Source organism: Saimiri boliviensis, chromosome 5, assembly GCF_048565385.1.
Source record: "Saimiri boliviensis isolate mSaiBol1 chromosome 5, mSaiBol1.pri, whole genome shotgun sequence".
NCBI lineage: Eukaryota > Metazoa > Chordata > Mammalia > Primates > Cebidae > Saimiri > Saimiri boliviensis.
In genome coordinates, this window is record NC_133453.1 from 106,097,596 (window position 1) to 106,672,594 (window position 574,999).

At 46.9% G+C, this 574,999-nt stretch overlaps 8 protein-coding genes, 1 non-coding gene and 3 pseudogenes across 24 annotated transcripts; 7 read left to right on the plus strand and 5 right to left on the minus strand.

Annotated features, from left to right (window-relative positions):
- The first annotated feature begins 2,833 nt into the window (after nt 1–2,833).
- On the plus strand, nt 2,834–23,136 carry PTPN18 (protein tyrosine phosphatase non-receptor type 18). Of its 4 annotated transcripts, none has more exons than XM_074399788.1 (15): nt 2,841–3,021; nt 5,649–5,757; nt 6,010–6,086; nt 6,182–6,277; nt 6,396–6,434; nt 16,078–16,146; nt 16,698–16,760; nt 16,959–17,119; nt 17,450–17,516; nt 17,598–17,675; nt 17,769–17,858; nt 18,092–18,180; nt 19,082–19,284; nt 19,603–19,677; nt 19,893–23,136. In XM_074399788.1, exons 1-15 carry the CDS (start codon nt 2,929–2,931, stop codon nt 19,958–19,960), a joined length of 1,377 nt encoding a protein of 458 aa, XP_074255889.1. In that variant the 5' UTR covers nt 2,841–2,928; the 3' UTR covers nt 19,961–23,136. The 4 variants fall into 4 exon arrangements, with proteins under 4 accessions (XP_074255891.1, XP_074255893.1, XP_074255889.1 ...); XM_074399789.1 differs by having other exon boundaries at nt 2,842–3,021; nt 16,977–17,119; XM_074399792.1 differs by lacking the exons at nt 19,603–19,677; nt 19,893–23,136 and having other exon boundaries at nt 2,838–3,021; nt 18,067–18,180; nt 19,082–19,199.
- A 78-nt stretch (nt 23,137–23,214) lies between these two features.
- Nucleotides 23,215–33,681, plus strand: LOC101051545 (cryptic protein-like). Its single transcript, XM_074399793.1, has 7 exons — nt 23,215–25,568; nt 25,994–26,405; nt 26,716–26,765; nt 26,860–27,033; nt 27,730–27,844; nt 28,076–28,185; nt 32,847–33,681. The coding sequence occupies exons 2-7, from the start codon at nt 26,383–26,385 to the stop codon at nt 33,065–33,067; spliced, it is 693 nt and encodes a 230-aa protein (XP_074255894.1). The 5' UTR covers nt 23,215–25,568; nt 25,994–26,382; the 3' UTR covers nt 33,068–33,681.
- An 11,214-nt stretch (nt 33,682–44,895) lies between these two features.
- On the minus strand, nt 44,896–48,731 carry LOC141584470 (serine protease 40-like; annotated as a pseudogene).
- A 23,847-nt stretch (nt 48,732–72,578) lies between these two features.
- On the plus strand, nt 72,579–73,850 carry GPR148 (G protein-coupled receptor 148). The gene has a single exon (XM_003922025.3). It carries the CDS (start codon nt 72,661–72,663, stop codon nt 73,702–73,704), a length of 1,044 nt encoding a protein of 347 aa, XP_003922074.1. The 5' UTR covers nt 72,579–72,660; the 3' UTR covers nt 73,705–73,850.
- A 30,283-nt stretch (nt 73,851–104,133) lies between these two features.
- AMER3 (APC membrane recruitment protein 3) lies at nt 104,134–114,635 on the plus strand. Of its 3 annotated transcripts, none has more exons than XM_074399794.1 (2): nt 104,134–104,305; nt 110,277–114,635. In XM_074399794.1, exon 2 carries the CDS (start codon nt 110,296–110,298, stop codon nt 112,879–112,881), a length of 2,586 nt encoding a protein of 861 aa, XP_074255895.1. In that variant the 5' UTR covers nt 104,134–104,305; nt 110,277–110,295; the 3' UTR covers nt 112,882–114,635. The 3 variants fall into 3 exon arrangements, with proteins under 3 accessions (XP_074255895.1, XP_074255896.1, XP_039335909.1); XM_074399795.1 differs by having other exon boundaries at nt 110,280–114,635; XM_039479975.2 differs by lacking the exon at nt 104,134–104,305 and adding an exon at nt 104,547–104,990.
- A 63,531-nt stretch (nt 114,636–178,166) lies between these two features.
- ARHGEF4 (Rho guanine nucleotide exchange factor 4) lies at nt 178,167–382,809 on the plus strand. Of its 3 annotated transcripts, XM_010330738.3 has the most exons (14): nt 178,167–178,257; nt 254,927–258,376; nt 271,235–271,540; nt 292,104–292,230; nt 363,022–363,161; nt 374,554–374,733; nt 375,732–375,908; nt 375,979–376,158; nt 376,940–377,172; nt 377,511–377,640; nt 379,039–379,170; nt 379,875–380,118; nt 380,976–381,053; nt 381,636–382,809. In XM_010330738.3, exons 1-14 carry the CDS (start codon nt 178,219–178,221, stop codon nt 381,785–381,787), a joined length of 5,568 nt encoding a protein of 1,855 aa, XP_010329040.2. In that variant the 5' UTR covers nt 178,167–178,218; the 3' UTR covers nt 381,788–382,809. The 3 variants fall into 3 exon arrangements, with proteins under 3 accessions (XP_010329040.2, XP_010329044.2, XP_039335813.1); XM_010330742.3 differs by lacking the exons at nt 380,976–381,053; nt 381,636–382,809 and adding an exon at nt 380,750–380,966; XM_039479879.2 differs by lacking the exons at nt 178,167–178,257; nt 254,927–258,376; nt 271,235–271,540; nt 292,104–292,230 and adding an exon at nt 301,974–302,602 and having other exon boundaries at nt 381,636–381,888.
- On the minus strand, nt 270,317–270,437 carry LOC120368244 (small Cajal body-specific RNA 4). Its single transcript, XR_005582434.1, has one exon.
- Nucleotides 277,722–277,916, minus strand: LOC120368065 (small nuclear ribonucleoprotein G pseudogene; annotated as a pseudogene).
- Nucleotides 371,044–371,214, plus strand: SMIM39 (small integral membrane protein 39). Its single transcript, XM_074399799.1, has one exon. It carries the CDS (start codon nt 371,044–371,046, stop codon nt 371,212–371,214), a length of 171 nt encoding a protein of 56 aa, XP_074255900.1.
- A 647-nt stretch (nt 382,810–383,456) lies between the features above and the next one.
- On the minus strand, nt 383,457–429,160 carry FAM168B (family with sequence similarity 168 member B). 4 transcript variants are annotated; one of them, XM_074399797.1, is made up of 8 exons: nt 428,905–429,160; nt 427,140–427,217; nt 418,191–418,271; nt 409,275–409,358; nt 391,109–391,251; nt 390,842–391,019; nt 388,404–388,528; nt 383,457–387,968 (listed from the first exon to the last, which is right to left on the minus strand). In XM_074399797.1, exons 3-7 carry the CDS (start codon nt 418,258–418,260, stop codon nt 388,416–388,418), a joined length of 588 nt encoding a protein of 195 aa, XP_074255898.1. In that variant the 5' UTR covers nt 418,261–418,271; nt 427,140–427,217; nt 428,905–429,160; the 3' UTR covers nt 383,457–387,968; nt 388,404–388,415. The 4 variants fall into 4 exon arrangements, with proteins under 4 accessions (XP_074255898.1, XP_074255899.1, XP_039335814.1 ...); XM_074399798.1 differs by lacking the exon at nt 428,905–429,160 and adding an exon at nt 428,710–428,842; XM_039479880.2 differs by lacking the exon at nt 427,140–427,217.
- An 11,177-nt stretch (nt 429,161–440,337) lies between these two features.
- Nucleotides 440,338–496,061, plus strand: PLEKHB2 (pleckstrin homology domain containing B2). 5 transcript variants are annotated; one of them, XM_003922017.4, is made up of 9 exons: nt 440,338–440,427; nt 460,243–460,287; nt 464,445–464,597; nt 465,474–465,576; nt 473,119–473,158; nt 475,271–475,360; nt 486,558–486,666; nt 491,072–491,113; nt 493,266–496,061. In XM_003922017.4, the coding sequence occupies exons 2-9, from the start codon at nt 460,251–460,253 to the stop codon at nt 493,400–493,402; spliced, it is 711 nt and encodes a 236-aa protein (XP_003922066.1). In that variant the 5' UTR covers nt 440,338–440,427; nt 460,243–460,250; the 3' UTR covers nt 493,403–496,061. The 5 variants fall into 5 exon arrangements, with proteins under 5 accessions (XP_003922066.1, XP_039335798.1, XP_003922065.1 ...); XM_039479864.2 differs by having other exon boundaries at nt 486,561–486,666; XM_003922016.4 differs by lacking the exon at nt 491,072–491,113.
- Nucleotides 479,513–482,461, minus strand: LOC101047417 (protein phosphatase 1 regulatory subunit 21 pseudogene; annotated as a pseudogene). Its single transcript, XR_012517786.1, has one exon. The product of XR_012517786.1 is annotated as a protein phosphatase 1 regulatory subunit 21 pseudogene (transcript).
- Nucleotides 496,062–574,999: the final 78,938 nt, after the last annotated feature.

Consider the following 574,999-nt stretch of genomic DNA (forward strand, 5'->3'; position numbering starts at 1 on the left):
ACCAAACACACACACACACACACACACACACACACACACACACACACACACCCCTGCCCAGACAGATTCCAGATAGACAGATGCCCAGGGAAACACTCCCATCTGGACAGACATGGATTACTGACAGATGGGAAGACCGACACCCAGTGAAACAGACCTGTTGCCAGAGAGACAGCTGGGCCCCCCCAGCCAGACAAAGGTCAGAATCCCTCAAGGACAGGCTCCTTCCCCCAAATGGACAAAGAGATATTACTAGAGAACACCCTGCCTACCCAGTCAACCACAAGCTGGAGAGGCAGACCTCAGCCTATGAGAACAGGCCCTCAGCAGGATCCCTGCTGCTGGACAGAGATTCTGCCAGCCAGCTGGATAGATAAACCCTCAAGGTAGCTGGACAGATAGACCCTCCTCCCAGGTCACATGGAAGGACTTTCCACCCCCTAGTTGGACAGAAGACCCTCGGCTAGCCAGGCAGACACCCTAGTCACTGGGTCAGCCTCCTTGTCCCCTACTTAGAACCATGGATGGTCCATTTACCCCTCACTGCTGCCAAAGGCCAGGTACCACCCAGTCTTCAGTGGCCATTGACCTCCAGTGACATCCATGACCACCACCATCCCAGAGATACCTTTCACGACCCCTTAGTGCTCTGGTATCCAGTAGCCCATAATGACCATCCTTAACAACCATGAGTGCTCAGGGGCTCAGCCTTCATAACTTCCCCAGAAAAGTCCTTTTCTGAAAGCTCACTGAGGCTTTTGTATTCTACCTCCCTGGCTCTCTCTCCCTGGCCACCCACGAAACCTCAGTGATACACTGAGAGTCATGATAGTGAACTGAGCAGAAGCTCTCCATGACTTCCCTAACTCTTCTGACCCCTCAGTTACACCGCAAATCCCAATGGCCCAATTACTTTCACTTCTTGTCCCAAGTATTCACTGGGCCTCCCAATGACTGATAGCCCCCATGAACATCCAAGGGACCCTGACTGACTTCTAATGAATTCCCTATCACTACCATCCTAAACGATCACTACTCACCTCCCTTAGAATGCTCAAAGATGAAACTGATAAATGATGAACATGGATTTCACAGTGACCTCTTCCGACCCCACAATAAATGAAACCGCCCTAGCTACTGATCTCCGACTTTGATTTCTCCACCACTTAAGCCAAGGTCAGCAAACGACAGCCTGTAGGACACACACACACACACACACGCAAGTCATGATACATGAAAATTACATGAAATTCTCATTTCTATTACATAAAGTTTCATTAGGATACAGCCACACTGCTTTCATGTTGCCACAGCTGAGTTAAGCAGCTGGGACAGAGATGGTAAAGCCAAAATCCCTTCCCACCTGGCCCTTTAAGAAAGTGTGCCCTTAACGCACGCCTGTAATCCCAGCTACTCAGGAGGCTGAGGCAGGAGAATTGCTTGAACCCAGGAGGCGGAGGTTGCGGTGAGCCGAGATCGCGCCATCCATTGTACTCCAGCCTGGGTAACAAGAGCAAAACTCCATCTCAAAAAAAAAAAAAAAAAAAAAAAAAAAAAAAGTGTGCCCTTTTTATTTATTTATTTATTTATTTATTTATTTATTTATTTATTTTGAGACAGAGTTTCGCTCTTGTTACCCAGGCTGGAGTGCAATGGCGCGATCTCGGCTCACCGCAACCTCCGCCTCCTGGGTTCAGGCAATTCTCCTGCCTCAGCCTCCTGAGTAGCTGGGATTACAGGCATGTGCCACCATGCCCAGTTAATTTTTTGTATTTTTAGTAGACGCGGGGTTTCACCATGTTGACCAGGATGGTCTCGATCTCTTGACGTCGTGATCCACCCGCCTCGGCCTCCCAAAGTGCTGGGATTACAGGCGTGAGCCACCGCGCCCGGCAAAAGTGTGCCCTTAAATAATAATCTGATGACCTCTAGTGTATTAAACTGACCACCTGACATTATTCCCCTGTTGACCCTTTAGTGACTCAGGCACACATCCAGGCCCCAGTCCTGCCTTTCCACCCCTCAACGACCTCAAACCGGTGTCCACTGACGCCCCTTCCAGTGACACCCGCCTTAATTCTTCCAACCTCGGTGAGAAGGGGGCTAATCCAGGCCTGTCCTTGAAGGACCCCAGGTGCTGGTCCATTCTCTCCAGCCTCCCCTCGGTGACCCCGGAAGCTGGCACAGTAGTTCTCCTCTGACCTCTGCACAAATGGGAGTGCCAGGGCAGGCAGAAAAGAGAAGCTATTCGTTCCCCAGAACCAACTCCCACTGCCTCAGTTCTGCTTCCCAGCAGGCTTATGCAGGTCGAGATGCTCACAAAGGGCTGACCCGGGTGCCCCGGCGCCGCCCAGCCCATACGGGAAAAGGAGCAACCACAAATTCCTCGGAAAGTACGCAGAGAAGATCCGGCTGCCACTTGGCCTTTCCCACAGCGCGGCTGCCTCAGCCCCGGCCTCCCTTGGGCCGGCCTGGAGCGCACAGCGCCGAACGCCCCCGACCCGGGGTCCCCGCCGGCGAGACCGCGCGGCCGTCCACCCAAAGCCCGCACCCGGACATCGGCCCCGGGCGCCGATCCCGGACTGGGGGCGGGTCCAAGCCGGAGAGAGTGTTCCTGGGACTGTGCGGCCCCACCTGTGGGCGCGGCAGCCACAAAAAAAAAAAAAAAAAAAAAAAAGGAAGCGCCAGCGCTGGGCTCTGCTCGGATGAGGACCAAGGGCTCCCGCCACAGAGGCCCGAGCGCCCGGGGCGGGGCTGCGCGGGCTCAGAACACCCTGGCCGTGTCGCCCTCCCCGCCGCTGCGCGCTTCCATTGGCTGCCTAGGCCGGGGCGGAGGCTCAGCCGCCGGCCTCCGCCTCCCGCGGCGTCTACACTCGCTGCGGGCGCGGAGCGCAGCGGCAGGGCTGGACCTTGCTGGCCCGCGGCGCCATGAGCCGCAGCCTGGACGCGGCGCAGAGCTTCCTGGAGCGTCTGGAAGCGCGCGGCGACCGGGAGGCGGCGGTCCTCGCCGGCGAGTTCAGCGTGAGTGGCTCGCGGGATCCGGGAGCTGCGCGTCCCGGCCCTGGCCCCGCGGGCGCCTGTCCTCCGTGCCCTGCGGGCTCTGCCTCTCTGTCTCGGTGTCCCGGGTGTCTCCCCGCCTCGGGGAGTCTCTCCCTGTTTCTCTCCCCAGCACTTTTCTGTCGCTCTCGCTGTCTCCGTCTTCACTCTCTGCCCACCGGCCCCGGAGCGCAACGTCCATAGTCGGGTCGGGACAGATCGTGCACACCACCGCTCCCGGTGTCCTGGTCGCGCTCCCGGAATAACCCGGCTGCGGGCGGGACAGGCGGGGCGGGCTCCGCAGGGGAGGGCCGGCGGCCCCCGGTACTCTGGACACGCTGGACAGCCCTGGCCCTGCCGCTCTTGGCGACCTAACTGTCTCCTGTGACCGGAGGAAGGAAGGGGCCGCAGCAGGGCCAAGAGGAACCCGGAGGCCCTGGCGCGGTGAGGGTGTGAACGCCGGGCTCGAATCCGCATCCGGGGCCGTAGGGCTGTGGTCCGGGCGGTTTACCTGGCGCCTCAGACCTCGGCTTCTCCCTTGGTGAAATGAGAACATGAATGACCAAACTGGGGTGGGTGAAAAGCGCTTAGCACATATCGTGCGTGCACTTCATAGGGGCGTTTGTCACTGCCTATAAAGATTCTAAACGTGGGCCCCGGCGCGGTGGCTCAGGCCTGTAATCCCAGCACTTTGGGATGCCGAGGCGGAAGAATCGCTTGAGCTCAGAAGTTCGAGACCAGCCTGGGCAACACAGCAAAACCCTGTCTCTACTAAAAATAGAAAAATTAGCTGCGCGTGGTAGCGGATGCCTGTAATCCCAGCTACTAGGGAGGCAGAGGCAGAGGAATCGCTTGAGCCAGGGAGACGGAAGTTGCAGTGAGCTGAGCTGGGCCATTGCACTCCAGCCTGGGTGACAGAGCAAGACCCCATCTCAAACAAAAAATCTAAATGTTACAATACGGACAGTGCAAGCCCAGCGTCAGGAAGGCTCACGCGGCGTCCTAGTCACTGTACACTACAGTCAATGACATGCTTAAAGTGTAATAGCTTATGTACCAGACATAGAAACATACCATACAAACGTGTAAACTGATATATGGTGACGCATATCAAATTTAGAAATAATATGTTTTCTCATAGAACCAAAAAAGGAGAAAAAAAAGAAAAAATAATATATAAAAATATTGTAAATAACCATTTATACAATAAACATTGTATAACTGCATGAAACAATACAACAAATAGAACAAATAAAGAATATAATTTATAAAATGACCAAGGTTATTTGATAAATTCATAAGTAAATATAAAATATATAACAGATAATTACAAACAAGTAAGTAATTTCTACATATGTAGAAATGCCATATCTAAGAAATGCATAATAAATGTAAAATGTATAATTATACAATATTAAAATATAGACTGGGCACGATGGCTCACGCCTGTAATCCCAGCACTTTGGGAGGCCGAGGTGGGCAGATCACAAGGCCAGGAGTTTGAGACCAGCCTGGCCAATATGGTGAGAACCTATCTCTGCTAAAAATACATAAAAATTAGCTGGACATGGTGGCTCATGCCTCTAATCCCAGCTACTAGGGAGGCTGAGGCAGGAGAATTGCTTGAACCTGGGAGGTGGAGGTTGCAGTAAGCTGAGACCATGCCACTGCACTCTACCCTGGGCAGGAGAGCCAGACTGTCTCAAAAAAAAAAAAAAAGTATATGACAAACGTAAACATAATACCCATTTGATATATGACATCATGTGACTGGTTGGGTTGCACATCACTGAGGGCCTCACATGTGGAAGGCTGGGTGGTGAGGGTACCCCTGCTCCCCGAGCCTGCCTCCCACATGTGCAGGAATTGGTGGGGTTTTCTAGGTGTACCCACTACACGCGGGCATCATGAGGGCTTAAATGACTCAATGGACATAAGTAAAGCACTTAGAATGGTGGCTGGCACACAGTGGTGGCACAGTAGGTGTTACTTATTATCACTGAGATTATGAATACCTGATGGTGATGGTAATACACTATTTACGATTATTATTATAATCTCACAGTAACACAGTACCTATAGTATCTTGCACTGTACAAGATACTAACACAAGATGTAACACAGTACATATAGTATATGTTATCCATTATAATGCCAATGCATTGTACATTGTCTTATATGTTTAGCTATATAACACATATTTCATCACAGTTATTGCTTACAGGACAATATCACAGAGTGAGTGCAAGGGGTGAGTGCCAAGAGGTCTGAGTTCCACCCTCACCATGAGACTTCCTAGTTGGGACCTTCCACAAGTCACTCAACCACGAAGTGCAGAAACCTTCCCGCCTGCACAATGGGGAAGTCAGTACCCATGTCGTAGGAACCAGTGATAATTACATGCCCTTAGCGCAGAGACTGGCACAGAGAAGGTGCTCTGGGTCGCTATTGCTGTATCATTTTTATTAGGCAGGCCGGGTGCCTTCGGGGTCTGCACTCACCTCCCCAGGCCACTGGCCTTGTATCCTGTGCGCGCCTAGGTGGCCCGGGACTCTGACCTGGCTCCTCTTCCGTCTTTTCCCCTCCCCGGCGCACTCACGATGCTCCACCAGGACATTCAGGCCCGCTCCGCCGCCTGGAAGGCTGACGGCGTGTGCTCCACCGAGGCCGGCAGTCAGCCGGGGAACGTCAGGAAGAACCGCTACAAAGATGTGCTGCCTTGTAAGTCGGGTCTTCTGCTAGGAGTGGGTGCAGCGGCGCAGGCCCCGCCGCAGTCCAGGCGTCAGTGTGCACTGGGGTTACCCGCTGCGCTCCCCTCCCAAACTCTCACCCTCTGCACTGCTCAGCAGCCCACGAGGGCACCTCGTTGGGGTCTCTGCAGGTGTGCGGTCCCTGCTGGCTTTCGGCCAGGGAACTGTCGGAGCCTTGGCCACCCTATCCTCCCCAAACTCCACGTTTCTTATCTGCTGACAGATGATCAGACGCGAGTGATCCTCTCTCTGCTCCAGGAAGAGGGACACAGTGACTACATTAATGGCAACTTCATCCGGGTGAGGGTTGGGATCTTGGAAGGAGGTGGAGAGGTGGATTGGGGGTGGCCAGGGGTGGGCAGCAGAATCTCAGTAGTGAATGCGGCTTTCACCAGGGTGCGGATGGAAACCGGGCCTACATCGCCACACAAGGACCCTTGCCTCACACCCTGCTAGACTTCTGGCGACTGATCTGGGAGTTTGGGGTCAAGGTCAGCACTTGGGGGCAGGGCAGGACGGTGGGCTCAACCTCTAAGTACCCCCTCGGTGGTTTCCCTAGGTGGGCTTCCTAACCCAACCACCTTCCTCTCCTCTGATGTCCTTGTCTAGGTCATCCTGATGGCCTGTCGAGAGATAGAGAACGGTCGGGTAGGTATCCTCTCTCCCCAGGTTGCATGTCCTTGTGCAAGAAGGAGGGAGGAGGGATCTTTCTAGCTCCTCCTTGACCCCAGGACTGGAGGGTCCAGCTCTTAGAGTGACCTTACTGTGGGGATTTGGGAAGCCCCATTGTTTATCTAAGTTTTTGTTGACCTTTTTCCTTTTATTCATCCCCCCAGTGTTGGCATCCCCTCTCCTCCTGGGCTTCCCACCCATTTCACACCTTAGACCATAAGGCCTTATTGTGATTGCTTCCCCTTAGGTTCTGATCACTCCTTCCACTTCTCTCCCCTAACAACTTTGGCCTCGGCTGTTCCCCAGATGTTCCAGGGATGGCTCTGCCTCAGGCCCTGTGTCTTTCCCGTGGCTTGCTCTATCACCTCCTTCACATCTTTGCTCAAATGTTAATTCCTCAATAAGACCTTCCTGGGTGGGTCTTCAAACCATTTTAAACTCTCAGCACTTCCACTCTCCCTCCCTTGTCCTGCCTTTCCTTTTTTCTTCACAGTTTTTGTGAACTCCTAACACGATGGATAATCTACAAATGTATTATGTACATTGTTTATTCTTAATCTCCCTGATTCAGAAGGTAAGATCGACAAGGCCAGGGATCTTTGTTTTGCCTGTTTGCATAAATTAGTTACTAAATAAATAAATGCATGCCAGCATTGAAGGCTGAAGGCACAAACCTTCATGTGATTTCTGCATTCCTTCCCGCTCCATGGATGGGGTAGGGGTTCCCTGGAGTGACTAGCTGATCGTGGAGGCTGTATGATCTGTAGTCATGTCCCTTTCTCATTCCTGATTTTGGCAATTTGTGTTCTCTTTCTGTCTCTTCTATCTCTCTCTCTATCATCTCTCTATTGCTCTGTCTCCATCTCCATGCTCCTGCTTGCTTTTTATAAACAGTGTATTAGAACACAGCCACACTCATTTATTTACATGTTGTCTTTGCCTGCTTTTATGCTACAGTGGCAGAGTTGAGTAGTTGCAAGTTGAATAAATCATGTGGCCTGTGAATTCCAAAATATTTATCTGACCCTTTATAGAAAATGTCAGCCAATCCTTGGACTAGAGGTTTATCATTATATTATTTTTTCAAAGAACCTGCTTTGGGTTGTATTCATTTTCTCTATTGATTTTTTCATTTTCTACTTTTTTTTTTTTTTTTTTTTTTGAGACAGAGTCTTGCTCTGTTGCCCAGACTGGAGTGCAGTGGTGCGATCTTGGCTCACTGCAATCTCTGCCCACCAAGTTCAAGCGATTCTCCTGCCTCAGCCTCCTGAGTAGCTAGGAGTACAGGCACATGCCACCATGCCTGGCTAATATACTACTTTAATTTCAAGTGTACTTGAAAAGAATGTGTATTCTGCTTTGGTTGGCTGGAGTGTTCTGTAAATACCAGTTAGATCAAATTGATAGTCTTTTTTAAAAGACACTTTTATATCTTTACTGATTTATTTTCTCTAAATGTATGAGTTGCTGAGAGAAGAGTGAAAATTGCCAACTGTTAAATAAATATCAATTAGGTCAGGTTTGTCAACAGTGTTACTCAAGTCTTATTCCTGACAGTATTTTTTGTCTGCTTGCCCTATTATTTGCTGAAAGAGGAATGCTGAAATCTGCAACTGTAATTGTAGCTTTCGCTATTCTTTCAGTTTTATTTTCATGTTTTAAAACTTTGTACCGGGCGCGGTGGCTCAAGCCTGTAATCCCAGCACTTTGGGAGGCCGAGGCAGGTAGATCATGAGGTCAAGAGATCGAGACCATCCTGGTCAACATGGTGAAACCTTGTCTCTACTAAAACTACAAAAAATTAGCTGGGCATGGTGGCCCGTGCCTGTAATCCCAGCTACTCAGGAGGCTGAGGCAGGAGAATTGCCTGAACCCAGGAGGTGGATGTTGCGGTGAGCCAAGATAGCGCCATTGCACTCCAGCCTGGGTAACAAGAGCGAAACTCCGTCTAAAAAAAAAAAAACTTTGCGATTGAGTACATATACATTTAGGATTGTATATTCCTAATGATTCAATCCCTTTTCTAATATGTAATGACTCTATTTCTGTTAATATTTTTTTCTGAAGTGTACTTTGATATTAATATAGTCATTTAAATTTCTTTTCTTTTCTTTTTTTTTTTTTTCTTTTTGAGATGGAGTTGTACTCTTGTCGCCCAGGCTGGAGTACAATGGCACGATATTGGCTCACTGCAACCTACGCCTCCTGGGTTCAAGTGATTCTCCTTCCTCAGCCTCCCAAGTAGCTGGGATTACAGGTGCCCGCCACCAGGCCCAGCTAATTTTTGCATTTTTAGGAGAGAAGGGGTTTCATCATGTTGGCTAGGCTGGTCTCAAACTCCTGACCTTAGGTGATCCGCCCACCTCGGCCTCCCAAAGAGCTGGGATTACAGGCATGAGCCACCACACCCAGCCTTAAATTTCTTGAGTTTGTGTACGTCTTTTCCTATTCTTTTACTTTATATCTATGTTCTTATTTATTTTTTTTTTTATTTATTGAGACAGAATCTCACTGTGTCACCAGGCTGTTGTACAGTGGTGCAATCTCAGATCCCTGCAAACTCTGCCTCCCAGGTTCAAGCGATTCTCCTGCCTCAGCATCCAAGTAGCTGGGACTATAGGTGCCCACCACCATGGCCAGCTAATTTTTGTATTTTTAATAGAGATGGGGTTTTACCACATTGTCCAGGATGGTCTTGATTTCTTGACCTTATGATCCTCCCACCTCAGCCTCCCAAAGTGCTGGGTGGGATTACAGGTGTGAGCTACCGTGCCCGGCCCCATCTTTATTTTATAGTGTGTTTCTTGTAGGTAGTGTATTGTAGGGACTTACTTTTTTTTTTTTTTTTTTTTTTTTAAGCAAGGGAGTGCAGTGTTAGAATCATAGCTCACTGTAACCTCAAACTCCTGGGCTCAAGTGATCATCCTAGCTCAGCCTCCCTAAGGACTTGAGAATACAGGCATGTACCACACCTGTTTGTTTTTAGTTCTTGTAGAGATGAGGTCTCACTGTATAATCCAGGCTGGTTTCAAACTCCTGGCCCCAAGCTATGCTTCTACCTCAGCCTCCCGAAGTGCCAGGATTATAGGCATGAGCCACTGCATCTAGTCGGGATTGACTTTTTAAATCTAATCTAACAGTCTCTGCCATTAATTGAAATATTTAGCCTTTAATGTAATTTTCAATAATGTTGGGTTTAAACCTACCATCTTGCTGTTTGTTTTCTATTTTCTCTGTTTGTTCTTTTTTTCTGTCTTCTTTCAGAGTGATAATTTTTTATGAATCTATTGCATAGTAATTATTCTCTTATTAGCTATGCGTCTTTATTTTAAATATTTAATGGTGACTTTAGGGTTTACACTATATATATCTTTAACTTATAGTCTATAGGAAAATAATATTACACATTTCATGTAAAATGTCAGATCTTTCATAGTGTTTCCATTTTCTCTTTCCATGCTTTGTGCTGTGGTTACTACATATTTTAATTTTAAATATAAAACATACTCCACAATACACTGCTATTATTTTTTATTTAGAATGTCTTTTTGAAACAGCTTTATTGATATACAATTACTCATTTAAAGTGTACAATTCCATCACTTTTCATATAGTCCTGAGTTGTGCAACTATTACCACAATAAGTTTTCAAACATTTTCATCATTCCATAAAGAAATCCTATATCCATTAGCAGTCATCCCCATTTCCCCAACCTCTACAGCCTGAGACAATCCCTAACCTACCCTTTGTCTTTATAGATTTGCTCACTCTGGATATTTCATATAAATGGAATCATATAGTATGTAGCCTTTTTTTGCTAAGCATGCTTTTTTTTTTTTTTTTTTTTTTTTTTTTTTTTTCTGAATAATAGTCCACTGAATGGCTCTACGACATTTTACTTAGCAGTTGATAGAATTTAAGTTCTTTCTACTTTCTGGCAATTATGAACAATGCTGCTATCAACACTGATATACAAGGATCTCTGTAGACGTATGTTTTCATATCTCTTGAGTATTGCTGGGAATTCCTGGGCCATATGGAAACTCTGTTTTTAACATTTTGAGGAACTGCCGAACTGTTTTTCACAGTGGCAGCACCCTTTTACATTTCCACGGCAATGTATGAGGGTCCCCATTTCTTCTCACTGATGCTTGTTACTGTCTTTTTTTTATTAGTAGCATAGCCATCCTTGAGGATGTGAAGTGGTATACCTTGTATCTTCTTTAACTGGTGTGGTAAAGTATACATAAACGTACATAAATGGTGTGGTAAAATATTCATAACTGTTTGAATCCCTGTTTTCAGTACCTTGGGTATACCCCTCGAGTGGAATTGCTGGATCATATGGTAACTCTGTTTTCCACAGTGGCTGTACCATTTTACATTTCCATCAGCAGAGAGAGAGAGAGAGAGAGAGAGAGAGGGAGGGACATGTGTAATATAATGACAGGTATATGTTCTGCTTTGTTAGACTGTTTTGTCATGTGTAAACATCATAGAGTATACTTAAACAAACATAGATGGCATATACATTTTTTATTTATATATATTTCTCATATGGAAAAGTAAATGTCTCAGCACCATTACCGAGTATAAATAATTTCCCTGACTTAATATACAATGTCAATATCAAGTGCCACGTATCAGGTTTCTTCTACATATGCTCCATTATAAACTATGGCGCTACACTACTGTCGTATATGTGGTCTGTTGTTGATTAAAACAGCATTATGTGGCATATGACGAACATATATATGCCATCCTAATGAGTGGGAAGTGGTATCTCATTGTGGTTTTGGTTTTCTTTTTCTTTTTCTTTTTTTTTTTTTTTTTTTGAAACGGAGTTTCGCCCTTGTTACCCAGGCTGGAGTGCAATGGCACGATCTCGGCTCACCGCAACCTCCGCCTCCTGGGTTCAAGCAATTTTCCTGCCTCAGCCTCCTGAGTGGCTGGGATTACAGGCACGTGCCACCATGCCCAGCTAATTTTTTGTATCTTTAGTAGAGACGGGGTTTCACCATGTTGACCAGGATGGTCTCGATCTCTCGACCTTGTGATCCACCCGCCTCGGCCTCCCAAAGTGCTGGGATTACAGGCTTGAGCCACCGTGCCCGGCCCCTTTCTTTTTTTTTCTTTTTTTTTTTTTGAGACAGAGTTTCGCTCTTGTTACCCAGGCTGGAGTGCAATGGCACGATCTCGGCTCACCGCAACCTCCGCCTCCTGGGTTCAGGCAATTCTCCTGCCTCAGCCTCCTGAGTAGCTGGGATTACAGGCATGTGCCACCATGCCCAGCTAATTTTTTGTATTTTTAGTAGAGACGGGGTTTCACCATGTTGACCAGGATGGTCTCGATCTCTCAACCTCGTGATCCACCCGCCTCGGCCTCCCAAAGTGCTGAGATTACAGGCTTGAGCCACCGCGCCCGGCTCTTTTTCTTTTTGAGATGGAGTCTTGCTCTGTCGTCAGGCTGGAGTGCAGTGGCATGATCTCGGCTCACTGCAATCTCTGTCTCCCAGGTTCAAGCGATTACCCTGCCTCAGCCTCCCAAGTAGCTGGGATTACAGGCCTGTGCCACCATGCCCAGCTAATTTTTGTATTTTAGTAGAGACAGGGTTTCACCATGGCCAGGATGATCTCCATCTCCTGACCTCGTGATCCGCCCACCTCAGCCTCCCAAAGTGCTGGGATTACAGGCATGATGGTTTTGGTTTTCATGTGCTTATTTGTCCATTTGTATATCTTCCCTGGACAAATGTCTATTCAGGTCATTTATTCATTTTAAAACTGGGTTATTTGAGGTTCTTTGTCTTTTTATTATTGAGTTGCAAGAGTTATTCTGGATACAAGTCCCTTATCAGTACATGATTTACTGTAATATAATCACGTACTGATAAGGGACTTGTATCCAGAATAACTCTTACAATGGAAATGGCTTTCCCATTCTGTGGGTTGTCATTTTACTTTCTTAATAGTTGTTTTGAAGCACAAACATTTTGTTAAATTTCAATTCCAATCTACTGTGTTGCTGTGTTTTTGCTGTATCTAACAAGTGGTCATCTAATCAGATGTAATAAAGACTTAATCCTGTTTTATCTTCTAAGTGTTTGTAGTTTTCTTGCTTACATTTAGGTCTCTGATTTACTTTGAGTTAAATTTTGTGTGATATAAGATAGGTGTCCACAATCACTCTTTTGCATGTGGCTATCCAATTTTTCCAGCACCATTTGTTGAAAAGACTGTGCTCTGCCAATTGAACGGTCTTGGCCCCTTTGTTGAAAATTAATTGGCCATAAATGTAAGAGTTTATTTCTGAACTCTCAGTTTTATTAAGGTGATTGATATGTTTATCCTTGTGCCAGCAGGACATAGTTTTGACTATTATACCTTTGTAGAAGTTCTGAAATCCGAAGTATGAGTCTTCCAAATTTGTTCTTTTTTCCAGATAGTTTTGGCTATTTTGGGTGGGTCCCTTGCTGTGCAGAAAACAGTTAAACATAGCAAGCATAACTATTTATACTTAGAAAGGCTCTCCTGTAAGGTTGACTCTTGGGTGGGCTCTAGAAACCTACGTTTCTGATCAGGGTGGCTTACTATGCCTAAACTGTTAATACAGACAACATGGTTTATGCAGAACACCTGCTCTCCAGCTGGGAATCTGACATTTTGGTACAGGCTAGGCAGTGTGCCTACATGCAGAAGGTGCCCAATAAAAAATCCTGGGCACTGAGTTTCTAGTGAACTTTATTGTGAGAGACTGTTGGTTTTGTCAAATTTTGCTCCTTGCATCTATTCAGATGACCATCTGTTTTGTTTTGTATTCTACTAATATGGTGTATGACACTGACTTTCATATGGTGAATGGATCCTGCATTCCTGGGATTAATCCCACTTAGTCATGGTGTATAATACTTTGCTAGTATTTTGTTCAGAATTCTTGTGTCTACGTTTGTGAGCTTATTGGTTAGCAGTTTTCTTTTCTTGTGATGTCTTTGGTTTCGGTGGCAGGGTAATACTTACCTCATACAATATGTTGGGAAATGGTTCCTCTTCAGTGTTTTGTAAGAGTTTGTGAAGGGTTGGTATAAATTCCTCCTTGTTTGATAAAATTCACTAGACTATCTTTTAAAGATATTTAAAATGAGAGAAATACCTTTTACGTTTAGTCTCTTTTCTCCTTATTCTATTATTTTGTGTAGACCTGTATTTCCATTTGTATCATGTTCCTTTTGTATGCAGAACTTACTTATTCTATTTATTTAAGAGATCGGGTCTCACTCTGTCACACGGGCTGGAGTGCAGAGTGCAGTCATCACTCACTGCAGCATCAAACTCCTGGGCCTAAGCCATCCTCCTACCTCAGCCTCCCAAATAGTTGGGAGTATGGTGTGCCACCGCACTCAGCTAATTTACTTATTTATTTTTTTTGAAGACAGGGCTTCACCATGTTGGTCAGGCTGGTCTTGAACTCCTGACCTCAGGTGATCCACCCGCCTTGGCCTCCAAAGTGCTTGGATTACAGGCATGAGCCACCATGCCCGGCCTGCACTCAGCTAATTTAAAAAATATATATATATATATATATTTTAGATAAGCCTAGCTATATTGCCAACACACCTAGCTAATTTTAAAACTTTTTTTTTTAGATACAGGTTAGCTATGCTGCTCAAGTTGTTGTTTAAGTGGCCTTAAGCAATCCTTTCTGCTTTAGCCTCTCAAATAGCTGAGATTACAGGCAGTAGCCACTGACTGTAAGCATCTGAAGGGTTTACTCTAATATTTCTCATAGTTGCAGATTTGTTTATGATGAATTCCCTCAGCTTTTATTTGTGTGAAAAGGTTTTCAGCAGTTTTAGGATATCATACCATTGATTGGCAGTTTCTGACAAAATTTTGCTATAATTCTTAACTTTGTTCCACAGCATGTGATGTGCCTTTTTGTGTGTGATGCTTTGAAGATTTTCTCTTCTGGGGCCAGGCACGGTGTCTCAGGCGTGTAATTCCAGCAGTTTGGGAGGCTAAGGCCGTGGATCAGTTATGGTCAGGAGTTTGAGATCAGCCTGGCCAACCTGGTGAAACCCTGGCTCTAATAAAAATACAAAAATTAGCCAGGCATTATGGCGTGTGTCTGTAATCTCAGCTACTCAGGAAGCTGTCTCAAAAAAAATTTTTTTTTCTCTTTCTCTTCTTTTTCTTTTTCAGTCATTCGATCATGATCTGCCTTGGTGTGACTTTCTTTAGATCTGTTCTCCCTACGGTTCATTGACTTTCTTGGATTTATGGGTTCATTGTTTCATCAAATTTGGGAATTTTTTCACCTATTATTTCTTCACATTTACCCACTGTTATACCCATTTCTCCTTTACTTCTGGACTCCAGATACACGTACACTAGACCGTTTGGTATATGTCTACAGAGAACTGATTCTCTTCATTTTTTTCATTTCATTGTGAATTGTTTCTATTATTATCTTTTCATGTTTATTGATCTTTTCTTCTAGTGTCTACTCTGCTATTAGTGGATTTTTCATTTCACACTTTTTTTCTTTTTAGAAATCCTATTTAGGTATTGTTTGTGTCTTTCATTCCACTCTTCATCATGTTCATGTTTCCTTTTCATCTTTGAGTATATGTATAATAACTAGCTACAAATAGGCTTTTGCTCTTTTTTTCTGAACTCTCTTATTTCTGGGCCCTTTTCTATTGACTAATTTTTCTCCTGATTATGGGGCACAATTTCCTGCTTCTTTGTATGTCTAGTAAAATTTTATTGCATGCTTGATATTTTGAATTTTGCACAGGTAAGTGTTGGAATCTGTTTTCTTTAGAGTGTTTTGCCTTTTCAGGAACTTTTGGATGGTTGATTAAGTAGCCTTTGTTTTAGAATTGATTTGGCCATGCTTCTAATGTGTGGTCATACTAAGTTCCCTACTAAATGTCCCATATAGTTGATAAGGCCTCTACACTCTTAGCTAGAGGGGATGTGAATTCTTTCTCATTGTGAGCTCAAGGAAATGTTCATCCTACAGATCCCTACTATTTTTTCATGGGAAGTTATTCTTGCCTGGCTTCATGAGGTTTCATGCTATATATATTCAGATCACTATTCAACCGAAAAATCGAGGAGGGGACTTCTATGCGGGGATTTTTGTTTATTTGCATAACTCTGTGCCTTCCAGGACTCTGCCCTGCAAATTCTACCTGCCTTGGCCTCCTTGAGCCATGATCTCTGGCTCAGCTCAGTGGGATCATTAGACTCATGTCTTACCTGGTGACACTTCCACGCAATAAGCCGGAGTGGTCTGTTCGGTGACCACAGTACTGCAATGCCTGCCATCCAGTCCCTGAAAATACCAGCTCATGTATTTTGTCGAGTTTCTGGTAGCTTACAGTGCAAGGGTATCCTGGACCGTCTTTCCTCTGCATGGTCCGCAGCGCACTGCTGTTGAGTCTGCAAGTGTTTAATCTGCCGGCTCTGCTGGCTGGCCTCTATTATAGATCATCAGTACAGCTGCCCGCACTTCCACCAGCAGCGCTTGGGGTGTCTTGTGGCAGGACTGAGCTAGCTCTAAAGCTGACTCCCTCTCCTCACTCCCTGCCTTTTCCCCCTTACCTTTTGCAGAAAAGGTGTGAGCGGTACTGGGCCCAAGAGCAGGAGCCACTGCAGACTGGGCTTTTCTGCATCACTCTGGTGAGCTGTGGGAGGTTTTAAGGAAGATTCCCAGGATGGAACGCCTTTGGGTTGGGCCTGAAAGGATGAATGATTTCTCCCACAGTCCATTCACACTGTAGGAAACTCCTTGGTGTTAGCCTGCAAATAGTTCTCTATATGCATAGCCTTTGCATTTTTCTTTTGTCTGCAATCAGTTATCTGTCGTGTAAATGTGCCTGATTAGGTTCTTGAAATACTTCTCTTACCATTTCCAAAGAGCTTGGGGAAATCTCTCAAGTCATACATATAGTTAGTACTTAATATAATAAAAGTTTCATTTTAGAACAAAAGAAATCTCTTTTCACCACAAAAGGGCTTATGTTTTTATCACAGTTCCTCTTTTTCTCCTGTGTCAAATGTTTCCTCAATGAAAGCTTTGGGGAAAGTTTGGGCTATATGAATTTTTTAAAATGTTTTCTGTATTTGACTTTTTAATCAGGAATGCTTTGCTTTGTATAAATGACTTTTGGTACCTGTGATCTTTTTCTCCTCCCTTTCCGTATTGGTCCCCCTCCCCCACGCTTACTTAGGTTAAGGAGAAGCCACTGAATGAGGACATCGTGCTCAGGACCCTCAAGGTCACATTCCAGAAGGTACTGATAGGGGAGGAGGAAGTAAAGGGGCTTCTGCAAGGGAAGAGGTTTTCTCCCCTGTAAAAATAGGCATCATACTAGTACCCATCTCCTCACTTATTATCAGGCAGATATAAATGGAAGATCCGTAGAGTGGGCCTGGTATATAGCTGGTGCTCAATTAATGGTGTTTAATTGTTTCCCTAAGTCTTTTGCTAGTCTTTTTCTGTGTTTCAGGAGTCCCGTTCTGTGTACCAGCTACAGTACACGTCCTGGCCAGACCGCGGGGTCCCCAGCAGTCCTGACCACATGCTCGCCATGGTGGAGGAAGCCCGTCGCCTCCAGGGATCTGGCTCTGAACCCCTCTGTGTCCACTGCAGGTTTGGGAAATGAGCTTCATGAGGGTCTGGTGAGGGAGCGGACAGGGCAGGGAGGGAAGTGCAGGGCCTGGGGCTGGTCTTGCAGTCTGAGTGCCTATTTTGAGAAACCTTGCTCACCGGCATAGACTGTAATTGTGAGCACTTGTTCAGCACAGACTCGGCTGGTGAGTAAGCACACAGCTTCTGCTCAACAAGACGTAAGTGATTAAACAGGTTTCCCTTGTTCAAATAAAATCTGGAGATTCTGGGAATCAAGAGGTTCAGCAGGGCCGTCACCCCTATCCCCAAATGTGCTCAGGCCGACTAGGCACGCTCTGATTCCCTTGTCAGCGCGGGCTGCGGGCGAACGGGCGTCCTGTGCACCGTGGATTATGTGAGGCAGCTGCTCCTGACCCAGGTACGACGTGGGCATCCTGTGTGTGCAGTGTGCCACCCATGACCATGTGTCCTGCTCAAGTGCCTTGTGTGTCTGTCCCAGATGATCCCACCTGACTTCAGCCTCTTCGATGTGGTCCTTGAGATGCGGAAGCAGCGGCCTGCAGCCGTGCAGACAGAGGTGAGCCCTGGGTCTCCTAATATTCAAGGACCAGTAGCCCACTGCTGTCATTCCATACCTGCCGTCCTTCCTGATGGCCTCTCATCCCAACAGGAGCAGTACAGATTCCTGTACCACACGGTGGCTCAGATGTTCCGCTCCACACTCCAGAATGCCAGCCCCCTCTACCAGAACCTCAAAGAGGTACAGAGGCCCCTTTCCCACTCTCCTGTCCACCCTCAGCACCCTCAGAGACCAGGACCCTGAGCAAGGTCCAGCACCCAGGACTCCTGGAAATAGTCACTGACAGTGACACTCACCTGTGTCCTTCTCTGGGCACTCTTATCGGGCTGTCCCGTCTTAAGCTTTCTCCCAGAGCCCTGCGAGAGACCTGGCCCGTTTCTTCCCTCAGGAGCCTGCCTCCTGTTTTCCCCCAGAATTGTGCCCCAGTGTACGACGATGCCCTCTTCCTGCGGACGCCCCCAGCTCTTCTCGCCATACCCCGTCCACCAGGAGGGGTCCTCAGGTACCCGGCTGTATCCCCGCATTCTTCCCTGCCCAATTTCTCAGGCTAACCCCTTCCTCATCCTTGGAACACCAGTTCGTTCCTTGTTCACTTCGCCAAGTGTTCGCTGGCCCTTTCTTCGAATTCAGCTCTGGGAACCCTCTCCAGGATGATTCATTTATCCCAGTGGTCCCCTTGCCTTTGCCTCTAAGGCTGGCCCTGCCATCTGAGGTTAGGCCTTTCCTGGATCCTCCAATCAAAACTTAATTCAGGTGACTAGTGCCAGTTGGAGGCCAGTTGGAGACCAGCGTGGTTAACATGGTGAAACCCCATCTCTACTAAAAATACAAAAATTAGCCAAACGTGGTGACGGGAGCCTGTAGTCCCAGCTGCTTGGGAGGCTGAGGCAGGAGAGTCGCTTGAGCCCGGGAGGTGGGAGGTTGCAGTGAACCGAGATCGCGCCACTGCACTCCAACCGGGGCGACAGTCTCAAAAAACAAAAAAACAATTCAGCACATATTTCTAGATGCTGCCCACTTGTCAGGCCCCACGTTGGGTGCGGCGGGCACGGGACACAGCTGCCTTCGCAGCGGAGACTTCAGGCCTGCGTCCTGCGGCCATCCCTTCCGGCGTCTGTGCCACTTCCGCATTCTTTTATTCAACAGACATAGACACAGAAATGCCCACCCCTCACATCAACACCCTGCCCCGTTTACCTGCCAGGCTGCCCCCGTTCCTCCTTCATCCGCCTAACTTGCCGGGCGCCAGGGACAGAGGAGCGAGGCCCCCGCCCAGGGCACCCTCCCTCCGTCCAGCGCGCCGCCTCAGCGGGAAGGAAGCCCGCGGTTTGCGCGCTAGCAGTCTCCCCACTCCCGCCCTGCACAGCGCCGTTTCACTTCCTCCCGGGCCTCCCTGCCTGCAGGAGCATCTCGGTGCCCGGGTCCCCGGGCCACGCCATGGCTGACACCTACGCGGTGGTGCAGAAGCGCGGGGCTGCAGCGGGCGCCGGGACCGGGCCGGGGCCACGCAGCGCGGAGGACGCGCCGCTCTACAGCCAGGTGACGCCGCGCGCCCAGCGGTCCGGGGCGCACGCGGAGGACGCGCGGGGGACGCCGCCTGGCAGCGGTGAGTCGAGACCGGCGCGGGGTGGGCGGCGCCGGCGCCCACTTGTTCCTTCTCGGGGCACCCTCATGCTGTGGTCCACAGGGCCCTGGCCGGCACAGGGGACCCCCGCTGCTAGCCCGGCCACGCCCGGATGCTGGCGTCCTGGCTTCCTGGCCACGCCCCGAAACCCCCTAGGCGGTCGCGGCCCCGGGGCATACGACCTGGCGGGTCTCGGCCGGCCGGGCCCCAAAGGCTTGGGGGAAGCGGCCCCGCCCAGGGTGGGATCTTGGGATTCCCTGGGGCTTCCGGAGCTGACCCGTGGGGGTCTCCTGCCCTCAGTTCCTGCTGACCAAAGCCCTGCTGGATCTGGCGCCTACGAGGACGTGTCTGGTGGAGCTCAGACCAGTGGGCTGGGTAAGTCAGGTAGAGCCTGGATTGCTGGGACTTTGCTGCTTTGAGTGAACCCCAGGAGTTTGGGGCTGCCGGATGGGGGCCTGGAGCTCAGTCCTGTGGATGTGGCTGCAGTGAACCGCGAGGACCTGGAGGTGGGGGGTTGGTCTGCTTCATGTTTGCCTGCCTCCGCACGCCTCAGCTTCTCCATTAGACCCACAGCACCCTTCCTCTCCCAGGCTTCAACCTGCGCATTGGGAAGCCGAAGGGGCCCCGGGACCCGCCTGCTGAGTGGACCCGGGTGTGAGTCTGCGCCAGCTCCTGCCTGTTGCCTCTGTGAGCTCGGACTACTGATGCCCCATTGCTGCCGAATGCCGTGTGCCGAATGGAAACAGTGGGCCTGGATCAAAATAAAAGTTTCTCAGGGTGGGAAATGTGGGGGCTTTGCCCCAGTGACTGTAGCATTCAAGACTTGAGGCTGGAGGAGGTAGGTAGGGTATAATGGCTGGTGAGAGCAGATTCAAGAAAGAACATCGGGAAGGGGCATGGCCCCTGAGTTGTGAGGGGGAGAATGGCCAAATGGGCTTCCATAGACTGCTGCCCTCACCACGTAACGCACTAGTCCATCATCAGCACCTGAGCCTCCCTCACTTGGACACTCAGGTGACCACATAGAGAAATGGATGGACCCCTAGCCATCCAGGCATATCCAAACCAGGCGTAACCACAGCCAAGCAGACTCATCCCAGTCAGACCGATAAAAAGACCTCCAGATAGCTGGGTGCGGTGGCTCATGCCTGTAATCCTAGCACTTTGGGAGGCTGAGGTGGGTGGATCACCTGAGGTCAGGAGTTCAAGACCAGCCGGGCCATCATGGTGAAACACCATCTTAAAAAAAAAAAAAAAACCTCCAGATAGGCAGACAGACAGATGGACCACCAACCTGGACAGATAGCCAGACCTTCAGAGATACAATCCACAGGTGGACAGAGGGACCCCAGCCAGAGAGACAGACCAGCCAACAGCTTGACAGACCAGTCCAGCCAGAGAGACCACCGAACAGAGCCTCCAAAAGACAGACATCCTGCCAGCTGGACAGCCAGGTGGACCCCTAAGTTAGACAGATTACTAGACAGATGAAACAGATCCCCAGCTGAACAGACACACAGACTTCTCAGACCCCAACCCCACCCCTAGGTAAGCTGGCTGGTTGACAGACCTGGCCAGACAGATTCCTGACTAGGCAGATGGACTGCCAGCCAGCCAGACATCAGTCACACAGAATCCTGACATCCCAGCCAGCTGGCCAGACTCCCATCTTGATAGATGGACCCCAGTTGGTCAGACATGATTCTTCAGATTGACAGACAAGTCCCCCAAATAAGTACAGATCTCTAGCTATTCAGACAGATGGACCCCCAGCAAATCAGGCCCTATCTAGACAGATCCCAGCCAGAAAGACCCCCAACTAGACTGACCCCTTCTGTTTACACAGCCTCCCAAGTAGCTGGAACTACAGATCTAATTTTTTTTTTTTAGAGATGATTTTTTACCATGTTGCCCAGGCTGGTCTTGAACCCCTGAGCTCAAGCAATCCTCCTTCCTCAGCCTCCCAAAGTGCTGAGATTACAGGCGTGAGCCACCAGGCCTAGCCCCCTAAGATTTGAAACACTTTAAATGGTCCATGGTAGGCTTCCTGCTAGGATGAAACATTATGCAGTTGTTTAAAAAAAAAAAAGAAAGAAAGAAAGGAGGACGCACCTCTGGACAAATCTCCAAGTCACTGCAAATGGAAAAAGTATAAGACGCTCTCTCCTGGAACCTGGAGGGACCAGCGCCTCACCTTCAGGTTTCTAGACCTCTGACTGACACTGCTTGTGCCTGCCCAGGTCCCTGTCTGCGCCGCTGCAGTGCCCTGGGCCCCATGTCCACCCCTGTCCTGCCCTTCTCTGGGTGAGGACTGGCCTTCTCCTGCCTCTACCTGGCTGCTTCCTTGGTCGATCTCAAGTGCCTTGGCATGAACTCCACTCTGCTGAGCCATCAATCAGGGAATGATGAGGGATGTGCACATGCCCCACCCCACCCCTCAGCAGGGTAATGCTGAGGAGGTGTGGGTTTTTAACAGTTCCCCGACTTTCCCGGGAGGCTTGGGTTTGGATGCCCACAGTGGGAGCTGATGTGGTATCATACCTTCGCAGGCTGCCCTTCCTTCCTGGTCTCACTCTGGGCCCCTACTTCCTACTCTAGAGCTGCCCCGTTTCTCTGTTTTCTTAAAAAGACCTGACCCTGTGTTGTCTCCCACTCTCCCAGTGCCCCTGCTACTCCTGTGAACCGGCTGCTGGTGAGGTTGGCGCTGACCTCTGTGTCTCTGACCTCAGGCCTCATACCATCAGCCAGCGGCATCGGACCCCCCTCTAGGATACGGGGCTTCTTTGGATGTTTGGACCCCGTACTCACCTCCTTCCTCACCTCCCAGCCACTCTTCTTGTCTCTTGCTGTTTGCTCTCCACTTTATGACCCAGTGCTTGGCCCTCAGCCCTCTCCTCTCGTCACTCCTTTAGCGACTGGTCCAGTCTCAAGGCTGTGGATTCCTTCTAAACACTGACAACTCCAAAGTCTCTATCTGTACCGCAAACAAAGACCACTGAACTCCAAACCTCAGCATCTTTGCTTGAACATCTTACACTTAACATTTCCAAAACTGAAGTCGTGATGCTCCCTCCCAGCCTGACTCCCCTGAGAAAGAAGGAAATGGCAGCTCCCTCTTTTCAGCCGCTCCAACAGAAACCTTGCCGTCACCCACCCTCCTCTGACTCTTTTTCTCTCCAGTATTCTGTTGGCAAGTCCTATCAGTTCTGCCTTCAAAACAGTCCCAGTATCTGACTGCCTCCTCTGCCCCACCAAGGTTAGGCTTTCTCAGTTGGCCTCCTCGCTCCCACCCTTGCTTCCCTGAAGTCTCTTCTAACTGTTGGCGGGTGCTGATGCTCTTCTGCTCAGAACCCTCCTCTGGTTCCCCTGTTGCTCAGAATCGACTCTGCTGCAGTCCCCAGGGCCCCCTGTCTAGCCTCACCTCCTGGGATGCTCTTGCTGCCTGATGTCACACTGCCCACTTTTGAAAGGTAACTCTTCCTAGACCTCTTGTGTTCCTGCATGACTGGGCCTTCTCAGCAAGGGACACAGACCAGCTTTGCAAGGACGATAGAACAGCGAGGGGAAGACAGAGTGCCCAGGACAGAAACGTTCATCCCAGGATGTTTTACCCCAGGGATCTCTGAAGGAGAGAAAAGGCAGGTCCTCCACAGCCCTGATAAAATCTCCAAGTCTCCCAGTTTCAGGTCCCTCTGCTGGGATGCAAACCCACTGCCTGCCCAGGTGGCATGGTCCACATCACCTCTTCTTGGGAATAGGGGCATGGCAAACTGACTAAAGATACTGTTCTGGCTGCTGTGTTTGCTGTGAGTAATAAACTGTCTATTTCTCTGATTCAGAGGTCTGTTTGTTTCTCCCTCCCCTCCAGGATGGAGTCTTGCTCTGTCGCCCAGGCTGGAGTGCAGTGGCGCCGTCTCAGCTCACTGCAATCTCCACCACCCAGGTTCAAGCGATTCTTTCGCCTCAGCCTCCCGAGTAGCTGGGACTACAGGCACACGCCACCACACCCAGATAATTTTTGTGTTTTTTAGTAGAGACACGGTTTCACCATGTTGACCAGGCTGGTCTCAAACTCCTGACTTGGTGATCCACCTGCCTCTGCCTCCCAAAATGCTGGGATTACAGGGGTGAGCCACCGCGCCCAGTCTCGGTCTGATGTTTTATACACGAGCATGTGACATGCAGCTGTGCAGGCCACCTTGTCAACATGCAGGGAGGGGCCAATCTCTGAGCCTTCTTGATTTTTGACTTCACACCCAGTACCCTCCCTCCTGGCCTAGCATGGCAAGCACAGTTTCCACTCAGCCATTTGCCCTGGTTATTCTCTCTAACTTGGATACTTTTCTCCTAGATTCTGCCTGTAATGTATTTGAACATTTACCTCTTAATATTCTTTCCTATCTGTCTCTCCTGACCAGAAGATAAGCTGTATGAGGACAGGAGTTTTTTCTTTTTTTGGTTTATAGCTACTGTCCCAGCTCCTAAAACAGGGCTGGCACTTAGGAAATATGCAGGCGGATTCACCTCACAGCATTTACTTCCGGCCTCCTCACTTCTAGTAAAATATGATACTTGTCTGAAATATTCTCTTCCCCCTTCCAGACCCATGTCTTTGATCATGTAAATCATTGCTTCAGGCTGACATAAAAACCGTTCTCTTGTTAAGAAAGAGCTCGGCGTTGGGAGAGGCAGTGCTCCACCAGTCTCTTTTTTTTTTTTTTGAGACGGAGTTTCGCTCTTGTTACCCAGGCTGGAGTGCAATGGTACGATCTTGGCTCACCGCAACCTCCTCTTCCTGGGTTCAGGCAATTCTCCTGCCTCAGCCTCCTGAGTAGCTGGGATTACAGGCATGCACCACCATGCCCAGCTAATTTTTTGTATTTTTAGTAGACACGGGGTTTCACCATGTTGACCAGGATGGTCTCGATCTCTCGACCTCGTGATCCACCCGCCTCAGCCTCCCAAAGTGCTGGGATTACAGGCTTGAACCACCTCACCCGGCCTTCCGCTGGGGTTTTAATGGGTGGGCCGGCTCCAGCCTTATCTGTTTACAGCTGATAAGGAGGAAAGAGGCCCTTTCCTGGAAGGGACCCACCTTCCCCTTCCAGTGTTCCCAGGCAACCCTTCCAGCTGGGGCTCTTGATGGCAAATAGGGCAGCTCCCCTGCAGTAAAATGCAAAACCCTTTTATAGGAAGTTTCAGTCAGGGAGGCAACCTGGGACCACAAAGCTCTGTGTGGAGAGCAAGCGACAGTCTGGCAAAAATGGATCATCAGAAGCTTTATCTCCCCGGACGTCAGCCTTCTCCTCCAGGTCCATTGCAGAGCTCAAGCAAACAGTACAGGCACAGCGCACTGCTATTTCTTGTCTCAGTTCTGTCTTGCTGGCAAGACATTTCTTTTTTTTTCTTCTAGTTTCCACATATAAACTGCAAATTTTCTTTTCTTTTTTCTTTTTTTTTTTTTTGAGACAGGGTCTTGCTCTGTCACCCAGGCTAGAGTTCAGTGGTGCAATCTCGGCTCACTGCAACCTCCGCCTCCCAGATTTAAGCCATTCTCCTGCCTCAGCTTCCCGAGTTACTGGGATTACAGGCATATGCCATCATGCCTGGCTAATTTTTGTATTTTTAGTAGAGACGGGGTTTCTCTGTGTTGGCCAGGCTGGTCTCAAAGTCCTGACCTCAGGTGATCCTCCTGCCTCGGCCTCCCAAAGTGCTGGGATTATGGGCATGAGCCACTGAGCCTGGCCAAACTGCAGATTTTCAAAGCCTTATTCTACATATGAAATGCCATGATTTGGCCAGGTGCAATGGCTCGCATCTGTAATCCTAGCACTTTGGGACGCCCAGGCGGGCCCATCCCACCAGACTCACTGCTGGGAGGCCCCAGGGCAACCCGGTCCTCCAATTTCTTATTGCTTTATTTCACAGCCTCTTTAATAAACCTCACATCTAAAGGTTTAAGAAATTAAATCACCATCAAAGACTATTTCAGCCTTGGAGGAATAATACTATTTTTAGAAATGAGCTTTTATATTAAATCACAGACAATTTGCAACACTGAGTTGCAAGGTGTCTTGTTTAGTGCTGATAACAAGGCCTTGTCCCTATTTTGGTAGTTAGAAGAACTGAGACCTAGAAGTTGCTAGAAGAGGCCCCAGATCACTCCCTCCTTGGGTTCAGTTGGATTCAGCAGGCTCCTTGGCGACGTCCGAGCGCTGCAGTTTCGCCTGTGCTTCCGGGGGCTCCCGTAGTTGCCTTGGATAACCGTGGGTGTCTCCTCATCATATCTGTGCCATTCATGTTTTTCAGAGATCTAACTGCCAAGGGACTTAAACTCTCTAAGCCTCCCTTTCTCTCTTTCCACGTAGTGGGGAGTAACAATGCCTACTCTAGAGGGTCCTATAGTAAATGGGGCCGTGCCCTTCCCCCACTTGGTGGGCACAGAGAAGAGGCTTCATTTGTGGAGTGAGGGAGCCTCTCTTAAAGCAGGGGTGACATGTTTTCTCTTATCCTCGCGTTCCCCACTCAGGGCAGCTGGGAACCGAAGCTGTTGACTGCGCCCCACACAGTGGCTCCCTCCCTCACAGGGCCCCTCACCATCTCCCAGTACAAGGCACATGCAACAGAAAATCTCCACCTTCCTATGAAAGCTTTTTCTCATGCTGGGATTTTTTCTCTCTCTCTCTCTCAGTGAGAAAATGGCTCATCACCTTGGATACCAACGTTTTACATCAGAGATTGGTCACTCCTGCTGCTGTCAGCACTGTAAACACTGCTGGGGGGGAGTCAGCCCGAGTCCCCACCCCCAGCCAGGTGTCACAGAGGGGATCGTCCTTCAGGCTCAGAGGGGCCCGCCTGCCACCACAAGCCCAACCCTAGCTCAGGGGCTGCAGAACTCAAGATACCATCCCGTTTTTCCTGGCTGAGGAAGGGAAGGGAAGGGCGCATCTTCTGTACTCCTCGGTTCTGTGTCCCTGGGGCCTGGAGTCAAGACACCTTCAAATGCAGAGGCTCTTCAGACACAGCTTTTCTGGAAACTGATCTTCAGTGCACTAAGAGAAGGAGAGTCTCAAACCAAAAATGACCTGGAGGCATCATGTCAGGTAAGGACACAGGTCATGAGATCTTGGAGCCAGGAGGGAGGGTCTCAAGAGCCTCAGAATAATTCATAGTGCCTGCTTGACTGTTCGTTAGAGGAGGTGTATACTTTCTGTCTCAAAATCTTTCTAAGCCATAGCAACATTAATAAAAACCCACGAGTTACAAAATGATTGCATTATTCATCATAATTAAATATTTTACATACTTTAATATTTATATATAATGATTGCATTGTATTTTATGTATATGTGAATTTCTGCTTATACTTTTAAAGATATTTTAAACTTCAGTGATTTTCTTTAAATGTTCTAGGCTTCTGTTTATGATCAGTTTGGCATTACGGATCATCAACTTGGGAAACAGTAAGAAACATTTTACTCACAGTCTCAGTTTTAATTGCATAAAATATTTGATTCTCAATCATTATCAGTCTCACATTGTCAATATTTTTGAAAGGCTATCAAATAGAGAAACATAACGGCAGTAGAGGGGAAGTCACCAAGGTTGCGGCTCTGAAGCACCAACAGACACCGCTCAACTGGACCTCGGGTCATGTCGGGGAGGTGACTGGGAGCGAGGAGGGCTGGAGGCCTGGGGAGCGGCTCCCCTTCTCCCGAGCTTTCCAAGAGGGTAAGTTGCCGCACAACCCACAAAATCCGGGCATCATCTCGGTTTGCGAACTCAAGAGTTTAAGATCTGAGAATAAGTAGGATAAATTCAGGATAAAACCCAAGAAGACCATTTTGTTATCTTCAAATAATGATGCACTTAACAAAGCTATACAGCTAGAGACAGCTCCCAGGGAAGTGTTAACTCTTCTAAAAGTTTTACTCTTTCATTGGTAAAAGGTTGTATTTGCTATTCAATGGCTATTTTGCTGCAGATCTAGAGAACTGTGATTTAAATGTGTGGAAAATAAATATCCCAAGCCCAGATAACAGCGGACCCTAGCTTGGTTTATCGCAGACGCCGGCTGGGCCAGCGTCCCCAGGAGGCCCCTAGCCGGTGGGTTTGGCGTCACCACACCCGTGGGTGGTCCCGCCTGGGGAGCCTGTGCTTAATCACTGTCAGGTGAAGCCACACAGCCTGAGGTTAACATGTGAAAGGAAGGGAGAGAGCAAGCCCGGCTTGCAGGCCGCACCCCTGTTCGTTTGTTTCGCATCCCCCAGCAAGCAGGGTTTACCTGAGCAAACACACTTGGCGGGGAGCTGATTTTATTGCCTCCCCGGGGCGGCCACATTCGGCCTGTTCCCTGCGGGAGAACCTGGAGGGCCGAGGGCCGCGGGTCGTGGGGAGCGCGGGGCTGACGCCGGGGTGATCCCGCAGGTGCGCCCGGGAGGCCACGCTGCTGCCGCAACGGCGGCACCTGCGTGCTGGGCAGCTTCTGCGTGTGCCCGGCCCACTTCACCGGCCGCTACTGCGAGCACGACCAGAGGCGCAGGTGGGCACAGGAGTGCGCGGGGTATGGGGAGAGGAGTGGGCGCTGGGCGAGGGACGCGTGGGTCTTGGGGGGCGCGGGAGTGGGCACTGGGGGAGGGATGTATGGGTCTTGGGGGGCGCGGGAGTGGGCGCTGGCGGGGGGATGTGTGGGTCTTGGGGTGCGTGGGAGTCGGCGCCGGGAGAGGGGCGCGCGGGCCACCGCACTGACTCAGGTCCCCATCTGTCTCCTCAGTGAATGCGGCTCCCTGGGACACGGAGCCTGGACCCTCCGCGGCTGCTACCTCTGCAGGTGCGTCTTCGGGGCCCTGCACTGCCTCTCCCTCCAGTCGCCTGGCCACTGTGGTAAGAAGCCCCGCGATTCGGCCCCCAGCTCACCCCCGCATGCCGTTGCACCTTCATTGGCTCACCCTTCATACGGATCCACAGCGCATCTTCCAGTGCCAGGCCATATAGCAGTCAGCAGACTAGACTGATTCATCACTGAACACAGTAGCATTCACTGGGAATCATATAGTGAATTAAAGTTGGTTTTGAAGTTACTCATATCCAGATTGCTAAGTTTAAAAATGATTTCCAAAGTGTTCTCACATGTCTGTTTCAGTGAACGGAATTTCAGGAGATGACCAGCTGGTAAGCAGAGAGGAACCTGGGAAACAAGTTAGCTGTGTAAATTTCAAGTGGTTTCCCTGCACCTTCTGCTCAGCTGTGCCTTTCCTCCTCTCTTCTCTTCCAGGAGCACTGGCTAGGGCTAAAAATGGGGGGCACAGTAGTGAAGGCCCACCCTCTCCACCCTAGCTCCGGCTCTGCCCTCTCCCAGGCCTGGGTGGTCTGGTGGTGCAGTGTCCAGGGGCACACCTGATGAAGCCAAGGCCCCAGAGCCACTCTCCTGTCCCTCCCTCCACCTCGATCAGCCCTGCGCACCTCCATCTGTCAAAGGGCACAACCCTACAACCCCACTTCCCACCTGTTGTCCTCAGGCCGTCCTGTTGGGCATCGTGGAGGGGAGCACCAGAGGGCGGAAGATCCTCAACTTGGCTTCCCCAGCCTCCCTCTTGCTCTTGGAGGCCCATAGTGGAGAGCACACTTAATGCATACTTTGCTCTCCTTCCCCTCCTGCCCTCCCTTCTCTCCCTGGTAGGACCAGCAGTCAAGGGACACTCTTAATAATAGAGGCACAGCCCTCAGCCCCACTTCCCTTCCAGCTCTCTTCTCCTCAGCTAGCTCTCCATGGTACCAGCAGAGGAGAGCGCTCTCCACATGCAGACCACATTTTCCCAAAGCACCTCCTCTTCTATGCGTGCTCTTTATGCTCAGCCTCTGCTTTAAAGTCACCAGTTGCTCCTCTATGCCCCAGAGACAGGAGGACACAGATTTCATGGGCAGGCATCAGAATTGCAGGTGGTGCTTGTGTGGTCCTCACAGATGAAGTCAGTTCCCACCTGCCATTAGGCTGCCCCAGTGGGAATGTGGGGAAGGGTCTAGCTGGGATGACTTCCAGGATATCCAGTCACGATTTTCCATTCTTGGAAACATCCAGTGCTGTGATTGCTATTGGCCAAGAACAGTGACAGTGGCTCTGAAAATGTGGCCTGTTCTGTGAAAGCTGGATAAAATAGTGCCGTCATCCTTCAGGGTCATCTGTCAGGTGCAGAGTGGGCAGTAACCCCTTTGTGTTCTTTCACCCATTGATCTTTCTTCAAGGAAAGTTAGGTTGATGCTGGTGATGGCTGTACTGACAGTGGTTATGAGGACTTGAAGGTGACAACAGCGATGAGGATGGAACATCCTCTGTGGCAGGTGCCATTGCAGTAGGGCCAGCTCTTCTGGGTGCTACAGCAGGAGAGGTGCTCTCAGTGTATTTCAGGCACTTTATATGCCCACTACCCCATTTAACTCTTATAAAAGCCAATGAAGTAGGTGCACCTTTTACATTTGAGGAAACTGAGACACAGAGAGAGTAACTTCTGCAAAGAGTAAACAGGGTCTGATTCTTAACCTCATGCCATTCTTGTACTCTTCCTGTAAGAGTAATTATCAGTATGACTGGATACAGTAGCTCATGCCTATAATCCCAGAACTCTGGGAGGCTGAGGTAGGAGGATTGCTTGAGGCCAGGAGTTTGAGAACAGCCTGGGCAATATAGCAAGACCTGTCTCTACAGAAAATTGTAAAAATTAGCCAGGTGTGGTGATGAGCACCTGTAGTCCCAACTACGTGGAAGGTTGAGAGGCAGAAGGATCACTTGAACCTAGGAGTTTGAGGTTACAGTGAGCTATGATTGCACCACTGCCCTCCAATCTGGGTGACAGAGCAAGATCCTGTCTCTTAAAAAGAAAAGAAAGAATAAATATGAAAAAAATGAAGATTTTTAAAAGTGTTATATAGAATATAGAAAATTTGGTCATATTCCAAAGCCAACAGCACAGTAATAGGTAAATAAATGTTTTAAATCCTTTATTGGGAGATGATGGTTTTGAAGAGTATGGGGAAGATGAAATGTTGCTACAAAAGCATGGCCCACTGGCTCCTGCAGGGAACCCCGGGTCTGGGGATCTCCAAGAGCCTTTCTTGCTCTGACTGATGCTCTGTGAGTCCAAAAATGAAAAGTTTCAAGCTAGCAGGGACCTTTGCCAGTCCTGAGCTAGCCAGGATCTCCTTGTTAGTCTGAGGGGGTGGCTCTTTCTACTGTGGCCCTAAAGCATCAAGTATCAGTTTTTACCAGCATCAAGAGACAATTTAATACTCTAAAATTTAGAGTCTATGGAATGACACAGTGAGGCAGCCAACTCAGGTGTCTTCAGAGACGGGCAGGTAATATGGAAGTGAGACGGGGCCGGGTCAACACTCCACCTCACTGCTGCAAACTCAATTTTTAAAAATGCAATTCTGGCCGGGCGCAGTGGCTCACGCCTGTAATCCCAGCACTTTGGGAGGCCGAGGCGGGTGGATCATGAGGTCAAGAGATCGAGACCATCCTGGTCAACATGTTGAACCCCGTCTCTACTAAAAATACAAAAAATTAGCTGGGCATGGTGGTGCGTGCCTGTAATCCCAGCTACACAGGAGGCTGAGGCAGGAGAATTACTTGAACCCAGGAGGCGGAGGTTGCAGTGAGCCGAGATCGTGCCATTGCACTCCAGCTTGGGCAACAAGATCGAAACTCCGTCTAAAAAAAAAAAAAAAAAAAAAAAAAAATGCAATTCTGACGGGCCGGGCGTGGTGGCTCAAGCCTGTAATCCCAGCACTTTCGGAGGCCGAGGTGGGTGGATCACAAGATCAAGAGCTCGAGACCATCCTGGTCAACAAGGTGAAACCCCGTCTCTATTAAAAATACAAAAAATTAGCTGGGCATGGTGACACGTGCCTGTAATCCCAGCTTCTCAGGAGGCTGAGGCAGGAGAATTGCCTGAACCCAGGAGGCGGAGGTTGTGGTGAGCCGAGATCGCGCCATTGCACTCCAGCCTGGGTAACAAGAGCGAAACTCTGTCTCAAAAAAAAAAAAAAAAATGCAATTCTGGCAAAAAAAACAAACCAACCAATAAGTAAACAGACATCAGTGGGCCAGACCCAGTCTCCAGGCCTCTGGGATGCCGTCAGAACGGCTCTCGAAGGCCCTGGCACCAGCTGGCTCTGGACCTGTCAGCATGCACCCTGTGACCAGCCCTCCTGTCCCCTTCCCTCAGGGGAAGGCCAGCACAGACCCGGTACTACTGACCCTTTTCTCACCTGAATAGCTTCTTATGCTGTGAGTGCCTGTCTTAGCATTAACTTCTCTGGAGCCTCATCTGAGCCTAGATGTTAGCATTCCTGTTTAGGGATTCTGGCACCCTGGAACAACCCTCTCTCCCAAGGTGGGGTGCTATGGGGAGGTGGAGTGGGCCTGACCTGGCCAGGCCCGTCCTGTCTGTGGACGGGTGGAGAGTGGTTCTTGCTGTGGGGGCTCATCTGCATCAGTTCCTTGTTAATTTCCGGTTTCATGCTCATGCCAGTTTCCCAAGTCCAGAGGGCATCTCCTGGAGGTGTAGTAGAGGGCAAGGCAGGCCTTTGCTGAGTGGCCCTGAAGACAGGGTCCCTGTAGTTGGGCATGCTCTCCCACCAGCCTGACCCCACTCCAAACCAGGCCTGGACTTCCTTGTGAGAATGCTCTAGTGGTGTTGTCTGCCATGCCTGCAAGGTTGTCCGCTTCACATGGCAATCACCACCCAGGATGTTAGCCAAACTCTGCCCAGCCCCACCACTCCAGAGATTCCCATTCTGCTGTTCTAGACTGGGGTCCCAGCTACACAGAGACCAAGGCTCAGGGACCCTCAGGGTTCAGCATGAGTGAGGCCTGCTGTGAGGGGTGGGGAGGGGGGACAGGGGCTAGGCATTCAGGCACGGCCTCCTATGACCAGCAGTGTGGACTAGGGAAGGGTCGGCAGGTGAGGTCCCATGGGGCGAGGTGCCATTCACAGCGCTAGGCCTCCTCAGAACGGCAGCCCGGCTTTGGATGGCTGCATCCTCCTGCTCCATCAACTGTCCCTTGTCAAAAAAATATTTCAAGCACTCATTTGGGGAAAAGTGGAACCTTTGTTGCAGCAGACGGCGGTGAGCTGTTTTATATTATGGCCCTGTTTTATGCCGGTCTGTTTGCCCCACATATACTATGGCCGGTCTATTTGCCCTGTCGCTCAAAGACCTGGAGCCGGACTCTCTGAAAGGTCACGGGCCAAATGAGAAAGACGGAAGGGCTGTTCTTCGTTCCCCTTTAAAACAGTATTGTAATTCTCCTTCAGCTCTCTAAGTTCTGCAAACATTTAGAGGCTTCCTTCTGTGCAGATGTCAACGCGGGGCTGAGACCTGCTTCCCCGCACCTCGCCCTGCAGCGCGGCCGAGGGGTGGAGCCTGGTGAGGGCCCCGGGAAAGGGCCTGTAGAAGGCAGGGAGCAGGCGTTTCTATCGCACGCCCCCAAACCGAGCCGCAGCACCGCATTTCATACATCTCGGGTTTGTCTGTTTTTCCAGACGCGAAAGACTTCCTGGCCTCCCGCGCTCACGGGCCGAGCGCCGGGGGCGCGCCCAGCCTGCTGCTCTTGCTGCCCTGCGCGCTTCTGCACCGCCTCCTGCGCCGGGATGCGCCAGCGCGCCCTCCTCCACCGCTTGTCCCTTCCGTGCCCCAGCGGGAGCCACGCCCCTGCAGAAGAGGGCCGGGATTTGGGCATCGCCTTTCATTTTCTATGTTGTAAATAGAAGAACTGGGTGAATATTTTTATTGGGTAATAAACATTTTCATGAAAGCCCTTTGGCTCCAGGTCCTTAGGGGAGGGACCCGTGTGTCCCCCCGCACCGCTGTGACGGGTAGGTAGAGACAGCAGGGCCACAGCGGGAGAGCGAAACTGGAGCCAGAAAGCCTGGCGCCGCCTCCTCGGCTGGCGTTAGCGCCTTCCTTTCACATCTCTGTTAAGTGGGAAGCGAAAGCAAGGCCTCGGAGTTCAGCCTAAAGCGGCCCCAGGCCCGCCTCCCCCGTCTCCTGAGCGCCCCTTCTCAAGCCGCTGCCCATTCTGAGGCTGTCGTGTCCACAGCCAGTCCAGGGGGGTGGGCGCAACGAGCTCAAGACGCCAGGCCCGGTGACAGCACACAGGCTTGGCCATGCGGGATGTACAGGACCCTTGCACTGAGCTCTTCAGCTTCTAAAATCCACTGTAGTTCACAAGCCTGCGTGATACAATTACTTTAACATTTTATATTGTAAAATAGTTTATTGGCATTTTCAATCTTTTCAACTATTTGCTTTGATAATTTGAATTTAATGTAACATTCAAATGAGTATTAAATGAAAATAAAGTAGAACTTCATTAGAGGGCTGGCTTAGAATTCATTATTGAGAAAAATTATTCAAGTTTTGAGACGTAAATATTGCTAGGCATTAATATTTTTTGATACTGAAGTTGTCTTCAGGTAGTTTCAAGTGTGTTCTGAGCAATGCCTTATTTTTCTGTTTAATTATTGTAGGAATGAACAAGTGATGAACTTTGCAAATTATCCTAAGAGCTTGGTGAATAAGTATATGCTACTCCTAAAATTCGTGTTTGCAGAATACCTATTTTTTACAACGTTGGCAGGCAAAAAAGACACTGCCTTATTTTCAGTAGGCACACTTAGGAAATGGAACTTGAAAGGTCGCAGTTGTGGTTAAAAGGAAAACTGAGAACTCTTCAATATTACTGTGAATATCTAGGGTATAAACACATTTTAATTAGAAAATTAGAAATCAGGCTCTATGGATTTCTGTAGTAGAATACTAGAATGGATCCTTTTAGTAGAATGATTCTTGATTATAAGCAAGAAAGTCAAAGTCAACATTTATCTGTCTGCTAACTAATTGGGAAACCTTTACCTACCTAGCACTGAAAAGACAAGGAGAATCTGTGAATAAAAAGCACTTTCTTTTGGCAGCCCAGGCATCCAGGGAGACATTTAAAAACAAGAAACTTTTCAGAAGAGAAGAGCAACGCTGGGCTCCTGGCTGTTAGTGTCACATAAATGTGTCCTAGATCTTATCTGTCCCCTGCAGTTGAGGAGGATAGATAGAGACATCCCCTGGGCCACTATCTGCCAGCACCCCTTGCTGGGAAGAGCCTGTTCACACTCCTGGCTTTGCTCACCCGGACAGAGGGAGGGCACCTCCCTTCCCAGAGCAGTCTCCAGCTGTGTCCATTCTGCAGGGTTTATAGAAGCTGCCCTTTCCTTGCCAGCTTAGCCCTGGCTCACTTATCCCCCACACATCCTAGAAAAGCAAAATCTGTCCTTGCATGCCCTCTCTGAGGGAGCCACTTGCCAGGGACACTGGAAGGAGATGCAGGGATGCATAAGGACTTGTACCAGCATAGGGCTGGTGTGTTCAGCCCGTTCCTATGTCGGGGTTTAGCAAATGCCTGCAGCTGAGGGGAGCCCTTGTTCCTTTCAGCCTGTCACCGTTTCCCCACTCTAGCCTAGATCCAAACTGACTTTTCTAGCTGTGAGCAAGCAGCCTCTGGATATAGTCTCAGTTTCCATTGTCTGCAAAGCCACTCTGGCACATACAGTCATACATCACACCAGCAACAGTTTCTGGGAGTGATCTTTCTGTGGAATTCAGTTTTGGGTATTTAAAATTAGGTTTGATAAGCTTCACATGCACAGGCATTTCTCATCTCACTTGGACTGTCTGTTACGGGAACAGGAGAACAAAGAGCTGTGTCTCCCACAGTCACGGCTGCTTGGCACACACTGATCTGGCCAGCACCTGGACCCCTCTGGGACCTTGGCACAGTAATATGGAAGCTTGCGGACACAGAGCGGGCTAGATCCCCAGGAGCTGAATGCTGCCAAGTGAGTGGGGTGCTGGACTGGGAAATGGCTGCAGCACTGCCGCAGGGATGGGTGTGCAGCTCAGTGTCTAAGAACTGGCTCTCCAGCAACAAAAGAGGTGTATAAGTATGCTGATAGCAGTTTATTACTAGTTTTACTCCTGCAAAGTACATTATAGCACAAAATTTACAAGTCATAACCCAATATACAACCGTCTTTATTCCACATAGCCTATGTGCTTTTGTTGATCTTTATCAGATCTTCTATCGGCACTCAAATCTAAGCTTGTGCTGCAACCACGATTTGGCAAATGGAGTTGCATCCTAACTCACTGACTCTCCAAGTTTATTGTCATTAAATCTGACATGTGATCTACTGTGGAGCTATTTCCAATCCTTCTACAAGGTATGTTAATTACCTGAACCACTTCAACTTTGTCACTCTCTATGTGAGAATGTTACTAGTTTGCTGACATGAGTGATTGCTTTTCCGAATCAGTGTGTTTTCCAACGAGACTCGTTTTAATCAGGTATGGTAAGAAGGCAGACAGGGAAATGATGTCAAGGAGGAGGAAGTGTGTATATTCGATTAGAAATGGGAGGTATGCCATGCAGGGCCAGACGGGGCAGCCCCAGGATGGCCCGGGAGGCAGAGGGAGCGGGCACTGTGGGCAGGAGCCTGCACGGTGGCATGTGTGGGAAGGAGTGGGTGAGGCAGGGCAGGTGGTGTAGGGTTGGCTAGTTTTTTCTGTAGGCTCCAGGGCACGGGGCTGTCCCTAATAGCCTGGTCCATTTTTCCCTCACTCTGTCTGCTTCCTGATTGACGGACGCAGGTACCTCTCCATGTGGTCCTGTGTGGCGTGGAATGGCCTGTCCTCTTGCCCTGTGAACATAACAGACTATCTTTTCATCATTTCCATGTCTGCATTCTTGCTGTACCTAAATAACAATAAAACACACCTTTAAAAACAAATAGGCAAGAGCTGTTCACGCCATTAGAACCACCATGTACTAAGGAGCCGCTGAGGCTCCTGGGTTGTCCTTGCTAAAGCTCCCGAGATGCTGGTGGGGTGACTTTCTGTCTCACTGGCGGGGTGTGGCCTAGAGCCGAGAAGAGGCTGGTGAGTAACGAGCATCTGCTCAGATCCAGCACTATGTCCAGCAGCCTGCTGCTGCCTCTGAGGTTTACTCTCTGCGAAGGGCACCCTCAGGAAATCTGGGGGAAGTCTCATCACCACCCAGCAAATGCTCACAAGTTGTAAACGGACAGCGCCCTGCTTCAGAATCCACCACTGAGCCAATGACTTCCCTTAATAATACATCTCGCCTCCAAGCAGGCCTTTGGATTTTTCCCTCATGGCACCTGATAGACCACGATTAAAGAAAGGCACCTTCACAGTCTTTGTTTGACATACGTGGAAACCCAGGCTTGAGGAGGTGGAATAATTCAGCAGGTCCTGAAGCCAGTGAGTGGGAAACCAGGGGCTACAGTTTAGCCCCTTGATTCCAAATCCCAGGCACATTCTCTGCTGCCTAGGAGAGACCGTGAAGCTCCACTATGAGTTTGACATCAATTAGGATTTCAGTCCTTGTTCCCAAGCCTCCCTGTGTAGGCTGCTTGACAGGCCTGGCTTCAGTCATCCCAGAGTCTTTGCTCCCTCAGACACTTTTTGCATCAGATGAAACTTCCAGCCAGGTACAGTGGCTCACGCCTGTAATCCCCACACTTTGGGAGCCTAAGGCAGGAGGATCACTGAGCCCTGGACACAGAGGCTGAAGTCATCTATAATATGATGGCACCACTGCACTCCAGCCTAAGTGACAGAGCAACACCCTGTCTTAAAAATTTTTTAATTAAAATTAAATATAAATAAATAAATATATATATATATATATATATATATATATATATATATATATATATATAAATGAAATAACTTCCCCCACTGCGGCATCACTCTGGCCTCACCCTCATTCCCACTGGTATTACAGGAAGCCTCAGTCAGCCCTCTCAGGATCTCAATAGCTTGGATGCAGAACAGAGCTCCTGTCTTCCATAGTCAGACCCCGGTGTAGCCGCATCCACCCAGTGCTGCCGAAACCCTCAGGTGAAAGGAGCCTCTAGTTAGAGCTGGCGGAATCTTCCTCCACATTTCGCCATTTGGGGTCTAATATTTTGCTTTTTACAGTGTTGCCAAGAATGGAAAATGCCATGTGGAAAGTCTGTCTCTTTCACTCCTGCCAGCCGTAATTCCTGTGTGGTGAGCAGGAAACACTATAATACAAAAACGGACACAAGGGCTTCCTCAGGGAAGAGCATCCAGGACAGCAGGTGGTCTTCCTCCTGCGTGGTGGGGAGGGTGCCAAGCGTCTCCCAAGTCCTCCTGATCTACTCATTGAAGTTCTTGCTGTCCTCTGCAAGCACTTTGAGAGGCCCAGGTGAGAGAATCACCTGAGCCCAGGAGTTTGAGACCAGCCCGGGCAACATAATGAGATTCCTTCCTTACAGATAAGTTTTTAAAAATTAGCCAGGCGTGGTGGTGCATGCCTGTGGTCCCAGTTACTCAAGAGGCTGAAGAGGGAGGATCACTTGAGCCCAGGAAGTAGAGGCTGCAGGGAGCTGTCATCACACCACTGCACTCCAGCCTGGATGAAAGAGTGAGACTGAGTTATTATTTATAAACAAATAAAAACTCAGACACATTATGGTTTGAGTTTCCTTCTGGCTCATGTATATGTGTGAAATACATTGTGTTTCAATAGAATTTGTTTGCCTTATAGGTATCAATATTTTTTCCCCACAAAACAAAAAGGCTTCCTGAATTGACAAATGTTGCTTGTTCATCCCAGCATCCCTTCTCATGACCATATGGTCCTAGAAGTCCTAACTGAGAGCCTACTGCTTCCCCATGGGCTCGAGGAGACCCCCGCTGTGTGTGATTCAAAGTGAAAAGGAGCAGCCCCGCAAGGAGGCTTCTAGGATTCGGGAGCAGTGCCCAGTGGGCTCCATGGGAGACAGCAGCACCCAGAGCCCTCCCTGGTTGGAACCTTGAGAGGGAAAAGATTTGCACAGACAGAGGAAGACTCAGGGGCACCCGGGCCAAGCGGGGGTTCCAGGGTTTCAGATCAAAAAAGCATCATGGCCTGAGCCCAGTCCCCTTGTCTGTTCAGTGATGCGTGTGCTCCTTCTGAGTGGCATGCGGCAGGTGCAGCCCCGTGGCGGTGAGCACTGCTTGGATGCCATTCTACACATCTGAAGAGGGAAGTATCCATCCTGTCCCGTCGTCTTCTCCATCCACCTGTGTCCCATGCCAGGTGCCCTCCCTCATGACCCTGGAATCGCACCAAGTTGGTTCAAGGTGGAGAAGAGAAGGCAGGTCTCCACATCTCGGGCACTAACTGGCCAGGAGACGGGGCAGCAGGGACAGGCTGCAGGGTCAGGCTGGGACCACAGGTTCTGAGGCCGTTTCTCCCCTAGGCTGGGACAGGGACCGGTTTTCACTATTCACCTGCTTCTGCAAGTTGCCTAACAACCAGTTCTTGTCTAGACACTTTTGGTCAAGAATTGTCTGGCCCAGGCCGGGTGAGGTGGCTCATGCCTATAATCCCAGCACTTTGGGAGGCCTAAGAGAGCAGACCATTTGAGGTTAGGAGTTTGCCAACTGGCCTAGCCAACATCGTGAAACCTCATCTCTACTAAAAATATAAAAATCAGCTGGGCATGGTGGTGGGTGCCTGTGATTCCAGCTACTCAGGGAGCTGAGGCAGGAGAATCATTTGAACTCAGGCGGAGGTTACAGTGAGCCAGGATCGTGCCACTGCATTCCAGTCAGGGCGACAGACTGAGGTTCTGTCTCAAAAAAAAAAAAAAAAAAAAAAAGTCGGGCCCAGAAATGCCTTTACACTGTAGGGAATCTTACGTCTGCAGCCAAGGGCACTGCAGCCCACATTCTAGTGGCAGGGATGAGGGGCACTTGGGGTCCAGTGTAGGGTGAGGTGTGGGCCGAGCCTGGGTGGAGCTGGGCCTCAGTGCTCCCTTCGTGGCCCAGAAGATGTCTACTTGAGAGTTTCTCCGAAAGGGACTTGGAACGCACAGGCTCAGACCCTGCATCCTCGCACTCGCAGGGACAGGAATCCTGTGCAGGGCAGTGACTGTGTCCTCCTCATCATTCCCCATCCAGTACTCAGTTTGGCATGCATCTGCCAAACACGCCTCTGCACTGGAGTTCAGCTCGAACGTGGAAAGGACCCCTTCTTAGATGTCCAGGCTGTGGGCTCCACGTTGAGCTGGGGAATGCCCAGCTCTCATGCAGTCAAAGGTGACGAGGGTGGTACCTGACAGCCGGGAGGGTCTCCTCCCCTCAGCCCTGGCTGCACTGACTGCTCCCAGCAGTGGCCTGTTCTGCACCCGTGTTGTCAGTGGGCTCTGCTGGGCACGCCTGTAGGGCCTGGATATTGACTTTCTATCCGGGGGTCCCCAGGGCCACACAGTTCCTGAGCTGTTCGCCTGTGCTCAGGGAATCCTACTGGATGGGCCATCAGCTCAGGCAGTGAACAACCCTGCAAGCTAGCCCAGGGCAGCAAGGGCTCTGTCCTCCTCGGCTCTGCATCCCTGGACCTGTGCTACCTGCTGTGGTTGCTGCTAGGCACATGAGCCCGCTTATATTTAGGTGAATGAAAATGAAATGAGATGAAACATTCAACCCCTCAGTCACTCCAGCTCCATGTCACCTGCTCAACAGTGCCAGAGCCCGGTGGTGCTGGGCTGGACCCTCTCCCAGCAGCTGCTCTGTCCCTGCTTGGGGCACTGCTCTTCACTAGGTCCTTGGGCTCAGAAACAGAGAGAGACCTCATGCGATGCATTCTTTCTGTCTCCTTTTCACTCTCTCTCTTCCTCACTCATGAGTGCCTTTTGCTGCTCTTCCCCAGCCCCCTTTCCCTCTTTTCTGATTCTCCTCTGAGGACCTGGCCTCCCCCAGGCAGTGGGCATGACTGGGTCTTCACTGTCTGTGCCTTCTCTGCCTGCCCCTCACCCACTTCCTCAGCATCCCCCTGCTTTCTGAACTTCTGGCTGCACCACTGAATGGTGTTGAGTGGCTCTGTGTGCCAGGCTGGAAGCCAGGCTGGGGCTGAAGAGCTGGGACCCTGTGGGTGGAGGGAGACAGTGTTTAGTGAAGTCTGGCTCTAGCCTGGTGCCCCCCGGTGGGTCCCCTGCAGTGAAGGGCTGTGGACAGATACAGTGTCCTCTTCCCCCCCCAGCTGTCAGGTCAGCGCCAGCGGGAGTCTGGCTCCAGAAATCCTCCTGTCACAACTCACGAGAAGGGATTAAGGATGTTTCTGAGGGTGGCAAGGAAGAGGAACAGGGCCGCAGATGTGGCTCAGGAAAGATAAAGATGGGAAGGCAAAGATGTCCACTCATCCCTGAGGCTCCCTCAGTGTTCTTTTTGGCAATTTGGGAAAACCAACGAAGCCTATAGAGAGTGCTGGACAGGCTGGTATCTCGTGTGGCCATTGGAGGGGAGAAGGCAAGAGGATGGCGAAGGTCGGTGCAGGCCAGGGAGGCCTGCCCTGAGCACATCTGCAGGGAGTGAAGCCTATCCCAGTGACGCCAAGCCCGCCGAGGGCTCCTCACCGGGAGGGGCTGCAGGAGGATGCCCATCCCACAAACACCCCACTTCCCAGCCAAGCCTGCCTAGGGCTCCTCACCCGGAGGGGCTGCGAGTGCCTGTAGCTGCTCCACTGTGCTCTTTGTAAAGAAACTCCTTGCCTGCAGGACCATCCCACCCTCCCAATCCTGCAAAGTCGAGAGGACGCAACCCCACTCAAGCACTGGGCGTGGTTAGACATTGTCAAGGCTGGCCCTCCTGTCAGGACTCCGTTCTTGCGAGCAGGGAGGCTTACCTGGCTCACTTTGCCTACCTGTGGGCCCAAGTGATAGAGGCCATGTGAGACTGCTCTCTCCACTTGCCATGGGAGCCTCAGCCGAAGATGTAGGAATGAAGTGGTCAGTGCGCTTGTTTCTGTGAAAACCCTCTTTGTGAGGCTGCCATGGCTGACTTGGTCCCTCGGCCGAGTGTCCCTGCTCCTTCTGGGCACCCTCTCCCCATGGTTCCCACTCCACTGGTCTCTTAGGACCTCTGCTGGCAAGAGCTCTGCTTCTGTTGCCTGTGCCAGGCCCCTGCCCTGGCTTTTCCAGTCCCTTCTGCCCAAACATACCTGGGTGATTAGTACTTTTGTAAACAAATGCTGTACAAATTCTTCCAACTAAAGTGGACCAGCTCCAAAGTCCACACTGTGACATCCATTATCTCTTTTTCTTTTTTTTTTTTGAGATGAAGTCTTGCTCTGTAGCCCAGGTTGGAGTGCAGTGGGCGCGATCTCGGCTCACTGCAACTTCCGCATCCCAGGTCCAGTTCAAGCAATTCTCCTATCTCAGCCTCCCAAGTAGCTAGGATTACAGGCATGAGCCAGCATGCCCAGCTAACTTTTTGTATTTTTTAGTAGAGACGGGGTTTCACCATGTTGGTCAGTCTGGTCTTGAACTCCTGACCTCGTGATTTGCCTGCCTTGGCCTCTCAAAGTGCCGGGATTACAGGCATGAACCATCACGCCCGACCAACATCCATATCTTTAAAGTAATGACTAGCTTCCTCTTTCATCTGCATTTACCCTTTTCACCCAATCTGATATGGTATTTAATTCAATGATTACATTTTTTTTTGAGACAGAGTCTTGCTCCATCACCCAGGTTAGAGTACAGTGGCAATATCGCAGCAGTACAGTGGCAATATCGCAGCTCACTGCAACCCCCACCTTCCTGGTTCAAGCAATTCTGTCTCAGCCTCCCAAATAGCTGGGACTACAAGCGCCTGCCACCATGCCTGGATAATTTTTGTATTTTTAGTAGAGATGGGGTTTCACCTTGTCAGGTTGGTCTTGAACTCCCGACCTCAGGTGATCCACCCACCTCAGCCTCCCAAAGTTCTGGGGTTACAGGTATAAGCTACCGTGCCCGGTCTGATTACATGTTTTGCTGTGTAATATTTTGACTTGGTTCTTTTCTGTAGTTTCTTTGTCTTGGGTCTTATTGCTAATAATATTTTTCTGTATGTAAAAAGTTATTTATTGTGTTTATTAAATATGTTTGGTCTGTCTTTTCCAATAACTCTACTTCCAGTAGTGGACGCTGTGCAGCCTGCTATGTTTCGGTGGCGATCGGGCTCCCAGAATGGGCAGCGGCTCCAGTGCATGTGCGTGCATTTCCTGGGCTTCGCAGCTCCTGGTCGCCCTGTCTGCACCAGGAAGGCTCCCAATGAGTCAATGAGGAGGGTGACCCCAGGGCAAAGGGCCCAGGCAAAGCACCACACTCACTCTCTCCTGCATCCTGCAACCCCGCAAGCTGCTCCTGCAGGCAGGTCTTCCATCGAAAACCCTGGAAGAGATCACAGTGGAAGGGGCCCATTTCCTTGGATGCAACTGTCCCACCCGGCGGGGTTGCAGGAGGAGGATGGAGGTCACGAAACATCAGTGGCGGTGGGGACCTCACCCTGGCTGACACAGCCACCTTGCAATCCTGGCACCTGAGTAAAACCAGGCAGCATTTGTCACAAGGTGTGGGAGGCAAGCGACAATAGCAGAGTGTGAACACAGCCTTCTTAGGTCCGGCCCCTAGCTGCCCCATCCTCCATCCCCAGCTACAGCCGCCCAGGATAACTTCAGTTTCTCCGGGATTTTCTCACTGATTTTGGTAAGTTTCTGAAATCCACACTGTCTTCTCACCTCCACAGCTCACCCAGGGTTGATTCTGGAGGCAGCAGCCCGTGCAGCACAACACTTGGAGGCCTGGAGCCCCTGACGACGGGTCTGGTGACAGCCACGCAGGGGCCACTCCCAGCCTTTCCTGAGCCCGGATCGCTGGCCCTGCAGGTCTGTTCTCGTCCCTGATGTCAGTCTTGTTGCCTGGGGTCCTCCGTTGCCACTGACCAGAGAGAATCTGGCCACACTAGAGGGAGGCCAGCTAGAGCCTCTCAAGGCAGTCTGGGATGGTGAGACAGGGCCGGAGTCTCTGGGAACAGTTGCACTGGTGGGAAGCACAAGGCTGAGCTCTCTCTGGAGATGTGGGTTTGAATCCCTGTTCCGGTATTTATTACCACGTGACCTTAGACAAGTTCCTAACTACTCTGGGTTCCACATCTATAAAAAGAGACTGAATGCCGCTAGCAGTCCTGAGCACGGAGGTGGGTTCCAGGCGCCGGAACAGACCGGTGCTGTGCTCCAGCAGGCCTGCGGACCTCCTCGCTGTGGATTTGCAGCCACAGAATCAGAGGAGGCCAGAGGAAGCCGGAGGAACTTCACGGACGGGCAGGCCATCACCTAACTCCATGCTCCACGCTGGAACGTGCCTGCTGCTGAACAAAGCGTGAGTCACCAAGAGAGGGAGCTCCAGCCCAGCCAGCATGAGACCACCACGGGCTGAAGGAAAGGGGCAGTTCTGGCAACAGCAGGGGGCTAATGCTCTAAACCTGAATCGATCAAGTGCTGATTCCCACCGCAGGGCCCAGCAGTCCCACTCTGCAGCCCCATAACTGAGTTTGCCATCAGGGGCGGAAATGCTTTCTTCTCACTCCCAGACACTGCTGAGCTTGTAAAGCCAGACACTGTGCTGGGCACAAGTGTCTGGCTCAGCGGCAGCTCACTGGGAACGAGGGAAGGAAGGCTCTGAGCAGGAAATGAAACCTCTGCGTTAGCAGCAGAAGGCTTCAAGACCAAGAGATTCTGCAAGTCGTGCCCATGAGGCTTCATTTGTTCCCATCTGCAGCTGAGGGCCTGGTATATCTGGGTGACAACAGGATTGGAAGGAATTTGCACAGAACACCTGGATGGCACTTGGAGCACGTGACCTGGGGCTGCAGTGACCTGGGGCTGCCCTCTTCTTATTGTGAGTTCAGGTTGGGGTTTGGGGGAGAGCTGTGGCATGAGGCCCTTTGAGAGTCCTGCTGACTCGTTAGGATACAAACCTGACTCAGGCAGGTGCAGGGGCAGCTCGGAGGCTGGTGTGTGGGCTCAGTGCAGGAGCAGCAAGTCCTGCATCAGCCAAGCCACAACCACCACAAGCTGGAGCAAGCCCCAGGGATTGGGGGCTGGGTTTCTGGAGGCAGGGAGAAGGCAGGGCTGCAGGTACAGTGGGCAGTCGGCTGAGAGCTGACCCCTGGGACAGAGTTCTGGGATTGCTGACACAGCCCTCGGCCCCCTTCACAGTCTACTTGTGAGCTGTCAGAGAGCTTCTGTGACTTGTATGCCTGGAAGAAGCGGCTTCAGCCCGACTGGTGCCCCTCACCCAGCTCCAGGGGCACGGGTGGCTTCTTCCATGCCGGGAGGCCCTGGCCCCACTTTTCTGGAAGACTGCATGCCCTTGATGGCAGGAATGGTGCCTGAGTCTGCACGACTCAAGTCCCCAAGGAGAGTGACTTACCTCCCAATTGGTCAGCCTGGCCCCGGCCCAGGGAGGAGGGAGACCTTCCCTCCCTGAGGAGCTGGGGGCACAGTGGGGCATGGGAGATGGCTCTGGTGGGCCAGAAACCAGAGCAAATAGCTTCTTGGGTGATTTTTATTTTGTCAGGCCTGGGGCAGGGGTGGCCTTGGGCGGACAGGAGAGCCGGGAGATGGAAACACGTCAGGAGCATGCAGAGCTCAGCAAGGAGGCCGGCCTGAGGTGGGCACGCTTGCATTAAGAGGCCAGGCGCCCTAGCCCTTCACAGGCTCCCCAGGAGAATCAGCAGCAGGAGGAAGGTGTGAGCAGCCAGCAGGGCTGCACAGAGCCGGGGCTCCTGAACCAGTGCCTGAGAAGTCATGCTGTCCAGGCTTGAGGGCGCTTCCTGAGGAACCAAGGTGGGATCGGGCGGGGGGTTCTCCCTCTTCTTCTGGCTGATCTAGTTGGTGAAGTAGGAGAGCCTGGTGAAGATGCTGGGGCCGACAGGCAGGCGGCAGTCCAGGCTCCAGCTGGACAGCCCCATCAGGAACCAGGTGCCATTTAACGGGCAGACGAGGGGACCCCCAGAGTCTCCCTGAGGACAGAGAGGACATGGGTGGTGGAGACCAAGACAGGGAGGGATACGCATTGTTCGGGCACAGGAGGGGACGCTGTGCTTCTCCAGGATGGAGTGTGGGAAGGAAGCAAGGTGTGCAGCAGGCGTCTGCACCGTCTGAGTGAGGGGCGCTCATCTGTCACCTGGGCAATGTTAGAAGCCCAGACCCAGGAGGGACCTCCTGGATGACAATCTCGAGGACGGGACCCCGGAGTTCCACTCTACAGAGCTTCCAAGGAAACCCTGGGCAGAGTCTCCAGGCTGGCAGTCACAGACCTGCAAGAATAAACAGGGGACTCCAGTCCTCGCCCTCCTGGCTCCAGTGGGGAGGAGACACTGCCTGTGGTCCCCGCGGTGGCCGGGTGCCTTGGCAGGAATCCCCAGCCTAGCACTAATCCCACCAGAAGTTTTGCTCTTTTTTTTTTTTTTTTTTTTTAACTTTTTAAAAACATTTGAAATGGAGATGAGGCTCTTGCCATGTTACCAGCTGATCTTGAACTCCTGGTGTAGGCGATTCTCCCGCCTTGGCCTCCAAGGTGCTGGGATTCAGTCTAGCCCCTAATCCAGATGTCCTTGACATATTAAAGTCTCTAGTGTTCCCTCCATTTCTTGGCTGAGCTTTTTAGAAAATGCCAGGCTGTGGGATGTGCTGAGGGGAAAAGAGGTGCTGCCCGTGCCCAGCCTGAGGGTAGGGGGAGTGCCAGGGGGTCCCAGGAGAGCACGGGAGATGGTGAGTGTAGCAGGGCCCCCAAACAGGGAAGTCCCTGACATCATGGGCGGACCACCCCCATCCCTTAGGCCAAAAAAGGAATCCCAAGGAAACAAGCACCCTCCTGTCATCTGTGCAATCAACAAGACCAAGCCCCTTCTGCGTGCAGGCAGCATTGAGGAGGGCCGGAGGGCCATTCCACATGAACAGACATCGCAAGCGTGGCGTGTGGACTGGGACGAACAGGGGCATGGTGGCCTGGAAGAACTCTGGAAGGGCTGCTCTAATCCGAGAGCTTCTCTGAGCCAACGCTGGAGGGGGGAGCAAGGCCTGACTCTGCCAGCCCACAGCCTCATCAGTGGGCAGGGATCCCATGGGATTTGGTGCAGATTCTGTCTGGTAGGATGGTTCCGGCCTGAGCCCCATCACGACACAACTGCAGGAGAAGGGATGGCAGAGGCTGGCGGGAAATGGCCAACAGACAGGACTTGCCATATCTGACCCTTTCTCTCTAAGGAAATGGAGCAAGGCAAGAGAAGCAGGCTCAGGGTGCACAGTGGGCTCTTGGTGTCAGGAGGCTGAGGAGGCCCCTCCAAGGAGGGGAGCAGAGAGCAGGAGGGGCCGCCCGCAGTGTCTGATGGGAGATGCTGCACCAATGCCTGCCTGCACAGCTGTGGCGAGGACAGAGCCCAGGAAGCAAGAGACAGCCCAGGCAGACACTCTGGGGTGAGCCCTGCTGGGACGGGTGGGGGCGGGAGGAAGTTGTGAGGAGCAGGGAGGGTGCCTGTAGGGCATTTTGTGATGGGAGTCATTGAAGAATGTTTCTGCGCTGTGGGGTGACCAAGGAGAGAGAGAAAAAAAAGAGGGAGGCTCAAGAGAAGGAGAAGAGGCCGGACGCAGTGTCTCACACCTATAATCCCAGCACTTTAGGAGGCTGAGGAGGGCGGATCACTTGAAGTCAGGAGTTTGAGACCAGCCCGGCCAACATGACCAAACCCCATCTCTACTAAAAATATAAAAATTAGCCGGGTGTAGTGGCGTATGCCTGTAGTCCCAGTTACTTGGGAAGCTGAGGCAGGAGAATCACTTGAACCTGGGAGGCAGAAGTTGCAGTGAGCTGAGATTGCGCTACTGTACTCTAGCCTGGGTGACATGGGCGATAGCGTGAGACCCTGCCTCAAAAAAAAAAAAAAAAAAAAAAAAAAGAGGGAGAGGATCCTGCAGGGGTCTCCCAGGGCCTACAGCTTCCGAGGAGGGCGGGGCCTCTCCAAGCTTGACTGTGGCTGTGATCCCTCACGATGGGCTATACGCTTCCTCTCTGGGCCTCAGCTCCCGCACCACAAAATGGAAAGATTACACATAGTGGGGGAAGATATAACAACACATGAACATATCCAGTAATGGGTCATAACCACAATAAAGAGCTCCTATCATTCAGAACGAAAGGCAGACAGTCCCATACTTGGCAAAAACCTTGCATGGACACTTTACAAAATAGGCAACAAACATATGACAGAGGGCTTGTCTTCACTTGTCACCAGAGAAATGCACATTAAAAACCGCACACAGTGGTTCATACGAAAGCGGCAGACAGTCTGAAGGACCGACAGCACCAGGGTGCAACCTGAACTTCCACCCACCAGCTGCTGGGAGTGCAAACTGGCACAACCAGGTGGCAGAGTTTCCCAGAAGATCGATGATAGACGAACATAGGCATATCTCATGGGAAAGCATTCCACTGCCAGGGTGACTGCCAACCAGAGTGGGAACCTATGAGCTCTAAAATGTGCGCATGCACCAGGAGGTTCACAGCAATTCTATTTGCAACAGCCTCAAATGGAAACCACCCAAATGCCACCCACAGTAGAATGGATAAGAAAAACTGCGGTGTCTTCGCACAGTGGAATAGCATACGACAGCAAGAATGAACAATATAGACTGCACACCAGATGGATGCATCACACAGACACAACACAGACTGAGGGACCAGGCCAAAGCTTGCTTGCATACCATATGGTTTCACTCAGCTAAAACTCCCCACACGAAGCCACCATGCTTTAGAAAGCAGGCAGGGTTATCCTGGGGGAGTTGGTGTCAGGAATGGGGCATGAATGGAACGCGCAAATGCCGGGTTCATGAGAGGTCAGTCTCTGAAAATCCCTCCACAGGACACTTGCACTGATGCCCTTTCCTGTGTATGGTGTGATTCAACAATGCTTCTTTTTTTTTTGAGACAGAGTCTTGCTCTGTCAGCCAGGCTGGAGTGCCGTGGCATGATCTGGGCTAAGTGTAACCTCTGCCTCCCGGATTCAAGCGATTCTCCTGCCTCAGCCTCCCGAGTAGCTGGGACTGCAGGCACATACCACCACACCGGCCTAATTTTAGTATTTTTAGTAGAGACGGGTTTCACCATGTTGGTTAGGCTGGTCTCAAACTCCTGACCTCAGGTGATCCACCTGCCTCAGCCTCCCAAAGTGCTGGGATGACAGGCCTGAACCATAGCACCTGGCCAACAGCATTTCTTGAAAGATGCAAAGAAAACGGATGGACCAGTGTTTTTTGGGCGTGTCTGTCCTGGATCTGACATCTTAGGCTTGGCTGGGCTTGGGAAGAATTCAGAGAGACTGAGCCCACTCACTCAGCAAATGGCCTTTCCCGTTATGAGGTCCCCAGCACACAGCATGTCCTCGTGGATGCTGTAGTCACTGCTGCTTGGCTGGCCAGGGTGCTGGGGCTGGAAGAAGGATGCGCAGACACTGTTTTCCATGATGCCGACCTCCGCCTCCTGAAGCTGGAAGGGCTCAGGCAGCAAGACTGTGGGAGGAGGTGTCAGATGTGGGCCACAGCCGCAGCCAGAGGGAAGGCCTCCCTCCTCAGTCTGCTTGCCTAGAGGAAGAAGAGGAACCTGGAGGGAGGCCAGTGTGGCTGCAAGGGAGCAGGCGTGGGGCGACAGGTGAGGCGCAGTCACTGTGGGGCTCAGAGCAGGAGGCCTTCCTAGCTAGGATGTGCTATTGGAAGTGTTGTCCCAAGCACACTGGGACACAATAGAAGGGTTGTATGCATTAAAAACAAGCCCTCTGGCTGCTATGAGGCAGCGCTGGAGGTAGGGAGGTGGCAGCTGGACTGTCATCCTGGCTGGTGGCATACTAGCAGGTGCCAGGTGAGCTTGAGCAGTGTGACAAATCAGACACGGCCCTGCCTCCAGGAGCAACTGGCCTGGGGACACTTGGACTCTGTTTCCAGATGTCACTCTTGGATCTGGCCTGGAGTCCTCATGTGGGAGCAGCCTGATGACAGCGCCCAGCCCTGCACAATGCTTGCCCTGTGTGGCCTGCTTGTGTCCTTGGGGGCTGCTGGTGTCTGGAGAGAGAAGGATGACTAGAAGCCACATCTTCCATCAAGGTCAGCGGCTCTCTGCTCGGTAGCACCTCCAACCGGTGACTTTCCCAGGCCCCAGCTCCTCCCCTCCCACCTGTCCGGCAGACTCTTCTCTGCCTTGATTCTCAGAGAATGACAGTCCCAGGAGGCTGTCTTTGGAGGGCTGGCTGCTCTCATGACTAGGGCTGTGTGACTGGCATTCAGTGGCCAAGGGCAGGGAGGCCAGCTGTGGCCTGCTCATGCAAGAAAGTCCTGTCCCGAATACCTCCTCTGAGATATCTGCCAGCTCGTGACCCCACAAATAATGCCAAATCGCCATTCTACTTTTTTGCACTCATCATTATGTTTTCCTAAATCAAAAGCATTCCGTCTTTTGCAAGAGTCTTTGCTTAACATTTCTTCCCTTTCAGTCTACAAATATACAAATATATGACAAATATCGGGGGTGAGCAGCAAGGTTTACATTCACAGAGGTAAGAGTTCTCAAGCCCGGACCACAGGCCTGCTCTTACTTGCTACTGATGCCCGGCACCTTCCACAGCCGGAAGCTCCAGTGGAGCTTAGTGAGGCCCTGAAGGGGCCAGACCGCAGCAGGCCCTTGGAGTCAGGGTGGAGTCAGTAGCATTCAGAACCAGGGAGTACTGAATGGCTCAAAGGGCCCAAGTGCCTGCCTCCAAAAGTGGGAGATGCTCAGGCCACTTGACCCAGGTCAGGGGGAATCGTCACACGCGGGAGGACTGGCAGAGCCCCGAAGCAGCCTCCCGCACCTTCCCCTGCATGGCCTGCCCCGCACTGCTCACCATCCTCGGTGACCATTCCCCAGCCAGATACCCAGCAGGAGCTGGAAGGGGCCAGCTCCGTGGTTGGTTCCGGAAGGCAGGCGGGGAGGATGTGGGAGCTGAATTCCGCATGACGGTGCGGCTGCAGCAGGGTGATGTCACTCGCCATGAGGTGCAACTTGTTATAGTCAGCGTGCACCAGGATCTTATTCACTGTCATCTGCTGGCTGTGCTTCATGGGATGGCTTAGCTGGTTGTACCCAAGCAGGACCCGGTAATCAGATGGGTTCCTGGACCTGTCGTCAGGAGGCTGCTCTGAGTGCTGGGCCGGCACCCTTACCCTGGCTGCCCTCCTGGCAGGCACCCAGACCCCACCATCATTCCTGGAATTTCTCTCTCCTTCCTTCCTCGTATTAGATAGCTCTGCTCTTGACATCAGCTTGAGGGCCTACAGCCTCAGGACACTTGACCTTGGAAGATTCCTGATGGCTTCCCCAGCATGCCCCAGACTCAAAGGGTAGAGAATCTTAGTGCAGAAAAACACTGGGGGTGCATTATACTTCACCCCTTCATTTCAGAAGAGAGGAGACTTGGCTCATTCCTAGCTCTGACCAGAACCCTCCCGAGGCCCCATGGCCTACAGCGACTCTCAAAGACCCTATTTCCCTAGCCAGCATGGTCCACCCCCTTCTCCCCAGACCTCACACACCACCTTACCCCAAGGACAGAAACTGAGCAGGTATTTGTGGAGCACTGGGAGGAGTTCATGGAACTGAACTTCTCATTTCCGGAAAACGAGTGACTTTCCAACCCACCGGTCCTGCCTGTGCAGCCCTCCTCCCTCCACACACCTGCATCCACCTCCCCCAAGGCCTTTCCTGCTCCGAGCCCCTGTCTAGCCAGGGTCTACCATGGTCCTTGGCTTGTGCCTCACTGTCCTGACCAGATGAGAAGCCTCGGGGTGGGGTGTGCATCTCTACGTCCTATACAATGGCCTCACTTGAGGCCTGGCACCTGTGGGTGCTGAATAAATGAGTGGGACCTGAGCAGTGGCTACAGCCAGCTATGTCCAAAGCTCTGGCTTCCTGGCTCAGAATTTCACATCCTCCCTCACTCCCTTTGGGCACACAGCGAGCCCAGGAAGCATCGGAGGAGTCACTCAGTCTCCTGACCCTCTGCCTCTCACCTGCTGGACAGAGGCCATCTGTTTCATCCCTCACTCTGGTCTCTGGGGACGGTGGCACAAAGTTCTACGGAAGTGACAAAAAGAGCCTGGTGGCTGGACATGAAGAGTTACAGGACCCTTCTGGGGAAGAATGTGCCAGCATATATGGGTAGCCAGGACCTAGGGAAGCCTCTGGCAGCTGTTCCCTGGACAGCTTGCTGGCTGGAAGGGCCAGACACCCCACCATGCGTGCCTGGCCCTGGGAAGCCCTGGGACTGTCACTCTGTCTTATCACCTGAAGCGTGTGTCAAGTGTGTGGCCTGGGACACCGCATACCCACTACCATTTACACAAGAAAAATCAAGACCCACTGAGATCAGGTGGATGGATTAGAGCTGGGCAAGATGCAGAAACCTAAGTTCATCCTGAGTGGAACCTTCGGATTTTGATTCCTGAAGTTTATAGCAGACGGGGAGTGGGCTGGAGGTGGTTCCCTTTAGAACTAAAGTCTGTTTTCCTCTATTTATTGATAATCCCAACTAGAGTGAATTGATTTTTATTTCGCTTTTTATTTTATTTTTGAGACAAGGTCTGGCTCTGTGGCCCTGGCTAGAGTGCAGTGGCACAATCACAGCTCACTGCAGCCTTGACCTCTCTGGGCTCAGGTGATCCTCCTGCCTCAGCCTCCTCAGTACCAGGGACCACAGGCAGGCCCCAGCACACCTGGCTAACTTTTGTATTTTCAGTAGAGATGGGGTTTTGCCATGTTGCCCAGGCTGGTCTTGAACTCTTGGGCTTAAGCCATTCACCCACCTTAGCCTCCCAAAGTGCTGGGATTACAGGTGGGAGCCACTGTGACAAGCCTTAACTATTTATTTTTTACTTATTTTCGGACAGGGTCACTCTGTCACCCAGGCTGGAGTGCAGTGGTGCGATCACAGTTCACTATAGCCTTGATCTCCCAGGCTCAAGTGATCCTCCTCCAGGAGAATCTTCTCTGCCTTGATTCTTAGAGAATGACAGTCCCAGGAGGCTGTCTTTGGAAGGCTGGCTGCTCTCATGAATAGGGCCATGTGATTGGCATTCAGTGGCCAAGGGCAGGGAGGCCAGCTGTGGCCTGCCATGCAAGAAAGTCCTGTCCCGAATGCCTCCTCTGAGATATCTGCCAGCTCACGACCCCACAAATAATGCCAAATCGCTATTCTACTTGTTTGCACTCATCATGATATTTTCCTAAATCAAAATCATTCATTTTGCAAGTCTTTGCCTAAAATTTCTTCCCTCTTGGTCTACAAATAGACAAATATATGACAAATATACAGGGTGAGCAGTGAGGTTCCCATTCATTTATTCATTTATTTGTCCCACTCATTCATGGGACCTCAAGTATTCAGCACCCACAGGTGCAAGGCCTCAAGTGAGGCCATTGTGTAGGACAGAGACACACGCCCCACCCTGAGGCTTTTCATCTGGTCAGGAAAGTGAGGCACAAGCCAAGGACCATGGCAGACCCTGCGCCAGACAGGGGCTGGGAGGAAAGGCCCTGGGGGAGCTGGATGCAGGTGTGTGGAGGGAAGAGGGCCGCACAGCTGGGACTACAGGCGCACACCATCAGTTTCTGTACTTTTTGTAGTGATGAGGTGTCACTGTGTTGCCCAGACTGGTCTGGAATTCCCGGACTAATACAATCCTCCCATCTTAGCCTCTCAAATTGCTAGGATTACAGGTGTGAGCCACCACACCCGGCTCCATTTAGCTATGTCAAACTAATGTGCACATAATGAGACAACCACGCCATCCTAGCAGGTTGACCAATGTGGGGTGGGGTGGGGGTGGGCATCCCCAAGCCCAGAGTGAGAGATGAGGTAGGAGCCTCTGCCTGGAGGATGCCACACAGCCGGTCAGGAGGCTGGAGCCGAGTGGCCAACAGGGACGGCATTCCAGGCACGGGTGCACTACTGGGTCAAAGGCACGACACCTGGGGACAGCAAAATGTCCCGGAACAAAGCCTATAAAGAAAAAGCTGCGCCCCCCACTTTGGACTTCCCTCCTGTATGCCCTCCCACAGCAGGGCCTGGGGAGGGAAGACGCACAGTTGGAAGCAGTGGGCAGCAGAGACCACCCAGTTGCTGTCGATGAGGGCAGCTCCGCAGATGTGCCTGCCTCGGTAGAGTACACTGGCCTGCCATGGCCACCGCGCAGGCTCCGCCCTCTGGCCGCCAAAGATCTTCCCGGTGGGCCTCCCGGAGGAATTCCCGGTGAATCTGGTCTTCTCACACACTGTGTAGACACTCGGCCACGAGGTGCTTGCATGAAGGACACCAGGCCCTGGTTCCCCTAAATGTCAGCATCCACATGACCCGAGGCCACCAGGACCCTCCTCTCACTTCACAGGAGGGACATGCCCAAGGCCCAGGGTGAAGCCACCGGCACTTGTGACAGCTCCACCTGACGACAGGAGAGCACACAGCCCAAGACCCCTGTGAGGGGAGACGGCCTGTGGGGCTGGGAGGTGAGCACTGGCCCTGGCTCTTCCAGGGGCCCAGGCGGTGTGTGATGGTGCCACTGGCGCGCGGCCCATAAGCCGCTGTGCCCTCCCTCCCCTGCCCAATGTTGTCCCAGGCTGGAGCGAATGGGAGACACTCCGCCCACCAGCCCGTCTGCAGTAGCATTTCCTCATCCTGGAAATGAGGGTGTGTGGGGCGCTGCCCGCCAGGCCCGCGGGGCGGTGCACTTCGGAGGCCTGAGAGCCACCCAGGAAGAGCCAGCGGGGAGCCCTCTCCCCTCCTTCCAAAGGCGCCTTGCTCCCTGAGCCCTAGAGCCAGACCTGGCCTGGCCGGGCCCTCCTGGCGGCGTCAGTGTGGGGCGGAGCAGGAGGGCCACCAAAGGCGGGCGGCCTTGCTCCCTGCTCACTTGCAGAGAGGGACGGGGCAGACTGGACGCGCAGTGGCAGGAGGATCGGCCAGAGCAGGGGGGCAGCCAGCGCGCAGTGTCCCCGCCGGCCCTGGCCTGAGCGCTGTGCCCTGGAGTCCTCCATCCGGCCGGTGGCCGCGGCGTCCCCGATCGGGCGGAGAGCGCGGCGCGTGGCCAACCGCGGGGCTCCAGGAAACCGCCTGTGCGCGTCGGGGTTTTGGGACGGGATCCCGCCAGGGCCGGTTAGGGGTGCCCAGGCCTGTAGGAGGCCGGGGTCACTGGGAACCCCCAGAGGGTCATAGGGCCCCTCCTTCCAGGAGCCCTACTGTGCTGGGGAGACGTGAAGGCAGCTATGGTCCAAGCCCAGATATGTACAGTAATGGTGAAGGGCAAATGCTCACATCATGTCATCATGCATTTCCAGCTTGCTTTCCGAGTTCAGCCCAGCCCTCCATAAGGACACTGGCTCATGGGATTCCGTCAGGGCCACCAGGGACAATATAATATCCTTTTGTTAAACTCTGGCATGCCACCGTCATGAGAGGGCTGTGCCATCGCAGTCACAGTTCCCTCCACCCTCAACAGGAGGGCCACAGATAACAGCTGGGTGGCAGGGAGTCATCCTAGAATTCTGCCTATCCACCACCCAACCTCCGGCCTCCAGTGGCTCATGTCTCTCCCCAAACCCCGAAATGCATTCACCATACCTCAAAATTTCCAAGAGTTCTCCTGTGTGAGTTGGGCTTGGGTGAAAGAAAGTCTTTCCCTACTGCAATGCCACGGTCTCAGTAGATTGATTTTGTCTATGCAGCAGGCAGGAAGCACCTGTCTGGCAATTACACATATGTGCAAACAGGCCTCTGACAGTTTGCTCCCCACAGAGCTGGACACAGTTTCTGCTGACACCATCAGGACCTACCCCATTTCCAGTAGCATGCCCCCCACCTCCTGAGCTGTCAACCACAGAAGCTTTAAAGTTTAGATTTCTATGCATGGTCTATCCAAGGAAACAGAAGGTTTCTCTAAGGTAGTTTAAGTTTTTTAAATGATGTTCCTCAAAATTTTTCCAGGCCCCACCCACTGCCCAGTTCCAAAGCTGCTGGCATATTTTTAAATGTTTCTTCACCTCATTCCTGGAACAGAAATTCCTATTAGTGTTCTGTGGCAGTGCAACACGTTACCAAAAACCTAGTGGCTGAAAACAACGAAAATGTATGAGCATGCCATTCCCATGGGTGAGGAGTTCGGCGTGGCCCAACTTGGTTCTCTGCTGAAGGTTTCATGCTCAAGGTGCCCACTGGCCACAAGCTCTCTGAAGGCTCTGCAGAAGAATTTGCCTTCCAGCCTGTTTAGGTTGTTGGCAAAATTCTGTTTCTTGCAGTTGAATGACGGAGTCGCTCATTTGCTTATTGGGAGCCACTGTCGACTCCTAAAGGCCACTCTGCTACCTCCCAAAGGCCCTCTCCCAATACCCAGCTTCCTCCTTCAGGGATGGCCCCAGGACCTCTTGCAGCAAATCCTCTTTAGGCTTTGAATCTCTGGCTTCTCTGGGTCTGTGACCTCCAGACCCAGATACAAAGGACTCCCATGATTTGATAAGACCTTTCAAGGACATCACCCTTCCTTAAACAATAATCTCCCTTTCTTAAAGTGCTATATAATTAACACAGTCATGAGACTGATAGCCAATTCACAATCCCTCCCACCCTTGCAGGGATGAATTACACAGGCTGTGGGTTGTTGAGGGTTATCTTAGAATTCTGCCTACCACAGTCTCCTATGAGACAGATTCTGCTAATGCAGACACAAGAGTTTCACTCAAAAGGTCAATTTCTAGCAGAATATGCAGAAAAATAAATTGATCATTTCTTTTCTTTTTGAGATGGAGTCTTACTCTGTCACCCAGGCTGGGGTACAGTGGCTTGATCTCTGCTGTACCTCGGCCTCCCAGACTCAAGCGATTCTTCTTTCTCAGCCTCCTGAGTAGTTGGGACCACAGACACAAGCCACCACACCATGCCCACATGTATTTTTAGTAGAGACAGGGTTTTACCATGTTGGCCATGCTGGTCTCGAACTCCTGACCTCAGGTGATCCATCTGCCTCGGCTTCCCAAAGTGCTCGGCTTCCCAAAGTGCTAGGGGCTGCCATGCCCAGACCCCTGCCCCCCCCTTTTTTTTTTTTTTATTTTTGAGACTAGAGTCTCACTCTTGCAGCCCAGGCTGGAGTGCAATGGTATAATCTTGGCTCACTGCAACCTCTGCCTCCCAGGTCCAAGCTATTCTCCTGCCTCAGCCTCTCGAGTAGCTGGGATTACAGATGTCCCCCACCACGCCCAGCTAATTTTTGTGTTTTTTGTAGAGACGGGTTTCACCGCACTGGCCAGGTTGTTCTTGAACTCCTGACCTCAGGTGATCCGCCTACCTTGGCCTCCCAAAGTGCTGAGATTACAGGCATATGCCACTGCATCCGGTCAATTGATAATTTCAATGTACTGTGAAAAGAATCAAAGTCAACATAGGTACAAGAGTCCCAAGTTTACACATGAAACAATGATATGTTTCTAAGTTATCTACTTTTATCTACCCTTTAAAAAAATACTTGATCTTTTTATACTCTCTGAACTATTTTTTTTCTTTGTAAATCATACATCTGATAAGAGGTTAATATCCGGAATATGTTTTTTTAAACTTCTATAACTGAACAACAAAAATCAAAGACCTCAATTCAAAAACTGGCAAATGACTTGAACAGACTTTTTTTTTCTTTTTTTCGAGACAGTTTCACTCTCGCCACCCAGGCTGAAGTGCAATGGCAAAATCTTGGCTCACTGCAATCTCCATTTCCCAGGTTCGAGTGATTCTCCTGCCTCAGCCTCCCGAGCAACTGGAATTACAGGTGCCTGCCACCATGCCCAGCTAATTTTTTTTTTTTTTTTTTTTTTTTTTAGCAGAGACAGGGTTTCACCATGTTGGCCAGGCTGGTCTCAAACTCCTGACCTCAGGTCATCTGCCCACCTTGGCCTCCCTAAGTGCTGGGATTACAAATGTGAGCCAATGCACCCAACCTTGAATAGACATTTCTCTAAAGAAGACATGCAAATAGCCAATAGCATATGAAAAGATGCTCAACATCAGTAATCTTTAGGGAAAGGCAAATCAAAACAATGAGATACCACTTGACATCCCTTGGGATGACTCCTATTTAAAACACAGAAAATAAAAACTGTTGTTGAGGATGTAGAGAAGCCGGAACCCTCTGCATTGATGTTGAGCATCTAAAATGGTGCAGCTGCTATGAATGCCAGTTCCTCAAAAAAACTGAACATCAAATTAAAAAATAAAACTTAGGGCCGGGCGCGGTGGCTCAAGCCTGTAATCCCAGCACTTTGGGAGGCCAAGGCGGGTGGATCACGAGGTCAAGAGATCGAGACCCTCCTGGTCAACATGGTGAAACCCCATCTCTACTAAAATAAATAAATAAATCAATAAAACTTAAACTTCATTTAAAAATTAAACATAAAGTTACGACAGTTCCTCAAAAAATTAAACAGAATTAGCCTATGGTTCAGCAATTTCACTTCTGGGTATACACTGGAAGAATTGGAAGCAGGGTCTTAAAGAAACAGTTTGTCTGTATAGAAGCTTCATTCACAAAGCCCAGAGGTGGAATCAACCCAAGCGTCCATCTGCAGATAAATGGATAAATAAAATGTGGCATAAACATACAGTGGGATAGTATTCACCCTTGAAAAGGAATGAAATTCTGATACATTACACGGATGAACTTTAAAGATGTGATGTTAAGTGAAAGAAGGCACCTGTGGGGCCCCACTCCCATGAGGTGCCTCAAGAGGCCAGGAGAGGCCAGAGTCCTGGAGACAGGAAGTAGAATGGTGGGGACTGCAGGGAGGGGAGTGGGGAGTTTGTGTTGAATGGGGACAGAGCGTCAGTTTGGAAAGATGAAAAAGTCCTGGAGACAGATGGAGGTGATGGTGCACAACAATGTGAATGCCACTGAACTGTACACTTAAAACTGGTTAAAATGACAAATTTATGTTATTATGTATATTTTACCACAATTTTTAAAATACCGATAAAAAAGTAGTGCGCCCTTCCCCAATGTAGCTAGAGGTGTAGAGGATGAGACAGAATTTTATAGGGAAGCTGGAAGGAGGGGGCAAGGCAGGAAGCCTGAGGGGCCACAAAGGAGGCGCCCAATGTGGGGTGCGGAGGTGTCACAGAGGATGGGACCAAAACACACTAGGCAGGTGGGTGAGGACCAAGGTGGCCTCGCCCTGGGGGGCTGCAGGTACACTGTCTTCAGGGCGGAGAAAGGGGCTTTGGAGAGCTGCGGTACTGGAATGCACTGCCCACCTACTGTGCTGTTCCTCAGGTGCCCAGGGACCACACCTCCCACACCATGTCACCTCACAATGTGCATTGTCATTTTGCAGATGAGGAGCCTGAAGCCAAGGAAAATCCACCTCGTGCAGGGAGCGTGGGCGTGGGCAGGCCTGCCGGCCACCTGCCCCTCTGCATCCTACTGCTGGCCCTAACCACGACCCCACCTGCCTGTCCCACACTGCTACCAAGGGAGCGCAGAAGACAGATACTGTTCCGCCTGCATGTGGGACAGGGCTGCCACAGTCATGAGCTGGGTGGGTCTACAGAGGAGGAAGTACTCGGTGACAGCCTGTAGTGCTGTGAGCAGAGGTGGGACGCTGGGCAGGCTGTGGGCACCCAGTGGGGCAAGCGCCCTGAGGCCTCACAGCTGCACCAACGCTCCTTCTCCTTACAGATGAGAAGCCGGCATCACCCAGTGGCACAGTGACCTGCAGGCAGGGTCAGGGCAGGACTGGGCCTCAGCAGGAGGGCTCTGGTGACCACTGCCCACCCGGCCTGTCTCCACAGGCTCAAGGTGCTGAGGGGCTGTGCCCTGGGTCCCGGGCAGGCAGCGCCTTTCTCTTCTTGTTGCATTCTCACCACCAGACAGGTTTTTGCTCTTTCCTTCTCCACAAATAAGTTGCTCTGAGCTTGCCACGAGGTGGCAGCATTAAACTGTTTGATAGGGTCCTAATCAGCTTGTAGGCGCAGGACCTAAAATCACAGTCCCAAACCCCGGACTGGTACCTTCTTCCCTCCATTGGTAACCTCAGTGTACCTGTGGCTCCTGCATCCCCCATCAAGCCATCCACACCACTCCAGACCCACAGGAGCGTCCTGTTTCTCCTCTCGTGGAGAAGGAAAGTTCACTCTTTCAAGGATTCCCTTTAGCACTTAGCGGGGACTTTTGAGCTCCCTCTCTTCCTCTGTGGGTCCCTGGTGTGCCAGCCACCTTTCTCACTGTATTCATCAGGTTTCTCCAGAGGGACAGAACTGATAGGATAGATCGATCAATCAATAGATCGATAGATGATATATACATACACACTAAAGGGTGGTTATTAAGGAGAAATTGACTCACGATCATTAGGTAAAGTCCCACAATAGGCCATCTATAGCTGAGGAGCAAGGAAGCTAGGAGTGGCTATGTCCAAGTTCAGAAACCTGGAAAGCAGGAAAGCCAACAGTGCAGCCTTAAGTCTGTGGCCAAAGGCCCAAGAACCGCTGGCATAAGTCCAAGAGTCCAAAAGCTGAAGAACTCGGAGTCTGATGTTCAAGAGCATGAAGCGCTCAGCACGGAAGAAGGATGAAGACCGGGAGACATAGCAAGTGAGCTGCTTCTAGCCACACTGGCAGCTGATTGGGTGGGGCCCACCTGCACTGTATTCGGGTCTTCCTCTCCCAGTCCTCCGACTCAGATATTAATGTCTACTGGCAACATCCGGAAACACCCAGAAACAAACCTTTGCATCCTTCAATCCAATCAAGTTCTCTACTGGCACCTTGGGGTGTCGTGGACCGTCCGGGATGGATAGGCACATCTGCCTGGGGTCTCTCGACCTGCAAGAGGGTCCCAATACCTGGAAGAGGGAGTGTGCCTGGAAAAATAATAAAGACAGAGAGAGAGAAAGCGAGGCGTCTGGAGGGCTGATAGGCTGTGCCTAAACAGCAAATTTTATTTTTCAAAGGCCAGGAATAAATACACTTTCTTGGCTCTGGTTTACGTCATAGCAAGAGGAAACGCAAATGTATGCCTCACATGGCCTATACAATAGAGAAGTCAGATATGCAATCAGTGGTTGTAAAAAGTAACAGAATTTCCTGTAATCACAAAGCTTGTTTGCATCCAAATATTCACAAAGCTTGTTTACATCCAAACATTATTCACAAAGCTTGTTTACATCCAAACATTATTCCTCCTGGCTGCAGGTATCTCTGGTTTGATCTTGTTTTAGAATTGAGATGTGAAAAGGTTTTTTGGTTTTGCTCATCAGAATATCTTTTAACCGGATTCTCCTTTGTCTACTCCTGACTCAACTTAACTTCCCCATTCAGGAGTCTCTGAGTCAGGAATCAAAGCCATCCCTTATGGTGGCATTTGCTTTGCAAATATCGACAGTTAAACCATTATCTAGGGTACAAGGCAGTCTGGTAAGTGAAGAAAAGGTTAAAACTTATTCTTAAAGAGTCATAAAAAGGTTAAAAGCAGGAACCGGTTGCTGGTAGGGGGTTACTCGGTCTAGCAGCACTGCATAGTTTTAGGCCCAAATGATATTGTGGTTGATATTAGAAACTGATCATTCATCTTTAAGTTCCTATATTTCCGGATAGTTCGACTGCCTCCAGTAGGAAACTGTGTTTGGGATCAAACTCACCGTATATTGAGACTCACGCCTTTTGGGGGTCTCACACGGGAATGTTCCCCACATTGGCGCAGAGGCCATGTCTCACTAGTATTGATGACAGCCTGGGCAGTGGGGGCGGTTGCTCCCTGAGGCCTCTGCCACGGCTTCTCCTCCCTAGCCACGGTGGCGGGGCTGACGGAAAGCACTGACTGCCCTCCATTCCAGAGAGATGCTGTGCAGGATCAGGAAGAACAGAGGGGCAGGCTAAGAGCTCCACCCCACGCTGCACACCCCTGCGCAGAGCCTCCCCTCTGAGGCTGAGGTTGCTGTCCTACGGTCCCCGGATGCCTTCAGGTCATCTACAGGTGTGCAGGCTATGTTCCATTCTATGTTGAGAGTGAGGGGTGCCACTACCCTGCCTGCATGTTGTATGAGAGAGGAAAGTGCTCTTTTTTTTTTTTTTTTTTTTTAGTAGAGACGGGGTTTCACCATGTTGACCAGGTTGGTCTCGATCTCTCGACCTCGTGATCCACCCGCCTCGGCCTCCCAAAGTGCTGGGATTACAGGCTTGAGCCACCGCACCCGGCCTGGAAAGTGCTCTTCTTTGGAGGTGGTTTCAGAGGACTTGGTCACTGATGTTGGAGGCAAAGAATCCCTTCCCTGTCTCAGCTATATTTGAAGCCCTCAGTGCCTGACTGGACAGAGCAGGTTCCAGGTAAGTGGCAGGTGAAGACACCTGGAGAAGTGGGGCCGTCCACTCCTGCTGGCATCCGATGTGCTGGTGCTGCAGGGATGGTGATGACAGATGGCTGTCCTACCATGTGACAAGGCGGGGAACACAGCTCCTTATGCTACCTATAGCGCAACGCATCTAGAGCCAACCAGGAACCCACCTCCTCCTCAGTGCAGAGGGTCCATCTCCAAAGTGGTGCCTGAATGAACTTAGCAAACCTCACAGCACTTGACGGGAGACTGGCCCACCCTCAAGGGCCCTGGATCCTCCAAGTGTCCCCTGGTCACTCTGGCAGGGCCTTCTCACACACTGCTGGGGGAGCGTGGGGTGGATGCTGTCGGGGGGCGAGGTGACACATTTTGCACAGCTGACCACATGATTCCTCCTGTTAGGGAAGCATGCTAGGTGGACATTCAGACTCCACCTAGCGACCTTGTCACTGCCCTGCTTGTAAGACTGGAAAAAGCACAGACATCCATCAGGAAGCAGCTGGGTAATAAGTGGTGAGGAGGCCGGAGAAGGGAATGCTGTAGAGCATTTTCATAGAACGAACCAGGTCTGTGAATGGCAAGATCGCTGGCCTGGAAGGTGGCCTATTGAGTGCAATATGCCAGCAGTAGAATGAAGAAACCGTACCAAATGTAGAACCGATGCTATATGTAGTTCAGGGACCATGTATTTGCAGCAAAAGTTCAAAAACATGGGCAGGAGGAATATACGGTAAATTCAGGGTGGACGCTGCCTCCGTGCAGGGAGGGAGAGAATAAGCCAGAGGATGGTGACAAAGGGGGCTGTAACTGTACGTGAGAGGTTTTTCTATGTTAAAAAATGTATATGATAAGCAATAGGTATTTACATGTAAATATATTTATATCTAGTTATATGTAACATAAAACGTTATATAAAAATAATTGGAAGCAGTCCGGGTGTGGTGGCTCATACCTGTAATCCCAGCACTTTGAGAGGCCGAGGCGGGTGGATCACTTGAGGTCAGGCATTCAAGACCAGCCTGGCCAATATGGTGAAACCCTGTTTCTACTAAAAATACAAAAATTAGCCAGGCGTGGTGGCACACACCTATAATTTCAGCTACTCAGGAGACCGAGGCAGGAGAATTGTTTGAACCCGGGAGGTGGAGGTTGCAGTTAGCCAAGATGGCACCACAGCACTCCAGCCTGAGCAACAGAGCAAAACTCCATCTCGAATAATAATAATTGGAGGCAAATAGGGGAAAAAAATGAACATTTGCTAATCCTGGATAGTGGGTCCGTGAGTGTCTGCTAATCCTAGCCTGCATTTCTCAGTGCATTTCAAATACTTCACCGTGCTAATAAAAGAACAAAGTGCTTGCTATGTTTTTTTCTGTGTTTTTTTTTTTCTGGAGATGGAATCTCACTGTCACCCAGATTGGAGTTAACCTCAACCTCTTAGGCTCAAGGGATCCTCCCACCTCAGCCTCCCAAGTAGCTGGTACTACAGGCATGCATCACCAGGCATGGCTACATTTTTAATTTTTAATTAGTTTGGAGAGACAGAGTCTCACTATTGCCCAGGCTGTCCTCAGACTCATGACTTCAAAGTTCTGGACCCAAATGATCCTCCTGCCTCGGGCTTCCAAAGTGCTGGGACTACAGGCGTGAGCCACCATGCCTTGCCTTTTCAGTATATTTCAATAGTTCACAGTGCTAATAAAAGAGTCCTTACAATGCACTTGCAGTAAATTAATCTTTAAAGATAAATGAACACAACAGGACAAGACCTGTATGGCAGGAGTGCTCCAGGAAGAGGGGCAGCAAGCGTGTGGAGTCTGGGCTGGGCACGGGTGGGGTATGCTGAACAGAGGACAGTGGGTGGGACAGCTGCTGCCCTGCAGGGAGGGTAGCCACAGGGCTTTGCAGACCAGGACACCAGATGACATGACCTAATTATTATCTAGACTTTATGGACCTTCAGGAGGCTTCAGGAGGGGTGGACATGGTGGTGAAAAGAAAAATATGGTCATCGACTAGAGGCTTTTCAAAGGCTTCACTTGTATGCTAAAATCCAATAAAATAGGCCTGGTGTGGTGGCTCATGCCTGTAATCCCAACACTTTGGGAGGCCGAGACGGGCAGATCACCTGAGGTCGGGAGTTCAAGACCAGCCTCACCAACATAGAGAAACCCCAAGTAGTCTCCTGAGTAGCTGGGATTACAGGTGAGTGCCACCATGCCTGGCTAATTTTTATATTTTTAGTGGAAACGGTTTCATCATATTGGCCAGGCTGGTCTTGAATGCCTGACCTCAAGTGATCCACCTGTCTATGCCTCCCAGTGTTGGGATTACAGGTATGAGCCACCATGCCCGGCCTGCTTCCAATTATTTTTATGTAATGTTTTATTTTACATATAAATAGATAAAAATATATTTACATGTAAATACATATTGCTTATCATTTTTTTGTAAAAATACAAAAAAATTAGTTGGGCTTGGTGGTGCATGCCTGTAATCCCAGCTACTCAGGAGGCTGAGGCAAGAGAATCACTTGAACCTGGGAGGCAGAGGTTGCGGTGAGCCGAGATCATGCCGTTGCACTCCAGCCTGGGCAACAAGAGCAAACTCTGTCTCAAAAAGAAAACAAAACAAAACTGTACCACCCAAGTCAGTGGATAAATAAAAAGTCACTCTGCCGTGGGGAGAAGGGCAATAGAGATGCTAGTGTATGTAGGAGGAGCAGGAGGAAGGCCAGTTGCATGCCAGGAAGAAGGACCAAACGCCATTATCATCCTTGCCAGCGCCCCCAGGTGCATAGTCATTACATTTATCCTTCCCAGAATTCACTGGGCGCCTCTCTGAGCCAGCAGCCACCATGTGAAGTAGAACTGGGGCATGGAGCCAAAGAGACCCAGCCCTGCAAGGGGCTGAGCTCAGTGTGGTAGAGGGGGTCTGGCCAGAAACTGAATGAGAGGAGGGGGGAATAGTGGGGGGCTATGGGAGCTATCAGAATTAGTTTATCTTTAGCAGTATATATTATTTATTTGTTTTTAAAATCCTGGTTTAACCAAGAGACACAGCAACAGTCCAATATCCTTTGATACGGATTGGAAATCTAATTGTAAAAATGTCAATATGCTTAAGATCTCTCAGATCTTCAGGAGTGTTCCAGAAAAGCATCATACCTCTGACATTCCTGATCAATCTAGAACCTGGCTTTGGAGGAGCACTCCTCTTCCCTACCCCTGGTCCATCTCAGGGACACCTCCCTCTGCTTCCAGGACTCCTCCAGCCCATTGTTTACCTGGATGTACACTCTATCCTTGCCGATGCTGAGTTTAGTCTTGTTGCTCTGCAGTTTCAGTTGCTTCTCTCCATCTTCCTGTCACAGCCAAGGTGGCCCATGTGAAGTGCCATGGCATAGCCCTGGCCTCTGCTCAAACTGAGTCTTTGGCCTGAGATTTCCTCCTCATCCTCCCCTCTACCCTCCATCTAAATCTGCTGGTCTTAAAGACAAGCTGTTTTTTTTTTTTTTTTTTGAGACGGAGTTTTGCTCTTGTTACCCAGGCTGGAGTGCAATGGCGCGATCTCGGCTCACCGCAACCTCCGCCCCCTGGGTTCAGGCAATTCTCCTGTCTCAGCCTCCTGAGTAGCTGGGATTACAGACACGAGCCACCATGCCCAGCTAATTTTTTTGTATTTTTAGTAGAGACGGGGTTTCACCATGTTGACCAGGATGGTCTTGATCTCTTGACCTCGTGATCCACCCGCCTCGGCCTCCCAAAGTGCTGGGATTACAGGCTTGAGCCACCGTGCCCGGCCGACAAGCTGTTTTTAAATCCGGTCTGGCATTTACCTCTCTGTGCAATAGGCACTGGGGGTACACTGGTGGGCAGAACAGACACAGCTCCTGCCTTCATGGAGCTGATCCTGATAGCAAGGGCAGGCATAAAACACACATTAAACATTAAGAAAAATTGTAGTAAAAGGTATAAGAGAAATAAAGGGCAATATATGAGTACAGGCATACCTTAGTGCATACAAGGATGTAACATAATAACTGATGATGCTGGCCACACTAAACAACAGATTTTCCATGTAGATGAAACAGCCCTCTACTGAAAGAAGATGCTGCCAGCCTGGCCAACATGGAGAAATACCTTCTCTACTAAAATACAAGAAAACAGCTGGGCGTGCTGGTGTGTGCCTATAGTCCCAGCTACTAGGGAGGGTGAGGTGGGAGAATCACCTGAGCCTGGGAAGTCAAGGCTCTGGTGAGCTGTGATTGCACCACTGCATTCCAGCCTGTGTGACAAGAGTGAGACTCTGTCTGAAAAACAAAAACAAAACAAATGAAATCAAACAAACAAACAACAACCCCTGAAAAAAAGAAAAGAAAAAAGATGCCACCATCTAGGACTTTCACAGCTAGAGAGAAGTCAATGTCTGTCTTCAAAGCTTCAAAACAACAGACTGACTCTCTTTTTAGGAGTTGATGCAACTGGAGACTTTAAGTTAAAGCCAATGCTTATTTACCATTCTGAAAATCAGAGGGCCCTTAAGAATTATGCTAAATCTACTCTGACTGTGCTTTATCAATGCAACAACAAAGCCTGGGTGACAGCACATCTGTTTACAGAGTGGTTTGCTGAATACTTTAAGCCCACTGTTGAGACCTACTGCTCAGGAAACAAAATTCCTTTTGAAATATTACTGCTCATTGACAAGGCACACAAGAGCTCTGGTGGAGAGGTATAAGGAGGCTAAGGATTTTGTGCTTGCTAACACAACATTCATTTTCTCAGCCCATGGACCAAGAAGTAATTTCAACTTTGTTGTATTATTTAAGAAATACATTTCATAAGGCTATAGCTGCCATGGATAGTGATTGCTTTCATGGATCTGGGCAAAGTAAATCGAAAGTCTTCTGGAAAGAATTTACTATTTTAAATGCCAATAGGAACATTCATTATTCATGGTAGAAAGTTAAAATATCAACGGTAACAGGCGTTTGGAAGAAGTTGTTTTCAACCCCTATGGATAACTTTGAGAAGTTCAAGACTTCAGTGGGTGAAGTAACTGCAGATGTGGTGGAAATAGCAAGAGAACTAGCATTAGAAGTGGAGTCTGAAGATGTGACTGAATTGTTGCAATTTCATGATAAAACTGTAAGAGATGAGGAGTTGCTTCTCGTGAATGAGGAAAAAAAGTGGTTTAATAAGATGGAATATACTCCTGGTGAAAATATTGAAATATTACAACCATTTTGATAAAGCAGCAGTAGAGCTTGAGAGGACTGACTCCAGTTTTGGAAGACATTCTATTTACTATAGATAAGATGCTATCAAACAGCATTGCATGCCATGGAGAAATCTTTCATGAAAGGAAGTCAATCATGCAGCAAATCTCTTTATTTTCAGAAATTGCCCCTGTCACCCCAGCCTTCAGCAATCACAACCCTAATCAGTCAGCAGTCATCAACATCGAGGCAAGGCTCTCCACCACCAAAAAGATAATTTGCCGAAGCCTCAGATGATAGCATTTTTTAGCAATAAAGTATTTGAAAATTAGGATATATACATTGGGTTTTTTAGACATAGTGCAATTGCCACTTATTAGACTACATTAAAGTGTAAACGTAACTTTTGTATGCACTGAGAAACTAAAAAAAATTGTGTGACTTGCTTTCTTGTGATATTCACTTTATTGAGCTGCTATGGAACCAAACCTAAGCTATCTCTGAGGTATGCATGTATAAAGCAGGGAACCGAGGTTCCTTCTAAGGATCAGAAGACATTTTCCAGAAGAGTCATTCCAACTGGGATCTGGCTGAGCAGACGTGAAATGTCTGAAAAGGGTAGCAATGTCCCCAGATAACAAAGGTTGTGCATTCTTTAAGGAGTAGAAGGGAGACAAGAGAGCTGGAGCACAGAGGACTGATGTGGAAGGGACAAGGGATAGTGATATAGTTTGGATGTTTGTCCCCTCCAAATCTCATGTTGAAATGTGATTCTGAATGTTGAAGGTGGGGCCTGGTGGGAGGTAATTGGATTGTGGGGGCAGAGCCCATGATTTGGCACCATCCTTTTGGTGATAAGTGAGTTCTCAGTTAGTTTATGTGAGATCTGGTTGTTTAAAAGTCTAGGACCTCCCCGCACACCTTCTTTCCACTCTTGCCATGAGACACGCCTTCTCCCCCTTTGCCTTCCACCATGATTGTAAGCATCCTGAGGCCCTCACCAAAAGCAGACACTGGCACCACGCTTCCTGTACACCCTGTAGAACCATGAGCAAAAATGAAACTATTTTCTTTATAATTTACCCAGCCTCAGGTATTTCTTCATGGGAATGCAAGAATGGTCTAATACAGATGGGCCGCAACAGGGTTTGTGCATTAAGACCAAGATTTTTGATTTTATCATTAGAGCAATGAGAAATCAGGGAGAAATTTTATTTAACACGGGATAATCACCATCACAGGATGATATGATGGTGGTGATAATGATGGTGAAGAGGATGATGATGATGATGATGATGATGGCAGTGATAATAGTGATGGATGGTGCCAATGAAGATAGGGATGATAATGATGGTGGTACTAACAATGGTGGTGGTGATGATATGGCTGCTATGGGTTGAATGTGTTTCTTAAAGTTCACGTGTTGGAAACTTAATCCCTAATGCAACAGTGTTGAAAGGTAGGACCGTTAAGAGGTGATTAAGTAATGGGGGCTCTGACCTCATGAATGAATTAATGGTGTTATAATGGAAGTGAAAGTGGTTAGTTATCTTGAGAGGGGGTTCTTGATAAAAGGATGAGTTTGGCCTCCTTCTCTTCTCTTTCTCACATGTGCTGTCTTGCCCTTCCACCTTCCATCATGGTATGACAAACAAGAAGGTCCTCACAAGACACTGGCAACTTGATCTTGAACTTCACAGCCTCAAGAACTGTAAGAATTAAATGTGTTTTTTTGTTTGTTTGTTTTTGTTTGTTTTTTGTTTTTTATAAATTACCCAGTCTCAAGTATTCTGTGATAGTAGCATTAAACAGACTATGACAATGGTGATGGTGGTAATGTGATGATGGTGATGGTGATGGTGATGGTGATGAGATAAGGGTGGGGGTGATGGTGATAGTGATGAAGACATAAAGGTAATGAAGATGTGTTGACTGATACTGATGGAGGTTATAATGATGATAAAGAGTCCAGTACCAATGCCAGCCAGGAAGCTAGAGGTAGAAAGATCATTCAGGAAACAGATGGCGTGAGGATGGAAATAACACAGGATTTGGAGTGAGACATACCTATTCTCTGCCACTTATTTGCTAGATGGTCTTGGGAAAATTAATTGGCCTCATATGCACATCAATTTCCTGATCCTCAGCAGGGTTCCGGAGGATGAAAGGAAATGTAGAATGGCACCCAGAATTTGCCACGTCAGTTCTCTGTGCATTACCTCTGCCACACATGCATGTACCCAGGTGCAGTGATGAGGGCCCAGGGGTGGAGATTTTCTCTGCTCCTGCAGCTAGGTCAGGTGACATGACCAGTTGCTGAGGGACATTGTATTGCTGCCAGGAGACCAGCAGCCCCTGTTTAGATCATCCTTTCCAACCTGGTAGTTCTGGCTGCCAGCTGCCTTTGGGAGCTCCTCTGTGATGGGAAGCCCAGCTGGGAGTCTCAGTCACCTCTGCCAGTCCACACTCTGACCCCTCGTGCGTCAACCTGACACCACAGTGAGTAACTCCTGCTACCATCACTGGAGGACACAGCAACAGGGTCTGCAAGTCTCAGGAAAGACGTTTTCTTACTAACACTGAACTCTCTTGAAAGGTGACCTTAGGCAAGGCACTTAACCTCCCTGGGCTTCAGTTTCCATATGACATAGCATGTCATTTCTGTGAGATGTGCCCAGTGCCTGTACAGAAGGGGCTCCATGATGAGGCCGTGGGTGGTCACTATTACCATACCTCAGCAGGAGGACCCAGGAGCATGTCTGTTCTGCGGTTTGAACATGTTTGCATTAGTCATGCCTACAGCCTCAGTTTACCTCCAGCTTCCTAGAGGGCAGGGACACTCCAGCATCTTCAGGCTCTTGAAGTGCCACGGATGGCTGAGATTCGACTTCCAAATTTATGTTCAGATTCACCAGGCTGTGCTACACACCCACCCTGCATCTGCACCCACGGCCAGCAGGCCTGTCCTGACCCATGATTACAGGAACGGGACAGAGCAGTTAAAGGCTGTGGGGTCCTAACAAGGGCTGGGTGATTCCACCTCTGGGGTTGATTACAGTACAGAAACTAAGGGTGGTTCTGAGAAAGCTCATCTTCCCTTCAGGAGAAACTACGATGCCGTAAGACGGACCCGCCTCCCTGTCCCGGCCTGCACTCCATAGGGCCTCTGTCTGCATTTTCCCAGGAGGGCAACCTAGATAGGGGACCTCGGCAAGTGAGACCAAACTGATGTTCCCATCGGGGCAGCCTCCTCGCGGTCCTCTGAGATTGTTTTATGGGCTATTTAAGTCCTAAGATGATTCTCAGCAGGAGGAAGGTTCAGTATCCCTTTCTTTCTTTCTCTTTCTTTTTCTTTCTTTCTTTCTCTCTCTCTCTTTTTTTTTTTTTTTTTTTTTTTTGAGACGGAGTTTCGCTCGTTACCCAGGCTGGAGTGCAATGGCGCGATCTTGGCTCACCGCAACCTCCGCCTCCTGGGCTCAGGCAATTCTCCTGCCTCAGCCTCCTGAGTAGCTGGGATTACAGGCACGCACCACCACGCCCAGCTAATTTTTTGTATTTTGAGTAGAGACGGGGTTTCACTATGTTGACCAGAATGGTCTCGATCTCTTGACCTCGTGATCCATCCGCCTCGGCCTCCCAAAGTGCTGGGATTACAGGCTTGAGCCACCGCGCCCGGCTCTTTCTCTCTTTTTTTTTCTTTCTTTCTTTTTCTTTTTCTTTCCTTCTTTCTTTTTTTTTTTTTTTTTGCGGCTCTTACACCATGGGAGTTAGCACTTTCTGCATGAAGTTGTTTCTTGCCACCGGCCGTAAGTACGATTTCGCTCACAGCTACATTTTTACTGAGCGGTTGTCATTTAACGAGCTTCCCTCCCCCAGAGAATCTGCATTCTAAGACGCCAAAGGCCGGCGAGGGTCGTTCCGCTGGGCTGGACAGCAGAGAGAGCCTTGGCCTTGGCCCAAAGCCCTGCTGCACACAGCGCGCCCGCGCAGAGGCTGTGACCTGCGAAGAAGGGCTGCGCTCCCTCTCCCGGCTTGGGACGATGAAAGTGAAAGGGGTCCATAGGGAGTGCGGGCCAGGGCAGCTGGGGCAGGGAGGCGGAGTCCGCCCTACGGCATCTCCTCTGGAAGAGGAGATGGGCTTTCTCAGAACCACCCTTTGCTTCTGTACCGTAATCGGCCATGAGGGCGCAGGCGCTGCTGCTCCCGGCAGCCTCTGTAACAGACCCTCAGAGGAGAACCCGGTTCCGGGCTGCGGCGGGCGTGGTCCGGGTCTGTTCTCGGCGTGGTCCGGGGTTGTTCTGGACGTGGTCCCTGGCTGCAGCGGGGGTGGGCCGGGGCGGTTCTGGGCGTGGCCCCGGCCTGCAGTGGGCGTGGTCCCTGGACTGAGATGGGCGTGGTCCCTGGCTGCGGCGGGCGTGGTCCCCGGAGTGAGATGGGCTTGGTCCAAGTCTGCGCAGGGCGTGGTCCGGGGTTGTTCTGGGCGTGGTCCCTGGGCTGCTGTGGACGTGGTCTCGGGCTGTGACTAACATGGTCCCCGGACAGCAGTGGACATGGTCTCACCCCCAGCATCTGATATTTCTGCCTCTCTCTGACCCTAAAAATATCCTGCCTTGTTCCCACGCGGCTCCTGCCTTCTGGAGCAAGTCGGCCAGGCCGGCGGTGGGTGTTGGGCAGGGCTCTCAGGCTGCCAGCAGGCAAGCGCAGCCGGTTCTGCAGTGATGGCAGGGGATCTGTGGGCAGAGGGAACAAAGCCTCGGAGGATGCTGTAAGTGGGAGACCTAACACTGACTCAGCATCTACCTCAGACTATGCACTGTGTTGAGTCCTTCACCTCTGGGCTTCCGCAACATTTCCATGAGGTCAGTGTGGGTGGCACTCGTGTTTCACAGATAAGGAAAGTGGAGCAAAGCTTTTCAAGGCCACGCAGTCAGCATCTTGAGAGTGGGGTGATCCACCTGAACTAGATCCCCGACCATCACCAGCCACCCTGGCCACTGGCTCTGCCTGAGCTCACCCCACCCTCTACACCCCCAACAAGCCGTGCCTGGGGAGCTTGCCTTCTGCTCCTCCCCACTAGCTCCTATGAGGTCTCTGCCTTCCAGGCCTTCTCCTCCCCAGAGGAAGGGACGTTTCCATTACACAGCGACCCTACAAGTCAGCTGAGGTTTTAGGGGCACGGAACACTCTCACATGGAGCCCTGGGTGGGAGGGGTGTAGGAGACACACTCACATGTATGCACAGGGTCACGCTGAGCTGGAGGCCACACCCAGGGATCTGTGAGGAAATGTGAGTGTGCCCAGGCCCCTCCAGCCCAGTCCAATTTACTGAGCCTCTAGCTCTAGTTTACAGTGCAGTGATCCTAGTTCCAGACAGCTGCTCCTTCCTTTCTGGTAGGGTCGCCCTGAACATAGTCCAGTGTGGTGAACATCCACTGCACACTCCCTGTGAGCCAAGCAGACAGGTTTGAGGGCCACTGAAATGGGGGATGCTTCTGGAGAGGTCAGGGACTGCGAAATGGTGGCAGTGAGATGATCTGTTATGTCTGCCCAAGCACATGCAGCCCCACAGTTGCAGAGATGCGAATACCGGAAGCCAGGTGTGAGTTGGAATTCACTTTTTTTTTTTTTTAATCTTTATTAAGCAGTCATTCCTAAGGACTGCCAGAGCCTGGCATCTGTACAGAGGAGAGGAGTGGCACCATCAGGACCCCTGTGGGGCAGACCAGCACTCTGGGCAAGTGCAAAATCAACAACCTGTGACAAAGCCAGCCAGTCCTACCAGGAAGCATGGGGGATGAGTTGGCACCTTGCCCTGTAGGCACTACAGCCTGGCCAGCCCTGGTCCAACTCATCAGCAAGACACCCTGCATACCCCAAGCAGCCAGCAACACCTCCTTGGGCCTGGGGGACCTCAGGGTGCCCAGCTCCATGCTGCACTGGCTCTTCCTTCCCTCGAGCCTGCTGGCTGCAGCCACACTGGCTGTGAGCCCCCTGCTGCTGGTGACCATCCTGCGGAACCAACGGCTGAGGCAGGAGCCCCACTACGTGCTGCTGGCCAACATCCTGCTCTCAGACCTGGCCTACATTCTCCTCCACATGCTCATTTCCTCGAGCAGCCTGGGTGGCTGGGAGCTGGGCCGTATGGCCTGTGGGATTCTCACTGACGCTGTCTTCACTGCCTGCACCAGCACCATCCTGTCCTTCACGGCCACTGTGCTGCACACCTACTTGGCAGTCACTCATCCTCTGCGCTACCTCTCCTTCATGTCCCATGGGGCTGCCTGGAAGTCCGTGGCCCTCATCTGGGTGGTGTCCTGCTGCTTCCCCTCATTCCTTCTTTGGCTCAGTAAGTGGCAGGATGACCAGCTGGAGGAGCAGGGAGCCTCATGCATTCTGCCGCTGAGCATGGGCACCCAGCAGGGATGTGGCACCCTGGTCATTGTTACCTACGCTTCCATTCTGTGCATTCTCTTTCTCTGCACGGCTCTCATTGCCTACTGCTTCTGGAGGATCTATGCAGAGGCCAAGACTTCAGGCATCTGGGGACAGGGCTATTCCCGGGCCAGGGGCACCCTGCTGATCCACTCAGTGCTGATCACATTGTACGTGAGCACAGGGGTGGTGTTCTCCCTGGACATGGTGCTGACCAGGTACCACTACATTGGCGCCAGGACTCACACATGGCTCCTGGCGACCAACAGTGAGGTACTCATGATGCTTCCCCGTGCCATGCTCCCATACCTGTATATGCTCCGCTACCGGCAGCTGCTGGGCATAGTCCGGGGCCACTTTCCACCCAGGAGGCAACAAGCCATCTTTACCATTTCCTAGAGTTCTTGAGTCCACAGTCTGGCGAACTGAGGTTAAAAATTATGTGTTGAATACAGCAGCGTCCAATTATGGCTAACTTCTTAGAGAACAGCAAAATATAATTGTGGAATTAGGCCTTTTCAGAGACCCTGAAGACTGATGATTTTCACCATTCTGACAGTTTTTGTGTTGTTTTTTTTTGTTTGTTTGTTTGTTTGGGTTTTTTTGAAACAGAGTCTTACTCTGTCACTAGGCTGGAGTGCAGTGGTTCGATCTAAGCTCACTGCAACCTTTGCCTCCTGGGTTCAAGCAATTCTGCCTCCGTCTCCTGAGTAGCTGGGGCTACAGGTGCATGCTGCCACACCTGGCTAATTTTTTTGTATTTTTAGTAGAAACAAGGTTTCACTATGTTGGCCAGGATGGTCTTGATCTCCTGACCTCATGATCTGTCCACCTCGGCCTCCCAAAGTGCTGGGATTACAGGCATGAGCCACTGCACCTGGCCCATTTTGACCGTTTTTAAGTACAGAAAGCTCTCTTATCATGAAAATGAAATCCTACTTGGAAATGGAAGCAAGTAAAGGCAATCAAGCAGGCTCTGGTCTAAGTGAAGCCTTGACCTGTGTCCCTCCGATGGCTGCCTGCAGACCCTCCAAGGCCACTGTGGATGCATCTTGCTGACCAACACACAGAAGCCAAAATGTCACTGACAGCTGGAACCAGGGAAGTGAACACGCAGAGCTGCTGAATCCCAGGACCATGAACTCTATTTGGGCAGCTACTCAGGATGCGGGAGGGTGGAGAGGAAGACAAGGATCCACAACAGTGGAGAGTGTCATGGAGATACCACTCTAAAGCTGGAGTGTGCAAGGATTACACTCTCAGAATAAAGGTAAATGATAACTTAACCTCACAGAAGGGAGCAGCAAGGGAATTTGCCTGCCTTGACCTTGGTGCCATGTAGAAGAAGAAGAAAATTCCTCGAGAATTGTTAAGTAGAAGTCACTCTTCAGATGGTTTTAGAGTTAGGCTTTGAATTACGTTAGTGGTCAAAAGACCTCAGTCTGTGGTTGGTATGGTTCTCCCGGACGATCTGAGCTTCCACTTAGGCTGCAGAGAATTTCCAGAGTCAAAGAACCTCAAATAATGTAGTTGCACACGGTCAAATCTCACAAAACCACACAGGGAGATAAGGCACGATGGATGAGAGCAAGAAGACAGCTGCATCATACTACAGCTCCTGGAATTACCAACACTGGGTTAATATAAAAATGTTCAAGATGTTTTAAGACATTAACGATGACATGAAAACATGAGCAGGCATAGTACTTTTTTTAAATAGCCAAGAAAATTTGGAAAATATCTAAATAGAACTTCTTGAAGTAAAAATTAGAATTATGAGGGGAATTTAATATGGACTGAATAGCATGTTAGACATGACTGGAGAGAGACTTTGCAAATTGTGAGACAGATCTAGATAAATTACCAGAAATGCAGCCAGAGGGACAAAGAGACAACCATATAAAAGAGGGATTAAAAGACATTGAGGTTGGAATGGAAAAGACTAACACATCTAATTTGGGAATATAATACAGAAAATGTAGGAGGGGAAATATTTGAAGAGATAATTGCTGATAATTTTTCAGAATTGTTGAAAGATATCAAATCTCAGATCCGAGAAACCTACCCAATTACAAATTAGATAAGCGACCAGCATCGAAGCACATCATGTGAAACTGCAGACAGCTAAATACAAAGATGAGATATTTAAAGCAGGCAGAGATAAAAGACAATGGAATAGCAATTAAACTCACAGCTGACTTCTCAAAAAACAATGGAAGAAACCAGCCTGACCAATATGGTAAAACCCCGTCTCTACTAAAAATACAAAAAAAAAAAAAAATTAGTCAGGAGTGGTGGCGCGTGCCTGTCAGCTACTCAGGAGGCTGAGGCAAGAGAATCGCTTGAACCCAGGAGGCAGTGGTTGTAGTGAGCCAAGATCATACCACTGCACTCCAGCTTGGGTGACCGAGCGAGACTCCATCTCAAAAACCAAACAAAACCAATGGAAGCCTGGGCAACTGGAATAATGTTGCCAAGGTACTGAGAAGAGAACTGTCTTCCTAGAATTTTATATACAGAAAAATAAACTTTCCAGACCTTGGTAGAACACAAAAGCTAAAGACAGTATTCCTAGCAATGCACATTAAGAGAACTTCAAGGGATGTCTTTGTGGCAGAAGAAAAATTATTCCAGGTGGAAGATTTCAGATGTACGAAGAAATAGAAAAAGCCCTGGAGACTATGCACAGAAATAGAAATCATCATTGTCTAGTTGACTACATAGAAGCAATGAAAATGTCTAGTTTGAGGGTTTAGAAAAAGTGGGAAAAAAGGATTATATAACAGTGGCATATGTGTTGGAAAGGTGTAGTTATACTTAAAGCATTCTAAAGTCTAGCAGTCTTCAGGAGGAAGGTAGAAATATTAATCTAAGGCTCTGTCAGGCATGCAAGTTAAAATGTTTGAAGTAACCAGTAGCAGACTAGACAACAAGAGAATAACTCTCTAAGTAATCTAAGAAACAGATGAAATGAGAGAAACGGTAACTAATCCAAAATCAGGCAAGAAATAATAAATAGAAAAGTCAGGACAAATAGAAAGCATAAAACAATGTGATAGAATCCGAACAACTATTTTAAATGTACTAAAACAATAAATTTAATTGACTAAAATTTGATGGTGGGGAAACAATATTGTCCATTTACTTTTAAATTGGGTGTATGTTATTTATAAGAGATTACACTAAACAAACAACGAGAAATGCGTGGAAGTAAAACAATCAGTTGGAAGTACAGAAAAAGATAGAAAGCCTTTCCTGGATCCTCCAATTAAAACTTAATTCAGGACTGGCATGGAGGCTCACGCCTGTAATCCCAGCACTTTGGGAGGCCAAGGTGGGAGGATCACCTGAGGTCGGGAGTTTGAGACCAGCCTAGCTAACATGGTGAAATTCTGTCTCTACTAAAAATATAAAAATTAGCCAGGCATGTATGTGCATGTAATCCCAGATATTCAGGAGGCTGAGGTGGGAGAATTGCTTGAACCCAGGATGTGGAGGTTGAAGTGAGCTGAGATCATGCCACTGCACTCTAGCCTGAGCAACAGAGAGAGACTCTGTCTCAAAAAAAAAAAAAAAAAAAAAAAAGATAGAAAAAAATACTCACTAAATGAAAGCCATGAGAAGGGACAAAGCTGACTTTAAAGCCAAGCAGCCTTACTAGAGTAAAGAGGGTGGCTACAGGATAAGTTCCAATTTATCAAAGGAGTTAAAATTAACACATATAATAAGAGAGTGAAAATTTACAAAGCAAATATTGACAGAATGTTGAGAGGAAATTAACAAATCGACCTTCATAGAGAAGTTTTTTTTTTTTTTTTTTTGAGACAGAGTTTCGCTCTTGTTACCCAGCAGGCTGGAGTGCAATGGCACGATCTCGGCTCACCGCAACCTCCGCCTCCTGGGTTCAGGCAATTCTCCTGCCTCAGCCTCCTGAGTAGCTCAGATTACAGGCATGTGCCACCATGCCCAGCTACTTTTTTGTATTTTTAGTAGAGACGGGGTTTCACCATATTGACCAGGATGGTCTTGATCTCTTGACCTCATGATCCACCCGCCTCGGCCTCCCAAAGTGCTGGGATTACAGGCTTGAGCCACCGCGCCCGGCTATAGAGAAGTTTAAGAGTGCTCTCTCTCTAATTGGTAGAGCAAACAGACAAAATAAACAAGGATATTGAATTTTGAACAACACAATTGACAAACTTGGCCTAGTGAATAAATTTAAAATATGGCACTTGACAATTGGAAAATGCATAATACATATAAGCATGCCTGGAATTATTAAGAAAATTGACCGCATGCTACCCCCATAAAGCGAATCTAAGTAAATTTCAAAGACTGGATTCCTATTTAGACTATATCATCTGGGTCCAGTGTAATTAAGTTAGAAATAAGTAACAAAAACGTAATTGAATAAAATTTGCTTGGAAATGTAAAAATCACACTTCTAAGCAATTCATAGATCAAAGACTAATTAAAAGCAGAAATCAGAAAATTGTTTAGAACTGGATGACAATAAAAATAGTACACATCGAAATGTGTGAGATGCAGCCAGCAATATTTAGAGGCAAATGTACACTTGTATATGTTCTACCCAAAATGAAAAAAGCTCAAAAGTAATGAGCTAGGATCAAATGAAGAAACTGAAAAAAGAACAGCAGGTATGTGTTAGCTCTGACTGTGCCCCACAGGGGCTTTGCAGACATGACCGAGTGAAGGATCCTGCAAGGAGGGTCATCCTGGACTATCGCGTGAACGACACAAGCACAACGGCCCTTGCAAGGGAGAGAAGGAGGGAGGGGGATGGGAGAGAGATGTGACGATGACGGCAGCCAGGCCAGAGACCAGGAGAGATGGCAGCTGACTTTGAAGATGAAGAGGCCACCACCCGAAGAATGAGAGCAGCCTCTAGAAAAGGCAAGGAGATGGATTCTCCCTTTGAGCCTCTGGAAGGACGCAGTCCTGCCTGCACTGATTTTAACTCAGTAACACTCATTTTTAACTTCTGATCTTTAAAACTACAAGATAATATATTTGTATTCTTTCAAACCATAGACTGTTGGTATTTTGTTACAGCAGCAACAAGAAACTCATCCAGTGGTCTTGGCTTGGACACTCTTCTCTGCATCCCAGTGTTGCCACTGCCAGCAGGTTAACCCAGGCTCATTCATAGGTTTCCAAGAGAGCAGACGTGCCAGAAGCTCCAAAGCATGCCGTGACTTTGCTGCACTCTGCTCAACAAAGCCTCACACAGCACAGCACGGCATTAGGCTCCTGGAAGAAACGGTAGACTCTGCCTCCCACGAAGGGAGTTCCAAGGCCACATGGCAAGAGACAAGGATACAGGGAGGGGAAATACTAGGGATGTTGTCAAAATCTTCAACCACAGAAGCAGCAAATTTGAGGATGTCCTTACTTCAGCAATTACATTCCCACATATATTCCTTAGAGAAACCCTTGTTCATTTACTCCACGTTCACAGAACCACTATTAGCTGAAAATGACAAACAATCCAAATAACCATCAATTAAAGAATGGGTCAGTGCATATGGAAGAGTCATGCAATAGAATACTTATTTCAATAGCATTGAAAAATAAACAGTTGTACACATCAATACGGATGAATCTCATAAGCATGTGGTTTTCGGAAAAAGGCAAGACCCAGAATACATGCTAACATGACTGTATTTGGAGACAGGGCCTTTAGGGAGTTAATTAAGTTAAAAGAGGTCAAGAGAGTGGTCTAATCTGCCAGGATTCATGGCCTTAAAAGAAGAAGAGAGAGGTCAGGCATGGTGGCTCAAGCCTGTAATCCCAGCACTTTGGGAGGCCAAGGCTTGTGGATCACGAGGTCAGGAGTTCAAGACCAGCCTGGCCAACATAGCAAAATCCTGTCTCTACTAAAAATACAAAAATTAGCCGGGCATGGTCGTGTGTGCCTGTAGTCCCAGATACTTGGGAGGTTGAGGCAGGAGAATGGCTTAAACTTGGGAGGTGGCGGTAGCAGTGAGCCTAGATCGGGCCACTCCACTCCAACCTGGGCCACGCAGTGAGACTCTCTCTCAAAAAAGAAAAAAAAAGAGAGAGAGAGAGAACGATATCTCTCCCTTCCCACAGTGAAAAGACAGCTACCTGCAAGCTGGGAAGAGAGGCTTCGCTGGGAGCTAGTGCTGCCTGTACTCGCTCTCAGACTTCTGAAGCCTCCAGCACTTGGAGAAAGTACGCTTGTGTTTTTGAAGCCACCCAGTATGTGGCACTTTGTCACGGCAGCCAGAGCAGGCTAATATAGTGGGAAAGTATTAAAAAAGACAAAAAGATAATAATGAATGCAAAATTCAGTAAAATGCGTATTGATATGTGGTGGGGGGGACAACGAAGAGTTCTAAACTGTGGTTCATATATTTCTTCAGCAAGGTGATGGGCATATGGCATCTGCTCCTTGGTTATATTTAAAATTGCATAAGACTTTATATATAGCACTTCATGCATGATGCATACCAAATAAAATAATTAAACCATGTAGCCTAGCCTCCCCCCAGCCCTTCCACTTCCCCTCTCTCCTGTGCACAGGAGAAAATCAGACCCAGGAGGGACAGAACATACCCAGGGTCACGGGCTGCTCATGAAGAGGCCAACCTGCCAGCTCCTGGCCATGTGCCTCACCAGCTTACAGCCAGCAGCGAGCTGCTTTGGCATGGTGGCACTGTGATCATCCCCAGAATCACCCGCTTCAGTCCTGCTGAGGAGCCATCTCGGGATAATGTGAGCGAGCATTTCTTGGGCAACTGTTATTGGTCCAGAGTGGCATGTACTGTAAGTCATCCATTGACAGAAGGTTTCTCTCCCATCTGAGGGCTCCACGGCCTGTGGCTGCCATCTGTGGCCACTAGGACAGCAGAGGTCCCAGCTCTCCTGATATATGGCCAGTGAGATGCCCTACCCCAGACCTAGAGCCAGGAGCCAGTGATGCCAGAACTGGGACAGCCATCATGGTTGCTGCAGCACCACCCCCTTGGGCAGCAGAGCCCCTCTGAACCCACCCACGTGGTCAACCAGGCAGGCGGTGGCCTCACTGGCCAGCAGCAAGAGTGGCACCACAGTGACTCTGAGACCTACCCAGGATCTCTCAGTGCCCCTTTCCTGCAGTTAAACCAGCCAGGGTTGGATTGTTGCTTGTGACTAAGAACTTGGAATTAGACAGAATTTGGTATAGAAAGAGGCAGAGTCATTACACGTTGAAATAATAAGGTTTAAATAATAGGAAAAGAAGACGTAAACTCATGGGAAGCCTTGTCCTAGTGGTTCTACATGAAAAACAATTCTCTCTAGCAACTTATAAATTTAACAGAATCCCAATCTATACCTGAAGCAATATTGCTTTTACAAAAAAAAAAAAAAAATGAATGAACAAGGATAACCAGGAATATCCTGGAAGAGTAAGGAGCAGGCATGGGCCTGCCAACTACAACCATGGGGTGCTACGTAGGACTGAACAGGACGCTCAGAAATCTCTCCAAGACCTAGGGCATGCAGGTATTGAGCTGTGGTCTTCAGCAGAAAGCCCACCCTCACTTCTGCTCCCTGTGGCACTGGGGCTGGGCTCTGCACACCCTGCTTGACCAACTGCCCTCTGGTTAGGTTCTGCCAATAAGGGTCGTGAGAGACCAGCTGGAGGGGCGGAGACACTGGGCCTCCCCGTTTTGTCTGTTTCTGTCCGTATCACCCAACAGCAGCCCTTCCCCTCAGAAGGAACCGCTGGTTCCAGCTTCCACCCTTCCAGGTCCCCTCTCACTGTGGCAGCACCCACCAGAGAGTGCCCCTTTCTCTGGCTCTGGTTACTCCACCTTCTTCATTTTGTCCCACAGTGCGTGGGGAAGAGCTGCTTCCTATGGTATTGCATCTGTGTTACTCTCTCAGAGTCCCCTCCCACCCATTTAAACATGTTCGAACAATTCCCTATGTCCACTTCTTTCTATTAAAACAGTAGTATGGTTTTGTTTTTCTGGCTGGCCCCTGACTGATAGAATTAAGAGATACATAGCTAGACAGACAGCATTCCGTAGCAGTGGGAAATGATGGATTATTCAATCAATCATGTCAGAACACCCAGGAGACCATCCAGACAAAGACGATTCCAGGTTAATCAAATATTTAAACCTTCAAATACAATCATAAAGAGCTAGAAGTTGTTATACTCTTACAGTATGGAAGGTTTCTCAGTAGAATGCAGATGAATGTTATAGGGAAATATTAATTGATTTCCCCATAGAATACTAGAGAATTCTGTAGAAGGGAAAAATGCCATAAGTGAAGTAAAAAGACAAATCAAAAATTGTGACAAAATATTTGCTACTGGTATCCCAAAGGGCCAGTTTTCAAAAAAATATAAAGTCAATAAGTTTAAGATGACTAAGCCAATTAAAATTGTCAAAGGACACACCCTCAGTCCACATGTCCACATAAAGGGAAATGGGCACGGCTCATAAACATGTGAAAAGATGACTGGCCTCACTCATACAACAGACACGGAAAATAAGGCCACATCGACATGCCATTTCTCACCTCTGGGTTTGGTAAAGACTCAGTAAATTTAATAATACTTTCCACTGACAAGTGTGATAAGCCCAGCTTGTGAGAATGTCAATCATTTAAACCCTTAGGGAAGGCAATTTGCAATACCTAGCAATATTTTAAATATGTACAATAGTGATCCTATGTGATAGATTTTACAGATTAGGAAACTGAGGCACGCAGAGGTTCAGTGTCTTCCCCAGGGCCACAGATGTAATAAACAGTAGAACTGGAATTCAAGTTCAGGCAGTCTGTCACTGAATACAATATGCAGGAACATTCCACCGCACGAGTGACCCACTCACGTGACCCAGGAATTCCACTCTGAGGTCTTTATCCTACAACTGTCATTGCACATGTACAAACTAAATATGTTCAAAGATATTCACTGTAGCAGAATACTTGGAAATAACCTGTTTGCCTCCAAAAGAGACTTGTTCAAACACCACATCCATAAAATGGAATATAATACAGCCATTAAATAACCGAAGCTTATACCAAAAAAATCACCAATACAAACTGTTGAGTGTGAAAAACAAGGAGCAGAGGGTTTCTGATTCGGACAGCAATGGCGCAGCCTCTCCAGGGCTCCTCCTCACACCATCCGATTGATAAAAGCTGGAAAAATCCTGTAAAACCATTGTATGCATTGCAGAGAGCAGCCAAAGCAGCCTGAGAGAAGGGGCTCAAATCTTGAATGAAAGGAAACTCATAAGTTGCGTTCCAAATTTAGTCTGGCTCTGCCCCTGGAAGTTATTCCACGGCCCACAGGGAAAGAGCTCAAGCACAGCAGAAAAGCATAATGGGCTGAGGATAGAAGGGTCAGCAGCACAGACAGGGGAGCCACAGAGAGGAGAACCCGAAAGCCTGCATGTGCATTCTCTTCAAGATATGCAGAGACAGGGCTGAACTCCAAGAAACTAAGCAAAAAAATCAACCACTGGGAGGAAAGGAGGTGATGGGAAGCTGTTGAGGACATGGTGCAGGGGAAACAAAAGCTGGAGTCAAGTCCTGCCATCAGGGAGAAGACTTGCGAACACCCCAGGCTCTCGGTGGCATGTCTGAGGAGGGAGGCCATGCAAGACATCAGGTAAATGACAGTGGCCTGTCTCAGTGGACAGTAGAATTCAGACTGAGGCACAGTGAGGGAAAGGATGGCAAATGGAGAAAGGGCACAGGAGAGATATGGGACATGGGAAAAAAAAAAAGCTGTAATATATCTATATTTGGAATCCCAGAAGTAAGAGATTGGAAGAGAAGCCATATCTAAAGAAACACTAAGCAAGAATTTTCAAAAATCAGTGAAAGATATCAAACCACAGATAAAAGAAGCCCTGTGAACACCAAAGGAGATAAATACAAGGAGAACCACACACTATACCAAAACTGCTGAAAATAACAGATAGACAAAATATAAAAGTAACTAGAGGAAAAAAGACACATTACCTTAAAAGGAGGAAAAAGAAGACTGACGTATCTGAGAAGTAATGGAATCCAGGAAAAAGTGAAATACGATCTCAAAGCTCTGAAAGAAGACAAAGACTGCAAACCTCGAACCTTATACCTGGGGAGAACATCCTCAAAAATTAAAAATGGAATAAAACAGATTTTGTTTTTTAAAAGAGAGTAACATTGTCCAACAAACCTGAACAGGTAATGAACAAAAATGTCGTCTTGAACAAAGTGCCGTTCAGAATGCATGCAGCACAGAAAGGAACAAGGAAATCGCAAAGGAAAAGTAAGCGGTAAATACACTGACTGCACAGCTGTAACAGTATCCTTAGGGCTTGAAATACACGTGAGAATAAGATAACAGTCATTGCAGTAAATGAAAATGAATGAAACACTCAAAATATTTTCAGACTGGATAAAAAAATTTGAAGTCCAACTGCATGTTTACAAATCACACATGAAATGGAGAAACACAGGAAGACTGAGACGCTGGATGGGGAAACTAAGGTCTCAGATCCCTCAAGGCTGAAGCTCTGGGCCACCCCCACCTGCTAGGCTGAAAGCATCTAGAATGGGTGGCAGTGGAGGGAGATGATTAATATTGTCTACAATCTTGGGATCAGCTAAAACCCTAGGGATTATAGCTCTTTTTGGTTTTGCTGCTTTCTTAAACTTATTTACTATTTGTTTATTATTATTTTGAGACAGAGTCTCACTCTGTTGCCCAGACTGGAGTGCAGTGGTGTGACCTGGACTCACTGCATTCTCCTCCTCCCAGGTTCAAGCGATTCTCCTGTATCAGCCTCTGAAGTAGCTGGGATTACAGGTATCTAACACCATGCCTGGCTAATTTTTGTATTTATAGTAGAGACAGGGTTTCACCATATTGGCAAGGCTAGTCTTGAATTCCTGACCTCAGGTGATCTGCCTGCCTCTGCCTCTCAAAGTGCTGGGATTACAGGTGTGAACCACTGTGCTGGGCCTATTTATTTATTTATTTATTTATTTGCAACAGGGTCTGGCTCTGTGGCCCAGGCTGGAGTGCAGTGGCACAATCATGGCTCACTGCAGCTTTGACCTACTGGGCTCAAGCGATTCTCCCACCTCAGGCTCCTGAGTAGCTGGGATCACAGGCATGCACCATGCCCCACTAAAGTCTTTTCTATTATTTTAGGTAGAGATGGGGTCTCCTGTGTTTCCCAGTCTGGTCTCAAACTTTGGAGCATAGGAGATCTGCCAGCCTCAGCCTCTCAAAGTGCTGGGATTACCAGTGTGAGCCACTGTGCCCAGCCTAGTTTTGCTTTTTTAAGCTGCCCCCTTGTCAATTCTCTTCAGAGACCATGGCTGTCCACTTCACAGCCAGGGCTCTGTGGCTTGCTGGATTTGTCTCTTTGCCCTCAGGGAAGAAATGACATTGTGTTCCCAGATCAGTGCAGGCTAGCTTCGTCTATTAGTGGACAGAATGAGAGGGCACGAGCCGGCCAGGCAGTTTCAGAGAGGGCTGCAGGAGACACAGCCTAGCCGCTGCCCCCGCTCCCCAGGGCCCTTGGACGTCTGCTGGTCCCCAGTGGGCTACAAGCTGCTTTGTGAGAGACATGGGGGCGGAGGAGCCACTGGCTTGGTGCCTGTGCAGCCTGGAGAGATGGAGATGTTAATGTTCTGTGGGAGGATGGACCTTAGTCAGCAGATCAGTTCTTCTGTGAGATGCAGCAGTTCACAGGTCTTTCAGAAAATGGAAACGTGCAATGGGAGCTTACATGCGGCATGTGCGTCCCACCACCAGTCGCCAGCTCTGTGGGGCACAGTTCCCAGAGCTTCCCTTGCTTCTCTGACTCATTCTCCTTTTCTCCTGCTTCCCTGGAACTGTGTTCTTCAAAACATATAGCACACACATTTTTTTAAAATTTCATTTTAGGTTTTGGAGTACATGTGAAGAACATGCAAGATTGTTGCATAGGTACACACATGGCAGTGTAATTTGCTGCCTTACTCCCCTTCACCTGCATCTGGCATTTCTCCCCATGCTATCTCTCCCCAACTCCCCACACCCCACTGTCCCTCCCCTGTTTCCCCCCAACAGACCCCCAAGTGTGTGATGCTCCCTTCCCTGTGTCCATGTGTTCTCATTGTTCAACACCCACCTATGAGTGAGAACATGCGGTGTTTGGTTTTCTGTTCTTGTGTCAGTTTGCTGAGAATGATGGTTTCCAGGTTCATCCATATCCCTACAAAGGACACGAACTCATCATTTTTTATGGCTGCATAGTATTCCGTGATGCATATGTGCCACATTTTCCCTGTCCAGTCTATCATCGATGGGCATTTGGGTTGTTTCCAGGTCTTTGCTATTGTAAACAGTGCTTCAATGAACATTCGTGTGCACGTGTCCTTATAGTAGAATGATTTATAATCCTTTGGATATATACCCAGTAATGGGATTGCTGGGTCAAATGGAATTTCTATTTCTAGGTCATTGAGGAATCGCCACACTGTCTTCCACAATGGTTGAACTAATTTGCACTCCCACCAACAGTGTAAAAGTGTTCCTATTTCTCCACATCCTCTCCAGCACCTGTTGTCTCCAGATTTTTTAATGACCACCATTCTAACTGGCATGAGATGGTATCTCAATGTAGTTTTGATTTGCATTTCTCTAATGACCAGTGATGATGAGCATTTTTTTCATATGTTTGTTGGGCTCATGTATGCCTTCTTTTGTAAAGTGTCTGTTCATGTCCTTTGCCCACTTTTGAATGGGCTTGTTTGTTTTTCTCTTGTAAATCTGTTTTAGCTCTTTGTAGATTCTAGATATCAGCCCTTTGTCAGATAGGTAGAGTGCAAAAAATTTTTCTCATTCTGTTGGTTGCCGATTCACTCTAATGACTTTCTTTTGCCGTACAGAAGCTGTGGAGTTTGATTAGGTCCCATTTGTCTAGTTTGGCTTTTGTTACCAGTGTTTTTGGTGTTTTGGTCATGAAGTCCTTGTCTACGCCTATGTCCTGAATGGTTTTGCCTAGATTTTCTTCTAGGGTTTTTATGGTAGCACACACATTTTATTTGGGATTCTGCTTTCTGAGAAACCCCACGTAAGCACAGGTGAAAGAGGAAAATCTAGACCACTGTTCTGAGAGTCCAAATATCCCAATGTTTCACCTCTTGAATAGAAAACATCTGAGGAGGAAATGAAATCAATCTCTGAAAATGTAGTTGCATGTATGGATAAAACTCTTGGTGCCAATGGGTCATCTGTATAAGATGCCACTTCATGAGAGAAGCCATACCCCACACAGTCAACACAAAGAATAACGTTTAACTTTCTTCAGGTTATATTTTAGTGAATGTTAATACATGCTCTGAAATTCTGTGGGATTTCTAAAATTCTAATATGCCTGAGGATATGCTATCAATGATAATTATGGTTATTATATTATTATTGTAGACCACAGAAATAACCAAATTTCCTTGTCATTTGTATCTTTAACTGTGACTATTTAAAGTCATTTCCACAGCTAACTGCTTAATTCTGATGCAGTTTCTGAAAACTTCACAAACACACAAAATCCTAGAATATATGGCATCTTTTAGGTGGTTCATAAAAGGATGGAAAGAACCCTGAAAAGCACTCTTGAATACAAGTTTCCGATAACTTTAGAATTGTGATTTTGACTGAATAAGAGTTTCTGGAACTTTAATGAAAAGACTGACTGGTTTATAAAACTGTTAATTGGTTTATAAAACTGTTAAGTAGAACAAAAAATTAATTGAATATCAAGAAAATACTTTGCCAGGTTTTTTTTTTTTTTTTTTTTGAGATGGAGTTTCGCTCTTGTTACCCAGGCTGGAGTGTGATGGCATGATCGTGGCTCACTGCAACCTCCACCTCCTGGGTTCAAGCAATTCTCCCACCTCAGCTTCCTGAGTAGCTGGGATTACAGGCATGCACCACCATGCCCAGCTAATTTTTGTATTTTTAGTAGAGATGGGGTTTCACCATGTTGACCAGGATAGTCTCGATCTCTTGACCTCATGATCCACCCACCTCAGCTTCCCAAAGTGCTGAGATTATAGGTGTGAGCCACCGCACCCAACCCTTTGCCAGGTTTTTACACTACATGAGCCAATACTAACATGGTTGAGGTATACATTTCAAATGAACCACATTGTCTAAGTCAAATTACCTGTGGTAACCCATCAATTATCAGTGATATCCACCTAAATTGGAGAAACAACTCTATTCAAGAGGATGTAAGTCCAGTGTTAAGCATGGGTTCATGGAGAGCCAGGATAGCTGCCTCGTCCTTCCTGAGTCCTTAAAGCTTTGGTTATTAAAGTTCTGCATTCCATGACTTACCATGGAAAAAATAAAATGCTCCAGATTAAATATATATTGGTATGGTGGCTTACAAATTGCTAAAATATTTATGATCAATGTTTGGTTTTCCAAACCCATATTCCTGGGAATACAATCAAAGCTTCAGGTATATTCGGCTACCTTATGGGCCACTGAAACATGTAGAGAGGGATTTCATTTGATTGCCATTTTCAGTGCCTGTGTTCTGGTTGTATAAAACCATTCCCATGCAAGAGGGATGATATTATAACAGTAGATTATTATGCCACAGTGTATTTTCACCAGGTAAAGAAAGTTATTTATGGTTCACTGACTGAAGACAATCAACCCTTTTTACAATCTGGCACCTAAACATTGGATTTCTGAGAATATCAGAGGAAGACTGCATTTTTCATCCACACCACCACAAAACTTTGGCACTTTGAAACTTGGGTTCATAATCTCACAAGTCAGAAGGGTCCCTCCACACTCTTGGAACTGTATACCCACTGGAATCCTTAAAGCTAACCAGGGAAATTTCTCCCCAGAAGAAGATGGCAGTTTTCATGCTGATGGCTTTTTCCCAAGATCACACATCAAGACTTCTCTAGTATGAGACTCTTTGACCTATTTTTCCCTTGCTTACGACTCTATGAACAATAGAAGTGAAAAGGGGGTCTATTGTGTGCACTCATGGGCTTTTATACCTTTATTTGTGAAGGATTTTGAAGCCAGCCTCATAGGTGGATAACCTTATACCTTGATAGATGGACTATGATGGTCCCATGTAGTTGAGAAACTCTACTGGTACATATGTTGCCTCCTAATCAGTCAGAAACAGAACATGGGTTCACTCATCAATCCACACCATGAGTTAAGGAGAACATTTCTAAGAGGCCTTCATTCTTTTAGAAAGGCATCATTCATTAGGTCCTTTTCCCATGGTTTAGAGTAAAAGAAGCAATGATTAGATTGTATCCCTCATGACGGGCTCTAGAGCAGATTCTACTGTAAATGCTACCATTACACAAGACTTTAAATTCTCTTGTAAAAATTATGCTACATAACAGAATTGCTCTAGATTACTTACTGGCTAAACAGAAGTATCTGTACAGCTGCTGGCACTTGTGGCCTATGGAGAAATATCTCACATGGGCATTATAGAGAATCAGCTGTCAGGGATTAATGAAGAGGCTCCTTAGTTAAGCGAGTAGTCTTTATCTAGGACATTATTTGATCTATTTAATTTAGGTGGTTTGGTTTATAGGGACTCTGGCTAAGGAGCATACTCCAAACTCTTGGTATTATCCTCCTGATCGTCATAATAGGTAATAAAAGTCTCCTTGGTGCACTGTATTCTCTCAAAAGTTTTAAATGTTTGCATGCAGCCATGGATAGAATGTCAACCCAGCCTCTCTGGATCGTCCCACGCTTCCTCCAGGAAATTCCCTGAGCCTTGCGGCCAGCTCCACATCCAGTGCCCACAAGGCAAGCAACCAACAACTTCTCACTCTGCTTCTTGCCGGTTAAGCTTGTCTCCAACACTAGCCTGTGTGCCTTGGAGGGTCACTGTGCCCCTAGCCTGCTAGTAACTTCAGTAGAATTTACTGGTTCATCTCCTCATCCTGGGGCCCAGCTTCTGAATGTGCCCACTTCAAGGCACAGCTAGAACCCTGCAGGGAACAAAGTCCGGGAGCAATCCAGGGAGCCCAGACCCAGACCCGGCACGCAAGTGGCAAGGCTGCAGCAGGCAACCCTGCAGGAAGGACTGCCTGCACACGCCCCCACCCTGACTCCTCAGCACAGGACAGGGCTTCCCCTCCGCCTCGGCGTCAGCACCGATGTCAGGGGCCCAGGATCCCTTCCAGGGAAAAGGGTGTTTCCTTGGAGGGTGCAGAGATGGGAGAAACAGTGCCTTCCTTGACTGGCTCCAGGGGCTGAAGTCCTCAGAGAGCTCCTTGTACTTCTCTGACAACCCTCCAGGGCTGTCCTGTCGCCAGAGCCCTATGGAGCAGCAGATGGCTGTGAGCTTGATCAAACACGGGCGGAGATAAGGAGGTGTCTGGGATTGCCCGAGAGGTGCCATGGCTGGGGAGTCAAAGGACACTTGAGACATTGATGTGCTCTTGCAGAATCTATTGCACTCAGCTGACTGAGTGGTTGGTTTTTTTCTCCTGAGGCCAGCGGGCCAGCAGGCCAGCACGGAGACTGAGAGAAGAGCACTTAGCCTGGGGCAGCCTGACGGGGAGCAGGAGGCCCACTGCCCTTCCCGAGAGGTTCAGCTGGGGCAGGAGTGAGGCCAGGGCCCAATCCTCTCTCCAGGCTACCAGGAGCTGAGGCTTCACCCCAAAGGGCAGGCACCCAAGGATCTGTCTCCAGAGAAGTTGAGTGGGCCCAGACTCCTCAGAGTGTGCAACAGGCTGCATATCCACTAGCAGAGGCCATCCGTAGGGGAAGCCTCCAAAATGAAATGCACAGATCAAAGCAAACACAGGAGAGGACGGAACGCAGAGGAAAAAGGCAATGCAGGGACAAAAGGAAACTGGAATCTACATAAAGGAAATGATGGAAAATAGGGAATCTGAGATTCCAGGAAGAGGAGCTCTGAGAAAAGGAACAACTGGGGCCCCAGAACACTCCTAACACCTGCCAGGAGCTCTTAGAAGTAAACAATTATGCATGAGAAATGAAAAGCTCAAATAGAATAGGAACATGAATTTGAGAAAATCTATCAGGAAGTAGAGAAAATAACAAAATCAAAAGATCAATCCAGGAAGTCCAACATATAAGTACTAGGAGTTTCAGAAGGAGGAAATTACAAAAATATACAAAAAAAAAAAAATTATCAAAGTTTAGTTTTCAGATTTAAGGAGCTCACTGACTTTTCAGCATTATAAATGAGAAAAAAATCCTATCAAGTTATATCACCAGCACATTTCAGAACAGCAGGAATCATGCTAAAAGTTTCCAGAGAGAAATGGGACAAATAGGTGACAGGAATTTTTTTTTTTTTAATGGAAGAAAGAGGATCAATTCCTTTTTAGTTCTGAGGTAAAGATATTCCCAGCCTAGAATTTAGCACTCAGTCAAATGTAAAAGTAGAATAAAATTATCTTAGACATACAAAATCTCCAAAAGTTTACCTAAGGAAGCTACTAGAAAACAGATTACAGCAAAACCAGTGAATTAGCGAAGGAGTAGGAAAATGACCCAGTCCAGGAAAGGAGTCAGACTCCCCCAGGTGGTGGTGAAGAGAAATCCTTGGACTGGGGCGGTGCTGCAGGTCCCACAGGAGAAGAGAGAGAGCCATGGGGGAGATACCCAGAAAGAAGTGAACCAAGCTGATAGATGAGGAATGGATTTGACCGTGTGAGAAATATAGTTTATTTACACAGTCATTGAAGAGTCTGAGCAGCCACAGATACATGCAAAGCTAAACAAACAAAAAGAAGCAACTCCAGAAAAAATAAAAAGTACAAGGAAAGAAACATGATCCCGGAACACTATTGAGCTCATCAGTGATATCGACATTATCACAATAAGAATGCAGCGCTGATTTAGAAAAATGAAAGTTGTAAAACATACCTCATTCCTAAAACCCAAAGACACGTGGAGCTGTCTGCTGGGGTGGGGATGGATTTACACAGAGTCCATCCCTCTGTTTCTTCCTCCTTATGAACTCATGCAGTGTGGGTAAATCTCTCACAGGGTGGGCAGCTCAGTCTGCCCATGGAAAAAAGTCCGTAAATCTGGTTACAAATCTGACCGGTGACCCAGGCCTTAGTGTCCAGAATCTGAGTTCTGGGGGCACCACCAATGTTGCCTGCCCATCCTTCCACGCAGCTGGCCCAATTCCCCAGCAGCTGTGCAGTGAATACACAGTGGTGTGGGGTGCAGTGGTGGAAGGGTTGGGCTCTCTATCTGCTCCGCTAAGAACAAGCTGCATCACTTTGAGCAAATCTTTCAGCACCAGGTCTCAGATTCCTCATCCCTCAAGTGAAGGCAGTGATGCTAGATGGTCACGAGGCCGTCCTGGCCATCCACTCTCCAGCTACCTGCCAGACCTGTGCACTTATGACCTTGCTTCGTTCTCACAATGACCCTGAAAATTAGGTACTATTGTTTCCTCATCATGCAAATGAGCAAATTGAAGCAACTGGATTCAGTTCTCCCTGTGGTTCCTCCTTCAGACTTCAGCCAGAAAGGCCTAACAGTGCACAGGTTATTTCTTGCTCAAATCCCTTTGTAAAGCCTCTAATTCTAAAATGTTGGAGTGTTTCCCATATCTCTTCTAAAAAGGCACCCAAAAAGAACCAGGAAGAAGAAGAACAGAGACAAAGATGCTACCTTTGATAAAATGAAGAGACATTTAAAGTTCAGAGCCACAGAATAGAAGGGAAGACTGCTAGGTGCAGGCATACTAACCAAGAGACAGCGGGGACTTGGCGGAACCTCCCAGTTTTGGAGCTCAGAGACAGCCAGCAGAACATGTTTCTTAAGGTGAAGGTACATCTTAAATGACAAACCAATGGGGGCCAACAGAAACCGGGAGCAAAGGACAAGCTGGGGCTTCCCAGGACTGGCGTGCTTGGGAGAGATGGTGATGGGCTGTGCCAGGTCATGCAGAAAAGCCACATCTGTTGGGAAAAGCCTGAGTTGCAGCGGGGCAGGAGGGAGGCCTGTACTGAGCTGTGTGAGCTGCCTTTGGGTGCAGATCTAAAGCTGAGGATTGAAAAAGCTAAACGCAGTGGCCTCACGCCACATGTGAGAACAGCCCCAGACCGCTTTCCACAGAGCCTCCTGCCAACAGCTGCTTCCAGAGGAGCTCAATCAGAAGGAAGCCAGCAAAGCTGCAATGCAAAGCCATCACTATGAAAGGGGGCGTGGGAAAGAGGAGGACAAACACTACCAACCACAGAAAATGACGAGTATGTGAAGTAATTTTACTAGTTCATTCTCGCATTGCTATAAATACCAGGCTGGGCACTGTGGCTCACGCCTGTAATCCTACCTGTAATCCCAGCACTCAGGAGGCTGAAGCAGGCTGCAATCAGGAGTTTAAGACCAGCCTGGCCACCACGGTGAAACCCTGTCTCTACTAAAAATACAAAAAAATTAGCGGGCATGGTGGCGCATGCCTGTAATTCCAGCTACTTGGAAGGCTGAGGCAGGAGAATTGCTTGAACTCAGGAGGCGGAGGTTGCAATGAGCCAAGATTGTGCCATTGTGCCATTGCACTCCAGCCTGGGGGACAGAGCAAAACTCTGTCTCAAAAAAAAAAAAAGAAGAGATACCAGAAATTGATAATTTATAAAGAAAAGAGACTTAATTTGCTCATGGTACAGCAGGCTGTACAGGAAGCATAATGCTGGCATCTGCTAAGCTTCTGGGGAGGCCTCAGGAAACTTATGATCATGATGGAAGGTGAAGGGGGAGCAGGCAGATCACACGGCCGGAGTAGGAGCAAGAGAGAGCTGGGGGATGTGCCACACGCTTTTCAACAACCAGGTCTCTAAAGAACTCACTGTCACAAGAACAGCACCAGGAGGATGGAATCCACCCGTGTGAGCCACTCACCTCCAACCAGGCGCCACCTCCAAAACTGGGGATTACAACTCAACATGAGATTTGGGTGGAGACACAGAGCCAAACCATATCAGCAATGCACATGTTAATTAGCCTGACTTAGCCATTCTACAACGCACACATATTTCAAAACAACACACACAAGATAAATATAGACATTTTTATTTCTTGATAAATAAGTACATTCATTAAAATGTTATCTTTAAAAAATTTTGCCCAACATAAATAGATAGTGTAGTTCACCTGCAAACTATACCATTCCATAGAGAATTGACTTAATTTAATTTCAGATTCCAAGAAGTGAATTCAAAGGTGAGTTTGTAGGTTAGCTGCTGGACCAGATGACTTTACAATTGTCCCTTCTAACTCTCTGAAGGACTCCATGGCTCAGGAGAACCAGCAACAAAGTGTGAACCTTTGCTCCCCTTCTTCATATCTTACAGGGAAGTTCTGATCAATTTCTCTTATAAGCCTCCCACATTGTCCAAGAAAATTAGCACAGGCCTTCAAGTCTAAAAGAATCTTGGTGAAGGTACATCTTAAATGTACGCACAGCAAATTAGTTAACAAATACGCACAGCGTATTAGTTCATTTTCACACTGCTATAAAGAAATACCTGAGAATGGGTAATTTGAAAAGACGCTTAATGGACTCACAGTTCCACATGGCTGGGGAAGCCTCAGAAAGCTTACAATCACGGCAGAAGCTGAAGGGAAAGCAAGGCACACCTTACATGGCAGCAAGAGAGAGAGAAGAGTGCAGCGGGGAACTGCCAAACACTTTTTAAAACCATCAGATCTCATGAGAACTCACCCACTATCACAAGAACACCATGGGGAAAGCCACCACCATGACCTGTCACCTCCTACCAGATCCCTCCCTCAATGTGCGGATTGCAATTCAAGAAGAGATTTTGGTGGGGACACAGCCAAACCATATCACACAGGCAGAAAGGTTTGTGAAACAAGCCCTGAATGCTCAGAGAGCCTAGCCAAGCTCAGAAGGCAGCAGTTGGGAAGAAGGGAATGAGTTCCTGTGGGTTTGGTTTGTCTCTTAAACTATACTCTAGGCCCTCCCTACTCAAAGTGCAGTCCATGGAGGAGAAGGAAGAGGAAGAAGAGAAAGGAAGAGGATGATGACCACGGTGACAGTAAACAGGTAGCAGATGAGATCTTGTGCCAGAAAAACGGTGGCTTGGATCAAATGCAAACTGAGATTTTACATTTCGATTTTGACTTCAAGCAAGCAAGCAAGCAAGCAAGCAAGAAAGAAAGAAAAGAAGGAAAGACAGAAAAAGAAAGAAAGAAAGAAAAAAAAGAAGGAAAGAAAGAAAAAGAAAGAAATAAGAAGAAAGAAACTAAAAAGTGTTCAGTGAAGCAACAATTTCTGCAAAACAATAGCAAAAACAGAAAAACAAGAGTGCATGGAAATTACGGCAAAATAACAAAAGGCGAAGGAGCATAAATCAGCAGTGCCTAAGGAAAGTAGAGGAATTAAACAGTTGTGGAAACAAAATTAAATAGGAAGCTGCACAGAGAGTGGACTCTACCATTCCTGGTGAGGAAGGAAGAGGATACCAGCAGGGGACGAGAGGAGGCAAGTGAGGAGGAAACTGGGAGGCACTGGCACCAAGTCACCAAGACAAATCATATTTTAATGCAAGTCTGTCCAAGCTGCTGCCCAGAATGGCTTTGAAGGCAGCCCAATACAAATGCATAAACTTTCTTAAACCCTTATGAGATTTTTTTTGTGATTTTTTTGTTTAGCTCATAAGCTCTTGTTACACTTGTATTAGCTCGTTTTCAAGCTGCTATAAAGAAATACCCAAGATTAGGTAAATTTTAAAGAAAGGAGGCTTAGTTGGCTCACAGTTCTGCAGGCTATACAGGCAGCATGATGTACACAGTTCCTACAGGAACAGGAAGTATGCCGTACAGCACGATGTACTGATGTTCAGTGTATTTTACCTGTGGCCCAAGACAATTCTTCTTCCAGTGTGGCCCAGGGAGGCCAAAAGACTGGACATCTCTGTTTTATTGCAATATTCTTAAAAATAAAAATCCATGATGAACAAAATGTCAAACTTTTAAATAGAGACAGAATCAATTTTTTCCGTTTGCCTCAGGCTCCAACATGATGCCACAGAGCACTGGAGGATAATGCTGAAAGAAAAATGAGCAAGAAGAAGTGAAAATAAACACAGGTTTTAGAATAATTAAAGAAAGCATTATGGAAATTGAATGGATAGTTATTGTACTTGAAAGAATCCCTTGAGCAGCCAGGCCAAAAACAGAACAACAAAAACCTGAATCTTTTTCTTAGGTATGTAGAGATACATACTAGCAGGTGTGCAGCAGTATCTAGCTCACATGTTTTTTGTTTGTTTGTTTTTGTTTGTTTGTTTTTGAGATGAAGTTTAGCACTTTTTGCCCAGGCTGGAGTAAAATGGCATGATACTGGCTCGCTGCAACCTCTGATCCACCGGGTTCAAGTGATTCTCCTGCCTCAGCCTCCCGAGTAGCTGAGATTACAGGCACCCGCCACCATGCCAGGCTAATTTTGGTATTTTTAGTAGAGATGGAGCTTTTCACCGTGTTGGCCAGGCTGGTCTCGAACCCCTGACCTCAGGAGATCCACTCGCCTTGGCCTCCCAAAGTGCTAGGATTACAGACATGAGTTACCGCTCCCTGCCCCTCACATGTTTTTAATTTGTGTTTTTCTAGTGATCAAAGATAGATATCTCTACACATGTGTAAAAAAGACTGAGGTTTTTGTTGTTGTTTTGTTTTTTGGCCTGACTGAAGGGACTCTACCCCTCCTTAATCTTAAAGACCTGCTGTACCATAGAAGTATCCCTTGGATTCCTATAGTTCAGCTGAGTCTAAACTAAAATTTTGAAATAACCCTGACAAAAGGAAGTGATCACAGCCAAACACAGTGCTGGATGCGGTATCAGCAGCTCACTTCTGTTCAGCCCAATGCGTAGTGCCGCTCCTGAGAGCTGACTGTGGGTGAGGGAAGAGATTCTGGGAAAAGCGAGTCCATATCCCCCCACCTCTGAGAGATGGTAGTAAACACTTTAAGCCATGCTTCTTCTGAAAATAGTTTACATAGCAAGGTTTAATATTGAAAAAGTACCTTGAATAAGTCATTGATTAAGATCAAAAATGGTCTTAATGGATTAAGATTATTTATTTATCCACAAAGATGGATTCCTGGAAGGTCAGTATCAGTTTTGGCCTAAGGGCATCTGCAAAACTTCAAGGTCTAACCACTGAGAGGGGCTTGGAGAGGGGACACAGGGTCCCAGGGTGAGGCATCTGAAAGGGGACATTGGCATAGAGCTGGAAGCTTGTCTCAGTTCATTCTTGCTGCTAGAGCAGCACACCACAGCCGGGGCAAGGTATATAAAATAGAAACTTATTTCTCACAGTTCTGGAGGTTCAGAAGTCTAAGATTAGGGTGCAGCAGGTGTGATGTCTGGTGAGGACCCCGTCTCTCGGCATCCTCCAGAGAGGACAAATGCTGTGTCCTCAGACAGCCAAAAGGACAGAATGACAAAGGGGGTCACATGCTGTGGGTGGTCTCCATTTTAAAGGCCATTTTCCCACCCACAGTGAGGGAGCCCTCAGACCTAATCATCTCCCAGGGCCCCACCTCTGCATACCATTACATTGGAGACTACATTTCAAGAGCAATTCAAGAGGGAACGCAAACACTCAAACCTTAGCAGAACCTAAGTGTGGACTCTGAATTGAAGGAGTCTGCAAAGAAGCTTCCTGTGCCGAACAGTGGCTGGAGGGGAAAACTCACCTGAGGCTTTATGAGTGTAAGTCAGTCACTGTGTGGATTTGCACCCCAAAGCAGCAAAAACCCTCAATGATAAAATTGGATAAATTTTAAATTTAAAAAGTGATGCCAGATGGGCAGAGCCCCTTGAAAACTAGAAGAAATGAGCTCAAATGAAGGAAGTCAATCCCAACTAAAGCTTCAAGAAATTCCCACAGATAAAGTTCAACAAAATTGGTCAGGTTATTGTGAAAAAAAAGTTTCGAAACTCACAAGGAAATATTATAATATGACAGAGAGCCAAGAAAAAAGAAGAATCAGACACAGACTTCAGATCAGACACGGAATGTGAAGTAAGTTTAAACAAGAAATAAAAGGGAGACTTACAAATATGAACAATTAACAAGGCACTATAAAAATTAGCAGGCAGACTGGAAGGGGGAACAGATAGATAAACAACACTTCTGAGAATGAACTATATAGCAATGGAAGTTAAAAGCTCAATAGACAGCAGAAAAGTTGCCACAAAAAATAACTGAGGCAATAAAAGACATATCCAGAGAAATTATACATAATCCAACCCAAAAAGATTAAAAAATATATTTCGAAGAGGGAGAGATATGAAAGAGAGATTGAGAAGATTTAACATAACTGGATTCCAAGAGGAAATAATACAGAAATGAAGCAAAAGCAAAATTTGAAGAGATAAAGACTGAGTTATTCTACAATTATTTGAAGGTGGCAAGCCTCAGATCCAGGAAGCAACTGGACCTAAAAAGGGATAAATAAGGGCCGGGCATGGTGGCTCATGCCTGTAATCCCAGCACTTTGGGAGGCCGAGGTAGGCGGATCACTTGAGGTCGGGAGTTTGAGACTAGCCTCGTCAACACGGCAAAACCCCATCTCTACTAAAAATACAAAAATTAGCCAGGCATGATGGCAGGTGCCTGTAATCTCAGCTACTCGGGAGACTAAGGAAGATAATTGTTAGAACCCAGGAGACGGAGGCTGCAGTGAGCGGAGATCGCACTACTGCACTCCAGCCTGGGCGACAGATCGAGACTGCATCTCTAAAATCAATCAATAAATAAGATAAATAAAAAGAAATCTGCAATAGACACATTACCAGGGAAGTTGGAAGCAACAGGAAGAAAAGATCAACCACTTATAAAAGATTAGCAAGTAACCGATGACAGGTGTGTGTTGTTCAGAAGATGAGCAAACCACCCAATGATCTTTCACGTTGTTAGGTGTCTCTGCTAAGACCTTTTTCTGGGCATTCGAGCATCCTCAGTTCATTCCCAGAACAGGCCAGGAGTGCATGACCCTTACTGCCTCTGAAAGCAGCCATCTGCCCGTGATAAATGCTAAATATATGGCCCAACTTCCTTTCCCCAGGTGTGGATAACTCAGGAATGCTCGAGACAGCCTCTTGGAGCCTCACAGGGAGACTGAGGGCCAGTCCTCTACAGGAGCAAACGGCCTCATCCGCTGCGTCGGCCCCACTCACTGCTAGCGCTTCCTGCCATCTCATCCCAAACCAGTAAGGACATCATCAGGACCCGCTTCTGGGACAGGCTTTAACACAGCAGTGTCCTGTCCCCCTCACCCTCTCAGCACGCCATTTTTCCTAAGGACGCCCTCCTTCCACCTCATTCTTTTTTTTTTTTTTTAGACAGAGTTTTGCTCTTGTCGCCCAGGCTAGAGTGCAGAGGTGCAATCTCTGCTCACTGCAGCCTCTGTGCCTCAGCCTCCCGAGTAGCTGGAACTATAGGCATGCACCACCACACCCAGCTAAAGTTTTGTATTTTTAGTAGAAACAGGGTTTCACCATGTTGGCCAGGCTGGTCTCGAACTCTCGACCTCAAGTGATCCACTCGCTTTGGCCTCCCAAATGCTGAGATTACAAGAGTGAGCTACCATGCCTGGCCCACCCCATTCTTTAGAGTCATGGCCTGGCCGTGACACTGGCCCCCAAAGGCGTGGTGGCCAGGTGTGTACACATCCAGCCCATTCCCTGCATAGAGATCCTAGGAAGAGGTGTCCCACTAGTGACTTCTACTGAGGAAAAGAGTCATGCAGGGTGAGAACTTAACCAAGGTCAGTAGGGGTCTGCTCAGCAAGTAGGGCTCAGGGCAGTTGGGGCAGTCATCTGCCTTTTCCTTCGGTGGGCTGCAGCGGCCCGATGAGGTGATGTGCAGGGACACGCTGCAGATTTTGCAGGAGTGCATGCTCCTTCACGCATGAGTCAAAGCTGGCTGCACGTCCACTATGCACACAACACTGCTGAGAAGAAAGAAGAGCAGTCAGTTGGCCCAAAGCAGAAGCAGATGGCAATGATCGTGACAATCACTACAGCAATTAGGCGAGTAGGGAAAAGCAAGTTGTAACTAAAATCGTAGGTTAAAAACTACACAGAAGACGTCGGGAAGGACTGGAAGGAAGTTAATGTATGCGAAGGCACTTGCGCTTTCAGGAAGAGGGAAGGTATAGTACACCTGCTGGCCATCAGGAGACAGGAATTTTTCAGCTCCATTCTAATCTTATGGGACTACTGTGGTATACGCAGTCCATCATCGACCAAAACGCCATTATACACTGCATGATTCTCTGTGTGTGTGTGTGTGTGTGTGTGTGTGTGTGTGTATCACATGCGTGTGTAAGTTTTTTGTATCAGCCATGTTGGTTTATAAAAACTTAGAAAAAAATCACAAAGCCACTGATAATTCTACCACCCAAATACAATCATTTAAACATGTTAGAATACATTTTCAAGTCGTTTTGTTAAACACATTTATTTTATAGAATTCAAATCAGATTGTCTCTATTTATTGTATGCTATCATTTATTTAGAAATATTTCCTGAATATCATTTCATTTCCCAGGTTCAAAAATATGGTGCCCAACATATTTTCAGTGGCTACATAATTTCCCACTATATGAATATAACCAAAATTTATTTAACCATTACCAGTTTGGGGCCAGAAAGGTACATTCTTTTTTAGACTGCATTATAATCGATGCCATTATAAGCCTCCTCAAGGCTTTCTGTATTTCTAATCATTTCCCAGCCTGTTAGCCCACCTTATTTTTCCCCATAGCTAACCAATCAACTTGCTTATAACCAACTTACTCTGCATTTATTTTATTTACTGCCTATCTCCCTCATCAAAATCTAAGCCCCTTGAAGGCAGAGCTTTTTATCTGATTTATTCCCAATGCCAAGCACAGTGACTGGGATGTCACAGCACCAAATAAATACTTGTTGGATGTGGATGGGTGGATGAATAGATAGATGGAAAAGTGACCAGAGAGAAATACGGGTATGAAGAAGATGATAAAATCCTGGGAAAATGAGGCCAACAGAGCCAAATACTTAATAGGGGCGTTAGAGAGAGGCAGGACTTTTTGTGAGTTCGTTTGGTTACAGGAGGAAGTTTGTGCATGCGGATGTCAAGCGTGTGTGGGGTTGTAGAATCTATGCTCATTGGCCAGGGGCTCTTTCGGACCCTACTCCTCCCACTTGTTGGAGTAGACAGCACCCAGGTCCAACCACTTTCAGACCCTATCATTTTGCTACTCAAGCCCTTTTATAGATTAAATGAGATTGTGCCAAATAAACTGTATTTCATTTTTTACCCCCAGTGTTGAAGGGCATGGTTGTTAATAAGAGTGATAAAAACAAGAAATATAGCTAAGCCAGAGAGCCTCGGCATAAAATTTTAAAATAAAGAGGTTTGAATGGTTTTTGTTTTAACAAAAGTAGACCAGGACAACACTGCAGTAATCAAAACACTGTGGTACAAAGACAGACATACAGACTGATAAAATAGGATAGAGAGCCTAGAAACAAACCCTCAGGTATTTAGTCAAATGATTTTCAACAAGAATGCCAAGACCATTCAATGGAGAAAGGACAGTCTTTTCAAGAAATTATGCTGGGAAAATGGAAAAGTCACATCAAAAAATGAAATTGGACTCTTACATCATATACAAAAATTAACTAAAAATTAATCGAAGAACTAAAAGTATAAAACTTTTAGAAGAAAATCTTTGTGACATCGGATTTTGCAATGATTTCTTTAATATGACACCAAAAAAGTTCAAGAAACAATACAAAAAGCAGATAACCTTGACCTAATGGAAATTAATAAAAGCCATTCATCAAGAATGACAAGGCAATCCACAGAATGAGAGAAAACATTTGCAAATCATACAACCATCCTAGCTAACACAGTGAAACACTGACTTTACTAAAAATACAAGAAATTAGCCAAGTGTAGTGGCACCTGCCTGTAACCACAGCTACTTAGGAGGCTAAGGCAAGAGAATCACTTGAACCTGGGAAGCAGAGGTTACAGTGAACCAAAATCGTGCCACTGCACTCCAGCCTGGGCAATAGAGTGAAACGCCATCTCAAAAATAAATAAATAAATAAATAAATAAATAAATAAATAAATAAACCTTGGGTAGGGGATTAACATCCAGGATATATAAACAACTCCTAGAATTCAACAATAAAGACAAACAAGGATGGCTACTGTTTATAAACAAACAACAAACAAAAACACCCAGCAAACAATGAGTGTTGGCAAGGATATGAAGAAATGCTCTCCATTGCTGGTGGAATGTAAAACTGTACACAGTGGAGAACAGTATGATCACTGCTCAAAGAATTAAACACAGAAACCATATGACCCAGCAACTGTACTTCCATGGTTTCTATTCCAAAGAACTAAAGGCAGGAACTGAACAGATATTTGTACATTGCTGCTTATAATAGCATTATTCCCAATAGCCAAAGGTGGAGCAACCCAAAGGGTCCATTGACAGATGAATGGATAAGCAAAATGTGGTCTCTACACACAGCAGAATAAGATCCAGTCTTAAAAAGGAAGGATATTCTGACACACACTACAACATGGATGCACCCTGAAGTCGTTATGCTAAGTGAAATAAGCCGCCACAAAAAGACAGAAGCTGTATGATTCCACTTCTATGCGGTACCTAGAGTGGTCAAAATCACAGAAAAACAAGTAGAATAGTGGTTCCCAGCAGCTAGGGGGAGAGGAGGAGGGGTTTTAGTGCTTAATGGGTACAGAATTTCTGTTGGGGTCAGGAACATGTTTTGGAAATAGACTAATGGCTGCACAACAATGTGAGTGTAAATATCACTGAACTATATACTTAAAAAGGAGTAAATGGTAAATTTCATATCATGTATATTTTAGCACAATAAAGAAAAAGAAACCAACTGTTCATCGTTCAGAAAATATGAAAAGGCTGAGTGTAGTGGTTCGCGCCTGTTATCCCAACACTTTGGGAGGCTCAGGTGGGTGAATCATGAGGTCAGAAGTTTGAGACCAGCCCGGCCAATATGGTGAAACCCCATCTCTACTAAAAATTCAAAAATTAGCCTGGCGTGGTGGCACATGCCTGCAGTCCCAGCTACTCGGGAGGCTGAGGCAGAGGAATCACTTGAACCCTGGAGGCAGAGGTTGCAGTGAGCCGACATTGTGCCACTGCACTCCAGCTTCAGCAAAACAACGAGACTCTGCATTAAAAAAAAAAAAAGTTTTAAAACATTGAACATTTTAAAAGAAAAACCACTCAGAGCAGTAGGTCTGATAGTACCCCACAAATGCAGCTGACCTGACCGGCACTGTGGATGGCTTGTTTGTGCTCACAGTTAATTCTTTGATCTGCCAAGAAAGCAAGGGATGGTGTGGCCAGAAGTTCTGAGACCCTGGGAACAAATCAAGTGACCAAGAAGCTACTGTGAGGAAAGAAAAAGTTTACAGCCACTGCTCAAAAACACAGATGAGAAATCTAAGTCAGTATATTGTAAAAATAAAATGTAAGTTCACATTAGAATAACATTTAAGAAAAATCATTCAGTGGTATCTAAACTGGGTAGCCTAGTGCAAAAGATTTTTCCAAGGGCCCTTGGGGAAGACATGATCCTATATCCTGGGCAAATAAAAAATTTTAAATATGTATTTTCATGTTACCCAAAAGTGAAGGGTGTTTTAAAACTCTCTGAAATGATAAAGTAGAAGGCTTAGAACAGTTTACACTGGCCGAAAATGAGCAATTATCACTCACTGGAAGAAGCTGAGTCTGTAATTGTCTCCACAATTATAGATTTTATAAGAAATGTAAAAAGATCCTTAAATGCAAAAGAAGGGAGAGCACAATAAAGGAGGCTAATGCTTATTAATTTTAACAAAAGGAGGACTGTGGGGGCCTGTGAGAGTCCTACCCCTGACTTGGGGAGTGTCTGGCAATGAGGCAGAAACTGTCTTGTTCCTGATTAAGAGAAAAACAGGGAACTCCCACAGCCAGAATCTGCCAGAAAAGGTCAGGATCACCAACAACGTGGGCGAGGGGGCCTCTGGGATCATGCTGAGTTAGTCCTTGCATAGAAAGAAGCCTGTAATCCCAGCACTTTGGGAGGCCGAGGCAGGTGGATCACGAAGTCAAGAGATCGAGACCATCCTGGTCAACATGGTGAAACCCCGTCTCTACTCAAAATACAAAAAATTAGCTGGGCATGGTGGCACATGCCTGTAATCCCAGCTACTCGGGAGGCTGAGGCAGGAGAATTGCCTGAACCCAGGAGGCGGAGGTTGCGGTTAGCCGAGATCGCTCCATTGCACTCCAGCCTGGGTAACAAGAGCGAAACTCCGTCTCAAAAAAAAAAAAAAAAAAAAAGAAAGAAAGAAAGAAAGAAAAAGAAAAAAAAAGAAAGAGGGCTCAAATCTACAAAATACAAGAAGGTGGGTCACCCAAGGGTGGGGACTGTCCTGCCTGGAGGATGAGTGGCCTCTTGGCTCTGGGGTGAGATGACTCTGTGTCCTGGGCTCTCAGACAGGGTGACTGGGAAGGAGCCCACGAAGCTCAGGGAAAGGCCTGGCTTCCCTCATCCACCTGAGCTCTGCCCTCCCTTCAGCCGCAGCTCCAGCCTGGCCCTGAGACTCCTGCGTCCTCCAGTGCTGTCCAGCCTGGGCACACCTCGGTCTGAGCCTCCCGTTGGCATTAGCCCCTCCCCAGCACCGGCTGTGCGCTCCCGCCCTCCCCGCCCCACGCACCCGCCCCACACTCCTGGCACTGCTGCCTGAGCCTTCCTGGAGTTACTTAATCCACCCCAGCCCCGGGCAGTGAATCCCGCGTGCAGACCCCTCGTCCTCAGCTCTGCGGAGAGAGGGTCCCCACAGCATTTCTGCTCCTCCCCCAAGACTGCGGCAGGGCACAGCACCAGCAAACCCCACACAGTGAGTACCTGCGGGGCAACTGCCTCTTTCCTTCTCATTAATAATAGAATCAAGTCCCTTCTCCAAGGGAAGACCCTGCCTTGCAGCCCCGGCCTGGCCTGCCCCTTCTCACAGGCCTGCTCCGAATCCTGGGTAGGACTCAGGACCAGGCTCCGGGTGGCCCAGCCCTTCCGAGAGCGTTGCGGTCGGCGCGGCTGGCTCTGAGGGACGAGGGGGAGGGGCTCCCACACCTGTGCTCTCCGGGAGAGGGGACCGCGGCGGGGGCGTCGTGCGCACGGGGGCTAGGGGAGACGACTGCGCCTGAGGTAGGCACAGCCGCAGCCGGGTGGGAGGCAGAGACACCCAGAAACAGAGACCGGGCGACACGCACAGACAAAGCCGGCCCGAGCCCGCCCGAGCGGAGCAGCCCCGACCGCGGCCGGCGCGCCCCCCGCCACCCCCGCGCACAAGCCCCGGCGCCCGCCCAGGCCCTCCCCTCCCGCCGGCCTCGGGCGGCTTAACCCTCTCCTGCGCGACCCTGCGGATCCCCCAGAGCCGCGGTGGGTGGGTGCGGGCGCCGCGCCTCCCCCTCCAGGCCGCGGCGCGCGGCGCCGGGAGCTGACCGTGGTGCTGAGCGCGGCTCGCGCTCCAACGCGGTGGCTGACCCAGTCGCGGCCGCGCCCTGTTACACTGCCGGCCCCCAGCGGTAAGTCGCCAAGGCCCCGAGAGGCCGCTTGGGTCCTGCCCCGCGGTTGTGGACCCCGGGGGGAGGGCGAGGATTGGGGAATTTGGTGCGTTCTCTGGCGCGATGGGTGGGCTGAGTGCAGGAAGCAGGGTCGGCACCCTCGACCCAGCTGTGCCAGGCGCAGTCAGGGACCTGGGGGCGGTGACCCTTTTAGGTCTGGGCTAGTGAAGCGAAGAAACCCTCCGCCCGCGGATGCAGGGGCTGGGGGAGAGACGATAAGGCTGTGAGGCCCGTCTCCTTGCCCCTGGGCAGGCCAGGACCTCCCAGAGGTGCCCTCCGAGAAGGTGGGCCAGGACCTTCCGTCCCCAGAGGGCCCTTTGTCTCCCCAGAGTGGGGGTTGGGTGGCTTGGTGGTGCTCTCTCTGCAGATTCTATTTCTGCTTTATTCCCCACTCCCACTCCCACCCCCACCCCAGAGCACAGTCGCTTTCCTTCCCCACAGTGGCCCTCACTCCAGCCCTCCCATGACAAGACAGGCTACTACCGAGAACGCTATTGCCTCATAGCTCTGCCCCCAGCCCAGTGTCCAGAGGTCCCTGGGCCTAAGCTTTTTTTTTTTTTTTTTTTTTTTTTTTTTTTAATCACCATATACTCCTTTGTAGCTCACTGCTGGACAACAGGAAAGGCATAACAAATACCGAAACTATTAGCCAAATGTTTTATGTGTCAAGGCGTTTCTGTTATATGTTTATTCCTCCAGGGTTTTTATTTTGCTCCATGAAATCGAACAGCCAGGCACTTTCATGTTAAGAAAGGAAAGAAAGGCACAGAATTACCTTCTCAAAGGAAAAAGAAAATGCTGGGCAGCTAAGCCTGAGTTAGTCATGTAGAAAAGCAACCAGTAGAATAACTTCATTTGCCCAATTTGCAATAAATTCACATCTGTGTGTGCTGTGTAAAGCACTGTGATGGCAGGTGCACAGACACAGGAGTCTCTGCCTGCACCTTCTCTCTCCTTAACCCTGCTTGGGCTCCTGACTCACCTCCATGTCTCTACTGTCCATTTTCACCTGCAACTGGAGTCATCTTTGAAAGAGAATTGACCCCTGTCATCCACCCTCGGAGGCTGGCTCCCTGTGGCTCACAGATAAAAGCACGACCCTCCCTGAGACCTCAAGCTGGGTGTGCTGTGCACAGCCCATCTCCATGCCTCATCCCTCTGGCCTGCTGCTCTGCTCACTTTCAGATCCTTAAATATTCTTCTCTTGCTCCGCGGGGCCTTTCTGAAGGGTGTCCTCTATGCCTGGAATATGCGTCCAATGTCTTTTGCCTGACTGTCCTCTTCTGTCTTTTAGGGCAGTTTGGTTTAAATATCACATCCTTGTAACAGAATTGATTAAGTAAATACGTTGTGTGGTCCCTGTTCCCATGGAATTTGCAAGTTCATCTTAGAGACTAAAGACTCAGCCCAAGGCCCTGGTGTCACTGAAACCTGTCTTATAAAATGAGAAACATAATAAAAAAATTAGCCGGACATGATGGTGTGTGCCTGTAGTCCCAGCTACTTGGGAGGCTGAGGCAGGAGAATTGCTTGAACCCGGGAGGTGGAGGTTGTAGCGGGCTGAGATTGAGCCACTGCACTCCAGCCTGGACAGAGTAAGCCTCTGTCTCAAAAAAAAAAAAAAAAAAAAGAAAGAAAGAAAATGATAAACATAACCTGTATCACAGAATTAAAATCTCAGACTCTGCATCCTCTTTAGGGAACTTAGATCTAAATATTTGGCTAAGATGTCTCAAACATAAAATAGTTTATTTAATTAAGTAATAGCTCACCGCCTACTGTAGTTGGAATCCTGGACCTCAAAGGATTTTCAGTCTCATTGGAGAGTGAGATCAAGTACCAGAATGAATAGTTGATGGTTGCTGAGCCCTGCAGACAAGAGGGCACCAGGAGGGTAGGGACAGGTCTAAGCTTTCCTTGGGGGAGAGATGTGACACTTGTGGGAGTAGATCTGTCACATTTCTTGGCGGGGTTCCACTGACAAGGTCTATAACCACAGGGTTACAAAACAGTGCATTTTTGCAATTGAGAAATGGGACACATTTGGCCTCTGCCCTCAGGCAGTGACGATGCCAGCATCTGGCTGTCCACATAAATCTCACTCTGACCCAGAGAATTGTCATAGGAGTTGACTTCTCGGCCTGCCTCCAGCCATGCAGTGGGCCCTCCAACCACCCAGGGAGTTCCCACCTCCATCACAGGCCACACATTTCCGAAGAGACAGATTCCGATAAAATATTTTAATGCGGATATGGACTGGACTGAACACAGACTAGAGTTTATGGGATGCTCCAGTATTGCTTAGCCTCTGGTTCATTGTTCTGTATCCTGTGATTATTGTCCAGTCTCTATGCAGAGTGCTGAATAAACTCAGGAGGTGGACTTAGCATTATTAGTGACACTGAGCCCGGCCATCTGTAGCAATGACAACTATTTTAAGGGATCATTTTTCAAGTTCAGAGTGGAGTGAAATCTCCAACTGTTAATGATTTTAAATCAGTTGACTGTTATGAGAACTGAGAAGCTGGTAGTTTTATTTATAGACATCTATATCAATAAAACTTTTTTGTTTTTGCTGTTGCAAAATTCTGCACACAGTGAAATAATCCTTGCTGTGCTTGGCTGAAGTTATTTCCAAAAGAATGTCAATCAAAAGGTTTTTCCAAAACGTAGAAAAGAATAAGGAAAATAGAGATTTCATAATGAATATTTCCCAAATTTCCTGCCATAAGAATTATTATTACCTTCAGTTATAATTTTTCTAAATTTGTGTGAGCTACCCTTCTTTCTTTTAATCTTCACTTTCATTGTTTTACAATATTTTTCATGAAAATACATTTATTATTCTACTTTTAGGTTTCCCACAAGAGTCTGAGCTGTTGGTTTATAGAAATTCAGGTTCTGAATCAGATAGACCTGGGTTCAGATCCCGGCTCTGTCACTTAACATCTGTGTGACTTGGGTCAGTTCATTGACTTTTCTGAATCCGAATTTATCCTTTATAAATGGAGATTACAATGGTGTGCTCCTCATAAGGTTATGGGCCAAGATCTCCTCCTGGTGAGGTGGGTATAACCAAGACTCCAGCCAGGGTCATCTGAACCACGGGTTGGAGAGTAAGCCCTGTGCTGTGTGCAGCTAAGCCCAGTAGAGCTGGGGAGACCTTATCATGACTGCAAAGGATTGTGCAGAGTGGAGCCTGCAGGTGCAGGGTGAGAAAGGCTTAGGCATGCACCATCTGGCAAGAGGCAGAAAAGCCGGTGTGGCTGCTCATGGCACTCTCCCTCTGTCCAGGGTGCCACCAGCAACAGCTGAGCTGAAGTTGGAGCCCAGCCCGGGTTCTGTGGCTCTCCTGACATGGTGCCTGCTTCTTCTGTCATCCTCCAAACTAAAGTGTGAGGCACTGCTCCAAGGGGAGGAAGCACTTCCCTCGGGTGGGAGTTGGTGGAGGCTGGTCGACTTGCCCCTGCCAGCTCCCGCAATGCCAGCCCTTCCACCCCTTCCCATCTTCTTGGCCTCAACATACCCACTGGGCTATGAGGGAGCCCCTCGCCCACCTGGGTCCTTATGAAGAAGCATTTCAGGGTCTCTGGTAGATAGCTGCAAGGCTTACTTGGGGTGGGGTGTGAAAGGCACAGAGCCCCAGGTCATGCTCATGCCGGCTGCAGGCTTCCTCACAGCCAGGAGCTGGGGGGTGAGTGCATGACTCCGGGTAGTCCTTATGGAGAGGCAAAGGAGCCAGCCACAGTCTCTCCCTGGCCAGACTGACAGAGGACTGACCCTCAGACCACTCACCACCAAAAAAGCTGGAGACCCTGGCAGACAGAGGTGTTTCCGAGGAAAGGAGCAGCCTGAGGCCAGGGCCATGAGGACACGGTGAGGGGAACAGAAAGGAGGGGCCTAGTCTGTCCTTTCTTCCTGGGTACTGAAGGTCTCCACACACACCCCAAGGCAGCATGTTTAAAACTAGACTCTAGCTCTTTTTCACCTTGGTTCAGCTCCCACCCTCTTCCCCTCATTTCCCTCCTTGACTGTCCCACGCTTTTGGTGTAGATCCAAGCCTTGGCCTTCAGAACTCCCTGCCTGCTTCTCTTCCTGCTGTTGCTGAACCCTGGCGTTCTTCCCTTTGGAAGACCCTTGTGTTACCCCTACAGCCTCCATCTGCCTTGCTCCCCATCTTCACCGCATTCAGACTGCCTCTGGCAAGTCCTGTCTGCTCATGGACAGGACTGCTGCTCAGACTCATTTTTTTCTGTCCTCCGCTCAGAGGTCAGATGCTAGTCCTAGACTGCCAACTTCATTACAGTCCCGGCTTCCACCCACCCACTGGAAGATGGCTGCTGCTCCCCACTGATCTCAGGATAAGGCCGGATGTCCTAGCTGGGCCGGGACAGTCAGGTGGCTAGTACTGCTGCCACCTGCCCACCTCTGTGCCCAGGGCAGATCCCAGCACCCTTTCCCACTGAACTCAGACCAGGCTTCAGAAGCCTTCTCTGGATTGCACCGCAGGCATCAGCATGCATCAATGATGCGTGCACAGAAGGTGGCAGCTGCCTGCCCTTGCAACCCTGCCTGCCCATCCTGTGTCCCATGCTCGTCTGCCACCACAGTTCCTCTCTGTCCGTGCTCTGCATGCACCGTGAGGTACTGGGCGGTGTCTTGCCTGATGGCCTCTGTAGATGAAGCCTGGCCTCCCCCGACAGGCACACAGTTCTGGAGTTTGCAGCATGCACGCCCCCACAGCCCCAGCTGAGGGCCAGCTGCCTTCAGCCCAGGAGGCAGGCAGGCATGGGTGTCCTTTTAGCTACCTTGATGAAAGAGGCAGTTGCCCTAATTGGATCCTCTGCCCATTTGCTCAGAAGGGCCATGATACCTCCTCCTCGGGACATGCTTCGGATATACTGAGGAGCTGTTTGTAGCATGCTGGGCATTCTACACAGAACGTGGGAGTCTGAATGAGCCAAATGAGCTAAAAGGGGGATTGGGAGAGCCAAGCACTCATGGGTGCAGCAGTCACCAGGCCCCAGGGAGCTCTCATTTTGGCTCCTACGTGTGCATTAGGAGCAGTGAGTGAGCAGTGAGTGAGCACAGCGGGGGCTGCTCCCATCTCTCCCCTGACCTGCAAGGAGGATCTCCTGGGACCGAGGCCCCTGTAGAGAGTGAGCTGTGTGACAGTGATAGTCAGGGTCTTCCGGATTCCGGGCGCTCCCATCTATGATACTGAGTGCCTTCTGCTTTCCTCCACAGCAGCTGGGGCACATGCAGCATGGAGCTGAAGAGAGGAAAGACCTTCATCAAGTCCAGCCTGCAGGTTTCCCACGAGAAACCCCCAGACCCAGCAGCCATGGCTCCAGCCAGGGAGGGGGCAGGCCCCTGGTCAGTCCTGCCAGGAGGGCAGCCGAGGCCCCATGTTGAGAAGGGCCCCCAAGCCAGCCCCAGCGCCCAAGGATATGATAGATGCCCCAACAAAGGGGCACAGCTGGACCCCAAGGGGGGACCGGCAGCCCTCTGTGGAACCGCCTTCAAACCTGTGAGAAAGAGCAAGACTCACGACAGCGTGTCTGGGGCCAGCAGGGCCTCGGCTGCCACAGGGCAGCTGGTGGGCAGTGCCAGCTTCCCGGGCTCCCCGGGCAGCAGGCGCATGATCGACTACCGCCACTTTGTACCCCAGATGCCCTTCGTGCCAGCTGTGGCCAAGAGCATCCCGAGGAAGAGGATTTCACTGAAAAGGCCCAAGAAGTGCTTTCGGAACCTATTCCACATTCGCAGAAACAAGGCCGAGGACTTGGCCTCACTGGCTGCTGAGGGGAAGAGCCTGCCCTCCGCAGGGAACCCGTCAGACCCGGGGGGCCGGCGAAGCAAAGCCTTCTTCCCCTCGGGTGAGGGGCCAGGTCTGGACAGCCTGTGCCAGGACCTGTCGGACAGCGAGCTCCTGGCCGATGCATCCTTTGGTCTCTGCAGGGCCCTGTGTGAGGATGTGGCTTCACTCCAGAGCTTCGACTCACTCACCGGTTGTGGGGAGGTCTTTGCAGATGAGAGCTCAGTGCCATCCTTGGAGCTGAATGAGGGCCCAGAGAGCCCAACCCAGGCTGCTCAGGGCCTGGAGAGCAAGGTTCCCAGGGGTCCCCTCCAGGGCAGTGTGGAGCAACTGGCCTCGCCCGCCCAGAATGAAGCCTCTGACTTCACCAGGTTCTGGGACAGCGTGAATCGCTCAGTGCGGCAGCAGCAGCGCGCCCTGCTGGGCCCGTGGCTTGCGGGCCCCCAGGGGACGGACAGGGACCAGCCCCGGCTGGATGCAGCTGGGCTTGCAGAGCTGCCCCTCTGCCCCTGCAGGGACCCTCGCAGCGGCTCCAAAGCCAGCTCCATCGACACAGGAACCCCCAAGAGTGAACAGCCTGAATCCGTGTCCACAAGTGATGAGGGCTACTATGACTCCTTCTCGCCAGGCCTCGAGGAGGACAAGAAGGAGGCCGAGAGCCCAGGCACGCCTGCCGCCACCTTCCCACGGGACAGCTACAGTGGAGATGCCCTCTACGAGCTCTTCCACGACCCCAGCGAGGGACCTGTCAACCCCAGCCCAGATGATGACCTGTGCGTGTCTGAGAGTCTGTCGGGGCCAGCCCTGGGGACGCCACTGTCCATGTGCAGCTTCCGAGTTGGGGCTGAGGAGAACCTGGCCCCAGCACCAGGCCCTGACCTGCTCAGCCAGGGCTTCCTGCAGAGCTCCTGGAAGGGCAAGGAGTGCCTGCTGAAGCTGTGTGACACCGAGCTTGCCATCACCATGGGCATCGTCAGCTGGCTGCGCAGAGGCCCCACGCCCCGTGGCCCACCCACCCCTGGGCAGCCCGCAGCTCCGCCTGGTCCCCAGGGAGCCCCCAGGGCACCCACAGAGAAACTAGGGGGCAGGGAAGGCATGGCCTCAGATGCAGGGGGGGCAACAGTGTGCTCAGCATCCAGCAGGCAGGAGCTGTGGGCACACCCAGGCACCACAGGCCTGCTTGCCGGAGAGAGCAACGCCCTCGGGGGGGCCACACCAGGGACCAGCATGCTGTCCAGGGATGCCTCTCAAGAGGAAGGGACGCGAGGTTGCTCCGAAAGCTTGTTCTCCTCTATGGAGTCTGCAGCCACTTCGACAACAGATACTTCCAGTAAAAGCAAGGCCCCAATCCCTTCTGCCTGGCCTTGCTCCCAGAAGGAGCCTGGGTCACCTGGGGTCCTGGGGTGTTTCCAAGGCCTCTGGAGGCCAGGTCACGGGGGTGGCACTCTGGATGCAGAGCCCATGCTGGCAGACTGTGCGGCCCATGTGGCAGCCCTGAAGATCAGCTCAAATGACCAGTCCCTAGCCGCGTGGCCTCCAAGGCCGGACATGGGCAGTGGGCTCTTTGGGCAGCGCCAGGCCAGGGGCCCTGACATTCTGGAGCAGAAACAGTCTAGCAGCTCCCCCAGCATGGCCACTGTCCATGGCCTACCCTACTCGGCCAGCACACAGGACCAGAGATGTCGAGATCGTGTCCGGGACCTGAGCTGGCTCAGGATGGAGCCCACAGGGCTAGGTGTCCAGGCCTGGGCCTCTCTGGAGGACCAGTCCCTGCAGCTTAGCACTGGGACTGTGGAGCAGGTGGCACACGGCAGCCAGCTGGACTCTGAGCCCCCCTCGGACCCTGCTGCCCGGTGGAGTCCCCGGGACCACCATCCAGAAAGCCTGGTTCTCGCTTTGAACAGCCAGCGGGAGGGGGTGGTCTCTGCAAGTGCCCCAGAATGCCGCTGCAGTCTCCTGGCCCGTGAGGGCCTCCTCTGTGGTCAGACAGAAGTGGGGGCCTCCAGACCAGCCATGGCCGAGCCCCACCTGTAGGACAGGCTCACAGGCATCAGGAACTGCATGTGTCTTCATGACCACTTTCAGGAGAGCCTAGGACTCAAATCTCTATCTTTTGTCCCTGATGGGAGGACTGTGCTGGGGGAGGGGTGGCAGGACTCAGGCATGCAGAGGCTAGCATGTTCATATGGAGGCATCCTTGCCTGAACCCAGCAGCTCAGGCAGCCCACAGCCAAAGCCAGTGCGAAGCTGCAAGCACCTAGCTGCTCCTCATGCAGATGCTGGAGAGAGGAGCTGGGGCTTGAAACTGATGGGGAGAAAGAGCTGCACATTGTAAATGGGAAGCAGAGAGCCAAGGAGTCTACACAGGATGTGTGAGAATCCCAAAAGACACAATCCCAAATGCATAGTCTCAAGTGTTAAAAATTCAAAAGATCAATGTTACTCTAAAGTCCTAAAGTCACAATCCCAAAAGAGCTAAATCCTGGAAATATAATTCTGGGAAAATGTTTTTTAAAAAATTTAAAGATACTTATTTACATCTTAAAAGAATTTATTTGAGAAGCATATGAAAACGCAACAGAACATATCATCAGCCACTTTACACAATAAAATAGGCAATAATTCATATTTCTGCAAGCATAAACAGGTATACTAATGACAGTTACCTGGGTGTGAGTTATTAGAAGACAAACTATATTTGTAAAGAAATAGGTGAAAATGGGAATGTATACATGCATGTCAGTGTGCGTGGTAATTGTGTGCACATGACTTTATATCTGCAGTTATATCAGGACCAACAACCTCAGTGTTTTGACGAAGTCAATCAATGATGGGCATTGATGAAACACGTGCAATTGCCCAAAGAGCAGAGATGGCAAGAAACTTCATCTCTCACAAATGCAGATGTACAAAAATGACATCTCTTCTTTTATTGAGGAAGTCTTGACGTTTGTATGCACACACACAATGCTTACACGCACAGTCAACCTGGGATGCCAGCAGGGTGGCTCACACCGAAAGCTTCAGGACCCAGGACGGCCACAGCTGTAAGTTTCCAAGTCCAAAGGCCAGCGAGCCTGGAGCTCTGATGTCACAGCAGCAGAAGAAAAGCCTGTCCTGTCTCTCAGAGACCAATTAGCCTTCTGTATTTGTTCCCTCTGGGTCCCAGGAGATTGAATGCTGCCCACCAACAACACTGAGGGTGGGTCTTCCCCACCTAGGCCCCTCAGACTCACACACTAATCCCTGGAAACACCTCACAGACATGCCCCAAATAATGGTCTACTGGGTCTCTAGGTGGCCCCTAACCTAGTCGAGTTCACACCTGAAGTGGAGTCCGCAGGTCCACATGCTGACTCGACATCCTTCCACGGCTCCTTAAACCTCACCCAGTCTTCAAATAAAGCCCCAAACAAGGCACTCGTTCCACCTAACATGTGCAGCTATCCTGGGACCGTGATTTTCGAGACTTTAGATGTTAGGGATTTGAAACTTTAGGGGTTTGGGTCCTTCGGTATTTCAACATTGAGGACCAGTGTTTGGGATTATGTCTTTCAGAATAAAGATCCAAACTTCTGTGAGGACGGTGAGGCTCAAGGCTCGGGGCAGAAGACCAACATGGCGTGGGGGGCGAGCTCAGGAGGGCCCACCGGCCTCCATCTGGCCCCAGTCTGGCCTACTCTCTGCCCCAGGACAGGTGGCTACAATGTGCTGGGGGCCTGAAGGGTGTCTCCTCAGGAACACTGTACTGTTTTGTGTTGCTATAAAGGATTACTGTGACCAACTGATTTATAGAGAAAAGTTTATTTGGCTTGTGATTCTGCAGGCTGTACAGGCATGGCACCAGCATCTACTTCTTTCTTTCTTTCTTTCTTTTTTTTTTTTTTCTTGAGACAGGGTCTCACTTCGTTGCCCAGGTAGGAGTGGGAGTGCAGTGGCACGATCTTGGCTCACTGCAACCTCCACCTCCTAGGCTCAAGCAATCCTCCCATCTCAACCTCCCAAGTAGCTGGGACTACAGGCGTGTGCCACAAAGCCAGGCTAATTTTTCTATTTTTTTGCAGAGACAAGTTTTTGCCATGTTACCCAGGCTGGTCTCAAACTCCTCAGCTCAAATGAGCGACGCGTCTCGGCTTCCCAAAGTGCTGGATCATAGGCGTGAGCTGGACAGCGTCATGAGTCCCTATGCACCCTACCAGGGCTGGCTGGACCCTCCCCACCTTGTTGATGGGCGGTGGTGGATTCTTTGTCACGAATCATCCCCTACAAACAATTATTTCCCTCTGCTTGCACTCTCTAACTAGAGCTATGGATGGCAAAATGCTCTTTGGGAAGAAGCCAGTGAATTCTCCCCGGCTCTGCCTGCAAGTAACAGAGGCTTTTCACTCCACCCCCTCCACACTGTCATATCCCCACTTCCCTTTGAAAACTTTGAATGGGCTGTGGCCCGCATTCCCCAAAAGTCACAACACATTTGCAGCACCCAGACATTCAGAACCATGAAGGGCCAAGGGGCTGGTGTTTTTAGGAGGGACAGGTGTCCGTCCTGGCCCTGCGTCAGGTTAGCAGGTGCAGGGACAGAAGGGCCATCAACATTCTCCAGGATTAGCTTCTACCTCAGGCAGCCCACCGCAGCAAGATGCCAGGATAGGGCTCCAGCCGCGAAGTGGGTTTCTGGAGGAAAGACCAGCACAGGACAAGGGGTTGGTCAGGTCGAAGGCAAACTGCTAGGGAAGTCCCATCGCATGCAGAGCTCCCACTGAGAGGAGCACGAGGCGTGCTGCCTGGCTGGAGGAGAAGGCAGCACAGGCTCTGCGGCTGAAGGTGGCACTCCCACAGGGGACGCAGGTCAGTGCCCCTCCGGACTGCCTGACACTTGGTCTCCAGTGGCCCTCTCTCACCAGGGCTCAATGAGGCCTGCTGCCAGCAGGACACAGCCTGCACATCACAGCTTCCAAAGCACGCAGCAGGGCTCCCGTCCAGACTGGAAGCCACTGTGGAGCCACGCCTGGGCCCTCCTCCCAGGACCACACACAGGGCCATAGCTGCATCATGAGCAGAGCTGGGGATAGGTTCCACCAGATTTGCTCACGTGATCCTTGTATCAACCTCAATGCAGTTGTCAGCCTCATTTTTCAGAGCTGGACACGGAGGCACAGGGGGCTGGTGTAACTTGCCCACAGTTAGTGTGCAGGGTGCTGGGTTTTGTCTCCTCCCAGCTCCAAAGGCCCTGCTCTTCCTCAGGTTCCAGAACCTCTCACTGAGCTCCTGCCGTGAGGCCTCACTCAGAGCCCTCACCCCTTCCTGCTTTCAGGCTCCAGATATCAGAGCACCTTGGGTGCCAGCCACAAGTGCCCCTCTGGCAGGTTGAGCACTCGGGGGAGGCTGCCCTGACTCAGCCCCAACCTGGGGCATTGTGCTGCGCCTGAGGGAGTAGCTGCTCTGTCATCCTTGTTGAAAGAATGAAGCGTCAAAAGGCCGCGCGTGCTTTTCTGATTTCTTATTGACCAGGAGCCTTGTGTCTGGAAAGAAACAGAGTCAAGGTTTAAGGGTGACTCTGGCCTGAGTGCTAGCCGCCTTCCCCCTGGCAAGGACAGAGCCCTCCCTGTGCCATACTGTGATGCTATGCAGTGACTCATGATGATGGAGAGCTCGGCCAGGCCCAACAGTGCTGGGAAGGGCAGGAATCCAGGGTCAGGGAGTGGTCAGGAGGGCTGGGGTCTGGAGGGTGTCCAATGGGTGCCCAGACCCCAGGCCATGAGTGGTCTACAGGGACCTGGCTGCAGGGCCATGCCTCCTGGGAGGACCTGCTGGCCTCAGCTCTCCACTTGGGAGCACTGTAGGCAATTCCAGCACCCCAGATTCAAATTCAGCATCTGGGGCTGGGGTCCCAGAAATGGCCTGCTATATACCCTGCTGGAGATGGGGGAGGCAATGTGATCTCTCTCTCTGCACTCCACCCTCAGCCTGTCCTTCCCGGAAGGTTTCAGGATGACCTGATATGGGTAAAGAAGGGAACTTCAATATCAGCTCCCGGGACATGTGCCTAGCCCAGTGCTGGGAGCAGAAGAGGCTGGCTGGGCATCTTCAGACCACCCTGGTCATTTCTAGCTCTCTAGTCTACACATGGCTGTAGAGGTAACAGCAGATCTCCTCATGTGAAATAAAATCCTGAAAAGTCAGTCCAGCTGTCCTGAGCTCACAGCTGTCCCACAGAGCGTGCGTGGCTCGCCCAGGATCCTAGAGTCCTACAGGTTATGGAAAAGGGCTTTGCCCAGGGGCAGTGCACTGGGACTTCAAGCCCTCCTTGTTGTGTTGGGAAGCTGGGAACACCGGGTGGGGCCAGGAGGGAGAGAGGGAGGAAGACAGGGAGGACTGCGGGAGGCGCTGGAAAGGAGAAGGGGCGGAGGCCAGCGCAGGCCGGGGGAGACTGCAGACTACACAGGCTGCCTCACGTCTTTCCTGGTTTCCTATTTATTTTATTTTCTGGAATGGGACTAAATACACAGGATACAAAACAGAAGGCATGACAGGGAAACAGTGAGAGTGGAATCTCCATCCTTCCTCCCTCAGCGCTGTGTTATTACAAAATTAATTCACTCTGGCAAAAGACAAAATTGCAACAAATTTCATGGCAGATCGAATTGGCTTTTATCTGTGACTCTTGAATGGGGCAGCCTCCATTCTACAAAACAGAATGAGAGCAGCTCTGGGCAATGGCAGAACACTGGGTTTTACAAGGTGGGGGCAAAAAAAGAGTAGCAGGAAAGAAGGTGAACAGTGAATAGCAGGCCACCTCAGGTGACTGCACTGTGCAGGCTGAAGCAGAGGGGACGTGCTCCTCACACAGACCCGGGCAGACTGGAACCTCTCATTTCCAGGAGTGAAACAGCCCTTTCCTCTACCTTGAAAAAGTTTCAGAGTAGCCCTGCTCAGGTAGACTGGAACCTCTCATTTCCAGGAGAAACTAGTCAGTTTGGGCATCTATCAACTGAAATCTATAAAGTTTCAGTTGGTGATGTGGCATTTAGCATGAGTGACTGCACTGGGGTTTGGTCTGGCCTGTGGGGCCCTGGGGCAGGAGCTGAGTCCAGAGCCGGGGCCACCTGGGGTTGTGGGTTCACCACACTGACCACACCCAATCCAAACAGCCCGAGTGCAGAACCCCCTTTCCTCCTTTCTCCAGCCCTGGTGTGAGACATCAGACTCACTATTCCCGTTACACACATACTGTTAACGAAGAAACCACACTCTGTCAAATATCTTAAAGAGGTTTATCCTAAGCCGTATGAGTGACCGCGGGCCCAGGAAAACACAAACCCAAGAAGCTTGGAGTAAGTGGGCCCGATGCAGTCGGATTACAGTTTGGTTTTACCTATTTTAGGAAGGCATTTGCTACGGGCAAAGCATAAATCATACTTGCCTGAAAAATCTACCTAAAATAATAAAACATAAAAAAGATATAAATCAATCTAGGAAGTATACATTGGTCCAGCCCAAAAAGGTGGGATGTCTTGAAGTGGGAGGGAGAGCTTACAGGCTATAGGTGGCTTTAGAGATTCTTTAATTTGCAGTTGGTGAAAAGAGTCAGGCTCTGTCTAAAACTTTGAGTCAGCAGAAAGGAACATTTTCGGTTCAGGTAAGAATGCTATCTACCTAGCAAGACTGCTGGCCTGCAGGCTGACATAACCCTGGCCTTGCATGGCCCTGGGTCTTGCTTATAATTTGGCATCTTATTGCCCCAAAGGGTCTTGGCTGGTGCAGGAGAATTACAACTGTAATTCTAACATTTTGTGAGGCTGAGACAGGAGGACTGCTTGAGTCCGGGAGTTTGAGACCAGCCTGGACAATATGGTGAAACCCCATCGCTACAAAAAATGCAAAAGGTTGGGGCATGGTGGCTCTCACCTGTAGTCCCAGCTACTTGGGAGGCTGAGGTGGGAGGATCATTTGAGTCCAGAAGGTTGAGGCTGCAATGAGCCATGATCATGTCAATGCACTCCAGCCTGGGGTCAGAGTGAGACCCTGTCTCAAAAAAAAAAAAAAAAAAAGTGTCTATTCTGTCAGTTTTATGGTTTCTATTTCAACATTAATGGTGGTCAGTTGTGCCTAAACTCCAAAAGGGTGGGGTATAAAGAGGTGCATCTGACCTCCCTTCCTGTCACGGCTGGCAATTCAGATTTTGTGGGTTTTCTGGAGTCCCCTTGGCCAAGTGGGATTCCATTCAGTTGGTGGGGGGCTTAGGATTTTATTAGTTTACAACACATGAACTTTAACGAGTTTTACTGCCCGGGACATCCTCCCCAGCTCAGCAGGCACTGCAGTGGGCAGCTCCCCCATCCTTCTGCACAGCTGCATTCCTGGAGGGAGCAGTTAATTTAAACACTCCCCTGCGGATGGACATTCAGATTACTTCCCACTTGCTGTTAAAACAAGCTGCACTCACTCCTTCACTCCCTGAAGTGGTCACCACTAAAGTCCTCTCAAAAAATGAAACTGCCTTGACAAAGAAAAGATGCATTTTTTTAACATGAAGAGTGAGTGCCTCTTGGCTCCGGCCCCACCCACTGCCCATTGTCTTGGGGCCCTGGAATGGCTGCCTGGACCCCAGGCCTATATGAACATCACACACCCTGCCTTTGAGAGGGGATACTTTTTTTTATTATTATTACATGTAAAGACCTTGGAAGTGGCCATTCTCATCCTTCAATAGGAAAAAGCTGGACACACCAAAACCCAATGACTTTTCTTGATCTATCTGAGAAATGAAGTCACAGGGCAAACAACCTTCCAGAAACCTGGAGAGGCCACCCAGAGAAATGCAACAACAAGACCTGTGGTTGGGAGTAAAAGTCTCTAGATACCCAAAGCTGGTAGAAACATTAAAATTAAAGTGTCGACAAGTTGTTGCAGGCTGAAGAAGCTGGGGGCTGGGCAATGAAAAGAGTCCAGGGTCAGAGGCTTTTCCTCCGGGAACCACTCCACATTTTCAGAGTGAGGATCAGACAAAGACTCTTCCACCTCTACCCCTGCAAGGGGAGGTGGGGGAAGAGGGTCCTCTTGAAGTCCTCCAAACTTCTCCTTAACAAAGTCTTCCCTGAGTGCTATTCTGAAACATTTTCAAGCTGAAGGAAGGGGCTCTACCCAACTCCCACCCTCTCTAGCCTTCAGGTTTCAACTAAGGGAAAAGAAACAAAGTGATAGTCAACAAGGAGAGGGTTTTGAGAGAGCAAGCTGCAAACAACTGTCCCAGGAAGGAAACAGGGCTTCAAAGGCTTAGCCCCACCCTGAGGCCAAGGCACAGAAACTCAAAGATCCAGGCCTGATTACCAGGTTAGAAGACAGGGGAACTCCTCTCCCCATTTGTCAGCACATGGTAACACCACACTAACAAGGCTCCAGTAATAACAGTGGCTTACAGCTAACAGAGCCAAAAGACAAACTCTCTCTCTCTCAGGGCCAGAATCAAAGGAAGCCACAGAAACAAGAAAGAAGAAACAGTTAAGCCCATTAAAGTTATTGGAAGCAGCTGGTGCCTAAAGCTCTGACAACTATTACGACAGCCCAACTCCTAGCCAGATGAATAAATCCTGGCATTGAAAGCCTATTGACCTCAGTGCCTATGACCCAATATGTACAGTATGTCTGGCTTTAGACAAAAAATTACAAAGCCTGCTAAAAGCGAGAAAAAGCAAAGTCTATAGAGACAAATCATCAGAAGCTGATTCATAGATGACACAGATGTTGGAATTATTAGATGGAATGTAAAATAACTATCATTAATGTGGTACAAGCTTTAAGAGAAAAAGTAGACAACTGGCAAGAACAGGTAGGTAATACAGGCTGGCAAAATTCCAAGAAAAATAAAAAAGAAATGTTAGAAATCAAAAGCACTGTCTTGGGAATGAATAATTACTTTGATGGGCTCATCAATATCCACAACATGGGTGAATAAGGGACCAGTTAGCTTTATTAGCAAATGCCTTAGGATAAATGAAAACGAAAATGCAGCATACCAACACGTGGGATGCAGACAAACCAGCACAACAAGGGAAATGCATAGCTATGATGCACACATGAGAAAGAAGAAATCTCAAATTAATAACCCATTTACACCCTAAGAAACTAGAAAAAGAAAAGAAAACTAACCTAATGCCAGCAGAGGAAAGAAATAATAAGGATTAAAGTGTAGATAAATAAGAGAATAGGAAAACAATAGAGGAAATCGTCAAAACCAAAAGTTGGTACTTTGAAAAGACTAAGTTGACAAACCTTCAGCTAGATTGAGAATAAAAAAAGGAAGACTCAAATCACTAAAATTAGAAATGATAGTGGAGATATTAATGCCAATTTTAACAAAATAAAATGAATTATATGATAATGTTATGAACATTTATATGCCAACAAATCGGATAACCTAGATGGAATGGACAACTTCTTAGAACACACATCTATCAGACTGGGTGCTATGGTGCACGCCTATAATCCTAGCACTTTGGGAGGCCAAGGTGGGTGGATCACAAGGTCAAGAGATTGAGACCATCCTGGCCAACATGGTGAAATCCCATCTCTACTAAGAATATGAAAATTAGCTGGGCCTGGTGGCATGTGCCTGTAGTCCCAGCTACTTGGGAGGTTGAGGGAAGAGATTCGCATAAAGTTGGGAGGTCAAGGTTGCAATGAGCCAAGATTGTGCCACTGCACTCCAGTCTGGTGACAGAGCAAGACACCATCTCAAAAACAAACAAACAAACAAACAAAACCTACACACATCTATCAAAACTGAATCATGAGCTTGGTGCAGTGGCTCATACCTGTGATCCCAGCACTTTGGGAAACCGAGGCAGGTGGATCACTTGAACCCAGGAGATTGAGACCAGTCTGGGCAACATGGTGAAACCCCGTCTCTACTTTTTTTTTTTTTTTTTTTTTTTGAGACAGAGTCTTGCTCTGTCCCCCAGGCTGCAGCACAGTGGTGCGATCTCTGCTCACTGCAACCTCCACCTCCTGGGTTCAAGCAAGTCTCCTGCCTAAGCCTCCCTAGAAGCTGTGATTGCAGGCATGCACCACTATGCTTGGCTAATTTTTGTATTTTTAGTAGAGACAGGGTTTCATCATGTTGGCCAGACTGGTTTTGAACTTGTGACCTTAGGTGATCTGCCCACCTCAGCCTCCCAAGTGCTGAGATTATAGGGATGAGCCAACATGCCCAGCCTAAAGCTGACTTTAGAACAAGGAAGATTATGAAGGATAAAAAGCATATAATTAGATAATTGTAAAATACTAGAGCATCAAAATATGTAAGGTAAAAACTGATAAATTTGAAAAGAGAATTAGGTAAACCCACTATTATAATTGAAGACGTCAACAGTCCTTTGTCAATAATTGATAGCTCAAACAGGCAGCAAATAGGTAGATATAGATGTTCCAAACAGGACTATCAATCAATTTGGTCTAATTAAATTTGTAACGTACTCCAATACAGAATACATATTTTTCTCAAGCACATATGGAGCATTCACAAAAACAGACCCACACCTGGACCATGAAATACACATTAAAAATTGAAAATAATAATAATCATGCAAAGTATGTTCCCATGCGGGCACAAGTTGACAATTCTGAACTCACTGTACATGTATACTGGGATTGAATTTTGAATTAATGAGTAAAGGGATGGTGGATGGCTGATGCGGGGGCCAGGTTTCTCACTGGGGAAGGTGGAGGTCACAGAAAAACAAGAAGGGAAGGCTACAGTGAAATATACAGTCATGATTAGAATCAGAGACAGCAGGATGAACCCATGTTTAGCTTAATGATGCCGATGGGTAAATGCAGAAGTAGTAATAAATATATGTGTATATTTGGGTCAGTGTACACACATATATTTTCTAGCTCTGTCTGTTAAAACAGCCTAAAAGCAGTGAAACCCCATAGCAATAAGCCACCCAGCCTCCAGATATCTAGAAAAAGGAATCAGGGTCTTTGGAGAAATAGCTGATTGTAGAATACACAAGATAAGCCTGGAGCATCTTGTAATGCCAGAAATTAAGAAAGTGCTTATACACACACACACACACACACACACACACACACACACACACACATACACATTAATGAGAGTATGTCAATGGGACACAGGCACCAATTGAAAGAGTTCCCAATGGCCAAAGGAATGGCTGGAGCAATTTGAGCAGCAACAGCAAACAATGTGATATTAAGTTATACCCAAAGGATGTGTGAGCTGTACTGGGGACTTTCTTCTAGAGCACAGTGAAGAAATGGGATAAAAATCAATTTTACCATAGATAAATCTAGCAAAGATGACCTTAGCTAGGTGAACAGGGCCAACATTAACAGTGATAAGTCACGTTGAGCAATCCTTAAAATGATGTGGGGAGAATGGTACCTCACCTCTATGGTCTTCCTCCCCAAAACTCAGAAGCCCAGTCTAACTGCAGGAAAAACATCCAACCAACCCAAATTGAGGGGCATTCTATACAAAGTCTGGCCAGTGCATCTCGAAACTGTCAAACTCATCAAAACATGGAAAGTCTGAGAAAATGTCACAGCCCAAAAGAGAATAAGGAGATGTGACCACTAAATGGAATGTGGTGATTTGGATGACATCTCGAAATGGAAAAAGGACCTTAAGGAAAAACTAAGGCAATCTGAACTAAGTGTGGAATTAAGTTACTAATAATGATGTATCAATACTGGTGAACTAATCATGACAAATGCAGTTGTGTTAATAACAAGGGAAGTATATGATGTTAATTACAAAGGAAACGTGTGAGGAGTGACTGAACTATATTCGTGAACTTTTTTGGAAACTTTTCTATAAATCTAAAACTTCTAAAGTAAAAAAAGTATTTAAATATATATATTTTTTTAAGTCAGCACTGATACCACCCCATCCTCCCAAAAATGACAACCAAGAACAGCTCTGTGATACTGCTCACCTATCCTTTATGGCTCCGCATATGTCACTGGGGCTCTGGCAGGTTGGGGTGATTCCCGTGGCTGGCGTGGGCAGGAGTGCAGCTGAACGTGTCAGCATGGCCTCCTCCATCACCATCTGTCCGGTTAGGTTAGTCAAGAAGGCCCCAGTTTTCCGCAATGACAGTCAGCTCAAGATTGGTGTTCACGCTGAGAGCTGAGGGAGACTGTTTCATTTATTTATTTATTTTTTCTTGATTGCACTTGTCTGAAACAAATAGTTCATCTCTCGTGGCTTCGGTGTGCTTATTGGCCAAACCCCAGTGGCTGGTTCCCTCCAGCTGCCGTAACAGCATACTACAGACTGGGTGGCTTAAACACAAAAATGCATTTCTCACAGCTCCGGAGGCTGCAGGTCCACAGGGGAGGTGCCAGCAGAGTCCACTCCCTCTGTGGTTTGCAGATGGCCACCTTCTTGCTGCTCTTCCTCTGTGCACACTCAGCCTGTGGTCCTGTGTCTCTCTGAGTGCCCAAACACTGTCTTCTTTTCAGGACCCTGTCATACTGAATGAGGGCTCCCCCTGAAGGCCTGGCTGTAACCGAGTCACTTCTCCAAAGGCCCTGTCTCCAAACACAGCCCCATTCTGAGGTACTGGGGTGAGGGCTTCAACGCGTGATTTGGGGGACATACAATTCCAATCATAATGGTGGCATTTACAGCTAGTGAGCGGTCGCTGTGTGGCTCCTGTGCTTTTGGCTGGTGGCATTCACGTGCCACCCTTGGTTGGCCAGGCAGGCAAGGTGCCAGCTGGGCTGCTGCAGCCAGCTCACTCCTCACATCTTTGGTGATCGTTGATCCTCGGAAAGAAATAGAGCCCATCCTTTAAAAATAATCAACAGTATTGTCTCAAGGAGTTACTGAACAGACATAGAATGCTTTTAGGACTGAAGACTATTGTATTAGTCCATTTTCACACTTCTATAAGGAAATACCTGAGACTGGGTAATTTACAAAGAAGAGGGCCTGGTGCTGTGGCTCGTGCCTGTAATCCCAGCACATTGGGAGGCCGAGGTAGCCTGATCATCTGAGATCAGGAGTTGGAGACCAGCCTGGCCAACATGGTGAAACCCCTTCTGTACAAAAATACAAAAATTAGCAGGGTGCAGTGGTGGGCGCCAACAGTCCCAGAAACTTGGGAGGCTGAAACAGGAGAATCACTTGACTCCGGGAGGCAGAGTTTGCAGTGAGATGAGATTGTGCCACTGTACTCCAGCTTAGTGACAGAGTGAGACTCCATGAAAAGAAGGAAAGAAAGAAAAGAAAGAGAGAAAGAAGGAAGAAAGGAAGGAGAGAGAGGAAGGAAGGAAGGAAGGAGGTTAATAGTCTCAGGGTTGTGCAATCTGTATGGCAGGAAGCATGGCAACTTCTGCTTCTGAGGATGCCTCAGGGAGCTTCAATAATGGCAGAAGGTAAAGGGGGAGCAGTCGTGGCACATGGCCAGAACAGCAAGAGGGTAGGGGAAGGTGCTGCACACTTTTAAACTACCACAGATCTCGTGAGAACTCTATCACGAGAATAGCACCAATGTGGATAGTACTAAACCATTCATGAGAAATCACCCCTGTGATCCAATCACCTCCTTCCAGGCCCCACCTCCAACACTGGGGGTTACAATTAGACGTGAGCTTTGGCCGAGATCACAGACCCAGAGCATGTCAGCCATGCATGAAGGTTGCCTTTTGTACTAGTAGTCTAAGGAGTCAGTGACTCAGGCGAGGTGCTGCCCTGAGCTCCCGGCTGCGCTGCCTCCGGTGCAGGCCTCTGCTGAGGACTAAGCAGCTGCTGACTGCACAGCCCTCCACGGCACCCAATCCACAGTGGCCCCCCCGTCTTCAACCCTGGCCCATTTGTTTGGAAAATCTATGTACTCCCCTGAACATTTTTAAACAGCAACCCCAGCTTCCTTTTATCTCAAGGATGCCTAAATGGTTGTAAAGGATATACTCCCCCATGTATCCTAAAAAATCAATATTTGTAAACAAAAGGTGAATATCCTTCTTTTAAATTTATTCAACAGAACCTAAGCACTATAGCACTTTGGTGACCATTGTCCGCTTGTAAAAAGCAAGCAAGCACTTCTTTCCTTTCTGATGTTTCTTTTTCTCCTTTTTCTTTTTCCCTTCCAGTTCCTCAACAATACTTTATTATAAAGTCATATCTTCTGATTGCTCTCTGTCTCACAGGCATTCTCAGGCCAGGCAGTTTAGAGGAGAGACCCATGGAGGCTGAGCGCCTGCGCCCACCGCGGGGAGGCATGCATCGGTCAGTACTGGTCAGTGTCCCGCAGGTGGCTGCAAGGCCGCCAACAGAAAAGGCTGATCAGGACTCCCTGTGGTGAGGTTAAGGCAAAGAAGCAGAAGAAAAGGCACAGGGGGTACTAGTTTCAGGCAGAAATAAACCTGGGGAGGAGGGCAGAGAAGGACTGGCACAGGGATGTTGCTGCTGCCATGGGGAGAAGACAGCATCACAGGAGAGGACGGGAAGAGCCAGGCTCAGGATGCTGGTAGGAAATGGGCAGAAGGAAGCCTAGTTCTAAACGGCATCTTGGCTGGGGCACCCCGTGGCCGTGTTCACGTGTATGTTTCTGCGCTTGCAGACAATGAAGAAAGAGATGGCAGACACTTTTACGGTGAATATCTGGTGACTGGGGAGAAAAATTTGAAAGTACGTTTCTTAAGAAGCAAGAGTATTTGAGCAATTTAAATTTAGAAGAAGGAAATGATAACAAGAACGGAGAGGTGCTGGTCAGTGGGTTAATTACAGCACAGGCACTGAACAAATTCAATTTCCGGAAACAAACATAGCTGCTACCTTGGAGGGAGCTGACAAATTTTCTACAGCAAACACTGACAAATATAACAATCATGCAAGGTTTTATGAATACAAGTTAGAGGCCATAGAACCTAGTGTACATGTAATAATAATTGTTATTACCGAGGACTTCCCCATCCTTCCAGCAAGATATCCGGCCAGTATATCAACTTTACAATGGCAGGATGGGAAAAACATTAAAATCGACCTTAAATAGGGCCTTCACCCCATGAGTTAATGTTTGTACATTTCTAAAAATAGTGCCTGGCTTATAATAAATACTGTATAACAATTTGTTAAATAAGACACAATTATAAAACAAAATACTTAAAGGATAAACTTTTGATCCTTGTGCCTTCATAGCAACTAATCCATGTTCCTCACCCTCTACTTATTCTTTGAAGAAGGGCTGGCATTTTGGGCTGAACTGTGTTGCCCCAAAATCATGGGTAGAAGCCCTAACTCCCAATGTGACTATATTTTGTGTGTGTGTGTGTGTGTGTGTGTGTGTTTTTTTTTTTTTTTTTTGAGGGAATTTCGCTCTTGTCGTCCAGGCTGGAGTGCCATGGCATGATCTGGGCTCACTGCAACCTCTGCCTCCGGGATTAAACGATTCTCCTGCCTCAGCCTCCCAAGTAGCTGGGATTGTCCAATCTCCCCGCGGTGGGCCCAGGCACTCATTCTCCATGGGTCTCTACTGTAAAACTGCCTGGCCTGAGAATGCCTGTGAGATGGAGAGCAATCAGAAGATATGACTTTAGAATAAAGTATATTGTCAAGGAACTGGAAGGGCAAAACAAGATGAAGGAGAAAAAGAAACAACGTAACAGGAAAGCAGTGCTTCCTTGCTTTTTACAAGTGCACAATGGTAACCAAGGCACCTGCCACCATGCCAGGCTAATTTTGGTATTTTTAGTAGAGACAGGATTTGACCATATTGGCCAGGCTGGTCTCAAACTCCTGACAGGTAATCTGCCTTCCCCAGCCTCCAAGAGTGCTGGGATTACAGGTGTGAGCCACTGTGCCTGGCCAAATGTGACTCTATTTGCAAATAGGGCCTTTATGGAAGTCATTAAGGTTAAATGACCACAAAAAATAAATAAATAAATAAAATTAAAGAAAATGGTTAAATGAGATCATAAGGGTTAAGCCCAAATCTGATAAGACTGGTATCCTTGTAAGAAGAGGGAGAGACACCCAGGTTTGGTGTGCCCAGAGGGAAGGCCACATGAGGACTTCGAGAAGATGGGCAGACGGCCAGCTGCAAGCCAAGGAGGGTGGCTTCAGGGAAAACAACCCAGCCGGCACCTTGATCGCGGACCTCCAGCCTCCAGAACTGTGAGCGAATCAATGTCTGCTGTTTAAGCCACCACGGCTGCAGTATTTCATTGCGATGGTCTGACAGACCAAGACAGCTAGCATTCCCAAAAGCACTCAATCAAGCTTTTTTTTTTTTTTTCCCACTCTCTCTAATTTTTCTTTAAATTCTTCTGTGACTCTGACCTATGGCTTTAACCATAATCTTAACTGAGGCAGAATCAAAGTATTTTGAATTCATCATGCTTTATTTTTCTAGCATTTTAACAGCTCTCCCCAGCATGATCACTAAGTAATAAGACTGAGTTAAACCAGACTGGGTTCCAGTTTCCACCATTTCAATCAACCCAATCTCCCTCAAAAGGCTACACCACATTGATTTCATACGCTAATATCTCAGTCACAAAGCGGCTCAGGAGAGGTTTCCTCAAACAGGTCCGTGATGTGGAGTCCACACTGAGCAGGCCTGTGCTGCTGGCTCGTCCCCCTTTGTGGCAGCAGGGGGAGAAGAGTGGACGCACTGATGGCATGAAGGACTAGCATTCTCTGCAGGCTGGGCCAGCCACCAACGCTGTGGGGTCAGGTTCTGATTCTTGCTGCTGTCCTTCCTAGTGAGGCACCCCTGGAAAAGCAGGCTTAAAATAGGGCTGTTGGCCAGGCGTGGTGGCTCACGCCTGTAATCTCAGCACTTTGGAAGGCTGAGACAGGCAGATCACCCGAGGTCAGGAGTTCAAGACCAGCCTGATCAACATGGAGAAACCCCATCGCTACTAAAAATACAAAATTAGCCAGGCATGATAGCGCATTCCTGTAATCCCAGCTACTCAGGAGACTGAGGCAGGAGAATCTCTTGAACCCAGGAGGCAGAGGTTGCTGTGAGCTGAGATCATGTCACTGCACTCCAACCTGGGCAAAAGAGCAAAATTCTGTCTCAAAAAAAAAAAAAGAAGAAGAAGAAGAAGAAGAAGGAGAAGGGGAAGGGGAAGGCGAAGGAAGAAGAAGAAGAAGAAGAAGAAGAAGAAGGAGGAGGAGGAGGAGGAGGAGGAGGAGGGGGAGGAGGGGGAGGAGGGGAGGAGGGGGAGGAGGGGGAGGGGGGAGGAGGGGGAGGAAGGGAGGAGGGGGAGGAGGGGGAGGGGGGGAGGAGGGGGAGGAGGGGGAGGGGGGGAGGAGGGGGAGGGGGAGGAGGGGGAGGAGGGGGAGGGGGGGAGGAGGGGGAGGGGGGGAGGAGGGGGAGGAGGGGGAGGAGGGGGAGGAGGGGGAGGAGGGGGAGGAGGGGGAGAAGGAGAAGGATAAGAAGGAGAAGAAGAGAAGAAGAAGAACAAGAAGAAGAAGGGGAAGAAGGAGAAGAAGAAGAGGAAGAACAGAAGAACGGGCTGTTAAGCAGAAAGCACAGAGGTCCTGAATCTGCTGGAAGATAAGCCCAGGCTCGCAGTCAGCCTGCAGTAGGGCTAGGTGGAAGGTGCCCTGCCAGGGTAGTGCCTTGGCCAGGCCCATGACAGCCTCATTGTAAGAATGCCCCAAATAAGAATGAGCAGATTGTAGTCTGGATGAGCCAATGGGTATTATTTTCTCATCAAAAGGTGCTCACGGGTTCTGTTAAAGCCTTCCTTAGAAATGGCACTTAGCTGCCTCACCACCTCCATCCTCCAGCCTGGGCACCCAGCAGCCCTGCCCCACAAGCACCATCATCCCCTGAGTGTTAGATCTCTCTCCTACATCCACATCCAATGTGACCTCCCTTAAATTCCAAGTTCTCCATGTTGCCTCCCTAGATCAAGAACTTTCAATGCCTTCCTATGACTTCTGGATCAACCCCAACTTCTTACCATGGCATTCAAGGCATCTGCCTACAGGCTAGCCCACAGGTTCCTCCATGCTCAGTGGGTCTGAACCTAAGCTCAGTGTCTTCAAACCTTCCCTTCCCACTGTTCCCATTTCCCCAATTTCACAAGTCATTCTAGACTGCCTCAGTCTGTCCAAGCCATCACATCTAGACAAGTTCTATCAGTGCATCAATTCTCTAACATTTCTCTCTCTGCTCCTCTGTCATTCCAGCACCGCTGAGCTTCAAGACTCCTGTGCTGGCTGGGCACAGTGGCTCATGCCTGTAATCCCAGCATTTTGAGAGGCCGTTGGGTGGATTATGAGGTCAGGAGTTCAAGACCTGACTGGCCAACATGGTGAAACCCCGTCTCTACAAAAAAAAATACAAAAATTAGTGGGGCATGGTGGCTCATGCCTGTAATTCCAGCTACTTGGGAGGCTGAGGTAGGAGAATTGCTTGAACTGGGACCCAGGAGGCAGAGGTTGCAGTGAGCCAAGATCACACTGTTACACTCCAGCCTGGGCTACAGAGCAAGACTCCCTCTCAAAAAAAAAAAAAAATTTTTTTTAAAGACTCTTGTGCTGTCCCTGGGGCCGTGGTTCAGCCTCTAGTGGGCTTCCTGCCTCTGATTTGGCATCCTTCAGTCACCTGCTCACCTTAGCCACAGCACTCCCCATGCAAAGCCTTCCAGTGACTCTCCCACTAGCCTCAGGGTCTCAATGCTCAGGCCTGGACAACTGCACTGGAGTCCCTGAGGAGCTGCCTAGGAGCCACGGAGCCAGGGAGACTCACCTGCACCTCCTGGGCAGAATCTCCAGCAGGAAGACCCAGAAAGCTCTTGATTTAGCAAACTCCTCAAGAAAGCCCATTTCTTTAGGCCACTCTTTGGCTTACAAGTTAAGAATGATTTGTATATTTTTTAATACTAGAAAAAAATCAAAATACTTATTTCATGATGTAAAATGCTTTGAATTTAGGCTTCCTCATAAAGTATTATTGGAACATGGTCATGTCATTTGTTGAAGTGTGATCTATAAATGCCTTCGTGTTACGACAGCAGAGGGGAGTATTTGCAACAGAGACCACATGGCCAGAAAGCCTAAAATATGTACTATCTGGCTCTTTATAGGAAAAGCTTGCTGGTCCCTGAACTAGAGGTTGAAGCTCCTGCAGATTAAGTGAGATGGTATGTAAAGCATCCAGTACCTCAGTGCCACACAAGTTTCCAGTCAGGGATGCCAAGGGAACCCCATCCTGGCAGTGACCCTGCCCCAGCCTGCTGTTTCTCAAGCTCCTCCACTCACTGTGGTAATCCCAACTCTACTCATTCCCCATCCTACCTGCCACTTCCACTCCATGGAAAGCCCTCCTCCACTCAGCCTTCCTTGCTCTTCCCACCCCAAAACTGCCCTCGCTGTAGCTCCAACAGCATTTTGTTTATAGCTGTTTGTATAGAGCCATTCATAGCTGGTCATGTGCTTGTTTTTCTTCTTGAGACAAGGTCTCACCCTGTCACCCAGGTTGGAGTGTGGTGGTGCCATCATGGCTCATTGCAGCCTCGACTTCTTGGATTCAAGTGATTCTCTCACCTCAGCCTTCCAAGTAGCTGGAACCATAGATGCATACCACCATGCCTGGCTGATTTTTGCATTTTTTTGAAGAGATGGGGTTTCGTCATGTTGTCCAAGCTGGTCTTGAACTCCTGGGCTGAAGTGATCCACCCACCTCGATCTCCCAAGCTGGTCACATTCTGTGACACATGATTGTTATGTATTATTGTGTGTACATACCTATGAGCTCCCCAGGAGAAAGGTAAGTGTCCTACAGATCCTGGCATATTGCATCAAGCTGAGATGCTGCCCAAAAAAATGGATGATGGATGTCTGCACAGGTGGATGGATGGATGCATGGATCGATGATGAATGTATGGATAAATGGATGGATAGGTGGGTGAATGGATGGATAGATGAATGGGTGGATGAATGGATGGGTGAATGAGTGAGTGGATGGGTGATTGGATGGGTGGATGGATGGATGCATGGTGAATAAGTGGGTGGGCGGATGGATGAATAGATGGATGGATGGTTGGATAGATTGATAAATGGATGGATAGGTGGGTTAATGGATGGATAGATGAATGGGTGGATGAATGGATGGGTGGATGGGTGGATGGGTGGATGAGTGAGTGGGTGAACAGGTGGATGAGTGAGTGGTTGGATGATTGGATGGGTGGATGGATGGATGAATGGTGGATGAGTAGGTGGGTGGATGGATGGATGGGTAGATAGATAAATGGATGGATAGGTGGGTGAACGGATAGATAGATGAATGGGTAGATGAATGGATTGGTGGATGGGTGGATGAGTAAGCAGATGGGTGGATGGGTGGATAGATGAATGGTGGATGAGTAGGTGTATGGATGGATGAATGGATGGTAGTAGAGAAGTCAAACCTGAGTTCCTTGGGTATGCCCATCAGAAGCACAACTAAAGGACCTCAGCCCAATCCTCAGGGAGAATCTCCAGCACTTTGCTCATACAACCTTTTCTCTCATCAGTAAGATGGAACAGGCTTTTCTGGCCTCCTGGGGCTCCCTCAGTTCCTGCCAACTTCAGACTGCTGAGCAACGACAGCAGTGACTCAGGGTAAGGGTGACAGGGAAGAGGGTGTAGGAAGTAAATCATTGCATAAGTTGCTGTCTAGTCTTCCACACAGATCCCTGGGTCTGTCTGAGGACAGCATAAACTTGATTAATAAAGGCTGATCGGCCAGGCATGGTGGCTCACGCCTTTAATACCAGCACTTTGGGAGTCTGAGGAAGGCAGATTACAAGGTCAGGAGTTCGAGACCAGCCTGGCCAACATGGTGAAACTCCATCTCTACTAAAAATACAAAAATTGGCCAGGTGTGGTGGCAGGTGCCTGTAATCCCAGCTACTCGGGAGGCTGAGGGAGGAGAAGTGCTTGAACCTGGGAGGTGGAGGATGCAGTGAGCCGAGATGGAGCCACTGCACTCCAGTCTGAGAGACAGAGTGAGACTTCGGTATATATATATACACACACACACACATATATAATAAATTTAAAAAAATAAAGGTTAAAGGCCAGGCGCGGTGGCTCAAGCCTGTAATCCCAGCACTTTGGGAGGCCAAGGCGGGTGGATCACGAGGTCAAGAGATCTCAATCCTGGTCAACATGGTGAAACCCCGTCTCTACTAAAAATACAAACAATTAGCTGGGCATGGTGGCGCGTGCCTATAATCCCAGCTACTCAGGAGGCTGAGGCAGGAGAATTGCCTGAATCCAGGAGGCAGAGGTTGCGGTGAGCTGAGATCGCGCCATTGCACTCCAGCCTGGGTAACAAGAACGAAACTCCGTCTCAAAAAAAATAAATTAAATAAATAAATAAATAAATAAATAAACAAATAAAGGTTAATGATCCACATCCACTGCTACAATCCAGGGATGAATGATCAAGTGTCAAACAAACAATACGGAAAGGGGCTGGTGCTGGGGGAGGGGAGAGAGCTCCTAAGGGTTCCAGAAACTTCTCAGCCAGAAGTTCAAGTGCAAAAGACTTCAAGATTCTTTGGACGGAGCAGCCTCTTGGAGTCTGGAGCGGGGCCTGCCTTCTCTGACTTTCTTTACACACTGAGCTTGGTCTGAGGGCAGAGAAGGTGAGACGTACAGGATGAGAAGAATGAGGAGCTGTGCTTTGTGAAAACTCTGGTCTAGGAGTGACTACCACTGCCTCTTGTACTGAACACCTCCACGTCCTGGCCCACAGCGTGCGCTTGCTGTCTCTTAGCAACTGCCTTGCAAGGTAGCCGTGCTTAGCTCCATCTTGGGCTCAGAGGTTGTGGGACATAGGTCCCTGACATGCTCCAACATCTGACTCTTCCTCCAACCAAGGAACATGCCAGCTGGTCACCCAGCCACAGTGGATGCCTCAGCCCCAGCCTGACACCACAGGAATTAGGTGGAGGCCGGGATCCAACTCTGCCTGTGCTTGGGCAACAGGGAAGAAAAAGTCCTCATGCAAGTCCACCATGGTCAACACCTGGGAGCACTAAGGAGGTGAGCCTGCTGCGTGTCTTTCCTGGTGCCACACGCTGGCTCCTCTGAGTCCCTCCGGCGCCCACGTGTGCATTCTCCCCTACATGCAGTCTCTCTGACATGCTGAGTCCTCACAGCTTCCCCGCAGGCTCAAAGGGGAATGGTGTCAGGCTTCATAAATGCTCAGCACCACTGCCCAGGGTGGCACTTGCCACTCAGGAGCAGGTGACACTTGTCCCCTCATGGTGAATGGCCAGAAAACAGCATACTGAGGGGGAAGCTGCAGGAAATGGGGCCATGAGCACATCTCTGCTGGACAAGTTCTGACCACCAATCAAGACAAGAGTTGTTCCTGGGGAATTCCCAGGCCACAGAATTGGCAGGGCATGCCTGTTTACTGCCACTCGGACTCCTTAAGAGTCACCTCTGGCCACGTGGAGCCTGTTTACTAAGTGGGCTTGTAAGGTAAAAGCAAGAAGCCCTGCCAGGGAGGAGGTGCTCATCACCCAATTGTCACGTGGGCCTCAGGAGGGCCTGCAGACTCCGGGGCTGCTCAGAAAGGGTGTTAGCTTCCTCAAGAGGACAGGTCAGGTGTGGGAGCCTGTCTCAGCCAAACGCAGCAGTCAGCAGGCCTGTGGCCAGGTCACAGGAACTTCTGCACCTGCCCCATGCTCTCCTGGGCTGCTGCACAGGCAGCTAATATTTTTATAACAGTTTTGTTGAGATATAATTTGCATGTCATACAATTCACCCCTTTTAAAAAATAAACATCTTCTTGAATACTCCCCCAAAAATTACCCCTTTAAAGTGGATAATTTAATGGCTTTTAGTCTATTCACAGAATTGAGCATCCCTCCCAGTTAGTTCTTTTATGTAATTTTAGAACATTTTCTTCCCTTCTTAAAAAAAACAAACAAAATACCCATACTCCTCATTCTTTCTTCCCCCAACCTATAGCTACTACTAATCTATTTTCTGCCTTTGTAGATGTGCCTATTCTGAGTATTTCATACAAATGGAATCATACAATAGATGCTTTTTTTGTGACCAACTTCCTTCAGCGAGTATAATGTTTTCAAGATTCACCTATGTTGCATGTGTCGGTAATTCATTACATTTTATGGCTGAATAATATTCTATTTTATAGACACGTCACACTTTATCCATTCATAAACTGATGGATATTGGCATTGTTTCTTCTTTTTGACTATTATGTATCATTCTGCTATGAATATTCATGTATAAGTTTTTGTATGAACATATGCTTTAATTTCTCTTGGGTTTATACATATAAGTGAAATTGTTAGGCCAAATGGTAACTCTGCTTAATATTCTGCTGAAGCGTTTTCTAAAACAGCCACATCATTGCACTTTCCCAACAGCAGTGTATGAAGGTGCCAGTTTCTCCACAGCCTCCCAAACACTTATGCTGGCCAGCGAGTGGGTGTGAAATGCTATCCGATTGGGATTTTGATTTGTATTTCTCTAATGACTAGGATGTTGTGCTTACTACCCACTTGAAGAAATGCTTATTCAAACCTTTGCCTGGTTTTAATTGAGCATTTTGTCTTCTTACTTTTGAGTTTTAAGAGTGTTTTAAAATATATGTTGGTTACTAGACCCTCATCAGAAAGATATTTTGCAAATATTTTTCTCTCTTTCTCTCCTTTCTTTTTTTTTTTTTTTTTTTTTTTTCTGAGACGGAGTCTCGCTCTGTTGCCCAGGCTGGAGTGCAGTGGTGCAATCTCGGCTCACTGGAACTTCCACTTCCCAGGTTCAAGCGATTCTCCTGCCTCAGCCTCCTACATTCTTCTCATTTTGTGGGCTCTCTTTTTCACTTTATTGATGGTGTTCTTCGATGCACAGAAACTTTCTATTGGATGACATTCAGCGTATCTATTTCGTTTTGTTTTATTGCTTATGCTTTGGGTGTCATATATAAGAAACCTTTGGTTAACCCAAGCTCATGAAGATTTGCTCTTCTATTTTCTAAGAGTTTGATAGCGTTAGATCTTGCATTTATGTCTATGATCCACGTAGAGGGAATTTTTGTATATGGTCTGAGGTAGGATATGGCATTATTCTTTTGCATACAGACATCCATTGTCTCAGCACTATTTTTTGAAAAGATTATTCTTTGCTTCATCAAATTGTCTTTGCCCACTTGTCAAAAATTAATTTACCATAATTGTAAAGGTTTTTATTTGAACCTTTGGTTCCATTTGATTCCATTTATCTTGTGTCTCTCCCTATATCATTAACACATTGTCTTGATTGCTGCAGCTTCGTAGTAGGTTTGCAATAGGGCAGGATGAATTTTCTTTCAAAATTGTTTTGGCTTTTCTGGATTTCTAACTTTCCATACAAACTTCATATTCAACTTGTCAATTTCTTCAAAAAAGCTAGCAGAGATTTTGATAGGGATTGCAAAGAATCTGTAGATCGCCTGGAAAGCATTTCCATCTTAACAATATTAAGTGTTCTAATTCATGAACATAGGATGTCTTTCCATTTATATCTCTTTAACGTCTTCCAACAATGTTTTATAGTTATCAATGTACAAGTGTTGCACTTCTTTTATTAAATGTATCTTTATTTTCTTCTTTTTGATGCTGGGCAGCACATTTTTAAGGAAAAGAAGCAGGCGACACTGGGACTGAAGGCTGTAAGGAAGCAGATGCTGCATTTCACTCCACCCGCCAAGCTGCTCTCCTCTTCCAGATGATGGACAGAGAACAGGGCTTTACACATTGTCAGATACTCTCCATTAGAGCCATTTAATGGTGTCAAATAATATTTTACTATGGTTTCATTTGGCATTTTTCTGTGACTAATGAGGCAAAGCATCTTTTTAGGTACTTCCGAGCCATCCACACTTCCTCATCTGTGAAATGCCTTTTCATATCTTTTACCCATTTTTTTCTATATTTTTATTGATTTTTATAAATTCTTTATGCATTCTGGATACTAATTTATTATTTTATCCCTATCTATGGCTTGTCTTTTTGTTTTTTAACTCTAGTTTATAATGATATAATCAAAATCATCAGTATTTTTGTATATGATTTGTGCTTTTGTGTTTTGCTTATAAAATCCTTACTCATTACAAATTTATAAATATCATCTCCTGCCATTTCTTCTGGGAGTTTCAAATGTGGTTTGTTACACTTAGATCTTTTACCCACATGCAATTTGTTTTAGATCATGATTTAAAGCGAAGATCCAATTCTACTTTACTTTCTATACAGACAACCAATTGTTCCAGAAAACTGATTTACCAGCCCATACTTTCCCCATGGATCTGCACGCTCTGTCACAAACCAAGTCTGCATATGTGGGAGGGGTTGCTACTGGGATTTGGTTCCTTGGTCAGTTTTTCCCCGTGCCAGTACATCCTGCCTTAATTATGACATCTTGTCATCTGTTAAGCAATGCTTCCCATCTTGTTCTTTATTTTTATAATGGTCGTGGCTCATCACTCTTTGATATAAATTGTAGAATCAGTTTGACAAGTCCCCCCTAAAAGCTGCTCGGATTTTAGTAGTATGTGCATGAATTTGAAGAGAATTGACATTTTTCACATATTTTGCTCCATTTATATAAATTTTCTTTAATGCGTTTCTTTTCAAATAGTTTTGCCATGTTCTCTGTGAAGGACTGCATCCGTTTTACTTTTTATTCACAGAAACCTTATGTAATTTGTTGCTATGATAAGTGAAATTTTAAAAATACGTATTCCAAGTTTTTCTTGCTAGGGCATTTTCATTTTAGGAGGGCTCAAACCTCACAGTGTGAAAAAGACCCACTGGCTTGTGTGGCCTGGCAGCTCTGCCTCCCATTGCACTGGGAGCCCCAGGGTCAGGAACTACCCGTCCTTGCCTGCTTAGCAGACAGGGGTCATCTCGGGACAGCCTGACTGCTGGCTTCTCTGACTGTGGCTGGTTACACTTCTTGTTGGGTCGTTGATTCAGTGTGAGGACAGCAGCTCCCAGGGGTCTCTGGGTGCTATAAACTGTGACCAGGAGGTGAATGGCAGGATTTCTCAACAGCAGGAGAGGTTCAGAAAAGACCGTGTGGTCAGAGGTATGCGGGAGTAACCCACAGGCCCCGGGACAGAGCAAGTGTGCCATGGGGCCAAGTGTCTACAAGAGCATGCCCTCCTTCCTTCTCCGAGCAGAGGGCTAGGTCACCAACACTCCCGCCCAGGTCTGAGAAGTTCATCAGGATGAAGGACTTACAGTGCTAAAACTGGGAAATCCCAGGCAAACTGGGACAAGCCGGTAACCCCACAAGAAACATGTGCTGAACAAGATGAGTCCACAGAACCAGCTACAAAATTTATGCAAAGCCTCACATGGGGGACCATTTGTGCCAACCCAGGCTCTATCCTATGAAGCCAGCCGGTCCTACCTGTCCCTGCTCTCCAGAAGGGTGACAGCTCGTGGGCATGGGTGGGAACAATGTAAGCCCCACATCCAGATGAAAGGAAGGAGGACTGCTGGAAGAGCAGGTCCCCATGGCAGTGGCCCTTCGATCCCCGCGGCAGGCCCTGCTGGGACTTGTGCTGGCTCCCATTCCTTCAGTCTCTGAATTAGTCTACCCTTTCTTCCAAGTGTCTCCCGCCAGCGCCCAGGCCCGTCACTCCATTGTGTAGGCCAGTGGTTCTCACAGGTAACAAAAGCACCAGAAGACGATATGACAAGCTGTATGCAGTCCGAATGCTAAAATATTTACTTTCTGGTCCTTCACGTAAAGCTTGTCAACCCTGGCCTACAGCAGTGACTCAACACCATTGCAACCCCACCCCAGAGTGTGGGGAAGAGCCAGGCTGCAGGGTGCAAAGTGCCAGGCCACTTCCTGCTGACCGTGGCTGCCAGACCACTCAAAACCCTGGGCTTTCCACAGCCTTCTCCTCTGTCACCTCTGCAGGTGTACTTGCCTCTTTCCCCCTCCCACTCTGCATTCCTGAGCTCTGCAGGGCTCTGTATCCTCTTACAGGGGAGTCAGGCGTGGGGAAGGGGTGGCTGGCAGAGAAAGCCCAAACCACCACCCTTCCGTCCGTCTCTGAGGCCCTGAGAGCCATGCATTTTTATTGATTAACTTGTCTACTGGGGACCCAGGCTAGACCTGCCTCTGGGGGCTTTTCTTTTCTTTCTTTCATTCATTGTTTCTTTCTTTCTTTTCTTTTTTCTTTCTTTCTTTTTTTTTTTCAGACGGAGCTCTTGTTGCCCAGGCTGTAGTGCGGTGGCTCGATCTCGGCTTACTGCAACCTCCGCCTCCCGAGTTCAAGCAATTCCCCTGCCTCAGCCTCCCGAATAGCTGGGATTACAGGTACCTGCCATCACACCCAGATAATTTTTGTATTTTTAGTAGAGACGGGGTTTCACCACGTTGGCCAGGCTGATCTTGAACTCCTGACCTCAGGTGATCCACCTGCCTCAGCCTCCCAAAGTCCTGTGATTACAGGTGGGAGTCACTGCGCCAGGCCTCTCTGGGGTCTTTTCATGAGGATGTGTAGAATGTCAGTAAAAGCGTTCTTCTTCAGAGCCCTCTTCGTGCTACATGAGCTGGGCAGGGTGGGTCCCTTGCTGCCTGTGGCCCTGACTCTCAGCCACCGCAGTCCCCCTGCCACATGAAGGATCCTGCTCTCCCGACCAGCGGAGAGCGGCTCTCTCCTGCCAGCAGAGGACGTGCGGAGCCGTCTCTCCGGAGACTCCCCGCTGCTGGGTCTCAGGACTCGCAGCCGGGCGCAGGGCGGGCCACACAGGGCGCCTGCGCCTCCCACGAGCTCCGCAGGCCTCGCATCTGGAAGGCGCCCAGGCTGACCGCGCGAATGGCTTGCGCTGCCTCGGACACCCGCCTGCCAGGGACGGGGCATCTCTCCTGGGCTGCTTCATCTCACCGTGAGCGGGATCGGCTTTCCTATCGGCGGGGAGGACCGGGCCGGGTGTGACAGGCGCAGGACTGGCTTCGCACCCGTCGCCCTGCAGGCGGGGCCCCCCGAGGACGCGCCACGGCGCACTGCTTGCTGCCAGCCAGAGCGACACCAGGTGTCTTCATTGCTTAGGCCGAGGCGGCCGAACGCCTTCGCTTTGGCAGGCAGTGAGCACCAGCTGCCAGTCTGCTCCAGCAGCGCCCCCGGGCACGCCCCGCAGCCAGCCGCGGGCTCCCGGGAGGGCGCCTCGAGAGGGCGGCCCGAGAGCCCTGCTGGTGGCCCCGTCAGCGCCACACGAGGGCGCAGCCTCCGGGGCCGGGACGGAGGGCGCGCCTTCCTGGCTGGGCCGAGGCCGTGGCCGGGCCCTCCCCTCCACGCCGGACCTAGGGCTGGGACCAATGCGCTGAGCCTTCCTCGGCCCACTGTTCTGCGGAGGCCACGCGGCTGGCGACAGCAGCCACCCAGCCCGGAAGCAGCCGTTCCGAGTGCAGGGACACCAAGAGCCCCGCACCCTGCCTGTGCTGGCCCTGAGGCTAGGAATGGTGCTGCAGGCAGGAGGGGTCACCGGTGGGAGTGCCACTGGAAGGCCTGGGCGGTCGCACCGACCAGCTGACACACTACGTGCCGGGTACACAGCGGAACAATGGCAAGGGCTGCTCAGACTGTGTTTTAAAAATTTTCTCACCACGAGAGACAGAAAGTAGGGAAGGGCACCTTGCTTGGCCAAGGCCACCCTCACTGAGTCAGCGGGCGTTCCCTCAACTCCACGAGTCCCCAAAGGGCTTGTCAGAACCCAGAGGCACCCTTGTCCTGGAAATGTCCTGTGTCCTCCTCAGAGGCCTTATTTGGAACAGAGATCAGATCAACGGCACTACCACCCTTCCACCTGCCTTCCACATGTGACAGGGTGGCAGGAATGGGGACCCTGGCAGTGGGGTGGCGGCAGCTCTCATTCTGCACCTGCCAGTGACAGCCCACCTCCCACTTTAAAACAGGACATTCAGAGTCCTGATTCCACATCTTCAAAAGATCGTGGCAAGGGGGAATGGGCCTTCCCCGACCTGTGGCTGTGAACACATTTCAAGGATAGCTGCTAGGCACCGCCCTGCCTCATCCCCCTGCTGTCAGCCCCCACCCAAGCTTCTCCAGACTCTGCCAGGTCCTGACCCCTTCCCTGCACTCGTGGGCCCATCCCTGCTGTGAGCAAACAGACCCATGGCAACCCTGAGAGAGAGATGGACAGCACCCCTGGCCAGGAGGGCAGGCGTATGGACATCCGTTGCTGGAAAAGCTGGGAAGAGGGCTGGCCAGGTGCACCATGTAAACAGACAAGGCTGCAAGTGATGCTGGTCCCCAAGGTGTCAGGTGTGAGTCATCCCAAAAGGACCCTGCCTAAGAGGGTGGCCCGCCAGGAGGAGCCTTCTGGGGACACAGCAGGGCCAGGAGTTGAGAAACAGGAGGTTGCCCAGAAAGTGTGGATACAGCTTAGGCAAAGTACAGAGGGGTGAGCCCCATACCTCCCCAAAGAAGACCACAGGTGCCCTAGCCCCTTTCCCCCACACCATCAGGACCACCATGACAGGGATGACATTAAATAGCCAAGACAGAAGCCCCACAGCCTCCGCTAAACAGAAGAGCCTGGGTTTTCCCTGTCACTCCATCTGGTCCACGGCCCACACTGCGCCCCACCCCCCTGTTGCTCGCACCAGCCTGGCAGAGTCAACCTCAAAGGGCATGAAGGCACACACCTCGAATGCCTTTCCCAGCCTGGGTTGGCCAGGTGAGGAACTCAACCCAGGAGCTCTGATTGGATAATGGAATAAACAGTCAAATTTTGATTTAAACTGGACTTCACTTCCTTGTATGTTTGGTCTTTCCAACTTTTATAATAGTTTTCAAATCTGCAGAAAAGCTGAGTCAGTACAAAAAGCACTAGGACACTGCCCTCCACCCTTTTAAGGAGGTTAAAGACACACACTAACAACTACAAAACACTACTGAAAGGAATTTTAGAAGACTTAAATAAGTGGAAAGACCTCTGTGTTCATGGATGAGGAAACTTAATATCGTGAAGATGTCCCTACTGCCCAAAGTGGCCTTTAGATTCAACCCAGTCTCTATCAAAATTCCAACAGTCTGTTTTTCAGAAATGAACAAGTCCATCCTCAAATGCATATGAAATTTCAAAGACCCCTGAATAGCCAAAACAATCTTGAGAAAGAACAAAGAGGACTCACACATCCCACTATCAAAACTTACTACAGAACCAGCATGATTAAAACAGTGTGGTACCGACATAAGTTTGGCATCAGTACAATAGAATGGCATAGACAGACCAGAAATGCACTCAGACATTTACAGACAACTGACTTTCAACTAGAGGACCACGTCCGTTCAAAAAGGAGAGAATAGTCTCTTCCACAAACAGTCCAGGGACAACTGGAATCCCATATGCAAATGAATGAAATTGACCCTCTACCTCATACTGGATTCCCATATGAAAATGAATGAAATTGACCCTCTACCTCAATAAGTAAAAATTAACTCAAAGCAGATTAATGGAAGCTAAAACCATAAAACTCTTACAGAAAAACATGGAGTAAATCTCCATGACCTTAAATTTGGTAATGGATTCTTAACACCAAAAGCATGAACAACAGAGAAAAAATAAAGTGGACTTCATCCAAATTAAAAACTTCTATACATCAAAAGACATTATCAAGAAACCTAAAGGCAGGCTGGGAGTGGTGGCCTATACCTGGTAATCTAGCACTTTGAGAGGCCAAGGCAGGAGGACAGTTTGAGCCCAAGAGTTCAAGATCATCCTGAGCAACATATAGAGACTCTGTCTCTACAAAAAAAAAAAAATGTTTTTAATTAGCTGGACATGATGATGTGCTCCTATAGTCCCAGCTATTAGAGAGGCTGAGGCAGGAGGATTGCTTGAGTCCAGGAGTTTAAGGCTGCAGTGAGCTATAATTGTGCCATTGCACTCCAGCCTCAGAATGGAAAAAAGACTGAATGGCAGAAAAACAGAAAGAAAGACAGGAAGGGAGGAAGGAAGGAAGGAAGGAAGGAAGGAAGGAAGGAAGGAAGGAAGGAAGGGAGGGAGGGAGGGAGGGAGGGAAGGAGGGAAGGAGGGAGGAAGGGAGGAAAGGAAGGAAAGGAGGCAGAGAAAGACAGTTATCAGCATAATGGAAAAAATATTTACAAATCATAAATCTGATAGAGTTTAATATTCAGAATACGTAAAGAACTCTTATACTTAAAAATGAAAAGACAACCCAATTTAAAAATGGACATAGGGCTGAGTGCGGTGGCTCACGCCTGTAATCCCAACACTTTGGGAGACTGAGGCAGGCAGATCATGAAGTCAGGAGATTGAGATTATCCTGACCAACATGGTGAAACCCCGTCTCTACTAAAAATACAAAAAATTAGCTGGATGTAGTGGTCTGTGCCTGTAATCCCAGCTGCTCGGGAGGCAGAGGCAGGTGAATCGCTTGAACCCAGGAGGTGGCGGTTGCAGTGAGCAGAGATCACGCCATTGCACTCCAGCCTGGGTGACAGAGGAAGACTTGGTCTCAAAAAAAAAAAGAAAAATGGCTGTAGAACTTAAATAGACATTTCTCTAAAGAAGAGGTCGAAATAAGCAGCAAGCACATAAAAACATGCTCAACATTATTAGTCATTAGGGAAATGCAAATCAAAACCTCTATGAGAGGCCAGGTGTGATGGCTCATGCCTGTAATCCCAGCAGTTTGGGAGGCCAAGGTGGGTGGATCACCTGAGGTCAGGAGTTTGAGACCAGCCTGCCCAACATGGTGAAACCCTGTCTGTACTAAAAATACAAAAATTAGCTGGGTGTGGTGTCGGGTGCCTGTATTCCCAACCACTTATGAGGCTAAGGCAGGAGAATCACTTGATCCTGGAGGCAGAGGCTGCAATGAGCTGAGATAACACCATTACACTCCAGCCTGGGTGACAAGATCAAAACTCCGTTTCAAACAACAACAACAACAAAACCCAAAAAGCACAATGAGATTCCATTTCATCCCTGCCAGGATGGCTATAATTTAGAAAGGGAAAATAAATGTTGGTAGGGGCATGGAGAAATTGGAACCCTGGTATATTGCTGGAAAACGGTGCACCAGCTGTGAAAAACAGTTTGACAGTTCCTCAAAAAGTTTAACATAGAATTACCATACGACTCAGTAATTCCACTCCCGGTACCCCAAAGAATTAAAAACAGGGGCTCGAACAGATCCTTGTGTTAACGCTCATTGCAGCAATATTCACAATAGCTAAAAGATGGAGGCAATCCAAGTGTCCATTGACAGATGAATGGATAAGCCAAATGTGACACAGACAATGAAAAGTTATTTAGCCTTAAAAAGGAAGGAGATTCTGGCTGGGGGCGGTGGCTCACACCTTTAATCCCAGCACTGAGAGGCAGAGGCGGGTGGATCACCTGAGGAGTTCGAGATCAGCCTGACCAACACAGAGAAACTCCATCTCTACTAAAAATACAACATTAGCCAGGTATGGTGGTACATGCCTGTAGTCCCAGCTACTCAGGAGGCTGAAGCAGGAGAATCGCTTGAATCCAAGAGGTAGAGGTTGCGGTGAGCAGAGATCGTGCCATTGCACGCCAGGGAAACAGGAGCAAAACTCCATCTCAAAAAAGAAGAAAATTCTAACATATGCTGCAACATGGATGAATCTGGAAAACCTTATGCTAAGTGAAAGAAGCCAGACAGAAAAGGACAGATATTGTAGGATTCCACCTACATGAAATATCTAGAATGGGCAAATCATTGAGGCAGTCAGTAAGTAAAGGTGACCCGGGGCTGCAGGGAAGGGGAGATGGGAGTCACTGAGTAAGTGGGTACAGAGTTTCTATTTGGGGCAATGAAAGGTTTTGGAATTATATACTGGTGATGGTTGCACAGCATTGTGAAAATAATGCCACTGAATTGTATACCTAAATATTGGTGAAATGGTAAATTTCACATTATATATATTTTGCTACTGTAACAAATATCAAGAACAATTGGTGACCCATGTATGAAGGTGGGAGTGATGAGAGGGGCCAGAGAGCACGCAGGGTCGGGGGTCATTGTCCTGCCAGGGCTCCCTGCTATCACATAGGAAAGTTCTTGCTGCACAAGCAGGCCGGGGTCTGGAGCCGCTGGCAGGGGCTGGCCACAGTGAGGCCTGTGCGGAGGTGACAGGCTTGTCTCTGTCTGCCACACAAGGCAGACGTGTAGGGGCAGCAGGAACCCAGCTCATGCCAGGGTCCTGAGGGGCAGGACTCTGTATGTGAGAGCGCAAAGCCCTGTGATTTGGGCAGCCTTGGGGATGGTGCCGGGGGCAGGGCATTATACAAGAGAGGAGTTTTCAGAAGACCTGTCCATCCAGAGCTGATCTACATGGGTCTGCACAAGCTGAGAACTGCAAGGCACAGCACACTCGTACAGCATGGTTCGGATAAGCCTTGGGGTCCTGGTATAGTCCAGAGATAGGAGGAGGGCAAGACCTGGCTGTCGGTGTCTCCCACCTGTAAGCAGGCACATATGTGACCTGTACTCTCCTGCGCCTGCTTTTCCCAAAGCAGCTCTTGCCCATCACAGCTGTGGTGACCTGGGAATAAAACCCATGGAGAGGTTGGGTGCAGTAGCTCCCACCTGTAATCCCAGCACTTTGGGAGGCCAAGGCAAGAGGATCACTTGAGCCCAGGAGCTTGAGGCCAGCCAAGGCAACATAGCAAGACCTCGTCTCTACAAAAATTTAAAAATATTACTCAGATGTGGTGGTGCATGCCTGTAGTGTCAGCTACTTGGGAGGCTGAGGCAGGAGGATTGCTTGAGCCTGGAAGGTCGAGGCTGCAGTGAACCATGATCATGCCACTCACTAACCCAGCCTGGGTGGTAGAGCAAGACTTTGTCTAAAAAATAAAATAAAATATAAACAATTAATATCTGTCTTTCAAAAATCCTTCCAGAAAGCAGGAAGGATCTGGAATAGCCGAAACAACCTTAAAGAAAAATCAAGTTGGAGAATTCACACATCCCAATTTCTAAACTTTATACAAAGGTACCATAATAAAGTGAGAGTGGTAATGACATGAGGCTAGGTGTGCATATCAAGGGAAGTGACCAGAAACATTGGGAGCAAACCCTTGCATTTATGGCCAATTGATCAACAAGAATACTGTGATGGCTAATTTTAGGTACCGACTTAAAATAGGTAAAGTAATACCCGGGTGGCTGGTAAAGCACTGATTTCTGGGTACGCTGTGAGTTGTTTCTGGAGGAGATCAGCACCTGATTCAGGGGACTGAGTAAGGAAGATCGCTACTCACTCAACATGCGCAGGCGACTTCCCACTGGTTGAGATCCTGGAGAAAAGAAAAAGGCAGAGGCACGTGAATTCACTCACTCTTTCGGAGCTGGGACAGCCATCTTCTCCTGCCCTTGGACATCAAAACTCTAGGTTTTCTGTCCTTCAGATCCCAGGACTTGCACCAGCAGCCTCCAAGTTTCACAGGACTTCGGCCACCAGCAGATGGCATGTCATGGGACATCTTAGTCTCCATAATCATGCAATCCAATTCCAATAATAAATATCTCTCATGTACATCTATCTATCTGTCCATCTCTCCCTCTGCCTCTCTCTCTCTCTCTCTCTCTCTCTCTCTCTCTCTCTCTCTCTCTCTGTCATTTCCTATTGCTTCTGTTTCCCTGGAGAATTCTTACTAATAAGAATTCTTACTTGATTTTAGTACTGAGAGTAATTCTAGAGGAAGAGAATTTTATGGATAAGTTTTCTGAATTGGTTTTGGGTTTCTGGAATTGGCTTCCTAATCTGTTTAGATTTAAAGAGGCTAAGAACTCTATTCCAGTAATAAAGAATGTACTAACAGTCCATAGCATAAACTATTTATAGAGATATGCAAAATGTCTGCATTGGATATTCCTTATCAGACACTTATAAGAGGCAAATTAAATTTCCCTGTGTTTGATGCTTTCAAACATTTTTGGAAAACCAAGGAATATAATGGCTGGACGAAGTGTGAAAGAAAAGGTTGTACTCAGGGATTCAAATTCCCAGTTCAAGCACTGCATAAATGAATGACCTGAAAGCTTCTAGATGTGCCCTGAAGGAGAGGCTCACCCTCTGCAGTCACAGGGTGGAAACCGCTGAAAATCAAACACAAGTCCTCACCATGTGATTGGCTGAATAACAACAAAAGCTGAACTCCCAGCCTCCAGGATGTCTGCTATTAAAGTGAGGGTGTTGATTGGGAGAGGATGAGAACCTGTAAATTGTGATGGGGGTATATGGGAATATCCTGATGAAACTGGGAGACATTGAGCTCCTAAATTCTGATGGATCCTCTTTGCCCATGGAAAGTGTCTTCCCATCCCCAGCCTCGCTGTACCCAAGGGCAGCAGCCTTCATACTCTTGGTGGTATTGGCCTTGGCCTGAGGTGATGAACCCTGCATTGCTAGAGGAAATGATAAAGACCTCCCCAGAGGCAGCTATCGTGCAAGACAATACTGAGTTTCCTTAAGACCCACCTTTCTTTACTACACCTATAACTAGACTCGAGTCCCAGCAGGCCCCCAAAGGTGAGGACATAGCAGGACCCAGGAGGAGGTGTGCCACCCTCTGAAAGAACTACTTGAGTTTTCTAATTCATACAGGCAGAAATCCAGGAAGTGTGTGGAAATGGATCCTAAGGATCCATTAAACATGCAGGATAATGGTAGAAAGAGCATAAAGTTGGATCAGGCCAAATCTATTGATGTGGGCCACTAAGCAGAGCTTCTGCACTGAATGCTATAGCCTTGGGCATGTAAAAAAGAGCTAATAGTTTGAGTGATTGGGGGAAACATGGATCAAAAGGTGATCTACCATGAGCAAGTTGGAGGTGCCAGATATCCCTTGTCTTGATGTAAAGAACAGGATTTAAAAGCTTGAAGAGATTGGAATTAGAGTGGATTTGTCATTTTAGACCGACTCACCCACACTAGCCCAGAAGACATCTTTTACCAGTACTGTAAGAAACAGGGTGTGAGGGGAGCCCCAGCATCCTTGAAGAGCTGTTTCATTGCTTTTCTCTCTGGCCAGATCTTACACTGGGAACCCCAGTCTCGCAATTGGAAAATTAAATGTAATGAGAGCAACTGGATCTCAGGGTGGGAGGAGCTAAGAGGGGGACTCAACCCTAAGGCAAGGTGGGCATGATTACCATAATGGACAGAAGGGTCAAAGTAATAATCAGAATAGTCTGACTTGTGTGGATATGCGATGTTGGATAGTTGATCGTGGTGTTCCTCTAAGTGAAACAGATAGAAAGCTTATATTGAAGTCAAAATTAAAAGGTAGAGACAAATCTCTAAATTTAACATTTTATTTGGGATACAAGAATTGCAATTTTTTAATTGCAAACAGACGAAGTGTTTTGCAATATGTCCAAAGAATAAAGAGCAGGTTGGGGATCTTATAAAAATAGACAAATGTTGCTTGTGGTGTTGAGAGAAAATTTATTCAAAGTAAAGCTTTGGGAACTAGCAAGCTGATTGGTGAGCAATGGCAGTGAACACAATTAGTCTGACATTTGTAGCAAGGTATTCCAGAAACTACAGACAAAACTGGTCTCAGGTTACCAAAGACAGTTTTGGCTGTTGGACTTGCAGAAAATTGCATTTCTGAAGGAATGTGATGTATCCTGAGTGTTTTTGCCTCCTGGGCCCTCAACTCAGATTTAGTTGGGTGTGATAAGAATCATACATTTATGATTAACTTCATACCTATTAATTCTTAATCTGTATAAGTGGAAAACTTCCAGGTCAAGTTAACAAAAGTCTAATTTGAATCATGAAACCAGAACATCATGTTCCATCAATCAATTTCCAGACGAGCCAGCTTGGAGACCCAGGAGCCCTTAAGTGCGGGGGAAGCACAGTCCCCTCCAGAAAAGATTCTGTATGCTATCAAAAATCTCTACTGTTAATCTTTCTCCCAGCCTTCCCCAAGGGGACCTTTGCCCTTTTACCAGGGTCATTATGCACTAGGAAAAAGAAAATAATCAGACCCCTCAGGGACTCCTGGACACTGGCTGTAAACTGACATTCATTCCAGAAGACCAGAAGCATCCTTGTGGCCCTGCAGTTAGAGTAAGGGCTTACGGAGGTCAGGTGGTCAAGAAAGTTCTAGGTCCATCTCACATTGGGTCCCCAGGCTCAGTCTCTGGTTATTTCCTAAGTTCCTGAATGCATAATTGGAACATGCTGTCATGTGTCACTAAACAAAGGGGATACAGTCTGAGAAGTGCATCATTAGGCAATTTAGTCTTTGTGCAAACATCATAGAGTGTAATTACACAAATCTGGTTGGTATAGCCTTCTCCACACTAAGCTGTATGATATAGCCTATTGCTTCTAGGCTACAAACCGGTATAGCAGGTTACTGTACTGAGTACTGTAGGCAAATGTAGCACAGTGGTATTTGTGTATCTAAACACAGAAAAGGTATAGCAGTTCTGGCATGGTGGCTCACGCCTATAATGCCAGCACTTTGGGAGGCTGAGGCAGGAAGATCACCTGAGGTCAGGAGTTCAAGACCAGCCTGGCCAATATGGTGAAAGCCCGTCTCTACTAAAAATATAAAAATTAACCGGGTGTGGTGGTGGGCACCTGTAGTCCCAGGTACTCAGGAGACTGAGGCAGGAGAATCACTTGAACCTGGGAGGCAGAGGTTGCAGTAAGCTGAAATCGCACCACTTCACTCCAGCCTGGGTGACAGAGTGAGACTCTGCCTCAAAAAAAAAAAAAAAAAAATGATGAGAGTGATGGCTCACTCACTAATCCCAGTACTTTGGGAGGCCAAGGCGGTTAGATCACCCGAGGTCAGGAGTTTGAGAGCAGCCTGACCAACATGGAGAAATCCTGTTTCTACTAAAAATACAAAATTAACCTGGTGTGGTGGCACACGCCTGTAATCCCAGCTACTTGGGAGGTTGAGACAGGAGAATCACTTGAACCCGAGAGGCAGAGGTTGTGGTGAGCCAAGAGAGATCGTGCCATTGCACTCCAGCCTGGGCAGCAAGAGTGAAACTCTGTCTGAAAAAAAAAGAAAGAAAAGAAAAGGTACAGCAAAAGTATGGTATTATAATCATATGGGACCACTAACATATATGCCGTCCATCACTCAGCAAAATGTTGTGTGGTGCGTGGCTGTACTTAGCAGCTAGCAGAGTCACCATGTTGGTTTGCTGACCTGTGGAACAGGGACTATTCTGGTAGGTAAATCCAAATGAAAGCCTACGGAAGCTACATTCACCTAAGAAAATACCCCCCAAAAAAATCAAAAAGCATTGCTGCATTCTAGAGAGATTGCAGAGATTAGGAGATTAGCACCACCATCAAGGACTGAAGGATGCAAGTGTGGTGATTCCCACCACATCCCCATTCAACTCTCTTATCTGGCCTGTGCTATGGAGGGATAGAGCTCAGAGAACGACAGTGCCTTATGGTAAACTTAACCAAGTGTTGACTCCAATTGCAGTTGTTGTAGCTGTGATTTCATTGCTTGAGCAAATGAACACAGTAAGCAGCTACTGATCTGACAAACGCCTTTTTCTCCACATCTGTCCGGAAGGCCCACCAGGAGCAGTTTGCTCTCAGCTGGCAAGGTCAGCATTACCCCTCCACAGTCCTACCTCAGAAGTACGTCAACTCTACAACCCTCTGTTATAATTTAGACTGCAGGGATCTCAATTTCCTTTCCCTCCTACAAGATAGCACACCTGGTCTATCATGACATTGATGACCTCGTGCTGATCTGATGGTAAGTGAGAAATAGCAACTGCTCTTGACTTACTGGGACCAGCAGTCACAGCTGGGCAGGTCCCAGAGAGAGCTTGGACCTCCTTAGCAGGGACATGGACACATCTTACTTTTTCTTTGTGGTATAACCCACTGTTCTGCTTCCTCATCAGCACTTCAGTGAAGTCCACATTGCTTGTGAATGCTTTGAGTTTCGGCTGTGCTTGTGTTTCAGATGGACCCCTACGGAGTCCGATCCCACTGAGAACCTGTGACCTTCTGGGTCCCCTTGCCTCCTGCTGGGTCTGACACTTGCAGGCACTCAGCAGCGTTACTCCATGGGAAGCATGAATGAATGAGTGAACAAACACAGAAACAAATAGATCGCCAGTTCTTAATTTCTTCCGTTTCTCCTCCAGAATCTGCCTGTAGAAAGCGGGCCTCCTTGGGCAAGATTAGGACAGAAAGACTTGCAATCTTGCCGCTGCCAGGACACTTTCCTCTTTTACTTTGAGCAAATCATCCTCTGCTCACTTCCAGCAAGAGGCGGAGGTCACCTTTCCCAGGCGCTCTGCATTCCAATGAGAAGGGAATACCTGGCCATCAAGCGCTTACCTGTGCCAGACACCTCGCTAGCTGCTTTACCTACTTTCTTCACTTAATGCTCACAACAATAACTTATGCAAGATAGTCACTCGTATCACCTCATGTACAGATTGACAGAGTTTAAGCGACTTGGCTAGGGCCGAACAGCAAAGAAGTGCAGATCCAGGAACAACTGAGACCCCACTGTTCCAGAGCTTTCCACCGTGCTCCAGTTTCTGGAAGACCTCAAGCCCCTCAAGGATTCATATATAAGTCTCTAACAGTGGAAGTTCAGGTCCTGGTGGGCATGGGTGCAGGGAGAGTGTTTGAGACAGTACCTCTCCCTGGCTGGAAACCCAGCTCATCTTGTGTTTCACCGTGAAGACTGGGGAAGTGCTGGGAGTATTGTTCTGGTGTTAAAGTGGGTGGAAGAATCGGCGGCCTTCTCTGCTGAGGACAGGTCTAGTCAGGCACTCAGAGCAGGAGCCAAGAGGCCACTCCAGACACACCCACCCTCAGCCTGCGCTGGCTGGCCGCCAGGAGAGGCTATGGCTGACTTGCACTGAGGCTGGCCTCACCCAGGCAGGCTTAGCCAGGAGGGAGGGTCCTCCAAGGACCCACAGTCTAGCCCTGGGAGGAACTGGGCTCTCTGGGTTGGGGTACAGGGAGTCCCCTCCCCCATAGCTCAAAGAATTATCCCCATTTCTAGACAAGCCCCCCCCACCCACACATGTGAGCCCCTGCTGAAAGCATGTGCTGCCACACCCATATTTTGTGTAACACGCCCATCACATGTGTCCCACACGTGCAGCCACTGTCTTACACAAGGTGACAGCTGCACCTAAAAATCACCGCAAACTATTGCAAGAAAAGTAAGGCTTTGGTGGAACCTGAATGTGATGGTGCCTGACAGACAGCCCCAGTCTGCACTAGCCCCCACCTGCAAAGGAACTGGGCTAGGTAGGCTCTGGGCTGGGACAGAGGAGGAAGGCAGAAGAGAGCCAGGAGGCGGCACCAGGCGTACGCTTGGGAGAGGAGTGCTCTGGCGCCTCTGGGAAGAAACTCCTCAGTGCTCCCCCGGGAAGTCTCCCCTGGGTTGGGAGTCCCCTGGGGAGAAGGATGGGCCTCCGCAGGGTGTTCTCAGCCTGTTCCCTGCTCTCCCAACACACTCCCAAGATCCACACACCCACCTGTCTTCTCTGCACCCTGAGGATGCACTGACAGCCACGACAGCCACAGCGAGCCTGTTTCTAGTGGGAACAGGGAGCTGAAGGTGGAAAAGAAAGAGAATCATAACCCAGCCTTCCCAGCAGTGTTCCAAAAGGTTCTGGAGCAGGTCTTCCTGGTGTCCTGGCTCACAGGCTGGTTTTGGCTTGTTTCCCCCATGGGTTTACCCAGGTAGCCTCTGCTGGTCCTGAACTTGTCCCCATCCCTGCTGCCTCCTAGCTGCCGGCCAGCCTTTCTGCAGTTCGTAGCCCACCACAGACTCAGTTCAGACCCAATCTGCCTCTGTGGATCACTCCTGGATAAGACATTGGCACTTCCTCAAAATACTATACAGAGATACTATATGGCCAGCAATCCTACTCTGGGTATATACCCAAGAAAAATGAGAACATGGCCATGCAAAGCCTCATACATAAATGTTCATAACAGCATTCGTCATAATAGCCAACAGGTGGAAGCAACGGACTGACGAATGGATAAACAAAATGTGGTCTCTCCAAACAATGGAATATTATTCAGCAGTAAAAACAAATCAAGTCCTGACACATACTCCTCACTCGAGGCAAAGTCTAAAGGCCTTGCAATGCCTACAGTTCCTTGCATGATCTGTTACAAACACTTCCTTGCGTCTCAGACCCAGACCCCTGGCTCACTCCCCTGTAGCCAAATTGGGCATGGCAGGCAAGTTGTGACACCAGGTTTCTCACGCTGGCTATCCCTCTTCCTGGAATGTCCTTCCCCTAGGACATTTATGACTCGCTCTCTCACCTATTACGTGAAATAAAGCTGACCTTCCCTTCACTCCTATGTAGGGAGGTGCTCTCCAGCTAGCAAAAAATACAGACAGCAAGCAGTGTCTTCAGAGCACAAATCTGTAATGTCAGAAATCGAAAAATATAACTAGAGTAAATCAGTCCCTTAGTATACTGAGTCCCTGTGTCCCTCACTAAATTAATTTTTGTAAATCTATAAATCTCTTTTATGCATCTAAAGAGAATATATTTTAAATATATGACAGCAGCTGCCTTTGAGCTGAGGGAAGAGGAATGGGTATTCAGGATAAAGGGGAAAGTAATACATAAAATAATTTAAAAGAAAATAATACACAATAATTTTTTTTTTTTTTGGAGACAGAATCTCAGTCTGTCTCCAGGCTGGAGTGCAATAGCACAATCTTGGCTCACTGCAACCTTTGCCTTCCGGGTTTAAGCGATTCTCCTGTCTCAACCTCCCGAGTAGCTGGGACCATAGGCATGTACCAGCTAATTTTTGTATTTTTTTTTTTTTTTAGTAGAGATGGGGTTTCACCATGTTGGCCAGGATGGTCTTGATCACTTGACCTCATGATCTGCCTGCCTCAGCCTCCCAAAGTGTTGGGATTACGGGCGTGAGCCACCATGCCCAGCAAATTCGTAATCTTTTAAATTAATGGAAAAAAATAAGAGAGGGTTCTTGTCACATTGACCTTAGTATTCTGTGCCCCTGAACCGAGAAGTGTGAATAATTCAATTCCCTGCATCCCAAGTGCCCCTCACCCCCCAAAAGAAGAAGAAGGAACAGGAAAGACACCGTTGAACATCAAATTACTCCTAGAGGAAGGATTTAAGATATAGATGAAAGGATGGAAAAAAACCTTTCCAAACTGATCTACCCTCTCATTATAGCATCCAAAGTTTCCATGCTATGATGAGAGCCTGGGACATAAATTCACTTGGAGTGGCAGAGTTAAGGAGTTAAGGGGAGAGAAAATGAGTCTAGATCACGCGCATCCAGGAGGTCCCCACCTGTGTCCCCGCTGCTGCCACACGGGAGCCCCCCTGCCAGTGCTCCGCCAGGTGAGCTGCGGAGACAGAGAATGCGTGAGAGGGGGTGAGAGCCAAGTCACAAGAAGGCCAGGCCTGACCCCAGTGTAGCCAAGGGTCTCAGGGTAACCTCCCCCGACCCCCTCCGCCCCTTTCCACGGGAGAGAGCCTGACCCAACTCATTTCTGTTAGCCCATTTGTGCACTGGCTTCCTCCTCCCCTCTGTCCCACGGGAGTCTGGAGACAAGTCTCCTCACCCCTCCCTCTCCCGGGAAGGCTTGCACCGGAGGAGGGGCCCCGCGGTGAGTTGCGCTTGGTAGAAATTTCCAAAGGCTCCAAGGGGCACACGGTGAAGAGGGAGCGTCCCTCCCACCCGTGCCAGGCGCCTGCTCTAGGATTCCTGGCCTGAATACTCACAGTTCACATTTGCATAGAAACACATGCACTTTGCCACTCAGCCGTGTGATTGACAGACCTACCATACTCTATGTGTGGCGTCTCCCCATTCCTCTCCATGGCTGTATGCTTTCCCACTGTATGCCTTACCTTCATTTATTAAACTGATCCAAAAAGGTGATTTTTATTGTCAGTAGTGCCAATCACTTTACAGGCATTTAATCTTCCCAGCAACTCAGAAAGTGTTACCACCTTAATTTACAGATGGAAAACTGAGGTTTGGAGAGAATCCCTGGCTTATGGGGGCCTCACAGCTGGAAAGGGATAGGATCCCATTTGAACTCTGCTCTGGGTTCAGGGTTCTTGCTGGGTTGCTGAAGACCCACTCCACTCCACACTTCCAAGAACTCAGAACTTCAGACCGCATTATCCAGCCGACCCCCAGACAGTGCTGCTGGGATGCCTAAATTATCTCAAACCCGCATGTCCAATGATCACACTCCTCATCATCTCCCGCAAACCCGCAAACCCATTATAACCTGTCATTTTCAGTAATCTGTTCTGCAGATTCTCTGTAATGTGATCTTTGAGAATTTATATTAATCTTCACTCCTGAAAATTCGTGTTTTTTTTGTTTTTTTTTGTTTTTGTTTTTGTTTTTGTTTTTTTTTGGAGGGGACAGACAGGACGCACTCTGTTACCTGTGCTGGAGTGCAGTGGTGTGATCCCAGCTCACTGCAGCCTTAACTTCCTGGGATCAAGAGATCCACCTGTCTTGGCTTCCCAAACTGCTGAGATTACAGGTGTGAGCCATCACACCTAGCCCTTCCTTTTTTATTTTTTTCAAATTTTTATTTATTTATTTATTTATTTTTATTGCATTTCAGGTTTTGGGGTACATGTGAAAAATATGCGAGATTGTTGCATAGGTACACACGTGGCAGTGTGATTTGCTGCCTTCCTCCCCATCACCTATAACTGGCATTTCTCCCCATGCTATCTTTTTTTTAAAATTTAATTTTATGCCCAGGCAAGGTGGCTCACACCCAGCACTTCGGGAGGCTGAGATGGGCAGATCACCTGAGCCCAGGAGTTCAAGACCAGCCTGACCGACATGGTGAAACCCTGTCTCTACTAAAAATACAAAAATCAGCCAGCCATGATGGTGGGTGCCTGTAATCCCAGCTACTAGGGAGGATGAGGCAGAGGACTCACTTGAACCTGGGAGGTGGAGGTTGCAGTGAGCTGAGATGGCATCATTGGACTCTAGCCTGGGTGACAGAGTGAGATTCTGTCTCAAAAAAACACTTTTTTAAAATTTTATTTTAAGTTCCAGGCTGCATGTGCAGGACGTGCAGGTTCGTTCTGTAGGTAAACGTGTATCATGGTGGTTTGCTGCACCTATCAACCCATCACCTAGCTATTAAGACCTACATGCATTAGCTATTTCTCCTGATGCTCTTCCTTTCCCCACTCCTGCCACAGACTCCAATGTGTGTTGTTCCCCTCCCTGTGTCCATGTGTTCTCATTTTTCAGCTCCTACATGTGAGAACATACAGTATTTGGTTTTCTGGTCCTGCATGGGTTTGCTGAGGATAATGGCTTCCAGCTCCATCCATGTCCCTACAAAGGACATGATCTCATTCCTTTTCGTGGCTACATAGTATTCCACAGTGTACATGTACCACATTTTCTTTATCCCGTCTATCATTGATGGGCATTTGGGTTTATTCCATGTCTTTCCTATTGTGAATAGTGCTGCAATGAACATACACAAGCATATATCTTTATAATAGAATGATTTATATTCTTTTGGGTATATACCCAGTAATGGGATTGCTGGGTCTCATTGTATTTCTGCAGAGTTGCAGGTCTTTGAGGAATCACCACACTACCTTCCATAATGGTTGAACTAATTTATATTCTTACCAACAGTGTAAAAGTGTTCCTGTTTCTCCACAGCCTTGCCAGCATCTGTTGTTCCTTGACTTTTTATTTTATTTATTTTTTTTAGATGGAGTCTCACTTTGTCACCCAGGCTGGAGTGCAGTGGTGGCAATCTTGGCTCACTGCAGGCTCCTCCTCTCAGGTTCAAGCAATTCTTGTGCCTCAGCCTCCCGAGTGGCTTGAACTATAGGCGTGTGCCACCACACCTGGCTAATTTTTGTATTTTTGTTAGAGATGAGGTTTCACCATGTTGGTCAGGCTAGTCTTGAACTCCTGACCTCAGGTGATCTGCCTGCCTTGGCCTCTCAAAGTGCTGGGATTACAGGCATGAGCCACCATGCTTGGCCAACTTGACTTTTTAATAATCTCCGTTCTGACTGGCATGAGATGGCACCTCATTGTGGTTTTGATTTGCATTTCTGTAATGATCAGTGATGTTGAAGGTTTTTTTTCACATGTTGGCTGAATAAATGTCTTTTAAGAAGTGTCTGTTCATGTCCTTTGCCTACTTTTTAATGGGTTTTTTTTTTTTCATTGTGAATTTGTTTAAGCTCCTTGTAGATTCTGGATATTATACCTTTGTCAGATGGATAGAGTGCAAAAAATTTCTCCCATTCTGTAGAATGTCTGTTCACTCTGATGATAGCTTCTTTTGCTGTGAAGGAGTCTTTTCTTTTCTTTTTTTTTTTTTTTAAGATGGAGTCACCAGGCTGGAGTGCAGTGGTGCAATCTCAGCTTACTGCAACCTCTGCCTCCTGGGTTCGAGTGATTCTCCTGCCTCAGCCTCCCAAGTAGCTGGGATTACAGGTATGCACCACCACACCAGGCTAATTTTTGTATTTTTAATAGAGACCGTGGTTTCACCATGTTGGCCAGGCTGGTCTCGAACTCCTGACCTCAGGTGATCCACCCACCTTGGCTTCTCAGAGTGCTGAGATTACAGGCATGAGCCACTGTGCCTGGCCTGATAAGCTTTTTGATGTGTTGCTGGATTTGGTTTGCCAGTATTTTATTGAGGATTTTTGCATCAATGTTCATCAGAGAGTTATCGGCCTGAAGTTTTCTTTTTATGTTATATCTGTACCCAGCCTTTTCTTTTCTTTCTTTTTCTTTCTTTCTTTTTTTTTTAAAGACAGGATCTCACCCAGGCTGGAGTGCAATGGTGTGAGATTATTATTTTTTTTTAGTAGAGATAGGGTGTTACTGTATCAACCAGGCTGTCTCGAATGCCTGGGCTGAAGTGATCCTCCCACTTTGGCCTCCCAAAATGCTGGGAATGCAGGCGTGAGCCACTGTGTCCCACTGGATATTTCTTGGTAAGAGGGAAGCATTAACTTCTCCAAGATGGTTCCCTGAAGGTTGATCTCCCTGAAAGCCTGGTCCAGTGCTCAGGCAGTCATCTGAGCATACACCATGCTGAGACCCCCGACCCCGATCACATTCGGGGACAGCCTGACACCCTGCATCATGACCTGAGTGCACAAGAGGACTGCAGCGCACTCTCTGCCATGTTACACTGCACTCATGGCATGTTTTTTATGTGATGTTTCTAGCTCAGGATCACACCAGGGAGGAGGCTGGGCCATCTTTAATCTGCAGCTTGAGGGTTAGGGTCGGACATCTGCTAGAGCTCTGAGTGACACTGAAATGCACTGGTTAGTGAAGCTCACACGACTGTTTCTGGTGGCCAGTGTCTTCCCCAGGAGCGCTGATCCGGCAGGCCCACTGTGGGTGTGGTCAACCAAGTGACTCAGCAAACAAGTTTGCAGATCGGTTTGCCTACCCTTCGGTGATCACCCTTCCCTCCATTCTTTGTCCCGCAAGGATCCAGGCTGCAGTGTCATTTTTCATACCCCAAACGCTGCAGGAATCAAAGTGCCCCCTTCTGCCTGGGCCTCCAGTAAGCCTGAGACATTAGCCCAGCTCACTAGCTGGCAGTCCTGCTTCTTTGCTGATCTCAGAGACATTTTCCTAACATTTAAGGCCTGCCGTAACTTTCTGACTTTGTCCTTTTAGTATTTTGAGAAGCATTTCTCTGTGTCTGGCACAGAGGTGATTGCTGGCATTCCACTCCAGAGCACATTCTGCTTTGCTGGGCGTGGCCCCTGAACAGAGGGGCTGGTCCCACGCTGGGCTGAGGGGTCTTGTCCATGCCAGTGTAGGCTCAGATGCTGGGGCTGCAAGAGCTTGGACCCACCTCTGTTCAGAGGAGCTTCTAGGCTGGTGTAGGGGGACCCAAGTACCCCCTAGTGTCCAGCTGCCCTGGCAGAGAGCTGGCCGGGGGCAGTGTGCTCAAGGAAAGAGACAAAAGAAAGCTTATTGTATTCCTAGGAACTGGAGTCACATAGACCAGATCCTCTAATGCGGTGTGATAACTATGAACTCAACAATAAAGCTTCTGTCAGAAAACCTGTGTAGAGACTTAAAGATGCTAAAAACTCAAAGATAAGGAGGAAGCACAATGGAAATTTTGAAATTTTAAGTACTGAGAACGATGAAACTATGTGAAATTCAGGTAAACCCGTTCTTGCAGGTAAATATAAACCTTAAATGCATTCGTTAAAAAGAGGATAAAAGGCCAGGTGTGGTGGCACATGTCAGTAATCCCAGCATTTTGGGAGGTCAAGGCAGGTGGATTGCTTGAGCCCAGAATGAGTTTGTCACCAGCCTAGGCAACATGGTGAAACCCCGTCTCTGCAAAAAATATAATAATTTAAAAATTAGTTAAATGTGGTGGCATGCACATGTAGTCTCAACTACTCAGGAGGCTGAGGTTAGAGGATCACTTGTGTTTGGGAGGTCAAGGCTGCAGTGAGCTGTGATTGCACCAAAAAAAAAAAAAAAAAAAAAAAAAGACAAGGGCCAGGCGCGGTGGCTCATGCCTGTAATCCCAGCACTTTAGGAGGCCGAGGTAGGCGGATCATGAGGTCAAGAGATCAAGACCATCCTGGTCAACATGGTGAAATCCCGTTTCTACTAAAAAATACAAAAATTAGCTGGGCATGGTGGTGCGACTGTAGTCCCAGCTACTCAGGAGGCTGAGGCAGGAGAATTGCTTGAACCCAGGAGGTGGAGGTGAGATCTTGAGGCAGGAGAATTGCTTGAACCCAGGAGGTGGAGGTGAGATCTTGAACCCAGGAGGTGGAGGTAAGAATTGCTTGAACCCAGCAGTGAGCTGAGATCACGCCATTGTACTCCAGCCTGGGTAACAAGAGCGAAACTCCATCTCAAAAAAAAAAAAAAAAAAAAAAAAGACAAAAAGACAAAAGAAACATGTAATCAAAATCTCATGAGAGAATTACAGAATTCTATGATTAGCGTAGCAGCAAGAATTTTATAAAGTATAGGACATGGATAATTGTTTAGAAATATTAAAATTGCCGGGCGCGGTGGCTCAAGCCTGTAATCCCAGCACTTTGGGAGGCCAAGGCTGGTGGGTCACGAGGTCAAGAGATCAAGACCATCCTGGTCAACACGGTGAAACCCCGTCTCTACTAAAAATACAAAAATTAGTTGGGCATGGTGGCACGTGCCTGTAATCCCAGCTACTCAGGAGGCTGAGGCAGGAGAATTGCCTGAACCCAGGAAGCGGAAGTTGCAGTGAGCAGAGATTGCGCCATTGCACTCCAGCCTGGGTAACAAGAGCGAAAACTCCATCTCAAAAAAAAAAAAAAGAAAAGAAAGAAATATTAAAATTACCGAAAATTGACTCAAGAAGAAAGAGAAAACAGGCTGCAAACTCCGAGTACATATTTCCAATACAAATGACTGGCAGTGAAGTTATCCATAATATATAATGGCTATAAATTAATCAGAAAAACAAGCAAACACTCCACTAGAACAATGTGCAAAGATTAAACAAGGCTGGCTAAGAAACACACTAGGCATGATTAACCCACGAGTCATCTTACAAATGCAAATTTAACAGAATGCCACATAGCATCCATCTGCAGGGCAAATATTAAAACCATTCCATTTGACCTGAGGTCTACAGCAATTGTGGAGAAACAGGGACTCTCATACGCCACTCCTGGGACCATAAGTGGTCCCCATTACTTAGATAAGCAATTTGGTAACAACAGTAAATTTAAAAACATACGTAAACATGATTAGTAATTTCACTAATAGATCTTTTCCCAGACTAAATCTCCAAAGAAGACAATGACAAGCAATGTTTGTGGAGCAAGCAATTAGAAACAATGTAAATTTCCATCCGTGGGAGGAAAGATAAATCAATTATGATATGTCACTGAAATAAAATGTTGTAGGATACCAAAAATTAAATGAGCTAGAGCTATAATCTTCCACCTGAATAAATCTCAAGCACAAATTATTGGGTAAAAACCTAAGTGGCAGAATTATAATTAGAGAATGAAACTGTGTATATATTTTAAAACACCTACAAAAAAACACTATGCCTTTTTATGGACTAAGTGTATCCATAAAAGTGTATTTGTACACTTATGAATACCTTACACCTCATACATGCATTTCCACTCAGCTCAGGCATCACCAAATTGGGCAGTTTTACTCCCAGCTCACAAGAATAAAAACAAAGGACCAAAATTCACAATGTGTTTACTTCTGCGGGGAAAAGAATGGGAGGGATGAAAATAAAATTAGGAAGGAGTCCGTGGTGGGTGGGAACTTAATTCCTTTCTATTCATGTTTTCTTTCTTTCTTTCTTTTTTTGAGACAGAGTCTTGCTCTGTTGCCCAGGCTGGCGTGCAATGGCATGATCCCAACTCACTGTAACCTCCACCTCCCGGGTTCAAGTGATTCTCCTGCCTCAGCCTCTCAAGTAGCTGAGAATATGGGCAAATGCCACCACACTCAGCTAATTTTTCTATTTTTAGTAGAGAAAGGGTTTCACCGTGTTGGCCAGGCTGGTATCAAACTCCTGAACTCAGGTGATCCACCCTCCTCGGCCTCCCAAAGTGCTGGGATTACAGGAGTGAGCCACCTCACCCAGCCTTTCTTTTCCTTTCTTTTCTTTCTTTCTTTTTCTTTTTCTTTTCTTTTTTTTTTTTTTTTTTTTTTTTTTTTTTTGAGTCTTACTGTGTTGCCCAGGCTGGAGTGTGGTGGCATGATCTCAGCTCACTGCAACCTTCGACTCCTGGGCACAAGTGATTCTCATGTTTCAGCCTCCCGAGTAGCTGGGACTACAGGCACGAACCACCACACCCAGCTAATTTTTTGTGATTTAGTAAAGACAGAGTTTCACCATGTTGCCCAAGGTGGTCTCGCATTCCTGAGCTCAGGTGATCTGCTTGCCTCGGCCTCCCAAAGTGCTGGGATTACAGGCATGAGCCACCGTGCCTGGCCCATGTTTTATTCCTTTAAAGAAAAACCTCTGAAGCAAAGAGGGCAAAAGACACAAAGATTTGACAAAGCTAAGAGATAGCTAAATGGGTGTTTTTTATATTGATAGTATTAATTATACTTTGCAGGATGCTTGAAATAGTACAAATATATGGGCCGGGCGTGATAGCTCACGCCTGTAATCCCAGCACTTTGGGAGGCCGAGGTGGGTGGATCACAAGGTCAGGAATTGAGACCAGCCTGGCCAACATGATGAAACCCCGTGGTAGCGGGCGCCTGTAGTCCCAGCACTTTGGGAGGCTGAGGCAGGAAAACCACTTGAACCCAGGAGGCAGAGGTTGCAGTGAGCAGAAATCAAGCCACTGCACTGCAGCCTGGGCAACAGAGTGAGATTCCACCTCAAAATATATATATGTAATAATCCCAGATACTGCTTAGTGCTGTGTAGAAAAATAGTTCATTGTGATAGAGAGGGACAAAGACCATGGAGGAGGGCTTAGACAGGGTGTCCAGGGAAGGCCCGAGGCATTTGAGTCAGGTCCTGAATGGCAAGAAGGAGACAGCCCTGCAGCAATTTGAGGGCAGATTATTCAGCAGAGGGAACAGCAGGTGCAAAGATTCCTGCCCACGGAGGCAGGAATCAACGTGATGGGCACGGGAAGACGTGGAGAGGAGAGCGCATGGGGAAGGAAGCACTTCCTCTTTGAGTCTCCTGTGTACCGCTGACCCTGGTGCAGGTCTGAGTGCCCCATGCCGCCCAGAGCTCTTCTGGGACTGGGCTGTGTGCACAGCCAGAACTCTAGAAAAAGCGACACTGTTGGGAAACCAGGGCAGTGCCGGGGAGCCTGCTGACCCCCAGAGCCCTTCCTCCACCTCACCAGCATGACCTGCCTGCTGTCAGCCCAGGCCTGCTCCCCGACCTGGCCCCCTTCTGAGCGCCATCTGAGTGGGCAGAGCTGCTGGGCGCCACCTTCCCCATGCTTGCCTCTTCTGGTCTGGGTCTCCCCAGCTGTGCTCAGACCAAGCAGAGCACAGATGGGAATCATGCAGACAGACCTTGCCAGGACTTCCAGTGCCCGGTCCCCTCTTCTGTAAGCTGAGAGTAAAACTGCCCAACTTGGGGGCTGTCTGGGCTGAGTGGAAATGTATGTTTGAGGGGAAGGCGTTTGTGGGTACTTAGGGTGTGGTGGCATCTTCCACCCCCTAGACTTCATTAACTCTTTCATCAACACTCACTCCGGGCCTGCCAGCAGGCCCCTGGCCCAGCTCTTCTGCTTGCCTGTCCTCTGCTGGTCCTCACAATGCTTTCCGCAGGGTGTAAACAAGTACTCGTGGACGCATGCTGGGGAGATGGAGAGAAACAACGCATGAGAGCGTCCGACAGGTCCAGAAACAACCAGCGTCCACTCCATGCGAAAACCGTGGAAGCCGTCATGGTGAGGTGACTGGGTCTCTGCCCGCAAAGCCTCAGGAGAGCTAAGGGTTAAGCAGCACCAAGAGCAAGGAGGCTGCCCCTGGCTCCATCTCCTTCCAGCCAGCCAGCCCACCAGCCCCAGGCCCAGCTGGGACACGGAAGCATCTCAATACCCTGGCAGACGCAGACCAGAGCTGGAGGGAGGGTCTGGGGGCCCATGAGCACAGAGCCAGGAGACCTGGGCACCCCTGACACCTGGCCAGCCATGACGGGCCAGGCCCACCCACGGTCCCACGCTGGGGTTGGTCTTCAGCCACCCGATGGGTCAGAGCCACGTGGCCTGGGAGCAGACTGCAGCTACACTGTTCTGACCATCTCCGAGTGCTGCTCCTGACAGAGGGCAGGTTCATGCCTGGCGCCTCCGGCTGTGAGCTGCCGACTGTGAGAGGCGTCCAGGCCCCACCCGCGGTGCTCCGTTAGGTAAAATGCTGAGGACACGGAATCACAGCTAGATTAAGGGAGTGAAATCCGTTTCCCCTGTGCACTCACAGAAACACTCGCCCCACGCAGAAAATGCGATGTTCCTCCCAGAGCTGCAGAACGAACAGGCTGTGCTGGGTGAAAGAAAACATCCTAGCTGGATGCCAACTTTCCTCGGCAGGAGAAGGAATGCGGCCTGGGGCCACCGCTGCCAGTGACAAATTCGCTTCCAGAGCACTCAGACAGAGCTCTTGCAGGGTGGGGCCCAGCCTGAGTCCTGGTTTGTGGGAAGCACCGCCTCTGCTGCACAGGGAAGGCGCTCCCCAGGGAGGCACGGCTGGGCTGGGGTGGGCTTCTGCAGGCAGACCTGCGCCTGGAGCCCGTGATTATATTTGAGTGTATGTATGTCCATCCTGGCAACCATGGGTTAAATCTACAAGGAGGAGTGGTGGGCAAATTAGTCTCTAGAGAGAGGGATCAGGGCAGCGTGCACTGAGGAGGGCCAGGAGAGAGGCCAGCCCTCGCTGGGGCGGACACAACACACTGCCCCCAAACCCCAGTGGGGCAGCCCGGGGAGGGTGGCCCTGCACCTCAGAGACCGGGCTGGGTGCCCTGTGCGCGGGAGCCTGTGGGGCTGGAGGTGGGTGTCCACGTGCGTGTTTGCATGTGCATGTGGGCTACTCGCTAACAGGTAAGCGTTAGCCAAGCAGAGTCATTGGCAAGCACAAGGCTGGTATCTTTACGCTCCTTGAGCTGGGGCCTCAAGTCAGCAGGGAGGAAGGGAGAGAGGGAGCAGTGGGAGGAATCCCCTTGCTATTGCTGGAAAACTAAATGTCCTAGATCACTGCTGAGATTATTTGTTAACTACGAGCTAATAGATGCCAAGCGAAGGTCTGTAAGTGGAGGCCAAGCACACACTCAGTTGGCACCTGAGGTCCCTGTGTCATAACTTGCGCCTCCCACAGTGTCCTGGGTTCAGGGGATGAGGCACATGTGCCCCAGCCTGTGAGCGAGTGTGACTCTAATGTGGCCTACCCCTCTGAGCAGGCCACCTCCTTCGGCTGGCCCTGACTTCCAGCCGTGGCTCAGACTCCAGCTGGAGGAAAGCTGTCTACACTGAGGGCCCTCAGCCACAGCCATGGGTGCCCTCGGCCCAGCTGCCCTGCTCGTCTGTCAGCGTCCAGGCCTGAGCGGGGTGCCAGCTGACACCGCAGGACCCTGACCTACCTGGGCTGTGCTGCTCTGGGGAGTGGCCTCCCCTCCACCCCAGGGCACCTCTCTCCTTCCTCCTGCACCTTCAGGGCTCTGCTCAGGGTGGGTCTGGCCCACTTGGCTGTCCAAGGAGAGTCCTCACCTTAGAGGCCTCCTTGACTGGGTCCTCCCAGCTAGACGGTGTTCTTGGGTGTCTGCCCCCATGAGGCACTGCTGGACCTGCAGGGCAGGCACGCAGAGTTTAGGGGTGGGATTGAGGAGGAGTTTATTCTCAGGGGCAGTGAGAGGCTGGGAAGGGATGGCCAGGCTGTCTCCTGGGGAGAGGTGGTACCCCTGGAATCTGTGTGCCGGGGAAGGGGTGGAATCCCTGGAGGCTGCAGCTGCCCATGAGGATGAGAGTAGCAGGTGGCTGTGCGGTGGTTCTGAGGGCCGCCAGCCCACATGGACAGGATTTGCTGACAGCCAGTCCGGAGCAGGCTTTGAGTGGACAGACCACGAGGGCTGCCTTCCCCTGGAAGGCGCTGCGGTCTGGCTGTGAGGGAGCAGAGAAAAGCCCCTTTGAGGCCCCTCTGGCTCTGAGCCTCCTGTGCAGGGGCCAGCATTCCTCCTGCCGGGTTGTAGAGCTGTTCCCTTATCTCCAGGCGACATCTGTGCGGGGAGCTAGGCCAGCCTCTCCTTAGTTCTGTCCTCTTTCACAGGGCTGTGTCGCCTGTCCCTCGCCATGATGCTCCCAGTGCCTGAGCGGTGTCATTCCTGTCTCTGGCACTGCGTCATGAGCCTTTGGGGTGACCCTGGGCCTGGGGAAGTCCTGGCACTGCCACTTCCTGGCTTTGCGGACTTAATACACCCTGCACAGTACATCTGGGGAGGGTGACCAAGAGAGCAGCCAGCGCGGTCAGGCCCGGAGTCCCTGCTTCACATTCGCTCACTCACAATGCCCATTCAATCCCCTATCCCCCAAGAGACCCTCTGAGACAGTGTGGGAGGCCTGTGGTTTGAGGTCCCAGGTGAGGGGGACTTAGAGTCACAAGCACACACTGGCCCAGGCCTGCAGTCCTCGTAGTCCCTGCCTTCCCAACATGTGCCTGCACTCAGATAGGGACATGCCCTGGGCCTTCCCTCCAGCCACTCAGTCCCAGCTGCACTCCCTACATGGCCACATACACCCACGCTGAGGCCTCAGTGACCTGGCTTCCCCCGCAGAGACCCCTATGAACCCCAACCATGCAATCAGAAAACGCCTCTCTTCATGCAGTTTGAATCCTGACACATTGGAGGGCGTGACTTCTGAGCCTCTGTCTCCTCCTCTGTGAAATGGGCCACTGATGCAGGTAAAGGGCTCCTCCCACCCTGGCCTACAGTGGGAACCCACGCATCTGGGTCCCAGGAGAGCAGCCGTCAGAAGGCCCACGGGGTGGCCGGTGCCTAGCTGTCCCAGCTCAGGGACTCTGCAGCCAGCACCCCAGCTGCCCACAGTGCCTGCACACACACGGAGCAGGACATTCCCAGAAGCCTCGGCCCAGCCACCAGGACGGTTCCTTCAGTGAAAACCTAAAGGTTCTTGTGAACTTACACACGTCTGCTAAACTGCTTCCTATTTGGAAAATTGTGATGTTTCATGTGGAAGATAATTGATTCACAAAGACATCAACACACACTACGCGGAAAACCCGGAATCTTTTGTTTCCTGCTGCCTGTGGGAGATGAGTCACCAAGACGATCCCAAGTGCCCCCCTTGTGACAGGCTTCATTCAGTCTTTTTGTTCTGCTTGAGCTCTGAGGTTTTGTGTGTAAGCAAGAGTGATTCACACACACACACACACACACACACACACACACGCACGCATGCACACACTGTGCCCTCTGTAAAGGCGTCTGACACAGGCATACAATGGCAGTGGCCAGGAGCCAGGCACCGCAGGACGGTAAGCCGACGTCTCCCTTCGTATCTCGTTGCTCAGAGCAGCCTTGTCCTGGGTCCCAAGCATAGGGACCCAGTGTCCATCCCACAGGCTGCCGTGGGACGGAGCTTGTCTGGGTGCAGTGTTCAGGGGTCACCTTGTAGTGGGTGATCCGTGCTGCAGAAAGAAAAAAAGAAGGAAGGAAAGAAAGAAAGAAAGAAAGAAAGAAAGAAAGAAAGAAAGAGAAGAAGGAAGGAAGGAAGGAAGGAAGGAAGGAAGGAAGGAAGGAAGGAAGGAAGGAAGGAAGGAAGGAAGGAAAGAAAGAAAGAAAGAGAAAGAAAGAAAGAAAGAAAAAAAGAAAGAAAGAAAAGAAAGAAAGAACGAAAGAAAGAAAGAAAGAGAAAGAAAGAAACTATAACGCGTAAAACATGAGGCTGCCTATCCATCCCCTGCCCAGGTTTTGCTCCAAAGCACTGAGCTGCGGCCCAGCCTGCAGTCCATCCTACAAGGGAGCTAGGGCTGGGACCCCCAGCTCACAAAGGCTGGCCCAGCATAAGCCTTTTGCTGGGGTCTGAGAGAAATCCTGCAGATTTCCCAGGGGTCCTGACCCCCTCCTGGCAGGCTCCTCAGCCCCTTTTTCAGAAAGCAGGAGTGTGTAGGCCCCAGGCCCAGCATGCAGGACAGTGCCCCGCTGCAGGGTCCCCCTCAAAAGAGGCCCCCGGTCATGCTGTCTGCCCGTCAAAGGGGCCCTCGCCCACCCCTGAGTGGCCCCACCTGAAACACAGGCAGGCACTGCCAGGGCCAGGAAGGGTCATCCCCAGGGAACCCATGCCTACCCTCAGAGCCAGGCCTGCCCCCAGGACAGGATACAGAATTCACAGAATCCACGGTCTGGGCAGGCCCACAGTGTGGGATGAGGCTGCAGCTCAGAGAACTGGGCTCCTGGCTCTCAATCACTCTTCCCTCCAACCACACCTGGCATCTGCCTCTCACCAAGGCGGGAGGAGGTCCTGCCATGGGAACAAGGCTGCAGGCCTGCAAAGCTGCCCCACCCCAATGGGGTGTTTCTCTCAGGCCCCAGAGTCCCCAGCCAGTCCCCTATTCAGAGCGTGCAGCCCCCGGTCTAGGCTTGGGGTAAAAGCCATTTGTTGCCTAGCAAGGGTGCGAGGTGGGCATCCCTGCCATGTTTTATGGCCCTTTCTTTCCTGCCGCCCGCTCCTCCTCCACCCCTTTCTCCCCTGGGAACACACTCCCCCATCTGCTATACACAAAAGCCCATTCTGGCCTCTCACTTTGAGACCAGCGTCACCCTGGAGACTGGCGCCTTCCGGCCCAGCCATTCTCTCCCTGCCCCAGCCTGGCCCTGGCTCCCAGGCCGGCTGGCTGCCCTGCCTGCTGCCCCCATGCACCCCCTTGGGGTCCTCTCCCATGAGCTGGGAGTTGATGTACTTTCAGTCTCTCCTCCAGGGCCCTGCCCCACGGGTCAGGCTCCACTTCATTTGCGGCTGCATCCTGGAAGCCCCAGGACCACTCCACACTCACCATCACCCTGCTTTGTGTCACAGCCTGCGGGGCGCAGGTGCAGGACACGCAGGAGTGGATGGCACGTCACTCTCCCTGAAGCATCCTGCTCACTGAGGGTAGCTGATAATTTAGGGACAGCACAGACACAGCACCGTGTGAAATGACGCTGATGTCTCGGTGGTGTGAGTCACACGCTCCTTGTCTCACCTGCTCATGCTCTGAGCCTCACTTTGGTAGCAGGAGGCAGGAAGCCCAGGTTTTAGTAAATCCTCCTGTCCTTACCGCTCCCAGTGGAGGCCTGCTGGGTGAGGCTGGGGATTCTGGATGGGAGGAAGATGGTGGAGCAGGTCCCTGGGAGGAGCCCAGGGCCAGTCAAGGGACAAGCCTGCCCTGCCAGCGAGAGGTCCCGCTTCCTTGTACTGGGGCCGCTTATCATTAAAGCAATAATGAGTGAATGCAGACATGCAAAGGTATGTGCAGGGAAGAGCCTTCCCCACAGGTGGCTGCTGGCAGTGCGGGTGGGGTGTCAAAGCTGACTGTCATTAACTCTTTCATCAACACTCACTCCGGCCAGGCCCTGGAGGAGGGAGGGGCTGAATTGGGCCAGCGCAGCTCCTGCCACAGCCCCACGCAGGTTCACCTGCAGGCGCATGGCTGCCCTGTTTTACAGGTGAGTAAACAGAGGCACAGAAGGGTCAGTCACTCTCCTTGAGTCCCACAGCCAGCGCTGCCCAGGCCTCAGAGCCCACGTCCTTTGGTGCCCCCTGTGGCCAGCTCCTCCCTGCACCCAAGGAACCCCATACCTGAGGGACCCCGCCCAGCCCACCTGGGAGTCCTGCTGTCACTGACTCCTCATCATGTGCAGACCTCGACTCCAAGGCTAGCTCCCAGGAACACATCCTCACCTGTCTGCCCTTGGCTGTGGTCTTCTCTCCATGCTAAAAGTCACCTGTGACACAGACATCCTGCACCAGCCCCTGCTCCTGGAGCTGGGGCAGAAAGCAGGGTATCCCTAGCCTGACCAGCTGGTAGGAGAAGCAGGCAGGGCTGAGGGAAAGGGTCCTGCACACCAGGATACTGAAGACCTCATCTCCCACCCGCTGCAGGCAGCCCCCAAGGAGGCCCATCCTCCTCAGCTCAGTCCCCGGGAGCCTTTCTGCAGCCCTGGCACACCCACAGCCCCTCCCCGCCAGGGCCTGGGCTTGTCTCTCGTGGCTCCTCCTCCACTGTCCTGACCCCCAGTGACTTCTCTGGGTAGGGGGTGATGGTGGAGGCAAAGATGTGGGAGCTCCCTGAGACACCCCCGCTCTGCTCCTGGCTGGAGGGGTTCCCACAGCAAAGAGAAAAAAAGGTCCCCAGTGTTCCCAAATAAAGGCTCCACTGGTTCATTCTTTTTCCTTCCTTTTTCTTCGGCATTCCTTTTTCTTTCCTTCCCCTTTGAACAGTCTGTGGTGTTGGCCAGAGGCTGCAGAGGCTTTTCTTTTCCCTGTGCCGAACATGGTTCGTTGAGTCATGACCTTGGGGAACTGCACAGAGGCTCGTTTGAGCTGTTTTCAGGCTTGAGAGAGGTGGGAGAGGACTGTGTATTAACGCACTGAGCTGGCTGTATTGGTGCTGAGTCCTCCACTTCGCTGGGTTCAAGATGCCCAACTTTACCCTCCTTGCAGCTAGCCCTGCCCAAGAGAGCCAGAGCATGGCCTCCTGCTGGCCATGGCTTCCCAGCCCTTTGGGACCTGTGGCGGTCCCTGCTGCAGGGCCTGGACTGCTTTAAAAGGGGCAGCAGGAACCGTGTCCATGTGGGTGTGGCACGCTTGGTGCTCTCCCGCCCAAGGGCACTGAGCCTCAGTTTAGGGAGCCACGTTCCTGGGGTCAGGCGCTCCTCCTGCGCTCTCAAATGTGGCCTCCTGCCCAGAAGGAAGACACAGCAAGCTCCTCAGCAGAAGCAAGTTTGACTGCAGGTGGGCGTGAGGCCTCCGTGGCAGAGCTCCAGGCTGCCTCCCACCAGGGTGCCTTCGAGGCTCGGAGCTGGACAGGCTCAGAATGCACAGAGCCATCAGTTCCTAGAAATCTGGAAATGCCATATGTGCAGACCGGGGGGTTGGGGAAAGCTATGTCCTGCATGTGTGTGCACACTGTGTGCATCTGTGTCACTGTGAACATCTGTGGGGGCAGGCCACCTCCTCCAAGAAGGCCTCTGGGGCCCTGCAGGATGCTTGCCTCCCACTTGACTGGAAGCCCTCTGAGGGAAGAACAGATGTAGCTTCTGTTTATTTGGGGGTTGGCTTGAACATCTGACCGCCAAAGGGCCTGATTCAGAGCTTGTCTGATAATGGAGTGGAAGGCTTCCATTGTGCCAGGGGAGCTGCCCAGCCCAGGGGGCTCGGCCTGTCATTTGGGTGTGTTTACAGGCAGGGATGCCCACCTGTGGTCAGGTGATGATTCAGAGTCCAGAGTGCTAACCATTACACCACGGAACCCCTCTGGTCGGGTGATGGCTGACGTGGCGGGGGCTGGGATCCGTGAAGGGCCGATGGTGGGGTGGGTGAGGCGGTGCGGGCGTCGGCTCCCGCTGCTGCTGGCCTCCACGCCTGGGCAGGTTGGGTTGAGCGGCTCGTGCAGCTGAAAGACACTTTCCTACGCAGCACTTGTAAGACACTTTCAAAGAGCACTTGCAAGATGGATTTAAGTGTTTCTCTGGTGCAGCCCCTTCCTCCTCCTGGCACCAGCCTTCCCTGTGCCCATGTTGGCTCCTGCCCCTCCTAAACCGGGTTTCTGAGGCTCCTGCGTGGCAACCTGGGCCTCACTGCAGATGGACTTGCTTATTGCAGGCGCAAGGGTGCTGCTCCTGCTGCTCCCTGACGTCAGCGTCCACCTGCCCTGCAGCCTGGGGCCAGGGACAGACGTGGGGCCTGCATACCCATGACTCAGGCCTACCCCACGCCCAGGGAGCCCAGCCCTTTGAGAAGCAGCTGAGTCAGTGCGGGGTGGGGTGCAGGGCTCCTGCAGACCAAAACAGAGTCCCCTCCTCAGGGCCCCCATGTCGGGGCGGGGGCTAGAGCTGAGCCTAGACTCTGAGCAGAGGCTTGCCTTGACACAGGGGAGCAGGGGTGGGGTGCAAGGGGGGCAGAAAACATTCCAGGAGCAGAGAACAGTGGAGCCGGTGTGGCATCCTACAGCAGTGAACACTGTCAGAGGGGCAAGGATCAGGGCCATGTGCATTGGGCACATCGGCCAGGAGGGGGTCCCAAGGCCCCTAAGGCTGAGCTTACACCGAATCCTCCTCTGCGCTCACCCTCAGAGGGTGAGGCTCACAGGTCTTCCACACAGTCACCAGCCCCCCAGCCCCACATAGTTCCTAATCCCTATGTCACTATCCCCAATCTGCCCACCAAACTGTAAGCTCCTTGAGGGCAGAGCACCTGCTCTCATGCCCTTGGAGTCCCCTGGGACTGGACATAGCACAGGCACCCCAAACTTCACATGTCCAAAATTGAGGTCTTGTCCCCGTGCCACCCAAGAGCACCTTCCCCGGGGTTCCTTCCATCTACCTGCACTATCACCCTGCTACTGACTCAGACAAGAAAACCAGTCTTCTCTTTCCCAAACCCCACACCCAATCAACCAGCACTTCCTGCTAAATGGACCTCCAAAATGCACCTGGGTCCTACCCCTCCCAGCCACTCGCACTGCCTCGGCCACTCCCACCACCACCCTCTCCCCTGAGGCCTCCTGACAGGTCTCGAAGGTTCTGCTTCCTCCATGGCCAGCTCAGAGGCCTCCCACGGCCCTTAGGGTCCTCCACATTCCCCCCTGCTTTCCAGGGCCCTCTTGCTCTGCCCCACCCTGGCTTCTGCCCCATCTCACCCACCTTCATCTGTGCTCCCCATGGTGTAACCATGTGAGTTTTCTGCTTCTCTAAACTCGCTGTGGCCCCAGGGCCTTTGCACTTACCCCCTACAAGAACCCTCTTCCCTTGGACCTCCCCATGCCTCTCAGCCTCCAGGGCTCCATAAGGACTTCCCTGTCCAATCAGATCACTGCTCCCTCCCTCGACCGTGCACCTTTTACCTTAATAGCACCTATTAAAATTATCTATCTTGTAATTTTCTGTTTGTTGATTTATTTCCAAGAGTCCTCTGAGGGCAGGCAAAGCAGACTGTTCTCAGTGCCTGAAACATTTTTCAGATGAATGCTGTATTGAGTTGACTGGAAATAACTATCCACGGTAGATGAGTCAATGAAAGCAGCTCTAATCCCTACCCTTAAGGCCATGCAACCTGGTGAGGTTCCCACAACAGGTGCCCACAGGGAGGCCTGCCTGCCTGTCCCACCTTCCCCTCCTAATCGAGTGGGCTCAAAACTGTTTTCTCAGCTGCCTGCTGGCCACACTCACGCCCCTTCCAGTCACCATGGGAAGGGAGGACCATTATCCCAAAAGTGTTGATAAACAGACCTGGCCCTCTCACTGAGTACAGCGGTAAGCAGGCTGCACGATCATGACACTGAATGCCGAGGGTGAAGACAAAGTTTTGAGAGCTGGCACTGTCATCAGCCCCCTTCACAGATGAGAACACTGAGGCTAGAGGAGTCAGGTGACTTGTTCCAGCGTTGGACGGCAGAGCCAGGCTCCGGGGCTCTGGAACCTTCCACCTTCTCCCAGTCTGAAGCCTCAATGGTCCTTACGCAGGGCAACCTCAGTTCCTGTCCACGTGTAGATGCAGGGAGCAGGGGCACAATGAGGAGGGCTCCTTGCCTCAGCATGGGCCCTAGGGGTGGTTCTAGTCATAGGAGGACCTTCCTGCCCCTTCCCCTGCCTCCCTTGTGTTCAGGTTGAGTGGGGTAGGACTGGCTTCTCAGAACAGGAAGAAGGAGGTCAGCCGGTGTGCCCAGGGGGCCACTTCCAGGTCACCCTGCTGGGAATGCACTCCACCGTCAGGGAACGAGGGCAGTGCCTGGGCTCCAGGCTTGAACCCTGCCTCTGTCTTCACTCAGGCTGTGGTTTGGGGAAGCGGCAGGGGTACTTGAATCTCAGTGGGACCGATAGTTTCTGAGGCCAGCTCTGCCAGTGCCTGGGCTGCCCTGCCCTTATCTGGTCCTCACTCCCTGTGCCCCCAAGCCCCTTCCAGTCAATGTGTCCCAGCAGCTCCAGGCCCCAGAGGCATGACTGAGGGTGAGATGTAATCGATATACAGCAGAGCTCCCTGAAGGCATCACCCTCATGGGCTCCCCATTAGACTGTTCCTCACTCTGCTGCCTCCAAGGTGGCACTTGGCCAGGATCTGCGGGCGAGGGCAGGGGGCTCAGCGGACATCCCCTCTCCATGCCCCAGGTCTGCACAAGAGCCCTCCTTTCCCTTCTCCTCCCTTCTCCTCCTCAAATCCTGGCTCCTTTCAAGGCCCCTCTCTGCAGCATCTCAGAGACCTTGGGCCTCGGGGATCACCCCCCACTGCTCGGCCACCCCAGGTCCTGACCTCACTCTATACTCTAGGCATGCCTGTCCTTGACCCAGCTGTGCTGGTCTTCCTGAAGGCTGAGCCCCTCCTGCTTTGCCCCTGGGGCCAAGACACAAGGTGCATTACCCATCTGAACCCCAATTTCCTCAGGTGGGAAGAGTAATATAGGTAACTCTGCTCACTTCCTGCCCCCTGTCTGTTTCATGTGAATTTCTGTGCCAAGGAAATGCCCATCCACTGCCAGGTGGTGTTTTCAATGGCCCTCCAGGTCTCCCTTGGCCCCAGGCAGCCTGGATGCTGGGTCACACAGGCAGTAAGATGGAAAGATGGAAAGAAGGCAGCAGATGGAGACTGTGTGGCGCTCATGCCTAATCTGCAATGGGGCTACTCTGATCCTCTGGTCCTTTTGGAGGCAGCTCTGGCAGGCAGTGAGGCAATGGGCACAACCAGTTCTGGAACTGCAGAGCCTCAGGCTCTGCTGGCAGCAAGTTCGAGTCTCCTGTGGGCTCTGCTGATACCTTCACAGGCCTGTGGCCCCTGCCGGGCTCTGCCTCTTCTGCAGCTGTTCTCTCTGTCCTCGTAGGGGAGCTTCCTTATGTCACAGCACAAGGTGCCCCGACCTGGCTCTGGTAGTCCTTGGAGGAAGTCCATGCCTCTCCCACATGCCATCATTTCAGGATCACCAGTCAGTCTGCAAGAGCCCATAGATGCATTTCCGATTGTCCCAAGTCCCCATGAAAATGTAACTCAAAATGCATGGTGGCTCACACCTGTCATCCTAGCACTTTGGGCGGATCGCTTGAGGTCAGGAGTTCATAACCAGCCTGGCCAACATGGTGAAACTCAGTCTCTGCTAAAAATACAAAAAAAATTAGCTGGGTATGGTGGCGGATGCCTGTAATTCCAGCTACTCAGGAGGCTGAGGGAGGATAATCGCTTGAACCTGGAAAGTGGAGGTTGCAGTGAACTGAGATTGCGCCATTGCATTCCAGCCTGGGTTATGGAGAAGAAAGAAAGAGAGAAAGGAGAGAGAGAGAGAGAGAGAGAGAGAGATGAAAGAAAGAAAGAAAGAAAGAAAGAAAGAAAGAAAGAAAGAAAGAAAGAAAGAAAGAGAAGGGAAAGGAAGGGAGGAAAGGAAGGAAGAAAAAACGCAGGCAGGCAGAGAAAGTGTAGCTCGAAGAGTTGGGCATGAGGCAGTGAAGCCTCTCCTGGGCATTGCCTCCTCCCGGGCCCAAACTAGAGGGAACACCAGTGTCCCCATGTCTGTTTATGGCTGACCGCCCAGCACTACCCCTCCCTGACTATCTGAGCTGGCTCTCTGTAGGCCCTGCCCTCGGGTCAGGGATCACTTGGTCTGAACTCGGCACTACATGTTCACCCCAGAGAATGCCACCATGGGGGTCAGCCCCACTTTCTGACCTGAGGAACTCTTCTAATATTCTGTTTCCAACCTGTCTCTGATCTCTGCCCCTCATCTGTGACAGCCATACAAGGAGGCTGGCTTCCCACCATGCTAGCTGAAGGCTCATGCTCTCCTCACCTTGGCTCCCCCAGCAGTCAGACAAGGGAACGTGGGTGGTCCTGGACTTTACCTCTCGGGCTGGTCAAAGACCAGGGACCCAGTGATCGTTGGCAGAGGCTACAGGAGGCCAGAGTCTAGGAGCAAAGCTTCGGGGAGAGGCACCAGCCCCAGGCTCCCTAGTGTGCGGTCTGTCTGGTGGGCTCTGGCTGCCGCTGTGGCTGGCTGGCTGCCTGCTTCCGGGTCAGCACACCTCCACCTGCCTATGTCTTACTCCATATTCTTGCAAAAATCCCTTCCTGCTAGAGTAGCCAGGGGGTTTCTGTCCTCTGTGACTTGGGCCTCACCTGGTAGTGTAGGCCCATCTATATGTGAGCCTGTGGTCTCTGGGTCGGAGAAGTAAAGAGAATGGCCCAGGCCGCCCAGTGAGGAAAGCACAGGCCCCCGTGAGCTCCCTGGGTCCGCCCGGCGCCCACGTTCTCCCAGCCGCTTGGCATCTGCTGTGATGTTTTCTCTCCTACCATTCACTTCACGCCCCACGCTGCTGAGCCTGTTTAATTGCAGTATGTGACACGCATGATATCGGGGTCATATTTAAACATGGCAAGCTCCGCTGATTAGAAACCCTTTGTGCAAATCCCTCAGCGAATCCAACAGGCCTGCCTTTCTTATTTTTAATAATGGCAAACAAGAGCACACCGCAGTGCAGTCAGCTGTCCTCCTAAAACCGTGTCTTCCAGGAGGAAGAGACAGACATAAGCTACCTTTGACTGATTTCCCTTCAAGCACTGGATGTCATTTCTCCTGGGAGGTTGCGCTGAGGCAGGATCTGGGCATGTGGGGACGTAGCAGGTGCCTGGTGAAGGGAGCCGTTGTGACGATGATGCTCTGAACTGGGGTCTGATTCTCTGCCAGATGGGGAGGCTGGTCCAGGCCCCAGAGCCTGAACCAGGGCTTCCCTAAGTGTGGTCCCAGGGCCAGCAGCTTCAGGGTCACTTGGAAACGTGTTAAAATGCAAATTATCAGGCCCCACCCCAGATCCTGTGGGGGGGACGGGGGGTTGGGGGGTGGGCAGCAACCTAAGCTCTTGCCCGACTCAGGTCTGAGAACCCAGGCCCAGGGCTGCCCACTGGTCAGACAGAGAAGTCCAGATAACAATGGAGCCTGTGGCCTGGGCTTGTGCATTGTCGCTGGACCCCCCAGGGGACAGGGCTTGTGTATTGTCACTGGACCCCTCTGGGGACAGGGCTTGTGTATTGTCACTGGACCCCCCCAGGGGATTAGTGCTTTAAGCCGTCAAAGAAGAGGGAATTAACTTTTGCTGAGCACCTGTGAGGTTTAATTTCTCAGGTACTCTCCATGGCAACCCCACCAGGCGGTCATTCCTCTCAAATGTTAAAGAAGATACGTGTTGGAGCAGAGGACCATGATTACACAATGGATGTGCAGCACAGCCAGGCGTCCAGATCTGAATCCCACGCCCTCCTCCGCCACCATGGGCCTCAGGGACATGCTTCTAGCACAGTCACAGACCCTGGGTGACATAAAGGGTGGGACAGGGGACGCAGGATCTTCAGATGGCCTCACACTGCCTCGTCCATGCATCTGTCTACCACACTTCTGGCCCTGGCCTGGCTGCTCTGAGGGCCTGGGGAGAGGCAGAGACAGGCTGGGTGTAGGGAAAGTACACACTCTACCAGGCACCCCTGGACATGCGCTGCTGACCAGGCGCAGCATTCAGTGGGGCCAGGACTTGGGCAAGGGTGCAGGCTTGAGTTGGGGTGCAAAAAGCCAGTCTGGGTAGATGTTCCCCCTCTGTGGGACCCAGATCCCAGAAATGGTGGACAGAGCAGGGCTGCAGTATGGTGCACATGGACCCTGGGCACTTAGCCTTCGTGGGCCTCTTCCTGCATAAAATAAAATATTTTAAATCAGAGTATACGAACTGCATTTGTATAAAGATGAATATATTCCAGGCTAGATTCATTACTATTTTATTACACTCAGTTTTTCTCTTCTGATTTTAAAATAGGGCAGTCCTAGGGCTGGTTAGAGTGTTTTTTGGGCAGGCCCTGCGTCCTTAAATCTCCGCAAAGAAAGCAGAGAGGACTTCCCTCTGCCCTGGTGTGGGTGTGAAGGTTCACTTGCATCCTATCTGCAGGACGTGCCTGGAAAGGGAGGTGGGAGGCAAGAGGGAGCGGAGGCCAAGCCTTAGGTCCCAGATATCCTAGTCCACGCTTGTCCGCACCAGATGTGTGAGTGCCGGCGCACTGCTGAGCTCGCTGGACCTCCGTTTCCTCAACTGGTAAACGAGAACGCTGGGCGGACTGAGCTCTGAAAGTTTTCGGAGCTTGGTAAGCAGAGATCTCAGCAGAAAGAGAGGCCGCCCCCGCCCCCAGGAGGACAGAGGCACCTGAGTCTCCGTGCGGAAGACAGACCTAGGGGACCCGCGCTGCGCTCGGGATGTACACAAGCGCGCGGCGCCTGCTGCTCCCTCTGAGAAAACACTCCTAGGCTCCCGGGGTACCAGGAGCGCGGCGGCCGGGATGATCCCGGGGGGACCGGAGGCGGCGTGTCCGTGCGTACCCATTCCCGCGGGTGACCAAAGCCCGGGGGCGGGAGGGGCAGGAGCCTGGACTAGCGCTCGGTGACCCTCAGGCGGCCAGGTTTGAGGAGGCGGAGCGTCCCGGCGGTGCGGGGCGGGCACCGGGGCGGACCCCAGGGCGGGACGGGGGTGGCGTCGGTGGAGCCGGCTCGGCTGCCCGGCTCGTCACGCTGCTGGCGGGCTCCGGGCGCCCTGGCGGCCACCATGCTCAGCGTCGTGCACTTCCTCCGGAGCTTCTTCAAGGTAAGAGCCGGCGTCCGGGCTCGGGGTCGAGCTCGCGGCGCCCTGCACGAGTGGGGCGGAGCACAGCCTGCGCTGGCCGGGGCGCCCGGGGCCGTCCCCTCGGCACCGGGTGGATGGGGACACCCTCGTCGCTCCCCACTTTCCGACGTGCAGACCGGAGGTGGCGTCCTGGGAAGTGAGGGTGACTTGAGCGCTGGGAAGGAGGAGGCTCCTTTGGGGGCGGTCGGGACGGCGACCCCCGGGCTAGCCCCTGAGCCGGCCTGGGCACGCGGGGCACTCGGAGCCGCTGCCGCTTGGCGCAGTACCGCCCGTTTCGGGAAGGACGGCTGGTGCCGGCCCGGGGGGTGTGGGAGAAATGGTTGCTGTTGTGTTATTTCCTGGGCTGAGGGTACGCGAGGGCGCAGCAGCAAGCGGCTGGAGCTGGGGCCGGGGCCGGGGCCCAAGCTGTTGCGCTCCTGCACAGGGTGTCCCCTCTCTGGCCTGATTTCCGGGTCCGCTCACCATCGGGGACCCACACCGTTGTGACGCCTCCACCTCGCTACCCCCACAGGGACCCCAAGGTGTGCAGGGGCTCCGAGGTACGGTCAGGGGTGGCCGGCCACAAGTTACCAAGCCCCACCCGCCCAGGTGAGCCAGTGGGAGGGCGAGTGCGATGCCGGGTGGTGCTGGGCTCTGACTGCGGGAGGCGGGGAAGAGCCGCCAGCTCTCAAAGGCAGGTCCCGGGGGAGGCAGACCTGTGTGGGGCTGTCGGGGCGGGAGAGGCGGGAGGGTGCCCTAATTGGCTGGGCAGCCACCTTCTTCCAGAGGTGAAGACGGGAGGGAGGGGTTGGAGTTCTGTGGTCCTGAGTGCTCTGGTGAAAGGCGCAGGAAGCCAGGTGACCCAGGGCAAACCTGCAGGAGCCCTACCCTCCCTCAACCTCTCCGCTGGCCAGGCATCAGCTCCCACCCCCAGCAGTAGTGAAGTGATACAGGCATTCAGAGTGGAGAGGGCGGGACAGCCAGAAGGATGTCATGGAAGACCTCAGACCCCCTTCAAATGCTGACTCTGCCATTGAGGAGGTGTACAATTTTGGGACAATCACACAACCACCTGGGTCTTTGTTTTGGAAAACGTGGGTGATGATTCCACACCTTCCACACCTTTCCGGATTAGTGTGAAGGTCTTATTAGAAAACGTTTGAGTGTGGGCTGACGCCTGTAATAGCACTTTGGGAGATGGAGGCAGGCGGGTTGCCTGAAGTCAGGATTTCAAGACCAGCCTAGCCAACATGATGAAACCCCGTCTCTACTAAAAATACAAAGATTAGCCAGGTGTGGTGGTGAGTGCCTGGTCTCTACTAAAAATACAAAAATTAGCCAGGTGTGGCTGTGAGCGCCTGTAATCCCAGCTACTCAGGAGTAGGAGTACTACTGTGAGGCAGGAGAATCACTTGAACCCAGGAGATGGAGGTTGCAGTTAGCGGAGATTGCACCACTGCACTCCAGCCTGGGCAACAGACCCATACTCTGTCCAGAAAAAAAAAAAAAAAAAAAAAAAAAGGAAGGAAGAGAGGAAGGTAGGGAGGAAGGGAAGGAAAACGTGTGTTTATGAAGTGGTGAGCCCTGGACTTGGAAGGAAGGAAGGAAGGAAGGAAGGAAGGAAGGAAGGAAGGAAGGAAAGAAGGTCTGAGTGTGTTTATAAGCCCTGGACTTTGGGAAGGAAGGAAGGAAGGGAGGGAGGGAAGAAGGCAGGCCGGCCTGCCTGAGTGTGTTTATAAGCCCTGGACTTTGGTTGTGCTGCACCTACAGCAAAGGTGGCAAGCAGTTGTCCAGGTGAGGGGAAGGTGGCGGGGCAGAATCTGAGCCCCTGGGGGGTGGCCCAGGAGCTCCAGGAGCAGAGGCCGCTGGACATCTCTGGGCAGCCACCTTGCCTGCTGCTGCATGGGAGGATCCTGGGATGAGAGCCTTTGTGGAAGTATTCCTGAGACACACTGTCCTCCAGTTCCCCATCTATTCAGAGAGGCCTTTCCATACCTCCTGCCCTCTGTCTGCATCAGGTCCCTGTAGGTCCTGAGACACCTGAGGCTTCTCTGTACACACCGCAGGGAGCATCACCTGTGCCCCTCAGAGGGTCTCCTTTCTGCTGTCCACATGGGAGGGGCCCTGACTGCCACAGCAGTCACTTCTGGTTGTGTGAGCGTGTCTTGCCAAGCCACTGGCAATGTAGTTTGTACTTGTTTCTCTCAGGCCCTGGTCTTAAGGAATACCCCGTGATGAACCAGGTTGTGGGGCAGGCGAGGGAGCTACTTGCTTGAGTCACCACCTGGTGCCTCCTGGTGTTCCCTGGGCTTGGTCCTGCGGGACCCCCTGATGGTGGGTGCTGGACAGGGCCAGAAAATGCCACTTCATTCTGGGAACCTCAGATCGTCCGGGTCTCCCAGTTAGACTCTGTTAGCTGAAATGCAGCTAGTCTCCACCAAGCCCAGGACGAGGACCCCAAAGCCCCAGGTGTGACTTCTGGTAGCACTTGGTGCAGACTCTGCATAGCACCCAGATCTGCTCGGGCATGTTGGGCACTGTGGGATCCATAAGGCATGACAGCCATGTGGCAGAGTCCCTCCCCGTGCAGGCAGACCAGATGGAGAGCCTGCACCTGCCAGAGGCCCACACAGGTGCACCACCTTGGGGGTCACCCAGCAAATGAGTTGGAGGAACGGCACACCCAAGAGGAAAATATGTTGTCTCAAAACTCCAGGGGCTCACCCAGCATCGTGGGTGGGCCAAGCATGCTTTTGCTTTCTAGGGGGTATCCCAAAATGTTCCAGACAGCTGTACACCCCTGCTGCCTGCCTGGAGCCGTCACTGAAGTGGCAGGTCCCTGTATTTTCGTAGAATGTATGTCCTACACTCTGGTACCCGTATGTCCTAACACTTAGGGGGCTTTGCTACTTGCTTTCGTCCAAAACCTATCAGTGTGCAGAAGACCCACATGAGGTCCTAGGAAGAGAAAGGTCAAGGTCTCGGTTGGCTAAATCATGGCACAGAATCAGTGAGCCAAGACAAGGCAGTGAAGGTGGGATGCTGTGCCCCATGGCAGGGAAGGGAACCCACTTCCGCAGATCCCTGAGCACTGCAGCAGAAAAAACACACGCATAGGCACGCACACAGGCACATCCACAGGCACACACATAGACACAACACACCGGCACACACACACAGACACACACGCAGCCATACACAGGCACAACATGAACAGACACACACACAGGGACACAGGCACACACACAGGCATGCACAGGCACGCACACACAGACACACATGCAGGCACACAAGCAGGCACACACACAGGCATGCACAGGCACACACACAGAGACACACACACAGGCACACACAGGCACACAGGCACACACACAGGCATGCACAGGCATGCACACACAGAGACACACACACAGGCACACACAGGCACACACACAGGCATGCACAGGCATGCACACACAGACACACATGCAGGCATGCACAGGCACACACACAGACAGGCACACACATTGGCACACACAGGCATAGGTGCATGCACAGGTACACACACAGACAGATAGGCAAACACATCAGCACACAGGCATAGGTTCACACATAGGCACACACACAGGCATACACAGGCACACATAGGCACTCACACAAGCACACAGATGCACACACAGCCACACACAGGCACACACAGAGGTGTAAACACATAGATACACACACAGCATACACACAGACACACTCAGGCACACAAACAGGCACACACACAGGCATACACACACAGGCACACAAAGAGGCACACACACAGGCATACACACACACAGGCACACACGTCAGCACACACAGGCATAGGTTCACACACAGACACACAGGCATACACAGGCACACATGGGCACTCACACAGGCACACACACAGATGCACACAGCCACACACAGGCACACACACAGGCATACACACAAACACACACACAGGCACACAAACAGGCACACACCCAGGCATACACACACACAGGCACACAAAAAGGGACGCACACAGGCATATACACACACAGGCACACACATTGGCACACACAGGCATAGGTTCACACACAGACACACACAGGCACACACACAGGTATACACACGGACACACACAGGCACACAAACAGGCACACACACAGGCATACACACACAGGCACAGACAGCGGCACACACAGGCATAGGTTCACATACAGACACAGGCATACACAAGCACACATAGGCACTCACACAGGCACACACACAGATGCACACACAGCAACACACAGGCACACACACACAGGCATACACGCAGACACACAGGCACACAAACATGCACACACACAGACATATACACAGACACAGACACAGGCACACAAACAGGCACACATACAGGCATACACACAGACACACACCCAGGCACACAAACAGGCACACATACACAGGCATACACAAGCACACACAGACACACACACACGCACACACACAAGCACACACAAGCACACATAGGCACACACACAGGCATTCACAGGCACACAGAGACACACACAGGCATATGCAGGCACACACAGAGACACACACACAGGCACACACATTGTCACACAGAGGCATAGGTTCACACACAGGCACACACACGCACACACAGGTACACACAGACACAGGCATACACACTTGGGACACACAGGCACATACACAGACACACAGGTGTACACGCAGGTGCACACACAGGCACACACACAGACGGAGTTTTCATCCTATCGGTGGCTCTACAGTATGCCAAAGATTGTGGCAGGTTCCGTCCAGTAGGGAGGTCATAGTGGGACAGCACAGCTGATGAGAGAGTCCACTTGATTGAACCCAGAGCCGTCCACCGCATTTTCAAGGCCATGTCTCCTGCACAAGCCTACCTGGAAGGTGAGGGGATGCAGCAGCATCCTGGCTAATCTTTGTATTTTTAGTAGAGATGGGGTTTCATCATGTTGGCTAGGCTGGTCTTGAAATCCTGACCTCAGGCAATCCACCTGCCTCGGTCTCCCAAAGTACTATTACAGGCGTCAGCCTACACGCAAACGTTTTCTAATAAGACCTTCACACTAATCCTGAAAGGTGTGGAAGGTGTGGAATCGTCACCCTCGTTTTCCAAACGTGGTGCTGGTTCTCAGTCTCCAGGGATGAAGTGTTGCTAATGAGCCCCTATTTTGAAGGGGAGGTTGTAGCAGAGCCTTCCAGTTAGTCTCGCCCACTGTAGAAGCCTCCACACTATGGCCCAGGGAGCCAGGATGGAGTTCCTGCCAGGTGCTGGCGTGTGTTTGTCACCTGAGCACTCAGGAGCTGGGGAAATTGCCACAGGACAGCTTTGCGATCCCGTTGGGCTGCATGACGTGGGCGCGGGGCACAGCTCCCGTCACGGCCTGTGCACCGCTGCCTCCGGCAAGCCTCACCCCTTGGGGTGGGCTGTGGACCTCCTGGGCCACCAGGAACAGTGTCAGCTCAGAACCAGCCCTCAGAGGTGACAGGAAGTCCAGGTACTTCTCTGTCCAGGAGCTCTGGAAGACTCAGAGCGTAAGCCTGTGCTGTTACACAGGTGACCAGCCTCCCCGCAACTCAAGGAGCTTTGTGTCTACAGAGTGAAATCTGGGAATTGGGCAGGGGCAATGGGTTTATTCGGTAAATATTTGTTGATACTACGCACCAGATATTGTTCTAGGCACTCATGGTAGACTCCTGCCTACCAGACCTCGTTTTTAAAAGTTGGTTTTTTCACATTTCTATTAATATTACACACATCGAATAGGACTCTTTTGGCATTCCCTGTTGATTTCAGTCCTAGCGATGCCATGAGTGAGTCATCAGTGCCAAGGAACCTCAGCACAGAACATCCTGGTGCCCCTCTGGCTGCCGGCACCTGAATGCTTCCTCCCATCCTCTGTCGAGCTGGCCCATGCTGACCTCACGGTTCTCACCTGTAGAGTTTCCACCAATGAAAAGGTCTCCCATCAGCACCTCCAGGTGACGGAGGACAGTGTCTGTGGCAGTACTCCTAGCTGCTGGTGTTCTCCTTCCTAAGTGTTTCTTGGTGCTTCGGGCTGGGGCAGGTCTTTTTGGCTCCCCTGAAGACATGGTTAAGGACGCTGCACATCATGCTCTTGATGGGTCTCCACCAACACTGTATCCTTTTGGATATCTGGATTCCTTCAAGGGATTTGGGCTTTTCAGTTTCACTCTGTGGGCCCACTATCAAGCTGAGGCTTCAGGGAAGCAACAGCTCACCTGTTGGCTCTCGAACTCCAACGTGGCGGGCGCACCCACAGTGCCCTGGGGTGGGATGATGCTCTTCCCCCACGGTCGGGAATGCTCCAAACTCATTCTCGTCATTCTCTAGGGTTTTTGCTGGTGTGTGTTGGCACAGGCATCGTTCTCTGAAGTATGAGTCTTTTCCTTGATGGTTTCACTTGTGATTGATTCCCCTGGCCATACTGGGGTCTGACTCTGCTCTTTGGCCTGAAGGCAGGGAAAGGGGCCAGGGTGGGCATGGGCAGAACATGCCTCCCTCTACAAGGTGACTCGCTGGGTGAAGCATAGCAGCCTGAAGCAGCCACGGAGAGGAGCGAGGGCTCAGTGGGGTTGTGAGCCCGCAATGCATTCTCACTCCTACAGTGAGGGTCCCGCTCTTTCCCAAACTCTACCCTGACTGTCACTCGAGGAGCAAAAGAACAACACATCCTTATGGCTTTGTAATGTGCCAGTCTGCAGATTGGTGGAGTCAGACTGCGTTTTTGGTCCAGGGGTATCTCAGGCTGGTGGCTGCAGGAGAGAAGAGATACTCATACTTTATGTAGTGTGGTAGAGAGCCCCTGCCAGGACTGAGAGTGTTATTTCCTCACTTTAAGCTGTCTAGGACAGTTAGAAGCAGCACACTTACCTGGCAGTCCTGGGATTCTTCATGCCTTTCATTTGAATTTTGTAGCAAGAGCCATTTCTCCGCCCCCCGCCCCAGAAGCACCCAGTCGTCACTTGGCCACCATTGATAATTTATTCTGGGGCTGGCCATGCAGGCAGTGAGATGCCAGAGTTCCACATCTTCCATAGTGCTAATGTGTTTCCACTGCTTTTGGCTTCAACCAGGTGAAATGTCCAGTCCAGCTCTCCTCCCACCGTCCTGCTGATCTCTCAGCCGCAAGCGTCCAGGTACCAGTTTCTCTACTAGTGAAGGATCTTGGTTGCCAAAGACAGAAAAGGGCTCCAGTTAAGTGAAAAAATAGTAGCGTTTTGGCAGGCTGGGGGTAGCGCATTGGCTCAGCTTGTGCAGGGATGAAGGGGGCGTAGCCTGTGGGCCTGTGCAGCTGCCCCGGGCGTGGGCTCCACTGCCCTGCTGACAACACCCTCTAGAGACTCTTGCAGGCGGTGAGGTCTGTCCTCCAGAGCCAGGGTCCTGGCTGGGGCTTAGCTGAGCTGCCAGAGGGTGGGACGAGAGGATAGCTGCCTCCTTTCTATTTGCAAGATAGATGGGGCTGGATTTTCAATTATCTTGGGGTGTCCTTCTACCCCCAGTCCCGGCAGCTGTTCAGCACGGGGCAGACAAAGCCCACTCATGGCGTACGACTGAGAAGTCCCACTGGGACTCCCTTGGCCCCTCCGCTTTTGTGGGGAAAGGAGGGTCTCAAGTTCAGTTTACTGGGGACTCTGCCACGTAGCCAACTACATCCTTGAACCCTTCCGGGTGAAGGTCACAACAGGAACCGACGGCTGGAGACCCCGAGCCAGGGTGGGCTATCCTTGGGCCCTGCAGAGGCTGGTCTCTTGCATGACAGTGTGGGCGGGACAGGCCCAGCTGGGGAGCCAGCAGCCTGCCAGGAGGCCCTTGGTGCCTCCCCAGGCCGTGCCTCCCACCACCCTGGACCTGCTGGCCTGGAGCATGTTGCTGCTCAGAGGCACCAGTGTTTCCTCCTGCTGTGGGTCTCCTCACCCTGCCTGTGCCCCTCAGGGTCCTCCCCTGACTTCACCAGATGGTCCTCCTGTACAACACACGTTCTCAAGCACTCCCGTGTGCTGGACCATGACGCGACCTCTCCAAAGGTTGTTCTCTCTCTCTCTCTCTGGGCTTGGCTCTGAGGGCAGGGGCAGGGTTTGGAGCACAGCGTGTCCAAACCCTCAGGAAATGTGCTGAGTCTGTGTGTGGCCAGGTCAGAACCCCAAGGGGACCCTGAGTGCAGAGGGCCCCAGGTCGATGTTTCTAGAGAAATGGACTCCTGAAACCCTCTCTTCAAACTTGGGTGCAGCACAGCCCTGCTCTCCAGGCATGGGCTGGGCACAGCCTGCCCCTCCTCTGCATGCCTGTCCTCCCCCCAGCTTCAGTCAGGTGTCCTCAGCCCTTCCTTCAGCCACTGTTTATAAGCCGGGGAGGTGCCAGAGCCCACAGAGGGTTTGCATTCACTCTGGGTCTCCGGTTTTGCTTGTTTCTTGCAGTGAGTGCAGCTAGCTCCCTAGCTCAGGAGAAATGCTGTGTTTCTGGAACCCTTCTGTGATTTCCCCATGTCTGAAATGGGTTTTCCCTCCCCTTCTGCCAGTTGTAAGGTGGTAAGGTTTAAACGATGTTGCCCACTGGGCGCAACCCTGGCTCCAGGACCTTCTGAGGATGGGGAGGGTGCTGCCTGTGAAGCCTCCAGCCCCATGTTGTCCTGCTGTACAGGAGGCGGGCCGTCCTGCCTGGTGGGCAGAGTGCTGTTGGCCCTGTTGGCTGGATGTGAACCCGGGCAGTAAACCCTAGAGACCCTGTCCCACCCTGGCTAGCTTGAAATGCCTTGGGTATCAGCCACGTATCAGCCACATTTGCACCAAATGGGTCGATTTGTCTCTTCTACAGCCTATTGCCTGTGAACTAAAGATTGCCCATGCTTGAGAAGTGGTCTACTGGGGAGCACTCCTCAGAAGCTGCCCCCTTCCAGGGTCCCTTTGTGACGGTGACGGTACCTGGGAGGGTCCACTCTCCCCATAGAGCTCTGTGCCCTGGGGCACCTTCGTTTAACCCCTCCACTCTCAGGAGTATGTGAAAATTAAAAATAACAAAACCAAGGGAGGGCATGTGAATTTCAGCATGCGGAGAGAGCTCCCAGCAACTCTTAGCCGTGGCCCCAGTCTCTATTTCTGTCTTCCCCAAATGCATATTTTTCTTATAACCAGTGGAGCTGAATGGAAACCCCTCTCTGACACTTGACCAAGTGTGACGCTGCCTGATGTTGCTGGCCAAATTTCCTGCTCTAGGTAGAAAGAAAGTTTTTGACCGGGTGCATGGCTCACATTCATAATCCCAGCACTTTGGGAGGCCATTTGAGCCCAGGAGTTCCAGAGCAGCCTGGGCAACATAGTGAGACCCTGTCTCTACAAAAAATGTTTCAAAAACTTTAGCCTGGCATGGTGCACACGCCTGTAGACCCAGCTGCTTGGGAGGTTGAGGCAGGAGGATCGTGGGAGCCCAGAAGTTCGAGGCTGCAGTGAGTCATGATTGCGCCACTGCACTTCGGCCAGGGCAACAGAAAGGGACCCTGTTTCAAAACAAAACATAACAAAAGAAAGTGTGTTTTTACAGAGGCCTGCTGACTATGAGAACATCCGCCTCAGAGCACAGTGGGTGTGGCGGGTGGGAGAAGCCGGGTCTGGTGGGGCAGTTTTCGTTGTGTGAGGACTCGGTCTTGTGAGAAAACCTGCAAGCGACTCACAGGGTGGCACATCCCCAGAGCAGCACCAGGAGGGAGGGAGCTGCTGCCATACACACCAGCCCCGGCGGGCCTCCAGGGAACCGGGCTGGTGGCAGCAGCCAGACCTACGGTGTGGTCCCAAATGCGAACCTACAGTGACAGAAAGCACAGGAGTGGCTGCCTGGGGACAGGTGAGGACAGGCGGGGGTGGGAGGGCAGATGAGGAAGGACAGAGGTGGTGGAGATTAGCTGCGACTGTGCTTCTATCAGCACCGTTAGGTGCGCTTCCAGTGTCTGAGTTTATTATGCATCCGCTACGCCTCGATCAAGCCAGGACCACCTTGGCCCGAAGGCCTTCAGACGTGGCCCACGGTCTGTTGCTCAGGACCTTCGCTGAGAGCTCAAACAAGCCCCTTGCTTCCTGCATCCACTCCCCTGGCGCCCCATGCCCGGAGCCCAGGAAGATCATAGGGCAGCAGGCGGGCAGCGCAAAGAGCCAGGCTCACTGAGACAAGTGGTTCGTGTTTCCTCCGCTGAGTGCTCAGCTGAAACCAAGCCTGTCTGTGCGTCATCAGTGCTCTGTCCTTGCTGGCTGGTGCCACCAGGGCCTAGGGCCTGGGGACTGTCAGCCTGGGTGACTGGTCATCCGAGACCCCCACAACCCAAGAGTCGCCTCATCTCAGGTGTTGGGCTCCCAGGAGCCACCCACACCGACTGCCACGCAGGGCCAGGCTGCTATCTCTGCACCAGCTTCCCTGCCCCACTTGGCTGTGCAGCCTAAGCCAGTCCTCCCTCTCAGTGCCCCCAGGCCAGCACCCTCCCTCCAATACCCTCAGGAACCTGCCTGCCGGGGCTGTGACCCCCGCCATGGGAAGGTGCGCATGGGGAGAGTGACATGGGTCAGCGAGAGAGAAGGGACTTAGGGCAGGATTCAGGCCTGGTGAGAGGGGCTTCAGGAAGCTGGACTTTGCTCAGATGAATGCCCATGGGAGGCGTGGGGACAGCTCTAGGGTCAGGGGTCTTTCTTTAAAAGAATGAAGAAGAAAGCCCAGGCCAGAGCTAGACACTTGTGGAGCCTGAGGGGTCAAGTTCATGACATGGGTATGTTTAGCAGGAGCCTCAGGGCCTGCTGGACACCGGATTCATAGGGTTTGTCTCCACCATATCCACAGACACGGGGGCTCCAGGCCCCCAATTCGATTGTCCGGAGGATGCCTGCGCAGATCTTTGAGGGAAATCCTGGGTGTAATTGTGATGTGTGCGGGCTAAGAGCCGCATGTGGATTCCTGATGCCTGGGTCTGTTAAGGCGACTCAGGCCTTTTCCAGCCTCACCCTTGCCGGACAGCCAGCCCCTAAGCCCGCTGCACGCTCCAGAAGCAGGCTCCCCGTCCCCTCCCAGGAATCTGGCCTTTCCGGACACTGCTCAGTGCCAGAGCTGAATCTGACAAAGTGAATGACCTTAGTGACTGGGGCGCCTCCTGCTTCTTCCTGAATCTGCTTTTTCACCTGGAGTGTGAGCCTCAAAGCAGAGGAAGGCAGGGGAAATCCTTGAGACCTCACAGCCACGCAGAGGGATCTGGAGGACGGGAGGTTTCAGTCACCACATTGGACTTGGAGGCACCAAAAGATGGTGACTGTGCACATTCGGTGTGACTTAATCATTTGCCCCTCATGACGGTGACAGGCACATGTGCTGACGTTTGTAGAATGTTCCTTTTTACCTGCAGACCTTGAGTGCTCAATGCTGTGGCCCCAGCTGCTTTTCCACCCTGACGCTTGGCTCCCAGGGCCTGACCCACTGGGGCAGGGGCACATTTGGTATCCTGTCCTCTCCTGGGTCCACCCAGGTCCCCTTTCTCTCTGTGAGTTCTAGAGTTTAGAAAACACTGGGTGAGTCTTCACAGGAACAGTGCTGGCTTATAAAGGTGAAGCCTCCACCCGGAGGTGAGTCAGGCACGGAGGGCAGTCCTGAAAGCCACTCTGCCAGGACAGCCGATGGGCCCACCCCTGTGCCAGCTCCACTGCCTCTGGCACGAGGGCCTGTGTGCCTTGCCCGTCCCCACGGCCCCTCTGAGAGGCTGGGCCTGGGCCCCAAGAGTGTGTGGGATTGGAGCTGGGCCACTGGGCTGGCTGTATCCAGGGACAAAGCTGACCAGCTGAATGGAGGCCACGGGTATGAGGGCGCCACGTGGTAGCAGGGCTCTTCCAGAGGAGAGGAAGGAAAGTGGCCCAAGGACACGGGGACTCTATCCAGGTGGGCAGAGAAGTGGGCTGAGGCCAGTCTCCAGGGTCAGAGCAGGCCATCTACACAAAGTGGGTGGCATTAGCCTGAAGGGTGGTGTTGACCTCAGAGGGGCTGCAGCGGGCCTGTGGAGCTGTGCTCTGGGCTGCTCCCACCCACCACGTAGGGCAGCAGGCTCTCAGGCTAAGGTCACATCTGAGCCACTTTGTGCCCTGCCCAACGCACCGACTTGACCCCAGTCCAGCACGTTCATCCACACACAGCACTTGCCTCGTCTTGTTAGAGCCAGGCCTGCGCTGGCTGCCAGGGAGACCAAGCCATGAGCAAGACACACCTGCAGCCCCTGAACAGAGGCTTCTGAGCCCTCTGGGTGGTAAAGGTTGGCAGCCTTGTGAGAATTCAGCGAAGGCTCTGAGCCCTGTGCTGGAAACCCTTCCCACCTGGGTGTGCAGGCACCTCCTGCCTGGCATTCCCGGGTCCAGGAGCCCGTAGACTGCAGGGAGGCCCCTGCTGCAAACCCCAGCTCCTCTCGACAGTGCCATGGTGATGCCGTGTCTTTTCCTCCCTCCAGTGCCAGGCTTGGAGCTTTGAGTGGAGCTGGGGCTCTGTGTGTGTTTTAGTGAGGGTTCCAGTCACATGACACTTGGCTCCTTGTCTGGGGTGAGACCAGGCCCCTAGGGGATACATGTGGTTGTCAGTGTAAGTGGGACAGGGAGACGGCACAAGTGACAGGCCTGGGTGGGACAGCGAGGCTCGGGGTGATAGACCCTGATGGGGAGGTACCAGGCGCCAGCCCCTGTCCTGGAGCTGGAGGATGGTGGGCAGAATGGGAGCTGTGCCTTGGAGAAGTTGAGCAGGCCCTGGGCACCTCGGACCCTCCATCCCAGGGAGGCTAGGTGGGGGCACCACCCTCCTGTGCACCCCCTAATGGCAGTAATGGCAGAGGAGGAGAGGACAGCTGATGGGGACTCCCCTGCTGCTCCCCCTTGGATCCCCAGCCCCAGCTGAGAGCACCTCTTTCCGCCCTCCCTTGGGATCTGGGGCCTGGGTTCTGGCCACATGACCCCTCTCAGTGTCCCAGCTTTAGTTTGTTTCTCAATGTGCTCACCTCCCGGAGCTCCCCGAAGAGTAATGGGAGAGTGATGAAAAAGCTGGGGAGCGCTGGGGCAATGACACCCGGTTTTGTTGGGTGTTTAATGTCATGTGAGAGGGGCAGAGAGATGCGGGCAGGGCGGGGGAGGCTTTAGGGTGCAGGGAAATTTTCTGTGCCCCATAGGGAGGGCCATCCCCTTTGCTGCCATAGACAGCCTTGCCTGCGGCCCAGTGCCCTGGGCTGTGGGGTGGGGCATGGCAGCCACTCTGCTCCTGGGGGGCACCCCATAGGCTGGCCCAGGCCGCCTGTCTGCCCTGGAACCTGAAGGAGGAGACCCTCAATTTCTGAGCAGAGGGACCACTGTCGTGCACCCCTTTTCCGTGATCTAGGATACACTTTTTATTTTTTTGTTTTTTGAGACGGAGTCTTGTTCTGTTGCCCAGGCTGGAGTGCAGTGTCGCGATCTCGGCTCACTGCAAGCTCCTCCTCCCAGGTTCAAGTGATTCTCCTGCCTCAACCCCTGAGTAGCTGGATTTACAGGTGCACACAACCACATCCAGCTAATTTTTGTATTTTTAGTAGAGACAGAGTTTCACCATGTTGTCCAGGCTGGTCTCAAACTCGTGACCTCAAGTAATCTGCCCACCTCAGGCTCCCAAAGTACTGGAATTACAAGCACGGGCCACCTCACCTAGCCTAGGATACACTTTTTAAAACACTTAATACTTTTGAAATCACAATGCATTTATAATTGATGTGTACATTTAACGCAGTGATTTTCTTTCCTCCTCAAAAGCTCTCCTTGACTTAGTGGCGTCTTTGTAAACAGAAAACAGGATGGCTGTAACTGCACATGTGGTCTGGGGAGTGTGTGGTATTCGAGGGAGGCCCCAAACCCTGACCCCACTGGGGGGCTCCCCTCCTGCTGGGTCAGCCTCCTGGTCCCACAGGGGTTCTTGAAGCAGCCTACGTTTCTACAGCATCCTCAGAGGGACTCACATAAGCAGCTGGGCCAGTGCCCCAGGGAGGGGGCAGCCTCTCCAGGGGCCCCTGGGAAGTGTGTGGGATCAGGCCTGTCTGTACCTGGGGAAGGAGGAGCCATTGGCCACTGCCTGCTGTGTCCCTGGCACCGCTCACGCAGAGGGGTCTCCTCTCAGGACACCATGGAGAGCAGGTGTTTCTGGTGATACCCATATCCCAAGTCTGCCTAGATAGCTGCTGCTGCCTGTGGCCAGGGGCTTTCTGGGAGCTGGCTCTGTTCTGCTCACTCCATGATCCCAGTCCTGGGAGCCTCTCCAGCTGTCCTTCATCCACAGACAGCATCCAGACGGCTGCTGCTCCGACTCCCAAGTCTGAATTGCTCAGCACCTCCCCCTGCAAGGATCCAGGTTCCCCCAGGTGGGCTGGTCCACAAGTTGGGCACATAGCCCATGGGCAGCAGGTCGGACTGTGGGGGCTACAGTGCCCTGAGCAGGGGTGCAGTGGCCCATAGGGTGGTGTCCCTACCCCACTTCCCTACCTTCAAATGCCCTCGTGATGGAGCCTCCCTCAGTAGACAGGGGACTGACGTGCAGGTGGAGGTGAGCAGAGCCACATGGGAGGGGGAGCATCCAGCCCCTGCCACGGTGCAGCCTTTCCAACATCCCTTCAGATGGCATCCGAGGCTGCGGGGCCTCTGTCATGCATGAGCTTCTCCGGGGCATTGTCGGGGGAGAGGCTTCTGCCCTACGCAGGCTTGAGGGGCTCCAGGCCCTCCGTGCAGCCTGAGCAGCCCCTGCGTTTCCAGCTTTGGGCCATTCACTCAACTCCTTGGAGTGGGTTCGTTCTGCTGCACAATCAAACAACCACCCTGCTGGGTCCCCTGGCAGAGCTGTGGGAGGACAGGCAGGACATGAGTCCTCCAGCTTTCTGTACTGTGAATACCTGAGTCCTGACCACTGTGGAGCTGAGAAGTGCCTGCACTTTGAGAAGGGTGATTGGGACAGGACCTGCCGGGGGCCAGCGTGTGCCTTCCCTGCCCTGCCAGCCAGGCGGCTGCGACCTGGGAACGCAGGGCAGAGAGGACACTAATCTGGATGCTTCTGTCGTTGGCGCCGGCGGTCAGGAGGGTGCTGGCGCCGGCTCCGCAGCCAGCCCTGGTTCGCATCCATCAGCCATGCAGCGCTGGTGTTCAGGCTGCTGTGTCTTCGCAGGGGAAGGAAGCCCACATCTTCCCATGACGCAGTCGGCTGGGAATGGGGTGACTACATGCTCTCAGCCAGAACCTGGCGCGGTTCGTGCAGGTTGGGGAGTGCTACTTTGCTGCACTGCAGAGGCCTGCCTTCACCCACTGGGCAGGTGCTCCGGGCCTGGGTGAGCGGCTGCACACTGTCTCTCTCTGAGAGGATGGAGTGGACAGGGTGGGGGCCTCCAGTCTGTCTGCAGAGCAGCAGGGCAGAGCCTGACACTTTGTGGGTCACACAAAGAAGAGTAATGACACCAACACAGCTCTTGGACGCTGCGATCCTTCTGACTCCTGCTGTCCTCAGCTCATTCGTGAGCTGAAACAAGTTCCTGACCCTCCCAGGGCCTCCACGGACACAGCCAGCAGGAAATGCAGGGGTGTTGACTTGCTCTGCCAGTCTCTCGGGGTGTACGTAAGGCCCAAATGAGACATCGTGAGTTAATGTTTGTAGAAGCTGGGAGACCTGGTCCAAATTCAAACGCCACCGCTTGCTAGGTTGGTGCTTAACTGTCCTGAACTTCAGTTTCCTTACCTGGAGAATCAAGACTCAGACTTGCCTCATTTTAGGATTAAATAATGTCTAAAAGACACAGGGCACATGGCAACACTTTGTCTGTAGCTATTTTATTATTCCAGATGGTGTTTTTACTGTGAGAGAGATGAAACATTCCAACCTCACAACTTTTATTCTTCTTTTTTTGAGTTTTTTCTTTTTTTTTTTTTTTCATTATACTTTAAGTTCTGGGGTACATGTGCAGATCTTGCAGGTTTGTTACGTAGGTACACACATGCCATGGTGGTTTGCTGCCCCCATGCCCCCTTCATCTACATTAGGTATTTCTCCTAATGTTATCCCTCACCAATCCTCCTACCCCCTGCTATCCCTCCCCTAGCTCCCCACCCTTCAACAGACCCCAGTGTGTGATGTTTCCCTCCCTGTGTCCATGCGTTCTCATTGTTCAACATCCACTTATGGGTGAGAACACGCAGTGTTTGGTCTTCTGTTCTTGTGTCAGTTTGCTGAGAATGATGGTTTCCAGATTCATCCATATCCCTGCAAAGGACATGAACTCATCCTTTTTTATGGCTGCATAGTATTCCATGGTGTATATGTGCCACATTTTCTTTATCCAGTCTATCCTTGATGGGCATTTGGGTTGGTTCCAAGTCTTTGCTATTGTAAACAGTGCCGCAATGAACATACGTGTGCATGTGTCTTTATAATCCAATGATTTATAATCCTTTGGGTACATACCCAGTAATGGGATTGCTGGGTCAAATGGAATTTCTATTTCTAGGTCCTTGAGGAATCACCACACTGTCTTCTACAAGGGTTGAACTAATTTACACTGCCACCAGCAGTGTAAAAGTGTTCCTATTTCTCCACATCATCTCCAGCATCTGTTGTCTCCAGATTTTTAATGATCGCCATTCTAACTGGCATAAGATGGTATTTCAATGTGGTTTGGATTTGCATTTCTCTAATGAGCAGTGATAATGAGCTGAGCATCTGCTTTACCACTCACCCTGAGCTGTGGCTGGGGCTGTGGAGGCTCAGGCAGGCCCTTCCCTCTGACAAGCCCATGGGTCTAGTGCCAGAGACAGGTGGCAACAGTCACCTGTGCAGTGAGGGGTAGGACCAAGGACATGGCTAGTGTGGGAAGCCCAAGAGAGGAAACTGTCAAAGGGGAAAGGGGAGCCTCGGGGAGCCGAGAAGATGGACAGGTGAGAGCAGACCACGGCGTGGTGTCAGACAGGGCACAGGCTCAGGGTACAGCGTCAGGGTACCATTCTGCCGCAGGACCTCAAGGATGCTGAACAGATGAAGCAATGCCCCAGAGAGACTGACTGTGGGTGGGGGAGCCCTCAGGCCAGACTGACTGTGAGCCGGTGGTGGTAGGAGTTGGGGACTGACTGTGAGCTGGTGGTGGCGGTGGCGGGAGCCGGGGACTGACTGTGAGCCAGCGGTGGTGGGAGTGGGACTGACTGTGAGCCCAGAGTCATCCCAGGCCAAGGCTGCCTGTTGGATGGGTGGGGGAGCCTGGCCCAGAAGGTGGGACGCCCAGCACAAAGGCTGACATCCCCTAGCGAGCACGGTGTGCAGAACTCCAAGAGTCTCAGGAGGAGGCCTCAGGATGAGAGAGAGGTCTGGAAGACGAGCAGGACTGGGGTGGGCCTGAGCCCCGGCACCTGCCTCCTGCGGGGTGGAGAGCCGCGCTGGGGAGACAGTGAGACACGGCTTGTGCTGAGTCTCAAGCCAGGGCACATAGGAGGCGCCACTCCTCAGGGTTGGCCTCCGTGAGCCCAGAGCCCACCAGAGAGGGGCTGAGCGAGATGAGGGCAGCCTTGGCAGCTGGGAGCTCGGCAGTAGGCAGCCGCCTTTCTGTGGGCTCAGAGCGGACTGCTTGCCTTGGGCCCGGCCTGCCACCTAGGCAGCTGGGAAGAACCTCTTTCCAGCAGCCTGACGCTCCCATCGAGGGTCAGCAGAGCACGTCTGGCACCAAGGCCATGCGTGTTTTGTGCTTTGGGTTCCAGGAGGCCATTTCCACAGCCCTGCTCCACCTTCATATGGCACCATAAGGTACCCTGGAATCCCCGTGCCTATCCCAAGGCCCAATTTGGGGTCTGCCAGAGGATCTGCATGATGGTTCACAGTGCATGTTAGTGTGCACGTGGCCAGTGATGGATCTTGATGGCAGAAAATTCAGAGTAGCAGGGGGAGGAGGGAGGGAGCCCCAAGCCTGAGGTAGGAGACCCGCTCTGGGCACACCACTTGGCTGGCCTTTGCCTTCTTCCCTGGAACATCCTCCTGGCCTCACAGAGTTGTTTTTCAGACTTCCCAAGTCCAGGTGAGGTCTAGACAAGGGATCTCATGCAGCCACCTCTCCCTTCTTTTCTGAGCCTCAATCACATGCCACTCTGCAAAGCATACGGTCAGTCTCCACCTGCCTGTTTCACAGGCGCTGTGAGGGAAGGGCATGTCTCCACTGGGCAGGCCTGGGCCTCTTGCGTGTCCTCTGCGGATGAGCTGCTGAGCCAGGAGTGGCTGCATGTGGTCCTGGCGCCTGCGCGCATCGGTGTCTGGGAAGAGCAACGTCTCTTGTTGTCTCTGGCTCCCCTGGGGGCCCATGGTGCCGTCCGCCCCTCTCCAGTGAGAGTGGGTACAGCACCAGGACACAGCATGTGAGCAGCAGCCTTGCTTGGGTCCAATGTTGTGGGAAAACCACACAAGCCTTGTCATCATTCCCAGGAATGGTGGGGCCCTACGGTGTGGATCGGGAGGTGAGCTGGAGGATGCAGGCCACAGAGATACTACAGGAGGCTTGGTTAGCCTTGAAGGGTGGACAGTCACACCTGCAGGCTAGTCCCAGCCTTGCCAGGAGATTCTGGGCAGGTTACTTAGCCTGTAGGATAGAGGTCTTAGTCCTCTTGTCTGTCAAATGGAAATGTCCTGTCCCGTTCACCTCATTGGGTCACTGCGAGGATAAAATCTGATGATGTGTGTGGAAATAGCTTGGGAAGTCAAGAAACATGACCAATAAAAGAGAAACAGTAAATAATAAAATTATAGCATGCCTGCACAAAATGGTTAATAAAATCCACAGAACCATTAATTATGTCATAGCTGTAAGGCACATTCAGGTGTTAAAATTATAGGTCAAACCCTGTCCTGGGTGCTTGGGAATCAGCAGTGGCACAGGCTGCGACCCTTGTCCTGGAGCCCATGCTTTGGCAGGAGGGCAAAAAACACACATTTATGCTGTGGAGCCTGGCTCTATAAACCTGAGGTCACCATGTCCCACCCCTTCCTTGAAAGTAGGGTGGGGCACGCCCCGGGGAATCTCTGCCTTAGCAGGTAAGGCCATTCAGGGCTTTTACTCCTCCCCTCTGCCAGTCTGGTGCTTTGAATGTACCCCAGGAGGGTCAGGCTGCTGGCATCCTCATCTCCAGCCCCATGTTGCAGAAGCTGTGTTCCTGGCAGGTGCTGCTGAGAAGTCTGGGGATCACTTCCACACCCAACCCCCACTATGGGGCAGAGGCATGCTCCAGGCACAGCAGCCTGTGATACTGGGACCGCAGTGCCCTCGTCTCCACTGAGTCACAGGACGGAGTTTCCATGCCAGGAGAGGTGAGACAAGATCAGGGACTGCCAGCCAGCCAGTGCCCACTGGTAGCGTGGGGATGTCATCGGGAAAAGCAAACTTCCACCCCCAGCTCTGAGTCCTGCTGCAGGGCTTCTGCCCTGGGGGAAAGGCAGGCTGTGCAGTTTTCCTAGAGAAGTCTGACTTTTTACTTTAAACAAAAAGTTGTCAAAAATAGTGCAGCTCTTAGTGGAAAGCAACTAAGAGGAAACTGGTAGGTTCATGAGTCAGGGGCCACCAAGACCACCAGCAGGCTTGCCAATCCACCAGGACTCACAGGACCATGAGGATAACTCTGAAGAACTGTTCTACTCGTGGTTATGGTTTATGACAGTGAAAAGATACAGATTTAAGTTAGCAGAGGGAAGAGTACAGAGGGAAGTGTCCAGGAGAGACCAGCTGCAAACGTCCAGGTGTCCCCTCCCAGAAAGCGGCATGCAGTGCCTAATCTTCAGCAGCAATGTGTGACAACCCATGTGAAGTGTTACAGCTAGGAAGCTCCCCTGAGCCTTGGTGCCCAGGTTTTTATTGGGGTCAGTCATATAGGCATGCGTCCATGCATGACTGAACTTAACTATTCAGACTCTGGTCCCCCAGGGACTCAGGCAAACAAAAGCAGGCAGGATATCCCAAGACCTCACAGATGATCTCTCAGGAGCCAATCAATAGCCAGTCTTTACTATGAAATGTGCAGTTGGAATAATCCAAGCCAGCTGAGTTAAGTCTATTGCTTACTTCAGGAAAAAACAAAAGGCAGGGCAACCAGAAGTTTAAACAAATAATTGACCAATCAAAGAACAACCGTAACAATATCAACAAACCACAGGACAAGTATTAGTGTCAGAATTGCTATAACATTACCTGAAATGTTTAGTTTTTAACAACAAAACAAAAAATAAAAGACATGCAAAGAAATAGGAAAGTGTGATCCATATACAGGGAGGGAAAGAAAGCCATAGAAACATCTTTTTGAAGGGGTGTTACCGGTGGGCTCAGCAGACTAAGGCTTCAAAGCAGCTATTATAGCTAGGTTCAAAGAACTAAAAGAAGCCAGGCATAAAGAATTCAAGGAAGGTATGAGAGCAATGTCTCTTCAAATACGTAACATTGTTAAAGATGTGGAAAATATAACAATTAACCAAATAGAAGTTACCAAATGGAAAATTCACCAGACAGGCTTAACAGTAGCTTTGAGCTGGCAGAAGAATCAGTGAAGTTAATGAAAAGAGATTATGTAATCTGAAGAACAGAGGAAAAAAAAGAATGAAGAAAAATGAACAAAGATTCAGAAATGGTGGACACTGTTAAGTGCAGCAACATACATATAATGGGACTAAGAGGAGAGGAGAAGGTAGAATAAAATAATTTCCAGCTATAAGAGAATGGAAATAATTTGTTGCTAGCAGATTTGCCTTGCAAGAAATACTAAAGGAAATTCTTCCGGCTGGGAGCAAGTGACACCAGAGAAAAATTCACATCCATGTGAATAAATAGAGATTGCCAGTAAAGGCAATTATTTAGGTAATTATAAAAAATAGTGCATGCATATTTTTTCTTCTTTCTTCTCTTAACTGTTTAGAAAGTGATTACAGAAAATAATCCATGTATCGTTGCATTGGTGGACCTATAGCATATAGAAATGTAATATACTTGGCTGGGCACGGTGGCTCACGCCTGTAATCCCAGCACTTTGGGAGGCCGAGGCGGGTGGATCACCAGGTCAAGAGATCGAGACCATCCTTGTCAACAAGGTGAAAACCCATCTCTACTAAAAATACAAAAATTAGCTGGACATGGTGGTGTGTGCCTGTAATCCCAGCTACTCGGGAGGCTGAGGCAGGAGAATTGCTTGAACCCAGGAGGCGGAGGTTGTGGTGAGCTAAGATCGCGCCATTGCACTCCAGCCTGGGTAACAAGAGCGAAACTCCGTCTCAAAAAAAAAAAAAGAAAAAGAAATGTAATATACTTAACAGTAAAAGCACAGAGGTGATTGGGAACAAAGCTGCATTGAAGCTTAGCAGGTGGCAACCCAAATCCATAGAAGGAAATAGAGAGAATCAGAAATGGGAAATTAAAAAGTTAATAAAATACGCTCTATAAATATACACTTTCCTCTCAGCACCTTAAAAAAGACATAAGATCATATAAGGCAATGTATTGATAGGTTTGTAACATACAGAAGCACAATGTGTGCAACATTAGTAGTGCACACATACACACAGAGAGTAGCACCATAAAAGAGTAAAGTTTATATATCTGACTAGAATTAAGTAGTATAAATCTGAAGTCAATTTTACAAGCTAAGATGAATATTGCAAGCCCTACAGCAAACACTAAGAAAAGAACTTACATAGTAAAAAAGTATTAAAGAGATCAAGCTGTCACACAAGAATATATTCACTAAATGCAAAAGGAAGAACAGAGACACAAAAAAGACAAAACACACTAAAAAAAAACACAAAAATCAAAATGGCAGATATAAATGTAACCATAGCAATAGTGCATTAAACAACCCAAACTAAGGCAGAGACTGTCAGAATGATCTTCTTTCTTTAAAAAAAAATCCAACTATACCTTTTTATAGGAGATACTTTAGATTCAAGGACACAAATATGTTGAAAGTTAAAGGTGGAAAAACATACCGTAATAACAGCATGAGCTGGAGTAGCCATACAAATATCGGCCTAGATAGATTTTAAAACAAAAATTTTACCACAGATAAAGAGGGACATTTTCTAATGATAGAAGTTTAGATCTATCCAGACAATATAACAATTATAAACATATGCACACCTACTAAGAGAACCCAAAATACATGAAGCAAAACCGGCGAAATTGATGAGAGAAACAATGTAAGAATAATAGTTGGAGATCAGGCTTTCATTTTTTGGTAGAGCAACTAGGCGGAAGACCAGAAGACTTGGACAGCACTGCAAATCATTTAGACCTAACAGACGCCTGTAGGATGCTCCACCAAACAGAAGTAGAATACACATTTTTCTCAATTGCATATGAAATTTAGTCCATGGGCCAGGCGCAGTGGCTTATGCTTATAATCCGGCACTTTGGGAGGCCGAAGTGGGCAGATCACGAGGCCAGGAGATGGAGACCATCCTGGCCAACATGGTGAAACCCTGTCTCTACTAAAAATACAAAAAATTAGCTGGGCATGGTGGCATGCACCTGTAATCCCAGCTACTTGGGAGGCTGAGGCAGGAGAATCACTTGAATGCAGGAGGCGGAAGTTGCAGTGAGTCGAGATCATGCAACTGCACTCCACACTAGGAGACAGAGCGAGACTCTGTCTCAAAAAAAAAAAAAAAAAGAAGAAGAAGAAGGAGAAGAAAGAAAGAAAAATTTAGAGAAGAAAACATAGGAGTAAATCTTTAAATCTTTGTATCTTGGATTAGGCATTGGTTTCTCAGATACAAGAAAAGCAGAAATGACAAAAAGAAAAATTATGTAAATCTGGACTTCATTCAAATGAAAAACTTGTGCTGCAAACAGAAAATAGTACCAAGAAAGTTAAAAGGCAATCGGCTGAATAATAGAAAATATTTTCAAATCATATGTGTGAAAAAGAATTTGTATTCTGAATATAAGTGAACAATCCTTACAGGCCAACTGTGGTGGCTCATGCTTGGAATCCCGGTACTTGGAGAGGCCAAGGCAGGAGGATCACTTAATCCCAGGTGCTTGAGACCAGCCTGGGTAACTTAGTAAGACCCCATCTCAGCAGAAAGTAAAAACAAAGCAAAACAAAAATCTGTACAACTGAATAATAAAAACACAAATACCCCAATTTAAAAGTAAGCAAAGAAAGGCATAAGAATGATACTATGGACTTTAGGGTTTCAGTGAAAAGGGTGGAAGGAGGCTAAGGGTAACAGACTACCAATTGGCTGCAGTGGACACTGATCAGGTGATGGGTGCACCACAGTCTCAGAAATCACCGCCAAAGAACTTACTCGTGTGACCAAACATCACTTGTTCCCCCAAAACCTATGGAAATACAAAATAAGAACAAATAAAAAATAAAAGTAGGCAAAGGATTATGCAACCTCATGAGAGAACCTGAAAACAAACAATAAGAATTAAAAATAGGCAAGGATTTGAATAGACACTTTTCCAAAGAAGGTATACAAATGGCCAGTAAGCACATACAAATTTCTTCTGCGTCTTAGTCATTAGGGAAACGCAAATCAAAACCACAGTGAACGACCACTTCACCCCCATCAACATGACTAGTAAAAAGTGCAGCAAGTCTTGTCAAGGATATGGAGACGCTGAGACCCTCAGACGTTCCTGGTAGGATTGTAAAGTGATGCATCCACTTTGGAAACGCTCTGGTAGTTCTTCAAAATGTTAAGCTCTAGAGTTACCACATGACCCAGCAATTCCACTGCTATGCATTTATCCAAGAGAAATGAAAGCATCATCCACGTGAAGACTTGGACACAAATACTCAAAGCAACTTTATTTATAACAACTCAAATGTCCATCAGCAATCGAGAGGATGAGCAAATAATGGCATGCCCATAGGGTGGAATACTGTCAGCAACAAAAGAGTGAGTTACTGACACATGTAGCAACATGGATGAGTCTTGAAATAATTATGCCTAGTCACAGGAACCAGCCACAAATGACAACATACTGCATGATTCCATTTACAGGAAATACGCAGGACCAGCAGGTCTGTAGATATAGAAAGCCGATTAGTAGTTGCCTGGGGCTGGGATGAGGGGTGGAGCATTGGAGGGGAGTGAAGAGTGAACGTTAAGAAGCATGGGGTTTCGGCCAGGCACAGTGGCTCAAGCCTGTAATCCCAGCACTTTGGGAGGCTGAGGCAGGTGGATCACTTGAGGTCAGGAGTTCGAGACCAGCCTGACCAACATGGCAAAAACCCATCTCTACTAAAAATTTTAAAATTAGCCGGGCATGATGATGTACCCCTGTAGTCCCAACTGCTCAGGAGGCTGAGGCAGGAGAATTGCTTAAACCCAGGAGGCGGAGGTTTTAGTGAGCCGAGATCATGCCACTGCACTGCAGCCTAGGCAACAGAGCCTTTTGACTCTGTCTCAAATAAAAAAACATAGAGCAAGTGTTAGAACAAACATGTTCTAAAAGTAGATTGTGGTGATGGTTGCACAACTTGGAATTTATTTAAAAACATTCAGTTGTCTACTTTAAGTGGGTAATTGGTATGGTATGTGAATTATAGCTCAACAAATCCTTTTTAAACAGCATGTGAGTGATGGCAGCTGTCTGAAGCACCTTTCCTTTGATGCAGACTCACATGGCTGTGTTCTGGGAGCGGAGCCAGCCAACCAGCCAGTACTTCCCGAACCTTTTAGTTGTATGCAAAGCCCATACAGTGGTGCAAGTTAGAGGTTGTGCTCCCTGTCCTCAGGGAAGGGATTTGCTACATAAGCAAGAGTTTCATTGTGAAATCTACAACCACAGTTCGAAATTTTTAAAAATTTAGGGAAGGTTGGGGTAGTCACAACAGGGTTCTCAGAAGAGGGAAGAAATTGCCCTGAGCCTTCCAAGGCAGGCAGACCAATGACAGGGATTTAGAGAACTGTGTGTATGAGGGACTGTGGCAGCCACGTGTCCAGTATTTATCAAGTGCTCCCCTCTAGAGCCTCCTTGAGTGCCTTCTAGGGCAGCCCAGGAGATATTGTGCAGCCCAGTTGCTGGAAAGTCATGCCTTGTATTAAATGGAAATCTCTCTCCTGTTAATAATACTCTTAGCACTGATGGTGCAGTTATTATTGCCAAAATGGTGCTGAGCCTTGGAAACACCCTCTCAGGTCATTCTTCCTACATGAGGCAGGTCATGCCACCCCCTCCTCCTTGTCATCACGGTTATTTTCCAGAAGGAAGGACGTGGTCCTTAGGTATGGAGTGATCTGCCACAGTCACATTCTGAATCCCACGCTCAGGACGCCCTGCGGTACTGTCCGCTGCTGATCTTTCTCTTTTCTGATCCTCGCAGGAAAAGTCCAGTTTCTTTTCCGTGCGATGGTGAATAAAGTCAAAGATAGGCTGGTTTTCTTTTTGCCTCCAGTCATCTTTATTTGTTCCCCTTGAGGTCAAACGAGCTCAGTTCTTGAATCATTCTGCATCCATCAGGCTTTTGGTCTCAGGCTGTGATCAAATCCGTCAGTCCTTTACTTGAGCGTGGGCCTCGGACTGAGATGGGATCTCTGGTGTCTGACCAGCCCAGAGGGGCAGGAGACTCAGACCCCATTCTCCTGAGCGATGCACATCAGCTGATACATTCCATGACAGAATCAGCTCTTTTGACTGCCACATTCCACTGTGGACTGAAATCCTGGGGCTTTTCTTCATGTACTGCTAAGTTAGGTCCAGGGACCTGAACAGGGAAACTCTCTTTAGGATTGAATAAAAACATCGCATCTGGCCAGGCTTACACCTGTAATCCTAGTGCTTTGAGAGGCTGAGGTGGAAGGATTACTTAAGGCCAAGAGTTTGAGACCGACCTGGGCAGCATAGTGAGGCCCAATCTTTAAAAAAAAAATTTTTTTAAATAAAATATCTAGGTGTAGTGGCATGCATCTGTAATCCCAGCTACTCTGGAGACTGAGGCCGAAGAATTGCTTGAACCCAGGAGGTGGAGGTTGCAGTGAGCCAAGATTGTACCACCGCACTCCAGTCTGGGTGATAAGAGTGAAACTCAGTCAGAAAGGAAGAGAGAAAGAGAAAGAAGAAAGAGAGAGAAAGAAAGAAAGAAAGAAGAAAAGAAAAGAAAGAAAGAGAAAGGAGGGAAGGAAGGAGGGGAGGAAGGGAGGGAGGGAGGAAGAGAGAGAGAAAGAAAGAAAGGAAAAAGAGCCTGTGGCCAGCAGAATTTTGGCCGCCTTGACTTCAGTCTTCTGGTCCTCCTTCCATGCTATGTTATGTGGCAAAGGGGACTTCTCACTAGGAAGCATGACATTAGCTATGGGTTTTCTATGGATGTTCTTTATCAAGGTGAGGAAGTCTTGCATCCTTAGCTTACTGAGGGTTTTTATCACATAGGTGTGTTGAATTCTGCCAAATACTCTTTCTGCATCTATGGATTGGTCTATGGTTTCTCTTTTCTAGCCTGTTGATATGATGGATTACAGGAATTGAGTTTTGAACCAGCCTTGCATACCTGGGACAAATCCTACTTGCTCATGGCGTGTAATTCTTTTGATACATTGGTGGATTATACTTGTCAGAATTCCGTTGAGGATGTTGGCAACTGTGTTTATGAAAGCAGTTGGTCTGTAGTTTTTCTTTCTTATAATATTCTCTTCTGATTATGAAATGCTGGCCTCCTGGGATGAGTTAGGAAGTGTTCTCTCTACTTCTGTTTTCTGGAAGAGACTGCAGAGAATTAGTATCATTTGTTCCCTAAATGTTTGGTAGAATTCATTTGCGAAACCATCTGGGCCTAGTGCTTTCTGTTTTCAAATGCTAGTTATTAATTCAATTTCTTAAATAGGTATAGGCCTTCCTGGATTGTATGTTTCTCCTGTGTGAATATAAGTACCATCTTTGTGTCTTTCAAGGAGTTGCTCCATTTTGCCTACGTTATCAATTTGGAGTGCATAGAGCTGTTCACAATGTCCCTGATGTCCTCTGAATGTCCATGGCATCTATACTGATGGCTCCTTTAATATATTTTATTTTCATTTTCATTCAAAATATATTCTAATTTCAGTTGTGGCTCTTCTTGGGACATAAGAGAATGAATAAAAAGAAGTAAATCAACAGGAAATTTCTAAATCAACAGGCAATTTCCCCCTTTCTGAGTGTCGTGAGTCCCTGTTCCTCCTCTTCAAGCCTGAACTAAGTGTTCCCCAGGGCTTTCTTGTCTGTACCCTCGTGCCCACTTCCAGGTCTGGAGCTACCAGAGACAAGATGAGGACCTTTCCTCAGCGTCCTTCACCCCAGCCTTCTCCCAGTCCCACTGCCGCTGTTCACTCTGAAGCGTTCTCGGGCAGCTGCCCCTGCATTGCGTCTTGGCCTCAAAGCTGCATGCGGTGGGAGCAGGGTGGATGTGCTTTTGCTGTGTCTGGACCTGAGACTGAAGCCTCCTGGATGTCTTTTCTTTATGGAATAGTTTCTTACAAGTCTATGGTCAAGATGAACCGAAGTAACCTGGAAGTAGCGAACGGTCATCCAGCTGGACCTGGAGGTTGGCATTGGTGGCAGAGAAGGGAAAGGAGGGAAGGCTTCCCAGGGGAGCTCAAACCTAGCTGACTCTCAGCTAGGTGCAGGGGGAGGGGGGCGTGGAGCGGGTGTACCAGGTGCAGAGACCAGCTGCGGTCCGAGGAAGGAGAAAGCCTGGTATCTTTCTAAGACACAAGCTAAGGATTTCATATCATCGGGAAACTGTGTGCACCAGAACATCCAAGAAAAAGGCAAGACAGGCAGAGGCCAGGCCAGGCAGGAGGTAGCACCCGGCAATCATTCTAGGGTGGTCAGATTTTGTTGCAATTTTATGGGGAAAGTATGAGTTTCCTGCAGCTGCTGCAACAAATTAATACAAATATTGTGACTTAAAATACCGCCTGTGCATTACAGCTGAAGGACAGAAACCCAAAGCCAGCCGCACTGGGCTGAAGCCAAGATGCCCACGGGCTGGTTTGTTCCAGAAGCTCTAAGAGGCTCTGCTTCCTGCCTTTTCCACCTTCCAGTGGCTGCCTACATTCCTTGGCTTGTGGTCCATCTGTCCTTAGAGGCGTCACTTCATTCTGTTTCCAGCATCACATCACCTTCCCATGGTCACATCAGGACCACCTGGATAATCTGGGTAATCTCCCCATCTCATGCACTACATTACATCTGTCATGTCCCTTTTGCCCTCAAAGGCAACATTCACAGGTTCTTGGGCTTAGGACATGGACATGTTGGGGGTCTTTATTCAGCCTACCAAGAGGGTATTTCACAGATTTTGATTGGAGGGAGTGATGTGATACAGCTGTTGAATTTGAGGCTTAGAAAGATCTGTCTGGCCACAGAGAGCCCAGGAGGAGTAAGGGTGGAGGCTGCAGAGTGGTTGGGAGGCTGAGAAGTAATCTGTGCCGGTGACAGGAAGGTAGGCAGGGGCAGTGGCGTGAGGATGGGAGAGAGGATTTAGCTGGAGCACTCAGGAGCTGTAACCCACAGGACTTGGAGCTGGATAGATGTGAAATGGGTGAGGAAGGAAGTCTAGCAGGGCTCCGGGTCTCTGCCTTCATCCGCTGGGTCGCTGATGGTGTCACTGACTGAAGAGGGAGTTACCCCTGAGATAAGCGGGAATCTTGGTGGGCATGAAGGCCCTGAGTCTCGGGAGGCAGCTGGTGGCCGCTGTTTGGTCATGCCCAGCACATAGGCAGTGCCTGAATCTGTGATGGCATGGGTTGACTCAGGGACTGTGTCTGGAATTAGAAGTGTAGAAGCTACTGGGAAATGAGTATAGAAGCTGCTGGGGAACAAGGAGCTCTGCAGTTAGAGAGAAGAGAGGGTGTGGAAGGAAGCCAATGAGGCAGGGAGGTGCCAGTCAGCCGTCACTGGCAGCCTGGCCAGAGCAGGGAGCTGACACATCGCATTTAGACCAAGAAGTCCCTGGGCTGGGGAATGGCTGCCTCTTACTGAGGCCACCTGAAACCCTGAAAGAAAAAGATGGAGAATGGTTTTGTGTTTTCGGGGTTAACCTTGGGGACCAGGGGCTCAGACTGGGAGCAGAGCTGTTTCTTGGACCCTTGCTGTGTGCATACATGGGGGCGCTGAGCAAGGCCCCTTCGCGGAACCCGGTGTGGCCAGCGGGACCCACTGAGCTGTCAGGCTGGCCCTGGCAGCAGTTGAAAAGCTCTATTATTTGCCTTTCTGGACACATTCGCTGAAGAGGCCCAGCGTTTTGGTGCAGCGTGAAAGTCTCCCTGCCACTGAGAACAATATTCGCCCTCTGCTGTCATCCCCTGTAGGGCCTTGTAGAAAGACACCGCTGGAGGGAGGAAGGTGCCCAGGTTCTTCCGTGGCCATTGTTGCTTTTCCCTCCTGTGGCGCCTCCTCCCCAGCCCAGGGTAGGTGAGTGTTGGCTGAAAGGGCAAGGACAAGGCTGAATGGACAAGCCGGACTTAGCCCCTGGGAGCAGGGTTTAAGTAGAACTGGATATCAGGAGCGGGGTGCATTTCAGATGGAGTGATGGGCACGCTGAGATGGAAAAGCAGGAATGGTCCTGAAATGTGCAGGGGCAGCGCTGGGGATGGCTCAGCTGCAGGGAGCACTCCAGGGTCCCCAGCTGCCAGGACACTGTCCAGGAAAGGGGGCAAGGAAGGCCCTCAGCCCTGCTTCTTCTCTTTGATGCCTTGTGTTGAACAGCCCTCGTTTTCCTGCACACGCTCCCATGTGACCTCTCCAGCCATGCACCTTGAAGTGAGTGAGGGTCAGAAAATGAAACTGCCCCAGTCATCAATAGTCAGGGATGAAACCAGGATGGAGATCAAGGTCATCTGTCCCTGGGGAGGGGAAAGGAACTAACTTTGGGGGTGCTCCTTATGTGCCAGGTGTCTAATTTCTTATGAGGCTATGGTCAAGATGAACCGGAGTAACCTGGAAGCAGCAGATGGTCACCAGCCAGACGCAGGGGTTGGCACTGGTGACAGGGAAGGGAAAGCAGGGAAGGCTTCCCAGGGGAGTGCAGACCTGGATGACTCTTGGCTAGGTGCAAGGTGGGGCGGAGCAGGTGTTCCAGGTCTCCTGCCTCCTCAGCTCTCCCAGACCTAAGCACCGTCAGCCTAGGAACTGAGGCTTGCAGAGGAAGTGCCTGGCACTAGGTAAGCCACGGTGAGCATTGGAGTGTGCACAGGGGCTCCCTAGAAGCATGTCATCGGTCACGGTGTCAGTGGGAGATGATCTCTGACTTCACTTCATCCCCGGGGGGCATAAGGGGGCCCGGCCTGTGGGTGGCTGAGCTGGGGCACAGGTCAGCTCTCTCATCCCCACATGGCTTAAATAAGGGACTTTTCTAAACCTCAGCTTTTACACCTAGAGCTTTAAAATGCCCATTAATATACAAAGACTTTCAGGCTGGGTGCAGTGGCTCTTACGCCTGTAATCCCAGCACTGTGGGAGGCCGAGGCAGGCAGATCACCTGAGGTCAGGAGTTTGAGACCAGCCTGGCCAACATGGTGAAACCCCATCTTCTAAAATTACAAAAATTAGCTGGGCGTGGTGGTGGGCACCTCAGCTACTTGGGAGGCTATGGCAGAAGAATCACTTGAACCTGAAAGGCAGAGGTTGCAGCAGTGAGCCTGGGCGACTAGAGGAAAACTCCATCTCAAAAAAAAAAAAAAAAAATATATATATATATATATATATATATATATATATATATATATATGCACGCAAAGGCTTTCAGAAGTTTGTAGGAAAAATATAGCATTTCCAAAATCATCTGATCACCCATCCCATCATTTGTCTTCTAAATCCCGTGGACTCTATTTCAGGGGATGCTTCATGCCAGCAAGCTGGGAAACTCAGGTCCACTCTCCCTGACGCTGGAAACCTTCTGAGCCCTCATTCATGAAAAATCAAGCACTTTTTCTTACTCTTGCCAGTGGAGAAGGAAAAATGGAGAGACCTCATTTTGCTGGTTTTGAGGTTAATTCTTCTTCGCAAATAAAGATCCATGGAACCAGGGTGGGTGTGGGAGCCCATCCAGCGTGAGGAAGATCTTAGCACATGCCTGTCAGCCGTGTGCCTCAGGTGAGCGCTCAGCCTAGCAGAACACGAGCTGTGCACCTGCAAAATGGAGAAACAGGGCCTGGCAGCACCGTGGCGCGGTTCAGGTCAGGGCAGATGATCGGCCCAGCTGGGAACAAACTGCTGGTTCCTGCCTCTGCCGGGAATAGGCTTAGCCTTCTAAAAATGAGTTAAAGCCTATTTCTAGCAGTTGGCCATGTTGGTAAAGCGGATTAGTTCTTCCTCTGCTCGTTATCAAAACACAGGGCTCAAGCTTCAGGGAGCTGTCAGAGAGGGTGTGTGAGAGATATCAGCCCTGCGTCAGGCACATCTGGACCCTCATCCCTCCCGCAAAAGCCTCCCCTGACTCCAGAACACAGCAGGAGCATGTGACTGATGGCAGATGAATGTTTGAAATTGAGGCTGCCTTGGGAAAGCGGGACCTCGTGGCTCCTGCAGCCCCAGCCCCTTCTGTCCAAAGCAGGGTCCCTCCAGGCCCCCAGCCCAGGCCCCTTTCCAGGGCTCAGCTTCCTGCCATCCCCAGCCCTCCTCCGCACCTCCTCCCTCGAGCTGAATCACGCCGATTGTGTGTCCCGTTCCCGTGACCACTGGGTACAATCACAAATCTTACTGCTGGCAAGTTCTTTTGTCTGACTTCTGCAAGGCTTTTAATGGGGTTTCTGATGGAGTCACTGGAAAGAAGACTGTTTTCCTGCCAGATCCTCAGCAGAGGGAAGAATTTCCCTGTTGTTTCGGGATTACGTGTTATAAGGGTGGCGCTACAAAGGCGCAGAGGGGAAGAATGGGCCAGGACACAAATTCCATACGTGTTGGCCGGGAGCAGCAGCGCCTCACAGGGCCTTGGTGCAGTTTGGGGGCTGGGTCAGGCCTCATGGTCGCCTGCCTGTGTGGAGCCAGCCCTGAGCCCTGCCTGCCGCTGGCCCGGCACACGCGTGCATGCGCCGTCCACGTGCTTACCTGGGGCACACGTGTAGAGGCTAAAGGTGTTCCCCTGTAGAGCACAACTTTAGAGGCCGCAAGGCTGCAAGGCTCTGTGCCAGGCGGCAGAGGCAGGGCCGACTGTGGCCACTCGTGCTCATCTGCTGCCTTCCCCAGTCTCCAGGGGAATGGGCACACACAGGCTCTGGAGCCAAAGTGCCCAGATTCAGATCTTCCACTCCCCACCCGGCGTGACTGGGAAAAGCCAGTTGCTCTCGCTGTGCCGAGTCTTCGTTGTCGTCAAACGGCGATGCAGTTTGTCTGACTTTGGATGCACATTGGATATGGTTGTCATGAGGCTGGCCCGTGGCAAAGCTTCAACAACCGTTGTCATCGGCATTACTCCATCTTACAAAGGAAGAAAATAAGACCCACTTTTTACTTAGCTAACTAACGACAGAACTAACTAGGACTTCTAATTCCAGTGAGAGGCTCTTTAGAATACCAACCTGCCTTTGAGAAGCCAGACCGGCTGACCCTGGGGCTAGGCTGAGCACTGTGGAGGGGTGGGGTTTGGCACAGGCTACGTTGCCTTGCATTTCCAGGCACCCCTAAGTTCCTTGGTTAACCCGATTTCATCCAGGCCGCTTTGCAGTGAAGTGACAGCTATTTGGGGCTCCTTGGTGCCCCCTGCCGGACAGATTGCATCTAACGCTTTCCTAGGTTGATGAAAGCCCTGGGTGCTTTGAAAATGGCTCTCCAGATTCAGGAGGGACGTGGACATTTTTGTCTGCCTCTGCCTTAGCCATCCTGGGCCCAGCAGCTGAGTTCAGCCCTGGTTTTTCTTTCACTAATGAAAAGAAATTGCTTTTAACTCTCCTTTTCCGAGCGACTTACCTTATTGTTCTGCCCCAGTGAGTCACCGCATGCTGGAGGATCTCTCCATCAGCAAAACCGGAGGCTCAGTCCCTGCAGGCGTTTGGCGATTCTGTGCCATTCTGTTCTTTCTCCTTTTCAGTAGACAAACCACGAGGTGGCCATACCAACAGTTTGTCCTCTTGTTTCCTCCTCATGAGTTAGGAAAACAGGCCCCAGGAATCTTGGCAGGAGCATGTTGGCAGGGAGCTGAGGAGCCTTCTGTCCCCAAGTCATGCTGCTGACATGGCCAGGCCCTCCTCAGGCCCACCGGGTGTCCACTCCGTGTGCCTCTGCCTGCGTGGCCTTGGAGGGATCATGTCTCTGAGCCTTCTCTTTCTTATATGACAAATAAACAAAATCTGCACTAAATTCCTTAACGGGTACTCTGAGGACTCAGCTAGTGGGTGGGAACACGATTGCTTTCATAATTAAGATAAACTTTTTTGGGAGATAATTACAGACTCACATGCCGCTCTAAGAAATAATATAGAGATCTACTGTGTACCCTTACCGTTCCCCACCCCATAGCATCTTGCAAAATGTAGCAGTCTCACACCCAGGATCTCGACAGGGACAGCCACATGGAGCATTTCCGTCACCACAGCGTGGCTCATGCTGTTCTTTCACAGCCACTGCCGCCTCCCGTCTTTTAACACTGACAACCCACAAATCTGCTGTCCGTTTCTATCATTTTGTCACTTCGAGAATAGTATAAAATGGATCCATACAGTATGTACCGTTTTGGGTCTGAATGTCTTTGCTCGGCATCATTCTCTGGAGATTCATCCAAGTTGTGCATATGATCTGTGATCGCCATAAGCCTCGGTTGTTTTCCAGGTCTCCTATGAAGTTGGTTCGGGCAACTCCGGTTAGTTTTTTGATGTTTCTGTTGGAGTTTTCTAGCTGCTGTTTTGCTGACATCGTTCCTCTGGAAGATGACTTTAAAATTAGAAAATGTTCTGGACTTCCTTCTCCCCTGTTCCCCTTCTGTTCTTTCTCTTTCATGGGCTTCTGTCTTGTAGTTGTCTCTTAGGGCTTTTCCATCAGCCTTGTTCTCTTGTTCTTCCACATCCAAACTCTAGATTATCTCACTGCATGGCTTTCTCTATAGATCAATGGCCCCACATCAGTCTCCAGCCCAGATATCACTCTTTTCCATCTTTTCCTGGATACCTACTGTCTGAGTCAGTTTTCTGTTGCTAGAACTGAATACCTGAGACTGGTAATTTATAAAAAGGTTCATTTTGGTCCATGGTTCTGCTGGCTGGGAAGTCCAAGATCTGATGGCCACATATGCTCAACGTCAGGGGAGAGCCTCTTTCTGCACCATCAGCTGGTGGAGAAGTAGAAGGGGAAGCAGACACTTGCGAAAGGGGTGGCCCAGCTTTCTAACAGCCAGCTCTCATGGCAGCTAATTCAGTCCCACAAGAACTCACTCACTCCCAGGAGAATTAACCCAATCCCTCTACAGCAGAATTACCCCTCCTGATGATCTAATCACCTCTTAGATCTTGCTGCCTGCCGACACTGCCATGCTGGGGACTAAATTTCCAAAGCACGAATTCTGGTGGACACACTTAACCCATAGCTCCTATCAAGATAGTCCACAGGCGGATCAAACTCAGTCTCATTTCTCTCCCTCCCGCCTCCCACACTTGCTTCTGGGCAGCTTCTAACTTATCAGCGTGGTATCCAGTCATCCCCCTCTGGTTACGTCTCCATAGGGAAGCCAGTCTCTAACAGCAGTCCAGCTTCCCTAGTGTGGCAGACAAGGCCATTTAGCTTCAGCGCCTTCTTCCTCTCCCTTCCTGTAATCCCGTCACATGGCTTCACTGCGTGGCACATGCCTCCAGCCTTTCCTTAACATGCCACCTCTGCCTGGAATGTTGGCTTTTTCTCCAGCCAGGAACCTTACCTTCGATTTGGTCCACTGCTCATAGGGTAGGCTTTCCCCATGTGCTCATCCCACAGGTGATTCCCTTCATCATGTGTCACTCTGGATCACCATGGCTTGTTCGCTGTCTGTCTTGCTTGGCAGTCTCCTGGGGGATACAGGTGGTCTTGGAGTTTGGAGGGGCAGCATCACAGGACGCTGCCCGCAGGCAGTAGGAGCACCATATGAATGCTGCCGCGTGGATGGAGGACTCAGTCCCAGCTTCTGGAGAGGCCAGCACTTACAGAACGCTTTATATGGGGCTGACTGTGTGCTAGGTGCTTTGCATGATCATCTTTTTAAAGAGATAGGTATTATTAGCTCCCACTCAAAGATGAGCAGACAAAATCTAAGAGAGTTCAGGTGACTTACTCAGCTAACTAGAGGGAAGGCGGGATGTGGACCCAGCTCTGGACAATCCCAAAGCCTGCACTCTTTCACGGTCATCCTTTCTCTTGAAGTAAAGGCTCAGCAGCTCTTACGTGTATATGGATCTTATTTGTCATTTTTAGATATGTGCAAATATATGCAGTCATGTGTGTTGGGGCAGAAAATGAGTATGTATTTGATAGAGTAAAATAAAAGGATCTAGGTAAAGTGATTCTTAACTTGGGGCTTTTAGTGCCAAAGTAAGATTATGAGGAAGCCCTCTGCGGTGGGGATGGGGTCCTCAGAACCCACAGGCTCCAACCTGCTCTCAGTGCATGCCTTCCGGCTCCCAGGGAGCGGCACAGAAGTGGTACTCCAAGGGCAAGGGGACACGGGGCTTCTAGAATCGGCCTGGCTCAAATGAGTGCATAGCTTAGCAAACCATGGCCCGGACAGTGGAAATGGGATGTGCTTTTTTAAAAAAGATCATTTATTTATTTTAAAATTTATTATTTTAATTAAAGAATAAATATGGTATATATTTAGTGTACACAACATGTTGTTTTGAAATGTACATGTGCTGTGGAAAGCCTAAATGGAGCGAATTCACACATGCATTGCTTCACATAGTTATCATGGGATGGGCTTTTAATTCACTTCTCCAGGCTTCTAAGGCTCAGCAATCCCAAACAGGCATTGGCCTGCCTAATCATGCCTCCTGGAGCCGTGCGTGCTGGTGCACATGCCTCTAGGTCCAGCTGCGTGGGAGGCTGAGGTGCAAGGGTCACTTGCACCCAGCAGGCCAAGGCCACAGTGAGCTCTGATGGCACCACTGCAATGCAGCCTGGGTGACCAGCTGAGCCCTGTCTCAAAAAATAAATACACAGATAATCATGCCACCTTCTCAGAGAGTCCTTCTCTATCTTGCATAAAATACGAGCCATCCCACGCATCTGTAGTCCCAGTGACTTGGGAGGCTGAGGCAGGAGAATCGTTGAACCCGGGAGGTGGAGGTTGCAGTGAGCTGAGATCTCGCCACTGCAACCCAGCCTGGGTGACAGAACAAGACTCCGTCTCAAAAACAAAACAAAACAAAACAAAACAAAACAAAAAAACACAAATGAGCTACCCCTCTCCAACCCAAGCAGCCAAACCTTGGAAAGACGTATCTCTCTTATTCTTTTCTGTTTTCTGCACACCCCTCACCACTATCTGACGTGTAATTGTTATCATTCATCACTTCCCTTAGAAGATCAGTGCCATGGGGTTGGGGATGTTCACATTTGCTTTAACTAATGTATCACCAGTTCCTGAAACAGCGCCAGGTACTGAATCTGGGTTGAGTGAAGGAGGAGTGCTTTAGTCTTGTTCGAGCCTTGTCCGGTACCCACCCGTGCTTGGTACCATGGGAATTTTAGGAGGAGATGGGGGCACTCCTCCTCTCAGGAAGTTAAATGGAGAGTTGGATTGTCAGAGACTCAGATTACCTTTACTCTCCTTAAAGGATGATACAGGGGTTGGCAAAAATTTAAGAGTGAAATCATAACTATTTTAGGGTTTGTAGGTAGTATAAGGTCTCTGTCATATATTCTTTATCTTTTTTTTTTTTTACAACCCTTTCAAAACACAAAAATCATTCTTAGCTCACAGGTTGTACAAAAATAGATCATGGGCTGGATTTGGTCCACAGGTTGTAGTTTGCTGGCCTCTGAGATAGTAAATTATCCTGTTACTGTTTCATAGATGCTGTCAGAAGACATGAGATCCTGGGTCAGAGACAAAGGACTTTATTACTCACAGGCCAGAAAGAGCATCCTATTTGTGGCAGTCCTTGCTTTCTTTAGGACACAGAGCTGGAGCCGGCACAGAGGGCTTAACTGGATGCTGTGTGAGCAGTGAGTTTGTGTCACAGCTGAGGACAGTCCCTTCCTTCATGGGAAGCCTGCTCTTTGTTCTGGAAGGAGACATTACCTCATCCCCCAGGGTTGCTTGCTGCAAACACAACCCTGAGCAATGAGGAGGAATGGAACCAGGCTGTGTATTCTTGGCTTTCCCAGCACGTCTGTGCAGGGATGCTGAGGGCCAGTGGTTGCCTCTCAACGGTGGCTTCATTCCTTCACATTTTCAATCAAATTGAATGCAGTTCAGTGCATTCCAGGAAACATACTTGGGACTAATGACAGAAAGAGAAACAAAATATGGTCCCCATGCTTCGGATACTGATGGGCTGTTAGCAGCTGTAATGTATTATGTTCATAACAGAGGCATGCACATTGCTCTGGCAGTACAAAGGGATGCCTGGCCACTTTTTGGGCATCACAGGGACACATAAGAGGGGAAGTAGTTTTTGGATTGGTCATTAATGAATGCCCAAGCAAGGCAGTATGGGAGAGAAGGGATGTCCAGGTAGAGGCTACAGCTCAGGCAGAGGCTCAGAGGCACGTTGGAGCACCACAGAGGATCTAAGGAGCAGGCACAGCAGAGCACAGCACACGTGGGATGGGCCCGTGGTAATGAGGCTGGAAGGGAGGCAGTGAGAGAAGCAGCGACATTTTCCAGGAGCTGGTTGCTTAGAGACTCATCTAATCTTCATATCCTGTCAGGCAAGTTACTGAGCAAATACCATGTGCAGATCTTTTTAATTAGGTATTAATTTAGAATTCTTCTGTATGGAAGATATGTTTCTTTTACAGGAGATTTTTTTTGTTTACTGTACCTTATAAACCGAGAAAAAATCATATATACGTATGGTGTGCAACACAACGTTGATATACGTATACATTGTGGAATGGCTAAATCAAGCCAACGTATGCATTACCTCACATAATTTACTTTTTTTGGTGTGAACTGTCAAAATCTACCCTTTTAGTTCAAGCGTAGGATGTCATTATTAACTGTAGTCACTATGGTATACAATGGATCTCTTGAACTTATTCCTCCTGTCTAACTGAAATGTTGTGTCTTTTGATGAACACTTCTGCAATCCCCACACCCCAGCCCCTGGTCACCATCACTTCACTCCTTGTTTCTATGCGGTGAATTTTTTTACTTCCATGTATGAGTGTGATCATGCGGTATTTGCCTTCCCACGTCTGCTTTCTTTTACTTGCATGATATCCTCCAGGTGCATCCATGCTGTTGCAAATGGCAGGAATTCCTTCTTATTCGTTTATTTTTATTTATTTATTTAGACAGCGTCTCCCTCTGTTGCCCAGGCTGGAGTGCAATGGTGCGATCTCAGCTCACTGGAACCTCCACCTCCCAGGTTCAAGCGTTTCTGCCATGGCAGTCTCCCGAGTAGCTGAAATTACAGGCAGCGACCAACATGACTGCTAATTTTGTATTTTTAGTAGAGACGGGGTTTCACCTTGTTGCCCAGGCTGGTCTCAAACTCCTGGCCTCAGGTGATCCGCCTGCCTCGGCCTCCCAAAGTGCTGGGATTACAGGCGTGAGCCACTGCGCCTGGCCTTATTTTTATTTTTTTAAGACAAGGTCTCGCTCTGTCTCCCAGACTGGAGTGCAGTGGCACAATCTTAGCTCGTTGCAGCCTTGAACATCTGGGCTCAAGGGCTTCTCCTGCCTCAGCCTCCCAAGTAGCTGGGACTACAGACAACGCCCTTTTTTTAAAAGGCTGAATCATATTCCATGTGTGTGCATACCACGTTTTCTCTTTGTTCGCCACTGATGGCCCTTCCTTGGGTTGAGTCTTGGCACTGTGAACCATGCTCACCCAGAGCCTGGAGGCTGTAAACACACGATACCATTTACTCCTCACAACAGCCTGTGCAGCCTCTCAGCAGGCGGAAAGCCTGAGACTTACCTGATTTGCCCAGGGTCACGGCTGGCGGAGATCTAGGATTTGGGGCCAAGCAGGCTGACCCCACGGCTTGTGCTCTTCCGCACGACCCCCTGCTGCCTTAGAAGCGGAGGCTCAGGAAGGTGGTGTCATCTATGCATTACTCACCTGACTGATGATAGAACAGGGATTTGTATCCATGTCCATCTGCCTGAAAGGCCAGCACTGCCTTCCCAGAATATAGGGGTTCTCATATGCCCACAAGTTTCAACATAATCAAAGGTGTTAACTAATAACAGAAGGAGTAGCTTGAGTTGGAAGAAAGCCAAAGTCAGGGATAGACATGTAGAGAAATTCCCAACCCCTCTTTCCCATTTGTCTTAGCTGTTCTCAGCTCCTTCCACAAAAGGTAGGAGGGTTTTTCAGTGCTGTTTTGTTTTATTTGTTTGTTTGTGTGCTTGTTTTTTTTTTTTTTTTTTTTTGAGAAAGAGTCTCAACAGGTTTTGGACAGAGAGGAGATCATTCGTGAAGCAGCAGGTGTGGGTGCCCATTGAGGGCGGGTTCCAGCCTGCTTCCTGCCCTCAGGCTTGTGTGAGTCAGCTCAGGCTGGCTGGGTGGGTGGCTTACACAGCAGACATCTGTTTCCCCAGGTCTAAAGGCTGGATGTCCGTGGTCATGTTCCAGGGAGGGCTCCCTTCAGGGTTGGAGAAGGCCGCCTTCTTACTGTGTCCTCACATGGTGGGAGGGGCAAGTGAGCTTTCTGGGGCTTTTTGCATAAGGGCACTAATCCCACTCATGAGGGCGACACCCTCATGACCTATCACCTTCCAACAGTCTCCTCTCAATACCCTCACCTTGAAAGTTAGGATTTCCGCATATGAACTTGGGGGAGGGACAGAAGCCTTCTGTCCTTTGCAAGCCTGACGTCCAAACCCCTCTTCTGCTCATGGAGGTTACTGACTAAAGAAAAGCGCCACAAACCAGTGCCAACACAGAGGCAGGGCACTTCACCCACACCCTCTCTCGGAGACATTCTCATTTAGAAGAAGACAGAGGCTGGGCACGGTGGCTTATGCCTGTAATCCCAGCACTTTGGGAGGCTAAGGTGGGTGTATCACTAGGTCAGGAGATCGAGACCATCCTGGCCAATATGGTGAAACCCTGTCTCTACTAAAAATACAAAAATTATCTGGGCATGGTGGCATATGCCTGTAATCTCAGCTATTTGGGAGGCTGAGGCAGGAGAATTGCTTGAACCCGGGAGTCGGAGGTTGCAGTAAGCCAAGATCATGTCATTGCACTCCAGCCTGAGTAACAGAGCAAGACTCCATCTCAAAAAAAAAAAAAAAAAAAAAAAAAGAAAGAAAGAAAGAAAGAAAATGAAATGTCTGCTGTTGTAAGCAGGAGGGCTGGGGCGGGGATCTCAGGTTGCACCGCATCAAGCAGATCCTCCCCGTCCGCAGTTGCCCGGGCCTCCAGAGGGACAGGGACACAAGGCTGGACATCTGGTCTAGAATGTTTGCTTTTTTGTCATTTTAGCTGCTCTTTTTATTTTGATTTCTTTTCTGCCTGTTTAAAAAGACTTTGGGCTCCCCTTTCTGCCCAAGGTTTCATAACTGACTCCCCGCCACCTTTGATGGTGACGCATCTCCTGTCCCCTTTCCACCTCTAACCCCTATGAGTTATTTTCCAGGATACCATTGAGTGATTGAGGGTTTTTCAAGGAGCGAGATGCCAGAACCTCTCTGCCCTCTCTGACGGAACTCAGATGTAGGGGCAGCCAGCAAGGATTTGTTGAACTGACTGGGTGGACCCACAACATCTCGCACCGGACTAAGAGGGTGGCCGGTGGGCATGGGGCCTCCCTGACAGGCCGCTTTCCTGTTTCCCTGCTGAGACCCACTGTGCCGGGAGAGCAGCCCCTCCCTGAATGACGGCAGGCCCCTGAGGTCCCTGGGGTGCCAGAGATCCCTCTTCTTTTCTGTGGAATGCCGGAGCAATGTGCTCACCATTCCCTGTGTGAGGAAGCAAATTTTTTTTCAGAATAAAAAAGCACAACTAAAAAACAGAGCGACTTCTCATCTTTCTTTTCCTTCCCTTTCCCATTAAAAATACCTTGTTCTATTGTTTACAACGCTTTTCTAAATGTCCTGTGTGGAAGTGACTTAGTAGCTGGGACCTGGGAAGCCAGAGGCAGGAATGGAGTCACCTGGACCCGGCGCAGTCACAGAGCCGGGGACAGGGCCCATGCATGTCTGCAGGGGCAGCGGGCAGGTCAGGCAGGACCGCGGTGAATGCAGGCATGTGGGTGGGGCACCCTCTGATACAGCCGTGGGCACACTGGTCTCCCAGGAGGCCTTAGGAAACCAGTCTCCTGCCTCCTGGTGTCTGTAGCCAGATGGCCTGGGCTGGAAACTGGGGTGTGCCGCTTTCTCTGACCTTGTATGAATTCCTCAGCCTCCTGAACTTCAGCCTCCTCATCTATAAAATGTGGAATAATAGGTATCTTTCCAGGATACTTGAACATTAAATGAGTGAATTCATGTAAAGTTCATGGAATAATGAAGTGCTCCACTAATATTAGCTGTTGTCATCACTGACATCATTATCGTCAACATTATTTATCCTCCTACTGAAATATATATATATATAGTGTGATGGAGTCTTACTCTGTCACCAGGCTGGAGTGCAGTGGCACAATCCCGCCACACTGCAACCTCTGCCTCCTGGGTTCAAGCAATTCTCCTGCCTCAGCATCCCAAGGAGCTGGGACTACAGGCACGGGCCACCACACCCAGCTAGTTTTTGTATTTTTAACAGAGATGGGGTTTCACTATGTTGGACAGGATGATCTCGATCTCTTGACCTCATGATCCACCTGCCTTGGCCTCTGGAAGTGCTGGGATTACAGGAGTTAGCCACTGCGCTCGGTTCTCCTATTGATTTTAAACAAAGTTACTTTATACTGTGATGACAAGAAGTGTGTGGAAATGCCAAAAAGGGTGTAATGATTTCACCAAATTTGGAAAGGCTTTTGAAGGAGGCAGGAAATGAGCTGAGACTGGAGATATATCAGTTACAGCATCTGAACAGGTAAGAATGCATTGACAGAAACTAAACTTAATTTATACGTACACACACATGCACACACATGGGCATGCACATACTATAGTTTAACGGTTAAAGAGTACAGACCCTGGTAGCAGATTGCGCTTGTCAGATGACTTGTTCTGCCATTTTTGAGCTATGTACCATTGCCGAAGCTGCTTAAATTCTCTACACCTTAGTGTGTTGTTTTGTAAGATGAAGCTGATTATAATGCCTATCTCAGAGGGCTGTAACTGTAATTACAATGAAAAGCACTCTAACAGTGTTAGCTGGCATTATTGGCAGCAACGTACCTGGTATATGGTGTCTGGCCTGGTTTTTATTATTTTGAGGGCTGAAGGGTAACTTGCAACATCTGTCCTAAGTGCTCATCCTCTGCTGGAGGAAGTAATATATTTAGAAAGTGATAACAAGTAACTATGATACAAAGCAATATACAGAGGTGCCCCTGAGCAGCAGCAGAGTTAGAGAAATGCTGTGGAAGGGCCAGGCCCTCGTTGCTTTGTTTCCAGGGCCAGCAGAATGTGGCTGGTGGCCCTTGAGCCCGGACCCTGCTGCTTCCTGGAGTCTTAACACCATAGAATGGTCTGATGGCAGGCTGAGGACTCTTCAGGATCTGTGCTAATCAGGAAGAGGCTCGGCCTCTCTCTAGGCGCCTCGAGCTTCCCCATCAAGAAATGAAGACACAATCTATTACCTGACAGGGCTGTAGGAGAGAATGAAAAGCAGCACCGTATTTGAAAGTACATAGTTTGAAGGCGTTCAATTTAGGATGCCATTGGTAATCTACTCCACACTTCCAGCTTTTGGTACCTTATCACTGCTCCTTAATGCATGTTGGCTCCCAAATACTGTCAGCCTTTCTACTGTCTCATCTCCCTTCACTGGAGTGGCTCTGAGCTTGGGAATTCGTCAGATCTTTGAAGGCACTGTAGTCATGTTTACTTCTGCATTGTGGCCTGCTCCGAGGGACGGTCTTGTCCTCAGTTGACAGGAAGGTCAACAGCATTGAAAATAGGACTGCATCACCTATGGTGGTATGAATGGAACACAAAGCAAAGGACAAAAGAACTGACGCCTTTTTAGCCTAGTATGTTCCTACTGCTTGCCCCTCTCTCTCTCTTTGTCTGCCTGTCTTAGTCCATTTTCTACTGCTCAAACAGAATAGTCAAGACTTGACAATCTACAATGAACAGAAATGTATTAGCTCACAGTTCTGGGAAGTCCAGAATCAAGGGGCTGGCATCTGGCAAAGGCCTTCTTGCTGCATCATCCTATAGCAGAAGAGCAGGACTGAGCAAGAGAGAGAGCAAGAGGGAGCCAAATGTGTCCTTTTATAAGGAACCTACTCCCAAGATAACAGCATTAATCCTTTCAAGAGTAAAGAGCCCTCATGACCCAATCACATCTTAAAGGTCTAACCTTGGCCGAACGCGGTGGCTCAAGCCTGTAATCCCAGCACTTTGGGAGGCCGAGGCGGGTGGATCACAAGGTCAAGAGATCGAGACCATCCTGGTCAACATGGTGAAACCCCGTGTCTACTAAAAATACAAAAAATTAGCTGGGCATGGTGGCGCGTGCCTGTAATCCCAGCTACTCAGGAGGCTGAGGCAGGAGAATTGCCTGAACCCAGGGGGCGGAGGTTGCGGTGAGCCGAGATCGCGCCATTGCACTCCAGCCTGGGTGACAAGAGCAAAACTCCGTCTCAAAAAAAAAAAAAAGGTCTCACCTCTTAATACTGTTACAATGGCAACTAAGTTGCCCAAACATGCCTTTGGGGGTGCACATTCAAACCATAGCACTCTTTCTCTTTTTTCTCCTTTTATTTTGTAATTTAATTTACTCATAACTGCATGAGACATGTACAGTTTAACAGAGTTATAAAGCAAATACCCACATAATCACACCATGAATCAAGAGATGGTTTACTCTTAGCACTCCAGAAACTCCTAGAAAGCCTTCCCAATCTGTTGCGATCAGATGTTTAATTTTATCAAGGTTCTTCTGTCCGCACCTTGGAGTGCTCAGATGTCTTTTAAATCTGTGACTATTAGAAATTGCATTCATTGGTTTTCTTGTATTTAATCAACTTTGCCTCCTTGATGTTTACCCAATTTGGCCAACTTTTTATTTTATTTTTACTATGTTGCTGGATTTGTTTTGATGATACTTTGTTTTAGATTTCTGTATCAGATGAAATTAGTCTGTAATTTTTCTTTCTCATTGCTGTTTTTGCCAAGTTTTAAGATCAAGGGGATATGAATCTTATAAAATGAATTGACAAGTGTTACCTTCCAAAAAAATTTCTGAAAGCTTTTTATAAGATTTGATTATTTACCTCTTGAATGTCTGACAAAAATTGCTAACGAAGTTTCCTTTGTGAGAAAAATATTTTAGTACTGATTCAATTCCCCTCATTATTATTATTATTATTTTTTGAGACAAAGTCTTACTCTGTCACCCAGGCTGGAGTACAGTGGCATGATCTTGACTCACTGCAACCTCCACCTCCCGGGCTCAAGCAGTTCTCCTGCCTCAGCCTCCTGAGTAGCTGGGATCACAGGCGCATACCACCCACCGTGCCCATCTAATTTTTTTTGTAATTTTTAGTAGAGACAGGGTTTCGCCATCTTGGTCAGGCTGGTCTTGAACTTCTGACCTCGTGATATACCTGCCTTGGACTCCCAGAAGTGCTGGGATTACAGGCATGAGCCACCATGCCCAGTGATTCAATTCCTTTAATGGTTGTTGAAGTAGACACAATTTCTATTTCTTCTTGAGTCACTTTTGGTACTTTTTTTTTTTTTTTGGGGGGGTAGGTGGATATACAGTGTGTCCAGCACCTTTTGTTGAAAAGACCGCCCTTTCCCCAGTGATGACTGTGGTATCAACAAATCAGTATATTTGTAGGCTCAAGTGGATTAATTTCTGGTCTCTATTTGGTTCCGTTAATCTAGTTAGTATCCTTATACCAATGTCACACTATCTTGATTACTCTAGCTTTATAGTCTTTGAAGTCTTGAAATCAGGCAGTGTAGTTTCCCAATTTTGTTCTTCTTTTTACTGATTGTTTTAGCTAATCTAAGATATTTGCATTTCCATATAAATTTTAGAATCACATTAAAATTTCTACATGACGCCTGCTGGAGTTGGGCATGGTGGCATGTGTCTGTAGTCCCAGCTACTCATGAGGCTGAGGCAGGAGGATGTCGTGAGCCCAGGAGGTTGAGGCTGCAGTGAGCCATGATCATGCCCTTGCACTCCAGCCTGGATGACAGAACAAGATCCTGTCTCAAAAAAAAAAAACCTGCTGGAATTTGGATTTGGATTGCACCAAATCTGCAGATCAGATAGGAGCTTTGACACTTAACAATACTGAGTTTAGTTTTGTTCATGTATGTGAGCATGTGTCCATTTCATCTAACTGTTCACATTAATTGACCTACTTTCATCATAAACCCTTTTATTAGTGTCTTTTAACGTCTGCAACATTTAGCCTGTATTTTTTCATTCCTCTATTAGCTACATATGCCTTTGCTTTTTCCTTGATCAATCTTTTGAAGTTTGTAAATATATCAGTTAAGGAGTTCTTGGTTTCTGAAAATAACAAAAGCCAAAAGTATACTATTATAGCGATTTATTTCTCTGAATAAGCCTTTCTTTTTTTTCTTTCTTTTATTTTGAGACAGAGTTTCACTCTTGTTACGCAGGCTGGAGTGCAATGGCGCGATCTCGGCTCACCACAACTTCTGCCTCCTGGGTTCAAGCAATTCTCCTGCTTCAGCCTCCCGAGTAGCTGGGACTACAGGCATGCGCCACTATGCCCAGCTAATTTTTGTATTTTTAGTAGAGACGGGGTTTCACCATGTTGACCAGGCTGGTCTCGATCTCTTGACCTCGTGATCCACCTGCCTTGGCTTCCCAAAGTGCTGGGATTATACGTGTGAGCCACCGCACCTGGCCCTGAATAAGCCTTTCTAATCAGCAGTAGCTTTCTTCCAAGTGACAGTCCAGGAAGCCAGGCCATTTCTGGGGTTGGCCAACCTCACCCTGTGGTCTCCAGGATAGCATCCTTTGCCTCCACCATGCTGGGAAGGAGGACGGAGGACCACACCAGCAGGGTTTCGTGGGCTAGGGCCACATGTCACTCTTGGTCACATTCCATGGACTAGATCTGAGTCCAGGGACATGATCTGTCAGGGAGAGCTGGACAGATGTCAAGCTGTGTGCCTGGAAATGGGAGGAAGCAGGTGTGTACAGCTTCCCAGTGTCTTCCAGCATGATTTTCGTTCGTCTTTTAAAAATCTGTTGGCTTTGTTGATCCTCTGTTATATAATAAATTTCTTTTGTATTAATGTTGCTGTTAGCTTTGCTGTATTCCTTCTTTTATTTGGTTTGGCTTTATTTTTCTATTCATCTTCTAACTTTTTTTAAAAAAATGCTTAGCTTATTAATGCTGCAGCTTTCTATTCTAGTATTTCAGGCCATAAATTGTTCCCTTAAGTAATGTTTCATCTTCATCCCACTAGTTTTCAGTTGTGGTTTTGGTTTTGTTTTTTTTTTTAGAGATGGAGTTTCACCATGTTGGTCAGGCTGGTCGCAAACCCTTGACCTCAGGTGATCCACCTGCCTCAGCCTCCCAAAGTGCTGGGATTAGAGGTGTGAGCCACCATGCCCAGCCTAGCTTTTCTGTTTCTTAAATGTACTTACTACGGAAAGGTATTTTCATTGCACATATGCCATTCTGGTTTGGCGGTTACTTCCTTTTAGCATATTGAGATTTCATTCTGCTGTTTTCTATTGGTGCTATTATCAGTCTAACTCTTTGTAAGTTAGACTGATAATAGCATTTTTCCCTCCTCTGGCTGAATTTAAAATATCTTCACCCCTTTCTTCGGAGTTTTTATAGTTTCACTTGTTTGTTTAGGGGTAGATTTCCCACTTTTCTTATTCAGCATGAGATTTGTTGGACTTTTGAAAGGTATGAATGTCTTTTACAAAATTGTCAGCCATTAATTTTTCAGATACTGTGTCTTTGTCATCTTATCTTCTTCTCCTTTGAGAAATCCAGTTTAAGCTGATATTAAACCATGTCACTTTACCCTTTCTGTCTCTTTTCTTCCATAGTTTCCATCATTTTGGCTGGGTGCGGTGGCTCACGCCTGTAATCCCAGCACTTTGAGAGGCTGAGGCAGGTGGGTCACTTGAGATTAGGAATTAGAGACCAGCCTGGCCAACATGGTGACACCTCATCTTTACTACAAATACAAAAAACAACCGGGGTGGTGGCGAGCGCCCGTAGTCCAAGTTCCATGGGAGGCCAAGGCAGGAGAATCACTTGAACCCAGGAGGCAGAGGTTGCAGTGAGCGGAGATCACGCCATTGCACCCCAGCCTGGGCAACAAGAGTGAAACTCCCTCTGAAGAAAAACCAAAGCAATTTCATCATTTTACCTTTCTGTGCTATATTTTGTAAATTTCTTTTAACCTATCTCATAATTCACTAAATTTCTCTTTAACTGTCTGATTTGCTGTTAAAGCTATCTGTTGAGTTTCTAATTAGGCCTTTTATTGGAGTTTAAATTTTTAGGAATTTTAATTTTTAGGTGTTCTTTCTAGTTTCCTGTTCCCTGTAGATACGTAAGCTTGTCTTTTGTGTTTTTTCTAGACATAGTAAACATTTGTTTTAGTTTCAGGCACTTTGCATTTATTATCTCCTTTAATCCTCAGGGCTATGTAGTATCATTATGTCTCTCAAAGAGATAAGAACACAGAGATGCTTGTCTCTGGGTCTGTTACTTTTCTACCATCTTCCTGTAGCTTGAATTAGAAGCTCTGAGAAACAGACCTCGGAGGCAGAGAGAGGCTTCGATCCTTGCTTGGAATCTGTAGTGAGACTGGCTCTGCCTCACAGAGGCCTCTCCACAGCACACACATGTAGAAAAGAGGCAGACTCATTGATTATGGAACAGGAAGCTTTTATGGAACTAAGATTTAAGTCTCTGACTCACTGTGAGCTCCTCCAGGGCAGGGTCTGTGTCTGATACATCCCTGTGACTGTCATGACTAGGACAAGATTCAGCAGATATTTAGTGACTGAATGATTCAGTGTTCTGGGTACACGGCTGGGGTGCAAATATACATGTATATTAATAATTAATAAATGGCTAAAATAGCAATAAAATTCAACTCATTTGAGCTGTATATGCCTGTTGAATGTCAATATGCAGCTATGAACACTTAGATCACTGGTGGCAAACTTCTGTGAAGGGCCAGATAATAAGTACCTTAGGCTCTGCTGACTGTGTGGCTATCCATGGCTTCTCTCCTTTGCCACTGTAGCCTGTTTTAGTCAGCTCAGCTGCCGTAACAACTAAATACCACAGACCGGGTGGTGTAAACAACAGAAATGTATTTGCTCACAGTTCTGGAAGCTGGAAGTCCAAGATCTGCCCCCAGGGTTGGTTTCTAGTGACGGCCCTCTTCCTGCTTGCAGACGGCTGCCTTCTGATTGTCTCCTCACGTGACGTTACTTCTGTGCACTCATGCCCCTGGCATGTCTTCCTATCAGGACACCAGTTCTAATAGATGAGGGCCCCATGCTTACGATCTCATACAACTTTCATTACCTCCTTAAAGGCTCTGTCTCCAAATGCAGTCATATTGGGTGTTGGGGCTTTGACACAGGAGTTAGAAGAGGGGTACAATTCAGTCCATCACAGAGCCCAAAGCAGTCATTGACAATACACAGACAAATGGGCATGGCTGTGTTCCAGTAAAACTCTGCTCACAGAAACAGGTGGAAGTTGGATTTGGCTCATGGACTGTAGTTTGCCAACTGCTTATGTTTTTTTTTTTTTTTTTTTTTTCATTTTTTCATTTAAAAAAATTTTATAGAGGCAGGTTCTTGCTGTGTTTCCCGGGCTGGTCTCAAACTCCTGGGCTCAAGTGATCCTCCTACCTCAGCTGGAATTACAGGCATGACCTGCTGCATCAGTCTCATGTTAATAGCTAAAGAGGATTGATGTAAATGTGACAATACTTATCTGAATAATATTTCTTCAGAGCACTCAGCCTTGACCTAGTGGTCTTGAGGCTCCTGCTGCTCTCACAACACAGAGCACTTCTGTCACCAGCTGTGCAGAGCTTCCCCCCAACAAGCAATTCTCCAGCAGACACCAACTGGGTGTCCCGCAGTTTGACTCATTTCTGACACTATCTACCTGTAGTTAGCATCACATCTTACAAGTTAAAAGGCCCAGTCCCACGAGACAAGACTGCCCCTACTTCAGACCCAGTCACAAGCCCCAGATTGTGACCTGTGCATCTTACCAACTGGCTATAAATCGGGGTCTCATAACCTCCCTTCTCGGGTTCAACAGTTTTCTGGGATGGCTGTGACTCAGGCCTCACCAAGCCTGTGCTCCAAGTGTAAAACAAAGGTCACTGACCACAGCCCTTTCTAGTTCAATTGTTTCAGAGCCCTTGCCCAAGGGCACACAGCTTACCTACCAGCAGGCTGAGGACCACACCCAGGGTGGAGCCCATTCCAGAGCCAGGTTAGTTCTCCTAGCCCCCTGCAAACCACACACAGCCCCCTCCTCGCCCCTTCATATCTGTCTCTGGGCTCCTTCTCCTGGACTCCCAGCTTCTTCTTCGTCGGGGTCACTACTTGTGGGGGTCTGTCTTGCATATTTTGATTTAGCAACAGATTAATAAAGCACACTGATGCACAGATATTATGCTTTGCCAGTTTGACTGAGTATGTCAGGGCAGCTTACAGCACCTTGGAGAGTACAACTGCCGGCCCTTACTAGCCAGTGAGACTCAGATTCATTCAGTAAAGTGCAATGGACAAAGGCTTGAGTCAGCCGGGAGCAGTGGCTCACGCCTATAATCCCAGCACTTTGGGAGGCTGAGGTGGGTGAATCACGAGGTCAAGAGATTGAGACCATCCTGGTCAACATAGTGAAACCCAATCTCTACTAAAAATACAAAAATTATCTGGGAGTGGTGGTGTGCGCCTGTAACCCCAGCTACTCAGGAGGCTGAGGCAGGAGAATTGCTTGAACCCAGGAGGTGGAGGTTGCGGTGAGCTGCGAGCTTGCCATTGCACTCCAGCCTGGGTAACAAGAGTGAAACTCCATCTCAAATCAATCAATCAATTAATTATTTTTTTTAAAAAAAGGCTTGAGTCAACACTACTAGAGATTAAGGATTAAAGGACAGGTTCTGATGCTTAAAGCAAATACTATTAGTGGGTAATGTCCTTGGTCAACTTCCCCCTGAGAGAGCCATCTGGAATGATTAAAGGCTAATGAGTAAATAAGTTAGTTAGGTAAACTACTTACATCCTTTTGTCTTTGTGCCTTAATCTCGTTGGCTCCTTCAGCCAAGAACTATAGAAAAAACTTTTAGGCTTTCTAAAAAGGATTGAGACTATATTCTATAACTTTCTCTACTATTTTTTCACTAATATTTTTGCCACTATCTTAAGTGAATTCTTAACACTTCTCCTCTTGGTGGCTGTGCAGATTCTGCTGCCTTTCAGGGTCCAGCTTGGGGTACCCCTCCAGCAGCCACCCTCCTGCTCCCAGGGTCCACATGGGCTTCCTTGTCCCTGCCTTCTGAATGTCCATTTCCACACTCCCAACAGAGGAGACTCTCCCTTAGAATAGCATTGGTTTGGCCGGGCACGGTGGCTCAAGCCTGTAATCCCAGCACTTTGGGAGGCTGAGGTGGATGGATCACAAGGTCAAGAGATCGAGACCATCCTGGTCAACATGGTGAAACCCCATCTCTACTAAAAATATAAAACATTAGCTGGGCATGGTGGCACGTGCCTGTAATCCCAGCTACTCGGGAGGCTGAGGCAGGAGAATTGCCTGAACCCAGGAGGCGGAGGTTGCGGTGAGCCGAGATCGCACCATTGCATTCCAGCCTGGGTAACGAGAGTGAAACTCCACCTCAAAAAAAAAAAAAAAAAAAAAAAAAAGAATAGCATTGGTTTATTTTACTGTTTACAGGATAGTGGCTTCCCAGGCAGATGCTTGCAGCTGAAGGACTGACGCCTGAGTGTGGTGTGCAAGGCCACTGCACCTGGTTCCTGCCTGCCTGTCAAGCTGTAATCTCAGCTTTATTGGTCATTCCTAGGACACCTTCCACCTGTGGTTTCACGCCAGGTTTCTCTTGTGAGCACATCCTTAGCACCACGTATTTTGTCCACTGTGCCTTCTCTTTCTGCTCATTTTCCTAAGTTTAGTTACCCACCTTCCTACCTCCGGAGAGCCTTTCCTGCCTGCCCTGGCTCACCTGGGACAGGAGCTCCCGTGAAACTGTATTATCTCTGCCTTCTTGTCCAAGCCCCCTCCTGTGCTGTCCTCTCTGGGGCTAAGCATGGCCTTTTATCTCCACATCCCCATTTCCTAGCACAGCACCTGGCACACAGTAGGTGTCCCATAAACAATGTTTGAATAAATCATTGAATTATGGAGAATGAGTAAATGCCACCTGATTGTAAACTGCCTTGGCCTATTTTTCAATCCTTTATCCTGTGCCTGCCATGACTCTTTTCTGCTTTGTTGGGGCATGGTACTGGGAGCTGAGCATGGCTGCAGGTGCAGGGATGCTGAGGTGAGCTGAGCTGCTCCATGTGCTTCCACCACGTGGCTGGGCAGGGTTGGAGGCAGGCAAGAATCTCCTTCCTGCTTTGCTCCAGGATAGTCCACAGAGCAAGAATGGCGTTGAATAAAGTGGAGAGCCCGAGCCTCTATTTTGACCCATCAGATGTGGTCCCAGACCCCTGCCCTGTGAATCAGCCCAGCCAGAAGGGGCCTAAGGAGGCACTTGTCACTGTGAACGCCCAGGGGCTCTCTCCATATTTAGCAGGCAAGAAGAGCCACAAGGATATCTAAGACGGCAGGCTGGTCTTGTGCCTGGGAAGACATAAGACCTGGTGAGACCTAGATGGAGAGTAAATTTGGAGTTGAAATGGTCCTTTTATGGTTCTAAGAAGACTGCAGGCTGGCCTGCCCTTTCCCCAGGGTCTAAAGGAGATGGGCCAGCCACTGCCCTGGCAGAGTTGAGGCAGGCACTGGCAGACCATCTGTGGGTGCAGCTGTCAGTCGTTACAGTTCCAGAATTTTGAACCTGAGTCTGTGGGTTTCACGTGGTAGACATAGCACCGGTTTGCCGTGGACATAATTGCTTTCTGTAGGAGCTGTTTATTGACCTGAACTAAGTTTTCACTTAGCTAAACAGAAGCACAGGAGTAATCACCATGATGTCCCAAATGCCCTTGCCCATGTTCATGGGCCTCACCACTGCCTGACCACAGCCACTGCCTGCTGTTCACAGAGACGTGGTCAGGAGGGGCATGTCACTACAGACACAGGCCCTGGAGAACCTTTGATTTGAGGTTTCATCAAGAAGACAAGGACAGTTGAATGAATTCTGACTCCCTGGGTGTGAACTAAATCCAGTAGTCTCTTTGGGTCCTTTCTCAGTAAGCAAGCACAGAGACACCTGGACAGTAATCTTCCAGATGGGAACAGTGCAGGCGAGGGTGTAGCTCTGCCACAGGGGCAGGACTGGGCCGGGGAGGGGTGGAAAGAAGTGATGCAGGGCACAGAGTGACTATACTTCATATCCTGCATTTTTGTGTTTGCATAACAAAACATCTATTGCCTTTCTACTTTTTTTAAAGGGTAATATTTTGTGTGTGTGTGGAATGGAAGAACCAGTGAGGCTCCTCAATGATACTGTGAGTCAGAACGTTTCTGCTCCTTCTTCCTCTGTCTCCGTTCTGTGGCTCCTGTCGTGGCCTCTCCTCCTGCGGCAGGAGGTTGGACAATCCCCATCCTCTAGGTAGTCTAGGCATGGCCAGGCTTATGCAGTTGTTCAGGGGATATGCCCTCCCCCCGTTAGTTTCCTCTGTGGCTCCTCTCCTGGTTACCTTACAGAGATTACAGCATGAATTTTTTTTCTCATTGGTTTTATGTAGGTTGAATTTACATACAGCAATTCATTTTGAACTAAACAGTTTGATAAGGTTGACACATATGTGCAGTGGCATAACTATCCCCACAATCACCAAAAGCACTTTTCTATCACTTGAAAAAGCCCTTGCTCTGCCCCCTACCTGGTCAGTTCCCTAGGTTTCCCTTGGTTCTGGAGCCCCACGGAAATGAGATCACGCAGAGTGTAGCCTTTGATGTGTGGCTGCTTTCACGTAGCACTGTCCCTTGAGACCTGCTGTCGTGAGTGTGAGCAGCCCACTCCTTTTCCACAGCTAAGGAGTGGCCTGTGGCTCCTTGCCTTGTGTTTACCATTCACCAGCCACGGGCATTTGGCTGTGGCCAGTTTGTCTATTATGACCGCCTCTGTTATGGGCATCTGCTTACAAATCTTCATGTGGACATAGGTTTCATTTTTTTGGGTAAACATCTAGGAGCAGAATTGCTGGGTCACCCCAGCTGAGGGCAGGGCTCCAGTCACTCTGTGTCCTGCCTCACTTGGTATCCTTAGCTTTTTGGGTTTTGGCAATTTTCATTGTGGTTTTCATGTATATTTCCCTCAACATCACTTCATGTGCTTATTTGCCATCTGTAGATCTTCTGTGTTGGTTCAAAATTTTGCTTATGCTTCTATTGGGTTGTTCTTCTTCTTATTACCAAGTGTAAGAGTTTGTTACATGGTCTAGATACAATTCCCTGGCAGATACATGTTTTTTCAAACCTTTCTCTCAAACTGAGGTTTGCTTTTTCCTTAACAATGTTTTTTAAACAGCAAGAGCCTTAATTTCTATGAAGTTCTGTTTACACTTTTTTCTTTCATAGTTTGAGCTTCTGGAATCTTATTTGTTTAATCCAAGGTCATGGAGATTTTCTTCTACATTTATTTATATGAGTGGTTTGGTTTAGTCCTAACACTTAGGCGTATGATCTATTTTGAGCTAATTTTATGTGTGAGGTGTGGGTTTTGGGGGTTTGGTGGGGTTTATTTTTTATTTTTGGTGTTTTGTAGTTTTTGCATATGATCATAGTTCCAGTACTGTTTATTGGAAGACTATTATTCTTTTTCCATTAAATTGCCAGGTTTTGATTTTTATATGCTCTATTTGATTGGTTTTTAATCTAAGGCAATGTACAATATGTGGAACCTCTTACATAAATGCTAACACATGAACTTTTGTTCTTTCTGTTGTACTACAATACTTGTAATGCCATATTCTTGTAAGTGTGTGGTCTCAGAGGCATCCACGCTGCTGAATGGAAGGGTTCTGTGTAGGGTAGACAGGGGGAGCCTCCTGTTTCCTGTGGTCCAAGCAGAAACCATTCTCCTGGCAGCAACAGCTCAGGGCTGCCACGCTACGTAACTGTTCTGAGCCCACAGCATAAGGACCACCTGTGGAGATGGGAAGGACACTGCCGTTCACTGCAGTAGTCCACTATGTTCTGGGCACCTAACCCAACTGTCCCCACAGCAATGTGAGATCAGAATGGCTATCCCATCTTGCAGGTGAAACGTGAGGCCCAGAGAGGATGGCTATTTGTACCACAGTGAATAAACTGCAGAGTGTGGCGCTGAGCCCATTTTCTTTCTATTATATTTCCTCTACCAGTAATTTTCACATTTCTTGCTATATTAGTCATATTTCAGGACCACTGTCACTTACATTTGGTAAACAAAGAGGACCAGGGCTGGCTTAGAAGACCCAGGAAGGAGTAGGCCTCTGAGACCTGGGCTGCAGACACCCTGAAGAGCAGGGTCCATGTCTCAGAGGGGTCCCTGCTGCTCATGTTGGGGGCTCTCCAATGGTTCACTGGCAGCCGAGGCTGCATGGGAACAGTGAGCATCATCATCTAGGGGTGAGGATTAAATAAGGTAAAATGCCAGGCGTGTGGTAGCTGCTGCGTTATTGTTACTTTGCCCGGCTGGATCACCAGGCTGGGGAAGGGAGGGGGAACCAGTTCCTGCGAGGTTGTGAAAGAGGAATCTTGGGCCCCAGGCACCTGCAGTGAACTCGAAAACGCTAGCTCCTGGTCCCCTAATACTACCGGAATAGGAACATTCCCTTTGCAGCACACTCCCTGTCTGTCACTGGACGTGGCTTTGCTTTTTTAACCAATGCACGCTTGGTAAAATGTCTATGCAACTGCCTCCCAGGAAACAAAGGACAAGCAGTGTGTGGGGAAGTGAATAACCAGGTCCCGGGTGGGCTGGAGCGGTTGGCTGCAGCTCTGGACATGTTAGCACCTCCTCGGGAGCTCACGGGGTGGGCCTGTGGATTCTGGGGCCTTGAGACAATCCACGCATCTGCAGCAAGCCCTAGGCTTCCACGGAGCTGAGAGGATTGTGCTTCCCACGCACAATCCAGCCCCCCAGAGGTGAGCAGTGCCCTATCAACACCAAGGACTGGCTTCCAGGGGCTCATGTGGGGCCTGGTGGGACACTAGGGCTAACCTGGAGCAGCGTAGGGGCACGAGCCCTGAGGCCGAGGGCGTGGGTTTGCGTTCTGACCACTTCAGTTTGTGAGTTTGAAACTAAAAGAGGAAAGATCCGGTATTTGTAGAATGCCCACTACTTGCCGACATTTTACTCCTTCGGTTTGCTTGAACTCATAGAGGCACCTATAACACCATGTGCTCTCTTCCGTCTCAAGGGGAGGAAGCTAAGGTTCAGGCAGGTCGGGTCCCTGACCCACAGACACACAGCTAGGTGGCGACTCTTCCAGAAAAGTCTTTTTGTTTTTCTAAAATACGATTTTGTTGCTGATTCAGCACTGGGGGTGAGGGTAATACACAAAGCAATTGGGAAGATCAAAAGACGTAATGAACGTAAAGGCTGCGGACTGGCAAATGCCAAGCAGCAGAAACTACGTTAGCTGTGTTTGCGTTTTAGGTTTAAGCAGCAAAACAAGCCTTTATATTAACACATGGTGAGTGTGCCAGAAGAAATATTCAAGTACAGGCAGAATACAGGGTTATGCATGTGTGTGATGAGGTTAATATTTAAATTTGTAAATAGGGAAAATGCATTTTCTTTTTTTGGAGGGGGGGACCAAATTTCTTTATTTGAAGGAATGGTACAAAGAACTTAAAGAACGTAAGTGGATGTTTTGGTACAACTTACAGAAAAGGTAAAGAAAACCCCAATACGCATGCACTGCCTTGGTGACCAGGGAAGTCACCCCGTGGCTATGGGAAAATTAGCCTAAGGCTGAGCTTTCATTATCACTGTTTCCCAGGAGTGCTTGTCAAAGAGATATTCTGCCAAGCCAGATTGGGGTGCTCCCATCTGGCACGTTGGTCATGTGGTCACCCAATTCTTCGATGGATTTCACCTGCTCATTCAGGTAATGTGTCTCAGTGAAGTCACACAAATGGGGTCATTTTTGTCAGTGGCCAGTTTGTGCAGTTCCAGTAGTGACTGATTCATACTTTTTTTCCAAATGTAACGCACACTCCATTGCATTCAGCCCGCTCCCCCAGTCATCATGGTCTGGTTTCTTGACATCCTGAAGGAAGATGTGGCCACCTCGTGGGTCTGCAGCTTCATCAGTTTCTCAGCATGTTCTCTCTTTTCTTTTATTTGTAGAGCAGTTGTTTATGTTATCCACATTTCCTCCCTGTGCCTTGGGCTACAGCCCTCTCTGGACAGGAGTTTGACAGAGCTGAACCTATCCTGGGTGTGAGGGTGGACGATTGCAGCATACTTGTGTGGCAGGCTGGGCACTGCTGTGTTCGCATCCACCGTTTCAAATCCTGCACTCAGGCCGGGCAGTGAAGAAGTTGGGGGGCCTTCCACGGGGGCGGGGGGCTCAGGATGAGCAGTTATGTCACTTCCCCAGGTCAAGGTGCCCCTGTGGAGATGCAAATTGACCCTGCATCTATCTGCATGTCCCTAGTGCCAAACACAGGCCCTGGCATGGGGCAGAGACTCAGCAGTGAACAGGGAAATTTTACAATGCAGAACGGAGCACGTCACAGTGGATCTGAACTGGGAGGGCTTGCCGGGCAGCAGCACTGCTAGGTTGCCGAGAGGATGAAAGAGAAAGGAAGGTCTGGGTTCCCAGGGGCCATGGTAAGTGCTCTGGGCAGACACGCATTCAGGGTCCTGTGAGCAGCCAGGACACACCTGTGAGAAGAAGGCGGTGGGTGCAAACACAATGACAGGCAGATGAGAAGGCAGACGAAGCCCACACCTTTCTCAGGACTAAGCAGGGTCACAAGCACTGGAAAGGAAGGCCCTGCAGCTCACACACTTGCACAGCTGGTGAGCCGGTGATGGATGGGACGCAGCCTCTGTGGACAGAATTCGATGGCTTGGCTGCAGCACACCAGGGGTTCCATTTGATACGAGGGCCCCAGGAAGATCCCCACCCCACTCCCAAACACACACATGCAGCTCGTATTCCCAGCTTCTCACCCATGCATGGAATTCTCTATTGCAGCATCAGTTTTGCAGGTAGCCCCTGCAGCTCACAGACAGCAAGGAAGCATCAGCTCTGTGACACCTGGGAGTCCCTGGCTTCTGCCATATCTCATTGCCTTTCTCTTCTGCCTCCAGCCCAGCCAGGGTCTCTTTATTTTAAGGTCAGCTGATTAGTAACCTTAGTTACATCTGCAAAGTTTTCTTTTCTTTTCTTTTCTTTTCTTTGAGACAGAATCTCGCTCTGTCACCCAGGCTGGAGTGCAGTGGCTTGATCTTGGCTGACTGCAACCTCTGTCTCCTGGGTTCAGGCGATTCTCCTGCCTCAGCCTTCTGAGTAGCTGGTATTATAGGCACGCACCACCATACCCAGCTAATTTTTGTATTTTTAGTAGAGATGGGGTTTCTATTAAAGTTTCTACTAAATGTTGGTTAGCCTGGTCTCGAACTCCTGACCACGTGATCTGCCCACCTCGGCCTCCCAAAGTGCTGGGATTACAGTCATGAGCCACTGCGCCTGGCCACATCTGCAAAGTTTTCTTTGTCTCATAACATAACATATTTATGGGTATAATACTGGGAGGTGAAGGTCATGGGAGGCGAAATTCTGCCCACCACAGTGCCCGTGCCTTTGAGTATCATGGGGGAATGAGAATTGATCACAGGCAATTATAACACAGTCTAATGAATGCTGCAGAAGGGTGAACACACAGCACTGTGCAGTGCTCAGGAGGCCTCTCTCGCTGAAGCAAGGGCAGTTTCCTGGAGGAAGAATATCTAAGTTGAGCCTGAAATGATGAGCAGGACTGGGAAGCGGGACAGCCCAGGCAGAAGGGACAGCGTGTGTGTCTGCTGTGTGGTGGTTCAGTACTCTTGACTTGTGGACTTCAGGGAGCCAGAGAGACAAGGGGCACGGGAAGGAAGATGGGAGAGCCACCAAAGGCTCTAGGCAGGTGAGAGGGAGCCTTTGGGAAGCTCATCTGATGGTGCTCTGGGGATGGAGAGGACTGTGGCTAGAGGAGGCTGGCATCCTGCTTGGAAGGTGGAAGAGGGTCATGGCCTGAAACGCAGAAACAGCAGTGGGACAGAGAGGTGAGTTTGATTTGTTTGGGATCAAGGGGGTGGGAGGGCAATGTATTACAAGGGAGACCCAAGGTCCTGGCTTGGATAACTGTTCACAGAGACTGGGTGACCGGGTGGGAGGGGCTTAGGTTTGCAGATTTCTGATAATGTAGGTGGCTGTGAGACCTTGAGTGGTGGTGCCCTGCATCTAGGTCCGGGATGGTGAGAGGTTCAGGGTCACCTGTGTGTGGCTGGGATCCCCTCCAGAGCTTCCTGCATGAGACAGCACAGGGCCGGAAAAGGAGCTCTTAGACAACGGGGCAGGACGAGGAGCCAGGAAAGCGGGAAGAAAGAAACCCTTGGAAGCCAAAGGAATCGAGTGTTTCCAGGCAGCGGTTGAAGTTCAATGCTCCTGAGAGGTCAGGTCAGACAAGGACCAAAACGGTCGTCTGGGTTTGCAAGAGCGTGGTCCCTGGTTCCCTAGGGGAGAGCACTTCCTGGGAGTAGAAGGGACTCAGGAGGCAGTAAATGAAAGAAGGTTGTGTGGATGGGGTGGTGCCTGGAAGTAACGGAGGTCAAGGTCGTTGGGAGGAGGTCTTTATGTTAAGTGAAAGCATGAGATGATGTTTACGTGCTGTTGGGAAGAAGCCAGTGAAAAGGTGAACATTGAGTAAAGACGGGACAATCACTGGAGTCAGGAGGATGTGGCCTGGAACGGAGGTGGGAAGAAGGGACAGGACTAAGATGGTGCTAGGGGAGAAGGGCGTGCGCGAAGCTACAGGGGATTGGGGGCAAGAATCTGAAGGTCTGCCCCACTGATGGCTTTGTAGTCCAGGAAGGAAGAGGTGAGGCTGTCTTCTAGAAGAGATGCAGAGAGGCGTGGGGAAGGGGGACTGGGTGGAGGGAGGACTGAGGTAGCCTTGTTGGGATTAGGAGCAGGCGCTCATTAGGGAAATGAGGAACAGCAGGGCAGCTGGAAGCGTGGCACAGGATGCGTGGAGCCCAGCCTCCCGCCCTTCCCCGGGTGCCTGCTTCCCTGTAGGGCTTGCAAGGTGGGGCTGGGGAGAAATGAAAAACGTTTCTCTTTCGTGTAAACAAAAATAGATTTTCAAGAAAAAAGTTTCAATGTGACCCAGATAAGCCTAGTGTTTCCCTTTTCCCCCTTTGTGTATCCTTTTAATTAGATTAAGGTGGGGCGGAGGATGTGTAATTCCTTCCGGGTAATTCCTGCCCGCACCACAGCCAGATCTTGCCAGGTGAATCGAGTTGAAGTCACTCATGCGCTGTTCCCATCTTGCTGAGAGTTTGCATCATGAGTGGGTAGTACTGGAATTTGTGAAATGTTTTTCTCCATCAGTTGATAGGAGCCTACTCTCTTTTTTTCCTGGCCTGGTAATATGTTGCATTATCTCGACTGCTTTTCCAATGTTGAAACAGCTTTGCATACCTGGAATAAATTCTGTTTTGTTATGATGTGTAATTCTCTTTATATATCGCTGAACTTTATTTGATAAGATTTTGCTGAGGAATTTTGTCTCTGTATTAGTCTATTGTTTTCTTTTTTGGTACCTTCTTTGCCTGGTTTGATAAGGAGGTAATATTGGTCTCAGGAAATGAGATGGGAAGTGTTGTTCCTCCTCTTCTTTTGTTTGGAAGACATTGTATAAAGTTGTTGCTAATTCTTTAAATGTTTGGTAGAACTCTCCAGGGAAACTATCTGGACATAAAGATTTTTTTCAGAAGCTTTAAAATAAAAATTTCCTTAATGATTAAAGGACTATTGAGTTTATCTATTTAATCTTGGTTGTGTTTTGGTAGTTTGTGTCATTTTAGGAATTAGTCTGCTCCTTCTGTGTTATTGAATATATGAGCATAATGGCGTTTGTAGCATTCCCTTTAATTATTGCAAGATGTATCATGATATCCTGTTTAATTCTGGAAATTGGTTTTTATACGTCATCTCATTTTATCTTTGCTGTTCTTGCTAAAGATTAGTCAGCTAGTTTTTGTTTCATTGAATTTTTCCGTTGTCCTATTTCTAATTTCATTGATTTCTGTTTTTATATTTCTTATTTTCCTCTCCTTGATTTGGGTTTATTTTGCTCTTATTTTTCCTACTTTCTTAAAGTAGGAATTTAGATGATAGAACTAAGACTTTTCCTCTGTTACAGTCTAGTGCTATAAATTTCCGTCTAAGCACAGCCTTAGCTTCTCAAATGCTGCATTTTAATTTTCATTCAAGTCTGTGTATTTTTAAAACTTCCCTTGAGACTTCCTCTTTGAATGATGGAAAGTGTGTACTTTAATTTCCAATTGTTAGAGCATTTTCTCGTTGTTTTTCTGTTGTTGATTTCTTGTTTGATTCTAATACAATCAGAAAACATATTCTGTATGATATCAATTGTGTTAAATTTGTTGAGGTTTGTTTTGTGACCCAGGAGATTTGTTTTGGTGACGGTTTCGTGGACATTAATACATGTATATTCTGCTGATGTTGAGTGGGCTGTTCTATAAATGTCAATTAGATCCACTTAGTTGATTACCTTATTTAGTTGTTCTCTATTTTTGCTAATAATCTGCCTAGTAGTCCTATCAATTGCTGGTAGTCCCCAACTATAACTGGGTTTTTCTATTTTTTTTTTCTTTTTGAGCTCACTCCATTTTTGTTTTATGTAGTTAGAAGCTCTTATTTGGTGTATTTTAAGATTGTTAGATCTTTCTGTTGGATTGATTCTTTTCTTACTAAATTTTATTGTTCACCCCTGGTAACTTCATTTTTTGTTTGTTTGTTTGAAGGTTGCTTTGCCTTTCTGCCACACCTGCTATTTAAAAAAAAAAATCAATGTTAGCATAATATATCTTTTTCTATCTCTTAACTTTTAACCTGTGTTAAAAATTTTAAGCTTTGTTTGAAATGAGTGTTTTGCTAGAGAGCATAAAGTTAGATCATATTTTTTGATCCAGTATGCCAATCTGTCTTTTAATGGTGTATTTAGAGATTACTTCCATTTAAGACTATTATTGATGTGTTAGGACTTAACGCCTGCTGCTTTCTTACTTGTTTTCTGTTTGTCTCCTCTGTTTTTTGTTTATGTGTTTCTCTTTTTTTTTTTTTTTTTTTTTTTTTGCCTTCCTGGGGATTGCTTGAAGGATTTAATCTCACTTACACTGTTTTTGAGTATATATGTTTATGTAGTTTTCTTAGTGGTTGTTTTAGTTATTACAGTATATACATGTGACTACTAACCACCTACTGATAAAGACATGTTATTGCTTCTTCTACAGGAGCATTTAAGTCTTATTTCCATTAACTCTCTTTATCATTCTCTCTCTCTTTTTTTTTTTTTTTTTTGAGACGGAGTCTCACTCTGTCACCCAGGCTGGAGTGCAATGGCGAGGTCTTGGCTCACTGCCACCTCTGCCTCCTAGGTTCAAGTGATTCTCCTGCCTCAGCCTCCCAGATCACTGGGACTGCAGGCACGAACCACCACACCTAGCAAATTTTTGTATTTTTAGTAGAGACAGAGTTTTACTGTTGTTGGCCAGGCTGGTCTCAAACTCCTGACCATGTGATCTGCCTGTCTTCGCCTCTCAAAGTGCTGGGATTACAGATGTAAGCCACTGCACCTGGCCTCATCCTCTTTTAAAATATAATTGCTTCCAGTATTTCCTCTGTGTAGACTGAGCACTGGCACAAACGATGTTAACATTTTTGCTTCAACCATCAACTGTGCGTTAAGAAACTCACAGAGCAGACAGTGTGTTATACTCACTTCTGTTTTTGCCTATTCTGTTGTTCTTTCCTTTCTGAAGTTCCAGGTTTTCTCCCTTATTCCTTCCTTCCTGTTGGAGAGTTGCCTCGGCCACTCTTTAGGAGTAGGTCTTCTCACCGTAAATTCCTTTAGTTTTCCTTCATCTGAGTTTATGCTGATTTCCCCTTCATCACTGAAGATTCGTTTCACTGGATATTGAATTTCAAAACTGAATGTTCTTTTTCCAGCACTTGAAAAATGTGCCACTTTCTTCTGGCCTTTGTGGTTTCAGATGAGAAAAGCTGTCGCCAGGCGCGGTGGCTCAAGCCTGTAATCCCAGCACTTTGGGAGGCCGAGGTGGGTGGATCACGAGGTCAAGAGATCGAGACCATCCTGGCCAACATGGTGAAACCCCGTCTCTACTAAAAATACAAAAAATTAGCTGGGCATGGTGGCGCGTGCCTGTAATCCCAGCTACTCAGGAGGCTGAGGCAGGAGAATTGCCTGAACCCAGGAGGCGGAGGTTGCGGTGAGCCGAGATCGCGCCATTGCACTCCAGCCTGGGTAACAAGAGCGAAACTCCGTCTCAAAAAAAAAAAAAAAACAGCTGTCATTTGAATGGTTGCTCCTCAGTAGGTAATGTCTTGTTTCTCTCTGGTTGCTTTTAAGATTTTTTTCTTTGATTTTAATTTTCAGAAGCTTAATTATGATGTATTTTGCTGTGGATTTCTTTGAGTTTATCTTATTTAGAGTTCATTCAGCTTTTTGAATCTATGGCCTATGTCTTTTTCCAAATTTGGGGAGAATTCAGCCACTGCTTGTTGAGTACCTGCTTCAGTCCTTCCTGATTTCTCTCCCCTTCCAGAGCTCCAATAATACAAATGTCCCTGAGGCTGTGATCATTTTTTTGGTCTATTTCCTCCCTGGAATTCAGAAATTATTGGCTTGTCCTTAAGGTCACTGATTCTGTCTTTTGTGCCCTCCGTTCTGCTGTCAAATCCATTCATTTAGTTTTGTTTCCGTCCTCGTACTTTTCAATTCTATGTTTTCTATTTGCATCTTTTTTATAATTTTTTTGAGGCTTTATATGTTTTCATTTGTTTCAAGGACACTGATAATTACTTATTGGGGCGGTTTTTCTGGTGGCTGGTTCAAAGTCTTTGTCGGGTTGTTCTGTCTGGTTCTTCTCAGTGCTGGGATCAATGGATTGTTTTCTCTCATTCAGGTTGCGATTTTGATGATTCTGGGTGTGACAAGTGATTTTTAGTTATAGTGCAGACGTTCTTGACCCTATTTAGATCCTCTATTGTAGCAAGCATTTGCCCTTTTTGATTTAGCATGTAGCTCTAGCCTATTTTGTTGGCTACAATTTCAGTGACAGCTTAGTTTTCTGGCAATGCTCTCCTGGTTGGCTTCTTTCTTCTGCTTGGGTCTTCTTTTTTTTTGAGACCGAGTTTCCATCTTATTGCCCAGGCTGGAATACAATGGCACGATCTCAGCTCACTGCAACCTCTGCCTCCCAGGTTCAAGTGATTCTCCTGCCTCAGCCTCCTGAGTAGCTGGAATTAAGGCATGCACCACCACATCCAGGTAATTTTGTATTTTCAGTAGAAATGGGGTTTCTCCATGTTGGTCAGGCTGGTCTCGAGCTCCTGACCTCAGGTGATCCACTCATCTTGGCCTCCCAAAGTGTTGGTATTACAGGAGTGAGCCACCACACCCAGCCTGGGCCTTCTTTTGGTCTCTGTTGGTGCTGTCAGCAGATCAGAAATGCTTCCCTGGGCTGGCTGGCATTGCTAGGTGGGGGTGGGAATCCTGACCCACAGGATAGAGAGCACTTCCCCTGGCCTGCTCTCCACCCACCCAGTGCTCGTGAGCTTCCCACTCTGTCTGTTTCTGCCTCTGCCACTGCCACTGCAGGAGAGAAGCAGCTGTCTGGGCCACCTTCTGCCCCAGAAAGGGCCTGGAGCTACAGAGTCAGGGTGGAGACTTACTCTGCTGGGTGGAGGATTGGGAGACCCTTGTTCCAGGCTGCTTTCTGCTGCTGGGTGGAGGGCCAGGAGACACACAGCTGCTGACATGGCCTGCTCCTGGCAGAGGGACAGGTTGTGCTGTGAGCAGATCACCCTGCCGGGCTGGTGTGGCCTTCCTGGGATCTGTTGTTGTCTCTGACCAGGCTACTGCTGCCATTGAGTCTGCATAGTCCTTCCTGGGCTTTCTTCTTGCGGGAACTTTAGCCAAAGAGAATGTTCTGTGTTTTCTTAGATTCTGTGTTTGTCTGTTTGGCATCCGTTAATTATAGGGTCAAATTAATGACTAGTGTTCACATCTCCCCTGTGATCCACAGCCCATATTCTTTTTTTTTTTTTTTTTTGATACTGAGTTTCACTCTTGTTGCCCAGGCTGGAGTGCAGTGGCATGATCTCCACTCACTGCAACCTCCACCACCCAATTCAAGTGATTTTCCTGCCTCAGCCTCCTGAGTAGCTGGGATTACAGGCACCTGCCACCACACCTGGCTAATTTTTGTACTTTCAGTAGAGATGGTGTTTCACCAGGTTGACCAGGCTGGTCTCAAACTCCTGAACTCAGGTGATCCACCCACCTCGGTCTCCCAAAGTGCTGGAATTACAGGCATGAGCCACAGCACCCGGCCCTGAGATTTTTCTGCTTCTTGATATGAAGAATAATTTTCTATTTATTCTGCACAGTTTGGGTGTTTTATTATGGGCCTCAAGATTTATGTAAGTATTGGGATTTAGTGGGCCTCTTCTGGCTCTGCTCTCGGGGGAGGGGAGCCCCGCCTCACTATTGCCAGATGGGATTAGAAGTGAAGGTTCCCCACCGATGAAATAGACGTGGTCACTTGAAGAGAAAAAGCTCTCCATCCATTTGATATGACAGCTACAGCTAGGAATATTGACAATTAGGATCCAAACACTGAGATTCTTCTATACATCAGGACTGCACCTAAACATTGTAGGGACTACAGAGAAGTGATCGCCATGACTCCTTCTGGAACTAGTGGTCTTTTGGAATTCCTGACAAGATGACCTACAATTTATATGTATATAAAAGAACACCCAACTTTTCTCCAAATCTTTTTAAATTATAAAGATAATTTAACTGCTTTATGTGGCAAATAGAAGAGAGGAAACAATTTTGAGTATAACAAAACCACTGGCATGGTGGCTCACACCTGTAATCCCATCGCTTTTTGGGGCCAAGGTGGGTGGCTCACTTGAGACCAAGAATTTGAGACCAGCCAGGCCAACGTGGCAAAACACTGTCTCTACTAAAAATGCTAACATTAGCCGGGTATGGTGGCACTCACCTGTAATCCCAGTCACCTGGGTAGCTTAGTCATAAGAATCGCTTGAACCTTGGAGGTGGAGGTTGCTGTGAGCTGAGATCATGCCACTGCACTCCAGCCTGGGTGACAGACTGAGACTCTGTCTCAAACAAACAAACAAACAAACAAAAAGTATTGTTTATTGCTTCTTTAGTATTTTTTATTTCGATGTTTTAAAATATTTCTGTAAATGCCCTTTAACTATAGAATACACAAAATTATCTATCCCACATTTTATATTTTCTGTTCTAAATAGCACTTATAAATTAAAATTTTTTTTTTGAGACAGAGTTTTGCTCTTGTTACCCAGGCTGGAGTGTAATGGCGCCATCTCGGCTCACCGCAACCTCCGCCTCCTGGGTTCAGGCAATTCTCCTGCCTCAGCCTCCTGAGTAGCTGGGATTACAGACACGTGCCACCATGCCCAGCTAATTTTTTTGTATTTTTAATAGAGATGAGGTTTCACCATGTTGACAAGGATGGTATCGATCTCTTGACCTTGTGATCTGCCCGCCTCTTCCTCCCAAAGTGCCGGGATTACAGGTGTGAGCCACCGTGCCCAGCCATAAATTAAATTTTTAATGGCTGTTTAATTTTCCATTTTGTACATATCGTTTAATTTGCTGAATCATTTTCCTAGTGTTGAGTACAAGTCATTTATTTATTTATTTTTTTCTTGCAAAGAACACTTCAATGAACATGTCACATTGCTGAATCTTTGCTTAAGTTAGAATCTCCCAAGAGAGATTACCTGGTCAGTGTATGACCTTTTAATGACTGTTTATCATAATTTAGCATTCATTAATACATCTTCCCTGCAGGAGCTCACTGTAGACTTCTCATGGTGATTCTCCATTTCCCTCATTTTTTCCGTATTTTTTAATTGGAATTCTTCTGTAAGGAAGTTTTCTTTTCTCCTCCATTTTGCATTTAAAGCAGCCCTCACTTATCCACAGTTTTATTTTCTGCCATTTCAGTCACCCAAGGTCAACCCTGGTCCTAAAAGAGATGAGTATAATACAGGAAGATATTTTGAGAGGCAGAGAAAGAGACCACAGTGACATCATTGTTATTACAGTATACTGTTATAATTATTCTTTTTATCATTAGTTATTTTATTCATCTCTTACTGTACCTGCTTTGTAAATTAAACTTTATCATAGGTGTATGTACATGAAATATTGTAGTGTGTATAGGGTTCAATACTATCTGCAGTTTCAGGCTCTCACTGGGGGTCTTGGAACATATCCCCCACAGATAAGGGGGGACTGCTGTATCCAGTCACTTATTTATATCAGTATGGGTTTGTAGACAATTTCTTTATTCTTTGGATGATAATCCAGTCCTCTGGTTATTTATGCTGTTAACCACGCTGTTCCCTTTCTGGTTGTCAAGAGCTCCTTTTAGTTGGCTTCGGTGCCCTTCAGCAGCTCCCATCCTTAGTTTTAATTCTTGAGGACTTCCATAATTTTTGGCACCACAGTGTGCTCCAGGCTCATCGTCTATTTGCCCTTCCCAGTCCTGGCATCACCACTTCTTCAAGGAGAACCTGAGTTCTTGTATTATAGAATGGTATTTAGAAGCCAAGATTTGGGTTCAAAGTGTGTTCATAGCCACTGTGGTGACACTGATTTTAGCTCTCCCAGTACACAGAGCAGATAAACATCCTTTATGTTATATATAGATATTAACACATATGTACCCACATTTATGTTGTTTCATTATCTGCCTATTGATCTGTGTGTATGGGTTAGTGCATATGTGTGTGTGTGTGTGTGTGTGTGTGTGCGTGCGTGCATGTACTTTTAAGTGTGAGCTACCTGATATATGATATCTCCAACTCCAACCCAGCACCACAGGGTTCATTCTAGCCTTAAGCCTTTATTCATAACTTCTTTTTCTGATGGTAAGAAACCTGATTCTTATTATCCACAAGGTATTTAGTTATTTACTCAGCCCTGGTATACATGTAAAATAGCTTCAGATTCCTAACTGATAACTCTGTGGCAACTGAAGTACAGTGTTTGCATAAAGTTCTTTTTGTCTTCAGCCTCATGGCATCCAATCAACACCTCATTCTCTAAAGTTACTTAGGTCAGCTCCTTTATTTCCTACCCCTGTCAGCATGGCTACATCGTTAATTTGGAGTGCAGCTAGAGTCATTTGTCACAGTCCATAGTCCATCCTAGGTTCCCCCGGTGTTCTGGTGTGGGTGTGGGTATGGGTGCATTTAATTTGTATAGAGTAAAGTGTACTCCTAGAGGTATGTAGTTTAGTAGATTTTGGCAAATTTATATCACAGAGCAGTTTGATCACTTAAAAAATTCCCTCATATTGGCCAGGCATGGTGGCTTACTCCTCTAATCCCAGCACTTTGGGAGGCCAAGGCGGGCAGATCACAAGGTCAGGAGTTCAAGACCACATTGGCCAACATGGTGAAACCCTTTCTCTACTAAAAAATACAAAAAGTAGCTGGGTATCATGGCTTGTACCTGTAATCCCAGCTACTTGGGAGGCTGAGGCAGGAGAATTGCTTGAACCAGGACCCAGAGGCAGAGGTTGCAGTGAGCCGAGATTGCACACTGCACTCCAGCCTGGGCTACAGAGTGAAACTCCATCTCAAAAAAAAAAAAAAAAAAAATCCCTCATGTTGCCCTTTAGTAGTCAAATCCTTCTCTAGTCCCCAGTCCCCAGCCCTTGGAAACCCTTGATCTGTTTACTGTCCCTGTAGCTTTGCCTTTTCCAACATGCCATGTAAATGGCAGCCATTTGAATTTGGTTTCTTTCACTTAGCAGAATACACTTATGGTCTTCCCAAGTTACCGTGTGATCAATAGTTTGTCTCTTTATATTGCCGAGTTATATTATTGTGTGGATGCATGGTTAATTTGTTTATCCATTCAACTGTTGAAAGACATCTGAGTTGTTTTCTGTTTGTGGAGATTGTGACTGTATGTTCTAGCTATAAAAATTTACACACTGGCTTTTGTGTGACTATAATTTTCAGTTCACTTTGGTAGATATCTAGAAGTGTGTTTGCTTGGTCATATGTTTAGTTTTATGATAAACTTCCTACCCATGAGCATGGAATGTTTTTCCATTTGTTTGTGTCATCTCTGATTTTTTCAGCACTATTTTGTAATTCTCATAAGAGAGATCTTTTGCCTCCCAGGTTAGCTGTATTCCTAGGTATTATATTCTTTTCATGGTGTTTTGAATGGGATCACATTCTTGATTTGACTCTCAGTTTAGATATTGTCAGTGTATAGAAATGCTACTGATTTTTCTACATTGATTTTGCATCCTGAAACTTTGTTGAAGTTGCTTATCAGTTTTAAGAGCATTTGGGCAGAGACTGTGGGGTTTTCTGGGCATAAGAATCACATCATCTATGATGAGAGAAAGTTTGCCTTCCTCTCTTCCTATTTGGATCCCATTTATTTCTTTCTCTTGCCTGACTGCTCTGGCCAGGACTTCTAACACCATAGGTCTATGTTACATGATCTTCACCCTTCATGCCAATATTACTATCAATTACCAATGTTAGATGAAAATGAAAAATAAGTTAGTCCCTGCAGATGAAATAATTTAACATAGCGCCATAGCCTGGACTCCTCTAGTCCTAAAAGGGACATAGGAAGAAAAATCCTTATTTGGGGAAAGTGCAGCTGATCCTTTTAGAACATGAGAAATTGTTTTGAGGAGCACTGTAGTTGTATAGCTGGATATTTAGTTCCAGAAGTTCAGATCACTTATCCAGCATTCAGAATGAGTTCCTAAAGGAAGCTTTTAAAATATTTTCCAATTTAAATATTTAATTCAACTGTATGTTCTACAACAATTTTATGAGAACTTACCCAGGACTCTCAGCTGGCAACATAGAGATGTTTCAGATTGATCTCTCCACCTGAGCTCATTCTGGTAAAGATGATGTATGTGTAAATGGACTTTCACCATAAAATCTTGTAGGCACTGTGAAGGACACCTGTGTAGGGTACAGTGGGACCTGGAAGGAGTTAGTACTCCACTGGACGGCTAGGGGTAAGTTTGGAATAGGCATGTGAGGCTTCCTAGTGATGTAAGTCTACCCAGATGCATAGGCATTCATCAGCTAGGAAGGTCACCTGAGCATAGGTGCACAAGCCTGGGCAGATGTGGCTGCTGGGGGTGGGTAGGGCTCAGGGCCGGCAATGGGCAGGAGGAGGCCAGCTTGGGCTTCATGAAGTCCAGATCAGAGCAGGGCTTCATGAAGTCTGAACGTTACCCTGAGGTCGGAGGGCAATAAGCAAATCAACAGTCAGCAGAGGAGGGATTTGCTCAGTTTCAGGTTTTGTTGTAGAAACTCACAGTCCCCAGTGTGAGCGAGGCTTAGAGGAGGCAAAAGGCAGGACGCCGGGGCCGTCTGCGGCATCCAGGAACAGCCGGGGGACTTCAGCAAAGGCAGGGCGGTGAGAATAGGGGTGGGTGGAGATAAAAATGATGCTACAGAGTTAGGATCACTTAAGGAATATTCAGCACCTTCACAGCGAATGTTTATTATGTATCAGATCATAATATAGGGACTGGGGGGACTATGGTGAGCAAAAGCAACCAAAATCCCTGCCCTTGGGCAGCTTCTGTTTTAGAAAGAATCAACAGATACAAATTAGAAGTGGGAAAAGATGGAAAAAGAGGGATAAGAGATGACTTCCCATGTTTCTAGTCACTGTAGTAGTAGCTATCCTCAGAATTCACACCAGCAAAGAGTGGTTTGTGGTGGGGAAAGATCTCGGCTTCCTTCTTGAGAATATCGGTAGTACACATGGTCTGGCCCAGGAGTGGGGGAACACTGGAGACATAGGCTCGGGAGTCATCTTCGTGTAGCACAGCTGAGACGGTGAGAGTTGGGGAGTTGCTCAGGGAAGGGCAAGTGAGTTGGGAAGGGAAGAAGAATGATGAAACCGGCATTCATGGGAGACCAAGAAATGGAGACATAGAAGCCACTCTCCAGGACCCAACAAGACCAGGAGTGAGCGGTGTGCTGAAACCCTAAGAGGAAAGTTTCGGGAAGGAGGGATTAAGTGTCCAAAGCCACAGGCAGGACAGGTAAACTGGAGGCAAGAAGCATTTTGGTCTGTGTGTTCTGTGCAGCTGCTGGAACAAATCTCCATAAACTCACTGACTCCAAACAACACACGTTTATCATCTTACAGATCTGGGGGTCAGGAAGTCCAACATGCAGCACACCGGACTGAAATCCAGGCGTCTCAGGGCTGGTTCCTTCTGGAGGCTCTAGGAAAGATGGTGCCTTTCCAGTTCCTGGGCATGCTCCTGCCCACATTCCTCAGCTCTTGTCCCTTCCTGGAATCTCTCGAGCTTCTGCTCCCATTGTCACATCTTCTACGCTGACTCTCCAGCCTCGGCTTTCCTTTATAAGGACCCATCTAGACAATCCAGGAGACTTTCGTCCTCAAGACCCTTTGCATAATCACATGTGCAAAATCCTTTTTGCCATAAGAGGTAACATTCACAGGTTTTAGGGATTCGGGCATGGATATATTTGAGGGGGAGGGACATTGTTCTTCCTACCATCTTCTGGGAGAAATGATAGGAAAAATCTTAGTGACCTTAGGTTGGGAAGATTTTAATTCAACACACAAAAATGACCTACAAAAACCAATGAACTGAACATCATCAAAATAAAAACGTTTTGCTCTTTAAAAGACCTTGGTAATAAAATGAAAAGGCAATCCACAGACTGGAAGAAACTATTTGGAAAACATGTATCTGACAAAAGACTTATATATAAGATATACAAAGAAGCCTTACAACTCAATAGTAAGAACACAACCCAGTTTTTAAAAATGGGCAAGAGACTTGAAGATATCACCAAAAAGATGTACAGATGGAAAAAACATATGAAAAGATGCTCAACATCATATGCCTTGAGGGAAATTCAAATCCAGACCTCAAGGAGGCACCACGTCAGTCACTAGGATGGTTAACATTAACAAGGCTGGTGGTATCAGGTGCTGGGGACAATGTGAAGCAGCAGAACCCCGAGTGTGGAAGGGAATGGAGAGCAGGTTCTTGGGCAGTTGAACGCATGCCTCTACCCTGTGTGTCTGGTACAGCATCAACCCATTCCTTGGTATTTACCCAGGAGAAATGAAAGCCCATGTCCATACAAAGACCTGTACACAGATTTTCACTGCAGCTTTATGTGAGAAGCCGAAAACTGGGAACAACCCAAATGTCCATCAGCAGGTGAACAGATAACAAATTGTCTTACAGCTGTACTGTGGAACATGGGTCAGCATAGAAGGAATGGACTACTGACGCACGCAATAACACACGTGCATTTCAAAATAATTACACGGAGTGGGAAAGGCTAGACTTAAAAAAAAATACTGTATGGTTCCATTCATATGAAATTCTAGAAAAGACGGAAAGGAGGCTGGGCGCGGTGGCTCACGCCTGTAATCCCAGCACATTGGGAGGCCGAGGCAGGCGTATCAGAAGGTTAAGAGATCGAGACCATCGTGGCCAACATGATGAAACCCCGTCTCTACTAAAAATACCAAAAAAAAAATTAGCCGGGCTTGGTGGTGCGTGCCTGTAGTCCCAGCTACTTGGGAGGCTGAGGCAGGAAAATTGCTTGAAACTGGAAAACAAAAGTTGCTGTGAGCTAGGATCGCGCCACTGCACTCCAGCCTGGGATAAAGCGAGACTCAGTCTAAAAAAAAAAAAAAAAAAAAAAAAAGACAGAAAGGAGATAAAGGTTTCCTGGGGTGTTGAGGTAGGAGCGAGGAGAGGCAGAAGGGAAAGATTGCAAAAAGCATAAAGTAACTTTGTGGATGAGAGATCAATGGTCATATTGATTGTGGTCGTGGTTTTATAGGTGTGTCAAAACTTTAATTGTACACTTGAAATATGCGTGCTTTTTTATGACAACTATACATCAACAAAGTTGCAAAAAAGTAAATAGTGACAACGCAAAGAAAAGGCAACAAAGAGCCTTGCGTTTGGCAGTGTCATAGGTGCCTTGCTCGCTGATTCAGGGCCAGGCGTGGTGGCGGCCAGACTGTGGGAGCTGTGTCCAGAACTTCTGATTCCAGAATCATGGCCAACTACACATTTCCCGAAAAGCTCCTCACTACAAAAGCTAAACCTAAAAGTAAAACATAGCATCCAACCAATCTTTAGTTGAGTTCACACACTCAAAAGAAATTCCCAGGACAAAAAAGGAAGGGAGAGTTTAAAAAGTATGGAATTCAGTGGGAGGTAGAACCCCAGGGAGAGCAGTGATCACAGAGGCACTCACCAGCCATACTTGGTTAAAAGTGACTGAAAGATTGAATTCGGAAAAATCCAGCTATATGTTGGTTACGAAAAGTGCACTTTAAGGAACACTGAAAAATTGAAAATAAGAGAATGGAAAAACTACGTGGTTGGTAAGCACTAACCAAAAGAATGCTGACGTGGGTATATTAATATCAGAGGATGGCCTTTAAAGGAAAAGTCTTTCTTAGGGCTAAGAAAGTAAGAGCCTTTATTACTACTGGTAATAAAGGAGCCACTCAGAGGGAGAGGTAACAATTCTGAACTTGTTTGAGCACCTGCTCACATAAGGCTGTAACAGAATCAAAAGAGGAAACTGACAAACCACTACAACAGTGGGAGATTTCCACAGTTCCCTAATCACAGAGGAAAAACTAGTACCACTACTGAGGATTTAAACAGTCAGCCAGGTGGATCTAATGAGCCCTTGTTAACACCGCACTGACCCAGTAGAGAATGCACCATCCCTTCAAACACACATGGGACATTTGACGTTTCCAAAGCAGGACCTTGCACTATGTCATAAAGCCACTTTCAACTAATTTCAAAAAATCGGTATCACACAGATGACTCTTTGATGGCAGTGTCATTAAATAGAAATCAGAAACAAAATTGATAACTAAAACATACTTCTAATACGTCACATGTCAAAGAGAAATTAGAATTGCTGAGATAATGGACATACCATAGATGAAAACTAGTGGTTTTTAGAAAGGACACTGTCCTCATATACAAATATGAGGGAAGGGAGGGAAGCGGTGAGGTCAGGAGGCGGAGGTGGGATGCAGGGCCTGCTGGTCAGGACCGTCTTCCCCTCCGGATGGGCTGGTAGTCAGAAGTTCACCTGCTGTGGAACACTCACTGCAGCTGTTTATTACAGGAAGCGGTCTCAACATCTTGCCCTAAAGCCTCATCTAGTTATAGAATAAGACAATCAGGAAGTGCCAGGCCTGTGGCAAAATGGAGCCTGCCTGCCTCAGACTTTCAGATTTAACCCTCTCCCACCCCTGTACAAATCCTCAGCCTCAGCAGAAAGAATACTTGTTTGCTCTAGATTCCAGCCCCAGGCCATTCCCAGGACATAACCCTGGATTCACATCACTTTATGCTGAGAAATTATTTGAGGATCACTCCTGAATCAACCCAGGAAGAAAGTCTTTCTTCATAAGATTAGAATCTAATATTCAATCAAATCAATGTGGTTTTAAATGTACTTGTATTTCAGTATCTGTACACTTCAACCAATCAAACCTGCTCTTCCAGTGCAGCTGCGCAGACTACAGAAAAGAGTTATCTTAGATTGTTTTTCCCCAGAGGCTTTTATTTTCATTGAGACTGAGGGAGGCCTCTTGCAAAATATCTGGAACTCAGACAAAGGCTGGACCCTCCCCACAGCAAGATGCCAGCTCCTTCCTGACAGGCAGTGTCCTGGGCTGCAACGCTGGGCCGTGAGGGCAGAAACGAGCCCACTGGCATTTTAGTCACCAGGGTCCTGATCATTAGTCATTTGGAACTTGGGAAGTGGGATTCTCTGGGCCTGCGCATGTAAGCAATGATGCCTACATGAGTCTGGAAGGTGACATCAAGCCATGTCGATGCTGATGGCTCCAGTGTCCTGTAGACAGATCAGTTCTTGGTGTCATAGCTGGGTTGGTGAGATGAGGGGCCGCAGGGCAGGCGTCACTGAGCCGAGCACCCTGCCCGGCCTGCAGCAGCCTTCTCAGTTCACTCAGTCATGACAGCGCCCACTCACAGTTGCACAGTTCTCTGTGCTTGTCCAGGCGTGCGCACATCCGTGTCTCACTGGTCCTCACTTGACCGTGGGAGGTAGGCATGCTGAAGGCGTCTGGCCCTGCTATACAGTCAGGGGGCCTGGCCCCACGGAGGCAGCGGCCCGAGCCAGTTCCCGTGGCAGACGCCTGGTTCCTTCACTTCTCTCCTGGGATGTCCTGTACCAGCCACACAGTCCTCCTTCCAAATGGTTTGATTTTTAATGTTTCCTTTTCTATTCGCAATGCCTTTTGCTTTGCAACTTACTTGAAACTGCAGGATCATGTTACTCCTCATGCTCTACCCTGCCCCGTACAAGCCTCACACAGCACTGGCTTTTGGGTGTGTTTGTTTTTCTTCTCTCAGTTAAGAATTAAAACCAATTTTACTTTGAGAAATCTCTCATGACAAGTCCTGGGAAACCATGCCTGCGTGGGGCCGGAGGGGTGAATGGCTTCTGTACAAAGCTCGTGCAAAGGAGCCTTGGTGAGAAATGGGCTGAGTGCTTGGCCAGCTCTGGGCCTGGGGGAACTTTGGGGAGTTTGAGCATTGACTGCTGTGCACAGCAGTATGTCAGAGTTCAAGTCGTTGTATGCCCTGAGACATGCTACAGCCATGATGCCTGAGGGAAAGAAGCCAGACCCAAAAGAACATGCAGTAGTTCCCCCTTATCCAAGGTTTCAGTTACTTGAGGTCATGACTGCAGTCCTAAAATAGGTAAGTACAGCACAATAAGATTTTTTGAGAGAGACAAAGACCACTTCACATAATTTTTGTTACAGTATATTGTTATAATTGTTCTATTTTGTTAATGTTGCTGTTAATTTTTTACTGTGCCTAATAGCTTACACTTTATCATAGGTATGCATATACAGGAAGAAACAATATATATAGGGTTGGTACTGTGGGGAGTGGTTCAGGAATTGGTTTGGGGTTTTGGAACATATCCCTGTGGATGAGGGGCGCTACTGTGTATTCTGCTTATTTTAAGCTCCAGAAAAGGCAAACTAAGACCGCGTGGCAGAAAGCAGGTCATTGTGAGGAGTTGGAGGGAAGCAGGGACTGACTGGGGAGGGGCAGGGGTTTTTTGGGGAAATGGAAACAGTCTAGATTTTTATCGTGGTGGTAGGTACATAAATGTACACGTTTGTCAAATCTCATAGATCTGTGCACTTTAAATGGATGCTTGGAAATGTATATCTCAATAAGTCGTTTAAGAAATGTGTAACAAGAGAAAGAAATACTTGCACAGTTCTCTATTTTTCTTCTTGTCTTCAAAGCTTTATAACATCCCAAAATGTATTTGCAACTTGGATCATTCTCGTTTTTGTTGTTGCTCTTCTTTTTGTTTTTTGTTTTTTCGCTCTAACAAACGAAACTCAGAACACACTGCTTAAATGGAAGGGCACTGACTTTAAACCAGTTGGTTACATAAGAACAAACAATGCAGACATATTAATTTGTTCCTTCTTGCTGAAAATGTTAGGCAGAGATGCGCTTTTCGCCATGACTCGGGCAACGTATTTACACTTACTAAACACATATGCGCATTGGTCCTGTTCTGATTTTTAATGGGGTTGTTTTAAGGATGTGCTACTGTTTCTCCCTACTGTTTGGGTCTGGCTTCATCACTTGTTTTCTATGTTGATAAAAGGCAGTCCCTAGTTACCTCCCTTCCTAGGGGCACATGGGGAGCTAACGAGCCATTTCTAAGCCTTCCTCCTTCTGACGAAGGCAGGCATGGTGTAAACATGGGCACAGATGCCCTCAGGCCTTGTCTCTGACTCCTCTCTTCTTGCCCTCCCAGACTCCAGAGCCAGGTGCACACCTGCCAGGCGAAGGTGAGATTGAAGATAACCAGCTCCCCGCATCCCCTGCGGAACAAGTGGAGCAGGGATGGAGCCAGCAAACAGACCGCGATGATTCTGAGACGCTGTCCCAGCAGAGTGAAAGTCAATCAGACACAAAAACTGACCCCTTTGAAAGTGCCTCTGACACAGAGTCCTTGTCTGGGGACCTCCCAAGGGGAGACTTCCACCCTCTAAGAGGTACCCCTGGAGACATAGAAGCGCCTTGGGAATACCCTGATGTCTCAGCAACTGGAACCCCTCAGGAGCAGCATTTGACCTGTGTTCCTGGGCTTTGTGCAAAGGAAGAACTCGATTTGTCCCCTGGCTTAAAGGAAGACTCTTGCAAAAATGGGTTGCGAGCCTTTGCTGCAGTCGCTGGAGAAGAAGAGGCAGGACACCTCTGGGACTGCATGACCAGCCTGGAGCGAAAGTCTCTGCTGCCAGTGGCTCCCCAACACACAGGATGCTGCTTACAGAGGGCCACAGACAGCAGTGATCCTGAGCCAGCACAGGGGGTGGCTGTTCAAGACCTCAGAGGGCTCTCTGGTGTTTCTCTTCAGAAATCCAGGTCTGAGAGCTATCTGGGCATCCCAGTGGTCTGGCCCTTCCTTCTCTGGTGCTGTGAACTGGGTCGGAGTTGGCCACATATCCACAACAAGGCCAGGGTACCGGTGCTACCTAGCAGAGGCCCACTGGACATCGCAGCCCCTCTGGGGACCAGGACACAGAAGGAAAGTACTCTAGGCCCTTCAGGGGAGACAGAATTGCTCTGGTCCCAGCCGCACTTTGATGTCCCCAGCCAGCCTCCTTTGAGGACATCTTGCCTCCTACACACCAAGCGTCACCATAGTGCCCCAGGAACTATTGGTGACAAGAAGAGAGCATCCCCCAGACACTACTGTGGGCACACGAGGGCACTGGTCAGGGCCTGTTCCATAGCAGGGCTTTCCTTAGGGTGCCCTGAGGATCCCGTGGGACAGAATGTTGTGAAATCTGGGATCCATGTGAAGGAAGGGGGAGAAAATGAACGAGATCCAAGAACACAAAACACCCTTTCCCCTGCACCCACCCCGCTGTCTGGCCTGCTTCCTGCTTCTCAAAGTGGGGCTCCTTATCTGCAGGGTCCCTGCAAGCCTAGTGGGTTTCACTTGCAAAGGGCTTCTCAGCACACTCCCTCTGAAGGTCTCCTGCGGGAAAACCAGTTAGGACAGGATTCCAGGTCATGCCTGGTGGCTTCATGCCTCACTTCGGAGTTAGTGAAGCTCAATGTGGAGGAAGTGCCTGGACCCGCTGAGTGCAAGTCGGAGCAAAGCCCCGAAAGCAGAACCCAGGAACCCCAAGGCACCCAACTCACACCAAGAGCTGCTGATGAGAGAGAGAAGCAGAAGCACCTTCGGGGCATTTCTGTAGAGGCAGGAAACCACACCAGTAATTACACATCAAAGTATGTGCTCAGAGGGGAACGCAAGCCACCTACTAGGGCCAAGTTCCCACGGCAGCCTAGCAGTGAGGGGACCCAGGTGTGGAGTGGAGACCTGATGGGCTGCTCGGAAGTGAGTCACAGTTCAGATGCCCCAGAGACCACCCAGACGTCAAGTGCAATAGACACTTCAAAGGCAGCCGAAGAGGCCACGGTTCTAGACCCCAACTACAGGGAACAGGCCTTGCAAGGTCTTTCAGAATTCAGGGCAGCCACGGTGTCCCACTGCAGCCCTGGGGCTGAGGGGGCTGAACAGGGGGCTGGGGGTCCTCGGGGCCGGCAGCTGGAGCCCAAAGCAGGCAGCGAGGCCTCCCGGGGCAGGGGTGCTCTCATCATTGTATCTGTGGAGCAGAAAGGTCTTCAGGCCACCAGGAGGAATGCGGGGCCCCTTCTAGAAACACTGCCCCGTGACTTTCCTGAGGAAAGACCCGGATCTCCCCTGAGAACTGGCGAAACCCCCTGTAAGTCTCCCACGGCGAGGAAAACAGCCGGTGGCGATGAGTGTGAGCTGCCAGCAGCCCCCACACAGGGAGCTGGCGAGGGGGCTCTTCAGCCGGTGGCCCCGGCAGCAGAGCTTGGGAGGGTGCTGGTCCCCCAAGGTGCTTCGGGTGGGACGCCAAGCACAGAGGAGCCCCCGCGGGAGACACTGCGTGGGGACCGTCAGAGCCCCGGGCGGGGGGCCTGCGGCGCGGGGGAGGCCCTGGAGGGCGGCGCTGCAGCAGCCCCCGCGCTCCCGCCGTCCCCGCCGCCTTGTGGGCTCCTCAGGGCGCAGGAGCCGGGGAAGCGCAGGACGTTTTCCAAGGTGACCTCCTTCAGGAGGAGCAGGCCCTTGGCGGCTCAGAGCCTGGGAGGGGTCCCGGCCCCGACCGCCCAGGGCCGCAGGGGGCGCTCTTCGGGCCCGGAGGGGGTCCCCGCGGAGAGTCCGCCCGCCGTGGCCCGGCCCGAGCTCGCCCCGCAGGCGGCAGGCGACGGCACCGCGGGCCCGGCAGGAGCTGGGCGCACGGGGACCACAGCGGGCGCCGGCAGCCCGGGGCCCTTCTCTGAGAGCTGCAACACAAGGAGACTCAGAACAACGGAGAAGAAGCTCAGGGCAAGGCTGGCCTTGGCTCATAAGACCTTTTCTAACTTCTTTGAGTCCAGAGTTTTAGAGAAAGAGAACACCCGTGAGCGTTCCCCGGGTTCTCCCAAGGGCGAGAAGGAGAAGGGCAGGACGCGCCAGGGTTCCTGGCGGGCGTTTCTGAAAAGCAAAGACGCCGAAAGCCCCAAGAAGCCCGCCCTCGGGAGTCCGCTGCCAGGACCCGAAATTCTTTCCCCAGCGGAGACCGACGGCCACGGTGAGGACCGGGCCGAGGACAAAGAAGGCTATGTTTTCAGGGATCACTGGGCGCCCTCGCTGGCCCCCACACCTTTGTCCGCCAGCAGCTTAGTTCCTCCGGAGCACAGGCGGAAAAGTGAGCCGACCATCAAGTGCACGGCCGCCCAGGAAGGCGGTGGGTACCTGCCTTCAGGGATCTTTCCTGAAAAGTCCTGGCTGGCGCCCCCCGGCAGTCCTCGGGCCCAGCGGGCTGGAATCGCGCACACCGTGCCCTCCAGCTCTGCCTGCTGCCTGGCCTATGAGAGCCCCGGCACGCCCTGCAGACCCACCAGCCCCAAGCCCCTGAGTCCCAGGCCTAGTGCTCAGCGGGCGGATCTCCACTACCCCGGGAGGGGTGGCGCCATCTCCATGGTTTCTCTTGGAAGCTGCAGCTACTTGGACAGCAGTTCAGAGGACCCTGAAAGACCCAAGATTCCCAAGGCCCGGACCAGCCTCCTGCTTTCTCTGCAGACGCTAAACCAGGATGAGCAGAAGCAAGGGAACAGGGAAGGAGGCCCGCGTACGCGCGGCCTGGGCGCACCGCCCTGGCTCAGGAGCCTTCCTGGGAGCGAGGTGAGTATCCGAATCGCACCAAGCCTCTGTTGACCTCTTCAGACAAGAGAAGGAGGGGGCAGGCAGGAATCTTCCTAAGGTGGGGGGAAAGGTAAAGTAAGAAGGTCAAACCAAAATTGCCCTGTTACACTCCCAGTCTCTACCCCCTCCCCTCCACACCAAGTGAACACAGCGTGTGATCAATTTCTTAAACATTACCAAGCTAAGAAGCAGGAATTGGCATTTCATGGTCATGTCATGCTGTGGTTTTCTTAAATTTCAAGCCATCTCAATTTTCTTTTCTATTAACTGCCTGCTCCCTAGGCACTGCCCGTTTTCTATTGAACGGTCTGTGCAGGCTTTTGTGTTAAACCTAGTCTTCCTCCACTGCGGCATTTTTAAAAATTCCCCGTGTTGTCTTCTAGTAGTTTAATGGCTTCTATTTCATCTTATTTAGAATTTGATCCAATGGGACTTATTTAGTATAGAGACAGGAATTGTTGGTGCTTCTGAAATGTTTAGTGTCGTAAGATGGTCTCTCCCGCAAAGCGGCCGCTTCTGCCGGGGATAGGTTAGCAGGGGCAGGCACAGGATAAAGCAGACAAGGGTGGGATTTCTCATCCCGGCTGCCCTTGGAAGGAGGGAGCTTTTCTGGAAATTCCAGAAAGAGAATGCCCTGGAGACTGTGAAAAGTTAAAAGTAAGGCTCCCTTCGCTTCTTTAGACCAAGCGTCTCCTGCGGGGATCACAGGTCACAGCCTCCCCATGCAGTGGCCTCTCGGGCACTCCCCTCCATCTGCAGGCAGATGTCAGCTACTCCTGAGCTCCCGCGCTGCGCGGTTGGTTGGGCGACAGAAAAGGTGCTGGCAGAGCGCCTCCAGGCTCGGTGGGCTGCTAAGAGGGGCCGAGCGGGGTGAAAAGGGGTTTCCCAGCGGAGCATCCTTACAAGGCTGAGTGGACCGCGGACATTCAAATAGGATCACTACCAGCAGGAAACCGCTTTACCTCCCCAGCCTATTTCCGCATCTGTACGCAGTTAAACATTGAAGATTTTGATTTTCTCATTTGGGGTTACTTTTTTTCATTACTATTACTACTAAAATTAAAAAAAAAAAAAGTCAAACAATACAGATGTAGAAAGGAAAAGGCCTCTCCCCAAAACCTTCCAATTCCACTCCACTGAAATAACAGTGCAGTATGCTAAGGTGTCTCATCTTTCATTGTGCTCTCACACAGCGCTTATGGGGCGGTTTGGGGAGAGGGAGTCCCACGGGGGTGTCAGAGCTATACATTTCTCTGCATCTTTCTCGCTTGCTTAACAGCAGCTACAGTGCTCCAGCGCCTCATATTCATGGCTCTGTTGAGAAGTCGCATAGCAGTTCACAGTATGGCTAAGCTGTATTTCCTTTACGGTTTTCCTGCTGATTCTAGTTTAGGGTCGTTAATAAATAATGCTGCAGCAGCACCCCAGCGCACGTATTCTTAGACAGAAGGGTAGGTGTATTTTAATAGCTTTGATTACTTCTGAAATGACTGTGGCAATTAACACTCAGCAGCAGTCTCTGAATGCCCATTTCCTCACACCCTTCCAACTTAGTTGCCTATTGCCCTTCTATATTTTTGATCATCTGAAAATACACCGAGAACTTGATTTAAAAGTAAAAAGACATTTTAGTGTTAGGTAACTCAGAGTTAAATCAAGTAGTCAAAAAAAGATTTTACAGTATTTGAATTAACAAGCTTGATGTAATAGTGATATATAAGTGTCTGTGTGTGTCTGTATATATATATATATATATATATATATATATATATATATATATACACACACACACATGCACACACATACGAGGTGCATAAGCACCTACTGGAAGACAGATATTCCTGGAGGCGGTCCCCGTACTCACTTGACATTGTGCACGGATGGAACAGGTGTGTTGGGTCTCAGGCACACACCTGGACAGTTTGCTTGGTTTGTTGGGGTTTTTGTTTTTTGTTTGTTTGTTTGTTTGTTTGTTTGTTTGTTTGTTTTGTTTGATTCAGGGTCTTGCTCTGTCTCCCAGGCTGGAATGCAGTGGCGAGATCACGGCTCACTGCAGCCTGGATCTCCCAGGCTCAAGCAATCCTCCTGCCTCAGCCTCCCAAGTAGCTGAGCCCCCACACATGCATCACCACACCCAGATAATTCTTTAATTTTTTGTAGAGATGGAGTCTCGCCATGTTGCCCCAGCTGAAGTAGTCATGGGTTTTAACAAACAGTAAGTGAGAAGATAATTGTAAAGTATCCAGCAAAGGGCCAGGCATGAAGCAGGTGCCCGATAAACGTTGAGTTCCTATTCCTCTTTCCGTTTCACTCCTTACTGGAGAAGAGGAAGGCCTAGTACACTGCACATCAGATCATAGACAAAATAGGAGGTACACAGGGAACAGGGAGGGAAGCAAGCTTGGAAAGGCTCCCTCTGGCTGGTGGAACCCTGGATTGTGCTGGAATAGGAAACTCCCCTTGGGGAAATGACTGCGCCATCTTGTGGACATTCCTGGGAGAGCAGGCTCTGAAGGTCAGTAATTTGCAAGGAATTCAGTCAGCATTCCCACTTCTTCCCTGCACAACGGTATTAAGGAGTGGCATTCTCTTATCCCAATCTTTTACAACAACCATTCTTAATATTTTGTTGTTTTCTTCTAGATTTATTTCACAAAAAAGTTTTATAAATTTAATACGGCTGTGATAATATCATGTATAGAGATCTTAATTTTCTCTGATTTTACATCCTCCGGTTTTTTTAAAAGTTTTTTTAAAGTCGAGAAATAGAGAAGTCAAACAGAATAGCAGAATGCATAACTGTGTAGATATATATTGTCCACACACACCGGATGACCTCCACCGCGTCATGAAATGCCACATGCCCCACACTGCCCCCTTTCTGCTGCCTCCCTTCCTCCTGTCTGCCCTACCCTCTACGCCTCACCTCGTGGTGTTTACTTGCCATTATCATGTTACTACCATGGGTGTGGGGGGTTGCCTGTTTGGAGCTTTATATAAATAAAACCTTACGCATTCCTCTAAACCTTACTCAGTCTATTTTGTCTCTGCCTTCTCCTGCTAATTATGAATCATCCTGTGCCGCAAATCTCCAGTTCTCTCATCATCGTGTTGAATTTCTCTGAATCATCACAACACAGTGTGTTCCTCAGTGAGCTGCTGATGGACTTGGGGGTTGTGCCCAGTTTGGGGCTGCTGTGAATCTTTGGGTCAGGGGCCTGCTGCACGTGCATGTGTATTTCCGTGGGGTGCATTTTTAGGGGTTGCATGGTTGTATCCTTGGGGGATGCATATCTTCAGTCTTACTAATTACTGTCGAGTTATTTTTCCAAAGTGATTGCATCAAATTATATTCTGTCATTAGGAGTATCCTTTGCTCTGTGTTCTCATTCACATTTGGTTGATACTGTCAGCCTTTTTAATTTTAACCATTCTGCTAGGTGTGTAGCAGTACCTCACTGTGATTTTAATTTTCATTTTCTTGATGTCTGAAGAAGCTAAGGAATTTTCGTTTTTGCTTTTTGAGCCTGAGTCTTCCTCTGTGACTGAGGCTGGAGTGCAGTGGTGTGATCTCAGCTCACTGCAACCTCCACTTCCCGGGTTCAAGTGATTCTCTTGCCTCAGCCTCCCGAGTAGCTGGGACTACAGGCACCTGCCACCGTGCCTGGCTAATTTTTGTATTTTTAGTATGTTGGTCAGGCTGGTCTCGAATTCCTGAGCTCAAGTGATCCACCCACATCAGCGTTTCAAAGTACTGGGATTACAGGTGTGAGCCACTGCACCCGGCCTAAGGAATTTTTTATATGCTTTTTACACTCTGGATACCCTTGTCAAACTAAAATAATTTTTAAAAAGGTCAGAATCAAGTTTTAAAAGAGTTTATTCAGCACAGAGGTTAAGGACTGCAGTCCAGGACACACTTCCAAGTTGCCTTGGAGAGTGCTCCAGAAAACAAAAGAGAGGCTCAATTTTTTTAAAGAAATAAAGGAGGAATCAGGAGAGGGAATGAGAACAAAAGTTGTTTATCAGGAATTCTCATTGGTTTATGGAAGTAACACTGGCTGGTGATTGGCTGTACCTTGTTGAACTATAAGGTGTTTGGCATTTTATGGCTACTCAGAGTGAGTTAGTCTAGAGCCCATATAACGAGTGGCTCCAAGAGGAAGCTAATTAGCTGAAGGGAGAGTGAGATGTGACTGCTGTTACATCTTAAATGCCTTTTGGGCCTGATAATTTAAAGGGCTCACATTCCTCTGATAATTTTTTTTTCCTCACCCTCTTGTGGGACATGTCCGTCCTAGTCTGTCATCCATTTGTTTTGGGGTTTTCTCTTACTGATGCTGGGGTTTTCTCTTACTGATAGAATTGCATTATTGGTAAATGCGCCACAAATACTTCCCACTTCATGTGGCTTACCTGTTCCCTGTTTAATGATACCTTTTTTTTTTTCTTTTTTTTTTCTTTTTTTTGACACAGAGTCTTGCTGGAGTGCAGTGGCACGATCTTGGCTCACTGCAACTTCCTCTTCCCAGGTTCAAGCAATTCTCCTGTCTCAGCCTCCCAAGTAGCTGAGACTACAGGGGAGAGTCACCACGCCCAGCTAATTTTTGTATTTTTAGTAGAGATGGGTTTCACCATATTGGCCAGGGTGGTCTCAAACTCCTGAGCTCAAGTGATCCACCTGCCTTGGCCTCCCAAAGTGCTGGGATTACAGGCGTGAGCCACCACGCCCAACCATGTTGTCACCATAATGGTATCTTTTGATGAACAGAAATTCTCAATTTTAATGTCAAATGTATCCATCTTTTCTCTACCCCAAGATCATGAAAAGAATCCCTTAAATTACCTTCTTAAAAACTTTCACGGTCTTGCTTATAACATGTAGGTGTCTGAGATGCCTATAACTGGCATTTGTGTTCCATTTGTCTGTTTATCCATCTTTGTACTGACACAGTATCCTAATCACTGTAGCTGTACAGTAAGTGTAGCTGACCAGTCTACCAATTCCTCTCACGTGATCTTCAAGTCAATAAACTGAGCTCACTGAGTGCCACTTGTGGGTGGACAATTTTCTAGATGCAGCAGACACGGAATAATACAGCAGAATGTCCGTTCTCACAACAGGACAGTGTGGGGAAGTCAATAAATTAGTGAGCGGGTAAGATTATTTCAGATAAGAGGACATAGTAAAGAGTTGAGAGGTTTGATGGTGGGTGAGGCACCCTTGGCCTGGAGATTTTGGGTCTGACATTTGAACTAAGTCTCAAGTAATGAGGAAGCCATAGAGCCCTGTAAGGTCCAGCCTCATGTGTTAGTGACATGGAGGAATCCCCTCAGCACTGCCATCCCCATTGGTGCCTGATGCTTCAGCCACATTCCTGACAGGATTGTTTTCCTCACCTGTAGATTGCTGTAGAATTTAATCCTCCACAGTGTCACCTCCCACCTGTGAGATCGTGGCGTATTTCTTCACGTGTGTATGCTACAGATCAGCATGAGGCAGTCCTCCAGTGTGAAAGGTGCTGTTTGCATTTAGAGATTTCTTTCCTCTAGGGTTTCAGGTTTGGGGACAGACAGCCTTTGATTCCAGGGTAAGCAGGATCCGGCATCTGCTGAAGGCACCCATATAGGCCCTGTCCTGCCTAAGCCCCTGGCTTAGACACCTCCAGGTGTCTGATGCCATTTAAAGTGTTTTTCCCTTATAAGGAAGGTGTCTTTTTCCCTCTCACTGCTCTCAGGATTTTTTATTTGTCCTTGGATTTCAGAAGTTTGATTATGTTTCTTCTTCATGTGGATTTTTTTTTATTTATACTGTGTGGACTTTGCACAGTTTCTTAAATCTGTGGGTTTATATCTTTGGCCAAATTTAGGAAATTCTGAGCATTATTTCTTTAAATCATTTTTCACCTCAACCCACTTTCTCCTTTCTTTTTTGGACTCCAGTTATCTAGTGTTTGATCTTTCTTTGCAGTCTAACAGGTCCATGATGCTCTATTTGTTTGATCCTTCCTTCCTTCTTTCTTTCTTTCCTTCCTTCCTTCTTTCCTTTCTTTCTTTTGTTTTCTCTCTGTTGTTCAGATTGTATAATTGTGTTTTTTTCCATCTGCAGGTTCACTGATCCTCTTATCCTCTCCATTCTTCTTTGAGCCCATCTACTAAACTTTTATTTCAGTTATATTTTTCAATTCTACAATTTCAACTTAGGTATTCCTTATATATTCTATTTCTTTGCTAATACTCTCCATTTTCTGAGATGTTCTATTTTTCGTTTGTTTGAAGAGAATTTGTATTGCTCATTGAAGCATTTTTATGATGGTCACTTTAAAATCTTTGATAATTCCTGCACCTGTGTCTTCTCAGTGCTGGTATCTGTTGACTCTCTTTTTTTATTCAAATTGAGATTTTCCCTGTTCTTGGTATGATTAATGAATTTCTATTCTGTATATTTTAGGGAGTGTGTTTTGAGTCTTTGTATCTTATTTAAATCTTCTGTTTTGGAAAACCACCTCTGACCCCACTCTGGTGTGGGCACTACCACATTACTGCCAGGTTTGGGTAAAACCCCATATTCCGTTATTGACCTCTGTTGATACCTTATGCAAGGATGGGCGTAATGGGAATTAAGATTCTATACCAACCTTACACTGATAGCATGGGTATAAGAATTAAAGAAAGAGGAAAGAAACATGAAAAGTGGCTCAACAGTCAAAGACAGGTTTATATTGGAGAATAAACCTGAGAGGGGCTTCTGGTCGATTTTTTGCTCAGGAGCACTCTCTCTTACAGACTAAGATTATTTATTGGTAAGGGAATATTTCTGTTGGGGGGAGAAGTTTATGGTGGGGTTAGAATGTCTCTGGTCATAGGGGAAGTTATCTTGGGGCTGACATCTCTCTGGTTGGTTATCTTGGGGGCCGGTATGTCTGTGGTCAGGGAAGGGTTTGAAATGTTTCTGGTCAGAGATGTTATTTGTGGTTTATGGTCATGCTGACCTTAGTCATTAGACTGATGCCCTTTAGATTTAGGCAGTTGTTGTTTTTTTAAATCAGGGTGGACTTTAGAATGGCAGTGCTTGTCCAAGACAGTGATGCTTCTGCTTCGTCAGTAGGATCAGGAGGCCTTGTGAATTCTGGCTGGAGGTGAAGGTGCTGGCTTTCTAGAAGCCCTTCTCCTAGACCCCAGCAGGGCAGAGGAGGAATGCCTCACTGACACCAGGTAGAGGATGGAAGACTGACTTCACACATTGTCTTCACAGACACCATGGCAGAGGGCGTCACCAGCACTGAGAGGGGAAGAAAGTTCAGGCTTTCCCATCAGCATTCTCTCACACCACTTGTCTCAGGGACATATGTGACCCATGACAGTCAGAGATGAAGTTGGGAGTTCTTCACTCAGTCTTTGCTGGGGTGTGAGGGAGACAGGGGTATGTTGCATGATTTTTGCTTAATGTTTGGCTTGAGTAGAGCATTTTCTGTCTTACTAGACTTGTCCTTTAGCTAGAGAATGTAGGCTTCTGTTGGGACTTTTCTGTCTGGACCTGGTGACATCTCCAGCAAGACTGTTCAGCATCTAAATAGGAAGCATGTATAAGTGGTATATGTGCAACAAAAGAAAACCTAGGGAACTCCCTGGCGTGTCATTCCTTGCATTTTAGGACCCTTAGCTGGTCTACTTTCTTCTCTCCACCATTCAGATGTCTTTGTTTTTATATCTTTGTTTTATATATAATGTCTTAGATTTTTAGCTGTTCCTAGTGAAACAAACAGGGAGAAGTGTGTCTACACAATCTTGTCCAGAACTGGAAGTTCCTGGTTTTTTTTTTCTAATAGCATACTGTTTTTGTTTAATGATTTCAATGTCTTCCTTTTTCGTCTTCAGGTTATTAATTTTAGTTCTTTTGAAGTTTTCTTCTATCCTTTACATTTTTTCTTTCCCAGTTTTTTTCCCATTTGTTTAGTTTGGTCATTTTAGTTGAAGGTTTTTCCTAAATGCCTAGCAATCCTTAGGTGAATTTCATATTTATTCAGAGGACGACACCAAATATTTGTTTAGATATTATGTGAGCACATGTGGAGCTAATCAGCTAGTGTGCTTTCCAGTTGAGTGATTAAAAGAGAAGTTGCGGCCAGGCCTGGTGGGTCATGCCTATAATCCCAGCACTTTGAGAGGCCGAGGCGGGTGGATCACGAGGTCAAGAGATCGAAACCATCCTGGTCAACATGGTGAAACCCCGTCTCTACTAAACATACAAAAAAATTAGCCAAGCACAGTGGCACATGCCTGTAGTCCCAGCTACCTGGGAGGCTGAGGCAGGAGAATTGCTTGAACCCAGGAGGTGGAGGTTGCGGTGAGCTGAGATCATGCCATTGCACTCCAGCCTGGGTAACAAGAGCAAAACTGCGTCTCAAAAAAAAAAAAAAGGAAGAAGAAGAGAAGTTGCTTATTTCATAAGTCAGTGTTCTTTCTTTCTTTTTTTTCTTTTTTAAAAAAGAAAGAAGGAAAGAAAAAGAATAATAATAATAATAAAGAATGAAGGAGAGGAAGAAAGAGGAAGAGGAAGAGGGAGAGAGAACAGGGGTGTTGCTTTATTGCCTGGGCTAGAATGCAGTCTAAAAATGGGTATTCCTATAACTGGGCTTAATAATGAAGACACGAAAGAAATGAGGGAAGAAAATAACAAACAAGCAGCCAACCAATATTTCATTTAAACCTGTAAGTAGGTGTGATGTGGTACTGATAAGAGTGCGTATTTTGTGTATTTAAAGTGGAGAGTTCTATAAATGTTAATTAAGTTTACTTGTTCCCGATCTGAGTTCAAGTCCTGGATGTCGTTGTTAATTTTCTGTCTCATTGATCTGTCTAATATTGATGTCGAAGTCTTCCACTATTATTGGGAAACTTAATAATAATATATGTGAGTTTAATACTGCCATTTAATGTTAACTGGCTGTTTTGCCCATTAGTTGATGTAAATTCTTCATTATGTTGATACTCTTTACTTTTTGGTATTTTGGGTATTTTTTAGAAAGGCTGATACTGGTTGTTCCTTTCTATGTGTAGTGGTTCTTTCAGAAGCTTTTGTAAAGCAGGCCTGGTGGTGATGAAATCTCTGAGAGCTTGCTTGTTCACAAAAAATTTTATTTTTCCTTCACTTATGAAGCTTAGTTTGGCTGGATGTGAAATTCTGGGTTGAAAGTTCTTTTCTTTAAGGGTGTTGAATATTGGCCACCACTCTCTTCTGGCATGTAGGGTTTCTGCTGAGAGATCTGCTGTGAGTCTGATAGGCTTCCCTTTGTGGGTAACCTGACCTTTCTCTCTGGCTGCCCTTAATATTTTCTCCTTCATTTCAGCCCTGGTTAATCTGACAATTATGTGCCTTGAGGTTGGTCTTCTTGAGGAATATCTTTGTGGTGTTCTCTGTATTACCTGGAGTTGAATATTGCCCTGCCTTGCTAGGTTGGGAAAGTTTTCCTGGATAATATCCTGAAGCATATTTTCCAGCTTGGATTCATTCTCTTCATCACATTCAGGTACACCTATCAAACGTAGATTAGGTCTTTTCACATAGTCCCATATTTCTTGGAGACTTTGCTCATTCCTTTTTATCCTTTATTTTCTAATCTTGTCTTCTCATTTCATTTCATGAAGTTGGTCTTCGACCTCTGATATCCTTTCTTCTGCTTGATCAATTCAGCTGTTAAAACTTGTGCATACTTCACGAAGTTCTCGTGTTGTGTTTTTCAGCTCCATTAATTCACTTATATTCCTCTCTAAATTGTGTATTCTTGTTAACATTTCGTCAAACCTTTTTTCAAAGTTCTTAGTTTCTTTGCATTGGGTTAGAACAAGTTCTTTTAACTCACATAAGTTTCTTATTATCCACCTTTTCAAGCCTGCTTCTGTTAATGGAACACACTTGTTCTCCATGAGGCCTTGTTCCGTTGCTGATGAGGAACTGTGATCCCCTGTAGAGGGAGAGGCGTTCTGATTTTGGGTATTCTCAGCCTTTTAAGGATGGTTTCTTCCCTTCGTTGTAGATTTATCCATCTGTGGTCTTCATAATTACCGTCTTTATAATTGGGTTTCTGAGTGGATGTCCAACTTGTTGATTCCCAGCACCAGAATCTGAGCAACCCACTGCACTGGCCAAAACAGTGGAGTTAAGATGGATGGTGCTTTTCTGCCTCTGCACCAAGAACCACCGCACCAAGGCAAAACCGCCTCACCAGCCACAAGAGACGTGCTGGTGACCCGTGGGGCTCCTTCACTGGGAATCTCCTGGTGTATGAGCAACAAAAATTCGTCTGAAAGTGTGGCGTCTTCTCGTTTTCTGCACTTTCACTGGGAGCTACAATCCCCAGCTGCTAATGATCAGCCATCTTGGATCTCTCTCAAGTCAGTGTTTAGAGGTCCCTTCTCTTAGGTGGGTCAGTTTCTCCAGAGCAGTATCCTCCAGTCACTTATTGAGGAGATACAGGATTATACCAGGAAAGAATGAAGCAGGGTACTGCGTGGCTCCCTGTTCACAATGCAGGTTGTCTTGCTACCCTGTTTTCATCCCAAACCTCTCCACTGCTTTCACCAGGAAGTCTGTGGTCCTCACAATCTGGAGATTCTTGTTCAATTGTTCAGGACCGTAAGTCTCTCGTGTTTGATCTTGCCTGGCAGTTTGAGGGAAGGAGAAATAGAAAGGGGAGTATACACAGTCACATGGCTGACTGAGCTGGGACCTTCACTGAGGGTCATGCTTGTAAACTTTAAACCAGAACCTCTGCCTGCTTTGTTCCCTGCGAACTCCAAGTCATCTGCATTTCTTTAGATAGCTTCTTGTGCTCTGCAGCACCATCTATCCTTCCTACATCCACTTTACCCTTTCCAGAATTTTCGTGAACTTTCTCATCTGCCATTGTCTCATCATTTCTTAATGCTGTCTTTTTGGGAAGACAACAATGGCCAATAGTCCATTAGCCAAACTCAGATTATCCCTCCCCAAAGTCTACTGTCTGGCCCTCTCTCCTAGGACATATGAGGACTACCAGGACAGCCTGAGCTACCTTGCCTCTCTCTGATCTACCTATTTCTCTAGTACAGTAACTCTCAGACTAGCCTTGCCTCAGAATTCCCTGGAGGGCATGAGGGCATTTTAAACATAAATTGCCAACCATTCCCTCAGGGCTCGAAAATCTGCATTTCTAACCAATTCCCAGCAGTATGGTCTATCTGTTGCTGCATAGCCCAGAGGACCCAGCTGGGAACAAGTCTCTTAAATTCTCTGAGTTTCTAAGGGAGGAAATACCAGCTGTTTCTGATCCACTAGGTGCTTGGGGAGAAAGAACTAGCTAAAAGCGATTTTTAAATGTAGAACAATATTTGGGAGTTCAAATAAACACACGAGATCAGTGGTTTGCAACCTTGGCTGCCCATTAGAATTACCTGGAGAGCTAGAAAAAGTCTCAATTCTCAGGCTGTACCCCAAAGCCACTGTGTAATAATTATCCAGCCATCCATTTTCTCTTCCTCCATCTCTTTCTTTCACTGCATACATACACATATGCACACATTTTTAATTTTAGAATACCTCAGATTAAGCAGAGGATCTATAATTAAATCCTAATCTTGTAGAAAATTCTTATGCAAAATACTCTAATCTCCCAAATACATCTAATCACTTTCCCATCTAATTGTGGGACTCCCTACAATTTCTACCATAAAAATAAACTCTATCAAGGAGCTTAATTTAAAATAAGAACTTCATTTTCCATGTACTTACCTACAAAATAAACATCAGATTCTGTTCAGCAAGAGATACTTGAGAGGCAAAAACTCAAGATTGCATAGTAAGTAATCATCCCCACTTTCCTCCAACTGATATGTCCGTATGAAATTACAGCAAAGACAGTCACCTGTACAACTGGAGTAGAGTGTTGGGTAGAACAGTCAGCGCTGTGATAGTCTCCAGTGAGGGCTGTTCTTGCCAACCCTTTTTTTCTAGGAACAATATATCAGCAAAATCTTGCCTCATCTGACTCAGTCTTCCAGCATAGACACATTTTGAAGACAGACTCTTGAAATAGTTAAGAGAAATTTCACCTAGTTTTTAGCAAACAGTACACACAGAGTACTTGGAGATGCCATTGCATAGAGGTTGCTGCTATGAAGTAGGTATTCATGGGGTGGGCATGGAGTGTCTGTCGTTAGACTTGGACAACATGTGGGAAGAAAAGGGTTTCTTCTCCCAGTGGCTCATTCCAAAGAACAGAGATGCTGGTGATGCCAACACAGGCCTAACTATTCTGCTAGTGTGGACATATTTTATTTTGAAATCCTTAAGGTGCCCGGTGCGTAATGGCAACCAGGGATGGTGGTGGCAACGCTGGTGAGGTGGAGCCTTGCATACAGTTCAGTGAGTGTCGGCATCTAGCTAGAAGAGGTACTGGGCTCTGGAAGTGTGCCTCTGCTTTGGTTCTGCTCATAAGGGGTGTTGTTTCAGCAGGACCCTTTACCTCGGTTGCTGGCCTTTAAAAGGTATTTCTAATGAGCATGCCAAGTTTAGTAATTACCTTCAAGGCCTAATTATTTGATCAAAATAGGAGACTGGATTTTTTAAAAAATAATCTTGAAAGTAGACATTTTAACAGAAACAAGATTTGTTTTGTTCCTAATCTTCGTGTTTTCCAAAATGACTGTGAACAAATTATTTCACTGGACTCTATACTTTGAGAATTAACCAAAACATAGTGTTAAACCCAAAAGGAACTGGGCAGAGGAAGGATAGCATGTCCCCAGTTGATACGTCCTTTGACCTCTAACCCCTGACCCATTCTTTCTGCTCTCCAGAACCACATGCCCTGGGAGGAACCACCAGGTGAGAAGCTCGGTTGCTCTCACAGTCAGAAGGCTTTCCACATGGAGCCAGCCCAGAAGCCTTGCTTCACCACTGAGATGGTGACATGGGCCCTCCTCTGCATCTCTCCAGAGGCTGTCCCCAGGGAGGCTCCTTCACATCCTAGGGGCCTCCCTCACCGCTCACCTGTCAGTGTGGATGACTTGTGGCTGGAGAAGACACAGAGAAAGAAGTTGCAGAAGCAGTCCCACGTTGAAAGGAGGCTGCACATAGGGACGGTGCACAACGATGGAGCCAAGGTGAGCTGTTCCCAGCCAGGAACCTTCAGACTTGGCAGGGTATCCCCTTCTCTCTGCAGCTGCCTGTCACTTCCTGAGCTTTCCCTTGACTCTCTTGTGCTGTAGCTTGTCACCCTGGACCCCCTATGATTACAGCATGCTGCCTGGGCCACACTGAGTACTGCAGGCTAGGGCCTGCAGGAGAAACACTTTGAGCAGCACATTCCCCAGAGCCGCAGAAGTTGGGACCCCTCTTCCTTCTCTGTAGTGTGTCTCTGCCTGTGGCCAGCCCCATGCAAGGTAGTAGTGCAGAGAAGACGGCCATTTAATAAGTGCCTACTGTGTGCCCAACACAATTAGACACTGCCCTAGCATTGGCTCTGCAACTCACAGAGGCACAGAACATTTCAATACGACCATCTTAACCAGTTAAAGTCATTACATTGTCCATGCAATTTTGTCTCTAGGACACTTTGACAACAAGATTTTTTGCACGAAAGTGACAGCCTATTAAAAAGTGTATTAATAGTGTAGACACCATGCCCTTTACCCAATCTTTGACGAGAGTTTCTTGTTCTTTATTTTTATAATTAGCAATATATATTATCAAGTATCTCTGAGTCTCACCTTATCCCTGAAGACCAACTTTTTAAAACTGAGGTGAAATTCACATAATGTAGAATTAATCATGTTAGAGTGAACAATTTATTGGCATTTAATATATTTGTTCACCGTATTTTGTGAGCACCCCTCTGTTAGTTCCAAAGCATTTTCATCACTCCTAAAGGAAACCCCGTTCCCATTAAGTAGTTACTTCCCATTTCACCTCCTCAGACCCTGGCAATACTCATCTGCTTCCTGTCCCTATGGGTCTTCCTATTCTAGATTTTTCATATAAATGGAATTACGTGATATGTGACTTTTTGTGACTGGTGTTTTTCACTTACGGTTGCGTTTCGAGGTTTATCCGTGTCATAGCACATATCAGTACTTCATTTCTTTGCATGGCTAGGTAGCATTTCGTTACGTGATTATTCAGTACCCGTCTCACTTTGTTCATCCATTCATCCATTGATAGACATTTTTATTGTTTCCACCTTTTGGCTGCTGTGAATAGTGCAGCCAGGACTAGAATATAAATTTTTGTTTGAAAATATGCTTTTAATTTTGAGGAGTATGTATAAATTACCAATTATAATGATAATTATATAATTAACTTTTAGAAGAATCACCCACCTGTTTCCCACAATGGCTACTCCATTTTACATTCCCACAGCGGTGGATGAGGGCTGCAGGTTCTCCACAACCTCCTCACCAGCCCTTGTTCTGTTTGGTTTTGTGGTGATGGTGGTTGTTTTAATTATATCATCCCAGTAGGTCTGAGTGATACCTTGTTGTGGTGGTGGTTTTTTTTTTTTTTCATTTTGGTTTGATTTCCATTTCCCTAATGACTAATGTTGAGCACATTTTCAAATGTTTCTTGGTCATTTATATATCTTCTTTGGAGAAATGCCTATTCAAATCCTTTGCTAATTTTTAATTGTCTTTTTGTTATTAAGTTGTAGGAATTTTTTTTTTTTTAAGACAGAGTCTCACTCTTGTCACCCAAGCTGGAGTGCAGTGGTGTGTGATCTTGGCTCACTGCAACCTCCACCTACTGGGTTCAAGCCATTCTCCTGCCTCAGCCTCTTGAGTAGCTGGGATTACAGGCACCTACCACCATACCCAGCTTTGTATTTTTAGTAGATACAGGGTTTCACCATGTTGGCTAGGCTGGTCTCAAACTCCTGACTTCAAGTGATCCACCTGCCTCGGGCTCCCAAAGTGCTGGGTACAGCCATGAGGCACCATACCCAGCCTGGAATTCTTTACATGTTCTGAATGTAAGACCATTATCAGATATATGATTTATAAATATTTTCTCCCATCTGTAGAGTGCCTTTCACTTTTTTGATAGTATCCATTGATGCATAAGTACTTAATTTTGCTGAAATCTACTTTATCTATTTTTGTAGTTGTTGCTTGTGCATTTGATATCATATCTAAGAATCTCTTGCCAAATCCAAGTAATGAAATTTACCAGTTTTTTTTCTAAGAGTTTTTTACCTTTTGCTTTTACATTTAGGTCTTTGATCCATTTTTATTTAATTTTTGTGTGGTGTGTACTAGAGGTCCAATTTTAATCTTTTCCATGGAGGTATGTAGTTCTCTAAGCACCATATGTTGAAGACACTATTCTTTCCCTGACTGAATAGCCTTGGCATCCTTGTCAAAAATCAAATTACTGGCTAAGCATGATGGCTTATGTCTGTAATCCCAGCATTTTGGAAGCTGAAGCAGATGGATCACTTGAGGCTAGGAGTTCAACACCAGTCTGGCCAACATGGTGAAACCCTGTCTCTACTGAAAATAAAAAAAATTAGCCAGGCATGGTGATGTGCACCTGTACTCCCAGCTACCCAGGAGGTTGAAACAGGAGAATCTCGAACCTGGGAGGTGGAGGTTGCAGTGAGCCAAGATTGCACCACTACACTCCAGCATGGGCAACAGAGTGAGACCCTGTCTCAAAAAAAAAAAAAAATCAAATTACCTTAGATGTATGGGTATATTTTTGGGCTCTCAATTCTATCCTGTTAGTTTATATGTCAGTACCACATTGTTTTGATTATCATAGTTTTATAATAAGTTTTGAAATTGGAATGCATGAGTCTTCTTTGTTCTTTTTCAAAATTGTTTTGGCTATTTGCTGGGCCTTGCAATTTCATATGAACCTTATAATTCAATTTCCATTTCTGCAAAAAAAGAGAAAGGCCCTTGGGATTTCTATAGGATTGCATTCAATCTGTAGATCACTTTGGAGAGTGCAATATTAATAACATTAAGTCTTCAAATCCATGAACACTGGGTGTCTTTCCATTTCTGAGGGGGTATTCTTGATTTGTTTTCAGCAGTGTTTTGTCATTTTCACTGGAAAAGTCTTGCATATCCTTGGTTAAAATTTTTCCTAAGTATTTAAGTCTTTTAATGACATCATAAATGGAAACTTTTAAAAATTTCATTTTGGGATTATCCATTACTAGAGTATAAAAATACAATTGATTTTTGTTTATTGATCCTTTATCCTGCAACATTGCTGAATTCATTTACTAGCTGTAAGAATATTTTTGTGGCTTCTTTAGAAATTTATATGCATAAGATTGCATCATTTGTAAAAATAAATTATTTGACTTCTTCCTTTCCAGTTTAATGCCTTTGATTTCTGTGTTTTCCCCTACTTGCTCCAGGTAGAACTTACATAACAACATTGAACAGAAGTGGTGAAATGGGGCATCCTTGTCTTCTTGATTTTAGATTAAAGCTTTCAGTCTTTCTTTATCGAGTATGATGTTAGCTGTGTGTTTTTCACAAATACCGTTTTATCATGTTAAGGAAGTGCCTTTGTATTTCTAATGTTTTTATCATGAAAGGGTGCTGGATTTTTCAAGTGCATGATCAATTTTGATGACGGTTTTTCTGCATCAACTGAAATACTCACATGTGTTTTCCTTGTCCTATTAATGTGGTATATTACATTGAATATGTATTGATCTGCAATTTTCTTTTCTTGTGATGTTTTTGTCTGGCTTTGGTATCAGGTGATTCTGGTCTTATAGAATGAGTTAAGAAGTGCTCTCTCCTCTTCTATTTTTTGGAAGCATTTGAGAAGGATTCTTCTTTAAATGTCTTGTAGAGTTCACCAGTGAAGCTCTCTGGTCCTAGGCTTTTATTTGTTGTGGGGTTTCTGATTACTGATTCATTTTCTTTTCTTTTAGCATCAAATTGGTGAAAAAACAATTCTTTACTTGATCTGTTCAGAGTTTATATTTCTTCTTCGTCTTCTTCTTTTTTTATTTGATGAGACAGTCTCGTTCTGTCACCCAGGCTAGAGTGCAGCAACATGATCTTGACTCACTGCAACCTCCAACTCCTGGGTTCAAGCGATTCTCCTACCTCAGCCTCCTGAGTAGCTGGGATTACAGGTGTGCACCACCACACCTGGCTAATTTTTGTATTTTTTGGTAGAGACAGGGTTTCACTATATTGGCCAGGCTGGTCTCGAACTCCTAACTTCAAGTGATCCACCTGCTTTGGCCTCGCAAAATGTGTGGGATTACAGGTATGAGCCACTGTGCCTGGCCAGAATTTATATTTCTCCTTGAGTCATTTTCGTATTAATAGCTTGTGTTTTTCTTAAGAATTTCTCCATTTTATCTACATTATCTAATCTGTTCATATACAATTGTTCATACCGTTTTCTTAAAATCCTTTAAAATTTCTGTGGCATCAGTAGTAATGCCCCCACTCTCATTTCTAGTTTTAGTAATTTGCATTTTCTCTTTTTTTTAAAATCAGTATAGCTAAGTGTTTATCAATTTTGTTAATCTTCATAGAATATATTTTTGGTTGTCTTGATTTTCTCTTTTGCTTTTCTTATTTTATTCAGTTTTTAAATTTTTATCTATTTATTTATTTATCTATCTAGAGACTGAGTTATGAGACTGGTATTTGGTATTTTTGGTAGAGACACGGTTTCACGATATTGCCCAGGCTGGTCTCCAGATTCTGAGCTCAAGTGTTCCACCCACCTCAGCCTCCCAAAGTGCTGGGATTACAGGCATGAGGATCTGGCCTCTATATTTAATATATCTCTACTTCCATTTTTATTATTTTCTTCCATCTGTTAGCTTTGGGGTTAGTTTCTGCTTCTTTTTCTTGTTACTGAAGGTGTATTTAGGCCATTAATTTGAGAAATTCTTTTTTAATGTAGACTTTTACAACTAGAAAGTTCCCTCTCAGCATAGCCTTCACTGTATCCATAAGTTTTGATAGGTTGCCTTTTGGTTTTCATTCATCTCACAGTATTTTCTAATTTTGTGATTTCTTCTTTTCTTTTTTGTGAAACCTTGTGATTTCTTCTTGGACTCACTGCCTGTTTAATATTATATTAATTTCCACATATTTGTGATTTTTCCAGTTCTGCTATTGATGTCTAGTTTCAGCAGATTGCAGTCAGAAAAGACACTTTGTATGAATTCAGTCTTTAAAAATTTACTGGCTAGGCACGGTGGCTCACATCTGTAATCCCAGCACTTTGGAGGCTTGGCAGTCTGATCACCTGAGGTCAGGGGTTTGAGACCAGCCTGATCAACCTGGTGAAACCCCGTCTCTATTAAAAATACAAAATTAGCTGGGTGTGGTGGCGCATGCCTATAATCTCAGCTACCCAGGAGGCTGAGGCAGGAGAATCACTTGAACCCAGGAGGCGGAGGTTGCAGGGAGCCAAGATTGCACCATTGCCCTCCATCCTGGGCAACAAGAGCAAAACTCCATGTCAAAAAAAAAAATTTACTGAAACTTCTTTTCTGGCCTCACTTACAGTCTCTTCTGGAGAATGTTTCATGTGTACTTGAGAAGAATGTGTATTCTGCTATTGTTAGGTAGAGTGTTCTGTATATGCCTGTTAGGTTTAATTGGTTTATAGTATTGTTCAAGACCTCTGTTTCCTCATTGACCTTATGTACAATTATTATTGAAAGGATGTTGAAGTCTCCAACTATTATAGCACAACTGTCTATTTCTCACATGATTTCCGTCCATTTTTGTTACTCAGTTGGTAGGTATATATATGTTTGTAATTGTTATATCATCTTGATGAACTGACTTTTTAATAAATCTGCAATGTCTTTCTTTGTCTTTGTAACAGTTTTCAACTTAAAGTTTATTTTGTCTGGTGCTGGTATAGATACTCCAGCTCTCTTTTTGCATGGGATAATTTTTCCGTTCATTTTTGAAGTACAGTTTTCCAGATATCGAATTCTTGGTGGACATTTTTTTCCCTGTTTTTTTATGCCTCTGGCCTCTGGCCTCCATGGTTTCTGAGAAGAGATCAGCTGTTAATCTTATTGGGAACTCTTGCACATGGTGAGTTGCTGATTTCAAAATTCACTTTTTGTCTTTGGTTTTCAGCTATTCGATTCCAATGTGTCTCAGTGTGAGTCTTTATGTTTATCTACCACTGATCTTTTTTTTTTTTTTTTTGCTATTATCAAAGTTTATTTAACAAAAAGTCTAATATGAAAATGTATATGACCTAATTTTTACATCATAGTAAAATAGGCCCAATGGAGAGAGGACATGGGTTTCTCCACTGAACAGCCATTATTTATACTCGTTCTAAGGCTTCTAACATGATGATACTATTTCCTCGTATTACCACCATTCCAATATTGTCCTGTTGTCCGCCAGTCACCATCTTCACACATTCATCAATCACAAGATTCATAAAGGGATCAAATCCCCACGATATTCCTTGGACATGTCTGCCACCATTTAATTTCAATGATAACTTCTTGTCCATAAAATTTTTTCAACTCAGGAGGGTGAGCTTTGCTCATAATGGCTACTCCCCAGGCACACCACTGATTTTCTTAGATGTGTAGATTCATGTACTTTATCAAATTTAAGAATTTTCAGCACTTGTTTCTTCAAAAAGTCTTTCTGATTTTTTCTTTCTTTTTCTTTTGAGATTGCATTATGAGTATGTTGGTGTGCTTGATGGTGCCCTAGGTTCTGTTAATTTTCTTCATGCTTCTTTCCCTCATATTGGAAAATCTCCACTGGCCATCTTCACATCCACTGATTCTTTTTTGTGCCTACTCAGAATGTTGTTATATTGAATTTTAGGTATTGTAATTTTCAACTCCAGAACTTTTATCTGTTTTTTTTTTAATGCTTTCTCTTTATTGGTATTACATTTGATGAGACATCATTCTTCTGGTTCCTTTAGTTGTTTTTGTTTCTTAGCTCTTTAAGGATATTAAAAACAGTTGATTAGAGTCTTTGTCTAATAAGACCCTGTGCTTTCTCAGGGACAGTTTTTGTTCATTTGTTTTCTTTCCCTGAACGGGCCATACTTTCTTGTTTCCTAGGATCATAATTTTTTGTTGAAAACTGGGCACATTGAATATTATAATGTGGCAACCAAGTGGCTGCATGCATGTTGCTGACAGCATTCTATGGGCTGGATGTACCACAACTTGTTTAATCATGCACCTATTGGAAGACATCTGGGTTGTTTCCAGGTTTGGGCTATTATAAACAATATGTTAATTAACATAACATATGTTTTCATTTCTCTGGGGTAAATGCCCGAGAGTACAATTGTTGGGTCATGTGATAGTTGTCCATTTAGTTTTATAAGAATCTGCCACATTATTTTCCAGAGGGCTGTACCATTTTACATTCCAACCAGTAATGTGTGCATGATCCAGTTTCTCAGCATTCTTATCAGCATTTGGTTTTTTTTGGTATTTAAAAATTTTTATTATTTTAGTAATAGTGGTGTAGCGATACATCATTTTGGAAATGGTTGGGTTCTAAGGGGCAATTATGAAATTTTCTACATTATGAAAATAATATAGAAAATATTTTCATGTGCATATTTGTCATTGGTACAGCAGTTCAGGTGAAATTTAGGTGAAATGTGTTTTCCATTCTTTTACCTATTTTCTAACTGGATAGCCTTTTCCTTTTCTCCCCACAAACAATTGAGAGATAAGGCAAGGCATTTTTTTTAATTAATAAACTTATTTATTTATATTATTATTATTATACTTTAAGTTCTGGGGCACATGTGCAGAACATGCAGGTTTGTTACATACGTATACATGTGCCATAGTGGTTTGCTGCCTCCATCACCCCATCATCTACATTAGGTATTTCTCCTAATGCTATCCCTCCCCAATCCCTCCACCTCCTGCTATCCCTATCCTAGGCCCCCACCCCCTGACAGGCACTGGTGTGTGATGTTCCCCTCCCTGTGTCCATGTGTTCTCATTGTTCATCACCCACTTATGGGTGAGAACATGCGGTGTTTGGTTTTCTGTTCTTGTGTCAGTTAGCTGAGAATGATGGTTTCCAGCTTTATCCACGTCCATGTAAAGGACATGAACTCATCCTTTTCTGTGGCTGCATAGTGTTCCATGATGTACATGTGCCACATTTTCTTTATCCAGTCTATCCTTGATGGGCATTTGGGTTAGTTCCAAGTCTTTGCTATTGTGAACAGTGTCACAATAAACATACATGTGTATGTGTCTTTATATAATCCTTTGGATATAAATCATTCTATTGTAAAGACATGACCCAGTAATGGGATTGTGGGTCAAATGGTGTTTGTAGTTCTGGATCCCTGAGGAATCACCACACTGTCTTGTACAATGGTTGAACTAATTTACACTCCCACCAACAATGTAAAAGCATTCCTATTTCTCCACATCCTCTCCAGCATCTGTTGTCTCTTGATTTTTTTTAATGATCACCATTCTAACTGGCATGAGATGGTGTCTCAATGTGGTTTGATTTGCATTTCTCTAACGACCAGTGATGATGAGCTTTTTTTCATGTTTGTTGGCTGCATAAATGTCTTCTTTTGAGACATGTCTGTTCATATCCTTCACCTACTTTTTGATGGGATTGTTTTTTTCTTGTAAATTTGTTTAAGTTCTTTATAGATTCTGGATATTAGCCCTTTGTCAGATGGATAGATTGCAAAATTTTTTCCCATTCTGTTTGTTGCCAGTTCACTCTAATGACAGTTTCTTTTGTATTTATTCTCTTTGTAGCAATTGTGATTGGGAGTTCTTTGGCTCTCTGTTATTGGTGTATAGGAATGCTTGTGATTTTTGCACATTGATTTTGTATCCTGAGACTTTGCTGAAATTACTTAACAACTTAAGGAGATTTTGGGCTGAGATGATGGGGTCTTCTAAATATATGATCATGTTGTCTGCAAATAGAGACAATTTGACTTCCTCTTTTCCTAATTGAATACCCCTTATTTCTTTTTCTTGCCTGATTGCCCTGGCCAGAACTTCCAATACTATGTTGAATAGGAGTGGTGAGAGAGGTCATCCTTGTCTTGTGCCAGTTTTCAAAGGGAATGCTCCAGTTTTTGCCCATTCAGTATGATGTTGGCTGTGGGTTTGTCATAAATAGCTCTTATTTTTTTGAGATACATTCCATGGATACCTGTTTTATTGAGAGTTTTTTTAGCATAAAGGTATGTTGAATGTTGTCAAAGGCCTTCTCTGCATCTATTGAGATAATCATGTGGTTTTTGTCTTTGGTTCTCTTTATGTGATGGATTATGTTTATAGATTGTGTATGTTGAATAAGCCTTGCATCCCAGGGATGAAGCTGACTTGATCATGATGGATAAGTTTTTTGATGTGCTACTGGATTTGGTTTGCTAGTATTTTATTGAAGATTTTCACATCAATGTTCATCATGGTTATTGGGCTGAAATTTTATTTTTTTAGTTATGTCTCTGCCAGGTTTTGGTATCAAGATGATGTTGGTCTCATAAAATGAGTTAGGGAAGATTCCCTCTTTTTCTATTGTTTGGAATAGTTTTAGAAGGAATGGTACCAGCTCCTCTATGTACCTCTGGTAGAATTCAGCTGTGAACTCGTCTGGTCCTAGACTTCTTTTTGGTTGGCAGGCTATTAGTTGCTGCATCAATTTCAGACCTTGTTATTGGTCTATTCAGGGATTCAACTTCTGCCTTGTTTAGTCTTAGGAGGGTGTAAGTATACAGGAATTTATCCATTTCTTCTAGATTTACTGGTTTATTTGCATAGAGGTGTTTATAGTATTCTCTGATGATAGTTTATATTTCTGTGGAATTGGTGGTGATATCCCCTTTATCATTTTTTATTGCATCTATTTGATTCTTCTCTCTTTTCTTCTTTATTAGTCTGGCTAGTGGTCTATCTATTTTGTTGATCTTTTCAAAAAACCAGTTCCTGGATTCATTGATTTTTTTGAAGGGTTTTTTTGTGTCTCTGTCTCCTTCAGTTCTGCTCTGATCTTAGTTATTTCTTGTCTTCTGCTAGCTTTTGAATTTGTTTCATCTTGCTCCTCTAGTTTTTCTTTTCTCTCTTTCTTTTTTTTTTTTAATGGAGTCTTGCTCTGTAGTCCAGGCTGGAGTGGAGTGGCATGATCTCTGCTCACTGCAGCCTCCACTACTCGGGTCCCACTTAAAGCAATTCTCCTGCCTCAGCCTCCAGAGTAGCTGGGCTTACAGGCATGTGCCACCATGCCCTGCTAATTTTTGTATTTTTAGTAGAGATGGGGTTTCACCATGTTGGCCAGGCTGGTCTTGAACTCCTGACCTCATGATCTGCCCACCTTGGCCTCCCAAAGTGCTGGGATTACAGGCATGAGCAGCCTCCTCTAATTCATTTAATCATGATGTTAGGGCGCTGATTTTAGATCTTTTGTCATTTCTCTTGTGGGAATTTAGTGCTATAAATTTCTCTCTAGAACTGCTTTAAATGTGTCCCAGAGGTTCTGGTACATTTTGTCTTTGTCCTCATTGGTTTCAAAGAGCTTCTTTATTTCAGTCTTCATTTTGTTATTTATCCTGTAGTCATTCAAGAGCAGGTTGTTCAGTGTCCATGTAGTTGTGCAGTTTTGAGTGCGTTTCTTAATCCTGAGTTCTAATTTGATTGCACTATGGTCTGAGAGACCATTTGTTATTATTTCCATTCTTTTGCATCTGCTGAGGATGCAAAAGAGGAATTAAAACACTTCCAATTTTCTGGTCAATTTTATAATACGTGTGATATGGTACTGAGAAGAAGGTACATTCTGTGGATTTGGAATGGAGAGTTCTGTAGATGTCTATTAGGTCCACTTGGTCCAGATCTGAGTTCAAGTCCTGAATATCCTTGTTAATTTTCTGTCTCATTGATCTGTCTAATATTGATGGTGGGGTGTTAAAATCTCTTACAATTATTGCGTGTGAGTCTGTAGGTCATTAAGAACTTGCTTTATGTATCTGGGTGCTCCTATATTGGGTGCATATATATTTAGGACAGTTAGCTATTCTTGTTGCATTAATCCCTATACCATTATGTAATGCCCTTCTTTGTCTCTTTTGATCTTTGTTGGTTTAAAGTCTGTTTTATCAGAGACTAGGATTGCAACACCTGCCTTTTTTTTTTTTTTCTTTCCATTTGCTTGGTAAATATTCCTCCCTCCCTTTATTTTGAGCCTATCTGTATCTTTGCATGTGAGATGGGTCTCCTTAATACAACACATCAATGGGTCTTGACTATCCAATTTGCCAGTCTGTGTCTTTTAATTGGGGCATTTAGCCCAGTTACATTTAAGGTTAACATTGTTATGTGTGAATTTGAGCCTGCCATTTTGATGCTAGCTGGTTGTCTTGCCCATTAGTTGATGGAGTTTCTTTGTAGTGTCGATGGTCTTTACAATATGATATGTTTTTGCAGTGGCTGGTGCTAGTTGTTCCTTTCCATGTTTAGTGCTTCCTTCAGGAGCTCTTGTAAGGCAGAGTTGGAAGCGACAAAATCTCTCAGCAGTTGTTTGTCCATCAAGGGTTTTATTTCTCCTTTGCTTATGAAGCTTAGTTTGGCTGGATATGAAATTCTGGGTTGAAAATTCTTTTCTTTAAGGATGTTGAATATTGGCTCCCACTCTCTTCTGGCTTGTAGGGTTTCTGCTGAGAGATCTGCTGTGAATCTGATGGGGTTCCCTTTGTGGGTAACCCAACCTCTCTCTCTGGCTGCCCTTAGCATTTTTTCCTTCATTTCAACACTGGTGAATCTGACAGTTATGTGTCTTGGGGTTGCTCTTCTGAAGGAGTATCTTTGTGGTGTTCTCTGTATTTCCTGAATTTGAATGGTGGGTTGGGGAAGTTCTCCTGGATAATATCCTGAAGAGTGTTTTCTAACTTGGTTTCATTCTCCCCATCACTTTCAGGTACACTGATCAAACGTAGATTTGTCTTTTCACATAATCCCATATTTCTTGGAAGCTTTGTTCATTTCTTTTCACTCTTTTTTCTCTAATCTTGCCTTCTTGCTTTATTTCATTGAGTTGACCTTCAATTTCTGATATCCTTTCTTCTGCTTGATCGATTAGGCTATTGAAACTTGTGTATGCTCCACGAAGTTCTCATGCTGTGTTTTTCAGCTCCATCATGTTGCTTATGTTCTTCTCTACCCTGGTTATTCTAGTTAGCATTTCATCTAACCTTTTTTCAAGGTTCTTAGTTTCCTTGCATTGGATTAGAACATGCTACTTTAGCTCAGAGAAGTTTGTTTTTACCAACCTTCTGAAGCCTGCTTCCATCAATTTATCAAAGTCATTCTCCATCCGGTTTTGCTCCATCGCTGGTGAAGAGTTGTGATCCCTTGGAGGAAAAGCAGCATTCTGGTTTTTGGAGTTTTCAGTCTTTTTTCACTTGTTTCTTTCCATCTTCATGGATTTATCTACCTTTGGTCTTTGAAGTTGATAACCTTAGTCTCTGAGTGGACGTCCTTTCTGTTGATGTTGAAACTATTTCTTTCTGTTAGCTCTCCTTCTAACAGTCAGGCTCTCTGCTGCAGGTTTGCTGGAGTTTGCTGGAGGTCCACTCCAGACCCTGCTTGCCTGGGAATCACCAGTGGGGGCTGCAGAACAGCAAAGATTGCTGCCTGTTCCTTCCTCTGGTAGCTTTGTCCCAGAAGGGTGCCCACCAGATGCCAGCCAGAGCTCTCCCGTATGAGGTGTCTGTCAGCCCCTTCTGGGAGGTGTCTCCCAGTCAGGATATGTGGGTGTCAGGGAGCCACTTGAGGAGGCAGTCTGTCCCTTATCAGAGCTCGAGCACTGTGCTGGGAGATCTGTTGCTCCATTCAGAGCTGCCAGGCAGGGATGTTGAAGTCTGCTGAAGCTGTACACACAACCACCCCTTTTCCCAGGTGCTCTGTCCCAGGAGGGTGGGGGCTTTATTTAGAAGTCCCTAGTGAGCTGCTCCCTTTTTTCAGAGATGCCCTGCCCAGCGAAGAGGGAGTCTAGTGACACAGTTTGCCTGCAGAGGCCTTGCTGAGCTATGATGGGCTCTGCACAGTTGCTGTGTAAACTTCCCGGTGACTTTATTTACACAGGCAAAGTTAAAGCCAACTACCTGAGCTTCAGCAATGGTGGATGACCCTCCCCGCACCAAATTCCAACATCCCAGGTCAAGCTCAGACTGCTGTGCTGGCTGCGAGAATTTCGAGCCAGTGGATTGTAGCTTGCTGGCCTTTGTGGGGGTGGGACACACCAAGCCAGATCGTTTGGCTCCCTGGCTTCAGCACCCTTTTTCAGGGGAATGAGTGATTCTGTTTCGCTAGCATTCCAGGTGCCTCTGGGGTATAAGAAAAAAAAAAAACTGCTGCAGCTAGCTTGGTGTCTTCCCAGATGGCTGCCCAGTTTTGTGCTGGAAACCCAGGGCACTGGTATTTTAGGCACCGGAGGGAATCTCCTGGTCTGCAGCTTGTGAAGACCATAGGATAAACACGGTATCTAAGCCAGTGTGCCAGAGTGCTGGGAAAAGTCCCAAATGGCTTCCCTTCACTAGGAGAGAGAGTTCTTTAGCCCCTTGCACTTCCCAGGTGAGGCAACGCCCCACCCTGCTTCAGCTCACCCTCCTTGGGCTGTACCCACTGTCTAACCAGTCCCAGTGAGATGAACCAGGTACCTCAGTTGGAAATGTGGAGATCATCCGGCTTCTGTGTTGCTATCACTGGGAGCTGTGCACCAGAGATGTTCCTATTCTGCCATCTTGCCAGAAAATCCCTGCAAGGCATTTTTGTAATGTTGATCTTTGAGAGTCAGAGTGTATATGTGTCTGTGTATTATATATATTCATATTCCAGATATTAGTCCTTTGTTGAATATGTGGTTTACAAACATTATCACCCAATCTATAGCTTGTTTTTTCATCTTCTTACCAGGGTCTTCACAGAACAAAAGCTTTTTAATGTTGTTGAAGTCTAGTTAATCAATTTTTTCCATTTGTGGATGTGCTTTTGGTGTCATGTCTAAAAACTCTTCAGTGACCCCTAAGTCTCAAATATTTTCTCTATTTTTCCTAAAGTTTTATCATTGTACTTTTCACATTTAAGTTTCTGATTAATTTGCAGTTATAGTTTTTGACTTTTATTTTAGGTTCAGGGGTACATGTACAGGCTCATTTCATAGGTAAATTGCATGTTGCAAGGATTTGGTGTACAGATTATTTTGTCACCCAGGTAATAAGTATGGTACCCAGTGGGTAGTTTTTCAGTCCTCATCCTCCTCCTGCCCTCCACCCTCAAGTAGGCCCCAGAATTTGTTGTTGTCTTGTGTGCATATGTACTTAATGTTTAGCTCCCACGTATTAATGAGAACATGTGGCATTTGGTTGTTTGTTCTGGGTCAGTTTTCCTAGGATGATGGCCTCCAGTTCCAACCATGTTGCTGCAAAGGAAATGATCTCATTTTTTCTTATGGCTGCATAAGTTGTGGAATTTAAGTGAAGTTTCTTTTTTTTTTTTTTTCCCCCTGTGGATACTGTTGGACCACTTCCACTTGTTGAGAAGAGTATTATTCCTCATTGAATCTGTTTTGTGCCTTTGCCAGAAATCAGTTGGATATACTTAAGCCTGTTTCTAGGCTCTCTGCTTGGTACTCTTGATCTCTATGTCTGTGCCTCCACTACTGCCACACTGGCTTGATCTTCATAGCTGTGTACTGAGCCTTCATGTTGATTAGATGGGAGTCTTTCCACTTTCTTTCAACATTGTTTTACCTGTTGAATGGCTAGTTCCTTCCAATAGTAAATATTAGTAAGTCTGTCTTGTCTACAAATGCTTTGCTGAGAATCTGATGAGACTGCAGCAAACCTATGAATTAATGGATGGAAAACTATCATCTTTATTATGTTTTGCCTCCCAACACAAGAATACAAGTGTATCTTTTCATTTATTTAGGTTTTAACTTCCTTTGTCTGAATTTTGTAATTTTCTGCATATAGATCCTATGCATTTTTAAATGTATACTTTTGTATTTAATTTTCCTAGGAACTATTACAAATATTGTTTTAAATTTCATTTTCCACAAGTTGATTTTTAGTATATGGAAATATGATTGATTTTTATGTGTTAATATTGTATCTTGTGGCTCCGCTGAATCCATTTGTTAGTTCAAAGTTAGTTGTTTTTATAGATCACTTGAAATCTATGTAAGCAACCATATCATCTGGAAATGGGGAGTTTTATTTCTTCCTTTCTAGTGTGTATTCTTATTTCTTTTCTTTCAGCCTCTGCCTACTGCCCATTTCCAAAGTCACTTCCAAATTTGTAGGTGTTTGTTATAGCTGTATCCCATTTCCAAGTACTAAAATCTATATAGTAATTATACAGCAATACAGTTGCTACAGTGGTATCAACAAAATACTGTTAACAGAGAGGAGGAGGTGAGTAATTCTGTGTAGATGGAACATAAGGAAAGAATTTGCATAAATGGAGACACTTTCCTAAGAATGGATAAAGTTTCAGCATGGAAGAGTAAAGTTCAAACAGAGGGGATAGCAACATCAAGGGCATGGTAGTATGAAAATTCATGGAGTATCAGGGAAGTAGTGAGCAGGTGCCTGGTGGTAGAGAGACAGATGGCAAGAGTTGTTACAGTAGTCAGAAAACAATATTTGAAGAACTCTGGGCCCCATGCCAATAGATCTTGACTTTATTCTGTAAGCAGCAGGCAGCCTTTGAGGGTTTTTAACAGGAAAATGATATGATAAATTTGGTGTAGAACATGAATGGAAGACTTAGAGAATGTTTAAGTAACCCATAGGAGAGTTAACTTGAGAAAACATTCTGTCAAAGGGATATTCAGTTGGCCCTTTACCATCAAGGGGTTAGGGGCACCAAGCACCCACACAGCTGAAAATTCATGTATGTATCCAGTATATATATCCATGTATATATCCAATATATGCATATTGAGACAGAGTCTTGCTCTGTTGCCCAGGCTGGAATGCAGTGGTATGATCTCGGCTCACTGCAATCTCCACCTCCTGGGTTCAAGCAATTCTCCTGCCTCAGCCTCCCTAGTAGCTGGGATTGTATGCCACCATGCCTGGCTAATTTTTGTATTTTTAATAGAGACAGGTTTTCACTGTGTTCACCAGGCTGGTCTCAAACTCCTGAGCTCAAGTGATCTGCCCACCTCGGAGTCCCAGAGTACTGGGATTACAGGATTATAGGCATGAGCCACCATGCTCAGCTCCATGTATAATTTTTTGTCTCCTGAAAAACTTAACTATTAATAGCCTATTGTTAACCAGAAGCCTTGCTGATAACATACAGTCTAACACTTACTTTGTGTGTTGTAAGATATTATAAGTAGTATATATAGTATTGTTAGAATAAAGTAAGCTAGAGAAAAAGAAAATGTTAAGAAAATGAAAGGGAAGAGAAAATATATTTACTGATTATTCAGTGGAAGTGGATAAAGGTCTTCATCCTCATCATCTTCACATTCCATAGGCTAAGGAGGAGGAAGGAGAGGAACAGTGGGTCTTGTCTCAGAAGTGGCAGAGGTGGAAGAAAATTCATGTATAAATAGACCCATGCAGTTCAAACCCATGTTGTTTGAGAGTCAGCTGTAGTCACAAGCTTAAATGGCTATTTTTTAAACAATCAAATGTAATGTGGCCTGCATGAATCCATGTGGTGGGTCCAGTTTCCCTTTAACCAGGATTAAAGTAGATGTTAAGAGAATTCCAACCCTAAGATTATTTGATTGCAAAAGATTTGGAGGCCTAGAGATAATTTCTGATAATTTTATAGAAAATAGAGATTATATACTAGTTGAGTATACTTGACTAGTTGAGTCAAATATTGTTTGGTAGTTTCTACTAGTTTCAACTACTCAAATATACACAAACCATATTTTTGTGTAAACATAAAAAGATAAACTGCAGGTACAGTTCTCAAAAGAGTATGAAAAGAAGCAAGTAATAGGGTATAACATTCAAGTTAGAACAGCAGGAATAACAGCATATATGGTGAGTGAATCAGAGCACTACATCATTGTTCTCAAAGCAGTCACTGGACTGTGGTGGACTTTTTATTTTTGAAGTGTGTTAATGTCTAAATAGATTAGGATTTCCTTTTCAAGAAATGTAATAGAATTATCTTTCTATTACTGATTTATAGTTTAATACCATTGTGATCAGAGAAACGTACTTTGTATGATTTCATACTTTCAAATGTTTTCATTATTGTTATTTCATTATTATGATTATCACTAAGGATATAGCCTCTCCCGGTGAATGTTCCATGTGCACTTGAAAATAATGTGTATTCTGCTGTTATTGGATGAATATGCTACAAATGTCAATTAGTTCCAGTTGGTTGATAGTGTTGCTTACTTTGTCTATTACCTTGCTTTTGTTTATTACCTTGTTTTTGTCTATTTGTTGTATTGATTACTGTGACAAAAGTGTTGACGTTTCCAATCAGAAATGGATCGTTGTGAATTTTCCATTTCTCCTTTAAATTAAATTAAATTTTTGCTTCCTATATTTTGAACGTCTATGGTTAGATGCATGGATATCTAGGATCATATGTCTTCTTGGTGAATTCACTCTTACGATGTCATGTTCGTCTATGTCCCTGGTAATTTTCCTTGCTCTGAAATTGGTTTTGTTTGATATTTATATAGCCATTTACGTTTTCTTTTCGATTAGTATTTCTGTGGCATAGTTTTTCCACCCTTTTCCTTTCTACTTACCTTTATCATTATTTTCAAAGGGTTCTTGTAGATAGTATATTGTTATATGTTGTTTTTTCCTTAATTATTTTATTGTTTGTTTATTTTTATTTTTTTATTGCATTTTAGGTTTTGGGGTACATGTGAAGAATATGCAAGATTGTTGCATAGGTACACACATGGCAGTGTGATTTGCTGCCTTCCTCCCCCTCACCCATATCTGGCATTTCTCCCCATGCCATCCCCCCCCAACTCCCCATCCTCCGCTGTTCTTCCCCTATTTCCCTCCAACAGACCCCAGTGTGTAGTGCTCCCCTTCCTGTGTCCATGTGTTCTCATTGTTCAACACCCACCTATGAGTGAGGACATGCGGTGTTTGATTTTCTGCTCCTGTGTCAGTTTGCTGAGAATGATGGCTTCCAGGTTCATCCATGTCCCTACAAATGACACAAACTCATCGTTTTTGATGGCTGCGTAATATTCCATGGTGTATATGTGCCACATTTTCCCTGTCCAGTCTATCATTGATGGGCATTTGGGTTGGTTCCAGGTCTTTGCTATTGTAAACTGTGCTGCAATGAACATTCGTGTGCATGCGTCCTTATAGTAGAACGACTTGTAATCCTTTGGATATATACCCAGTAATGGGATTGCTGGGTCAAATGGAGTTTCTATTTCTAGGTCCTTGAGGATTCGCCACACTGTCTTCCACAATGGTTGAACTAATTTAAACTCCCACCAACAGTGTAAGAGTGTTCCTATTTCTCCACATCCTCTCCAGCATCTGTTGTCTCCAGATTTTTTAATGATCGCCATTCTAACTGGTGTGAGATGGTATCTCAATGTAGTTTTGATTTGCTTTTCTCTAATGACCAGTGATAATGAGCATTTTTTCATATGTTTGCTGGCCTCATGTATGTCTTCTTTTGTAAAGTGTCTGTTCATATCCTTTGCCCACTTTTGAATGGGCTTGTTTGTTTTTTTCTTGTAAATCTGTTTTAGTTCTTTGTAAATATCAGCCCTTTGTCAGATGGGTAAACTGCAAAAATTTTTTCCCATTCTGTTGGTTGCCGATTCACTCTAACAACTGTTTCTTTTGCCGTGCAGAAGCTGTGGAGCTTGATGAGGTCCCATTTGTCTATTTTGGCTTTTGTTGCCAATGCTTTTGGTGTTTTAGTCCTGAAGTCCTTGCCTATGCCTATGTCCTGAATGGTTTTGCCTAGATTTTATTCTAGGGTTTTTATGGTGTTAGGTCTTATGTCTAAGTCTTTAATCCATCTGGAGTTAATTTTATTGTAAGGTGTCAGGAAGCGGTCCAGTTTCTGCTTTCTGCACATGGCTAACCAGTTTTCCCAACACCATTTATTAAACAGGGAATCCTTTCCCCACTGCTTGTTTTTGCCAGGTTTGTCAAAGATCGGATGGTTATAGATATGCTGTGTTGCCTCCAAGGCCTCTGTTCTGTTCCATTGGTCTATATCTCTGTTTTGGTACCAGTACCATGCTGTTTTGATTACTGTAGCCTTGTAGTATCGTTTGAAGTCTGGTAGCGTGATGCCTCCTGCTTTGTTCTTTTTGCTTAGAATTGACTTGGCTATGCGGGCTCTCTTTTGGTTCCATATGAAGTTTAAGGTGTTTTTTTCCAGTTCTGTGAAGAAGGTTGTTGGTACCTTGATGGGGATGGCATTGAATCTGTAAATTACTTTGTATTCCCAGTTTTCATAATGAAAGCTAGGGTTTTCATTTTCCCATCCTGCCATACACTTCCTGCAACTGTTTCTGCCTATTAAACCAAGAGGCAGGAAGACAGAGATAGAAAAAAAGAAACAGGGATTCTCTCCCATGCCCTTGGGACCACAGTTCCTCTGGTAAGAGAGGATTTCTGTCTCTCAGATTTTTAGGTCTGCATGACCACCACTGCTGTTACTATAATGAGACTACCTAGGGGAACAGAGTGGGAGAAATCATCACTCAAATACATGTCTTTCATTCTCTCATACCCTTAAGGACTCTTTTCCCTCTCTTCAGATCTGAGCGGGCTTCTTTTGGAGTCCTTTATGTCCATGCCCAGTCTCAAGCTGGTATAGAGTTCAGACCAGGGCACATCACAGGAACAACAAGACAAGAAACTCACTGCAGAATCAGTTTTACTTCGAATTCTGGTTTCCTTCCCCAGTCCCCCCGCTGCTCTTTCCCTCCAGAGGCCTCAGACAGCTGATCTACAGACTCTGCCCAAGGTTTTCCACTGCATTCAAATGGATGGGGTGAAGTGTGCCACTCCATCTTTATCATTGTTTGTATATTGATGGTTTTGGAAATCACTAAAAGAATTTTCTAAGCACTGTTTGCTTAGTAGCATGAGGAATACAAAAACAAAAAGGGAACAGGCATTTATTTGAATGTATACCACAATTTTTAAGTTAATACAATAACCTCATAAGGTATAAGTAAAAAAAAAACAAGAGGGGCCAGGTTTATCTCTGGATAATGTGGCCTTCCCAAAGCCACAGCCAACAGTGGTCCTTACTATCTGAGGGCAGTGTATGTTTCATAATTAGGAGGCATCAGGGATTTTGTGAATTGCATTTTATGAAGCATTCCAAAAAGAATATGCCTTAGCTAAAACTAACACTGTTGCTTTTGGGGAAATGTCAGGCTGTGTGACTGACCAGCTGGGGGGCAGTTGGGAGTCTGAAGACCTCCACAGTCCTCACTTCACCCATGAAATGACAACCTGTCCATGTGGTCAGATAGGTTGTCCACTACAGACTCCAGGTGAAGCTTTTCTCGAGTTTTGATGTGAAAGGCACCTCTTGGAGCTGTGCACATTTTGGCTATGATGTGCTCTGTTCACAAGGAAAGGTCCTTAGCAATTAGAAAGACTGCAGGATGGCAATGACAGCCTGTCATTTATTCTCTTCATTTACCCTCTTCCTCTTTCTTCCTCTTCCAGTGCTGCAGAAAGATGATCATTACCTCTCCAGAGGCTTTTAATCTCCCTAGAAGAAGCCGTCCACTCTCGCAGAGTGCTCCAACAGGACTGAACCATGTGAGCTGGCCAGAGCACACACCTGACACTGGTGAGTTACACACCTCCCTCTTTTGCTATGTACTCTGGATCCTGCATGAAGGACAAGAAGCAAGTGCTGTTGGCAGGGGTATCCACTTGCCTGGCAGAAGTAGCTTGAAGGTGGGAGAGATAAACAATTGTCCCCTTCCCTTCAGTTAGGGAGGAGTGCCTTCTACTCAAAGAAAGAGAATTCTTGGCCGGGCGCAGTGGCCCACGCCTGTAATCCCAGCACTTTGGGAGGCTGAGGCAGGCGGATCACTTGAAGAGCTCAAGCCTGGGTGATATGGTGAAACCCTGTCTCTACTAAAGATACAAAAACTAGCTCAGTATGGTGATGCATGCCTGTAATCTCAGCTGCTCGGGAAGATGAGGCAGGAGAATTGCTTGAACCTGGGAGGCCGAGGTTGTAGTGAGCCAAGATCGTGCACTCCAGCCTTCGTGACAGAGTGAGACGCTGTCTCAAAAAAAACAAAACAAAACAAAATGGAATTCCTAGCTTGGGGCAGATTCCATTGAGTCCCCCAGCTTGGCTTCATTAGTAGTTAATTTTGAGCAAAACTACTGACTGTCCTTTTGTCTTGTGGTAGGTTATATATAACTTCAAGGAGACAGAATCATGTAAGGAGCTGCCTCTGATCAGCCGATGGCACTTGGGTGTTTTCCCATGTAAGGAAAAATGGCCTCTTCTTGAGTTTGTTTTTTTTTTTTTAATTGCATTTTAGGTTTTGGGGTACATGTGAAGAACATGCAAGATTGTTGCACAGGTACACACATGGCAGTGTGGTTTGCTGCCTTCCGTCCCCTCACCTGTATCTGTCATTTCTCCCCATGCTATCTCTTCCCACCTCCCTCTTCTTGAGTTTTATGGCAGCTTCTATGAGTCCCTTTCTCCAAACTATAGCAAACAGCATCACATCACATATTTGTCATAAAAGGCCTGGCTTTCCATGTTAGAAGGGAATTGGGCCACAGGAGAAAGACAGGATGGGGTCTCTTTATGTGTAACATCTGTCTTCCGGTGGAAGGACAGATGTGGGGTCTCAGGTCTTGAGCAGGTACAGATTGTGTTAGGTGGTGACCTTATAGTCTAAAACAGGCGTCCCCAAACTACGGCCCGCGGGCTGCATGCAGCCCCCTGAGGCCATTTATCCAGCCCCCCGCCGCACTTCAGGAAGGGGCACCTCTTTCATTGGTGGTCAGTGAGAGGAGCACAGTATGTGGTGGCCCTCCAACGGTCTGAGGGACAGTGAACTGGCCCCCCGTGTAAAAAGTTTGGGGACGCCTGGTCTAAAAGTTCATGGCTGTTAGAGAAAGGGGCCAATCTGGTGTTGAAGAAAAATAAACAAGGGCAATTCCCTAAGAGAGTTAGAAAAACAAAACAGCCACACCTGTCAAACACATGCTTTGTCCATGTTTGGGAGGAGTGGGCTGGCAGTGGAGGCTGTTGGTAGTCAGATTCTGTTGGTGCTGAAGACTCATAGAAAGCCAGTGTGGTGAGGCAGAGGATGATGACGCATGGTGGTCAGCCCCGAACACTGGAGTTTGGTATATAAGGCATATATGCTAAGGAATCAGCTCTGATGCGGCTGGTCCTGCGGGAGCTGGCTGCTCATATTAGCTGGTGGACATGTGATTGTCCATCAGCAGATGGAAATATTTAGGCTGCATTGTGAAGTCGACTTTTATTCTTTCCCACATACAACTGTGATCTTAAACTCACATGCAAAGTTATGAAAAGGTGCTTGACAACTGTTGAACAAACTTTCCCAATTTCTTCCATGAGCCCATCATTAAGTCATAGAGTTATTTAGAGTCTTGTGGAAAGGACAGTAATCAGGGAGAGGAATCTTTTTCCAGAGAGAATCCTCAAAGCTGATTTTGGCCTTTCAATTCAGTACCTCTTTAAAATTCAGAGCTTCTTAATTGTATTTTCCTATTATTTCAGTGTGTCACTCGAATTAACTGGCAAATGAGTTCATTGCAGAAGAAATTTTAAACCCTCAATGACACCAGTGTCATTGAGCATGTGTGCACACCTAGGGCACCGCTCTGGAAGTCAGAGGTCAGGGCTCTGGCCACAGTTCGTCCTGAGGTGAGAAACTGGACACATCCCTCTATTTCCCCATATGTCAGCTTCCTTTTTTCTTTCTTTTGTCTCAGAAATTCTGCAAGAAAGTAATCAGATACCTTTTCCTTCAAAAAAGGAGTAATAGCTCCTGTTTTCCTATCTCGTAAGGAGAAGGGGAGGGACTAGCCTGGATCTCTGAGTTTAGCTTATGAAAGCTTTTTTTTCTTTTCTTAATTACTGCTTCCACTCCAACTGATCTGTTCCTGACTTCTTAGGATTTACTATGATGTGTCTGTTTGTCGATCTCTGGAATTATTCTACTTGGAAGTAACTGAGTTTCCTGGGTATGTAGGTTATTGTTTTTCAATAAATTTGGAAAGTTTTTGGCCATTATTTCTTTGAATATTTTCTTCTTCTCCTTTCTCTCTTTCTGATATTCCCATCATACATATGTTGGTGCGTTTAATGGTGTCCTACACATCTCTGAGGCTCTGTTCATTTTTTTCGTGGTTTTCCCTCGGTTCTTTGGCTTGTGTAATTTCTATCGATCTAGCTTCAAGTGTGCTAATTATTTCTTCCATCTGTTCAAACTGCTGTGGAGCCCTTCCAGTGAACTTTTTATTTCAGTTATTGTATTTTCAACTCCGAAATTTCCTTTTTAAAAAAATTTGAATGTGTTCACTGATATTCTGTTTGATGAAACATTGTCACTATATCTTCATCTTTTTTTTTTTTTTTTTTTTTTTTGGAGATGGAGTCTCGCTTTGTTGCCCAGGCTGGAGTGCTGTGCATGATCTCTGCTCACTGCAATCTCCACCTCCTGGGTTCAAGTGATTCTCCTGCCTCAGCCTCCCAAGTAGCTGGGATTACAGGCACCTGCCACCACGCCCAGCTAATTTTTTATATTTTTAGTAGAGACGGAGTTTCACCATGTCGGCCAGGTTGGTCTTGAACTTCTGACCTTGTGATCCCCCTGCCTTGGACTCCCAAAGTGCTGGGATTACAGGCATGAGCCACTGCACCCAGCCAGTCTTTGTCTTTTAATCATGTTTCCTTTAGTTCTGTGAACATGTTTAAAATTACTACTTTGGATATGATAAAGCTGACATGTAGTCATTCTCACAGGCAGTTTCTATTGCCTGCTTTTTTCCACATTGTATGGGTCAAACTTTCCTGCTCCTTTGCATATCTCATAATTTTTGGTTGGAAACAGGACATTTTAGATAATATTAGAGCCACCCTAAGAAATGCTTCCCCACTGGGTTTGCTATTGTTATTTGCTTACTTATTTAGTAACTAGATGAACTGTTTTAGTGAAGTCTATTGCCTTTCCTGTGGGGTTAAGCTTCTCATGTTGCTCCTAAAGGAGATATAGTGCTGGATATGGCCACAGTCACCATGGATGACAGTGGCTTTACTAGGGCTCTCTTCTATATTTCTCTGACCACATCACACTGTGAAGCTCCACTCTTTGGTTGCAGACTGTTCTGTTATTTTCAATATTGTCCTAGGGCATAAATTGCTTTACAAGCTAATCCAATCAAATTCTGGCACACCTCAGAAAGGAACACTTTCTGTGGTCAGCGTTTGGTATTTCTTCTCATCCTAGAAGGGCTCCTCCCAGCTGCCTTGTTATCTGTTCTCTCATACAAACCAGTGGGGTTATAGTCCAGGCTGTATCTCCATTAGAGCCACACATTTCCTCTCAATTCCCTCACTGCAACCTCCACTGTTCTTGAACGCACCTTTAGGTTTCAGCTTCTCCATGCTTACAAAGGAGGCCAGTTCCTTCAGGAAGAGATCAGGAGCTATCTCTTTTACAACCTGCTTCCCCCAGGCAAAATCTTTAAGCCCTAGCTCTGGGGTGGGGACAATGGCAAGCTTCTCTGTAAGTGACACTCTGTGGAGCCCTTGGGGAGGAAGAGCAGTAGCTTAAGGTCCTCTCACCTTCCCTCTCCTACCACGGAACCACCACCTTACAAGCAGGGGGAAAGGCTATCCAAGTCTCAGTATTCTCAGCTTGCCAAAGAAGGAAGCTGCCCTGGCTTACCACTCTCACCAGTAATAGGTGCTTTCCGGACTGAGCCTCGGCAACAGATGGTGGGGGGCAGGATGAGAAATGCCGCTGTCCTGCTCTTCCAGGGAAGAAAGATCACTGGCTGAGAGGTTGGGGGAGAAGGAGCCCTGTGTTGCTGGCTGTAGTCTAGAGTGGCGTCTCTGCCTCACTGAGCTGTAAAGCGGGAGAGGGGAACGATCTTGGTTAAAACCCTACAGATTCTCACCTTTCCTACTGAATTGTCATTGATTTTCTTGAAGAGATGTTTCTCTTTTCTTTTTTTGAAAAGCCTCCTGAGTAGCTGGGATTACAGGCGCCCACCAGCATGCCTGGCTACTTTTTTGCATTTTTAGTAGAGAGCATTTCACCATGTTGGCCAGGCTGGTCTCAAACTCCTGGCCTCGTGATCCTCCCGCCTCAACCTCCCAAAGTGCGGGGATTACAGGTGTGAGTCACTGCATCTGGCCTTTTTCTTTCTTTCTTTCTTTTTTTTGGAGACTGTCCCTCAGGCTAGAGTGTAGTGACACAATCTCAGCTCACTAAAACCTTCACTCCCCTGGTTCAAGCAATTCTGCCACCTCAGCCTCCCAAGTAGCTGGGCCTACAGGTGTGTGCCACCACACCCAGCTAAATTTTGTATTTTTAGTAGAGAGAGGGTTTCACCATGTTGGCCAGGCTGGTCTTGAACTCCTGACCTCAAGTGGTCTGCCCACCTCGGCCTCCCAAAGTGCTGGGATTACAGGCATGAGACACCGCACCTGGCCTTGAATAGATATTTCTTCATTTGCTGTTTACTCTTCAGGACCATTCCAGAGGTCCAGAGGTTTTAAATGGTTGTTTTTAAAACAGTATTCACCAGTTTCACTGAGGAGCAGGTCAATGGAGTTCCTCTCACTATCCTGCAAAAGTCAATCTCATTTTCTCTAGTATCGATCATAACAGTGAGAGTCTTAGAGCAGAAGTTGAATGGCTGTGCTCATGGCATACCTAGATACATTTCTCTCTCTCTCTCTCTCTCTCTCTCTCTTTTTTTTTTTTTTTTTTGAGGTGCAGTCTCACTCTGTTGCCCAGGCTGGAGTGTAGTGGCATGATCTCAGCTCACTGGTTCTCAGCCAGCCTCCCAGGTTCAAGTGATTCTCCTGCCTCAGCCTCCTGAGTAACTAGGACTACAGGTGTGTGCCACCACACCTGGCTAATTTTTGTACTTTTAGTAGAGATAGGGTTCCTTCATGTTGGCCAGGATGGTCTTGAACTCCTGATCTCAGGTGATCTGCCTGCCTTGGCCTTCGAAAGTGCTGGGATTATAGGCATGAGCCACGGTGCCAGGCCTAGATACAGCTCTTAAACTTCCTTCTTATATCCCCAGCAGCTAGCATGATGCTCGCACATAGAAGGTTTACAGTGTCATTTGCCAAGGACAATGATGGTATTCCAGCACGAAGTGTCTGGGGAAGCCTCCAAATGTGAAGAAAGGGAATGAATGGTTGCACCATGGTTCAGAGCATGCGTGGCGAGCACTGGAACCAATTCTACCACTTCCTGGGTGTGCAATCTTGGATTATTCTGAGCCTCAGTTAACTTCAGTGGTAAAATGGGGCTAAAATGGTAGCTATCAGATAAAGCTGTAGAGATTAAATAATATATGCAAAGTACCTCATATCTGATATATGCTTAATAAATACCAGCTAATATTTCCGACATTGCTAGGTGCGGCTGCATATCTACACATTATTTCACTTAATCCTTACAGTATTTCTGCAGAAATAGTTGTCAGTATTCCTGTTTGTGAATGAGGAGAGAATGATGCAGGAAGATTAAGTAATTTGCCTCAGGTCACAACTAGTAAGAGACAGAACTGAACCCGGGATTGAACCCACATCACTGTGGCCTTGAGCTTCATTCCATCCAGCACTGTTGTGGAAACTGAAATGCAGGGTTAATTAGAAGACAGGGCAGAAGCCTGTCTTTAGACTTAGACAAGCTTTGATCTCGTTCTGTTTCTGTTCTTACACGTACAATAATAGAATTTCATTTGCCACTTTCCTATTATCAAACCAGCCTCAAAAAACACTGAACCTTCAGTGCTGACCTTTCTGATACAAACACTGCATTATGAATTTATCTATACATACACACACAATATGTATACACACAACATATATACAGTCATGTGCCACATAATGGCATTTTGATCAGTTACAGATTACATATACCTTGATGGTCCCCTAAGATTATAATGGAGCTAAAAAAAATCATCAAGTAGTGAGTGAATGGGAAGGCCTAGGACATTACTGTACACTATGTAGACTTTATACACATTCCAGAATAAATTCCAGTTCTGCAAGTTCTATTTATATTAAGTCCCTTATACAAGTATACCATTACCATGTTAATATTTATACTACATTTTTATTGTGCCTTTCCTATGTTTTGATATGTTTAGATACAAGAACACTTACCATGTGTTACCAACCTACAGTATTCACTACAGTGACATGCTGTACAGGTTTGCAGCCTAGGAGCAATAGACTATACCATACAGCCTAGGTGTGCGGTAGGCTGCACGTTTGGGTTTGTATAAGTACACTCTATGATGTTCGCACAAGAAAATCACCTACCAACACGTCTCAGAACACATCCCTGTTCAGCAACACATGACTGTATACGAACAATATATGTAAATGTCCCTAAATGATTATTTATGATTTTTAAACCTACCATGTGATGGTAAAGGGATCATCTCTCTCTTTTAATGGTATCAGAAGTGGGCCTACGGGGACGGAATCTTCCCCTGGTGAAGGCGGCTAAGTCTCCCTGCACCAGTCTTTGTTCCCAGAGATTCCCAGCACCTTTGATGCTAAATGTGAATTTCAGCTGTCCTCACTGCCAGGGTCTTAGGACACATGGATCCTCTTTTCATACTGAAGCTCAGATGGGGACACTCCACCTTTTCCCACAGGACAGCTAGGACAAGAGACCTGATTCACATTTACTGAGGTCTCCGGAAGACTGAAAAGGGAAACGGCTGAGTAAAAGCATGGGGTTCAGCTGTCTGGCTGATACGGTGGCTCACCTAGGCTCCATCTGCTCAGGCCACGGCTATCTGTATGCACTAGCATGGCACCCTCCACTTAGCAGCATACCACAGGACCCTAAAAGTCCTGAACCCAGACAACGAGAATCCTCCCCTTCCTGCCCAGCTGGCGGTGGGGTCCATCCCCCTATTCCTCCATGGCTGCTTGCCCAGCATGGAGCCTGCAGCAGGTGTGCTGTACTCCCTGGACACAGTGGTGGGTAAGGCCCCTCTGCCCTCATGGTGCACCTGGTCTGCAGGGCGCAGACACAGGAGAAGCAGCAAGCCACTGACAGACAGAATAAGTGCTGGGAAGGAATCAATGAGGCCTCACTGATGAGGGACATTCGCTGACATCTGAAGACCAGGAAGGTGCCAAGCCATGAAAAGCGAAGAGAAGAGCATCCCAGGTGAAAGTGCCAGGCCCTGAGGTGAGAAGGAGGAGTAGCAAGGTGGCAGCTGTGGCACAAGTGCAGGGAGCATGGGACACAGAAGAACAGGAGGAGGCAGAGAAATCAGTCAGACAGAACATGCAGCATCTCCCAGGCCTTACAAAGTGTGAAGGGAAGCCTCTGAAGATACCGATGCAGGAGAGGAGCAAGATGTGATTTATGTGTATTTTAGAGCTCCCTGGGGCTGCTCAGTGGATGAGACTGTTGCCAAGCACGGTATGCGGTGGTAGCAGTGGAGTAAGAGAGAAATGGACAACTTGGACTTTTATTTTGGAGGTAGACCCCACAAGACTTGCTGATGGCCTAGGAGGGGTAGTGGACTCTAGCAGTGGCCATCCCTTTTCCACCCACCAGGGCTGAGCTTGCAGCCTTCAAAGGGCAGCTGTAGGACACACATGGTGACCCCATGCAGAGGAGCCTACACGAGGGATGAGGAATGGGAGAGCTGCCCTTCCCAAGGACAAGAAAGAATGGAAGCAGGCCAGGTGTGGTGGCTCATGCCTGTAATCCCAGCACTTTGGGATGCCGAGGCAGGCAGATCACAAGGTCAGGAGATCCGCCAACATGAGATCTGGCCAACATGGTGAAACCCTGTCTGTACTAAAACTACAAAAATTAGCGGGGCGTGGTGGTGTGTGCCTGTAATTCCAGCTACCCAGGTGGCTGAGGCAGGAGAATCACTTGAACCAGGGAGTCGGAGGTTGCAATGAGCCGAGATTGCGCCACTGCACTCCAGCCTGGCAACAGAGCGAGACTCTATTTCAAAAAAAAAAAAAAAAAAGGAAGCAGAGGCTAGAAGGGTGTGTACTGGGCATAGAATGGCCAGGAACGGCACACTTTCCTGGAGGAACTTAGGAGGGGGCCTTGATGTGATGATCTGGCTGAGTTACCCCCCCCCCCAGTTCCCATCAATTAAACACCCGGCAACACCGGGTATTATCTTATGCCTGTACACAGCTTCCAGTCTACCTAGGCCTGTGATGGCCCACTGCCCCAGCCCCTGGGTTGTTAGGTTGAATATTCATATATATACTCACTAATAGACAAGATACTAGAGGTCTCACAGGGAGAGGAGACAGCATCTATGAAGTTGCGGGGCCACTTGCAGTACAGAGCTGGCAGCATATACAACGTCAGGATGGAGTGGGCCACAGGGGAGGGAAGGAGAGCAAATGCCCAGCTTTCTAGCACCCACTCTATACTAGCTGGTGTGCCAGAGCACAGCATGCACCTCTCATTTCATCCTCTCCCTCTCACTACTTCTGCCGCTTACACTAGAACCAGCCCCCAAGGGCTTTGGGGGAATAGCGATGCTGTGTATATGGCGGGGGGTCAGGGGAAGGCCATCAGCAGCCCTGATTAGCCCCTATCACGACTGTCCCTCAACCCCCAAAGGAAGACCAAAGGAAGTGACTGGGAGGGGCAGATGAAATAGTAATGCCCTTCCCTATCCACAACTTCCTCACACATACACACACCGAAAAAATAACTGTTAAGTCCTGGCTCCTTGCTGTGTGCCCCGTGGCCCCCATCTTCGTGTCTGAACTCTTGCACTCTAAAATCCGGCCACTGAACTCTGCCACACGCTTTCTAAAATCATTTGGCATGGACTAGGACTCTACTTCACACGCCCCCTTATTCACCACCGGGTGCGCCCCGGGCGGGGCGCGCTCCTGCCTGTACTGTCTGGAGGGTCGCAGGCGCCGGGTGCGCGTGGCGGAGCCGAATCGAGGGGCGGGTCCCGGCCGAGCGCGCGCCCCGGGTCCGGCGCGCACGCCTGCCCGCCGAGTCTCTGCCCCGGACCGAGCGGGACCACCTGCTTGCGTCCTTGCCCTGGATGGCGTGGGCCGCGCCGCCAGCGGTGCGAGCTGTAATCCTTCCCGAAGAAAAGTGGGCGCCCGCCGGCCTTACTCACCACCGCGGCCGCGGCGAGCCTGGGCGTCGCCTCCTAAGGATGGCCCTGTCCTGACACTCGCGTGCGGACGCAGGTGGCGGCGGGCGCGGCCCTGCGGGCACTCAGGGCAACCCGGAGTCCCGCGCCCGCGCCCGCGCCCGCCGCCGCCGCTGCCGCTCCAGGCCTGCGTGCGCGCGTGCGTGAGCGCGTGCCGACCGGGCCCGCGACCCGCACCCGGGTGGCCGCCGCCGCTCAGTGCCCGCCGGGCGGCCGGGAGTGGGCCGCGAGCTGACGCGTCGCGCCCTGCCCGGAGGGCGCCTGGCCTGGCTCAGAGCCACGCGCCCCCCGAACCTGCCAAGGGTCCCCGCCGCCGCGGCCCCAGAGCCCGAGCGGGGGGGCTGGCAGAGAGCCTCCTTAACGGAGCCCCATGATGTCAGCCGGCCCAGAGCGGCGACCGCGCGGCGACGAGGATGGGGCCGAGGACGCCGCTCGGCCGCCCGCATGCCCCTCGCCCTCCGACGGCGACCCTGGCCCCGGCTCGCGCGCCCAGTCGCCCGGCAGCCCAGCGGCTGCCGCGCCGCCGCCCCCGGCCCAGCCTCCCCCGAGCCTGTGGCTGGAGCTCGGGCCCGCCTGCAAGCGGGCGCAGCAATGCCCCAGCGAGTCGAGCGGGCAGACGAGCGGCGACCTTGGCACTAGCAGCAGCAGCAGCGCCGGGCTGTCCCCGGGCTCCGACTCGGACAGCAGCGGCGTGGTGTGCGGCGGCCGCGGCGGCAGCGGGGGCATGCGCGGCGCCCTGTCCCGCTCCTGGAGCCTGGAGAGCCTGCGCTCGGCCACCGCCGGTAAGGGCGCCGCCGCCCCCGCGCCGCGCGCGCCCTCCGCGCCCGGGTCAGTGCCCTTGCGCCCCTCGTCCTTCCTGCCTTTCCTTCTCCTCCCTCACTTTCTGCCTGTCATTTCCTGCTCCTGGTCTCTTCCTTCCCATTGCTTCGCCCTGCTATTCCTTTTCTTTTTTTCTCGTTTCTTCCGATTCCCCCACCTGTCTGTCTGATCCACGTCTACCGGTGGGCCACCTGTTACAGCCGGGACCTTGTTGGCCCCCATACCAGGGCGCGTTGTCAACTGGGAAACTGAGTGATTAAGGTGAGACTAGAATTTGGTGCCCGATGTGCTGTGTTCCTTTCTCCAAACTGTTCTTGACCAGTTGCACATGTCTGGCTTTCCCTACCGCAGCTGCTAGCCTCTGTAAAGCCAGGAGGATGGAAGAGGGCCGCTGCTGGCCGAGGGCGGGACGGATTGCTCCACCTGGCTGTGAGTGCGCTTGGTCCTGACCCCAGAACTGTGGTTCCCAGCGGAGGGGGCTGGTCCTGGGCCCTCTGAACAAGAATGTGCTTTACGAACCTGGCATTGCTCTGGGACTCTGTGCTCCCTGTAGTGCTCCTGAATCTACCTGGAGGGCCGAATTCGGATTACTGGTTGAGAGGAAGATTTTGGCCTTAAATATTAATGGAGTAAGGAAGTCAAGAGTGGTTTTATGAATGGTGATCACCTACCCTTGGTTATTTAGTGACAGAATTCTTTTATTTCACTTCTCGCAAACACTCTCAAATATTGTAGCTTCTGCAGTGAGGTTTGTAAAGGGTGACAGTTGCTGCCTGGAAATGAGGGAGTTATACACCCACCATGCTTGTGCATGGAGCTGGAGATGCAGCCTGTGAAAGCTGCAGGGCCTCACATAGGTGTGGAATGAGACTCTGAGGCCAGGGTCAGAGCATCAAAGCCAGAGGAGCAGGGGGCCATACAGATGGCAGAATGTGGAGCGCAGGCCTTGTTGGGGAGGCACTGAGCGAGGCCGGCTCTGGCTGGGCTGAGAGCACCTTGAACGACAGGTTCAGCACTTTGTGGTCAGCGAGTATGGAAGAGGGAAGTGAAGGACATATAGACCTCTACATTAAGCACCCTGTGACTCATCTCCCTCTCCCAAAACAAACACATGAAACTCAAAAACGTGGAGTAATCCAGCGGTTGATTCTCCTCCAGCTGAGAGTTTTTCATTGTTCTGCAGCTCTGATTCCATCACATCCTGGTTCCCTGGAGACTGTCCTTTCCCTCCACTCTGAAGCTTAAATAGAACCCATTTTGGAAATGCCAAGCTAGATCATACCCTAAGTGGGTCCTGAAGGAAACTAGCGGAGGACCCCTGGCCCTTTCTTTACTCAGATGGCTTTCCTTCCTTTCGGGAGGCAAAACGGCTCAGGGAGGTGGCCTCAGTGCTCCCAGGGACACCTCCTCCTTTCTTCCTTCCATCCCAGGGTAAGTGCACCAGTGAGACAGATGGAAATGGCAGAGAGCCAAGTTTATTAGGCAGCCCTGAGATCCAGGGACTTCCCAGACCAACCTAGGGACACAGAGGCGGCCTGGACATTTTCAGAGATGATAACAATGTTTGCATGAAGATCTGGAAAGAGTGTGTGTGTGTGTGTGTGTGTGTGTGTGAGAGAGAGAGAGAGAGAGAGTGTGTGTGTGTGTGTGTGTTGTGTGTGTGTGTGTGTGTGTGTTGTTGGGGGTGCGCGGCGGGGAAGGAGGACAGGGTAAAAGCTGAGGCCCAGGAGTTTGCTCTTTGAGGGGCCCAGGGCTGCCCAGCAATGGCAGGGCACAGTTTAAAACAACATGATGTAGTCAGAGTTGATGTGAGACCCAGAAATGAATGTTGCACCCCTCACAGACACTGCACCACGGAGGGTGGGTTCTGGGTGTCTCTAGGTCCGTAGGCAGCATGCTGCGCCAAGAGTGCTGGTCAGTAACCAGCCACAGAGGCACTGAGGAAGACATTTAAAGTGACCTCTTCATCCTCTGTGTCCCCTCTTCCTGCTGTGTTTGGTAGGACCTGCGTAAGCAGTGATCAGCACTTGATGTGTAAAAAGACATTGCCACGTATGCCTTAGAGCCGTGTTAGTCTGAAGCCGTCTGTCCTTCTCAACTGGATTCCTAGACAGAATTAACCGTGGTGCCTAAGAGTCACGTCTCTTCTACAATGGCACTAGCTGTTTCCCTTCCCTGGGAGGAATTGAGGAAATAGGACCTCTTTGAATGTGTGGTTCAGGTGAGGAAATCTAGTTGGAAAAGGCTGGTAAGGGAGGAGAACTTGAAGGGAAGAGGAAAGGAAGGTTATCTTTTGAGTACTTTACATGCCAGGTACAATATTCCCTGCTAATCTGAATTTGAAATAGGCTCAGAGGTGCAGTACCTTATCCAGGGTGACCTGATGAGGCTGTGTCTGAGCAGAGCTTCGGTCTGGGTGGGTGTAGCACGATGGGGTCCTTTGCTAGGTTTTCAGCCGGTCTGTGCCAGCAAGGACGGGCAGCGTGGCAGTCTGGCTGGTGCGTTGGAATAGTCCTGGCTGCTCTCACACTCGCTGATGTTATTGTTTTCATTCAACAATCATGGCTTTTTCCTGGGTGCCAGCTTTCCTATTTGCAAAGCAAGGAAATTACAAGCAAAGATCTGACCTCTTTGCTAATCACCTCTCAAATGCCATGACTCTAGTTAGAGGTATTGATCTCGGGGGGGCTCCCCACTGAATCGGCCTTGGTTGCACATTGTATTTCTGTTTGACTAGTCTTAACAGCTGAGACAAAGCACACGTGTGTTTAACTGAACTGAGTTTCTCTCTTAAGGAAGATTTAGAGTTCCCAGTAAGGGATCCGCTTGATTATTGTGTGATTTTTGTGATGAGGCCTGTTGCTAAACATTTTTGGAATTCCCAGCAATGATCTGAAAAGTTAGTGGTTGGGACTGAGTGGCAGCTTCCTTGAAGGGCAGAGCAATAGACAGGGAATCCAGGCAGGACCTCTAGACTCGCCTTACTTTCAGAAGACTTCTTGACTCTTAAATGCTCTGTGTTGGCATTTGCACTGAAATACCGTTCATCTGGCTGTGGAGAGGACTTCCCTTTGAGGCAGAATCCGAATACGAAATGTAGCTGACGGGGTGGAATTTCTGCTGTCCTTCTTTCTGCCCTGCTGTTCTCATCTGCCCTCGGGCCCCCTGAGCCTCCAGCCCGTCAGCCGTGCTGTCACACTGCCGGCACTCAGCTGAGGCTTTCACAGTTTCTGTTCTGGATGTGTCATCCGACAAGCTTAATTCTCAGTTTGGGCTTCTGGGGCTGACAGTTTTCACTTTCACCTGCTTTTCCGTGGTCAGTGTTGTGGAATCTCTTCTTGGTGGAGAGGCTATGCTGCTTCCACCTTTCCCTGCAGGTCTCTGCGGCATGCATCCGGCCCAGGAGCGTCCACAGGCTACTCCTGTCCTGCAACCAGACATTTATTTCACACCTATTGTGTTCCAAGCACAGTGCTAGGCTCTAGAGGCGGTAGATGAATCATCACATTTCTTGCCCTTAAAGAAATCACAGCACAGGGAGACAGACGGTGACACCCCATTATGTGTGCTAAGCACTCTGACAGAAGCACACCCCGCAGGACGACGAATGGGGCCGCCCAAGCCACCCTCAGCTGTCACTTTGTTAGGATTCACAGAGCTCAGAAACATGGTTATACTAGAGGTTCTGATTTATTCCAGCGTAAGGACACAGACTGAAGTCAACAAAGGCAAAGGGTACTCAGAGCAGAGGCCAGGAGATACCAGGCACCAGCTTCCAGGTGTCCCCCCCGCCCCGTGGAATTCCATGCACAGTGCTTCATTCACTCTGCCTCAATATGTGACACCTGTGAAATATTGCCAATCAGAGAAGGTCCCCAAGCATTCATGTTCAGGGTTCTTACTGGGGGTCAGTTATATAGGCATGCAGCACCCACAAAACTGGCTGTAGTTACCCAATCTCCAGCTCCTCCAGAGGTCAGACTAATAACAGCATTGTTCAAGGCCCCCCCAATCATAAATCACATTGTTGGTGGAAATTATCTGGCATAGCCCAAGGCCCCAGATACACAAAGTCACTCTGATCAGTTAGGATATTCCTAGGGCTTAGAGGTGATCTCCTAGGAGCTGGGCAAGGGCCAGTTCTTCGTTTGGAATTTGTAGTGTTTGAGCATCCCCAAGCCTTTACTACATAGATGAGGAAGCTTAAAGTAGGAGCACCAGACCCAACCTATGAGGAGGGGCAGGCCAGGAAGGAAATGGTTTAGAGAAACCGTTCAGAAGGAGGTGCTCCCTGAGACCTAACACCTGCGAGTTAGTCTTGGTAAGCAACAGAGATTGGTAACAGCTTCTGAGAGAGAGGACTAACATAAATAAATGCAGAAGGAAGTAGGAAGGAAGGGAACCCGTGTTCCCTGAGCCCCTGTGCTAGGCACTGCATTGGGTGCTTTCAGTCTGCAGCAATTGCAAATGTATGAAACGAAGAACATTGCAAGAGATGAGGCTAGAGACGGGCCGGCTGCAGCTCCTTGCTAAGAAATAGGAAATATCGGCCAGGCGCAGTCACTCATGCCTGTAATCCCAGCACTGTGGGAGGCCGAGGTCAGAAGTCTGAGACCAGCCTGGCCAACATAGTGAAATCCCGTTGCTACTAAAAATACGAAAATCAGTCGGGTATGGTGGCATGCACCTGCAGTCCCACCTACTTGGGAGGCTGGGGCAGGAGAATCGTTTGAACCCGGGAGGAGGAGGTTGCAGTGAGCTGAGACTGTGCCATTGCACTTCAGCCTGGGTGACAGAGCAAGTCTCCATCTAAAAAAAAAAAAAGAAAGAAAGAAAACAAACTATCCATGATATTTGGAGCTGTGGAGAGGTTTTAAACAGAAAGCTTTTTTGGCCACTTTGCTTGCTTGCTGACCCCTCTTAGAGATGTTTCTCAACTTACAGTGGGATTACATGTGATAAACTCATAAGTTGAAAATATCCTAAGTAGAAAATGCATTTAGTACACCTAACCTACTGAACATCGTAGCTTAGCCCAGCCTACCTTAAACGTGCTCAGAACACTTACATTAACCTGCAGCTGGGAAAATCATCTGACACAAAGCTGATTTTACCATAAAGTGTTGACTATCACATGTAATACTGTACTAAAAGTGGAAGAACAGAATGGTTGTTTGGGTACTTGAAGTACAGTTTTTACTGACGCGTATCACTTTCGTGCCACAGTAAAGTCAAAAAATCTTATGTCAGACTACCGTTATGTCAGAGGCCATCTCTATTTACTTTTAAAGTTATGTACAGTAAAAGGCACACTTTTTGGTGTACAGTTCTTAGAGTTTGACAAATACAGGCAGGTAACTACCACCATAATAAAAACATAGAAGTTTTATCGCCCAGAACATGAGTGCAGCCCTTTGTGGTGCACTCCTTCCTTCCCCCACCTCCCATGCCTCACTGATCTAGACTCCATCCCTACAGATTTGCCTCTTCCATGATGCCATAGAAATGGAATCATATCATGTTGCCCTTTGACTCTGGCTTCTTTCACCTAATGTATTGTGTTTGAGATTCATCCTCATGTAGTTTCGTTTGCTCTTAGGTTTTTTTCCTCTTAGTTGCTAAATAGTATTTCAGCAAGTGGATGTACCACAATTTGTCTTCCATTCACTAGCTGAAGGATATTTAGGTTGTTCCTACTGTTAGGGTGTTACAAATAAAGCTGCTGTGAACATTAGCGTGTGAGTCTTCGTATGGATGTTGTTTTAATTTCGCTTGGTAAATACCTAGGAGTGCATGGCTGGGTTATATGGTAAGTGTGTGTTTGACTGTACAAGAAACTGCCAGCTCTTTCAAGGTGGGACAGGGTGATTCATGCCTGCAATCCCAGCACTTTGGGAGGTCGAGGTGGGTGGATCGTGGATCACCTCAGGTTGGGAGTTTGAGACCAGCCTGACCAACATGGAGAAACCCCATCTTTACTAAAAATACAAAATTAGCCGGGTGTGGTGGCACATGCCTGTAATCCCAGCTACCTGGGAGGCTGAGTGAGGCAGGAGAATTACTTGAAACCAGGAGGCAGAAGTGAGCCAAGATCATGCCATTGCACTCCAGCCTGGGCAACAAGAGCGAAACTCCGTCTAAAAAAAAAAAAGGAAAAGAAACTGTCAACTCTTTCTAAGTAGCTTTACCATTTTATGGTTCCTTTTGACCTGTATTCTCACCATTAGTATTGTCAGTATTGTTTGTTAAGCCATTCTAGGCTGGATGCAGTGGCTCACACCTGTAATCCCAGCACATGGGGAGGCCAAGGCAGGTGAATCACCTGAGGTTGGGAGTTCAAGGCCAGCCTGACCGACATGGTGAAATTCTGTCTCTACTAAAAATACAAAAAATAGCCGTGCATGGCTGATGCATGCCTGTAATCCCAGCCACTTGGCAGGCTGAGGCAGAATCGCTTAAACCCCGGTGGTAAAGGTTGCAGTGAGCCAGGATCACGCCATTGCACTTCAGCCTGGGCAACAAGAGCTAAACTCCATCTAAAAAAAAAAAAAAAGCCATCTGTTAGGTGTGTAATATCTCAGTTGGTTTTCATTTGCATTTTCCTAGCAACTCCTAATGTTGAGAATCTTTTCATGTAGGTGTTTGGCATACACATATCTTCTTTATTGAAGCATTCAGACCTGCATAATTTTATTGGGTTGTTTGTTTTCTTTTTGTTGTATTTGGAGAGTTCTTTATATATTCTGAGTGCAAGTAGTTTGTTAGATATGTGATTTGCAAATATTTGTTCTAGTCTGTGGCATGTATTTTACTCACTAACAGTGTCTTTTCCAGAACAAAAGTTTATAATGTTGATGGAATCCGATTTTTCATCTCTCTGTCTTATAAAACATACTTGTGGTGTTACATCTCAGAACTCTTTACCTAACAGAGGTCACAGAGAGTTTCTTTTATGTTTCCTTCTAGAAAGTTTTACAGTTTCATCTTTTCTACTTAGATCTATGATGTGTTTTGAGTTAATTTTTTAAGGTTCGAGATAAGGGTGAGGTTCATTTTTCTGCATATGCATACCCAATTTTGTAGCACCGTTCGTTTAAAAGACTATTTATTTCTACATTGATTGCCTTTGTACCTTTGTCAAAAACAACAATCTATATTTGTATGGGTCTATTACTATCTCTGTTCTGTTCCACACTGTAGCTTTAAATTAGTTTTGTGAGTATTCCAATTTTGTTCTTCTTTTTCAACGCTGTTTTAGTTATTCTTTTTTTTTTTTGCCTTTTCATATACATTTTAGAATCAACTTGTCAATATCTACAAAATATCCCCTTGAGTTTTGATATGGATTGTGCTGAATCTGTAGATCAATTTGGGAGGATTGACATATTAACAGTATGGCGTTAGTATATAAACATCATACATCTACATCTACGGCGAGGTGGCCACAGCAAGAGCTCCCCACCAGACTTCACTGCAGTGCCTATACATTTTGGTGGATTTCTCTCTTCTTGACATTTCCAGTATATTTTCAGGTTCCTGAGTCTGCCAGAAAGTGACTTTCCTTACTAAAATCTGTAAGGTTGGGAGCCCCATAAGCCAGGTACTAGGCCAATTTTTCCAACAGGCCTTTGTACACATTGGCTCCATAAAGCCAACTTTGCTTCCTAAATGTGTCTGGTTATATTTAATTAAGTGAAAATCATCCTCAAATAAGTCTTTCCAGGCAAGGCCTCAGGTTATATAACTAATGTTTCTAATAAATGTCCTGTTAACAAGGAAGACAGATTCTTACTGAACCTATGAAATAATTATATTTCTGTGAAAATATGAATACGCAATAAGAGTTTCCAAATTCTGGAGGGGTTGGGCAGGAGAAAAATGTATCACTTACAAATGTTTCATTTCAGTTTGTAAGAGCATAGTCTACTAAAGGCCTATTAGTGAGTTAAAGATAGCTTGAAAGAAAAGAAAAGGGGGATCCTTATATTCCAGAAAAGAGAACATTAAAATATCAACAGTGCTTCAGATAAGAGCCACGGTCATCTTCATGAGTTCATTTGGTTTTATGTAATTAATCCTTGCTGCACTCTCTCTTGGGTTTGCAGTCTCTTGAACCTGCATTCAGAACTAGAGTTCTGGAAATCCTGACTCAGTCTTCTGTTGTGGTCTCAAAGTTGTTGACATGACATCATTAGAAGCCTTCACCTAAGAGTTCCTGGCGGGGTCCTTTCCGAAGAAGAGACAGTCTTCTTTGTTGAAGAAACACTCAGACCAGTAGCTGAAGCTTCAGAGAAAAACAAAAACCTATCTGTAAGCTATCTGTGAAAGACTTAAAGTGGCTGTGGTTAATGTGTTACTGAAAATTTTCAAAAGTGAAACATCTGCTGAGAGCTCATACTGAGGATAGTGCAACTGACAAGGAAATGTGACTGTTTCTGCAATATGCAAAATAAGATCAAATCAATCAACAAATTTTAGACAGCAAAATTATATAATGATTAACCTTATTTTCAAAAAAGATAGTTAACATTACAACTAATTATGGAAATGGATGAACATTATCTTTAGTATCTTCAGATACAACATATTATAATCCTGACAAAATTACATCATGAATATACCAAGCATACAGTTGGAATATACAAAGATTATACCAAGAATATCTATAAGGAGATTCAGTAAGTCTAGAACAATCCCTAAACATCTGAATATTAATAAACCTCCACAGGTAAGTGATGTGAACCCCTGATGAAAACTGCTGGCCTACAAGAAGCTGGATTCAAATAAAAGAAGTAAAGTTGCCATCAAGTTAACATTTAACAAATAAGTGAGGCCAGATGAGGTGGCTCCTGCCTGTAATCTCAACACTTTGAGAGGCTGAGGCAGGCAGATCACTTAAGGCCAGGAGTTTGAGAGCAGCCTGGCCAACACAAAGTTTGTCTCTATTAAAAATACAAAAATTAGCTGGGCGTGGTGATGCATGCTTGTAATCCCAGCTACTCAGGAAGCTGAGGAAGGAGGATCACTTGAACCCACGAGGCAGAGGCTGCAGTGAGCCAAGATCGTGCCACTGCACTCCAGCCTGGGCGACAGAGCAGGACTCTGTCTCAAAACAGTAAATAAATAAATGAAGTAAATGAAATTATGACTACTAGCCCCATACTAGCACTTCTTCCAACTTACTCTTTCTTTGATACCAGGCAGAGCAGCACCAGGGCTCTGCTACGTGAAAACCCATCAGGGACAGTGAGCACTTTGGCATTTCTCCAGAAGCTTCCCACACAGCATAACATTTCCAAAATATTTACCATTTTACCTATGCATGTCCAACCCAGAGAAGGCTCAGCATCTCTTCTGATTTGACAGTTTTCCCCATTCAGCTCATCAGCAGTAACATAGCAAATATTACATATCAAAACCTAAATATTCCTAGCACTTGTTTTTTCTACAAGGTGAGAGAACAGATGATTTATGACTTTCCAAGTGCCTACTGGGAAATCTCAAAAGATAATTTTAGGTACACAAGTTATCATTTAGTATTTGATTTTGGAAAGGCAAAATATCAAAGTTGTCTGTCATCAAAAGTCATCTGATTTAAACACTGATTAAGATAGAATCTTTCTGGGTGCAATGGCTTGTGACTATAATACCAGCACTTTGAGAGGCTGAGTAGGGCACATCCCTTGATCACCCCGGGAAATGTGGCAAAACCTGTCTTTAAAAAAAAAGAAAAAGAAAAAGAAAAGAAAAGAAAGCCAGGTATGGTGGCTTACATCTGTAATCCCAGCAGTTTGGGAGTCCAAACCCGGTGGATCATGAGGTCAGGAGTTCAAAACCAGCCTGGCCAACATGGTGAAACCCCATCTCTGCTAAAAATACAAAATTAACGAGGCATGAAGGTGCGTGCCTGTAATCCCAGCTACTCAGGAGGCTGAGGCAGGAGAATTGCCTGAACCCAGGAGGTGGAAGTTGCAGTGAGCCGAGATTATGTCATTGCACTCCAGCCTAGGCAACAGAGTGAAACTCCATCTTAAAAATAAAAATTAAAAAATTAGCCAGGCATGATGGCACATACCTGTAGTCCCAGCTACTTGGGAGGTTGAGATGGGAGGATTGGTTGACCTAGGGAGGTTGAGACTACAGTGAGCTGAGATCCACACCCCAGCATTCCAGTCCGGGCAACAGAGTGAGATCCTGTCTGGGAAAAAAAAAGACAGAAACATGGGCTTCTAAGAACAATACATGGCTACTTATTTGACCAAAGTGACAATAATTTTTTCCTTGTCAACCTTGGCCTGCAGAACAATAAAATATTTTTAAATGAACATAACTGTAAAGAACCCTAGCTCTTTTTATTTTTTTTATTTTTTGAGACAGTGTCTGGCTCTGTCTGCCAGGCTGGAGTGCAATAGCATAATCTCGGCTCAATGCAACCTCCACACTTTTTTTTTTTTTTTTTTTTGAGACAGAGTCTGACTCTGTTGCCAGGCTGGAGTGCAGTGGTGTGATCTTGGCTCACTGCAACCCCACCTCCTGGATTTAAGTGATTCTCCTGCCTCAGCCTCCCAAGTAGCTGGGACTACAGGCACACACCACCAGGCCCAGCTAATTTTTTTATTTTTAGTAGAGACAGGGTTTCACCATGTTGACCAGAGTGGTCTCGATCTCTTGACCTCGTGATCCTCCTGCCTCAGCCTCCCATATTGCTGGGATTACAGGCCTGAGCCACCGCACCCAGCCAACCTCCATACTTTCTAGGTTGAAGCAATCCTCCCCCCTCAGCCTCTTGAGTAGCTAAGACTACAGGCGTGTGCCACCATGCCTAGCTATTTTTTTTTTTAATGGGGTTTTGCTATGTTGCTCAAGCTGATCTCAAGCTCCTAAGCTCAAGGAATCCACCCGCCTTGGCCTCCCAAAGTGTTGGGATTACAGGTGTGAACCACTGCACCTGGATACTTTTTTGAGTAAGAAACTTTTGTTTTCTGAAATAAGGGCATGACAAAGTTAACAGAAAACACAAGAATTGATTCTGATAATATACACAATCTCTGCCATCAAGGCAGATTACAGAGAAAGTGATAGATAACCTTCTACAGCCTCTTATTAAAAGCAGACCAATAACATAAGAATTATTTATTTTAATAGAGAATCCATTTTTGTGCGTAAATATAAAAGCTCTTTTTCCTTTTCGTTTTTTAAAAAAATAAGTTACTCAGTCTCAGGTGTAAAGCTCTTTTTTTAAGAGCAATGTCTATGGCCCCCGGGGATTGTCTTGGGTGCCTGGATGGATGGGCGTACTATCTGAGGGCTGCAGCCCAGGACAAATTGAATTTAGGTGGGAGGGATGCTGAATTAAGTTCTGGACATGTGGACAACTTGGACTTAGCAGAGGGGATCGCATCCTCTCCTTCTGAGTATCTAAGGAGCTAATTGTGTTAACCATTGTTTAATTTTCTGTATTTCCTGATGATTTGACATCCTGGGGCCTTCCTTACCCTGGAGACTGCCCCTCGGAGAGCTAGACAATTCTGTTTTTATTTTTATTTTTATTTTATTTTACTTTTAAAAAAAAAAGACAGGGTTTCACCTATTGGCTAGGCTGGTCTCGAACTCCTGACCTTGTGATCCACCTGCCTTGGCCTCCCAAAGTGCTGGGATTACAGGTGTGAGTCACCATGCCCAGCCGTGAGCTAGCCAATTCTTAGAGACTGCAAACACCCACCTGAGAGTGTGCTCTGCAAACCACCAGGCCACGGCCCATACCCTCAAAACCTCCTCTGCTGGGCTTTCACCTGCTGAGCCACTGAGCCCTGCCTCAGTCACCCCAGGCCCAGGCACCAGACAACTCAGTACAGCCCTCACTCCAGAGCCGGTAGAAATCGTTCAGACCAGGGAGTCTTACGCCCACCTGCCCCTTGCCTTGCCTTTCCCATGGAAGACACAGTAAATGCTTTTGCCCCCATTGCCCTGCTCCCTGCCTCCAGACCCACCTGTGCCACCCAGAAGAGTGCATGTTGCATGCCGTGCACCCGACTTCTGCAGAACTATAAGACATGTCTTCCTTGACAGCCATTTCCATGTCTCTGCCTTACTAAACGTGATTAAATCCCTGGCACATCTCTTAACACAAACTACCCTGGGAGTCATTTCTTGGTGTCCAGCCATGGCCCTGAGGCATCACTGTGCCATCACAGTGCTCTGCACAGTCAGAGGCAGACGACACTGCTGAGGGAGGCAGGCAAGGAAAAAGGGCGGGCACTGAGGAGGGTTCCACTCCATCCTCACTGCAGTTCTGTTTCATAGGTAAGAAAGATGGGGGCTCCCAGAGGCTAAATAACTGTCCCATGGGGGTCCGTCACAGGCTGGCTGCTGGAGTAGCCCAGGGTTGATCTCAGGTCTGTCCACATCCCGTGTGAACTCTGCGCGGACTGCCTCTAGTCTCTGTGAAACAAGTGAGGAAATGGACACATGGAGAGGTTGTGCAAGGTAGTGAGTGTGAAGGAGAAGCTCAGCCACATCCTGGAACATCCCAGGGTGTGTGGCCTGGGGCACTGGTCTTGAGGGGTAAGAGGGAAAAGGGATTCATCAGTTAAATACATTGGAGAGTATGGTAAGCATCTCCGAGCCTAGGACGTTCCTGTTTGCATCTAGAGCTCTCAAAACTCATTTGGCCCCAGAATCGTGTGTTTGAACACATCTCATACAGCTAGTTTTCTGCGGATCACACTTGGAAAGTGCTTCAGTTTTCTACTTGCACCTGCACGCAGACGCCGCACACCTTTCTTGAGCTCTGAGCTGTTTGAAAGGCCTCTGACGGCCTAACCATTCTCTCTTGAGAGAATGGTTAGGCCGGAGAGAATGGTTAGGCCGTCAGAGGCCTTTCAAACAGCCTTCTGAATTTCGGTCACTAAAGTCAGCCAATAACTGTGCCAGCTGGTGATTCACAGGGAGGGGACAGGGAAATAGGAAGGCAGGTATGAAAAGCCTCACTCCAGGAAGTTTCGGAAATAAATACAAGGCCTACAGGCTCAACTGAAAACTCTACATGTGTAGGAAGTGCTGGAGAAGGAAAAGGTGGGGTCTCAGACTGCGGGCAAGCACTGGCAGATGGCAGATGCTGGCTCCCGCAGAAGAGGTCCCATCAGAAAGCCAAGCACAGCCTCGCCTGCAGAGAGCCTGGAGGGAAGTGGTTCTGTGTGTGTGCTGTATGTGTGTTTGTGCGGTGTGTGTCTGGTGTGTGTGTTTGCATACTATGTGCGTTAGTGTGTGGTGTGCATAGTGTTTGTGGTATGTGTGGAGTGTTAGTATGTGTGGTGTGTGTTCATGATGTATGTGTGGTGTGTTAGTGTGCATGGTGTGTGTTTGTGGTATATTTTCTGTGTGTGGTATGTGTGTGGTGTGTTGGTGTATGGTGTGTGTTAGTGTGTGGTGTGTTCTGTGGTATCTGGTACTATGTGGTGTGTGTGTGGTGTTAGTGTGTGTGGTGTATGTTAGTATGTAGTGTGCTGTGCTTGTGTGTATTGTGTTTTGTGTTTGTGATGTGATGTGGGTGGTTTTGTGTGGTGTGTGTATGATTTGTATGTGGTGTGTACTGTACATGTGTAGTGTGTGGTGTGTGCTAGTGTGGTGTTAGTATGCATAGTGTGTTTGTGTTTGTAGTAGTGTGTTAGTGTATGGTGTGTGTGTAGCATATGGTGCCTATATTGCGTGTTGCATATGTTGTGTGTGTGGTGTGATGTGTAGTGTTTTTTGTGTATGGTGTGTGTTTGTGATGTTTTGTGTGTGATGTGTGTATATTGTTCATGTGTAGTGTTTATATTGTGTGTGTTCTGTGTGTATAGTGGTTGTGTGGTGTGTTGCATGTGTATGTCATGCACATGCGGTATATGTTGTGTGTATGTTGTGGGTTTTGTGTGTTGTATGTTATGTGTTGTATGTTGTACATGTGTGTTGTATGCATATGGTATGTCTTGTATGTATTGTGTATGTTGTCCATGTATGATGTGTTTGGGGTGTGTGTACTGTGTGCATTGTGCAAGCATGGTGTGTTTTTTGTCTCTTGTGCATGTGTGGTGTTTCACATGTATGTGTGTATATTGTGTTGTCTGTTCATGGTGAGTTTTGTGTGTGTCATGAATGTGTTACCAAAACACCAGGGCTTTGATCTAGGTTGTGCTGCTCACCACACAGAAAGCCAATCACTGAGACAACAAGTCTTGCCAAGAAAGAAGGCTTTAATCAGGTGCTGCAGCAGAGGAGATGGGAGCTCAGTCTCAAATCCATCTCCCTGACCAACTAAAACTAGGGCTCTATATAGCAGTGTGTGAGAAAACAGGAACTGGGGAGGACAAGGAGGCATCTAATGTGGTGATCTGGTGAGTTTCAGTCATTTGATACTTTCTGAAAGTTCTTTCCTGAGGAAGGAACTCATATAAATATGAGTTTAAAGCAGAAGGGTCCATTTCCATGTTTATCCAAAATCAACTGTCTGTGGGACTCTTGGGCTGGTTTCAATCCCCACTTTCTATTTATCAGTTCCTCAATGATGGGGAATCCAGTCATAGGCACCTCCATACCATGCCTGACCATGTAGCCACCCAGGAATTGAAGGTTAATCTAATATAGAGTTTTCTTCTTACATACAATATTTCTCTCTTTGGTCCACACTTCTGCCAAAGACAAATCACAGCAGGACCAACCTAGCTGCATAATAAGCTTCAGTACCATATTATTGGTCTGATTACTGTACACAGAGTGCAACAAGTATCTCTGTCCATATAGACCCTCCCAAATTGGCTTTGCTGGAACATCTCACAAGACCGTTTCAGTCAAAGCCCTGAGGGAAAAAAAAAAAAAAACAGTCCCTTCAATTGTGGCCCATTACAAAAGAAAATACATGGTTTTCATGCAAACAGACACATTGCCATGAATGAAGAATATTCACAAATAGTTTACAAATTCTCAAGAAACTAGGCAGAAAAATATGACTCAAATTCTGTTTACAAAAGTATACTCAATACACTTAAAATATATTTCAAGATTATAAATAGCTCCCCAAAAAAAGATTCTCCAGACTCTGAAAAACAAAAAGAATCAGCAATATTTCAAACAACAAAAGCCATAAAAAATTATTTCTGTCCACCAGTAGTTCAGTCCATGCAATCACCTGCCCTGCTTCATACTGGGTTAGCAATCTTTAGGAACACATCAATCTTTCAATTTGTGCAGTGGAAGTTCTCTCTCTAATTCAATGGTACAATCTCCAAAGTTATCAGAAACTTGCACTCAGGAGTCCTTTTCAAGAACTCCTTCAAAGAAGCAAGCCTTGGACTGTAGCTAACTATAAGCCACTTTTTTTGAGAAGGATTAGAGAAGCAAAACATAAATTGTGGATGACAAAAATCTTAAGAAGCCATAGCTAAATGATACAGCTGACAAGAAAACTGTGGCATACAACAATTTAACATGACAATAGTAATTTTTACTGATAACACATATTAAGGCATAGCAGAATTGTAGGAATCTCATATAATCCTAGAACACATGTTAGCAACACATCTCTATAAATATAACTAAAAGGAAGCTAAACACCACCTCAGATTTGACAATGCTTCCTGCATAATTCTAACATAACAAGCCAAATAAGCCCAACATGTCTCTCTTGAACTTCAGGGACCTAATATCCAAAAAGTTTACTTTGAGATCAAAAAGACTGAATTTAAAACTTGAAATTGGCCAGGCATTGTGGCTCATGCCTGTAATCCCAGCACTTTGAGAGGCTGGGCCGGGTGGATCACCTGAGGTCAGGAATTCAAGAGCCACCTGATCAACATGGTGAAAACTCATCTCCACTAAAATTACAAAAATTAGCCAGGTGTAGTGGTGGGCACCTGTAATCCCAGCTACTCAGGAGGTCAAGGCAGAAGAATCACTTGAATCCAGGAGGCAGAGGTTGCAGTGAGCCAAGATTGCACCACTGCACTGCAGCCTGCAAGACAAAGCAAGACTCTGTCTTAAAAAACAAACAAACAAACAAACTTGAAATTTTGCTGTTAGAAAATCCATCAGATTTCAAAGGTCTAAGACAGACATTCAGTATCACAAAATAGGATCACAAGTTTTTATAAAATAGTCATGCAGGTAGCAAAAATTATAATACCAAAACATTTACTCTTTGATAGAGAGGAAACTTACTTTCCCAAACAGTAAGACCTAATACTTATATCATTATCTGTAACATGTTACAAATTAAAACAATGTAATTGGTGTTCAGGAGTTACTGTGGCAATACTTCAAACCAGTGTATTAGTTAGGTTACTCATCACATATTTCTAATTGCTAGTATTCTAGTGACAGAACTGTGACCAAAAGCATAAAAATGTTATAAGCCTGGCTGGGCATGGTGGCTCATGCTTGTATTCCCAGCACTTTGGGATGATGAGGCAGGTGGATCACCTGAGCTCAAGAGTTCAAGACCAGCCTGGCCAACATGGTGAAACCCCATCTCTACTAAAAATACAAAAATTATGGGAGCATGGTGGCAGGTGTCTGTGGTCCTAGCTACTTGGGAGGCTGAGACAGGAGCATCACTTGAACTCAGGAGGTGGAAGTTGTGGTTAGCCAAGCTCACACCATCCAGCCTGGGTGACAGTGTGACCCTGTCTCAGAAAGAAAAAAAAAAAGTTGTAAGTCCTATGCCAAACTTACCAAAGTAAGACTAACTTTTTTCTCTATCATTAAAAAATGATAAATGCAAATATCACTATTGGAAATTTAGTATGAGAAATAATCTCCTTTCACTTAACTACTATAGAACAAAACAAGGAGAAAGTAAGAACAAGTACACAGCAGTTTCTTTCTTTTCAGCTATTTTGAAAACACATCATCACCCATTTCCAAGATTGGTTTCTAGATACAGTACTGACAACTGATTAGGCAACCTTCACACCTAAATCTGTAAACCAGTGCAGCACCTGCACATATGTTGTTTTCAGGTCCATACATGAAGGCCCATCAGTGATAAACAGCTGAGATCACAAATCACTAGGAAGTCTAACCTTTCTTTAAATTACTACTTAATCCAAGTGAATGTCACTTTAAATTAGTTTGAGAGAAATTCTAATCAATATAATTTCCTTAAGGATAAGGCAAGTCTTTCCTGAATATGAAAACTAGATACCCATATCACAGTTTTTCTTCGCCACCCAAAGGAAAAGATCTGAAACCAACTCAAATTGTTGATTCAACTGAATTACCTTGGATATAAACATCATTTAAACATTTCTGTTCTCACCTACTTTTTCCAAATAAAATACATAATATACTATTCCTGTTTAGAAGTTAAAGTTTTTATTATTTCCTTTTTTTATGGCTGGGAACCTTAAAACTCTCATAGTTCTCTAGATCATTAGAGGCAAGCAAAACCAACCAAATTTCAAATGGCTGCTGTGCCCCATCAATTCCTGAAGGCCAAATAAAGATAGCCTAGGAATTTCAGATAAATAGAACAAATAATGACTTGCTAGAAATGCTTAGGAAATAAAACAATTATACACAGAACCAAATAAATGCCTTCTACTGGAAACTAAAAAATATCAGTTTTATATCTTTGCATACACAAGCAAAACCCAAAGGAAAGCAAGCAGCAAACAATGAAAATTAGAAGCAAAAACAAATAAAGAAGAAACTTACCCCATCCTTTCCCCCACCCAGTTACCCTGGAGGCTATAGTGTTACCCAGAGCCCAGAAAACCCCACATAATGAATATTTTATTCCTGATACACAATTCAGTATCCTTAAGTACACCAGTATTACCATATATCCTGTGCAATCGAGAAATTCACTCTAGGCACGTGACCAGTAAGTAATCTAGTGCCAACACTATCCATGCAAAATGACAAACATAGTGTGAAGCAATGCAAACGCGTACACTAAATCCTACATCATTCTTAACTACAGTTAAAAAAAAGAATTGCCAAACTGCCAATGCATTTCTTTATAATATTGCTCATTTTATTTTAATCAGGACTAAGAATATTAACTATGAAAATGTTAATTAGCCAAATTTCTTCAATTATCTATCAGATTTTAAAGAATACTTTATTATCTAAACTTTTTCAACTTTCTGGGGTTTTTTCTGTATGTGCATGAAGATAGATACATGGAGAAACAGGAAAAAATTGCATGTGACTTACACAGACCATCCATGACATGCCTGGACTTTTTGTTCAGTCCGAGATTTTTTCTTTTGCTCCTCCTTTCGTCTCCTCCTCCTGCCCACCTCCTTGTTCTCCTCCTCCTCCTCTTTTCTTTCTTCTTTTCTTTCTTACCATTTTACTCTAGGCCAAAAGAGTTTACCATTCAAGATTCCTTCTCATACAAAATTATCTTTTCTTTATAACCTTCCTTACCAAAAATGCATCTTCATATGCATAACTTTCTTCACATCTCTCTCCCTTACTTATTGATTCCTTCTACCTTGTTTCACAAATAAACTTTTGGAATCCGTAATTTAAACTAACTTTTAGATAACTTCTAAATTAGGCAAAATTACTATTTTTCTAATAGTACATTTTTTGGCACATTTATATACAAAATTAGATATTAACTATAATTCTTATCCTTAGTAACCTTACGTTTTAGTGAAACCCTAAAAGAAATCCTGAACTATCAGATATGAGCATTTTATACAGTTAAGAACAATTCCACACTTTTTGGAAACATATTTCTCCATCTCACAACCCTTTCTTAATTGAAAGTGACCCACATATCTAATGAGCATCAAAAATAATTTTCAGATTTTAAATTACACAAAAAGCTTATATAAAACATTTATCCCATTTACATGTACTCAATTTCTTTCATTTTTAGCAGTTTATCTAGATGACTTTTGAAAACTGACATATTAGACACAATAATTTAAAGTTAGTTATTTCTGTTAACCATTTTATAACCTGTGAATATCGGGCATTCACTGAAATAAGAACCTTAAAGTTAACTACATGGGCATTGTTACTAATAACTCAGAAGATTCAGCTGTTTTCATTAAACCAATAACAGTCTTATCAAAAAATTTGCATGAAGATCATTTTATTTTGGCTGGGTTTATAGTTTTATAACCTTCTCTGCCAAATCCTGACATCTCAAAATATCTACAAGAGACAAATATAAAATCCAGACAATTCTGAGGACATTTCTATTTTTATTTTAATAACAATTTTAAAGCAAGCTAGTAGATTTACTTAAGTCACATGAACTTGAAAACTGCTTGGACTTATTTACTTAATCAATGAGTACTGTTTTATTTATAAGCCAATTTGGTATATACAAGATATAACAGTAAGTGTACATACAAATATGCACATATAGACATGTATACCTACACAAACAAAGATCCAGTAGCTTTTACCTTGGAACTCCAGCCATGAGATAGCAATATCAGTTTTACATGGTTACACTTTGTTTGTCCCAGTAAGTAATCCAGTGAAGGCTGTGAACCAAAATTCTGGGTAGTTTCCATGGCAGTTTGATTTTTAAAGGCCAAACCTCCCCATACTCCAAAGAACACTGTGGCCAAACAGCACAAAAGGAGAGCACCACATACTAACTAGACTCAGCCCTGCTTAAAACAGCAGCACAGAAACCAGGATACATGCAACACCATCCCATTTTCCCATTTAACAGCAAACTCCAGATTCCAAACAGTATTGTAGCCAAACAGTATTGTAGAAGAATATCAAGTTTACCAAATTCTAATTTCCCATGACGGTATCAAACACAAACAATCACTAGGATACAATCCAATTGCTGCTGCAAAAACAGGCCCCAACTGTCCAAACTGAAACAGTCACAGTGCTTCCTTTCTGCATCGTTAGGCTTGGTCAACTGCAAACAAAAATTCCTTAAGAATTTCCTAAATTGAGAGAAGCTGATCCTGCTGTCTGGTACGCACAAAAGACACTCACTTGCCCAAACACCACACAATTACAAATAAGTGTCCAAGAATATCCATACTGAAACAGGGTGCCTTCCTTTCAATCAGTTGGGCTTATTCAGCCTGCAAATAGAAATTCCTTTAAAATTTTCCCAAACTGAGAGGGGCAGATCCTGCTGTCTGGACCCACAAAGGACGTGCAGCTCTTTGGATATAGATGCCAAACTTTAAAGGCAGTCCTTCCAAGGCAATCAGGAACACAGTTGGGGCCAGCTGCAGCAGGGCCAGAGAGAGATGGAAACTCACTTCTAGCCAAAATTGGGCAGGTGCCTTAAGAGGGTTTCTGGGACTCCAGGCCCAGGGCAGCAGAGCCACAAACAACATGTTCCTGGTCAGGGAACCAAAATCTGTTACCAAAATACCAAGGGTGTTGTCTAGGTTCTGCTGCTAACCACACAGAAAGCCAATCACTGAGACAAGCAATGCCATGGAAGAAGGCTTCAATCAGGTGCTGTAGCCAAGGAGATGGGAGCTCAGTCTCAAATCCATCCTCCTACAAAAGAATATGAAGGGATTATACAACAGGGAAGAAATGCAACAGTGTGCAGGACACCAGGAACTAAGGAGGGGCAAAGAGGCATCTGGTGTGGTGATCTGGTGAGTTTCAGTTCTTCGATACTTCCTGAAAGCCCTTTCCTGAGGAAGGAACTCACATCAAACAAATATGTTTTAAGCTTTAACAGCAGAAGGGTCCATTTCTATGTTTATCCAAAAACAACTGTCTGTGGGACTATTGGGTGGGTTTCAAGTGTGTTGTATGTGTGATGTGTGTTGCACATGTATGATGCATGTTATGCATGCATGATGTGTGTTTTGCAGTGTGTGTGTTATATATGTTGTGTGTGTTGTGCATGTTGTGTGCATTGTGTGTGCATGATGTGCATGCATGGGATGTGTTGTATGTGTATGTTGAGTGTTGTGCATGTATGGTGTGTACTGAATGTGTATGTTATATGTGTGGTATGTGTTGAGCATATATGATGTGTGTGTTGTGTGTGCATGTTTTGTGCGTTGTGTATGTTGTATGTGTGCTTTGTGTTGTATATAGGCTACGTATGTAGCATGCATGATGTGTTTTTGTGGTGGTGTGTTTTGTGTCTGTGTGTTATGTGTGCATAGTACGTGTTGTGTGTATATTCTGTTTGTGTGTATGTTGTGTATGCTGTGCGTGCAGCATGTGTATACATTGGGTGTGTTGCATGTATGTGTTGTGTATGGTTTCACAGCCTCTCTCTGCATCAGTGTGCCTCTTTGAGGGCTCTGGCTGGGCTGGGCAGCCCAGGGCCCCAGGTTGCATGTGGCAGTGTGTTCATATGGAGAGGCCTAGTGTATGGACTATGGGAGGATCCTGGCTGTCCTGGCCTGGAGGCACAGGCTGAATCCCCACTGAGCCAGACAGACATTCTGGGAGGCCTCCCTGTGGAGCTGCTAGTCTGGTTAAAAAGATTCTATTTATATATGTGCAGCAGAGGACACAGATTGCTAGAAAGCAGCTCAGAGGGCGCTGGGGCCTTCAGTAAGGGAGAGGCTCTGTGCTGGCAGGTGGAAAGGGGTCTGCAACACCTGGGTGAGAGTGCAGCTGTTCTGTACACAGGAGGCCATGAGGGGCAACCAGGTCGACCACCAGATGGGTCTTGGGACCCCCACCAGCAGCAACGTGCGCCCAGCAGGAAAAACGAAGAGTCACCCTAAGCAAACAGGATTTTGAAGGAGCTAGATGTGAGACACAGAAATAATGATTTTGGGGAAATAAGTCGCTTCATAATTGTCTACAAGTCCCTGCTCTCCCAATAGCTCCCTTTCTCTGGCTGCCTCCTTTCTCCTGCTTTTGGCAGGGCGTTAGCAGGCTCTGAAGCCGCCTAGGCCCGCAGGAGGGCCTTGGGTCACACGGTCCCAGGTGGTTCTTACCAGGGAGGTGAAGGTGGAAGGAGCACAATCTTGCCCTGAAAAGCTGAAGGGAATTGAGAATCCTTAAACCCGTTACCCAGCAAGCTGACGCTGGCTTTCCTGTGCTTCACACATGGTCCTCCAGCAGCCTCCTGGGTGCTGGGGAGCACAGCCATGCTGGACCCCTATAGTGTGGAGGAGCCACTGCAGATACAGGTGTTACCTGCTGCAGGGTCAGGGAGCAGAGCTGTGGGCAGCACTGTACCACCTGGCACCACACATCTGAGCGGGTCATGGGGAGCTGGCTCTGGGAAAGGGGAAGACTGCGCTGCCTTTCCAGGTTCCAGAAGGACTTCCCAAGGGCTGGAGGCAGTGGCGGATTTTGCTCACCTTTCTCTCTGGGGTCCTGGGTGAGAGCCTGCAAGCCCCAGCAGTGGGCACTGTGAGCTAGGCCAAGGCCAGGGCGGCTGTGGGATTGTCACGGAAAAAGCAAGAGTGTGAATGTAGTGAGAGAAATGGATGAATACTCCAAGCATCAGATCTGATCTTTGAATTTATTTTAAGAGAAGTCTTGGGAGCTGTTGGAGTACTGTAAGGAAAGCTTGGCTTGGGAGCCACACAGACGCTGGGCTTGGACCCCAGCTGCACCACTCACTGTGACAGACTGACAGGTGACCTAATTCTCTGCGGCAGTCTTCTCATGTGTAAAATCAGGATGATAACATGATTCTGGGGGCGTTCATGAGGATTAAAGGAAGTCATGCACCTAATTTACTGCCTGGCACACAGACAGTAGACGCTCAATACATTTATGGATACAATGAATGACTGGCAGAGAAACAGGTCAGATGCGTCTGCTGTGAACAGGTGGTTCTGTCTGTGCCCAGTGAGCACCCTGGGAGCCTGGCAGTCCCCCCCTCCGCAGCCATGAACCCAGGGTCACAGGAGCCACCCCAGGTGGGAAGCTCTCTGCCAGCCTTGGAAGTCCAGACTCACAGCTCCAAGCCACGTGTGAGCAGGAGGGCTGCGTGCCAGAAAGTGTCTCCCTCAGTGGGCTGGAGATTGGATCCCCTACGAAGTGGTGATGTGTGGGCACTAAGAAAGGAGCTTGGCTCTGTTTCAGAGACATATAAAATTCACTTTTATTCTTTTTTTATTATTACCAAAGTAATGTATGCTCATTATAGAAATTTTACCAAAAAATCATTCAAAATCTCCAATCCAGCAACAATTGCTGTGAACATTTTGCTGTGTACTGGCCAGCTTTGGTTCTGTGGATAAGCTTCTCTTATTAATGAAGTAGAGCTCATAGTATACGTTGTGTTTCATGACCTGTTTCCCCCACACTTAATAATACATTGTGGGATTCGCTGGATGTCACTAATATTTCTCAACAGTATTATTTTCATGGCTACATGTTAGTCCATCATACGGATATGTCATATTATTTGTAATCAATATAGTCTGTTGTTGACCATCTAGGTTGTTTTTAGTCTTTTAGTATTTTAAGCCACATTGTAAAGAGTATTCTTCTACACATATCTTTGTGTGTGTCTGTGTATATATATACGTGTGTGTATGTGTATCTATGTATATATACATACATATGTGTGTATAGATAAGCATATATATATATATATATATATATATATATAGAGAGAGAGAGAGAGAGAGAGAGAGAGAGAGAGAGAGAGATTCCATAATTGTTTTCTGAAGACAAACTTCTAGAAGTGGGTTTGGTGCATCAAAGTGTATATAAATTTGAAGGTTTCTGATATAAATTTGAATGAGATTTCAACTATAATTTTTTTAACCTTGTGTTTTGAATCCCTAAAACAGGATTATCTTCTATTTTCAATCATTTATTTCAGCTTGTATGTTTATGTTAAGAAAATATACAGTATCATAAATAACATACCTTATAAAATAATAGAAGCATTTTATATTTTTAGCATTGTACGTTGTTACTATGATTTTGAAAAGAAGAGAGAACAAGTGTCGAAACTGAGTAGGAAGAGATTACCCATCACGTCTCTTCCCAGTTAAATCAATTCATAACATTTTAGCATACTGTATTTCCTTCCAGATTTTTGTTTTCTGTGCATTTAGTCATAGCTGGGATCACCCTGTAGCCTCTCTTGGTGCTTCTGCTGGTGTGGCTTGTGTGTGGGGTGAAGTGCTAGGCTTGTCTCTGTCAACTTAATGACAGAGACATAAAATTGTTTGTGTTTGACCCTCCTCATGTCTGACATCGCATTAGCACTGGCCTGAGCACTGAGCAGATATGCTTTGGCAGGATTTGAGAGTCAAGAAAAGCAAAGGAATAACCAGGATTGTGGCCACTGGGTAAGCAACTAGGGACACGTAGCTAAGACACCACGGTCACTGGAGACAGCATCACACTTCCAGGTGCAACTCACCTTGCTGCTTCTCAGAGGCCAGAAGAAGACAGCTCCCATAAACAGACCGTGTCCCCACTCAGCCGGCACTCACTGCCTGGATGGCATGTCTTTGCTCACACACTCTCACAGCATCCCCACCAGGAGCTTCCCGACCTCTACTCTGTGTTGTGATCTGTACAGACTTGCAGCTTTGGACACTAGAGTTGTTTGGGAGCTGGATTTGGGCTTCAGATGGGCTCTCAAAGTTTGGCAGATTCAGTAAAAATTTTTATACATAAAATGAACTGATATCATGTGAACACAGCTCAACCTTCACGGAGAGAATTGCTCATTCTGAAAGAGAAATGTTCTGAATAGCCAAGGACTAAACAGTCAAATGGTTTGATATTTTTGTATCTTCATCCTAAAGTCTCTCAATCTATTTTCCCCTTTATTTGGTTTAATCCAGAGACATTGACTTAATTTTTTTCTTTGCTGATTAAATATCAGCAGACGCTGAAGGAGGTTTTGCAATGGGGTAGACATAATGTAGGGTGGAAAGTCAGACCCACCTGGGGTCAGGCCCCACTCCAGCCCTGGGGAACTGTGTGAACCAGGGCAGGTTATCTAATCTGCAGCCTGAATTTTCTCATCTCCAAAACGAGACTGATGATACTCTGTGAACGGAAATATTGAATGGACAGCTCCTAGTCCAGTATTTGGCACACAGTAAATGCTTAATCCATGCTTAATCTTTCTCCACCTTCCTCTAAGGACCATCACTGATGGTTACGATGTAAGGCTGAGGTCAGCATTCTAAGTATCAAGAGCTGTGGTCAGGAGCTGTAATAGGAAAGGTACAGGAAATTAGCCCATTTAAGTAATGATCTCTGGATAGTAACTAAAGTTTTCGAACAAATATTTAAGTTTTACTATTTTACTTTTTTAATGAAAATAGACAGTGTACAGAATCTAAGCTTCTTTCTGCTTAACTCAATTTCATTTCTCTCTCTGTAGCTGAGGGGAATATATAAACAGTTGAAGAGATGTGTTAAAGCATTTGTTCATAGAAGTGTTTTGGGTACTGGTGAAAAAGAAAAAAGAATTGAAAAGTTCACCAGTCTACACTTAACAGAACAAGATTCTATGGTTTGTCTGTTAAAATAGAGGTTTTATTTTTTATTATTAGTTTCTTGGTGAATTTTAGAGCTCTAGAAGGTGCAGTTCAGCTAGCATTGTGTGCACTGGGAAAGATTAAATTACAGCTTCCAGTTCCGCCAGATGGTGAGCTAAGATGACTTTAAAAACTCTCCTGCTATAAAACCCTAGTTATGCTGGATAAAGAACAGCAAAAATTACCTTAAATGCCCAGCTAAACTCATAGGAATCAAAGGGGGATATCCTGAAGAGGAGAGTTGAGGATCATGTAGTCTGCTTCTGCAGCTGATAGGGAGGAGATGGATATTCAGCCTGGGAAACACAGCAGTTGGAGTCATTATCCATCATTATCCACTTGGGAACAGATTGAGGCCCATGCAAGGCTTACCAATTGAGCTACAGACCTTACTCAAGCCTGAGACCCTCCGAGAGCTCAGTGGAAGAGTGGGTTATTTTATTCCCCTTAATTCTTACTATCTCTGAATTTTGGGTAAAGTAAAAATTCTCTCCTTGAGAAACTGGAAATCTTAGTCATACACCCCACATGGATATAGGGTTCACATTTACATCAACTTACACAGCCTGCAAATTGGGAAATTTACAAATTGAGAAATTTTACAAATTGGGAAATAATCTAAAATTTGGTTCCTATTTAGTAATATAAGGCATTTGAGAAACAGTTATACATCTAGCAGGTGTTCAAAAAGGAGAAAATAGACTAAGACAATATTTGAAAAATGAATGGCTACGGATTTTCCAAAATGGATCAAAGATATGACTCTTAATTTAACAATAACAATGTGCCATTTATGATGGCGCAGAACTCCAAAGACCAAGTAGACGATACTTCAAGCAACGAGAGACATGTAGGGGTCAGGGCAGATGACCCACCAAAGAATGACACTAGACTGAAAACCTGGTTATTAGCAGTATCAGTACAAGCCAGAAGAGATGGAATAACTTTAAAGTATTAAGAATTATTTATCCGAATAAAGTATTATTCAAGAGTGAGGTTAAAATACCTGTATCAGCCAGGTGCAATAGTTCATGCCTGTAATCCTAGCACTTTGGGAGACTGAAGTGGGCAGATCACATGAAGCCAAGGAGTTTGAAACCAGCCTGGCCAATGTGGCAAAACCCTGTCTCTACTAAACAAAAATTAGCCAGGCGTGGTGGTGCACATCTGTAATCCCAACTACTTGGGAGGCTGAGGCAGGAGAATTGCTTGAACCCTGGAGGCAGAGGGTGCAGTGAGCCAAGATAGTGCCAGTGCACTGCAGTCTGGGCGACAGAGCAAGACTGTCTCAAAAACAAAACAAAACAAAACAAAAACAAACATCGAGGCCTCCCTCTTTTCCAGTAAAAGCCTAAGGCTATATATTTTCCTCCAAGCAGTTTGAGTTGCATTCTAACAGTTTTTAAATTATTTTAATTATCACTCAGTTTGAATATTTTCTCATTTTAGTTGAAATTTCTTTTTTAACCCATGAGTTATCAAGATGTGTATTAATTTCTAAATGTACACAGATGTTCTAATCAACTTTTTAAACATTTTCTGGCTTATTTGTATTAGGAAGTAGAAAAATTCTGTATGATTTCAACCCTTTGAAACCTTTTCAAATTTGATTGACTTTCACAATATTTTTATTGTTCATATTTACTTAAAAATAATGCATATTTTCCTCCTGTTGGATGCAGAACTTCATTTAGGTCAAGTCTCTGTGTTTGCTTGTTTTTACAATTGCTGAGGAAAGTACGGCTAAATCTTTCAGTAGGATTCTCAATTCTTTCTATTTGCTTTATATATTTAGAGGCTATATTAATAGAATACAAATTTAGATTTTGTTATCTTTCTTGTGTATTAGCCTTTGTCATTATTAAATGTTTTTCTTTTTCTCTGGTAATGCATTTTGCCTTAAGGTCTACCTTAATATAAATTCATTTACTCTAGGTTTCTTTTGGCTAGAGTTTGTATGACATACCTTTTTTTTTTCTTTTATTTATTTATTTATTTATTTATTTATTTATTTATTTATTATGTATATATTTATTTATTTATTTTGAGATGGAGTCTCACTCTGTCACCCAGGCTGGAATATAGTGGTGCGATTTCGGCTCATTGCAGCTTCTGCCTCCCGGGTTCAAGAAGTTCTCCTGTCTCAACCCCCTGAGTAGATGGGACTGTAGGTGTGAACAACCACACCTGGCTAATTTTTGTATTTTTAGTATAGATGGTGTTTCACCATGTTGGCCAGGCTGGTGTTGAGCTTCTGACCTCAGGTGATCTACCTGCCTTTGGCTCCCAAAGTGCTGGAATTACAGGTGTGAGCGGCCAAGCTCAGCCTGTTCTTTTATTTTTAAACTTTCTGTGGCTTTAGATATGTCTCATAAACAGCAAGTAAGTGGATGTTTTAATCCAGCATAATAACCATTGCCTTTTAATTGGAATATTTATTTCATTTATGTGCAACACAATTAGTAATATATTTGGTTTGAATCTTTCATCTTAATAGTCTTTACATTTGTCCCAGGTATTTTGAATTGCTTTTTAACTCCTTTTTGCTTTTCCTGGTTTGGCCATTTTATATTTTTCCATTTTTAAGTCTTTTGTTAGCTTGAAATATATATACTCTTATTCTTCTTTTAGTGTATATCATAGAAATTAAATTATGTGGGCCGACCACTCTTATAAAAGCCAAACATAAATCAGGACTTTTAATAGATTTAATTCTCTGTGTATTTTTTCCTCTTTTTTTTTTTTGAGATGGAGTCTCTCTCTGTCGCCCAGGCTGGAGTGCAGTGGCATGATCTCATCTCACTGCAACCTCCACCCCCTGGGTTCAAGCAGTTCTCTGCCTCAGTCTCCCTGTAGCTGAGATTACAGGTGCCCACCACAATGCCAGGCTGACTTTTGTATTTTTTTTTTTTAGTAGAGATGGGGTTTCACCACATTGGCCAGGCTGGTCTTGACCTCCTGACCTTGTGATCCACCTGCCTCGGCCTCCCAAAGTGCTGGGATTACAGGCATGAGCCACCGTGCCCAGCCATTTCTCTCCATATATTTTTTTACCCAGTAAGACATTGTTGTTTTGTAAAGTCCATGTTCATTTATGTTTTCCCACATATTGCATTTTCATTTCTCCCCGAATCTCCACTTCCTGTCTGGGATCCTTCTCTTTCTGCCAGGATACACAAGCCTAGTGTTTTCTTTAAGGTATGTCTTCTAGAGATGGATTCTTTCCGTTTTTATTTTTGTTTTCTTCTTATCTAAAAATGCCTTTTTTCCTACCTTCATTCCTTCAATGTTGGGTATAGAAGTGGACTCTTTATAGATGTCACTACCTTGTGTTCTGGTTTCCATTGATTCTGTTGAAACATCAGCTGTTCTAACTTCAGGACTTCAGAGTCAGCCTGATTCCTTCTTGGACTCCACACAGCGTGTTATCTGTGCCCAGTATTTCAGTAGTCTTAAAGATGTACCCAGATGTGGATATTTTAAATTTTACTTGGCTTATGGTTCACAGGGATTTTCGGATTAGTGGCTTGATGTCTGTCACTTATTTTGGAAAATTCTCAGCCGTTGTCTTCAAATACTGCTTCCAGTATTCTCCCTGTCTCATCTTTTGGGACTGTAATTACACGGAAACTTCTCTGTGAGTGAATGTGCAGCGTCTCTCGCCTTCTCCTCTGTGCTTGCTGTCTTTTTGTCTCTTTCTGCCTTCCTCTGAATCTTTCTGTCTGACCTCTCTTCTTTATTCAGCTGTACCTAGTATGTTGTTAAACATATTCATTGAGTTTAATTCAGTTATTGAATATTTTGGCTCCTGAGCTTCTGTTTGTTTCTTTCCTGGAGTTTTTACTTCTCCACTGAGATAGTCAACCTTGCCTTCTGCCTCCACAAGTGTATTAGTGTTAAGGTCTGTGTTTAGCGACGCGGTCATCTGGACCTCTTGTGGATCTGCAGCTATTGAAGTTACTCCTGTTGTATGTGCCGCCCCTCCTCCATATGTGCCGCCCCTCCTCCATATGTGCCGCCTCTCCTCCATATGTACCTGGTTATATTTTATTTAGCTATAAACAGAGTATTTGCAGAATACTTTGTGACAATAATTTCTGGCTTAGGATGGTATTATCTTTCTCCAGAGAGGATTTATATTTGTTTCTGCCAAAGAACTCTGAGAACTAGCAATTAAGGTTACTTCAGTCCAATTTCTAATTATTTAGAGTTGAGCCACGTCCTGCAGGGGCCTCTCCATGTAGAACTCTCCATGTAGAATTTGCCCACGCTCTTAGCTTGCAGCCATGTGGAGACCCGCCACAAAGCGAGACTTCCACTCTCACCCCTTGGGGGGTCTTGCACCCAGTTTCTCTCTCCCCAGCCCCTTGCAGTTGTTAAAAGTATTATTCAGCCTTTCAGCCATACCTCTGTTTCATCAGGAATGGGCACCTCTACTCCCCAGGCAAGGCAGCCCTACACACTTGGCTTACCTGCCTGTTCCCGTTCCCTCCATGTCCTAACCCGGCTGTTCTTTACATTTTAGTAGCCGTGTCATGTCTTGAAGTGCATGTATTTTATATTTTGTCTAGTTTCTCTAACTATTCTCCACTAGTGAATTTCTTTAGTTATAGACTGCCATCCCCAAAAGCAGAAGTCCCTCATCGTTACATTTTTAAGACCTATGTTGCTGTGAATATTTTCAGTCCTTTGATTCTCTCTCTATAGTCCATGATGTGCAGCTACCACAGTTTACCAATTACTCCGGTGATAAACACCTGGATTGCCCTCAAGTGTCTACTCCTACAATTGGTACCACAGAAAAATCTAGTGTTGTAAACTGTGTCAGAATTTGGGGGGATGCCTATCCAGGAAGAGATTGCTGGGCCTTAGGGAAGACCTGCATTTATTTTAATTAAATGATACTCAGTGACTTTTTCAGAATGTGCACACCAGTATACCCTCCACCAGCAGCATGAGACTTCCTGCATCCCCCTTACCACCACCAAAACCCAGGGTGTTCCAGCTTTCTAATTTCCTTTAAGTCTATTGGCTGTAAAGTGACAAGTCATCATTTTAATTTGCCTTTCTCTAATTACAATATTTCTGTTTGGGTTTCTGCCTTTTTCTTGTTGATCTGCAAGAACTCCTTTCATATTTTGAATATATTATCCTTTGTTGGATATAAATATTGCAAATATATTCTCACAGTCTGTCAACTAACTGCCATCTTTTACTGCATAAAAGTCGAGCAATTGGTATCGCTGGTTTATGGCTTCTGTCTTGTGCCGCTGCTAAAGAAGCCACTCACTGCCCTTCTCTCTCTTATATTATGAACTTTTAATTTTATATATTTCTATTCATGTGTAAGTCTTTAAGTCATGTGAGGCCCACTTTTGTGCATGCTGATGGGGATCCAGCTCCTTTTCCCCACACAGTAGTCCAGTGGTCCCAATGCTCCCTGCTCCTTTCCCTCTGGCTTTGTGGTGCCATCTTTACCAAAGATTACACTTCCATATATGCATGACCTGAGCTTCCTGTGAGGTTTCACTGGTGCATTCCTTTGGCTGTTCTCGCTCTAAAGTCTATTGTTCTTATTGCTATTGTTTTGAATATGCCGATTTGTTCCATTTTTGAAGATGCTTTTCTTCTTTGAAGTTGACTTATCTATTTATGGTCCTTTACTTTTTTCCATTATATTGTAGAGTTAGTTTGTCATGTTCCTCAAAAATTCTAACTAATTTTTTATCAGGCTTGCATTAAATTTATAGAGCAATGGGCAGATAATGAACAGCTTTAAGTTATCCTATCTGAAAGCCTCTGAGAGTGTGGACTCTTTCTCTTAATTATTCATATGATTTTCTGTGTTTTCTTTATAGAGATTCAAACTGTTCTCTATTGAGGTCATTAATTATGAGTTAATTCTTGGTTACTTTCTAGATATTTTAAGGGTTTTGTTGTTCAGCTTGTTTTGCTATTATGAATGCAATCTTCTAGCAGATTGTTATTGCAGGTGTAATTTTTAAAATACTTCAAAGCATTTATCTGAACTCTCTTAATAGTTCTAATAGTTCGATGTTTTTGTTGTGTATTTTTTTCCTTTGTAGACAATGAGGATATTTCTAAATTGTGACTTTTTTTTCCTATAATCAATGCCTTTTGTTTCTTTTGCTTCACTTATAATTATAAGCAAGACCTCCAGCTATGAGTAGCAGACATCACACGCATCCTTGTCTGGTTTTCTGTCTTGAAGCAAACCTATCTTAACTTTCTCCATTACACACAGTGTGTGCTGCGGATTTCGGCAATAACCTTTGCCAAGTTAAGAAAATTCCTTTCTGTATTGAGCATTTCTAATCCTAATTCTGCAAGGTTGAAGCTAGTAATGAGCGCTTAGACTATATATTCCACCTCTATATATGGTCTGCTCTGCTTTAATGCTTGTTTTGAACACTCAGACTTGTTCCGAAATGATTGATGTATTAGGGAATCGTTTGAGAGTAATGTAAATTTCATGTTGGCTTATGTGCAATTTCATCCACTAGAAACACCAAGTGAATACAGAACACTGCTCCTCACCTCCCCCATGAGCGAAGCTGCGTAGGAACACACAGACCCACACCTGGATAGTGTCCAGCTACACATGCAGTCACTGCAGGTGTCGTGAGCCACACCACCACATCTAGAGTCACAGTTCGCCTCTGACTTCAGAGACCCCTCCTTTCACCACTTCCCACTAACTCATAAGCTTTCAACACCCACTTCTACGTGCAAATCACAAGTCTTTTTCACATACTGCCATATTTATTGTAGTATGTATGTATTTCCTAACCATTTAACATGTGTAAAATTGTGCTATCATTGTTTAAATGAATGGACTTTATATTTTGAAGCAGTTTTAGGTTTATAGAAAAATTGAGCAGAGTACAGAGCGTTCTTATATAACCCTCACCCTGTCACCAGTTATTAACATCTTGGTTAGTCTAGTAACTTGGTTGGGGGTCACCCCGTGTGTTTACATTCTATGAGATTTGACAAATGTGTAATGACAGGTATCTACCATCCAGTACCATACAGAGTAATTTCACAGCCCCAACAATCCCCTGCACTCCACCTATTCCCCCCGAACCTTTGGCCACTGCTAATTTTTTTTACATTCTTCGTAGGTTTACCTCTTCCGCAACGTCATGTAGTTGAAATCCCACATGAACAGCCTTTTCAGATCGGCTTCTTTCACTTACAGTATGCATTTGAGTTTCCTCTGTGTCTTTCATGGCTTCATAGCCCCGTAGCTCCCTACTCTGTCCTGCTGAATAATTTGTCACTGTGTGTACGCACCACAGTTTGTTTATCTATTCACCTACTGAAGGACATCTTGATTGCTCTCAAGTTTGGCAGTAATGAGTAAAGCTGCTGTAAACATTTGTGTACATGTTTTGTGTGAACGTGTTTTCAACGCGTTGGGGTAAATATGAAGGAGTGTGATTGCTGGATCGTATGGTAAGAGTAGGTTTAGTTTCATAGGAAACTGACAAACTGTGTTCCAAAGTGGCCGCACCGTTCTGCATTCCCCCAGCCATGGATGTGAGCTCCTGGTGTTCCACATCCTCACCAGCATTTGCTATTGTCCGAGTTTTGTATGTAACCATTTGAATAGATGTGTAGTGGTGGCTCGTTACTGTTTTAACTTGCAATTCCTTAATGACATATCTGTATATCTTCTTTGGTGAGATGTCTGTTCAGACTTTTGGCCCATTTTTTAATTGGGTTATGTTCTTATAATCAGGTTTTAAGAATTCTCTGTGTATTTTTGATACCAGGTCTCTTTCACACGAGTTTTGCAAATCTTCTCTCCCGGTCTGTGGCTTTTCTTTTTATTCTCTTAATGGACTACCATTTTGAATAAGCTTCTATCTTTTTGTAGATGTGTTACTAACCAAGTTTTTGAGGGTTATTTCCCCAACCTCATTTTCCCTAAATCCTGCGGTTTTTGTTGCATGATTTTACATGGCATAGTGCTTTTTTGTTGTTTTGTTTTGTTGAGGTGGAGTTTTGCTCTTGTCACCCAGGCTGGAGTACAGTGACATGACCTCAGCTCAGTGCAACCTCTGCCTCCTGGGTTCAAGCAATATTCCTGCCTCAGACTCCCAAGTAGCTGGGACCACAGGTGCACACCATCACACCTGGCTAATTTGTGTATTTTTAGTAGAGAAGGGGTTTCACCACATTGGCCAGGCTGGTCTTGAACTCTTTACCTAAGGTAATCCATCTGCCTCAGCCTCCCAAAATGTTGGGATTACAGGCGTGAACCACCATGCCCGGTCAGCAAAGTGCTTTTTAGAAACACATTTATTCCATTATAGCAGAACAACCTGTATTTAGGAATTTCCATAATCAAATGTTTTAAAATTTTTTAATAAAAAGGTTAAAAAAAGAAAAGTCTCTTTTGCTAGAAAGTGTTAGAAAGTGTTTCTTGTAACAAAGCATTAAACGTTTTAAAATGCTTTTTTAGCATTCACTGTAATATCTTATAGTTTATTTCCTCTTTTGTCTATTATTGTGGTGAACTTCATTGATCTCACGGGAACCCAACCTTGTATTTCTGGATAAGCCCCATTTAAGTACGCTACATTATTTTCAATGCACCATTGTATTTGATTAGCTAATATTTTGTTCAGGATTTTATATCTACTTTCATAAGTGAAATGGGAATCTGACTTTTTAGTTGTGTTTCTTTTATCTTGTCTTGGAATCAAGAATGCACTGGCCTCAAGTTGGACATTTTTTTGTTCTTTTTCTATTTTCTGAAGCAACTTGTAAAGATGTGAATGAATGATTCTTTCAAACACTGGAAGCCTTCTGTACAAAACCATCTGAGCCAAGAGATTTAGGGAAGTTTTTTTTTTTAAACTACCATTTCAATTTCTTAAGTCTTTGTTTGTTCACTGAGATTTTCTCTTATGCCAGTTTTACCATTTTATGTACATTTTTAGAAGTTGACTTATTTTATCTAGTTTTTCAGATTTAGAATTGAATGAGAAACTGAAGCCACAATCATAATTCAAGGGAATTGTATAAACCTTAAAATATACATATAAGCTTTAAAATAAGTAGAGAAAGGACAAGCCAAAAGAAAAAGCCCTATTATAAAGGAAAAGATTAATAAATTTGATAATGTTAAAATATAAGCCTGTACTTCAAAAAAATTATCTAAACAGCATGCCTTCTCACAGACTGGGGAGTAGTGGCAGACTTAGCAGACTAAATTAGGGGCTAGGAAATATATTTACAATATCTTACAAGTGACAAAGGATTGGTGTAAAAAACATATTAAGAACTGAAGATGGGGCCAGGCACAGTGGCTCACGCCTGCAATCCCAGCACTTTGGGAGGCCGAGCGTACAGATCACTTGAGGTCAGGAGTTCAAGACCAGCCTGGCCAACATGGCAAAACCGCATCTCTACAAAAATACAAAATTTAGCCGGGCGTGGCGGTGCATGCCTGTAATCCCAGCTACTCAGAAGGCTGAGGCAAGAAAATCTCTTGAATCCAGGAGGCAGACTTTGCAGTGAGCTGAGATCGCACCACTGTACTCCAGCCTGGGCAACAGAGTGAGACTCTGTCTCAAAAAAAGAACCGAAGATGGGTAACGGGAAGACAGATAGCATAACACCGGGCACATGATGCGAATGGGCAGCTCTTAGAAGAGGAACCTGAATAATCAATGAATATGTGAACGAATGTTCAACCTCACTGCCAATCAAGAGAAGCAACAAGAGGAACCATTCCATACCCTTCACATTGGCAGACATGTTGTGCGAATGCCAAGTATCGGTGAGGATGTACAGGGTCCAGAATTCTTATAAATGAGAAGCGTAAATTTAAACAGATACTTCAGAAGTCAGTTTGGCAATATCTAGTAAAGTTGAACATGATTCTCTGTGTGTCCTAGATAAACTCTTCCGTGTATACATGGCAGGTGGCTGTGTGCTGAGGTTCGAAGTTATACCCAAGAAATGTGGCAACAGCAGACTTCAGAAGGATACATATAGGACGATTGAATTTGTATAAATCTACAAGACACAAATCATAGTTTACATAACAGTACACCTTAGGATATGTGCATATTTAGTAAGATTATAGAAAATGCATGAAGATAGTACAGAAGAACTTAAGCACAGATTTGCCTCTGGAGAGGAAGCTAGGGAGGTAACAGGAGGGATGAGGCTTCAGCCCTGCCTGTAATATTTTGGGAGACATGCCAGTTAGAATGGTGATCATTAAAAAATCTGGAGACACAGATGCTGGAGAGGATGTGGAGAAATAGGAACACTTTCACACTGTTGGTGGGAGTGTAAATTAGTTCAACCATTGTGGAAGACAGTGTGGCGATTCCTCAAGGACCTAGAAATAGAAATTCCATTTGACCCAGCAACCCCATTACTGGATATATATCCAAAGGATTAGAAAACGTTCTACTATAAGGATACATGCTTCATTGCAGCACTTTTTACAATAGCAAAGACCTGGAACCAACCCAAATGCCCATCGATGATAGACTGGACAGGGAAAATGTGGCACATATACACCATGAAATACTATGCAGCCGTAATAAACGATGAGTTTGTGTCCTTTATAGGGACATGGATGAACCTGGAAACCATCATTCTCAGCAACTAACACAAGAACAGAAAATCAAACACCGCATGTCCTCACTCACAGGCAGGTGTTGAACAATGAGAACACATGGACACAGGGAGGGGAGCATCACACACTGGGGTCTGTCAGGGAGAAATACTGGAGGGACAATGAGGAGTGGGGAGTTCGGGAGAGATAGCATGGGGAGAAATGCCAGACATAGGTGATGGGGAGGAAGGCAGCAAATCACACTGCCACGTGTGCACCTATGCAACAATCTTGCATGTTCTTCACATGTACCCCAAAACCTAAAATGCAATAAAAAAACATTTTGAGAGGTAAGTAGCAAATATGCCAAAATGCTGGCATGTGTTTAATCTCTGGAATGGCCACATCGGAATACTTTCTTTTCCATTCTCTGTACTTCTTTGTATGTTTAGTTTACATTTATTCATCAAATGCTTACTGAGCGTCTACTAGCTGCAGGGCGTTGTTCTTCTTCACTAAGCTTGGAGAACAGTAGTGAAGAAGGGGCATGCAATGCCCTGTTTTTGTGGAGCTTGCTGAGTTTAAAATGTTTCAAAATTTAGAAACTTTAATGCTTAAAATACTTTTTGAAAAGACTAATATGTAGCTAATCTCTTTACTCCTCGAATTAGACACAAAGCTGTAGAATCAGCCTCTGCTGATGGAACAGACAGTCCAAAAGAACTGCTGGTTTGCCTCCTATATTAACTTTTCAACATTGCTGGTTTACACTTCTGAGTTCATAGAATGAGCATCCTAGCCCTATGGTATTTTAAGTAGTCACCTAAGGGGAACTGTTTTAATGCATAAACAGAGTTGGCTTGTAATTACCACCTTTGCTGAGTAGATACTTTTGCACCCTAACTTTGTGCAAGTAGGAGCTGTGGGGACCAGAGGGCAACAAGGAACGATCCCTGCTCTCAGGGTTCTCAAGTGCCTCTGGTATGAGGAGTGTTAGTTAACAGTGGCCTTGACGGTCAGGCACTCACTGTTCGACCGCACACATCACTCTCTAAAGCACCGGGCCGCCACGAGGCAGGGGGATGGAGGAGTATCCTGCACGAACTCTGTACCCAGAGGTCCAGGTCATGCCATAAGACACCCCCCCTCTGCACCTCAGTTCCTGATTTATAAAACAATGGCCATTCCTATTCCACACTGTTTTTGTATTAAGTGAAATGATCTACTTGAATGCTCCTGGCACATCATGAGCGCTCAGTGGATTCCAGTTTCTTCCTTCTTGATCATGAGACCCATCTGTCATCATTTCTGCAGTATTCCCTAGAGCTCCTCTAAGCAGAGTTCTGGCCAAGGCAGAGACACTCAGTAAGCACCAGTTGATGGGAAGGCACAATTCACTGGGTTCCCAGAAGCACCAGGCTTAGTTGCCTGTGGGCAGGTGGGTGAAAATCTAGAAGCTTCTCTGTCCATACTTGCCTGTCAATGAGGAAGAACGTGGCCCTGCAGTACGTGAGGTCAGCCTGCCTTGCTGTCTGAGTGACACTTCTGTTAAGATTGGGATAATCCTTTCTGATCTCTAATTTAGTCTGCCTTGCTTTGGGTAGTACATGATGGCCGTTGCTAGACCGAGCCTGAAATGCAGAAACTCTGCTGCATCTGACAACATAGCCTAGATACGTCTGTCAGCTGATGGCTTCAGATCAGTCTTCGGGGAAGTATGCTATTCTGAAATTGATGGGCTTAATTAGAAAGAACTTAACTAGGGTAACTGGCTAATAACGACCTGGAAATATTTATACAGGCACCACTCACAAGTTTTCACTGAAACAGGACTTTTAAAAAATCCAAAGCCTTCAACAGCCAAAGGAGCATCTTTGGTGGGGAGAGATGGGGTAAGAGGATCTTCACTCCCTACCTGGAGCCCCTGCACACCCTGGAGAGGCCAGACCTACATCTGGGAAAGACAAGAAAGGGAGGAAGCTGGGCCAGTGTGGTGCAGGCCCTTTGTATGCCTGTGGAATCAAGGACTCTCTGTTAGCTTTTTTAACCACATTCGGCGGTATTTCTACTCCATAATTGTCTTCCTCAAAGGAAGGAGACAGCCACCAGGGAGGTGAGTGGGTGGCCAAGCTCACTTGGTGGCAGAGTGCGGCCCTCCTTGTCCATGCCTGACCCAGCTGTGAGTGCCTACCACCCTCAGATCTCCCACGAGGGTGTGAGGTGTCTCTGTGCCACCACGGCCTCACAGAACCCAGCTCCAGATCTCTGTGAATGAGCTAGAGGATGAAGAATGCTCTTTCCTGGGTGCACACACACTTTAGCTGAGCCCTTCTGGCAAACACGTCTCTGCTCTTTTACTTACTCTGGTGTCTGATGTGGGCAAATAGCTTTCAAGTGGCTTTGTGGCTGCCCCATGGGGGACAGGAGCAGCCCCACTCCCTCCTCCACACTGTGGTTTGGATGTAGAGAAGGATAACACCACACACACATGAGGAGGGTGGGAAGGCTTGTGGCTAGCACCCTGGGACTTGCAATGAGAGCAGAGCAGGCTGCAGCCCAGCCAGAACAGCTGCAGCAAAGGGGGCCCTGTGTAGCTGAGTGCAGCTGAGGGCTGTATTGTGCTGAGGGGGAGCCAGGGTGAGGGGCCCGCCACCCCTAGCCTGGGATTTGCATTGATTTTGCAGTTGTGGGGCAAGAGGAGAAGGGGAAGGGGCTGGAAGCCGTCGCAGTCGGCAGTAGCCCGGTCTCTGTCACACTCTGTGGGCTGAGCTTGAGTGTGTCCTGTAAGGGACACAGCAGCAGCCTGAAGAGGGCTCGGGCCTCATTCCCCATGTCCAGGTAGGAATCAGGAAGTGCAGCGAAGGGTGAGTCCTCCCAGCTGCTGATGACGTGGGGGTGTCCACACAAGGCTGCCCTCTAGCAGCAAGGACCTCCTGCGACAGCCACGGCCGCAGGCTCTCTCACGAGGCTCCAAGTCCTTGCTTTCTGCCGACCTGGGATTAGAGGCGCCCAGTCCTGTTCTGTGTTGAAGGGCACTTCTGGGGGTCATTTACTTGCATCTGAGATCTGTCAGTGAGATTTCTGTATGTTAAGAAAAGCTGGGGCCCTGGAAATGCTTCCTGGGCCGCCCCAGTCTTCCCAGTCCCAGGGGATTGGGCGCATATCCCGAGTGTGCAGAGGACACAGAGGAGCTGGCCTGTGCCCTCAAGTGGGAAGAAGGGAGGGGTGGAAGTCCCCAGCGCTGCAGGGGCCAGGCTGCGTGGGCACTGCGGGGAGATGCGCCATGGATCACAGGGACCCACGATGCTGGGCAACTTGTTAAAAGGTCTGGAAGGTGCGTCTGTAGTAGACAGAATTCTCGGGATGCTCCCAAAACTTCTGCCCAGTGGCTAGCCAGACTCGAATCTAGGGACTGCCTGCAAGGGACTTTGCAGATAGGACTGAGGTCACTAATCAGCTGACCTTAACGTAGGGAGATTGTTCTGGATTATCTGGGTAGGCCCAGCATAATCACATGAGCCCTTAAAAACAGCAGAAGAAGCCAGAAGAGGAGATAAGAGAGGTTGAACACGAAAGAACTCAACCTGCCATTGTGGATAGGAGACCCAGTCCTCGCCACCGGTCCTCCTTGGAAAATGGTAATGACCCTTGGGCATCACAAGGCAATTCAGCCCCCTGGAGACCTCAGTCTGACAGCCCTCTGGAACTACGCCTGTCTATAATCTGAATGAGACTGCAAGTGGGTTCATCTGGAGAGCCTCCAGAAAGGGTCACAGCCCCGACGACGTGTTAATTTAGGTTCTCTGTGTGACTCCAAGCAGAGAATCCACTGAGCCAAGCCATGCCCAGCCCTTGACCCACGGAAACTGAGATGACAAATGTATGTGATGTCAAGCTTCTAAATATGGAGTCATTTGTTTCGGCAGCAGTAGAAAGTAGTATGTGCACCCCTGCCCGTGGGAGTCACATGGCCCAGGGCCTTAACAGCGGCCCAGGAGCTGGCTGGCTGTCAGTCAGTGAGTAGATAAGGAGGCACTGTCATCCATTAGGGAATGCCATCTAGGAGCCGTCTGTTTACTATTCACCAGTTAGGGAATGGGGAGCTAATTTGCATTTTAATGCTCGATTCCCACCATTTTCCCAAACAGGAAATCCTTCCAGAGTAGAATCTTGACACTTACTTAGGGATCTTTTATGTTTTTAGGGTGCTGTGCCCAATCCTTCTGCTCCTGCTTGTGCTGGGGAATGGACTATTAAGCAGAGAGCAGGTCGGGCAAGGCCACCCACCAAAGCACTTAGGTGCTGGGAGTGGGTCTGAAGAGAGGCTGAAAGTCCAAGTCACGGAGGGAAGCCAAAGGCCAGGTCATCGGCTAAGTCCAAGGGGTAAAAAGGGGCCAACAATAGTCTGGATGGTCCTGCTCAGCACAGCTGGGTGCTTGTCAGGGGTTTGGAAGTGGAGTGTAAGTAAAATTGGTTGTCCCGTGACTTAAGATTGAGGCAAGGCTGTCACAGCACTCAGGGTTCTCAGAGTCGAGAAAGGGAGACAATGACATCTTCTGCTAAAATACAAGGCATAGGGTGTAGTAAATTGCAGTGGAATTGCAGAGAAATTCTTAAGTGAAGGGATGCAGCAAAGAGTAAAGGTGTTTGTCATGGAGACTGCGGTAACGTTAACTTATGGACCTACTGTGTTCTCCATCCTCTATGTGGAAGATGTCTGCACTCTAGATGGTGGGAACCACTATGATTCCTGACTGTCCCCTGTCTCTGTGTCTGTTCCAAGGAGCTCCTCAGCTTCCCCATCCCTGTGTTTGGAGTCAGCCAAAGCCTAAGAGGAAAGTGGCCAAAATGCTGAATTTACGTTTCCTGTCCTCCTCTCCTCTCCTGCATCTTAGTCCTGTAGTTTCCTCTTTCTTTAATGTCTTTCTGGTACCTTCAAATAGATATTTATTACTTTTTCATCCAACTTTTTAAGCTTTTCTTACTTTTAATAGGGTGGAGTATTTCCTCTATTTTTTATTTATTCTTCACAGATATTGTTTTAAAATATGAACATCTTTGTTGCTTTTTCTGATTGTGAAGATAATGTATTCATCTTGGCAAATCCAACATAACAGAAAATAAAACAATCCCGAAATCCTACAATCCAAAAATAGACACTGCTAACTATTTGGTACATAACCTTTTGTATATCTATGCCTTTTCATTTTTTAAAATTTTTTTTCGTAAATAGGATCACACTCTACATACTGGTTTGTAAGCTACTTTTTAATTTAATAATATCCTTTTAGTGACTTTAGTTTTGACAAATATAAAGCTAAATTATTCTTTTTTTTTTTTTTTGGAGACAGAATCTCACTCTATCCCCCAGGCTGGAGTACAGTGGTGCAATTTTGGCTCACTGCAATCTCTGCCTCCTGGATTCAAGTGATTCTCATGCCTCAACCTCCCAAGTAGTTGGGATTACAGGTGCCTGCCACCACACCTAGCTAATTTTTGTATTTTTAGTAGAGACAGGGTTTTACCATGTTGGCCAGGCTGGTCTCAAACTCCTGACCTCGGGTGATACACCTGCCTCAGCCTCCCAAAGCACTGGGATTACAGGCATGAGCCACTGCGCCAACCCCTAAATTATTCTTTTGAATTGGCTGCATGGTGTTTCATTATATAAGTGTACCTTAATTTATTTTAGTGGTCCCTTAATAATGTTCAAGTTGTTTGTCTGTTGTGTTTTTCTATTAGAATCAATCGTGGAAGCAATATACTTGTAAAAACATATGTGCTTTTCTGAGTACTTGTTTTCTTAATATAAAATCTTAAAAGTAGAAAAATTGGATCAACATAATTGTTCTCTGTAAAACTTTTCTTGCGTACATAAAACTTTTATGCATACACAAAAGTGCACCAACAATAAGTGTATGTTTTGATGAATTTTCAAAAAGTGAATATTCTTGTGCAACCAACATCCAGAGCAAGAAATAGAACATTACCATAGCAACAGTCTCTTTCTTTTAAATGGAGCATTTAGTCCTTTAACTTTTAATGTGATTATTGATATAGTTGGGCTTACATTTGCCATTTTGCTTTTTTTTTTTTTTGTCACATCTTCGTTGTGTTACTCTTTTTCTCCTTTTCTGTTTTCTTTTAGGTTAATTGGTTCTTTTTTTAAAAAAATCCTATATTAATTTATTATTGGGTTGTCACTATTCCTTTGTGTTCTTTTGTAATTATATATATATATATCTTTAACTTTTCATAGTCTACTAAAAGTAATGTTTACCACTTTATATAAAATGTAAGAATCTTGCACATATATAATTTCATTTATTCCTTCCCTGTTTTATGGATAGAGCTGTCATTTATATGTTCATCTACATGTACTATAAGCCCCACAGTATAATGTTATAATTTTTGCTTTCAATTGCTATATAGTTTTAAAGAAATTAATTTTAAAATAGTGTGTTGTACGTACCCACAATTGAACCCTTCTGGTACTTATCGTTTCATCTTGAAAATCAGAATTTCCGTTTGTCATCATTTCACTTCTGCCTGAGGAGCTTCACTTAACATTTCTTGTAGTAAGCATCTGAGGGTCAATAACTCTCTTAGCTTTTCTTTTTTTTTTTTTGAACAGCAGATGATGTGGTGACATCCTGTGGGTCACAACCAAGGACATGCAACCCCATCTTTCATTTTTCTGAAGATGTCTTTATTTCACTTTTATTCTTGCAAAACATTTTTGTTGATGTAGTATTCTGAGTTGACAGGTTTTTTTTTTGTTTGTTTTTGAGCAATTCAAGATGTTGTTACACTATCTCTGTCTTTCATTGCAGTCAACTGTCATTCCACAAACATCTGTGCAGTTACGTTTCTCTGTGTTCTGCTTGGGATCCAGTGATCTCCTTGAATCTGTACATTTATTCTTTTACCAAATCTGTGAAATTTTTGGTCCTTATTTCTTCAGAATTGCTTCTACTTCATTCACTCTCTCCTCATGTATGTTAGACCATTGTATTTTCCCAAGTCACTAAGTTGCTGTTCATTATTTTCCAACATTTTTTTCTCTTTTTCAAAGTGGATCATTTCTATTGGTCTTTCTTCAGGCTATTTCTCTTGGTGTTTCCAATCTGCATTTGAGCCTATGTACTTTTATTTTGATACTGTATTTTTTGGTTCTGGAATTTCCATTTGATTCGTTGTTGTAGTGTCCATTTCTTTGCCATTTCCCATTTCATGCTTTAGAAGTCTGTGCTTCTGAATATATTAGAGCTTTATTGTAATAATGTTGAGCGGGTGTCTGTTGCTGCAGGCATCTGCATCACCTAAGTGCTGGCTTCCACTAATTGACTTTTATACTGGGTACCAATCACATTTTTCTTTTCTTCATGTGTCTAGTAAATTTGGGTTGTGTCTTGGCCATTGAATCGTTTATAGAGTGTTTGGATTCTGTTTTTTCTCTGAGCATTTTTTTTTTCCTGCCTTTTAGCAGGAAGTTAATGAGGCTGAATTGAAACTTTACATTCTACATTCAGGTTCTGTAGCCTCAACTAGGCTGCTTGGAGTAATCCCCATACCTTCAGAGTTCAAGAGTCAGCCAGAGACTTGGGCAGAGCTCCACAGAGTTTTGTCTGTAGCTCCCCTCTGCAACTCTTTGTTCTGAGGTTGTCCTCCTAATTCATGCTTCTAAGATCACCTTAAAATCTTTGTTCCAACTGTTAACTCAATGCCACTGTGACTGCAGGTTTCTCTCTGCATTATAGCCACCGCTTGGTCCCCGCCTGCAGGCAGAAAGCTGAAAGGGCAGGAAACTCAGCCAGGGATATTCCCCTGACTCCTGCCGGCTTCAGGTCATTCTCCAGTGCATCAGGTAGCCTTTTGTTTGTACTTTTTCCCCAGTGGGTATAATTATTTGCACAGTTTGTCTGATAGTAGCCATTTCACTATTACTAGAAACTGTTAATATAAAAGAAATATTTTATTCATTGAGTGATTGACAGGGATATTTTTTACATTTTCTGATGTGAGAAAATTAGGTTTTGGTTGACCTTAATGGCCTCTGTTGAAGGGAGGCCTGTGCTTCTGTAACAACCACTTTGGACAGCATTGCATGCTACTCACACCCACATTGGTGGTTCCTGGTGGCTTCCCTTAAAACTGGTTAACTTAGAATGTCAGGAGCCCATCAGAGCTGAGGAAGTGCGGAGGAGAGAGGAAGCCAAGTCAGGTGGGCAGCAAGCTTTGGATGCTGTGGGTGAGGCAGAGCAAGTGTCACTGTTGTGGCTAGGGTTACTTTGTTGTGTACTTGGGACATAATGAAGGGAAGCTAAAGCCACGTCCTTGCAGAGCCCTACAGCTTAGCATTGCAGAGGCGTTTGCACTTTAAAGATCAAATTAGTGTCCATGTGTTTAAAGTCGATCCATTATGGACAGTATTTTTAAGTTCATTTTGGACAGGCTTTTAAGGAAAAAAAAAGGTGAGTAAATTGTTAGAGCAGAGGTGTGTGTGTGTGTGTTGGAAACTACACAGGTTTGTAGCCTTAGGGTTGTGTACGAATTCTGCTGCCATTTTCTCTCTGAGCTGGTAAACCCTTTCCATGCTGCAGGATTTCTCTTACGTGAAATGAAGTCAAATAACACAGTAAACAAAGGAGTAAACAAAAATGTTTGTTGAACCTGAAACCAAAAAGTTTATATTGCATTTTCTTGATAGTAAAACAAAATAGTCCCGGCATTACAGCATATCTGATCTTTTCAGCCTCCTTCATCCCAACCTTCGCCCCTTCACCCACCCTCAGATTACCCTGAGTTTCACCAGTGTTCAAGCTCATGCCTAGGAATTTTACAGGAAATATTTGACAAAGGGAGAAAAGTAGCCTTCAGCAAATGTTTTTATCTGTCGTAAAGGATGTGTGCATTTGAAAAGACAGTGTCAGGGTTGGTAGGAAAAGGAGGGAACAGAAGAGGGAAAAGCTTCAATTTCTGGGAAGTCTGCATGTTTCTAGCAGTATCTTAGGACTTAAGATCCCCTGAATATCAGGACCTCAAGCATGTGCTTCCGTATCAGCCACCTTGGACAGCATTGCATGCTATTAATGCCCAGACTGGTGGTTCCTGGTGGCTTCCTTCAAAACTGGTTAACTTAGATTGGTCAGGAGCCTATTGGAGCTGAAGGGGGTGGGATAGAGAGAGTAAATGAGGCCAGATGGGCAGCAAGCTTTGGATGCTGTGGTAAGGACTTTGCCACTCTTAAGCAGATCTCGGGCAGAGGAATGATGTGATCTATTGTAGTTTACCAAGGACCACTCGGGGTATAGTGCAGTGGGAAGACCAGCTGGAGGTTCTTGTGTCACTACTGGATTGTGGGGGTGGCAGGGGGCAGAGATGGAAGACTGGAGGTTGGTGGTGGACGGATGAAAACGGTTGGATTCTGGATAATAAAGGAAAGGTGGGGCTAGCTGATAAGACTTGATGACAAATATTGATGTGAACTGAGAGAAAGACAGGTGTCAAAGATCAGCAGAATTATCCTTGCCAAGATTTTTGTTAGGAGCCACTGAAAGACTGGGGTTGTCTGCTGCTGAAATCAGGACACCTGTGGCTGAGCAGGTTTGGGTGAGTGGTCAGGAGTTCTCCTTGGGGCATATTAACCTTGAGATGCATATCAGGCATTTCAGCAGAGGGGCCTAGGAGACACTTGGCATGGCAGGAGGTAGGTGTCACTTCATTGCCTAGAGCTTTCTTTGATCACCCATAGGAGGCCTTTACAATGACTGCAGTGCAGAATTGTCCAAATACCCAAAAGTAAACTGAAGCCTGGCTGTGTCAGACAGAAGATACTGAAGTTGCAAGGCCACAGGGCTCTGAGCACAGAGTGGGGATGCCTTTCACTGTGAAATCACATATTTCTATAGCGAGAACCAAGGCGTTTGTGCCAGAACTGTGTGTGTGTGTGTGTGTGTGTGTGTGTGTGTGTGTGTGACGGAGTCTTGCTCTTTTGCCCAGGCTGGAGTGTAGTGGTACAATCTCGGCTCACTGCAACCTCCGCCTTCTGGGTTCCAGTGATTTTTGTGCCTCAACCTGCTGTGTAGCTGGGGTTATAGGCACACGCCACCACGCCCGGCTAGTTTTTGTATTTTTAGTAGAGATGGGGTTTCACCACATTGGCCATACTGGTCTCAAACTCCTGACCTCAGATGATCCACCTGCCTCAGCCTCCCAAAGTGCAGGGATTTACAGGCATAAATAAGCCACCGCACCTGGCCGTGTCCTAGGACATTCAGCAGTTGACTCTGTGGAGAGCACAGTGGAAAGGAAGTCTACCAATATTTTATTTAGATGTACAAGATGAGAGATTTATGTAAAAACCACATCTTCAAGATCCAGGAAAAACTATTCTGGTTCAAGAACCCATAATCACTATGAAAAGATTCACCTTGGCAGCTACCTGGGACTAATGGCAACTGTGACATCTTCAGATGTCACATGCTGAGACAGAAGAACTGCCAGCTTCAGAGGAGGAAGCACAGGACACACCGCAGTGTGGATAGAGGCACAGTTGTCAGGAGTAGATACAACCTAAGGTGCCCGGCTCTCGTCAACCTGGCAATAGATGTATTTGTATTTGTACTTAAAAGGTGTAATTATCTATTAGGCATTTCTTTAAAATAATATGCTGAAGAAAGGCTGCATAAATTTCAATCCAAACTGAAGAGAGGTGCAGGTCTACCAACAAAGTGGTCAGATAGCGCGTGCACTGGATCTCGAGACCAGCTAGTGTAAAAGGTCTGAGGATGCACGGGTCTGAAACTGATATCGGCATGCCCAATCCCTGTAAGCTGAGACGTGAGAGTTTCTCCTGCATGAATGTCTGATGCATTTACCTCAAGTGGCTTGCACAGCACAAGGGGGAAATTGTACCATTTTAGAAGTCTAATTTATTTATTTATTTAGAGACAGAGTCTTGCTCTGTTGCCCAGGCTGGGGTGCAGCGGCATGAACTTGGCTCACTGCAACCTCCACTTCCTGGGTTAAAGCAATTCTCCTACCTCAGCCTCCCAAGCAGCTGGGATTAAAGGCACATGCTACCATACCCATCTAATTTTTGTATTCTTAGTAAAGACGGGGTTTCGCTATCTTGGCCAGACTGATCTGGAACTCCTGAGCTCAAGTCATCTAGTGGTCTCTGCCTCCCAAAGTGCTGGGATTACAGGCGTGAGCCACAGCACCCTGCCTAATTTGTTTAAAATAACTAGCTCAGCTATAATCTACCACAAAGAATGATGGCTTTTTATTTGGTATCTAAGTAATTTTGTGGCGAAAATTGTCAATCGTAACATGATTTGATTTTATTGTAGAGCATTACAGTGAAAAAAATGAAAATTTACATTAAAGGTGACATAATTTCATTATATTATATACAGTGTTGTATTAATTTGCCAAAATTTATAATTTGGTAAAGATATCACATTCCTTGGGTTTGTACTCCAAAGTCTGTGACCTAAATGTTGAGTTGCAGACCGGTTCTCTTCAGTGAAAAATGAAAATCCTCACCTGAATTTTGCAGCAACATAAATTTAGAGGAGTATCCTCGGCACTTCACATGTGCCTAACATAACACTACCATATGTCAGAAATCATGCTTCACTTACAGCTAAAGCCTGGCGCAGCCATGTTTTCTGTAATTACTTTTTCGAAGTAATTTTGACCACAAAGTCTTGTTTGTACATGAAGACCTGACCTTTGGCTGATTTCCCAGGTTAGAAAAAGTCCTGCTGGGCTGGGCGTGGTGGCTCAAGCCTGTAATCCCAGCACTTTGGGAGGCCGAGGCGGGTGGATCACGAGGCCAAGAGATCGAGACCATCCTGGTCAACATGGTGAAACCCCGTTTCTACTAAAAATACAAAAAACTAGCTGGGCGTGGTGGCGCATGCCTGTAATCCTAGCTACTCAGGAGGCTGAGGCAGGAGAATTGCCTGAGTCCAGGAGGCGGAGGTTGCGGTGAGCCGAGATCGCGCCATTGCACTCCAGCCTGGGTAACAAGAGCGAAACTCCGTCTCAAAAAAAAAAAAAAAAAAAAAAAAAAAAAAAAAAAAAAAAATTCCTGCTGGGATTTTGATAGGAATTGCATTGAACCTATGCATCCGTTTGGAGGCAACCGAAATCTTCATGCTGTGGAGTCCTCCCATCCATGAACACAGAATCTGTCTCCATATTTAGATCCTCTTGATTTCTTTCAATGCTCCATTGTTTTATTTTTTATTATTATACTTTAAGTTCTGGGGGACATGTGCAGATCTTGCAGGATTGTTACATAGGTACACATATGCAAGTCTCAGACATCATGTAATTTGATCTGTAAATAGCATAGTGTGTGTCTTAAAACATGAAGTCTGTCTCTTTGTGCCACACCTTATTCTCTGGTATTTTTAAAGCAGTGGTCTCCCTGAGGGAGAATGAAACAGATTTCTTGTAGGAGTCACTACTTTTTTTGGGTAAAGGCTCCTCTTACCTTCAGTGAGATGACACCACAGCACCAAATAGCCAGGGGCCCTCGTGGGAGGGAGGGTAGGGACAGGAATGGGGCTCTCCTTGTGAAGGCTGAAGAGCTAAGACCCACGGGTAGGAGAGGTGTGGAGAGGGGTGGGCACTGAGAGAGGGGGGCACTTTTCCCCTGCCCTGGCTGCAGGTTGCCTGCGGGACCTCAGCGTGTCTCACTTATGCGAGGTGCCGAGCCCGTATCTGTGCAGCACACCTAATGTTCCCTGCCTAACAGGTAGGCTGGAATCATACACACAGCAGCAGGATGGTCATACATTCTCAGAAGAGGTTATTTCCCACCCCCGCCCCCACCAGGAAGAGAACGAGGGAGGCTGAGAGAAGTTCAGTTTCTCCCACAAGGGCCCAGAGGCAGGTCTTCGCAGTGGAGGGCATTCCTCCTGCTTGGGGCTGTAGATGGCTCAGAGTTTCTGCTGCCAAAGGGAAAAAGCTCTCCAAAGCTGAGGTTTTCAGTGAGCATTTTGTACAACCTAAAAATCACAAATCTGGAGCTGAGATGACTAAACGTAGTGTTGGATCCTGAAACAGAAAAGGGACATTTGGGAGAACCTGAGGAAATCTAAACAAAATCTGGACATCAGTGACCATCAGTAGGTCCATGTTGTTCCGTGCATGTGACAAATGTGCTACGCTAGCATGAGACCTTCTGGTCGGGGAGTCCCGTTATGGGTGCCTGTGCTGAGTGACCATTTGTTCTGTAAGTCTAAAACTGTTCTTTAAAAGTCTATCAAAAAGAATCTTTCTTTAAAAAAGCCGGGCCGGGTTTGGTGGCTCACGCCTGTAATCCCAGCTCTTTGGGAGGCCGAGGTAGGCAGATCACCTGAGAACAGGAGTTGGAGACCACCTTGGCGAACATGGGGAAACCCCATCTCTACTAAAAATACAAAAATTAGCTGGGCATAGTGGTGCATGCCTGTAATCCCAGCTGCTTGGGAGGCTGATGCAAAGAGAATTGCATGAACCTGGATGGTGGAGGTTGCAGTGAGCCAAGACTGTGCCACTGCACTCCAGCCTGGGCAACAGAGCAAGACTCCATCTCAAATCAAACAAACAAAAGCTGGAGAGGATTTAGACAGAGGAGAAGGCAAATGCCAACCCATGAGCCAAGGCACCGGGCCAAACAGGAGCAAGGGAGGAGAGACTAGTCAGAGCCAGCACCCGGAGTGGTGCAGCAAGCCCAGCCTGGGGCAGCCGCTCCATCCCTGGGGCAGTTCCCACGTTCCAGACCTGGCTATCAGAGTGCAGTGCAGGGCGCCTTGCCTGGTTCCAGCTGAGAGGTTGCCAGCAGATAAGTGGACACTGCTCGCTGTCTCCTCCTCTAGCACCTTTCCAGCATTAACTGTTGGACTATCTGTCAATAGGAACCATCCTGCAAAAGTCATGCAACATAAATGAACCCAGTCCAGTGCAGACAGCCCAGGGACCTGGCTGGCTTGCAAGGTTTGGCTCCTTGTGTGATTTGAGGAAAGCAATTTTCTCTCTCTGGGCCCATTTCCTCATCTGTAGAATGGACACATCATTTTGCCTTCCTTGTTCATGTCACAAGGACGAAATGAGAGGCCCCCGTGGGGTCATGTCAGGAAGCATATCCCAGTCCCACACCTCAGAGCCACCGGGGAGCCTGCACCTCCGCCCTGCCTGGGTGGGGGCCACACGCATGCCAGGCCTGCCTGGGAGCCGCACCTCTGACCCTCCTTCCCGCTTCTCACTGTACTCCAGCCACTCTGCAGATCTTCCATGACCTGGAGCAACCCCACCCTCTTGCTTTTGAGGCTGGATGCTGTCCCTCTTGCCTGGAACACTCTTCACCCCCCTCACTACCTTGCCACCTCCCAGTGTGTCCCTCCAGGATCTCCCGGGCCTGGTGGGGCCTCCTGTGCCTGTGGTTCCCCAGCATTACTACGCAACATCGTTTGTTTAACTCCCTTATCTCCTGCCGGACCCTGATCACCCTCGTCACATTGCATCCTCAGAACCCCGCATGTATGTGTGGCACACACCCAGTGGGCCCTGGATCAGTACATTTGAATGAATTCAGAAAGCAATCAACCAAGGCACAGATACAGTAAACTGGAAGCCCCTGGCTGGTTGGTGCTGGATGAAAGCTAGGCTGCCTGCACCCTGCCCAGTGCCCCCCATGCCCAGATACATGTTTCTACTCCAAGACCACATGCCAGGCTCTTCAGAGAAATTTCTCAAAAGGTCCCAAGGCCATGTCAAAGACTGCATTGCCTGCCTTTGCTGGAGCAGAGCTCAGTAAGCTGGTACTCACTTTGTTAATGGCTCTTGATGGACAGGAGTGGATCTCAAATTTCAGTATGCACCAGAGGGGTCATCCAGAGGGCTATGCAGACACAACCCGGGGGCCCCACCCCAGAGTTTCTGATTCAGTGAGTCTGAGGAGGGGTCTCAAGAATTTGCATCTCTAACAAGTTCCCTAATTGCTGCTGCTGGTCTGGGGACCACACTTTGAGAACCACTGACTTCCAGGGCAGTAGGTCAGCACAGGAAACATGCATATGGAGGACATTCCTCTGCCTCTCTCCCTGGGTGGGCAGAGCTACCTGCCTTCCCTTGTAAGGGGAAGCAGGGAATTGTTTGGTTGCTGTTCATCGGAGGCAAAGGTACCCTCAGTGAACATTTGTCTAGGATCTAGAGTTGTCAGCTGCTCTGCTGTCTAAACATTGTTGGAATTTCAGAATGGATCAGAGACTGCTGGCTTGTCTTCCTATATAAAAATTTAAAATCCAAAATAAAGACTGGCCTTTGTGTTGCCAGGCTGTGTTGTTTTTGTTCATTGATTCACCTGCAGACAGCGTGGGGCACATGGTCTCATCCTACGAGTTAGCTATGTGAGACCTTCAGCAGCCTTGCTTTCTACAAGAGTTTCAGCCCAGTCGGAGCAGACAGGTGACTGGCTCTACCAATGGCTGTCTGCACAGAGCCTGGGTCTCCTGGCTTCAGTCCTGGAGTCCTTCCCCCACCTTCACCTTCCCCTGCACTCCCTCTTATCAGTGCCTGCTCATCCCTTCATTCTTGCAGTTGTGAAACCCTCAGGAAACACCTCCTCAGCCCCACACCCTGTGTTGGGAACTGGAATGTAAAATGATGAGTAAAAGTACTGGGAGACTCATGTTGAAACTTGCTTTTCTTTTCTCCCAGGCTGCAAATTTGCTAGATGAGCAATCATTTTGTGAACTGCTGAGACCCCAACTGGGACTAGTAAAAAGCCAAGAAAAGTAGTGACTCCCACAATAAATCTGTCTTATTCCCCTAGAGAGACCATTATTTTTAAAATACCCCAGAAAAGAAAGTGTAGCAGCAAGACAGAGAGGGACAGAGATGCCTTACCTTTTAAGACATATGCTATGCTATTTACAGATCAAATTACATGATGTCTGGGACTTGCTTTAAAATAATGGAGGATTGTAAGAAATCCAAGAGGCTCTAAATATGGAGAGAGATCCTGTGTTCATGGATAGGAGGGCTCAAGAAAGTAAAGATTTTAGTTGTCTCCAAGTTGATACATAGGTTTAATGCAATTCCTATCAAAATCCCAGCAGGATTTTTTTTTCTAGCTATAGACAAGATTATTCTAAAATTTATAAAGAAAAGGTAAAGAAACAAGAATAACTAAAACATTTCTGAAAAAGAAGAGCTAAGTAAGAGGAACCACTCTACCAAACGTCAAGAATTATTGTATACCCACAGAAAACAAGACCATTTGCTATGAGAGGAGGATGAACACATTGATCGATGGGACAGGATAGAGAATCCAGAAATAGTGCTAAACCAGGACAGCGACTAGTTGTTTAAACAATCGTGGTATGATCCACATGTCATGGTTATTTCCATATTTTGTTATTTGTAGTTCTTATAATGACCATACTAAGGATGAAGTGGCATACCACTGTGATTTTTATTCCCATTTCCCTAATAATTAGTGATGTCGTATGTCCTCATTTATACGCTATTGACCGTTTGTATATCTCCTTCGGAGAAACGTCTGTTCAAGTTTTTTGCCTGTTTTTGAGTTGGGCTGTTTTTTTAGTTTGTTTGTTTTGTTTTTCGAGTTGTAGGAGTCTTTCGAAAATATATTCTGGATGTTATTCTCTTATCAGATATACGATTTGCAGATATTTTCTCCCATTCCATGGGTTGTCTTTTCTCTCTTGATATACAAAAGATTTGATGTGCAAAAGATTTAAACTTTGATATAGTTCAATATATCTCTTTTTTTTCCTTTGTTGCCTGTGTTTTTGGTCTTATAGCCAATAAATTATTTCCAGATTAACTGCTGTAAAGCTTTCTAAGAGTCTTATAGTTTTAACTCTTATATGTAGGCCTTCATCCATTTTGAGTGGATGGATGTTAGAACCTTACCTAACACACATAATTTTTATGTGTGTTAGGTAAGGTTCTAACTTCATTATTTTGCATTTGGGTATCCAACTTCCCAACACTGTTCACTGTAAAGACTGTCTTTTCCCCCACAGTCTTAGCACCTTTGTCAAAAATCAATTAACCACATATGGGAGGGTTTATTTCTGGATCCTTTATTCAGTTCCATTGGGTCTATATATCTGTCCTTATGCCATTTCCACATTATTTCATTATCGTGACTTTGCAGTAAGTTTTAAAATCAGGAAATGTGGGTCCTCCAATTTTGTTTTTTACAAAATAATTTTGGCTAGTCAGGATCCCCATATGAATGTTAATGATGAATTTTTCTATGTATGTAAAAATTGCCATTGGGGCCAGGCACGGCTGGTAATCCCAGCACTTTTTGGGAGACCGAGGCAGATGGATCACCTAAGGTCAGGAGTTCGAGACCAGCCTGACCAACATGGAGAAACCCCGTCTCTACCAAAAATACAAAAAATTAGCTGGGCATTGTGACAGGCACCCGTAATCCCAGCTATTCAGGAGGCTGAGGCAAGAGAATCGCTTGAATCCAGAAGGTGGAGGTTGCAGTGAGCCAAGATCATGCCATTGCACTCCAGCCTGGGCAACAAGAGCGAAATTCCATCTCAAAAAACAAAACGCCATTGGATTTTGATAGGAATGTATTGAATATGTAGATTGTGTTAGGTGGTATTATCATCTTAAAAATATTATGACTTTCAATTTATGAATATGGGATGTGTAGTACATATACACCATGGAATATTACGCAGCCATCAAAAACGATGAGTTCACGTCCTTTGTAGGGACATGGATGAACCTGGAAACCATCATTCTCAGCAAACTGACACAAGAGCAGAAAATCAAACACCGCATATTCTCACTCATAGACGGGTGTTGAACAATGAGAACACATGAACACAGGGAGGGGAGCACTACACACTGGGGTCCGTTGGGGGGAAATGGGGGAGGGATGGGAGGTGGGGAGGTGGGAAGAGATAGCATGGGGAGAAATGACAGATATAGGTGAGGGGACGGAAGGCAGCAAACCACACTACCATGTGTGTACCTATGCAACAATCTTGCATGTTCTTCACATGTACCCCAAAACCTAAAATGCAATTAAAAAAAATGAATATGGGATGTATTTCTTTTTTTTTTTTTTTAGATTTTCTTTCATTTTTTTCATCGATGTTTTGTAACTTTTAGTCTACATATCTTTGGCCTCCTGGGTTGTTTATTCCTAAGTATTTTATTCTTTTTAGTGCAATTGTAATGAAATTTTTTGAAGTTTCCTTTTCAGATTACTCATTGCAAATATACAGAAATAAAACTGATGTTTGTGTGTTAATTTATATTTGGTAGTTTGACTGAATTTTATTAGCTTTAACAATTTTATTATGGATTCTTTAAGGTTTTCTACATATAAGATGATGTCCTCTGCAAACAGAGATCATTTTATTTTTCCTTTTCAATGTGGATGTCCTTTACTTCTTTTTCTTTTTTTTCTTTTCTTTCTTTTTTTTTTTTTTTTTTGAGATGGAGTCTCGCTTTGTCACTAGGCTGGAGTGTAGTGGCACAATCTTGGCTCACTGCAACCTCCGTCTCCTGGGTTCAAGTGATTCTTCTGCCTCAGCCTCCCAAGTAGTTGGGACCACAGGTACGTGCCACCATGCCCAGCTTATTTTTTTGTATTTTTGGTAGATAGGGGGTTTCACCATGTTGGCCAGGATGGTCTCAATCTCTTGACCTTGTGATCCACCAGCCTTGGCCTCCCAAAGTGCTGGGATTACAGGCGTGAGTTACTGTGCCTGGCCTATTTCTCTTTCTTAACTGTTTGTTCTCACCAAGACTTACAGTACTATGTTGAACAGAAGTGGAGAAAACAGGCATCCCTGTCTTGTTCTTCATCTTAGGGATATAGTTTTCACTCTTCTATCGTTGAGTATGATGTTAGCTGTGAGATTTTCATATGTGGCCTTTATCACATTGAGGACTTTTCCTTCTATTTCTAGTTTATTAAATTTTTTAATCATAAAAACTTTGTCAGTGCTTTTTCTGCATAGATTGAGATAATCATGTAGTTTTCCTTTATTCTGTTAATTTGGTGTATTATGTTGATTTGCTCTCTTACGTTGAACCATCCTTGCATTCCAGAAATCAATTCCATTTGGTCCTCATATGTTATCCTTTCAACATGCTAGTGAATTCCATTTGCTAGTATTTTGTTGAGGAAGTTTGCATCTATATTCATAAGGGATATTAGCCTGTAGTTTTATTGTAGTTTCTTTGTCTGGGTTTATTATCAAAGCAATACTGATGTTATAGAATGAGTTGGGAAGTATTCCTTCCTCTTCAATTTTTTTTTGGAAGAATTTAGAAGAATTGGTGTGATTATACTTAAAATATTTGGTAGAATTCACTACCAGATGGTAGAAGCCATCTGGTCCTGGGCTTTTCTTTATTGGAAGGTTTTCTGATTACTCTTCAATTTTGCTACCAATTATAGATCTATTCTGATTTCCTGTTTCTTCTTGAATTCATTTTGGTAGATTATGTGTTTTTAGAAATTTTCCATTTTATCTAGTTTTACTTAATTTGTTAGTGCACAACAGTTCATTGTATTCTTTTAAATCATTTTTATTTCTGTAAAACAGGTGGTAGTGTTCTTACTTTGCTCATCAAAACTTTTGACTTTTTAAAAAGTCACAAAAGCAATTCAGTGAACAAAAGATATTCTTTTCACAATGATGCCAGAAATAAGACCAGTAGACTATCCATAGGTGATGAAAATGAACTTGACCTAAGCTTCACACATTATAAAAAAACAAAAACAAAACAACAACAACAACAAAACACACACACACACACACACACACACACACACACACACACACACACAAACTGAATGATAGATTTCCATGTAAAACTTTTAGAAGAAAATGTTAAGAGAAAATCCCTGAGAACCAGGGTTTGGCGAGGAGTTCTTAGATATGACACCAAAAGCACGAGTCATAAAAGAAAAAGTTGAGAAATTGAACATTGTAACAATTTCAAACTTTTGCACTATGAAACCCTTGTTAAGGCAATGAAAAGATACACTACAGATGGAGAAAAGATACTCGCAAACTTCATATCTGACAAATAACTCATATCTAGAATATATAAAGAACTCTGAGAGCCAGATGTGGTGGCACGAGCCTGTGATTGCAGCTACTTTGGAACTGAGGTGGAAGATCACTTCCAGGAGTGATCCCTTCCAGTAGGTGAAGGATCACTGCCCAGGAGTTCAGGACCAGCCTGGGCAACCTGGTGAGACCCTGTCTCAAAAAAAAAAAAAAAAGAACTTTCAAATCTCAACATTACAACACCAATGAGAAAATAGGCAAAAGTGGGCAAGGCATGGTGGCTTACACTTGCAATCTCAGCACTTTGGCAGGCTGAGGCAGGAGGATCACTTGAGGCCAGGAGCTCAAGACTACCCTAGGCAACATAGTGAGACACTGTCTCTACCAAAATTTCTTCAGAAAATTCACTGGTGTGGTGGTGTACACCTGTAGTGCCAGCTACTCAGGAGGTTGAGGTGAGAGGATCCCTTGAGCCCGGGAGTTTGAGGCTGCAGTGAGCCAGGATCATGCCACTGCACTCCAGTCTAGGCAACAAAGCAAGACCCCACCTCTTGAAAAAATAGGCAAAAGACAAAGAGATATTTCACCAAAGAGGGTATATGGCAAGTAAGCACATGAAAAGATATTCAACATCATCAGACTTTCAGGAAATGAAAATTGACACCATGATGAGATCTCACTACATACCTATTAGAATGCCTAAAATATAAAATAGTGACAATACCAAATGCTGAAGATTCTAGTTTCTCTGCTGAAGATTCAGAGAAACTAGAACTCTTAGACATTGAGAGTAATAGGAATGTAAAATGGCACAGCCACTCTGGAAAATAGTTTGGCAGTTTCTTCAAAACTAAATCGTCTGTTACCATCTGACCCGGTAATTGCACTTCTGGGCATTTATATCAGAGAAATAAAAACCTTATGTTCACACAAACCCCTGCTCATGAATGATCCTAGCAGCCGTATTCATAATAGGCAATAGTTGGAAACAACTCACATATCCTTAAACAGGTAAATAGTTAAACCAACAGGGGCATGGAATGCCATGGAATATGACTCAACGGTAAAAAGATTGAAGTATTAATACACATAGCAGCTGGGATAGAGTGCAGGGCATTTGGCTTAGTGAAAAGGCCAACCTCAAAAGCCTGCATTCAGGGTGCTTGTGGCTATGCAGATGTGCATTGGTGATACGTGCCATACACCTGTGCACACACATTGCATGAATGTCAGGTTCTTGGCTGTGAGAACACACTGGACTTGTGAAAGCTAGACCATGGACAGAAACTGGGTGGAGCATGCACAGTGCCCTCTGTACTATAGCGATATGCCCTGTGACTCCACAACCATTTCCAAAATAAAACCTATTTTAAGGCCCTAGGGGAGAAGGTATGGCAATTTGACAACTTTGGATGGATTGCAGTTTGTTTTAGATGTATACAATGATATTTTTTTTTTAAAGAAAGATGGGATCCTTATGTTTCAGAAACTTACGCTTTGGTGTTTACCAATGAAATTGGCTTTTCCCTAGAAACTGTCCAGTGGGGAGGGGAATTAGATGAAACAAAAGTGGCCACATGTTGAGAACTGTTGAAGCTGGACAATGAATATACAAGATTCTTTATGCTATTTTCCTTTCTTTTGTGCACTTTTGAAACTTTTCATAACAAAAGTTTTTTAAACACAAATGAAATAAAGATCATGAGTATTCCTAGGGACTTGTGGCTGTGTACATGGTTAGGAGCAGGCCCTTAGCTCCTTCTCACAAACTGGGTTTAGGCCACTGCCCACAAGTGGGAGGCAGAGTGTATTAGTCCATTCTCACAGTGCTATAAAAAAACACCTGAGACTGGGCAATTTATGAAGAAAAGAGGTTTAATTGGCTCACAGTTCCACAGGCATCACAGGAAGCAAGACGCGGAAGCCTCAGGAAACTTACAGTCATGGTGAAAGGGGAAGGGGAAGAAAGCACCTTCTCCACATGGCAGCAGGAAAGAGAGTGAACGAAGAGAGAAGTGCCACACCATTTTAAACAATCAGATCTCATGAGAACTCATTCACTGTCATGAGAACAGCAGCAGGGGAAATCTGCCCCCATGATCCAATCACCTCCCACCACCTTTAATTCAACATGAGACTAGGGCAGGGACACAAGTCCAAACCATATCCCAGGGGGTTTCCCAGGTCAGTTCTGGGGGCACAAGTGGAGCTTTAACTGTGTTCCTGACGTTGGCTCTGCAAGGCCTCTGGGCTCCACCTTTGAGGAACTTGCCATTTGCCACCCCAGTCATCCTCCCAGCTTCCATCTGTTCAAGTCTTCATTCTTCCATTCACCATTTATCTGTTTCTTCCATCTGTTTACTCATTCATTTATTTAACACCTAAATGTTGACATTAATGAGTAAGGCATGTCTCCTGCCTTCAAGGAGCTCAGTGTCTAGTTGTGGGGAGTCAGGCCAACAAGCATACAGGGATGTGTTTCCTGCTGTGAGAGTTGTCTGTTCACGCTTTCTGAGAGTAACATAGAGGCGTGGATGGGTCTCACACAGAGGAGGAAATGCTTGAAGTGAGTCTTCAAAGTTCCTATTTTCACTTATGTTGGGCCCATGTGGATAATCCAAGATAATCTTCCCATTTTGAGGTCAGCTGGTTAGCAGCCCTGGTTCCATACACAACCTGAATTCTCCTTTAATTCCTCACGTAACGTAACATATTCACAGGCTCTGGGGATGCCATCTTTTCATCTTTTGGAGACCATTATTCTGCCTCCTGCAAAAAGAGAGTCCAGATGCAGACCCAGCTATATAGAAACTCAACTCAAGGACAGAGAAGACATTGTAGGTTCATGGAAAGGACTTCCCGTTTCATGAATGGTGCTGAGCCCACAGATTATCCTTAGAGAAGAAAGAAATTGGATTCCAACCTCACTCCGTACACAAAAATCATTTCCAGGTGGATTAACAGCATACATGTCAAAAGAAAAGCTATAAAACATTAAAGAATAACAGAGAAGACTTTATGACTCTGAGGCTGGAAAGAATTTCCTAGACACAGAAAATATACACCAAGTAGGACTAGATTGACAGATTTGTCTATATTAAAATTAAGGACTTCTGCTTTTTATTTATTTATTATTATTTAGTTTTTTGTAAATTAAGGACTTCTGTTCATCAAAATTACCTTAAAAATAATAACAAGCCACAGCCGGGCATGGTGGCTCACACCTGTAAATCCCAGCACTTTGGGAGGCCGAGGTGGGCGGATCACAAGATCAGGAGTTCGAGACCAGCCTGACCAACATGGTCAAACCCTGTCTCTACTAAAGATACAAAAAATTAGCCAGGCATGGTGGCGTGCACCTGTAATCTCAGCTACTCAGGTGGCTGAAGCAGGAGAATCACTTGAACCCTGGAGGCAGAGGTTGCAGTGAGCCAAGATCATGCCATTACACTCCAGCCTGGATATTATTATATAATATTATATGATTATAATAATAACAAGCCGCAGACTGGGAGGAGATAGTTGTGGCACATCTGAGTGACAGAGGTATCTGTGAAAGACTTGTACAAAATGTGAAAGATCATACAACACAAGACTGTACAGCAGTGAAAATGAAATAATCAACAGCTACACACACAGTTGAGTAAAGAAAACCAGCCAGAGAAGAGTGGATTTGCTGGCTTCCTTTAGACAAGGCCAAAACCTGGCATAACTGACAGAACTAAATGCTAACACAAAGGCATGGGAATGACTTATTAAAAATTCTAACTCTTGGATATCTCTACAAGAGGGGGATGGGAATGGGACTAAAGCAGGGTATACAGGATGTGGAAGGTCAAGTTTCTGGTGTTTTTCTTAAGCAGAGTGATGGGTACCAGGACTATTGATTGTATTAAATTTCAAACCATATTTGTATGTATGTAACTGTATATTTTCTTTGAATACACACATATATATTGCATAACAAAATGTTAACTTTTTCCTAAGGGCCTAATACTATAGCCAACACACTGGAAAATGATTTGTCATTGTACACAACCTAAAGGGGCTTTTGAGCTGTGTGATGGTGAATACTTGTGTTTCCTTGTCAGCCGAGTTGCTGTAGACTGGGATGATGCATTCTTTCACCCAGGCCACATATTTGTGGCAAGGATGGTTTGAGAACCTAGCCCTGCAACCTGCTCCCTCCCCCTGCAGAAGGAGCATTTGTCCTGAACCCATTGCCTTTGCCCAGCTGCTGTCTCTCCTTCCAGCCATGCCTGATGGAGCTCTGGACACAGCTGTCCGCGCTGATGAAGTGGGGAGCGAGGAGGACCTGTATGAGGACCTGCGCGGCTCCAGCCACCACTACAGCCACTCTGGAGGGGGTGGTGAGCAGCTGGCTATCAATGAGGTAGGGTCAGGGCTGCATGGGCAGAGGGAGGGACAGGCTGGGCAGATGTGGCCCTGACTGTCAGGGAACTCCAGCACGCTCATGTGGGCCAGATGCCCGCAGTCCATGTTCCATGCGGATGCTGGCGGTGCTGGCTGCATTCAGCAGTTTCAGCCTGTGGTCCCCATTTTGGGATTTGGTGTCAAGAGCAGGGTTTGTCCAACACAGGACTCTCTGTGCCCTGCTGAGGCCCACAGAGCAGATGCAATGTGGACATGCTGGTCCGCCTCATGGGGCTGTCCTGGTGAGCAGCTGCCAAGCACCCTCTCAGCTGGAGGAGCTCTACTTAGTAGAAGGGAGGCCAGGGCTTCTCGGGTTACTTCAGCCCCTGACCCTCCAACCAGCCATCTGGGCAGCCTGGGGACAAGGCGAGGGAAAAGTATTTTCTCTCCTGTTGACACCAGGAATACAGAAGTATTGCTGTTGCTATGACAGCTGCATGCGAGTTGCTGGGTTTTTGCTCTTCCTACTGAAGCAAAAGAAATCCGTGAGAATCCTCATCCAGGCAAAACTGGTTGCCGTCCGAGTTCTCCCTCCGCATTCCCTGTGAGAGAGAAATCGTGATGCTTAGACGCTCCTCTCTTTCTCACTCACCCTCCTACTTTCTCAGCCTCTTTTACTTAACTGGAGGGGGTTGTTGAACGTCATGGAAGTGTAACCAGATGACCAGCACAAGCAGAGGCCCATAGCAAACGCCATGTTCTCCAGTCAGAAGGTACTGGTGTGTTTCTGCTTCATTAAAACTGGACTCTGACAACACGGGATCTTATAGCACTCAGGTTTTTCCGTAAGAAGGGATCAGTTTCAGAAGAGCTAGGCTTTTCTGTGAATGAATGAGCTGTGAGGCTTCTCAGAAACCAGTGAGGAGGGTGGCATCCTCATTACCCACTGGACAGAGGAGTGGAGTCAAAGGCCCATGAACTCCACCTAGAGGCCCAGCTCTAGATGATGATTTAAAACAGTCATTAAGGCTGGGTGCAGTGGTTTACACCTGCAATCCTAGCACTTTGGAAGGCTAGGGTGGGTGGATCACCTGATGTCAGGTGTTTGAGACCAGCCTGGCCAACATGGTGAAACCCCATCTCTACTAAAAATGTAAAGATTAGCTGAGCGTGGTAGCAGGTGCCTTTAATCCCAGCTACTTGGGAGGCTGAGGCAGGTGAATCACTTAAACCTGGGAGGTAGAGGTTGCAGTGAGCCGAGATCATGCCACTGCACTCTACCCTGGGTGACAGAACGGCATTCATCTCAAAAATAAATAAAAGGATAATTAAATAATGCACTAGTCAAAATCTATGATGCATAAAGAATAAACATGTGGCCGGGCGCGGTGGCTCAAGCCTGTAATCCCAGCACTTTGGGAGGCCGAGGCGGGTGGATCACGAGGTCAAGAGATCGAGACCATCCTGGTCAACATGGTGAAACCCTGTCTCTACTAAAAATACTAAAAATTAGCTGGGCATGGTGGCGTGTGCCTGTAATCCCAGCTACTCAGGAGGCTGAGGCGGGAGAATTGCCTGAACCCAGGAGGCGGAGGTTGCGGTGAGCCGAGATCGCGCCATTGCACTCCAGCCTGGGCAACAAGAGCGAAACTCCGTCTCAAAAAAAAAAAAAAAAAAAAAAAAAAAAAGAATAAACATGCAAATAAGCTTTTCCAACCAAAAAAACTCTTTCTCTTTAAGTGCCTCTCATAAGCTATTTGGGATAGAAGGTATTCTGAAGTCATGTCACCTGAAGCAGAATTGAATTCATGGGTAATAGTTGTGGTTTTTTTTAAAAGACCAAGGCTGTCTCCTCCACCTTGGGGCTCAGTCCCAGCAAGAGGACCCCAAGGGGGCCTGTTGGATTTGGGGCCTGGAGCACTGAGCAGTGACCATTTGAGCTGGTTCACGTGGCTGTGACACCAGATGGCATGAGGCCGTGAAGGGCTGATGGCAACTGACTGAACATGCCCAGCACGGGTGGGCGCCCAGTATGTCTCTAAGCACGAGGATGATCATTGCAACCAAAGCCCTCAGGGACTCTGGAGAGGCACAGGCTCCATGACTGGCTTATGGCTGCACTGACCTTGAGTCTGCATTTCATAGTTGTGTGTCTCCTACCTGAGGGTGAAATTACGGACTGTCACATCTTGCTGCTGGTGAGGAGGTATTCTTTTGGGCTCTGAGTTTCTTGACAAGTTTTTCATTCTAAGATGCTTTGGCCGAGGAAGACCAAGAGCCAGGAATTCTCTGGAAGAAATGAAACATGGCTCTGTCATCTTCATAAGGGAAGGCAGGCAATATAGATTTGGATGTGTAAGCGCCTGTCTGGGCCGCCTCGAGGGTCTGACTCCTGTTTGGTTCAGAGGTCTCTCCTGGCATTGGAGGTTACTGAGCAGACAGGGTGCTGCTGGTATGCCTTACGTTCGGGGAGCGTGTCCCCAGGGAGAAGGACACGCACATCACAGAAGAAAGCAGGAAGTCAGGCAGAGGGAACCCGTCTCCGGCGATGCCGCAGGCTGGCGCTGGGGAGACTGGCTGCTGTCCCAGACAGCACCCACCCACCTCAAGAAGGCCACCAGTGCTTCCAGATCCTGTTGTAGAAGGCCACCCTGAGAGAGGCTGGTGAGTAAGAAGGGCAGGCCCGGGCTTAAAGTCCTCGCTGGGTCTAGCACCATGCTGCGGCAAGGCAGTCTCTGTGTTTTGTGGGCGGACGTGGCACCAGAGCCCTCGCTGTGCCCGGCTTGCACTGTTGACTCAGGAAAGGTGGTGCCTGCCTGTTAGGAGCCAGCAGAAGCGTTAAATGGACTCACTCATCGGAAACAGAAAAGATAAGAGGTAATTGTCCCGCTAGTTCCGGGCCTTCAGGGCAGCACTCCTGAGGGCTCAGCCAGAAGCTTTGCTGGGGGTCCGCGTGACTTTCATACCTGAGATGAGCAAAGCAACAGGTGTCACAGAGAAGCCCTCACTCAATAATATTTGGCTTGCCCTAAAATCACATACTCACTTCTATTTTCTAAGAACACGTGGGGGTGAATTGTGACCGTTTCTTATCTTTTGGGGCTCTCAGTTCCTTGACAAGTTGTTCATTCTAAGATGCTCTGTCCGAGGAATATCTAAGCTGTTTGACATCAGCACAAACAAGAAAGGGTCACAATTTAGCCAGATGCCTCCCTCGAAAGCGGAAACCACCTTACAGTTTCCTAAGCAGAACAAATGCAAACTCTGTGGCGTAGAGAGTGGCCGACTTGGGGGTGAGCAACCAGGCAGGTTGCATTCCAGGTCGTGAGGAGTGAGTTTTATGCTTGGACACAGATGTGTGTGCCCGTGCAGTACATAAAGGGTGTGGGTGTGTTGCATACATGTAACGTGTGTGTACTGAGTACTTGTGTCAGGGAGGGAGCAGGCCCTCGGATGCAGCGCTGCAGAGCCATGGTCCTGCCTACAGAGGGCTGCCCGCAGGCTGTCCGTGTGCCCCCCTGCATTTTTTCCACACGGCCCTGAGGACCTTGCAGAGAGGCGCAATGTCTCGTTCCTTCTGCATTCTTTGTGTTACCTGTGCTCTGCCTCGCGTGCATGTCCAGTCCCTGCCAGACAGATGAAGGAACGCAGACACTGACCGTCTTCAGTGTCCAGGAGTGTCCTCTCTTCTTCCAGCACTGACCCCTCTAGGGGTCACTGACCTCCAAGGCCATAGCCCAGGCCTGAGCCTGTCTGCTCAGTTCCTTGCCCTCCCACCTTGGCCCTCTTGGGCTGCGCTGTCCCCCTGCAGTCAGGCCCAAGGCCACCCTAAGCCCCCTGGACTTTTTCTGAAGCTAAAGCCAGAAGCGCCTGTTGGTGAGAGTGACCACTCAGCCCTGCCCCACCATGTGGGCGGTGCTGCCAGTGCAAGCCATAACGTGACCAGGTGAGAGGACGGCCTGGCTGCTGCTGGGGAGGTCTGGGCTCTCCCACTGCCCACGGGCACCTGTGGACGGCAGCCTGTCCCCGGCTCGTGTCTTGCAGCATCCTGTGAGCTGCTTCTGCCCTGTCTCATGGAGCGCCTCAGCCCAGCCTGTTGTGCAGCCTAGTGAGGAGGAGCACCAGGTGTCTGGGGCACTGACAGGCATCAGGCTCCTCCCTGGGGCTGAGGAGGGGGAAAAAGAGCCAGGTCGGACTGGGGACAGACACCCTGCAGGACATGAGGTCACAGCCAGAGCTTCCCCTCACCCTTAACTCTGTTCATTCCCCGAAAGGCTCTGAGGGCCTTGGGGTTTTGGGGTCCCCTCCTCATGCCTGTGTGTAGTGCCACTCTGGTCTCCCTGCTCCAGGACATGCAGCCATTGAACTTGTCATCTCAACTAGGCTGGAAGCATAAAAGGCGGTGCCAGCAGTAACTGGGCCAGCCCCTGAGTGCAGAGCCGACAGTCCTCCTGACCAGCCAGTGTCAGCCGAAATAGAAAGCAATCTCGCTACCCTTGCCTCATGGCATTCTCCATGAGATACCCCGAGGACACTACAGGACATGAGGCCAGCTGTTGGCCACCCCTCAGAGTTCGTGTGACTGGCTCCAGGAGTCTTTGTCTTCCCTGAGTTCCCGTGAGGCTGGACATCCCTCCCCAGGCCTGACCTGGCTCTCGTTCCCCCTCCTCAGCCCTGGGGAGGAGCCTGATGCCTGGCAGTGCCCCAGACACCTGGTGCTCCTCCTCACTAGGCTGGACAACGAACTGGGCTTAGGGGCTCCAAGAGACAGGGCAGGAGCAGCTCACAGTCCCTTGGCACCACTGCTGCCACTTTCACGCAGGGCTGCAAGGTCACCTGGTGGCCAGCTCCCCTAAAGTGGGTTTTCTCTTTCCTTTGTCCTCCCAAGGCCACAGCACTGGGGGCTCAGCCCTCATCTGCCCCAGACACCTCTGTCTCTCTTCTGCTCCTACATCAGTCCTGTCACTAGCCTAGCCGCGCTACTCCCATCCCTGGTGGAAGCCATCTGTCCAACCCCTCAAGGGCCTAGGCCTTTGCCTTCAAGGTTGTTTTTTTGGTTTTTTTTTGTTTTTTGTTTTTTGTTTTTTGTTTTTTTTTTTGAGACAGGGTCTCACTCTGTCACCCAGGCTGGATGGAGTGTAGAGGCACAATCTCAGCTCATTGCAGCCTCCACCTCCCAGGCTCAAGTGATCCTCCCACCTCAGCCTCTCTCGTAGCTGGGACTAAGTCACCCGCCACCACTCCTAGCTAATATTTGTATCTTTTGTAGGGATGGGGTTTCACTATGTGAAACCCAGGCTAGTCTCGAACTCCTGAGCTCAAGTGATCCGCCTGCCTTGGCCTCACAAGGTGCCGGGATTACAGGTGTGAGTCACCACACATTGTCTGCCTTAAAGCTTTTTTGTTATGTTTTTGGTCATGAAACTTGCATTGGAAAGCTGTTAGCACTGCCGTTCCTGCCATAAAGCCAGGTCTCTGGGATATACAGGCCGGGGACCCCTGGGCAGGGAGAAACACCTTGCTCAGTCCTCAGTCAGAGGTGCTTCAGCCACCTTCAGCCCTCCCCAGGGTGCCTTGCTATGCATGGGGCAGAGGATGTGTCCAGGACCCATCTGGGGCTGAAGAACCAACCAGGGCCTGGCCCAGTGGCCGAGCAGGGTGCTATACACCCTCCAGCACTCAGTGCCTGCGCTGGCCATCAGGCTCACCAACCCACTGTGCCCAGGGCCATGAGGACATGTACCCTCCTGTGTGGCCTGCTTTTGAGAGGCCACAGGTGCACAGTGAAGCACCCACACATCAGGGGTTCTGAGCCACACCCTGTGAGAGGTCACATCACCATCTTACCAGAGGAGTGCTGGGATGTAGGGGTGTCAGCAAGACTTTAGATGTCTTCTAATCCCCCCCAATTCTCCTGAGAGCTTGGGGTAGCAAATCTTGAGACCAGAGTTTTCTTTTTTTTTTTTTTTTTTTTTTTTTTTTTTTTTTTTTGAGACGGAGTTTCGCTCTTGTTACCCAGGCTGGAGTGCAATGGCGTGATCTCGGCTCACCGCAACCTCCGCCTCCTGGGTTCAGGCAATTCTCCTGCCTCAGCCTCCTGAGTAGCTGGGATTACAGGCACACGCCACCATGCCCAGCTAATTTTTTGTATTTTTAGTAGAGACGGGGTTTCACCATGTTGACCAGGATGGTCTTGATCTCTTGACCTTGTGATCCACCTGCCTCGGCCTCCCAAAGTGCTGGGATTACAGGCTTGAGCCACCGTGCCCGGCCGAGACCAGAGTTTTCTAAAGAATTGGCATGAGGCCGGGCGCAGTGGCTCAAGCCTGTAATCCCAGTACTTTGGGAGGCCGAGGCGGGTGGATCACGAGGTCGAGAGATCGAGACCATCCTGGTCAACATGGTGAAACCCCGTCTCTACTAAAAATACAAAACATTAGCTGGGCATGGTGGCCTGTGCCTGTAATCCCAGCTACTCAGGAGGCTGAGGCAGGAGAATTGCCTGAACCCAGGAGGCGGAGGTTGCGGTGAGCCGAGATCGCGACATTGCACTCCAGCCTGGGTAACGAGCGAAACTCCGTCTCAAAAAAAAAAAAAAAAGAATTGGGCATGAGCAGTACCCCAGACAGATGGGCCCAGGCTGAACCTTCAGATGTGAGGGAGGCACACAGCCTCTCTGGACACATCCCTGACCCTCCTCTGCACACACACACGGGCACCTACATGTGTACACACATGCATGGAAACTCCACACACAGATGCCCATATGTGTGCACACAGGTATCCCCTTACACAGAGGTAGCTATGCACATGCACACACAGGTCCCCTTGCATACACACATGCAGACACACATGGCATCCACTCTGCTTTATAGTCTTCAACAGGATGGTGACATTCAGGGTGCACTCACCTGTCCTTGCAAGGGGTGGCCATCTATGGCCACATACATAGAGATCAGAGCATGTTAAATCACTCCCGTGGGAACACCCAGTCTCTGCACACATTTCCTCTATGTGCCTCTCTCTGCCCTCGAGGGGCTCTTCTTGCTCCCGGATTCAAAGCGCTGAGCTTGTTGCCCAGAAATCTCTGCCCATGACTGAGCGGAGTGTTTGTTTAGCCTTCTCCCCTGCAGTCTTTTCACCTCTGGGAAGAACACACTGCCTGGGCTGTCATTTTCAGGGATAGAATGAGAGCTCTTGCAAAAGAGCTTTGAAACCTACAGGGTTAAGGTTGCAGGCTGTGTCTGGTGGAGGCAGAGGAAGCCCTGATATATATCCAAAGGAATATAATGCTGCTCTGACGCTGCGGTCAGTAGAGGGGCCCCTCAGCGCGGGTCGCTCCGACCTGGGTTTAAATCCTGCCTCCACCATCCCTGCATACCTGCCCGATTTTATGACTGAGAAGATTCTCTGACATTTCAGAGCCGCGTTTACTCATGCAGTCCTTGTAAGACACCAGAGTCCCTGGCCCATCCCTCCCCAAAGCGCCGGTGCTAGGCGTTTTGGCCTTCGTATGCCTGAAACTATGAGGTCCCCGGGCATCCCCGAGCGCCCCCGTGGCCATCTGTGCCACTGGCCAGCCCGGGCCAAGACCGCTGTGCGGGCGTGGAGGTTCCCGACCCTTCCCAAGGAGGTGCCAAGGGCGAAGCGCAGCGCACGCCGGAGCCGCCGCAGCCCCTCCGAGCCTCCGAGCCCGCCGCCCCCGCCCGCACAGCTGGCTTGGTTGCTAGGGTTGCCAGGGCTCCGGGCCTGGGAGGCGCCGCGTGCACGGCGCCGGCTGCGCGGGAGGAGCCCCAGGCCCACGAGCGCAGGCGCTCCACCTCTCCCCGGGCGCTGCGAGCCATCGGCTCGGCCCTGCGCGGCGGGATCTCGGGGCCGCACGGAGCGGGAGGCCGGGCGCCATGGCGAGGGCCCCGCAGCCCCGGCGCGGCCCCGTGGCGCCCGGGAATGCTCTGCGCGCCCTGCTGCGCTGCAACCTGCCCCCCGGCGCCCAGCGCGTGGTGGTCTCCGCCGTGCTGGCGCTCCTGGTCCTCATCAACGTCGTGCTGATCTTCTTACTGGCCTTCCGCTGAGCGGCAGCACAGGGCGCCGCGGGGGACCGCGCCGGGGTGAGTGGCGCGGGCAACCGCACTCCAGCCGCTGCCACCCGCGGCCTCCGCAGTGGTCGCGCAGGGGAGGTCTCCCTTCCATCCCATGTGCTCACTACCAGGGCCTGGTCCGGGGGTGTCGCCGAGCGGGTGCTTGAGGGGTGTGGTGGCACGTGTGGGACAGGGTCCTTCTGTCCTCTGTGCCCTGTGGGGGGGTGGGGGCCATGGGGGGGTGCAAAATGGCGCGTCTCTGCGTGTCACTGAGGGTGCAGATTCAGCTGGGGCGCGCCGACTGCTTGTCTGGAAACGGAGTGCATGTGACCGCTGGATGAGCCACACGCGCTTACATCTGTGTGGGTTGAGCCAGGTGTGTGGAAGATGCCTGGCTACCGCTGCGCATGTTACCTGCAGTTTTTCCCGTTTTAGGCCTTAAAATACGTGGTGTCAGTCAGTCTTCCCACAAGCAGAGTCCCTGCTGCCCGCCTTGCCCGTGGGCCCTCTGAACCATCCCCCCCACCCCAGCTGCACAGCCAGTGGGTGTTCCCAGCCGCCCCCACCCTGTAAGTCTGGTAGGTGGGCAGGGTGGGGAGGGCAGTGGTGGTCACAGGGAGCTGCTGGAGGCAGAGCCTGGCAGCATTGCTCTCCGGCAGCCTGTCAGAACCTCAGAGGCACAGGAGGGTATCCTGCTCCCAGCCCTGGGCTGTCTTAAGTCTTAAATATGCCCCTCCATTGGGACCCTCCCCAGCAATTGAACAGCCAGTTTCACAGCCACCCTGTGTCTCAGAGCCAGTCTCTGCTTCTCTGCTTCCTGCAGGCGGAGAGGCAGCTGCAGCCTGGACTCCTTGCACCGGGGGCCTACCTGCCTGGCTTGTGTCTTGGCTCAGGTGCAGCTATGCCTACAAGCACCAAAAAGGGCCTTTGTTCAGAAAGGCACCCAGCCCAACAGCATCGGAGGTGGAGCATGACTCTGATGTCACAGAGCCACATTTTGTCTCGGTGACAACATAAAATAGTTCACATTCCCTGTAACTCATTAAAGTACCTCCTGAGTCTGAGCCTATGCAGGACCTCTGCCACCAGGCTGACATCCTTACATTGGTGGGAGGCACAGGTGATCCAAAAGCTTGCTCAGGGCACGTGTCCCTGTGCCAGGCTCCGTCTGGCACAAGGGTGCAACAAAGGGAAAGGAGCTCAGACTCCCCCAAGGTCTTCCAGGTGACCGGCAGGACAGGTGTGGGGGGCTTGTCACTCATGGTGCCTGGAAGCTGGTCTCTCTGTGAAGCCCTCCTCTTACCTGACACCTGGAGACCTTCCCCGGCAGCTATGTGGGAGGCCACCTCTGCAGGACTCAGCCCCGCCTGCAAGGACAGGCAGCATAAAGGAAGGGGACACCAGGCTTTTGCTCAGGGCTCATTAAGGGAACCTAGGGACAGAGGGTGACACCTCACCTCGTTAATAGCAGGCAGGAACGTCCTGAGAAGGGAAGCGGTGGGAAAGTGAGCCGTGTTGAGTGTGTCTGGTCACTTTCCCACAGCCTGTGTCACAGACCCCAGGTCAGGGCATGTCACCTACAGCTCACATTCTCACTGGCTTCCCCAGGCCACCGTGTCTGCTTCCTTCTTTCCCTGGAGCCTCGTCCTTCAGGGCCTCAGCAGGGTGAGCCAGCTCCCCACCGTGGCAGGCAGGCTCCTCCCATATGGTCTCCTGAGGACTCCTGTCTCATCTCATCTGAGTGACAGCAGCAGGTCACCATCCTGGAGGCCACCCACAGAAGGTCTTTGTGGCTGGGAGTGAGAGCAGTGGCCTCCTGTGGAGACCTGCTGCCCCCAGCAATAACCCAGGGATCTGTGCCTGGGCCCCACAGGGCCTCTGGAGCTCTGCAGCTCCCGGCTGACTGCCACACTGTGAGAGTGCCTGTGCCCACAGGCTCATGGACCACTCTGAGGACAGCTTTCATCAGGATTGGAGCAGGTTTTGCCCCCCAGGAAAGAGGGGGTCTGTCCTTCTCTGAAAGTGCTTGCTCAGGATCCCTGGAGGAGAGCACCATCCCGAGCAGGCTCCAGAGCTCCAGTGCTCCAGAGGCCAGTCCCAGCCCTCACCCTGCCCATGCAGGCAGAGGCCTCTTAGTGGCTGGAACACAGGACTGGCCCCACTCTTAGTTTCGATGTTGACGTGAGGATTCACACAGTGTTGCTCAGTGAGCACCCAGTGAAGTGAAGGGAGGGCTCATCTGGGGTAGTGGCAGCTCAGAGGAGGGATGGTCAGTGAAGAGGGCCTATTTGTGACACTCTCATCCTTGACTGCTTAGCCAGGTGCCAACACCAGGTCCCAGCAGGGAGGGGCATGGACCTCACCTCCCGTGCAGCTCTGGCCCACCCCTCCTCTCCTGCCTTAAGACCCTGGAGCTGCTCACATTCAGGGAGCAGAAACAGATCCCATGTTAGGAGAAAACACGACTCAGCCAGAAGGAGCGCCATGTGTGAGGGCTGCCTGGGAGGGGCAGGGGAGCGCGGCCCCTCAGTCCGGTGTCTCAGTCCACACCACTCTGGAGCAAGGCACCACGCCAGTTATTTGAGCAGAAGCATGTGAATAATGGTCGGCTTGGTATAACACGGTTGACTGGGTAACACTGCACAAGAGCAGTCCCGAAGTGCTTATCACAGTGCTAGCAGGGGCAAGATGCTCCTACTTCTAGAACTTCGGAAATAAAGGGAATAGGTTGGAATAACTCAAACAGGATCCTAGGGCTTGGGATCTAGAGCTCTGAGAAGGTGCATTGCTTAGCTGGTGCTGGCATCTCTGGGGGTGGCATGAGGCTGGTTCGGCAAGTGTTGAACAAAACACACGGCAAACAAGCTGCAGCCACTGCAATGGCAGGGCGGCACTGTCGACCTGGATGAAGGAGGGGCTTTGTGGTTGGTGGCTGACCTCACAGGCAATGCTCATCCACAAGAAGCCCACAAGAGGGCACTAGCCCCCTTTCTCCTGCAGCCTTGCAGCCCCCAGCCCCTCTCTCCAGCAGCTTTGCAGCCCCCAGGAATGCTGGGTTGGGAAAGCCTAAGGGAGCAGTTGGCAATCCCAGTGACAGGATCAGATTCTGTGGTCAGTGCATCTCTGGCTCCATCACTGAGCCTTGATAATCTCGACATGCCCAGAACACAGCCCCTGCCCCAGGAAAGCTCTGCTCCTGCCAGAGGCAGGTTTGTCGACTCCTCTGTGAAGGAGTCAGGATCCCCTCTTCCCAGGACTGCTGAGGTGGGGACAGAGGACATGCAGGCCCAGGCAGCCTCCCCCACCAACCTGCCTACCTGTGACTCTCTGCAGCTCATCAGCGATGGCAGTGTGGTCTGCGCTGAAGCACTCTGGGACCATGTTACCATGGACGACCAGGAGCTGGGCTTCAAAGCTGGAGATGTCATCGAAGTGATGGATGCCACCAACAGAGAGTGGTGGTGGGGCCGGGTCGCCGACGGCGAGGGATGGTTTCCAGCCAGCTTCGTTCGGGTATGATTCCAGCCTGGGCTTCTCTCCCATTGGGCCCATGAAGAGCTACCTGGTTCTGCAAAGCAATCCAAGCCCAGAACAGCTTTGGTATCTGAGGTGCTGGGCGTGGTCTTGGTGTAAAGTGCTGGGTGGTGGTATTGGGGGGGCAATGTCACAGCCTTCCTCCTTCTGGAGAGTCACTACTTCTGCTCCCAACCCTTTTCTGGCCAGCCCTCAGAGGCCAGAGAGGAGAGCAGTTCAGAAAGGAGTTCGTGCAGACACTAGGCTGCCCTCTGCCATACCCCTACAACTACAGTCACTAGACGTTTCCCAAGCCCAGAAGAGCACAGATAGGGGACTGCTCATCTCACACACAGCCTCCTGAGTGGGAACCATGACTTACACCTGAGGAAGTTGAAGCACGGAAAAGTTATTAGCCCTGGAGACCGCAGAGAAGACTCCTGGATTCCATCTAAGGGGGTTTCTGGTCTTCAAGGAAGGAATCCAAGTGTAGTCTCCAGAAGGCCTGGCTGAGGGCATCCAAGCTGAGGGCCGTCCACCGGGAGGTCTCAGGTCCTGGTGTTCAGATGCTCCTCCTGTCCCAGCCCCTCTAGGAAACTGTACACTCCACACCCTAAGCCTTGCCCCAAGTTATAAGTTAGCCAGTGGAGTGCGCCACCCATCCCCCTGCTTCAGCCCACGGGAGGCCAGCAGGAGCAGGCAGTGGTTCAGGAACTGCAGGGAGCCCTGCAGGCTCTGTGCCCGGCACAAGAGGGTCTAGGAAGGAGGCCAGGGTGGTGTTCGGATCACACTGACAGCGGCTGCGGGCGTCGGAGCCGCCATCCCTCGGTCCAGGACTTGCGGGTGGCGTGGTGCGGGGAGGTGGCCGGCCAGCCCTCCGCCTCGCGCCCAGTGCACCTTGCTAGGCCTCCAAGACCCGGTTCCTGCCGCTGTGGCGCAGAGCGCACAGCGCTGTTCCGAGGGATGCGGGGCACTGACCCGCTGCGCATGGCTTGCAGCTGCGGGTGAACCAGGACGAGCCCGCGGACGACGAGGCCCCTCGGGCCGGGGACCGCGGGGCGGAGGACGGCGGGGCGGAGGCGCAGAGCAGCAAGGACCAGATGCGGACCAACGTCATCAACGAAATCCTCAGCACCGAGCGGGACTACATCAAGCACCTGCGCGACATCTGCGAGGTGAGGCCCGGCCGGGGGTAGGGGGCGCCGGGGACCGGGTCGGGGGAGGCCTGACTGTGTCCTCCCGCAGGGCTACGTCCGGCAGTGCCGCAAGCGCGCAGACATGTTCAGCGAGGAGCAGCTGCGCACCATCTTCGGGAACATCGAGGACATCTACCGCTGCCAGAAGGCCTTCGTGAAGGCCCTGGAGCAGAGGTTCAACCGCGAGCGCCCGCACCTGAGCGAGCTGGGCGCCTGCTTCCTGGAGCATGTGAGCGCGCGGCCCCTGCCCCTCACATTCCTCTCCCCTCCCCACCGCCCCCCGGGCGCCGCGCTCACAGAGGCGCAAGCACGGACAGCGGGTGGCTGCTCCCAAAACCTTCCACACGCGTGGGCTCCAGCTCCAGGCCTCTCTCTGCTTCTGGGTGGGGAAACCAAGTCTGGGAACGCTTTTGGGAGCAGAGGGCTGGGGCGTCCCCCGGGGACGGACTTGCTTTGACGGACTTGCTTTGACGGAGGAAAGGGCAGAGGCCTGCTGAGCGCCCCAGGGGCTATCCAGAGTGGGCTCTGGGGTTTCTCACGCAGGGAGAATGTTCAGCTTGCTTATGTGGCAGATGCTGGCTGGCATTTACCAAGGTTCACTGGGCCGCTCTAAGTGGACACTTCCCAACCTCACCTGGTAGAGAAGAGTCTTGCTTTGGCCCTCTTGCGCAGTCGAGCAAGGGTGAGCGGAGGACGCCTGTCCCACCCACCCCTCCACCACGGCCGCTGCTTTCGGCTTTGTTAGCCGGTCCTTGTTATCATGGATTCTACCTAGAAAGCCGACGTGCAGCCAGGACACCTGCTCATATTCTCACCATTCCCACCCCGGGTGTGACTTCACGTAGCTTGTGGCACAGGGAAATAGGTACACAGAGCCTGGGTCCCCGCTAATCCCAAGCTCAGCTCCTGAAGGAAAGAAATGTAGAGGCTCTTGCCCTTCCCAGACATGCAGCTGGATTGCCTGGGGGAGCAGCAGAGAGGCTCTGCTAACCTCCAGCTGTGCCCCTCAGCAAGCCGACTTCCAGATCTACTCCGAGTACTGCAATAACCACCCCAACGCCTGCGTGGAGCTCTCCCGGCTCACCAAGCTCAGCAAGTATGTGTACTTCTTCGAGGCCTGCCGGCTGCTGCAGAAGATGATTGACATCTCCCTGGATGGCTTCCTGCTGACCCCGGTGCAGAAGATTTGCAAGTACCCTCTGCAGCTGGCCGAGCTGCTCAAATACACGCACCCCCAGCACAGGTAGGAGGGCACTGAGGCAGGGAGGCAGCCCATGCGTCTGCATGCCTCCAGTCAACCAGTTTAAACATCAGCAGTATGCTGGGCACTGCTGCAGGCCCTAGGGCAACACACAGAAAACTAGCCCTGCTCTGATGAGCTCTCCTTGCAAGCGGGGAGGAGGATGCCACCCGGATATTAAGCTCTGCTCTCTGCCTGCCATTATGGAGAAGAGAGGGGCTGTGCATCTGACAGTGAGGATGTGGTCAGAGGAAAGCAGCTCCGCACATGAGGGCTGCAGGGATCCTCATCCTTTCTCTGTCCTCAGCCTGCAGCAGCCTTCCATCTCTGTTCTGCCCCAGGGACTTCAAGGACGTTGAAGCTGCCTTGCATGCCATGAAGAACGTGGCCCAGCTCATCAATGAGCGGAAGCGGAGACTTGAAAACATTGACAAGATTGCTCAGTGGCAGAGCTCCATCGAGGACTGGGAGGTGAGGGCCGGGGGCCAGAAAACTCCATGAGGTCTTGGCCCCTTGCTTTAAAATCATGCTTGCCTCTAAAAAAATCTAGAAGGGAGCTGAAGCAGGGAGCTGCGCTCCTGGGAGCTAACAACGAATGCTCATGGTGGGAAAGCCCATCCCCACGTGGGCTCCGGACCTTCAGTGCTGCCTTCCCTCACAGGCTTTGGCACCTGGTGGCCTCTTTTCTATGTGAGACTCCTCCCACAAGCAGCCAGCCAGCCCAGGGGAAGCCCTAAACAGGGGAAGTGTGTTCCTCAGAATTGTTCTGTCCTTCTGCCTTTAGGGGACAGGCCAGATCCCTGTTGTAGTTCATTTCTGGGACTCCTAACAGAAGGCTGCAGGCCCGACACAGCATGACCAAAAATGCATCGCCCCCCATCAGAGCCTCCCGGTTCTGTCTCACTTGCGCGTGCTCCTTGCATCTGCCAATCTTGTCTTAGAACTCATGACAATGTGCTCGTCCCCTCCACCCCCACCCCCGCTTGCATCTGCCAGTCTGTCACCTCCTGATCTGCTCCCAAGGGCTCCCTACCCACATGGGTGCTGCCACCACCATGCGCTCCACCAGCTGTCAGGGAGAGAAATGACCTGGAACTCAATCAGTATCAGTCACAGAACATTATGAAAACACACATTCCGGGGCCCCACCCTGGACACTGAATCAGAAGCCCTGGGGCGAGGCTGAGCAATCTGGGCAGTCATGTTCAAGGCCCAGCCCTGGCTCAGGGCCCTCCAGATTTACTCACCCAAAATGGCCTGCTGCCAACCATTCCCGGCTGGGGTTTGCGTTTTCAAAGAGGAACCAGACCAGGGCAGGGCTTAATCTAAAAGTGCGAAACCCAAGTGCAGATGATGGAGCTTCAGGTACTCAATGCATTTAGCTGGGAAGAGGGCCTCCTTAGAGCTCTCAAAGGTTGGCTCGGACGTGAATCCCAGCCAGACCTAATTCTTCTCTAGAGCAGCACTGTCTGATCAGGCTAGCATGTGAGCCACATACGGAATCATATGTATAATACGTAGTAGCCATCTTTAAAAAGGGAAAAAAGAAACAAGTGAATTTAATTTTAATGTTTCATTTAACTCCAAAATAGCATTTCAACTTGTAACCAACTAAAATATCATTAATGAAATATTTTACATTATTTCATACGAAGTCTTCAAAAATCAATATATATCCTACACTGACATCACATCTAATATGGATTAGCCACAAAGGATAGCCAACTCTTTCTCCCCCTCCCACTGTGGCCTGGCCAGGTAGGTACTGCAGGCATGGCCAGGGGGAGGTCCCCTACTCATGATGGGGGCAGGAACTGGAGCCCAAGGCGGGGTATGCTAGGCTCATGGTTCTCCTTGGGGTCTTGCCAGGGGGAAGATCTCTTGGTCAGGAGCTCAGAACTCATCTACTCGGGGGAGCTGACTCGAGTTACACAGCCTCAAGCCAGGAGCCAGCAGAGAATGTTCTTTCTCTTTGACCACCAGCTCATCTACTGTAAGAAGGTACCAGAGCTGCTCTGCCCTGCTGGCCCAAGTTGAGCAAGTGGAGGGAGGGGAGCTGAGGGCTGCGAGTAGCTGCCCAGAAGACAGGTGCCAGCCAGACCAAACACGGGGAGCCTGACTAGACCCTTGGGCCTGGGATGGGGTGGCTCTCTGCAAGTGAGCCTGGTGGCCCAGGAACAGCGGGCGGCTTTCCCAGGCTGGCCAGGCCAGGTGCTGTCGGGAGCACAGTCTTTCCTGACCTGATGGCTGCTTGCTCCTCAAGCTACCTCTTCCCTCCCTGCAGACCTCCACATCCCTCTCTCCAACCCGAGTCCCCTGCTGTAGCCACCTCCCAGCTTCCTCTGCGCTGCTGGTTTCTGCTCCTCTTTCAAAACATGGCCCAGTGGCCTTGCATCCATGAAGCCCTCCTCGTCCATGGGTGCTCTTCTGTGTGGTGTGGGCCACTGTCTTAAGTCTCCCCACCCCAAAGACAGGGCCAACCCCGGGCTAGTCAGTAGCGGTGCATTAAAGGAGCAAGGCCTCTCCTCTCATGGCTCAGCACAGCTATGGGCCGCAGCAGGCCTGCTCTGAGGATCTCCCTGTCTGCTGGGGAGGTGGAGGCACCAGCAGCAGCCCCTCTTGTGGCTGGGGAGAGGAGGTGGGAGCGGCCAGGAAATGGTCAGGGGAGCGGTTCAGCAGCTGGGGCTGAGGACAGCATCTGGCAGGACCTGCTCCGCCGGGACGTGCTGTACTACAAGGGCCGGCTGGACATGGACGGGCTGGAGGTGGTGGACCTGGAGGACGGGAAGGACAGAGACCTCCATGTGAGCATCAAGAATGCCTTCCGGCTGCACTGTGGCACCACAGGGGACAGCCACCTGCTGTGCACCAGGAAGCCGGAGCAGAAGCAGCGCTGGCTCAAGGCCTTTGCCAGGGAGCGGGAGCAGGTGCGGCTGGACCAGGAGACAGGTGCGAGACCCTGCTGGGCCTTGCCCCAGCCCCCAGGGCCCATGCGGCACTCCCGCCTGCCTGGCTGCCTGGCACTCAGGACAGCGCCACTCGGCCCTCTCAGGCGGCAGAGGGGAGCGAGGCTCCAGGTACCTCCAGGTCCCAGTTGTGAGCATAAGGCTTTGCCTTCATCACCTCAATGGCAGGGTTACCTGACCATCCCATGATACGGTTCCTGAGTTCAGCTCCAAGGCATGGGTCTGCTGACTTTTGGGGAGTTGCTTCACGACACCTGCAGACATGTGCACACACTCCATAGGATGGGGCCCTGTGCTCAGTACTCTCTGGGTTGCTGGGACCTGGAGCGGGTGTGGGGGGGGTCCCTTTTCTAGCCAGCAAAAGCCCTGGGAGAGCATACAGACTGGGCTGTGGTTCTGGCTTCAGAAGCCTCCCCGGCCCCATGCACGCAGATGTCTCCCCTCCACCGTACCTTCCCTCCTGTCCACGGGCCCCCACTTTACCCACAGCAGCGACCAGGTCAGCACTTGGTCTAGGAAGGAGCCGCCAGTGCAGTGGAAAAGACTTAGACACTGAGTCAAGGTGAGAGATGGGCAGGCAGAGGAAGCACTCGGGGATCTTTGTTTTCTGCCAGGAGCCCCAGGACAAGGTACCAGAGTATGCCCTCTGCCCTGGTTGGCCAAGGCAGGCTGACTCTGCAGAACGCGGAACAGTCCCTGCTGTGGCCAGCACTTAGTCCCCAGGACATGATGAGACCCCAGGTACCAGGAAGGTGCAGGTGTGCAGACAACTGCACCTGGGGCCAGAAGTGCGATGCAAGGAGGAATGGGGCAGCAGCCTCATCTGTGCCCCTCCCTCAGGCTTCTCCATCACGGAACTGCAGAGGAAGCAGGCCATGCTGAACGCCAGCAAGCAGCAGGTCACAGGGAAGCCCAAAGGTAGGTGGACAGCAGCCCCACCTCCTTGGCCCGGCCCTTGCCTGCTCACATTCCCTTCTCTGACCCGCAAAGCCAAGCCAGCTAGCCACCAGGCCTGAGGGGGGCCCACTGCCCTTTGCAGCTGTTTGTTCCCAAAGGTTGGTGATAAGGGGCCACTGGTGAAGCTTGGGTCAGTACATGGTTGACATTCTTAACTCTCAACACCTTGGCTCCCCAGATGAGGGCCATCAGTGACAATGCTTGTTTTCCCAGGACTCCTTCCTGATAGGCATCCAGGGTTGGGTGGGGATGGAGCTGCTCTCCCCATTTCTACAGAGAGCCATTCTCCTGAAACATCACATGCCCTTGCACAGGCCACGCTCTCTTCAGGGTGCTGCAGTAGGCCAGGCCTAGGCCAGAGGCTCCAGGCAGGCTGGGCTGGTGGATGTGGTCAGCTCTCCAGGAGCAAATCCCACGTGGCAAAACTGCCTCCTATGGCGGCTCTGAAGCAGAGCCCTGGGACGGGCCCCATCCTGCCCTCAACAGCTGGGGTGGCACTCTGTGCTGAGCATCCATGACCCCCTGCTGTCTCTCTCTCTTCAGCCGTTGGCCGGCCCTGCTACCTGACACGCCAGAAGCACCCAGCTCTGCCCAGCAGCCGGCCCCAGCAGCAGGTCCTGGTGCTGGCGGAGCCCAGGCGGAAGCCATCCACCTTCTGGCACAGCATCAGCCGGCTGGCACCCTTCCGCAAGTGAACTGGTGCCTGCCTGATGGGACCTGCCGGGCCTTCCTGCCAGAGGACCCCCGTTTTTCTTCCCCCCGGCCCAATCTGCCTGGCCTTCCTCTACCTGGAAGTGAGCATGGCTGGGCTGGGGAGTTGCTTGTGCCACCAGGACATGCCAGGTCTGTACTCCTGTTGTTTTCCCCTGCTTCTGTTGCCGTGAAGAGAACAGCAAGGGGACAGACCCTGTACGCCAATGCCCCCTTGCAGCTTGGGCCCCGTCTGCCCTGTGGACCTGTATAGGGAATCACTGCTGGAGCGGGAAACTGCAGCTCAGCCCAGGCCTGTGAGAGAAGGCACTGCCTGTCCGGGACCCTCTTCTCTGGAAACCTAGTCCTCCCTCTTCTCGTCTCTTCTGAGCAGGACTCTCTGGCCTTCTGCGGCCTGCAATGCCAGGCCACCATGGGCCCCTCTGCCCTCTAGATCTCCTTCCAAGTCCCCAGCCTGGCCAGTGGTGCCAGGCAGCTTGCCACTTGGGAGGGCAGGAACTAGGAATTCCATACCCTGTTGTGCCCAGAGCCTGCCCTTCGCCTCCCAGCCCCCCTAGACACCTGGCTGCCAGAGACCCTCTTCACTTGTGTGTGTAGTGGACAGGACAGGACAATGCAGTCCGCTGCGCACTCCCCATCGGGCTGTGTTGCCAGTCTGCCTGTGGCTTTGCGGTGGCTCCAGAACCACCTCATTCCTGGTTTTGTTTGGATTTTGTCATCTTGTTTTTCTACCAATGGAGAAAAAGAATTGATTTGTTAGTGACACAGAAGATTGCCTTACCCTTGTGAGCGTGAGAAGCCATAAGGACTGAATTCTGGGGCTCCGCATGTAGGACTGACCCACAGCCCAGGCGGCGTGTGTGTGGAGAGGGTGCCTCGTCCCGCCGAGGGGCGCCAGGAGCAGAGCCAGGGCCTGGCAGGATTCAGCAGCATGGACACTCTTGCACTGTTCCTTCTCCAAGCCAGAAACCACATTTAATTTCATAAAGAAATTTATGAAAAGTAACCTGGCTGCTAGCCAGTTTTCTGTCAGTGTGCGTGCATTTTCTGTGGGCTGCTAACCATGACTACCCTAGGCCTTTCCCTAAAAAGGAGGAATGAGTCCAGCAGCTTCTAAAAGTGGGGCGGGGCTCACGTGTGGCAGCTCACACCCTCTGGGCTTCGGTGGAGACAGGCTAAGGTGGGGTTGGCTGCTGAGGGGAAGGTGGGCAGGGCCAGGCCACGCTGGTGGGAAATACAGGTGGCTCTGCCCTCCCTCGCACTCAATGCGCAGAAGCCCACTGCCTCCCTGTGTTTAATTGAAGCTGGCCCACATGAGTTTGGTGGGTGAATAGCTGGCCATGTTTCCGGGGCTCAGCATGCTTGGTGAAATGAGGAAGAATGTGTCTTCCCAGGAGGACCCTGGCCACAGAAGCCAGAGGGGAGCACGGGGCTGCTTCCCTCCCTGTCCCACTTGGGTAAACGGTCCCCTGCAACCTGCTGCCTCCACCATACTCTTCAGCACTGCCAAGGTCACTGGGGCTGGAAGCCATGGTGGCCTTCTTCTCAAAACCCCTGGCAACCTCCTAACTTGAGAGAAGCTCCAGCAACTCCCAGGCAGGTAATGCTACCTCTAGACAAAACGCACATGGAGAAATCAAGAAAACCACAATATGCAACACAAGTCAATCTTTATTGAAAACTGCAGTATTAATACATAACAATTCTTGTTACAATAAACGTGCTTTTGAGATTTTTAAATCTGAGCTCATCTACTCATCAGATTGCGTAAAAAATTAAAACCATATGAACTGACACCTAATTGAACTGGCTCAGGATGGAAGTTCCGTTCCTTGGTGTGGATACGTAAGTTCAATGCAGAGGTGAGGGACGCCTTTAACACTGGAAGACAATGCTGACTTAGCTTAAAAAAAGTACCAAGAGAACGGTGTAAAAAACTGTATTTAAAAATCATTTTAAAAAACAAAAAGGAACCGTTTCTTCTTTAGTCACAATCCATGAGGCTCTCTGGGGCCTCCCGTGTGGCCGGCACAGCAACCCTGCCAAGGGCACAGGCAGCTGGCCCGACATCTGTCCCAGCTAGTCTAGCCCACTGTCTGCACAGGGCCCCACGGCACAGTCTGTGGTGAGGGGGCACCTGTCATGCCAGTCCTCACACACCATCCTGCAGGCCCAGGTTCCCTACGGATGCCGCACCTCCTGTTTCCCCTTCCCAAATGACTTCCCTTTAGTCCTGTGGACCAAAACAAGGCTATCCCCACAGGCTCTCTATTCTTCAAATAATGGGAAGCAGGAAAAAAAGAGACAAACTTTCTGAAACATGCAGTTTCCTACCCAAAAAGGCCACACACACCCCACTTCTGTTACTCAGTCAGCTGAGCCCCTGGAGCCCCCAGGACCTACCAGTAAGAGCATGTTCTCTGCAGGATACTCAACGGGCCACTGCCCTTCAGAAAGCCCAGGCAGAGGTAAGACCCACACATGCAGAGGTGCTGGAGGGGAGAAATACGCACTCTGCCCTCCCCTAAGCCAACCACACTCTGCTTTAGAGACCCGCAGAAAGCACCAGAGAGAAGGACCAGACGCTGCTGCCCACCTCAAGCCACACCCCGGCCACCTGCAGCTGTACCCACTGCAGGTCTTGTCCTGTCTGGGCAATGGCCAAACTGGTGAGCTGTGGATGAGGTGACGGTGGCCCAACTGTTGAGAGTAATACTGTTCTCAAATGTGTAAAAAGGACAAGCCAAGTCTGGGTCTCCTTTTTAAAGCAGACACCAATACTTCCATAGCTGGTATGTGCTGACCTCTCACCACCACTCACTGGCACACTCACAGATACCCTACACACCTTACGAGGCACAACACTGACAGGTATTTGTACATTGCAAGTTACTGTAATAATGTACTTCCTCTCGTTACTGACGTGTCCCCAAGACACATGCAAATTATTTCCTAGACTTCACTCATCACAGCCAGATGACACCACCAGGAGGAGCAAGGAACTGTGTGCTCAGCTGGGAAAGGGCAGGACACTCACTGACCAGGCGCCCAGCCCAAGCAGGATCAGCCCCATCTCCTGTGAACACATTTGCATAGCACTCAAGAAACAAGTTTCCCAGAATAGTGATGGGTAGGCCTACGACAGACATAAAAGGTTCTGGAGGTGCCTTCATGCCCATTACCATGACTGGCCCTGACTTGGGCCTTCACAGAGCAGCAAGCTCATGGATCACTGGCTCACACTAAACACTCAGCCCCCAGCACAGACCCAAACAAGACTTCCAAAAGCAGAGAAACTGCAGCAGCAACATAGATGATGGAACACACCTCCCAAGCCTCAGGGGAAAAAGTGTAGAACAAACATCTTTGAAGTATCCATCACAACGTCCATGTTTACAGGAACTAGGTCCTTCGCTTGCCTGTCTCATCTTCTAAAAGAACAGTCATTCAGCTGAAGGACTTCCAAATTAGGAATGTCAAACACAAAAAAAGCACATTTCTCAGAATGCTCCATCATATGCTTAGGGACAAATTATGCAGCTTTGTAACAGAATTTTGACCCAAGTTCTATTCCTTAATTAACTTTAATTTTACTAGAAGCAATTGTTGGTAAAATTACAACCTGACAGTTTTGTGACTATTCCCTAAGACCAGATTCTTAGCTGCTATCTACCTTTCATATCTAATAGCTGATATTCTGATAGTTTCAAAGTCAGGAAGATTTCTGCACAGACGGGCAATGCAACCATTTCATAAAGTCTCTCAACTCAACTTCATAAAAGGTTAGATTATAGGGAGGAAAAAAGTGTTTATGAAGCTGATGTATATGGCATGGGGCGGGGGGGGGGGGACGGCGCAGCCTACTCTTTAAAACACCAATTAATTAGGTGCGTGTGTGTGCTAAGTCCCAAGCAAGCTGGAAGAGATGCCTGTAACTTCCTCTGACTTCCTCCTGAACCCCAAGACTCCAGCCCTTACAGGCAGTTGTACATGTGTGTATTTCCATTGTTGTTGTGTGGGGCTTCTTAAAAGCATACACTAAAATTGTGAGACTTTATCCTAATCTACTAGCACTCAATTGGGAAAAAAGACTTCTCTGCCACTTGGTCAGTCGAACCCCTGGAACCTTCAGAACCTACTGATCCTGCCAACCATCCATCAAACAGACGGAATTACCCACAGAGACCTGAAAGGGGCACAAACTGTGTGCCTGCAGGAAATGTCTGCCCCGACACACAGACACTAGGATGGGTTAAGTGCTCATGAAGGAATTTAAAGTACTTATCAGTAAACATTCTATGTTAATAGACATCAGGAATAAAGAATCTGCTGTTTACAATGATCCATGCAAAAATATTCCTAAACTTCTTATAAAATAAGATGTGAAAAAGAAAATTATGAGGAGTACTTACTATAAAAAAATAAGGTTACCAAAGGCTCAGTGGTCAGCTGCTCCCCCCTCAACTGGGGCAGAATGCTAGTGGGCATCCTCACTGGGCATCAGTGTCCTGACCCAGCTGCCAGCGAAAGGAGCAGAGCCCCCTCCCACCAGAGCCCACAGCACTCAAAACAACACTGTGCTGGGAAGAAGATGCAACGTTCTTGCCCACAGGCCTGACGCCACCCCTCCCACCCCCACCTCTGACTCTCACTGAAAAGAGACACGCACTCCCATCCATACAGGGCAGGCAGGCATATTTGCAGGTGTGGCAGGGCAAGCCTCTTGATTTCTACGTACAAGATCCAGATTCTAAACTCAAATTCCTCTCCCACAATAAACCCTGCCAGCAAATGCACCCCAGCGCTGCTTGGCCCTCTCTATGCTCGCTTTGTGCCAAGTGCCTTCAGCTGCAAGAGATGGCAGGACAGGCTCCCAGACAACAGGTACTGGCCTCCGCCCTGCCCCCGCCCTGCCCCACCTCCAAGCATCCCCTCCAGCTGGCCTCAGTGGACAAGTCACCGCCATTAGGTGAGTGATCCCAGGAGCAGCTACGGGTTTCTACATTTCCAGACACACCCACAGCCCTGCCTTTCTACAAGAAATAGGAGGAATTTTAAATAAAGTTTTGTTCCCTTTTTAATCATTCTTAAATATACCACTTTCTTCATAACATACAGGTGAAACCTTTGCCCTTCTTTGTAGGGGAAAAATAGCAATGCCTACCTGTTTTCAGCTGATTCAAACATTTCTCAGGGGGAAAAAAATGGAATGATTTTCTAGACTAAATAAAGCAGAAGACAATACCTCCTCCAAGCACGGCTGTTTCTCTCTCACATTTCTTCCATCCCAGGAAAATAATTTAGTTTTACATAGGACTTTTCCAATAAGGATATATAAAAACATTATCTCTCTCTGTAAGAGAATTGTAATGAAAATTTAGACAGCAGAAAAACTGCTTGGCTGACACATAAACCACCCCCTTACCCCAAATTGTGCTGGCCACACAACTATCACCTTTCATGATGAGCTTTAAACATGTCCCTGTTCCACTGACCCCACCCAGCCTAAAATCAAAGGGATGCCCATTAACTGGCTGCACCCAAGCAGCTGTGGCTTCCCTATTCTCTCCCAAATCCTGCAACTCCCTTCTGGTACAGTCAGTGCCAAAGAAACAGGTCGCTGAAAACTAAAAAGTCCACATCCCTAACTGGCAACCCACATCAACCCCAAAAGGTTGAAGAATCATCTAAGATACTTCAGATGCTCTATGAAGACATTCACTTTAACGCTTACAACTTTAGGACTTTGCATACGTTACAACAGTGCATTAGTGATACAAGTTGTGAAATACGTTTCCATTCCTTTGGATTTTGCATATGATGGTTTTGCATCAGTCACTGCAGGTAGATTGAGCAAGCTTTTTGTGTTTGTTTTTTTTAAAACATGCATTCAACTAGATATGATTCAGAATAGGTTAATACTCCCTTTTTATCATTACAGTTAGCTAAAAAATTGCCAGGCAGTCCACAAAACAGAATTTGCTTTAAGACCAACCCACAGAGTCAGCTGGAAACTAACGGCGCTGGGACCTGCTGGGCCGGGATATAGTCGTGTTTAGCTAAGTGTCGAGAGCATTTAGAAGAAAGTCCTGGTTGGAGGCACAAGGCCTGCAGCACCAGCTGTGGAATCCCCAATGATGTGACTGCACAGCTCCGTCCTCAAACCTGCAAAAAAAAAAAAAACCACAGTCACACAGAGCTCTCGGGCACTGCTACTCCAAAATCTCAAGGAGGGCAAGGTTCACCAGGGTCGGAAAGGGCAGCAATGGGCAAAGCTGCTGGACCTGGTTCCCACCTCCTTCCTAGAGACCCCCAATTACACTGGAGCCCTATTTCCTGCAGCAGGCAGGTGTGAGGTTAGAGCACATTCCAGGTAAGGCTCAAGACAGACAGTGTCAACGGTTGGTATTCAATGGTTTGTTCTTTCTTCTACTCTGTAGTGTTCCAATAAAAGCAAAAAAATTTAAACACTGCATTGCCTCTGGATCCAGGGTCAGGCATACTTTCCTCGTTTAGTGCTTATACATGTGGTAAATTTGCCACTCTCCCATGGAAATGCTCATTCATCAAAGGCTGGCTCAGCCTTCACTGGTCACTTACACTTGCAGGTGATCACCACTGAGGGGGCACATAGCTGTAAGTGGGTGTTCCTGGGGCCCGGTACGTGGGCACAGTAACCGGGTGAGGGGCGACAGGAGTTGGGGAGTGAGCAGTCAGCAAGGTACCTGGAAGAAAGAGTAGCACATTAACATGAGGCCGACCTGCTGCACGGCTCCACATTGCCTGACACAGGCACAGTCACTCAGAGTCTTGGCCTCTTTGCAAGGAGGACTGTACACAGGAAGAGGGATAGTCTCTACCCAGACTCTGTCGGAACTCTGATGAGATAATCTCCCACACCCAAAAGTTGTATCCACACAGCAAGCTTCCACAGACAGTATGTTTGTAAAAGCCTTTTGTGTGTCCCCTTCATAAAGCACACCCAATAATTTTTTTTTTGTCAGATGACAGACTATAAAATTTTTATGTATTATTCAGCCTTAACAAGGACAGAAATTCTGACACATGCTACAATATAGATGAGCTTTGACGAAATAATGCTAAGAAAAATAAGCCAGTCAGTAAAAGACAAATATTGTATGATTCCACTTCAATGAAGTACCTAGAGCAGTCAAATTCAGAGACGGAAAGTAAGCAGAATGGGGCTGGTGGTGCCAGGAGTTGGCGGAGACAGAGAATGGAGAGTTAGCATTTAATGAGTACAGGAGTTTCAGATTTGCAGGATAAAGAAGTTCTGGGGCTCTGTTTCACAACAATGTGAATATACTTAACACTACTGAACCATACTTAAAAACGGTTAAGGTGGGCTAGGCACAGGGGCTCACGACTGTAATCCCAACACTCTGGGAGGCTGGGGTGGGTGGACAGCTTCAGCTCAGGAGTTTGAGATGGGCTATGAACACAGTGAGATCCCAGCTCTACAAAAAAAGTTTTATAATTAGCCAGGTGTAGTAGCACACTTACAGAGGCGGCTAAGGGGGCAGGATGGCTTGAGCCCAGGAATTCCAAACTACAGTGAACCATGATCGCACCACTGCATTTAAGCCTGGGCAACACGGTAAGACACTGTCTCAAAAAAAAAAAAAAAAGTTAAGATGGTTAAAAAAAAAATTACAAAAAGAGGCTAGGAACAGACTCACACCTGTAAGCCTAGGTGCTCTGGGAGGCAGAGGCAGGTGAATCACCTGAGGTCAGGAGTTTGAGATCAGCCTGGCCAACATGGTGAAATCCCATCTCTACCAAAAAATACAAAAAAAATTAGCCAGGCATGGTGGCGCCCGCCTGTAGTTCCAGCTACTGGGGAGACTGAGATGGGAGAATCACTTGAACCCAGGAGGCAGAGGTTGCAGTGAGCCAAGATCATGTCACTGCACTCCATCCTGGGCAATAGGGTGGGACCCTGTCTCAAAAAATATATTAAAAATTAAAAAATAAAAAAAAAGAAGAAGAAATGAGGACTCTAAACTACATGAGTTTCTGAAGTCTTTAGGAGAAATCTATTTTTCCTACAACTGCAAAAACTCTCCAACTACCTGAGTCCACTTATGGACCAGCAACACCTCCAACAGAGTGGCCTTCAGTCCCTGCGCCCACACCCAACCTGGTGCCCGCTGTGTACCCTCCCTGTGCCTCAAACCAGCAGTTTCTGTCTATGCCCAGTTTCCTGTTCCTTGACAGATAAGTGCAGGGAAAACCAAATCAGGGTCTAGGTTGAAGCACACATAATATCCTGGAATGCCTTTCTCTCTGGCATAATTTTCTTACGTTGAAGTGAAGTCCACAAAAACAAGGAGGGAACAGTATGCTTTTTGTGTGGGCACGACGTAAAGGTGGCCATATTTACTCACAGACCAGGAGGTGAGTCCATATGGGTGGTCATATGGATTGGGTGGCCACCCAATCCCTAGACATCAGATCAAGCCCCCAGGGCTTCTGTGGAGATGTGCTCACCCTAGCCAGGGGCCTCATCTCTCCATGGTTTATTTTCCTTAGAGGAGGCCTTGGGAAGTCAAGTATGATAGATAAAGGATTTCTATACGCAGCTGTTCCTTCTATCAACAGAAGACCGGCTCTCCTAGATGAAAACATCCCCATAAAGACAATCTGACCTGCAAAGAGAAGTTCCCCTCAAGGGAAGGAAAGAGGGCCAGCCACCCCTGGTACACAAAGTGTCCTCCTTACCCTCAAGTTTCACACGGTCATGGGGGTTGGGGGAGTCGGGGGCACATCCCACATTGCCAAATGGTTCAGTTCACCAACAAAGTGAGCCCATCACAGATTTACAGAGGGCTCCACAAAAGGTCACTCAGGGAAGCAAAGTAAAAAACAATCTGCTGTTTCTTCCCCAAATAATTTTCTGTCCTTCCACACAACTACAGCCATAAAAACCTAGAGCCAAGGGTCAGAGGATTCATGAACTCCCCCTCCCCCAGCTCTAGGGAACACCATAGGACAGACACCCAGGAACAAGAACTTACCTGCCGACATGGCCATGGTGGTCCCAGCCACCATGCCCATGGTGACCCCGTTGCCTCTAGGAGCAGGGATGGGAGCAGGGTACACTGTTGCCGGCATGCCGTTGGGCTGCACCACTGTGGTGTGGTGGATGACGTGAGGAGGTGCTGCATACAGCGGCTGTGTGTAGTACGTGCCTTGCTGTAGGGAGAAGAGAGACAATTGCTACAGGGTCCCAGGGCCCAGATGGTATCCACCATTCCCCCATGGCAGTGTGTAGCTCAGCATACCTGTGCGTACGGGCTCTGCTGGGGGTAGGCACTTCGCACGGGGTACACGGCAGTCTGGTAGGGGTTCGGGGAGGAGGAGTACGGCGGCACAGCCCCGCTGGTGGGGGAACAGGACACTTTGTAAGGTGTGCCAGGACTGTAACCTGAAACAAACAAGGCAATGGCCTCAACTCACCCAAGCCGGTCCAGGCACAGGGGAAGGACGCATGCAGGGAGGAGCCAGGCTGTGTGTCAGCCCCACACAACTCAGCAGACCTGCTGCCACTGCCGCCCCTACTCTCTTCCACTAAGATCTGACTTCATTTCTTACTTTGTGTGCGTATGTGCCTGCATGTGCATGTGGTGGCAGGGTGTTGGGGAGGAGGAAAAAATACCAAAGGAGAATGTTTTACAGATGGAATGCTCACACAAGGACAGGAAATAAAAACTTTCTTGTCCTGCTGAAATTTAAAATTGGTATGGCCTTCCTGGAGCTAAATCTGGCATCAAAAGTATATATGCCTTTTTTTTTTTTTTTTTTTTTTTGAGACGGAGTCTCCTTCTGTCACCAGGAGGGAGTGCAGTGGCTCAATCTCAGCTCACTACAACCTCCACCTCCCTAGTTCAAGTGATTCTCCTGCCTCAGCCTCCCAAGTAGGTGGGACTATAGGTGCATGCCACCATGCCTGGCTAACTTTTGCATTTTTAGTAGACACGAGGTTTCACTATGTTAGCCAGGATGGTCTCAATCTCTTGACCTCATGATCCACACACCTCGGCCTCCCAAAGTGCTGGGATTACAGGCATGAGCTACCGTGCCCAGTCGCACATATGCCTCTGAATCCCACAATTCCACTTCCAGAAGTCCGCCTTAAAGCAATGCACATGGATATATACACACATCAAAACTTAACTGTAAGCATGCTCATTATGGTGTCGTTACGGCAAAAACAAAGGACAAACTTGCCCAACACCAGGGCTGGCTAAGCACTCTAAGGCAAAAAGCCCCCTGGGTCAAGGGAGAAGCTGAGCACACACACTTGCTTCTACCCCCACATAAAATGACATGAAAATGACAAATAAAGCAGATTAAGAGAAAAAAGACATAAAATACACCAAGAATGGAAGAGAAGACAGCACGTTGAAGCCTGGCAAGCTGAAGTGGAGGATGATGATGGAGCAGACTCAAGAGAGTGGCATTCTCAGCCAGCAGTGAGGAGCAGCCGGCTCCAAGGGAGCCCTTCCCCAAAGCCCTGGAAAGTGCTGGCAACCAACCTATATCCAGAAGCAGATAAAGAGGCCCCGTCTCGAAGAGTGGTGGAGTTTGCTGAATGAGCAGTTAGGTGTCCCTTCCTGACCCCAACAGAGAAGAGGGGTTTGGTCTCAGGGAAGGGAGAGGGTCTCCGGATAGCTTTGTCCACAGCAGCTATATTCACAATGATCAAAAGCTGGCAATGGCCCAAAGGCCCACCAGGTGACAGACGGGTAAACACACTGCGGTGCATCCACACAAATCCTACTCAGCAAGCAAAGGGACAAACTGCTGATCCATACAAGCACATGGATGAATCGCAAAGCCACACCATGTGAAAGAAGCCAAACACAAGGACACATGCTAGATGCATGTACTACTGGAAGCTGTAAGAAAGACCAACCTAACCCAGTCATCAAAACCCCAGCAATGGTGCCAGGGGCCAGAAGGGCACGCAAAAACCTTTCCAAAGAGTGCATTCACCCAGGTATGGCGGTGGTCACACAGTTGTGTATGACTGTCCAAACATACCAAACTGTACACTGAAAAGGATTAACTTATAATACGTAAAGTGCTGGGATTACAGGCATGAGCTACCGTGCCCAGTCGCACATATGCCTCTGAATCCCACAATTCCACTTCTAGAAGTCCGCCTTAAAGCAATACACATGGATATATACACACATCAGACCTCCATATAAGTGCTTATGGCATCTCACATTCCCGTGGGCGAGAGCAGGAGGGGTGGAACACTCACACGCTGTCCGTGTCAGACAGTGCAACTTCTCAAGCCAGACACACGTCCCACAACATCCAGCAATCCACTCCCAAACATTTCCCCTAGAAAAATGAAAACACAGGTCCACAACAGACATATAAAAAGTATTCAATCTTATTCCCAATAGCCAAAAATGGGAAATAATCCAAATCTTCATCAACAGGACAAAGGGTAAATCATGACATGTCTATATAAACATTACTCAGCAATCAAAAGGAAAAAACATGGATGAATCTCTCACCTTACTGAGCTTTACAAAGAAGCCAGACACAGAATAGCACATCCAGCAATGACCTCATTTATTCCCTAACAAAATATACCTACGGAGACGGAAATCGGAAAGAGGGGAGGTGAAGAAAGCCTTCTGGAATGATGAAAGTGTACCATGTTTTATTTGGAGTGGTGGCTCCTGGGGCATATACAACTGTCAAAACCCACCCAGTTGAGTACTTAATATGTGGGTGTTTTGTGCATAAATTATACCTGATTTAAAAAATGAGCTGAGTATAAAGAATTTTGGGCCGGGCGCGGTGGCTCAAGCCTGTAATCCCAGCACTTTGGGAGGCCGAGGCGGGTGGATCACGAGGTCGAGAGATCGAGACCATCCTGGTCAACATGGTGAAACCCCGTCTCTACTAAAAGCGCAAAAAATTAGCTGGGCATGGTGGCACGTGCCTGTAATCCCAGCTACTCAGGAGGCTGAGGCAGGAGAATTGCCTGAGCCCAGGAGGCAGAGGTTGCAGTGAGCCAAGATCGCGCCATTGCACTCCAGCCTGGGTAACAAGGGCAAAACTCCGTGTCAAAAAAAAAAAAAAAAAAAAAAAAAAGAATTTTGGGTCACCTGAGCCCAGGAGGTCAAGGGTGAGGTGAGATGTAATTATGCCACTGCACTCTGCCTGAGTGACAGAGTAAGACTCTGTCTCAAAAAATAATATACATATATATTTTTAATTTTTTTGAGATGGAGTCTTGCTCTACTGCCTAGGCTTGAGTGTAGTGGTGTAATCTCAGCTCACTGCAGCCTCCGCCTCCTGAGTTCAAGCAATTCTCATGCCCCAGCACGTGAGTAGCTGGGATTGTAGGCATGTGCCACCACATCCAGCTAATTTTTGTAATTTTTAGTAGAGACAGGACTTCGCCATGTTGGCCAGGACAGTCTTGAACTCCTGGCCTCAAATGATCTGCCTGCCTCAGCTTCTCAACATGCTGGGATTACAGATGTTAGCCCATATGTTATACGCACCTGGTGCACATATTTTAATAATTTGAAAGGGAAAGAGAATAATTGGCCCCTAGGAAATCCATCAGTCTGGGGCCTTTTGACTGGGGTACCAGTGTAATTCTGTGACACGGATATACTGCACAGAGCTGAAGTCTCGGCTTTTCCACCTAAATACTGCACACTGTATCAATTACATCAGCCTTCTTAAGACTCCCCTGCATGCCCCTTCATGGTCTCACAGTGGAAGATGCTGTGACTGAGATCCATAGCAGGTCCAACAACAGGTGGTCCTGTCCTAGCAGCAGAGTGGATGCTCACACCCAGATTCGTCTGCATCCAGAGTCCTGACTCTTCTACCCAAACCAGGCAACTCCTAGCCTCAGCTAGTCCCTACCAGAAGAAAGAAAAGATCCCTCCAGGGCTCCCTGTACTTTCAAATTCACTCACCACTATGTTAACCATAAATAGAAACATTGACAAAGTTTGAATATACCAAATTTTAATACCGGTGCTTAGCTAAAGGAGAGTAGAATACACCGATTTTTCCACTGGGATTTGGAAAAGCAAGTTTCAAGACAAGAGCAGTTACAGAGTCCCCTTCTCTGGCTGCTCATCTCCTAGTCTTTAAGATGGCTAAAAAGGGAAAGTGAAAAGGAAAGCCTCACAGGTATATACACGTTAAAACTCATCAAACTGAAGCTTTAAATCTGTGTACTTAGTTGTATGCCAATTACACCACAACAAGGTTGTATAATATTTTCTTTTTTTTTTTTTTTTTTTTTTTTTTTTGAGATGGAGTTTTGCTCTTGTTACCCAGGCTGGAGTGCAATGGCGCGATCTCGGCTCACCGCAACCTCCGCCTCCTGGGTTCAGGCAATTCTCCTGCCTCAGCCTCCTGAGTAGCTGGGATTACAGGCACCCGCCACCACGCCCAGCTAATTTTTTGTATTTTTAGTAGAGACGGAGTTTCACCATGTTGACCAGGATGGTCTAGATCTCTCGACCTTGTGATCCACCCGCCTCGGCCTCCCAAAGTGCTGGGATTACAAGCTTGAGCCACCGCGCCCGGCCTATTTTCTTTAATTATAAAGAAAAAGGCAGTGTGAAAGTCATCAAAGAATTATCAAGGAAAGGGTAGCATGTCTAGCCATGCACTGACCCTCCCAGGAGGCCCGAGACAGTCGAATTCCTCCTAAGTGACTGGCTAACTCAGGGAAGGAATGGAAAAAGGAATCATGGTGTATGGCAGGCATGCGTGTGACTAGTCATGGTGACTGGGGCATTACATGAACACAGAGATGTTATTCACCATCAACATGGGGCCACGCGCTGCCACAGCGGGGATGATCAGGAAGAATCCAACCCTCTCCATAAGGTGCTTGACTTCAGGGTAGAAAAATCACAGGAAAACAAACCAACAACATAGCAGCATTTTATGCAGTGTTGGCAAGCAATGAGGAGTCAGCTCAGGGCGGGGTGGGTGGGGCAAGGCTGTCTCAAATGAAAGGAACTGTGGGGATGAGAGGTCAAGGGTCATCCTGGATAGTTCCCTCCTCCCCAGCCAGACCCCCTCCTACATTTCCCATAGCCATGCAGCAGCCAGATACCAGCAGGCATCTTCAGCTTTACCCAAAGGAGGACACTGCCAAACGGGATCCCCACTGTACAGCTTAATCCCAGTTTCTACCTCATTATTTCCACTAGCCAGAAAAGACATCCTCCCAGGCGTCACCAAACTCTTATCTGACCAAGGTGATAATTTTTCATAAAAGTGTCAAAACACACAGCTACCCACCGTGTCACAGGCTGAGAACAGACGCTAGACTTTTTCAAAGTTGGGAATCTCATTCCAAAGTTGTGATGGTTTAAAGGAAAAAAATCCACAGAATTCCTTTTCTTCATACAATTAAAAACATTCCTGACAGATAAGAACTGGAAATATGAACAATACAATCCTGGTAGCAGTAAGTGTGACAATGACATCTCCTTATTAGCCAGGACACGGCATCACAAGACACTCATCCTTATTTCTAATTTATTTCTAATTTGTCTTTTAACAACAACAGTAAAAAGCTAATGAATATAATGTCTGAGATTTATAATACAGAGGAAAGTGGCAGGGCCCAGATGAAAAAGATCAGCCATAAGCTGATGAATGCTAAAGCCAGGCAATGTGTAGGTGGGAATTATAGTCCCATGTCCTTGTGCTAAAGCCAGGCGATGTGTGAGTACAAATTCTTTGTATGTGTGTGTGTGTTTGGGGGATCGAATGGAATCTCACTCCGTCTCCCAGGCTGGACTGCAGTGGTGCGACCTCAGCTCACTGCAACCTCTGCCTCCCAGGTTCAAGGGATTCTTCTGCCTCAGCCTCCCGACTAGCTGGAACTACAGGCACGTGCCACCAATCCTAGCTAATTTTTGTATTTTTAGTAGAGACAGGGTTTCGCCATATTGGCCAGGCTGGTCTTGAACTCCTGACCTTGTGATCCGCCTGCCTCGGCCTCCCAAAGTGCTGGGATTACAGGCGTGAGCCACTGCGCCCAGCGTGAGTAGGAATCACTATATTCCCATGTACTTGTGCTAAAGCCAGGCAATGTATGAATGGGAATTATGTTCCCATGTATTTCTGTAAATATCTGAACTGTTTCCTAATCACTCTTTTAAAGTCAAAGTATTTTTAAAAATGAGGAAGACTGTTATGAATTGAAAGAGATGAGACATAAATTCAACTATAAACAAATTCACTATGTAATGTTGAGTACACTCTGATCCCACAAGTTTTCTAAAATATAAGGAGTAACTGGGCAAATGTAAATATGAACTACCTTTAAAATTAGAGAACCGCTGTTTCTAAATGTGGTAATGCAAAAGCATACTCACTTATGCTAGAAAGGGCTACACTAAAGTAAGTCCACTGGACAAGACAAAAGGCTGCGTAATTGGTTCCGCAAGAATAAAAGAACCACCACCTAACACTCATCCTTATGTAAAGCAAATATGAAGAAAGGATCACAGGGGAATCTAGGTGATAGGTCCTACAGGCATTCAATGCACTGTCCTCAACTTTTCTGTATAAATATAATTTTTTAAATAATAAATAAGGTGGAAGGCTGAGGGTGGCAGGTCACGCCTGTAATCCCAGCCCTTTGGGAGGCTGAGGCGGGGATCACATGAGCCCAGGAGTTGAGACCAGCCTGGCCAACCTGGCAAAACTTTGTCTTTAAAATTAAAAACATTAAAAAGTAAAAACAAGGTGAAAAGCATACAATACTTTCAGATGCTGCCAGCCACACAACTGAGAGAACGTACACTAGCCAGAAAATCTCCATGGAAACAACAGTCATGCATGAGCTAAAAGAACAAGTAAGGAAGCTAGCTGAAAGAGCCCACAGATCACCACACCCAAATGCTCCCCTAGAAGATGAATTATAGCGAGGCGCAGTGACTCATGCCTGTAATCCCAGCACTTTTGGAGGCTGAGGCGGGTGGATCACTTGAGGTCAGGAGTTTGAGACCAGCCTGGGCAACATGGTGAAACCCTGTCTCTACTAAAAATTTAAAAAAAAATTGCCAGGTGTGGTGGCACGTTGACTGTAGTCCCAGCCACTCAGGACGCTGAGGTGGGAGAATCACCTGAACCTGGGAGGTGGAGACTGCAGTGAGCAGAGACTGCACCACTGCATTGCAGCCTGGGCAACAGAGTGAGACCCTGTCTCAAAAAAAAAAAAAAAAAAAAGATGATGACTACAAAATTTTGCAAAGCCTTTAAAAAGACCATCAGCAGGAATGGTTCTTCAGCAGTCTGAAAGATGCTGATCTGGAAGATGGCCTGGCAGTTAGGCATAGGCTGGAAAAAGAAAAAAAGAGGTAAGGCCGGGCGCGGTGGTTCACGCCTGTAATCCCAGCACTTTGGGAGACCGAGGCGAGTGGATCGCGAGGTCAAGAGATCAAGACCATCCTGGTCAACGTGGTGAAACCCGTCTCTACTAAAAATACAAAAAAATTAGGTGGGCATGGTGGCGCGTGCCTGTAATCCCAGCTACTCAGGCGACTGAGGCAGGAGAATTGCCTGAACCCAGGAGGCGGAGGTTGCGGTGAGCCGAGATCGCGCCATTGCACTCCAGCCTGGGTAACAAGAGCGAAACTCCATCTCAAAAAAAAAAAAAAAAAAAAGAAAAAAAGAGGTAAACTATGCCACTGTATATGTTCAATATATACCGCCAATTTGCAAAACAAGAAGTTACAGTTCTATCTAATAAACTGATTCACTAAAGAATGAGAAGAAAAAGGAAAAGCTGTTAGAGGAAGTTAAAACAAGCAATAAACCCATGACCTACACCCATCAACATTGCTAACAAGAAAGTCCTTGACCTTTTTGTCTGTTCAAACTGCAGAGAGAACTCAAGAGTGAAGAGAAGACGCAAGCCTCCAACCTGAACAAACCTCTAAAAGAGTATAAAACCAAAGCAAGGAAAATCTGAGAACACCTCTCTCCAAAAAGGAAATCTCTCAGCCAGGAGCACTCATCTGGCCCTACATCCTCTGAAAAAAGGTGAAGTCCTTTTTCATGCCTTACTTCCTTAGAATACAGAGTCAAGGGGCCCACCCATGAGGTCTTCCTTTTCTTCTACCCGAAGCGTTCTGCTGCAGAAACCCCTCCAGCTAGCCCTAGGTTTCCCAATCCAATCACCCAAGGTGTCTTTTTGTTTTTGTTTTGAGATGATGTCTGGGTCTTTTTCCCTGGCTGGAGTGCAGTGGTGCGATCTTGGCTCACTTCAACCTCCGCCTCCCAGGTTTAAGAGATTCTCCTACCTCAGCCCTCTGAGTAGCTGGGATTATAAGCATGCGCCACTGCACTCAGCTAATTTTTCTATTTTTATTAGAGACAGGGTTTGACTATGTTGGCCAGGCTAATCTTGAAGTCTGGACCTCAAGTGATCCACCTGCCTCAGCCTCCCAAAGCAGTGGGATTACAGGCATGAGCCACTATGCCCAGCGCACCCAAGCTGTCTTACAACAACCTACCTTTTGCTGAAGCAAAAGGGGCGACTGCTCCAAGAAGGCAGCATGCACAGGCAACTTAGCAGGCAATGCACGGGGTGCCAAACATTATGGACTTCACACACGTACATTTTACTTAAAACCAAAACCAAAAAGAAACGGAACAAACATTTTTTTTTTTTTTTTTTTTTTTTTTTTGAGACGGAGTTTTGCTCTTGTTACCCAGGCTGGAGTGCTATGGCGCGATCTCGGCTCACCGCAACCTCCGCCTCCTGGGTTCAGGCAATTCTCCTGCCTCAGCCTCCTAAGTAGCTGGGATTACAGGCACGTGCCACCATGCCCAGCTAAATTTTTTGTATTTTTAGTAGAGGCGGGGTTTCACCATGTTGACCGGGATGGTCTCGATCTCTTGACCTCGTGATCCACCCACCTCGGCCTCCCAAAGTGCTGGGATTACAGGCTTGAGCCACCGTGCCCGGCCGAAACGGAACAAATATTAATGACGTGCATGCTCAAGTTACAGGGGTGTGGTACACTAAGGCCCACAACTTATTCTGAAATGAAATCCATCAAAAAATAAGATGGACTGAAGGATGGAGTAATGTGTATGTGATACAAGTAAAATGTTACTTGTAAAAGTAGATTTTTAAAAGTTTAATCGTAGAATCTTAGTATTCCATATATAGATGATCACTGTGAAATTTCTGCAGCTTTTCTGTGCTATCTGAAAATTTTTACAATAAAATGATGGAAAAAAAGTCACCAGCTATTTCCAATTAGAGCAATGATTTTAATATATATTATCTTACTGTATATTCTTATGACTGTGAGACTATGTTCTAATGCTCACCAGAAAACTTTTGGTCTTTTGTTTAGTCATTAATGTTACAACATTTTCTAGCCAGGATTTAAGACAAATGCATTTCAAGAAAGGCAACATGTCTCCCTATCAATTTAAGCCTTAATGTGAGGCCAAGAGCGGTGGTGCACACCTGTAATTCCAACACTTTAAGAGGCCAAGATGGGAGCACTGCTTGAGCCCAAGAGTTCTGAGACTGGCCAGGCAACACAGTGAGACCTCTCGTCTCTACAAAATAAAAATTAGCCAGGCATGGTGGGGTGTACCTGTAGTCTCACAGACTTAGGAGGCCAAGGCAGGAGGATCGCTCATTGAGATCAGCAATTCTGGGTTACACTGAGCTATGACTGTACAACCACACTCCAGCCTGGGTGACTGAGCAAGACCCTCTCTCTAAAAACTAATAATGATAATTTTTAAAATTTAAAAAACTAAGAGTTAAAAAAAAAAAAAAGTTTTAATTAAAAATAAAGACTTAGGGCCAGGCACGGTGGCTCATGCCTGTAATTCCAGCACTTTGGGAGGCCAAGGCAGGCAGATCACATCAGGAGATTTAGATCATCCTGGCTAACACAGTGAAACCCTGTCTCTACTAAAAATGCAAAAAATGAGCCGGGCGTGGTGACCTGCACCAGTAGTCCCAGCTACTTGGGAGGTTGAGGCAGAAGAATTGCTGGAGCCCAGGAGCCAGAGGTTGTAGCGAGCCGAAATCATTTCAATGCACTCCAGGCTGGATGACAGAGCGAGATTCTGTCTCAAAAAAAAAAAAAAAAAAAGTAAAATAAATTAAAGACTTAGTGTGCGCCTGTCCCCTTCCTTAAGTTTTTTCCTTTTTCATGCAGCACTAAATCCACCATATCCTTTCATAGTAACTCCACAGGAACATCACAAACTTTAAATATAAACAAATACACATAATTACCAAATCATCCCCCAAAATATACAGACTCCCTGAAATATCAAGTTCATTCAGTGCTAGGTCTTTCAAAAACAACGGCTCTCCAGATTCTCCCTTCCCAAGCCCACCTGTACCAGCACAACCCAGGTGAGCAGAGAACCGAAGTTTTCTCCTTCCACTCTTACCAAACTTGCAAGTGACCCTGGCTCGGTCCTCAGGGAACAGGACATGTACAGGGTCACTGTTTTTAGAATGCCAACTGTTTGGGAACCAGAAACTTCTTATTGAAATGGGTCATTTTTTTTTTTTTTTTCAAAAGTACTATGTACCAGATTTTTTATAACAATTTTTTAAGTAAAAAAGACATTTATTTAGAAAATATTTAAAATTCAGAAGCCTAAAGTACATGTGAAAAGAGACAACCCGCACCAAACAGAGCATGATGGAATTTCTGAACACTGGAAGCAAAAATCCTACAGAGGAGCAAACAAAAAACATTGGATCCACTCAATCAGGCACCAACAATGTATTCCAATTCTCGGTAGCAGTAGTGGAAGCTGGAAAGCCATTGAGCTTTCCAGTACTTTTTAAAAAATACTTCTTCAAAAACAGTACTTTTGGGGAAAAAAAAAAAAAAAAAAGACATATTTTAGTAAATGAACAGTTGGCATTCTAAAAACAGTGACCCCGTGCATGTCCTCTTCTCTGAAGGAAAAGTAGCCTGAAAATTCTTGGGGGAAATAATTGCTACTCTAGAATTCTGTATCCAGACAAACCATCATTGAAGTGTGTGTGCAGAAGAAAATGTTTTCAGACATGGAAAATCTCAAAACTGTGACTTTCTCAAACTCTCCCCAGGCAATTACTGAAGAAAATCCCCCACCAAAACCAGAGTAAACTAGGAAAAAAAGAGAAAAAACTCAGGCAGAAGGGAAAGGCAAAAACAAGCCCTGGGATGATGAGGAAGATTGACACCCTCCCCCACCACCCTGCCCTACCCCACCAGGGTCTGGCTCAGAGAACAACCAGTCCAGGCAAGACAGAGGAAGGTAGGGCTTCAGAGCTCACCAGGAAAACCTAACACACAGGTATCAGAAGTTGCTAAGAAGAGATTTCAACACCTAGGTGGTAGCTAGAGGTTTCATTAATGCTGTGGTCACAGAAACCTGTGACCAGAGGTTTCAAAGACACCAGATAAGTACAGTATTAATTCCAGGGAAACCACAGTAGTTGCAGAAGAAATTTCAACAGGGCCCAGGACAATAGGATCGCCACATACAGGACACAGCTATGAACAATACTGATATGACCACAGTAACAGAAATGTGAAGGAAGGTTGGAGCAGCAAAGTGAAGGGTCAATAAAGCAGTGCCACTTTACACAAACAAACAAGAAGTACAAACAGTAGAAACATGTCTTGTGGAAGCAGGGAAGGCATGAGCAAAAGCAGCTTAAAAAGAGTTAAAGAGCTGGAGTTTGCCCATAGGGAGTGAAATGTGGGCGCTCCCACAAGGGAGCAGGGAACTGCTATTGTTCATTTTAAAAAGCCTTGTAGAGGGGGTGCAATGGCTCACACCAGTAATCCTAGAAGTTTGGGAAGCCAAGGTGGGCAGATCACCTGAGGTCGGGAGTTCGAGACCAGCCCGACCAACATGGTGAAACCCCGTCTCTACTTAAAAAAATACAAAATTAGCCAGATGTGGTGGTGTATGCCTACAATCCCAGCTACTTGGGAGGCTGAGGCAGGAGAATCACTTGAAACTGGGAGGTGGAGGCTGAGGTGAGCCAAGATCGTGCCATTGCACTCCAGCAGCCTGGGCAACAAGAGTAAAACTCCATCTCAAAAACATGAAATAAAAAATAAAATAAACAAAATATAATATAAAAAGCCTTGTAGAGCACTGCAATCTTTTACCTATGTGAATGTAAACCTTTAAGGAAAAAAACAGGCTCCCAAGACCTCACAGCCTATTAATATTCCAAGGCTATTCTCTCCTGCTTGGCTGCCACGCGTGAAGTTTAATTTTTAAACAAACCAAGGGTTTCAGTTCATGGATATAATTCTGAGTTCAAAAAGAAAGGCTGGGGGTGGCAGCTCATGTCTGTAATCCTAGCACTTTTGGAGGCTGAGGTGGCCAAATCACCTGAGGTCAGGAGTTCAAGACCAGCCTGACCAACATAGAAAAACCCCATCTCTACTAAAAATACAAAAATTAGCCAGGTGTGGTGGCACACACCTGTAATCCCAGCTCTCAAGAGGCTGAGGCAGGAGAACCACTTGAACTCAGGAGACGGAGGTTGCAGTGAGCTGAGATTGCACTACTGCACTCCAGCCTGGGCAACATAGCAAGACTCCAGCTCAAAACCAAAAAAAAGAAGAAAAGACAGGTCCACTGCAAGCCATTTTCACTTATTAAATATTCTTCATAAACAATACTAAAACCAGATAAACACTGTGTGATAAACAGCTTAATTAAACCATCACTTTGTAAAAAAAAATGCACGTGTACTTGTACACAAATGTTTGCACATTCAATTACTGCTCTTAGTATACATTCCTGAAGTGGATCGAAAGGGGTCATTTTTAAGCTTCTTTCTAATATACACTACCAAACTGTCCTCCAAAGAAGTTTCACCAATTTGCCCTCCATCCAGCCATGCACAAGCAATGACCATGGAACCTATTTCATCACTCTTGGCAACATCTGTATCTTGTAAAAATAAGTGCTAATGTAATAAATATCTAAATCACCTGTGTGTAGAGCTTATTACAAAGAACAGACTGTTGTGACAATTTCAGATTATCATTACAAGTATTAGTTATAGGTACTCGTGACTCTAAGTAGGACCAGAACAGAGGCCTCAATGTTCTGGCCCAGATGACATCTGTGCCTGACTGTGGGCTTGGGGCTGAAATCCTCCCATAACAAATCAAGGAGTGTATTTATTCATTATTCCAATGCCAAGGGTGAAGTTAAACAACTTTCCCAGGGAATGACACAGCCAGGAGTATAAGCCATATCCAGCTAACTCCATAATCCAAAGCTCTGATTCCAAAAATAGACAGCCCACTTGTATTATGTATTAGTCCGTTCTCACATTGCTAATAAAGAAATATCCAAGACTGGGTAATTTATAAAGGAAAAAGGCTTAATGGACTCACAGTTCCACATGGCTGGAGAGGTCTCACAATCATAGTAGAAGGCAAAGGGGCAAAGGCACCTCTTATGTGGCAGCAGGCAAAAGAGCATGTGCAGGAAAACGGCCCTTTATAAAACCATCAGATCTTGTGAGACTTACTATCACAGGAACAACATAGGGAAAAATCTGCCCCCATGATTCAATTACCTCGTACCAGGTCCCTCCCACAATAAGTGGGGATTATGGGAGCTATAATTCAAGATGAGATTTGGGTGGGGACACAGCCAAACCATATCACCACTCTTGCTGTGCGCATACACAGCCTTGTTCAGGAAGACAAAATGAATGACACTGTCTCCATTTCCATACTCTCAAGAAATAGGATTCTTCAGCAAAAGACAACACCTCATCACAAGGTTCTCAGAATCCTCTTATGTCACAATTGGAAGAGGGCTAAGAAAAATGTGGCATTTGGATTACAAAAGTGCTCTGGAAGCTAAACTCCACATATACAGCATCAGAATCACAGGTCAGCATTGAGTATAAACTGGATGGCAAGAGGACCCAACGGCAGATCAAGAACACAGCAGGAGGCCGGGCGCGGTGGCTCAAGCCTGTAATCCCAGCACTTTGGGAGGCCGAGGCGGGTGGATCACGAGGTCGAGAGATCAAGACCATCCTGGTCAACGTGGTGAAACCCCGTCTCTACTAAAAATACAAAAAATTAGCTGGGCATGGTGGCACGTGCCTGTAATCCCAGCTACTCAGGAGGCTGAGGCAGGAGAATTGCCTGAACCCAGGAGGCGGAGGTTGCGGTGAGCCGAGATCGCGCCATTGCACTCCAGCCTAGGTAACAAGAGCGAAACTCCGTCTCAAAAAAAAAAAAAAAAAAAAAAAAAAAAAAAAAAAAGAACACAGCAGGAACCATGTGCAGTGGCTCACGCCTGTAATCCCAACACTTTGGGAGGTCAAGGTGAGAGGATTGCTTGTGCCCAGGAATTTGAGACCAGGGAATAGAGTGAGACCCCATCTGTATAAAAAAATTTATAAAAATTATCTAGGTGTGCTGACTTGTGCCAATAGTTCCAGCTACTTGGGAAGCAAAGGCAGGAGAGGACTGCTTGGCAGTAAGCCAAGTTCATGCCACTGCACTCCAGCCTAAGCAACAACACTAACACTAACACTAACACTAACACACACAGAGCAAGTGAGCACACACGAGAGCGTGTGTGCAAGAGAGTGTGAGAGCGCAAGCCGCAGAAAAAGAGAAAAACTTATCTTTCAAATTTTTATAGTGATAATTTTGGCTTGCTCATTAGAAAAAGGGAAAGGCTCACTGAAAACGGAGCTAAAATTTTCAAAACATGAGGCTGGGTGTAGTGATTTATGCCTGTAATCCCAACACTTTGGGAAGCTGTGGTGGGAAAATCCCTTGAACTCAGGGGAAAAAGGCTGTAACTGTACCGCTGGACTTCACCCCAGGTGAAACCACAAGACCCCTGTCTTAAAAACAAACATTGAAGACAAAAAAACAGAGAAGATTCCAGAAAGAGATGGGCACACATCTGTGATCCAGACTCAGGCTAGATGGCCAACAGCACTTAATGAGACATCAGCAGAACTTTCTTTTTCTTCTTCTTCTTTTTTTTTTTGAGACGGAGTATCATTCTGTAACCCAAGCTGGAGTGCAGTGGTCCAGGCTGGAGTACGGTGATGCGATCTCAGCTCACTACAACCTCTCCCTCCCAGGTTCAAGCTATTCTCCTGCCTCAGCTTTCCAAGTAGCTGAGACTACAGGTGTGCACCAGCACACCCAGCTAATTTTTGTATTTTTAGTAGAGACATGGTCTTACCCTATTGGCCAGGCTGGTCCTGAACTCCTGGCCTCAAGTGATCTGCCCGCCTTGGCATCCCAAAGTGCTGGGATTACGGGCATGAAACACCATGTCTGGCTGCCTTATATTTTTTCATTCACCAATTTCACAGCTTCTCCTACAAGACCAAAAGATCTGCACTGGTACGCCAGCAGTCTGGCAGCCAACAACAGCCTGGCACTTATCAGTGGATGCCCCTCAACATGGAAGGCCATTTGGGCAGCTGTAGTTGCTACCTGCCTGTCCCAGCTTCTGGATCACAAAACAGTTTGAGAGCAGTCTTGGAAAAGAGACAAGACAAGCCTTATCTCCCTATGAGAAAGGAGAGATGTTCGAGAAGATGGGTGACAAACTGGGCATGGTAGTTCACAGCTCTAATCCCAGCACTGTGAGAGGCTGAAGCAGGAACCAATTGAGCCCGGAAGCTTGGGACCAGCCTAGGCAACACTCTACAAAAAAAGATCCAGCTCTACAAAAATAAAAAATTAGCCAGGTATGGTTGCACCTCTAGTCCTAGCTACTCAGGAGGCTGAGGTGGGAGCACTGCTTGAGTTTCGAAAGTCGAGGCTGCAGTGAGACATGATCATGCTACTGCACTGCAGCCTGGGCAACAGAGCAAGACCCTGTCTCAAAAAGTAATGAGATGGCTGGCACACGTTCCACAGGGTGGCCCCTGGAGGCGCCCAACAGGGGAAGTTTTCAGCAGCACTCGGGCTCCAAACACCACCCTGTCTCTGCTGGGCTGCCAAGAACAGCTCAGTCAGTCTGAAATAAACTTGAGGTTTTTCTTGTAAAATAAAAAAGTTGAAAGTTTTAGGTACATTTTCACACTGATTTTTGCTACGTGAAGAAATGAGTAAAAGTGGGCTACCACTGAAAATCCTAGAACAGTAACTTATATTATGGTAGTCTACAGCAGCTCATCACATGTCACATTAACAAATATGCCAAAGATATAAACTTCAATCCATTCCTACCACCATACACAAAAATTAACTCCAAATGGGTCACAGACATAAATGTAAAACTTCTGCAAATAAAAAAAAGAAAGAAATCTTTGTGAAGTTAGGTTACACAGCTTTCTTAGGTATGGTATCAAAAGCATGATCCATAAAACAACTAAAAACCTCATCAAGGCCGGGCGCGGTGGCTCAAGCCTGTAATCCCAGCACTTTGGGAGGCCGAGGCGGGTGGATCACGAGGTCGAGAGATCAAGACCATCCTGGTCAACATGGTGAAACCCCGTCTCTACTAAAAATACAAAAAACTAGCTGGGCGTGGTGGCGCGTGCCTGTAATCCCAGCTACTCAGGAAGCTGAGGCAGGAGAATTGCCTGAACCCAGGAGGTGGAGGTTGCGGTGAGCCGAGATCGCGCCATTGCACTCCAGCCTGGGTAACAAGAGCGAAACTCCGTCTCAAAAAAAAAAAAAAAAACAAAAAAAAAAAAACAAAAAAAACCTCATCAAACTTTAAAAACCTCTCTTCTTTGAAAGACGCTGTTAAAAGAATGAAAAAGCCACAGACTGGGAGAAAACACGCATATATCTGATAAGAACTCTCAAAATTCAAGATAAGAAAACAACAACTGATATCCAGTAAAAGCTGTATACAAATTCTTCACCGAAGACATACAGAAGGCAAATACGCACATGAAAAAATGTTCAACATCAGTCACTACAGAAGTTCAAGTTAAAACTACTGCTACACATTTACTAGAATGGCTAGAATTAAAAAGATTGACCACACCAAGAGTTGTTAATTAAGGACGTGGAGAAACTGCAACTCACAAATACTGCTGGTGGGAATGTAAAATGGTACTGCCACTTACAAGACGGTTTGGCAGTTTCTCACAAAGTTAAAACATACACCTGCCGTAACAGCCAGCTACTCAAATCCTCTCTATTTATTCAAGAGAAATGAAAGCATATGTTCACACGATAATTTGCATATAAATATTGATAGCATTTATTTCTAATAGCCCATAACGGCAAATAACCCAAATGTTCATCACATGGCAAAATGATAAGGAAACTTATTTATTTCCATACAACAAAATACTACCTAACAATAAAAAAAGGAATGAACTACTGATACAGACTATGACATACATGCCACGTTCTTCCAAGGCAAAACACAAAAGAAAAACCACTCTGAAGGGAAAAAATAGGCCAGTGTGGCAAATAGCTAGGGACTGAAAGTCGAGAGTCTTGGCATAACTGTGTCTGTAAGACCCACCACTGAGAAAAAATTCATCTGGGAGCATTGCTCTGGTTTAAATGGAAAGGAACATTCACCCGGGGAGAGAAAGCTTGGCAGCAAGAAGACCAAGTCAAGAAAGATTTTCTCTGGGTGTGAATTAAGGGCTGAACAAGGGTGGTCATAGTGGAAATGGAAAGGAAGAGATGGATACAAGGACATTTTATGATTAACAAAACTGGGAGCATTTGGGGAAAGGACACTGTGGTTGCCTCCTCCTCTGTCAAAGCTAACTGTGTAAAGCTAGTGTTGAGGGACAAAGCTGCCACAGCGATCCCAGGAGTAAGGCCAAACCACAGCCTCAGGTCAGAATGTGCACCACCACTGCTGCGGCAGAAAGGCAAATGAAGTCCAAAAGGAACCAACACCAGAGAGTGCAGGCTTCCAGGAGGAAATCCCACTAAATAACCAATGTCCTCAAGTTTCAGACCCAAGCCAATTCCACTTTCAATATCAATAGTGATTTCCAAAATCTAAAAATATTCATCTACACTTACATGGAAAATAATACTTCGTAAAAACTATATAATCAAAGTGCTAAAGTAGACTAGAGAAATCAAAAATTATCTCTAAAAACATTAACATAGAAATTCTACCTGTTACCATGGCAAGACAGCCTTCAGTTTCTAATAGGTGATACTATTCCATGAACAGATGTTCTGGCAGAGTTAACTGTAACAACCTAGTGATTACAGATCTGTCTTGTGGGAGGCCATGAGAAACACAGTATACAAAGCTTTAGTGCAGTAAGAATTAAGCTTATGTTACACTTATCAACAAGCTAATTTAATAAACTTGAGAAATGGACTCAACCAAGTCCTACTTCTATACCCACCCTTCGCAAAATCCACCCCTTCACCTCTCTCCCAGCTGTATGTACAAAGCATCTTATCACCCAGCACATACCTGCTTGGAAGGTAGGATTCGCTCCAGGATACATGTTAGGAGAATAGGCAGGAGCTGCTGCTGCATAGCCCATGGGAAAGCCAGCTAAGAAAAATACAAAACAATCTGATGTCATCATCTGAAGTAGTGGCACACAGTCATCAGAGCTCTCGCAAAGCCATCACTCTGACCTTCTTCCCCAGAACTCCACAGACTGACTTAAGGAGCCCCAAAAAGCACCATGTGTGCCCACCGGTGTGTCTCTAGCTGTCTTCTTTCCTCAGAATTTTGTTTGCTGTTGTTTTTTGAGATGGAGTTTCGCTCTCATCACCCAGGCTGGAGTGCAATGGCACGTTCTCAGCTCACTGTAACCTCCACCTCCCAGGTTCAAGCGATTCTCCTGCCTCAGCCTTCCAAGGAGCTGGAATACAGGCACACACCATGACCCCTGGCGAGTTTTTGTATTTTTAGAAGAGACGAGGATTCATCCTGTTAGCCAGGCTGGTCTCGAGCTCCTGACTTCAGGTGATGCACCCACCTCGGCCTCCCAAAGTGCTGGGATTACAGGCATGAGCCACCATGCCTGGCTTTTCCTCAGAATTTTGACAGGTCACAATTATATTTTTAAACCTATGAGCAAATGCTTGCAACTTTCTATAACTGGGAACATTTGTTAGAAACCGAGTTAAAAGTCTACTGTCAAGAACAGTAAAATCATCATCATAATGAAAAAAAACCACACACACACACCACCTCGCCGAAGTTAAAGTTAAGAAATACTTAACATTTCTGAAAGTTTCATTCTAAACTCTAATCACATCATTACTTAGAAAGCATAATAAGAGAGCTAAGAGTATCTCGTGCTAGGTCCTGTTACCCTCATCTGACTTCACGGCACAAACTCTGGAAGAATCGGAATTCAAGTCTAGCTTGGACTCAAGGGGCTATTTTTGCTGCTAACGGTAACCAGGAAAAGCTATTTAAAGGTCACTAATTTTCACTGAATTCAGACATTTCCTACATTACATATTTTGATTTAAAAGCTGTTATTTTTTGTTGTTAAGGAACTGTTTAAAACTTCTAAATTCATTTCAGATTTCTTCATTCTGGTTTTTTTTTTCTAAGACAGCATCCTGCTCTGTCACCCAGGCTGGAGTGCAATGGTGAGATCTCAGCTCACTGCAACCTCCGCCTCCTGGGTTCAAGCAATTCTCCTGAGTCAGCCTCCTGAATAGCTGGGACTACAGACATGTATCACCATGCCCACCTAATTTTTGTATTTTTGGTAGAGATGGAATTTTGCCATATTGGCCAGGCTGGTCTCAACCTCCTGATCTCAGGTGATCTGCCCACCTCAGCCTCCCAAAGTGCTGAAATTACAGGCATGAGCCACCATATCCTGCCACATTCTGATGTTCTAATCCCCAACTTCTCCAGTGTTGCCAGCTAATATGTTTTCATATGTCCCCTCCAAAGCTGATGTTGAAATTTAATTGTCATTTTAACAGCACTGTGAGGTGGGACCTTTAATAGGTGATACCTTTATCATGAGAGTAGGCTCAAGATAAAAAGGACAAGTTCTCTTTCCTTTCTCTGACACACTCACTTGCCCTTCGTCTTCCATCACAAGATGTTAGAGCCCAAGAGCCCTCACTAGATACCATCGTCATATTCTTAGACTCCCCCAACCTCCAAAACCAAGAGAAACACGTTTCTGTTCATTATCCAGTCTCATAGTCTGCTAAAGCAGCAGAAAACCAATTAAGACTCCAGTCATAAACCCAGGCTGTAAGTGTCTTACTTAAGCTTCAGTTTCCTTAGAGAAGGAGCTCTAACTGGGACTGCATACACATGGAAATGGAAAACTCCAACTACAGTCCCTATGCAAACAACTTGATTTTCATTTAATACAAATGAGGAATCTTACTAACACTAAACCACGACCACAGTGATTTATGTACTAGTAATTCATAACATGAACAAAAAAGAAACGTAAAATAAGGCATTTAGTGCTACAGTCAGAATCCTGGGCCTCAGGTGTCCACCAGCAGAGGGGGCCTCAGGCATCTGCCCTTTTCAATAAGGCCTTACTCCCCTTACGGCTGACCCTCCTGGTTCGCAGTACAGGAGGCATCACATAATATCTAATGCTTAGGTATTAGAAGGCATTCTTCCTATTCAGGGCGCACAGCCAATAGGATGACCCAGGTTTCCTAGCCTTAACTACTGTTCCCACTAGTTGTGAGAAGCTGTAACTTTACTGCTCACTTCCCTCACTTGTAAATAAAATTGAAGGAGAAGAGCAGTCTTCAAAAGAAACCTTGTTGACGGCCGGGCACAGTGGCTCACACCTATAATCCCAGCACTTTGGGAGGCCCAGGTGGGCAGATCATGAGATCAGGAGACAGAGACCATCCTGGCCAACATGGTGAAACCCCACCTCTACTAAAATACAAAAAATTAGCTGGGCATGTTGGCATGCACCTGCATTCCCAGTTACTCTGGAGGCTGAGGCAGGGGAACTGCTTGAACTGGGAGGTGGAGGTTGTAGTGAGCTGAGATCATGCCACTGCACTCAAGCCTGGCAACAGAGCAAGACTATGTCACAAAAAAAGAAAAGAAAAGAAAGAAACTGTGTTGAGGCCTAGAGAAAGGTGTCTCTTATGGCACTTGGACTGGGATTTTTAAGGTGTTATCCCCTAGGACAAATCATGGTGGTAACAGTACCAAAGGTTGAGGTGAAAACAGCGCATGGTATCTGAGTGGAATTCCAAAAGGAAAATCTTTGCAGGTGGGTTTTAAAGAAAGTTCACAATAAAGCTCCTCATTGGCTCCCGGCAGCCCCTTGGCCTGGATCCCTTGCTTCGCTGCTGCCCTACAGCCCTAAGCCATCCTGCAAGTTTCTGCAGTCACCAACCCCCAGTCGCAGAATCCCTACAAGTGCCCAGTTCTCATCATTATCCCTGCTTCAAAGGTGCTTTCCTCATTTGAAACGGATCCCCCTTTACCTCAGCAAAGCCATTCTGGGTTTCCTTCCTGGATTCTCACCTTCCCATCTGCCCTCTCTAATTAGTCAGGTAACATAAAATGGTCAAATGTTCACTCATTTTCGATGTCAAGGGCAGATTCAACTTGAAACAGATCCACAATGGCCACTGGGAAGACCAGGACAGCAGTTCTGAAGATGCTGAAGACTCCTCAGAGGCCCAATTGTGAGCACAGGAAGACTAAGAAGGCTCTTGGGCTGAGCACGGTGGCTCGGCTCACACCTGTAATCCCAGCACTTTGGGACGCCGAAGCAGGTACATCACCTGAGTTCAGGAGTTTGAGACCAGCCTAATCAATATGGAGAAACCCCATCTCTACTAAATATACAAAATTAGCTGGGCATGGTGGCGCATGCCAGTAATCCCAGCTACTCGGGAGACTGAGGCAGAAGAATCGCTTGAACTCTGGAGCCGGAGGTTGCGGTGAGAGGAGATCATGCCATTGCATTCCAGCCTGGGCAACAAGAGCAAAATTCTGTCTCCAAAAAAAAAAAAAAAAAAAAGGTGGCTCTGTAACTGCCCTCAGAGACCAGGGAACCAGTGAGAACTTTTTCCCCCCAATGGTTTCATTGTTTAAAAAAAAAGTTTGAAACACCACTGGCCTAGATCATATCGTATAGGCCTCTGCAATAATTTCCACAAAATCCAAATTCCTCATTCTCTCTAAAACTCTACTAATAAACTCTCAGGGGAAGAGGTCTGCTCTGGACTTGTTTGCTGAAGATAGTGTTTCAGGGTCCCTGAAAAACCTGTTATCTTTGCTTAGTCCTTCCCATCTCCACTTTCTAACAAGGAGTTAATACATCCTGTAATGAAACAGAAAACACGACAGTCGTATTTAAGACGGCATCACCAACCACCAGCAACAGGATGTTGCTACATACCTGGTCTCTGGTATGGGGTCAAAGACACCCAACCTCTTAGAAAGCCTCTGTTGCTTCCGTGCTCCCATTCCTCATCCCATTGGTCACATCCCACTTGCTCTGTCACCACCTTGACCCAAGGCTGCAGTGTGGCTCCCATCACTATCTCCAACGATTTCTACTTGGACTACACAAAACCCACAGGGGCAGCTTTGGAAGGACCCCTGCCAACAGTGCTTTAGCTGGTCTCGGGTGTACCAGCCTCTTTTTTCTCATTCTCTCCAGACACTGAACCTGCAGGGTTCCAAGCAACAGATTTAAGAATCACTGTTTCTTCCTATTCCTGATAGTTCTGGGCACCCCACACAGAGACTGTCTCCTTCAGCATCTCTCTAGCCCTCTTCTGGAATGGTAGGCTGGAAAAGCCAGACTCCCTACATCAAGGGACTGGAGTCACCCCAAACCCGAATAATTTCTACAAGACTGATTATCTTATGAAAGTAAAAGCTTCAGAACAGCAAAAAATACCACAATTAAACAAAAAGACAAATTCAGATAAAATACCTGTAAATTATTTAGACAAAGGGCTAGTATAATTAATATGTAAGTAACTTTTAAAACTAGAAAGACAAACAACCCTGTCCCCCAAATCAATAGACAGAACTGCAAACTACAACTACATTGACTCCCTTCAGACTAGCAGAAATCCAAAGCTGGACAACACATTCTGTTAGTCAGGCTGTGGGGAAATCGCCTCACATCCAGACGAGAACTCAGCAGTATCCTAACAACCACGTGTGCATTTGCTCTCTGACCCAGCAAGCCCAGCTCTAGGAATCCACCGTGAGGAGAATTCCCACAGAGTCTGCACAAACAGCGCTGTTCACAGCATCATTACCGAAACAGCACTCACTTCAAACAACCCCAATGCGCGTCACAAGGAAACTGGCTGAATCAACTATGGAAGCCCACAAGATGGAGGATATGTAGCACTATCGCATTAAAACAAAAGAACAAGGCAAACCTCTGTGAACTGGTATGGAGTGATTCCCAGCAAACAGTAAGCAACAAAGCAAAGTGAGCAACACCACCTGCATCTCTTTTCCAGAAAAAAAACCTGCTGTTCAGCCAGAAGTATGTGGGCTGACAGTTTCAGCAGCAGCACCAGGCCGCTGGTGCCTCATGTGGGCCTCCAACTGCTAACCCTTGCCCCAGAGCACCCGGCGGGCTGGCCGTGGGTTTGGCAAATGTGCCTCATAGTCTGAGGCTCTCCCCAATTCTGTTTCCTCCCTGCTGGACTTTTCCTAAGTGGCTGCCCCCAAAAATGTTTGCATTCCTAACTCCATCCCAGTGTCCACTACCATTTGTGGTACAGGGAGAAATTAGGATACACAGCCTCGTTGACCTGGAGGGTACTCGTCAATTCTCAGCACAGGCAAGAGGCCAAATCTAGGTTCTCCCTGGACAGAAGGCCATGGCTGGAGGACAGAAAAACATGGGTTTTGGTGATCCTGAAGGGCTGCAGTGATAAAACTGGACCTTAGAGGAGCTTCAAAACCAGCTAAAATCCGCTTTAAGACATATGTCAAATTCTAAAGCTACCCCAGCAGACACCAAAAAACAAAAATCTCTGAAATGCAGTTTTCCTTACTCACCTGGTGTGAAGAGACAAAGATCAGAGTACCGATCCACAAGAAGGATGGACTCTGCAGAGCATGCCAGGCTGATGGAAACCCTCACTCCAAGATAAAACAAAGGGAGACTGAGCCTTGCCAAAACTGAAACGCATCTAACCCCAGCTCCCAAGTGAATGACGAAGGCCATTCAGCATGCTACCTTGCCAGCAAAAAAGACATCATCAGTAAGACTACCCTAATTTCTAATACACTTTGTGGGACAGTCAATGAAAAACACCAGGCATGCCAAGACAGGACCACATGTGAGAAAAACGAAAGAACATTTGGACAATAAAAACTGATGCACAGGTGATCTAGAGACTGTAGTCAGCAGTTTTTTAAAATAACTCAGTAGTATGTTGGAAAAAACAGAAGATGGAGAAAATACATAAAAAGATTTGATTCAATACATGAATTATATAGCAAATTAGAGTAGAATTAGCAGGAGGAGTGAAATGGAAGCAGATCAGTAAAAACTTGTTTTAAAGCTCATGTAGAAAAAAATAAACTGTAAAACAGGGTGCAAGAGACAGGAAGGACAGACTGGCATGGTCTAATACAGTTACAGATGGAGTTCCAGGAGAGGAGAGAAAGGGAAAAAACAGTATTTGAACAGCTACTGCTATTGCTAGAAGAAATCAACTCAGAGTCAAGAAGTTCTCTGAACAGCAAGGTAAATACAAAGAAAATCACATCTAGTTGCATCATGGTAAAAGCCAAGATATTTTTAAAGTATCAGGGTGCACAGGGGCTGGGGGAAAGGTAGAGAAGAAACTCAATTTAAAAGAGGCAAAAATTATTCTGGGCTGGGCACAGTGGCTGATGCCTGTAATCTAGCACTTTGGGAGGCTAAGGTGGGATGATCACTTGAGCACAGGAGTTTTATATATCAGCCTGGGCAACATAATGAGACCCGATCTCTACAAAAATTAAAATTAAAAAATTACACCAGCTACAAGGTAGTACACACAGGTAGTCCCAGCAACTTGGGAGGCTGAGGCAGGAGGATCCCTTGAGTCCAAGGAGTTGGGGTTGCAGTGAGCTGTGATTACACCATGGCACTGCAGCCTGAGTGACAAAGCAAGACCCCGTCTCAAAAAAGAAAATTATTTTTACAGAAACCAGATGACAAATACAATTTTATCTTTAAAGTGCTGAGAGAAAATAATGTGACCTTATTTGGGAAAATAATCTTCACAGATGCAATAAAGTGAAGGATCTCAGGATGAGGTCATTCTGGAATCCCGGACGGCCCAGGTAGGCTGGAAATCCAATGACAAGTGTTCTTAAAACACACAGGGCCAGACACAGTGGCACACACCTGTAATCTCAACACTTTGGGAAGTCAAGGTTGGCAGATCACCTGAGGTCAGGAGTTTGAGACAAGCATGCTCAACATGGTGAAACCCCCATCTCTACTAAAAATACAAAAATTAGCTGGGTGTGGTGGCGCATGGCTGTAGTCCCAGTACTTTGGATGGCAAAGGCAGGCAGATCACAAGGTCAGGAGTTCAAGACCAGCCTGACCAACATGGTAAAATCCCATCTCTACTAAAAATACAAAAATTAGCTGGGTGTGGTAGCATGTGCCCATAATCCCAGCTACTCAGGAAGCTGAGGCAAGAGGATCGCTTGAAACCGGGAGGCAGAGGCTGCAGTGAGCAGAGATCGTGCCACTGCAGTCCAGCCTGGGCGACAGAGCAAGACTCTGTCTCAAAAAAAAAAAATTAGCCAGGTGTGGTGGCATACGCCTGTAATCCCAGGTACATGGGAGGCTGAGGCAGGATGATCACTTCAACTAGGGAGGTGGAGGTTGCAGTGAGCCAAGATTGGGCCACTACACTCCAGCCTCGGTGACAGTGAGAATTCATCTCAAAACAAACAAACAAACAAACAAACACACAGGAGAGGATGTGACCATGCAGGCAGAAATGGGAGTAATACAACCACAAAGCCACATGCTAAAGATTACAGACAGCTACCCGAAACTAGAAGAGGGAAGGAATGGATTTTCCTCTGGGGTCTGCACTGGGAGTACAGACCTGTCAACGCCTTGATTTCAGACCTCTGAGATCCATCTCTATTGCCTTAGCCCACCAAATTTGTGGTTACTTGTTACAGAAGCCACGAAAAACAAATACACTTGGCAAAAGAATGCCTCAAAATGGAAGCAGTGTCAGGTACTCCAGGTGTAATGAAGACCGGATACCATTTTTACGTTAATTTCTCAACTTCCGAACCCCTTGGGGAGTGTAAGTAAAACAAGCTAGAGCCCCAAACACCCCTGAATGCTTACCAAGTCATAGTAAAGATCTCCCCTTTCTCAGAGCCCAAGCATACAAACTTCCTTATGGGGACAGTGGATCACTAGACTGTTTAGTTTACCTCTTTGCTGGCAGTATCACCCTCCAGAGGGACAAGAATGATTGATAAGAAGTCTCACTCCCATTCCCCATCGCAAGGGTCCTAGGACTCACTCACTCTCCCCATGTGGGTTGTTAAAATCCACAAATAGCACATGTCTCCAGGGAAAGGCACGTCATTAGTTCAAAGGCCAAATGAGCTAGCTTTAACTTGCCTTTCACATTTGACTTCAGATATTTCTCTTACCTCCTATAAGTTTAGTTATACATTTGTAAAATGTTGTATTTCATTTTCTGAGTCTTGTAGCCTCAAAGTTTTAGGGCTGTCTCTTCTATCATATTATCAAAACCCAAAATGAAATTGTAACATTACAAATAACTATTCCTGTACAAAGTCACCAAAGGGAACAATCATTTTCTATTTTTGACCAACTAGCTCATATTCCCCCAATATCCACTTCGTTGCAACTGTCACTTGCAGCCCATATTTGACTCCACTAAAGGGATGTGGATCAGACCTATGTCAATCAACAGACTCCCCTTAGTGGCCCAGGGATGGACACAGAGTTTAATCAGAACGACACAGTTTAATCAGAACCAACCCCAGGACTGGTTTGAATAGGGAACAAACAGTCCCACCAGCCTTTCCTAAAGGGTAGAGATAAAGAGGCTCTTAATGAGGGAATGTTAGGAGGAGCCTGAACTTCAGAGACTGCAAGAAGTAGTGTAGCCTGTGACCAACACTCAGTCAATACTGAGGAAGTGAAGCTGAGACCAGAGGCAGAGAAACTAGATCCTGGTCCCAACTGCTAGAGTCACCAGATCAAGTTTTGACCAAATCCAGTCCTATCATTTGATTTTTTACTTCCATACATTTTTTTCTTGTCTAAGCTACTCTGAGTTGCATTTGTCAACAGAAAGCATTCTTAGTGACATGAACATATACCAAGTATTCAAAGTTCAAGAATGAAAACAAAATTTTACTTACCTGGATAACCAATTCCTTTGGCATTTGCATAGGGAACCCCAGAAGATCCAGGACTATAAACAGGATTCATGATTTCAAAAACTAAAAGAAAAAAAAAGGGATTTAGCCAAGCACTTTTGTTCTCAGATTTTTCTCCAGTACCAGTTCCAAATGAGCCAGTAGCTAGAGTCCTTTCTCTAGGCTACTATAAAACAATGCATTTCATGCTGCCCCAACCAGCAGAGAAAACAAAAGTGGTGCCCAACCAGGACATTATAAACTTCCCTTCACAGTTCTCTTCAGTCCATCAGAAGCCAAGAGGGAAAACTGTTAGCTATATTCTCACTAAAAACAAGGGGAAAGGCCAGCTGCAGTGGCTCAGGCCTATAATCCCAGCACTGTGGGAGGCCAAGGTGGGCAGATCACCTGAAGTCTGGAATTTGAGACCAGCCTGGCCAACATGCTGAAACCCCGTTTCTCCTAAAAATACAAAAATTAGCCAGGTGTGGTGGCACACACCTGTAATCTCAGTTATCTGGGAGGCTGAGGCAGGAGAATCACTTGAATCCAGGAGGCAGAGACTGCAGTGAGCTGAGCTCATGCCACTGCACTCCAACCTGAGCAACATAGCAAGACTTTGTCTCAAAAAAAGCAGCAAAAGAAAACAAGTAACCAAAATGTTGCTCTAACAGAGAGGGATAGTTAAGTTAACCAAGATATATCCAGAGCATGAAACATCTAGTGCAGCTGCTTTTCAAAAAATGTTTAAAAACAATTAATAAAAGTTAAATGAAAGAAAAGTAGGGTATTATACTGCCTCCTGCATTACACAGTATGATACCAAATTCACGCCTATGTGTATAGGGATGTGCATCCCAGCACAAACAGAAAAAAGTCTCAAACGAAATAAATAAAAATATGAACAGTGACTGACTCTAGATGGGAGTGGATTTAGTGTTCCTTTTGCAGTTTCCTATGTATCTTTTCTTTTTCTTTTTTTTTGGAGACAGAATCTCACTCTGTCTCCAGACTGGAGAGCAGTGGTACAATCTTGGCTCACTGCAACCTTCACTTTCCGGGTTCAAGTGATTCTCCTGCCACAGCCTCTCGAGTAGGTGGGACTACAGGTACATGCCACCACATCCAGCTTATTTTTGTATTTTTAGTAGAGACAAGGTTTCACCTTGTTGGCCAGGATAGTCTCGATCTCTTCACCTTGTGATCTGCTCAACTCGTCCTCCCAAAAAGAGCTGGGACTGTATTTCTTCCCCGCCCCAACACAAGACAGTGTCTTGCTCTGTTGCCCAGGCTGGCGTACAGTGGTACAATCTCAGCTCACTGCAGCCTTGACCTCCTAGGATCAAGTGATTACCCCACCTAAGCCTCCCTACTAGCTGAGACTACAGGCGTGGTGCTACCATAACTGGCTAAGTTTTTTTTTTTTTTTTTCAGACAGAGTTTTGCTCTTGTTGCCAAGGCTGGAGTGCAATGGTGGGATCTCAGCTCACTGCAATCTCCACCTCCCAGGTTCAACCGATTCTCCTGCCTTAGCCTCCCGAGTAGCTGGGATTACGGGCTCCCGCCACGACGCCTGGACAATTTTTTTGTATTTTTAGTAGAGACAGGTTTTCACTATGTTGGTCAGGCTGGTCTCGAATTCCTGATCTCTGGTGATCTGCTCCCGCCTTGGCCTCCCAAAGTGCTGGTAAGCCACCGTGCCCAGCCTTTTTTTTTAAAAAAAATAGAGACAAGGTTTCATCATGTTACCCCAGCTGCTTTCAAACTCCTGGGCTCAGCTTCCTGAGTCGATGGAACTACAAGTGTGTGCCACCATGCCACTCTAGTTTCCTGTATTTCTTTAAAAACTTGTTAAATTTTTTTTTCCCTAAAAAAGACAAACTGGTTACAGCCTAGCAACTCTATTAACCCATTCAATGTTTTATCATTCATAAATCTTTTTCCTGGAAGTTCAAGAACTTGTACAGCAACAATAAGGACTCTATCCCTTCCCCAAAAGAAGTATTGTTAGGAATTGATTTCCATTCAATTCTCTAGTAAGCACCTCTGAATTTTATCATTGAGTGCATTCTTTACATTCATTCATTCATTTATTTGACAGGGTCTCACTCTGTCACTCACAGCTCACTGCAGACGTGATCACTCAAGCTCAAGTGATCTTCCCACCTCAGCCTCCAGAGTAGCCAGGACTACAGGTGTGCATCACATGTGTGGCACATTTTTATTATTCCATTTTTAGTAGAGACAGTCTTGCCACATTGCTCAGGCTGGTCTTGAACTCCTGAGTTCAAGTGATCCTCCCACCCCAGCCTCCTAAAATGCCGTGTATATCATTCACTGATGTATGTGGTTAAAGATTAAGGCTATCGGCCGGGCGCGGTGGCTCACACCTGTAATCCTAGCACTTTGGGAGGCCAAGGTGGATGGATCACCTGAGGTCAGGAGTACAAGACCAGCCTGGCCATTATGGTGAAACCCCATCTTTAAAAAAAAAAAAAAAAAGATTAAGGTGATCTTTAAGATTAAAAAGAGCATGTGTGGGGGTAGGGGTAAATGGGAACTCTCTGTACCTTCTACTCAGTTTTGCTGTGAACCTAAAACTGCTCTTTAAAAAGCTCTATTTTTAGGCTGAGTACAGTGGCTCATGCCTGTATTCGCAGCACTTTGGAAGGCCAAAGTGGGAGGATCGCTTGAAGTCAGGAGTTCAAGCTCAGCCTGGGCAATATAGCAAGCTTCCAAGTAACAAAACACAAAATGTACGTTTTATGTCTGCCTTCCCCACATCTCCATTTAGAATGTAGCCAAAGCAAGCAGAGAACATGCACTTGGTTCTACTGAAAGGCAGTTATCTCCAGCACTAATAACAACATCTGTGTACAAAATAGGTACAACTACCTACTGGCTTTCTAAAAAACAAATGCCTTTCAGAACACTCTAGGTGTACAAATCCGTTACAAAGACAAAATACAAAAAGAAATCACTTCAAATTTTCAGCTCATCTGACTCATTTAGAATATCACAACCAAGCAATCCTGTACCAAGAAGAAAATACTAGGTCACATCCTTATCCTCTGTAACAGGAAGTTCTGGATTTAATTGAGAATAAACTGGCAATATTAGTAACTAAAACATTCATTACCTGAACAACTGTCTAATGTTTTGAAACTTCTAAACAAAAGCCAAATGCCAAATTTGTCATGCCATTCACAACTATAGCTAAGTGACAGGTCTTGACGAGCACTGACCGACTAAACTTTGCACAATGACTATGTCCCCCTCTATCTGTGTTGTCCCCTACAGCAGCCAGCTGCCAAAAGCACTGAGCACCTGAAAAATGAGGCCAATGTGAGATTTGATCTTTTAGCTTTACTTAAGTTCAATATAAGCAGTCACACGTGGCTAGGGGTTACTACACCAGACAGTGCAGGCCTGCGGTTCAGAGTAGTGAGAATACAAGTATATGAAGGCCTAGCAGGCAAGCAGGAGAATCAACTATGTGTTTTACCCTATAGCTTAGGAATAAATAAACCGGCACTTGCCAATCCCTATTCCCCTGTACTTTAACCCATGCTTGGTGGATCTGCAACAGAGAAACTGAGGTCTGCAAACATTTCATCTACTTCTCTGGTCCAACTATTATCTCTCAAGAAGCAAACAATTGGGCCGGGCGCGGTGGCTCAAGCCTGTAATCTCAGCACTTTGGGAGGCCGAGGAGGGCGGATCACAAGGTCGAGAGATCGAGACCATCCTAGTCAACATGGTGAAACCCCGTCTCTACTAAAAATACAAAAAAATTAGGTGGGCATGGTGACACGTGCCTGTAATCCCAGGTACTCAGGAGGCTGAGGCAGGAGAATTGCCTGAACCCAGGAGGCGGAGGTTGCGGTGAGCCGAGATCGCGCCATTGCACTCCAGCCTGGGTAACAAGAGCGAAACTCCGTCTCAAAAAAAAAAAAAAAAAAAAGAAGTAAACAATTTCCTAAATGTTATTTCTTTGTTCTGTGCCAGGAGCTAATTTTTATTTTCTTAATTGAATTCCAGTTAAGCAAAGCACTACACAAAGGCCACAGAGAAAACAAAACAAAGCACTACACAAAGGCCACAGAGAAAACAAAACAATCTCTTCTGAGTTTTACAACCTAGAAAAGCGCTGTCCAACAGAACTGTGTGAAAAGATGGAAACAAGCCCTGGCGATATGGCAAGACCCTGGTCTACAAAAAGTAAAAAGATTAGCTGGATGTGGTGGCACACACCTGGGATCCCTACTTGAGAAGGCCACTTGAGTCCAGGAGGTCAAGGCTGCAGCGACCTACAATTATATCACTGCAGTCCAGCCTATACAACAAAGCAAGACACTGTCTCCAAAAAAAAAAAAAAAAAGATGAAAATGTATGTCTGTACTATCCAAATATGGTAACTGCATTTTTAGTTTAATTAACTTAAACAGTCCCATGTAGGTAACAGTTATTGTATTGAACAGTGCAGACATAAAATTAAGACCAAAAGTATGAATACTTTTTGATACAAAGCAACAGTGTTAAGAGCCAAAAGAGAATAAAGTGTTCTGATGATTGAGAGGGGAGAGCAAAAATTCTGTGGGGGAGGGAAGAAATGGTCAGGAAAAACTTGATTAAAGGGTAGCATTAGGCCAGGCACAGTAGCTCACACCTGTAATCCCAGCACTTTGGGAAGCAGAGGTGGGCGGGTCACTTGAGGTCAGGAATTGGCGACCAGCCTGGCAAACACGGTAAAACTCCATCTCTACTAAAAATACAACAAAAATTAGCCAGGCATGGTGGCAGGCACCTGTAACGTAATCTCAGCTACTCAGGAGGCTGAGGCAGGAGAATCACTTGAACCTAGGAGGCACAGGTTGCAGTGAGCCAGGATCATGCCACTGCACTCCAACCTGGGCAACAGAGCAAGACTCCGTTTCAATAATAATAATAATAATTAAAGAGAAGCATTTCCAATAAACAATGGATATGATCATATGAGCCACAGAAATGAGAAAAAGCAAGATGTATTTTAGGAATATTGGGCAACTTTGTTTGAAGCTTAGGCTATATGCAGGGAATCAGTAATAGAGACACAGCTTAGGTTACAACCACCAGGTGGCGACTCTTAAATGTCGGCTGAGAGGAGACGTCCTCTGGTAGTCAATGAAGCTCCTGAAAAGCACAGGTAGAGAGTTACCTCATGACTCCACACTGCCACTCCTAGGCATATACCCAAGAGAAGTGAAAACACGTTACACCTAAAGGTGGACATGAACATTTATAACGGCATTATTCATAATAGCCAAAAACTGCAAACCCAAATGAAGTACTGAAGGATGTTAGGAGGCTCTCCTTCCATGACCCGATTTATAGCCTAGACCACTAATAGTAAAACTCTACTCGGCTGGTTGCAGGGCTCATGTCTGTAATCCCAGTAGTTTAGGAGGCTGAGGAAGGCCGATTACTTGAGACCAGGAGTTCAAGACCAGCCTGGGCAACATGGTAAAACCCTGTCTCTACTAAAAATACAAAAATTAGCCGGGTGTGGTGGTTTACGCCTGTAATCCCAGCTACTGTGGAGGCTGAGGCATGAGAATCACTTGAACCTGGGAAATAAAGACTGCAGTGAGCTGAAATTGCACCACTGCACTCCAGCCTGGGTGACAGAGCAATACACGGTCCAAAAAAAAAAAAAAAAAAAATCAAATGGAACCTGTACATCTAACTTCCAGTTTACAAGAAAGACAGCAGGAGGGAATATGCTGAATGACACCATGAAGCAATCACACAAACCCCAAATGTGGGACATTCCAGAGGACAAATGACCCAGTTTATTCAGTAAGTCAGTGGTGGGGCAGGGGTTGGGGGGAGGCAGGGGGAGAGGAGGAAGGCTAGACAGTTCTAAATCAAAATAGATTTAGACATAAAGGCAACAGATGAATTTTGTTTGGATTCTGATTTACACTGAAAAAAACTGTAAATAGAGTTTAAGGATATCTAGGACAAGACTAAGAGCTGGGTATCAGCTAGAATGAAACAATTATGTTTAAACTTGATAATAGTTAAGATGCTGGGTATAGGGTTGGGCACTATATTGCTGTATTTTCAATTCTGCATAATGAAAAACTAAAGAAAAAACATACCATCACCATTCTACCTAAAATTTTAGAGCCACTGATCTCCCTACAACCACCAACTTCCCAGTCTGACTTGGTGCGGACCAGAAAACCCAATCCCAAGGTTGGATCTAGAGCATACCACTTTTTTAAAGTTTCCCATTTGAAATGACTCAACTGTCAGAATTCCTATGGGTGGTATGACAACCTGCATGAGAACAGACAAATGTCAGATTACTTTTAAAAAGATGACAGCAGCTGGGCGCGGTGGCGCAAGCCTGTAATCCCAGCACTTTGGGAGGCCGAGGCGGGTGGATCACGAGGTCAAGAGATCGAGACCATCCCGGTCAACATAGTGAAACCCCGTCTCTACTAAAAATACAAAAAATTAGCTGGGCATGGTGGCACGTGCCTGTAATCCCAGCTACTCAGGAGGCTGAGGCAGGAGAATTGCCTGAACCCAGGAGGCGGAGGTTGCGGTGAGCCGAGATCGCGCCATTGCACTCCAGCCTGGGTAACAAGAGCGAAACTCCGTCTCAAAAAAAAAAAAAAAAAAAAAAAAAAGATGACAGCAAAAATTCCTAATTTGAAAATCAAATAATAATCAGAAGAAACATCTATCTTTAAAATGAAAGATCCAACCAGGTGTGGTGGCTCACACCTGTAATCCCAGCACTTTGGGAGGCTGAGGCGGTGGATCACAAGGTGGTGCATCACAAGGTCAGGAGTTCAAGACCAGCCTGGCCAATACGGTGGAACCCCATCTCTACTAAAAATACAAAAATCAGCCGGGCGTGGTGGTATGCACCTGTAGTCCCTACTAATTGTAGACAGTTTAACTGCAGTCAGTTACTCAGAAGGCGGAAGCAGGAGAATCACTTGAACCTGGGAGGTGGAGGTTGCAATGAGCTGAGATTGTGCCACTGCACTCCAGCCTGGGCAACAGAGTGAGACTCTGTCTCACACAAAAAGAAAAAAGAAAGACCCATCAATGTACTATTTTTCCCTAGTTTGAAAACATACCATCTCTAAACAAAGTTCCCACACAGAACATGAAATTATGAAATGTTACAATATGAGGCCTTTAAAATTTTATATCAACAAACCTAATTTCAAGATTTAAATTCACTCTCAGAAACACCAATATACAAGATATCATACTCAGAATAATCAACACTGGAAATTCTCAGTAACATCTGACATCAACAAAAGCTTGCAGACCAGGCATGGCAGCGAGTGCCTGTAACACCAGTGCTTTGGGAGGCTGAGGCAGGAGGACTGCTTGAACCCAGGAGTTTTCCATTATGCAAAACTGAAAATGCACCAATACAGTGCACAGCCTTATGCCCAACATCTTGATGTAAGAATTATTAACATTTGGTTGCATTTGCCCTTTTGTAGAAATATTTTAAATTACAGACGTGTCATTTTCAACTTTATATACCTTAGTATGTCTCTACAAAATTATCTATTTATACATAATCACAGTACAATTATCAGGCTTAAACATAATTATTTCAATCCAGCTGAAACCCAGCTCGTATTCAGTTGTGTCCCAGATATCTTTAAACTCTGTTTACAGTTTTTTCAGAGTAAATCGGAGTCCAAACAAAATCCATCTATTGCCTTTATGTCTAAATCTATTTTAATCTATAACTATGTAGCCTTCCTTCTTTCTCTCCCCCTTTTTCCAACCTGGGCAATATAGTGAGACTCCCATCTCTACAAAAAATATTAAAATACATATTTTTTAAAAGAGGCTGTTGGGAGGCCAAGGAGGGCGGATCACAAGGTCAAGAGTTCCAGATCAGCCTGACCAACATTGTGAATCCATCTCTACTAAAAATACAAAAATTAGCCAGACGTGGTGGCACATGCCTGTAGTCCTATAGCTACTCAGGCGGCTGAGGCAGGAGAATCGCTTGAACCCAGGATTAGAGGGTGCAGTGAGCCGAGACTGCGCCACTGCACTCCAGCCCAGGTGACAGAACAAGATTCTGTCTCAAAAAAAAAAAAAAATAGGTTGGACACAGTGGCTCACACCTGTAATCCCAGCACTGTGGGAGGCCAACACGGGTGGATCACTTGAGGTCAGGAGTTCCAGACCAGACTGGGCAACACAGTGAGACCCCATCTCTACCAAAGACACAAGTTAGTTAGGCGTGGTGGTGTGCACCCGTAATCTCAGCTACTGGGGAGGCCAAGGCAGGAAAATCGCTTGAACCCATGAAAGAAGGTTGCAGTGAGACAAGATCACGCCACCGCACTCCAGCCTGGGTGCCAGAGCAAAACTGTCTCAAAAATAAAATGAAACGAAATAAAATAAATAGCATATAGGCCAGGCGCAGTGGCTCACGCCTGTAATCTCAGCACTTTGGGAGGCCGAGGCAGGAGGATCACCTGAAATCAGGAGTTCAAGACCAGACTGGGCAACTGAGTAAAACTCCGCCTCTACTAAAAATACAAAAATTAGCTGGGAGTGGTGGCAAGCGCCTATAATCCCAGCTACTCCGGAGGCTGAGGCAGGAGAATCGCCTGAGCCAGGGAGGTAGAGGTTGCAGTGAGCCAAGACTGTGCCACTGCTCTCCAGCCTGAGCCACAGAGTGAGACTCCATCTCAAAAAAAAAAAAAAAAACGGGGGGTAAAAAGGGGTGGGGGGTGCATATAAAGAAAGTTCTTAGCTTGGCGTGGTGGCTCACATTTGTAATCCCAGCACTTTGGGAGGCCGAGGAGAGTGTTCAAGCTCAGCGTGGCCAACATGATGAACCCCATCTCTACTAAAAATAGAAAAATTAGCTGGGCATGGTGGCACATGCCTATAATCCTCGCTACTCACCAGGCTGAAGCAGAGGATGCAGTGAACTGAGATCAGACCACTGCACTCCAGCCGGGGCAACAAACCTTGAAACTCTAGCTGGAAAAAAAAAAAAAAAAAAAGAATAAGTTCTGTACTCCACCTTCCCCCCTCAAACTTTACCTTCACTATCAAGGTTTGGGTTTGCGTTTTACTGGGAATTCATGTATTTCTGCACAGTACAATCAGACAGACTTAACAGACTGGACACAAGGCATGAAATAATCATTACTCTATTAAGCTAGTGTACTGTTCTGTTAAAACTGTACTCAGTTGATCCAGGATAAGAAACTGCCTAAATAAGACAAGTTTGGTAAAATTTCTCTTTATGGAGCCAAAAAAAAAAAAAAAAAAAATTTTAAACGCACTTTAGATTTTTTTCAATTCTAATCCTCTACTTCCATGGCATCACACTGCTCTTATTTCCTAACACACACAGTATGATAAGATGACCTGGGCTGCTTCCTCCTTCCTCCTGGGTTCCAGGCACTGAACGTATACACACAGCCTAATCCTTCCAGGATTCCTAAGTGCAGGGGTCAGGAAGAAGAGAGAACTACCTGCTTAGGTATTTCTAGTGACTGCTGCACAGAGAACACCCAGGAGAACCCAAAGAAAGCAGACTTCAACACTTAAAAGTCTGCAGACCACCTTCTACCAGACCTTAACTTTCATTTAATCAAAAATCACAACTAATTTTAACTCATTTTAAAGCTTTCTTGTATGCAGAAACATTCCAAAATGTTACATGAGTAACATATGCCAACACGCCACCAAAGTAAGCCTGCTTTATAAAGACAAAAAGAAGCAAGATCTTCACAATTTCTGCAACACTAGCTTCAAAATTAGAATAGCCTTACACTGCTCAACTCTTGGCTGTCAGAGCAAAAATAACTCACTCCTTTATCTACAAAAGCTTTAAAATGTGTCTCTGTTATTGCCAAAACCAAAAAGTTTTATTTAATCTAGAATCTTTCATCCATAGTATTTGGGAAAAGTGATCTCAAATTACCCAAAGACGACCTGGAACTTTAAGGAGTGGGAACTATATAAACCTCTTCATTTGTAAAGCTTCCTTGCATGCGAAAATACTAAAAAATATTCTTATGTTTAACTTTAATGATTAAACATTAACTCAAACAGCCCATGAGATGCACACTTCATGTCCACATACACCATGAAACAGAAATACCCTTATTTGTGGACGTCGTAAAGGCGCAGTCTTTTCAAAGTTAACCCAGGCTGGGCCATGAAACGTCCTCTCTGAAGGAAATCTTAGAAGCCTGTAATTTAAATCGTGCCTCTTCAAGCTGAAAGGAGGACGCTCAGATTCCGCCAAACAAAAAAACAAAAACAAAAACAAACCCCTTTTTACTTGGGGACAGACAAACTGAGTAGTTACACGTTGGAAATGACTATTGTCACAGCGTTCTGCCCCCGGGCTTCACACTCGCATTCCTGACGGCTCTGACCCCGACCTTTAGGAGAACGCCCCGCGCAGCGAAGCCACCTCGGCCACCTAAGCAGCAGCTCCGCGCCGCCCTAACCGCACCTGCCCACGCACGTCTCCGGCCGAGCTCCGCCTCCGGCCCCCGCCCGGCCCGTGGGACAAAGCACAGCCCAGGCCGGCCAGGACGCCTAGCGATCCCGAGCCGCGGGCCGACCTTGGCGCCGCCCCGAGCCGGCCGCACAAAGCGCCGCACTTCCGGCCTCGGCGCGCAGTCGCCCGCCGCCCGCCCCCACTCACCGCGCCGCGGCGGCGGCCTGGGCCTCAGTGACCAGCGCACGCCGGCCCGCGGCGAGCTTGGCCGTGGGGCTAAACGAGGGGAGCGCGCCGAGGAGACGTGCTACGATACGGGGCCGACCCTCCGAGCCCCGCGTCTCTGCTGCCACCCGGGCGCCGCGCTCCCACTTGTTCGGCTCCGCTTGGCCCGGCCCGCCTCTCCGCAGCCCGCGCTCCCCGCCGACGCTGCGCAGCCACCGGAGCCGCCGACCTCACTTCCGCCCGAGCGCGCTGCGGCGGGGGCGCGCCGGCACGTGACTGCGCAGCGTGCACGCTCCCGCCGGGGCCCTCGAGGCGCCCGGATGGACGAAAGCGGGCGCGCGCGGACCTGGGCACCTCTGCAAGGGTTAGCGGGCCCTTGCGGGGACAGTCTTTTTCCGCGCAGTAGGGCGTTAAGTCCGTGTGATATGAACATGCCGGAGCATAGCTGTAGCTTTTTATTAAATATTTGATTTCTATTTTGAGATCCTCCCGCGCTGCAGGAATCTTTCTGTATGCCCGGATGCCGGGGCGCAGACCGGGGTCCCTCAGGGGGCACCCGGGAGTCGAGCACACGCGGGGCGGCCACCCACCGGGGTCGGAGCCAGACAGAGCTCAGCTCACTGAGCCTTCGCCAGTGCCAAGGCTGCGGGCGTCCGCTCGGAAGTGCAGATTTTAGAGAACGCAAGTCAGCGTTTCAAGTGTGGAAGTGTGGGATCGTTTCTATAGACAGAGTTCAGGGAAGTGCACCAGAATGTTGACCTTTTTGTCTGTTTTTGAGACGGAGTTTCGCTCTTGTCGCCCAGGCTGGAGTGCAATGGCGCGATCTCGGCTCGCTGTAACCTCCGCCTCCCGGGTTCAAACGACTATCCTGCCTCAGCCTCCCGAGTAGCTAGGATTACAGGCGTCCGCCACCACACCCAGCTAATTTTTGTGTTACTAGTAGAGACGGGTTTCACCATGTTGACCAGGCTGGTCTCGAACTCATGACCTCAGGTGTTCGAGACCACAGCCTCCCAGAGTGCTGGGATTACAGGTGTGAGCCACCGCGCCCGGCCAAATATTAGTATTTTTATGTAAGGCTTAGTGTATAGTTAGAATGATTTAATTAGTTAAGGGGGGTTTCTGGGGGGATGTATGTTTACTATTTCCTATTGAAGAGGTGCCTGTCTTCATGTTTGTGTTTGGGGTGTTGTTTCGTCTGAGCTAGGTACAGGACAACAAAGGAGGGAGTTACTGCAATAAAGATTGGTGATGAAAGGGTGGAAGTCTGGCCCTGGTCTTTGTTTTAGTCGTTTTATAGAATAAAATGCCGGGCTCAGTGGCTCAGGCCTGTAATCCCAGCACTTTAGGAGGCCGAGGTGGGAGGAGCACTTGAGCCCAGGAGTTCCAGACCAGCCTGGACATAGCCAAACCCTGAAAAAAAAAAAAAAAAGAAAGGAAAAAAAAAGTTTAAATGGAAAAGAACAAGAATAAAAATGAGAAGAGTAATCTAATAAGTGCAAATATAGGCCAGGCACAGTGGCTCACACCTGTAATCCTAGCACTTTAAGAGGCCAAGGCAGGCGAATCACAAGATGGAGACGTTCTGGCTAACATGGTGAAACCCTGTCTCTACTGAAAATACAAAAATTAGGTGGGCATGGTGGTGTGTGCCTGTAGTCCCAGCAACTCAGGAGGCTGAGGCAGGAGAATCGCTTGGACCCAGGAGGCAGAGGTTGCAGTAAGCTGAGATTGTGCAACTGCATTCCAGCCTGGTGACAGAGTGAGACTCCATCTCAAAAAAAAAAAAAAAAAAGAAGTGCGATTGTAAACCATATTATTTGATTTAGATAACATCTCTCAAGGCTTAAAGTGTTTTGGAGGTTTTAATAGGTTTTAAATTTTATTTACTTTTACCTGATATATCTTACAAATGAGGAAATTAGGCACGAAGAGGTTGACTGGCTTCTTCAAGAACTCACAATCACTAAGAAACAGGCCTACGGTTTCCCGGTGGGGGAGAGGCTTTGCTGGAGGACGGGTGGATGGTCTGGCTAAAGCCCAGAGAGGGCAGGATCATGGGCCTGTGCTTGCCAGAAGGAGCCTGGTCAGTTTACCACACCTTGCTCAAACCGAGTGCAATCAGATCTTAAGCATCACCAGCTACAGTTCAACTAAAGGTTCTTCAATGACCTCTGTAAGATTTCAATGCAAGTTTAAATAGTTGCAAAGTGCTGGGCACAGTGGCTCATGCCTGTAATCACAACACTTTGGGAAGTTGAGGCAGGAGGATCTCTTGAGGCCAGGAGTTTCAGACCGACCTGGCCAACACAGTGACACCCACCCACCACCACTGCCGCCAAAAATTAAACAATGAGCCAATCGTGGTGCCACATACCTATTGTCTAGCTACTTGGGAGGCTGAAGTTGGAAGATGGCCTGAGTGCACGCGTTCAAGTCTAGGGTGAGCCAAAATTTTGCCATTGCACTCCAGCCTGGGCGAGAGAGAAAGACTGTCTCAAATAAATGTGGCCAGGCATGATGGCTAATACCTGTAATCCCAGTACTTTGGGAGGTGGAGGAGGGCAGATCACCTGAGGTTAGGTATTCGAGACCAGCCTGACCAACATGGTGAAACTCTGTCTCTACAAAAAATACAAAAATTTGCCAGTCATGGTGGTTTATATCTGTAGTCCCAGCTACTCAGGAGGCTGAGGCAGGAGAATCACTTGAGCCTGGGAGGCAGAGGTTGCAGTGAGCCGAGATTGTACCACTGCACTTCAGCCTGGGTGACAGAGGCTGAAGTGAGACTCCATCTCCGATAAATAAATAAATAGTTGCAAAGGACACAACTGGGGTACTATAAATGTTGATAGTTTTAAATAAAATTAGGACATTACATTTTTAAATCTGTCCATTGGAGTATAAACACGGTGATTTGATTCCCGCTATTTCTATTTTTATTTTTTATTTCAATCGTTTTTGGGGAATGGATGGTGTTTCATTATATGGATGAGGTGTTTTTTTGTTGTTGTTTTGTTTTTTTGAGACAGAGTTTTGCTCACCACAACCTCCGCCTCCTGGGTTCAGGCAATTCTCCTGCCTCAGCCTCCCTAGTAGCTGGGATTACAGACATGCACCACCACGCCCAGCTAATTTTTTGTGTTTTTAGTAGAGACGGGGTTTCACCATGTTGACCAGGATGGTCTCGATCTCTTGTCCTCATGATCCACCTGCCTTGGCCTCCCAAAGTGCTGGGATTACAGGCATGAGCCACCACACCCGGCCATGGATGAGTTTTTTTAGTGGTCATTTCTGAGATTTTGGTCATTTCCATTTATAAAATACTTGAATGAATTTTCTATAACTGCAAAATTTCATATGTTGAGTCTTGTTTTAATCACTTGTATCAGTCAGCATAGCCACGATGCGCTTCAGTAAACAAGCTCAAAATCTGTGTCCTTACACACAGAAATTTATTTCTCATAACCATCACATCCAAAGCAGGTAAGATAATCAAAAAGCCTACATGAACAATGATAGAATTCAGTAAGAAGCAAAAACCAAAAACAATAGCTATCATGTTTCTAAATAACAAGTTAGGAAGTATAGCCGGGCCGGGCGCAGTGGTTCATGCCTATAATCCCAAAAATTTGGGAGGCCGAGGTGGCTGGATCACCTGATGTCAGGAGCTTGAGACCAGCCTGGTCAACATGGTGAAACCCTGTCTCTACTAAAAATACAAAAAAATTGCCAGACATGGTGGCAGGCACATGTAATCCCAGCTAGTCTGGAGGCTGAGGCACGGGAATCACTTGAACCTGGGAGGCGGAAGTTGCAGTGAGCCAAGATCCCTCCACTGTACTCCAGCCTGGGCAACGGAGTGAAACTCCATCTCCAAAAAAAAAAAAAAAAAAAAAAAAAAAAAAAGGTATAGCCAAAGAAAAGATCCATTTTATACAGGGTTATTTATAGGAAAAGTAAATGACTAAATAAACATACAATGACATTTACAATGTTACATTTATAAATTTTATATTTTTATACTTATAATTTTTATAAATTTATAATACATATATTTTAAAAATGTTTTTATGTTTATAAATAACTTATGAATATAATATCTAGCAATAAACTATTATAAGAATTGTGCAATCAGGTTGGGCATGGTGGTTCATGCCTGTACTCCCAGCACTTTGTGAGGCCAAGGCAGGTGGATCACCTGAGGTCAGGAGTTCAAGACCAGCCTGGTCAACATGGTGAAACCCCGTTTCTACTAAAAACACAAAAAATTAGCTGGGCATGGTGGCGCATGCCTGTAATCCCAGGCATGATGAACCCTGTCTCTACTAAAAATACAAAATTAGCCTGGATAATATAGCAAGACCCCTGTTTCTACAAAAAAAAAAAAAAAATACAGGCTAGGCTTGGTGGCTCATGACTGTAATCCCAGCACTTTGGGAGGTTGAGGTAGGTGGATCACCTGATGTCAGGAGTACAAGATCACACTGGGCAATATGATGAAACCCCGTCTCTACCAATAATACAAAAATTAGACAGGTGTGGTGGCGTGTGCCTGTAGTCCCAGCTACTGGGGAGGCTGAGGCAGAAGAATCTCTTGAATCCGAGAAGTGGAGGTTGCAGTGAGCCTAGATCACACCACTGCACTCCAGCCTGGGTGACACAGAACAGTGAGACTCTGTCTCAAAAAAACAAAACAAAACAAAAATTAGCTGGGCATGGTGGTGCACTCTGTAGTCCAGCTACTGGTAGCAAGAGGGTAAGGCAGGAGGACTGTCAAGCTCAGGAGGTGGACACTCCAGTGAGCTATGATTGTGCCACTGCACTCCAGCCTGGGTGACAAAGCAGGCTCCTGTCTTAAAACAAAACAAAGGTCAGGAATTTGAGACCAGCCTGGCCAACATGGTGAATCCTCATCTCTAATAAAAATACAAAAGTTAGCCAGGTGTGATGGTGGGCACCTGCAATCCCAGTTACTCTGGAGGCTGAGGGTGGAGAATCTCTTGAACCCAGGAGACAGAGGTGGCAGTGAGCGGAGATCATGCCACTGCACTCTAACTTGGGCAGCAGAATGAGATTCCATCTCAAAACAAAAACAAAAACAAACACAAACAACAAAAAAACTAAACAGCTATCTTATCACCCTGCAAATTGTACCAAAGAGAAATGCAATTGTATGTCCATGCAAAGACTTGTACAGAAATGTTTGTCGCAATTTTATTGACAATAGCCTCAGACAGGAAAGCATTTATGCCTTTATCATCAAGAGAACAGCTAAACAAGTTCAGGGATGCGTTGGGCCACTAGGGAAAGCCAAAGGACAAATTTTCAGGAATTTTGTAAGCCATTTGTTAAACACAGCTAATATTAAAAATTATATTGTATAAATTTTAATATTAAAGCCAGGCGTGGTGGTTCACGCCTATAATCCAAGCACTTTGTAGGCCAAGGCGGGCGGATCACCTGAGGTCAGGAGTTCAAGACCAGCCTGACCAACATGGTGAAATCCCATCTTTAAAAAAAAAAATTTAGGCCGGGCGCGGTGGCTCAAGCCTGTAATCCCAGCACTTTGGGAGGCCGAGGCGGGTGGATCACGAGGTCGAGAGATCGAGACCATCCTGGTCAACATGGTGAAACCCCGTCTCTACTAAAAATACAAAAAATTAGCTGGGCATGGTGGCGCGTGCCTGTAATCCCAGCTACTCAGGAGGCTGAGGCAGGAGAATTGCCTGAACTCAGGAGGCGGAGGTTGCGGTGAGCCGAGATCGCGCCATTGCACTCCAGCCTGGGCAACAAGAGCGAAACTCCATCTCAAAAAAAAAAAAAAAAAAATTAATATTAAAAATTTTTTTTATTTCAATAAAAAAATGGAATGTATGCTCAAAATGCATTTCTTCCTATTGACTTTCTTTTTTTTTTTTTTTTTTTTTTTTTTTTTTTTTTTTTTGAGACGGAGTTTCGCTCTTGTTGCCCAGGCTGGAGTGCAATGGCGCGATCTCGGCTCACCGCAACCTCCGCCTCCTGGGTTCAGGCAATTCTCCTGCCTCAGCCTCCTGAGTAGCTGGGATTACAGGCACGCGCCACCATGCCCAGCTAATTTTTTGTATTTTTAGTAGAGACGGGGTTTCACCATGTTGACCAGGATGGTCTCGATCTCTCGACCTCGTGATCCACCCACCTCGGCCTCCCAAAGTGCTGGGATTACAGGCTTGAGCCACCGCGCCCGGCTCTTCCTATTGACTTTCTTATGTGCCTTTAAGACTCCTTGCATCGATTGTACCTGCCTGTGGACATGCTGTATAGCACTATGCTGCTGGCCTTCCCAGCTCCCTCCCTTCAGTGGGTTTGAGACCAACCTGGGCAATATATTGAGACTCCCCCACCAATCTCTACACAAAACAAAAAAATTAGTTGAGGGCTGGGTGTGGTGGTTTACACCTGTAATCCCAGCACTTTGGGAGGCCTAGGCAGGCGGATCACTTGAGTCCAGGAGTTCAAGACCAGCCTGAGCAATATAGTAAGACCTTATATTTTATTAAATTAGAAAAAGAAAAAAAATAGTTGGGTGTGGTGGCACACCCTGTAGTCCCAGCTACTCTGGAGGCTGAGGTGAGAGGATCATTTGAGACCTAGAGTTCAAGGCTGCAGTGAGCCGTGTTTGTGCCACTGCACCCTAGCCTGTGTAACAGACTGAGACCCTGTCTCAAGAAATGAAAAACAACAGAAAGTATTTGGGGGTGAGGGCTTCGGATTCAAAATGGGAAGCCAAGAATACATTTTGTCCCTCCATAGGTGCCTGTGAAATAGGTGACTGATGTTCAACAGCAAATAAGCAACACAGCAAACTGAAGCAGCAGCGGAGGCTCAGAGGGGCTGGAGGAGACAGGGCACTCACTTTTCTGTGGATGGTTGAAATAGGCAGAAAAGGCTGCAACCCAGAGTGGAGAGCGAAGGAAACAGACTTGTGAACAGGGACATTAGCTGCAAGGCTGCCTGTACCACAGCTGCGCCTCTTCTCATTTCCCCATTCTTGTGTGCATGGGCAGCTTCCTCTTTATAGTGGGCAAAACCCCAACTACTGTCCCCAAAAGAAATGGATTCCACTGTCTTTGGCTGGGCACTGTGGCTCACCACCTGTAATCCCAGCACTTTGGGAGGCTGAGGTGGGCGGATCACCCAACTGAGGTCAGGAGATCGAGACCAGCCTGACCAACATGGAGAAACCCCGTCTCTACTAAAAACACAAAATTAGCGTGGTGTGGTGGCACATGCCTGTAACCCCAGCTACTCAGGAGGCTGAGGCGGGAGAATCTTTTGAACTCAGGAGGAGGTTGCAGTGAGCCAAGATCGCGCCAGCCTGGGCAATGAGAGCAAAACTCCATCTCAAAAAACATAAGAAAGAAAGAGAGAGAGAGAGAGAGAAAGAAAGAAAAAGAAAGGAGGGAGGGAGGGAGGGAGGAAGGGAGGGAAGGAAAAGAAAAAAGAAAAGAAAAGAAAAAGAAATGGATTCCACTATCTGAAGAAAGCAATGGCTTCTTAGCAGATGTTGAGGGCAAAATGAAGTAAAATTTAGACATGCAAAAACTCACTGTTTCCCACCCCAAATGGTAGTTCCAGAATTTCTATATAGGAGGAGCAAAGGTGCATCCAGCAGGTTGGAAGGGCTCCTGGGCGGCACTCTGTTTTGCTGGCCCCTGCTGTTCAAGACAGTGCTGTGTACCTGTTTGGGATGGACCTGGTGTTGGTAAAGATTGTGGGGCAGCTGAAGTGCCACTGTTCCACCCTAAGTGCCACCTTGGCTATTTTCATACATACAAAAAATTTCTTGAGCTATTCCAGAAGAAACGAAAATGAAATTGAGTAAAGAAGAGAATATGAGCAGCTACAATTCGCTTAGAAAAAGTAAAGGAAGAGCGCCCGTTGTCTCCCATTCCTTGGAAGCTCACCATTCCCAATTATGTGGGATGTGGCAGGTGAGATGTGGCATTTTAATTCATGTTCTATTTGGAGTTTCTTTTTTAAAATTTACTTATATTTTTGTATATTTTGTTTTACTGTGTTGCCCAGGTTGGTCTCCAACTTCTGAACTCAAGTGATCCTCCTTCCTCGGCCTTCCAAATGTTGGGATTTCAGGTGTGAGCTACTGTGCCTGGCCTGGAATTTCTTTTTTAACTACCAGAACTTCTCACTTTATTTTCTTCAATAAAGAAATTCATACTAGTAATTGGGTAGAAAAGGGAGTGGGGTAGGTAATTTGGTTTGAGCCAGTTGAGGCCCACAGAGGCAGGTGACTGATGAGTGCAGAGTCCCAAGGCAGCTCTTTGAACTCCTGGGCATTCCCTTTTCAGTTTCAGACAAGAGGCCACACATTCAGGAGAGGCAGATGGAGGGCAGGAACGCAGGTGTCCTCACCTGCAGCCAGCCTTCTTCTGCCTTGACTCTTCTCAATAAACGTGAACGGAAAGCCAGTTTTACTGAATCAGAAAACTTACTAAGGGATATTCCTTCTTCCAGCTCCTGGAACACCTACTTAAACTGAACTTGATTAAAATCAAAATATTACTTTTTTCCTTCTTTTTTTTTTTTTTTTTTTTTTTTTTTTTTTTTTTTTTAAGACACGGTCTCATTCTTTCGCCCAAGCTGGAGTGCAGTGACACAATCATGGGTCACTGTACCTTTGACCTCCCAGGTTCCAGTAAAACTTCCCTCTCAGCCTCTCAGGTAGCTGGGGGACTACAGACACATGGCACCATGCCAGGCTAATTTTTTTAATTTTTATTTTTTGTAGAGAAAGTGTCCCACTCTGTTGCCCAGGCTGGCCTTGAACTCTTGGGCTCAAGTGATTCTCCTGCCTTGGCCTCCCAAAGTGCTGGGATTATAGGTGTGAGCCATCACACCAAAGTCTCAAATATTACTCTTTCTTGTTGTTGAAGTGATACATACTCATGAAAGAAAGTTTGGAAAATGCAGAAAAGTAGAAAAAAGAAATATCCACAGTCCCATCGCTTAGAGAGCATGTTAGTGTATTTTTGTATACTTCAAACTCAAATCCCGAAAGATCCCTAAGACTGACCCTGAAGGTGGTCAGACCTAGTATATCTTTAATGAAGGCTGGTCAAGAAGCTTGGTGATGTTAAACAATTTACCCAAGCTCATCCAGGAGCAGTAGAACCAGGAAGAACTCTGTGTGACACCAATCTCTGAACTCTTGTGTTGACTAAGCCACAATATCTCACAAAAGATGGGATTGCAGGTGTTGTAGGACTCCCTACCCTGCATTTCCCACCCCCGCCCCCAACCCCCAGAGAGCAGCTGGATTAAGACTGGGCCCTGATTGGCAGAGTTTGGGGTTTTGAAGACCAATAACAATAGGGCTCTTCCAAAGTGTTTTTTTTTTTTTTTTTTTTTTTTTAAAGTTTTTTCCCTTTTAAATTTAGATATAATTTATATACAGAAAAATGAGCAAATCTTAAGTGTAGCGCTCAGCTTGATAAATTTTTACTTACACACATGTTTCCACCGTTCAGATCAATGTATAGAACATTTGGGCACCCTAGGAGTGGGATTGCCAGGAGGCTCTCTCAAGCCTCTTTTCGTGCAGTACCTCTGCACTGCCCGCCAACCTCTGCTAGGTTGGAATGCAGTGGCTTGATTATATCCTCCTGCCTCTTCCTCCCAAAGCTCTGAGATTACAGGCATGAGCCACTTCACCTGGCCAACAATTTTTCTCCCTCTATTGTCTTAAAAACAAAACAAAACAAAACGCCCAACTTTTCATTTGGAATAATTTGGACTTACAAAAAAGTTACAAAGATAGTATACCCTTCACACAATCTCACCTACTGTTAACATGTTACATAACCATTACACATTTGTCAAAACTAAAAACTGCTATTACCTAAACTTGAACTTTCATTTGAAGTTTATAACCTGTCTACATCACCATGTTGCATATGACAGTTTCTCGGTTTTTTTTCTTGCTTTGGAATACCTTGATAGTTTGAGGAGTACTGGTGAGGTGTTTTGAGGAAGAGCTCACAAATGAGATTTGTCTGATATTTATCTTTCAGTCGGACTGAGGTCACGGTTTTTTCATCACATCATGTCAAGGGCAAACGGAGTGACTAATCACTTTGATTTTCATATTGGTCACTTGTCAGGTGCTTCCGCTGTGAAATTACAGCTCTCCTTCCACACTGCACTCTTGGAAAGGGCGTCCCCAGGTGCAGGCCACACTCGGGGTCGAGGGCGGATTACCACACCCCTCTGGGTGAGGTATTATTAGAATTCCTCTGCAAGGAAGATTATCCCTTCTCCCTCACTTATTTAATCATGTGTTTGTATCAGCACGGGCTCTGGGATGATTCATATTCTAGGTTACAACTTAATGCAAGGTACTTTATTTTGCTGCTCAAATGGTCCCCGGCGTGGCCCCAGGCGCTCTCTGGGTAGGTCCCTGCGCGCTTGGACGCCCCGTCCTGTTTTTTGAGCACCTCTAGCCTCTAGCTTTCTGCGCCCGGATCCTAGAGTCGCCAAATTCTCTAAGGCGTTTTGGTCCTATTTTTAGAAAGCAGTATTTAGAAACCAAGATCAGGGTGCTAATAATTCTTTTTTTTTCTTTTTTTTTTTTGGGACAGAGTTTCGCTCTTGTTACCCAGGCTGGAGTGCAATGGCGCGATCTCGGCTCACCGCAACCTCCGTCTCCTGGGTTCGGGCAATTCTGCCTCAGCCTCCTGAGTAGCTGGGATTACAGGCACGCGCCACCACGCCCAGCTAATTTTTAGTATTTTTAGTAGAGATGGGGTTTCACCATGTTGACCAGGATGGTCTCGATCTCTTGGCCTCGTGATCCACCCGCCTCGGCCTCCCAAAGTGCTGGGATTACAGGCTTGAGCCACTGTGCCTGGCCTAAGTCTTTTATTTTTATTTATTTTTTATTTTATTTTTATTTTTTGAGACGGAGTTTCGCTCTCGTTACCCAGGCTGGAGTGCAATGGCGCGATCTCGGCTCACCGCAACCTCCGCCTCCTGGGTTCAGGCAATTCTCCTGCCTCAGCCTCCTAAGTAGCTGGGATTACAGGCACGCGCCACCACGCCCAACTAGTTTTTTGTATTTTTAGTAGAGACGGGGTTTCACTATGTTGACCAAGATGGTCTCGATCTCTCGACCTCGTGATCCACCCGCCTCGGCCTCCCAAAGTGCTGGGATTACAGGCTTGAGCCACCGAGCCCGGCCTCTAAGTCTTTTATTTTTTAAAGGCGGGACCTCACTCTGTAACACCTCCTTTTGGTAGAAGCGCCGACCTCCGGGGATCCCTACGCCCCCTGCCTTCTCCCCTCCCGTTTCTCCTGGAAACCACCCAGACACCCCGCCCCACCAGCCGCCGGCCCCCGCGCATGCGCGCCGCGGCGTGACGTCAGAGCGGCGACCGGGACGCCGAACGTGCGGCTGTTGAAGGCGAGGAACCTCCGCGGCGTCGTAGCGTTCTTCACTCTGGTTCGCAGGTGAATGTCTGGGTTTGCTCCAAGCTACTCTAGCCCCTTCCCCCTCCTGCCCGTACCCCTCCACATTTTCCCTTAGAGCCGCCCAGCCTCGCGCCCCTCCGAGGGGATCCCGCTCCCTAATTTCCTCTGAGGCGCCTGGCCGCAGGCCCTCCCACCTCCCGGGGCCCTGACCCGCCCCCTTCCCCGGGTCCGCCCTCTCAGCCTCCCCTAGAGCCGCCCAGCAGCAAGCCCTCCCCGTGGGCCCCGCACCTCTCCCGCCCCTCCGCTCGCTCCCCCGGCGTCCCTCTCCCCGCGGCCCCGCGGACGCCCGCCTTCGCGGCTGCAGCCTCCGCCTCGCATCCTTTCCGGCCCCTCGGGAGAGTCCCACGGGTCCGACTGTCAGGACCTGCTGCGGCCCCGCCGCCTGGTGTCTCTCGGCACCCGATCTGCTGCAGGGAACTTGCCTTCTCAGTTCTCCTGCGCAGAGGTCTCCCCGCTCCTTAAGCTGAGGGGCACTGAGGCTTTACCCTCGCGGGGCGGCCTTCCGCCGCCGCATTTCTCCAGCTCTCGGCCTTGCAGTGTCTTTACTCCTAGGTGTTCGGTGTACGTTATGTTCGACACCTGTCTTCATGTTTGATTCTGTTAACTCAGCTAGGTTGAAAACTCCGGAGGTCAGGGATTTTTATTTCGTGTCAGCATAGAGATTCCCCGCCCCCCCCCAACACCTTAAATCTCAAATGTAGATCGGTTCACACTAGAAAAGGCTTCATAAATGAGCGAATAGTAAATTTACGATGTTTCAGGGTGGGTGGAGGAAAGGAATGAAGTGCAGCGGTCACTTAAAAATGTAGGGGAACATGGTGAATTCAAAATGATACTACTGACTCATGGTCTCAGCCTTTACATTTTTAGTGCTTAGGAAAGGGTGGAACCACCGCCGAGGGAGGAGGGCTGACAGCTAAGGGGGAGGAATATTTCAAGGTCGTCTGTGGCCTTTGGTAGAACCAGTGCCAATTCAGGAAGTGACTTGTCCGAAGTCACATGAGGAATTAGAACCCGAGCAGGCACTGCTAACTGCCTGTTTAGTATGGCCTTCAGTATTTGTTGAATACACTAGTGACCAAACCATGTATGCACAGACACAGTTGTGCATCTGTGCCCGCGCAGTGGGTGTGACTGCCTAAGGACCTGTGGGGGTGTGGGCATACTGCTGTGACCGCTTTAGTTGTGGTGCTCAGGAGTGTTCCTAGGTCCAGAAAGTTCCTAACCCTGGGCTGGTTGGCTGGATATTGTCTGGGCTTCCTTCGTGCCTGGTGTTTACTCTGTGGTGGTTATCCCTTTACTCGACTCACATGCTGCTCTTCTGAGGACAGGAATCAAACTGTTTGCAGCGTTTCCCTGGTAGACAGCATAGTGTTTGGCACTTCGTAGGTGGTCAGTAAATGCTTATTGAAGAAGGCTACAGAAAAGAACTTACAGTCTGACAGCACTTCTTTGCTAGCATTATATTTTAACGGCATTGGTACCTTCTGTAAGTAAATTTCCTGATAGTCTCAAGGACTGAGTTGATTAAATGTGTACAGCAGTGATAGAGAAAGGACAGAGACTCTTGTGGTGTTACTCCTTGGGAAGGTGGAGGTTTCTCTCAGCTCTTTCTGAAAGCTTTGCTTATGCTTCTCAGCTTGCATTAATATTTTTCTCCTTTCCTCTGCCTGCCTTCTGTCTTACTGTATGTCTCAAGAGATTAAAGAATTACCTTATTAATGACAGTAGCTACTCCAAATTGCAAAACAGATTATGAAAAAGCTTCCCAAAGTGGGGGCTAATTGACCCAGTTGTTTTATTGGTTGTATATTTGTTCCCCCAGGGGATGATGGAAATGGAAAGTTGGACTTTCTTGCCTCTTTGCTTTCTTGGCCTGTCTGCCATTTGATTGCGCTTGTATTATTAGGCTTGTTGTCAAGAAGTGGTTCCCAGCTGGAAGTGGCCAATGCCACATAGAAACTGACTTCTACATGATGGTGGGTCACCCAACCCTTCTTTCCCTTCTGTTTTGGAATGTTCCTGGGATATCTCTTTGACTGTCCATTATTGTCCTTGAAGAACAGAGATGAATTTTTTTCCTTTTTCATAAGGAAGCCATTTTACAGCTAAAGAGAGCTAGGGAACTGGGATATCCTCAGGAGTTAGTTGTAGACAGTTAAACCTGAATTCCAGCTCTTGGAAGAAAATAGACATGTAGTTGTAGCAGTTCTCACTTATTTTGTTTTGTTTTGAGGCGGAGTTTCGCCCCTGTTTCTGAGGCTGGTGTGCAATAGCGCTGTCTTGGCTCATTGCAACCTCTGCCTCCTGGGTGCAAGGGAGTCTCCTGCCTCTGGCTCCAAGTAGCTGGGATTGCAGGTGTGTGCCACCATGCCCAGCTAAATTTTTGTGTTTTTAGTAGAGATGGGGTTTCACCGTGTTTGGTCAGGGTGGTCTTGAACTCCTGATCTCAGGTGATCCACCTACCTCGGCCTCCCAGAGTGTTGGGATTACAGGTGTGAGCCACTGTGACTGGCCAGTTTCACTTTTGGGCCATCTATTACAGGGCTATTTGGACATTATCTCCTTTAATTGTCACAATAACCCCATTGGTTATGTGTAAGTAATTGTTTGTGCCTTGTCATTCAGGTAAGAAAACTGAGGCTTAGAGAAGTTCAGAATCTTGCTCAAGGTCATACCAGTGAACAGAAGTCAAAGTAACCTTCAGGCTTAGAACTCACAGATTCCAAAGGCAGTATTTTTTGTCCACCTGTGGTTTGTTTCCACTCAGTGCTTTCAAAGAGATAACGAATCAAAATTTAAAATAATCCGAATTGTTCAATATGGCTTATATTTTAAAGCTTTGTATAGGGTTTATTATCATAAAAATGTTATTCTGTAGCTAGTTTGTTGGTATTTTATTCTTTAGAGACCAACAGCTAGGGCTGGTGTTTTATCTGATGTGTTTTAGTTTATGCATTCAGTTTTGCTCTAGGAAAGAAATAGTGAAATGTTGAATTAAGTAGTGGAGTGGTGTGAAATTCAGCATGCTAAGGCAAACATAGAAGTCTTCAAAGCCGTTGGAGAAGTAGCCTGAGGTTCTTATTTCTTCTAGAACAGGGGTGTCTGATCTTTTGGCTTTCTTGGGCAGCATTGGAAGAAGGCCACATATAAAATACACTTAACACTAATGATAGCTGTTGCACTAAAAAATATAAGTGCAGAAAATCTCATAACATTTTAAGAAAGTTTACAGATTTGTGTTGAGCTGCATCAGAGCTGTCCTGGGCTGGGGCCACCAGTTGGAGAAGCTCATTCTAGAATGTTTTAGGCAAATTTTGGTTGGGGGGAAAATAAGCAAGTAATAGTAATAATAGTAGTAAATAGTAATAATTGCTGTCATAGCAGCTGCCATTTATCAAGTTCTAGTAACTGTGAGGCACCATGCCAAATACTTATGTATTATTTCACCCAGTTTTCCAAACATCATTTTATAGATCAGAAAACTAGACTTGAAAAAGTAACTTGCCCAATTGAATCAGGATTTGAACATAGGTCTTTTGACTCTAAAGCTTATACCCAAACACTGGGTTCCATGAATTTTCAAAAGCATATGATGGGCTGGCTGCAGTGGCTTACACCTGTAATCCCAGAACTTTGGGAGGCTGAGGTGGAAGAATCCCTTGAGCCCAGGAGTTTGAAACCAGCTTGAGCAACATAGTGAGATTTCATCTCTACAAAAGGAAAACAAACTGTGATCAAAATCATACTTTGATGATTTTTGGTTGCTAAAGATACTCTCTAAATTTCTCTCCCCAATTTAAAAACAAAAGTGGAGCACTGTTAGAAGGTTCAATTAGGTAGATTAATCTAGGTTGGTTTTATGTTTTGATATAGTTGAAGTTTTGTTATAGTTTTGGTTTAGGTTATTACTTACATGTTTACATTTATCAAAATAATACATGTACTTAGACTGAAAGACCAAATAGATTGGGTGTGGGGGCTCCTGCCTGTAATCTCAGCACTTTGGGAGGTCAAGGCAGGTGGGTCACCTGAGGTCAGGAGTTCTACACCAGCCTGACCAGCATGGTGGACCTTATACTACTAAAAATACAAAAATTAGCTGGGTGAAGTGGCAGGTGCCTGTAATCCCAGCTACCTGGGAGGTGGAGGTTGCAGTGAGCTGAGATTTTGCCATTGCTCTCCAAAAAAAAAAAGAATAGTACTTTAAACCTTAGAATTAAAAAAAAAAAAATCAATGTTTTACCTACCCACTTTTTTTTTTAAACTATAGACAACTAGAGACAATGTTTTTTCCTAGGTACTGCAAGGAAAAATTAGCTTTCAGACAAAAAGTTTTCTCAGCAAAGCAATTTTACTTTCTGCAGAAAGGGTGCTCCTATTAGCCATCTTGCCATGAGAGTACAGTGAACAAAGGAAAGGGAGACATACTTATTCCTTATGCATTGGGTCCTTATTGCTGCGGCTGATCTCTGTTGGTTGGAGCCAGACCTCACAATCTAAACTGAACCTGATTGGCTAACAACTTAAAACTTTTCTAGGCTGGGTGCAGTGGCTCATGCCTGTAATCCTAGCACTTAGAGTTGCCCAGGTGAGTGGATCACGAGGTCAAGAGATCAGGACCATCCTGGCCAACATGGTGAAACCCTGTCACTACTAAAAATATTTTAAAAATTAGCTGGGCATGGTGGTGCACACCTGTAGTCCCAGGTACTCGGCAGTCTGAGGTAGGAGAATCGGTTGAACCTGGGAAGCAGAGATTGTGGTGAGCCAAGAGCACACCATTGCAGTCTGACCTGGGCAACAAGAGCAAAACTCTGTCTCAAAAAAACCCCCACAACTTTTCTAAATAGGTAAAGGCAATGGAGAACAAAGGAAAAGAGGAAGTCCAAATAAAGAAGAGAGAAGAAGTTGCTTGCGAAAGAACTTAGAAAAGTAAGAACATAAATATCTTGGTTAAAGCACAAGGACGTAGAATGTGATACATGCCTGTGACCATGTCCAACACAAATATCTTGGTTAACTTACAAGAACATAGAGTGCACTTAGTCCCTTATATCTAACAGCTATATAGAATAGGGCTTAATAAAGAGTTACTAGCAAAAAGCAAGAAGGCTTTGAAGAAACTTAGTCTTTAAGAGAAACTTATTTCTAACGTTTATTATTATTTAACAAGAAGGGAAACTTTGAAGAGGAACTTTTTACTTTCTACAACTAGTTTCACTTTATTTTATTTTATTTTTTTTTGAGACGGAGTTTCACTCTTGTTACCCAGGCTGGAGTGCAATGGCGCGATCTCGGCTCACCGCAACCTCCGCCTCCTGGGTTCAGGCAATTCTCCTGCCTCAGCCTCCTGAGTAGCTAGGATTACAGGCATGCGCCACCATGCCCAGCTAATTTTTTGTATTTTTAGTAGAGATGGGGTTTCATCATGTTGACCAGGATGGTCTCGATCTCTTGACCTTGTGATCCACCCGCCTCGGCCTCCCAAAGTGCTGGGATTACAGGCTTGAGCCACCGCGCCCGGCCTATTTTATTTTTTTTAAATTTGAGCCACCATGCCTGGCTGATTTTTTTTTTTTTTTTGGTATTCTTTGTAGAAATGGGTTTCTCCATGTTGGTCAGGCTGGTCTTGAACTCCTGACCTCAGGTGATCTACCCACCTTGGCCTCCCAAAGTGCTGGGATTACAGGCATGAACACTGCACCTGGCCAATTTTCACCCTTTTTGAGGCACCTTTTTTTTTTTTTTTGAGACGGAGTTTTGCTCTTGTTGCCCAGGCTGGAGTGCAATGGCGCGATCTCGGCTCACCGCAACCTCCGCCTCCTGGGTTCAGGCAATTCTCCTGCCTCAGCCTCCTGAGTAGCTGGGATTACAGGCACACGCCACCATACCCAGCTAATTTTTAGTATTTTTAGTAGAGACGGGGTTTCACCATGTTGACCAGGATGGTCTCGATCTCTTGACCTTGTGATCCACCCGCCTCGGCCTCCCAAAGTGCTGGGATTACAGGCTTGAGCCACCGCGCCCGGCCCAGGCACCTTTTAAAATAGTATTTTATCTTTGTGAATATGGGAAAATTGCTATCGATTTACATGTAATCTTTTAACTTCTGATCATAGAAGACTTTTTTTTTTTTTTTGAGACACAGTCTGGGTCTGTTGCCAGGCAGGAGTGCAGTGGCATGATCCTGGCTCACTGCAACTTCTGTTTTCTGGTTTCAAGCAATTCTCCTGCATCAGCCTCCCGAGTAGCTGGGACTACAGACACGCACCACCATGTCCGGCTAATTTTTTGTACTTTTTAGTAGAGATAGGGTTTCACCATGTTGGCCAGTATGGTCTCAGTCTCTTGACCTTGTGATCCATCTGCCTTGGCCTCCCAAAGTGCTGGGATTACAGGCGTGAGCCACCGCACCCGGCCGATAGAAGACTCTTACTGCCTTATAAAGCCCTTTAATCCACCAGGGAGTCAAAAACTTGCAGAAAATTTGTCAGTTACTTTTTTCCCCCCAGTAGTACTTGGTCCTGCTCCAATCTGGACTGTTCCCTCCCACCTCCCTTCTTCACAGATGTTTGTCAGGGAATTTCCTCCCCTGCCAGCCAAAGACAGAGGGTTACTCTTGTTGCCCAGGCTGGAGTGCAGTGACGTGATGATTCATGGCTTACTGTGCTTCAACATCCTGAGCTCCAGTGATCTTCCCACCTCAGACTCCTTGAGTAGCTGGGACTACAGGCGTGTGCTGCTATGTCCAGCTTATTTCTTATTTTTTTGTAGTGATAGAGTCTCACTGTGTTGCTTCAGGAGGTCTCAAACTCCTGGGCTGAAACAGTTCTCCTGCTTTTGCCTCCCAAAGTGCTTTTGCCTCCCTCTTGTCTTACAGACAAGAGCCACCATGCCTGGCCTTGATTATTAATTTGACTGGGTATGGAATTCTGGCTTGGAAATAATTTTCCCTTAGCATTTTGAAGGTATTGCCCCAGATGTCCTGTGCCTTGCCGATTGTTGATTCTTTATATATGCTTTTTTTCCTCTGGGAGGTTTTTAGGTTCTTTTCTTTGTCCCTGATGTTCTGAAATTTCAGTCATCCTACCTATGGAGGGAGGATCTTTTAAAAGTTATCCTGCTGGACACTCATTGGAGCTTTTATATCTAGAAATGTGTTGTCCTGTTGTGGGAAATGGTTTTATAGTATTGTTTCTCTGCCCTTTTCTCTGAGGTTTATTTATGAAATTCTCCTGTAAGCAGGATATTTTTTTTTTTTTTTTTTTGAGACAGAGTCTCTTGACGCCCAGGCTGGAGTGCAGTGATATGATCTCGGTTCACTGCAACCTTTGCCTCCTGGGTTTAAGCCAGTCTCCTGCTTCAGCCTCCCGAGTAGCTGGGACTACAAGCGTGTGCCACCACATCCAGCTAATTTTTGTATTTTTAGTAGAGATGGGTTTCACCATATTGGCCAGGCTTGTCTTGAACTCCTGACCTCAAGTGATTCACTTGACTTCCCAAAGTGCTGAGATTAGCAGATGTAAGCCACCACGCCCTATCAGCAGAATATATTTGATGCTCATCCTCTAATTTTTAATTTTTTTCCATCTCTTGGGCTTTTTTTTCTTTTTAAAAAATACTCATTTCAAAGAGATTTCTTCCATCTTGATCTTTTCAACTCTTATATTGAGTTTTTAATTTTGGTTATTTTTAATTGAGAACTTTGACTATTTTCTTTGTTTTTCTTGTGTTTTTGAGTTTGAGTCTCGCTCTGTCGCCCAGGTTGGAGTGCCGTAGTGCGATCTCAGCTCACTGCAAGCTCTCCCTTCCGGGTTCCAGCGATTCTCCTGCCTCAGCCTCCTGATAGCAGGGACTACAAGAACCTGCCACCATGCCTGGCTAATTCTTGCATTTTTAGTAGAGACGGGGTTTCGCTAAGTTGGCCAGGCCGGTCTTGAATTCCTTACCTCAAGTGATCACCCACCCTAGCCCTCCCAAAGTGTTGGGATTACAGGTGTGAGCCATCGTGGCTGGCCGAAAATGAAACTTTTAAAGTTTTCTTTTGTACCAAGCATTGTCTTTGATTCTTCTGAAGATTTTTTTTTCCTTTAAAATTTTATTTTCTTTAATCGCAATCTTTTATGACCTGGATTTTTCTCTGGTGTCTGATTGTGATATGTGAAACGTTTATTTGGTCTTTAACCTCATTTCCTGCCTTACAACTCCTATTTAATACAATCCTTAAAATTTTCAGAATGTTGTCTTTTTGTATGCTGATGATTGATTGATGGCCTGCAGACCTTCTTCAGAATGGGCTCTGGTCACCTGAAACACCCTTGTGGGATTTGAGGGTTGGAACTTTAATTTCTGCCCCCACCCCCAACCTTCCAGGGAGGGGAGAGGGGGTCAAGGTGATATTGATCATCAACAGCGTTGGTTTAATCAATTATGCTAATGTAATGAAGGCTCCATAAAAACCCAAAAGGGTCTGGTTTGGAGAGCTTCCAGGATAGCTAAACATGTGGCAGTTCCTGGAGGGAGGGTGGTATGCCTGGAGAGGCCTGAACACTAATACCTTGCGTTATGCATCTGTTCATCTGTGTCCTTTGTAATACCCTTTATAATAAACTGGTGAATAAGTCGTCGTTTATCTGAATTTTATGAGCTGCTCTAGCAAATTAATCAAACACAGGGAGCTGTGGGAATTCCAATAGACCTAAAGAAACTAAAGCAAAAATTACTGTAAATGGAGAGTTTATTTAGGCCATATTTGAGGACAGTAACCTGGGAAGCATAGGTTCAAGTTGCCCTGCCTGAATATGTGCTTCTAGTAGCAACAGTTACAAGTGGGATTTTAGAGGGCAACAATGGGGGCAGTTTCTAAGTTTAGTGTAAACTATTGGTTGGCTGTATATTGTTTTTTGTATCACGTATTCCAGGAGCATGAAGAAAATGGGTGAGGGTCAAATTGTGTAACTTCTAGTAAAAGACTTGGTAATTTATCACCTTGTCTGGAAACTACAGGAAAGGGAAGATTAAAAAGCCCCCAAGTGTCTTTAAACAATTAACCCTGAGCATGGGTGAGGCTGTGGTAACTAAAGACCCATTTTCTAAATTTAGCATGTCTTATGTTCTTCTGATTGTTCTGAGTGACTTTTCTTTCTTCTTCTTTTTTTTTTTTTAAAGAGACATCTGGTTTCCAAGCTGCTCTGCGTCCTCATTCATTTGAGGCTAGTTGGTCACTTGTTCCAGAGGCCTTGGCTTGCAGCTAGTGTCTGAAGGGTGGGCAGTTTTATGGGACTGAGCCCTCAACCTGTGGGATCTGATGCTATCTCCAGGTAGATAGTGTGACAGTTGAATTACTGGACACCTAGTTGGTGTTTGCTGCAAAATTTATTTTTATTTATTTATTTTATTTATTTATTTATTTATTTTGAGACAGAGTTTCGCCCTTGTTACCCAGACTGGAGTGCAGTGGCGCTATCTCGGCTCACCGCAACTCTCGCCTCCTGGGTTCAGGCAATTCTTCTGCCTCAGCCTCCTGAGTAGCCGGGATTACAGGCACGCGCCACCATGCCCAGCTAATGTTTTGTATTTTTAGTAGAGATGGGGTTTCACCATGTTGACCAGGATGGTCTCGATCTCTTGACCTCATGATCCACCCGCCTCAGCCTCCCAAAATGCTGGGATTACAGGCTTGAGCCACTGCGCCCGGCTATTTTTATTTTTGAGACTAGGTTTCACTCTAGCCCAGGGCAGAATGTAGTGGCACGATCACGGCTCACTGTAGCCTCCCCATCCCAGACTCAAGTGGTCTTCCCACCTCAGTCCCCCAGTAGCTGAGACTACATGTGTGCGCCACCACACCCCACTAATTTTTGTATGGATGGGGTTTCACCATGTTGCCCAGGCTGATCTCAAACTCCTGAGGTCAAGTGTCCCTCTCCCCCCCATCTTGGCCTCCTAAAGTGTTGGGATTACAGATGCTTGATGCTATGCATGGGCCTGCGCATAACTGATTGCTTGCTTGGTGTGTCGGGAGGAACCCTCATTTATTTGGTCATAGAAGTCTTATATATCGATTGTTGCGATGGGAGAGCAGAGGAAAACCAGTATTTTTTCCACTCAGACTGATGATACTTGCTCTGTATTCCTATTTAAGAGAGGAACTGAAAAGCTCGTTGGAAGTCTGTGTGTTTGCTTCATGTCTATCTCTTGGTGAGCTTCCCTGGAGGGTGTTAGGCAAAGATTGGCTTTTTCATTGCAGAACACCCAGTTGTCAGTATCAGTGAGCCTTTCCTCTTGGGACTGTGCCTTTGCTCAGAGCTAGAGTCTGGGAAGTAAGGAGGAAGATGGAGAATTTGATTTCCACCTACTATATGTCCATTCTAAGTGTGACCTGTCACTCTGAGTTGTGTGTGGTGTGGTCACGCCCAAAGTGTAATCTTCAGGATCAGGGAAGGTCACTGTCTGCATGGGTAAAGGTGCCTAGTGACCCTTTTAAATTAAGACTTCCAATTAATTCTCTTGATTTTCTCCCCCACCTTTAGAATTATCTCTTACCTCCAGTTTGTCAATCTTTCTATTTTTATGTGGCAGGAGTTGGCTTGCTGTGTTTTGGCTTCTATTAGCATATGACAAAGCAGAGGTGGCCATATTTTATGTTAGTTGCCACTTGTCTGGTTCACTTAGAACCTTCAAAATGTTACTGTGTCTCATCTGCTTTTGTCTGCTGCTGTTCTCTTTGCAGATTTATACCTTGTTTTCTCCTTAACTCTCATTTTTGTTGCAATTTCAGGAGGGAGTGGAGTTAACTGTTGTGCTGCTTATAATTCATCATTAACATTGGAAATTGCAAAGCAATTGCCAGCATGTCAAGCTTCATATTACTGGTTTGTCTTTTCATTTCCTTTTCCTTTTCCCCTTTTCCCTTTCCCCTTTCAGTTTCTTTCCTTCTTATAGCATTTCACTCTTTTACTCAAGCTGGAGTGAAGTGGTGTGATATTAGCTCACTGCAACCTCCACTCCCCGGGTTCAAGCGATTCTTCTGCCTCAGTCTCCTGAGTAGCTGGGATTACAGGCACCCGCCACAACACTGCTAGTTTTGTATTTTTAGTAGAGACAGGGTTTCACCATGTTGGCCAGGCTGGTCTCGAACTCCTGACCTTGGGTGATCTGCCTGCTTCAGCCTCCCAAAGTGCTGGGATTACAGACATGAGCCACCGCCTAGCTTGTTTCTTTTGTCTTGGATCCATGTTTCAATGTCATGCTTGTGTCGTCTCCCTTTTAAAATAACTCTCCTGTGAATTGTAGTGTGTAGTGACAAGAAATGTGAATTATCTAGACAAACATAAGGAAAGAAAAGAATGGAAAGATGGATGTTTAAATTCTGCCTCTTTTTGTTTTTCCCTGTGAGGCTTGCGACCTACATAACCTTCAGGCAGGGCAGGCCAGCCATATCAGGACCAGGAATTGGTCTAGGTTGATGGGGAGGTGGAGGGAAGGGGATGCCTGTGAAGTAGTGACATGTAAGTCTCTGGAAGGCTGAAGGCACATTGGTCAAGTGACAGTGTCCACTCCTCTGCTTTGTGAGCAAGATCAGGATACAGTGGAAGAACCTGACAGGGGACACACTGTAGATAGAAAGGGTTCGCTGCAGTCCAGTATAGGAGCGATGGGTCATTTAGGGAAAGGTTGAGTGTGATGACTTATTTAAGGCCTTGTTGCCCTTGCTGTTTCTTATTTATCCTGCCCACATAGGGGGCCCTGGGCTGTGCTACAAGCTACTTTTAGACTGGGAGCTAGAGGCAAGGGTGGGTTGCTGCCAGTGGTGGAAGCTGGTGAGGTAAGTAATGTTCCTGGTGGTGGCGGTGGTGGTACCAGCTTGGTGACTGACAGATAAGAGAGGCCAGTTGACACAGACAAAGGATACACATCTCTTTAATGGAGATGAAGAGTGTAGCTGCCAAGGTGACAAAATGCCCCAGCCTCGGTTCCCCAGGATGCCTTGTGGCTGATGATACTGTCTGATCCAGGTGAAGGTACCACAGGTACCTTAGGAGGCTCTCAGTGTCACATAACTTTTATGATATATCCCCTTATTTTCTTCTGACTTCTGGAGATTGGTGTGTAAGTGCTTGCCCAGCTGTGCAAGTCACTAAAACCAGTGTGTTCCTGCAACATATTCCTTACTGTATGAACCCATGATTGATTTCCCCACAGCCATTTATCTCCAGCGGCTTGAGTTTAGGCAGGCTTGAAGCCTGCTCCTGCAGTCTCCTTTGCTATCCAGGTTTCAGTACACATGAGCTCTCAACTCACAAGTCTAGTCTTCTGTCTTAAAAGGGAAATCTCAATATTTAGGTAGTAAATGCAATAAATATCCCCTACTATTAACATAGTAACCATTTGAATTATCCAATGAAGGGATATTATCAAAGTGTTTCAATGTTTTTCAAGTGTTTATCACAATTATCAAAGTGTTTCAAGTGTTTCAGCCTTTTTTGTTTGTTTGTTTTAAATCAGTCCCCTGTCCTCAATTGTGTGAAATTGAACTCTTATTGGAAGGTGTATTAATTTTTTCTTAAGCTGCTAATAAAGACATAACTGAGACTGGGTAATTTATAAAGGGAAGAGTTTTAATTGACTCAGCAGTTCCAGATGGCTGGGAAGGCCTCACAATCATGGTGGAAGGCAAGTGAGGAGCAAAGTTATGTTTTACATGGCAGCAGGCAGGAGAGCTTGTGCAAGGGAACTCCCATTTATTAAACCATCAGATCTAGTGAGACTTGATACCATCAGAACAGTATGGGGGAAACTGCCTCCATGATTCAGTTATCTCCACCTGGCCCTGCCCTTGACACATGGGAATTACTGCAATTTAAGGTGAGATTTGGGTGGGGATACAGCCAAACCGTATCATTCCACCCAGGCCCCTCCCAGGTCTCATGTCCTCACATTTCAAAACCAATCATGCCTTCCTAACAGTTCCCCAAAGTCTTAACTAATTTTAGCATTAACTCAAAAGTCCATGGTCCAAAGTCTCATCTGAGATAAGGCAGGTCTCTTTAGGCTCTAAGCCTGTAAAATCAAAAGTAAGTTAGTTACTTCCTTGATATTGTCAGCCTGTAGGCATTGAGTAAGTACACCTGTTCCAAATGGGAGAAATTGGCCAAAACTAAGGGACTGCAATTCCCATGCAAGTCTGAAATCCAATGGAACAGTGATATCTTAAAGCCAAAATGATATCTTTTGACTTTATGTCTCACATCTAGGTCATGCTGATGCAAGAGGTGGGCTTCCATGGCCTTGGGCAGCTCCGCCCCTGTGGCTTTGCAGGGTATAGCCCCCCTTTTGGCTACTTTCACCTGCTGGCATTGAGTGTCTGAGGCTTTCCAGGTGCAGAATGCAAATTGTCAGTGGATGTACCATTCTGGGGTCTGGAGGACAGTGGCCCTCTTATTACAGCTCCATGAGGGAGTGCCCCAGTGGGAACTCTGTGTTGGGGCTCCAAACCCACATTTCTCTTCCACACCACCCTAGTAGAGGTTCTCTGTGAGGGCCCCATCCCTGCAGCAAACTTCTGCCTGGACATTCAGGTGTTTCCATACATCCTTGGAAATCTAGGTGGAGGTTCCCAAACCTCAATTCTTGACCTCTGTGCCCCTGCAGGATCAGTACCACATGAAAGCTGCCAAGGCTTGGGGCTTGTGCCCTTTGAAATCACAGCCTGAGCTGTACCTTGGCCCCTTTTAGCCACTGTGGTAGCAGCTGGGACACACGGCACCAAGTCCCTAGGCTGCACACAGCAGGGGGGCCCTGGGACCATCCTGCAAAACCATTTTTTCCTTCTAGGCCTCTGGACCTGCGATGGGAGGGACTGCTGCAAAGGTTTCTGACATGCCCTGGAGACATTTTGCTCATTGTCTTGGTGATTAACATTGGGCTCTTTGTTACTTATGCAAATTTTTGCAGCAGGGTCGAATTTCTCCCAGAACATGGGATTTTCTTTTCTATTGCATCATCAATCTGCAAATTTTCCAGACTTCTATGCTCTGCTTCCTCTCAAATGCTTTGCTGCTTAGAAATTTCTTTCGCTAGATTCCCTAAATAATTTCTCTCAAGTTCAAACTTCCACAGATCTCTAGCACAGCAACAAAATACCACCAGTCTCTTTGCATAGCAAGTGTGACCTTTATTCCAGTTCCCAACAAGTTCCTCATCTCCATCTGAGACCAATTCAGCCTGGACTTCCGTATCACTATGTGCATTTTGGTTAAAGCCACTCAACAAGTCTCTGAAGTTCCAAACTTTCCCATCTCTTCCCGTTGTCTTCTGAGCCCTCCAGACTGTTCCAACTTCTGCCTTTTACCCAGTTCCAAAGTTGCTTCCATATTTTCAGGTATCTTTATAATAGCACTCTGCTGTACCAGTACCAATTTTCTGTAATACTCTGTTCTTACGCTGCTAATAAAGATATACCCAAGGCTGGGTAATTTATAAAGGAAGGAGGTTTAATTGACTCACAGTTCCACACGGCTGGGGAGGCCTCACAATTATGGTGGAAGGCACATAATGAGCAAAGTCTTGTCTTTCATAGTGGCAGGCAAGAGACTTTATAAATGGGGAACTCCCATTTATAAAGCCATCAGATCTTGTGAGACTTATTCATTACCATGAGAACTGTATGGGAGAAACTGCCCCCATGATTCAGTTATCTTCACCTGGCCTCACTGTTGACATGTGGAGATTATTACAATTCAGGGTGAGATTTGGGTGGGAATACAGCCAAACCATTATCAGAAGGTGTGTCTTTTCTCTAATACATTCTGCTGCAATATATCTCATTTTAATCATCTTAAACCCAGGGTGCTTTTCAGCCTTAGTTGGTTGTAGTGAGCTGTAATTTTTCCTTTGAATTTGACACTTGTGTCACAGTTTGGCTGTTAGATGCTCTTTCTTAAGCTGGGTGGCTTCTTGACGCTTTCTGAAGGCACTCTTGAAAGCATCTGTGCTTTTTGGTAATAAGATATCTTAGGTACCTCTTGACATATCCTGTCTGTAAACTGTAAGTAGCTCATTTTCAAAGAGTACTGGCTTGTTTTAGAGGAGACTAGTGTTAGAGATAAAAATCTGGGCTCTGGGAGGTGCATGAGATTGTTCTACAGAATGAGGAGAGATAGTATGACACACGATAAGAAGCTACTTAAGTCAGCAGAGGAATTGAGCTTTTAAAAAGTCATGAGTTTCTGTTGCTATTTCCAATTTAACTTCTTTTATGTCTCGTAATCTGATTTCCCTTTTCTCTAAGAGTTTCGAGTTATTTAGGAACACCAAAGGTATTTTTATACTGGCCTCTAGATGTAGACATTTCCATTTCTTTTTTCTTTTTGAATTTTACTCAAGTGGCCTGAATTGATTCCCAATCTGCTGTTCAGTTTCTCCTTGTTGCCATTCTTTGAGACTCAACTACCTGAAAAGTAAGAGAAATCCAGGTCCACCTCAAGGAAACACCAAAGAAAACATAGGCACAACATTCGTGTGTTAGTCTGTTCTCACACTCCTATAAAGAACTACCTGAGACTGGGTAATTTATGAAGAAAAGAGGTTTAATTGACTCAAGAGTTCTGCAGACTGTACAGGAGACATGGCTGAGGAGGCCTCAGGAAACTTACAGTCGTAGCAGAAGGTGAAGGGGAAGCAGGCATGTCTTCATATGGCAGTAGGAGAGTGAACTTAACAGACAACGAGCTCTCCTGAGAACTCTATCACAAGACCAGCATCGGGGATAGGCACTCCCATGATCCAGTCACCTCCTACCAGGCCCCTCTGCCAACACTGGGGGTTACAATTCAACATGAGATTTTGGGTGGGGACACAGAGCCAAACCATATCATCTGATAAATCAGATGTTGACCCATACAATTAGTACATAATATTCAGAGATACCAGGATATCCCTGGGTCCTTAAGGTTTCACCTAAAACTCTCTTTTAACTCTTTATCTTCACAGATGCTAGTGGTGGTAGTGTTGATCTTACAGCATGTAGGATTGTTGGGCCTGGGCTCAGATTCTCAAGGGCCTTTGAATAAACGAAGCTGTTCTTAATCTTGGTGTTATACTGGTCTGACATTTTAACCATTAAGAATGATAGCAGGCTGGGCGCAGTGGCTCATACTTGTAATTCCAGCACTTTGAGAGGCCATGGCAGGCAGATCACTTGAGGTTGGTAGTTTGAGACCACCGTGGCCAACATGGTGAAAGCCTGTCTCCATTAAAAATAACAAAAGTTAGCTGGGTGTGGTGATGCCTGTAATCCCAGCTACTTAGGCTGAGGCACTAGAATCACTTGAATCTGGGAGGCGGAGGTAGCATTGAGCATAGATGGTGCCACTGCACTCCATCCTGGGTGACAGAGTGAAACTCTGTCTCAAAAAAAAAAAAAAGCAAATGTAGCTAAATTAATATCAAGAATGATTAGAAGGCTAGGCACGGTGTTTCACACCTGTAATCTCAGCACTTTGGGAGGCCGAGGCTGGTGGATTACTTGAGGTCAGGAGTTTGAGACCAGCCTGGCCAACAAGGTGAAATCCTGTCTCTACTAAAAGTAGAAAAGTTAGCTGGGTGTGGTGGCGCACACCTGTAAGCCCAGCTACTCAGGAGGCTGAGGCAGGAGAATCACTTGAGTCCGGGAGATGGAGGCTGCAGTGAGCTGAGATTACTGGGCTCCAGCCTGGGCGACAGCAAAACAAGCAAACAAAAACAACCATTAGAAATGTAAAGAAATTCACCACAGAAATTCAGGAGACTCCTTTCTGTTATTCCACATTTTTATATTTATATATTTATATAACCACCAGTGAACTTGTATGGCTGTGTTTCCGTCAGGTTTTGTATTTGTTGTGGCTAGGTATCTCTCAGCACTTTGGTAGTAATTTTTAGCCTGTTGCCATTTTTTTTTTTCATATGAAATATGCTGAGAATTCACATTATGGATGCAGGAAGCTCTAGTTTTAATGTAAATATCTAGGATTTGACGTGAATGCATACATGCTTTGCCCTCTCATTTTTTTTGTGTTCTGTGTTAATAACACCACTGAACAGATGTGATGCTGTCTACAGCATTCCTCCCTTTATACTAAGCTACGTTAAAGTAGCATTTTGGCTTGGTCACTGCTGTATCCTTAGTGTCTAGGACAAGGCTGGGCACACATTAGGTGCCCTAAGAATATTGTGTTTAATGAAAATATGATGCTGGTGGTTCTCTGCCTCAAATCCTTTTGGAAGTAAAATAATTGTTTTAGGATGTTGTAGGCTGTAAGTTGCAGAAAACCAAATTCAACCATCTTAGGTGATAAACCTATCATTCTGCTTAGTAGAAAGTCTTGGGTAAGGTTGGGTTTGGGGGTTGGTGAAGTCGGTGGCTCAGCAGTATGGGCTCAGCAGTATGAGCTCTGCTGTCTCTGGGTCCGCTCCCCCCACCTCATCCCTCATGGTCAGAAGGTAGCTGCCAGCACAGTGAACAGCACAGAGCTTTCTCACATCCTCTGGGAGAGAGGGAGACTGGCTTTTGTTTGCTGGGGATTGTGTTTGAATACCTAAATGCGGGAGAGAAAGACTTGGGGAAAGATGAAAAGCATATCCTTTCTTGGTAAGGACAAATAGCACAAATTGAAAAAACTGCAAAGAGAGCAAGAAGCTTCAGCGTGCATGATTTTGGAGATGCTGGAGTATGGGATGACTGAGGCTTATGGAGTTCTTTATAAAGATTTAGAGAAAGGTGAGAATTCAGCCATGCTTAGGTATGGAGAAGGAGCTACATGAGAGACTCATTTGTTCTTCTGAGGTGTCCATTTGGGCTTTTGCTAAGCTTATAAACCTTAGTGCCTTAAAGAAATACCTAAAAAAGCTAAAGCAGAAAACAAAAGTGGCCAATGGTTTCAGCTTCCAAATAATACCTATTGATTTCAAAAAATAAAATGGCTGGGTGCGGTGGCTCACGGCTGTAATCCCATCATTTTCGGAGGCTGAGGCAGGTGGATCACCTGAGGTCAGGAGTTTGAGACCAGCCTGACCAGTACAGTGAAACCCGTCTTTACTAAAAATACAAAAATTAGCCAGGTGTGGTGGCGTGTGCCTGTAGTCCCAGCCACTCGGGAGGCTGAGACAAGAGATTGCTTGAACCTGGACGGTGAAGGTTGCAGTGAGCTAAGATCGTGCCACTGCACTCCAGCCTGGGTGTTGCAGTGAGAGAAAACAGAAAATAGTGCATGCAAATTGTTAAGTAATTCAAATAGCCCAGGAGAAGATGATGGGACCAGTCACCCTGTTTTTTCTGTGACACACGCAGAATCGCTTCATTTTGTTTCCAGAAACACATCCTTCATAGGTTTTAGGATTCCTCCCAGGAGGAAACCTGAGCACGTGCTGCTCCCCCTTGCCTGCCTGGCGATCTGTCCTGTGTGGAGGTGCCACTCCGCAGTCCTTCATCATGGGGCATGTTGGTGATGGGGTGCTGTTGCAGTATATGTGATGTTGCAGCAAGTGCTTTTATATATATATGTGTGTGTTAGTGAACCTCTGCACATAGCTCAGTGAGGCAAATTCCTAGTCATGGTGAGACTGCTGGGTGCAGGTATATGAACTATTAAAGTTTCAATAGGTTTTGTCAAATTTCCCTCTGGAAGATTGCGGCAGTTTTTTTTTTCCTCCATTGCACCTTTTCCTTGCTGAGTGTCTTGGAGGTTTTCATTTGTGCCCACCTGATGGGTACAGTAGGTAACTGTATAGTTGGAATTGTATCTGTTGAATTGAGTGGGAAATTCAGTGTCTTTTTATGAGTTTGTTGGTTCTTTATATTCCTTTTTCTGTGAACCGCTAAGTGATTGCCTTTTCTGTGTGATATGTGTAAACTTTGTAAGTGAAGGAAATAAGCTCCTTCTTGCAATATGGTTGTGAGTGTTTCTTCTTCTTTATTTATTTTTTGAGATGGAGTCTCAGTCTGTTGCCCAGGCTGGAGTACAGTGCCGCAGTCTTGGCTCACTGCAGTCTCTGCCGCCTGGGTTCAAGCAGTTCTCCTGCCTCAGCCTTTGGAGTAGCTTGCCACCACACCTGGCTAATTTTTGTGTTTTTAGTAGAGACTAGGTTTCACCATGTTGGCCAGGCTGGTCTTGAACACCTGACCTCAGGTGAGCCACCTGCCTTGGCCTTCCAAAGTGTTGGGTTTACAGGCGTGAGCCACCATGCCCAGCCATGAATGTTTCTTCTAATTTGTTACTTTTAAAGTCACATTAGACTTTTTTTCCATACAGAAAATTTAAATTTTTACAGAGTTGACTTCATGAACCGTTTTCTTGATGACTTCTGCTTTTTAGCCCTAACTTGGCCACTTCATATCCCTCACTGCTGACACCAGTGCAGTACCCCTGCCTGGGCCATGTGGACCCCACTGGGAATGCCAAATGTAGGCATCTTGGGGCTCCAGCAAGCCACGAGAATCCTCCATGTCCTTGAGAGGGCTAAATCTTGTGTCCTTGGGGCTGCTTTATGTTTGTTGAGTGGTGTTAACTCAGTCAGGTGGGCTGGGTGGTGAGGCTGAAGGCTAGTGTGGGAGGAAGGGACATGGTACAGGGTGTGGAGTGCATGAACCCCACTGAGGAGGTATTCGTTAAATGCCAGGGGGGCACTGAGCTAAAATGGCCTTGGGCCCTTCCTCAGCTGATGCTAAAGGGGATGAGGATAGAGACTTGGGCTGGACAGGCTATTCTCATTCTGTGTATGATTTTGAACCTGCCTGTTCTTGTTCTGTAGGTGAAGAGATGGCGTTTGTGAAGAGTGGCTGGTTGCTGCGACAGAGTGAGTACAGGATGTTTGGCCTGTGATTGGCGTTGCCAAAGGGCAATCTCTATTTCTGTTTGCTTAAAGCTGATCATGTTTAAAAACAAAGTTTTACTAGTGCTGTGGTCTTGAGTTTCTCCTTGGATATTCTTAGATCTCTGTGAACTGACTTTGCACACCATGAAGCTCCTCCTTGATTGCTGAATTGTCAGGAACCAGGAAACAATGGCAGTCCCTGCTGCTTTTGCTCTCCTCACTAGCGTGCTTTATTTATTTTTGTTTTATTTATTTATTTATTTATTTATTTATTTATTTTGAGATGGAGTTTTGCTCTTGTTGCCCAGGCTGGAGTGCAGTGGTGCGATCTCAGCTCAATGCAGCCTTTGCCTCCTAGGTTCAAGCGATTCTCCTGCCTCAGCCTCCCGAGTAGCTGAGATTACAGGCATGTGCCACCACACCCGGCTAATTTTGTATTCTTAGTAGAGATGGGGTTTCTCCATGTCGGACAGACTGGTCTTGAACTCCCAGTCTCAGATGATCTGCCCTCCTTGGCCTCTCAAAATGCTGGGATTAGAGGTGTGAGCCACTGCACACGGCTGTGTGCTTTATTATTATTGATGAATCTGGGACTGCCTGGATCTAACTGAGCCCAGCTGAGATACTTGCACAGAGGTGCTGGTCTCTCTTGTCTCTGTTATCTGGGGATTGAGCAGTGACTCAGATTCTCAAATGTTGGAGTCTTTGTAATTATGTGGCTGAAGACTTGATCTGAGGCAATGAGTTTATCTAAAACCAAAACTTCTGTATCTCCACAAGGACTCGAGAAGAGACTCAGGTTTTATTTTTATTTTTATTTTTACTTTTAATGGGTTCGAGTCACTTTTCTAGGCTTATCTTTTCAAACCTATCTTTCATACACAGTCTGCTTATCTCCGAGGCTGTCACTCCAGGTGAGATTCATACTGTGTTTTAAAGTAGGAAGAACCAGTCTTATTTATTAAAAAGAAAAGAGCAAGCAGATTATTCTGCTATACTAGAAAGAATGAAGTTAAGGGTAAAGTGACTACTATGTCGTTTATGATTCTAGTCAAAAACTGAGCTGTGTCACGTACCATTTATTGTTCAGAGACCATGAGATAAGTAGTATTATTTCCAGTTGAAGAAATTGAGATTCAGTGAGGTTAGGTAACTTGTCTAACTGTAAACTATGGTGACAAATGTACATTCAGACGCAGGACTGTCTGATTTCAGCACTGACACTATATGCACCAGGAGACGGGCCTTCAGCCTGTGTGTCTGTGACTAGTTCTGTGTTCCTAGCCTGGAGCTGAACCATGTGTCCCTTGTCTGTGATGGTGCTATAGTCCTAGAATAGACAGAGGTGTAATATTAGCTTCATAAGGGCCAGTAAAGGAGGGCATATTGGAGCCCTCCTTTACTGGCCCTTCGGATGGCCTTTGGTTTTACTCCCCATGCTCTACCACACCTTTGTTTGAGGGCAAGCTTTCCCTGTTCCACTACAACTTGATGTAAATGCTCTGTCAACATAGTGAACAATGACCCTTTTGGTAATTTTGTGCTCCCCGTCAGTGTCTAGCATGGTGATATACATAAAATAGATACACTTTAAGTCGCATAGACTTTTCCAGTGTCCTTGTCCATGGGTGTTTGAGAAGTATTTATTCAGAAGACTTACTCTATAACCCCATACCTATATATGTGGGTTAATTTTCCTTCTTTTCCTGAAAGTAGAAGTATCAATGCCATTAAAACAAGGTGAGGTGTATTACATTCATGGGGTTGTAGAGCAGTGGTGATACACATGTGATGTGGGCAAAGCTGTCCTCGGGACTTTTTCCTGCCGTTGCCACGTATACTGTTGGAACAGTCCTGGCCCCTGGAGGACAGCCTGATTTGGGAGTCTGCAGCCAGGGCTTTGATGGCAGGTTGAGACACTTGGGCAGAACTCCTTGACCCAGTGGTTCCACCTGTCTGTTTCTGTGGTTCTATTTAGTAGGGCTTTTTTTTTTTGAAATGGAGTCTCGCCCTGTCACACAGGCTGGAGTGCAATGGTGCAATCTTGGGTCACTGAAACCTCCGCCTCCTGGGTTCAAGTGATTCTCCTGCCTCAGTCTCCCAAGTAGCAGGGATTACAGGCATGCGCCACCACGCCCAGCTAATTTTTTGTATTTTTGGTAGAGACAAGTTTTCACTATTGGCCAGGCTGGTCTCGAATTCCTAACCTCATGATCTGCCCGCCTTGGCGTCTCAAAGTGCTGGGATTACAGGTGTGAGCCACCGTGCCTGGCTGACTTTTTTTTTTTTTAAGATGAAATCTTGCTTTGTCATCCAGGCTGGAGTGCAGTGGCATGAAAACTACTCACTGCAGCCTTGATGTTCCAGGTTCAAGTGGTCCTCCTGCCTCAGACTCCCGAGGAGCTGGGCATACAGGCCTGTGTTACCGTACCTGGCTATTCTTTTTTTGGAGAGATAGGCTTTTGCTATGTAGCCCAGGCTGGTTTCAAACTCCTGGGCTTAAGTGATCCACCCACCTCAGTCTCCCAAAATGTTGGGATTACAGGTATGAGCCATTGCACCCAGCCTATTTGGTGGTTTCTGCACAGCTCAGGTGGTCAATCAAATGGATGCTTGGGTATCACTTAGTGGTCACTTGGGCAAGTGCAGTGGACACCCCTTCTGGTAAGGAGAGTGCCTGATAGTGGCAGGAAAGCTGGATGGCACGTATCTGGTTGACACCAGTTGCAGGCACGGCAGCATAAAGGGAAGTGCGTGAAATGGGATTGTGCGTGTTGGCCAGGAACGGGGTGAGGTGTATAGGAACAGAAGGTGTAGTGGGCAGTGAATGGATGTGAGGAAGGTACAGAGATGACTTGGAGCTACAACTGGCCTTTAAGTCCATTACTGGGGTTTTCCCTTCATGCAGTCAAGGAAATTACAATTTTATAAAGTTAAGTACCTTATCCAGGATCACAAATGAAAGGATGAATTCGCTCAAGTTGACAGAAATGTGTGAGGTAGTAGGATGTGTACAGTATGAGAGTTGGCATGGGAGGCCAGGCAGGGCCTGGTCTACATCCTACTGTGCTCATTTCTCCAGTGTATGCATCAGGAAAGGGGCACCTTCCATACTGTGGGCTTCCTCTGGGAAATGGTAGGAAACAGTATCTGTGAAAGCTCTTACGTACAAGGGAAAAAAAATGTGATTTTTCTTTTGTTTTTTTGAGACAGAGTCTTGCTCTGTCTTCCAGGTTGGAGTACAATGGTACGATCTTGGCTCATTGCAGCCTGCCCCTCCTGGGTTCAAGCGATTGTCCTGCCTCAGCCTCCCCTAGTAGCTGGGATTACAGGCACAAGCCACCATGCCCAGCTAATTTTTTGTATTTTTAGTAGAAATGGGATTTCACCATTTTGCCTAGGCTGGTCTTGAACTCCTGGCCTCAAGTGATCCACCCACCTTGGCCTCCCAGAGTGCTGAGATTACTCACGTGAGCCACTGTGCCTCGCCGAAACATGTTTTTTCAGAAGAGGAAAGTATTATTTTTATTTGCATGTAGAGACTTTACAGTCCAGCATTTTCTCATCAATCTAGCAAATTTAGACAGTATTGGAAATTTACAAAGTTTAAAAGTTTGAGAGGTTCAAACTTTAGTACTGTATGAAGAATTAAGTGTTAGATACGTTTCATTTGCTGAAAAGCAGCTTTTTTTTTTTTTTTAAAAAAAAGAACAAACCTAAATTGAAAGTATTGGGACTTCTAAGTTGGTTGGCAGCTGTCTCTGTTGACAGTGTGTGCTTCATGCAGCCTGTGAAAGCACTTGTGGGTGGCTGCTGTGCTCTGCTTTCCCTTTCATCCTGATGCATTGCTTTGGGTAATTCTACACAGGTGTAATTAAGGGGCCAGGGGAGAGTTCCTTTTGTTTCTACTGTGAATTAGAGGACTATGTCCTTGGTCTTTTGGCTCAAAGCCAACTTTTCAGCTGAGCATGGTGGCATGTGTCTGTAGTCCCAGCTAAAAAAGGGATCCTGAGGTGAGAGAATTGCTTGAGCCCAGGAGTTCAAGGCCGCATTGAGCTATGATCACATTCAAGAATAGCTGCTGCATTCCAACTTGGGCAAAATAGTAAGACTTACTAACCTTACTATTGTTTTTCCAGGTACTATTTTGAAGCGCTGGAAGAAGAATTGGTTTGATCTGTGGTCAGATGGTCACCTAATCTATTATGATGACCAGACTCGGCAGAATGTCGAGGATAAGGTCCACATGCCAGTGGACTGCATCAACATCCGCATGGGGCAGGAATGTCGAGGTAAGCTGGCCTGTCTTGGCCAACTTCTGTCTTCGGCTCTTCCTCTGTCTTAGTAGGAGCTGGGTCCTCTTCCTTCCCTGTTCTGCTTTCATTAACAGATTGAAGAAGGGTTTCTTCTTAGAGGGGCGACCACAGTGGAGCCCCAGGCACTTAGATCTTGAACCACGTGGTAGGGGCAAATTAATTTTCTCAACTGAGTTAAACTCACCATTCCATGTCTCTTCTACTTGAGGTGAGGGAACCAGTGTGCTGGGAACCTCAAGAAGCACAGACCACCGTAGACTGTGTTGATTTTGTACTCAATAACTGGCTTCTGTTTGATGCTGACTCCATTCAGTTGCTTAAAATCTGAGATGTCGGCCAGGCACAGTGGATCACAAGGTCAGGAGTTCAAGACCAGCCTGGCTAAGATGGCGAAACCCACCTCTACTAAAAAAAAAAAAAAAAAAAAAAAAATTATCTGGGCATGGTGGCAGTTACCTGTAATCCCAGCTACTCGGGAGGCTAAGGCAGAGAATTGCTTGAACCCGGAAGGTGGAGGTTGCAGTGAGCTGAGATTGTGCCACTGTACTTCAGCCTGGGTAACAGAGTAAGACTCTGTCTCAAAAAAAAGAAAAAAAAAAATCTGAGATGTCGTTTCCTGAAGGTATTCTTTATATCCATTATAAGGAATACATTTTGTAGACATCTTTGCAGCTGGTCCTGTCAGTCAGCCTAGCGATGTTCTTTCTGCCTTCTTGGAAAGGCAGAGGATTCTTTCACAGATGTAACACTTGATTTATTGTCTAGTCCTTTGCTTCTCTGAGCTAGTAGTTCTTAGAAAGTGTAAGAAGAAATCCTGAAAAAAATTCCTTTATTCTGCCTTATTTTTCATAGATATTCAACCTCCAGATGGAAAGTCAAAAGACTGCATGCTGCAAATTGTTTGCCGAGATGGGAAAACAGTTAGTCTTTGTGCTGAAAGCACAGACGATTGCTTGTAAGTTTTGCTTTCTTAGGCGTTTAATTTAAAAAATATTTTCTATTTTATGTCTGATTGCCAAAAAATGAATGGGAGTAGAGTTTTCCTTGAGGCCTCAGAATGAGGGACTCCGTGGATGTGTGAGAGAAATACAAGACTTGCTTTTTCAGTTCTAGTGTCTGCCTCTCTGGGACTGCCTGATCCCATTGTGGTGAAAATGGCAGAAAGGAATTGTAGTACTCGTCATGCTGTCTTTCATTATTAGATTCACAGTGGGTAACAGACATAGTTGAATGGTTTGTTAAGCTTGGTTCTTTTTATGTTAATGTCTTTTTGGAAAGCATTCACATCTGTACTGTGCAGCTTTTCCTTCTTTGGTGGTCATTTCTCTGCCATCTCTGAAGAAGGGTTGGGGAAATCCCGGTTGTAATACTCCTTGGCCTCCTAACATTGGCATTGATGTTGGATCAGAATCTTTTTTTCTTTTTTTTTTTTGAGATGGAGTTTCGCTCTTGTTACCCAGGGCTGGAGTGCAATGGCGCGATCTCGGCTCACCGCAACCTCCGCCTCCTGAGTTCAGGCAATTCTCCTGCCTCAGCCTCCTGAGTAGCTGGGATTACAGGCACGTGCCACCATGCCCAGCTAATCTTTTGTATTTTAGTAGAGACGGGGTTTCACCATGTTGATCAGGATGGTCTTGATCTCTTGACCTCGTGATCCACCTGCCTCGGCCTCCCAAAGTGCTGGGATTACAGTCTTGAGCCACCGCGCCCGGCTGGATCAGAATCTTGAAAACACTGACTGAATGAAATTTGGGGAGAATTGGAATTTTTATTTTGTCTACATTACCACTTAAGTGGGTGAACTCTGGATGTTGTGAGAATTCACTAATAGAGATTACTGAAATATTTGTAGATATGCAATGTCTTCACAGATCTGGAGGCCATTTTGTCAGGGCCTACCACACGTATCTGTGCTCAGCCTCTGTATAAACGTCATTCTATGCCAAACTCTAGGGTCTGTTTTAAGTGCCAGAAGTAGCTGCCTTTTTACATTCTTCTGATTTATATTAGTGACTGTGATACAAATATGGCATATTCTGGAAGAGATGGGGCTTTCTTAAAGTCCAATGGAGGGGCCGGGCGCGGTGGCTCAAGCCTGTAATCCCAGCACTTTGGGAGGCCGAGGCGGGTGGATCACGAGGTCGAGAGATCGAGACCATCCTGGTCCACATGGTGAAACCCCATCTCTACTAAAAATACAAAAGATTAGCTGGGCATGGTGGCTCGTGCCTGTAATCCCAGCTACTCAGGAGGCTGAGGCAGGAGAATTGCCTGAACCCAGGAGGCGGAGGTTGCGTTGAGCCGAGATTGTGCCATTGCACTCCAGCCTGGGTAACGAGCGAAACTCCGTCTCAAAAAAAAAAAATAAATAAATAAAGTCCAATGGAGAAATGACCATGTGTCAAGCTAATTTGCTACTTTTGAAAATTGGAGCTCTGTTATTAAACCAACATGTATTGAACACTTCCTTTGCTCTAGACACTGAGTTAACAGCTTCACAGATGATTGTAATCCTCATCTTGTCTTATTTTACAAGGTGGGTGCTGTCACTCCTATTATAAGAAGTGGAGACAGAGAAGTTAAGTAACTTCCATATGTTTTTTTAATGTTGTTGTAATAAATTGCCGCAAGCTTAGTGGCTTCACACAATACAAACTGGAAGTCAGGAGTCCAACAGTAGTCTCAGTTGTCACAAAGTTTCTGCAGGGCCATATTCCCACTGTAAGCTGTAGGGGAGAATCTGTTTCCTTTTTCCACCTTCTAGAAGCCTCTGCATTCCTGGGATTGCAGCCCCGTCCTCCATCCTCAAAGCCAGTAGTAGTAGGTGGAGTCCTCTCCTGCTGCCATCTTTGGTTCTCTGCAGCCAGGAAGGTTACACGGTTTTAAGGATTCAAGATTAGTTTGGCCCGACTGGATATTCCAAGTTAATCTCATCATCTTAAGGTCCTTAGTCTTAATTCTTGCTGCAGAATCCCGCTTCCCCGCTTCCCCGCTTCCCCCCTCGCCCCGACCTTTTTTTTGAGACAGGGTTTCCCTCCTGTCATCCAGGCTGGAGTGTAATAGTGCTATCTCACTGCAGCCTCTGCCTTCTGGGCTCAAGCAATTCTCCTGCCTCAGTCTTCCAAGTAGCTGGGACTACAGGTGCTTGTCATCACACCAAGCTAATTTTTGTAGAAATGGGGTTTTGCCATGTTGCCCACACTGGTCTCAAACCCTGGTCTTGAGTGATCCACCCACCTTGGCCTCCCAAAGTGGTGGGCTTACAGGTGTGAGCCACTGTACCTGGTCCCAGAATCCCTTTTACCTTGTAAGGCAGCATATTCATAAGCTATGGAGATTAGGTTGTGGACATCTTTGGAGCTGTCATTCTGCCTGCTGTGCTTCCTACAGGCTTTAGAGCTGGTAGGCTAGACTCGATCTGAACCCTTGTTTCTACAGCCCTTTGTCCTTAACTGCTCTGCTCTGCTGGGGGGCAGTATCACATGTACAAAATATTTTTTAAAGAAACACTGGAAAAACATCTGGAACTAGAATTTTAGAGTAATCCAACAAAACATGGGAGAATCCTGGGTGCAGTGACTCAAACCTATAATCTCAACACTTTGGGAGGCTGAGGTGTGTGGATCACCTGAGGTCAGGAATTTGAGACCAGCCTTTCCAACGTGGTGAAACCCTGTCCCTACTAAAAATACAAAAATTAGCTGGGTGTGGTGGGATGTGCCTGTAGTCACAGCTACTTAGGTGGCTGAGGTGGGAGTATTGCTTGAGTCTGGGAGGCAGAGGTTGCAGTGAGCTGAGATCACGCCACCGCACTTCAACCTGGGTAACTGAGTGAGATCCTGTCTCAAAAAAAAAACAAAAGCAAAGCACGTGAGAGAAGAGGCAAAAATATATACTTGAAGAGCTGGTCTTGTTTAGCCTGAAAGAATGAGTGAGTTGATTCTTAACCTAGATGTAAAAGAGAGCTTTATACATGTGTCATATTTTAAGGGTACAAATTTGGGCGGATAGAAGTGGAGGATAATATTTTTAAACTAGAAGAATAAAAAGAACAGAAAATATTCCTCGTTAAAAGAAAACTTAATAAAGCACAACAGTAAACGTCCTGGCAATAATTAGACTGATAGTTTCTGTGATTTTAGTAAATGTGATTTGGTGAAATTTACCTAAAAAGGGTAAGATCTGAGGGCTGGGCGCCATGGCTCACACCTGTAGTCCCAGCACTTTGGGAGGCTGAGGTGGGCAGATCATGAGGTCAGGAGATCAAGACCTGGCTGACACAGTGAAACCTTGTGTCTACTAAAAATGTAAAAAATTACTCAGGTGGCCGGACGTGGTGGCTTAGGCCTGTAATCCCAGCACTTTGGGAGGCCTAGACGAGTGGATCACAAGGTCAAGAAATCGAGACCATCCTGGTCAACATGGTGAAACCCCGTCTCTACTAAAAATACGAAACATTAGCTGGGCATGGTGGCACATGCCTGTAATCCCAGCTACTCAGGAGGTTGAGGCAGGAGAATTGCCTGAACCCAGGAGGCGGAGGTTGCGGTGAGCAAGATCGGGCCATTGCACTCCAGCCTGGGTAACGAGTGAAACTCCGTCTCAAAAAAAAAAAAAAAAAAAAAAAAAAATTAGGCGTGGTGGCATGCGTCTGTAGTCCCAGCTCCTCAGGAGGCTGAAACAGGAAAATTTCTTGAACCCAGGAGGCAGAGGTTGCAGTGAGCTGAGATGGTGCCACTGCACTCCAGTCTGGTGACAGAGTGAGACTCCATCTCAAAAAAAAAAAAGATCTGAGATTGAGCAGAAAATACAAAGTCCAGCAATATATTCTGTTAAGAAGAAACGCACTTGAAATAAAATGGTCAGAAAAGCAAAAAAGGAAAGAGGAAACTGAGTTCCTAGGGCTGCTGTCACAAATTGCTGAACACTTAAGTGACAAAAATGGCCGAAATTCCTTGTCTCATATTTCTGGAGGCTGGAAGTCTGGTATCTGTGTGTCAACAGATCCCTGCTCCCTCTGCGATGCTGGATGGGGTCCCTTCTTGCCTCTTCCTAGCTTCTGCAGTAGTTTTTGGTGTCCTTGGCTGGCAGCCACGTTACTCCCGTCTCTGCCTCTGTTGTCACATGGCCTTCTTCTGTTGGGTCTGTGTCCAGAATTCTCTTTTCTTACAAAGAACACCAGTCGTACTGGATTAAGGACCCATCTTAATCCACTATGAGTTGTTTATCTTAATTTGATTCCATATGCAAATACCCTATTTCCAAATAACATTCCAGCATTTGTGGGTACTGGGGATCAGGATTTATGCATATCTTTTTCATGAGGACATAATTCAACCCCATAATAGAGACCTTTGAGAACAATGGTGAAATGGATTAGATCATCTTCCCTGAGAGGAAAACATTTCAATGGCGCAACCAAATAAAGAAGTTTGATTTCAAGCACAAACTACAGACAGCCAAAGAAAGAAATCGATGATTCTATTGAGATGTTCTTTATTTTATTTATTTATTTTTTTTGTGAGAGGGAGTTTCGCTCTTGTTACCCAGGCTGGAGTGCAATGGCGCCATCTTGGCTCACCGCAACCTCCGCCCCCTGGGTTCAGGCAATTCTCCTGCCTCAACCTCCTGAGTAGCTGGGATTACAGGCATGCGCCACCATGCCCAGCTAATGTTTCGTATTTTTAGTAGAGACGGGGTTTCACCATGTTGACCAGGATGGTCTCGATCTCTTGACCTTGTGATCCGCCCGCCTCGGCCTCACAAAGTGCTGGGATTACAGGCTTGAGTCACCGCGCCCGGCTATTGAGATGTTCTTTAATCCTACCCGAATCCCAGAATTAACAAGATGGGTTAATTAAATATTGCAAATGTTTAGTATTACCCGGTAGTCTGGAGTGATGCTGATTAAGAGTAAGATACTTTTTGGAAAAGCTAAGGAAAAATCCTTAAGAATGTGATGTTCTTGGGACCTCAGCAGAGGCTGGGTGGTTCTCCCAGGGCCCATCATTGCAGGGCAGTGAAAGGCACTGAAGCTCACAGGAATTGGATAATTTTGTGGCTGTGAAGTGAACCTTTGCATGGGACATTCAAAGGAATGTGCTCAGAAGAGAGTGTAGGACTCAGATTTTTCAGAAAAGACTTATTCGATGTCAGAAGAAATTTCCTTCTCTTCCAGCCCTGTGCCCTCAGATTATAGAATATTGATTGAGGGTACACCTAGCTATCAAACTGTTGCTGGGCTGGACAGAGGTGGAACAGGGTGGAGCTACCGGTTGATACCAGATTAGGTAGGGAGAGTGTCAAGGAGAAATAACTTACCAGTGCAAACGGAAGTTTTAGATACCACTTCCCATGTAAAAAGTGAGCAGGCTGTAAAGAAGTGGCTTGGCAGCTATGCAGATATACCTTGAAGGAAAAATAAGAAAAGAAACATGCAAGCCTCAGGAAAAGCTCCTAGAGTGGAGAAAAATAAAATCCAAGGAACAGAAGCAGAGTCTTCAGGAATGCTTTCCTGACCACCGTATTTAAAATTGTATCTCCCTGTCTGCATACACACTCACTGTGTACCAACTATTTATCTTGTTCATCATCTGCTTTCATTAGAATATATGCTATGCAAGGGCAGAGATTTATGTTTCTTTTCTGCCCTTTTGTGTCTATAATCTAGAAGATCTGTCACTGTCAAGAGGGTGCCATTCACATAGTAATCTGATGAAAGTGGTCTTCCCTTGCATACAACTCCAAATGAAAAGTGAATCACTGGCATGGAGGAAGAGACTGGAGATAATCTCAGTGAGGGGAAAAAGATGAAAAGATTTGGAGAAAAGATCAGAGATATGTTAGAAACACTAAAAAAAGTTCAGAAAGATTATTGATGTGCAGAAAGTATAGAACCCCAAAAGAGGTAATTAGAAATTCAGGGCAAGAAAAATGTTCTGCAATAACAGAACTGAATTTGTAGACGAAATGACAACAAAATTTATGTAATATATATGAATAATCCAATGTGATACCCCTTAGCAAAGTGAATGACAGTGGTACGCCACATACAAAATCTGTTGGGGAATTTTGTAACTTAACTGCATTCCTTAGAAAGCCAGAACACTTGAAAATAACTGAATGAATCTTTCAACTTAGGGAGATAGTAAAATGAGAATAAAAATGAAAGAAATTGATGAAGGTAATAGGGCTGGGGTTAGTAAGAAAAGGAGTAAAGGAATGAGTGGGTACACAAGAGACTGCTTTTTTTTTTTTAGATGGAGTCTCTTGTAGCCCAGGCTGGAGTGCAGTGGTGTGATCTCCGCTCATTGAAACCTCTGTCTCCCTCCCGGCTTCAAGCAGTTCTCTTGCCGCAGCCTCTGGAGTAGCTGAGATTACAGGCATGCACCACCATGCCTGGCTGATTTTGTATTTTCAGTAGAAGCAGGGTTTCACCTTGTTGACCAGGCTGGTCTCAAACTCCTGACCTCAGGCGATTGCCTACCTCGGCTTCCCAAAGTGCTGGGATTACAGGCATGAGCCATGATGACTGGATGAGAGACTGTTTTTGCCTATCATTTAAAGCAAAAACTTAATTGTGATACTTAAGTTTCAGATGCCTAGTTTTTTTTTAACAATATGGAGGAAAGCTACCAGGTTACAGACACTGTTAGAGTCATTTTGCAGGGCCATTTTGCAATACCTGCTGAAATTCTGTTTATATCCTTTGACCTAGCAGTTGCAGTCTTTGGAATTTGCCCTATGGAAATGTTAACTATGGAAATGTTAACATAAGAGTGCAAGGGTAATAGGGATGTTAATATGTTAATAGCATTCTTTTTTCTATTTTTCTTGAGACAGGGTTTTTCTCTTTCATCCAGGCTGGAATGCACTGGTTAGGATCTTGGCTCACTATAGCCTTGACCTCCCAGGAGGAAGCTATTCTCCCACCTCAGCCTCCCAAGTAGCTGGGTCTATAGGCATGCACCACCATGCCTGGCTAATGTTTGTGTTTTTTGTAGAGCTGGGATTTCTCTATGTTGCCCAGGCTGGTCTTGAACTCCTGGGCTCAGGTGATCCCCCTGCCTTGGCCTTACAAAGTGCTTGGATTATAGGCATGAGGCACTGCATCTGGTTCCCACCATTCTTTAATTCTCTTAATGTCGAAAAATTGCCAACAATCTAAATTTACTCATATCATGGAATATTACAAAGCTGTTAAAAAGGAAGTAGATCTGTGTGTATGCCATGAACTGACAAAGCAAGTGGGAGTACATTTCGCATTTATTAAAAAGTAAAAAGTATTGTATAGATGTTTTAAATATTATGTATCTATTGTAGATGTAGTTTTTAAAAATATGTATTCCTAGTGCATGTCTCAAGTGGTTTGAGGCAAGACCTGAAGACCTGTTCTTTAAGCAGATCTCTTCAGGAATTCTGATGCCCACCCAGGTTTTGAGAATCATTGAAATGTTGGATTGCCTTAAATATTAAGTATTCTTTTTCTTTTCTCCAGGGCCTGGAAATTTACACTCCAAGATTCTAGGACAAACACAGTAAGTGGCTAATACAATCATCAATAATTTTTTTTTTTTTTGACAAGGTCTCACTCTTTTACCCAGGCTGGAGTGCAGTGGTGCTGCTCACTGCAACCTCTACCTCTTGGGCTCAAGTGGTCCTCCTGCCTCAGCCTCCCCTTCCCTGCTTCCCAGTAGCTGGGACTACAGGTCCATGCTACCATGCCGAGCTTATTGAATTTTTTTTTTTTTTTTTTTTTTTGTAGAGAGAAGGTCTCACTATATTACCCAGGTTGGTATTGAACTCCTGGGCTCAAGTGATCCTCCCACTTCCACCTCTCAAGGTGCTGGGATTACAGGTGTGAGCCACCACACCCAGCCACCAGTAATGTTTTCACATGGTCTTACGTAACAATTGGAGAAGGGGGAAAATGGGTTTCCTGGCCATCCAGCCATGACTGGGCAGGTAGCACTGGGCAGGGCGCCTTTAACCAACAGTGAGCAAGCTGGGTTTGCCAAATATTTTGGCAGGAGGCACCCTCCTCACACAGGCATGCTTGTTCCAGTGTTGCTTTCTAGAAATGTTTGTATTTCTCAAAGTTATGTAACACTTTGAATTCTGCTGTGGTTTGCAGTAAAGGCTCAGAAAGAATTGCAGGATCCTTTTTATGCACAGGAGCTCAGCCTTGATGAAACAAACCTTTTTGTGACTTGTACTTGTCTCTTATCCTGTTTCTGGCCTTAGGAGGTCACTGAGACAGTGAACCCCATTTGTAGAGCTTGTAATGCCATCTTTATCTGTCAGGGATCAGGGAGTGTTACTCTGGTCAGAGCTTTCATTCTTTAGATGGGCTTTTTCCTTCTTTTATCTCTAAGAAAAGAAGGTGGATCAAGCTTACACAAGAATGTGTGCATGTGGGAGAAGAAGGTAAAAGGCTTAATAACTTCATTCTAAGCTTACTCTATAGGTGCAGTTACCTTTTTTTCATGAAAATGCTTTTTGTGGGTAAAATTAGTATTAATGATCCATACAGTTAAGGGCAAGATCCCCAACTGATTCTTTGTATGGATTTTTTTTTTTTTTTTGAGACAGTCTGTCTCTCTCTCACCCAGGCTGGAGTGCAGTGGCGCGATCTCAGCTCACTGCAACCTCTGCCTCCTGGGTTCAAGCGATTCTCCTGCCTCAGCCTCTGGAGTAGCTGGGATTACAGGTGCCTACCAACACGACTGGCTAATTTTTGTATTTTTAGTGGAGATGGGGTTGCACCATGTTGGTCAGGCCGGTCTTGAACTCTTGACCTCATGATCTGTCTGCCTCAGCCTTCCAAAGTGCTGGGATTACAGGTGTGAGCCACATCACCTGCCCAGATTTTTTTTTTTTTTAAAAAGAACTAACATGTTTTTCTTTAAATTACATTGAGGAGTAATTTAATGAAGAATTTTGTTTTTTAAGGTAAAAACAGACTGTGTATAGGACATATCTCTGATACATTTTAGATTGTTGGGTTTTTATTTGTGAATAAAGGATGTTGAGAGTGCTGTAATATCTTTTTTTTTTTTTTTTTTTTTTTCCTTGGAGACAGGGTCTTGCTCTGTTGCCCAGGCTGGAGTACAGTGGCCCAATTTTGGCTGACTGTAGTCTCGACCTCCCGGTCTCAAGTGATCCTTCAGATTTAGTCTCCTGAGTAGCTGGGGCCATAAGCACCATGCCCAGCTAATTGTTTTTTTGTAGAGATGGGCTCTCCCTCTGTTACCTAGGCTGGCCTTGAACTCCTGGGCTCTAGCGATCCTCTCACCCAGCCTCCCAAAGTGTTGGGATTACAGGTATGAGCCATTGCTCCTGGCCTGGTGTAATATCTTTTAAAAGGTATTGGGTAACAGTGGGGCCTCTGTGTGCCTTCCTAGCTGTGAGAGTGCTAATCCTGCTAGGGGCTGAATGAGGGCCACTTTGCTCCTGCATTTAGAGGACACCAGACTAGGACTAGGGCCCCCCACTGGACTGGGGGAGTTTTTCCTACTTTGCAGAGAGCTGTATAACTTTTTGTCCTTTAAAGTTTTTAATCTGCTAAATAAAAGGGGCACATGCACAGCATCATGGAGCACACAGCTGCTGGGAAGCTATCCTGCCCTCACCCTGTCCTCTCTCCACAGGCGTATGTGGGCTCTGCAGTCATGACAGATGAGACGTCCGTGGTTTCCTCTCCTCCGCCATACACGGCTTATGCTGCACCGGCCCCTGAGGTAGGGAGAAACCTGAGCCTCCATGTGAGGGAAGCTTGGGGTCTCTGCTGCTGTCCTGCTTTGTTTTGTTTCTTTAAACGAAATTAGAAATGTACTCTAAACCATTTCTTCCCTTTTTTTTTTTTTTTTTTTTTGAGGTAGAGTCTCACTGTGTCGTCCAGGCTGGAGTGCTGTGGCATGATCTCAGCTCACAGCTCACTGCAGCCTCTGCCTCCCTGGGTTCAATCAAGTGGTTCTACTGCCTCAGTCTCTCAAGTAGCTGGGGCTACAGGCGGGTGCCACCACACCTGGCTAATTTTTGTATTTTTAATGGAGATGGGGTTTCATTGTGTTAGTCAGGATGGTCTTGATCTCCTGACCTCGTGATCCAGCTGCCTCAGCCTCCCAAAGTGCTGGGATTACAGGCATGAGCCACCGTGCCTGGCCTAAGCCATTTCTTCTTTAAACAGATGATTTCTTACCAACTTTTGTTTTCATGAAATAAATCAACAATTTTTATATAGTTCAGCACATTGTAATGTGCTGTATTCATGTATAACACAGCCTGTTTTTAAGATAGACCTAAAATGCATCATACTGATACTTGCTTTGGGTAATGATATTTTGATGATCTGTAGTTTATATGGAATGAATTGCTTGAATTCTCCTTATAGTCAGAAGAAAATGCTACATTTTGGGGAAAATAACCCTTAAAAAAAATCATGTCAAATATCTTGGGAGTCCCTTGTTAGGGTGCTGACTGAGCTAGTGGTGTGTATGTAAGTCTGTTGTGTGGAACATGCTGCTTTTTTTTTTAAAATTGAATTTTGAAATAATTATAGATTCCCAAGAAGTTACAAAGATAGCATTGAGAGTCTCATGTGCTTTTTACCTGATTTCCCCAGTTGTTAATATTAGATCAAATTAAACCCAGGAATTTGGAATTGGTATGGTGTTTAAAACTAATCCAGTGTCATTTTTCTCACTTGTGTAGATTCTATAGCTGCCACCTCAATCAAGATAAGAATTCTTCACAAAATCTTCCTGCTGTGACACCCTTTTATAGTCACGCCCATCCCTGTCAATCACTTCTCCAGCTCCATAGCTCTATCATTTCAACAGTGTCATATAAATGAAATCATATGGTGTGTGGTCTTGTGAGTTTAACGCTTTTCACTCAGCATTTGCCCTGGAAATCTGTCTCTTTGTCAATAGTCCTTTTTATTGCCGAGTGGTATTCCGTGGGATGGATGTACCACATTTTGTATTGAGGGACATTTTGGTTACTTCCAGCTTTTGCTGTTAGCAGCAAACCTGTTGTGAACACTTGTGTACAGGCTGTGGTGTAGCTACAAAGTTACCTCTCTCTGAGATAAATGCCCAAATGTGCAATTGCTGGGTCATATGTATGGTAAATTTATGTTTAGTTTTTAACAGAACTAAAAAACTACTTTCCAGTGACTTTACTTTCCCATCAGCAGTAGGTGAATAATTCAGTTTTTCTGTGTTCTTACCGGTGGTTGGTGTTGTCACTCTTTTTAATTCTGTTCTGATGTGTGTATTGATACTCGTTGTGGTCTGATTTTTGTATTTTCCTAATCATTAGTGATATTGACCATCCGTTCATGTTTTTATTTGCCATCTCTATGTTTTCTTCAGTGAAATGTTTCTTCATGTCCTTTGCCTAATTTTCTAAATGTACGTTTTTTAATGTTGAACTTTGATCATTCTTACATACATGTTTGAGAAAGGAATCTTTTTTTTTTTTGAGACAGAGTCTCATTCTGTTGCCAGGCTGGGGTGCAGTGGCTTGATTTTGGCTCACTGCAACCTCCGCCACCTGGAGTCAAGCACTTCTCCTGCCTCAGTGTCCTGAGTAGCTGGGACTACAGGCGCACGCTGCCATGCCCGGCTAATTTTTTGTATTTTAGTAGAGACGGGGTTTCACCATGTTGCCTTGGCTGGATGCGAACCTGAGCTCAGGCAGTCTGCCCACCTTGGCCTCTCAAAGTGCTGGGATTACAGGTATGAGCCTCTGTGCCCAGCCATGAATTGTTTTTAGATACAGGTTGAGTAGCCCTTATCCAAAATGCCTAGGACCAGAAGTGTTCTGGATAACAGATTTTTTTGGATTTTGGAATATTTATATAGGTAGTGAGATACCTTGGGGATGGAACCTATGTCTAAACACAAAATTTATTTATGTTTTGTATACACCTTATCTACATATCTTGAAGGTAATTCTATACGATATTTTTAATCATTTTGTGCATGAAACCATTTGTATCCTGAGCTAGCAGAAAGCAATGAAAGGTATCACTGTCTCATGTTGAAGCATTTCAGATTTTCAGATTAGAGATGCTCAGTCTACATGTGGTCTGTAACTTGTCTTTTTCTTAACAAGGCTTTTCACAGAATTGAAAATTTTGGCACATTCTGATTTATTGGCCTTTCCTTTTGATTGTGCTTTTGCTGTTATGCTAAACTTAGCATGACAAACCTAGCCCAAGTTTCCTAAGATTTTCTCCTACATTATTTTCTGAAAGTTTTATAGTCTTAGGTTTTATAGTTAGTCTGTATTGATTTTGAATTAATTTTTTATAAGACGTGTCTGTTTCAGGGCTCTATTTTATATATCAATTTCTGAGGTCTGTGGTCTGTGGTCTGTTCCATTGTTCTGTGTGGTTACCTTCCTTTGGTACCATACAGTCTTAATTATTATTGTAGCTATATAATAAGTCTGGGAACTGGGTAGATTGATCAGCACCCTCTTAATTCCTTTTTGGAAATCTTGCAAGGCTTTTGCAGGAATTGCCTTAAACCTGTGTATCATATTTATTTGGAGATTAAGGACATCTTTATTTAATGTTGAATCTTCCAGTTATAAACATAGACTGCCTGTGTATTTAGATCCTCTTTAATTTTTTCTTCAGCATTTTGAGGTTTTCAGTATAAAAATCCCATATATGTTTTGTTAGAATTACAAGTATTTCACTTTTTTTTTTTTTTTTTTTTTGAAATGGTGTTTCACTTTTGTTACTCAGGCTGGAGTGCAATGGCGCAGTCTTGGCTCACCGCAACCTCTGCCTCCTGGGTTCAGGCAATTCTCCTGCCTCAGCCTCCTGAGTAGCTGGGATTACAGGCACGCGCCACCATGCCCAGCTAATTTTTGTATTTTTAGTAGAGATGGGGCTTCACCATGTTGACCAGGATGGTCTTGATCCCTTGACCTCGTGATCCACCCACCTTGGCCTCCTAAAGTGCTGGGATTACAGGCGTGAGCCACCGCGCCCGGCCCATATTTCACTTTTTTTTAGTGATTGCATATGGTATTACATTTTTAGTTTTAGTTTTCTTATATTTATTGCCATTTCTTTTTTTTTTTTTTTTTTTTTTTGAGACGGAGTTTCACTCTTGTTACCCAGGCTGGAGTGCAATGGCGCGATCTCGGCTCACCGCAACCTCCGCATCCTGGGTTCAAGCAATTCTCCTGCCTCAGCCTCCTGAGTAGCTGGGATTACAGGCACGTGCCACTATGCCCAGCTAATTTTTTGTATTTTTAGTAGAGACGGGGTTTCACCATGTTGACCAGGATGGTCTCGATCTCTTGACCTTGTGATCCACCCGCCTCGGCCTCCCAAAGTGCTGGGATTACAGGCTTGAGCCACCGTGCCCGGCTGCCATTTCTTAATAGAATTAGTTTCTGTGGGTTGACCTTGCAGCCTGTAAACTTTCTTTCTTTCTTTTTCTTTTTTTTTTTGAGATGGAGTTTTACTCTTATTGCCCAGGCTGGAGTGCAGTGGCGTGATCTTGACTTACGGCAACTTCTGCCTCCCGGGTTCAAGAGATTCTCCTGCCTCAGCCTCCCGAGATGGTATTATAGGCATCCACCACCATGCCTGGCTAATTTTTTGTATTTTTAGTAGAGAGGGGTTTCACCATGTTGGCCAGGCTGGTCTTGAACTCCTGACCTGAGGTGATCCATCTCCTTCAGCCTCCCAAAGTGCTGGGATTACAGGGGTGAGCCATGGCATCCCACCGGCAGCCTGTAAACTTTCTAAGCTCACTTACTCTAGTTCCTTTCCCTGTAGATTTTTTGGGATATACTACATAGACAATCATGTCATCTACAAATAGGAACAGTTTTCTTTCTTTCTTTCTAATCTGTGTGCCTTCTGTTTTTTTTTTTTTTTTTTTATTAATGACAGTTTGACAATTTATGCATTTTTTTCCAGAAACATATATCTATTCCATAGATACCAAATCGATTGCCATATAATTGTTTGAAAGTATACAAAATATTTGTTGTTCTTACATACTGAAATTAAAACCTAATTTTAAAAAGTGCACAGTAAAAGCAGCATAAGGAAACCTACAATATCCATGATATATGTATTGTTTTCCATTTACTGCTGACATCAACTTCTGTATTTGTCTCACTGGTTACAAATATGTTTTAAATATTTCAAGGCCCTTTCCAACACTGACTAGTGTATTAGGTCCAACAATACTTCAGCTTCCTGAAGGCAGCCAGCATGGACGTGGTCGCAGCCTTGTGGCTTTGTGCAGCAGGAGCAGCTCTGCAAAGAACAGTCGCCAACCAGCTATCTGAAAACTACCTACTCTTGTTCTTTTTAGAATTCCCCTTACTGGACATCTTTAGTGTATCAATCTCTTCTCTCTGTTTGGATAATGTCTCATTCATGCTGCACAGGTGGTCACTCATCATACTTAACTGATCCTCGTAACTCCTCTTGGTAGTTGTCAGTTCATCCTGAAGTCTGCTGATATTCTGACTGGCAAGTTTCATTTCTTCTGTCAATGCTTCCTTAGACTTTTCAGCCAAGGCTAGTCTTTTAGAGAGTGCTCGGCACTCAGCATAAAAATGCACTGACTTACTGTCAGCCAGCTGCAACTGAGACGTAAGTTCCACTATCCTTGCCATGTAGTGATTTTTGATTAAGTCTTCACGAGATTCCACATCTGGAACCTCACTGTCAGATGACCTGGTTAAAGTCCCAATTAGACTGGTGCTCTGAATGGGCTCCGACACAGCCTTAGCTGTGGCTTCATCCTGGCCAGCAGCGTTTGACACGGCAGCATTTTCCTGGGCCAGCCCAACCAACTGGCCACTACTTGTACTCTTCAGCTTACCTGCAATTCGCTGGTTTTCTTTCTCTAGCTTGATTTTGGCTAACTGTGCTTCCAACATCCAATGTTCTTTTTCCTGCTCCAGTTTAGAAATCTTTTCCAAACTTTGTTGAACCTGCTGTGCAAGGCCTTCTCTGCTTTCAGTAGAACTGAGAAGGATGCGGCGGTTTGCCAGTGCTTCCTCATAAGGCACAGACTCCAAGAGGGGCTTTCTCAAAGACCTCATATAGGTAGCAGCTTTTTTCTTATACTGTAGCATGCATTCAGCTGAAAGAGGACTAATGAATCCACTTGCCGCCTTAGGTCCATAGCTCAGTGAAGCAATGAAGTAGTCCAAATTGTTGCTGAAGAAGGATGCAATCTTTCCTGCTCCATTTGTTAATGCCACCACTGATGACAGGATACAGTCATTAGTTGTTACCAGCTTCTGTGTTGCTGTTGGAAGTTCATGCTCTATTGTAGCTTTCTGACTATAATGTTTGGAAATATCTTTCATAACGTCATGAAATCCATGCAGAGCAGCACCAACATTTAAGACAGAACTGTAGTTTGTCTGAAGGAGTCCATCTGGCTCTGTACTTGGCAAGGCAAGAAGAGCTATGTAAGTCTGCAACTTCTCAAACACAGCTGTCATTTTTTTCATGTCCTGGGACAGCTCTAGATTCCTGGCTCTTAAAGCAGATGTGCAAAGAGAGGATTCACATTCTTCTTCTAAACTTTTTAACTGATAGGGAAGAATCTTCCTAAGAAAACGTATGTAGGAGGTTAAATGTTCTGAAAAAGTTTTCAATTTCACAGTTGTCTCCAAGACAGTCACAGTATCCTCAGTGATACTTTCAAATAAATGAAGCATTCCTTCCTCAAGAGGGCGGACATAGGATGCATTTTCATGAAGGTATTGTGAGAACTTCTGATTCAATGGAGAGATAGTGTCGATGGCAGAATCAACAGGAAAAATCTGAATCCTCTGTTCTGTGTAGGTATGAAAGTTCAGAAGAGCCGTCACCAGATCCTGAACAAAAGCTAGGGCCTGCCCAGCAATATCTCGCATCTTCAGCTGGTGTCTCCTATTGTGGAGTGGAACATTCAGAGCATTATACTGACTATATTTTGTATCGTTAAAAGGTACTTTTTCATTGATGATTGATAAGGACTCCTCTAATCTACCTGACAAATCTTCATGAAGGTTCTTTAATTGTAATTGACATTCTTCCGTTCGAAGTCGACATTCCTTGGCTTCCTTTCCTAGAGTCTGAGATTTTACTTCTAGTTTAGCCTTGTCGTTCTGCAGCTTCTCAATGGTTTCCATGTACTTCCGGGTGAGACCGTCAACCACAGCTTGGTGCTGGGCTGCTTCTGTCTCCAGAGTGGCCAGCCGACTCCTCAACTCTGCTTCCACATGCTTGTGCTGCTCATCAGCTTCAAAAAATTGTATATGCAACCGTTCATTCTCTTCTATCTTCTTTTGCAGATCTTCATCAAAGACACTCTTCTGCTCTTGACTCAACTGTGAAGAAGATTCTCCACTTTTCTTGTTTTTCTTGCCCCGTGGTTCACTCAGAGCTAGTTCATCTTGAAGTAGTTCTACCCTCTTGGCAAGCTGCAGATTTCGAAATGTCAAACTGTCCATTTCTTGTTGTAGTTTTCTCAATGACTGATCCTTCATTTTCAGTTGTTCCTATATCAAAGTGAAAAGAGATTGGTCCTCACAGTTTAGCTTTAAAGCTGCAGAATTTGCTTGTTCATCCACAACACCTTTTTTCAGAACCTGATTCTGAGCCCGAAGCTTTGAGTACTCCTGAGCCAGCTTCTGGTACTTCCCCTGCAACTCAGCCGAGGCCATGGCCTCCCCTGCCCCGCCCAGGCCAGGCCGCCCAGGCGGCTCAGCCCGTCTCCCGCCCCCAAACCCAGACAGGCTCCGGGATACAGCTCAGGCAGTCTCTGCCTTCTTGGCCACTGCCGCCACGCCTCCTTCTGTTTTCTTACCTTGCCTTATTGCCTTGGTTAGACCTTCAAATATGTTGAGTAGCAGTGGTGAGAGAAGACATTCTTGCCTTGTTCCTGATTTTAGGGGAGATGTATTAAGTTTTAAGAATTTACTGTTTTTTTTTTTTTTTTTTTGAGATGGAGTCTCACTTTGTCTCCGAGGCTGAAGTGCAGTGGTGCAGTCTCCACTCACTGCAATCTCTGCCTCCCAGGTTTAAGTGATTCTCCTGCCTCTGCCTCCTGCGTAGCTGGGACTACAGGCACACACCATCATGCCCGGCTAACTTTTTATATTTAGTAGAGACGGGGTTTCACTATGTTGGCCAGAATGGTCTCAATCTCCTGACCTCGTGTTGGTGCTGAATTTAGTATTTGGTTTTATATATGCATTTATTTAGTATTTAATGCATTCATTAAGTATGCTGTTAGCTGGAGGTTTTTTGTAGCTATTCTTTATTAGATTTACGAGTTCTCTCTTTCTGGTTTCCAAGAGTGTTTATCATGAATGGGTGTCTTTTTTTTTCTTTTTTTCCAGAGATGGGGGTCTCACTTTGTCACCCAGGCTGGAGTGCAGTGTTACTATCATTAGCTCGCTGCAGCCTTGAACTCCAGGGCTGAGGTGATCTTCCTGCCTTAGCCTCCTGTGCCACCACACCTGCAAAAAAAAAATTTTTTTTTTTTTTTGTGGAGACAGGATCTTGCTGTGTTGCCAAGGTTGGTCTTGAACTCCTGGCCTCAAGCGATCTTCCTGCCTGGGCCTCCCAAAATGATTTTGTTAAATACTTTTTCTGCAGTAATGAATATGATTATGGTTATTATTTTTTCTTTTTAGCCTGCTAATATGGTGGATTATAGTGATTGGTTTTCATATGCTGAACCAGCTTTGCATTCCCTGGAATAAAGTCTACTTGGTCATGGTGTATGATTCTTTTTATTTATTGCTGAATTCAATTGCTAATATTTGTTAAGGATTTTTACAGCTATATTCATGAGGGATATTGGTCTATAGTTTTCTTTTTTTATACTTTGTCTTATTTTATCAAGGCAATACTGGCCTTATAGAATAAATTGGAAAGTGGTTTTCTGCTTTTCTCTTTTCTGGAAGAAATTGTGTAGAATTGGCATTAATTCTTTTTTAAAATTTGGTAGAAATCTCCATTGAAACTATCAGGGCCTAGAGATTTCTTTTTTGGGAGATTTTACATGAAAAATTCTGTTTTCTTTTTCCTTTGTTTTGGCTTAACCAACACACATCTATTCATCACAGTTCTGGAGGCTAGAAGCCCAAGATCAAGGTGGTGGCAGCGTTGGTTCTCCTAAGGCCTCCCCTGGGCTTGCACATGACGTCTTTCTCCCTGTGTCCTCACATGACCTTTCCTCGGGCCTACCGCAGATGCATCTTTGTTAGTAGTTACTGGTCCCCTCAAATTTTCTAGTTCGTATGGAGTAGGTTTTGATAGTTTGTAACTTTTTGTGGAATTGTTCCTTTTCTTGTAAGTTGTCTGATTTATGTGATGTCTTCAGAGTCTGTAGTAACATATCATCCAGTTCATTCCTTGTACTGGTGTTTTGGCTTTTCTCTTTTTGACAGTTTACTAAAGGTTTTATTAATATTATGAATAGTTTCAAAGAAATAACTTTTTGTTTCATTCACTTTTTCTGTCTCTCAGTTTTATTGATTCTGCTTTTTTGTTTCCTTCCTTTTGGCCTTTGGTTTTCAAACATTTGACTATAATGTATGTGTTTGTGTGGATTTCTTTGGGTTTATCCTGTTTGGTATTCATTCAGCTTCTTGAATATACAGGCATGGGTTTTTTGCTAAATTTGGGAAATTTTGAACCATTATTCTTGAGTGCTTTTCTAGCCCCAGCCTCCTCCTAGTCTCCTGCTGGCACTCTGATGACGTCCCTGTTAGTCTCATGTGTTCCAAAGTTGCTCTTTTTTTTTTTTTTTTTTTTTTTTTTAACTTCAGTTTATTTTTCCTCTGTTGTGTTCTGATTGGGCAGTTTCTGTCCTTTACATTCACACTTACGGATTTTTCACTTTGTCATCTCCATTATGTTGTTGGGCCCATTTTTTGAACCATTTAAATTGGTTGTTGTATTTCTTAGTTCTGAAATTTCTCTTCAGTTATTCTTTATATCTTGATATATAAAATACTGAATGCATGTCTATATACTCTTGACTGAGATTTTTCTCTTATGGTAGATATATTTCCATTGTGTTCATAATTGTTGAAAGGTTTTTATGATAGCTGCTTTAAAATCTTTCCAGATAATTCCAGCATCTTTGTCATCTTGGTGTTAGTGTTTTTAGTTGTTGTCTTTTCTCATTTAGTTGAGATCTTCCTGGTTCTTGGTTTGATGAATGGCTTTTGATCAAAAGCTGGACATTTTAAGTACTGTAAGACTCTGAATCTTATTTAAATCTGGTGTTTTAGCAGACCTCCTTCTGGGGGGCTGCTTTATTTCTGCCAGATGGAGGTGGAAGTCCAGGCTCTCCTTGGGCCTCAGTTGACACTCATGGGCCAGGTTTCCTGTCACTGCAGAGGGGGTTGTGAATTTGGGTTCTCACTAGATCTCCACTAAGACCACCTTGTCTGGGAAGAAGAAAGGCTCCTTCTTATTGCTTCCCCTGTAGCCTCCACTGATACCATGGCTGCTACTGAGAGGTCCTAAAAGACTCACTCTCTACTTGGCCTCTGCTGATCCCATCTCAGTGGGATAGGGAGGGCATCTTATTTCTGCTGGGTGGGAGTGGGGTTCTGGCTCCCCACAAGGTCTCCATGGACACTGTCCAGTGGGTTGGGGTGTTTTGTTTCTGTCTGGCCAGGAAGAAATTCTGTCTCTCACTTGGTCTTATTCTACAGTATTCTGAGGGCCTAGCGGTACCCTGCTATAGTCTGCTGAGCACGGAAATTCAGGCTCTTCACACTTGGCCTTTGCTGGTGTGAGGCTGCAGGTTTTTCTGTGGTGGTTCCCTGGAATAGAGAGGTTATTGTCTAAAAACGTTCTGTCTTGCTAGGTTACCCCTTTCCTGTTTAGGGTCTTTGTTAAAGAGAGCAGCTCTTCTCAGGGCCTTTATGGTTTGTACTGATTGGCACTTCCAGCTTGCCACCTTCCCCATTGTCCAGTTTGGGATGTGTGAAGCGAAAAGGAATCCTAGGGGACCTACTGTGTATCCTCCCTCATGTGCTAACGTTCCTAGCCCATCTGTCTTGTCACTCTTCAGTCTTCTTGTGTTTGCTTTGTATGTAATGCCCAGAGATTGTAGTACTTAGGAGGAATATGGGAAAGAATGTCTACTCCATCTTCTAGAAACCTCTTGTCTCCTGCTTTTGTATGATAACAGGTTTAGATCTACACACACATTTCCTTGGCTATACCTTTGTTCTCCCTATATGAGAGCACTTGTCACAGAATGACATTTATTGTGTCTGTGTGTCTGATTCCATCTCACCTGTGAGTACATATGGAAGGCCAGTCTTTGATTTCAGTATTTCTCAGCATATAGTGGTTATTCACTCAGTCAGTGGAGGTGCGACTGCTGCCCGTTTCTGACTGTGCCCTTTCATGGGTGTGTGCAGCCAGAAAACCATCGGTCCCCTGCCCGGGTACCACACTTCAGGGCACCCTCTTCTTCCATACTATGCCTGGAATTGCCAAACTTGGGCCAGAAAGGATTCTGCTTCTAGGCTGGCTTTGCCTGGAGAATAGTTTTGGTGAATCTCATTATCACCTGGTTCAACCTTACTTTACAGATGGGCAAAGGAAGGCCCAGGTGACTTACTGAAGGTCAGGTTAACAGTACAGCTGAATTGAAATCCAAATCTCATGCAAGTCCAGTTCTCTTTTTTTGTTGTATTTTTCTGCCTTCATTCTGTAGCCTAAAAGTGGGCTTCAGTTGTAGTTTTTGTGTTTTTTTTTATTAATTTTAAAACAAAGGGGGCATAACCACACTGTTGCGTGTTTTGTTTTTTTGATTGACTGTTAAATTTTATTGATTGCAACCTGGAGACCCAATTTTAATACTTTACCAGAGGTTTCACAATTGTATTTCTAATGGGCCTGTTTCTTTTCAGCAGGCCTACGGCTATGGGCCATACGGTGGTGCATACCCACCAGGAACTCAAGTTGTCTATGCTGCGAACGGGCAGGCGTATGCTGTCCCCTACCAGTACCCATATGCAGGTAACTCCCACTAGCCTTTCCTGCCTCGTTTCTCTCCATTTACTGAGTAGACCAGAGAGACCTATACACCTTTTTATTTTTCAGTTTAAGCTATATTTTCTGGTTGTGGACCGCAAATCACTCTGTTATTATGCTTTAAAAAAAGCCTTTGGTAGTTTCATACTGCTCTGCAAAGCTAGAGTAGGCTTGATATTTAGGACTTTGCTGTTGTGTCTGGATTAGTTCTCGGAAGGAATTTGTACTCATTGGGATTCACTTACGTTAAGAAGCAATCAAAGTAAGAGGCCCATTGTAAGGGATGAGAGGTGACCTTTCAGCTGTTCTCCTTCTGGTGACATCCTTGGAAACTTGTCACTGCTGAGGTGATGTTCTGTTTCACAGTGGAGTAGAAGGGCTTGTATTTATTCTGGGCTTAGAGTCTCTTCTTTCTGTTCTTCATGTCACATGAAACACATGGCAGGCATGAGTGACTGATGTAGGGCATCACTGGGCAAGGGGGTCAGCAGGATAGGGTTGTGGGACAATGCTGGCCACTTGTTGGGGCTGCATGGTGCTGGAGTGGCAGTGAGGGTGGGGAGGGCAGAACTGTGGCTGATAGTTCCTGTGAAGTGAGGCCGGGCAGACACAGTGGGCACAGCACTATAGCACAGGCGGGTGGGCTGGAGCCAGAGGCCAAACTCAGAAGGGACGGAAATGTGGAGGTTTGCAGGAGGAGGAGTGGTTCTGGGTTGTGAGCAAAACTAGCATGGTGTCTCAGCACAGAGGCAGTGGGAGGCAAGCTGGTACCAGAAGGGTGGATCACTAATAGTGGTGCCCAGAGAAGTCAAGACCTCCGGGTTACAATTTTAGATGGTGTCCTTGTAGTTGTTGGTGGCTGCTTTGGCTTTTGATGCATTTAGCACTTAAAATGGGTTCTAGAATAGAAATAGAGAAATGTCATACTCCTCTGTTCCAGGAATCTGAGGCAGATTCACCCAACTAGCATGGACTTTGGAGGATTCCACTTTGCTTGACTTTTTTTCATGTCAAGTTGAAAACCAGTAAAATAGTAATAAGTAATTATGACAGTTTAAATATTTGTCCATTGTCTTGTGAGCCTAGCACAGATATTTTTGTTTGAATTACAGTAAGTTCTCACTTAACATCAATAGTAGATTATTGGAAAATGTGACTTCCAGTGAAACATGTAACAAAACCAATTTTATGTAGGCTAATTGGTAGAAACAACAATTAAGTTGCTATGGCTTATTTCTGGTCACAAAAACATCACCACTTCTAATATCAACCATTGAAATTAATGTAAGCTGTACATAAATGTAAGAAAGATTAATAAACACAAATAAGATAATGATTTACCCAGTTAGTTCATGACCGTGGATGGCGGGACCCTTTCCCGGCGGGACCCTTTCCCAGCAGGTCAGGGCTCAAGGTGGGGAATTCACCATGGGTAGGATGCCATCTCATTCTGGGGCACACTCACCCATACCCACTCTCGCTCCGACTGGGACAGTTTAGACACATTGATTCACCTAAGGGCCACATCTTTGGGATGGAAAGGAACTAGACTATCTGGAGAAAACTCACACAGACATGGAAAAAACCCTTCAAACTCACACAGTGGTGCCCGTAGGGGAATCAATTCTTTTCTTCTTATCAATGTTATAATGAAACTATGTTAAATGAAATAATGTTATTTGGGACCTGCTGTACTTCCTCCACATAAAGTGTTTTCTCCTTGGCTGGGCGCAGTTGCTCACGCCTATAATCCCAGTACTTTGGGAGGCTGAGATGGGCAGATCATGAAGTCAAGAGATTGAGTCCATCCTGACCAACATAGTGAAACCCCATCTCTACTGAAAATACAAAAATTAGCTGGGCGTGTAAAGTGTTTTCTCCTTGGCTGGGCGCAGTTGCTCACGCCTATAATCCCAGTACTTTGGGAGGCTGAGATGGGCAGATCATGAAGTCAAGAGATTGAGTCCATCCTGACCAACATAGTGAAACCCCATCTCTACTAAAAATACAAAAATTAGCTGGGCGTGGTGGCACATGCCTATAGTCCCAGCTACTCGGGAGGCTGAGGCAGGAGAATTGCTTGAACACAAGAGGTGGAAGTTGCAGTGAGCCAAGATGGTGCCACTGCACTCCAGCCTGGTGACAGAACAAGAATCCATCTTAAAAAAAGAAAAAAAAATTTTTTTCTCCTTATAATCATGCGTTTATATTTCTAGTCTTGTTTATAAATATTCTGTGTATTGTCCCAAGTGCTATGTAATACTCATAATTAGTAATTGCTTATTATCATATTGGGTGAGGTATTACTAAACCTTGCAGTATTGGCTTTTTTTTTCTTTCTCTCTCTCCCCCACTTTTTCTTTCTCTTCTTTTCTTTTTTTTTTTGCTGTTGTTGTAGATACTGCTTTGAACATCTTTAGTCATTTTCCTTTTTGTTCCTACTGAATATGTATTATTTCTCTTTCCTTTCCCCTTTCCTCTCCTTCCCTTTCTCCTTCCCTTTCCCTGTCACTGTCCCTGTCCTTGTCCTGTCTTGTTTTGCCCTTGTTGCCCAGGCTGAAGTGCAATGGCACGATCTGAGCTCACTGCAACCTCCACTTGCCAGGTTCAAATGATTCTCCTGCCTTAGCCTCCCAAGTAGCTGGGACCACAGGCATGCGCCACCACACCCAGCTAATTTTGTATTTTTAGTAGAGATGGGATTTCACCATGTTGGTCAGGTTGGTCTCAAACTCCTCACCTCAGGTGATCCATCCTCCTTGGCCTCCCAAAGTGCTGGGATTACAGGCATGAGCCACTGCACCTGACCTAGAATATGTTTCTTTTTCTTTTTGTTTTTCTTTTTCTTTTTTTCCAATTCGAACGTATCTGTATATGCAGACAGGCCCCTGCTCAGGATGGTTTGACTTAATGATTTTTTGACTTTACAATGGTGCAAAAACAATGTGCATTCAGTAGAACCCGTACTTCAGGTATTCGTACCTTCATTCTGTTTTTCACTCTCAGTATAGTACTCAGCTACATGAGATCTTCAACACCTGATGATAGTAGGCTCTGTGTTGGTTGATTTTTCCAGCTGCAGGCTAATTTAAGTGCTCTGAGCAGTTGAAGGTAGGTTGTGATAAGCTATGATGTTTGGTAAGTTAGCTGTATTAAATACATTTTGACTATGATGTTTTCAACTTATGATGGGTTTATTGGGAGGTAACCCCACTGTAAGCTGAGGAGCATCTCTATTAATATGTCAAGAGGCATAATATGTTTTGAGGGTTTTTTGGGATATGATTTAAAAATATAAGAGATTTCAAACATAAAAATAGAGATGATGGAATAATGAACTATTATGTGCCCATCACTGGCTTCAGCAGTTACCACCTCATGTCTAAATCTTTTATCTCTACCTCAGCCTCCTTTCTCTATCTCTGGATTAGTTTAAGAGACATCCTAGATTTTTAATAATTTCATCTGATAATACACATTAAATTTGGATAGCATTTTACCAAGTCGATTCCAGAATAATTTACCAACTTATAATGCCACTAGCAGTTCCTGATGCAGTGGTTTATCTGTAATCCCATAAAGATTGTCTGTTGTGCTTTAGAAGTTTTGACAGCTTCAGTAGGTCTCAAGTGGAATCACCGAGTTGCTTTAGTTTACATCCCCTTTTATGAATTATTTTCCTTTGCGCATTTTTCTGTTGGGATCCTATGGGGGTGGTGAGTTTTAAGCCCTAGACCTGCCACGTGAGACCCAGCCTCTTTCTCAGCTCCCAGCCCACAGAATAGGGCAGTTGCCATTGTTTCTTACTGTATAGAGAGCACAGATATTGCAGACATGGTTGTTTAGGGCACTTCTGGAAATGAGTTCATGCTTGCCCTTAGCTCTCCTCAGTGGAATAGTGGTAGCACTCTTACAGGCAGTACTCAGAATGCTTGCCACATGAGGGGCTGAGCCAGTGGGCACTGTGGTCAGCCTGCCTTAGGCTGACCTTGGGTTGCCTTAGGGAGGTGACCAGGCAGCCAGCCCCCAGACTTGCTTGGGTGGAAGGGTCAGGTGGGTTTGTGGTTGATGCATAGCAGCTTGTGCTGACAACCAGATGGGTGCTTTGCCACCTCCATGCCATCCTGTCTGTCAGGGTCTCACTGCCTAGAGCTAGTCCACAAGAACCCTCCTAGTCCTGCACAGAGCTGGTTATGGCTTTCTGTTGACTGTGACTGGGGCTAGTGATCAGTCAGCCAACTGAGAAGGTACAGAGTGCTGTAGACATTCTGTAAACATTGTGCTGTGATTTAACCCGCTAGTGGGTGCTCGTTCGGCTATCGTGATGTGGGGTTGAGGTGTTTGCTTGAGTTGGCTCCTTTGGTTGGAGTCTTCTATTTCTGTCTTGTAGAGACCATCCTCATGACACGTCATTGCACTGCAGTTTCCAGGGGTAAGTCCAAGGGCTGACTTCTAGATTTTGGGACTGTAGTCCTCCCATCCCCCCATCTTTTATAGTTTTCTCAATTCCCTGTTTTGATGGTAATTTGTAAAAGTAACCTTCCTTTATTTAGTCTTTCCTGTAGTATCTTAGTTGCCATAGAAACTGTGTCTGCCTTTTTCTCATTCACATTTTGACCATTTGTGTAATATTAGTTAAATTAGGCAATTATAGTGAGTGTGACCTGGAAGCATCCACAGCTGACTCTGGCAAGGTGAGCTCAATGCAGGAGCAGAGCTCAGCAGGAGCCACAGGAGTGTGACCTGCAGGAGGATGCAGAATGTAGATTTTCCATGGGACCTTTTCCTTAGGTCACTTACAAGTTCTCTTGTGTTACATTTGCCTAGTCGGAGTTAACAATACTGAATATTTTAAAATGTCAAGGCTGTGAAAGTAAATGCTGTAATTCCCTAGTTTTCAAATTTCAACACTGCAAAAAAAAATCACTTGCTTCCAATACTGTTACCTGTACCAGATGAGCCTCTAGATTTATGATGGTTTCTTTGTACTACTCTGTGCCTTTGATTTTTGTCTTCCATCGTCCTCTGTTGTTTTTGAGGCGTTAGTGGGTATAAGTGCATACTGTAGTCAGGGTGCCTGGGTTTCTGTGCCCTTACTGTCCTTAAGCACTGTGTGCCTCAGTTTGCCCATCTGCAAAATAGGGATAAGAGCACGCTCACCTGAATCAGAGCATTTCAACATAGGTAGTGCTGTAAGTGGTTGGAAATGTTCACTTTTGTTATCACTGTGGGTTTCACTTCTGCTCTTCATCCACATGTGCACATCACTAGTGAGTAGTTTTTTTTTTTTCTTTTTTGAAACAGAGTCTCACTCTGTTGCCCTGGCTGGATTGTGGTAGCAGGATCTCAGCTTACTGCAGCCCCCGCCTCCCAAGTTCAAGCAGTCATGCCTCAGTGAGGGATGACAGGCACAGGCATGAGACACTGCCCTTCGCTAATTTTTTTTTTTTGGTAATTTTTTTTTTTTTTTTTTTTTTGGTAATTTTTTTAAGAGAGAGTTTCATCATGTTGGCCAGGCTGGTCTAAAACTTCTGGCCTCAAGTGATCTACGCTTGTCAGCCTCCCAAAGTGCTGGTATTACACGTGTGGCCCACCTCGCCCTGCTGTTGAACCATAAGGGAATAGAAGATCAAGGAGGAAAGTTAACACTATTAATACCTGAGCAGTTTGAAAACTACTAGGCAATATAGCTGTGAAGCATGGAAGAGAACAAACAGTACATTTCCAATTGTAAATTTTAATCTTGCAAATTAAATATTAAATTTGTTTGTAGTTTATTTTTTTTGAAGTTTTCATCTCTAACATAAGTATTTCTTTTTTCCCCATAAACACATGCAATAAAATAGAGTAGGCTGGGCATGGTGACTCATGCCTGTAATCCCAGCACTTTGGGAGGCTGAGGTGGGCGGATCACTTGAGGTCAAGAGGTTGAGACTAGCCTGGCCAAGATGTGAAACCCCATCTCTACCAAAAAATACAAAAATTAGCCACGCATGGTGGTGGGCGTCTGTAGTCCCAGTTACTCAGGAGGCTGAGGTGGGAGAATTGCTTGGACATGGCAGGTGGAGGTTGCAGTGATCTGAGATCCAACCACTGCACTCCAGCTTGGGGACAGAGCAAGACTCCATTTCAAAAAAAAAAAAAAAGTTACATGAGCAGATTTAAGATTTAATTTAAAAATTGGTTTGCATTCATACTAAAAAGCTAATTTGCATTAGGTGGACATTTCCTTTTTGGGCTTTTGATTGGCACTCTGTACCTCTCATGTTCCCCATTTGTCTGTTACTTAATAAGCATGGTGTGGAAGGCTGAAGTAGAAATCAGAAGCTGGAATCTGAAGCTTCATTAGGGTTCTTCTCTTTGCAGTTTAGGGACTTTGGCCTTTAGTGAGCTGAGGAACTTGGCTTCCTCCCAGGGCGGTTTCAGGGATGCGGGGCACGTATTGTGCCTGTAGTGGAGGAGGGTTGGGGCACCAGTGTGACAGGAGACAGCGGATCCCTGTTGTGAAAGGAGAACTGATGCTTTGCACATGTTGAACTTCACAAACTGCTGCTCAGAGATCTGCTGTTTTCCTTCTCTTTTAGGACTTTATGGACAGCCGCCTGCTAACCAAGTCATCATTCAAGAGCGGTATCGGGACAACGACAGTGACCTAGCGCTGGGCATGCTGGCAGGAGCAGCTACGGGCATGGCCTTAGGGTCTCTATTTTGGGTCTTCTAGAGGCCTCAGGGTCTTGACGTGCATAGCTTCTGACAACCCTGTGTGCAATAAGATGATTTATTTGCAGGGCATTTCTGTTTGTGACAAATGTTTTTAATAATAGTTTTAATCATTCCTTTGAAAGTAGTGATGTCATAATTGTAACTAATCCACATAAGTACCACAGAGAAGGGTTTGAACTGTGCTGTTTTGTTCAAACATTGGCTCTCCGGGGGCATAGGCTCATTCCAAGACTGTGGAACTCTCAGAATACCTTACTTGAGCATACCTGTTTTGAAAGACATTTTCTTCTTAGAGTTAGATGTAGTGCTTAAGGATTAATTTACTCTCGTGTTATGCCAGTGTTGTATGCCTAATGAGTGATAGTGGCAAGAAAAGCTACAGCTTCTTCCGTTTAACTTTTTCAAACCACAGGCCAGAACTGGTTGCATGTTACTTAGGAGTTGTGGGTTGGTAAGCTCCTAGGTACTTCCTGAGGCCATGGTGTGAGAGCCCCTGACCTGCCCTCTGGGCGCCACAGGCCCCCAGCAAGGCTGTCAGCCTGGGATGATGGGGCACAGCTGCCTTTAAAGAATGATGTTTCAGAAATCTGCCTGATCCTAGTTTCTAACTCTCACTTTATTCTGGTATGGTTTTGGTAGCCATACTTGGAAAACATAACCCGCATTAGGAGTTGATTTGAGCCTGAGAGTTTTAGGGCTTTATCCTCTAAAACTTGGAGAGGCCGAACAATAGCAAGTGTGTGGAGGCAGATTTACTTTATTCAGAGGGAGCTGTCTGAGTGTGTGTCTGCCTAAGCCTATTTTTCTACTTGCTGAGGGAGTAATATTAAAGGAACAATGAGGGAGTGGAAGGAGAGCCTTAGTAGAGTGTTCCCATTTTGCAGAAGTGGGGCCCTGTGGCTGTTCACTGAGCACCAGGGCAGACCGTATCTGAGCAGACTTGGGTTATGGATGTGAAATGGGGCCCAGGGACTCTCAGGACAAAGAGATTGGCTCAAGGTACCACTCAGCCTGGCCAGGACCCTCAGCCTTGCTTTTGTTCTTGATCTCTATGTGATAGAGAAACTTAGAACATTGAATTTTGAGCCCCAAAACTGTAAGTCTTTGGAAAACACAGTCCAGCCTTTCTGTCAAATGCTCTTATTTCCAATATTATGAAGTATGTATTTTAGATATTTACATTTGTGTTATTTCTTGTTTTCAAGCTCTGAATTATTCCAGTTTTCTGCCCTGCATGCTTTAAACAGTGTGCTTTTAAAGGCAGTTTAGCACAGTGAACGTTCCTGCCCCACGCTCCATATGGTCCCTTTTTCCCTAAAATATACTCCAGGTAGCACAAACTTGTTATTTTGCCTGGCTGGCTACACTCATGCTGTCTTGCTTTACTGCTCAGCCACCTCCCTCTGAGGCCAACTTAAGCCAACTAATATAGGACTCCATATGAAGCCAGACACCAGAGAAACTGAGTGGTGACCATGGGTCTGTTTTCTCTCTAATCCTAGGGGCCTTGTTGACATGGATGTGTCTGTTCCCACGTGGAAGGATGTGTACATTTCATCTCTGAATAGATGCAATGTATGACAACACTAGTGTCCATGGTTTAAAATGTTGCTTTGAGGATATTCCATCCGTTATAAGAAGAATGGCTTTGTTCAGGTTATAATCGTTATTAAAGCTGTATGTACACTTTAAAACTATTAACAGTTTTTCATGTTGCACTGGTGGTAGTTTTGAACTTGGAATTACTGGGTGGGAATTACAGGAACCACAGAGTATTGACTTTGGCTGCTGAAATGCTCTTGAGGCAGGTGTCTCTGTGTTCCCCTGGCTGCTTCTGGCTGACGGGGAGGGGTGTGAACTGAAGTTTGGGCACCATGTGTGTACCCTCCCCAGTCCCCATCCCAGTGGGGCCAGCCTCGTTAGGCAGCCGTAGATGAGCCTGGAAAGTGACTGTCATTAGTGACTTGATTCTGGTATGAAATGCATACTGGGCATAAGGTGGGCTCAAGTATTTTATTTCCTTGGCCACAACTCCCATAGATGCCAGTGTTTTGACAGCCTCAGTTTCTCAACGATGTCCTTTGTTTACAGTGCTACACTTAGTATCTAAGTCAAGAAGTGCGTGAGTTAGAAGAAACTTCTTGTTTAGGTTTGAGTAAGCATATTACTTGCATGTGTACTTTTAAATAATGATCCATACCTTGAAGAAGTTGGCTAATGACACCTTGTATACATGCTGATCTGAGGTTCTTTTCATTCCCTGAGTCAGCTTCAGGGTCTTGGATATTAAAGAGGAGAGGGAGAACTGTGCTTAATGTTTTGGATCATCATTTGTGAGCAAGACCAGACTTTGCCCATTTTAGGCCATCAGGACGCAAGGTAGCCATCTGGATTCTAAGAAGGTCCTGCAGTGGAGACAAAATGACCCAAGTGTATTTTCCCTAAGTTTTGATCTTGTGTAAAACTTCTTTTTCCTTCCCTAGTGTATGCAGATACAAGGCATGGAATGCAGTTCCATTTTCTCCCGAGTTGATCTTTTTGTGATTGCTTTCCTGTCTCTAGTATTCCGTTGTGTCTACAGAACTGATTTTTTCCTACATATGCAAATTGTACGTTTCTAAGTGAAAATGTCAATACATTAAAGCATTAACCTTAAAGGATGTTTCCTTGTGACTTCTGTTGTCTTTTAAAAAATCACTGGCAGTAACATACTCTCAGCTTTTTCTGCTGTCATGGATCATAAGAATGGCATTTATTGAGGACCTGCCGAGTGCTGGAATGTGTTGTCACATCAGAGACAACTCACTGAATTCTTAGTGACTCTGTAAGGGAAGTAGTATCCAAGTTCCACTGGAGGGACTGAGGCTCAGAAGTTAAATTATTTACTCAGGAGTGTGCAGGTAGTAGGTCTCCACATCTGATGTTAAAACATCCTTGTTCCCCTTGCCGTGTGCGTATGAGAACATGAATTCCACAAACATAGGAATGGCCTGTGTAGTCACATTCTTCAGATGGCTGTGAGAAAACACACTTGTTTTCCCCAACCAGATCCCCCCAGCAGTGTGTGTCCAATAACTTTTCCAGCATCTTTGGATACATGACTTTTTTTTTTTTTTTTTTTGACGGACTTTCGCTCTTTTTGCCCAGGCTGGAGTGCAATGGTGCGATCTTGGCTCACTGCAACCTCTGCCTCTTGGGTTCAAGTGATTCTCTTGCCTCAGCCTCAGCTCGCTGGGATTACAGACACCACTACACCTGGCTAATTTTTTATTTTTAGTAAGAGACGGGGTTTCTCCATGTTGGTCAGGCTGGTCTCGAACTCCCGACTTCAGGTGATCCTGCCACCTTGGCCTCCCAAAGTGCTGGGATTACAAGCATGAGCCATTGTGCCCGGCTCTTATTTTTGTTTTAAAAAAATTATTTTAATAAATGATGTTGGGAAAACTGATAGCCATATGCAGAAAGCTGAAACTGGATCCCTTCCTTACACTTCATAAAAAAGTGAACTCCAGATGGATTAAAGATTTAAACATAAGACTTAACACCATAAAAACCCTAGAAGAAAACCTAGGCAATATCATTCTGGACACAGGCATGGGCAAAAGCTTCATGACTAAAACACCAAAGGCAATGGCAAGAAAAGCCAAAATATACAAATGGTATCTAATTAAAAAGAGCTCCTGCACAGCAAAAGAAACTATCATTAGAGTGAACCGGCATCCAACAGAATGGGAAAGTATTTTTGCAGTCTACCCATCTGACCAAGGGCTAATACCCAGAATCTACAAAGAACTTGAACAAATTCACAAGAAAAAAACCCCATCAAAAAGTGGGCAAAGGATATGAACAGACACCTTTCAAAAGAAGACATTTATGCAGCCAACAAACAGGAAACAAAGCTCATTACTGGTCATTAGAGAACTGCAAATCAAAACCACATTGAGATAACATTTCATGCCAGTCAGAGTGGCGGTCATTAAAAAATCAGGAGACAACAGATCCTGGAGAGAATGTGGAGAAGTAGGAACACACTTACACTGTTGGTGGGAGTTTAAATTAGTTCAACCATTGTGGAAGACAGTGTGGTGATTCCTCAAGGATCTAGAAATAGAAATTCCATTTGACCCAGCAATCCCATTACTGGGTATATACCCAAAGGAATATAAACCATTCTATTATAAAGACACATGGAGACATGTGTTTCTTGTGTCTACTGTTTACAATAGCAAAGAATTGGAACCAACCCAAATGCCCATCATTGACAGACTGGATAAAGAAAATGTGGCACATAAATACACCATGAAATACTAAGCAGCCATAAAAAGGATGGGTTCATATCCTTTGCAGGGACATGGATGAAGCTGTAAACCATCATTCTCAGCAAACTGACACAAGAACAGAAAACCAAACACCGCATGTTCTCACCCATAAGTAGGTGTTGAACAATTGAGAACGCATGGACACAGGGAGGGTAACATCACACACCAGTGCCTGTTGGGGGTGGGGGGTTAGGGGAGGGATAGCATTAGGAGAAATACCTAATGTAGATGACGGGATGATGGATGCAGCAAACCACCATGACACTGCATATCTATGTAACAGACCTGCACGTTCTGCACATGAACCCCAGAACTTGAAGTATAATAAAAAATAAATAAAAAATTTAGTTTCTGAATTGCCTCTCCTCTGGGCTAGCTTTTCTGGCTTTCTCACATGTTATAGACCCTATATGGGATCATGGTTGCCAGTTACAATTAAGATGAGGGAGCTGTACCCTGGAAGCTCTTAAGTCCCTTGCTTTTGTTTCTTTAGAGAAGAATCCTCTGATATTTTTCCTGGAGACCATGTTTCTGGAGGGGTTGGGTTGAGGGAGTGTCATCCACGAACAGGCTTTCTGGCTTATATCCCATCTTCTGTTGGGCTGGCCTTCCTGCTTCCTGTGGCTCCTAGGTGGTTTTTTTTTTTTTTTTTTTTTTTAAACGTACTTTCATGAATAGGTTATACATAGCTCAAAAGTTAACGACAAAAAGATACATTCAGTAAAAGGGCTTTCATCTGCCCAGTACCACTGATAGTGGATTATCCCTAATGGGTTTCTTTATGCATTGTAAGCTAGTACAAGATGAGTTTTCTTCCTTTTTTACACAAAAGTAGTATACTATATACATCAGTGGTGCTCAAACTTTGGTCTCAGGATGATTTTACACTACTAAGTTTTGAGGCCCCCAAAGAGCTTTTAAAATGGGATTTATATCAATATTATATTAGAAAATAAAACTGAGATTTTTAAAATGATAAACCCATTGTAGAGTGACATCTTATTTATTTTTATATTTTGAGACAGTCTTGCTGTCATCCAGGCTGGAGTGCAGTGACATGATCTCAGCTCACTGCAACCTCTGCCTCCTGCATTCAAGCAATTCTCCTGCCTCAGCCTCCTGAGTAGCTGGGATTACAGGCACCTGCCACCATGCCTGGCTAATTTTTTTTTTTTTTTTTTTGAGACGGAGTTTCGCTCTTGTTGCCCAGGCTGGAGTGCAATGGCGCGACCTCGGCTCACCGCAACCTCCGCCTCCTGGGCTCAGGCAATTCCCCTGCCTCAGCCTCCTGAGTAGCTGGGATTACAGGCACGTGCCACCATGCCCAGCTAATTTTTTTTTTGTATTTTCAGTAGAGACGGGGTTTCACCATGTTGACCAGGATGGTCTCGATCTCTCGACCTCGTGATCCACCCGCCTCGGCCTCCCAAAGTGCTGGGATTACAGGCTTGAGCCACCGCGCCCGGCCCTGGCTAATTTTTTAAAGTAGAGACAGGGTTTCACCATGTTGGCCAGGCTGGTCTCAAACTCCTGACCTCAGATGATCCACCTGCTCTAACCTCCCAAAGTGCCGGGATTACAGGCGTGAGACTGTAATTACAGGATTACAGATTACTGTGTGTCTGGCCTATAGTGACATTTTAAAAGAATGTAGAAAAATTTATTTTTCAAAACAAAATCAGTGAAGCATGACATTGTTTTTGCATTAAAAAATTTTCTTTCTTGGCTTAGTAGAAGACAGCTGGATTTTCATCTTTGCATTCAAACTGTCGTAATGCTTTTTGGTTGGGACATGTGAAGGAAGTACATCTGCACACGGCTGTGTAGTTGGAAGGAAGGGTAACACCTAGTGGACTGCTTGAAAGGATCCTGGGCAGTCTCAGGATCCTGGGATCAGATCTGAAAAAGTGCTGTGTATGTTGTTCTGAGCCTTAGTTTTTCACTTAACGTATCTGGTGTTTCCATATCAGAACATAAAGAACCTGCTTCTTTGTTTTATTTGTCCCATAGCTTATCCATTACCGTTTTGACTTTTTCTACAGCTAACAATGCTAGGATGTACGAGTTACTCCTGGTGTGTGGGCTCTTGAATGTGGTGTGGAACTGGTCCGTGACTAAAGGTTCCCTGCACCGCGGCTCATAGCTCACCTCCAGGATCAACAGGACCTAGAAGTGCTGTCCACACGAGGTTCACACGAGGTTAACTGCTGTAGTAAGCCACCCCACATCAGCAGCTGAACGCAGAAAAGCTCTATTTCTTGTTAAGTGGCAGTCCATTGTGGGTTCAGGATGACAGGCTTCTGCTCCAGGCTGTCATTCAGGGACAGAAGCAGCTTTCATCTCTGCCTTGCAATCTGCTGTGGGGACTTATACAACCTGCTGGAAGAAAAGATGGTCTAGAGTGGCGTTGCCCTTCCAGTGGTGAGAGCTGATCATGTGGTCCGGGCTCCGTGCTCGAGGTCTGGGGGGTGTTGTCTGAGTTCAGGAAGAAATGGCCCTCGCCTCAGCTGCTGATAAACACAACAGGACATGGTTAATGACAGATCATGACTGTCAGGTATCCTTAATTCTTGGTAGAAGTCGGGTTTATAGTAACTTTCCTTTGCACAGTTTTTACTGATTAATAAATCCAGTGGTTGTAAATTACAAGCAAATTGTTAGTTCACACAACACTACTGTCATTTGGTCACAGATATTTTCGTTGCTGTCAAATCATTTCTTTCCCTACTTACCAACTGGTGTGGATAGGCCTTGAGAAGACATTTACCCTTCCCAGCAAGGAATATAGTCCCTTCTTCCGCCCATCCTTTAATACATTAAAGCCATGCTGAGTGTGACTGTGTTATTGCCCCTGGTTGTCCTCCTCCCCCTTCCCTGTGAGCAGCTTGTAAGTTCCTGCCTGGTGCTGAGTGCCTGTCCGTGTTATCTCGGCCACTGGAGGAACAGAGTCCAAGCCTCACCGACAGCCGGTGGTGTGCTGTGCCTGAGGGAAGGGGGCATGAGTGTGCCATGTTTGAGCAGGTGCTTTAGGAAGCAGAGGGAGTTTCTGCAGCTTTTTCATTCTTTTCCCCACTGCAGGAGCTCCTCCCTCCCCTGTGGTCCCAGATAAGACTCATGGGGCAGAGCCTTCACGGCTGTCCCTCAGGGGCTCCATGTCACAGAAGGCAGGAGCATTGTTTTCCGTATAGCAAAGCTGACCAGGATGAGCTGTCGCCAGGTGCTATGCCAAGTGAGGGGGGCACAGCAGTGAGCGAGACCACACTTCGGGAGGGGGCCAGTAGGAGCACTGCCCAGGCCTCACCAGAGTGACAGGTCCAGGTAACACTGCACCATGTGGGGCCCCAGGGTTGGGGCTTGCCCTTCTGAGCCTTTCCTTCCCTGTGAATGGCTGGAGGGGAGGGGTGAGGCTGAGTCCACAGGGCTGGTAGGGGACTAAATGACTTGAGTGTGCAGAAGGCCGAGCACGGTGCTGGGCACACTGAGTCCTCTGCAGATTTGACCCTTTCTCTGTTCCTCTTTTCCTGAGCTCCTCTTATTTGTAAAACTAGGTGACAGTTGGGGGTCACCATAGCCCTCAAAGATGAGACCACTCACTTTTTGTTCTCATGGCCAAGGAAGGCCCTGCATGCCTGAGCTGTGCAGGTGGGAAGGGCTTCCTCTGCCCCTCCAGGGAATGTAAAGTGGCGTCTTGGCATTTCTGTGTTCCTAGGACCCTTTATTGGTCTTTGCATAATCCCCCACTTTTAATCTTGCAGAACTTTCTCCCTTCAACCACCACCCTAACCTGGTGGATGTGGGGGTAGTTGGGCATGGTGGCAGTGAGGTCTGGCCTGAGCCATTGCCAGGCACTCACCAGTTGCGTGCTAGGGGGAGTGGCTCGCCTCTGCATTTCCCCTTTTGATGACAACAGGCGCAGTAGGGGCACCTTGAAGGACTGTGATGTGTGTTAACTGAGTCAGCACAGATGGGAGGCACGGAGAGTGGTGCTGGGAATCTTTGTAAATGAAATGTAAGTAAAACATTTACTGACAGTAAATGCTTCTTATGATGCGGGCCTACAGATGAGGTGACAGACGTGGTGTGCCAGCCCTGCGGCACCTGGACAGGCCTGAGGCCTTGCCGGGCTTGGTGGCTAGCTCTGGGACCTGTGGGACCCCATCAGGCAGGAGGAGGCAGTGTGGGCTCGGCTGGGGCACAGGCTACCCTGCTACCTTTCTTTCATTTTACCTGGTATTGGGAGCACAAATTGGCCACCTTGCCAAGGTCTCAGGAATCCTGAGGTCCAAACTCCAGTGGCCAGGAGCAGGTTAGTTAGAAATGCATATTCCTGCTGGGCGCGGTGGCTCAAACCTGTAATCCCAGCACTTTGGGAGGCTGAGGCGGGTGGATCACGAGGTCGAGAGATCGAGCCCATCCTGGTCAACATGGTGAAACCCTGTCTCTACTAAAAATACAAAAAACTAGCTGGGCGTGGTGGCACGTGCCTGTAATCCCAGCTACTTAGGAGGCTGAGGCAGGAGAATTGCCTGAGCCCAGGAGGCGGAGGTTGCGGTGAGCCGAGATCGCGCCATTGCACTCCAGCCATGGTAACAAGAGCGAAACTCCATCTCAAAAAAAAAAAAAAAAAAAAAGAAATGCATATTCCTGAGACTTAAAGCCAGCAAGTCCTGAGGCAGTCTGGGATGGCCCCAGGTGGCCCGAGTCTGCATTTCCACCATCCCTCAGGTGATTCTATGCAGCCTTGATGCCCCTGATGCTGGCCTCCAAGCCCTGCCCTTTCTGCAGACCTCGGCCTTCCTCTCTCCTATCCCTCCCCGCTCATGTAACTGATGTCTGCTGGGCTGCTGGACAGGTGTCCCCTCCTCTAGGAGGCTTCCTGGCCTTCCTTCCACCTCAGTACAATGCTGAGAGGAGCGACACTGGATGATACAGCCCCCTCCCCTCCTGCGGTGCTGCTGAGCCCAGGGACACTCACTGGCCAGAGGGAGGCAGGAAGGGGCCTGGCACTGGCCAGAAGGAGGCAGGAAGGGGCCTGGCACTGGCTTCGCATGGCTCTCTGGGTGTGGTCGTGTCTGGGAAGTGGGAATCAGGTCAGAGGCACCTCCTCCTGGGTTCCAGGGGAGCTGGCAGCTCCATCGGGCCCTCCACTGCTGTGTCATCAGAATGACATTCCTCAAACAGGGTCATCTCCAGGGGGCAGTGAGCCAGGTGCTCTTGGGCAGCACCCCAGGCAGGCCCTGCCCAGTTCTTTCACTAACCTGTGAGAAGCCAGGTGAGCAATTCGTGTGTTCCCAGCTCAGCCATCAGGGCACCTGTGGAGACTGCTCAGTCCCCATTCTCAGGAGCCATTTTACCTGCCTGGTGTGAACAAACCAGGCTATGACTTGCTCAACAGATGTGCAGCAGGGACCCCTAGGGAGGACTCTGGGGCTTGATCACTTCTGTGGGCATAGATGTGGTTAGCATGGGAACCTGGCCTCTCTGGCCTCAGTGGCCTGCTCTATAAGGAAGGTATAGTAATAAAAGTACCAACTGGTAGGCACCCAGCAGGAGTACAGACACCCCTCCATTCCTTTCCCAGACCCATGGCTTAGTCCCAGACCAGAAGCACAACAGCCTCTGGGAACCTCTTAGAAATGCAGATTTTCCGGCCAGGCGCGGTGGCTCATGCCTATAATCTTAGCACTTTGAAAGACCAAGGTGAGTAAATCACAAGGTCAGGAGTTTGAGATTAGCCTAGCCAATATGGTGAAACCCTATCTCTACTAAAAAAATACAAAAATTAGCTGGGCGTGGTGACGCACACCTGTAGTCCCAGCTACTCAGGAGGCTGAGGTAGGAAAATTGCTTGAACCAGGATGTCAGAGGTTGTAGTGAGCTGAGATCACGCCACTGCACTTAGTGCTCTCCGTCGCAACAAAAACAACAACAACAATAGCAAAAGGAAATGCAGATTTTCCAGCAGTTCCGGATCTCCTGAATCAGTCACAGGCCTCAGGATGATGCCCTTGGAGGTTCAAGTCTGAGGACCAGTGGTCTAGAATGGACTCCTTCTCTCCCATTCCCCTTTCTCCCCCTTCCTGCGCTCACTCCTGCTCGCCAGCACTTCCTCTGTGCAGCTGCTGGTTCTGAGGGCTGCCACCAGGTGTCAGGGCAGTCTTAGGAATGTTCCAGCCTCAGGAATGTCCCCTGCTGGCCTGGCCCCTGCGGTGTCTCAGGACGGTTTGTTTGGAGTTCTGGGATTTAGCACAGAAGAGGAAGTGCCTGGCTCTGGGTGGGTCCCATTTGAGTTCTGAGACCTTGCAGTCTTGCTCTGCGGTCATTGGCTTGTGCCCTGCACCTGCTTCATGTCCTGAGCCATTCTACCGCTGGTGTTTCCAGGCCAGAAGGGGCACCAGATGGCTGAGGTCCTGAGAGGGGAAGGGGCTTCCTGAGCCTCTCGCAGGTTGGATGTTTCCCTGTCCTTTTCTCACCGCCTAGGGTGAGTCGCCCCGGCCGGAAGGCAGCAGATATGTCAGCATCCTGTGTGGTGGGGACAGGGGCAGCCCCACAGTACCTAGTGGGATGTTGTGAGATTTGGGGAGCATGCTCAACTCCTCTCCTCTACTGCTGAGTTCTCATTCTCTTATTCTGCCCTAGGAGGATTCTCCAACCACCCTGCTCTGTGCTCTACTGTGACTCCTGGCCAGGGCCTTAGATCCTCTACCCAGTCCAGTCCTCACAGCTGGGTCTCCCAGGCCTGTCCTGTTGTGCCAGTGCTGAGGCCGACCCTGGGCTACTGGTAGCCCTGTAACCACACATCCCTGACCGCCACCACAGGCCTGGTGGGAGGCAAGCCTCCTCCTGAACATAGCCCACCAGGCTTTGCCCACAGTCCCCTACCAGCTTGCCTGCTCCAGCACCCCTGAGTTCAAGGCCAGCCCACACCCTCCCATGAGCTGGACACAGGATTGGGCCTGCTCAGTGCCGGGTTGTGGGTGCAGGAGGCGGAGTAGGGCGAGCAAGGTCTCTGCCTACAGCCACACAAAACCAGCGGTTACCCTCCCAGTGGGGCTGGGCAGAGCATCAGGAGGACTGTCCGGGTCCCGGAAGGGCCTAAGCTTAATTCTAGTCTGAGGAGCTAGTGGGCGAGGCCTGCAGACGGGCTCAGGCGGGAGTGCCTGTAGGCCATGGACTGCAGGCAGAGAACTTGGAGAAGCGATTCAGGGATGGCAGCTGTGTGGCCAGGCTGCAGGAGCCCTTGAGACAGTTGGCGAGCAGCCCTTCACCCAGCTATTGGGTGGGGAAAGTGATTTCTGGCGGAGCTCCTGGGCCTTGTACGGGGGCGCTTGTAGGTGAGGCTGGGGGGCAGAGACTCAGTAGTGTGATTGTGAAGGGCGAGATTTCTCCTGAACATCCAGGTGGGAATGTCTGGAGGTCACTTCAGAGGCCTGAGCACAGGGGTAGCAATGGAGTCTCAGGAGAGACTTCTCCGGGCAGAGGCGGGAATAGAGGGCTCTACTTGGTTGGGCACGTGAAGGGAGGCGGTGGCCCTGACACATTTCAGTGGAAAGTGGAGAGGACTGGACTTGGGGATGGGGAGGCCATGCGTCCAGTTCCCCGCACTCTCCGGAGCCCCGGTCCCCAGACTCTTCTGGGCCTCTCCAGGGGGGGCCTCACGCAGCGCGAGCCCGGAGCACAGGGGCAGTGGAGGCTGAGGATCTGGCCCTGCGCGGTCCGAGCCCGCTCTTTCTCGCTCTCTGCCGGGCGGTCCCTTCCGCGTGGGTGCCCGCCACTGCCCTACGGCCGGCCCGGAGCACAAGGGAGCCAGGCAGGCATGGTCCTGCCCTCAGTAGGCTCCACGTGGACACTGCGCAGCTGGCCTTGGGGCACGCAAGTACGTGTGTTCATGTGTGCGTGCGTGTGCCTGTGCGCATGCGCGTGCCTGTGCATGTGCATGTGCGTGCATGAGTGTACGTGCATGTGTGCGCATGTGCATGTGCGTGCACGAGCGTACGTGCATGTGTGCGCATGTGCTTATGTGCGTACAGGTTCATGCGTGCTCGTTCATGTGCGCGTGCTCCTTGCCCTCATAGCGTCATTCCTGCTCCCTGCATCTAATGTCCAGAGAGGTGTTTATCATTTCCACTCCCAATTCGCACCTGGCCCTGTGTCAGCTATGTGAGTGGTCCAGGCCTGGCTGTCCTGGGTCCCGTGCGTCACAGGGTCTGTAGCAGAAGCCGTGCCACCAGCCCAAGGCAGCAGCTCCCTGCTGGGTGGGGCCTCCGGAGGAGAGCTCCAGAGAGAGCAGGGCTGTGCTGCCTCTATCTCTCCCAGCATCCTACTTGAGCTTCAGCAACTGAGTCTGTAAAATGGGACAATGACAGTGTCCGCCTTAGAGGGTTGCTGGGGTGAGGAACGAACATGCACGGAACCCACTTAGAAGAGTCTTGGCTGCAGAGTGCTGAGTGCTGCTCTGAGGACCAGGTTTACAGACAAGAATTCAGAGCGGAGATGCCAGTACAGCAGGGGTTCTCAGCTACCCTCTCCCAGACAGAGGTCCCAACGGACCTCGGTGCTAGCTTGGATGTCGCGCTCAGCAGTTGTGGCGTTGATCAATAACATTTTTTGGACGTTAGTGAATTGGAAAGTAACGCCTGATTAAGACCCAAAGCATGTCACTTGTGGCAAATACTCAGGCCATCTTCGAGGAGGTGGCATTGACTTCAGGGCTGAAGGCTTGGCTGGTTTGCCAACACACCTTGGGGGTTTGCTCAGTAGTTTGGAGGAAACTGAGGGAAACTGAAAGTGTAGCTCTTCTGTCTGCAGGTAGTCCCCCCCACCTCCCCGCAGCCTCCTACCCTTCTGCCCCCCTCCACAGGGTGCCCCAGGTGTCCCCTCATGCTCAGACATGGTGCCCGCCTTTCAGAGGCCAGTTTTCACCTACAGCCTCACAGCTTGAAGGCAGCAGAAGCCCGGTTGCTGGGAAACAGGAAAGCCCTCTGGTCAAGGAGCTGCACTGGTCCTCAGGTCCTTGGCCCCTAGGAGGCTGTAGGTGGAAACTGGCCCCTGAGGGGTGGGCACCATGCCTGAGCATGAGGGGACACCTGGGCACCCTGTGGAGGGGGGCAGAAGGGTGGGAGGCTGTGGCAAGGTGTGGGGAATTGCCTGCAGACAGAAGAGCTACGCTTTCAGTTTCCCTCAGTTTCCTCCAAATTATGAGCAAACCCCCTGGGGTGTTGTGGCAGCACCATGCTCCAAGCCCTGCCCTGGAAGGTCTCCTTCAGTGGCCCTGGGAGGGGGCCTGGGCCGTGGGTTTCAGCGTAATGTGAGGATGAGCTGAGCTAGGAGTGGGTGTGGGCCCCAGGCTGGCCTTGTTCCGCCATGTGTACTGGCAGTTCTGTCTCGGCAGCCCCAGGTCACACAGCAGGAACGGCAGAAGAGGGATTTCCCGAGGCCGATGTGACTCCAGAGCCCGCTTTCCTTACCTCGTGCAGCCTGTGGACACAAGACCAGCCCTCTGCTGGCTAGGCCCGGGCCTGCTGGATGGGCACAGCCCCCCAGGGAGGTGGGGAAGGACATTCATCCACTTAAACCATGGAAGGGAGACCTGACTTAGCGGTCCTTGTGTGGTGTGGAAGCTTCGACCAGAGGTAAAGTGGGGATTCTTTTGTGCAGTCTTAGGGCATTCTGCCTCCACGCATTCCCTTAGTCCCTCATCAAACATGCCCTGAGCAACTAACTGCTCCCCACCTGCTCCTGAGCTGGGCATGGCTAGGTGCTAGGAGCTTGTCTGGCAGCTATGCATCAGTCAGAAAATGGAGCCTCTTTCTCTAGTGAATCTCCTTGTGCTGGGTGATGGGCTGGAAGCAGAGTGCACCTGGACTGCCCCCATCCCCGCTGGACCTCTGCTGGGCCTCTTTGCTCCCCAAACAACCCACATAGCCACATGGGGCACCCCGAGGAGTCGGGCCTCCTATAGCCAGGCCTTGGCTATGGCCTCTCATCTAGGGGCTGTCTCATCCCCCTTGGTAGGATCCGCACTTAGGGACTCCCCTCCATCATGCCCAGGAGCTCCCACAACCACCTACCCCAGCTGTCCACACCTCCACCTGTGCTCCAGCCGCCCACACCTCCACCCGGCCTGGCTGCGCATACCTCCGCCTGTGCTCCAGCCACTCACACCTCCACCCGGCCCGGCCGCCCACACCTCCACCTGTGCTCCAGCCGCCCACACCTCCACCCGGCCCGGCCGCCCACAGCTCCACCTGTGCTCCAGCCACTCACACCTCCACCCGGCCCGGCCGCCCACACCTCCACCTGTGCTCCAGCTGCCCACACCTCCACCCGGCCTGGCTGCCCACACCTCCACCCATGCTCCAGCCACTCACACCTCCACGTGGCCCAGCCGCCCATACCTCCACCTGTGCTGCGTTCTGTCCATCTCCTTTATCACCTTCCTGTCCACCTATCGTTCCTGGTTAAGCCCTGCCCTCTACCTGGCCACATGATGTGCTTGCCCTTGGCCACCCTGTGGGCTCCTTGGTGACTGTGCCAGGTCAATGCCCCTCCTGGATCATGTGGCCCAGGAACTCCCCATTGAATGTGCCTTCACAGCCTCCCATCAGTCCAGACTTGCCCTCCTCAGGGAGTGTGAATGCAGTGACCTGGGCTAGTTTTGAGGGTGTAGTGCGGTGGACACTTCCCACACTGGAAAGGTATAGGCTGCCATCTATCTGAAGGGCAGCTTGACAGTCTGTATTGAAATCCTTAAAAATGTGCATTCTCTGACCATGTCCTTCTGGGTATCCATCTTAAAAAAGATAACCCCAAAGGGGAAAACATCTCCTGTACAAAGGTGCTCATCATGTACACTTAGCTGAAAATTGGAAACATCTTAAATGTCCAATAAGGGGAATGAAGTAAATTATGGCACAAAGAATCATTTCAGAACTATTGGAAGTAAATAAAGACCAGGAAGATCATAGCAGCTGAGTGAAAAACAATCAGGAGAGTGGTGCTGTGCATATTAGCATAAAAACAAGGTTGAATGCCCTCTGCAAAGACATCCACATCCTAATCCCTGGAACCTGTGAACACATTACCTTGTATAGTAAAAGTGATTTTGCAGATGCAATTAAATTAAGGACTTTGAGATGGGTTCAAGAGATCCTCCTGCCTCTGCCTTCCGAGTAGCTGGGATTACAGGCATCCACCACCACGCCTGGCTAATTTTGTATTTTTAGTAGAGATCGGGTTTCACCACGTTGGTCAGGCTGGTCTCAAACTTCTGACCTAGGTGATCCACCCACCTCGGCCTCCCAAAGTGCTGGGATTACAGGTGTGAGCCACCACGCCCAGCCTGTTGAGCATCTTTTCATGTGATTATTGTCCATTTGTATATTTTTGGAGAAACATCTATGCAAATCCCTCACCCAGCGTTAATTTGGTTGAATTTTTTTGTTCAGCTGTAGGAATTTTTATATATTCTAGATATTAATCTCTTATCAGATACATGATTTGAAATTTTCTCCCATTCTTTGAGTTATCTTTTTACTCTGTTGATACTGTAGTATCCTTTTATGCACAAAATGTTTCCAATTTTGATCGAGTCTGATTGATCTATTTTTTCTTTTGCTGCCATGCTTTCGTTGTCATGTTTAAGCAATTATTGCCAAATTCAAGTCATGAGGATTCTTCCCTATTTTTCTGTAAGGTTTTGTAGTTTTAGCTTCTCCACTTAGGTCTTTGATACATTTTGAGTTAATATTTGTATGTGAGGTAAGGTAAGGGTCCAATTTCAGTCTTTTGCATATGGATATCTAGTTTTCTCAGCACCATTTGTTAATGAGACTGTTCCCATTAAATGATCTTGACAGTATAGTAGAAAATCAATTGAAAATCAATATGAGGGTTTATTGCTGGGCTTTATATTCTATTCCATTGGTCTGTATTTCTATCCGTATGCCAGCACCACACTTTTGATTACTGTGGTTTCGTAGTAAGTTTTGAAATCAAGAAATGTGGGTCCTCCAACTTTTCCAAAATTGTTTTAGCATATCAGGGTTCTTCGAAATTCCAAATGGATTTTAGAATGGATTTTTCTAATCTGAAAAAAAAATGCCATTGATATTTGGATAGGGATTACACAGAATTTTTAGATCACTTTGGGTAATATTGTTATCTTAACTATACCAAGTTTTCCAATCAGTGAACACAGAATATCTTTCCATTTATTCGAGTCTTCCCTCATTTCTTTCAGCACTGTTTTGTACTTTTCAGCGTACCAGTCTTCTGCCTCCTTGGTTAAATTTATTCCTGATTATTTTATCTTTTGTGGTATTACCATAAATTAAATTGTTTTTAAAATTTCATTATCAGATTTCTCATTGCTAGTGTGTAGAAATACAACTGCTTTATGGGTGTTGGTTTTGCTGATTTAGTTTACTTAGCTCTCTCTCTCTCTGTGTTTCTGTGTGTGTGTGTGATCACATGTAAGTAATTCTAGGGTTTTCTGCATATGATATGTCATCTGTGAACAGAGATAATTTTACTTCTTCTTTGACAGATTGGTTATCTTTTATTTCCTTTTTTCCCCTAATGGTTCTAGCCAGAACTTTCAGGACTATGTTGAATAGAAGTGGTGAAAGTGGGCTTCAATTGTCTTGATCCTGATTGTGCTGGGAAATTTTTTGGTCTTTCACCATCAAGTATGATGTTAACTGTGCTTTTTTTGGTATGTGTCTTTATGTTGTAGATGTTCCTTTCTGTTCGTAATTTATTGAATGCTTTTTATCATGAAAGGGAGTTGGATTTTTTTCAAATGCTTTTTTTCTGCATCCTGTTCCTGGTCCCCTGCTTTATCTTGTTAATATGGGAGTGATTGATTGATTTTCACATACTGGGCCACCTTTTCAGTCCAGGGATAAATCCCATTTGGTCATGATGTTTAGTCTTTTCAATATACTGCTGAATTTGCTAGCATTTTGTTGAGAATTTTTGCATCAAAATTCGTAAGAGACATTGATCTCTAGCTTTCATTTTATGGTGTCTCTGACTGTGGTATTCGGATAAAGCTAGCTTCATAAGATGAGTTTGGAAAGGTTTCCTCCTTTTCATTGTTTTGAAAGATTGTGAGAAGGACTGGTGTTAATTCTTACATAAATGTTTGGTATAGTTCAAAAGTGAAGCCATTTGCTTCCGGGCTTCTCTTTGTTGGGAGATTTCTGACTTACTGATTCAACCTCCTTACTTTTTGTAGGTCTATTCAAACTTCCTAACTCTTTTTTCATTGGATTTGGTAGATTTGTGCATTTCTAGGAATTTTCCTATTTCATCTAGGTTGTCCAGTTTGTAGGTGTGCAGCTATTCATTATATTCTCTCATAATCCTATCAATTTCTGTATAATCAGTAGCAATGTCTCTTCTTTCATTTATGGTTTTAGTAGTTTAAGTATCCTCTTTTTTACTTAGTAAATATAGCTAAAGATTTGCCAATTGTGTTGATCTTTTCAAATAACCAACTTTGGGTTTCGTTGATTTTTTCCTATTGTTTTCCTATTTGCTATCTCATTTATCTTCACTCTCATCTTTATTGTTTCCTTCCTTCTGCTTCAGTTTAGTTTGTTCTTTTATTTAAAATTCTTAGTTTCTTAAAGTATATAATTAGATTACTGATTTGTAATCCTTCTTCTTTTGTAATGGAGGCATTTACAGCTGTACATCTTCCTCTTAGCCCTGCTGTCATTACATCCCAGGAGTTTTGGTGCTTTGTGTTTTCTTTATCACTAGTGAGGGGTTTTCTAATTTCTGTAGTGACTTTTTCTTTGACCCATTGGTCATTTAAGGACATGTTGTTTAATTTCCACATTATTTGTGTGAATTTTCCTATTAAGATTTCCTGTTAAGAATTAGTTCTGGAGAGGGATCCAAGATGGTTGATTAGGAGCAGCTCAGGATTGAAGCTCCCAGCGGAAGTGTGGAGGGTGAGTGGATGCCACATTTCCACACAGATTTTTAAAGCCCAAAGGCCAGGAGATTCCCAGGTGGACGAGACCCATGGGTCGCCAGCACGACTGGTTTGGCTGGTGCGGCTGTTTTTGCTGTGCGGCTGTTTTGCCAGCACCCCGGTGTGGCGGTTCTCTGTACAAAATACATGGGTCCGGGTGCCATTGTAGCTGGCGATTGGAGCTCCTGGGAGACAGAGTCACCCATTCAACTGATTAAAAAGGGGACTGAAACAAGGAGCTGGGCCAGGAGATTCCTGGGCAAAAAAGTGTCACAAATCTCAGTGTGGCTGTTTCAGCCAGGGCAGTGGGTCCCCACATGGGAAATCACACAGATCCTGGCGCCTTTTCAATAGGTCACTGGAACACCTGGGAGACAGAGTTGACCGTCCAACTAAAAAAAAAAAAATGTGGTCTGAGGCAGGGAACCAGGTGATCAGGTTCAGCTGGTCCCACCCCCACAAAAAAACAGCAATCAGAAATGCTCTGGATTGAGAGTTTCACAGCAAGCACAGTTGAACCCGGGATGGTACAGCTCTGTGAGAGAGGGGCGTCCGCCATTACTGAGGCACTCTACCACTATGGAGGCAGTTTGCCATTGCTGAGGCAGCTCGCCATTGCTGAGGCAGCCCACCATTACAGAGAGAGTCTGCCATTGTAGAGGTGGGCCACAATTGCCGAGGCAGTTCTTTATATGGGTGTAGTTTATACTACACCTGTATAAACAGGACCACAGGAAAGTTCACATGGCAGCTTGGTGGAGCCCACAGCAGCTCAGCAAAGCCTCTGTAGGCAGACAGTGACTAGGCTGCCTCCTCACTGGGAAGGGCAGCCCTGAAAAAAGCCAATAGCACAACAGAAACTCATAAATAAAGCCCTAACTCCCCAGGACAGAGCATCTGGGGAAAAAAAAGGGGGTTTATGAGTTCTGCTGCAGCAAACTTAAACGTACCTGCCCAGCAGCTCTGAGTGAACAACAGAGCTCACAGCTCAGAACTTGAGCTCCTATAAAGGACAGACTGTCTCCTCAAGCAGCTCCCTGACCCCTGTATATCCAAAGAGTCACCTCATAAAGGATAGCTCAGACTGACATCTGGTGGGTATCATTCTGGGACGAAGATAGACGAAGAAGCTGGCAGCAACCCTTACTGTTCTGCAGCCACTGCAGGGGATCCCCAGGCAAGCAGGGCCTGGAGTGGACCTCAGCAGTCCTACAGCAGAGGGGCCAGACTGTTAGAAAGAAATAACTTCATCATCAACAAACTGGATGTTCACTCAGAGATGCAATCTGAAAGTCAACAACTACAAAGATGACAGGTGGATAAATCCAAAAAGATGGGAAGAAACCAGTGCAAAAAGGATGAAAACACCCGAAACCAGAATGCCTCTCCTACAAGGGATCGCAACTCCTCACCAGCAAGGGAACAAGGCTGAATGGAGAACGAGTGTGATGAGTTCACAGAATCAGGCTTCAGAAGGTGGGTAATAAGAAATGTCTGTGAGCTAAAAGAACATGTTCTAACCCAATGCAAAGAAACTAAGAATGTTGAAAAAAGATTGGATGAAATGCTAACGAGAATGGACAACTTAGAAAGGAATACAAAGATCAACTCAATGAAATAAAATGAGAAGGCAAGATTAGAGAAAAAAGGGTAAAAAGGAATGAACAAAGTCTCCAAGAAATATGGGACTACGTGAAAAGACCTAATCTATGTTTGATAGGTGTAACTGAATGTGATGGAGAGAATGAATTCAAGCTGGAAAATACTCTTCAGGATATTATTCTGGAAAACTTCCCCAACCTAGCAAGGCAGGCCAATATTCAAGTCCAGGAAATACAGAGAACACCAAGGATATTCCTCAAGAAGAGCAACCCCAAGGCGCATAATTGTCAGATTCACCAGGGTTGAAATTAAACAGAAAATGCTAAGGGCAGCCAGAGAGAAAGATCGGGTTACCCACAAAGGGAAGCCCATCAGACTGACAGCAGATCTCTCAGCAGAAACCCTACAAGCCAGAAGAGAGTGGGGGCCAATATTCAACATCCTTAAAGAAAAGAACATTCAACCCAGAATTTCATATCCAGACAAACTAAGCTTCATAAAGGAAGGAAAAATAAAATCCTTGCGAACAAGCAAGTACTCAGAGATTTCATCACCACCAGGCCTGCTTTATAAGAGCTCCTGAAAGAGGCACTAAATGTAGAAAGGAACAACCAGTACCAGCCACTCCAAAAACATACCAAATGGTAAAGAGCATCAACACAATGTAGAAACTGCATCAACTAATGGGCAAAACAGCCAGCTAGCACCAAAATGACAGTATCAAATCCACACATAACAATATTAACCCTAAATGTAAATGGACTAAATGCCTCAATCAAAATACACAGACTGGCAAATTGGTTAAAAAGCCAAAACCCATCAGTGTGTTGTATCCAGGAAACCCATCTCACATTCAAGGATACACAAAGGCTCAAAATAAAGGGATGGAGGAAGATTTACCAAGCAAATGGAGAAAAAAAAAAAAAAAAAAAGGAGCAGTTGCAATTCTCGTCTCTGATAAAATAGACTTTAAACCGACAAAGATCAAAACAGACAAAGGACACTACATAATGATAAAAGGATCAGTGCAACAAGAAGAGCTAATGATCCTAAATATATACGCACCCAATACAGGAGCACCCAGATACATAAGGCAAGTTCTTAATGACTTACAAAGAGACTTAGACTCCCACACAATAATAGTGGGAGACTTTAACACCCCATTGTCAATATTAGACAGATCAACCAGACAGAAAATTAACAAGGATATCCATGACTTAAACTCTGATCTGTACCAAGCAAACCTAGTAGACATTTACAGAACTCTCCACCCCAAATCCACAGAATATACATTCTTCTCAGCACCACATCACACCTACTCTAAAATTGACCACATAATTGGAAGTAAAATCACTCCTCAGCAAATGCAAAAGAACGGAAATCATAACAAACAGTCTCTCAGACCACAGTGCAATCGAGTTAGAGCTCAGAATGCAGAAACTAATGCAGAACTACACAGCTTCATGGAAACTGAACAACTGGCTCTTGAATGTTGACTGGATAAACAATGAAATGAAGGCAGAAATAAAGATGTTCTTTGAAACCAATGAGAAAGAAGATGCAACATGCCAGAATCTCTGGGACACATTTAAAGCAGTGTCTAGAGGAAAATATATAGCAATAAATGTCCACATGAGAAGCAAGGAGAGATCTAAAATTGAAATCCTAGCATCAAAATTGAAAGAGCTAGAGGAGCAAGATAAAAAAAACTCAAAACCTAGCAGAAGACGAGAAATAACTAAGATCAGAGCAGAACTGAAGTAGATAGAGACACAAAAAACTCTTTAAGAAATCGTTAAATCCTCTGGGCGTGGTGGCTCACGCCTGTAATCTCAGCACTTTGGGAGGCTGAGGTGGGTGGATCACGAGGTCGAGAGATCGAGACCATCCTGGTCAACATGGTGAAACCCCGTCTCTACTAAAAATACAAAAATTAGCTGGGCATGGTGGTGCGTGCCTGTAGTCCCAGCTGCTCGGGAGGCTGAGGCAGGAGAGTTGCTTGAACCAAGGAGGCGGATGTTGCGGTGAGCCAAGATTGCATCATTGCACTCCAGCCTGGGTAACAAGAGTGGAACTCTGTCTCAAAAAAAAAAAAAAAAAAAAAAAAATCAGTAAATCCAGGAGCTGGTTTTTCAAAAGATCAACAAAATAGACAGACCATTAGCCAGATTAATAAAAAAGAAAAGAGAGAATAATCAAATCGATGCAATAAAAAATGATAAAGGGGATATCACTACAGATTCCACAGAAATTCAAACCATCATCAGAGATTATTACAAACAACTCTATACACATAAACTAGTAAACCTGAAAGAAATGGATAAATTCCTGGACACTTGCCTCCTCCCAAGCCTAAACCAGGAAGAAGTGGAAACCCTGAATAGACCAATAACAAGGTCTGAAGTTGAGGCAGCAATTAAGAGCCAACCACCCAAAAAAAGACCAGGTCTAGATGGGTTCACAGCCAGATTCTACCAGATATACAAAGAGGAGCTAGTACCATTCCTTCTGAAACTATTCCAAATAATCCAAAAAGAGGGAATCCTTCCCAAATCATTTTATGAGACCAACATCATCCTGATACCAAAACCTGGCAGAGACTCAGCAAGAAAAGAAAACTTCAGGCCAATATCCATGATGAACATAGATGCAAAAATCTTCAATAAAATACTGGCAAATCGATTGCAACAGTACATCAAAAAGCTTATCCACCATGATCAAGTAGGCTTCATGCCGGGGGTGCAAGGCTGGTTCAACATACACAAGTCCATAAACGTAATTCACCACATAAACAGAAACAAAGACAAAAAAACCACATGATTATCTCAATTGATGCAGAGAAGGCCTTTGACAAAATTCAACAGCCCTTTATGCTAAAAACCTTCAATAAACTAGGTACTGATGGAACGTAGTTTGTAATAAAAGCTATTTACAACAAACCAACAGCCAATATCATATTGAATGGGCAAAAACTGGAAGCATTCCCTTTGAAATCTGGCACTAGACAAGGATGCCCTCTCTCACCACTCCTATTCAATATAGTACTGGAAGTTCTAGCCAGAGCAATCAGGCAAGAACAAGAAATAAAGGGTATTCAAATAGGAAAGGAGGAAGTCAAATTGTCTCTATTTGCAGATAACATGATTGTATATCTAGAGGTGCCCATTGTCTCAACCCAAAATCTCCTGAAACTGATAAGCAACTTCAGGAAAGTCTCAGGATACAAAAGCAATGTGCAAAAATCACAAGCATTCCTATACACCAATAACAGACTTAAAGAGAGCCAAATCAAGAATGAACTGCCATTCACAGTTGCCATCTGTCAATTTTTGCCTACTAATAGAGTTTAATCCACTGACACTTAATGTAATTATTGATAAGGAAGGATTCATTCCTTTCGTTTAGTTGTTTGTTTTTAGTATGTCTCATATATTTTTTGTTCCTCAGTTCTTTCATTACTGCCTTTTTGTATGTATGTATGTATTTATTTTATTTTTTTGAGAAAGGACCTTACTGTGTTACCCAGACTGGAGAGCAGTGGCACAATATTGCTCACTGCAACCTCTCTCTCCTGGGCTCAAGTGATTCTCCTGCCGCAGCCTCCTGACTAGCTGGGATTATAGGCACCTGCCACCACATCTGGCTAATTTTTGTATTTTTGGTAGAGACGGGATTTCACCATGTTGGCCAGGCTGTTCTCGATCTCCTGACTTTGTGATCTGCCTGCCTCAGCCTCCCAAAGTGCTGGGATTACAGGCGTGAGCGACCGCACCTGGCCTAGTTTAGTTTTTATAATGTATTTTTTTCAGTGGTTATTTTGGAAATTGCAATTAGCATCTTACACTTACACTAAACTTGTATCTGGATAATACCTACTTAGTGTTGATAATACAAACACTGCTGTGAGACTTCCATCCCTCACCCTTTGTGTTTCCAGAAGTTCTATTTGAGTACACTTCAAAACTCCATGTACTTTTATAAAACTGTGTTATTGGCCGGGCGCGGTGGCTCACGCCTGTAATCCCAGCACTTTGGGAGGCCGAGGCGGGTGGATCACGAGGTCGAGAGATCGAGACCATCCTGGTCAACATGGTGAAACCCCGTCTCTACTAAAAATACAAAAAATTAGCCGGGCATGGTGGCGCGTGCCTGTAATCCCAGCTACTCAGGAGGCTGAGGCAGGAGAATTGCCTGAATCCAGGAGGTGGAGGTTGCGGTGAGCCAAGATCACACCATTGCACTCCAGCCTGGGTAACAAGAGCAAAACTCCATCTCAAAAAACAAACAAACAAACAAAAAAAACTGTGTTATTTATATTCTTGAATCCTTGTTGCCTGGCCCTATATAAATGTCAATACTTAACCCTCTAATTATCTGGTACAAATACCTTCCCACTCTACTAATGGTATCATGGCATCAGCTTATATACTTCAGGGTGTAGGTTTTAGATTTTTCTTTGTTTCTGTCACCAAAGATTTTAAAAAATTTTATGAGCTTAGCTATGCGTGTAATATTTGTTATACTTAACCCAATATTTCTTGGTGTCTCTATGAGAAAATGTTTGGGGTCATTTTAGTCCACCATCCTTTTTTTTATTTTTGAGATGAAGTCTCACTCTGTTGCCCAGGCTGGAGTGCAGTGGCATGATCTCAGTTCGCTGCAACCTCTGCCTCCTGGGTTCAAGCAATTCTCCTGTCTCAGCCTCCTAAGTAGCTGGGATTATAGGCATATGCCACCACACCTGGTTAATTTTTTCTATTTGTAATAGAGATGGGGTTTTACTATGTTGGGCAGGCTGGTCTCGAACTCTTGACCTCAAGTGATCCTTTCACCTGGGCCTCCCAAAGTGCTGGGATTGCAGATGAGAGCCACTGCACATGGCTAAGTCCACTACCTTATGGGACCTGGAAATCAGTTTATTCTATTCACGTGAGGAAACCGAGGCCAGAGTGGGAAAGTGGCTTGGCCGAGACCAAGCACATCAGTTAAAGAGCTTGAATGAGAGCTCCTATCGTCTAATACGGTGGGCCTGTCAGGTTGCTCGAGGTCCCTGTCCTGCCAGCATTGTCCTCTCAGGCTTCTCTACCAAGCTAGAAACAGGCGATGCAATTCTCCTCATGAACCTACGTGATACATCTTGCCTCGGGGTATTCCCAGGAAACTACAAAGTGGTTAAGGTGTGGATTTTGGATGCTTTCCCTGCAGAACACAAAACAAGTCTCTGAGCTGAGCTTAGTTCTGTGCTAAAGGCTTACGTGAACCTTCTAGACCGGCTGGGTGGTGATGGCATCAGAGAGCTGCTGGCTGCCTGCCCCTGCTTCTGCAGGAAGACTCTCTTGGTCTCTTCCAGCCCCCATGCGCTGGCTGCCATGCTCAATGTCTTCTTCTTGGGGGGGAATACCTGTTTCTCATTTCCTTGGGCATCTGGATTTATGGCCTCTCAAAGTGGGCAAGATGAAACATGATAGATGCCCTCATTGGCAATGCAATTAGAGACTGTCACCCCATGTGCCGGCCAGGGGAGCCCTTCTGCCCGTCCGTCAAGGGGATGAAGAGGTGCTTCAGGGATATGAAATTATCTCCAGTGAAACAGATAAATTAACTGATGTTTACGCTTGTGCTCATTTAAGCTTTAAGGAAGACTTGCTTAAAAAGCAGCCACATAAATTGTGGAAGAGGAAGAGGGAAGATTAATTGAAATATTAAATCAACTTTATGGTTGTGCAGGAGAATGCATTTCAAGTGCATCTCTCACCAGCTCCCTGAAGCAGCACCATTTAGGATGCTGATTTACAAATAGGAAGGGGAATGGCTGGGGCATCGGAGTGCTTCCATGTATTGCCAAATTAGAGGACTCATATGAGAGAGTGTTCTCTAGCACTTGTCTGAATGTAAAATCTGGTGAGGTCCTGCTCTTCCCAGTTCTCTTGTTCTGAAGCGACAGTGGCCTGTGCTCTGGACTGTGGGGTGTGCAGGCCAGGCCAAAGCTGGGCTCCAGAGGTGTTATTTCAGTGCGTGAGTCCACGGAGAGGCCTGGTGGTAGATGGGGGTTTACATACACACTTCTCTGTGTGCCAACGTCCCCTCTGAATTTTCCCCCAAAACTCAAGATGCTCTAACATGTTAGTCTGCTGATTAATCTACTATCAGTCTTCTGTTAGTAGAATGTAAGGTCTGAGAGGGAAAAGCTTTTGTCTGTTTCATGGCCTGCTCTGCCACCCTCCTTAGAATAACGTAGCACAGTTAGATGCTCCATGAGTGTTTGTTGATGGAATGACTGAGCCCTGTTTCAGGCTGATGAGACCTGCTGTCTTTCACCGCTCCTGGCTGCCTGTGTGTCCGTCACTATGCCTGGCTGCCCTGTCTGTCCGTTACTGAGGCTGGCTATCCTGTGTGTCTGTCACTGAGCCTGGCTGCCTGTGTGTCCGTCGCTGGGCCTGGCTGCCTGTCTGTCCATCACTGTGCCTTGCTGCCTGTGTGTCCGTCACTGTGCCTGGCTGCCCTGTGTGTCCGTCACTGTGCCTGGCTGCCCTGTGTGTCCGTCACTGCGCCTGGCTGCCCTGTCCGTGTGTCACTGCTCCTGGCTGCCTGTGTGTCCGTCACTGCACCTGGCTGCCCTGTCTGTCCGTCACTGTGCCTGGCTGTCCTGTCCATGTGTCACTGCGCCTGGCTGCCCTGTCCGTCCCTCACTGCACCTGGCTGTCCTGTCCATGTGTCACTTCGCCTGGCTGCCTGTGTGTCCGTCACTGTGCCTGGCTGCCTGTGTGTCTGTCACTGCGTCTGGCTGTCATGTGTGTCCGTCACTGCGCCTGGCTGCCCTGTCTGTCCGTCACTGCGACTGGCTGCCCTGTCTCTCTGTCACTGTGCCTGGCTGCCCTGTGTGTCTGTCACTGTACCTGGCTGCCCTGTTCGTCTGTCACTGCTCCTGGCTGCCCTGTCCATCTATCACTGCTCCTGGCTGCCCTGTGTGTCCGTCACTGTGCCTGGCTGCCCTGTGTGTCCGTCACTGCGCCTGGCTGCCCTGTGTGTCCATCACTGCGCCTGGCTGTCTGTGTGTCCGTCACTGCATCTGCTGCCTTTGTGTCTGTCACCATGCATGGCTGTCATGTGTGTCCGTCACTGCGCCTGGCTGCCCTGTCTGTCCGTCACTGCGCCTGGCTGTCCTGTCCGTGTGTCACTGCGCCTGGCTGTCCTGTCTGTGTGTCACTGCGCCTGGCTGCCCTGTCTGTCTGTCACTGCGCCTGGCTGTCATGTGTGTCCGTCACTGAGCCTGGATGCCCTGTCTGTCCGTCACTGCGCCTGGCTGTTCTGTCCGTGTGTCACTGCTCCTGGCTGCCTGTGTGTCCATCACTGTACCTGGCTGCCCTGTGTGCCCGTCACTGAACCTGGTTGCCTTGTGTGTCCGTCACCGAGCCTGGTTGTCCTGTCTGTCACTGTGCCTTGCTGTCCTGGTCACTGTGCCTGGCTTGGCATGTCTGTGGCCAGGTGCTGCTGTGTCCCCATGGGGACCTGCTCTGCAGTCTTCCCTCCTTTAGGGCTAGTGTGAGAGCAGCCTTTACAATGGGCTCGAGCAGACACATCTGGCACGGTCTGGATTGAGGTGCCCAATGTTCTTAGGAGCTGTCTGGGAGTTCCAGCTGTCCCGCCCCTAGAGTCTCTGTGGTCTGGAAAGAAGCTGAGCTTGGCTCACTCCCTTCCCAGTGGGATCAGGGGCTTCCTGGTCCAGGCTTTGTCCAGGCAAACTGGATGAACCCCAGGGTCAGTTCAGGACAGTCCTGCTTGTTGTACCACATTTTACACTGTGGAAGAGAGGCACAGAGCACTGGGTAATTCCCTCCAAGTTACATGTGTAAGGGTCATTGCCGAGTTTAAAATGAGGAAACTGAGGCCAGTATAAGAAAATTAAATGCCAATTTATTCAGCTCCCAGGCGAAGTTCTCCGGTCGGGGAAAGGGGGCCAGAGAAGTCGGGCTTGACTCTTCTGGGCGTGGGCTTTTATAGGGAGTGAAGGCGTTTTGATTGGTTGCGGGGAGACTGGACATGGTTGGGGCAAGCTGCTATTGGTAGGTAGACAGGATTTCTGGTGAGTGGGCTGCCCAGGGGGAGTGGGACCTGGACGGGGCAAAAGGCTATTGGGCAGGTTTTGGCGGGGCTTCTTTTAAATTTTGGTGGGGTTTTCCAAGGGCGGGCTAGGTCCCTGGTGCAGGGCTTGATGTTGGCCCCGGAGGGTGACGTAGTTTTTAGGTGTGAAGAGGGATGGGCGTGTCCAAGCTCCCTGCAAGGCAACTGGCCTTACATGTGGCTTCCAAATGGCAGATGTAATGCCAGATTTTTGACTCCCCAAACCAACTGTTTCTGTCTGTCTAGACTCCTCCAGGTTGCTAAGCAATCTTGTTGGGTTGAGCATAAGGGAGAGAGATCCTGAACCCCACACCCCGGCTACCGCCAGAGGCCTCCAGCCATTTGGAGTCCCGACTGATAGGTAGACAAGGCTCTCACCAAAGGACGGGGGAGATGGAAGGCATGGCCTTTGTCGAGGTCTGCTTGGGCTGGGGCTCTTCCGGTGCCCTCTCCCTTAGACCTGGTTGTTTGCAGCTGGGGCTCAGACATGAGGCCGCCTGCTCAGGCTTGCACAGTGAGAGGTGTGGGCCTGGCATGTCAGGCCCCTGTGCCAGTGGCCTCTGTATGAGGCCTGCCCGCTGCGCTTGTCCTGCCTTTGGTGGTTCCCAGAGAGCTTGTGGCTTCCGGTTTTCATATCACTTGATCTCTTGTGCTGGAGCCTGAGGTTCTGCTACCTGCGTCTGCTCGGCTCACCTTGTGCCACCCAGCATGGCTGTGTGAATACCAGGGAGCCCACTTTGCCCTCTGCCTTGCACCCCCATGGCCAGTGTCTCAGTGCAGTCACCACATGTGCCCTGCTGTCCTGCGACTGGCCTGTGGTAGTTTGGGGCTGTAGCCTCAGCTGGCCTTGGTACCATGGGGAACAGAGGTCTGGCCACGGGAGCAGGGCCACGGGCCAGCTTGTCCCCTGCAGCAGCCTGCCCTCAGCACCGAGGGGAGTAAATGCCAATGGAGTGAGCTGGAGAGCACTTAGAAATGGCCACCACACGTGTGTGAATCCATGTGCTCACATGCCTACGTGGAGACACAGATACCCCTGGGATCAAACACATAATCTGATTTCCTGCATGGCACACACCCACACAGCTACATGGACGTCTCACAAAAGGGGCAATGCATGGAAACGTCTTTACCCACTTCCTTCCCTGTGGAAATAGATCAGACTTCATTTGGTGAGCGATTGAGTGAAACTCCACTGAGCTCTGGGCACTAAAGGACTTGGCCTTGTCTGGGAGAGACCCCAGGCGCTACCTCGCCAAGGCTGCTCTGTGGTGTGGGGGCCTCCGCTCCTGCTCCTGCCGCCCAGCCCGCCTGGTCCTGCTGCGTCCTGCCCAGCTGCCCCCCCTTCCCGCCACCACAGCCTGCGTGTGCCTCAGCTCTCCTCTGCGCCCCCATCCTGGGCCTGCAGTGCGTGCCTCCTGCGCTGCGCTGTGCCCTTTGGAGAAGGTGCTCTTCTCTCTGTGGCACTGTCCCTTTCTTGCAGACAGGACCCGCCTGGCTGGGGCTCCTGAGCCCCAGGTAGGTCGTCATCCCTCTCTGCTTCAGTTTGACTTTCTGTAAGAAAAACTTAGTGACCCTCCATTGTAAGGCTGGTTGCCTCGCTAGGAGTTCAGACACACCCATCTCCCTCCCCGCTTGAAAATTAGAATATGTCAATCATCTAGCCCCACCTTGGAAATCCCCTCTACACTAGGATGCCAATCATCTAGCTCTGCCTGGGAAATCCCCTCTGCACTCAGCACCTAACCCCTCCCTTGGAAATTCCCTCTGCATTCAGCACTTAGCCCACTCACAGGAAGTCCCACCTCCCACTCACAGGAAGTCCCACCTCCCTACCAATAGTAGCTCCCACTGTCCACATCCTGTCTCCCCAAATCCAATCAAATGCCTTCACTCCCTATAAAACCCCACTCCTGAGATTAGTAGCGCCACTTCTCTGGCCCCTCTCTCCAGGTCTGCGGAACCTCATCAGGGAGCTAAAATAAATCAGAATTGGCATCTAATTTTCTTGTGCTGGCCTCAGTTTCCTCTTTTTAACTCAGTGATGGACCTACAGAGAATAAACTTGACATCCATCAGTGGGACAGACCTGAAATAATGATGTGAAAGCCATGAACGCCTGGCAGGTGGCAGGCCTCAGGAAGCTGCTGCTCCTTGTGGGGTGCTGGGCTGTCCCCTTTGCCCTGCCCTGGGGAGAGGCCCTCTGCACATGCACTGGGGCTCCCTTGCCCACTGACTTCCTGCTGGGTCTGGTCTGTGGGAGGCACTGGCAGGGATGAAGGTGGGCATTCCTTCCTGTCCCCTCCCTGCTGGGTTCCGTTTCTTGGTGCTCCTTGCCTGGACCCTCCCCCACTGAGGGTGGTAAGAGGCCACCACTGTGGCTGCTCCCTAGGGCCCATCCCATCCATGCCTCAGTATCACCTTTTCACTTGAGGCAACCAGGATAAATTCTGTTTCCTGTGGGGATGCTGAATGCTGGGTGTGCCCAGGCAGCATGAGCTCCGGCAGGGAGGCTGGGGCCAGGGAAGGGGAGTGATCTTTTTTCTGTCTTCTCTGCTTCTCTGTATTCCAGGCACAGCGGTGGAGCATGACGGGCCTTCCCGAGTTATCCTCACACTGGCCCCAGGGGGCCCTTACACTTTTTCTGGATGGGGCAAGAGGCTATGGGAAGCTGGCAACTGCCCAGGTGGCACCATGGAGGCCAGGTCCGTCCATCACAGACCCCAGCCATGGTGCCTGCTATCAAGGGAAGGGCTGGGTGACAGCCAGGGACCACAACTCACTGCAAGGCGTGAACAAGTGACACCCTGCTGGGATTCCAGCTGCCTCGCTGGCAGAGGGAAGATGGATCCCGCCGTGGGAGATGCCTCTGCTCTGACCCCTTCAGTGGGACTCCTTCTGCTCCAGGGGATGCTGGCCCATCGCCTGCAGGGATTCTCCCACCACCTTCCTTGTTGGGGTTGGTCCTGCCACAGAGCAAGCCCTGTCCCTTCTTTCCTGGCCCTTCAGACCTTTCTGGGGCCAGAGCACAGCCCTGCAGAGCAACTGGGGCCTTCGGGGCTTCCTTCCCAGTCTTCTCAGTCCTTGTGAGTACACGACCCCAGCCAGGCTCCAGCCCACGCCACACTTCTGCCCAGTGCTCAGCTGCGGGGTCCTGCTCGCCTTGTGCCTCAAACCCCAGGTGCCTTGGAGAGAGGTGCTTCTCACTCATCAAACAGACACCGCATGTGGGCAAAGGGGACATAAGTCGAACACAGTGTCGGTGCAGGGGCGGGCCCCTTACAGCCCAGGACCTGCCCTTCTGAGGTGGAGTTTCCTTCTGAACAAAAGAAAGAGGGAACAGGTGGCCTGGGATTCCCGGGCAGCTGAGGAGACCCACTTCTGCAGTGGTGCCAAGACAGGGCATCTCCAGCAGGCATCTCCACGGGGCCAGGCCTGGGACAGCCATGCCTTCCCATTGCTCTCCTGAGGTGCATCAGACAGGCCCTGTCAAGGACGTGGGCTCCTGCCTCTCGTGTTTCATGTTTCTCTTCATCTTTGCACGGGGTTTATTTGCATGTGCTTGGCTGTGATAACAGACCGGGCCCTGGGGAGGACTTCAGAAGGCAGCGGAGGCCCCGGGGAGGACTTCAGAAGGCAGAAGGGTCCTGGGGAGGACTTCAGAAGGCAGCAGAGGCCCCTCAGGGAGGACTTCAGAAGGCAGAGGGGTCCTGGGGAGGACTTCAGAAGGCAGAGGGGCCCTGGGGAGGACTTCAGAAGGCAGCAGAGGCCCCTTAGGGAGGATTTCAGAAGGCAGCGGGGGCCCTGGGGAGGACTTCAGAAGGCAGCGGAGGCCCCTTAGGGAGGACTTCAGAAGGCAGCGGGGGCCCCTCAGGGAGGACTTCAGAAGGCAGCAGAGGCCCCTCAGGGAGGACTTCAGAAGGCAGCGGGGACCCCTCAGGGAGGACTTCAGAAGGCAGCAGAGGCCCTGGGGAGGACTTCAGAAGGCAGAGGGGGCCCTGGGGAGGACTTCAGAAGGCAGAGGGGGCCCTGGGGAGGACTTCAGAAGGCAGAGGGGGCCCCAGGGAGGACTTCAGAAGGCAGAGGAGGCCCCGGGGAGGACTTCAGAAGGCAGCGGGGGCCCCTGTCATGAGTGGTGCCTGTGTCACCCGGGGCCAGGGCCTTCGAGGCTGAGACCTCCCTGTCCCACAGCAGCACTGCCTCCTCTGTCCCTGGCCACCATGGGATGAGTTGTGATCATGAGTGGTAGAGACAGAAAGAAGCTGAGCTGGATCCAGAGATTACGACACTGTGATTTTTGCCTCTGTAATCCTTAGTCAGATCATGCCCCTTTGGGCAAGGCACAGGACCCCCTGTTTGTCCCTGTGGTGTTGGTAGGCCTCAGTGGTGCAGGTGGGCTTGGGGTGCCTATAAGCTGGAAAGGCATTGCCCCCCTGGGGGTTCCCAGGGCCCCGTGGGTCCAGCGGAGGAGCTGAGCAGATGGTCCTGTGGGGCCCTGTGGCCTGTGTCACCTACGGCACTCCTCAGGGGTCTCGCCTGTCACGCGTGGAAAGGCCTTATCCTGCTGCACAACCCACGGAGCCTCAAACAAGGCCTGTGGGCTTGGTCTCAGGAGCCGGAGGAGGCGTCTCTCTGTGGAGTTTGCAGGCTGTGCTTTAGGAGTCCCCAGACTGGCAGGAGGGGCAGGCACGGCAGTCAGGGCTCTGAGCCTTCCATGTCCACGTGATCCGGGCCCATGCCACTTTCACCTGTTTTATGTGGGGTGTTTCCTTTTCGGACTTCATTTGGAAAAAGGAGTCCACAGCTAAAAGCACGTGGGAGAACTGTGGACCCCGGAAGGCTGGAGCCTGCTTTTTGGCATGGTGTCCCTTCTCCTGGCCATGCTCCATGCACCTCCTGGGCCGGCCGCCCTGAGGGCAAGAACCTGGAGCTCAGCATCCCGGGCTCTGGCTGGCCCAGGCTGGAGTCCCGCCTTCTCTGCCATCTTCCACCCTTCCTGTCCTGCAGCTGCATAGTGAGGTGGGGGTGGACAGCGGGTGGGGAGATTTGAGCATTGTAGGAAACCTTTCTTTGGAGGACCTTTGAGGCCCCATCTGTGGATAAATGTGGAAAAAGTTGTTTCATGAGTTTAATAATCATGTCAGAATCATTTTTCTGTGTCGCCAAAACTGTCTGCATCCAGAGCTTCCTGTACAATACAGGTATCAGGAGGCAGGCCTTTTTATATTTGTGAATATTTCTGTATCACCTTGTGGCAACCTCACAAATATCATTGAAGGATGGCGGCTTGCCTCTGAAAATCCTTTCCACTGTGGTAAATGGTCCTGCCCTGGACAAGTACAGACAGCAGGGGTAGAGAGTGTGTGGGCCGTGGGGCCGGGGCTAGCCCTGGGGAGGCTGCTGGGGGCTGTGGAAGGCCAGGTGGAGCTCTGGAGATGGGTTGTCATGCTTCATCTGGCAGCTGCAAGGCTCCCCCGGGGAAATCTGGCATCCCTCAGTGGCTCCAGGCCTTCACCGGCTTCATCTCACAGCGGGGAGGCAGGGGCTGGGGGAGGCTGGGTACTGGGTACCGGGCCTGTGACTCCATGTGAGAGCGTCTGGGAGCTCAGCAGAGCCAGACGGCCCTGGGCCCACCGTCGGCCCACACCGAGGCAAGTTTCCTCAGGGCACCGGGCTGCACTCCGGCTTCACTCTGGGCCATGAGGTCAAGGTGCTGAGCCACTGCTCTGAGCTTTTCAGGCTTGATCACCTGTGTGTTCTTTCTAGAGTTGCTGGAGGGCTCATGGAGTCGTTTCCAGCCACTTGACACTGACAGAATAGGAGCTGCTCAGCTGAGTGCCTGTCGGTGGGCAGTGGGTGGCCCTGCTGCACCCCTCCGGCCTCCTCCCTGGCCTCCCAGGTGTCCTGCAGACTCCTCTGACCTTGGCCTCTTCAGGCGTCCACAATGCTCTCTGTGCATGCCTACCTGGGGCAGGGCATGGCGACGAATGTGCTGGGGCTGGAGCTTTACCAGTGATTTCATCCCGTTTCTGCCACAAACCTGTGAATTGGGCTATTGTCCCATATTCCACATGAATACACTGAGGATGCCCGAAGTCACGGAATCTGAAAGCAGGTCTCGGTTCCCTCAGGACTGTATGATGACTGCATCGCATTACTTGTACATTGCACTGTGCTGTGCTGTCGTGCTCTGTGCTGCTTACGCCGCGTTTTCCTGTACGGTACTGCGTGCTGTCGTATTACACTGTGCACTGCACCATATGACACCGTGTTACACTGCGGTGTGCTGTACTGTGTTGTACCGTGCTGTTGTGTTGCATTATACTGAGTTGTGTAACTGCCTCTCATGCACACAGTAGGAGTCAGGACCCTTTTAAATTGATATGAATTGAGGTCGCATTCCATCTGTTAGTGTACCAGTGACAATCTGTCCTGTTGGATTGTCTTTCATTTCTTTTTTTTTTTTTTTTTTTTTTTTTTTTGAGACGGAGTTTCGCTCTTGTTACCCAGGCTGGAGTGCAATGGCACGATCTCGGCTCACCGCAACCTCCGCCTCCCGGGCTCAGGCAATTCTCCTGCCTCAGCCTCCTAAGTAGCTGGGATTACAGGCACACGCCACCATGCCCAGCTAATTTTTTGCACCTTTAGTAGAGACGGGGTTTCACCATGTTGACCAGGATGGTCTCGATCTCTCAACCTCGTGATCCACCCGCCTCGGCCTCCCAAAGTGCTGGGATTACAGGCTTGAGCCACCGCGCCCGGCCGTCTTTCATTTCTTAAATGAAAGACACACTTTAGGACACACACTAAGCACAATGTGGTGCTTTGCACTTCTCTTTGGGGGATAAAGACTAGGTTTTGGGGACTTTAAGAGGCCAGGTCCTGCCATCTCTCACACTTGCCTGGAGGCGGTGAGCCCTGGTGATTAGGAGGAAGGACAGTGGCTGTCACGATTAACCTGCTCACACCATCGTGGCTGTCCGTCGCTGCCAGGGGAGTCGGGATGGATTCACGTCCTGCACTCAGGGAGAAGCACTCACACGCATACACACATGTGTTTGTGTTAACCTGGGCGTTACATGCGCATGCACACACATGTTTGTGTTAACCTGGGCGTTACACATGCATGCACACACGTGTTTGTGTTAACCTGGGCATTGTCAAGCAACCAAGGGTAGTGCCGATTTTGTGGGATGCTCTCTCACATGCCTGGGGGAAGCTGAGTGCCTACTGCCCGCTTCAAGGGGCGGCTCAGGCCCTTGTGCAGACGGCAGATCCTCTCTCTGGCTCACTCTTCTTCAGAGAGCCCCCTTTCCTTGAGGCAAAGGCCTTTGTTTTCCAAATGGATTTTGTATCCCAGCTGCTCAGCTGCCACCCAGCATCCCCTGGTCCACCCTCTCCTCTGGCTCCCCTCTGGCCCAGATGCCTGTGTGGATGAGCCCTCAGGCCAGGCCTGCCCTGGCTCCCTGGATCTGCCTCCCCCAGCGTGCTCGTCTCAGCTCTGGCCCCTGTGGTTCCTTAGTCCCTCATGGTGGGGGGCACACTCTGTCCCCCAGGTCATTGCCCTTGCTCTGTGTCCATCAGCCCTCCCCATCCCCATATTCTCTCACACTCTCTGCTCCGAGCTCAGCTCAATGTCACCTTGTCGGAGAGCACCTATCTGCAGACGCCTCGGCCTCTCTCCATCCTGCTCGTTTATCACCACCAGACAGCAGATGATATACTTCCTTGTTTACCATCTGTCTTTCCAGCCCGCCCGCCCCTCCTGCAGGCTCTGCCCACTGTTGCATCCCTCGGACCTGGACCAGGCACAGACAGGAGCAGGGCAGAGACTCGGAGGCCAGGGGACCAAGAGGGCTCTGGACTGGCCCATCTCAGGGCTGGAGTTTAGTCCTGAGTTCTTGCAGGAGCCTCCAGCCTGGGGATGGCCCTGGGCAGACAGATGCATGTGGAGGCGAGGGTGCTCACCAGCCTGGGTAACCACCAGCCTGGGTAACTGTGGTATCTCAGGAGTCAGGATGATGCTTAGGGAGATGCGGGACCTGCCCAAGCTTCCCCTCGGGCAGGCACAGGGGAACAATCCCAGGCTCACTTGCAGGCTGGGGCCTCCTGGCATGACCCCATGGTCTCATTTATTTATTCAATACATGCTCACAGACAACACAGGGCCAGTGGCTGGAAATGCAAATGTGAAAAGTATCTCTGCTGTCAGGAGGATGAACAGGACTTGTAGGGCAATGACAGGAGAGGAGTCATTTCCTTCGCAGCCCAGTGCCGTGGCCAGCGCAACGCAAGGCTCCTGTGGAATGGGCAGCCTGCAGGGGCCAGAGCTCATGTGAAATTCTCATTTCTCAGTTTCTCCCTGTGAAACTGAGGAAGACCCATGTATCCGGGCAGGGGCCAGAGCGCAGGACACCCAGCAAGGCCGGTCCCGGAGCCTAGCGGAGAACAGCGGAAGCACTGCCCTCACGTGGGGACCCTGGTACAGAGAGGTGACCCAAAGTTTCTGACAGCTTCCAGTGGAAGTAACATCTGCCCTGGGTGGTCCTCTGAGGGGCTCAAGGGGTTGTGGGTTTGAAAGCCAGAGTGTTTCCCTGCCTCCCACCCTCAGGGACCTGTTAGCCTTCCCTGAAAAGGCCAGGGCCTCGGGACTACCTTTCATGTCATCCTGATTCTCCTCCTCCTCTTTCCAGGTAACTCCCACTTGCTACTTGACACTTGGGAAAGGTGCCACCTCCTCTAGGAAGCCATCCCTGATTGCAGCCTGAGCCCAGGAGGCAATTCTCCTCTGGGTCTCACGGACCCTGGGCTTGCCTCTACCTTGAGTCGTTGGACACTGAATAGCACAGGCCTGTCTTTCTGCTAGACAAGCAGGCAGGCTCTGCATTTCAGCTACCCTGGCCGGATCTAGTTCCCAGAGCAAGGAGGGTTGGGTATACCTCCCATGGTGGAGGAAGCAGGAGGTCACAGGGAGGCGGTGGCTTTGGTCTTGCCCTTGGAGCAGTGGGAACTGGGTGCAGGGATTGCAGCTGGGATGCTGTGACCAGATTGGTCATGAAAGGACACTACACTGAGGGTGGAGTCTGGGCTAGGGGCCATGGGTGAGAGAGGGCGTGGAGATGGACCGTGGCTGGGGTGGGTGGGAGAGGGTGTGGGATCGCTCCTGCTTCTTTGGTTGGAGGTGCTGGCCGCCTGATGATGTGATTGCTAAGGTGGGGAATGTGGAGGAAGACTACCATTTGGGGGGAAATTTCCAGCCATTCTTTCTTCTGCCTGCGATGTTATTCCGAGTCTCTCTTTTACCAGGTTAATTCTCTCATCTCATGCTTCAGATTTCAGCTTGGAGGTCACTTCCTCAGGGAGACCCTCCAGCTCCGCCCTTCCTGTGGGTAGAATTTTCCCCTGCCGGGAGCTCCCATGCGGGGTGCTCCCCTCTCGGAACCCAAGTCATGCCTTTGTGCCCGTGCTCCATGTCTGTCTTCTCCTGCAGATGGTGGGAGCTCTGATGGCCTAGTGCAAAGGCGATTGCAAGGCAGGAGGGTGCCTTTCTTTGAGCCCGAGTCCCAGCATCGAGGTGAGCTCACGTGGCACGCTGTCTTTGCCCTGAGTCAGCTTTCTCCCCACAGACCCCCACTGTGCACCTCGTACGGGGTGGTTGCCGCGGCCTCTTAGTGCCCAGGGGTGGGGGATTGTGGGCCATACTGATGGTTTGGTAAGAAGTTCTGGGAATGTAACTGGATTGGTGAGAGTGGCATAGTCACACGCAGACCCAAACAGGTCATGTCTTCATAAAACAGAAGCTTATTTCTTGGTAACCTGGCTCTCCTGGGCTGCTGAACAGATCTGTAAGGCTGCTCTTTTCCATGGGGTCGTTCACGGACCCAGGCTGATGGAGGCTCTGCCGTTATTGGCACTGCCTTCAAAGGGGAGGGTGTGTGGGGCTTCTAGGGCCCGTCCATGCTCGGTGACACACTCTCACCTGCAGGGAGGCTGGGACACAGCCTGGCTGCATGCCCAGGAGGACAATGTGGGGTGGGATGACCGCAGTGACAGCTTTGGAGATGTGGACGAGGAACTGCCGTTGTGCGGCCGCTGTGGGAGCGACGTCCCATCTAATGGGAGGACCGGCAGGAAGATTCCTGGGTTTTGAGAATTTCTAAAGAAGTAAGAATATGGTATTATAAACAATTAACTGAAAAATCAGGTTACAAATGCAATATTCCCTGTAATTTCACTTAAAAAATAAAAGATGTACTGACTTGCTTGCCGTGGTTTTCTCTGGGTAGGAAAATTAGGGAGAGCTTTTCTTTCTTTTTCATCCTTTCCTCTATTTGCTAATATTCTGCAACGAATACAGATTTATAATCAGAAAAATGACAGAAGATGATGTGCTGATTTACAATGCTTCCCCCTCATGTCTCTGTAATGGATCTGGTGAGTGTGTGTGGGTTTTTGTGCTGGGCTATTAGGGAACCCTGGGGCAGCCTGGAGGAGCTGAGTTAGTCATCGGTGGGGCAGGCCTGGTTGCAGGCACCCGGCGTTCTCCTGCACCTCGCACTTCTTTGCTCTGGAGGGTCCTGTGTTTCTGCTCTGATTCTCACGGAACGAAGAGGCGGGGCCCACCCCATACCCCTAGGCCTCTGGGAGAGGATGAGGGGTAGGTTCTGAGGGGTTTCGAGCCACCCAGGTCCCTGCCTTGGCATCCAGGCAGCTCGTTGCCCTCGGGGGGCCGTGGAGGGAGTGTGCCCCTGACGCTTTGCTCACCGTGTTTGCTTGTTATTAATTTGACCAATGAGCAGGCAGTGTCGGGCAGGGGAGGAGGAGCACGTGGCTGGCACGGCTGAGTGGACACAGGAAGGTGCCAGCCGCAAAGCCCTGGGAAAAAGGTGGCTTTGTCGCACTGGGCTGACGGCAACTCCAGCTTTGTCCTGAGGAACAGGCCTGCAGTGGGTACTGCCTCCCCGTGTGGCCTGAAGCTGCCATGATGGGAGTCCCAGCCTGTGGTACCTGGGCTTTGTGGGTGCTTTTTGCTGGAAGTAGGTCCCACAGGTCACCAAGATGCAGAATGATTAGGGCTCAGGGTCCAGAGAGACTGACCAGGAAGCCCAGCTCTCCAGGTGGAGGCCGCAGCGGCCGTGGGAGGATGCGGGTGAGTCTGGGAGCAGCCCAGGGCCGTTGTGTGCCAAGCAAACAGAGGACATTGCCATAGCTATTTCAGGAGGCTTCACACCAGAGCCTGGGGGAAGAGACTGACTCTTCATTTTACATAAGCAGAAGCCAAGGCTTAGAAGATTCAGGTGGGAGTGAGGGGCCCAGGACCCTGGCTGGCCAGGGAACAGGTGGGCTTGGTCCCAGACTCCTGTGTCCAGCTCTCATTGTGTGGGCCCTGGCCCAGGCCTGGCCCTTCCACAGGAACCAGCAGAGAATTTTCTAGCGGCAAGGCCCTGGGTGCTGTAGCAGGTGCCAGGCGGGCTCTGGGGAGGGAGTCCAGGGGTGGGAAGGAGGCAGTGTCTGATGGATCCCAGAGGGAGGGGCGAGGACAGATAGGAGCAGACCTGGTGCAGTAGAACGAGGACACACCAAGTTCAGCCTCAGAGTGGGAGGGCCCAGGGCAGGGGCGAGACTCACCGCACTGCCAGTGCATAGACAGCTGCCTGGGGCTGGGCAGAGTGGGTCCTCATATGCCTGACATTGCCCTTCCCCCTCCGGATTCCCGGAGTGCTTCCATGCCTGCGTCTGGTTAGGCCCACCCTAACCCCCAGTTACAAACCTGTGTCCAGGCCAGGATCTGATGTCAGCACATCTGGGACGTGAGCAGGCCTGTTAGTGGGGAAGGCTGGGCCCCAAGGGCTGGCTCTGGCCACACTGTCATCGGCTTGGTTTACTCCTCACTCTGTGAGCGTGTGGCCACGGCAGGCTCTCACTGCAGGGATTTCTATTTCCAGCCGTGTGCTTTATTAGATTAGGGAAAACTTTGCACCTTGGTAAAGAGATTCCAGGCCTCAGCCAGCAAGTAGGGGAATGATGGAGGAATGAGGGCAATGGCACACATTTTGAATGAAGCCTTCTTGGTCATTTCAAAACTGCAGCATGAAGTAATGCTCTTGAAAGCATGCTCCACGGATGCTTACCATGAGCCAGCAGTTTTCCTGATCTCAGCTGATACCACAAATGCTCATCTTCCTGATGAAGGAGAAGACTCGTGAACCCAAGCCCCAGCCTGATCCTAGCTGCACAGAGCCAACTCTTGCCTGCAGTATTGGGCACCTGGCCTGTGGCGTCCCCTCACCTGTGCTGGCCTCACTGTGTGAGCAGAGACTCAGGCATCACTGTTTGTGTCACCTACGCTGAGCTGCACTTCCTCACCTAGCTCCATGCTGTACAGGTCTTGCCCTATATCTAGCCCCAGCCCCTCTCTGGGTGGCTTACATCTTCCATCTGGCTGGCTTAAGGTCCAGCCTGCAATCAGCTCTGGGCAAGGAGACCTGAGGTGGCTGCTGGGGCTCTGGGAAAGTGCTTAGCTTTGAGCAAGGGACCTTAGCTCTGAGCAAGGGTCTCAAGGAAGACGGCAGCCTCTCTGCCTCGGGGTATTTCCATGTTTAGATGTGGCCAGCTCCTACCGGATGATGCCACACTCAGCAGTGGGCACAGCCAAGAGCACATGGTGGGGGAAAGTGGGAGCAGGACAAGGAGGGCTGCGTTCCAGCTGGCCATGGAGGGCGGGTTATAGGAGCCTACCCATGCCCTTGCCCTTGCTGTTAGTGGTGAGGTTGGACTTTGCTGTGCTGTGGCTCCCTGCTGAAGTCACTCCACGCTAATCAAGACAGCCCCAGGTCTGCACTGGGTATTTTTACAGTGGAATTGATTTAAGTTTGCTTCACTCATGATATGATACATAGTTTTTATTCCAGAATGTGGGCTCAGATGGCCCAGCAAATCCCTGTGTGGTCTTAATACAATTCCAAGTTTAAGATCCCTCTGATTGTACTTGTGTATGACGATTTAGACATTCTGGAGACTTCCTGGATGTCTATAAGTCATAATTCTGGGGTCTAGAGTTGGAAAATATAGTTTAGTTTCTGTGTTGGGCCATGGGGTGCCCAGATATTTGCTCAAACGTTATTCAGGGATGGTATTCTGGATGAGATTAATTTGAATTCATAGACTGAATAAAGCAGATGGCCTCCACCATGTGAGTGGGTCTTGTCTAATCAGTTGAGGGTCCAGATAGAACAAAAGGGTGCAGTAAGGGAGAATTCTCCCCCTCTCTGCCTGACAGTGTTTTTTATTTGTATTGATATATCAGGTGTACATATTTGTGGAGTGCATGTGATAATTTGATACATTTCTACAATAAGTTAGGGGTAATTGGGCTATTCATCATCTTAAATATTTATCTTTTTAAATGCTAGGAACGTTGAAATTATTCTCTTCTGGTTATTTTGAAATGTATAATTGATTAATGTTAACTGTAGTCATCTTACTGATCTATTGAACACCAGGTCTCACTTCATTTATCTAAATATATATTTGTAGCTGTTAATCAACCTCACTTCATCGCTGCGGCCCTCTACCATTCCTGATCTCCGATAACTACCAACATACTTTTTGTCTTCATGAGATCCACTCTTTGTGTTTTAGCTTCCACATATGGGTGAGAACATGTGATATTTGTCTTTCTGTGCCTGGCTTAGTTCACTTAACATAATGACCTCTGGTTCCATCTATGTTGTTGCAAACAACAGGATTTCATTCTTTTTAATGACTGAATCATATTCCATTGTGTTCATATGTCACATTTTCTTTACATATTTCTTTACCTACTGATGGACATTTAGATTGATTACATATTTTGGCTATTGTGAATAGTGCTGCAATAAATGTGGGAGTGCAGACACTGATTTCCTTTCTTTTGGATGCATACACAGTAGTGGAATTGCTGGATCACATGATAGTTGTATTTTTAAATTTTTGAGAAACCTCCATCCTGTGTACCACAGTGGCTGGACTAATTTCCATTCCCACCAGCAGCATACAAGGGTTCTCCTTTCTCAATGTCCTTGCCAGCATGCTATTTTTTGTCTTTTTGATTACAAGCCTTTCTAACTGGGGTGAGATGATGTCTCACTGTGGTTTTGGTTTGCATTTCTCCAATGATTACTGATATTGAACATTTTTCATACACGTGGTGGCCATTATAAAAATGTCTTCTATTGAGAAATGGCTATTTCAGATCTTTTGACCATTTTCATTTATTTATTTTTTAATTGTTGAGTTGTTTGAGTACCTTATATATTCTGGTTATTAATCCTGTGTCAGACGAATAGTTTGCAAATATTTCCTACCATTCTGTAGGTTGTCTCTTCACCTTGTTGTTTCCTTTGATGTGAAGAGGCTTTTAAACTTGACATGATCCCATCTGTCCATTTTTGCTTTTATTGCCTGTGCTTTTGAGTTCCAGATCAAGTCCTGGAGCATTTCTACAATGTTTTCTTCTAGTAGAAATAGGAGTCTAGTTTCATTCTTCTGCATATGGAGATCCAGTTTTCCCAGCACCACATATTTCTCACTATGTTCTTAGTGCCTTTGTCAAAAAATAAATTGGCTGTAAAAGTGTGGGTTTTATATCATGGTTCTCTATTTTGTTCCATTGATTTCTGTGTCTGTTTTAAAGCCACTACCATGCTAATTTGGTTACTCTAGCTTTGTAGTATAATTTAAAGTCAGGTAATATGGTGCCTCCAGTTTTCTTTTTTTTCCCCCTCAGGATTGCTGTAGCTATTCAGGGTCTTTTGTGGTTCCATCTATATTTTAGGATTAGCAATATAGAATTGCTTTATATAATTCTGTGAAGAATGCCATTGGTATTTTGATAGACATTGCATTGAATCTGTAAATTGATTTGGGTAATATTGTTGTTTTAACAATGTTAATTCTTCCAATCCATAATCATGGAATATCTTTCTACTTTTTTGTGTTCTTTTCAATTTTTTAAATCAATGTTTTATAGTTTTTTGCATAGATATTTCACATTGTTTCATTAATCTTTTATATTTTTTAAAGTTTCACTTTCATTTATTTCTGCTCTGATCTTTATTATTTCTTTCCCTCTACTAATTTTGGGTTTGGTTTGTTTTTGTGATTCTAGTTTCTTGAGGTGCATCATTAGGTTGCTTATTTGATGTCTGTTTACATTTTTGATGCAGGTGTTTATTGCTGTAAATTTCCCTTTTTGTACAGCTTTGCTGTCTCCCACAGATTTTGGTATATTTTGGTATATTCCCATTGTCATTTGTTTTTTTTTTTGGAAATTTTTAACTTTCCCCTTTGATTTCCTTGCTGACCCCTTAGCCATTCGGGTACATGTTGTTTGTTTTTAGGTGTTTGTGCCATTTCCGAGGTTCCTCTGGTCATGGATTTCCATTTTTATTCCACTGTGGTGAAAACGATACTTGATATGGCCAGGCATGGTGGCTCACACCTGTAATCCCAGCACTTTGGGGAGGTCAAGGTGGCTGATCACCTGAGATCAGGAGTTCAAGACCAGCCTGGCCAACATTGTGAAATGCTGTCTCTACTAAAAATACAAAAATTAGCTGGGTGTGATTACAAAACAGCTACTCAGGAGACTGACTCAGGAGAATGGCTTGAACCCAGGAGGTAGAGGTTGAAGTGAGCCGAGATCATGCCACTGCACTCCAGCCAGAGCTAGACTCTGTCCCCTCTACCCCCCAAAAGAGATACTTGTTATAATTTCTACATTTTTGAATTTGTATAAATGTGTTTTTTTTTGGCTAAAATATGGTCTATTCTGGAAAATGTTCTATGTGCTGATGAAAAGAATGTGTATTCTGCAGCATTTAGGTAAAAATATTCTATCAATGTCAGTTAGGCTTATTTGGTCTAGTATGTAGTTTAACTCTGATGTTTATTTGTTGATTTTCTGTCTGGATGTCTGTCCATTACTGAGAATGGGAGGTCGAAGTCCCCTAATGCTACCGTATTGAAGTCTCTTTCTCCCTTTAGATCTATTAGCATTTGCTTTATATAACTGGGTGTTTTGGTGTTAGGTGCACAGATATTTGTAATTGTCATATAGTCTTGTTGAATTGACCCCTTTGTCATTATATAGTGATCTTTGTTTTTTTCTTATAGCCTCTGACTTGTAGTCTATTTTATCTGCTATAAATGTAGCTTTTCTGGTTTCTATTTCTATGGCTTATATTTTTCTATCCCTTCACTTCCAGTCTATGTGTGTCTTTACAGTTGAGGCAGGTTCTTTCTATACAGCATGTAGTTGGATCCTGTTTCTTTATTTGTTCAGCCATTTTATATCTTTAAAAAATTTTATATTTGGAGGCTTCTCTCCGTTGTGAACTCTGTGTCTTAAGTAGAGAACTGAGTCCATTTACATTCAGAGATATTACTGATGAATAAGGATTTACTACTGCCACTTCGTTGCTTGTTTTCTGGTTGTTTTGTAATTTCTCTCTTCCTTTCTTCCTTTTGTGATGAAGTAATTTTTCTCTGGTAGCATGTTTTAATTCATTTTTCAAAAAGTCATCTGTTACATGTTTTTGCATTATGATTACCATGAGACTTACAAAAAACATTTTATAGATATAAAAAGTCATTTTAAAGAGATGACCACTTATCTTAGATAACAAAAAATGGAAATAAAAATACTAAAAAATCCTCCACAGTTTAACTCCTTTCTATCCATGTTTTTACTTTTGGTTGTCTCAATTTAATTATTTTTATGTTGTTTATCTCTTAATGGTTGCTATTAAGCTACTACTGTTTTGATAGACTTGTCTTTTAGGCTTCATACTAGATATGAGTGGATTGCATACCATAATTATAGCACTGCAGTATTCTAGTGTTTCTGAGGTTTCACTGAGAATTTCCCAGGTGATGACAGTAGCCCAGAGGGTGATCCCTCTAATTTAACTTTAACTTCTCCAACACCATGTTTCCATCATCATTTATAGGACACTGAGTTTTCTCTGAGCTCCGTCTCACAACTGATTTTTGAAATATATCTCCTTCTTCCAATTTCCTGCAGTCATGATGTTAGAAATTTCTGGGATTCAGTTTCCTGAAATGAAATGGTTCATGAATGCCATTAAACTGCTTCTCCTGGGAGCTGAACCTGCCTTTGAATGGAGCCTTTTCCTGTGGAAACATGGGTGAGTCTCTCCAAAATCTCTCATTCCCTAACATGGATTTATTTAATTTGCCTCTGTTTTTATGAAATACAATTTTAATGGAATGGGAGAAAAACTCTTATGCAGTTGACAGCTCTGTTCTCTTTTGACATCAATTTCCCCTGCCTCTTAGTTGCTGCAAATCCAACCATCTCATCAAGCTCTTTCCCCTCCCTATGGCATTGAGAAAAGACCATCTTGGGAGTGCAGGGAGGATTTGATGCACATGGCGATGGTCATGGTCATGGTCATGCTGGAAACCAGGTCTTGCAGTCGTGCTGTGGGTTTTCAGAAAATAGCTCTCCTGGGCATGAAGACGCCAGAGATACATGGAGGCAGCTGTGGGTGATGGGTGTGGCATCAGACAGAAGGTGCCTACCCACCTCTGGGGATCTTGTTGAGGTGCAGATCCTGACTCACCAGGTCCGGGTGGGATCAGGGACTTTGCATTCCTGACTAGCTCCCAGGTGTGACCAGTGCTGCTGGTCTGAGGGCCCAGGACTTTGATAGGGCAGGAGAGAGAAAGACCTGCTCATGTCACCTTGGTGGCCTGTGGGAGGAGTACACAAACTTGAGTGTGTGATAACTCATGGGCTCCTATTCATGCCTTCTCACATTTATTTCTGCTCTGATCTTTATTATTTCTTCTACTAATTTTGGGTTTGGTTTGTTTTTGTGATTCTCGTTTCTTGAGGTGTATCATTAGGTTGCTTATTTGATGTCTGTTTACATTTTTGATGTAGGTGTTTATTGCTATAAATGTCTCTCTTTGTACAGCTTTGCTGTCTCCCACAGATTTTGGTATATTTCCACTGTATGAACACAAGGGGTCTATCCCACCCAAGCTGAGCCCTCCCTGGACAAGCCTTGGAATGCAGCACCCCCGTGGCTGAGCTCAGGTCATGTGCTCAGGGACAGGACTATAGCTAACTCCAGTACTTCAGTCCTGGAGCTTGAGGCCAACTGGGCAAAGCTGTCAAGTGTCCTGGGGGGGTCCATTCATGTGGTTTTCCAATAAATAGGGTGAAAAAAACCCAATCTTCCCAACTCAGTGATCCCCCATGGTAATCTTGTTGAGGTGCAAACGAAGGTGTACCTCTAGAGTTTGACTTATACAAATGCAATAGTTTTTTTTTTTTTAAATAAAGACATTTTCAGTTAAATTATAAAAAATTCTGTGCACTAGTCATAGTGCATTCTGAAGTCAGAGTATGTGTGGCTGTGGGGTGGGATGCAGGGCAGGGCAATGGTCATACTGGGAGTTTGAAGTTGGTAACCCAGGGAAAGAGGTCCAGCTACACTTCCCCTGACCTGTTTCCCAGACTGTCCACCCTTTATCCAGTTGTCAGCCCACCTGAGATCCATCCTTCCTACCTCTGTGTGCCCTGTCTTCCCAGACAGGCTCCACTGCCATGGCTGATCACTGGGCGCCATAGTGGGCACAACAGTGCACGAGGTCTTTGTCTGGTCAGCCCTGCACTTTATGGATGAGGATATGGAGGCTCAGGTGGTTGAGGACTCAGCCACGTCACACAGCTTGCAAATGGCACAGATGATCTCAAGCCAAGCTCTGCCTGGCACCAAAGCTCCTAAACCCAGCTACTTTGGTCCCCACCAATCTGGCCTTCCACAGTTTTAAAGTTTGATAGTCTGTGCCACATTTGGATATGTAGTCAGTTTTATTAATTCTTTTTTTTTTTTTTTTTTTTTTGAGACGGAGTTTCACTCTTGTTACCCAGGCTGGAGTGCAATGGCACGATCTCGGCTCACCGCAACCTCCGCCTCCTAGGTTCAGGCAATTCTCCTGTCTCAGCCTCCTGAGTAGCTGGGATTACAGGCACGTACCACCATGCCCAGCTAATTTTTTGTATTTCTTTTTTTTTAGTAGAGACGGGGTTTCACCTTGTTGACCAAGATGGTCTCGATCTCTTTTTTTTTTTTTTTTTTTTTTTGAGATGGAGTTTCACTCTTGTTACCCAGGCTGAAGTGCAATGGCGTGATCTTGGCTCACTGCAACCTCCGCCTCCCGGGTTCAGGCAATTCTCCTGCCTCAGCCTCCTGCGTAGCTGGGATTACAGGCATACACCACCATGCCCAGCTGATTTTTTTTGTATTTTTAGTAGAGACGGGGTTTCACCATGTTGACCAGGATGGTCTTGATCTCTTGACCTCGTGATCCACCTGCCTCAGCCTCCCAAAGTGCTGGGATTACAGGCTTGAGCCACCGCGCCCGGCTGGTCTCGATCTCTTGACCTTGTGATCCACCTGCCTTGGCCTCCCAAAGTGCTGGGATTACAGGCTTGAGCCACCGTGCCCGGCTATTCATTCTTTAAAATAATCTGCAGAGGTCCTGTTCTTTCCCATGGACCATACTCAGAACTGAGAACAGTAAAATGCTGACCACCCTGGGATGGCACATTGGCACACTCATGCCCCTCTTCACACAGGATTCCAGGAAGGCTCAGAGTAGGGGTCAGCCTTTCCCAGGGTCAGGGGGCTCAGAGGAGGGGTCAGCCCTGCCAGGGGTAAGGGTCTCAGAGGAGGGTTGGCTCTGTTTGGGGTCAAGGTGCTCAGGGAGGGTCAACTGTGTTGGGGGTCAGGGTGTTCAGGGGAGGGTCAGTTGTTTTGGGGTCTGGGTGCTCAGGGGAGGGTGGGCTGAGTTTTTGATCTGGCATGGCTCTGCAGAGGAGTTTTCCTTATGCTTGTGCCAGGAAAAGCATGATGGGCAGGTGAAGGCGGTGGGCCAGGGTGTGGAGCTTTGTGGTACCCCTGCTCTTTGTGTATAGTTTTGCCTCTTCAAGTGCTTTGCAAGCTCCTTGACATCAGGGTCTCTTTTCATTCTTCTCTGGACTTCTAGGTGCCCACTCACTAGTATGCACAAGACGTTGAGAATATTCCCACAGAAGAGAGTGCAAACCACTGTGGTCTGAGTCATCCATTTCCCAGCTGTTCCAGACAAATGGGATCTAATTAAACTTAAGAGCTTCTGCACAGCGAAGGAAACAATCATTAGAGTGAACCAGCAACCAACAGTATGGGAAAAAATTTTTTGCAAGCTATCCATCTGACAAAGGGCTAATATCCAGAATCTACAAAGAACTAAAACAGATTTACAAGAAAAAAAAAAACAACCTCATCAAAAATTGGGCAATGGATATGAACAGGCACTTTTCAAAAGAAGACATTTATGCAGCCAACAAACGTGAAAAAATGCTCATTATCAATGGTAATTAGAGAAATGCAAATCAAAACCACACTGAGATACCATCTCACACCAGTTAGAATGGCAATCATTAAAAATATCTGGAGACAGGTTCTGGAGAGGATGTGGAGAAATACAAACACTTTTACACTGTTGGTTGGAGTGTAAATTAGTGCAACCGTTGTGGAAGACAGTGTGGCAATTCCTTAAGGATCTAGAAATAGAAATACTATTTGACCCAGCAATCCCATTCTTGGGTATATACCCAAAGGATTATAAATTGTTCTATTATAAAGACACATGCATACGTATGTTCATTGCAGCACTGTTTACAATAACAAACACTTGGAACCAACCCAAATGCCCATCAAGGATAAACTGGATAAAGAAAATGTGGCACATTTATACCATGGAATACTATGCAGCCATAAAAAAGGATGCATTTATGTCTTTTGCAGAGACACAGATGAATCTGAAAACCACCATTCTCAGCAAACTGACAAAAGAATAAAAAAACCAAACACCGCTTGAGTTCTGTAGTTCAATACCAGCCTGGACAACATAGTGAGACTCCCATCTCTGCAAAATAACAACAAAACAATTAGCCAAATCATGGCTGTGGTCCCAGCTACTTGGGAAGCTGAGGTGGGAATGTTGCCTAAGCCTGGGAGGTCGAGGTGGCAGTGAGCTGTGTTTGCACCATAGCACTCCAGCCTGGGTGACGCAGTATGACCCTGTTCCTCCCAAAAGTAAATAAATAAAAAACTAAAAAAATAGAATCAAATTGGCATCAGGATGTGTTCTTTCAGGAGCCTGCAGCTTCTGGAGGCTGCCTGCACTCCTTGACGATGGGTCCCATCACCACAGCCTCTGTGTCCACCATCACCTGTCTTTCCCCAACCCTGGCCCTTGAGATCATACTCAGCCCACCTGCATAATGCAGGATAATCCCCCATCTCAACATCCTTAACATAATTGCACCTAAGAAGGCCTTCCCCACACAGGATAACATTCAGGGGATCGGGTGTGGACATTTTTGCAGGTCAATTATCTGCACCTACCAAGAGCCATTTTCCTATGGGGGATGTACTTCTGAGAGTGTGGTGGTGAGTGCTGGGGAGCAGCTGGCATCTCATCATAACCCTGCAGAAATACTGGAAATGAGGAACATGTTATTGGAAATGGGAAGAATAGTAATCCTGGTTATAACATGACACAGAACTTGGCTGAACTGTGTACTAGTATTTTGTAGAAGATAGAACTTGTGAGTGATGGATTTGGATATTTAGCCAAGGTGATTTCTAAGCATAGCATTGAAGGCACAGCTTAGTTCCTCCTGAATGCTTATAGTAAAATGTGAAAGAAGACAGAGGAATTGAAGAAGACACTCTTAGACAAAATGGAACCAGAACTTGAAGATCTGATAGGTTCTCACCCTCTCTGTATTTCAAAAAGTGAGAAATCTTGCTCTGAAAGAAACATTAAAGGTGGGGCTGTACATTCATTTGATAAAGAAATCATGGGTGTGACTCATGGACTTAATCAGCCATGTCAGTGGAAGCCAGGAACAGAGATGGGATTATAGCAGCAGATTTGAACTAAAGGGGGCATAAAAAACTAGATGAAGTGATGGAAGGCCGTCAGAGTTCTTAGATCCAACAAGACAAGATCATAGAGCAATTTGGCTATGAAAGTGCACTGTTCTTCAAGGAAGGGGAAGAAGGACCCTGAAGGTGATTCAGAGATCACAGAGACACCACCATTTCAGTTTGAATAGGCCAGGAGTCCTCTGACCAAAGCCTAGGCACCACCCTGTAGAGCCTGGGGGACATGAACCCCAACTGGCAGAGCTGCAGAGGCGAGACTGCTGTCCCAAAGGGTCCGGAGGGCAGAGCATCCAGCTGAATAAGAGTATTCTTGAGCCTTAAGATCTTTTTTTTTTTTTTTTTTTGAGATGGAGTTTCGCTCTTGTTACCCAGGCTGGAGTGCAATGGCGCGATCTCGGCTCACCGCAACCTCCGCCTCCTGGGGTCAGGCAATTCTCCTGCCTCAGCCTCCTGAGTAGCTGGGATTACAGGCACGCGCCACCACGCCCAGCTAATTTTTTGTATTTTTAGTAGAGACGGGGTTTCACCATGTTGACCAGGATGGTCTCGATCTCTCGACCTTGTGATCCACCCGCCTCGGCCTCCCAAAGTGCTGGGATTACAGGCTTGAGCCACCGCGCCCGGCGAGCCTTAAGATCTAATGATACTTGCCTTGCTAGGTTTTGGACTTGCTTGGGACCTGTCACACTTCGTTCTTTCCTTTTCTTTGCTTTGGAAATGGGAAGCTAGACAAGTTATGTGATTATGTGTCCTACCATTGTATTTTGAAAGCACATAATTTGTCTAGCTTCACAGGTTCGTGACTGGAGAGAAATTTTCCTGTGTACCTCCAGTCTCATCCATATCTGATTTAGATATTTAGATGAGATTTTGGACCTTGGCATTGATGCTGGAACAAGCTAAGACTTTCAGGGCTATTAGGATGAAATAAATGTATTTTAAATGTGAGAAGGACCTAAAGTTTGGGAGGCCAGAAGTAGAATGTTATGGACTGAATGGGAGGGGTTTGTTCAGGAAGAGCTTTGGATTGCTGAATCCCAGGGGATACTTGTGAGATGACATCAGGCCTGTGGAATCTGCATGGCCAACTGACTTGTGTGTGAGGACTGAGAAGATGGGGTGAGACCAGCTTCACCCTAGCCTTCACCCAATACTTGAGCTCCTCTGGAGATAGTAATGACAAGGATCAGAGCCTGCCCTCCAGGAATAACCCTCCCCAACAGCTCTGGGTATCTTTCTATGACCACTTGGATGAATGAGGTGTGCTAAGTGTGTCAAAGCAGTGACGAGTGGAAGGAAGGAGGCAGTGTGGAACGTTGCTGAGCATGTCCTAGTAGCCGCTTCCAGGAACATCAACATTGAGTCCTCATGACAGCCCTTGGAGGTATGTAGGTACATCCCTGACTCAAAGGGGAGTCACAGACCCAGAGAGGTCAAGCATCCACTGATCAATGAAGCTGGGTGTGAGACCAGATAGGCCAGACACCCCTCTATCACCTATCATGGGCTCAGAAGCTTCCATGCACACTGTCACCAACCACGTTTAGAGGGCTGCCAGGTCTCCTGGAATTGTCTCTGAGAATCAGGAGGCAAGTTGTTCCCAGGTCTGAGTGTGTTTTGCTAGTTGTGCCTGGAAGATGCTGGCTTCACCTATGTGATTGGAGCCCCATGGGCCCTGCTGTGGGGTCAGGAGAGTACTGAGGCCTCTGAAACAAAATTCTCTCTGCATAAACAAAATTTTACATTGCATGTTATTGCTAAACATCACTTGGATGTCACAGCCACAGGAAAACTCAGGCACCCACACTGAAGGCTGTGTTTGAAGCAGCCTATGGGACCCCGCTGATTTTTTTTTACATTAACTTATTATGATTAGCAACCCCTGAAAGCTTCTAATCTGGGAGCACATGGTTATATTCTGTATAATTTATTTCTTCAATCTCTACCCTTTCAAATTTGAGAGGCATTTGTCAAGAGAACAGTAGCAGAACCACATCCACTCTGTCCAGGTGGAAGGGAAGAGCCATGGCCCCCTCTCAGGGCCTCCTCCTGGATGGGCTGGGGCTGTGCCTTTGCATGCCTATCCATAGTCTGGATGCTTGCTGGTCTTATCCACAGATCTTCTGGTGCCAAGGGGGCATTCAGGGGGCCTGCAGTTGCCCATGTCTGTCCTACTGGCTATGCATGGTCCCAGACACCTGCCTGCTTCTACTACTGATGATGGCAGTGGGCCTTCCATGCCCAGCATCTTTAAACATTTGACCCATCACCACCTTCCCGAAAATCCATAGCATGGAAGGAAGTAGGGGAGGGGATGGCTGGTGGCCTGAAGCTGTGTGGCTGCCTGGTTGTGCAAACGTCTTTATGAATTCTTTGGCCTTTGCTCTTCTATCTATAAGTTTTAGAACCAACTTGTCAAGTTCCTTCAAAATCCTGTTGGAATTTTGATTGGGACTTACGGAATCTATAGTTCAGTTTGAACAGGACTGACCTCAATAATAGTGAGTCTTTCTATTCATGAACATAATATAGCTCTCCATTTAGTTCATTCTTTATTTTCTCTCAATATTTTTGGTAATTTTCTTCATATGTATCTTGCATTTCTTTTTAGGGTTATTCCTATGTATCTTATGTAAACCAAAACCAAAATTCTAAGACCATCTGAATGAACCCCTTGTCTTGGCCCAAGGGCATTCCAAAGACAACCTGAAAAACTAGTTCAGGCCATTATGGGAAGGGGGAGTTGGACATACGTAATTTTACCTTCAACCATTTTAGAATTCAGGCCCAACTCGCCAGCATTAACATTAAATCAGAGATCTTAAGACTGATAAAACAGATTCTTTAAATTTGATAGGAAACGTTTACAGTCTATTCTCTCTGAAGTCTCCTACCTGGAGGCTTCATCTGTATGATAAAACTTTGGTCTCCATAACCACTTATCACAAGTCAGACATTCCTTTCTATTGATTCCAGGGCTTTAGATGATAACTCAACCAGTTGCCAATCAGAAAATCTTTGAATCTGCCTATGACCTGGAAGCCCTTGCTTTTGAGTTTTTACACATTTCTAGATTGAACAATATACATCTTATATGTCCTGATTGGTGCCTTATGTCTCCTTAAATTGAATAAAACCAAGATGTAGTCCAACAACCTTGGGCACATGTTCTCAGATCTGAGGGCTGTGTCACAGGTCATCAGTCACTCATATTTGGCTCAGAATAAATCTCTTCAAATATTTTACAGTTTGACCCTTCTTTGTTAACACTTATATTTTATCTCTAATAAATGGCATATTTTTTTAAAAAATTACATTTCCTTACTCCTTACTTAAGTTTTCCCTTCTTTTTTCCCTCTGGTTTACTCTCTTTTCTCAGTTTAGGAAACAATTTTGATTGCAGGAAGAGAAGAGAGAGAATTTGCTCTAGTCTTTCTCATATTCTTCCAAATCTCTTGTTCCTTCTCTGTGCTTAAACTTTCAAAATGTGAAAGCCAAGAATTTAACTCCTGATATCTGTGAAAATGCTTTCCTCAGCTGTGGGGCTAAGGGTCAGGCCAGAGGGTATGAAGAACCCTGGGGAGTAAAACCCCAGGAAGCCTCTGGATGGTGTCACAATTACACAGCTCACATGCATTGGAGGGTCTGTGCCTAGGTCTACCAAACCCCAAAGCCCTCAGATTTCTCTTACTTCTTGCTCCTTCTAAGGGTCTATGGCTGCTGGCTTCCTTATCCAGGCCAATTCTTTTCTGCCTTCTCAAGCAATTTTTGTCTGGGGTAAGAAGAGTGTTGAATACAGTGAGTTCAAAATTTCTCTTCAAAGAATCAGTGTTTGTTCAGTATGTTCAGTTCCTGTGTTCTTTGTTCTCCATTTTAAAGTTTAACTTCCTCGTTCTCTTCCTCTTATTGCCTCTAGTTTCAGTAAACAACCTTCCTGCCAGCTCTAATCAGTAGTTCATATCTGTTCCATGATGGGAACACCCTGGTCACCTGCTCCATCCTGAGTCACATCTGGTCACCTGCTCTGATCTGAGTCACCTTTAGTCACCTGTTCTGTAACCATCTTTCCCACTGAAACTGCTCACCCCACCACTCTGACTCATAACCCTGCTCTCATTAAAATAGCCAATCAGAATTAGCTTAGACTGTGTGGTCCAACCCTCGCCAACAGGGGAATGACACAGCAGTAGGGGCGACCAGCATCAGGGATAAGAACTGCTTCTCTTCCCCCATTCAGGTGTGCTGTCACCATTACTCTTGTCTGCAAGACGTACCCTTCTAGAAGTAAAAATTGCCTTGCTGAGAAAATTTATGTTCTAGTGCTTTTTCTTTTGCAGCACCGAAAATTTGCTTCTAACAATTGAAAACATATAAACCCTAAATAAGCCAAATAAAACAAAAAAAGTAGTAAATACTATACACTAAGAGAGCTACCTGTGTCCTTCTCAGGGAAGAGACGCCCCAGACAGTTAGGCTTACATGACCCTGGGAACCCAGAGAGTGGACAGCTGGCTGTGTGTCCTCAGTCAAGCCCCTTTGTCCTCCAGAGGAAAAGGTTTGACCACATGTTCTCATGGCTCCTTTCATTCCATTGTATATGAAGTGCTCAAGGAGAACTAGATTTGATCCCTTTAAAAGTAAACTCAAGAACTCAGGTTAAAGGTAGAATTTTCAGATAACAATATTAACAGCTGACAATTAATTATTGAGTACTTATTATGGGCTTGACAGTTTTGTAAGTGTTTTACATGGATGGAGACATTTAATGCTCACAACAGCCTTGTGAGGTCAATGTTATTTTTTATTTTTTTGAGACAGAGTTTCACTCTTGTTGCCCAGGCTGGAGTGCAGTGGCATGACCTGAGCTCACTGCAACTTCTGACTTCTGGGTTCAAGTAATTCTCCTGCTTCAGCCTCTGGAGTAGCTGGGATTACAAGTGCCCGCCACCACACCTGGCTATTTTTTTGTATTTTTAGTAGAGACAGGGTTTCACTACATTGTCCAGGCTGGTCTCAAACTCCTGACCTCAGGTGATCCACCCACCTCAGCCTCCCAAAGTGCTGGGATTACAGGTGTGAACCACCGTGCCCAGCTGAGGTCAATGTTATTATTACCACCTTATTTTATAGACTAGAAAAGAGGCTTGGAGAGGCTCTGAGATGTCCCAACAGTCACACAGGCAGTAGGTGGGAGAGCCGGATTTGAGCAATGATACTAATGCCATATATGGCTTAGACACTAGTGGGGGAAATGAACATTAACAAGCAATGATCACAGTGATCTCTAGACGCTGTTGGGAAATGCTGGCCTGCACACACCTGAGTAAGGTCTTGGTGGTGCAGAGCCTGGGAAAATGAGCACTGAGACATTAGCACCTAGCCCAGGCTCATCCACAAGAGCTACCACTTATCAGCTGTGTGAGCTTGGGCACCTTACTTCTCCTACGGCTGAAGACCCTTCCTGACAGAGAGGGGACAAGTGCACCCTGCAAACATGCTGGCATGGGCAATGCCCTGGTGGACATGCTCAGTGCCTTTCCCTCTATCTTCTGTCTTCCCATGTGTCTGCTACCTATTGATGGGGGTCCGCCATCATCCACCATCCCAAGGCTGGGGGCCAGCCTGAGAGTGAGGTGTCCCTATTCACCAGCCTGAGGGTAGGAGATGACCTTGCCAGGAGAGGGCTTCACCAGGAGTCTCAGGCCCACCCACGCTGTACTTGAAGAGTGGGAAATCAGAAACCCTGTTTTTTTTTTTTTTTTTCCACAAACTGCACACACCTCCCTCATCACCAGCACAGGGGATTTGCAGGAAGAGCAGATTTTGTTTTGCTTTGTTTTTTTCTGAGATGGGGTGTTGCTCTGTCTCCCAGACTGGAGTGTGGTGACGTAACCACAGCTCGCTGCAGCCTTGACCTCTCAGGCTCAAGCAATCCTCTCACTTCAGCCTCCCAGGTTGCTCAGATTAAAGGAGCATGCTACCATGCCTGGCTAATTTTTAAATTTTTTGTAGAGACAGGGTCTCACTATTTTGTCCAGGCTGGGCTCAAACTCCTGGACTTGAGTGATCCTCCTGCTTCAGCTTCCCAAAGTGCTGGGATTACAGGCGAAAGCCACTGTACACAGCCAGATTTTAGTATTTTATCCAGCTGAATCTCGTTTGAATTTTACTGCTCAGCCCCAAAGCACTGCTGGAAACGGATCAGGAAGGGAGGGGGAAAAGTTAGATTTTGTAGGTCCAAACAGGTTCTTTTTCTTTTCTTTTTTTTAGAGACAAGTTCTCACTATATGAGAGCTGGTCTGGAACTCTTAGGATCAAGTGACTCTTCTGCCTCAGCCTTCTGAGTAGCTGGGACTATAGGAAGAAGCCCCCAGGCCCAGCACTCCAAACAGGTTCTTAAAATAATAATAATAATAATAATAATAATAATAATAAACCCAAGCAAACTAAAAGCAAAAAGTCAAAGAAAGCATCCCCTGAGAATGGGAGGCTTGCAGGAATTGCAGGTGGAGGAAGCTGCTCTACCTCTTGCAGGGCAGAGGCTGCATACAGGCAAAGGCCCACAGTCTCAGGGCTGGCTGCACCCCGACATGTCCTCTGTCATCTCTGCTGTTGAAGGGAAGCACTCTGATGCCACCTACAAGGGGGCTTCTAGTGCCCATTTCTCATGTTGATGTTGTTTTCCAACACTCCGAGGCTCAGGCTCTGGAGCTCCCTATGCTGTGAGCACGTTTCTAGGAACTCACGTACAGGGAGCGGGGCAGGGGGAGCTCTCAGGTTGGCTTCAAGCCTTCAGAGGTACATGTATTGGCACTTCAGTGGTGTGTCTTGGTTCACCTGTCCAGGGTGCTATGAGGTGTGTCTTCTGCAGGGGAGAGGTTGGCGAGAGCCAGGCTCCCTTATGCCTGCAGTAAGGAGAGCAGGATTTGGGCCCAGGTGCTCCCAGGTTTGGAGCACATGTTGCTGTTACAAGTTCCCTTTCATAAATGGATTCAGTTTCCTTCTCAGTCAGGGAAGCTCATGTCGCCATTGGCTGCTTTACCGATAAAATGTAAGTGGACGACGTGAAGTGTGTAAATGTTGTTAGAGGAAGAGCAAATCCTGCTGGGCCTCCCCAGGGCTGGAGCATCATCTCTGATGCTTCATATAATCCTGGAAAGGAACATCAGCTCTTGAGCCGGGCGTCAGGGCTCTGTGTCTGCCTGGCTGGGAGCGACGGCATCAGGTGGGGTGCAGCGAGGGAGCTAGGACCAAACTGCGGGTCTGAGGGACTGTGGGCTTAGGGAGGGCAGGACAGAGGTAGGGAGGAACGGGCTAGCTCCAGGCGGCTGGAGGCTCGTCTCAGGAAAGCGGGCATCTCATGGCGCTGGAGTGCTTGGACAGAGGCTGAGCTGGCTGGGCCTTGTCTGTGGTGACGAAGGCCCAGAGAAGGGGTCGTCACGCTTGGAGAGGGAAGGCGAAGCTGCTCTGGGCAATGTTGGTCCTTCAGGTGGAATCCAGCCTCATGGGAGCCCTGGGCTGCTCCTGCTGGGGAACTCAGCTTTGGATAATGATAATTCACATTCATTGAGTGCCGCCTGTAAGCTGAGAATCCTGTGCATATCAAATAGGGCGTCTCCACAACTCTCACTGTGGTTCTGAAAAGTAGGTGCTATTAACCACCATGCTTGATAGACAGGGGCAGAGAAAAGTGGAATAACTTGTCCAAGGCCGGGTCACACGGTTAAAGGTGGGGAGCTGGGATTTGAACCTGTGAGTCCAACTTTGGTGCTTGTCCTAGGTGGTGCCCTGTGCCTCTGTCTCCTCAGTGTCCAGATAGCGCCCACCAGTCTGGGTTTTATGGCTATCACAGCCACTGGTGAGGCTCCTTGAATCTGCGACTCTAGGAGGAATAGCAATGAGCTGGAGCAGAAATGGGTGAGGGGCATCAATGGGGATCAGTGCAGGATGCCACAAAGCACTGCTAAGGAAGTTCCGAGCCCAGAGCCCATTTACTCACGGTGGTTAGTGGCTTCTAACACGACCGGCAATGATCCCACCTTCTCTGCCCTCAGGTATTCTTCTCCTTCCTCTGAGTGTGGGCTGGACCTAGACACTCACCTCCAGTGAATAGAATATGGCAAAATGATGGGATGGCCCTCCCAAGAGGAGGTAATAAGAAGACTGTGGCTGTCGTGGGCTCTCCTCTCTCTCCTTTACTGATCACTGCACTAGGGCACCAAAGTGGCCCAAATTGTAGAGGCCTGCTGCCATGCTATGAAGCTGAGGCCCTCAGTCCAGCAGTCCACGGGAGTGCAACGTGGAAGTGGTCACTACCCCTTGCCACAGCTGAGCCTTCGTTGAGACTGATAGTGTCACTGTGCCCTCATGAGAGACCTTGAACTGAAGCTGCCCAGCTAAGCCACGGCTGGACTGAAGCTGCCTAGCTAAGCCACGGCTGCACTGAAGCTGCCCAGCTAAGCTACGGCTGCACTGAAGCTGTGGTATTTTGGGATAACTATTTAGGCAGCAATAGGTAACTAACATATTCCCTTTGAAGAACCTGCCAATCTCCTTTAAATAGAGAGCCCGTATGATTAATCATCTTGACCGGGACAACTCTGCAAATGAAATCACACTGGGAAGACAGGTGTAAACTTGGACCATTCCTGGGAAATCAGAACATGGACCAAGAGGAGCAGCTGTGGCCTGTTTGGAATTCTCCTTGCATCGGCTCCTGTGGTCCTTTCATGCCCCACATCCTACCTGCTGGAGGTGCTGGATGCCAGCTTCTCACTGCAGGAACACCTAGGTCTTGGCGTTCTTTACTTTGGCATTTGCCCCTGTATGGCCTCGAGAGGCTCAGCCTTCTTCAGCGCTCCATGCCCTCTTGCACAGGGAACACTGCAGGAGCTCTGTCCCCTCGGCATCATGGCCCAATCCTGCCATCTCTGTTTTGATGGCCATGGGCATTGTTGGCAGGAAGACGTCCATCCTGCTTGGAGTCCAAGCCAACAGTAGGCCCCTCTCTCCAGCGAACATGGCTCTGGTGGTCTTTCTGATAAAGGTTGAGCTTACATGGGGCAAGGAACAGAGTCCCGTATTCCAGGAGGGTTTTTACAGGAATGCTATGGGCTGGGGCTGGAATATGTTCAGGATGAGCCCCTCCCTCCATCTCTCATGGTGCCTGCTTCCTGTCCTCTTGCCTCTGAACAGCCGGTGGTTTCTATGACCTCCTCCATCCTGAATCCCAGAAGGAACCATTCTGATTGCTTTAGCAAATTAACTCGTACTCTGAACAGGTTGTTCTTAAAATTAAAAAAAAAAACACAAAACGCAACAGACCTAAAAGCAAAAAGCCAAAGGAAGCACCTCATGAGAATGGGAGGCTCGAGGGAAGCGTAGGTTGAGGAAGCTGCCAGTCCTTGCAAGGAAGAGGCTGCATTCAGGCAAAGGCCCACAGTCTCAGGGCTGCGAGCACACCACACTTCCTTTCATCTCATCTCTGCTGTCTAATGTAAGTTCTCTCTAAGCCTGACGGCCCCTTCTCTGGCCCTTTGTTGCCACAGAAATGGCCCAGCCAGCTGAGCCTCTGTCCAGGCTTTCCAGTGGCATGAAAGGCTCACCCCCTTAGGAGCTCACCATTGTGGGGAGGCTGCTGACTTATTTATGGGCCACTTTTAGGGACAACGCCCACACAGGTGAACAAAGCCACTACTCCTGGGCAACAAATAGCCATATTGGCTCCTTGAGCAGGAACTGAGGGTGGGGCCCAATCAGCTGGAATAGGACACTGGTTATGGTAGCACCCTCGAGGCCCCTCCAGAAGGGACTCAACCATGTTGTGGCTAGTGAGGCACTACCATGATTGAAATATTGAATCACAGTGAAATAATAAATCATACTCAATAAGAATATAATTAATAAGGCCAGGAGTGGTGGTTCACACCTGTAATCCCAGCACTTTGGAAGGCCAAGGTTGGCAGGTCACAAGGTCAAGAGATCGAGACTATCCTGCCTAACATGGTGAAACCCCGTCTCCACTAAAAATACAAAAATTAGTGTGGTGGTGCACGCCTGTAGTCCCAGCTACTCAGGAGGCTGAGGCAGGAGAATTGCTTGAACCGAAAAGGGTGTAGTTACAGTAAGATGAGATCATGCGACTGCACTTCAGCCTGGTGACAGAGTGAGATTCCGTCTCAAAAAAAAAAAAAAAAAAAGAATATACTTAAGAGGCTGAAAATGAATCCCCATTAATTGGAATTGTTGCTTGAACTAATTTTTAAATAGTGCTTCACTACTTAGGGACCATCAACCATAGGCACCACCCATTTATTTCAACCACATTGTAGGGCCTCCTGTCCTGAAGTGGAGACAAAATCCTCATGGTCACTTCTGATGGGGTGTGTGGGAACAGCAGTTTCTCTGGCTCTCTCACAATTCTGAGCTTTGCAGTGGCAGGAAGTGAAAATGACTCCTCAGAGGCTTCACAGTGGTGGAGCCCTGATGTTGCCCCTTCCCTGACCACCTCAGGGGAGATGGGCAGGTGCAGCCACACATAAAGTGCTGCTCCGTGCCCTTCTGGTGTGACACTGGTGGTGTGATATGGCTCATCCTGACACTGCAGTTGTCACAGTGAGCTGGAAAGTACTGGTGACTGTGTTCCAGCTTTGGGCTCCATCCACGGGGGCTGCTTGCAGAAGTCCCCCCGGCAGCCAGTATTCACAGTTCCCTCCTCTCGATACAAAGCCTCCTTCCTATGGGAGCGCTCACATGTTAGCAAGCTCGATGTTAATTAAGCATTAATAGGGTGGAGACCAATTGATTTCTCTGTCAACTGCTCCAGCTCCCATTCCAAAGTATCTTTGAAAGGCAGTAAAACATGGAGTTTTGATAGATCTTTGCAAGACAGGCATATGAGCAAATGCAATTTTACTTTCTCAATTACTAGAACTTTTTAAATTGATTACTAATCAGGGCCCAATTCAATTTCTCTTAAGTGTCTGTTCCAAGAGGTGAAAACTTTTCAAGGAGTTAGTTTAACAAGGGACTCTTGCAACTTCTCTTGATACACAAACTATAGCAAATGGTATCCTCCCTGTCAAGTAATTTCAAACAACTATCAAAAAACCACACTGAAAAAATTTCAAAACGCTTCAGGTAGAGAACTTCAATTCTTCTTGGAATATGATTAATAAGAGACTGAAAAATGAACCCATGTTTACTGGAGTTGTTGCTTAAACTAATTTTTAAATAGTGCCTCATCACCTAGAGAAAACTAAATCACCTTTTCAATGAAGACACAAGGTGATTTAGAGTCACTAAACAGGCCATTAGGAAATATGTCTCTTGCTTAACAGTTAAGAAACACACACACACACACACACACACACACACACACACACAAACACACACATACACACGATTTCCAATTTAGGATGAGTTGACGTATGATGTTTTGACTTCTTGCTGGTGTGAAAGTGATCCACATTCAATATAAACTCTATACAACTGTGCTCTTTTTCACTCTCAGTACAGTATTTAATAAATGACATGAGATATTCAACACAACTATAAAGCAGACTTTGTGTTAAATGATTTTGCCCAACTGTAAGTGTTCTGAGCATGTTAAAAGAGGGCTACACTTTTTAGAAAATCTTTTTAAAGCTATGATGTTGGAATGCATCTTTGGCTACGGTATTTTCAACTTACGATGGGTTTACTGAGATGTAACCCCCATGGTAAGTCAAGGAGTACCTGTATATGCGCACACAAAACTACGGATGAGTAAGGTATTCCCCAAGCCGACTTTAAAGACAAGCATCGCTATTGGCGGCCCAGGACTCCTCCCGGGGGCGGTCCAGCTGTCACCCAAACGCCTCGTCCTTCAGCGCAGGCCTTACAAAGCCGTGCGGTTCCGACGGAACAGCCTGTGGTCCAGTCTTGCGCATTTCAGTGTTTCTCAAACAGAACGTACTGACCATCACCGAACGTTTTCTACACGATTCAAATCATTGTCCCTGTTCATAAACCAACTTTCAGCGTTCGGGGAGGGCACTAGTGCTCGGCTCTGGGCTGGACCACAGGGCTACCTCGGGAATCTCGCGGCGCGCACGGGTCCCTGCACACCGGGGCCTACAAAGGACATGAACTCATCGTTTTTGATGGCTGCAAAGTATTTCCTGGTGTATATGTGCCACATTTTCCCTGTCCAGTCTATCATCGATGGGCATTTGCATTGGTTCCAAGTCTTTGCTATTGTAAACAGTGCTGCAATGAACATACGTGTGCATGTGTCCTTATAATAGAACGATTTATAATCCTTTGGTTATATACCCAGTAATGGGATTGCTGGATCAAATGCAATTTCTATTTCTAGGTCCTTGAGGAATTGCCACACTGTCTTCCACATGGTTGAACTAATTTACACTCCCACCAACAGTGTAAAAGTGTTCCTATTTCCCCACATCCTCTCCAGGACCTGTTGTTTCCGGATTTTTTAATGATCACCATTCTAACTGGTGTGAGATGGTATCTCAATGTGGTTTTGATTTGCATTTCTCTAATGACCAGTGATGATGAGCATTTTTACATGTTTCTTGGTCTCATATATGTCTTCTTTTAAAATGTGTCTATTCATATCCTTTGCCCACTTTTGAATGTTTTTTTTTTTCCTTTTAAATATGTTTTAATACTTTGTAGATTTTGGATATAAGTCCTTTGTCAGATGGGTAGATTGCAAAAATTTTTCCCATTCTGTTGGTTGCCATTTCACTCTAATGATTGTTTCTTTTCTGTGCAGAAGCTCTGGAGCTTAATTAGATCCCATTTGTCTATTTTGGCTTTTGTTGCCAATGCTTTTGGTGTTTTAGTCATGAAGTCCTTGCCTACGCCTATGTCCTGAATGTTTTTGCCTAGATTTTCTCCCATATGGTGTTAGGTCTTATGTTTAAATCTTTAATCCATCTGGAGTTAATTTTAGTGTCAGGAAGGGGTCCAGTTTCTGCTTTATGCACATGGCTAGCCAGTTTTCCCAACACCATTTATTAAACAGGGAATCCTTTCCTCATTGCTTGTTTTTGTCAGGTTTGTCAAAGATCAGATGATTGTAGATGTGTGGCATTGCTTCCAAGGCCTCTGTTCTGTTTCATTGGCCTATATCTCTGTTTTGGTCCCAGTACCATGCTGTTTTGATTACTGTAGCCTTGTATATTTTGAAGTCAGGTAGCGTGATGCCTCCACCTTTGTTCTTTTTGCTTAGAATTGACTTGGCTATGCAGGCCCTCTTGGTTCCATATGAAGTTTAAGGTGGTTTTTTCCAGTTCTGTGAAGAAGATCATTGGTAGCTTGATGGGGATAGCATTGAATCTATAAATTACTTTGGGCAGTATGGCCATTTTCATGATATTGATTCTTCCTAACCATGAACATGGAATATTTCTCCATCTGTTTGTGTCCTCTCTTATTTCATTGAGCCGTGGTTTGTAGTTCTCCTTGAAGAGGTCCTTTACGTTCCTTGTTGGTTGTATTCCTAGGTATTTTGTTCTCTTTGTAGCAATTGTGAATGGCAGTTCATTTTTGATTTGGCTCTCTTTAAGTCTGTGATTGGTGTATAGGAATGCTTGTGATTTTTGCACATTGATTTTGTATCCTGAGACTGCTGAAGTTGCTTATCAGTTTCAGGAGATTTTGGGCTGAGATGATAGGGTCTTCTAAATATACAATCATGTCATCTGCAAATAGAGACAATTTGACTTCCTCCTTTCCTATTTGAATATCTTTTATTTCTTTTTCTTACCTGATTGCTCTGGCTAGAACTTCCAGTACTATATTGAATAGGAGTGGTGAGAGAGGGCATCCTTGTCTAGTGCCAGATTTCAAAGGGAATGCTTCCAGTTTTTGCCCATTCAATATGATATTGGCTGTAGGTTTGTCATAAATAGCTTTTATTATTTTTAGATATGTTCTGTCAATACCTAGTTTGTTGAGAGTTTTTAGCATAAAGTGCTGTTGAATTTTGTTGCAGGCCTTCTCTGCATCAGTTGAGATAATCATGTGGTTTTTGTCTTTGGTTCTGTTCATGTGGTGGATTATGTTTATGGACTTGCGTACGTTGAACCAGACTTGCATCCCTGGCATAAGGTTTACTTGATCATGGTGGATAAGCTTTTTGATGTGCTGTTGAAATCAGTTTGCCAGTATTTTATTGAAGATTTTTGCATCTATATTCATCATGGATATTGGCCTGAAGTAGTCTTTTCTTGTTGAGTCTCTGCTGGGTTTTGGTATCAGGATGATGTTTGTCTCATAAAATGATTTGGGAAAGGTTCCCTGTTTTTGGATTATTTGGCATAGTTTCAGAAGGAATGGTACCAGCTCATCTTTGTATGTCTGAAAGAATTCAGCTGTGATTCCTACGTGGACCTTGGCTTTTTTTGGTTAGTAGGCTATTAATCGCTGCCTCAACTTCAGCCCTTGTTATCTGTCTATTCAGGGTTTTGACTTATTCCTGGTTTAGGCTTGAGAAGGTGTAAGTGTCCAGGAATTTATCAATTTTTTTCCAGTTTTACTGTTTATGTGCATAGAGTTGTTTGTAATAATCTCTGATGGTGGTTTGTATTTCTGTGGAATCTGTGGTGATATCCCTTTTATCATTTTTATTACATCTATTTGATTATTGTCTCTTTTCTTTTTTATTAATCTGGCAAGATGTCTGTCTATTTTGTTGATCTTTTTCAAAAAACCAGCTCCTGGATTTATTGATTTTTTGAAGGGTTTTTTGTGTCACTATTTCCTTCAGTTCTGCTCTGATCTTAGTTATTTCTTGTCTTCTGCTACCTTTTGAGTTTTTTAAAAATCTTGATCCTCTGGCTGTTTCAACTTTGATAAAATGGTGTCAGTTTTAGATCTTTCCTTGCTTCTCATGTGGGCATTTATTGTTATAAATTTTTCTCTAGACACTAATTTAAATGCGTCCTAGAGATTTTGGTATATTGTGTCTTTGTTCTCATTGGTTTTGAAAAACATCTTTATTTCTGCTTTCATTTCATTGTTTATCCAGCAACATTCAAGAACCAGCTTCTATGAAGCTGTATGGTCCTGAGTTAGTTTCTGAATTCTGAGTTCTAATTTGATTGCACTGTGGTTTGAGAGACTGTTTGTTATGATTTCCATTCTTTTGCATTTGCTGAGGAGTGATTTACTTCCAATTATTGGTCAATTTTAGAGTAAGTGTGATGTGGTGCTGAGAAGAGTGTATGTTCTGTGGATTTGGTGTAGAGAGGTCTGTAAATGTTTATTAGGTTTGCTTGGTCGAGGTCTGAGTTCAAGTCCTGGATATCCTTGTTAATGTTCTGTCTTGTTGATCTGTCTAATATTGACAGTGGAGTGTTAAAGTCTCCCACTATTATTGTGTGGGACTCTAAGTCTCTTTGTAAGTCATTAAGAACTTGCTTTATGTATTGAGTACATATATATTTAGGATCATTAGCTCTTCCTGTTGCATTGATCCTTTTACCATTATGCAATGCTCTTCTTCATCTCTTTTGATCTTTGTTGGTTTAAGGTCTGTTTTATCAGAGACTAGATTGCAGCTCCTGCTATTTTTTGCTATCCATTGGCTGATAGATCTTCCTCCATCCTTTTATTTTGAGCCTATGTATATCCTTGCATGTGAGATGGGTTTCCTTGAAACAGCATACTGGTGGGTTTTGAATTTTTATCCAATTTGCCAGTTTGTGTCTTTTGATTGGGGCATTTAACCCATTTACATTTAAGATTCATATTGTTATGTGTGAATTTGATCCTGCCATTTTGATGCTAGTGGATTGTTTTGCCCATTAATTGATGCAGTTTCTTCATTGTGTCAATGCTCTTTATCATTTGGTACATGTTTGGAGTGGCTGGTACTGGTTGTTCCTTTCTATGTTTAGTGCTTCTTTTGGGAGTTCTTGTAAAGCAGGCCTGGTGGTGCTGAAGTCTCTCAGCAATTGCTTGTTCATAAAGGATTTTATTTCTCCTTCACTTATGAAGCTTAGTTTGGCTGGATGTGAAATTCTAGGTTGAAAGTTCTTTTCTTTAAGGATGTTGAATATTGCCCCCCACTCTCTTCTGGCTTGTAGGGTTTCTGCTGAGAGATATGCTGTGAGTCTGATGGGCTCCCCTTTGTGGGTAACCTGTCCTTTCTCTCTGGCTTCCCTTAGTGTTTTCTCCTTTATTTCAGCAACAGTGAATCTGATGATTATGTGCCTTGTGGTTGCTCTTCTTGAGGAATATCTTTGTGGTGTTCTCTGTATTTCCTGGACTTGAATATTGGCTTGCCTTACTAGATTGGGGAAGTTCCCCTGAATAGTATCCTGAAGAGTGATTTCCAGCTTGGATTCCATCTCTCCGTCACATTCACATACACCTATCAAACATATATTACGTCTTTTCACATAATCCCCTATTTCTTGGAGACTTTGTTTATTTCTTTTCACTCTTTTTTCTCTTGTCTGGCCTTCTCATTTTATTTTATTGAGTTGATCTTCAATCTCTCATATTCTTTCTTCTGCTTGTTGGATTCAGCTGTTGAAACTTGCATATGCTTTGTGAAGTTCTCATGTTGTATTTTTAAGCTCCATCAATTCATTTTATATTCCTCTCTAAGCTGTTTATTCTTGTTAGCATTTTGTTAAACCTTTTTTCAAGGTTTTTAATTTCTTTGCATTGGGTTAGAATATGATCATTTAGCTCAGAGAAATTTGTTACACCTTCTGAAGCCTGTTTCTATCAATTCATCAGACTCATTCTCCATCTAGCCTTATTCTTTTGCTGGTGAGGAGTTGTGATCCCTTGGAGGAGGAGAGGCATTCTGGTTGTGGGTATTTTCATCATTTTTCCACTGGTTTCTTCCCATCTTTGTGGATTTAATCTACCTGTGGTCTTTGTGGTTGGTGACTTTCAGATGGGGTCTCTGATTGTACATCCTTTTTTGTTTCTGATGAAGTTATTTCTTTCTGTTTCTTGGTTTTCCTTCTAACAGTCAGGTCCTCCTGCTATAGGAATGTTCAAGGTCCACTCTAGACTCTGCTTGCCTGGGGATCACCTGCAGTGGCTGCAGAACAGTAAGGGTTGCTGCTAGTTTCTTCTTCTGTTGTCTTTGTCCCAGAAGGATATCTGCCAGATGTCAGCATGAACTCTCCTTTATGAGGTATCTCTTTGGATATATGGGGGTTGGGGAGCTGCTTTAGGAGACAGTCTGTCCCTTGTAGGAGCTCAAGTGCTGAGTTGTGAGCTCCATTGTTCTGTTCAGAGCTGCTGGGCACATACATTAAGTCTGCTGCTGCAGAACTCATAACCACCCTTTTTTCCCAGGTGCTCTGTCCCAGGAAGGTGGGGCTTTATTTATCAGTTCCTCTCATTTTGCTGCCTTTTTTCAGAGATGCCCTGCTCAGTAGGTAGGTAGCCTAGTCACAGTCTGCCAGCAGACACGTTGCTGAGCTGCCAGTCACAGTCTGCCAGCAGACACGTTGCTGAGCTGCCATGGGCTCTGCCCAGCTGCTGTGAGAACTTCCTTGCAGTTTTGTTTATAGGGGCATAGTTAAAACTGCCTCAGTAATGTTGGTCTGACTTAGTAATGGCAGACTGTGTCTGTAATGGCGGACTGCCTCGGGAATGGCAGACTGCCTCGGTAATGACGGATGCCCTTCCCCCACAGAGCTGAACTGTCATGGGTCCAGCTGTGCTTGTTGTGTAACTCTCAATCCAGAGCATTTCAGATTGCTGGTCTTTGTGGGGTGGGACCAGCCCAGCCAGATCACCTGGCTCCCTGTTTCAGCTCCCCTTTTTTCAGTTGAATGGGTGACTCTGTCTCCCAGGCTTTGCAGTTGCCAGTTGAAACAGCACCCGGGTTTGTGTGAGTTTTTGTGTGGAGACCCACTGCTCTAGCTAAAACAGCCACACTGGAGACTCGTGGCGCTTTTCTGCCTGGGAATCTCCTGTTCCATGGGCAGTAAAAATTCGTTTGGAAATGCGTTATCACTCACCCTCTGCATTTTCACTGAGAACTGCAACCCAGAGCTGTTCCTATACAGCCTTCTTGAATCCTCCCCGGCAAGATCATTTCTCATTGTGCCATATTGAAAGCTTTCCTCCTGGGATTGGTAACGAGGAAGAAACGCCACTGTCATAGCCTCTACTGGGTGTTGTTCTGAACGTTCTAGCCAGTGCAAGAAGGCAAGAAAAAAAAAAAAACTGGCAATAAAAGTAACTAGGATGTAAAGATAAATAAAACTGTCATTATTTGCAGATGACATGATTGTATATAAAGTAAATCCAAAAAAACTCTAGTTAAAAGAATTAGAAGGAATAAGTAAAAATAACAATGCAGAATGCAGGCAGTATGAGGCTTATATGAAAATTAATTTTATTTCTATATGCCAGCAATAAACAATTAAAAATTGAAATTTAAAAAGATGCCATTTATAATAGGGACAAAATGATAAAAATCCTACAAGGAAATAAAAAAAAAATTGCAAAACTCTATATGGAAAATTTTAAAACATTACTGAGAGGAATTAAATAAGAGCTTAATAAATTGAGGGCTATGTCATATTCATAGAGTGGGAGATTTAAAATTTGCATGGAAATCAAGGGTCCAGAGAGCAAAGACAGTCTTGAAAAAACAAACAAACAAAAAAACCCAACACACAAAATAAAACCCCAAACACACATACAGACGCATGCACACACAAACTCTTGTGACTCTCTCTGGTGTTTTCTTAAAACAATGTGCTAGCATTAAAGAATGGACAATGAGACCAGAGGAAGAGAATAGAGTGCAGAAACAGTCACTTGATTTCTCTATGGATAACACTGTAGTGCATTGGGAAAGGATGAATGTTTTTTATGAAGGGTGCTGGACATACAGGAAAACCATCTTGACCTCTGCACAACATACAAAAATAATCCCACAAGGAAAAAAAATCCAAATTTCAACCAGAGTGCAGATCTAAATACATCTCAGTAGGATTGCAGATCTAAACAAAAGTTGTAGAAAAATAGCACAACTGTCTAAATGAACTGGAATTACAAGAGACTTCTTTAAACGAGAAACAAAGATGGTAGACATAAAAGACTGATCAAATGAACTATATTAAAATTAAGGTCTTTTAAAGAAATCAAAAGATATCTTTAAAAGAGTGGAAAGTCAGCCCTGAAAATGGGAGAATGTATTGTAATAGACATAACAAAGAACTAGGATCTAGACTATATAAACAACTCCTACAAATCAATTAGCAAAGAATGATAACCCAGTAACAAAATGGGGGGAAAGGCAAGCCAAAAATCAAAAATTGACTAGGTACTTCACTAAATAGAACGTCTAAATGGCCAATAAACATTTGAAATGATGCTCAACTCATAAATTATTAGAGTCAAATAAACTATGTTGTGATATCCACCTCTATATTATGTTGAAATGCTACACCAATGCTACATTGGCGAAGGTGTGGAACAGCTGAGACACTTCTACACAGCTGGTGGAGGTGTAAGTGGTATAATCTCTTAGAAAACAGTTCAGCTTTGTTTGCTAAAGCTGAGCCTACAACTTCCCAGTGGTACCACATCTAGGCAATCTACTTAACATCACTTCATCCCACTGTGCCTCAATGAATGTTGAAGCAGGCCAAGTGTGGTGGCTCACACCTATAATTTTAGCACTTTGGGAGGTCAAGGGGTCAGATCACCTGAGGTCAGGAGTTCAAGACCAGCCTGGCCAACATGACAAAACCTCATCTCTACTGAAAATACAGTAATTAGCTCAGTGTGGTGGCAGGGACCTGTAATCACAGCTGCTCTGGAGGTCGAGGCAGGAAAATCGCTTGAACCCAGTGAGCTGAGATTGCACCACTGTACTCCAGCCTGGGTGACAGAGTGAGATTCTGTCTAAAAAAAAATAATAATGTTGAAGCAAAATTCAAAAGCTGAACACAACCCGTATCTATCAATAGTAAAATGAATAAATACATTCTAGTTTACATATGTGACAAAATTCTATTTGGAAGTGAGACTGAATCTTGAGCATGTGATTTATGCAACATTAATCTCATAAAATGTTGAAAAAAAGGAGCAGGCAAAAGAGATTACATATTGTACAATCCCATTGCTATAAAGGTAAGAGCCAGCCAAACAAATCTGTGGTGTTAAAAGTCAGGGTAGTTGTTGTCCTTGTGTGCTAGGGAGGGTTTCTGGGGGGAAGCTAATATCTTGTTCTGCTCTATGAAGTGTTCATTTTGTGAAAAGTCATCTTCTTGTACACTGATGATTTGTGCACCCTGTTGAATATGTATGTTATCCTTCTATAACATTTTTCATTAAAAACAGACCGTGACACATACAGATATACAAGTGGCAAAAATAGCAATATACAGAATCTCTCTCTTTCTTTTTTTTTTTTGTTGGGGTCTCACTCTTGTTGCCCAGGCTGGAGAGCAGTGGCACAATCTTGGCTCACTGTAACCTCTGCCTCCCAGGCTCAAGTCATTTTCCCACCTCAGCTTCCTGAGTAGCTAGGACCACAGGCACAAACCACCATGGCTGGCTAATGTTTTGTATTTTTGGTAGAGATTGGGCTTTGCCATGTTTCCCAGGCTGGTCTTGAACTCCTGGGCTCAAGTTAATTCACCCGCCTTGGCCTCCCAAAGTGCTGGGATTACAGGTGTGAGCTACTGCACCCTGCCCAGAATATCTTTTTGCATAGTCAAATATTGCATCCAAATAATGCATGTTAGTAGTGAAAAATAACTGCAAATATTATAGATTTTAAAAACTGGATGTCTGATTGTTTCACGAGACTGAGCATGTTATCAAATATTTACTGGCCATTTGGATTTTTCCCCTCTGGAAATGCCTGTTTATATTCTGTATCCATTTTTATTGTTTTGTGTTTTAAAAAAAATGATTTGGAAGAATTTTCACATTATAGAAATGAATCCTTTGTGATGTGCACTGCAAATCTCTCTGTGACTAGTGCTACTGTTCGATTTATGGTCTTAATTTGTGCAGAGACTTTAATATTAATATGCTCAAAATTAACAATTTCTCTTTTAAATGGTATATGATTTAGCCCTTGTTTAAGATGTTTTCTTACTCTAAGATTGTAAAGGTTTTCTGTACCTTTTAAAATAAAATTTTAGGGGTTTGTTATTCATATTAAGCCCGCTTTTAATCTTTGTTGAGTGTGAATTAGGTAGATTCTTCTATTCATTGAAGGAATAAAGTTAAACAATTGTCACAGTCTCTGTCATTTAATAAGTTTCAGAAGATGTTTCTGGGCTTTCTAATTTGTTCCCATTTCCCTTTTTCATTTGCTTATTTTATGACCAGTGTATTATTTTAAATTCAGAATCACGTGATTAGGATTCTGATGGAAATTATACTGAGTTTGGGACAGAACGGACTTTTTATTTTTATTTTTTATGGAGTCTTACTCTGTTGCCCAGTCTGGAGTGCAATGTTGTGATCTTGGCTTACTGCAACCTCCTCCTCCCAGAGGCAAGCCATTCTCTTGCCTCAGCCTCCTGAGTAGCTGAGATTACAGGTATGTGCCACCATGCCTGGCTAATTTTTTGTATTTTTAGTAGAGACAGGGTTTTATCATGTTGGCCAGGCTGGTCTTGAACTCCTGACCTCAGGTGATCTGCCCTCCTCAGCATCCCAAAGTGCTGGGATTACAGGCGTTAGCTACTGCACCTGGCCCAGACAACTTTACAATATTGAGGTCTGCAGTTCATGAATCAGACTTAAATCTCCATTTTCTTAGTTGTTCTATCACCTATCAAATAGATTTTGTAAATTTCTCCTTGGAGAGCTTATGCTTTGTTAGATTTATTTCTTAGATTTATAGTTTCTTATTTAAAATTTCTTTTTGTAAATAGGATCTTTTTATTTTTACATTTTTAATGGATTATTGGTAGTGTATAGGAATGTTATTGATTTTTGTAGACTTCATATCAAAATTCTTGCTACATTCTTTTATTAATCCTGACAGTTTGTAGAGTCTTCACACAAGGACAGTTTATCTTTATTTAGACAGCTCGTACACACCTGATTTCCCAGTGTTATCATACCTGTTTGTTAAGATTCCCATTAGGATACTGACAGCTCCTGCTCCCCATGTGGAAATGAGAAAGCTCTGTGGCTGTGGTCACTGGGTGACGCGTGCCTCAGGGTTTGCACAGATGTTTTCCATGACATTGATGACATTCCCTTCTAGTCCTAGTTGAGTTTTGTTTCTTCAAAAAATTGAGTAAATGTTTATTCATTTAATTAATATTTTGCTAATTGGGTTGTGATTTCTTATTATTGAGTTTTGAGAGTTCCCTATATATTCCAGAAATGAATCTTATATCAAATATATGATTTATAAATATTTTCTGCTAATCTGTGGTATGTCTTTTCAGTCTCTTACTGGTCTTTCAAAGAGCAGACTTTATTTTGATGAGGTTCAAATTATCAATTTTTAAATTTATGAATCATTCTTTTCCTTTAATATCTGGAACATATTTGTTTAATATAGAGGTTGATGAAACTTTTCTACAAAGAGTCAGAAAATAAACATTTTAGATTTGTGGGACACATACATTCTCAGCATATTTAAAAAAAATTATTTTATTAAACACTCACCCAATCCTTTAAGTATGCAAACTCACTTATTTCATGGTTGCTGCAGACTGGATCTGGCCCATAAGCAAGTAGTTTGCTGACCCTCGTAGGTTTATCCCTAAGTGTTCCAGGATTTTTGATGCTATTACAAATGATATTTAAAAATCTGAATTTCCAATTGTTTGTTGCTTGTAGATACAAATGAATTCGATTTTTGTATATTGATTTATTAGGGATGGAAAACATAAATTACTTGGATATTTTTATTTTCTTTTGAAAGAGCTTTATTTAGCTTTAAACAAATAATAATTGTATATATTTTGGAATACAATATGATGTGGAACTATCAAATCAGGCCAATTAGCAAGTACTTCACCTCAAATATTTATCATTTCTTTGTGGTGAGAATATTTAAAAGTTTCTCTTTTAGTTATTTGGAAGTATACAGTACATTATTATTAACTGTGGTCACCCTACTGCGCAGAACAGCAGAACGTATTTCTCCTATCTGACTGTAACTTTGTATCTGTTCACCAATGTCTTTCTCTGTCCACTGTCCCCCACACCTCCAGTGTCTGGTGACCAACATTGTACCCTCTATTTCTGTTTGTTTGACATTTGTATATTCCACATAAAAGTGAGATTAGGTGGCATTTCTCTCTCTGTGCCTGGCTTATTTCGCTTAACATAATCTTCAGGTTTATGCATGTTGTCCCAAGTGACAAAATTCGTGTTTTATTTTTAAGTCTGAATAGTATTCTATTGTGAATATTCACCAATATTTACCACATTAAAGCAATCCATTCATTTGTTGAGGGACACTGAGGTTGTTTCCATAATTGGGCTATTGTGACTAGTGCTGCAATGAACATGGAGTGCAGGCATCTCTATGATATACTGAGTCCAATTTCTTTGGGTGTGTTCCCAATAGTGGGATTGCTGGATAACATAGTAATTTTATTTTTAGTTTTTTGAGGGACCTCCATACTGTTTTTCAAAATGTCTGTGCTAATTTATAATGCCACCAACAGTGTACAAGTGTATTTCCTTTTCTCTGTATCCTTGCCAACCCTTGTTATGTTTCATCTTTTTGTTAACAGCCATTCTAACCGTGTGAGGTGATATCTCATGGTGGTTTTCCTTTGCATTTCTCTGATGACTAGAAATGTTAAGCATTTTTTTTTGAGACAGAGTCTCACTCTGTTGCCTAGGCTGGAGTGCAATGCTGCGATCTCGGCTCACTAAAACCTCCACCTTCCGAGAGCAATTCTCCTTCCTCAGCCTCCCGAGTAGCTGGGACTACAGGTGGGTGCCACCATGCCCAGTTAATTTTTGTATTTTTGGTAGAGATGGGGTTTCATCATGCTGGCCAGGCTGATCTTGAACTCCTGACCTCAGGTGACCCAACTACCTCGGCTTCCCAAAGTGCTCAGATTACAGGTGTGAGCCACTATGCTTGGCCAGCATTTTTATTATATCTGATGACCATTTGTATGCTTGCTTTTGAGAAATGTCTATTCAAGTACTTGGCCATTTTTTTGTCTTTAAATGTTTTAAAAATTTAATTTTTAATTTTTGTATGTATATTTATATATATTTATGCATATTTATATATAGTAGGTGTATATATTTATGAGTTACATGAGGTGTTTTGATACAGGCATGCAATGTGAAATAATCACATCATGAAGAACGGGGCATCCAGCCCCTCAATCATTTATCCTTTGTGTTACAAACAATCCAATTATACTCTTTTAGTTATTTTAAAAATTACAATTAAATCATTATTAACTATAGTCTCTCTGTTGTGTGATCAAATGTTAGGCCTTATTTGTTCCTCTATTTCTTTGTACCCATTAGCCATCCTCACCTCCCACCCACCCCCCCACTACCCTTCCCAGACTCTGGTGACCATCCTTCTACTCTCCATCTCCATGAATTAAGTTGTTTTGATTTTTAGCTCCCACAAATAAATGAGAGAATGTGATGTTTGTCTTTTAGTGCCTGGCTTACTTCACTTAACATAATGACCTCCAGTTTCATCCATGTTGTTGCCAATGATAGGATATCATTCTTTTTTGTTATGGCTGAATAGTACTCCATAGAGTGTATGTATGACATTTTCTTTATCCATTTATCTGTGGATGGACTCTTAGGTTGCTTCCAAATCTTAGCTATTGTGAACAGAGCTGCAACAAACATGGGAGTGCAGGTATCTATTTGATATACTGATTTCCGTTTTGTGGGGCATGTACTCAGCAGTGGGATTGCCAGATTATATGATAGCTCTATTTTTAGTTTTTTGAGGAACCTCCAAATTCTTCTCTTTGGTGGTTGTACTAATTTACATTCCCACTAGCAGTATACAAGGCTTCCCTTTCTCCATATCCTCACCAGTATTTGCTATTTCCTGTCTGTTGGATAAAAGCCATTTAAGAATCTATATTGTGAAAATGGCCATACTGCCCAAAATAATTTATAGATTCAATGCTATTCCTGTCAAACTACCATTGACTTTCTTCACAGAATTGGAAAAAACTACTTTAAATTTTATATGGAACCAAAAAAGAGCCCACATAGCCAAGACAATCCTAAGCAAAAAGAACAAAGCTGGAGGCATCAGACTACCTGACTTCAAACTATACTACAAGGCTATAGTAACAAAAACAGCATGGTATTGGTACCAAAACAGATATGTAAACCAATGGAACAGAATAGAGCCCTCAGAAATAATGCCACACATCTACAACCATCTGATCTTTGCCAAACCTGACAAAAACAAGCAGTGGGGAAAGGATTCCCTATTTAATAAATGGTGTTGGGAAAACTGTCTAGACATATGCAGAAAGCTGAAACTGGATTCCTTCCTTACACCTCATACAAAAATAAACTCAAGATGGATTAAATATTTAAATATAAAACCTAAAACTATAAAAACCCTAGAAGAAAACCTAGGCAATACAATTGAGGACATAGGCATGGACAAAGACTTCATGACTAAAACACCAAAAGCAATGGCAACAAAAGCCAAAATTGGCAAATGGGATCTAATTAAACTAAAGAACTTCTGCACAGCAAAAGAAACTATCATCAGAGTGAACAGGCAACCCAAAGAATGGGAGAAAATTTTTACAATCTATCCATCTGATAAAGGGCTAACATCCAGAATCTACAAAAAACTTAAACATATTTATAAGAAAATAACAAACCCCCTCAAAAAATAGGTGAAGGATATGAACAGACACTTCTCAAAAGAAGACATTTATGCAGCCAACAGATGTATGAAAAAATGCTCATCATCACTGGTCATTAGAGAAATGCAAATCAAAACCACAATGCAAATCAAAACCATCTCACGCCAGTTAGAATGGCATTCATTTAAAAGTCAGGAAACAACAGATGCTGGAGAGGATGTGGAGAAATAGGAAACCTTTACACTGCTGCTGGGAGTGTAAATTAGTTCAACCATTGTGAAAGACAATGTAGCAATTCCTCAAGGATCTAGAACTAGAAATACCATTTGACCCAGCAATCCTATTACTGGGTATTACCCAAAGGATTATAAATCATTCTATTTTAAAGACACATGGACATGTGTGTTTGTTGTGGCTACTGTTCACAATAGCAAAGACTTGAAATCAATCAAAATGCCCATCATTGACAGACTGGATAAAGAAAATGTGGCACATAGACACCATGGAATACTATGCTGCCATAAAAAGGATGGGTTCAGGTCCTTTGCAGGGACATGGATGAAACTGGAAACCATCATTCTCAGCAAACTAACACAAGAACAGAAAATTAAACACTGAATGTTCTCACTTATAGGTGTGTAATATTGGGGTTCAGGGTGCCCTCAGCTCCCCTGAGAGAACATTTCTCCAGGTTCTTGGACTCCTGCCCTCTCAAGAATGAGACAGGGTTCCATGGTGCGGTGCACAGCAAATGCTGGACTCAAAAGTGTTCTTTTGTAGAACACAGGAGAAGGAGAGAGAAAGAAAGAGCGAACTCTCACACTGAGTGAGAGAATCCAGACAGATGGAATCTGGGAGAGGAAAGCAGCTTCCAGCCTGAGTGGAAGGGAATAGAGAGAGATGGAGTTTAGGAGGGGAAGACAGGCTTCCACGAGAGAGTGTAGAAGGGGACTTCAGTGGGAAAATCCAGGACAGAGAAAAACAGCTTCCATGAAGGGAGTGTTCGTGGAAGGGAACCCAGACATGGAGTCCGAAGGGGTGTGGAAGAAGGGGACTTTTAATCTGGGAAGAACCCCCACCGTCTCCAAGACCCCAGGCCAGTGAAAGGAGTTCCTTAGAACTTCAGCTGGAGTGATTCACTCTTAGTTTCTTCCTGTGCCTGTGAAATTCAAACACAAACCATTAAATCTCCTGGATGGAGAGAGATGGGAGGGGAGCATGGCGCTAGGAAGTTCTTGCCCTTAAAGCTATGCCCCCTTGTGGACCTGGAAAGAGAACACATTCCCTCAGGTGGGAGTTGAACAATGAGAACACAGGGACACAGGGAGGGGAACATCACACACGGGGGCCTGCCAGGGGGTGGAGGGCAGGGGGAGGGATAGCATCAGGATAAATACCTAATGTATGTGATGGGTTGATAGGTGCAGCAAACCACCATGTGACAAACCTGCACATATACCCCAGAATTTAAAGTATGATGATAATAATAATAATAATAATAATAATAGGCCATTTTAACTGGAGTGACATGACATCTCATTGTAGTTTTGATTTGTATTTCTCTGATAATCAATGATGTTGAGCCTCTTTCATAGGCCTGCCTGCCATTGTATGTATTCTTTTGAGAAATGTCTATTCAAATCTTTTGCCCATTATTTTGATTGGATTATTAGATTTTTTTTTTCTGTAGAGTTGTTTGAGCTCCTCATGTATTCTGATTATTAATGCCTTGTTAGATGGGTAGATTGCAAATATTTTCTTCCATTCTGCAGGTTGTTTCTTCACTTTGTTGATTGTTTCCTTTGCTGTGCAGAGGCTTTTTAACCTGCTGTAATCCCGTTTGTCCATTTGTGCTTCGGTTGCCTGTGCTTATAAGGGATTGCTCAAGAAATTTTTTTTTTCTAGACCAATGTCCTGGAGGGTTTCTTCAATATTTTCTTGTAGCAGTTTTATGGTTTAATGCCTCAGATTTAATTCTTTTTTTTTTTCTTTTTTCTGAGGCACAGCCTCACTCTGTTACCCAGGCTGGAGAGCAGTGGCATGATCTTGGCTCACTGCAACTTCTGCCTCCTCTGCCTACTGAGTTCAAACCATTCTTACGGCTCAGCCTTCTGAGTAGCTGGAATTACAGGTGCATGCCACCATGCCCAGCTAATTTTTGTATGTTTAGTAGAGACAGACTTTCAACATGTTGGCCAGGCTGGTCTCGAACTCCTGGTTTCAAGTAATCCACCCACCTTGGCTTCCTAAAGTGCTGGCTGGAATTTCTGGCATGAGACAATCCACCAAAGCAATTTAAATTCTTTTTAATCCATTTTGATTTGATTTTTGTATATGGCGAGAGACAGGGGCCTAGTTTCATTCTTCTGCATATGGATATCCAGTTTTCTCAGCATCATTTATTGAAGAGAATGTCTTTTCTGCAGTGTATGTTCTTGGCACCTTTGTCAAAATGTGTTCACTGTGTGTGTATGGATTTGTTTCTGGGTTCTTTTTTCTGTTCCATTGGTCTATGTGTTGGTTTTTATACCAGTACCATGCTGTTTTGGTTACTACAACTCACAGTATAATTTGAAGTCAGGTAATGAGATTCCTCCAGTTTTGTTCTTTTTACCTTGGCCTATTTTTTAATGGAATTATTTGTTTGCTTGTTGACTACTTTGAGTTCCTTGTATATTTTGGGTATTAACCTCTTATCCACTGTATGATTTGCAAATATCTTCTCCCAGTCTGTCGGCTGTGTCTTCACTCTATGAATTGTTTTCCTTGCTGTGCAGAAGTTTTTTGGTTTAATGTAATCCTATTTGTCCGTTTTTGCTTTTGTTTACTATGCTTTTGGAATTATGCAAGAAATTTCCATCCAAACCCAATGTCATGGAGCTTTTCCCCTCTGCTTTTTTCTAGTAGTTTTGTAGTTTCAGGTCTCACATTTAAGTCACTGATTCATTTTGATATGATTCTTGTGTAAGGAGTGAGACGAGAGTCCATTTTCATTCTTCTTTTGTGAATATACAATTACACCACTTATTGAAGAGACTGTTCTTTCCCCATTGTGTGTTCTTGGCAATTTGGTGAAAAATCAATTGGTTGTTGATGTGCGGGTTTATTTCTGGGCTCTTCATTCTATTTCATTGGGTGACGTGCCTGTTTTTACGTGGCACATCATGCAGTTTTGATTACTTTTGCTTTGTAGTAGATTTGAAATCTGGTAGTGTTTTGCCTCTAGCTTTGTTCTTTTCGGTCCAGATTGCTTTGACTCTTCAGAGTTCTCTGTGGCTCCATACAAATTTTATGATTAATTTTTCTATTCTGTGAAGAATGACACTGAAATTTTGATAGAGATTGAGTTAAATCTGTGGATGATTTTGGGTAGCATGGACATTTTAACAATGTGAATTCTTCCAAACCATGAACATGAGCTATCTTTTCATTTATTTGTGTCATCTTAATTTTTTCATCAATCTTTTATAGTTTTCAGTATGCAGATTTTTTTCACTTCTTTGGTGAAATTTACTCCTGTTTCATTTTATTTTTTGATAATTGTAAATGATATTGTTTTATTAATTTCTTTTTTAGATAGTTGGTTGTTAGTGTACAGAAGTGCTATTGATTTTGCAAGTTGGTATTGTATCCTGTAACTCTACTGAATTTGCTTATAAGTCCTGATTTTTGTGTATATATTTTATAGTCCAGAATATGTTTATCTTAGCAATTGTTCTGTGTACACTAAAAAATGATATTCAGATCTCATTGTATGAAGTGCTCTATAAATATCTTTTAGGTCAGGTTGATAGTCTGTGAAAATCTTCCAAACACCTTACTGATTTTCTGTCTCTGTGTTCTAGCAGTTATTAAGAGTGGGGCATTAAAACCTCTGGCTACAGTGGTGGATTGTCTATCTCTCCTTGGAATTCTATCAGTTTTGGCATCATGTATTTTGAAATTTTGTCATTAGGTATATTAGCATTTAGTCTTATTGTTTCAGATCTTACAATTAAGTCTTAATTTTGAGTTGATTCTTCTATAAGGAGTGAGATAAAAGCGTATTTTTATTCTTCTGTTTGTGAATATACACTTATAGCATTTATTGAAGAGACTGTTCTTTTCCCCATTGTGTGTTCTTGGTACTTTGTTTGAAAATATTAATTGTTTTAATAATTAATCCTAAAATTTGTATGGAACCATAAGAGACTCTGAAAAGCCAAAGCAACCTGGACTAAAAAGAACTAAGCTGGAGGTAAAACACTACTAGATTATACTCTCTTCATGAACTGACCCCTTCATCATTCTGTAATAAGTTGCTTTGCTTCTAGTATTATTCATGTTCAGAAATCCACTTTGTCTGATGGTAACATAGCCACTCTAGTTTTCTTTGGATCCCTAGTGTTACCCTTTTACAGCTACAACCACATTCTTCTCACCCTTCTCTCTAACCCTTGGCAGCCACTGATCTGCTCTTCAGCCCTATAATTTTGTCATTTCAGGAATGATGTGACCAGATGCAGTGGCTCACACTGAGGTCAGGATTTTGAGATCAGCCTGGCCAACGTGGCGATATTTTTAGTGGAGACTTTAGTAGTCTCCACTAAAAATACAAAAATTAGCCAAGCATGGTGGTGCGTGCCTGTAATCCCAGCTACTTGGGAGGCTGCGGCATGAGAATCACTTGAACCCAGGAGGTGGAGGTTGCAGTGAGCCAAGATTGTGCCATTGCACTCCAGCCTGGGCAACAGAGCAAGAATTTGTCTCAAAAAAACAACAAAAAAAGGATGTTGTAAACTAATTGCTCATTCATGTAAGCCAACAGAAAATAAACATGATAATGTAAAACAATGGTTTGTAAGACACCGATACCAGGCAATGAAGAACAGTGACCACTGGAGACAGGAAACTAATAGGACTAATAAACTAATCATACAATATATGACCTTTAGAGACTTTTAGTTTTAGTCAGCATAATTCTACTGAGTGCCATCCAAGCTGTCACATTTGTATTTCTGAGTACTAGTTTGTGGTCTGTATACCCCATTGTTTGTTTAAATGTTCACCTTTTGAAGAAAATTTGCCTTGTTTCTGGTTTTTGACTATTCCAAATAAAGCTGCTATGAATATTTGTGTACAGGTTATTTTGTGAACATAAATTTTTAATTCTCTGGGACAAATGCCCAAAAGTGCAAATAGCTGAGCCACATGGAAGGTGAATATATATTTAGTTGAAAAATAAATTGCAGAATTATTTTTGAGAGTGACAATTTAATATTTCCACCACACAGGGCTGTGGAAAAGTTCCAGCTTCTCCACATATCAGCAAGCCTCCATACTTGTGTTAAGCAATTTGGTTATGATGTGCCTTGGTACAGTTTTATTCCTATTTCTTGTGCTTGTTGTTCATTCAGCTTCCTGGATTTGTAGATTTATAGATTTTGTCATAGTAGTTTTTGTCAAATTTGCAATGTTTTCTGCCATTATTTATTTAAATATTTAAATACTTTTTTCTGTCCCTTCCACAGTCTCCTCTTCGTCATGGATTCCAATAATGCACGTGTTACATTGCTTTAAACCATCCCACTGATGCCGATTATTTTCTTTTTTGTTGTTGTTGAGATGGATTCTCTCTCTGTCACCCAGGCTGGAGTGCAGTGGCACAATCTGGGCTCACTGCAACCTCTACCGCCCAGGTTCAAGCAATTCTCCTGCCTCAGCCTCCTGAGTAGCGGAGACTACAGGCGTCTG

What these genes read in the sequence shown, in the direction of transcription:
- PTPN18 (XM_074399788.1), top strand. Translation starts at nt 2,929, where the DNA reads ATGAGCCGCAGCCTGGACGCGGCGCAGAGCTTCCTGGAGCGTCTGGAA. An exon ending in GAGAGATAGAGAACGGTCGG is followed by an intron (nt 6,435 to 16,077) that starts GTAGGTATCCTC and finishes TACCTTTTGCAG; the next exon opens with AAAAGGTGTGAGCGGTACTG. An exon ending in GGCTTTTCTGCATCACTCTG is followed by an intron (nt 16,147 to 16,697) that starts GTGAGCTGTGGG and finishes ACGCTTACTTAG; the next exon opens with GTTAAGGAGAAGCCACTGAA.
- LOC101051545 (XM_074399793.1), top strand. Translation starts at nt 26,383, where the DNA reads ATGACCTGGAGGCATCATGTCAG. An exon ending in GATCATCAACTTGGGAAACA is followed by an intron (nt 26,766 to 26,859) that starts GTAAGAAACATT and finishes TATTTTTGAAAG; the next exon opens with GCTATCAAATAGAGAAACAT. An exon ending in GAGCACGACCAGAGGCGCAG is followed by an intron (nt 27,845 to 28,075) that starts GTGGGCACAGGA and finishes CTGTCTCCTCAG; the next exon opens with TGAATGCGGCTCCCTGGGAC.
- GPR148 (XM_003922025.3), top strand. Translation starts at nt 72,661, where the DNA reads ATGGGGGATGAGTTGGCACCTTGCCCTGTAGGCACTACAGCCTGGCCA.
- AMER3 (XM_074399794.1), top strand. Translation starts at nt 110,296, where the DNA reads ATGGAGCTGAAGAGAGGAAAGACCTTCATCAAGTCCAGCCTGCAGGTT.
- ARHGEF4 (XM_010330738.3), top strand. Translation starts at nt 178,219, where the DNA reads ATGCTCAGCGTCGTGCACTTCCTCCGGAGCTTCTTCAAG. An exon ending in AGCAGCTGGCTATCAATGAG is followed by an intron (nt 363,162 to 374,553) that starts GTAGGGTCAGGG and finishes GACTCTCTGCAG; the next exon opens with CTCATCAGCGATGGCAGTGT. An exon ending in AGCTCATCTACTGTAAGAAG is followed by an intron (nt 379,171 to 379,874) that starts GTACCAGAGCTG and finishes AGCATCTGGCAG; the next exon opens with GACCTGCTCCGCCGGGACGT.
- SMIM39 (XM_074399799.1), top strand. Translation starts at nt 371,044, where the DNA reads ATGGCGAGGGCCCCGCAGCCCCGGCGCGGCCCCGTGGCGCCCGGGAAT.
- FAM168B (XM_039479880.2), bottom strand. Translation starts at nt 418,260, where the DNA reads ATGAATCCTGTTTATAGTCCTGGATCTTCTGGGGTTCCCTATGCAAAT. An exon ending in CAAAGGAATTGGTTATCCAG is followed by an intron (nt 409,359 to 418,190) that starts GTAAGTAAAATT and finishes TATTTTTCTTAG; the next exon opens with CTGGCTTTCCCATGGGCTAT. An exon ending in CACCATGGCCATGTCGGCAG is followed by an intron (nt 388,529 to 390,841) that starts GTAAGTTCTTGT and finishes TCTTTCTTCCAG; the next exon opens with GTACCTTGCTGACTGCTCAC.
- PLEKHB2 (XM_003922017.4), top strand. Translation starts at nt 460,251, where the DNA reads ATGGCGTTTGTGAAGAGTGGCTGGTTGCTGCGACAGA. An exon ending in CTACCAGTACCCATATGCAG is followed by an intron (nt 486,667 to 491,071) that starts GTAACTCCCACT and finishes TCTGTCTTGTAG; the next exon opens with AGACCATCCTCATGACACGT. An exon ending in TTGCACTGCAGTTTCCAGGG is followed by an intron (nt 491,114 to 493,265) that starts GTAAGTCCAAGG and finishes CTTCTCTTTTAG; the next exon opens with GACTTTATGGACAGCCGCCT.